Source organism: Numenius arquata, chromosome 23 (genome assembly GCF_964106895.1).
Source record: "Numenius arquata chromosome 23, bNumArq3.hap1.1, whole genome shotgun sequence".
Classification (NCBI taxonomy): domain Eukaryota; kingdom Metazoa; phylum Chordata; class Aves; order Charadriiformes; family Scolopacidae; genus Numenius; species Numenius arquata.
The window spans coordinates 358,891-926,072 of record NC_133598.1 but is presented as its reverse complement, the minus strand read 5'-3'; the positions used below and the strand labels follow the sequence as shown (position 1 = coordinate 926,072).

The 567,182-nt window shown below is 50.4% G+C and overlaps 19 protein-coding genes, 4 pseudogenes and 4 gene segments (V, D, J or C); 11 read left to right on the top strand and 16 right to left on the bottom strand.

Moving 5' to 3' along the window:
• Positions 1-12,043: 12,043 nt before the first annotated feature.
• LOC141474942 (T cell receptor alpha variable 4-like) lies at positions 12,044-14,320 on the top strand. The segment is given in 3 exon segments: positions 12,044-12,095; positions 12,630-12,925; positions 14,195-14,320. Coding segments are annotated over 3 exon segments (474 nt in total).
• Positions 14,321-20,291: 5,971 nt separating this feature from the next.
• On the bottom strand, positions 20,292-20,594 carry LOC141474625 (feather keratin Cos2-3-like). The gene has a single exon (XM_074162608.1). The coding sequence runs from the start codon at positions 20,592-20,594 to the stop codon at positions 20,292-20,294; it is 303 nt and encodes a 100-aa protein (XP_074018709.1).
• An 11,143-nt stretch (positions 20,595-31,737) lies between these two features.
• Positions 31,738-32,498, bottom strand: LOC141474624 (feather keratin Cos2-3-like). Of its 2 annotated transcripts, none has more exons than XM_074162606.1 (2): positions 32,420-32,498; positions 31,738-32,093 (listed from the first exon to the last, which is right to left on the bottom strand). In XM_074162606.1, the coding sequence occupies exons 1-2, from the start codon at positions 32,496-32,498 to the stop codon at positions 31,738-31,740; spliced, it is 435 nt and encodes a 144-aa protein (XP_074018707.1). The 2 variants fall into 2 exon arrangements, with proteins under 2 accessions (XP_074018707.1, XP_074018708.1); XM_074162607.1 differs by having other exon boundaries at positions 31,738-32,061; positions 32,420-32,452.
• Positions 32,499-47,541: 15,043 nt separating this feature from the next.
• On the top strand, positions 47,542-55,580 carry LOC141474941 (uncharacterized). The gene is made up of 4 exons (XM_074163048.1): positions 47,542-47,593; positions 48,053-48,400; positions 54,349-54,644; positions 55,575-55,580. Exons 1-4 carry the CDS (start codon positions 47,542-47,544, stop codon positions 55,578-55,580), a joined length of 702 nt encoding a protein of 233 aa, XP_074019149.1.
• Positions 55,581-56,730: 1,150 nt separating this feature from the next.
• On the bottom strand, positions 56,731-57,638 carry LOC141474623 (feather keratin Cos2-3-like; annotated as a pseudogene).
• A 14,327-nt stretch (positions 57,639-71,965) lies between these two features.
• Positions 71,966-75,151, bottom strand: LOC141474601 (feather keratin Cos2-3-like). 2 transcript variants are annotated; one of them, XM_074162565.1, is made up of 2 exons: positions 75,110-75,151; positions 71,966-72,295 (listed from the first exon to the last, which is right to left on the bottom strand). In XM_074162565.1, the coding sequence occupies exon 2, from the start codon at positions 72,272-72,274 to the stop codon at positions 71,966-71,968; it is 309 nt and encodes a 102-aa protein (XP_074018666.1). In that variant the 5' UTR covers positions 72,275-72,295; positions 75,110-75,151. The 2 variants fall into 2 exon arrangements, with proteins under 2 accessions (XP_074018666.1, XP_074018665.1); XM_074162564.1 differs by lacking the exon at positions 75,110-75,151 and adding an exon at positions 72,655-72,724 and having other exon boundaries at positions 71,966-72,276.
• Positions 75,152-86,186: 11,035 nt separating this feature from the next.
• Positions 86,187-87,018, bottom strand: LOC141474781 (feather keratin Cos2-3-like). Its single transcript, XM_074162857.1, has 2 exons — positions 86,958-87,018; positions 86,187-86,494 (listed from the first exon to the last, which is right to left on the bottom strand). Exon 2 carries the CDS (start codon positions 86,490-86,492, stop codon positions 86,187-86,189), a length of 306 nt encoding a protein of 101 aa, XP_074018958.1. The 5' UTR covers positions 86,493-86,494; positions 86,958-87,018.
• Positions 87,019-93,284: 6,266 nt separating this feature from the next.
• On the top strand, positions 93,285-96,343 carry LOC141474940 (uncharacterized). Its single transcript, XM_074163047.1, has 3 exons — positions 93,285-93,336; positions 94,164-94,513; positions 96,107-96,343. Exons 1-3 carry the CDS (start codon positions 93,285-93,287, stop codon positions 96,341-96,343), a joined length of 639 nt encoding a protein of 212 aa, XP_074019148.1.
• A 6,374-nt stretch (positions 96,344-102,717) lies between these two features.
• LOC141474663 (feather keratin Cos2-3-like) lies at positions 102,718-108,261 on the bottom strand (annotated as a pseudogene).
• A 4,199-nt stretch (positions 108,262-112,460) lies between these two features.
• LOC141474938 (T cell receptor alpha variable 4-like) lies at positions 112,461-113,817 on the top strand. The segment is given in 3 exon segments: positions 112,461-112,512; positions 113,044-113,391; positions 113,714-113,817. Coding segments are annotated over 3 exon segments (504 nt in total).
• Positions 113,818-120,452: 6,635 nt separating this feature from the next.
• LOC141474937 (T cell receptor alpha variable 1-1-like) lies at positions 120,453-122,763 on the top strand. The segment is given in 3 exon segments: positions 120,453-120,501; positions 121,263-121,558; positions 122,581-122,763. Coding segments are annotated over 3 exon segments (528 nt in total).
• Positions 122,764-125,594: 2,831 nt separating this feature from the next.
• Positions 125,595-128,811, top strand: LOC141474936 (immunoglobulin lambda variable 1-47-like). The segment is given in 4 exon segments: positions 125,595-125,646; positions 126,502-126,797; positions 128,383-128,405; positions 128,556-128,811. Coding segments are annotated over 4 exon segments (627 nt in total).
• A 3,040-nt stretch (positions 128,812-131,851) lies between these two features.
• LOC141474935 (feather keratin Cos2-3-like) lies at positions 131,852-132,472 on the bottom strand. Its single transcript, XM_074163046.1, has 2 exons — positions 132,183-132,472; positions 131,852-131,951 (listed from the first exon to the last, which is right to left on the bottom strand). Exons 1-2 carry the CDS (start codon positions 132,470-132,472, stop codon positions 131,852-131,854), a joined length of 390 nt encoding a protein of 129 aa, XP_074019147.1.
• Positions 132,473-147,580: 15,108 nt separating this feature from the next.
• Positions 147,581-148,413, bottom strand: LOC141474800 (feather keratin Cos2-3-like). The gene is made up of 2 exons (XM_074162879.1): positions 148,353-148,413; positions 147,581-147,888 (listed from the first exon to the last, which is right to left on the bottom strand). The coding sequence occupies exon 2, from the start codon at positions 147,884-147,886 to the stop codon at positions 147,581-147,583; it is 306 nt and encodes a 101-aa protein (XP_074018980.1). The 5' UTR covers positions 147,887-147,888; positions 148,353-148,413.
• A 32,090-nt stretch (positions 148,414-180,503) lies between these two features.
• Positions 180,504-188,596, top strand: LOC141474934 (uncharacterized). The gene is made up of 4 exons (XM_074163045.1): positions 180,504-180,555; positions 181,092-181,439; positions 187,366-187,643; positions 188,591-188,596. Exons 1-4 carry the CDS (start codon positions 180,504-180,506, stop codon positions 188,594-188,596), a joined length of 684 nt encoding a protein of 227 aa, XP_074019146.1.
• Positions 188,597-189,754: 1,158 nt separating this feature from the next.
• LOC141474798 (feather beta keratin-like) lies at positions 189,755-190,063 on the bottom strand. The gene has a single exon (XM_074162878.1). It carries the CDS (start codon positions 190,061-190,063, stop codon positions 189,755-189,757), a length of 309 nt encoding a protein of 102 aa, XP_074018979.1.
• Positions 190,064-194,465: 4,402 nt separating this feature from the next.
• Positions 194,466-211,333, bottom strand: LOC141474796 (feather keratin Cos2-3-like; annotated as a pseudogene).
• A 14,498-nt stretch (positions 211,334-225,831) lies between these two features.
• On the top strand, positions 225,832-515,929 carry LOC141474795 (T cell receptor alpha chain MC.7.G5-like). The gene is made up of 7 exons (XM_074162876.1): positions 225,832-225,877; positions 226,385-226,685; positions 496,448-496,497; positions 512,484-512,747; positions 513,186-513,233; positions 514,427-514,533; positions 514,985-515,929. Exons 1-7 carry the CDS (start codon positions 225,832-225,834, stop codon positions 514,988-514,990), a joined length of 822 nt encoding a protein of 273 aa, XP_074018977.1. The 3' UTR covers positions 514,991-515,929.
• LOC141474918 (feather keratin Cos2-3-like) lies at positions 229,204-229,506 on the bottom strand. Its single transcript, XM_074163029.1, has one exon. The coding sequence runs from the start codon at positions 229,504-229,506 to the stop codon at positions 229,204-229,206; it is 303 nt and encodes a 100-aa protein (XP_074019130.1).
• On the bottom strand, positions 248,362-249,109 carry LOC141474797 (feather keratin Cos2-3-like). Its single transcript, XM_074162877.1, has 2 exons — positions 249,031-249,109; positions 248,362-248,669 (listed from the first exon to the last, which is right to left on the bottom strand). The coding sequence occupies exons 1-2, from the start codon at positions 249,107-249,109 to the stop codon at positions 248,362-248,364; spliced, it is 387 nt and encodes a 128-aa protein (XP_074018978.1).
• On the bottom strand, positions 264,302-265,176 carry LOC141474917 (feather keratin Cos2-3-like; annotated as a pseudogene).
• LOC141474768 (Ig heavy chain Mem5-like) lies at positions 418,305-453,674 on the top strand. Its single transcript, XM_074162842.1, has 7 exons — positions 418,305-418,356; positions 418,786-419,109; positions 448,692-448,748; positions 451,124-451,405; positions 451,967-452,026; positions 452,361-452,480; positions 453,037-453,674. Exons 1-6 carry the CDS (start codon positions 418,305-418,307, stop codon positions 452,477-452,479), a joined length of 894 nt encoding a protein of 297 aa, XP_074018943.1. The 3' UTR covers position 452,480; positions 453,037-453,674.
• Positions 515,930-521,036: 5,107 nt separating the features above from the next.
• Positions 521,037-523,280, bottom strand: DAD1 (defender against cell death 1). Its single transcript, XM_074162820.1, has 3 exons — positions 523,009-523,280; positions 521,804-521,955; positions 521,037-521,249 (listed from the first exon to the last, which is right to left on the bottom strand). Exons 1-2 carry the CDS (start codon positions 523,247-523,249, stop codon positions 521,825-521,827), a joined length of 372 nt encoding a protein of 123 aa, XP_074018921.1. The 5' UTR covers positions 523,250-523,280; the 3' UTR covers positions 521,037-521,249; positions 521,804-521,824.
• A 6,993-nt stretch (positions 523,281-530,273) lies between these two features.
• Positions 530,274-531,248, top strand: LOC141474933 (olfactory receptor 6E1-like). The gene has a single exon (XM_074163044.1). The coding sequence runs from the start codon at positions 530,274-530,276 to the stop codon at positions 531,246-531,248; it is 975 nt and encodes a 324-aa protein (XP_074019145.1).
• A 10,046-nt stretch (positions 531,249-541,294) lies between these two features.
• Positions 541,295-542,280, bottom strand: LOC141474932 (olfactory receptor 6M1-like). Its single transcript, XM_074163043.1, is given in 2 exon segments — positions 541,295-542,211; positions 542,214-542,280. Coding segments are annotated over 2 exon segments (984 nt in total).
• Positions 542,281-553,927: 11,647 nt separating this feature from the next.
• LOC141474931 (olfactory receptor 6E1-like) lies at positions 553,928-554,887 on the top strand. The gene has a single exon (XM_074163041.1). The coding sequence runs from the start codon at positions 553,928-553,930 to the stop codon at positions 554,885-554,887; it is 960 nt and encodes a 319-aa protein (XP_074019142.1).
• An 11,332-nt stretch (positions 554,888-566,219) lies between these two features.
• LOC141474846 (von Willebrand factor A domain-containing protein 5A-like) overlaps positions 566,220-567,182 on the bottom strand; it is a 7,996-nt gene continuing 7,033 nt past the window's right edge. The window contains exons 15-17 of the mRNA XM_074162930.1: positions 566,851-567,074; positions 566,516-566,642; positions 566,220-566,299 (exon numbers count right to left, since the gene is read on the bottom strand). Of these exons, the coding sequence (XP_074019031.1) occupies positions 566,220-566,299; positions 566,516-566,642; positions 566,851-567,074 (431 nt within the window). The remainder of the gene's footprint in view (positions 566,300-566,515; positions 566,643-566,850; positions 567,075-567,182) is intronic.

Below are 567,182 nucleotides of genomic sequence, written 5' to 3'. Positions count from 1 at the left end.
TTTCTTGTCTCAAGATGGAGACACCTTAAAACCATTTCCATTGTCTTATTTCGCTCTTGAACTTCAGCCAGGGTAGTTGATATGGAGATGCTCCCATCAAGGGGCACCCATGAGCCCTCATTCCCCTGTTCTCACTGGGGACGTTCAACATTCTAGTGGGAGCTGGCTGGTTCCTCCTGCTCACCTGCTGTGATGAACTGGCACTTTCTGTAGCAAGCATCCTGGGTCTGCTCCATCACAAATGATCAACCTGTGTCTGGGCACTTTCCCTGGAGGGACTTGCTGTCCTTTAATTCCTGGGCACAGAGGTGGCTCTTCAAGGGAAACATGAACAGCAGCTGCTGCAGAAGCTCTCTGACCTGAGCCCACAGCAGGAACCTGTGAGGTTTTAAATTTCAAGTGCAAGTGGGTAGGGTAGGGCAGGAAAGCAAGAGCAGGGAGGTAGGAATGAAGATGACTCCAGCCCAGGTCAGGCAGTGCCCACACCATAGGTGCAGGTGCTCATGGATGACTTTTACCACCTCAGTGTCTGCTGCAGGAGGAAAATGACTGAGCACAAGAAAACCGGGACTTGTCTGGCCTGAATGGAAGCCAAATTTTTTGATGCAGGCAATCCATGAACAGACATGGGGAGAGGCTCTGTTGGACCTGCTACTCAGAAATGAGGAAGAAGCATTGAATGATGTGAAGTTCAAGGTGAAACAGAAGGATTAACCATGACAGGGACGTATATCTCAACCTTGGAGGGGAGGAAAGAAAACAAAGAATTGCCCAATTAGCGGACGTGGGCCTCAGCCTTGAAAGAACACTTCGCAGGCAAACGGGAACATCCCGACCGGTAACAGGAAAGATAACAAAAAGCTTTACGACCCCTGCCAGACCACTCAGAAGACAAACGGAACATCCTGATCGATTATAGGAAGATAGCAAGAGGCTTTATGGCCTCTATCAGCAAAACAATCAATGGGAACCGGCTCAGTGACTGTGGAACTTACTCCCTGAAACGCCCCCCCAAAGAAAAACATCAGGAGAAGATACGCACATGCCTGGAGGAGGAGACTTATTATAATGAGGCCCCGGAAATAATTAACATAGTCACACCTATTCTTAGAACTAATTGTATTAGTCCATCCCATAGTTTGCATATGTATGATTTACCTTATAAATAACTACGGGTTCAGCATAAGGGTGTGCCAGTTTGGAGGAGCGATCCCCCTTGCACCCGGCGCCACAATAAACATACCTGCTTTATAACTCTATTCGAGTTGTAGGGTTTGTTTCCGCGTGTCAATTTGGCACCCCAGATGGGACCCCCTCTGTCCGGCTGCGGGACCTGCTGAGGACGGGACTCCTCTGGGTACCCCCGAGATTTCTCGGGAGGACTCCCCCACTCATCCAGATCACCGCGGGGACAGACAAGGACCATCTATTGCGGACCAGGTATGTTTAGGGTTTTCTTAAGGGGGACCTGTAAGTCGTAAGGAGACGTCCTACGCGTAGTAAAGAGTCGGCGTACTCACCCCAGGGTATGCTCAAGCTTGGGCTAACAGTTGGGTTATGCTTGTGTGGGATCCCTCGGTTTTGGGTTTTGTGTTAGTGTGTGGAATTGTAATACTGTTTGTTACTTGTTGTATTTGTCATAAGGTACCACACTCACTACCCTGTTATTGTCTAATATAAGGTGGAAATTATTGTATAAGTGAAATGAGTGATTGAGACGCGGCACTGCTGCAGAGCAAGTGTGGAGTTCTGATCCACGGTTCCGTGTTCTCCGCGAGGAGAGCGGCCAGAGACGAACGAAGCGTATGACAGACTGCAAAGAAACATTGTGTGAACCAAATATTGAGAATATTGAGTGGCAGTGTCTTGGACATTCGGATAACGTTTGTGATCCTATTTTTATCTTAAAGTGCTTTGCTTGTAATACGGAGGTTTGGGTAGATCAGGAGGACGATTTTTGGTGTCCACAGTGTGGTAGCTGGACTGAGTGGGAAAAGATCGAGCAGGCGGGAGAGTTGAAACAAGTAATCTGTGGAGACACAGCCTACCCCTGGAGATAAAGGTAGCGACAGGGATATAGCTGTACCATTTCCCGGGAGGGAAATGGGAATAACACTTAGGTGACGCACGGAGATCAGGGTCACCTCTTAACCAAGGGGGTAAGGAGAACATAAAATGGGCAACAATCAAGGAGGTGAGATACTGAAAAAGAGTCCCCTAGGGTGTATTTTAGCACACTGGAAGGAGATCGGAGGCTCACCGGGTGGCAGCGTGGACAAGAAAACCTTAATTAAATATTGTAATCAATGGTGGCCCCTTTACAAGTTAGATGATCAGGAGAAATGGCCCTTTAACGGGACCCTCAATTACAATCCTATATTACAATTAATGCTATTCCTTAGAAGGGAAGGAAAGTGGGATGAAGTCACATATGCGGACATGTTTTTCACCCTTCGGAACCACCCCAAATATCAGCAGGACTGTGGACTAGTGGCTCCACAAGACCCAATAGTGTAATAAGAAAGAAGGAAAAAGAAAGTTGAAGAGATGTTGCAGCAAGTGATATCCGGAGAGAGTTGAGGCTGGCAGAAAGCAGAGAAGCATGGAGAGTGTTAAGACGGAAGGAAAGATAAGTGAGAGTTAGTAGCGGTGCTACAAGAGAGTAAAGGATTTGGAGATATGAGACCTAAAAGGCCTCTGAGAAGGGAAGGATACAGGTCCAGGCAAAGGGGGACTGACGGGGACCCGGGGAATCTACCCTAGTGGATCCACTGGTTACTCTAAGGCTAGGGAAAAAGCAAAAGGAAATAGAATTTTTGGTAGATACAGGAGCAACGTTCTCGGTCTTGAATCAAGCCCTGACCCCTATTGATACTGATTTTGTAACAGTAAAGGGAGCCACTGGCCAGAGTGAAAAGGCATATTTTCTCAAACCTCTTAGGTTCAAATTGGGAAAACAATTGGGGATACACACATTCTTATATATGCCAAGCTCCCCGAAACCCCTGCTAGGACGATATTTATTAGAACAATTGGGAGCAGAAATTAAATTCAAAAAAAGAAAAATTGAACTTCGGATAAGAGAAGATCAACTAATTGAAGTATTAAGTTTGGCCCTGATAGGAACTGAGTGCCTGAGGAGATTAGAGACCAAATTTATCCGGGTGTATGGGCCTCGGGAGTGCTGGGGAGAGCAAAAAGTGCTTCCCCTATAGTGATAAAACCCAAACAAGGAGCACGACTGGTGAGAGTCAAACAGTACCCCCTCAGGATAGAGGATAGGAAGGGGATCCAACAAACTATAGACCAGTTTATTGAGTATGGGCTGCTGAAAGAATGTGAATCAGAGTATAACACTCCAATATTACCTGTCAAAAAGCCGGATGGTAGCTATCGCATAGTACAGAATCTCAGGGCTATCAACAAAATTGTTGAGGATTTACATCCGGTAGTAGCAAATTCATACACTCTCCTAACTAAATTGGTACCTGAATTGGCATGGTTTACCGTCTTGGACCTAAAGGATGCCTTTTTCTGCTTGCCTCTGAGCCCAGAGAGCCAACTTTTATTTGCATTCGAATGGGAAAACCCAGAATCTGGAAGGAAATAGTCCAACACTTTTTGGAAATCATCTAGCCAAAGATCTAGAACAGTGGGAACGCCCGCCTGGGACAGGACTAGTATTGCAGTATATGGACGATATATTACTAGCCACTGACACAAAGAAGATATGTATAGAATGGACTATAAGCCTGCTGAATTTTCTTGGACTCAATGGCTACAAAGTCTCTCCACAGAAGGCACAGATAGCCCAGCAGCAAGTGACTTATCTGGGATATGAAATAACCGCAGGCCAACGGACACTAGGGAAGGAGAGGAAAGAGGCTATTTGCCAGACACCTCGACCACAGACGCCTAAGGAACTTCGGACCTTTCTAGGAATGACAGGATGGTGTCGTCTCTGGATATATAACTACGGACTCTTGGTAAAGCCGCTATACGAGTTATTAAAATCTAACTCAAAGAATATTGTGTGGAATAAGGAAGCGGACAGAGCCTTCCATCAGTTAAAAAAGAGGTTAATGGAAGCACCTGCCCTAGGATTACCCGATACTACTAAACTTTTCTGGTTGTTTTCCTATGAAAAGCAAGTAATAGTCTTAGGAGTCCTAGCTCAGAATCTGGGACCCTATCGAAGGGCGGTGGCATAATTCTCTAAACAGCTCGACGGAGTAAGTAAAGGGTGGCCTAGCTGTCTCCGAGCAGTGGCAGCAGTGGTAATAAACATCCAAGAGGCCCGTAAGTTCACCCTAGGCCAGAAAATCACAGTTATGGTTTCACACACCGTCTCAGCAGTACTGGAAGTAAAAGGAGGGCATTGGCTTTCACCTCAAAGGTTTCTCAAGTCCCAGGCTATCCTGACAGAGCAAGATGATGTAGAAATAACAGTAACTAATATTGTCAATCCAGCCTCTTTCCTCAGCGGAACTGCAGGAGAATCAGTGACCCATGACTGCTTGGAAACAATTGAGGCTGTGTACTCCAGTCGACCAGATCTGAAAGAGGAACCATTGGAAGATGCAGAGGATTCCTGGTTCACCGACGGGAGCAGCTTCATTCAACAGGGGATACGCAAAGCTGGCTATGTGGTAACCACCACAGAGAAGGTAACAGAGTCCAAAGCCCTGGCCCCAAATACATCAGCCCAAAAGGCTGAGATAATAGCACTAACCCGAGCGCTGGAACTAGCCAAAGGAAAATGAATAAATATCTGGACAGACTCGAAATACGCTTTTGGGGTGGTGCATGCTCACGGTGCGGTCTGGAGAGAAAGAGGACTCTTATCTACACAAGGGAAACACATAAAACATGCTGAAGAAATTCTCAAGCTCTTAGATGCAATATTACTGCTTACCAAAGTGGCTATCATGCACTGCAAAGCTCACCAAAAAGGGAACACTGCTATGGAATTGGGCAACGCACTGGTGGACCGAGAAGCCAGAAGAGCAGCAGAGATGGGTAATGCAGAGGTACAATCCTTGGTCCCAGATGGTAAGATACAAATTGACGACGAACCTAGATATTCTAGGGACGATCACAAATTGATCAAAGACTTAAATGGGAAAATTGAAGGGAAATGGGCCAGAACCCCATAGGGAAAAATAATAGTGCCTTTCTCGTTACTATGGGCCGTAGTCATGGCAGAACATAGGAAATCCCATTGGGGAACAGAGGCACTTTACAGATACCTGAGTAGGCTAATATGTGCTCGGAATCTATATGCCACTGTCAAGCAAGTCACACAGCAGTGTGAGGTATGTTTATAGAACAACCCTAGGACAGGTCCCAGAGTCCAGGTTGGCCAAATAGGGAAGGGAAACTATCCAGGACAACAATGGCAAATTGATTTTTCAGAACTTCCAAGAAAAGGGGGGTTTCGATACCTATTGGTGCTAACTGATACCTTTTCAGGATGGCCAGAGGCATTTCCCTGCCAAACCAATAAAACAAGAGAAGTGGTTAAAGCACTGTTGCAAGAAATTATACCAAGATTTGGGGTTCCTGCAGTGATTTCCTCGGACCGAGGATCTCATTTCACTGCAAAGGTTGTTTCAAAAGTAAGCAGATTATTTGGTATAGATTGGCAACTTCACACCCCATACAACCCACGATCGAGTGGTCAGGTAGAAAAGATGAATCACTTGATCAAAACGCAGATTGTGAAGCTAGGCCAGGAAGCTAACTTGGCCTGGCCTCAGTCATTACCATTAGCCCTTCCCAGGATAAGAACAAAACCCAGAACCAAAGAAGGTTTGAGCCCCTTTGAAATACTCTATGGGAGACCATATAGTGTACAAGATGGGACATCCACAGAGTTGGGGAATGAAATATTGACAGATTACATGATAAATTTACAAAAAAAACTCCAAGGGGTAGGAAAACTGGTTCTGGGAACAAGAGCTCGTGGGCTGGATGGACCAGCACACGAGATCGAACCTGGGGATTATGTATATGTCAAGTCTTTTACAGATTCACCACTGAAGCCAAAGTGGGAAGGTCCCTTCCAGGTACTGCTGACCACTCACACAGCCATAAAGATTAAGGAACAAGCTGCCTGGATCCATTGGACTCGAGTCAAGAGAGCTCCAGAACCCCAATGGACATCAATGAAGGCCAGACCCCTGAAACTTCGTCTCCAACGAAAAGATGGACACTAATGACATTAATAGTCATCAACATGCCAGGACTTTGTATTTCAGGGGGAGGGACATGGGATATGAATACATATTCATGAAATCTAGAAACATTGGTAAGGGCTAATAATCTGCCAGATTGTTGGGTATGTACTACCCTACCCAAAGGAGAAATGAAATTGCCTCTATGAGGGGTGGCAGCAAGCAATTGGAACTGTGCCAACAGAACCTGGCCCAAATTTTGGGCAAGAGGGGGAAATGAGTTGAACAGGTATTGTGAGTACGATGATAATATGTACCCCTTAGGACCCAGATTTGATTTACAAGTGTTGAAAGAAGAGCTTGTTGTGTTAATTAGCAGTAACAATTGTACCTGGGAACACGGGGAATATAGACGCAGGGGGCTGGTGAATAGGACAATAGCCTGGGGGTGGAGCAAGTTCATAGCTAAAACTCAGATTTTGCATCAGACTGCGCAAGATGACACCACGTTCAGGTTCTCAGACTTTTGGGAAAAGTTAACCACATGGTTACCTAATCTGGCATGGCTTAGACAACTGTTTATCCTTTTAGTAGCAATACTCATGTTAGGAATTTTAGTATGTGTATTAGCTAGATGTTTTATGTGTTGTACCATGGGGGTGAAAGACGAATACGTTCAATGGAAGAAGCATCAGCTCCGTGAACGAGTGGAGTCAGGGACGTATTTTAGAAATCAGATGGAGAAGGAAAGTGTGTTATAGGCAATTGTAAAAGAATTTACAAATGAACAAAGAAAAGGGGGGATTGAAACAGAAAATAGAAGGATTAACCATGACAGGGACGTATATCTCAACCTTGGAGGGGAGGAAAGAAAACAAAGAATTGCCCAATTAGCGGACGTGGGCCTCAGCCTTGAAAGAACACTTCGCAGGCAAACGGGAAAATCCCGACTGGTAACAGGAAAGATAACAAAAAGCTTTACGACCCCTGCCAGACCACTCAGAAGACAAACGGAACATCCTGATCGATTATAGGAAGATAGCAAGAGGCTTTATGGCCTCTATCAGCAAAACAATCAATGGGAACCGGCTCAGTGACTGTGGAACTTACTCCCTGAAACGCCCCCCCAAAGAAAAACATCAGGAGAAGATACGCACATGCCTGGAGGAGGAGACTTATTATAATGAGGCCCCGGAAATAATTAACATAGTCACACCTATTCTTAGAACTAATTGTATTAGTCCATCCCATAGTTTGCATATGTATGATTTACCTTATAAATAACTACGGGTTCAGCATAAGGGTGTGCCAGTTTGGAGGAGCGATCCCCCTTGCACCCGGCGCCGCAATAAACATACCTGCTTTATAACTCTATTCGAGTTGTAGGGTTTGTTTCCACGCGTCAAAGGTCAGCCTTGCCTGCAGTTACCAGGAGACTGCGGAGTTTCAGATCCTCAGAGAACTGGCCAAGACCAACAGGACAACTACTGCCACGGGCTTCCAAAGGGCACATCTTAAAGTGATCAGGGATTTATCTGCTTGGCAAGGTGCCATGGGAAACTTTCCCAGAGCACAAGATCCCAGGAGAGCTGGATAACCTTCAAGGACAGCCTCCTCAGAGCACAAGGATGGTCCTCTGCCATGTGGACAAAAAACTGCAGCTGGAGTGGAAAATTGCAGGAGACATGAAGGGAATCAAGAAAGGTATCTCTGAGCCTGTTGGCAGCAAAAGAATGGCTAAGGAGATGTGGCCTTATGGCTTGGTGAGGAAGGGGATCTGGTGACAAGTGACATGAATTTGATGCCCATTTTTCCTCAGTTTTAAATGGCATGGCTTCTCCTCAGTCCTGAACCTCCCTGCAGACTCTATGGGAATGAAGCAGCACCCCCAGTAAAAGAATAAGGAGTTAAGGAGCTCTTACTACCCTTTGAACATACACAAGTTCATGGGATCCCTTGGGATGCATCCAAGGGTGTTCAAGGAGCTGACTGGGCAGTCTCAGTCCCTGGAGGGAAGATGGAGCAAATCCTCTCAGGAGCCTTCTCTAAACCAGTGAAAGACAAGAAGGGGATTGGGAGCAGCTGCCATGGGTTAACACTGAGGGCAAATGGTGCCTCACCAACCTCCTTGCTTTCTATGAGGAGGTGACAGGCTCTGTGGGAAGGGGAGGGGCACTGGCTGGGGTGTACCTTGACTTTGGCAAGACCTTTGACATACCCTCAAGGGTGCACACACAGGCACACCCATACACACTCACAGGCATGCACATACACCAACAGGTGTGCATGCACTATCTCACACACTAGGGCACAACCACACACCTGAGCTTGCATGCACCCAAAAAGGAACTCATATGTGTCCACTAAAAAAGAGGTGTGTGCACACGTGTTACCAAAGGAGCCCATGTGCAGACACAGGCAGGTCTATCCCCCCCATACGTATTTGCAAACAGTTACTTTGACTTTGGGGACACCATTGTCAGGGAGCTCTGCTGGGAGAGCTCAGCCAGGGTTGATTCCCCTCTCTGTGGAGCTGCTCCTGAGCTGAGGCTCTAGTGTATCTGAGGGCAAAGCGCGTTGCTTTCTCATGAGGTAATGGGCACCGTGGACGAGAAAGGGGCAAGAGATGTGTGTAGCTAGAGTTTAGCAAGACCTTTGTCAGCCTCTCTCATTCTTCCTTTATGACCAAACTGGAGATGAATGGGCTCAGTAAGAGACTGATCAGGTGGGTGAAAATTGTCTGGACCAGCAGGCACAAAGAGTTGTGACCCGTGGTGCAGAGCCCACCTGGCAGACACGTACTAGTGGGGGCTTTCAGGGACTGGCAGTAGGACCAAGACTCCAATGTTTTCATGAACACCATGAGCAGTGAGAAGGTTGGTGCTTCCTGTAGGTTTGGGGATGACACCCAAGCACAGGGAAAACGCAGGATACTGATCTGTGTTAACCAAATTGTTCCCAGCAGGTCCAGGAACTTCCTGTCCAAAAGAAACAGAGATGGTGGCTAACACTCTGGAAGCACTCTGGGACAGGAGCAGAGGCAAGGAAGAGCTGCTGGAACATGGGGAGTTCTAGTTCAGGCACAAGCTAAAAGAAATAATGACAAAAAGAATGTGTTTCCCAGCGAGGTTCTGCAGTCTCCATTGAGGTGTTCAAGGCTGAAGCAAGCATGGCTTTGGGCAATCTCATCTAATGGGAGCTGTTCCAAGCAGCAGGAAGATCTGGACGACCTCTGGAGGTCCCTTCTCACCCACATCCTGACTTTGTGACACCCACCAACACTTTCCTGGTTCTCCCTGACCCCTGGCCACCCATGGGCACGCTTGTCCTCACACTCCCTTTGCCACAACACAGCTTTGGGGCACTGTGCTGGGACTGCACAGCGGCAGCTGAAGGGAGGCTCTCAGCCCCATCACTCCCACCCGCAGGAAATCCGTGGCTGCTGGTTCCAGCCCCGGAGCTGGGAGACAGCTCGGGGAAGCTGGTGCATGGCCTGGGCCAAGGCCCTGCTGCTGTGCCAGGCTGCAGCTGGCGCTGTGCCGGCTTCTCCTTGCTGGAGGAGGACGGGGAGAGTCCCTTTGGCAGTTGCCGCAAGTGGTGCCCGTGCGGAGCCCCTGAGCCCTCTCAGGCCGGGCGAGCCCCCGAGCGGCGCCGGCGCAGGGCTGAGAGTGCCCTCTCCCCGGGGTGGAGCTGGCGGCGGCCTAACAGTGCCCAGTTCCCAGGGCAGTGGGAGAGTCAGAGAGTCCATGAATCATGGTATTCCTATGGGTCTTCTTGTCTTGTGTGTATGGTAAGCAGCCAGGTTCTTGTGAATGCACCTGGGATCATGAAGTTGTGTCTGATTCCATGCTGGTGTGCCTGAGCCTTTGTGTGTGTGTCCCTGTGTGTCCAACCTCATGAGGGAATGTGCTGGTTATGGCAGGGATACTGTCCACTGCTCTGTTCATGGGCACCACTGAGCAGCAGGTTCGCAGGATCAGCAGGAGCCCAAGTGCAATTGAGTGGTGATGGCACCAACCCCCTGGAGATCTGTCCAGGGAAGAGGCCCTGCAATGCAGCTCCTGCCTCCTGAGCCCTCCTCCTACCCCACAGAGATCACATTCCACTGCTGCCCATTTCAGGCCCCAAAAAGGATGGATTCACTCCAGTTTGAATCAGTTTTTAATCCCTATGATGGCACGATGGATTCAAAACTGCACCCCCCAAAGCCAGCTGCTGTCCCACAGTGGTGTCCAATATCGACCCTCTTTCTGACAAGGGCTGTGCACAGTGGGGACATTTTCTAAGCCCATCTCCCCTCCTGACTATCGGTCAGCCTGAGCTCACATCCAGCTTGGAGGCAGTACAGCCAAGGGCTTTCCCCCTTCCCTTGAGAGACCTGAGTGAGGGCAGTGCCAGGGAGCTCTGCTGGGAGAGCTCAGCCAGGGCAGAGTCCCCTCTCCGTGGAGCTGCTCTTTCTGAGCTGAGGCTCTAGTGTAGCCAAGGGACAACTTCATTGCTTTCTCAGGAGGTACCAGGCACCCTGGAGAAGGGAAGGGCAGGAACTGTGGCCCTGAATTTCCCAAGACCTTTGCAGCCTCCCTTGGATTTCCTTTATGACCAAATTAATGAAAAATGGGTTCAGCGATAAGGTGCGTTTAAAAAGGGCTGGACTGCCAGGCTCAGAGAGCTGTGATCTTGGTGCAAAGCCCAGCTGACTGACACTTCTTAGTGGGGTCTAGGAGTAGGGATCAGTAGTAGGACCAGGACTGGCTAGTGTTTTCATGAATGCCATGAACAGTGGGAAATTGGGAACTCCCAGCATGTCTGTTGATTACCAGAAAGGGGAATGGGAAGTAACTGTCGGACACAGCTCCTGTTCAGAGGACCTAAAACCCTCTCCATGAGACACTTGAGGACTGAGGAAGAGGAGGGAGGATCATGGACTTGTGAGTCATGGTGCCAGCTGGGGAGAGAAGCTGCCTGAGAAAGTGCTGGAATGGAGGGCTGAGTTTGCTCTTGTGTTTGAGAGGGAGGAAGGATCCATCTGGCTCCAGAAAGGTGCTGTTTCTCTCCCAGACCACATCTCTCCCAGCAGCACTCATTTCTCCTTTCATATGTCCAGCTTCTCCCCTTTTACTTCTTCCTCCTCCCCTGCTCCCTGTCCTTGCCCCGAGAACTGCCCTGCAGCACTTGGTTCTTCCTGCATTTTTGCATGGCATCCCCTTGAGATTTTACCTGATTACTTAGTTTTCATTTTTTTATTAATAACTGAGAGCATCCCGCAGAACGCTGTGCCCTTTCTTTCCACATCTAGTTTTAAGGGTTCAATTTTCCAATGAGATATTTCGAGAAAATAAGAGAACTGGAAAAAGAGCAAGCGCTTAACTTCCACACCTTCCTGCCGTGCGCTGTTGCTGTGCCGTTCCCCCTCCCCTTGGCTCCTTCCAGGGCAGCGGCGTCGCCGTGGCCGAGGTGCCCGTGCCGGGGCCAGCCTGTGCCCGCCCTCCCGCACCCCCAGTGTCGCTGCGGGCAGCTCCGCTCCGGCCGGTCTCTGCCGCGGCGCCGCCTTCCCGCTCGCTCCGCGCTCCCCGCCGCTCTTCCCGGGGCCGCCGCCGGCCTTTCACGGGCCACTGGGCCGGCGACACCGGCTGCAAGGGCAGCACCGGCCCGAGGGGCCCCGGGGTGGGGTCGGGGTGCTTTCGGGGTGTCTTGTCCGCGGGCAGCAGCGACAGCAAAGCCGGCCCCGCCGTCGGCGCAGGGCTGAGCCCCGGGGCGGAGCTGGCGGCGGCGGAGAGGAGAGGAGGCGGCGGAGAGGAGGCGCGGCGGCCGGAGCAGAGAGCCGGGGCTGGCGGGGGGCAGCGAGGCGCGGGCGGCGGAGCGGCGGGATGCGGCGGTGCCGGGGCGCAGGGCTGGCGGGGCTGGCCGCGCTGCTCCTGGGTGCGTGGGGCTGGCGGCGAGTCCCGGGCGGACGGGCCGGGAGTAGAGCGGGCCAGGGCTGAGCTTGGCATTGTCCCGGCAGGTCCTTCTACGCTGCCATCTCCTCTGGCTTCTTCGCGGACCTCTCTCCTCCAACCATCCTCCCGTCCATCTCTCCCTCTCTTCCATCACACATTCCATAGGAAAACTCATCCCTCTATTCTATTTCCAAGCCTCCTTATTTTCCTCCTTTCATCTGTGTCTTTCCATATGACTCATGGAGTCATTCCTTCCCTCTTCCTACTTCCTTTTTTCTTCCCTCCCCCTTTTATTTTTTCTTCCGTGACTCCAGTCTGCCACCTTTCATTTGCGCACACAGGTCCCCGCCAACTATTAATGGACACTTCCCTTACTGCACATTTTAATATCCTCTGGAAGCACCTCTAATTACCTCTGTTTGGTCCTCGCTGCTTCTGGGTGATTTGTTCCAGGAAACAGCAGGAAGGGCTGGGCAGAAATTTCATTTTGAGACAGTTGTCTTTTATTCCTCGGCAGTGGCTGCGGGCAGAGCCCAGGTGCAGCAGCAGCCGTCGGCAGAGACCACCGAGGGCACCGCCATCAGCATCAACTGCTCCCACCCCAACATAAAGACCACGGATTTCCTCTACTGGTACCGTCAGCTCCCGGGCCGAGGACCCACATTCCTTGTGAGCAGTCTCAAAGATTCCAAAGAACTACAGGACCCGCCGGGGTGGCTGCGGGTGGCGGCAGACCGCCGGTCCAGCGCCCTGTGGCTCGCCCGGCCCCGGCGCGGGGACGCGGCGGTGTATTACTGCGCCCTGGGAGACACGGCGAGAGGAGCCGGGGCTGCGGCCGGGCAGGAACCGCCGCGGGCGGGGCCGGGCGTGTGTGTCGGGGGCGGGGGGACATCCCCGGGCGGGCCCGCCAGGGGGCGCTGCCGCTCCGCCCGCCGGGGCCGCCTCGCCCCGCCCGGCCCCGCCCGGCCCCGCGCCCCGGGGCGCTTCCCCCGACCCACCGGCACCGTGTCTGGCACCGGGCCCCTCGAGGGATGTGGAGCTCAGGGGCACCTTCAGGTGCTCCCTACGAGGGCACCGTGGTGACATCAGCACCTTTTTTGACAAGATTCAGCGCCTTTGGAATTGAGGCCCAGGAGACAGGGGAAACCCTTGCACTGGACACACTGAGCGCAGCCTCAAGGGATGCCAGGTTCCTACTGGATGAGTGAGTCAGAGAGAGATTGGTTGGATTACCCTGAGGGGCTGGAGGTCTGAGCTCTTCCCAGAAGAGGCCTCTGGGAAGACACTGTGGTTTTCCAGCCAGTCCCCGGGGAATTCTGTGTGGCTCGAGTAGCTGACAGAGGTGGTCAAAGCCCATGGGGAGAGGCACAGAGTGAAGGATCAGCCCTGCTCCCTGTCCCAGCTGGCCTTGATAACTGTGTCTCCAGGGAAGTACTGGCAGGTGGACAAACAAGGCAGAGCACCAGGCATGGCCAGGCCCACTCATGGATCAGACATGTGGTCAGATGGGAACGACTCCTCTCTTCTCTGTCTCCATTTGTCTTCCAGTGCTTGCTCCAGGCCAAATTGCCACAATCTTTCCCTTTCATGGTCTCTGCTCTGGTCTTCTAAGCATCCCATGTTATGCACAACCCTGAAAACTTTTCAGCTTCATCCCATAAGGGGTTGGATCCCCTTGTAGGCAGAAACACCATGGAGTTTATAAGATGACCCTTTCCTCCCACCCTTCCGGAGGGTGTCCTCCCCAGGCAAAGAAGTAACTGTAATACCTGCTGAAGAAGATTGCGCTGGATGTCTCCAGCCAGAGAGAGGTGGTGTGTCTTTGTCTCTCAGTAGGATGTTTACAGGAGGTGCTATTCCCAGAGACAATTTTTTCCCTCAAAGGGCCTCATCAGTGGCCTGGGGAGAAGGCAAAGGAAATGCCTGTGGGGACAGGGAGACAGACACCTGTTTCCTGGTGCGTTTTGGACTAGTGTCCCTTTCAGAAACTAGTCAGGGACAAGGAGCACATTGCAGGCTACGAAGGGGCCTCTCACCAACCCCATGAGAGGTGGGTGCAGGCCCCTGTCTCCCTGTCTCCAGTTGGGCACTGAATGGCAGGGGAAGTTCACCATGGAAAGTCCTCCCATTCTTGAGGCAGTTGATCTGGTTGTGATCTCCAGGAGGAGCAAAAAGCAGGAAAACAGCCTGCAGCCTCCTGTTGCCTGACAGCAGACTGCCTGATATGACAAGAAGGTAAAGGGGGTAGCACAGGTGACATTATGCCCCTTCAGATGCTGGGAACCCCGAGTTATGGAGCTTAAGTGGAGCATGATGGGCTTAGCACAAAGTGTCAATTCTGTCCATGCTGAGACTCGCTGGTGTTGTCATCTTTGGAGTTTCCATGGCATTTCCTTAGAGATAAACCACTCCCAATTTCCACTGTTGAGCAAAAGGACATTTCATAGGATCATAGAATGGTTTGGGTTGGAAGGGATCTTAAAAACCATCGAGTTCCAACCCCCCTGCCATGGGCGGGGACACCTCCCACCAGACCAGGTTGCTGAAAGTCCCATCCAACCTAGCCTTGAACACTTCCAGGGATGGGGCATCCACAACTTCTCTGGGCAACCTGTTCCAGGGTCTCACCACCCTCACAGTAAAGAATTTCTTCCTGATATCCAATCTAAATCTCCCCTCTTTCAATTGAAAACCATTACCCCTCGTCCTATGGATCCCCTCCCTGATCAAGAGTCCCTCCCCATCTCTCCTGTTGGCCCCTATTAGGTACTGGAAAGTCGCTATAGGGTCTCCCCAGAGCCTTCTCTTCTCCAGGCTGAAAACCCCTATTTATATGAAAGCACGGTGCTTCCCTCCTAGAGCAAGACAAGGACATGGTTGTGGCAGCGCTGCTGAGTTTGCCAATTGATATCTCCAGCTCAGCACAGACAGGTCTGGGCCTGCTCAGGTCAGGTGAACTTAACAGTAAAGAACAGTTTGTTCTCTCTGCCATGACTGGTGCATGGGACCACTCTGGAGTTCATGTGGAAAGGGGGTGGGGGTAGGGGTCCCCACCAGCAGTACCCCCACCCCTTCACATGCCCTTTCAGCTCGGGGGTACAGGGCTGCCCTATTCCCACCCCTCGCAGCGCAGCTCTCCAGTGGGTGCCCCATGTGCTCCCTGGGAGTGTGGGTGACTGACTTATCCCTCATCCTGCTCCATCCTCACCTGTCAGCCTTTTCCTGAGAGTAAAAGTAGGTTGTCCTTGTCATCTCTGGGTTTGTGGCATCTAAGAGCAGTTCTGGCACCAGGTTCCTCTCTCGCACGGTGCGTTATCCCACCAAAAGAGGACATAGCCAGAACCCCTGGGCTGCTGCACAGCAGGGTTCCTCTCCTTACTGGGGGGATTTGGGGAAGAGTCTTTGTTCCCAGGCAGCTGAGGAAAGAAAGGGGAGAAGTGAGAGAATCAGAAGGGGTTTTTGTTCCCAGAAGAAACAGCTGTGTCCCCAGAGAGCTGAGGACCCCATCGGAGATGTGAAACCTCACTGGAGAAGAAACCTTCCAAATGGCCCAGCAGTGGGTGTTCCGAAGAGCAGGCAATTTTTGCTGGGGAGGTGAGGACTCCACTGTGAGCTGACTGGGAACAGCCCCTTTCCACCACTGGGACCTGCAGGCTGCAAATGCTGAAAACTGCACACAGAAATGAGGATGAAGTAGCTCTCGAGTCATATAAGTGTTCACACGTACTTATTCACACTTGCAGACTCACATGTGCATGTACAAATATATGCAAGCTCCTGTAAAAACAGACACACATGTGCCCATCTGCACACACGTATGCCCACTGACACACACATGCACGCACACTGACAACACAAACACACACTTGCTCACCTGCAAAAACGTGCGTGGATGCAAAGACGAGCACAGACACACACAGAAGTGCCCTTGTTCACACATGGAAGTGCAGACACTCATTCTCACATGTGCCTACACAAATGCAAACACAGAGGCACAAATGCGCCCTCAGGCACAGACAGAGGCAGATGCACAGGAGGAAGCCCAGCCTCTCCCCACACTCTGAGAACCAGGATTCCACTGGACCCCACTCTCTGCCCCTGTGCCCTGGCAACTTCAGGCAAGTCCGTGTGTGAGAGACAAAGTCAAAGCTGGAGACCATCCCAATCACTGCAGCTCCAGGGGTTCTCACTTTACAAGTCAAAATAGTCCCAGAGTCTGACAAGAACCAGCCCATCCCTGGTGATTGCCGTAGGGCAGTTGTGGAGGTCTGGGACCAATTCCAGCTTCAATACAGGGAGAGGTGCTGTCCTGACATGCTCATGTGGCAGCAAAGGGTTGTGTGTGGGGGATGATACCCATGGCCTGCAGCTACAAGTGCTGGGGGTGGGACACCAGAGAGGAAGGTGGCCTGATGAAGCTGCCTTCAGATAAATACCCTCTCTTCAAAAGACAAACTACTATTAATTCGCAGGTGTCATCAGGAGCAGATTTCAGCTGCCTGAGCCAAGCCCTGACATCTGTCAGTTAACCTGGATCATTCGAGCTCACAGAGCTGCTCTGCTGAGATGACCATCTCCTCACCTGCTTTTGGCACTGGTGCAGTCTCCACAGCCACAGGAGTGGTGACAGAAGGCTGTGCCCAGTGCTGCACAGTCACCGGGAGGAAAAGCCTTGTGCCCTGAGAGCCTCCCAGCAGAGCTAGCATTTTCCAAGGGTCCTCACCTGGCCTGGAAGGCTCCCACTCAGGTCCCCCCAACTGTGACCTGCCTCATTTGGAAGGAGTCCAGCTCCCAGCTGTGCTCTGCAAGTGCAGCACCAGGCAGCAAGGTGCCAGCCAGATGGCTTGGTTAGAAATCTTCTCCAAAAGCAGCTGCAGCATTGCTCTGACATGCTCTGGGCAATCCTGCTTCGGCAGGGGAGTTGGACTAGATGATCTTTATGGTCCCTTCCAACTCAAAAAAATTCAGTGAAATTCAGTGAAATTGCTTAGGCTAAATCAGCTGCTTCTCTTGTTGGCCACCAAGGACTTGGAAATGGTGACCTGCACAGGTCCAGTCCAACCTAAATTATGCTGTGGAAATAGTAAAGATAGTTGGGTTGGTTGGTTTATTAAATGCTAAAAATAAGGAAAGGACAAATGCAGATCCTACCTGTGCTGAGGCAACTGAAAATGGAAGGGCTATAGCCCAGTGGGAGGAGTGTTTGTTTGGGTCTGAGTGTGTTTTTTCCCCAATAAGTTTTTCAGAAGCTTATTTATGAGATGGGATGGGAAGCGTGCGAGGAAACATGATTTATTGGTTCCTGAGATAGCTTCTTTAGAACAGAGGAAGACATTCCCTGGTGCCTCAAGGGGGTGAGAAGGAGAATTGTTGTCGGCCGGGTTTTGGGATGTTGGAGCTGGAGCTTGGGACTAGACACTGTGCAGGAGCCAGGAGAGGCCAACCCAGCCAAGGGCTTGAGGACGGAGAGAGGGAAGACTGGGGCCTCAGGGAAGGAGAGACTCCCAAGGTGTTGCACAGGGGGATGTGTCAGAGAGGTGGGTCCTCAGGTGCAGGCCTGTCCCCCTTTAGCCCTTACCTTGGAAAGGCAGAAGGTGTTGGCTGCAGGAGCAACATGAGGAGAGAAGACAGCAGCACAGGTATTTGAGATGTGCCAAGAACAAGCAATTTCTCCTCCCCATTTCATTCTTTGCTCCCCCTGCAGAGTCATTTCCGGCAGCTCTGCTCTCTCGGGGCTCTTGGTGGGGACGTGTGGGTTTTCTGAGTCTCTCTCACAGACACAGGAGGATCGGTCTCAGCATGCACCTCGGGTATCTCGTCCTCGCTGCCTTCCTGAGGCAACCACTGGGTAAGCATTGGCTTTGACTGGAGGCAGGATTCCTCTTCTTCCCAGGAGACCCTCACCCCCTTAACAGATCTCTGCAGGAGCTGCTCTTGAATTATGGGCAAATGCTACGAAATATAAAATCACAAGAGTGGTTTTGCACCTGCTATCTCAAGATACTGCTACTGATGGAAAAGAGGAGACTGAGAAGAAACAGCTCCTCTCCTGACCATCACAGACCCCTTGCCTTCCTTTTCTCTTGCCAACCATCCACCTCTCGCTGCCTCTCTCTTCTGATCTGTCTGGGCCCGGGGTTTCACAGCCATGTCATTGCAGAAGCTCTTTTCTATCTCGGCAGTACTTATTTTCAGACACACAGGGGATTTTGCAAGTTGATGCAGGGACATGAGAGTTCTCTCATCCCACTCACACTCTTAGGGTCTCGCAGTCTCTCTCCTGGCTGGCACATGTCATGCACCTTGCCTGGACCATCCATTCATCCTGCATATCCACAGTGCCTGGGCTTCCTTTTCCCTCCCTTCCATGACCTTGGAGCCTCCTGAGAGGACAGGGAATGGGGAGCACGATGAAACTTCTCACTGGATTTCCCTTCATCTCTGACCTCTCTAGAGGAGTTCTGGGGCCATCACAGGAGGGCCAGACACCACAGGCTGGTTCCCTGGAGACTCCAGGCAGCAGGAGAGCAGAGACCAAAGACCTGGGTGAAAGCACAGCTCTCCTCTGGGGGGATCCCTGTGGGAGATAATTGGCATTATTGTGCTGTGGGATCCACACTGAGCTGAGGTCTCAGGCCTCCTGCCCAAAGATGCTCACTGCCTTGCTGCCCCCATTTTTGGGGCTCTTGCTGCAGAGAAAGGCACAGGGAGTCTTCTCCTCTGACATTTTCCCTCTGCCCTTGTTTTACATCTCAGAGCCTTGCCCTGCTCAGTCAGTGACCCTTGATTTCTTCCAGGCACCATGGGACAGGTCACTGTCACCCAGCAAGAAGGAGAAGTCACAGTGAAGCAGAGAGACTCCTTCCAAACCACCTGCACGTACCAGAGCTCCTACTTTCAGGGCTTGCTCTGGTACTAGCAGAGAAAAGGACAAGGTCCCCAGATGGTCTCCTATCTGGCTAGAGCTGGCAAGCGCAGTGACCGTTTCACCACCGAGCTGAACACCACGGGGAAATGCAGCCTCCTGCAGCTGAAGGAAGTCGAGGTCTCTGACAGTGCCTTGTACCTCTGTGCTGTGCAAGACACCCCGGTGCAGGGAGCTTCCTTGGCTGTGCAAGAACCCAGGGGAGGGGGAGGATGTGTCTGTGCAAGGCTGAGGTTGGGGGAAGGAGCACTCGGGAGTCATCTGGCAGCACTGCTGTACATGCAGTGTTCTGCAGGACAAGATCCTCTTCCAGGAGAGGACACTGTCAGTGGCCTGAGAAGAAAGAGAAGGTGGTGAAAGACTCTCAGGTCATTGCGGTGCCCTGTCTGATGGGAGCTGGGGTTGTGTGAGAGACATGAGTGGCCCTCAGGTGTGGCCTGGCCAGGCTGGTTTTAACATCAACCTATGAGTCCCCTTAGCCCTGCACATTGTGTAACTGCTGGTCTGTGCAGGGAACTCTTTTCGGGTAGAGGATGAAGAGGATTCCTGCCTCAGAGAACCAAGCAGCACCGAGCTCCTCTCTAAGGGAAAGCAGTGGTCAGTCTCCCTGTTGCAGGACACGCTCTGAGGCCAAGGGATCGTATGTGAGCAGAGATGCTGGAATACAGGGCCTGATACCCACTGGCTGTGCAGGAGCTCAGTAACATCTTCCTCAGCTCCAAGAGACAGTGGCTGGAAGAGGCCCATTGCCCTGTGTCCCACCCTCCCCTTCCTCTTCTGCTTGTGCCCCCACCTTATCCCCCACCACCCAAGGCAATGTCTTTCTTCCTTGGTAATATGAGACAGTGTCCACCAAGGAAAGGATTACATGGAGGCAGAGGTGAGGATGCAGAAAACTTTAATGACTCTGAAGTGGGAAACAGGTTCACTTGTAGAGGAGGCGGGCAGAGCAGGGAGAGGACAAGAAGCTGCTGAAAGCAGCTGAGATCACCTAGGCCTTTCCACAGTAGAACAGGTGCCAGCAGATGTCCGACATTGTGTGTCTTACAGCCCGGAAGAACAGAAGACAAGAGATGGGAGAAAGAATCAGGCAGGGAAGCTAGATTTTGTCCATGTTTTCAGAGAGCCCCAGCAGGTCTCCTTTGGAAGGGCAGCCCTGGATGCTCAGCCTCTCTGAAATCGATGGCCAGGAGCTCTACCTTCAGTCCAGCACCAGGTTTCTGGAGCTCCTTGTCAGGGCTGTCACCAGTGGATTTAGCAGGGGGGGCACCTGCCATAGTAGCAGCTGGAAATGCCAGAGAGGTCACAGCACCCAGAGGTGATGGGCACTCCATCACAGCTGAGGATGCTGCCAACAGCAGCTGAGGTGGAGGATCCCACCACAGTGTTCTGTGGGAAGGAGCTGAGGATGGGTCCAGGCAGGGCCACCACCACGGGAGAGGGCTGGATGACAACAGTGGAGTTCTGGCACTGCCTGACACAGGGCTCGTTGCAGCTGTTGGCCAGTGGGGTCGGGCCACAGGGCCGGCAGGGCTGGCATTGGTTGTAGCAGGACATGTCTCTGGGCTGGAGGTACCCCTGGGAGAGAGGGTAGAGAGGCAGTAGAGCACAGGCACACAGGAGGAGCAGTCTACCAGGCCCATTCCTTCAGCAGTGGGACCACATATCCCCAGCCTTTCTTTTGTCACCCGTGCCCTTAAAGAAGCCCTTCTTGCTGCCTTTGACCCCTGTTTTCAGAGTCACTTCCAGCTGGGCTTTGGCTTTGCTAACCTCATCCCTGCACGCTTTGGACAGTGTCCCTGGATTCCTCCCAGGTTACCTGTGCTTGCTTCGTTCTTGTGTTTTGATTTGGCCAGGAGCTCCTTGTTCATGCATGCAGGCCTCCTCGCATGCTTTCCTGACTTTCTGCTCATTGGGATGGACTGCCGTTGAGCTTGGAAGAGGTGGTCCTTGAATATTAACCAGACGTCTTGGGCCTCTGTTGCCTCCAGACCTTTCTCCCACAGCAATTTTCCAAGCTGATCTTTAAAGACGCCAAAGTCTGCTGTCCTACAGGCCCAGGTTGTGAGATTGCTATTTACCCTCCTCCCTTCCCTTGGAATCCACCATTTCATTGTCACTGCAGCCCAGGCTGTCTTTGATCTTCACATCTGTAACAAGCCCTCCCTTCTTGGTATGTATGAGATCCAGCAGAACATCTGTCACAGAATCACGGAATCACGGAATTGTCAGAGTTGGAAGGGACCTCCAGAGATCATCTAGTCCAACCCTCCTGCTAAAGCAGGATTGCCTAGAGCACATCACTCAGGACTGCATCCAGGTGGGTCTTGAAAATCTGCAGAGAAGAGAACTCCACACCCTCCCTGGGCAGCCTGTTCCAGGGCTCTGTCACTCTCACTGTAAAGAAGTTTTTTCTCATATTTGAATGGACCTTCCTATGTTGCAGCTTGTGCCTGTTACCCCTCATCCTGTCACTGGGAACCACTGAGAAGAGTCTGGCTCCATCCTCCTCCAAACCACCCTTTAGATACTTGTAAGCATTAATAAGGTCCCCCCTCAGCCTTCTTTTTTCCAGGCTAAAGAATCCCGGTTCTCTCAGCCTTACTTCATCAGGGAGATACTCCAATCCCTTAATCATCTTTGTTGCCCTATGTTGGACTCTCTCCAATAGTTCCCTGTCTCTCTTGAACTGGGTGCAGTATTCCACTTGTGGCCTCACCAGTGCAGAGTAGGAGGGGAGAATGACCTCCCTCGGCCTACTGGCCACACTCTTCCCAAGGCAGCCCAGGATCCCATTGGCCCTCTTGGTGACAAGGGCACATTGCTGGCTCATGGGGAGTTTACTATCTACCAGGACCCCCAGATCCTTCTCCTTAGAAATGTTTTCCATCATGTCCACCCCTAACCTATATTGGTGTCTGGCATTCTTCCTCCCCAGGTGCAGGATCCTACACTTGCCCTTGTTGAACCTCATTAAGTTCTTCTCTGCCCATCTCTCCGGCCTGTCCAGGTGATGCTGGGTGGCAGCACAGCCCTCTGGAGTGTCAGCCAGTCCTCATTGGATCCTTTATCACTTGGGTCATGAAGTTGTCATCCATACACTCCAGGAGCCTCCTGGCTTGCTCATGTCCGGCTGTGCTGTCCCCCTCCAGAAGATATTCACGTGGTTGAAGTTCCCGAACCAGGGACTGTGAATGTGAGACTGCTCCCGTTTGCCTGTGAAGGGTCTCATCTGCTGGTTCTTACTTGTCAGGCAGCCTATAGGGGACACCCACTGCAATGTGCTCTTTATCTCTCTTCTCTTTAAGGCTTACCCACAAGCTCTCAGTTGGCACATCACCCATCCCCAGGATCGTCCCCTGCAAATCTGCTTTCAGGAGTCTACAACTGGTATGCGGTTTTTAAGAACCTCCTTTCAAAAGCACAGGAGCAGGCAATTCCATTGTGTCTCAAGTTAAGCAAGCAAGGCAGAAGACCCCATGGAAAAAAGGACTTGTACAATCTGTGGAAGGGAGGTCAGGCTTCGCAGGGAAGGTACAGAGCTGTGGTTCACATATGCAGAGAGAAGGCAGGAAAGGCCAAAGCTCAATTAGAGTTGAAAGTGGCCCGTCGTGTGTCAGACAAAAAGAGAGGCTTTTTTAGGTGCACTGATAGCAAGAGGAGGTGTCAAGAAAACATTGGGCCAATACTTGTTGAAGGTGGTCACCCGAGTAATAGAGATGAAGGAAGACTTGAGGCATCCAATACATTTTTTGCCTCCATTTTTAATAATACTGATAGACCTTGGGCTGCCCAGTGCACTGAGTTGGAGAGCCCCGAGTGCAGGAACAGTGACTTCCCATTTGTAAGGGACCAGTTGTATCATCTGGTTGTTCATGCATCCACGACGACAGATGGGATTCATGCCAGAGAACTGAAAGAACTGGCAGATGTTACAGCAGGAACCCCTAAATGATCTACCAAAGATCTTGGGAGTCTGGGGAGGTCCCTGATGACTGGAAGCCAGACAATGTTAGGCCACCTTACAAGAAGGGCATGAAGCAGGACCCAGGAAACTACAGACCTGTCAGTCTGACCTCAGTCCATGGAAAAAATTATGGAGAAGGTCATACTGGGTGCTATTGAATGGTGTTTAACAAACAATGCAATCATCAGGCACAGTCAACATGGGATCACAAAGGGAAAGTCCTGTCGAACTAATTTGATATCATTTGATGATAAGGTCACCTGCCCAGTGCTTGAAGGGAAAGCCGTGGATGGTATTTTTGTGGATCTTAGTAAGGCTTTTGATAGTGTCCCTCACAGCATACTTCTGGAGAAGTTGTGCAGCTGTGGGATGAGCAGGTACATGGTGTGCTGGGTGAAGAACTCGCTGAAAGGCAGGGCTCAAAAGGTTGTAGTGAATGAGGCTACATCAAAGTAAAGACTAGTAAGCCCGGTGTTCCTCTGGACTCAATTCTAGGCCCAGTTCTGTTCAATGATTTGATCAGTGATGTGGATGCAGGAGTTGAATGTACCAGGAGACATTTTGCTGCTGATACCAAACTGGGAGGTACCATTGACTCTCTGGAGGGACAGGAGGCCTTGCAGAGGGATGTAGATAAACTGAAGCATTGGGCAATCATTAATGGCATGAAATTAAACAAATCCAAATGACAGATTCTGCACATGGGATGGAGTAACACCAGACCCAAGTCTATATTGGGAGAGGAGTGGCTGGAGCAGCCCTGCAGAAAGGGATCTGGGGGTGCTGGTTGACAGCAGGCTCAACAGGAGTCAGGCGTGTGCGCTGGCAGCCAGAGGGCAAAGCATATCCTGGAGGGCATTAACACAGTCCAAGCAGCCGGTGAGGAGAGGAGTTCATCCCACTGTATTTAGCGTTGGGGTGGCCTCCTCTTGAGTTCTGTGTGTAGTTCTGGGCTACACAAATTCAGAAGGAAGTGAAGGTACTTGACTCCATCCAGAGGAGGGCAACAAAGCCTGAGAATGGGCTGGAAGGAGTGTCCTATGAGGAGTGGCCAAAGACTTTGGGCTTGTCTGGTTTGGAGAAAAGGACTCTGAAGTGTGACCTCATGGTTCTCTAGAGCTTCCAGAGGAGGGGAAGTGGAGAGAGAGGTGCTGATCTTTTCTCCCTGGGATCCAGTGATAGGACATGTGGGAATGGTTCAAATCTGCATCAGGGGAGGTTCTAACATGACATTATTAAACATTTCATTACAGAGAGAGTAATCAAACACTGGAACAGGCTTCCTAGAGCAATGGAGCATCAGTAAATGCCCAAAGCCTGTTAGTGTTTAAGAGGCATTTGGACAACACCCTTAATTGCATGGTTTAACTTTTGGTCAGCCCTGAAGTGGTCAGGCAGTTGAACTATATGGCTGTTGTAGGTCCTTCCCAACTGTAATATTCCATTCTAGTCTAGTCTAGTCTAGTCTTGTTCTGTTTTATTCTTATTGTGTTCTTCTCTCCGTCTCTCCTATCCTACTCTATCCGATCCTATTTCTTGTTCTGTTTTGTTATTATATTATATTGCATTACCTTATATTATATTATATTATATTATATTATATTCCATTCCATTCCATTCCATTCCATTCCATCCTTCACTTCCATCCTTCACTTCCCCAGAGGATGCACTTACCTTAATACTAGGGGTACACAATCCCTGCTTCTCCACTGCAAATGGGGTCTGGGGCTCATCAAGCTGCTGCACCCCAGAGAAAATCCTGACTGTCAAACTTTCACATTCCCTGATGCTGTGCAGGAGACTTGCAAGTGCTTGCCCACTGCCAAATGCCCACCGCTTGCTGCCTGTTGTGCCTGAGAATATTCTGTGGTCTTACAGGTGCTGGCAACTGCTGTACCGGGAAGTGCTCTGGAAAGACGCTTTTATTAAATTTGTGGAAGACTTAAGTTTTGTTCTTTTGCTCCTTTACAGGGCTTTTGGTGAAGCAGGGATGGAGTTTGTGGAAGAAATGTACCTGGTACCTGTAAAGTAACTGGAGAAGCTATAGGCTGTGCCATTACCTGGGGAAGACATGAGGGCTGATGCTGTCCTCTCTTTGGATGCTGAAATGAGGGACATTCTTCAGACACCAGGTCTGGTGTGCCACGAGAAAGCTTAGGTGTATACAGATACTTGTCAAACATAGTTATCCCACAGGAAGCAGAGCGACCAGAAAAGGGGTAAAATAACTCCTGCTTTTCCAGAAGAAAACAAGACAGAGGTGGGAAAATCCGTTGGAGACTCCTGAGGACTCCAGCCCTCTTGTTCAGGAAGTGCCAGATATTACACATCCATGGTATTGGAGGAATTTGCAATTTCTCCTCGGTGAACTAGGGCAGCACAAGCATATTTCTTCTTGGGAAAACCAGGGAAGTTTTGTGTACAAAAGGGATGGCAATAAGGGGTCCCACCCGCTTGATTGAGACCAGTGTGTCCTTCAGACTTGTGGCCCATCTGAGAAGACCCAAAGGCTAGAATGTTTTTATGAAAGCCATGGCTGCCATTGTTGCAGTGGTTCTGGGTGAGCTTGGTCCTGATTCTCATTGGCCCTGTGTTGCCACCTGACTCAGCACTGCCTCCCACAGAACCTACCAGAAGTGGTGCTCCCATCCTCAACCCATGCAGGAATGACCTTGTCCTCTATCCCTGTCCCACGGTTCTGGTGCTGTGGGGGGGTTGTGTGAGGGCAGACTCCCACACCACAGGGTCCCATGCTCTGGAGATGTGGGATGGCCTTGGCAGTTGTCAGGATTCCTCTTCACATGACAAGGTGTTCCGAAGCCAAGGGGTTATTGCTGAGCAGAGTCTCAGCAAGGCAAGGACTGATGGCCGTTGGCAGTGGAGTAACTAGGCATGTCTTCCTCAGCGTCAAGAGGCAGTGTCTGAAAGAGGACTCTCTGCAGTGTGTCCCACCCTCCAATGCCTCGAGGAGTGATGACAGGTTCCCCTGTGCCCCCACCTAACTCCTCCCACAAAGTAATGGCTTTCTCCTTCCACAGTCAGCATGCAGATGGAAAGACCACGTAAAGGACACAGGCAGGGTTGCAGCAATTGTTTAATGAGTCTAAAAAGGGAAATGGGGTCACAACAAGTGGAGGCCCCCAGTGTGGGGAGCAGAAGGAGCAGATGAGAATGTGTTCCCCTTTTGCTGTGGCAGAGTTCCCACAGGGCATCTGTTGATGTGCCCAGCAAAGGGAGACAGGCTGCAGGTCCCTCCAGGCTGGTTTCTGGGGTCTCACAACAGACTTTGAGGGGAACAGAAGAAAACAAAGAAAAGAGATAAAAAGAGTGAGAAGAAAAAAAGAACAGGAAGGGTAGACATTGGCCGTGTTTTCAGAGAGCCCAGGTTGACATCTTCCCATCTGCCCTTGCAGGGCAAGCCAGAGATGGTGAGCTGCTCTTAAAACAACGGCATGTAGTTTAATCCTTTGTCCAGCACCATGTTCTGAGTTCCGAGGGGTCCTTGTATGAGGCCACTGCTTGCATCTTTAGCAGGGGGGGCATCTGCTGCCACAGTAGCGGCTGGTGATGCAGGAGAGGTCACAGCAGGGAGAGTTGATGGGGACTCCGTCACAGCTGAGGATGCTGCCAACAGCAGCGGAGGTGGAGGATCCCACCACGGTGTTCTGAGGGAAGGAGCTGAGGATGGGGCCAGGAAGGGTCACCACCACAGCAGGAGGCTCAATGACGACGGTGGAGTTCTGGCACTGCCTGACACAGGGCTCGTTGCAGCTGTTGGCCAGTGGGGTCGGGCCGCAGGGCCGGCAGCAGGGCTGGCACTGATCATAGCAGGACATGTCTTGGGTTCAGAGGTGCACCTGAGAGAGAGGGCAAGGAAGAAGAATAACACAGGCATTCATTCCTGTCACTGTACCATGATGAAGCCAAAGAAAATGCAGAGCTGAAAACTGGAGGCTGTGCAGCGATATATGAGGACTTTTTGGCCTCATCCTTACAGAGCCTAAAAAGAATCACCAGCTCCTATACAGCTACTGCCTGACCTCTGAGTCCAGAAGCCACCTCTGCACAGTCCCAGACTCCCTCCATGTCTAACCTTCTCCCTGCTTCCCTCTCCCGTGACAAGCAGCCCCATGATCTGGCATAGAACAAAACCAGTGCCAGCTGAGAGGTCTGCTGAAGTGAGACGTCCTTTTTGAGACAGTGGAGAAGGAGAAGGGGGATCACACTCACCTGATTCTCAAGGAGCAGGAGGCAAGAGAAGTGGATGTGAGAGCGAGGAGCTGGGCTGGCTTTTAGCATGGACCTTAACTGCCCCAGGCTGACAGAGGCTTCCCTTGCAGAGGTGATTATTTGCTGACAAATGAATGCGAAATGCAAAACATCCTGGCTAATGCTATGGGCTCTGTTTTGGCTTCCTGAACTGGTGTCTTTCCATTTCCTGCTTTATGCCAGGCCCATTCCCCAGTGGAGGCATCTTTTGCGTGACAGGATGAAAGGCCCAAGCACTTCCGGTGCAAAACACCTGATTGTGGGCAGAGGACTCATCTCACGTGCTGGAAGAGTCCAGTAAAGGTCACTCAAGACACGCTAAAAGCTGGCTTAGACAACACACATACACACTCAGACTCTAATCTAGACCTCTAGGCATCTAGAGTTCATTGAGAAACCTCAAGACATCCAACGAGAGGCTGTCTACACTGTCCAGGGCAAAGGACTTGGACATGACAGCCTCATCTTCTGCAAATCCTGTTTCAAAGAGTTCACTGTGTCTGAGAGAAGACTGATCTGCACTCAGTGAGAGGCAGAGATGCAGCTGATGAGAATAACACGCCCAGCGTGATTCCATTCACGGCCACAACATCTCTTTCCCCGCTCTCCGTCTGTCCCTGAGGGGGACCAGGGACGAGGATATGGGCTTTAGCCATGAGATGGAGGTGTTTGTAGCTCTGGTGGAACAGTCTGTGGGTTCACTTCTGAGCGTATGATGAAACAAGCCATGTACATGTTACCAGGTAAAGGCAGGCCCTGCTGTGAGCTTAGTTCAGAGGCCACCACTGGACAATTGCAGGCTCAGTGTCTCCAGAAAGATGGTTCATTCCATTTACTGTAGGATGGGATAAGACCTGTGTGTGAGCTGATGTCTCTGCATTGCCTGTGGGAAGAGTCTGTAGAGTCTGTTAGAGTGGGCCCAAATGAAGGCTACAAAACTGGTTGGGACACCTCCACTGTGAAGAGAGGCTGAGAGAGGTGGGGTAGTTTTTCCTGGAGAGGAGAAGGCTTTGGGCAGGCCTTCTTGTGGCTTTGCAATACTTATAGGGGGCTTATAAGAAAGAAGGCGAAAGACGTTTTGCCAGGGTCCACAGTGACAGGACAAGGGACAATGGCTTTAAACTGAAAGAGGGTAGATGTAGATTGGACATAAGGAAGAAAAGTTTTGCAATGAGGGTGGTGAGACACTGGAAGAGGTTGCCCAGAGAGAGTGTGGAAGCCCCATCACTGGAAATGTTCAAGGTGAGGCTAGATGGGGCTCTGAGCAACCTGATCTGGTGAGAGATGTCCCTGTCCGTGGCAGGAGGGTTGGACAGGATGGGCTTTCAAGGTCCCTTCCCATGTGTGCAAATGCACTCGTGAGCACAGCAGAGGAACATATATGTGACTGTGAACATGCACACACATCACTGACAACTCATGCACCCAATGCCAGCTCTCAGCCTCTCAGGATGACTGTAGGCACGTTCTTCAGACCCCACAGTTAAGGAAATGAATCAGGCACCATCAGTTTTATTGACCTCAAGAGCTTGACACTGCTTCGGTCAGCTGTTTTCTCTCTAGAAATACTCCACCACAGTGGAGTCAAAGCCGCCATGACCTTTCCAGACATTGAGCCTCTTCTTGTCCCAAGTCTGTGGGTCAGGAATAAGATAAAATCTAAAGAACATCTACATGGATGCAGCCACAAAGAATCCCCACATGACAATTGAAAATCCTCCTCGATCCTTAGATGCCTGCAAGTGTCCTAAGTGATCTCCTTAGGAGAGATGTGGGGGTGTGAGACCAACCCCAACTCTCTAGAGGGAGCAGTACCTCAGTGGTGGGCCTGAGACAAGCCAGACTGCCCACAGAATGACAGAATCACAGAATTTTCATTGGTGGACCTTTGAGATCATCGAGTCCAACCATACACACACACAAAAAAAACCAAAACCACAACAATCTCGGGCAGTAGAACATGCCCTGAAGTGCCATGTCTCCACATTTCTTAAATACCTCCAGGGATGGTGACTCCACCACCTCCCTTGGCAGGCAATTCCAGTGCCTGACCACTCTCTCAGTAAAGTAATTCTTCCTAATATCTAATCTAAACCTCCCTTGCTGCAATGTCATACAATTTCCTCTGGCCGTGTCATTATTCACTTGGGAGAAGAGGCCAACACCATCCTCTCAACACCCTTTTTTCAGGTAGTTGTAGAGGGCGATGAGGTCTCCCCTCAGCCTCCTCTTCTCCAAACTAAACATGCCCAGTTCCCTCAGCCTTTCCTCATATGACTTGTTCTCTAGACCCCACAGGGTGCAAACCCTGAGGCTGGGGCACCAGAAATGACACTGACTGATCCCACTAAGAAAGGCACTCAGCCTCTTCAAAGCATTCCTGAAAATGCCCTTTATTAGCACTAAGACTAGAAAGAGACTAGAGAGGGCAGTACAGATAGCCTTCCATCCCGTCAGAGGGTGGCAACCCAGAGCTGCTCCACATCAGCTGCTCTCACAGAATGAGAGAATCGCAGAATAGCTGAGGTTGGAAGGGACCCCTGGAAGTCATCTGGTCCACTCCCCCCACCCAGCTCAAGCAGGGCCATCCACAGCCAGTTGCCCAGGACCATGTCCAGGTGGTTTTTGAAAATGTCTAAAGAGGGAGACTGGGCAAACTCCCTGGGATACCTGTGCCAGTGCTCCGTCACTCCCACAGCACAGTACAATGTGCTGCCCCCTCTCCAGGGCACAGGTCACTGGACGGATCTAGTCCACAGAAGGATTGCCCCATTTTAGTCAGTCGAGTTGGTGGATGAGAACTGGGGGATGACCCAAGAAGTGGAGGATGTGGTTGGGCCTGCAGGAGGCCCTAAGGGAGGTGAGCATTGCATGCAGAGAATGAGACAGGGAACTGGCCAGTCTTGTCCCTGCCACCTGCCAGACACACACAGCCTGGTGCATGATGGCCTCAGAGTGCAGTGGGTTGGACATAGTCAAGCAGTGGCCATAGGTCATGGGAATGTAGAGAAAGTGTTGTTGACTTCCCAGGATCTGGAAGAAGTACAGCTGGGCCATGCAGATGGAGATGGATAGGTCCCCTGGCCTGAGGAAGCCCTCCAGCACCTTTGGAAGGAAGACACCAGGGAAGAGAGACTGAAACTTTTGGTCTTCAGTCAATCTAAACTGGACTTGATGAGCCATAATTCCATTCTCAGTGCAGGAGATGAGTCAGGGCATTGCAATCCTTGCATCTGTTTACTTTTGTCAAGACATCTGGATTTTCATGCAGGAAATAGGATATGGGACTCTAGTGGCTGCCAAGAGACATTTCCACTGATCAGAAGGGATGAGATTTACACGTAAAAAAGTCCTCTCCCTCAAAGAATGGCAGCCAATTCCTGGGCACAGATTCATTGCAGGGACCAAAGAAGCAGTTCAGGGCTCTGCACCTGCCTTCAGCACCCACGGGAAGTTCACCCAGTACCCTCTTCCTGGATGACCTTCATGGTCTCCTGCATGTTCTCTATCACAGCAATTTGATCTCCTTCAGAAATACATCATTTCACTGTCCCATTTCTGTGCTGAGCACTCTCAGCTCACACATGCTCAGCTCCACTTTTGAGCCTTGATGAGTCCAGCAGCATGGACAACTCCACCCTGCTGATGCCTCCAGGCCATAGCCCCTAGATTGGGTGGTGGAGGGGAGACGTCATCCCAAAGGCTGTTCCCTTCATTACCACTCCTGCCATTCTGCAAGCAACTCATCTTCCAGAGCCCCACACCCTTCACCCGAACACCCTAGAGCAGCTCTGGCCATAGCAAGGGGAATGGCCTTGCTCAAGAGCTCATGGGGCTGCTGAGACCTCAGGGCCTCCTGCCTTCCTGGACAACTTTTGGCTGACACCAAGCAAGGCATGACCTGATGGTCACTGGCAGCAGAGCAGCCAGGGATGTCTTCCTCAGCTCCAAGGGATGGTTCCAGAAAGAGGAGCCACTGCAGGAAGTCCCAACCAACCTCTCCTCTGTGAATGAGAAAGGATCTCCTTGTGGTCTTACCCCCTTCCACCCTTTCTCTTTTGGCAGCTTGGGGAGTGTCCACAGAGCAAAGGACAACCTGGAGGCCACACTTGAATGCAGCAGAACTTTAATGAGTGAAAAGAGGGAAACAAAGTCACTCCATGTGGGGCCACCAGTTCATGGAGCCCCAGGGGCAGCTGTGAGTCTGCGATCCTTGGTCATGAAGAAGTTCTTGCATGATGTCTGTCTGTCTGTCCCATAGAGGGAGAGGTGACAGATGGTGTCCAACAGGTTGACCTTGAGGGAAGCTTGCTGCTACGGGCATATGAAGCAAACAAGGAAAAGAGAAAGAAAAACAAAGCCATTCATCTGTGCTGAAAACAACATTCAAAAGCTTGATGCTCTGCCCAGCACCATGTTCTGAGTTCCTCAAGGTGTCTCCCTGGGGCTTTCCCAGCATCTTTATCAGGGAAGGGACCTTCTGCCATAGTAGCGGCTGGAAATGCCAGAGAGGTCACAGCACCCAGAGGTGATGGGCACTCCATCACAGCTGAGGATGCTGCCAACAGCAGCAGAGGTGGAGGATCCCACCACAGTGTTCTGAGGGAAGGAGCTGAGGATGGGTCCGGGCAGGGTCACCACCACAGCAGGAGGCTCAATGACGACGGTGGAGTTCTGGCACTGCCTGACACAGGGCTCGTTGCAGCTGTTGGCCAGTGGGGTTGGGCCGCAGGGCCGGCAGGGCAGGCACTGGTTGTAGCAGGACATGTCTTGGGGCTGGAGGTGCACCTGGGAGAGAAGAAGGGAGGAAGCAGAGCACAAGGTCGGGTGAGGAGCAGCCTGGTTACCCTGTCACAAAGGAGCCAAGACCACTACTGAGTGGGGAGCTGGAAGCTCAGGCAGGAGACTCACAGTCTTCATCACCCTACAAAGAGCAGCCTGGCCCAAGGACGGTGTCCCCTAACGTCTAAACCAAAAGCCCCATCATCCAAATCTCAGATTCTCTCTAAGCAGACCTTCTCCCTGCTTCCCTCTATCATGACAAGAAGATGCAAACCAAAGGACAGGAGAGAGCCAATATCAGATGAGATGTCCATCAAGGAGAGATCTCACATTGAAAGAGAGAAAAAAAGAGCTTCAGACTCACCTGGTTCCCAAGGAGAAGGAGGCCAGAGAAGTGAATGAGAGACCAGGGACCTGTGCTGGCTTTTATACCTGCCCTTCATTGCCGCAGGACCAGAGGTGCCCTTTGCAGAGGTAACAATTTTCTGACAAGCTCATCTTGAATGCAAACCATCGCAGCTAATGGTATGGGCTGTGCTTTGGTTTCCAACACTGCTGCCTTTTCATTTCCAGATTTGTGCCATGCCCATTCCACAATCAAAGATTCTTCTGAGAATGGAGATGAAAGACCCCATCATTTCTAGGGCCGGAATGCAGCAGTGCAGACAGAAGAGTCAGCTCACGTGCTGTGTGTCTTCAAATGACAATAGCCTGGGTCACGCTGTTGGGGCTGTTTGAAGTGTCATTATGAGGAAGATGCTCCATCCATGCTCAGCTGGATGCCCATGGGCTCCTGTGCATAAGGAACTGCCATGTCCTTCTCTTTCCTTCCCTCCTCAGCTCACCCTAATGGTCACTTGTTGTTGCTTCCCCACATATATGCCTTGTCCTGCCATTTTTTGACCCCATCCTGCCTAACAGTGCCCAGTTCCCAGGGCAGTGGGAGAGTCAGAGAGTCCATGAATCATGGTATTCCTATGGGTCTTCTTGTCTTGTGTGTATGGTAAGCAGCCAGGTTCTTGTGAGTGCACATGGGATCATGAAGTTGTGCCTGATTCCATGCCGGTGTGCCTGAGCATTTGTGTGTGTGTCCCCGTGTGTCCAACCTCATGAGGGAATGTGCTGGTTATGGCAGGGATACTGTCCACTGCTCTGTTCATGGGCACCACTGAGCAGCAGGTTCGCAGGATCAGCAGGAGCCCAAGTGCAATTGAGTGGTGATGGCACCAGCCCCCTGGAGATCTGTCCAGGGAAGAGGCCCTGCAATGCAGCTCCTGCCTCCTGAGCCCTCCTCCTACCCCACAGAGATCACACTCCGCTGTTGCCCATTTCAGGCCCCAAAAAGGATGGATTCACTCCAGTTTGAATCAGTTTTTAATCCCTATGATGGCACGATGGATTCAAAACTGCACCCCCCAAAGCCAGCTGCTGTCCCACAGTGGTGTCCAATATCGACCCTCTTTCTGACAAGGGCTGTGCACAGTGGGGACATTTTCTAAGCCCATCTCCCCTCCTGACTATCGGTCAGCCTGAGCTCACATCCAGCTTGGAGGCAGTACAGCCAAGGGCTTTCCCCCTTCCCTTGAGAGACCTGAGTGAGGGCAGTGCCAGGGAGCTCTGCTGGGAGAGCTCAGCCAGGGCAGAGTCCCCTCTCCGTGGAGCTGCTCCTTCTGAGCTGAGGCTCTAGTGTAGCCAAGAGACAACCTCATTGCTTTCTCAAGAGGTACCAGGCACCCTGGAGAAGGGAAGGGCAGGAGCTGTGGCCCTGAAGACCTTTGCCCCAAGACCTTTGTCCCAAGACCTTTGCCAGCCTCCCTTGGACTTCCTTTATGACCAAATTAGTGACAAAATGGTTCAGCGATAAGGTGCGTTTAAAAAGGGCTGGACTGCCAGGCTCAGAGAGCTGTGATCTTGGTGCAAAGCCCAGCTGACTGACACTTCTTAGTGGGGTCTAGGAGTAGGGATCAGTAGTAGGACCAGGACTGGCTAGTGTTTTCATGAATGCCATGAACAGTGGGAAATTGGGAACTCCCAGCATGTCTGTAGGTAACAGCCAGAGAGGGAAATGGGCGAAAACTGTTGGACACAGCTCCTGTTCAGAGGATCTAGAACCCTCTATATGAGACACTTGAGGACTGAGGAGCGAGGATCATGGAGTTGTGAGTCATGGTGCCAGCTGGGGAGAGAAGCTGCCTGAGAAAGTGCTGGAATGGAGGGCTGAGTTTGCTCTTGTGTTTGAGAGGGAGGAAGGATCCATCTGGCTCCAGAAAGGTGCTGTTTCTCTCCCAGACCACATCTCTCCCAGCAGCACTCATTTCTCCTTTCATACATCCAGCTTCTCCCCCTTTGCTTGTTCCACCTCCCTTGCTCCCACAACCTCCTCCCCTGCTCGTCCTCCTTGCCCCGAGAACTGCCTTGCAGCACTTGGTTCTTCCTGCATTTTTGCCTGACAGTCGACACCTGCACAGCATCCCCTGCAGACTTCACCTGATAGACTACTTTTCCTTTTTTATTAATAACTGAGAGCATCCCGCAGAACCCCGTGCCATTTACTTCCACATCTAGTTTTAAGAGTTCAATTCTCCAGTGAGATATTTCGAGAAAATAAGAGAACTGGAAAAAGAGCAAGCGCTTAACTTCCGCACCTTCCTGCCGTGCCCTGTTCCTGTGCCGTTCCCCCTCCCCTTGGCTCCTTCCAGGGCAGCGGCGTCGCCGTGGCCGAGGTGCCCGTGCCGGGGCCAGCCCGTGCCCGCCCTCCCGCACCCCCAGTGTCGCTGCGGGCAGCTCCGCTCCGGCCGGTCTCTGCCGCGGCGCCGCCTTCCCGCTCGCTCCGCGCTCCCCGCCGCTCTTCCCGGGGCCGCCGCCGGCCTTTCACGGGCCACTGGGCCGGCGACACCGGCTGCAAGGGCAGCACCGGCCCGAGGGGCCCCGGGGCGGGGTCGGGGTGCTTTCGGGGTGTCTTGTCCGCGGGCAGCAGCGACAGCAAGGCCGGCCCCGCCGTCGGCGCAGGGCTGAGCCCCGGGGCGGAGCTGGCGGCGGCGGAGAGGAGAGGAGGCGGCGGAGAGGAGGCGCGGCGGCCGGAGCAGAGAGCCGGGGCTGGCGGGGGGCAGCGAGGCGCGGGCGGCGGAGCGGCGGGATGCGGCGGTGCCGGGGCGCAGGGCTGGCGGGGCTGGCCGCGCTGCTCCTGGGTGCGTGGGGCTGGCGGCGGCGGATGGGGGCCGAGGCTGTGCCAGGGCTGTTCCCCGGGGAGCCCAGCGCCGACTCTTCCCTCTCCTTCCTCAATATCTCTCTCCCCCTCCTGCCTCTCTGCCATCTCTCGTCCCTCTTCCCAAACCCTCTTCCTGTTCTTCCTCTTCCTTAACCACCTCTTTCAGTACAAGCTTGCTTGCATGTACACCTGATTCTTCATGCTACCTCTCCTTCCCTTGTGCAATCATCAAGTCTTGAATATTGCCCTCTCTCCTTCAGTGTGACAATCCCTCTCCCTGTCTACTCTTCCTCTCTTCATCCACCCACCATCCTAGCCAGCCAACTTTTAAGCCATCTCTCCATTTTAAACCATCCTTCAGCCCTCTTCCTACTCTCTGGGACCCCTCTGCTCCCTCTGCTTCTTTCATACCTGTAGACAAAAGTCTGCTTACTTGCACAGTGCCAGTATTCCATACATCCAGTCATCTCCCTCTGCGTTCAGCATTTTCTTGCTCTGAATTCAGCCCTTCATCCTTCACTGTAACATCCCCAGTTCTCCTGTTCCCTCTCCCTCTCACCCTCCATCCATCCATGCGACTGGCTTTCATTCTATCTCTCCATGCATCATTTTCTAATTTCCTCCCAGACTTTTTCCTTCGCTTAACACACCCACACCAGGATCATTGCCCGTGTCCCCATCCATTGCACCTGGTACTGCCTCTTGGCCCTTCTTCTGAAAGTTTTCTTGGGAAAAAGAACCATCAGCCCTGGGTGATGGTTCATGATCTTTGGCCTTTCTTTCTCCTTCCTCTCCAGTGGCTGCGGGCAGAGCCCAGGTGCAGCAGGAGCCGTCGGCAGAGACCACCGAGGGCACCACCATCAGCATCAACTGCTCACACCCCAACAAAAAGACCGGGGACATGATCTACTGGTACCTTCAGCTCCCGGGCCGAGGCCCCGCGTTGCTCGACAGCGCTTACAAAGATTCCAAAGAGCTGCGGACCCCGCCGGGGTGGCTGCGGGTGGCGGCAGACCGCCGGTCCAGCGCCCTGTGGCTCGCCCGGCCCCGGCGCGGGGACGCGGCGGTGTATTACTGCGCCCTGGGAGACACGGGGAGAGGAGCCGGGGCTGCGGCCGGGCAAGAACCGCCGCGGGCGGGGCCGGGCGTGTGTGTCGGGAGCGGGGGGACATCCCCGGGTCCCGGGCCGACTCGCCCCCCCCGGCCCCGCCCGACCCCGCGCCCCGGGGCACTTCCCCCGACCCACCGGGACCGGGACCCTCCAGGCCCCACAGCCCCCGCAGCCCCGGGAAGGTTCCCCCGACGCGGCTCCGGTGCCGCCCACTGGGCTGAAACCTTCTCCCGCCCCTTACCCCCCGCTGACCCCCGCACTCCCACCGGGACGCACACAGAACCCCCCCGCCACACTGCCGGCGGCGGCGGGGCAGGAAGCGCCCCCGGAGCGGTGGCGGTGTCCGGCGGGGCCCGGCAAGGAGCGATTGCAGCCGCCGGCCCCGCTGGCTCCCGGCCAGGAGCAGCGCCTTTCTGCCCTGCACAGGGCGGCGAGCGGCAGAGACCCTCCTGCCCACCGGCAGCCGGACACACCTCGCTCCTTCCCGACGGACCGGCCGCTGCTGCTGCTCCACGGGCTGGGGCAGGCGATCTCTTCCACCCCTCTTTCGTCCCCATGCTCACATAGAACACAAAGACCCAACTGATACAGGGCCAATGCAAGTCCTTGCTGTGAAATCACAACCCCAAGTGGTTTCTTGCTGGTAACTTTGTAAATCGGCTCAGATAGACAATTACAAACGGAATCCTCCAGCTCCACTCTCTGCTTCAGGAATGCTCCTGCTGGTGTTGCAAAGGCGTCCTGTAGAGCTGGCAGTTCTGCGTTGGCAGGAAGGTAGAACATGAGGAGGAGAAACTGATTGTCACAGACACCTTCAAGTGTATCCCACAGTGCCTGGTGATCAGGACATAGAGCTTGGGGCACAAGATTCCCCTCATCCTCAGATTGAGAGCCTTTGGTGTTGAAGGGAAGTCCAGGAGATGGGAGAGAAGCTTGAGCTGGGCACTTGTTGAAAGACACATCTGAGGCTCAATTTCAGACCTGAGGAGGGAGCCACAAAGAGATCTGCTAAGTTACCGTGTGGGGCTGAAGCTCCCTGGGGAGAGCTGGAAAGACGCCTCTGGGCATGGAATCCTGGGCCCAGCTAGTCCCCAGAGAGGCCTGTGTGGTTGTAGGAGCTGAGACAGTGGTGACAGTCCATGTTCACAGGCTTCCGGGGCAGAGAGGTATGGCTCAGCCTCTTCCTTGCCTCAGCTGGGGCCTGTTGTGGCAGCCATATTTGTATTCCAAGGGAATTCCTTGAAGGTCTGCAGTCACTGGAGAGCAGAGGGCAGCCCACCATCCTTCTGACATGGCCTCGACTAGACAACAGGACCCTGAAGGCCTTGTGGGAGTGAGCTTGTGAATTTGGGCTGCTGTGCCAATAACCTGCCTCCTGCAGTCTCTGCCAACTGTGTGAGAAAGGCCGTGGGTGAGAAGGGGAAGAGGAGCCCTGCTCCAGGCAGCAGACACCAGAAGACAAGAAAGTCAAGTAGCCCTTTTGCTTGCAGGATCCTGAGCTTCTGGAGCCCAGAGTGGAATAAGCAGCTGGAGGCTGTGGGTTCTGTGGGGAGGGGAAGGGACAAAGAGTGACTGCCTATAAAACAGAGAGCTGTGTTGCTGTGTCCTCCCCTACTAAAGTGAGGGAGTGTCTCTGTCCCTGTGTGGATGGTTTCTGCAGCAGATGCTCTTCACAGAGATGTTTCTCTTCAGGTTCCTCCTCTATGGCCAGAGGAGAAGGGAGAGAGTGTGTGACACCTGGGTGCAGGCACTTCAGTGTGTGTCTGGTCCTCTCTCCATCCTGACAGTCCCAGGGACAGGGTGAACATGGGTGCGTGCAGGGGTTCCTTCTCCATCTCCTGCAGAGCTGTGTGCTGGCCTGTGCAGCTGGCTAGGTGGTGGGTGTCAGGAGAAGTTCTTGAGGCCTGCCTGTCTCTTTCACGGACAGTACTTAAACCATGAGTCTGTTCTCTCTCTCGAGGGCCTTCTTGTGGTAGATGTTGGGGGACAGACCCAAAGAGGCCTGCCTGGAGCAGCAGGGAGGGAGTTTTGCTCCTCCCTCTGGGCTGTGCTTTCAAGGCCTCTTTGATCTGGCAGAGGTAGAAGAAGAGGTGAAGGTGCAAGCATCAGGTCCTTCATGCTGGCAGGTTCCTGGGCACTTCATGAAGGGAGAGTGTGACATGGTCCTGATTTTCCTGGCCGCCCTGGTGGAACTGGCAGACTTTGGTGAGATGTGACTTTCAGGCTGGGGAGCATGAGGCAAGAGTTTGCCCAGCTGGTGGTGGAAGGGAGGAGATGTGAGTCCCCTTGGGACACCTGGGAGAGTTTCTTTAGGGAGAGCAAGGGCTGTAGCTGGGTATGGTAAATAATGTGGGAGATGCCAGGAATAATGGGCATAAGTGGAGGAATAAGACCTCATCCTAAAGCTGCAGGTACTGAGAATTCTTGAGGTTGCTGCTAATACACATTAAGCCTGAAAAGAGTGGAAGATGGCAGGGAGCGGAGCGATGTGGCCCACAGCAGCTTCAGTGCTGGATGTGTTGGATACAATGCTACTAGTCTCTGTAGGGGTGGTTGTAAAGAAGAGTCTGCAGAAAGAAGTGTGCAGGGACAAACACCTCAGTATTAATGACACAGGGAGATAGAAAGTGGGGGCAGTGAGCAAGCCGATGAAGTGACAGACAGACAGATCCAGAGGCAAGCAAAGCTGAAAGCCCTCTCTGGTTTGACAGGTCATGCCCAAAAGGACTCTGTGCTCCAGTTCCCACCAGAAATGACCATCCAGGCAGGACACAATGCAACTCTGCACTGCAATTTCTCCAGCAGCTATTCCAATCCCTCCATCTTCTGGTACCAGCAGCACAAGAGCCAGTCCCCTCAGAGGCTGCTCTGGGTGTACAAAGGGAAACCTCAGGTGGATTCAGGGCGGTTCTTCTCTGTAATGTCTGTGGAGACCTCCCAGGTGTTTCTGCATGTGCGGGACGCTGAGCTCCAGGACAGCGGACCCTATTTCTGTACACTGAGCCCACACTGGTGCCCACAGCTGGCAGCAGTGTACAGAAAGGTGGATGTGTTCTGAGGAGCGGTTCCCTCCCTGCCACTGCTTGCATGGAGCTCTGAGCTCAGCCTGCCCAGCAGGGGCACCTGGGGTTGTGTTGAGGCTGGGCCTCTGCCTCCCCAGCCTGTGCTGCTGTGAAGCACATGCCAGTGTGACTTGCACAGCTGTGTCGAGACCCAGGGTCTTTGATGATGAAGAGTCCAAGAAACCTGACTTGGGGCGGGCCCTTTGGAGGCTACACCATAAAGATGCCAAACCAGGCTTGTAAATGCCCTCAGCTTAAAATAGCGGGTACCCCAGAGTAAGAATTCAGGACAAGTAACCCATCAGCTTGTCGTCTTCTTCCCTTTGACCTCCACTGATGACCACAGCTGTCTACACTGTCCAGAACCTCAAAACTGTGTTGGATTTGTCAGGGGCATCTTCTGCAAGTCCTGTGTCCAACGCTTCGATGTGGTTGAGGGGAGACTGACCTGTGCTTGGTGTGAGGGGGAGATGCAGCTGAGGAGAGTAATGTGCCCAGCTTCAGCCCCTTCACCCACACAAAAGCTTTCTCCCTGACATCCATCTGTCTTCAAGCTCTTTGGCCATAGAGATGCGGTTTAACCATGGTATGTGGGTGCTTAGAAGGCTAAGTATAAGTGGGCTTATTGCTTGTTGAGGATGGGGACCTGGTGACAAATGACATGGAAAAGGCTGACGTACTCAAAGCCTATTTCTCCTCAGATTTTACTGGTATGGCTTCTCCTCAGGCCTACCACATCCCTGAGCCTCCCCACAGACATGAGCACAGCCAGAAGAAAATGTACATGAGCACGATCATGCACACACCCCACTGAAAACACGGGCTCCTGATACCAGCTCTCAGCCCCTCGAGAGAGCTCTTGGCAAGTCCTTCAGACCCTACAGGTAAGGAAGGAATCAGTCACTGACCAGCACCATCAGCTTTAGTGAGCTCAGGGGTTTGGCAGTGGTTCAGTCAGCTGCTGTCTCACTGTAGGACAGAGAGAAACCAAAGTGGAGCTGAAGCTGCCATGGCCTTCCCAGACACAGAGCCTCTCCACGTCTCAGGTCTGTGTGTCAAGGATAATATAAAAACTAGAGAACATCCCCATTGCTGCAACCCCCCAAAGAATTCCCATATTACAAGGAAAAGAAAATCCTGCAGCATTGGAAACTCCCACTTCACCTTGTTGATGTCCTCAAGGGTCTGGAAACAGGCCCTGCCCTTGCAAAGGGAGCGGTGCCACAGTGACACACTCATGTGGCAGCAGAAGGGTGTGTGTCTGGGACAAGCCAGCCTCCCCTCAGGCTACAGACACTGAGGCTGGGACATCAGAAGGGATGGAGGAGTCAACCTGTCTCTAGACGCACTTGATGTCTACAGTCACTCTCTGTGTCTCTAGACTCACTCTCTCTTCAAACGGCAGAGAAATGCAGGAGCAACATTAATTTACAGAGCAGCTGAACACATGGTTTGGCTGCCCTGGGAATGCTCATGCATTCTTTTGACATTTTCCCCAGTTTTAAGGGACGTGCTGGCCTTTTTTTCCTCTTGTGTTTTCCAGGCAATGCAGGTGGTATCACTGCCTGGAGCAAGAGGGAGCTGCCTGCAGCCTCCTCCGTTACCATGAGCTGGCTGAGTTTCTCTTGCAGCCAAGGTTCCTAATGGAAAACCCATGTGGCACATAATAATGCAGGAGTAAGGAGAGTGTACTTGGTTGATCTGGCAAGGCTTTGCTAGTGCAGGGGCTGCAGGGCTGGCTTCTGTGAGGAGACACCAGAAGCTGCCCCCCCCGGGTCTAGCAGAGCCACTTTCTTCCCAGGCCAAACAGGGTTCTTGAACGGCAAATGTGTCTGCTGGACAACCCCAGCTTCTAACCATGTTATACTGGTTGGGGAGGTGTCAGCATTTCCTGGGGCAGCCAGTCCTGCTCTGACGCTGCAGCCCTGGAGGGAGGGACCAGCACAATATGGAGGGTACAATCCTCCCCACTGCGAGCTGAGCAGATATGGAAGGAATATTTTCTCCCACTGGCTATTAAAAGTCTTTCCTGCTCATGGATCACAGCTTGGGATATATATCGGGACTCTCTCGGAGCCCACCCCAACCTGTAGGTGGTGCATACCCTCCTAACTCCAACCAAACTGCAAGGTTAGAAAGACCTTTCTAGACAGTTCTTCAGCAACCCCCTCACCCTGATTTTGTTCACATTCATCACTTTATTCCTGGGGTGATAGGGCAGATTTCCATGAAATTACTTCTGCCCCATTATCCAGCAGAGCATTGCTAATTATGCTGGCCCCACAGTGTTACAAGCAGAACATACAGGTTCATTCCCACCTATGCCTGTCCCTGTTCCCACCCTTGTCCCCTGTCCCCTTTCCCTGTCCAGGGAAAGGATGCCCTTTCCCTGGGCTTGTTTGCAGGGAAGGAGGAATGCCACCATGTGCACCCCCTCCCCCTTCTCCCGCTTACTATTTGCTGCCCAGACCCCTTTGAGCTGCTGCACCTGCATCTCACATGGGGCCGCTGCTTCAGCTCCAAACGTCCCCATGTCTATTTCCAGCACGGCAGTAACAACCAAACACAGCACGAGTTTTCCTTCCTTTTGCTCTACCCCGCATTCCTTGAAACAAGTTAATACTTCAGGAGGGCTGGGACATCCAGCAAATTCCTCCTCACTTTCCCAATTCACCGGAGAATCACCTGGGCCAAGTATCTTGTCACTGCCCCCCATGACTGTGTGTGGGGCCAGCCAGGCATTCAGTCTGTCTCTTCTTCACTTTCCTTTCTCTGCAAAGGCATTTCCCACTGGGACCTGATGACTCCAACAAGTGTTTTGCACCAGGAGCTGCTGGTTCATTTTGATTTGTGGATTAAAGTCCCTCAGACTCTGTCAAGTATGGCTTAAAATGCTATTTCTTAGACTAAGACTCTGAAGCAAGAGAAGGCAGTAGAGATGATCCTACATCCTACAGAAGCCTGGCACCCTAAGCTATGTGCTGTCTATCTCCAATCAGGGCACAGCTCACCACGCAGGTGCTGTACAGGAAAGGGTTACCCCATTTTGCTCCGTCAAACTTTTGGAGGATTTTCATAAAATAAAACACCTCTATTCATCCTTTCTACTGTCAAACAGAAGCAATGTTCCCATCTGAACCTCGTGCTGTATATTTAGACATAGGCAGGGACACCCAGGTAGCACAATCACTGGCACTGAGCGGGAGCTGCCGACAGGCTCATCAGTTATAACCGAGTGGCCGAGTTTGTCCTCTTGTCAAGGGATTTGGGCAGCACCACACGGCTCTGAAGACCAAGCTCTGCATGGCGCACAGCAGAGCAGAGGCCAGGGACTCCTCAGGTTACACGGATCACTGATACAGTGTACAGGGATCTTTGGGTTAGGGCGACCTGCCAGTTGTTTACTTCATCTGAAGATATACCAGCTCTTGAACCTGCTCAGAGCAGATTTCCCATCCTTTTTCCTTGGGGCGTGAGCAGGGCAGTAAGAATGATGTGAAAAAGAGCCACTGCTCTGCCCAGTGACCCTTTGGAGGGGTCTCCCATGAAGGTGAAGACACACAGGCCATAGAAAGAGGCCGCAGCAGTGAAATGGGATGCACGGCTGAGACAGCTCAGTGCCTGCCTTCTGCACAGCAGAGCCCCAGTGTGATTTAAAAAAAAAACATAAAAAGAGAATCTCCACTGGCAACAGTGCCCTTAGTTTGAAGCATAAAACAGGATCCTGTGCCTGGATCCTGTGCCCTTCTCCTACCTTTCCAAGATCTCCTCACTTGTGCAGCCAAACAAGAGGTCATGCCAAGAGCCAGTAGCAGGACTCTGGCAGTGCTTTGGCCAAAGGGCTTACTCCTCTGCCAGAAGAAACCCCATCTCTCATCTTCTACAAGGACAAGCTTTACCACTCCTGCCATTCTGCAGAGCAAATCATCTTCTGGAGCCCCACGCTCACCCCCTGCCACCCCAGAGCAGCTTCAGCCACAGAAGAGGAACGCCTTTCCTCAAGAGCTCATGGAGCTCCTGCCTCCTCAGGGCCTCCAGACTTTCTGGGCATCTGTGAGCACAGAGACAGCAGGGCAAGGCCTGATGGTCACTGGCAGCAGAGCAGACGGGGATGTCTTCCTCAGCTCCAAGAGATGGTGCTCCAAACAGGAACCACTGGAATGTGTCCCAACTTCCCACTCCTTTGTGAAAGGAGAAGAGTCTCCTTGAGTCCTCACCCACTTCCACCCCAGAGAAACACCTATCTCAATCAGCAGCTTGGAGAGTGTCCACAAAGGGAAGGACCACATGGAGGGCAGGTTTGAATGCAGCAGAATTTTAATGAGTCAAAAGAAGAAAGCAAAGTTACTCCAGGTGGGGGACACCAGTCCATAGAGCCCTGGTGGCCACCTAGACTCTGTGGTCCTTGACTATGCAGAAGTGGAGAAGTTCTTGCATGCTGTCTGTCTGCCTGCCCCATAGAGGGAGAGGAGAGAGAATTTCTGCACCAGGTGTGCCTTGGTGGGACATTACTGTTGAGAGGAATGGAAGCAAACAAAGATAAGGCAGAGAAAGGCAAAGCCATTCAGCTGTACTGCAAGCACATCCCAAATCTCAATCCTTTTTCCAGCACCATGTTCTGGGTTCCTCAAGGTGTCTCCCTGGGGCTTTCCCAGCGTCTTTATCAGAGGAGGGACCTTCTGCCATAGTAGCGGCTGGAAATGCCAGAGAGGTCACAGCACCCAGAGGTGATGGGCACTCCATCACAGCTGAGGATGCTGCCAACAGCAGCGGAGGTGGAGGATCCCACCACAGTGTTCTGTGGGAAGGAGCTGAGGATGGGGCCGGGCAGGGTCACCACCACAGCAGGAGGCTCAATGACAACGGTGGAGTTCTGGCACTGCCTGACACAGGGCTCGTTGCAGCTGTTGGCCAGTGGGGTTGGGCCGCAGGGCCGGCAGGGCAGGCACTGGTTGTAGCAGGACATGTCTTGGGGCTGGAGGTGCACCTGGGAGAGAAGAAGGGAGGAAGCAGAGCACAAGAGTGGGTAAGGAGCAGCCTGGTTACCCTGTCACAAAGGAGCCAAGGCCACTACTGAGTGGGGAACTGGAAGCTCAGGCAGGAGACTCACAGTCTTCATCACCCTACAAAGAGCAGCCTGGCCCGAGGACGGTGTCCCCTAACGTCTAAACCAAAAGCCCCATCATCCAAATCTCAGATTCTCTCTAAGCAGACCTTCTCCCTGCTTCCCTCTATCATGACAAGAAGATGCAAACCAAAGGACAGGAGAGAGCCAATATCAGATGAGATGTCCATCAAGGAGAGATCTCACATTGAAAGAGAGAAAAAAAGAGCTTCAGACTCACCTGGTTCCCAAGGAGAAGGAGGCAAGAGAAGTGAATGAGAGAGCAGGGACCTGCGCTGGCTTTTATACCTGCCCTTCATTGCCGCAGGACCAGAGGCGCCCTTTGCAGGGGTAACAATTTTCTGACAAGCTCATCTTGAATGCAAACCATCGCAGCTAATGATATGGGCTGTGCTTTGGTTTCCAACACTGCTGCCTTTTCATTTCCAGATTTGTGCCATGCCCATTCCACAATCAAAGATTCTTCTGAGAATGGAGATGAAAGACCCCATCATTTCTAGGGCCGGAATGCAGCAGTGCAGACAGAAGAGTCAGCTCACGTGCTGTGTGTCTTCAAATGACAATAGCCTGGGTCACGCTGTTGGGGCTGTTTGAAGTGTCATTATGAGGAAGATGCTCCATCCATGCTCAGCTGGATGCCCATGGGCTCCTGTGCATAAGGAACTGCCATGTCCTTCTCTTTCCTTCCCTCCTCAGCTCACCCTAATGGTCACTTGTTGTTGCTTCCCCACATATATGCCTTGTCCTGCCATTTTTTGACCCCATCCTGCCTAACAGTGCCCAGTTCCCAGGGCAGTGGGAGAGTCAGAGAGTCCATGAATCATGGTATTCCTATGGGTCTTCTTGTCTTGTGTGTATGGTAAGCAGCCAGGTTCTTGTGAGTGCACATGGGATCATGAAGTTGTGCCTGATTCCATGCCGGTGTGCCTGAGCATTTGTGTGTGTGTCCCCGTGTGTCCAACCTCATGAGGGAATGTGCTGGTTATGGCAGGGATACTGTCCACTGCTCTGTTCATGGGCACCACTGAGCAGCAGGTTCGCAGGATCAGCAGGAGCCCAAGTGCAATTGAGTGGTGATGGCACCAGCCCCCTGGAGATCTGTCCAGGGAAGAGGCCCTGCAATGCAGCTCCTGCCTCCTGAGCCCTCCTCCTACCCCACAGAGATCACACTCCGCTGTTGCCCATTTCAGGCCCCAAAAAGGATGGATTCACTCCAGTTTGAATCAGTTTTTAATCCCTATGATGGCACGATGGATTCAAAACTGCACCCCCCAAAGCCAGCTGCTGTCCCACAGTGGTGTCCAATATCGACCCTCTTTCTGACAAGGGCTGTGCACAGTGGGGACATTTTCTAAGCCCATCTCCCCTCCTGACTATCGGTCAGCCTGAGCTCACATCCAGCTTGGAGGCAGTACAGCCAAGGGCTTTCCCCCTTCCCTTGAGAGACCTGAGTGAGGGCAGTGCCAGGGAGCTCTGCTGGGAGAGCTCAGCCAGGGCAGAGTCCCCTCTTCGTGGAGCTGCTCTTTCTGAGCTGAGGCTCTAGTGTAGCCAAGGGACAACCTCATTGCTTTCTCAGGAGGTACCAGGCACCCTGGAGGAGGTGGAGGAAGGGGAGGAGGAGGTGGGGGGGAGGAAGGGGGTGGAGAAGGGCAGGAACTGTGGCCCTGAATTTCCCAAGACCTTTGCCAGCCTCTCTTGGATTTCCTTTATGACCAAATTAATGAAAAATGGGTTCAGTGATAAGGTGCGTGGAAAATGGGCTGGACTGCCAGGCTCAGAGAGCTGTGATCTTGGTGCAAAGCCCAGCTGACTGACACTTCTTAGTGGGGTCTAGGAGTAGGGATCAGTAGTAGGACCAGGACTGGCTATTGTTTTCATGAATGCCATGAACAGTGGGAAATTGGGAACTCCCAGCATGTCTGTTGATTACCAGAAAGGGGAATGGGAAGTAACTGTCGGACACAGCTCCTGTTCAGAGGACCTAAAACCCTCTCCATGAGACACTTGAGGACTGAGGAAGAGGAGGGAGGATCATGGACTTGTGAGTCATGGTGCCAGCTGGGGAGAGAAGCTGCCTGAGAAAGTGCTGGAATGGAGGGCTGAGTTTGCTCTTGTGTTTGAGAGGGAGGAAGGATCCATCTGGCTCCAGAAAGGTGCTGTTTCTCTCCCAGACCACATCTCTCCCAGCAGCACTCATTTCTCCTTTCATATGTCCAGCTTCTCCCTTTTTACTTCTTCCTCCTCCCCTGCTCCCTGTCCTTGCCCCGAGAACTGCCCTGCAGCACTTGGTTCTTCCTGCATTTTTGCATGGCATCCCCTTGAGATTTTACCTGATTACTTAGTTTTCATTTTTTTATTAATAACTGAGAGCATCCCGCAGAACGCTGTGCCCTTTCCTTCCACATCTAGTTTTAAGAGTTCAATTTTCCAGTGAGATATTTTGAGAAAATAAGAGAACTGGAAAAAGAGCAAGCGCTTAACTTCCACACCTTCCTGCCGTGCGCTGTTGCTGTGCCGTTCCCCCTCCCCTTGGCTCCTTCCAGGGCAGCGGCGTCGCCGTGGCCGAGGTGCCCGTGCCGGGGCCAGCCTGTGCCCGCCCTCCCGCACCCCCAGTGTCGCTGCGGGCAGCTCCGCTCCGGCCGGTCTCTGCCGCGGCGCCGCCTTCCCGCTCGCTCCGCGCTCCCCGCCGCTCTTCCCGGGGCCGCCGCCGGCCTTTCACGGGCCACTGGGCCGGCGACACCGGCTGCAAGGGCAGCACCGGCCCGAGGGGCCCCGGGGCGGGGTCGGGGTGCTTTCGGGGTGTCTTGTCCTCGGGCAGCAGCGACAGCAAGGCCGGCCCCGCCGTCGGCGCAGGGCTGAGCCCCGGGGCGGAGCTGGCGGCGGCGGAGAGGAGAGGAGGCGGCGGAGAGGAGGCGCGGCGGCCGGAGCAGAGAGCCGGGGCTGGCGGGGGGCAGCGAGGCGCGGGCGGCGGAGCGGCGGGATGCGGCGGTGCCGGGGCGCAGGGCTGGCGGGGCTGGCCGCGCTGCTCCTGGGTGCGTGGGGCTGGCAGGCTCATCCCCTCTGGCTTCTTCACGGACTTCTCTCCTCGAACCATCCTCCCGTCCATCTCTCCCTCTCTTCCATCACACATTCCATAGGAAAAATCATCACTCTATTCTATTTCCAAGCCTCCTTAATTTCCTCCTGTCATCTGTGTCTTTCCATATGACTCATGGAGTCATTCCTTCCCTCCTTCCCCCTTGCTACTTGCTTTCTTGGTCCCCCTTTTATTCTTCACTGACTCCACTTTTCCACCTATCATTCACGCATTTAGCTCTGCACCAACTATTAATGGACCCTTCCACTACTGCACATGTTGACATCCTCTGGAAACATCTCTGATTACCTCTAGTTTTTCCTTAATGCTTCTGGGTGGTTTGTTCCTGGAAACAGCAGGCAGGGCTGGGCAGAAATTTAACTGTGAACGGGTTTTCTTCTTTATACCGTTCCAGTGGCTGCGGGCAGAGCCCAGGTGCAGCAGGAGCCGTCGGCAGAGACCACCGAGGGCACCGCCATCAGCATCAACTGCTCTCACATCAACATACAGACCCGGGACATGATCTACTGGTACCGTCAGCTCCCGGGCCGAGGCCCCGCGTTGCTCGACAGCGCTTACAAAGATTCCAAAGAGCTGCGGACCCCGCCGGGGTGGCTGCGGGTGGCGGCAGACCGCCGGTCCAGCGCCCTGTGGCTCGCCCGGCCCCGGAGCGGGGACGCGGCGGTGTATTACTGCGCCCTGAGAGACACGGGGAGAGGAGCCGGGGCTGCGGCCGGGCAGGAACCGCCGCGGGCGGGGCCGGGCGTGTGTGTCGGGGGCGGGGGGACATCCCCGGGCGGGCCCGCCAGGGGGCGCTGCCGCTCCGCCCGCCGGGACCGCCCGGCCCCGCCCTGCCCCGCGCCCCGGGGCGCTTCCCCCGACCCACCGACACCGTGTCTGGCACCGGGCCCCTCGAGGGATGTGGAGCTCAGGGGCACCTTCAGGTGCTCCCTACGGGGGCACCGTGGTGACATCAGCACCTTTTTTGACAAGATTCAGCGCCTTTGGAATTGAGGCCCAGGAGACAGGGGAAACGCTTGCACTGGACACACTGAGCGCAGCCTCATTCCTGCTGGATGAGTGAGTCAGAGAGAGATTTGCTGAGTTGCCCTGAGGGGCTGGAGGTCTGAGGTGAGTGAGAGCTGGCCTCAAGTGCAGCCTCAAGGGATGCCGGGTTCCTACTGGATGAGTGAGTCAGAGGGAGATTTGCTGGGTTACCCTGAGGGGCTGGAGGTCTGAGCTCTTCCCAGAGGAGGCCTCTGGGAAGACACTGTGGTTTTCCAGCCAGTCCCCGGGGAATCCTGTGTGGCTTGAGTAGCTGACAGAGGTGGTCAAAGCCCATGGGGAGAGGCACAGAGTGAAGGATCAGCCCTGCTCCCTGTCCCAGCTGGCCTTGATAACTGTGTCTCCAGGGAAGTACTGGCAGGTGGACAAACAAGGCAGAGCACCAGGCATGGCCAGGCCCACTCATGGATCAGACACGTGGTCAGATGGGAACGACTCCTCTCATCTCTGTCTCCATTTGTCTTCCAGTGCTTGCTCCAAGCCAAATTGCCACGATCTTTCCCTTTCATGGTCTCTGCTCTGGTCTTCTAAGCATCCCATGTTATGCACAACCCTGAAAACTTTTCAGCTTCATCCCATAAGGGGTTGGATCCCCTTGTAGGCAGAAACACCATGGAGTTTATAAGATGATCCTTTCCTCCCACCCTTCCGGAGGGTGTCCTCCCCAGGCAAAGAAGTAACTATAATACCTGCTGAAGAAGATTGCGCTGGATGTCTCCAGCCAGAGAGAGGTGGTGTGTCTGACTCTCAGTGGGATGTTTACAGGAGGTGCTATTCCCAGAGACATTTTTTTCCCTCAAAGGGCCTCATCAGGGACCTGGGGAGAAGGCAAAGGAAATGCCTGTGGGGACAGGGAGACAGACACCTGTTTCCTGGTGCGTTTTGGACTAGTGTCCCTTTCAGACACTAGTCAGGGACAAGGAGCACATTGCAGGCTACGAAGGGGCCTCTCACCAACCCCATGAGAGGTGGGTGCAGGCCCCTGTCTCCAGCTGGGCACTGGATGGCAGGAGAAGTTCACCATGGAAAGTCCTCCCATTCTTGAGGCAGTTGATCTGGTTGTGATCTCCGGGAGGAGCAAAAAGCAGGAAAACAGCCTGCAGCCTCCTGTTGCCTGACAGCAGACTGCCTGATAAGACAAGAAGGTAAAGGGGGTAGCACAGGTGACGTTATGCCCCTTCAGATGCTGGGAACCCCGAGTTATGGAGCTTAAGGTGGAGCATGATGGGCTTAGCACAAAGTGTCAATTCTGTCCATGCTGAGACTCGCTGGTGTTGTCATCTTTGGAGTTTCCATGGCATTTCCTTAGAGATAAACCACTCCCAATTTCCACTGTTGAGCAAAAGGACATTTCACAGAATCATAGAATGGTTTGGGTTGGAAGGGATCTTAAAAACCATCGAGTTCCAACCCCCCTGCCATGGGCGGGGACACCTCCCACCAGACCAGGTTGCTGAAAGTCACATCCAACCTGGCCTTGAACACTTCCAGGGATGGGGCATCCACAACTTCTCTGGGCAACCTGTTCCAGGGTCTCACCACCCTCACAGTAAAGAATTTCTTCCTGATATCCAATCTAAATCTCCCCTCTTTCAATTGAAGACTATTACCCCTCATCCTATGGCTCCCCTCCCTGATCAAGAGTCCCTCCCCATCTCTCCTGTTGGCCCCTATTAGGTACTGGAAAGTCGCTATAGGGTCTCCCCAGAGCCTTCTCTTCTCCAGGCTGAAAACCCCTATTTATATGAAAGCACGGTGCTTCCCTCCTAGAGCAAGACAAGGACATGGTTGTGGCAGCGCTGCTGAGTTTGCCAATTGATATCTCCAGCTCAGCACAGACAGGTCTGGGCCTGCTCAGGTCAGGTGAACTTAACAGTAAAGAACAGTTTGTTCTCTCTGCCATGACTGGTGCATGGGACCACTCTGGAGTTCATGTGGAAAGGGGGTGGGGGTAGGGGTCCCCACCAGCAGTACCCCCACCCCTTCACATGCCCTTTCAGCTCGGGGGTACAGGGCTGCCCTATTCCCACCCCTCGCAGCGCAGCTCTCCAGTGGGTGCCCCATGTGCTCCCTGGGAGTGTGGGTGACTGACTTATCCCTCATCCTGCTCCCTCCTCATCCATCAGCCTTTTCCGAAGAGTAGGAGTAGGTTGTCCTTGTCGTCTCTGGGTTTGTGGCATCTAAGAGCAGTTCTGGCACCAGGTTCCTCTCTCGCACAGTGCGTTATCCCACCAAAAGAGGACATAGCCAGAACCCCTGGGCTGCTGCACAGCAGGGTTCCTCTCCTTACTGGGGGGATTTGGGGAAGAGTCTTTGTTCCCAGGCAGCTGAGGAAAGAAAGGGGAGAAGTGAGAGAAACAGAAGGGGTTTTTGTTCCCAGAAGAAACGGCTGTGTCCCCAGAGAGCTGAGGACCCTAGGGGAGATATGAAACCTCACTGGAGAAGAAACCTCCCAAATGGCCCAGCAGTGGGTGTTCTGAAGAGCAGGCAATTTTTGCTGGGGAGGTGAGGATTCCACTGTGAGCTGACTGGGAACAGCTCCTTTCCACCACTGGGACCTGCAGGCTGCAAATGCTGAAAACTGCACACAGAAATGAGGATGAAGAGCTCTCAAGTCATATAAGTGTTCACACGTACTTATTCACACTTGCAGACTCACATGTGCATGTACAAATATATGCAACCTCTTGTAAAAACACAGACACACATGTGCCCGTCTCCACACACGTATGCCCACTGACACACACACGCACGCACACTGACACTTGCTCACCTGCAAAAACGTGCGTGGATGCAAAGACGAGCACAGACACACACAGAAGTGCCCTTGTTCACACACACAAACTGGCAGACACTCACTCTCACATGTGCATTTGCAAATGCCTACAAAAATGCAAACACAGGCAAAAATGCGTCCTGAGGCACAGACAGAGGCGGATGCACAGGAGGAAGCCCAGCCTCTCCCCACACTCTGAGAACCAGGACTCCACTGGACTCCACTCTCTGCCCCTGTGCCCTGGCAACTTCAGGCAAGTCCGTGTGTGAGAGACAAAGTCAAAGCTGGAGACCATCCCGATCGCTGCAGCTCCAGAGGTTCTCACTTTACAAGTCAAAAAAGACCCACAGTCTCACAAGAACCAGCCCATCCCTGGTGATCGCTGTAGGGCAGTTGTGGAGGTCTGGGACCAATTCCATGCATGTTTCATTCCAATTCCATGTTCAATGCAGGGAGAAGAGCCATCCTGACATTCTCATGTAGCAGCAAAGAGTTGTATGTGTGGGATGAGACCCATGCCCTGCAGCTACAAATGCTGGGGGTGGGACACCAGAGAGGAAGGTGGCCTGATGAAGCTGCCTTCAGATAAATACCCTCTCTTCAAAAGACAAACTACTATTAATTCGCAGGTGTCATCAGGAGCAGATTTCAGCTGCCTGAGCCAAGCCCTGACATCTGTCAGTTAACCTGGCTCATTCGAGCTCACAGAGCTGCTCTGCTGAGATGACCATCTCCTCATCTGCTTTTGGCACTGGAGCAGTCTCCACAGCCACAGGAGTGGTGACAGAAGGCTGTGCCCAGCACTGCACAGTCACCGGGAGGAAAAGCCTTGTGCCCTGAGAGCCTCCCAGCAGAGCTGGCATTTTCCAAGGGTCCTCACCTGGCCTGGAAGGCTCCCACTCAGGTCTCCCCAACTGTGACCTGCCTCCCTTGGAAGGAGTCCAGCTCCCAGCTGTGCTCTGCAAGTGCAGCACCAGGCAGCAAGGTGCCAGCCCGATGGCTTGGTTAGAAATCTTCTCCAAAAGTAGCTGCAGCATTGCTTAGGCTAAATCAGCTGCTTCTCTTGTTGGCCACCAAGGACTTGGAGTGGGTGACCTGCACAGGTCCAGTCCAACCTAAATTATGCTGTGGAAAGAGTAAAGATAGTTGGGTTGGTTGTTTTGTTAAATGCTAAAAATAAGGAAAGGACAAATGCAGATCCTACCTGTGCTGAGGCAACTGAAAATGGAAGGGTTATAGTCCAGTGGGACGAGTGTTTGTTTGGCTTTTTTTTTCCCAATGATTTTTTCAGAAGCTGATTTATGAGATGGGATGGGAAGTGCAGCAGGAAACATGATTTATTGGTTCCTGAGATAGCTTCTTTTGGACAGAGGAAGAAAGTCCCCAGTACCTGAGGGGGTGAGTAGGACAGTTGGTGTCGGCAGGGTATTGGGGTGTTGACCATTGTGTTTGTGGGAGCTGCAGCCTTGGCTGTGCTGACAGGAGCTTGGGACTAGACACCGTGCAGGAGCCAGGAGAGGCCAACCCAGCCAAGGGCTTGAGGATGGAGAGAGGGAAGACAGAGGCCTCAGGGAAGGAGAGACTCCCAAGGTGTTGCACAGGGGGATTTGTCAGAGAAGGGGGTCCTCAGGTGCAGGCCTGTCCCCCTTGAAGCCCTTACCTTGAAAAGGCAGAAGGTGTTGGCTGCAGGAGCAACATGAGGAGAGAAGACAATAGCACAGGCATTTGAGATGTGCCAAGAACAAGCAATTTCTCCTCCCTGTTTCATTCTTTGCTCCTCCCGCAGAGTCATTTCCGGCAGCTCTGCTCTCCCGGGGCTCTTGGTGGGGACATGTGGGTTTTCTGAGTCTCTCTCACAGACGCAGGAGGATCGGTCTCAGCATGCACCTCGGGTATCTCGTCCTTGCTGCCTTCCTGAGGCAACCACTGGGTAAGCATTGGCTTTGACTGGAGGCAGGATTCCTCTTCTTCCCAGGAGACCCTCACCCCCTTAACAGATCTCTGCAGGAGCTGCTCTTGAATTATGGGCAAATGTTGGGAAATATAAAATCACAAGAGTGGTTTTGCACCTGCTATCTCAAGATACTGCTAATGATGGTAAAGAGGAGACTGAGAAGAAACATCTTCTCTCCTGACCATCACAGACCCCTTGCCTTCCTTTTCTCTTGCCAACCATCCACCTCTCGCTGCCTCTCTCTTCTGATCTGTCTGGGCCCGGGGTTTCACAGGCATGTCATTGCAGAAGCTCTTTTCTATCTCGGCAGTACTTATTCTCTGATGCACAGGGGTTTTGCAAGTTGATGCAGGGACATGAGAGCTCTCTCATCCCACTCACGATCTTAGGGTCTCGCAGTCTCTCTCCTGGCTGGCACATGTCATGCAGCTTGCCTGGACCATCCATTCCTCCTGCAAGTCCACAGTGCCAGGGCTTCCTTTTCCCTCCTTTCCTTGACCTTGGAGCCTCCTGAGAGAACAGGGAATGGCGAGCAGGATGAAACTTCTCACCCTTGCTCTCTCACCTCTCTAGAGGAGTTCAGGAGCCATCACAGGAGGGCCAGAAAACACAGGCTGGTTCCCTGGAGACTCCAGGCAGCAGGAGAGTGGTGACGAAAGACTTGGGTGAAAGCAGAGCTCTCCTCTGAGGGTATCCCTGTGAGAGGTAATTGGCATTATTGTGTTGTGGGATCCACACTGAGCTGAGGTTTCAGGATTCCTGCCCGAACATACTCACCACCTTGCTGTTCCCATCCATGGGGCTCTTGCTGCAGAGAAAGGCACAGGGAGCCCTCTCCGCTGACATTTTGCCTCTGCCCTTGTTTTGCATCTCAGGGCCTTGCCCTGCAGAATCACTGACCCATGATTTCTTCCAGGCACCATGGGACAGGTCACTGTCACCCAGCAAGAAGGAGAAGTCACAGTGAAGCAGAGAGACATCTTCCAAATAACCTGCACATACCAGAGCTCATCCTTTCGAGGCTTGCTCTGGTACAAACAGAGGAAAGAACAAGGTCCCCAGCTGGTCTCCTATCAGGCATCAGGTGGCCGCAAGCGCAGTGGCCGTTTCACCACCGAGCTGAACACCACGGGGAAATACAGCCTCCTGCAGCTGGAGGAAGTCGAGGTCTCTGACAGTGCCTTGTACCTCTGTGCCATGCAAGACACCCCGGTGCAGGGAGCTTCCTTGGCTGTGCAAAAACCCAGGGGAGGGAGGGGATGTGTCTGTGCAAGGCTGAGGGTTGTGGAAGGAGCCCTCGGGTGTTCTCTGACAGCACTGCTGTACATGCAGGGATCTGCAGGACAAGATACTCTTCCAGGAGAGGACACTGTCAATGGCCTGAGAAGAAAGAGATGGCAGTGAAAGTCTCTCAGGTTGTTGCGTTGCCCTGTCAAATTGGAGCTGGGGTTGCGTGAGAGACATGAGTGCCCTCAGGTGTCGACTGGCTGGTTTCAACATCAGCCTATGAGTCCCCTTAGCCCTGCACATCTGTGTAACCGCTGGTCTGTGCAGGGAATTCTTTTTGGGTCGAGGATGAAGAGGAGACCTGCCCTTACTACCCTTGCCCTTGGGAGCAGGCCGTGCTCCCTCATTGTTGTGCTTTTGGGTGTATTGGCCGATCAGAATGACAGATGGCCCCTCACTATCTCCTCCTCAAAGAGAAGATAGGAAGAGATAATGAGATTTATGAATTTTGAAAAAGAAGTAAACTACTTCAATGACAAGATTAATAATTAATGAAATAATAGATAATAATAAGAAGAAAAAGAATAAAATTAAAAAAGGGGAAAAAGGAAAAACAAAGTATACAGTATATACAAAACCGTATAAAGCTGATGACCACAACATCATCAGGCACAGGGAAATGTCGCAGACTGGACTTGGTGATGGACAGGAGCTGGATTTCGGATCTGGAGTCAGGAATGCTTGGATTGGGATCAAAGGCAGACTAGCAGTCAGGGTCCTCCTCAGACATTGTCTGTTGAAGAAAGAAAGTTGACCCTTTGATCCCTCAGCGTTTATACTGAGCATGGTGCAGATGGGAAGGAATACACGGTTGGTCAGTTTTGGGTCACCTGTCCTGTCCGCTCCTGCCTACAGGTGTGACCCCTCTACACTTTCCTGCTTCCGATGCTCCAACAGGACTAATAATGAAGTTACCTGACCTTGGTTGTTATAGCAGTAAATATAAACAAGAGCCTCTCTGCATGCCATTCCTTGGTATAATCATGTCTTCTCACGGTGAGAGTGGACAGTTTTTGAACAATATGCTGTTAATGTCAGATTTGAGTTAGTTAGAAGAGGCCCAATTTAAAAAGTAAAATTACTGAACAGAAAATTGGCTCTGTTTTACTTCAAACCAGGATATTCATTCAGGGGACAAGTGGGAGGATGAGGAGGAGAAGGTCAGGGTCTGTTTTGAAGGCTTTTTCTTATGCCATCCTGCATCCTTTGGGTCCATCTTCTGACTGAGGTTCTTTTCCCAGCACAGGGCTATCCAGAGCAGGAGGAATTCCCTTCCACACAGGCCTCAGAGCACCCAGCAGCACCGAGCTCCTCTCTAAGGGAAAGCAGTGGTCAGTCTCCCTGTTGCAGGACATGCTCTGAGGCCAAGGGATCGTATGTGAGCAGAGATGCTGGAATACAGGGCCTGATACCCACTGGCTGTGCAGGAGCTCACTAACATCTTCCTCAGCTCCAAGAGACAGTGACTGGAAGAGACCCATTGCCCTGTGTCCCACCCTCCCCTTCCTCTTCTGCTTGTGCCCCCACCTTATCCCCCACCACCCAAGGCAATGTCTTTCTTCCTTGGTAATATGAGACAGTGTCCACTAAGAAAAGGATTACATGGAGGCAGAGGTGAGGATGCAGAAAACTTTAATGACTCTGAAGTGGGAAACAAGATCACTTGTAGAGGAGGCGGGCAGAGCAGGGAGAGGACAAGAAGCTGCTGAAAGTCTGTGCCCATTGGCCACAGCTGAGATCACATAGGCCTTTCCACAGTAGAAGAGATGCCAGCATATGTCCGACATTGTCTTTGTGTGTCTTACAGCCCGGAAGAACAGAAGACAAGAGATGGGAGAAAGAATCAGGCTGGGAAGTTAGATTTTGTCCATGTTTTCAGAGAGCCCCAGCAGGTCTCCTTTGGAAGGGCAGCACTGGATGCTCAGCCTCTCTGAAATCGATGGCCAGGAGCTCTATCTTCAGTCCAGCACCAGGTTCCTGGAGGTCCTTGTCAGGGCTGTCACCAGTGGATTTAGCAAGGGAGGCATCTTCTGCCATAGTAGCAGCTGGACATGCCAGAGAGGTCACAGCACCCAGAGGTGATGGGCACTCCATCACAGCTGAGGATGCTGCCAACAGCAGCGGAGGTGGAGGATCCCACCACAGTGTTCTGAGGGAAGGAGCTGAGGATGGGTCCGGGCAGGGCCACCACCACGGGAGAGGGCTGGATGACAACGGTGGAGTTCTGGCACTGCCTGACACAGGGCTCGTTGCAGCTGTTGGCCAGTGGGGTCGGGCCACAGGGCCGGCAGGGCTGGCATTGGTCATAGCAGGACATGTCTCTGGGCTGGAGGTACACCTGGGAGAGAGGGCAGAGAGGCAACAGAGCACAGGCACACATGAGGAGCAGTCCACCACGAGTCTGTCCCTCCACCACAAGCATGTCAAAGGCACCTGCTGAGCCAGAAGTCAGAAACTGTGTAATGGGGCAAAAAGGGTTTCCAGACACAGTTCTGTAAGGATCACCCAGGCCCAACCAGGCTGCTGCCAGTATTTTCAGTGAAGGACAACCTCAGACAAGATCCAGATTCTCTTTGCTAGGTAACAAAAAATGTCTCCAGGCCCAAGGAGGCTTCTGCCTACCTCTTAATAGAAGAGCTCTCTCAGCCAAGTCCCAGACACTCTTAGTCAGACCTTCACCCCTCTTCCCCCTCTCATGGCAAGCAACACCACAGCCCCCCACAGGATGGAGGAGTACACATCTGTGTGAGCAGAAAACAAAATGGGGAAAGGGCTTCAGACTCACCTGGTTCCCAAGGAGAAGGAGGAGAGAGAAGTGGATGAGAGAGCGAGGGGTTGGGCTGGCTTTTATGGTGGCCCTGACCTGTCGCAGGCCCAGAGGAAGCTTCTAGGGAAGTGGCAATTTTCTAAGCTGCTCATGAGGAGCAGAAAACATCCCAGCTAATGACATGGGCTGGGTGGTTGTTTTTCCCGATGCCGCCTTCTCATTTCCTGGCTTACGCTGTCCACCTTCCCTCACGGAGGCTTCTTCTGAGTGCTGGGACTGAGAGACCCTGTGGATTCTGGGGCAGGAATGTGTCAGTGCCTGCTGAAGCCTCAGCTCAGGTGCTGGATGGGTGCGGTGCAGGCAAGTGATGTTGGCCTGGGGCACACTGGTGGGTTTCCCATGGCTGCAGTGACAGGAAGGGACCCACCTGCTCCCAACCCTGGAATCTTTGGCTGGTCACCCTAGGGCTTCCCTGCATGAGGCTGTGCCTTTTCTTTCTCTCCCAACTCACCCCAGTGGTCACTTCTAGGGTGCAGGTGGGCTGCACTGCTGGGTTTCATGGACTCTTTTTATCTTTTAGCCAGGAAAGTAAGCAGCCTTCCCCAACTCTGGGTATTGAGGGCTGCAAAATTTATTTCCCCCATTATTTCAATGCTGCTGAAAAGTTAAATGTATATGGGCCCTCTGCCACCACCAGGATATTATGGGTGGAGAGCATCAGGATTGAAGAGAAAAATCAGTTCTTGGCATGGCACACAGATAATCAGGAGAAGATTTCTGACTTCCAAAAAACCCGACTGTTACCATTGTCTACAAGATTTACAAATTTTGAGGGAGGCCTCCAGTTTGCCTAAGTACTCCCTCAAGTTATCCTCTTCCAATGATATGTCTCTTTGTTCCCAGTCTCAAGGACATAGGATTCCTCAATATTGATCTTGCTTGTAAAGACTGAGGCCAAGAAGGCTTTCAGTCCCTCAGCCTTTCCATGTCCTGTGTTGCCAGCCTGCGCAGCATCAGAGAAGGCCCATTCCTTCATCAGCTTCGACAGTGTCCCTGGATTCCTTCCAGGTTACCTGTGCTTGCTTCGTTCTTGTGTTTCAATTTGGCCAGGAGCTCCTTGTTCATGCATGCAGGCCTCCTCGCATGCTTTCCTGACTTTCTGCTCATTGGGATGGACTGCCCTTGAGCTTGGAAGATGTGGTCCTTGAATATTAACCAGACGTCTTGGGCCTCTGTTGCCTCCAGGCCTTTCTCCCACAGCAATTTTCCAACAGATCTTTAAAGACGCCAAAGTCTGCTGTCCTACAGGCCCAGGTTGTGAGCTTGCTGTTTACCCTCCTCCCTTCCCTTGGAATCCACCATTTCATTGTCACTGCAGCCCAGGCTGTCTTTGATCTTCACATCTGCAACAAGCCCTCCCTTCTTGGTATGTGTGAGATCCAGCAGAACATCTGTCACGGAATCACAGAATTGTCAGAGTTGGAAGGGACCTCTAGAGATCATCTAGTCCAACTCCCTTGCTAAAGCAGGGTTGCCCAGAGCACATCACTCAGGACTGCATCCAGGTGGGTCTTGAAAATCTGCAGGGAAGGGAACTCCACAACCTCCTTGAGCAGCCTGTTCCAGGGCTCTGTCAGCCTCACCGTAAAGAAGTTTTTCCTCATATTTGAATGGAACTTCCTATGTTGCAGCTTGTGCCCGTTGCCCCTCGTCCTATCACTGGAAACCACTGAAAAGAGTCCAGGTCCATCATCCTTCAACCCACCCTTTAGGTACTTGTAAACGTAGATAAGGTCTCCCCTCAGCCTTCTCTTCTCCAGGCTAAAGAGCCCCAGCTCTCTCAGCCTTTCCTCATCAGGGAGATACTCCAATCCCTTAATCATCTTTGTTGCCCTATGTTGGACTCTCTCCAGTAGTTCCCTGTCTCTCTTGAACTGGGGAGCCCAGAACTGGGTGCAGTATTCCAGTTGTGGCCTCACCAGTGCAGAGTAGGAGGGGAGAATGACCTCCCTCGACCTACTGGCCACACTCTTCCCAAGGCAGCCCAGGATCCCATTGGCCCTCTTGGTGACAAGGGCACATTGCTGGCTCATGGAAAGTTTGCTATCCACCAGGACCCCCAGATCCATCTCCTCAGTAGTGCTTTCCAGAAGATCCACCCCTAACCTATATTGGTGCCTGGGGTTCTTCCTCCCCAGGTGCAGGACCCTACATTTGCCCTTATTGAACCTCATTAGGTTCTTCTCTGCCCATCTCTCCAGCCTGTCCAGGTCACACTGGATGGCGGCACAGCCTTCTGGAATGTCAGTCAGTCCTCATTGGGTCCTCTATCACTTGGGTGATGAAGTTGTCATCCATACACTCCAGAAGCCTCCGGGCTTGCTCATGTCCTGCTGTGCTGTCCCCCTCCAGAAGATATTCACGTGGTTGAAGTTCCCGAACCAGGGACTGTGAATGTGAGACTGCTCCCATTTGCCTGTGAAGGGTCTCATCTGCTGGTTCTTACTTGTCAGGCAGCCTATAGGGGACACCCACTGCAATGTGCTCTTTATCTCTCTTCTCTTTAAGGCTTACCCACAAGCTCTCAGTTGGCACATCACCCATCCCCAGGATCGTCCCCTGCAAATCTGCTTTCAGGAGTCTACAACTGGTATGCGGTTTTTAAGAACCTCCTTTCAAAAGCACAGGAGCAGGCAATTCCATTGTGTCTCAAGTTAAGCAAGTGGGACAGAAGACCCCATGGAAAAAAGAAGTTGTACAATCTGTGGAAGGGAGGTCAGGCTTCGCAGGGAAGGTACAGAGCTGTGGTTCACATATGCAGAGAGAAGGCAGGAAAGGCCAAAGCTCAATTAGAGTTGAAAGTGGCCCGTCGTGTGTCAGACAAAAAGAGAGGCTTTTTTAGGTGCACTGATAGCAAGAGGAGGTGTCAAGAAAACATTGGGCCAATACTTGTTGAAGGTGGTCACCCGAGTAATAGAGATGAAGGAAAACTCAAGGCATCCAATACATTTTTTGCCTCCATTTTTAATAATACTGATAGACCTTGGGCTGCCCAGTGCACTGAGTTGGAGAGCCCCGAGTGCAGGAACAGTGACTTCCCATTTGTAAGGGACCAGTTGTATCATCTGGTTGTTCATGCATCCACGACGACAGATGGGATTCATGCCAGAGAACTGAAGGAACTGGCAGATGTTACAGCAGGAACCCCTAAATGATCTACCAAAGATCTTGGGAGTCTGGGGAGGTCCCTGATGACTGGAAGCCAGACAATGTTAGGCCACCTTACAAGAAGGGCATGAAGCAGGACCCAGGAAACTACAGACCTGTCAGTCTGACCTCAGTCCATGGAAAAAAAATTATGGAGAAGGTCATACTGGGTGCTATTGAATGGTGTTTAACAAACAATGCAATCATCAGGCACAGTCAACAAGGGTTCACAAAGGGAAAGTCCTGTCGAACTAATTTGCTTTCCTTCTATGGTAAGACAACCCACCCAGTGCATGAAGGGAAGGTGCTGCATGGAATTTTTGTGGATCTTAGTAAAGCTTTTGATAGTGTTCCTCACAGCATACTTCTGGAGAAGTTGTGCAGCTGTCAGATAAGCAGGTACATAGTGTGCTGGGTGAAGAACTGGCTGAAGGGCAGGGCTCAAAGGGTTGTAGTGAATGAGGCTACATCAAAGTAAAGACTAGTAAGCCCGGTGTTCCTCAGTGTTCATTTCTAGGCCCAGTTCTGTTCAATGATTTTGTCAGTGATGTGGATGCAGGAGTTGAATGTACCAGGAGACATTTTGCTGCTGATACCAAACTGGGAGGTACCATTGACTCTCTGGAGGGACAGGAGGCCTTGCAGAGGGATGTAGATAAACTGAAGCATTGGGCAATCATTAAAGGCATGAAATTATACAAATCCAAATGACAGATTCTGCACATGGGATGGAGTAACACCAGACCCAAGTCTATATTGGGAGAGGAGTGGCTGGAGCAGCCCTGCAGAAAGGGATCTGGGGGTGCTGGTTGACAGCAGGCTCAACAGGAGTCAGGCGTGTGCGCTGGCAGCCAGAGGTAAAGCACATTCTGGAGGGCATTAACACAGTCCAACCAGCTGGTGAGGAGAGGAGATCATCCCACTGTATTTCGTGTTGGGGCGGCCTCCCCTTGAGTTCTGTGTGTAGTTCTGGGCTCCATAAATTCAGAAGGAAGTGAAGGTACTTGACTCCATCCAGAGGAGGGCAACAAAGCCTGGGAAAGGGCTGGAAGGAGTGTCCTATGAGGAGTGGCCAAAGACTTTGGGCTTGTCTGGTTTGGAGAAAAGGAGTCTGAAGGGTGACCTCATGGCTCTCTACAGCTTCCTGAGGAGGGGAAGTGGAGAGGGAGGTGCTGATCTCTTCTCCCTGGGATCCAGGGATAGGACACGTGGGAATGATTCAAATCTGCATCAGGGGAGGTTCTAACATGACATTACTAAACATTTCATTACAGAGAGAGTAATCAAACACTGGAACAGGCTTCCTAGAGCAATGGAGCATCAGTAAATGCCGAAAGCCTGTTAGTGTTTAAGAGGCATTTGGACAACACCCTTAATTACATGATTTACCTTTTGGTCAGCCCTGAAGTGGTCAGGCAGTTGGACTATATGGCTGTTGTAGGTCCTTCCCAACTGTACTATTCCATTCTATTCTAGTCTAGTCTAGTCTATTCCTGTTCTTTTATTCTTATTGTGTTCTTCTCTCCGTCTCTCCTATCCTATTCTATGCTATCCTATTTCTTGTTCTGTTCTGTTATATGATATCATTATATTATATTATATTACATTTTATAACATTACATTTTGTATGGGAGCACCCAGCCAAACCGGTTTCAGAGCACAATAGGTGAGATGCAGGGGGTTGTCATCCAACTCAGCTTCATCTCCGCCTTGCCTTGTCTATGCAGAGATAACTTGGGGGGAGCTGCAAAAACGGCTCAGCCTGGGGTTGTCTCAAGATTGCATCACAATAAGAACCAAAACCGAATGGAGCCTTAACTCCCTTAACAAATAAAATGCCCTGAGTCCCATCCCACCACTATTCCCATGACTTTGAGTGCTAGACATCACAAAATTGGCAACAGAGACTTGGCCATCGCACCACCAGAGGTAAACATCCCAGATAGTGTAATCCACTCAGGCATAATCCTGCACCCCCACAGAATCAGGAAATATAAACCACAAAGTTTGAGGAGAAAAATGGGGGTAATCTTCCAACGATACAGCTGGCCTGTAGGAGATTCGTCCCCCCCCTTGTCCAGGACGCTGTACAGGGTAACTTCCCAGGGATTGAGCGACCTTACCTGAGAGAAAGGGTAAGTGATATAGAAACATACGTATGGTATATGGCATGCTATTAAGATCGTGATTTGTGCACTCTTTTAAGGTATTAATATCTAGCGCGCTTGTGGTTTGCGTTGTTACTTTTCGGGATCACTTGTAGGTTGCAATAGTGTATTCCGCGAATTGCTTTTAAATTGTAATAGTGTAATCGCCATTGTACACATAGAACTCGCAATAGTGACGTATTGGACCTGTGAATGAAGTCCAAATAAATTGTTAATTTGAACCTCTCAGTGAAGTCCTTTTTCCCATTTCGTCACACATTTTATTACATTATAATATATTATACCATATTATACTATATTATATCATACCATAGTATATCATATCATAACATAACATATCATATCATATCATATCATATCATATCATATCATATCATATCATATTATATCATATACTATATCATATCATATCATATTATATCATTCTATATCATTGTATATTATATTATATCATATTATATTATGTTATATTATAATGTATTATATTATATTATGTTATGTTATAATATATTATATATTATATTCCATTCCATTCCATTCCATACTTTGCTTCCCCAGAGGATGCACTTACCTTAATACTAGGGGTACACACTCCCTGCTTCTCCACTGCAAATGGGGTCTGGGGCTTATCAAGCTGCTGCACCCCAGAGAAAATCCTGACTGTCAAACTTTCACATTCCCTGATGCTGTGCAGGAGACTTGCAACTGCTTGCCCACTGCCGAATGCCCACCGCTTGCTGCCTGTTGTGCCTGAGAATATTCTGTGGTCTTACAGGTGCTGGCAACTGCTGTACCGGGAAGTGCTCTGGAAAGACGCTTTTATTAAATTTGTTGAAGACCTAAGTTTTGTTCTTTTGCTCCTTTACAGGGTGTCCTGGGTCTGGCAGGGATAGGGTTAATTCTCCCCAGGACCCAGCAGGGACACAGGTATTCCATCCCATGTGAGCCATGCCCAGGGGGTAACAGGAGCTAGCCGGGGAAGGGGAGGGGCAGGAAGTCATCCCCCAGGGGAGCGGAGCGGTCGGGGGGCGTCCCGGGGTGCGATCGGCAAGCGGTGGTATCGTACTCGTGGCTGTGTATTCCTCTGTCGGTGTTATTATTGTTGTTGTTTCTTGTTCTCCTTACTGTTCTGTTAAATTGCCTTTGTCTCAACCCACGAGTTTTTGCCTTTTTCTTCCGATTCTCCCCTCCCGGCCGCGCTGGCGGGGGGAGGGCCCTATCTGAGCGAGCGGCTGCCACGTGGTCCTTTGTTGCCGTCTGAGGCTAAACCACGACAGTCCTTTTTGGCGCCCAACGTGGGGCCACTCGGAGGGTTGAGATAAAAACAGATCTGACCAGAGTGTGCTAAAAGGAATTTGTTATCGGTATTTATTGTATTATTTACTGGGGACAATGTTGCTTCGTTTGTTTTCATGGCTGTGTTATGTAAACTCTTACATGCTCTATGTACTCCCCGTGATGATGTTTATCACTTCTGGGAGAGGGATCAGGATTATAATTTTGCTGTCCTGTGCGATATCAACTTATGATATGATAGCATCACTGTTCAGATGGTTATGTTGGGTTGTTTATTTGGCACTGCTTTCCTGCCCATATCTCGGGGAATTTATTAATAAACACACTGAGTCTATAGGGGAAGCAGGGGGGGATGCTTTTCCCAGCTCTTTCACCTCCCTGTTCTCTTTCGTGCTGGATATGCCAGTTTTTGAGAATTTTGAATACTCTTGGGACACGCAGACCATCTTGGTCCTATTGCTCGGTCTCCTGAATGTTTTTCAGTTTTTGTTTAGGGTTAAGCAACTATTTAAGACTGCCACCCCGAGATCTGCCCCAAGGCTGGAGAGTCATGGATGGCATGGCATGTGGGAGAACATGGGCAGGTATCTAGAGAGTTTTTCACCTCCAATGGTCTGGGATTTCACCACCGAACAACTACAGAACCCCGATAAAGTGATAGAATATTTGAAAGGAAAATGCTGTGGCTATTCCAGAGAGGCACAACTCACTGCATTGTGCTGGGCCCTGGCCAGTATCTACCAAGCATTGCTCAATGGTGCGCAGCATCCTCAGGAGGAAGAGATGGAAACCAGGCTGACAGGCAGTGTGGCTGCTCCGGCCCCTGCGGCAGGCGCGGTGGCTGCTCCGGCCCCTGTGGCAGGCACGGTGTCTGCTCCGGCCCCTGCGGCAGGCGCGGTGGCTGCTCCGGCCCCTGTGGCAGGCACGGTGGTTGCTCTGGCCCCTGTGGCAGGCACGGTGGCTGCTCCAGCCCCTGCGGCGGGCACGGTGGCTGCTCTGGCCCCAGTGGCAGGCACTGCAACTGAACCAGAAAACCAACCTGTGCCCATATCAGTTGCCCCTATCCAGAAGAAGAAATACACCAAGAAATCAGTTCGCTCAGCGAAGGATGACGATGATCCAGGGTTGTCACGAGAACAAGAGGAAGAGGCAGAACCAGAGATAATCACTCGATCCCTGTCCCTGAGTGAGCTGTGGGACATGCGAAAAGATTTCAGCCGACTTCCAGGTGAGCACATTGTCACCTGGCTGCTCCGGTGCTGGGACAACGGAGCTGGTAGCTTGGAATTGGAGAGTAGGGAAGCCAGGCAGCTGGGATCTCTGTCTAGAGAGGGGGGCATTGACAAGGCAATTGGGAAAAGGACACAAGCTCTCAGCCTCTGGAGGCGACTCCTGTCAGGCGTGAGGGAAAGGTATCCCTTCAGTGAAGATGTTGTATGTCATCCGAGCAAGTGGACCACCATGGAAAGAGGTATTCAGTACCTGAGAGAATTAGCCGTGCGGGAGATGATTTATTATGACCTGGACAATGCCCAGTTTCCCACAGATCCTGATGAGATCCAATGCACAAGGTCCATGTGGCGGAAGTTTGTACGGAGCGCACCATCATCATATGCCAACTCATTAGCAGTGATGGAATGGAAAGGCGAAGAGGGACCAACAGTGGATGAGGTGGCTGCCCGACTTCGGCAATATGAAGAAAATCTGTCTTCTCCCCTCGTCTCAGCTGTGGAGAAACTGTCCCGGAAGGTCCAGCAACTTGAAGAGAATATGTCCTCCCTGCCTGTACGAGCCAGTATCTCAGCTGTTAGGAACAGACGTTTTTCCACTCAAGATAGAGAATACAGGGAGTACACCCCACGAAGCACCCTGTGGTTCTGCTTGCGTCACCACGGAGAGGACATGAGGAAGTGGGATGGACAACCTACTTCAATCCTACGGGCACGGGTACAGCAATTGCAAGGAAGAACGACCACAAAAGCAGATCTCCCCAGGAAAAGTGCTGCCCCGGTTTCCAATGTGCAGTTCCCCAGACAGAATAGAAGGCCTGAGCCTACTTCTGATCCCCTTGAAGGAACCTCCAGAGCATTTCTGCACGAGGTGAGTGACGGATACTATGACCAGTATTAGGGGGGCCCTGCCTCCAGCCAGGTGGGGGAAAGGGACAACCGAGTTTATTGGACAGTGTGGATTCGATGGCCTGGCACATCAGAGCCACAGGAGTATAGAGCTTTAGTAGACACAGGTGCACAGTGTACCCTAATACCATCAAGCTATAGAGGGACAGAACCCATTTGTATTTCTGGAGTGACAGGGGGATCCCAAGAATTGACTGTACTGGAGGCTGAAGTGAGCCTAACAGGGAATGAGTGGCAAAAGCATCCCATTGTGACTGGTCCAGATGCTCCATGCATCCTCGGTATAGATTATCTCAGGAGAGGGTATTTTAAGGACCCAAAAGGGTACCGGTGGGCTTTTGGCATAGCTGCCTTGGAGGCGGAAGAAGTTAAACAGTTGTCTACCTTGCCTGGTCTCTCAGAGGACCCTTCTGTTGTGGGGTTGTTGAGGGTCGAAGAACAACAGGTGCCAATTGCTACCACAACAGTTCATCGGCGGCAGTATCGAACTAACCGAGATTCTCTGATCCCCATCCACAAGCTGATTCATCAACTAGAGATTCAAGGAGTGATCAGCAAGACTCGCTCGCCCTTTAACAGTCCCATATGGCCAGTGCAGAAATCTAATGGAGAGTGGAGGCTAACTGTGGACTATCGTGGCCTTAATGAAGTTACTCCACCGCTGAGTGCTGCCGTGCCGGACATGTTAGAACTCCAATACGAACTGGAGTCCAAGGCGGCCAAATGGTATGCTACAATTGATATCGCTAATGCATTTTTCTCAATCCCTCTGGCAGCAGAGTGCAGACCACAGTTCGCTTTCACTTGGAGAGGTGTCCAGTACACCTGGAACCGACTGCCCCAGGGGTGGAAACATAGCCCCACCATTTGCCATGGACTGATCCAGACTGCACTGGAACAGGGTGAAGCTCCGGAACATCTGCAGTACATTGACGACATCATTGTATGGGGCAACACAGCAGAAGAAGTTTTTGAGAAGGGGAATAAAATAATTCAAATCCTTCTGAAAGCCAGTTTTGCCATAAGACGAAGTAAGGTCAAGGGACCTGCACAGGAGATCCAGTTTTTAGGAGTAAAATGGCAAGATGGACGCCATCAGATCCCAATGGATGTGATCAATAAAATCGCAGCTATGTCTCCACCAACTAGTAAAAAGGAAGCACAAGCTTTCCTGGGCATTGTGGGTTTTTGGAGGATGCATATCCCAGATTACAGTCTGATTGTGAGCCCTCTGTATCAAGTAACCCGGAAGAAGAACGATTTTAAATGGGGTCCTGAGCAGCGACAAGCTTTTGAACAAATTAAACAGGAAATAGTCCATGCAGTAGCTCTGGGGCCAGTCCGGGCAGGACAAGATGTTAAAAACGTGCTCTACACCGCAGCTGGGGAGAACGGCCCTACTTGGAGCCTCTGGCAGAAAGCACCAGGGGAGACACGCGGTCGACCCCTAGGGTTTTGGAGTCGGGCATACAGAGGATCTGAAGCCCGCTATACTCCAACAGAAAAGGAGATACTGGCAGCATACGAAGGGGTTCGAGCTGCTTCAGAAGTGGTTGGTACGGAAGCACAGCTCCTCTTGGCACCTCGGCTGCCGGTGCTGGGTTGGATGTTCAAAGAAAGGGTCCCTGCTACACATCATGCAACGGATGCTACATGGAGTAAGTGGATTGCATTGATCACGCAGCGAACTCGAATGGGAAACCCCAGTCGCCCAGGAATTCTAGAGGTGATTATGGACTGGCCAGAAGGCAAGGATTTTGGAATGTCACCGGAGGAGGAGGTGATGCGTGCAGAAGAGGCTCCACCGTATAATGAACTACCAGAAAATGAGAAGAGATATGCCCTGTTCACTGATGGGTCCTGCCGGATTGTGGGAAAGCATAGAAAGTGGAAGGCTGCCGTGTGGAGTCCTACAAGACGAGTTGCAGAAGCCACTGAAGGGCAAGGTGAATCAAGCCAGTTTGCAGAGGTGAAAGCAATTCAGCTGGCTCTGGACATTGCTGAGTGGGAAAAATGGCCAGTACTTTATCTCTACACCGATTCATGGATGGTGGCAAATGCCTTGTGGGGGTGGTTACGGCAGTGGAAGCAGAGCAATTGGCAGCGCAGAGGCAAACCCATCTGGGCTGCTGAATTGTGGCAGGATATTGCTGCTCGGGTAGAGAATCTGGTTGTGAAAGTACGTCATGTAGATGCCCATGTACCCAAGAGCCGGGCCACTGAGGAACATCAGAACAACCAGCAAGTGGATCAGGCTGCTAAGATTGAAGTGGCCGAGGTGGATCTGGACTGGCAACTTAAGGGTGAATTATTCATAGCTCGATGGGCCCATGACTCCTCAGGCCATCAAGGAAGAGACGCTACATATAGATGGGCTCGTGACCGAGGGGTGGATTTGACCATGGACACTATTGCACAGGTCATCCACGAATGTGAGACATGTGCTTCAATCAAGCAAGCCAAGCGATTAAAGCCTCTTTGGTATGGAGGACGATGGCTGAAATACAAATATGGGGAGGCCTGGCAGATCGATTATATTACACTCCCACAAACCCGTCAAGGCAAGCGCCATGTGCTCACAATGGTGGAAGCAACCACTGGATGGTTGGAAGCATATCCTGTGCCCCATGCCACCGCCCGGAACACCATCCTGGGCCTTGAAAAACAAGTCCTGTGGCGACATGGCACCCCAGAGAGAATTGAGTCGGACAACGGGACTCATTTCCGAAACAGCCTCATTGACACCTGGGCCAAAGAGCATGGTATTGAGTGGGTCTATCACATCCCTTATCATGCACCAGCCTCTGGGAAGATAGAACGGTACAATGGACTGTTAAAAACTGCACTGAGAGCAATGGGTGGTGGAACTTTAAAAAATTGGGATACACACTTAGCAAAGGCTACCTGGCTAGTTAACACCAGGGGGTCTACCAACCAAGCTGGCCCTGCCCAATCAAAACCTCCACGTACTGTGGAGGGAGATAAAGTCCCCGTAGTGCACATGAAGAATATGTTAGGGAAGACAGTCTGGGTTAGTCCTGCCTCAGGCAAAGGCAAACCTGTCCGTGGGATTGCCTTTGCTCAAGGACCCGGGTGCACTTGGTGGGTGATGCGGAAGGATGGGGAAGTTCGATGTGTACCACACGGGGACCTGATTTTGGGCGAGAATAGCCAGTGAATGAAACTGTATGATGTTAATTGCTAAATAACCCTGCCACTGTACATCTCATTTCTGTAACTGCTATTGGTTGTACTATAATAAGAATCACCCAAACTAATGACAAATGGACTCTGATGAAAAACCAAGTAAAGTGCAGCAGCGAAGGGACCAGAACTGACCTCAGCAGCTGGCGTCCAGCAACTTCACTGAAATCGACATCTTCAACCCATGGACCATGGACATGAGCCGCACCGGATACATCAGCCACAAGCCACAAGAATACAGCATGTGACAGTCCAGCTCCACACACGCTATCTTGCATGCCCTGAGGGACTGTTCCAACAGATGGAGCTCGAAGTCATGGACTATATGAACTCAACGGATATTTTAGAGTGATGGCGCACAGACTAAGGACATTACGCCTGTATGGAGATATACATATGTATATATATATATATGTATGTCAGGGGAAACTGATAGTATTTAATTGGAAACTGTAAGATCTGGGCATGGCATGAAATGGTATGGAATAAGGGGTGGATGATGTCCTGGGTCTGGCAGGGATAGGGTTAATTCTCCCCAGGACCTAGCAGGGACACAGGTATTCCATCCCATGTGAGCCATGCCCAGGGGGTAACAGGAGCTAGCCGGGGAAGGGAAGGGGCAGGAAGTCATCCCCCAGGGGAGCGGAGTGGTCGGGGGGGTCCCGGGGTGCGATCGGCAAGCGGTGGTATCGTACTCGTGGCTGTGTATTCCTCTGTCGGTGTTATTATTGTTGTTGTTTCTTGTTCTCCTTACTGTTCTGTTAAATTGCCTTTGTCTCAACCCACGAGTTTTTGCCTTTTTCTTCCGATTCTCCCCTCCCGGCCGCGCTGGCGGGGGGAGGGCCCTATCTGAGCGAGCGGCTGCCACGTGGTCCTTTGTTGCCGTCTGAGGCTAAACCACGACACAGGGTTTTTGGTGAAGCGGGGATGGAGTATGTGGAAAAAATGTACCTGCTACCTGTAAAGTAGCTGGAGAAGCTATAGGCTATGCCATTACCTGGGGAAGACATGAGGGCTGATGCTGTCCTCTCTTTGGATGCTGAAATGAGGGACATTCTTCAGACACCAGGTCTGGTGTGCTTTGAGAAAGCTTAGGTGTATACAGATACTTGTCAAACATAGTTATCCCACAGGAAGCAGAGCGACCAGAAAAGGGGTAAAATAACTCCTGCTTTTCCAGAAGAAAACAAGACAGAGGTGGGAAAATCCGTTGGAGACTCCTGAGGACTCCGGCCCTCTTGTTTAGGGACTGCCAGATATTACACATCCACGGTATTGGAGGAATTTGCAATTTCTCCTCGGTGAACTAGGGCAGCACAAGCATATTTCTTCTTGGGAAAACCAGGGAAGTTTTGTGTACAAAAGGGATGGCAATAAGGGGTCCCACCCGCTTGATTGAGACCAGTGTGTCCTTCAGACTTGTGGCCCATCTGAGAAGACCAAAAGTCTAGAATGTTTTTATGAAAGCCATGGCTGCCATTGTTGCAGTGGTTCTGGGTGAGCTTGGTCCTGATTCTCATTGGCCCTGTGTTGCCACCTGACTCAGCACTGCCTCCCACAGAACCTACCAGAAGTGGTGCTCCCATCCTCAACCCATGCAGGAATGACCTTGTCCTCTGTCCCTGTCCCACGGTTCTGGTGCTGGGGTCGGGGGAGGGTTGTGTGAGGGCAGACTCCCACACCACAGGGTCCCATGCTCTGGAGATGTGAGATGGCCTTGGCAGTTGTCAGGATTCCTCTTCACATGACAAGGTGTTCCGAAGCCAAGGGGTTATTGCTGAGCAGAGTCTCAGCAAGGCAAGGACTGATGGCCGTTGGCAGTGGAGTAACTAGGCATGTCTTCCTCAGCGTCAAGAGGCAGTGTCTGAAAGAGGACTCTCTGCAGTGTGTCCCACCCTCCAATGCCTCGAGGAGTGATGACAGGTTCCCCTGTGCCCCCACCTAACTCCTCCCACAAAGTAATGGCTTTCTCCTTCCACAGTCAGCATGCAGATGGAAAGACCACGTAAAGGACACAGGCAGGGTTGCAGCAATTGTTTAATGAATCTAAAAAGGGAAATGGGGTCACACCAAGTGGAGGCCCCCACTGTGGAGAGCAGAAGGAGCAGATGAGAATGTGTTCCCCTTTTGCTGTGGCAGAGTTCCCACAGGGCATCTGTTGATGTGCCCAGCAAAGGGAGACAGGCTGCAGGTCCCTCCAGGCTGGTTTCTGGGGTCTCACAACAGACTTTGAGGGGAACAGAAGAAAACAAAGAAAAGAGATAAAGTGAGAGGAAAAAAAGAACAGGAAGGGTAGACATTGGCCGTGTTTTCAGAGAGCCCAGGTTGACATCTTCCCATCTGCCCTTGCAGGGCAAGCCAGAGATGGTGAGCTGCTCTTAAAACAACAGCATGTAGTTTAATCCTTTGTCCAGCACCATGTTCTGAGTTCCGAGGGGTCCTTGTATGAGGCCACTGCTTGCATCTTTAGCAGGGGGGGCATCTGCTGCCACAGTAGCGGCTGGTGATGCAGGAGAGGTCACAGCAGGGAGAGTTGATGGGGACTCCGTCACAGCTGAGGATGCTGCCAACAGCAGCGGAGGTGGAGGATCCCACCACGGTGTTCTGAGGGAAGGAGCTGAGGATGGGGCCAGGCAGGGTCACCACCACGGGGGAAGGCTGGATGACGACGGTGGAGTTCTGGCACTGCCTGACACAGGGCTCATTGCAGCTGTTGGCCAGTGGGGTCGGGCCGCAGGGCCGGCAGCAGGGCTGGCACTGGTCGTAGCAGGACATGTCTTGGGTTCAGAGGTGCACCTGGGAAAGAGGGCAGGGAAGATAAAAACGCAGGCATTCATTCCTGTCACTGTACCATGAGGGAACCAAAAAACATGCAGGGCTGAAAACTGGAGGCTGTGCAGCGATATATGAGGATTCACCCTTACAGAGCCTAAAAAGAGTCCCCAGCTCCTGGGGGCTACTGCCTGGGCCCTGAGTCCAGAAGCCACCTTGGCACAGTCCCAGACTCCCTCCATGTCTAACCTTCTCCCTGCTTCCCTCTCCTGTGACAAGCAGCCCCATGATCTGGCATAGAACAAAACCAGTGTCAGCTGAGAGGTCCACTGAATTGAAACCTCGTTTTTGAGACAGTGGAGAAGAAGGGGCTTCAGACTCACCTGACTCCAGAGAAGGAGGCAAGAGAAGTGGATGTGAGAGCAAGGAGCTGGGCTGGCTTTTATCGTGGACCTTAACTGCCCCCAGGCTGACAGAGGCTTCCCTTGCAGAGGTGATTATTTGCTGACAAGCTCATCTTGAATGCAAAACATCCCCGCTAATGCTATGGGCTCTGTTTTGGCTTCCTGAATTGCTGTCTTTCCATTTCCTGCTTCATGCCAGGCCCATTCCCCAGTGGAGGCATCTTTTGCGTGACAGGATGAAAGCCCCAAGCACTTCCAGTGCAAAACACCTGATTGTGGGCAGAGGACTCATCTCATGTGCTGGAAGAGTCCAGTAAAGGTCACTCAAGATACACTAAAAGCTGGCTTAGACAAGACACACTCAGACACTAGTCTAGACCTCTAGGCATCTAGAGTTCATTGAGAAGACCCAAGACACCCAACGAGAGGCTGTCTACACTGTCCAGGGCACAGGACTTGGACTTGACAGAGTCATCTTCTGCAAATTGTGTTTCAAAGAGCTCACTGGGGCTGAGGGAAGACAGATCTGCACTCAGTGAGCGCCAGAGATGCAGCTGATGAGAGCAACATGCCCAGCTTGATCCCATTCACCCCCACAAAAGCCCTTTCCCTGCTCTCCATCTTTCCCTGAGTACCAGGGACATGGATATGGGGTTCAGCCATGGAATAGAGGTGCTTGTAATCTCTGGTAGGACAGTCTGTGGGTTCACTTCTGATCATATGACGAAGCAAGACATGTGCATGTGCCCAGGTAAGGCGGGCCCTGCTGTGAGCTTATGCTGGCTGAGGAGTTAAGAGTCCACCAGTGGTTAACTGCAGGACCAGTGTCTCCAGAAAAATGATTCATCCCATTTCCCATGGACTTGTGTTCTGGGATGGGATAAGTCCTGTGTATGTGCTGATGTCTCTTCATTGACTGTGGGAAGAGCCTGTAAAGTCTGCTAGAGTAGGTTCAGAGGAGGACCATGAAAAATCATAGGAGGATTGGAACATGTCTCCTGTGAAGAAAGGCTGAGAGAGGTAGGATTGTTCAGCCTGGAAAGGAGAAGGGTCTAGGGAGACCTTCTTAAGGCCTTTCAAAGGGTACTTATAAAAAAGAGGGAGGAATATGTTTTACCGTGGCCTGTAGTGACAGGACAAGGGGCAGTGGCTTTAAACTAAGAAAGGGTCGATTTAAATTAGATATAGGGAAGAAATTTTTTATGATGAGGGTGGCGAGACTTTGGAAGAGATTGCCCAGCGACATTGTGAAAGCCCTATCATTGAAAGTGTCCAAGGTCGTGCTGGATGGGGCTCTGAGCAACCTGATCTAGTGAGAGATGTCCCTGTCCATGGCAGTGGGGTTGGACTAGATGGTCTTTCAAGGTTCCTTCCAATCCAAACCATTCTATCAGTCTATGTATATTCAAGTTACGCTGGTAGCAAAGATGGCTCTGTGAAGTCCTTCTCTCCAGGGCAGTGAGTTTGGGCTGAAAGAGCCTCTACATGAAGATGTCTTCGGAATCTGAGCTGGTCCCACAGGGCTGGAAGGATATGTCCCATGAAGGGATCTTGATCCATGTCACTCACAACTCCTTAATTACCTATATTTACTAAGACCGAGATGCAAAGCCTGGCACAGGAGTCAGAAGAGGATCCCTGTGACTCGAGAGGTCATTTGAGCTGCGTGCACGGCAGGATGCAGCAGCGCTCAGTAGGTTTGGCTTCTGTCCACAGAGGGCCCAATTGTAAAAGTGAGGACAATTGGTCAGGATTGGAATGTGTTTGGCAAGTTGAGGTGAGACTGTCTTTGTAAATGGCCACTAAGCTGGGAAACAGGAGTTTAAAGCAGGTACGGAGGGAGAAGTCTACCATAAACTGAAGAGCAGGGATGTCACAAAGTGCATAGGGGAGATCATGACAGGGGAGGCTCTCACAGCATCCAAAGGTGATGGACACTCGATCACAGCTGAGGATGCTGCCAACAGCAGCAGAAGTGGAGGATCCCACCTCCGTGTTCACAGAATCACAGAATCGTCATGGTTGGAAAGGGCTGGCACTGCTCGTAGCAGGGCATGTCTCTGGGCTGGAGGTGCACCTGGGAGAGAAGACAGGAAGGAAGCAGAGCACAAGGGTGGGTGAGGAGCAGCCTGGTTGCCCTGTCACAAAGACCCAAGGCCATTACTGAGTGGGGAGTTAGAAGCTGGGCCAGAAGCCACATGCTCTTCATTGCCCTAGAGAGAGCAGCCTGGCCCAGAGAGGTTATCTCGTAATTCATAAACCAAAACCTACCACAGTCAAGTCTCAGCCTCTCTCTAAACAGACCTTCTCTCCACTTCTCTCTCCCATGACAACATGCTCCAAGTCCCAGCACAGGACATAGCCAGTATCAGCTAGGATGTCAATCAAGGAGATACCTCACTTTGGAGATGAGGAGAAGGGGCTTCAAACTCACCTGGTTCTGAAGGGAAAGGAGACAAGAGAAGTAGATGAGAGAGCAGAGAGCCAGGCTGCATTTCACGTGCCCTTCATTGCCTCAGGACCAGAGGCTCCATTTGCAGAGGTAATAATTTTCTGACAAGCTCATCTTGAATGCAAACCATCACAGCTAATGATATGGGCTGTGCTTTGGTTTCCAACACTGCTGCCTTTTCATTTCCGGGTTTGTGCCATGACCACTTCCCCATGAAGGCTCCTTCTGAGCATGGGGATGAAAGGTCCCATGATTTCTAGGGCAAGAATGCAGCAAGGTGGGCAGTAGAGTCAGCTCAAGTGACATCAGCCTGGGTCATGTTGTTGGGGCTGTTTGAAGTGCCGTTCTCAGGAAGAAGCTCCAGCTGTTTGCATCTGGAAGCCAAAGAATCACTGTATATGAGGACATGCCACGTCCAGTCCATCTCCTTCCCTCCCTCCTCAGCTCACCCAATGGTCAATTGTTGCCTTCCCAGGTGTGCGCGTTGTGCTGCTTGGCTTTGACCTCATCCTGCCTAACACTGCCCTCAGGGAAAAACTGTCGCCTGCTTTCAGTCGTTCCCTCTCTGTGCAGTCTGTGAGCACACAAATAATGCCAAGGGCTTTCCTGGGGCCTTGTCTTTCCCCAGAATGCTCTAACCCTGCTGTGGTTGTGCCCACGTGTCCCCAGCAGAACCCATGTTTGATTGTGTTCTTACGGCTGGTTTTGTCTTGTGTGCCTTCGTGAGCAGCTGTGTTTGTATGAATGCACATGGGATCACAAATCTGTGCATGATTCCATGCTGGTGTGCCTGAGCCTGTGTGTGTCTCAGCTGCTGTGCCACTGGGATGTCCAGAAGTGACCTCTTTGCAACAAGGGCTGTCCATGGAGTGTAAAGTTCTTGAGTCCATCTCCCCTCCTGAATGGTCTGTCTGCCTTTCGGACTCAGGTCCAACTTGGAGACAGTGCAGCCAAGGTTTCCCTCCCTCCCTATCGTGACTTTGGGGACATCATTGTCAGGGAGCTCTGCTGGGAGAGCTCAGCCAGGGTTGATTCCCCTCTCTGGGGAGCTGCTCCTGAGCTGAGGCTCTAGTGTATCTGAGGGCAAAGCGCGTTGCTTTCTCATGAGGTAATGGGCACCGTGGACGAGAAAAGGGCAAGAGATGTGTGTAGCTAGAGTTTAGCAAGACCTTTGTCAGCCTCTCTCATTCTTCCTTTATGACCAAACTGGAGATGAATGGGCTCAGTAAGAGACTGATCAGGTGGGTGAAAATTGTCTGGACCAGCAGGCACAAAGAGTAGTGACCCGTGGTGCAGAGCCCACCTGGCAGACACGTACTGGTGGGGTCTTTCAGGGATTGGCAGTAGGACCAAGACTCCAATGTTTTCACGAACACCATGAGCAGTGAGAAGGTTGGTGCTTCCTGTAGGTTCGGGGATGACACCCAAGCGCAGGGAAAAGGCTGGACGCTGATCTGTGTTAACCAAATTGTTCCCAGCAGGTCCAGGATCTTCCTGTTCAAAAGAAACAGAGAAGGTGGCAAAGACTCTGGAAGTGCTCTGGGACAGGAGCAGAGGCAAGGAAGAGCTGCTGGAACATGGGGAGTTCTAGTTCAGGCACAAGCTAAAAGAAAGAAATAGAAGAAGGTGGTGTTTCCCAGCAAGGTTGTGCAGTCTCCATTGAGGTGTTTAAGGCTGAAGCAAGCATGGCTTTGGGCAATCTCATCTAATGGGAGCTGTTCCAAGCAGCAGGGTGATCAAGATGACCTCAGGAGGTCCCTTCTCAGCCATATCCTGACTCTGTGGCAGCCACCAACCCTTTCCCGGTGCTCCCTGACCCCTGCCCACCCATGGGCACACTTGTCCTCACATTCCGTCTGCCACAACACAGTTTTGAGGCATGGTGCTGGGACTGCAGAGCAGCAGCTGAAGGCAGGCTCTCAGCCTCCTCACTCCCACCCGCAGGAAATCCGTGGCTGCTGGTTCCAGCCCCGGAGCTGGGAGACAGCTCGGGGAAGCTGGTGAATGGCCTGGGCCAAGGCCCTGCTGCTGTGCCAGGCTGCAGCTGGCGCTGTGCCGGCTTCTCCTTGCTGGAGGAGGACGGGGAGAGTCCCTTTGGCAGTTGCCACAAGTGGTGCCCGTGCGGAGCCCCTGAGCCCTCTCAGGCCGGGCGAGCCCCCGAGCGGCGCCGGCGCAGGGCTGAGCCCCGGGGCGGAGCTGGCGGCGGCGGAGAGGAGAGGAGGCGGCGGAGAGGAGGCGCGGCGGCCGGAGCAGAGAGCCGGGGCTGGCGGGGGGCAGCGAGGCGCGGGCAGCGGAGCGGCGGGATGCGGCGGTGCCGGGGCGCAGGGCTGGCGGGGCTGGCCGCGCTGCTCCTGGGTGCGTGGGGCTGGCGGCGGCGGATGGGGGCCGGGGCTGTGCCCGGGCTGTTCCCCGGGGAGCCCAGCGCCGACTCTTCCCTCTCCTTCCTCAATGTCTCTCTCCCCCTCCTGCCTCTCTGCCATCTCTCGTCCCTCTTCCTGAACCACCTCTTTCAGTACAAGCTTGCTTGCATGTACACCTGATTCTTCATGCTACCTCTCCTTCCCTTGTGCAATCATCAAGTCTGATTGCCTTGAATATAGCCCTCTCTCCTTCAGTGTGACAATCCCTCTCCCTGTCTACTCTTCTTTTCTTTATCCACCCACCAGCCTAGCCACCCATCTCTTGACCAATCTCTCCATGCATCTACCATCCTTCAACCGTCTTCCTACTCTCTGAGACCCCTGTCTCATCACTCCCTCTGCTTCTTTAATATCTGTAGGCAAAAGACTGTTTTCTTGCACCATGACGGTATTCCACACACCCACTCCTCACCCACTCCATCTCCACTCATTGAGCATTCTCTTGCTCTGGATTCAGCCCTTCATCCTTCAGTGTAACACCCCTAATTCTCCTGTCCCCTCTCCCTCTCACCCTCCATCCATCCATGCAACTGGCTTTCATTCTATCTCTCCGTGCATCAATTTCAAATTCCTTCCCAGACTTTTTCCCTCACTTGACACACCCACACCAGGATCATCGCATGTGTCCCCATCCATTGCACCTGGTACAGCCTCTTGGCTCCTCTTCTGAAATATTTCTTGGGAAAAAGAACCAACAGCCCTGGGTGATAGTTCATAATCTTTGGCCTTTCTTTTCCTTTCTCTCCAGTGGCTGTGGTCAGAGCCCAGGTGCAGCAGGAGCCGTCGGCAGAGACCACCGAGGGCACCGCCATCAGCATCAACTGCTCTCACCCCAACATACAGACCAGGGACATGATCTACTGGTACCGTCAGCTCCCGGGCCGAAGCCCCGCATTACTCCAAAGAGTTCTTAAAGACTCCAAGGAGCTCCCGGATCCGCCGGGGTGGCTGCGGGTGGCGGCAGACCGCCGGTCCAGCGCCCTGTGGCTCGCCCGGCCCCGGCGCGGGGACGCGGCGGTGTATTACTGCGCCCTGGGAGACACGGGGAGAGGAGCCGGGGCTGCGGCCGGGCAGGAACCGCCGCGGGCGGGGCCGGGCGTGTGTGTCGGGGACGGGGGGACATCCCCGGGCGGGCCCGCCAGGGGGCGCTGCCGCTCCGCCCGCCGGGGCCACCTCGCCCCGCCCTGCCCCGCCCGACCCACCGGCACCGGGGCGCTTCCCCCGACCCACCGACACCGTGTCTGGCACCGGGCCCCTCGAGGGATGTGGACCTCAGGGGCACCTTCAGGTGCTCCCCACGGGGGCACCGTGGTGACATCAGCACCTTTTTTGACAAGATTCAGCGCCTTTGGAAATGAGGCCCAGGAGACAGGGGAAACGCTTGTACTGGACACGCTGAGCGCAGCCTCATTCCTGCTGGATGAGTGAGTCAGAGAGAGATTTGCTGAGTTGCCCTGAGGGGCTGGAGGTCTGAGGTGAGTGAGAGCTGGCAGGAGGCCTCTCGGAAGATACTGTGGTGCTCCCATCAGTCCCCGGGGAACCCTGTGTGGCTCGAGTAGCTGACATAGGTTGTTAAAGCCTATGTCAGACGGAGTGAAGGATCAGCCCTACTCCCTGTCCCATCTGGACTCAATAACTGTGTCTCCAGGGAAGTACTGGCAGGTGGACAAACAAGGCAGAGCAACCAGCATGGCCAGGCCAACACATGCATCAGACACATGGTCACATGTGATTGGGTCCTCTCATCCCTCTGTCCATCTGTCTTCTCATGTTTGCTCCCGGACAAGCTGCTGTGGTCCTTCTCTTTGCTTGTGTCTGCTAGCTCCCCTAAACATCCCATGTCTTGCACAATCCAGAAAACTTTTATACTTCATTCCACACGGCGTTAGATCCCCTTTTAGACAGAAATACCCCTGAGTTTATAAGATCATCTTTTATCACCCTTCTGGAAGGTGTCCTCCCCAGGGAAAGGGGTGACCAGGATACCTGCAGGGATGGGGAGTAGATGTCAGTGATGAAGAGGCCTGTGCTGGATGTCCTCCAGCCAGAGGGAGATGGTGTGTCTGATGGGGTGGGATGTTTACAACAGGTGCTGTTTCCAGAGAAGTCTCCCTTCAGGAATTTCAGTGGGCCCAGCACTTTTCTTGCAGCAGTTCAGTAGGTCCCCTTCCACAGTGGAAAGATGGTCTGCAACGCCTCTGTGCATAAAAGCAGGAATTTAGAAAGTTTTCTGGCAACTTTGGGCTGACTACAAATTCCTCAGGAAGACAAAAATAAACCCCAGAAAGTTGAATCCATTTGGGACAACAGCAAATTATTTTATTTTATTTTATTTGAGCAGCCACAGCCTCTCTTCCTGCCATCCCTCTCTCCTGCTTCCCTCTCCCCTCTGCACAGGAATTGTGCGAGTCTTCCAAGTCATTCTGCCGCTCTGGCTCCCAGCAAAACTCCAGGCAGACAAGGAGGAACGTCCATCCCCAAGAGGAGGCTGTGAGCATCCCACTGACCTGCTGCAGTCCTCAGGTTGCTCACTCTAGGACACCGCTGATCAGGCTCCCCAGCCACAGGACATGCTCAAGAGGACATTTCTAGGGAGAGATAAAGACAGGCAGGCCACTGGCTCTGGAGGAGCCCACAGCACTGTCCCCCACATTCCCCTTCCCCTGAGGACAGTGAAGAATCCCCATTTGCCTCTGCTCTGATCACCTGAGAATAACACCTTGCTCACTGAGGGCTTGTGACTGTCCACACAGGGAAGGACAACACAGAGAAGGAGGCTGGGATGCAGCAGAACTTTCATACCAAAAAGGACAAAAGTGAGGTCACTCTGAGTGGAGTGTTACTGTGAAGAGAGCACCAGGAATGGTGGAGCTTTGGTGCCCTTTGGCTGTAGCAGAGCTCCTTTAGGGCATCCTTCAGCTTGCCCTGAAGAGGGAGAGTTGCAGCAGGTGCCCCCGAGGCTGGCCTGGGCAGACCAAAGGGGATCAGAAGCCAACATGAGAGGAGAGGGAAAAGAGAGAGCAAAAGGAGGGAAAGGCAGACATGAGCCATGCTTTCGGCCTTCCTCTGCAGAGAGAATGGGTGCTGCTCAATGTCTCCAAAAGAGAATCTCCAGAAGCTCCATCCTGCCTTCAGTCACATGTCAGCACACATTAAAACACATGTCCACGAACACCCAGTTACACAGGAAGCCCTGCGCACGCACACCCCCAGACTTGCCGTCACATAAGTGTTCACACACACTTATTCACACTTGCACACTCACACGTGCCTGTACATATATATGCAAGGTCCTGTACAAACACGGACACACACGTACCCATCTGCACACACATGTGCCCACAGAAGTACACTAAGACACACACTGACTTGCTCACCCCAAAAACATGCATAGACACAAACACGAGCACAGACACACACAGAAGTGCCCTTGTTCAGACACACAAACATGGGCAGACACTCACTCTCACATGTGCATCTGCAAATGCCTACACAAATGCAAACACAGAGGCACAAATGCGCCCTCAGGCACAGACAGAGGCGGATGCACAGGAGGAAGCCCAGCCTCTCCCCACACTCTGAGAACCAGGATTCCACCGGCAGCTCTCTGCCCCTGTGCCCTGGCAATGTCAGGCAAGATCATGTGCAAGAGACAAAGTCAAAGCTGGAGACCATCCCGATCGCTGCAGCTCCAGGGGTTCTCACTTTACAAGTCAAAAAAATCCCAGAGTCTGACAAGAACCAGCCCATCCCTGGTGATCGCCGTAGGGCAGTTGTGGAGGTCTGGGACTATTTCCACTTTCAATGCAGGGAGAGGTGCTGTTCAGACACACCGATGTGGCAGCAAAGGGTTGTGTGTGTGGGGTGAGACCCATGGCCTGCAGCTACAAATTCTGAGGGTGGAGCACCAGAGAGGAAGGTGGCCTGATGAAGCTGCCTTTAGATAAATACCCTCTCTTCAAAAGACAAACTACTATTAATTCGCAGGTGTCATCAGGAGCAGATTTCAGCTGCCTGAGCCAAGCCCTGACATCTGTCAGTTAACCTGGCTCATTCGAGCTCACAGAGCTGCTCTGCTGAGGTGAGCATCTCCTCATCTGCTTTTGGCACTGGAGCAGTCTCCACAGCCACAGGAGTGGTGACAGAAGGCTGTGCCCAGCGCTGCACAGTCACCGGGAGGAAAAGCCTTGTGCCCTGAGAGCCTCCCAGCAGAGCTGGCATTTTCCAAGAGTCTTCACCTGGCCTGGAAGGCTCCCACTCAGGTCCCCCAACTGTGACCTGCCTCCTGTGGAAGGAGTCCAGCTCCCAGTTGTGCTCTGCAAGTGCAGCACCAGGCAGCAAGGTGCCAGCCAGATGGCTTGGTTAGAAATCTTCTCCAAAAGCAGCTGCAGCATTGCTTAGGCTGAATCAGCTGCTTCTCTTGTTGGCCACCAAGGACTTGGAGTGGGTGACCTGCCCAGGTCCAGTCCAACCTAAATTATGCTATGGAAAGAGTAAAGATAGTTGGATTGGTTGCTTTGTTAAATGCTAAAAATAAGGAAAGGAGAAATGCAGATCCTACCTGTGCTGAGGCAACTGAAAATGGAAGGGTTATTGTCCAGTGGGAGGAGTGCTTGTTTGGGTTTGAGTGTGGTTTCTTTTCCCCAATGATTTTTTCAGAAGTTGTTTTATGAGATGGGATGCGAGTGTGGCAGGAAACATGATTCATTGGTTCCTGAGATAGCTCCTTTTGGACAGAGGAAGACATTCCCCGGTACCTGAGGGGGTGAGTAGGACAGTTGGTGTCGGCAGGGTATTGGGGTGTTGACCATTGTGTTTGTGGGAGCTGCAGCCTTGGCTGTGCTGACAGGAGCTTGGGACTAGACACCGTGCAGGAGCCAGGAGAGGCCAACCCAGCCAAGGGCTTGAGGATGGAGAGAGGGAAGACAGACATCAAGGAAGGAGAGACTCCCAAGGTGTTGCACAGGGGGATTTGTCAGAGAAGGGGGTCCTCAGGTGCAGGCCTGTCCCCCTTGAAGCCCTTATCTTGGAAAGGCAGAAGGTGTTGGCTGCAGGAACAACATGAAGAAAGAATACGGCAGTACAGGCATTTGAGATGTGCCAAGAACAAGCAATTTCTCCTCCCCATTTCATTCTTTGCTCCCCCTGCAGAGTCACTTCCGGCAGCTCTGCTCTCTCAGGGCTCTTGGTGGGGACGTGTGGGTTTTCTGAGTCTCTCTCACAGACGCAGGAGGATCGGTCTCAGCATGCACCTCGGGTATCTCGTCCTCGCTGCCTTCCTGAGGCAACCACTGGGTAAGCATTGGCTTTGACTGGAGGCAGGATTCCTCTTCTTCCCAGGAGACCCTCACCCCCTCAACAGATCTCTGCAGGAGCTGCTCTTGAATTATGGGCAAATGTTGGGAAACATGAAATCACAAGAGTGGTTTTGCACCTGCTTTCTCAAGATACTGCTACTGATGGTAAAGAGGAGACTGAGAAGAAACATCTTCTCTCCTGACCATCACAGACCCCTTGCCTTCCTTTTCTCTTGCCAACCATCCACCTCTCGCTGCCTCTCTCCTCTGATCTGTGCTGGCCCAGTGTTTCACAGGCATGTCATTGCAGAAGCTCTTTTCTACCTCAGCAGTACACATTTCCTGATGTACATGGATTTTGCAAGTTGATGCAGGGACATGAGAGCTCTCTCATCCCACTCACGATCTTAGGGTCTCCCAGTCTCTCTCCTGGCTGGCACATGTCATGCAGCTTGCCCAGACTATCAATTCCTCCTGCAAGTCCACAGTGCCTGGGCTTCCTTTTCCCTCCTTTCCTTGACCTTGGAGCCTCCTGAGAAGACAGGGAATAGGGAGCATGATGAAACTTCTCACGGGACTTCCCTTCATCTCTCACCTCTCTGGAGGTGTCCTGGGGCCATCACAGGAGGGCCAGCCACCAAAGTCTGTTCCCTGGAGTTTACGGGCAGCAGGAGTGCAGAAACCAAAGACTTGGGTGAAAGCACAGCTCTCCTCTGGGGGTATCCCTGTGGGAGGTAATTGGCATTATTGTGCTCTCAGGCTTCCTGCCCAAAAGATGCTCACTGCCTTGCTGTTGCCATCCATGGGGCTCTTGCTGCAGAGAAAGGCACAGGTTGCCCTCTCCGCTGACATTTTGCCTCTGCTCTTTTTTTGCATCTCAGGGCCTTGCCCTGCAGAATCACTGACCCATGATTTCTTCCAGGCACCATGGGACAGGTCACTGTCACCCAGCAAGAAGGACAAGTCACAGTGAAGCAGAGAGGCACCTTCCAAACAGCCTGCACCTACGAAACCTCAGGCTTTGATGCTTTGCTCTGGTACCAGCAGAGGAAAGGCCAAGGTCCCCAGATGGTCTCCTATCAGGCTAGAGCTGGCCCCAAGCACAGTGGCCGTTTCACCACCGAGCTGAACACCACGGGGAAATACAGCCTCCTGCAGCTGGAGGAAGTCGAGGTCTCTGACAGTGCCTTGTACCTCTGTGCTGTGCGTGACACCCCGGTGCAGGGAGCTTCCTTGGCTGTGCAAGAACCCAGGGGAGGGAGAGGATGTGTCTGTGCAAGGCTGAGGGTGGGGGAAATGGAGCCCTCAGGTGTCCCCTGGCAGCGCTGCTTCCCCTCTACACCCAGGGATCTGCAGGACAAGATTCTCTTCCAGGAGAGGACAGTGTCAGTGGCCTGAGAAGAAAGAGAAGGTAGTGAAAGACTCTCATGTCCTTGGGGTACCCTGTCTGATGAGACCTGGGAGTGTGTGAGAGACATGAGTGCCCTCAGGTGTGGCCTGGCCAGGCTGGTTTCAACATCAACCTATGAGTCCCCTTAGCCCTGCACATCTGTGTAACTGCTAGGCTGTGTTGGGAACTCTTTGGGGGCAGAATTTGAAGAGGAGACCTGACCTTACTACCCTTGCCCTTGGGTGCAGGTCATGCTCCCTCACTGTTGTGGTTTCTGCTAGACTGGCCAATCAGAATGACAGATGGCCCCTCCTTCACCCCTCTTCAAAGAGAAGAGAGGAAGAAATAATGAGATTTATAAGTTTAGAAAAAGAACTAAACTACTTTAATGAAAAACTTAATAAATAAAGAAATGATAAATAATAAGAAAAATAATAACATTTTAAAAGGGGAAGAAGGAAAAAGAAGTATACAGTATATACAAAACCATATCAAGGTCCCAGGATGACAGTGTCGTAACCAGCAGGCACAGGGAAATGCCCCAGACTGGACTTGGTGACAGACAGGAGCTGGATTCAGGATCTGGAGTCAGGATTGCTCAGATCGGGATCAATGGCAGGAAAACAGAAAGGGTCCTCCTCAGACATTGGCTGTTGAAGAAAGAGAGTTGACCCTTTGATCCCTCAGCGTTTATACTGAGCATGATGCAGATGGGACGGAATACCCTATTGGTAAATTTTGGGTCTCCTGTCCCATCTGCTTCTGCCTACAGGTGTGACCCCTCTACGCTTTTCCACTTCCGGCCCTCCAACGGGGCAAATAACAAAGTTAGCTGACCTTGCTTGTTATAGCAATCAGCATAAACAAGAACATCTCTGCATACAATTCCTTGGTATAATCAGGTCTTATCACTGTGACAGCGAACAGTTTTTGAAAAATATGTTGTTAATTTCAGATTTGAGTTAGTTAGAAGAGGCCCAATTTAAAAAGTAAAATTACTGAACAGAAAATTGGCTCTGTTTTACTTCAAACCAGGATATTCATTCAGGGGACAAGTGGGAGGATGAGGAGACGGTTAGGGGCTGTTTTGAAGGCTTTTTCTCACACCATCGTCACTCCTGCATCCTTTGGGACCATCTTCTGGCTGAGGTTCTTTCCCCAGCACAGGGCTATCCAGAGCAGGAGGAATTCCCTTCTGCACAGGCTTGTGAGCTGTTGGTCCCTCAGAGCATCCAAAAGCACTGGGCTCCTCTCTAAGGGAAAGCAGTGGTCAATGTCCTTGTTGCAGGACATGCTCTGAGGCCAGGGGATCGTATGTGAGCAGAGATGCTGGAATACAGGGCCTGATACCCGCTGGCTGTGCAGGAGTTGGGGAATATCTTCCTCAGCTCCAAGAGACAGTGACTGGAAGAGACCCATTGCCCTGTGTCCCATTCTTCCCTTCCTCTTATGCTTGTCCCCCACCTTATTCCCCACGACCCAAGACAATGCCATTCTTCCTTGGCAATATGAAACAATGTCCCCAAGAAAATGATTACATGGAGGCAGAGGTGAGGATGCAGAAAATTTTAATGACTCTGAAGTGGGAAACAAGTTCACTTGTAGAGGAGGCGACCAGAGCAGGGAGAGGACCAGCAGCTGCCAGAAGTCTGTGCCCATTGGTCACAGCTGAGATTTCATAGGGCTGTCCCACAGAGGAAGAGGTGCCAGCAGATGCCCCACATTGGCTTTGCGGGTCTTACAGCCCAGAAGAACAGAAGACAAGAAAGAGGTGAGAGAGAGAATAAGGCAGGGAAGTTAGACTTTGGCAATGTTTTCAGAGAATCCCAGCAGGTCTCCTTTGGAAGGGCAGCACTGGATTCTCAGCCTCTCTGAAATCGATGGCCAGGAGCTCTGTCTTCAGTCAAGCACCAGGTTCCTGGAGGTCCTTGTCAGGGCTGTCACCAATGGATTTAGCAAGGGAGGCACCTTCTGCCATAGTAGTGGCTGGAAATGCCAGAGAGGTCACAGCACCCAGAGGTGATGGGCACGCCATCACAGCTGAGGATGCTGCCAACAGCAGCGGAGGTGGAGGATCCCACCACAGTGTTCTGAGGGAAGGAGCTGAGGATGGGTCCCGGCAGGGCCACCACCACGGGAGAGGGCTGGATGACAATGGTGGAGTTCTGGCACTGCCTGACACAGGGCTCGTTGCAGCTGTTGGCCAGTGGGGTCGGGCCACAGGGCCGGCAGGGCTGGCACTGGTCGTAGCAGGACATATCTCTGGGCTGCAGGTACACCTGGGAGAGAGGGCAGAGAGGCAGTAGAGCACAGGCACACATGAGGAGAAGTCTACCAGGAGTCTGTCACTCCACCACAAGCATATCAAAGGCATCTGCTGAGCCAGGAGGTAGAAACTGTGCAGTGGGACAATAGGGTTTGCAGACACAATTCTCTAAGGATCACCCAGGCCCAAACAGGCTGCTGCCAGTCTTTTTAGTGAAGGGCAACCTCAGACAAGATCCAGATTCTCTTTGCAAGGCAATGTAGTGTCGCCAGACCCAAGGAGGCTGCTGCCTGTCTCTTAACAGAAGAGCTCCCTCAACCAAGTCCCAGACACTCTGAGTCAGACCTTCACCATCCTTCACCCTCTCATGGCAAGTAACACCACAGCCCACCACAGGATGGAGGAGTACACATCTGTGTGAGCGGAAAACAACATGGGGAAAGGGCTTCAGACTCACCTGGTTCCCAAGGAGAAGGAGGAGAGAGAAGTGGATGAGAGAGCGAGGAGTTGGGCTGGCTTTTATGGTGGCCCTGACCTGCCCCAGGCCCAGAGGAAGCTTCTACAGAAGTGGCCATTTTCTAAGCTGCTCATGAGGAGCAGAAAACATCCCAGCTAATGACATGGGATGGGTGGTTGTTTTCCCCGATGCCGCCTTCTCATTTCCTGGCTTACGCTGTCCACCTTCCCTCACGGAGGCTTCTTCTGAGTGCTGGGACTGAGATACCCCATGATTTCTGGGGCAGGAATGTGTCAGTGCCTGCTGAAGCCTCAGCTCAGGTGCTGGATGGGTGCGGTGCAGGCAAGTGATGTTGGCCTGGGGCACCCTGGTGGGGTTGCCCATGGCTGCAGTGACAGGAAGGGACCCACCTGCTCCCAACCCTGGAATCTTTGGCTGGTCACCCAAGGGCTTCCCTGTGTGAGGATGTGCGTTGTCTTTCTCTCCCAACTCACCCCAGTGGTCACTTGTATGGTGCGGGTGGGCTGCTCTGCTGGGTTTCATGGGCTCTTTTAATCTTTTAGCCAGGAAACTAAGCAGCCTTCCCCAACTCTGGGTATTGACGGCTGCAAAAGTTCGTTCACCCATTATTTCAATGTTACTGAAAAATAAATTTACCTCTATCACCACTAGGATATGATGTGTGGAGAGTGTCAAGTTTGAAAAAAAAGTCAATTCTTGGCATGGTGCACGGATAATTAGGAGAAGATTTTTGACTTCCCAAATCCTGAGTGTTACCATTTGTCCTGGGTTGAGAGACACAGGACTAACTTTTCTTCTAATGCTGGGGAAAATTGCACTTTTAGAAGACTCTAGTGTCTGAATTTGTGAAAATATTTATTTTATAACCAGCCAGGCTCTGTGGGATTCAAGGTGTTTTCAGGCCTTGCCAGGTGCAGGGACAAGGAGGAGCAAGGCCTGGGCATTTGACCCAGGCTGCCAACAGGATTATTTCATACCATGAATGTCACATTCAATATAAATTAGAAAAGTTTGCTGCGTAGCTTTCTCTCTCCCTTGATGGCGGTGGTCCCTTGCCCCAGTGCAGGAGCCCTGAGGCCTTCCGTTCCTCCTGAAGCCGTTGCGCTCGCAATGTCTAATATTTGCTGTCCACTGCTGGGAGTGCACAGCTTCCTACTGATATAATTGGCTGAGTATAATTCCTGTATATCTTATATCAGTATCGGGATTAATACTGGTTCTTTAGTATTATTGTTAATTATTTAGTCTTAGTCTGTTAAATCTATTTATATTTCAACCCCTGTGTTTCTTTGTGTTCCCTGATTCCCCTTTCCAGGTGGGGAGGGGTCATTGGGTGATAGAATAATTGTCTAAACGACAATAGATTGTTATGGATTTTCTCAAACCATAACACGATTGTCTACAAGATGTAAAAAATTTGATGCAGGTTGCCAATTTGCTTATGTATTCCCTCACGTTATCCTCTTCCAACGATATGTCTCCTCATTCCCAGTGTCAAGGACATAGGACTCCTCAATATTGATCTTGCTTGTAAAGACTGAGGCCAAGAAGGCTTTCAGCCCTTCAGCCTTTCCATGTCCTGTGTTGCCAGCCTGCGCGGCATCAGAGAAGTCCCAGTCCTTCAGCAGTGGGACCACAAATCCCCAACCTTCCTTTTGTCACCTGTGTCCTTAGAGAAGTCCTCTTGTTACCTTTGGCTCCCCTTTTTCAGCGTCAATTCCAGTTGGGCTTTGGCTTTCCTAACCTCATGCCCGCATGCTTGGACTGTGTTCCTGGATTCCTCCCTGACTTTCCATCCTTGCTTCCTTCTTGTGTTTTGATTTGGCCAGGAGCTCCTTCTTCACCCATGCAGGCCTCCTGGCATGCTTTCCTGACTTTCTGCTCATTGGGATGGACTGCTCTTGAGCTTGGAGGATGTGATCCTTGAATATTAACCGGATGTCTTGGCCCTCTGTTGCCTCCAGGCCTTTCTCCCACAGCAATTTTCCAAGCTGATCTTTAAAGACACCAAAGTCTGCTGTCCTACAGGCCCAGGTTGTTAACTTGCTATTTACCTTCCTCCCGCCCCTTGGGATCCTGAATTCCACCATTTCACAGTCACTGCAGCCCAGGCTCCCTTTGATCCTCACATCCGCGACAAGCCCTCCCTTCTTGGTATGTATGAGGTCCAGCAGAATACCTGTCCTCATTGGATCCTCTATCACTTGGGTGATGAAGTTGTCATGCATGCACTCCAGGAGCCTCCTGGCTTGCTTATGTCCTGCTGTGCTGTCCCTCCAGCAGATATTGGGGTTGTTGAAGTTCCCCATGAAGACCAAGGCCTGTGAATGTGAGACTGCTCCTACCTACCTGTAGAGGGTCTCATCTGACTGTTATTCCTGGTCATATGATCTATAGCAGATACCCATTACAATGTCAGCCTTACCTCTCTTCTCTTTAATGCTTTCCCAGAAGCCCTCAGGTGGCACATCACCCAAAACCAGGCAGAGTTCCGTGCACTCCAACTGCTCTCTCACAGAAGGAGAAAGTCCCCTTTCTCGTCTTCACAGCCTGTACTTCCAAAAGAGCCTGTATCCCTCCACTGAAACATGCCAGTCGTGGGAGCCATCACACCCTGTTTTCATGATCCCAACGTGATCGTAGCCCTGCAACTGCACACAGATCTCTGACTCCTGGCGGTTATTCCCCAGACTGTGAGCATTAGTACACAGGCACTTGACAGAGGCACCCCCGTGTGTTTCCTTCCTAGAAAGGGTTTTGGGGACTTCTCCACAATGATGCCTTGTAGGCATTTCCTTCCTTACCTGCAGATGCTAGAGGTGACCTTGCTTAAGCCTCGTTTTCTTGATACTGTTCAAGAAATCAAGGCTTCAAGGCACATGTGGCTCTACAATATCTTTGAAGGCAGTGAACCTATTTTGCAGTTGTAAACCCTTAGGTGGAGCAGAAGCCTCCTCCTTGGTGCCACAAGTCACCAATGTCCATGCTGAGATTGTCCTCTGAGAATATGCTTTCAGGAGTATACAAGTGATATTCAGTTTTTAAGAAATGCCTTATAGAAGCACAGGAGCAGGCAACTCCATTGTGTCTCAAGTTAAGCCAGCACAGCAGAAGATCTCATGGAAAAATGAACTTGTACAATCCTGGAAGGAAGGTCAGGTTTCGCAGTAAAGGTACAGAGCTGTGGTTCACACATGCAGGGAGAAGGCAGGAAAGGCCAAAGCTCAATTAGAGATGAAACTGGCCCGTCTTGTGTCAGACAACAAGAAAGTTTTTTTTAGGTGCATTGATAGTAAAACAAGATCTAAAAAAACCCAAACATTGGGCCAATGCTTGTTGAAGGTGGTCACCTGGCTAACAGAGATTAAGGAAAACTGAAGGCATTCAATATAATTTTTGCCTCCATTTTTAACAATACTGATAGAACTTGGGCTGCCCAGTCCATCGAGCTGGAGAGCCCCAAGTGCAGGAACAATGACTTTCCATTTGTACTGACACTGAATTTGTAAGAGACCAGTTGTATCAGCTCAATGATCCTACGTCCATGGGGACAGATGGGATTCATGCCAGAGAACTGAAGGAACTGGCAGATGTTACAGCAGGAACCCCTAAATGACCTACCAAAGGTCTTGGGAGTCTGGGGAGGTCCCTACTGACTGGAAGCAAGACAATGTTAGACCAACTTACAAGAAGGGCATGAGGGATGTCCCAGGAAGCTACAGACCTGTCAGTCTGACCTCAGTCCATGGAAAAATTATGGAGAATGTCATACTGGGTGCTATTGAAAGGTGTTTAATGAACAATGCAATCATCAGGCACAGTAAACATGGGTTCACAAAACCAAAGTCCTGTCAACCTAATTTGATATCCTTCTATGATAAGGTCAAACACCCAGTGCATGAAGGGAAAGCAGTGAATGGAGTTTTCCTGGATTTTAGTAAGGCTTTTGATAGGGATGTGGGATGAGCATGTGCACAGTATGCTGGGTGAAGAACTGGCTGAAAGGCAGGGATCAAAGGATTGTAGTGAATGAGGCTACATCTGGCTAAATACTTGTAATCCCGGTGTTCCTCAATGTTCAAGTCTAGGGCCGGTTCTGTTCAATATTTTTAACAGTGATCTGAATGCAGGAGTTGAATGTACCATGAGATATTTTGCTGATGGTACCAAACTGGGAGGTACCATTGACTCTCTGGAGGGACACGAGGCCTTGCAGAGGGATCTAGATAAACTGAAGCATTGGGCAATCATTAACAAGTCCAAATGACAGATTCTGCACCTGTGATGGAGTAACACCAGACACAAGTCTATATTGGGAGAGGAGTGGCTGGAGCAGCCGTGCAGAAAGGGATCTGGGGGTGCTGGTTGACAGCAGGCTCAACAGGAGTCAGGTGTGTGGGCTGGCAGCCAGAGGGCAAAGCACATCCTGGAGGGCATTAACACAGTCCAACCAGCCGGTGAGGAGAGGAGAAGCACACGCCTGGGGCCTAGTGCTTCCCCAGAATGTTCCAGCCATGCAGAAGGAGTGCCCACTGTCCTTGGCAGCATCCATGGTTGGTTGTGTCCCTACGTGTCTTCTTGTCTTATGTGCACTTGTGTGCATCCGTGTTCGTGTGCAAGAATCTGGGAGTACAAATTTATGGGTGACTTGATGCTGGTGTGCATTACTCTGTGTGTGTGTCCTCGTCACAAGGGAAGGTGCTGCTCATGGTGGGGACAATCACATGCTCATCATAGTGCAGCAGGTTCCCAGGGAACCCCAGTGCAGCTGAGTGGTGATGGCACCAGCCCCCTGGAGATCTGTCCAGGGAAAAGGCCCTGAAATGCAGCTCCTGCCTCCTGAGCTCCCCTTCTCATGCCCCTGCAGAGCTCACACTCTGCTGCTGCCCATTTCAGTCCACAAGATCAACAGTTTCAATCCAGTTTGGATTCTTCATTGAATTGAGCGTAACAATATTGGGAGCTCCTCAGCATGGCTGGCAGTCCCCACTCCCTGCCTCTCCAGGCCAGGACACAGCTGCTCTCCCCAGCGCTGAAGAGTTCAAAGGATGGGGATTGCTTTCTGGGCAAGGAGAAAGGCTGAGGAATCCTGACCATCTCGTGCTGCCCATCCCTGAGTGGATTCACTTCCAGAGCACTGTTGACTGTGTCTGGGGTGGGACACAGCCCTCCCTCATGCCCAAGCCAATGCCAAATGGACTTGAGCTCTTCACAGGCCTGGTGCTGTGCCAGGCAGGGGCTGAGACCTTGTCCCAGACAGGTACTGAATGAAAGGAACACAGAGACTGATATCACTGTGGTGTGAGCAGAAGAACAGACTCTCTGGATTTCACAGGAAACACCAAAGAAGTGATGACAGCTCTGATGTTCATGCCCAGAATGTTCATGTCCCGTACTGGAATCTCCATCTGAGTTCCCAGCAACTGCCCTTGCGAGGGAATGGACATTGGATCCAAGGACACACTCCTCCAAAGCCAACTGCTGTCCCGCAGGGGTGTCCAAAAGAGACCTTCATTCTAACGAGGGCTGTGCACAGTCTAGAAAGATCCTGAGCCCATATCCCTGCCTGAAGGTTTGTCTGCCTGGACTCAGGTCCAGTTTGGAGATAAGGCAGCTGAGGCCTCTTCCACTTCCCTCCAGTGACCCCATAGAGATCAGCGTCAGGGAGCTCTGCTGGGAGAGCTCAGCCAGGGCTGGTTTCCCTCTCCATGGAGGTGCTTCTGAGCTGAGGAGCTGATGGCCAAGCTTATTGCTTTCTCAGGAGGTTACAGGCACTGTGGAGATGGGAGGGGCAGGGCATCTGGGTACCTAGAGTTGAGTAAGACCTTTGACACCCTCTCTCTTACTTCCTTCATAGCCAAATTGGTGATAAATTAGTAAGAGAATGTTAAGGAGTAAGGAAAATTAGCTGAAGGGAGGCTCTCAGCCTCCTCACTCCCACCCGCAGGAAATCCGTGGCTGCTGGTTCCAGCCCCGGAGCTGGGAGACAGCTCGCGGAAGCTGGTGCATGGCCTGGGCCAGGGCCCTGCTGCTGTGCCAGGCTGCAGCTGGCGCTGTGCCGGCTTCTTCTTGCTGGAGGAGGACGGGGAGAGTCCCTTTGGCAGTTGCCGCAAGTGGTGCCCGTGCGGAGCCCCTGAGCCCTCTCAGGCCGGGCGAGCCCCCGAGCGGCGCCGGCGCAGGGCTGAGCCCCGGGGCGGAGCTGGCGGCGGCGGAGAGGAGAGGAGGCGGCGGAGAGGAGGCGCGGCGGCCGGAGCAGAGAGCCGGGGCTGGCGGGGGGCAGCGAGGCGCGGGCAGCGGAGCGGCGGGATGCGGCGGTGCCGGGGCGCAGGGCTGGCGGGGCTGGCCGCGCTGCTCCTGGGTGCGTGGGGCTGGCGGCGGCGGATGGGGGCCGGGGCTGTGCCCGGGCTGTTCCCCGGGGAGCCCAGCGCCGACTCTTCCCTCTCCTTCCTCAAGGGGTCTTTCCCCCTCCTGCCTCTCTGCCATCTCTCCTTCCCCTTTCCATATCCTCTGAGTCCCCTCTCCCTGTTCTTCCTCTTCCTGCATCAGCTCTTTCAGTACGAGCCCGCTTGTATGTTCACCTGATTTTCCAGTCAACCTCTCCTTCCCCTGTGCGTTCTGCAGTTCTTATTGCCCTGAATATTGCCCTTTCTCCTTGATTGAAACAACCTCTTTCCCTGAATACTCTTCCTCTCTTCACCCACCCATCTTCTCACACATTTCTCCATGCATCTACTATCCATAACCCCTCTCCCAACTCTGAGACCCCTCTCTCATCTCTCCTCTCCTTCATATCTGCAAACACAAGTTTTCTTTTCTGCATGGCAACACACTCATCCCCCTGTGCAGTCAGCAATTATTCTTCTTCTGAATTCAGCCATCCATCGTTGCCTGTCATGCACTCCTTTCTCCTCTCCATCTCACTACCCCTCCATCCATCCATGCAGCTGGCTTTCATTCTGTCTCTCCATGCATCATTTTAAAAATTTCCTCCCAGACTGCTCCCCTCATTCCACACACTGGCACCACAATCACTCTCCATCCCTGTTGATGGGCACATGTCCCATAAATACCAGTCTGGCTCTGTCTCACTGCCACCGTTCCTGGCCATTTTTCTTCGAAAAAAAAAGCCATCAGACCTGGGTGATGTTTCGTGATCTTTGTTCTTTCTTTCTCCTTCCTTGGCAGTGGCTGCGGGCAGAGCACAGGTGCAGCAGCAGCCGTCGGCAGAGACCACCGAGGGCACCGCCATCAGCATCAACTGCTCTCACATCAACATACAGACCCGGGACATGATCTACTGGTACCGTCAGCTCCCGGGCCGAGGCCCCGCATTCCTCGTGAGCGCTCTCAAAGTCTCCAAGGAGCTACCGGACCCGCCGGGGTGGCTGCGGGTGGCGGCAGACGGCCGGTCCAGCGCCCTGTGGCTCGCCCGGCCCCGGCGCGGGGACGCGGCGGTGTATTACTGCGCCCTGGGAGACACGGGGAGAGGAGCCGGGGCTGCGGCCGGGCAGGAACCGCCGCGGGCGGGGCTGGGCGTGTGTGTCGGGGGCGGGGGGACATCCCCGGGCGGGCCCGCCAGGGGGCGCTGCCGCTCCGCCCGCCGGGACGGCCTCGCCCCGCCTCGCCCCGCCCTGCCCCGCGCCCCGGGTCGCTTCCCCCGACCCACCGGCACCACCACCGCCACCGGGACCGGGACCCTCCAGGCCCCACAGCCCCCGCAGCCCCGGGAAGGTTTCCTGACGCGGCTCCGGAGCTGCCCACTGGGCAGAAGCCTCCTCCCGCCCCTCGCCCCCTCTCACCCCCCGCACTCCCACCGGGACGCACACAGAACCCCCCCGCCACACTGCCGGCGGCGGCGGGGCAGGAAGCGCGCCCGGAGCGGTGGCGGTGTCCGGCGGGGCCCGGCAAGGAGCGATTGCAGCCGCCGGCCCCGCTGGCTCCCGGCCAGGAGCAGCGCCTTTCTGCCCTGCACAGGGCGGCGGGCGGCAGAGACCCTCCTGCCCACGGGCAGCCGGACACATCTCGCTCCCGCCCCACGGACCGGCCGCTGCTGCCGCTCCATGGGCTGGGGCTGGGGGTCTCTTCCACCCCACTGACATCACCAGGCGCTCTTAGAACAGAAAGACCCAGCTGATACAGGGCCCATGCAAGCCCTTTCTTTGAAACCACAACCCCATGTGGTTTCTTCCTGGTAACTTTGTAAATCGTCTCAGATAGACAATTACAAACGGAATCCTCCAGCTCCACTCTCTGCTTCTGGAGTGCTCCTGCTGGTGTTGCAAAGGCATCCTGTAGAGCTGGCAGTTCTACCTTGGCAGGAAGGTAGAACATGAGAAGGAGAAACTGATTGTCACAGACACCTTCAAGTGTATCCCACAGTGCCTGGTGATCGGGATATAGAGCTCGTGGCACAGGATTCCCCTCATCCTCAGATTGAGAGCCTTTGGTGTTGAAGGCAAGTCCAGGAGATGGGAGAGAATCTTGAGCTGGGCACTCTTGAAAGACACATCTGAGGCTCAAGTTCAGACCTGAGGAGAGAGCCACAAAGAGATCTGCTAAGTTGCCCTATGCGGCTAAAGGTCTGTGGGGATAGCTGGAATGAGGCCTCTGTGTATGGGCTCCTGGGCCCAGTCAGTCCCCAGAGAGGCATGTGTGGCTGTAGGAGCTGAGACGGCAGTGACAGTCCTTGTTCACAGGCTTCATGGGCAGAGAGGAAAGGCTCAGCTTCTTCCCTGCCTCAGCTGATGCCTGTTGTACTAGAAGGCAACTTCTACTCAATGAGGGAGTGTGTCTGTCCCTGTGTGGTTGGTTTCTGCAGCAGATGCTTTTCACAGAGATGTTTCTCTTCATGTTCCTCCTCTATGGTTAGAAAGAGAGAGTGCATGGCACGTGGCTCTAGGCACTTCAGTGTTTGCCTGATGTTCTCTCCATCCAGACAGTCCCAGAGACATGACAGTAACTGATCGGTCCAACAGTGTCTTCTCCATCTCCTGCAGAGATGGGTGCAGGCCTGTGCAGCTGGCCAGCTGGTGGGTGTTGTAAGGAGTTCTTGAGGCATGCCTGGCTCTTTGATGGACAGTACTTAAATCATGAGTCTGTTCTCTTTCTCAAGAGCCTTCTTGTGGTAGATGTTGGGGGACAGACCCAAAGAGGCCTGCCTGGAGCAGCAGGGAGGGACTTTTGCTCCTCCCTCCGGGCTGTGCTTTGGAGGCCTCTTTGATCTGGCAGAGGCAGAAGAGGTGAAGGTGCAAGCATCAGGTCCCTCAGGCTGGCAGGTTCCTGGGCACCGCATGAAGGGAGAGTGTGACATGGTCCTGATTTTCCTGGCCGCCCTGGTTGAACTGGCAGACTTTGGTGAGATGTGACTTTCAGGCGCAGCATCAGAGAAGGCCCATTCCTTCAGCAGTAGGACCACATATCCCCAGCCTTCCTTTTGTCACCTCTGTCCTTAGAGAAGCCCTTCTTGATGCCTTTGACAGACGTTTTCAGAGTCACTTCTAGCTGGGCTTTGGCTTTCCTAACCACATCCCCGCATGCTTGGACAATGTCCCTGAATTCCTGCCAGGTTACCTGTGCTTGCTTTGTTCTTGTGTTTTGATTTGGCCAGGAGCCCCTTGTTTGTCCAGGAAGGCCTCCTGGCATGCTTTCCTGACTTTCTGCTCACTGGAATGGACTGCTTTTGGGCTTGCAGGAGGTGGTCCTTTAATATGGAACCAATGTCTTGGGCCTCTGTTGCCTCCAGGCCTTTCTCCCACAGCAATTTTCCAAGCAGATCTTTAAAGACACCAAAGCCTGCTGTCCTAAAGGCCCACGTTGCTATTTACCCTTCTCCCTCCCCTTGGAAATCACCATTTCATTGTCACTGCAGCCAAGGCTGCCTTTGACCTTCACATCCACAACAAGCCCTCCCTTCGTGGTATGTATGAGGTCAAGCAGAACATTTGTCCTTGTTGGATCCTCTATCACTTGGGTGATGAAGTTGTCATCCACGCACTCCAGGAGCCTCCTGGCTTGCTTATGTCTTGCTGTGCTGTCCCTCCAGAAGATATTCACATGGTCGAATTTCCCAATGAGAACCAGGGACCGTGAATGTGAGACTGCTCCTATCTGCCTGTGGAGAGTTCATCTGCTGGTTCTTACTTGTCAGGCAGCCTATAGGGGACACTCACTGCAATGTCCTCTTTATCTCTCTTCTCTTTAAGACTTACCCACAAGCTCTCAGTTGGCACATCACCCATCCCTAGGATTGTCCCCTGCGAATTTACTTTCAGCCATCTACAAGTGATATTCAGTTTTTAAGAACCGCCTTTCAAAAGCACAGGAGCAGGCAATTCCATTGTGTCTCAAGTTAAGCAAGTGGGACAGAAGACCCCATGGAAAAAAGAACTTGTACAATCATCTGTGGAAGGGAGGTCAGGGACTGCAGCAAAGGTACAGAGCTGTGGTTCACATATGGAGAGAGAAGGCAAGAAAGGCAAAAACTCAATTAGAATTGAAAGTAGCCCATCTTGTGTCAAACAACAAGAAAGGCTTTTTTAGGTGCATTGATAGCAAGAGGAGGTGTCAAGAAAACATTGGGCCAATACTTGTTGAAGGTGGTCACCTGAGTAATAGAGATGAAGGAAAACTTGAGGCATCCAGTACATTTTTTGCCTCCATTTTTAATAATACTGATAGACCTTGGGCTGCCCAGTACACTGAGTTGGAGAGCCCCGAGTGCAGGAGCAGTGACTTCCCATTTGTAAGGGACCAGTTGTATCATCTGGTTGTTCATACATCCATGGAGACAGACGGGATTCATGGTAGGGAACTGAAGGAACTGGCAGGTGTTATAGAAGGAACCTCCTAAATGACCTACCAAAGGTCTTAGGAATCTGGGGAGGTCCCTGATGGCTGGAAGCCAGACAGTGTTATCCCAACCTACAAGAAGGATGTGAAGGAAAACCCAGGAAACTACAGACCTGTCAGTCTGACCTCAGTTCCTGGAAAAAAATTATGGAGAAGGTCATACTGGGTGCTATTGAATGGTGTTTAACAAACAATGCAATCATCAGGCACCGTCAACAAGGGTTCACAAAGGGAAAGTCCTGTTGAACTAATTTGCTATCCTTCTATGGTAAGACAACCCACCCAGTGCATGAAGGGAAGGTGCTGCATGGAATTTTTCTGGATCTTAGTAAAGCTTTTGATAGTGTTCCTCACAGCATACTTCGCAGCTGTGGGATGAGCAGGTACGTAGTGTGCTGGGTGAAGAACTGGCTGAAGGGCAGGGCTCAAAGGGTTGTAGTGAATGAGGTTACATCAAAGTAAAGATCAGTAACCCCGGTGTTCCTCGGTGTTCAATTCTAGGCCCAGTTCTGTTAAATGATTCTGTCAGTGATGTGGATGCAGGAGTTGAATGTACCAGGAGACATTTTGCTGCTGATACCAAACTGGGAGGTACCATTGACTCTCTGGAGGGACAGGAGGCCTTGCAGAGGGATGTAGATAAACTGAAGCATTGGGCAATCATTAAAGGCATGAAATTAAACAAATCCAAATGACAGATTCTGCACATGGGATGAAGTAACACCAGACCCAAGTCTAAATTGGGAGAGGAGTGGCTGGAGCAGCCCTGCAGAAAGGGATCTGGGGGTGCTGGTTGACAGCAGGCTCAACAGGAGTCAGGCGTGCGCACTGGCAGCCAGAGGGCAAAGAACACCCTGGAAGGCATTAACACAGTCCAACCAGCCGGTGAGGAGAGGAGATTATCCCACTATATTTCGTGTTGGAGTGGCCTCCCCTTGAGTTCTGTGTGTAGTTCTGGGCTCCACAAATTCGGAAGGAAGTGAAGGTACTTGACTCCATCCAGAGGAGGGCAACAAAGCCTGGGAAAGGGCTGGAAGGAATGTCCTATGAGGAGTGGCCAAGGGCTTTGGGCTTGTCTGGTTTGGAGAAAAGGAGTCTGAAGGGTGACCTCATGGCTCTCTACAGCTTCCTGAAGAGGGGAAGTGGAGAGGGAGGTGCTGATCTCTTCTCCCTGGGATCCAGGGATAGGACACGTGGGAATGATTCAAATCTGCATCAGGGGAGGTTCAACCATATCATTAGGAAACATTTCTTTACAGAAAATGTCGTCAAAACCTCTTTGGTCAATGGTGGTCGATGCCCCATGCCTGTCAGTGTTTAAGAGGCATTTGGACAATACCCTCAATAACATGCTCTAACTTTTTTTACTTGCAACTGCTTGCCGTCTGCCAAATGCCTACCACTTGCTGTCTGTGTTGCGTAAGAATATTCTGTGGTGTTACAGATTGTGGCATCTGCTGTATCAGGAATTGCTCTGGAAAGATCCTTTTATCCAATTTTAAATTTTTGCTCTTCTGCTCATTACAAAGCTTTTGGTGAAACAGGGATGGACTGTGTGGAAAAAAAAAGAGCATCTGGTGCCTGAAAATTAGCAACTACGGGTGCTGTAATTACCCAGGGGAGACATGAGAACTGATACTGTCCTCTCTTAAGATGCTGAAATGAGGGACATTCTCCTGACACCGGGTCTGGTGGTCTAGGAGAAAGTTTAGGTGTATACAGACAGTCTTCAAAAGTACTTCTCTCACAAGAAATAGAGTTATCAGAAAAGGGGGAAAATAACTCCTGCTTTTCCAGAAGAAAACAAGACAGAGGTGGGAAAAGCCCCTGGAGACTCCTGAGGACTCCAACCCTGTTGGTCAGGAAGTGCCAGATATTACGCATCCACAGTATTGGAAGAATGTGCACGTGCTCCTTGGTGAACTAGGGCAGCACAAGCATATTTCTTCTTGGGAAAACCAGGGGAGTTTTGTGTACAAAAGAGATGTCATTAAGGGGTCTCACCTGCTTGATTTTGTCCAGTGTGTCCTTCAGACTTGTGGCCCAACTGAGAAAACCTAAAGGCTGGAATGTTTTTACGAAAGCCATGGCGGCAGTGAATGTCCCGTCTTCTGTCATGGGTCATACACAATCCTAGAGGTTTCTGGTAACAACCAAAATTGACTGATGCTGGCTGAGAAGTCACACACACCACATAACAGGAGGAAGAAACCTCAAACCCAGTGGCACACCCTGTAAATTTTGCTGTTGGAAAAAAAAAATTCATGAAGCCAGGGAATTATAGAATGGTTTTACTTGGAAAGGTCATCTAGTCCAACTCGCCTTGCCATGGAGGTTTTATATTCATACAATCTTTACACTTTGTTGTCTGTTGTGTCCATTCAAAAACAGTGTGCACTTGCAGCTCAGAAGGCTAATCACATCCTGGGCCGCATCAAAAGATGCGTTGCTAGCAGATCCAGAGAGGTGATTCTGCCACTTTGCTCTGGTGAGACCTCACCTGGAGTACTGTGTACGAGTCTGGAGCCCTCAATATAGGAAGGACATGGACCTGATGGAGCGGGTCCAGAGGAGGGCCAAAAAAATGATCAGGGCGTTGGAACACCTCTGCTACGAGGACAGGCTGAGGGAGCTGGGGTTGTTCAGCCTGGAGAAGAGGAGGCTCCGGGGAGACCTAATACCAGCCTTCCAGTACCTGAAGGGGGCCTACAGGAAGGCTGGGGAGAGTCTGTTTACAAAGGTCTGCAGTGACAGGACGAGGGGCAATGGCTTTAAGCTGGAGAAGAGCAGATTTAGCTTGGATATTAGGAACAAGTTCTTTACTATGAGGGTGGTGGAACACTGGAACAGGTTGATCAGTGAGGTGGTTGAGGCCCCTTCCCTGGAGATATTCAAGGTGAGGCTCGACGAGGCCCCGGGCAACCTGGTCTAGTTGGGGGTGTCCCTGCTGGCTGCGGGGAGGTCAGACTAGATGTCCGTTGGAGGTCCCTTCTGGCCTGGACTATTCTATGATTCTATGATTCTATGTTGGGTTGGGATGGGGTGGGCTGAGCTTAAAGAGCACACACTCAGCCTTGCAGTTCGGTTGTCAGTTTTATTTATGGAATATACTGTTGAAAATTACTGGTTGGGGTCTTCTGAAACATATTTTGAATAACTGTGGGCATGAGGAAAACTCCATCTCCATATCTTATAAAATGCATCAGTATCTGTTCATTTTGTACTAGATTGTGAGAATGTCATTTTAAAATCTGTTCAAAAGGCAATCTCTTGTTACAGGGACATAGGGAAAAGACACAGCGCTATTGGCAGGCCACGGAGGGGGAGATGCTGCAGTTGCTTCCTCTGGAAGGCAATGTCAGCTGCACTGTGATTTGAAAAGGCCATGAATCTTTCAGGAAAGAGAGCACTGCTTGGATGGCAACCACATGAGTCAAAAAACTCTGTGTTTCTGATGTGCCAAGAAAATTGCCAGCCAGAGCTCTCCGGTCTGGTTTGAGGGTGCATATTCACCACCATGTTCAATGATCTTGGGGAAACGTGGGTCCTAGGGAGCCAGTTGCACGTAGAAATGTTTCCCTGGTGTAGGGCTCTGCTGAGAAAAAACAAGAGAGCTGGTCCATCTCAGACTTCTGTCTTAGGCAGCAGATAATTCTACCCTGGAAGCATCTATTGGTTATTGCCATAATGTAGGCAAAGATGTGTAGGAGATCTCAGTTCCAGGGTCAGAGCCGCAGCTGGGGCTTAGACCAAGACCAGACTCAAAGAAAAGAAGAGGTGCAGGTTCCATCCAGCAACTGCCATGGACTACCCAGGAGCCTGTCCAGGCCAGGAGGACAACAGTAGCCCATGCCAGACACACACACAGATATGCAGAGTTGGTGCAGGCCTGTGCTAAGCCTGAGCTCTCATAAAACCTTGGGCTATGGGCCAAGCAAGAGGTGTTGCATGGTTGCATTAGGCCTAGGTGGGCTTGGTCCTGATATTCATTGTCCCTGTGCTCTCACTTGACTCAGCAGTGACTCCCACAGAACCTGGCCTGGGGAGAGGTGCTCTCAGTCTTTACCCCATGCAGGAATCAATCTGTCTCCCTTCCCGGGGAGCTCATAGTCAACTCCACATGCCCACATTTCCTTTCTGGAGGACAACAGTTGTCAGGATCCCTGTTCACATGACGTGGTCCAAAGCCAAGAGGTTATTTCTGAGCAGAGTCTCAGCAAGGCAAGGACTGATGGTTGTTGGCAGTGGAATAACTAGGGATGTCTTCCTCACCTTCAAGAGGCAGTGCCTGAAAGAGGACTCTCTGCAGTGTGTCCCACCCGCCAATGCTTCAAGGAGTGATGAAGGGTTCCTCTATGCTCCTACTTAATTCCTCTCGCAAAGTAATGGCTTTCTCCCTCCACAGTCAGTGTGCAGATGGAAAGACCACATAAAGGTCAGAGGCAGGGTTGCAGCAGTTTTTTATTGAGTCTAAAGAGGGAACTGAGGTCACACCAAGTGGAGGCCCCCAATGTGGAGAGCAGAAAGGAGCAGATGAGAATGTGTTCCCCTTTTGCTGTGGCAGAGTTCCCACAGGGAACCTGTTGACCTACATAGTAAAAGGAGACAGACTTCAGGTACCTCCAGGCTGGTTTCTGGTGTCCTCACAGCAGGCTTTGAGGGGAGCACCAGACAAGAAGGAAAAGAGAGACAAAAAGGTGAGAGGAAGACAGGAAAGGTAACCATTGACTGTGTTTTCAGAGAGCTCAGGTTGGCGTCTTTGTGTCCATCCTTATAGGCCAAATCAGAGATGGTCGGCTGGTCTTAAAATAAATGACACGAAGTCTGATCCTTTGCAAGCATGAAGTTCTGAGTTCCAGGGGGTCCTTATGCAGAGCCGTTGTCAGTGTCTTTAGCAGGGAGGACATCTGCTGCCACAGTAGCGGCTGGTGATGCGGGAGAGGTCACAGCAGGGAGAGTTGATGGGGACTCCGTCACAGCTGAGGATGCTGCCAACAGCCGCGGAGGTGGAGGATCCCACCACGGTGTTCTGAGGGAAGGAGCTGAGGATGGGGCCAGGAAGGGTCACCACCACAGCAGGAGGCTCAATGACAACGGTGGAGTTCTGGCACTGCCTGACACAGGGCTCGTTGCAGCTGTTGGCCAGTGGGGTCGGGCCGCAGGGCCGGCAGCAGGGCTGGCACTGGTCGTAGCAGGACATGTCTTGGGTTCAGAGGTGCACCTGAGAGAGAGGGCAGGGAAGAAGAATCACACAGGCATTCATTCCTGTCACTGTACCATGACGAAGCCAAAGAAAATGCAGAGCTGAAAACTGGAGGCTGTGCAGCGATATATGAGGACTTTTTGGCCTCATCCTTACAGAGCCTAAAAAGAATCACCAGCTCCTATACAGCTACTGCCTGACCCCTGAGTCCAGAAGCCACCTCTGCACAGTCCCAGACTCCCTCCATGTCTAACCTTCTCCCTGCTTCCCTCTCCTGTGACAAGCAGCCCCATGATCTGGCATAGAACAAAACCAGTGTCAGCTGAGAGGTCTGCTGAAGTGAGACGTCCTTTTTGAGACAGTGGAGAAGGAGAAGGGGGATCACACTCACCTGACTCCCAAAGAGAAGGAGGCAAGAGAAGTGGATGTGAGAGCGAGGAGCTGGGCTGGCTTTTATCATGGACCTTAACTGCCCCAGGCTGACAGCGGCTTCCCTTGCAGAGGTGATTATTTGCTGACAAATGAATGCGAAATGCAAAACATCCTGGCTAATGCTATGGGCTCTGTTTTGGCTTCCTGAACTGGTGTCTTTCCATTTCCTGCTTTATGCCAGGCCCATTCCCCAGTGGAGGCATCTTTTGCGTGACAGGATGAAAGGCCCAAGCATTTCCTGTGCAAAACACCTGATTGTGGGCAGAGGACTCATCTCACGTGCTGGAAGAGTCCAGTAAAGGTCACTCAAGACACACTAAAAGCTGGCTTAGACAAGACACACTCAGACACTGGTCTAGACCTCTAGGCATCTAGAGTTCATTGAGAAACCTCAAGACATCAAACGAGAGGCTGTCTACACTGTCCAGGGCAAAGGACTTGGACTTGGCAGAGTCATCTTCTGCAAATCCTCTTTCAAACAGCTCATTGAGGCTGAGGAAGGACTGATCTGCACTCAGTGAGAGCCAGAGATGCAGATGATGAGAGTAACATGCCCAGCTTGATCCCATACACCCCAACAAAATCCCTTTCCCTGCTCTCCGTCTGTCCCTGAGTACCAGCAACATGGATATGGGCTTTAGCTGTGGAATGGAGGTACTTTTAGGCTCTGGTAGGAGACTCTGTGGGTTCACTTCTGATCATATGATGAAGCACTCCATGTGCATATGACCAGGTAAGGCAGGCCCTGCGGTGAGCTTAGTTCTGAGTTCAGAGGCCACCACTGGACAATTGCAGGCTCAGTGTCTCCAGAAAGATGATTCATTCCATTTACTGTTTGGTGGGATAAGTCTCATGTGTGAGCTGATGTCTCTGCATTGACTGTGGGAAGAGTCTGTACAGTGTGTTAGAGCAGGTCCAAAGGAAGGCTACGAATCTGATCCAAGGATTGGAATTCCTCTCCTACAAAGAAAGGCTGAGAGAGGTGGGGTAGTTATGCCTGGAGAGGAGAAGGCTTTGGGTAAACCTTCTTGTGGCTTTGCAATACTTATAGGGGGCTTATAAGAAAGAAGGATGAAGACATTTTGCCAGGGTCCACAGTGACAGAACAAGGGACAATGGCTTTAAACTCAAAGGCAGTAGATTTAGATTGGACATAAGGAAGAAATGTTTTGCAGTGAGGGTGGGGAGACACTGGAAGATCTATCCCAGAGATGTTGTGGAAGCCCCATCACTGGAAATGTTCAAGGTAAGGTTAGATGGGGCTCTGAGCAACCTGATCTGGTGAGAGATGTCCCTGTCCATGGCAGGAGGGTTGGACAGGATGGGCTTTCAAGGTCCCTTCCCATGTGTGCAAATGCACTCATGAGCACAGCCAGAGGAACATATAAGTGAGTGTAAACATGCACACACATCACTGACAACTCATGCACCCAATGCCAGCTCTCAGCCTCTCGTTCCTCTCGTTAAGGAAATGAATCAGGCACCATCAGCTTTAGTGAGCTTAAGAGCTTGACACTGGTATAGTCAACAGTTTTCTCACTAGAAAAGAGAGAGAAAGCACTCCAGAGGTGAAGCTGCCATGACCCTTTCAGACATTGAGCCTCTTCTTGTCCCAAGTCTGTGGGTCAGGAATAACGTAAAATCTAAAGAACATCTGTATGGCTGCAGCCACAAAGAATCCCCACATTACATTTGAAAAAACTCCTCCAGCCTTAGATGCCTGCAAGTGACCTAAGTGATGTCCTTAGGAGAGATGTGGGGGTGTGAGACCAGCACCAACTCTCTAAAGGGAACAGTACCTCTGTGGTGAGCCTGGGACAAGCCAGACTCCCCACAGACTGCAAACCCTGAGGCTGGGGCACCAGAAATGACACTGACTGATCCCACTAAGAAAGGCACTCAGCCTCTTCAAAGCATTCCTGAAAATGCCCTTTATTAGCACTAAGACTAAAAAGAAAGAGAGGACAGTACAGATAACCTTCCATCCCGTCAGAGGGTGGCAACCCAGAGCTGCTCCACATCAGCTGCTCTCACAGAATGAGAGAATCTCAAAATAGCTGAGGTTGGAAGGGACCCCTGGAAGTCATCTGGTCCACTCCCCCCACCCAGCTCAAGCAGGGCCATCCACAGCCAGTTGCCCAGGACCGTGTCCAGGTGGTTTTTGAAAATCTCTAAAGAGGGAGACTGGGCAAACTCCCTGGGATACCTGTGCCAGTGCTCCGTCACTCCCACAGCACAGTACAAAGTGCTGCCCCCTCTCCAGGGCACTGGACGGATCTAGTCCACAGGATTGCCCCATTTTGGTCAGTCGAGTTGGTGGATGAGAGCTGGGGGATGACCCAAGAAGTGGAGGATGTGGTTGGGCCTGCAGAAAGCACTATGAGAGGTGAGCACTGCATGCAGAGAATGAGACAGGGAACTGGCCAGTCTTGTCCCTGCCACCAGCCAGACACACACAGCCTGGTGCATGATGGCCTCAGAGTGCAGTAGGTTGGACATAGTCAAGCAGTGGCCATAGGTCATGGAGTGTAGCAGCATCGGTCACTTCCCAGGATCTGGAAGAAGTACAGCTGGGCCATGCAGATGGAGATGGATAGGTCCCCTGGCCTGAGGAAGACCTCCAGCACCTTTGGAAGGAAGACACCAGGGAAAAGAGACTGAAACTTTTGGTCTTCAGTCATTCTGAGCTAGCTTTCATCTGCCATAATTCCATTCTCAGTGGTGGACACGGGTTGGGTCCATCAGGTCCATCCTTGCAAGTGTTTACTTTTGTCAAGACATCTGGATTTGCATGCAGGAAATAAGATATGGGACTCTAGTGGCTGCCAAGAGCCATTTCCACTGATCAGAAGGGATGAGATCTACATGTAAAAAAGTCCTCTCCCTCAAAGAATGGCAGCCAATTCCTGAGCGCAGATTCCTTGCGGGGACCAAAGAAGCAGTCAAGGGCTCTGCACCTGCCTTCAGTACCCACGGGAAGTTCACCCAGTACCCTCGTCCTGGATGACCTTCATGGTCTCCTGCATGTTCTCTATCACAGCAATTTGATCTCCTTCAGAAATACATCATTTCACTGTCCCATTTCTGTGCTGAGCACTCTCAGCTCCCACATGCTCAGCTCCACTTTTGAGCCTTGATGCGTCCAGCAGCATGGACAGCTTCACCCTGCTGATGCCTCCAGGCCATAGCCCCTAGATTGGGTGGTGGAGGGGAGAGGTCATCCCAAAGGCTGTTCCCTTCATTACCACTCCTGCCATTCTGCAAGCAACTCATCTTCCAGAGCCCCACACCCTTCACCCCAACACCCCAGAGCAGCTCTGGCCATAGCAAGAGGAATGGCCTTGCTCAAGAGCTCATGGGGCTGCTGAGACCTCAGGGCCTCCTGCCTTCCTGGACAATTTTTGGCTGACACCAAGCAAGGCATGACCTGATGGCCACTGGCAGCAGAGCAGCCAGGGATGTCTTCCTCAGCTCCAAGGGATGCTTCCAAAAAGAGGAACCACTACAGGATGTCCCAACCACCCACTCCTCTGTGAACGGGAAAGGATCTCCTTGTGATCTCGCCCCCTTCTACCCCTTTTCCTTTGGCAGCTTGGGCAGCGTCCACAGAGGGAAGGACCACAAGGAGGCCAGGATTGATTGCAGCAGAACTTTAATGAGTGAAAAGAGGGAAACAAAGTCACTCCGTGTGGGGCTGCCAGTTCATGGAGTCCTGGTGGCACAGAGACTCTGCTGTCCTTGACTGTGGAGAAGTTCTTGCATGATGTCTGTCTGCCTGCGCCACAGAGGGAGAGGAGACAGATGGTCCCCAACAGGAGTGCCTTGGTGGGACCTTGCTGTTGAGAGGAATGGAAGCAAAGAAAAGGCAGAGAAAGGCAAAGCCATTCAGATGTACTGCAAACACATCCCAAATCTTCATCATATGCCTAACACCAAGTTCTGAGTTCCTCAAGGTGTCTCCCTGGGGCTTTCCCAGCATCTTTATCAGAGGAGGGACCTTCTGCCATAGTAGCGGCTGGAAATGCCAGAGAGGTCACAGCACCCAGAGGTGATGGGCACCCCTGAAGAGCTGAGGATGCTGCCAACAGCAGCAGAGGTGGAGGATCCCACCACGGTGTTCTGAGGGAAGGAGCTGAGGATGGGTCCCGGCAGGGTCACCACCACGGGGGAGGGCTCAATGACGACGGTGGAGTTCTGGCACTGCCTGACACAGGGCTCATTGCAGCTGTTGGCCAGTGGGGTCGGGCCGCAGGGCCGGCAGGGCAGGCACTGGTTGTAGCAGGACATGTCTTGGGGCTGGAGGTGAACCTGGGAGAGAAGAGGGGAGGAAGCAGAGCACAAGAGTGGGTAAGGAGCAGCCTGGTTACCCTGTCACAAAGGAGCCAAGACCACTACTGAGTGGGGAACTGGAAGCTCAGGCAGGAGACTCACAGGCTTCATCACCCTACAAAGAGCAGCCTGGCCCAAGGACGGTGTCCCCTAACATCTAAACCAAAAGCCCCATCATCCAAATCTCAGATTCTCTCTAAGCAGACCCTCTCCCTGCTTCCCTCTATCGTGACAAGAAGATGCAAACCAAAGGACAGGAGAGAGCCAATATCAGCTGAGAGGTCCATCAAGGAGACATCTCACTTTGGAAGAGAAGGAGAAGGAGCTTCAGACTCACCTGGTTCCCAAGAAGAAGGAGGCAAGAGAAGTAGATGAGGGAGCAGGGACTTGCGCTGGCTTTTATACCTGCCCTTCATTGCCGCAGGACCAGAGGTGCCCTTTGCAGAGGTAACAATTTTCTGACAAGCTCATCTTGAATGCAAACCATTGCAGCTAATGATATGGGCTGTGCTTTAGTTTCCAACACTGCTGCCTTTTCATTTCCAGGCTTGTGCCAGGACCGTTCCCCAATTAAAGTTTCCTGTGAGCGTGCGACTGAAAGGCCCCAGGATTTCCAGGGCAGGAATGCAGCAGTGCAGACAGAAGACTCAGCTCAAATAATGGATGTATGGGTCCAGAGCGGGACAGTGACAGCAGCCTGGTCACTCTGGTGGACCTGCTTGAAGTCATGTTCTCAGGAAGAAGCTCCAGCCATCCTCAGCTGGATGCTGAATGACTCACTTGCATGAGGAAGTACCATGCCCATCCCTTTCCCTCCCCTCTCAGCTCACCCCGATGGTCACTTGCTGTTGCTTCCATGGATGTTGTGCTGTTGATTTTGACCCCACGCTGCCTAACACTGCCCAGTTCCCAAAGGTCCTCACTGACTCCATAATTTGTGGTGTTCCTATGTGTCTTCTTGTCTTGTCTGTATTGAAAGCAGCCAGGTTTTTGTGAATGCACATAGGAGCACAAATTTGTGCCTGATTCCATGCCGGTGTGCCTGAGCCTGTGTGTCTGTGTCCTTGTGTTTCCCTCCTCATGAGGGAATGTGCTGGTTATGGCAGGGATTCTGTCCACTGCTCTGTCCATGGGCACCACAGAGCAGCAGGTTTCCAGGGTCAGCAGGAGCCCCAGTGCGGCTGAGTGGTGATGGCAATCAGCCCCCTAGAGATCTGTCCAGGGAAGAGGCCCTGAAATACAGCCCCTGCCTCCTGAGCCCTCCTTCTCCTGCCCCTCTAAAGTTCCTGACCATTTCAGGCCCCCAACAAGAACAGTTTCACTCCAACTTGGATCCTTAGTTGAATTCAGAGGACCAGAGTATTGGGAGCTCCTCAGCATGGCTGGCAGTCCCCACTCCCTGCCTCTCCAGGCCAGGACACAGCTGCTCTCCCCAGCACTAGAAAGTTCAGAGGATGGGGATTGCTTTCTGGGCAAGGAGAAAGGCTGAGGAATCCTGACCACGTTGTGCTGCCCATCCCTGAGTGGATCCGCTTCTAAAGCGAGGTTGACTGTATCTGGGGTGGGACACAGCCCTTCCTCATGCCCAAGCCAATGCCAAATGGACTTGTGCTCTTCACAGGCCTGGTGCTGTGCCAGGCAGGGGCTGAGACCTTGTCCCAAACAGGCACTGAATGAAAGGAACACAGAGGCTGATATCACTGTGGTGTGAGCAGAAGAAAGACTCTCTGGATTTCACAGGGAAGGCCAAAGAAGTGATGACACCTTTGATGTTCACGCCCAGATTGTTCATGTCCCATACTGGAATCTCCATCTGAGTTCCCAGTTCATGGAGCCCCAGGGGCAGCTGTGGGTCTGCGGTCCTTCGTCATGAAGAAGTTCTTGCATGATGGCTGTCTGTCTGCCCCATAGAGGGGAAGGAAACAGAATCCCCACCAGGTTGATCTTGAGGGAACCTTGCTGCTAAGGCGATGTGAAACAAACAAGGAAAAGAGAAAGAAAAGCAAAGCCCTTCAGCTGTGCTGAAAAAACATTCAAAAGCTCAATCCTCTGCCCAGCACCATGTTCTGAATTGCTCAAGGTGTCTTCCTAGGGCTTTCCCAGCATCTTTAGCAGAGGAGGGACTTTCTGCCGTAGTAGCAGCTGGAAATGCCAGAGAGGTCACAGCACACTGAGGTGATGGGCACTCCATCACAGCTGAGGATGCTGCCAACAGCAGCAGAGGTGGAGGATCCCACCATGGTGTTCTGTGCCCCTTTCTGGGCAAGGATAAAGGCTGAGGAATCCTGCCCACCTCCTGCTGCCCATCCTTGATTGCTTGTTTCCAAAGCAGTGCTGGTGGTGTCTGGGGTGGGACAGAGCCCTCTCTCAGGTCTATGTCAATGTCAAATAGACTTGTGCAGCCCATTGACCTGGTGCTGTGTCAGGCAGGGGCTACGACCTTGGATCAAAGAGATACTGAACGAAAGGAACATGAAGCCTGATGTTGCTGTGCTCTGAGTGGAAGGACAGACCCTGTGCCTTGCACAGGGAAAGCCAAAGTACTGAGATTTGCTTTGTTCTTCAGCCCACAAACACCTTCACACCCTGAGAAGAGGCTGAGGGAGCTGGGGTTGTTCAGTCTAGAGAAAAGGAGGCTGAGGGGAGACCTTATTGCTCTCTACAACTCCTTGAAAGGAGGTTGTAGGGAGGCGGAGGTCGGTCACTTCTCCAAAGTCACAGGTGATAGGACAAGGCGAAGTGCCCTTAAGATGCACCAGGGGAGATTCAGATTGGATATTAGGAAAAATTTTTACACTGAAAGGAATATTAAGCATTGGAATGGGCTGCCCAGGAAGGTGGTTGAGGCACTATCCCTGGAGGTATTTCAAAGATGGTTTGGTGATGGTTTTTATCAGAGTTTTTATCAGTTAGGTCGATGGTTGGACTAGATGATCTAAAAGGTCCCTTCCCATCTAGACAATTCTGTGATTCTATACCCAACATTGGAATCTCAGTCTGAGTGCCCAGCAACTGCCCCAAGGAGGGAAGGGACGATGGATTCAAGACCGCATCCCACAAAGCCAGCTGCCAGCTGCTGTCCCCAGGGGTGTCCTGTAGTACTGGAGGCAGTACAGCCAAGGGCATTGCCCCTTCCCTTGAGAGACCTGAGTGAGGGCAGTGCCAGAGAGCTCTGCTGGGAGAGCTCAACCAGGGCAGAGTCCCCTCTCCAAGGAGCTGCTCTTTCTGAGCTGAGGCTCTAGTGTAGCCAATGGACAACCACATTGCTTTCTCAGGAGGTACCAGGCACCCTGGAGAAGGGAAGGGCAGGAGCTGTGGCCCTGAATTTCCCAAGACCTTTGCCAGCTTCCAAGCTTCCAGCTTGGACTTCCTTTATGACAAAATTAGTGACAAATGGGTTCATGAAAAGGAGGGTGGAAAATAGGCTGGACTGCCAGGCTCAGAGAGTTGTGATCTTGGTGCAAAGCCCAGCTGACTGACATTTCTTAGTGGGGTCTAGGAGCAGGGATCAGTAGTAGGACCAGGACTGGCTAGTGTTTTCATGAATGCCATGAACAGTGGGAAACTGGGAACTCCCAGCATGTCTGTAGATAACAGCCAGAGAGGGAAATGGGCAATAACTGTTGGACACAGCTCCTGTTCAGAGGATCTAGAACCCTCCATATGAGACGCTTGAGGACTGAGGAAGAGGAGGGAGGATCATGGACTTGTGAGTCATGGTGCCAGCTGGGGAGAGAAGCTGCCCGAGAAAGTGCTGGAAAGGAGGGCTGAGTTTCCTGTTGTGTTTGAGAGGGAGGAAGGATCCATCTGGCTCCAGAAAGGCGCTGTTTCTCTCCCAGACCACATCTCTCCCAGCAGCACTCATTTCTCCTTTCATACGTCCAGCTTCTCCCCCTTTACTTTTTCCACCTCCCTTGCTCCCACAACCTCCTCCCCTGCTCGTCCTCCTTGCCCCGAGAACTGCCCTGCAGCACTTGGTTCTTCCTGCATTGTTGCCTGACAGTCGACACCTGCACAGCATCCCCTGCAGACTTCACCTGATAGACTACTTTTCCTTTTTTATTAATAACTGAGAGCATCCCGCAGAACCCCGTGCCCTTCCCTTCCACATCTAGTTTTAAGGGTTCAATTCTCCAGTGAGATATTTCGAGAAAATAAGAGAACTGGAAAAAGAGCAAGCGCTTAACTTCCGCACCTTCCTGCCGTGCCCTGTTCCTGTGCCGTTCCCCCTCCCCTTGGCTCCTTCCAGGGCAGCGGCGTCGCCGTGGCCGAGGTGCCCGTGCCCGCCCTCCCGCACCCCCAGTGTCGCTGCGGGCAGCTCCGCTCCGGCCGGTCTCTGCCGCGGCGCCGCCTTCCCGCTCGCTCCGCGCTCCCCGCCGCTCTTCCCGGGGCCGCCGCCGGCCTTTCACGGGCCACTGGGCCGGCGACACCGGCTGCAAGGGCAGCACCGGCCCGAGGGGCCCCGGGGCGGGGTCGGGGTGCTTTCGGGGTGTCTTGTCCGCGGGCAGCAGCGACAGCAAGGCCGGCCCCGCCGTCGGCGCAGGGCTGAGCCCCGGGGCGGAGCTGGCGGCGGCGGAGAGGAGAGGAGGCGGCGGAGAGGAGGCGCGGCGGCCGGAGCAGAGAGCCGGGGCTGGCGGGGGGCAGCGAGGCGCGGGCGGCGGAGCGGCGGGATGCGGCGGTGCCAGGGCGCAGGGCTGGCGGGGCTGGCCGCGCTGCTCCTGGGTGCGTGGGGCTGGCGGCGAGTCCCGGGCAGGACGGGCCGGGAGTAGAGCGGGCCAGGGCTGAGCCTGGCATTGTCCCGGCAGGTCCCTCTACGCTGCCATCTCCTCTGGCTTCTTCACGGACCTTTCTCCTCGAACCATCCTCCCGTCCATCTCTCCCTCTCTTCCATCACACATTCCATAGGAAAAATCATCCCTCTATTCTATTTCCAACCCTCCTTATTTTCCTCCTTTCATCTGTGTCTTTCCATATGACGCATGGAGTCATTCCTTCCCTCTTCCTACTTCCTTTTTTTCTTCCCCCCTTTTTTTTTCTGCCGTGACTCCACTCTTCCACCTGTCATTTGCGCACACAGCTCCCCGCCAACTATTAATGGACACTTCCCTTACTGCACATTTTAATATCCTCTGGAAACACCTCTAATTACCTCTGTTTGGTCCTCGCTGCTTCTGGGTGATTTGTTCCTGGAAACAGCAGGCAGGGCTGGGCAGAAATTTCATTTTGAGCCGGTTGTCTTTTATTCCTCGGCAGTGGCTGCGGGCAGAGCCCAGGTGCAGCAGCAGCCGTCGGCAGAGACCACCGAGGGCACCGCCATCAGCATCAACTGCTCACACCCCAACAAAAAGACCACGGATTTCATCCTCTGGTACCGTCAGCTCCCGGGTCGAGGACCCACATTCCTTGTGAGCGCTCACAAAGACTCCAAGGAGCTACCGGACCTGCCGGGGTGGCTGCGGGTGGCGGCAGACGGCCGGTCCAGCGCCCTGTGGCTCGCCCGGCCCCGGCGCGGGGACGCGGCGGTGTATTACTGCGCCCTGGGAGACACGGGGAGAGGAGCCGGGGCTGCGGCCGGGCAGGAACCGCCGCGGGCGGGGCCGGGCGTGTGTGTCGGGGGCGGGGGGACATCCCCGGGCGGGCCCGCCAGGGGGCGCTGCCGCTCCGCCTGCCGGGGCCGCCTCGCCCCGCCGCGCCCCGCCCCGCCCGGCCCCGCGCCCCGGGGCGCTTCCCCGATCCACCGGCACCGGGACCCTCTAGGCCCCACAGCCCCCGCGCCCCGTACCCCCGGGAGTCCCACTCCGGATTCCCATGGAGTCAGGAGGTCAAGCTCCGCGGCAGCAGGAGAAGGGGGTGTCGAGGTCACAGGCACCTTCAAGCGCTCCCCACAGGAGATCAGTGGCGACACCGTGATCTCCTTTGACAGGAGTCAGCACCTTTGGAATTGAGGCCCAGGAGGCAGGGGAAACGCTTGCACTGGACACACTGAGCGCAGCCTCAAGGGATGCCAGGTTCCCACTGGATGAGTGAGTCAGAGATTTGCTGAGTGGCTCTGAGGGGCTGGAGGTCTGAGGTGAGTGAGAGCTGGCAGGAGGCTTCTGAGAAGAGACTGTGGACTGCAGGCAATACCCGGGGGTGCCTGGGTAGCTCAAGTAGCTGACAGAGGTGGTCAAAGCCCATGGGCAGTGGCTTCCCCAGCACGGAGAGGCACAAATCAGCCCTGCTCCGTGTCCCAGCTGGACTTGATAACTGTGTTTCCAGGGAATTACTGGCAGGCGGACAAACAAGGCAGAGCACCAGGCATGGCCAGGCCAGCCCATGCATCAGACACATCGTCAGATGGGATTGACTCCTCTCTGTCTCCATTTGTCTTCCAGTGCTTGCTCCAAGCCAAATTGCCATGATCCCTCCCTTTCGTGGTCTCTGCTCATGTTTCCTAAGCATCCCATGTTATGCAAAATTTGAAAATTTTTCACTTTTCTTTCAACTAAGAAAAGAAGGAAGGTGATTGTAATAGGTGACTCACTGAATTTCACTGAATTTTTTCACTGAATTTTTAGAGTTGGAAGGGACCATAAAGATCATCTAGTCCAACTCCCCTACCGAAGCAGGATTGCCCAGAGCATGTTAGAGCATGTTACTCAGGACTGCATCCAGGCGGGTCTTGAAAATCTCCAGAGAAGGGGACTCCACACCCTCCCTGGGCAGCCTGTTCCAGGGCTCTGCCACCCTCACCGTAAAGAAGTTTCTTCTCATATTTGAGTGGAACCTCCTATGTTCCAGCTTGTGCCCGTTGCCCCTCGTCCTCTCACTGGCAACCACTGAAAAGAGTCTGGCTCCCTCCTCCTTCAACCCACCCTTTAGATACTTATAAGCATTGATAAGGTCTCCCCTCAGCCTTCTCTTCTCCAGGCTAAAGAGTCCCAGCTCTCTCAGCCTTTCTATTTTTTTTTCATAAGGGAGATGCTCCAGCCCTTGAATCATCCTCGTTGCCCTTCGCTGGACTCTTTCCAGTAGTTCCCTATCCCTCTTGAATTGGGGAGCCCAGAACTGGATGCAGTATTCCAGTTGTGGCCTCACCAGTGCAGAGTAGAGGGGGAGAATGACTTCCCTCGACCTACTAGCCACACTCTTCCCTATGCAGCCCAGGATTCCATTGGCCTTCCCGGCCACAAGAGCACACTGCTTGCTCATTGTCATTTTGCTGTCTACCAGGACCCCCAGATCTTTCTCTTCAGAACTTGACTCCAGCAGGTCCACACCTAACCTGTATTGGTGCCTAACATTCTTCTTCCCCAGATGCAGGACCCTACACTTTTCCCTGTTGAACCTCATGAGGTTCTTCCTTGCCCAGCTCTCCAGCCTGTCCAGGTCTCGCTGGATGGCAGCACGGCCCTCCGGGGTGTCAGCCACCCCTCCCAGTTTGGTATCATCACTCGGTCCCCTCGTCCAAGTTGCTGATGAATATGTTGAACAGGACTGGACCAAGTATTGACCCCTGGGGGACACCACTGGTTACAGGCCTCCAGCTTGAACATGCTCCATTAATCATTACCCTTTGGGTCCTGTTACACAGCCAGTTCTCAATCCACCTCACTGTCCCCTCATCCAGCCCACACTTCCTTAGTTTCCCAATGAGGATGCTATGGGAGACTGTGTCAAAAGCCTTGCTGAAGTCAAGGTAGATGACATCTGCTGCCCTCCCCTCATCCAACCAGCCAGTTATAGCATCATAGAAAGCTATCAGATTGGTCAAACATGATTTACCCTTGGTAAACCCATGTTGCCCACTTCCAATAACCCCCCGCTCTTCAACTTGTTTGGAGATGACATCTAGAATGAGTCTCTCCATTACCTTCCCAGGGATGGAGGTGAGACTAACTGGTCTGTAGTTCCCAGGGTCCTCCTACCTGCCCTTTTTGAAGACTGGAGTGATGTTGGCCTTCCTCCAGTCTTCAGGCACCTCTCCTGTTCTCCATGACCTTTCAAAGATGATAGAGAGTGGCCCAGCGATAACATCTGCCGGCTCTCTCAGCACTCGCGGGTGTATCCCATCAGGGCCCATGGACTTATGAATGTCCAGTTTGGCCAAGTGGTCCCGAACATGGTCCTCCTCTACTGGAGGAAAAACTTCCTCTCTCCATACCCTCCCCCTTGCCTCCAAGGCCAGAGATTCATGAGGGACAGCCTTAGCAGTGAAGACTGAAGAAAAGAAGGCATTCAGCAACTCTGCTTTCTCCGTGTCTTCCATCACTAGGGTGCCCATCTCATTCATCAGTGGGCCCACATTATCCCTAATCTTCCTTTTACTGTTTACATACCGAAAAAAACCCTTTTTGTTATTCTTAACTGTAGTGGCCAAGATGAGCTCAGCTTGAGCCTTGGCCCTTCTAATTTTCCCCCTGCATACCTTCACCGCTTCCTGGTATTTCTCCTTGCCTGCCAGGCCCCTTTTCCAAAGATCATAAACCTTCTTTTTGTTCCTGAGCTCCAGCCAAAGCTCTCTATTTAGCCAGGCTAGTCTTCTTCCCTTCCTGCTTGGTTTTTTGGGATTTGGGTATGGCTCTTTCCTGCCCTTTTAAGAGTGCCTCCTTGAAGTACGACCAGCCTTCCTGGGCACCTTTGCCCTTCAGGACTGTCTCCCAAGGGACACTTTCAACCATGCTCCTGAAGAGGCCAAAGTCTGCCCTTCGGAAGTCCAAGGTGGCAGTTTTGCTGGCCCCCCTCCTTGCTTCAGCAAGAACTGAAAACTGTATCATTTCATGATCACTCTGTCCAAGACAACCTCCAACGTTTACATCCCCCACAGGACCTGAGTTAACTATCAGCAGGTCCAGTAGGGCACTTTCCCTAGTTGGTTCTCTCACCAGCTGCGTTAGGAAGTTGTCTTCCATGCACTCCAAGAATCTCCAGGACTGTTGCCTCTCTGCTGTGTTATATTTCCAGCGGATATCTGGGAAGTTGAAGTCCCCCATGAGTACAAGGGGGAGTGATCGTGAGGCCTCTGCCAGCTGCTTATAGAATATTTCATCTGCCTTTATATCCTGGTTTGGGGGTCTATAACAAATTGCCACCACGATGTCTGCCTTATTGGTCTTCCCCTTAATTCTTATCCATAGACACTCAACGCTCTCATTGTGCATATTGCTAAGTTCGAGGCATACAATACTGCTCTTAACCTAAAGGGCCACCCCACCACCTCTCTTTTCTTGCCTGTCCCTTCTGAAAAGTTGGTAACCATCAATCACAGCACTCCAGTTACGCAAGTCCTCCCACCACGTTTCTGTGATGACAACTAGATCATAGTTTTCTTGCTGTACGATGGCCTCCAGCTCCTCCTGTTTGTTACCCATGCTGCGTGCATTCATGTATTTTCATTTACATTCATGTATTTTCATTTCCATTCCATCTCACAAGGGTTTTGATCCCCTTGGAGGCAGAAATACCCCTGAGTTTATAAGATGATCCTCTCATTCATCTGGAAGGTGTCCTCCTCTGGCAAAGGCAAAATGATACCCAAAAGGATGGGGAGTAGATGTCAGTGAGGAAATAGATTGTGCTGGGTGTCCTCCAGCCAGAGAGAGGTGGTGTGTCTGACTCAGGGTGGAATGTTTACAGCTGGCGCTGTTCCCTGAGAAGTTTCCTTTAAAGGGCTTCATCTGTGACCTGGGGAGAAGAGAGAAAAAAACCCTGTAGAGACAAGGAGATAGACATCTGTTTCCTGTTGAATTTTGGCAGTTGCTGGTTCTATCTCCTTCCCGACACTACTGAGGGACAAGTACCACATGAATGACTCCAAAGTGGCATCTCTCCAACCCCATGAGGGGTGGGTAGAGGCCCCGGCCTCTGGCTGGGCACTGAAAGGCAGGAGAGAGTCACCATGAACAGCCTGCAGCCTCCTATCGCCTGACAGCACACTGCTTGGTCTCTTCCTCCAGGCTCCTACAGGAATTTTCTGGTGCCCCAGGCCCCTTTGGCAGTGTGAGCTGGAGCTGAGAGGCAGCGCTTCTACACCAGGATCTGTCTGCCTGAGAGGATGCTCCAGCACCTACTGCCTTGGGGGGCCTGTGAGAAGCCCGCCTGTGACCTGACTGCCCAAAGAACCACCCAGGGCTGGAAAACATCCCATTAGCCCTTGTAAATCTGGAACAGTGGAAGGGTCCCAGTTTGGTGTCTTTCCTTTAACTTCTCACCCTAATGAGCCTCCTCATTGCAAAGGTGTTGAGTCCCAAGGAGGCCTGACCGAAAACAATCTCTTCTTCATTCCCTCCCATCAGCCATTTACACACATTGCCAAGGTCCCCTATGAGCCTTCTCTCCCCCAGGCTGAACACTGCCAGCCCTCTCAGCCCATCCTCAGAGGAAACGTACTCCAGTCCATGCACCATTTTGCTGCGCTCACTCCAATATGTGTCTTGTGCTGGGGAGCCCAGAACTGGACCCAGCACTCCAGAGGTGGCCTCACCAGTGCTGAGTAGAAGGAAGGATCAGGTCCCTTGTCCTGTTGGTGAGACTCCTGCTACTGCAGCCTAAGCTGCTGTTGGCCTTCATTGCCAGAAGGATGCATTGCCACAGCAACTCAGACCCCTGAGCCACTGAAACTGGGCGGGACACAGCAGTGAGTGTTCAGAAGAAGTTTCCCAGCTGGTTGTCCAGCTCTTACTCTTTGCTCAATGTCCACCAATGAGTACTGTAGGCGAAGGGGGCTCTTGGTAGGAGACATGACTGCTCTTGTGATTTTCTGTCCTAGACGAAGAAGCCCAAGGAAGGAAAATATCTTTCTGGCCCTGCATGTGAGGATCTGTGGAAGCCTCAACATGTGAGCGAGACCCATCAGCCAGACACTAGACGAGATTCCCTGGCCAAATGCTCAGGCAGTCCCCCCGCTTTTCATTGTTCTCCTGAAGCTCTGTGGACTCACCAGTGCTTTGCCTGGGGTCATCCTTGTATCCCTGAGTCCCTCTGGGTTTTCTGTCCAACAGAAACCTGCTGGTGGCTGCATTTCCACCATGTTCGTTTCTGGCCTCTAGTTTGCCCCTCTACAAACAAATCTCTTGTTATGCTACACCTATTTCGGGAAGCAAAGAGGAACTCTCACACCTGAGCAATGTCACCAGAGGCCACTGTAAGGGTGTGTGGAAGGTGAGGGCGCCTGGTTCACTGAGGCTGTCAGATCAAGTCCCTTTTCCTGTCAAAAGGAAGAGGAATTAAAAGGCAAAGTGGTAAACAAAGAACACAATGACACCAATCTCTCAGTAAGGGACAAGGGAGACAAGGAGAGAGACCAGAGCTCTTCAGCCTCTAACTGATGGGCCATTGGGAAACTGCAGGTATGGCTTTGAAGTGGGTCAGGATGAGCTTTGTAAGTGACAAGAGGAACATGAGGATTATGGATGTTTGGGGGGGTTCCTGCAGGACTGGGCAACACTTCTTAAGGAATGCTTAGGGGAAGGGTCAAAGGTGGGTTGGGGGCAAAGGGAGACTGGAGAGTCACAGTTCCCCTTGTCTTCTTCAAATTCCTTTCTTAACCATAGTGTGTAAATTCCTGTGTGTCAGTGCCAGTAACTGGAGAGCCTGGTGTGAAAGAGAGATCTATGTGCCAGGAACTGGGCAGACAACCAATGGCCATGGGGATTGTAGGCCTGGGTGCCAGCAGCTGGAGAGACCAGAGTGTGTGCTGCAAGGTCTCAGTGGCAGCAACTGGAGAGGAGGCCTCTGATCACAGGCCCTGTTGGTCCTGTGCCAGCAGCTGGAGGGACTGAGGTGTAAGGAAGGTCTGGGTGCTAGCAACTGGAAAAGGAAGAATGTGTCCCAGGGCTCCTACCTCTTGATGTCAGCAAGACAGACACCTGCCCATCCCCCACCCCTTCACATGCTCTTTCATCTCTGGGGTGCAGGTCTGCCCTATCCCCACACCTCACAGTGCAGCACTCCAATGGGTGCCCCGTGTGGGCTGACCCACTCATCCCTCATCCTGTTCCCTCCTCATCCCTCACCCTTTTCCCTAAAGGAGGAGTAGGTTCTCCTTGTCATCTCTGGGTTTATGGCATCTAAGAGCAGTTCTGGCACCAGGTTCCTCGCTTGCGCTCTGAGTTATCCCACCAAAAGAGGACACAGCCAGAAACCCTGGGCTGCTGCACAGCAGGGTTCCTCTCCTTACTGGGGGGATTTGGGGGAGAGTTGTTGTTCCCAGGCAGCTGAGAAAAGAAAGGGGAGAAGTGGGAGAAGCAGAAGAGGCTTCTCTTCCCAGAAGAAACAGCTGTGTCCCCAGAGAGCTGAGGACCCCAGGGCAAGATATGAAACCTCATTAAGGAAGAAACCCCTGACCTCCCAACTGGCCCAGCAGTGGGTGTGCAGAAGAGCTGGAGAGGTGAGGTGTCCACTGTGAGCTGACTGGAACAGCCCTTTCCTACCACTGGGGCCCACAGAGCTTAATGAGGAAAAGTTGAGAATGGCACTGGCTGAGGGAGCCACAGGTGGTGCTGCTGGGGGAGGGACAAACCCAGAAGGAGCATTTCAGGCACAGTAAGAACAGATCACTGCTCTCTCTCTGCTTCTTCCTTTGCTCCCCCAAGAGAGTCATTTCCAGCAGCTCTGTCATCTCGTGGCTGGGAGGTGTTTTTCTGACGCTCTCTCACTCGACAAACAGGCAGGTTGGTCTCAACATGCACCTCGGATATCTCGTCCTCGTGGTCTTCCTGGAGCAACGACTGGGTAAGTCCTGGTTTTTGTCAACACATCCTTCCCCTTCTCTCAAGGAAAGCCTTGCCAGCCTTGTCAGGATCATGCAGAGAACTACTCTGGACTTCCAGGAATACGCTGGGAAATACTGGCTCATATCTGTTCTTTTTCACCAGTTCTCTCAAGACACTCTTACTGTTTGAAAGGAGAGAGAGGAAGATACCTCAGACCTCTTCTGCTGCTTTGCTCTCACCTTCAATCCATTTCTCTCTGCCTCTCTCTTCTGATCCACCTGCCCTCATCATAGGAGATCTCAGCTCTCTCTCACCCTCACATTTCTCCCTTTCCAATGCAAATCAGCAGAACTTCCAGTTCTCTCCTGGTTGTAGACACAAGCAGGGATCCCTCTTTCTACCACTCAGCTCTGCATTAAGCAGCTACAAGCCCTTGAGGATGACAAGGATAGGGAAATAGGATGAATCTTTTAATCTTTTTCCCATAACTCCAAGGCTGCATAAACTTGATAGAGTGGTCCAGCGCACATAGGTCAGGCATGACAGGCTGTTCCCTGGGTCTCTGTGTAGTAAGAGGAGGAGCATGGAGGAGGAACAGGAGCAGGGACATAGCATAGCTCTTCTTAAGGTCCACACTGGGCTCCGAGCTCTGATTTCCTGCCCAAAACTCCTCCACATCTGCTATTACTAGGCCTCAGGGAGCCTTCTCTGCCTGGGTTTTGAACCCACTCTTGGTTTGTTTTCACCCCTGCTGAGCTGCTGACCTTCACTTTCTTCCAGGCACCATGGGACAGGTCACTGTCACCCAGCAAGAAGGACAAGTCACAGTGAAGCAGAGAGACACCTTCCAAACCACCTGCAAATACCTGACCTCGTACTCTCCGTTCTTGCTCTGCTACCAGCAGAAGAAAAGCCAAGCTCCCCAGCTGGTCTCCTCACAGGCATCAGGTGGCCGCAAGCGCAGTGGCCGTTTCACCACTGAGCTGAACACCACGGGGAAATACAGCCTCCTGCAGCTGGAGGAAGTCGAGGTCTCTGACAGTGCCTTGTACCTCTGTGCTGTGCGTGACACCCCGGTGCAGGGAGCTTCCTTGGCTGTGCAAGAACCCAAGGGAGGGAGAGGATGTGTCTGTGCAAGGCTGAGGGTGGGGGAAGGGGCCCTCAGGTGTCCCCTGGCAGCGCTGCTTCCCCTCTACACCCAGGGATCTGCAGGACAAGATCCTGTGATGGAATGTTTTCTGTCCATTCCAGACATCAGTTTATGCAGCCGTGCGCTTAAATATTCCCAGATCACACTAAATGAAGGCACAGTCTTCTTGTTGCCAGTGCATTGGAAGCTCCGCTGTCTGGTAAAACACAAGCAACACACACATGAGCCATTGCATTTACATATTAGAGATTTGTTCATCTTGACCACTGTTAATAACCTCGGGCACATCTACCCTCTGTGACAACAACTGGGTTTTTCTTGTCTCAAGATGGAGACACCTTAAAACCATTTCCATTGTCTTATTTCGCTCTTGAACTTCAGCCAGGGTAATTGATATGGAGATGCTGTACCTTTTCTTCTCCTAGGCAGCTCCAATCAAGGGGCACCCATGAACACTCATTCCCCTGTTCTCGCTGGGGACATTCAGCATTCTAGTGGGAGCTGGCCGGTTCCTCCTGCTCACCTGCTGTGATGAACTGGCACTTTTTGTAGCAAGCATCCTGGGTCTGCTCCATCACAAATGATCAACCTGTGTCTGGGCACTTTCCCTGGAGGGACTTGCTGTCCTTTAATTCCTGGGCACAGAGGTGGCTCTTCAAGGGAAACATGAACAGCAGCTGCTGCAGAAGCTCCCTGACCTGAGCCCACAGCAGGAACCTGTGAGGTTTTAAATTTCAAGTGCAAGTGGGTAGGGTAGGGCAGGAAAGCGAGAGCAGGGAGGTAGGAATGAAGATGACTCCAGCCCAGGTCAGGCAGTGCCCACACTATGGGTGCAGGTGCTCATGGATGACTTTTACCACCTCAGTGTCTGCTGCAGGAGGAAAATGACTGAGCACAAGAAAACCAGGACTTGTCTGGGCTGAATGGAAGCCAAATTTTTCGATGCAGGCAATCCATGAACAGACATGGGGAGAGGCTCTGTTGGACCTGCTACTCAGAAATGAGGAAGAACCACTGAATGATGTGAAGTTGAAGGTCAGCCTTGCCTGCAGTTACCAGGAGACTGTGGAGTTTCAGATCCTCAGAGAACAGGATGACTACTGCCACGGACTTCCAAAGGGCATATCTTAAAGTGATCAGGGATTTATCTGCTTGGCAAGGTGCCATGGAAAACTTTCCCGGAGCATGAGATCCCAGGAGAGCTGGATAACCTTCAAGGACAGCCTCCTCAGAGCACAAGGATGGTCCTCTGCCATGTGGACAAAAAACTGCAGCTGGTGTGGAAAATTGCAGGAGACATGAAGGGAATCAAGAAAGGTATCTCTGAGCCTGTTGGCAGCAAAAGAATGGCTAAGGAGATGTGGCCTTATGGCTTGGTGAGGAAGGGGATCTGGTGACAAGTGACATGAATTTCATGCCCATTTTTCCTCAGTTTTAAATGGGATGGCTTCTCCTCAGGCCTGAACCTCCCTGCAGACTCTATGGGAATGAAGCAGCACCCCCAGTAAAAGAATAAGGAATTAAGGAGCTCTTACTACCCTTTGAACATACACAAGTTCATGGGATCCCTTGGGATGCATCTAAGGGTGTTCAAGGAGCTGACTGGGTAGTCTCTACTCAGTCCCTGGAGGGAAGATGGAGCAAATCCTCTCAGGAGCCTTCTCTAAACCAGTGAAAGACAAGAAGGGGATTGGGAGCAGCTGCCATGGGTTAACACTGAGGGCAAATGATGCCTCACCAACCTCCTTGCTTTCTATGAGGAGGTGACAGGCTCTGTGGGAAGGGGAGGGGCACTGGCTGGGGTGTACCTTGACTTTGGCAAGACCTTTGACATACCCTCAAGGGTGCACACACATGCACACCCATACACACTCACAGGCATGCACATACACCGACAGGTGTGCATGCACTATCTCACACACTAGGGCACAACCACAAACCTGAGCTTGCACGTACCCAAAAAGGAACTCATACGTGTCCACTAAAAAAGGGGTGTGTGCACACGTGTTACCAAAGGAGCCCATGTGCAGACACAGGCAGGTCTATCCCCCCCCATACCAACATGTACACACAGATATTCAAGCACACATGCTTACACACATGCATGCTCCTAGCACACATGTATTTGCAAAGTTACGTGCACACTCATGTACAGCGATGTAAACACATGAATGAACACACTCACACACACACCTACGCCCGCACACTTTCATAATTGCAGACCAAGGTCACACCCATCCGTGATCACCTGCATGAAGGAATGTGCATGAGCTAAAACACAAACACACTCATGAACAGACATGACCAAACACACACTCCATTTGTGCACACTCACACTTGCATGTGCATTGCCTCAGGCGTGAGTGCATACACACACAGACACAGGTATGTATGAATGCACACACAACCATAACCAGAGGAACATGAATGTGACAACGAACATGCACACACGGGATCACAAATCTGTGCGTGATTCCATGCCGGTGTGCCTGAGCCTGTGTGTGTCTCAGCTGCTGTCCTACAGGGATGGAGTGTAAAGTTCTTGAGTCCATCTCCCCTCCTGAATTGCCTGTCTGCCTGGACTCAGGTCCAACTTGGAGACAGTGCAGCCAAGGTTTCCCTCCCTCCCTATCATGACTTTGGGGACACCATTGTCAGGGAGCTCTGCTGGGAGAGCTCAGCCAGGGTTGATTCCCCTCTCTGTGGAGCTGCTCCTGAGCTGAGGCTCTAGTGTATCTGAGGGCAAAGCGCGTTGCTTTCTCATGAGGTAAAGGGCACCGTGGACGAGAAAAGGGCAAGAGATGTGTGTAGCTAGAGTTTAGCAAGACCTTTGTCAGCCTCTCTCATTCTTCCTTTATGACCAAACTGGAGATGAATGGGCTCAGTAAGAGACTGATCAGGTGGGTTAAAATTGTCTGGACCAGCAGGCACAAAGAGTTGTGACCCGTGGTGCAGAGCCCACCTGGTAGACACATACTAGTGGGGGCTTTCAGGGATTGGCAGTAAGACCAACACTCCAATGTTTTCATGAACACTATGAGCAGTGAGAAGGTTGGTGCTTCCTCTAGGTTTGGGGATGACACCCAAGCACAGGGAAAAGGTGGGACGCTGATCTGTGTTAACCAAATTGTTCCCAGCAGGTCCAGGATCTTCCTGTTCAAAAGAAACAGAGACGGTGGCCGAGACTCTGGAAGTGCTCTGGGACAGGAGCAGAGGCAAGGAAGAGCTGCTGGAACATGGGGAGTTCTAGTTCAGGCACAGGCTAAAAGAAAGAAATAGAAGAAGGTGGTGTTTCCCAGCGAGGTTCTGCAGTCTCCATTGAGGTGTTCAAGGCTGAAGCAAGCATGGCTTTGGGCAATCTCATCTAATGGGAGCTGTTCCAAGCAGCAGGAAGATCTGGACGACCTCTGGAGGTCCCTTCTCACCCACATCCTGACTTTGTGACACCCACCAACACTTTCCTGGTTCTCCCTGACCCCTGGCCACCCATGGGCACGCTTGTCCTCACACTCCCTTTGCCACAACACAGCTTTGGGGCACTGTGCTGGGACTGCACAGCGGCAGCTGAAGGGAGGCTCTCAGCCCCATCACTCCCACCCGCAGGAAATCCGTGGCTGCTGGTTCCAGCCCCGGAGCTGGGAGACAGCTCGGGGAAGCTGGTGCATGGCCTGGGCCAAGGCCCTGCTGCTGTGCCAGGCTGCAGCTGGCGCTGTGCCGGCTTCTCCTTGCTGGAGGAGGACGGGGAGAGTCCCTTTGGCAGTTGCCGCAAGTGGTGCCCGTGCGGAGCCCCTGAGCCCTCTCAGGCCGGGCGAGCCCCCGAGCGGCGCCGGCGCAGGGCTGAGCCCCGGGGCGGAGCTGGCGGCGGCGGAGAGGAGAGGAGGGGGCGGAGAGGAGGCGCGGCGGCCGGAGCAGAGAGCCGGGGCTGGCGGGGGGCAGCGAGGCGCGGGCGGCGGAGCGGCGGGATGCGGCGGTGCCGGGGCGCAGGGCTGGCGGGGCTGGCCGCGCTGCTCCTGGGTGCGTGGGGCTGGCGGCGGCGGATGGGGGCCGGGGCTGTGCCCGGGCTGTTCCCTGGGGAGCCCAGCGCCGACTCTTCCCTCTCCTTCCTCAATGTCTCTCTCCTTCCTCAATGTCTCTCTTCCCCTCCTGCCTCTCTGCCATCTCTCCTTCCCCTTTCCAAATCCTCTGAACCCCCTCTTCCTATTCTCCCTCTTCCTGCACCAGCTCTTTCAGTACGAGCTCGCTTGTATGTTCACCTGATTTTCCAATGCACTTCTCCTTCCCCTGTGCATTCTGCAGTTCTTATTGCTCTGAATATAATCTGTTCTCCTTTATTGTAATAACCCCTTTCCCTGTCTACTTTTCCTTTCTTCAACCCCCCATCTTCTGACCTGTCTTTCCATGCATCTACGATCCCTAACCTCTCTCCCAACTCTGAGACCCCTCTCTCTTCTCTCCTCTCCTTCCTTCATATCTGCAACCACAAGTTTTCTTTTCTGTATGGCACCATACATCCACTCATCCCCCTGTGCATTCACCATTTATTCTTCTTCTGAATTCAGCCATCCATCCTTCACTGTCACGCACTCTTTTCTCCTCTCCGTCTCACGACCCCTCCATCCATCCGTGCACATGGCTTTCATTCTGTCTATCCATGCATCATTTTAAATATTTCCTCCCAGACTGCTCCCCTCACTCCACACACCGGCACCATGATCACTCTCCATCCCTGTTGATGGGCACATGTCCCATAAATACCAGTCTGGCTCTGTCTCACTGCCACCGTTCCTGGCCATTTTTCTTTGAAAAAAAGTCATCACACCTGGGTCACCTTTGGTGATCTTTGGCCTTTTCTTTCTCCTTTCTCTCCAGTTGCTGCAGGCAGAGCACAGGTGCAGCAGCAGCCGTCGGCAGAGACCACCGAGGGCACCGCCATCAGCATCAACTGCTCACACCCCAACAAAAAGACCACGGATTTCATCCTCTGGTACCGTCAGCTCCCGGGCCGAGGACCTGCATTCCTCGTGAGCAGTCTCAAAGATTCCAAAGAGCTGCGGTCCCCGCCGGGGTGGCTGCGGGTGGCGGCAGACCGCCGGTCCAGCGCCCTGTGGCTCGCCCGGCCCCGGCGCGGGGACGCGGCGGTGTATTACTGCGCCCTGGGAGACACGGCGAGAGGAGCCGGGGCTGCGGCCGGGCAGGAACCGCCGCGGGCGGGGCCGGGCGTGTGTGTCGGGGGCGGGGGGACATCCCCGGGCGGGCCCGCCAGGGGGCGCTGCCGCTCCGCCCGCCGGGACCGCCTCGCCCCGCCCGGCCCCGCGCCCCGGGGCGCTTCCCCCGACCCACCGGCATCGGGACCCTCCAGGCCCCACAGACCCCGCAGCCTCTGTTAGGTTCCCCCGACTCGGCTCCGGAGCTCCCCACCGGGCAGAAACCCTCTCTTACCCCTCACTCGGCAGAGACTTTCCTGCCCACGGGCAGCCTGACAGGTCTCGCTCCTGCCCCACAGACCGGCCACTGCTGCTGCGCCACGGCCAAGGGCTGGGGATCTCTTCCATTCCACTGACAACGCCAGGCACTCTTAGAACAGAAAAACCCAGCTTATACACGGCCCATACAAGCCTTTCCTTTGAAACCTCAACCACAATGGTTTCGTGCTGGTAACTTTGTAAATCGGCTCAGATACACAATTACAAATGGAATCCTCCAGGTCCAGTCTCTGCTTCTGGGGTGGTCCTCCTGAAGTTGCAAAGGCATCCTGTAGAGCTGGCAGTTCTACATCGACACCTACACAAGAAGGAGATGCCTTCAAGTGTATCCCACAGTGCCTGGTGATCGGGATATAGAGCTTGGGGTGTAAGATCACCTGCATCCTCAGACTGAGAGCCTTTGGTGTTGAAGGGAAGTCCAGGAGATGGGAGAGAAGGTTGAGCTGGGCACTTGTTCAAAGACACCTCTGAGGCTCAACATCAGACCTGAGGAGGGAGCCATAAAGAGATCTGCTAAGTTGCCCTATGGGGCTGAAGCTCCCTGGGGAGAGCTGGAAAGATGCCTCCGGGCATGGAATCCTGGGCCCAGCCAGTCCCCAGAGAGGCATGTGTGGTTGTAGGAGCTGAGACAGTGGTGACAGTCCATGTTCACAGGCTTCCGGGGCAGAGAGGAAAGGCTCAGCCTCTTCCCTGCCTCAGCTGGGGCCTGTGGTGGCAGCCATAGTTACATTCCAAGGGAATTCCTTGAAGGTTTGCAGTCACTGGAGAGCAGAGGGCAGCCCACCGTCTGTCTGACATGGCCTCGACTGGACAACAGGACCCTGAAGGCCTTGTGGGAGCGAGGTTGTGAATGCGGGCTGCTGTGCCAATAACCTGCCTCCTGCAGTCTCTGCCAACTGTGTGAGAAAGGCTGTGGGTGAGAAGGGGAAGAGGAGCCCTGATCCAGGCAGCAGACACCAGATGACCCTGTGTATTGAGGTTCTGGGGACCAGGGTGGGACAAGCAGCTGAAGGCTGTGGGTAATGTGGGAAGGGGAAGGGACACAGAGAAACTGCCTGTAAAACAGAGAGCTGTGTTGCTGTGTCCTCCCCCTTCCAGAGTGAGGGAGTGTGTCTGTCCCTGTGTGGATAGTTTCTGCAGCAGATGCTCTTAACAAAGATGTTTCTCATCACGTTCCTCCTTTATGGCCATAGGAGAAGGGAGAGAGTGTGTGACACCTGGGTGCAGGCACTTCAGTGTGTGCCTGGTCCTCTCTCCATCCTTACAGTTCCAGGGACAGGGTGGACATAGGTGGGTGCAGGGATACCTTTTCCATCGCCTGCAAAGCTGGGTGCAGGCCTGTGCAGCTGGCCAGGTGGTGGGTGGCAGGAGAAATTTTCAAGGCTTACCTGTCTCTTTGATGGACAGTACTTAAACCATGAGTCTGTTCTCTCTCTCAAGGGCCTTCTTATGTTTGAGGCTGGGGGACAGACCCAAAGAAGCCCGTCTGGAGCAGCAGGGAGGGAGTTTTGCTCCACCCTCTGGGCTGCGGTTTGGAGGCCTCTTTGATCTGGCAGAGGCAGAAGAAGAGGTGAAGATGCAAGCATCAGGTCCCTCGGGCTGGCAGGTCCCTTGGCACTGCATGAAGGGAGAGCGTGACATGGTCCTGATTTTCCTGGCCGCCCTGGTGGAACTGGAATATTTTGGTGAGGTGTGACTTTCAGGCTGGGGAGCATGAGGCAAGAGTTTGCCCAGCTGGTGGTGGAAGGGAGGAGACATGAGTCCTGATTCCATGGGGGACCTGGGAACGTTTCTTTAGGGAGAGCAGGGTGTGTAGCTGGGTATGGTAAATAATGTGGGAGACGACAGGAGTAATGGGTATCAAAGGAAGAAAAAGACCTCACCCTAAATTTGCAGGTGCTCAGCACTCCTCTGAATGTACTTTTGCTGCTGAAGGAGACACCACCATTTAGCATAGCTGAGAGGCAGATACGGAGACAATCAGTGGACTGAAAGACTGAAAGAGCATTGCTGAAAAGCAGGATGATCTGGGGGGTTAGAAGTGGCAAGAACCTGCACAAAGAAGTGTGCAGGGACAGACAGCTCAGCATTTCTGATGCACGGAAAAGTGAGATGGAAAGTGGGGACAGTGAGCAAGCTGATGAAGTGACAGACAGAGAGATCCAGAGGCAAGCAAAGCTGAAAGCCCTCTCTGGTTTGACAGGTCATGCCCAAAAGGACTCTGTGCTCCAGTTCCCACCACAAATGACCATCCAGGCAGGACACAACGCAACTCTGCACTGCAACTTCTCCACCAGCAGCTCTCTTCCCTCCATCTTCTGGTACCAGCAGCACCAGAGCCAGTCCCCTCAGATGCTGCTCTGGGTGTACAAAGGGAAACCTCAGGTGGATTCAGGGAGATTCTTCTCTGTAATGTCTGTGGAGACCTCCCAGGTGTTTCTGCATGTGCGGGATGCTGAGCTCCAGGACAGCGCTGCCTATTTCTGTGCACTGAGCCCACACTGGTGCCCACAGCTGGCAGCAGTGCACAGAAAGGTGGGGGTGCTCTGAGGAGCGGTTCCCTCCCTGCCACTGCTTGCATGGAGCTCTGAGCTCAGCCTGCCCAGCAGGAGCACCTGGAGCTGTGGTGAGGTTGGACCCCTGCCTCCCCAGCCTGTGCTGCTGTGAAGCACATGCCAGCATGACTTGCACAGCTGCATCTAGACCCAGGGTCTTTGATGATGAAGAGTCCAAGAAACCTGACTTGGGGCGGGCCCTTTGGAGGCTACAGCATACAGAAGCCAAACCAGGCTTGTAAATAACCAGGCTTGTTAAAATAGCAGATACCCCAGAGTGAGAACTCAGGGCAAGAAACCCATCAGCTTGTCTTCTTCTTCCCTTTGACTTTTGTCTCCACTGATGAGCACAGCTGTCTACACTGTCCAGGACCTCAACACTGTGCTGGACTTGACAGAGGCATCTTCTGCAAGTCCTGTGTTCAAGGCTTCAATGTGGTTGAGGGGAGACTGACCTGTGCTTGGTGTGAGGGGGAGATGCAGCTGAGGAGAGTAATGTGCCCAGCTTCAGCCCCTTCACCCACACAAAAGCTTTCTCCCTGACATCCATCTGTCTTCAAGCTCTTTGGACATGGAGATGGGCTTTAACCTTGGGATGGGGGTGCTTAGAAGGCTAAGTATAAGTGAGCTTATTGCTAGGTGAGGATGGGGACCTGGTGACAAATGGCATGGAAAAGGCTGATGTACTCAAAGCCTATTTCTCCTCAGATTTTATTGGTATGGCTTCTCCTCAGGCCTACCACATCCCTGAGCCTCCCCACAGACATGAGCACAGCCAGAGGAAAATGTACATGAGCACGATCATGCACACACCCCACTGAGAACATGGACTCCTGACACCAGCTCTCAGCCCCTTGAGAGAGCTCTAGGCAAGCTCTAGGCTCAGACCCTACAAGTAAGGAAGGAATCCGTCACTGGCCAGTCCCATCAGCTTTAGCTGAGCTCAAGGGTTTGGCAGTGGTTCAGTCAGCTGCTCTCTCACTGTAGGACAGAGAGAAACCACAGTGGAGCCAAAGCTGTCATGGCCTTCCCAAACACAGAGCGTCTCCGCGTCTCAGGTCTGTGTGTGAAGGATAATATGAAAATGAGAAACTATCCCCATTGCTGCAACCCCCCAAAGAATTCCCACATTAGAAGGAAAAGAAAATCCTGCAGCATTGGAAACTCCCACCTGACCTTGTTGATGTCCTCAAGGGTCTGGAAACAGGCCCTGCCCTTGCAAAGGGAGCAGTGCCACAGTGACACACTCATGTGGCAGCAGAAGGGTGTGTGTCTGGGACAAGCCAGCCTCCCCTCAGGCTACAGACACTGAGGCTGGGACATCAGAAGGGATGGAGGAGTGGACCTATCTACACTCACTTGATGTCTACAGTCACTCTCTGTGTCTCTAGACTCACTCTCTCTTCAAAAGGCAGAGAAATGCAGGAGCAACATTAATTTACAGAGCAGCTGAACACATGGTTTGGCTGCCCTGGGAATGCTCATGCATTCTTTTGATATTTTCCCCAGTTTTTAGGGACATGCTGGCCTTTTTTTCCTCTCGTGTTTTCCAGGCAATGCAGGTGGTGTCACTGCCTGGAGCAAGAGGGAGCTGCCTGAAGCCTCCTCTGTCACCATGAGCTGGCTGAGTTTCTCTTGCAGCCAAGGTTCCTAATGGAAAACATTTGTTGCACATAAAAATAGAAGAGAGAGCCGAATCAAACAAATGTTTTGCACCAGGAGTGGCTTGTTTGGTTTGAGTCCATAAGAAAGGCACTTTGCATCCCCACACTTGTCCAATGCCACCCCAAAGCAGCTCTGGCCGCAGCGAGAGGAACAACCTTCCTCAAGAGATCATGGGGCTTCAGCCCCCTCAGGACCTCCTGCCTTTCTGGACATTTGTGGGCAGAGACACAGCCAGGCAAGGCCTGATGGTTCACTGGCAGCAGAGCAGCCTGGGATGTCTTCCTCAGCTCCAAGGGATGGTGCCATCTGCCATGATGAGAGGAACCCCTCCAGGGTGTCCAAACCTCCCACTCCTTTGTCACTGCAGAAGGGTCTCCTTAAGCCCTCACACCATTCCACCCAAGAGCAACAACTTTCTCCTTTGGTAGCTTGTAGAGTGTCCACAGAGGGAAGGACAACATGGAGGACACACTTGAATGCAGCAGAACTTTAATGAGTCAAAAGAGGGAAACAAAGTCACTCCAGGTAGGGGGGCCGCCAGTTCATGTAGTCCTGGTAGTCACAGAGACTCTGTGGTCCTTGACTGTGGAGAAGTTCTTGCATGATGGCTGTCTGCCTGCCCCATAGAGGGAGAGGAGACAGATGGTCCCCAACAGGTGGGACCTTTCTTGGTGTAACCTTTCTGCCAAGGGGAACCAAAGCAAACAAAGAAAAGGGAGAGAAAGGCAAAGCCATTCAGATGTACTGCAAACACATCCCAAATCTCAATCCTTTTCCCAGCACCATGTTCTGAGTTCCTCAAGGTGTCTCCCTGGGGCTGTCCCAGCATCTTTATCAGAGGAGGGACCTTCTGCCATAGTAGCGGCTGGAAATGCCAGAGAGGTCACAGCACCCAGAGGTGATGGGCACCCCTGAAGAGCTGAGGATGCTGCCAACAGCAGCAGAGGTGGAGGATCCCACCACAGTGTTCTGAGGGAAGGAGCTGAGGATGGGGCCGGGCAGGGTCACCACCACGGGGGAGGGCTCAATGACGACGGTGGAGTTCTGGCACTGCCTGACACAGGGCTTGTTGCAGCTGTTGGCCAGTGGGGTTGGGCCACAGGGCCGGCAGGGCAGGCACTGGTTGTAGCAGGACATGTCTTGGGGTTGGAGGTGCACCTGGGAGAGAAGAAGGGAGGAAGCAGAGCACAAGAGTGGGTAAGGAGCAGCCTGGTTACCGTGTCACAAAGGAGCCAAGACCACTACTGAGTGGGGAACTGGAAGCTCAGGCAGGAGACTCACAGGCTTCATCACCCTACAAAGAGCAGCCTGGCCCAAGGACGGTGTCCCCTAACATCTAAACCAAAAGCCCCTTCATCCAAATCTCAGATTCTCTCTAAGCAGACCCTCTCCCTGCTTCCTTCTATCATGACAAGAAGATGTAAACCATCAGGAGAGAGCAATATCAGCTGAAAGGTCCATCAAGGAGAGATCTCACTTTGGAAGAGAAGGAGAAGGAACTTCAGACTCACCTGGTTCCCAAAGAGAAGGAGGCCAGAGAAGTGGATGAGAGACTAGGGACCTGCGCTGGCTTTTATACCTGCCCTTCATTGCCGCAGGACCAGAGGTGCCCTTTGCAGAGGTAACAATTTTCTGACAAGCTCATCTTGAATGCAAACCATTGCAGCTAATGATATGGGCTGTGCTTTAGTTTCCAACACTGCTGCCTTTTCATTTCCAGGCTTGTGCTGTGAATATTTCCCAGTGAAGGCTTCCTGTGATCGCTGGGATGAAAGGCCCCAGGATTTCCAGGGCAGGAATGCAGCAGTGCAGACAGAAGACTCAGCTCAAATACTGGATGGGTCCAGAGCGGGCAAGTGACATCAGCCTGGGTCACTCTAGTGGAGCTGCTTGAAGTCATGTTCTCAGGAAGAAGCTCCAGCCATCCTCAGCTGGATGCTGAATGACTCGCTTGCATGAGGAAGTATCATGCCCATCCCTTTCCCTCCCCTCTCAGCTCACCCCGATGGTCATTTGCTGTTGCTTCCATGGATGTTGTGCTGTTGATTTTTAACCCCACACTGCCTAACACTGCACAGTTCCCAAAGGTCCTCACTGACTCCCATGATTTATGGTTTTCTTATGTGTCTTTTTGTCTTGTCTGTATTGTAAGCAGCCAGGGTTTCGTGAATGCACACAAGAGCAAAAATTTGTGCCTGATTCCATGCCGGTGTGCCTGAGCCTGTGTGTCTGTGTCCTTGTGTTTCCCTCCTCATGAGGGAATGTGCTGGTTATGGCAGGGATTCTGTCCACTGCTCTGTCCATGGGCACCACAGAGCAGCAGCTTCCCAGGGTCAGCAGGAGCCCAAGTGCAGCTGAGTGGTGTTGGCACCAGCCCCCTGGAGATCTGTCCAGAGAAGAGGCCCTGAAATGCAGCCCCTGCCTCCTGAGCCCTCCTTCTCCTGCCCCTGCAGAGATCACACTCTGCTGCCGCCCATTTCAGGCCACAGCAAGGATGGATTCACTCCAACTTGGATCCTTAGTTGAATTCAGAGGACCAGAGTATTGGGAGCTCCTCAGCATGGCTGGCAGTCCCCACTCCCTGCCTCTCCAGGCCAGGACACAGCTGCTCTCCCCAGCACTAGAAAGTTCAGAGGATGGGGATTGCTTTCTGGGCAAGGAGAAAGGCTGAGGAATCCTGCCCACCTCGTGCTGCCCATCCCTGAGTGGATTCGCTTCCAGAGTACCGTTGACTGTGCCTGGAGTGGGACAGAGCCCTCACTCATGCCCAAGCCAATGCCAAATGGACTTGTGCTCTTCACAGGCCTGGTGCTGGGCCAGGCAGGGGCTGAGACCTTGTCCCAAACAGGTACTGAATGAAAGGAACACAGAGTCTGATATCACTGTGCTGTGAGTGGAAGAACAGACTCTCTGTATTTCACAGGAAACACCAAAGAACTGATGACAGCTCTGATGTTCATGCCCAGAATGTTCATGTCCCATACTGGAATCTCCATCTGAGTTCCCAGCAACTGCCCTTGCGAGGGAACGGACATTGGATCCAAGGACACACTCCTCCAAACCTAACTGCTGTCCTGCAGAGATGTCCAGAAGAGACCCTCATTCTAACATGGGCTGTGCACAGTCTAGAAAGTTCCTGAGTCCATATCCCTGCCTGAAGGTTTGTCTGCCTGGACTCAGGTCCAGCTTGGAGATAAGGCAGCTGAGGCCTCTTCCACTTCCCTCCAGTGACCCCATAGAGATCAGCGTCAGGGAGCTCTGCTGGGAGAGCTCAGCCAGGGCTGGTTTCCCTCTCCATGGAGGTGCTTCTGAGCTGAGAAGCTGATGGCCAAGCTTATTGCTTTCTCAGGAGGTTACAGGCACTGTGGAGAAGGGAGAGGAAGGCCACCTGTGTACCTATAGTTGAGTAAGATGTTTGACACCTCTCTCCTACTTCCTTCATAGCCAAATTGGTGATAAATGGATTAGGGAATGATAAGGGGAGAGGAAAATCAGCTGGACCATCAGGCAGAAAGAGTTGTGACCAGTGGGGCAAAGCCCAGCTGTCAGACACGGACTAGTGGGGTCTCGCAGGGATCAGCAGTAGGACCAATACTGTTTCTTGATTTCATGAGCAACATGAGAGGTGGGAAGGAGGGCACTCCCACCAAGGCTTTGGCAAACACTGCCTCGGGGGGAACAGGCAGAACACTGAGCTGTGTTAGTTCAAGTGTTCTGAGCAGCTCCAGGAACCACTTGTTCAGAAGAGGCAGAGAAGATGGCCCTAGACTCTGGAAGTCCCTGGTGTCAGGAGTAGAGGCAATGGACAGCAGCTGGAACACCAGGAATTCTCAAGAAGCAGAAGGCTAAAAGAAACAGTGAGTCAAGGAACGGATTTCCCACGGAGACTCTGCATTCTCCATCCTGGGAGTTGTTCAGCGCTGGACTAAATGTGACCTTGATCAGGTGTTGATGCAGATGACCTCTAGAGGTCTCTCCACATACATTCTGACACTGTGCCATCCCCGCTGCCCTCCCTGACCCCTGGCCACCCATGGGCACGCTTGTCCTCACACTCCCTTTGCCACAACACAGCTTTGGGGCACTGTGCTGGGACTGCACAGCGGCAGCTGAAGGGAGGCTCTCAGCCCCATCACTCCCACCCACAGGAAATCCGTGGCTGCTGGTTCCAGCCCCGGAGCTGGGAGACAGCTCGGGGAAGCTGGTGCATGGCCTGGGCCAAGGCCCTGCTGCTGTGCCAGGCTGCAGCTGGCGCTGTGCCGGCTTCTTCTTGCTGGAGGAGGACGGGGAGAGTCCCTTTGGCAGTTGCCGCAAGGGGTGCCCGTGCGGAGCCCCTGAGCCCTCTCAGGCCGGGCGAGCCCCCGAGCGGCGCCGGCGCAGGGCTGAGCCCCGGGGCGGAGCTGGCGGCGGCGGAGAGGAGAGGAGGCGGCGGAGAGGAGGCGCGGCGGCCGGAGCAGAGAGCCGGGGCTGGCGGGGGGCAGCGAGGCGCGGGCGGCGGAGCGGCGGGATGCGGCGGTGCCGGGGCGCAGGGCTGGCGGGGCTGGCCGCGCTGCTCCTGGGTGCGTGGGGCTGGCGGCGGGATGTTGTAGGCACCGGAATGAGGGCTGTGTGGGATCAGCACTGGCCCCGGGACTCGCTTCTGGTCCTCCTGCTCCTTGACGAACTTTATTCCCCTTTTGTTGTCCTTTTGCAGACATCTCTTCTGCCCTCCATGAGGTCATTTACTCCCAGATGACCTGTCTGTTTTACTCCATTTCTTTATCCATCCATCCACCCATTCTCTCAGCCCACCTCTTTTCCTTGTTCCTTTCTCCTCTTCTTCACTCTATCATTCCAAACTTCCCTCATACATTCTTGTCTCCAACAAACCACTCTCAGAGAAATCGTCTCTCCAGACTTTGTTTTCAGAACATATCCCCATCATATGTGAAATGACGTCTTCTCCCCTCTCCTGCTGCATGACATTTTCTGCTAAAGCAAAGTGATTCTTTTCTTCTCTCCAGTGGCTGCGGGCAGAGCCCAGGTGCAGCAGCAGCCGTCGGCAGAGACCACCGAGGGCACCGCCATCAGCATCAACTGCTCACACCCCAACAAAAAGACCACGGATTTCATCCTCTGGTACCGTCAGCTCCCGGGCCGAGGCCCCGCATTCCTCGTGAGCAGTCTCAAAGATTCCAAAGAGCTGCGGTCCCCGCCGGGGTGGCTGCGGGTGGCGGCAGACCGCCGGTCCAGCGCCCTGTGGCTCGCCCGGCCCCGGCGCGGGGACGCGGCGGTGTATTACTGCGCCCTGGGAAGCACGGGGAGAGGAGCCGGGGCTGCGGCCGGGCAGGAACTGCCGCGGGCGGAGCCGGGCGTGTGTGTCGGGGGCGGGGGGACATCCCCGGGCGGGCCCGCCAGGGGGCGCTGCCGCTCCGCCCGCCGGGGCCGCCTCGCCCCGCCCGGCCCTGCGCCCCGGGTCGCTTCCCCCGACCCACCGGCACCGGGACCCTCTAGGCCCCACAGCCCCCGCGCCCCGTACCCCCGGGAGTCCATCTCCGGATTCCCACGGAGTCAGGAGTTCAAGCTCCACAGCGGCAGGAGAAGGGGGTGTCGAGGTCACAGGCACCTACAAGTGCTCCCCACAGGGGATCAGTGATGACACCAGGACCTTCTTTGACAGGAGTCAGCACCTTTGGAATTGAGGCCCAGGAGACAGGGGAAACCCTTGCACTGGACACACTGAGCGCAGCCTCAAGGGATGCCAGGTTCCTACTGGATGAGTGAGTCAGAGAGAGATTGGCCAAGTTGCTCTGAGGGGCTGGAGGTCTGAGGTGAGTGAGAGCTGGCAGGAGGCTTCTGAGAAGAGACTGTGGTTTTCCATCCAGCCCCCAGGGAACCCTGTGTGGCTGGAGTAACTGACAGAGCTGGTCAAACCCATGGGCAGAGGCTCCTTCAGCACAGAGAGACACAGATCAGCCCTGCTGCCTGTCCCAGCTGGACTTGATAACTGTGTTTCCAGAGAAGTACTGGCAGGTGGACAAACAAGGCAGAGCAACAGGCATGGCCAGGCCAGCCCGTGGATCAGACACATGGTCACGTGGGATTGGCCACACTTATCCCTGTCTCCATTTGTCTTCCACTGCTTGCTCCGGGTGAAATTGCCATGATCCTTCTCTTTCCCTGTTTCTGCTTCTCCTCCTATGGATCCCATGTCACACACAATCCAGAAAACATTTCCACTTCATCCATAAGAGGTGTCATCAAGATCTAGTCAGATGTCCCCCCACATTGAAACAGGTGCAGTAGAGAATAAAAGACAGGTCATTGTCACAGGCAACTCGCTACTGAAGGCAGCAGAAGGCCCAATACACAGACCAGACCCTCTAAATGGGGAGGTCTGCAGCCTCCCTGGAGCCCTGGTTAATGATGTAAAGAAGAACCTTCCTTCCCTAGTACGGCCCGCATATTATTACCTCCTTTTGATTTTCCAGGTAGGCAGTGGTGAAGTAGTGAAAAGAAGTCCAAGGGCAATGAGGATTGATTTCAGGACATTGGGATTGCTGGTGAAGCGGTCAGTAGCACAAGTCGTGTTCTCCTCTGACATTAAGGTTGGGGGCAGCCTTGGGTGCAGTGATCATGAAAAGATAGAGTTCAGGATCATGGGTGGTATGTGCAGAACAACAAGTAGGACTGAAGCCTTGGACTTCAGGAGGGCTAACTTTGACCTTTTCTAGAAACTGTTTGGAGTAATCCCATGGATTAAGGCTCTGGAAAGCAGGGGGGCTCAAGACATCTGGTTGATATTCAAATATTGCTTTCTCCAAGCTCAGGATCCATGAATTCTTAAGAGCAAGAAATCAGGCAAGGGAAGCATGAGACCTGTGTAGTTGCGCAGGGAACTTCTGAAAAACCTCTAGTGGAAGAAGGAAGATTACAGTGTGCGGAAGAAAGGACTGACCACTTGGGAAGATTACAGGAATGCGGTCAGAGGATGCAGGGAGGAAATGAGGAAAGCCAAGGCCTCCTTGGAATTAAACCTGGCAAGGGATGTCAAAGTCAACAAGAAGGGTTTTTTCAAGTAATTTTTCAAATGCCTTCCTCGCTTCAGTCTATACTACTCAGGCCAGCCCTCAGGAGTCCCAGAATTTGGAAGTAACAGAGAAAGTCTAGATGAAGGGAGACTTCCCTTTAGTTGAGGAAGATCAATTAAAATCAGTTAAGTAAACTGGACATCCACAAGTCCATGGGTTCTGAATGGATGCACCCATGAGTGCTGAGGGAGTTGACATAAGTCATTGCTGGGCCATTCTCCATCATCTTTGAAAGGTCCTGGAGAACAGGCAAGGTGCCCGAGGACTGGAGGAAAGCCAGTGTCACTACAGTCCTCAAAAAGGACAAGAAGGAGGAACCAGGAAACTACAGGCCGGCCAGCCACACCTCCATCCCTGGAAAGATGATGGAATGGCTCATTCTGGGCATAATCTCAAAGCATATGGAAAAAAAGAAAGCTACCAGAAGTAGTCACCACGGATTCAGCAAGGGGAAGTCATGTCTGACTAACCTGATAGCCTTGCACGATGGCATGACTGGATGGATAGATGACAGAAGGGCAGCGGATGTTGTCTACCTTGACTTCAGCAAGGCTTTCAACACAGTCTTCCACAGCATCCTCATAGGTGACCTTAGGAAGTGTGGGTTAGATGAATGGACAGTGAGGTGGATTGAAAACTGTCTGAAGGACAGAGCTCAGAGGGTCATGATTAGAGGCACAGTTGGAGGTCTGTAACAAGTGGTGTTCCCCAATGGTCAGTACTGGGTTCAATTTTGTTCAACATATTCATCAATGGCCTGGATGAGGGGACAGAGTGTACCTTCAGCAAGTTTGCTGATGACACAAAACTGGGAGGGGTGACTGACACAGTAGAAGGCTGTGCTGCCATTCAATGTGGACAGCACAGCTGCTGGAGAGTTGGGCAGAGAGGAACCTAATGAAGTTCAACAAGGGCAAGTGTAGGGTGCTGCACCTGGGGAGGAATAACGCCCTGCACCAATACAGGTTGGGGGTGACCTGCTGGAGAGCAGCTCTGTTGAAAAGGACCTGGGAATCCTGGTGGACAACAGGTTGCTCATGAGTCAGCAATGTGCCCTTGTGGCCAAGAAGGCCAATGGCATCCTAGGGTGCATCAAGAAGAGTGTGGCCAGGAAGTTGAGGGAGGTCATCCTCCCTCTCTACTCTGCCTTGGTGAGGCCACATCTGGAGCACTGTGTCTAGTTCTGGGCTCCCCAGTTCAAGAAGGACAGGGAACTGCTGGAGAGGGTACAGTAAAGGTCTACAGAGATCATGAGGGACTGGAGTGTCTCTCTTGTGAGGAAAGACTGAGGAACTTTGGTCTTTTTAGTCTAGAGAACAGACAACTGAGGGGGGATCTGATCAACGCCTATAAATACTTAAAGGGTGGGTGTCAGGAGGATGGGGCCAGTCTTTTTCCAGTGGTGCCCAGTGACAGGACAAGAGGTAACGGGCACAAACTTGAACATGGAAGTTCCATCTAAATATGAGGAGGAACTTCTTTACTTTGAGGGTGGCAGAGCCCTGGAACAGGCTGCCCAGAGAGGTGGTAGAGTCTCCAACTCTGGAGCACTTCAGACCCAGGAAGAACAGATCACTGCTCTCCCCTGCTTCTTCCTTTGCTCCCCCAACAGAGTTGTTTCCGGCAGCTCTGTCATCTCGGGGCTGGGAGGTGCTTTTCTGACTCTCTCTCACTTGACAAACAGGCAGGTTGGTCTCGACATGCACCTCGGATATCTCGTTCTTGTGGTCTTCCTGGGACAATGGCTGGGTAAGTCCTGGTTTTCATCAATGCATATTTTTTCTTCTTCAAGGAAACCCTTGCCAGCCTTGTCAGGATGATGCAGAGAACTACTCTGGAATTAGAGGAAATATGAGCTCACATTTGTTGTTTCACATGTATTCACTCAAGATGCTCTTACTGTTTGAAAAGAGAGAGAAGAGATACCTCAGACCTCTTCTGCTGCTTTGCTCTCACCTTCCATCCATTTCTCTCTACCTCTCCTGATCCACCTGATCTCACCATAGGAGGTCTCAGCTCTCTCTCACTCCCACATTTCTCCCTTTCCAATGCAAATTGGCAGCACTTGTCAAAGCTTACCCCAGGATCTTACAGCTCTCATGCCACTGACATTACCAGGGTGTCCCGTTCTGCCTCCTGGCTGGCACATGTCTGCTGTGGCTTTCCTGCTATGGCTTCCACTTTTCTCCTGGTTGTCGACACAGCCAGAGATCCTTCTTTTCATGCTCAGTATTATGTATATCCTGGGAGCCAAGAGCCTTCAGAGATGACAAGGAGGGAGAAGGAGGATGAAATATTTGCCACAGGTTTGTGGACCACTCTACTGGCTGGATGACTGCTGGTCCCAGCACATGAAGTTCAGGCATTACAGGCTGTTCCCTGATCCTCTGAGCAGTAGCAGCAGGAGCAGAGAGGAGGAGTAAGGACAGAGCTTAGCACCCATGCTTGGTGAGAACTCTCAGCTGCTGCCCAGAACTACTCTCCACCTGCTGTCCCCAGGCCTCAAGATATTCCTGCAGTGGAAAGGACAGGGAACCTTCTCTGCATGGGTTTTGCATGAGCTCCTGGTTTTCTTCCCAGAGCCTTTCCCTGCAGAGCTGCTAATGTTCACTTTCTTCCAGGCACTATGGGACAGGTCACCGTCACCCAGCAAGAAGGACAAGTCACAGTGAAGCAGAGAGACACCTTCCAAACAACCTGCACATACCAGAGCTCTGATTTTCGAGGCTTGCTCTGGTACAAACAGAGGAAAGGACAAGGTCCTCAGCTGATCTCTTATCATGCATCAGCTCTCCCCAAGCGCAGTGGCCGTTTCACCACCAAGCTGAACACCACGGGGAAATACAGCCTCCTGCAGCTGGAGGAAGTCGAGGTCTCTGACAGTGCCTTGTACCTCTGTGCTGTGCAAGACACCCTGGTGCATGGAGCTTCCTTGGCTGTGCAAGAACCCAGGGGAGGGAGAGGATGTGTCTGTGCAAGGCTGAGGGTGGGGGAAGGGGACCTCAGGTGTCCCCTGGCTGCGCTGCTTTCTCTGTACACCCAGGTATCTGCAGGACAAGATCGTCTTTCAGGAGAGGACACTGTCAGTGGCTGTGGACTTCGCTGACCCTGACTGGCTGACTTGGACTCTAGTGTTCTGGTTTTCTCGCCTTCTGCAGCTTGCATAGGAGGGCAGAGCCTGCTAGGAACCACCACGCAAGGGGCTTGTTCTCAGCCCCCTCAGACTCAGGTATAGTAAATTCCTGCCAGTCCACGACTAAGGACGAAGCTCAACACCAGCCAGCCCCGAACAGAGGCCTCAGAGCACTTTTTCACTGATGTTTGTGGGGTTGTTTTCTGTCTTCATTAAGTAAAAAATACTTAAACTGGATTTGAGTCAAGCCATCAGGTTATTTCCAAATGTTCAGCCAGCTCAGGTGCAACGTCTCTGCCTGAGGGGCAGAGCAGACCAGAGAGAACAGCCCTTGTTGCCAAAGGCCTATGTGCTTTTCCTGTTTGTGACCAATAAGCAAAGAGACCAACATGCAAATGAAGCCCTACAGCCCCCTGGGCTCCTTGCGGTCTCCTCAGGGATACTAGGGAGAACGTGGTCATCCCCAGCACAGGGAGAGGTGTTGCAGTGAGGTGCTCCCATGGCCACAGGTGACTGTGTCTGGGACAAGCCAGACTTGGATAGGCTGCAAACACTGAGGGCAGGCATGAGAAAAAAGGCTGTGCTGGTGAAGCTTCCTTCATCTACCAAGCTCTATAGTATAGTGTTTTGACATCCTCAGGCTTGAGGAAACTCTGCTTTCAGCCATGTAATGTTGCCTGCCCATTGCAGACCAACTTATGCAGATAAGGATTCAATATTCCCATAGCACACTACATGAGAGTACAGTCTTCTTCTTCTCAGTGGTGGAAGCACGCATGGAAAGCTCCAGTGTCTGGTAAGGAACTGGATGCACACACATGAGCCATTGCATTTGCATATTAGCCATTTGTTAATCTTGACCACTATTAATAACTGCAGGTACATCCATCCTCCACAACAGCAACTGTGTCTCTCTCGTCTTGAGACGGAGAAACCTCAAAACTGGTTCCATATTTTCCTCTTGAACTTCAGCCATGGCAGTTGATGTAAAGAGCTACTGTACCTTTCCTTCTCCAATCTGCATGACTAATGATAAAACAAAGGAAAACAAAACAAACCACAAAGAAAAGCTTGCCCCATGCTGCTCCCAGCATGTGGCATCCATGGGCCCTCATTGCCCTGTGCTCTCTTGGGAGACAACCCCAGCCCCAGCCTCATATCAGCAGGTGTCTCATATACCTCCCTGGTAGAAGAATGCAGGAAAATCTTCCTGGTGGCCTTTGTCATCTCCTTCAGGGAGACCTGGGGTCTGGAACGTCCCCAGCTCATGTGCCAGAAGCAAGGCCGCAAAAGAGGATGGTGTGTCTGCTGCCAGCCCAGACTCCTGCAGGCTGCAAGTGCTGACTGCTGCACACTGAAATGAGGGTTAATTAATGAAGTTACTCTCAAGTCATAAAAGTCTTCATACATGCTTATTCACACTTGCACACTCACACGTGCCTGTACATATATATGCAAGGTCCTGTACAAACACGGACACACACGTACCCATCTGCACACACGTGCCCACAGAAGTACACTCACACACGCACTTGCTCACCCCAAAAACATGCATGGACACAAACACGAGCACAAACACACACAGAAGTGCCCTTGTTCACACACACAAGGGCAGACACTCACTCTCACTTGTGCATTTGCAAATGCCTACACAAATGCAAACACCGAGGCACAAATGCGCCCTCAGGCACAGACAGAGGCAGATGCACAGGAGGAAGCCCAGCCTCTCCCCACACTCTGAGAACCAGGATTCCACCAGCAGCTCTCTGCCCCTGTGCCCTGGCAATGTCAGGCAAGATCATGTGCAAGAGACAAAGTCAAAGATGGAGACCATCCCGAATGCTGCGGCTCCAGGGGTTCTCACTTTACAAGTCAAAAGAATCCCAGAGTCTGACAAGAACCAGCCCATCCCTGGTGACGGGGATCACCGTAGGGCAGTTGTCGGAGGTCTGGGACCAATTCCAGCTTCAGTGCAGGGAGAGGTGCCATCCTGACATGCTCATGTGGCAGCAAAGGGCTGTGTGTGTGGGGTGAGCCCCATGACCTGCAGCTGCCAATGCTGGGGGTGGGACACCAGAGAGGAAGGTGGCCTGATGAAGCTGCCTTCAGATAAATACTCTCTCTTCAAAAGACAAACTACTATTAATTCGCAGGTGTCATCAGGAGCAGATTTCAGCTGCCTGAGCCAAGCCCTGACATCTGTCAGTTAACCTGGCTCATTTGGGCTCATGGAGCTGCTCTGCTGAGATGACCATCTCCATCTGCTTTTAGCACTGGAGCAGTCTCCACAGCCACAGAAGTGGTGACAGAAGGCTGTGCCCAACACTGCACAGGCACCGGGAGGAAAAGCCTTGTGCCCTGAGAGGCTCCCAGCAGAGCTGGCATTTTCCAAGGGTCCTCACCTGGCCTGGAAGGCTCCCACTCAGGTCCCCCCAACTGTGACCTGCCTCCCTTGGAAGGAGTCCAGCTCCCAGTTGTGCTCCCCAAGTGCAGCACCAGGCAGCAAGGTGCCAGCCCGATGGCTTGGTTAGAATTCTTCTCCAAAAGCAACTGCAGCATTGCTTAGGCTAAATCAGCTGCTTCTCTTGTTGGCACCAAGAACTTGGAGTGGGTGACCTGCACAGGTCCCATCCAACCTGAATTATGCCATGGAAAGAGTAAAGATAGGTGGGTTGGTTGTTTTGTTAAATGCTAAAAATAAGGAAAGGACAAATGCAGATCCTACCTGTGCTGAAGAAATTAAAAATGGAAGGGTTATAGTCCAGTGGGAGGAGTGTTTGTTTGGGTTTGAGTGTGTTTTGTTTCCCCAATGAGTTTTTCAGAAGCTGATTTATGAGATGGGATGGGAAGCGTGGCAGGAAACATGATTTATTGGTTCCTGAGATAGCTTCTTTAGAACAGAGGAAGAAAGTCCCCAGTACCTGAGGGGGTGAGTAGGACAGTTGGTGTCTGCAGGGTTTTGGGCTGTTGACCATTGTGTTTGTGGGAGCTGCAGCCTTGGCTGTGCTGACAGGAGCTTGGGACTAGACACTGTGCAGGAGCCTGGAGAGGCCAACCCAGCCAAGGGCTTGAGGATGGAGAGAGGGAAGACAGAGGCCTCAGGGAAGGAGAGACTCCAAGGTGTTGCACAGGAGGATGTGTCAGAGAAGGGGGTCCTCAGGTGCAGGCCTGTCCCCCTTGAAGCCCTTACCTTGGAAAGGCAGAAGGTGTTGGCTGTGGGAGCAACATGTGTCACTACTGGAGGAGAGAAGAAGACAGTGCAGGCATTTGAGATGTGCCAAGAACCATCCATTTCTCCTCCCCATTTCATTCTTTGCTCCCCCTGCAGAGTCATTTCCGGCAGCTCTGCTCTCTCGGGACTCTTGGTGGGGACGTGTGGGTTTTCTGAGTCTCTCTCACAGACGCAGGAGGATCGGTCTCAGCATGCACCTCGGGTATCTCGTCCTCGCTGCCTTCCTGAGGCAACCACTGGGTAAGCATTGGCTTTGACTGGAGGCAGGATTCCTCTTCTTCCCAGGAGACCCTCACCCCCTCAACAGATCTCTGCAGGAGCTGCTCTTGAATTATGGGCAAGAGTTGGGAACATCAGATCACAAATGTGGTTTTACCTGCTTTCTCAAGATACTGCTACTGATGGAAAAGAAAAGAGGAGGCTGAGAAGAAACATCTTCTCTCCTGACCATCACAGACCCCTTGCCTTCCTTTTCTCTTGCCAACCATCCACCTCTCGCTGCCTCTCTCTTCTGATCTGTCTGGGCCCAGTGTTTCACAGCCATGTCATTGCAGAAGCTCTTTTCTATCTCGGCAGTACACATTTTCTGACACACAGGGGATTTTGCAAGTTGATGCAGGGACATGAGAGCTCTCTCATCCCACTCACACTCTTAGGGTCTCCCAGTCTCTCTCCTGGCTGGCACATATCATGCAGCTTGCCCTGACTATCAATTCCCCCTGCAAGTCTGCAGTGCCTGGGCTTCCGTTTGCCTCCCTTCCATGACCTTGGAGCCTCCTGAGAAGACAGGAAATAGAGAGCAGGATGAAACTTCTCACTGGAGTTCCCTTGATCTCTCACCTCTCTGGAGGAGTCCTGGGGCCATCACAGGAGGGCCAGACACCACTTGCCGTTCCCTGGTGACTCCAGGCAGCAGGAGAGTGGTGACCAAAGACTTGGGTGAAAGCACAGCTCTCCTCTGGGGGTATCCCTGTGGGAGGTAATTGGCATTATTGTGCCATGGGATCCAAGCTGAGCTGAGGTCTCAGGCCTCCTGCCCAAAGATACTCACCGCCTTGCTGTTCCCATCCATGGGGCTCTTGCTGCAGAGAAAGGCACAGGGAGTCTTCTCCTCTGACATTTTGCCTCTGCTCTTGTTTTACATCTCGGAGCCTTGCCCTGCTCAGTCACTGACCCTTGATTTCTTCCAGGCACCATGGGACAGGTCACTGTCACCCAGCAAGAAGGACAAGTCACAGTGAAGCAGAGAGACGCCTTCCAGACAACCTGCACATACCACACCTCCAGATTTGATGGCTTGTTCTGGTACAAACAGAAGAAACCCAAGGTCCCCAGCTGGTCTCCTATCAGGCTAGAGCTGGCCCCAATCGCAGTGGCCGTTTCACCACCGAGCTGAACACCACGGGGAAATACAGCCTCCTGCAGCTGGAGGAAGTCGAGGTCTCTGACAGTGCCTTGTACCTCTGTGCTGTGCGTGACACTCTGGTGCAGGGAGCTTCCTTGGCTGTGCAAGAACCCAGGGGAGGGAGGGGATGTGTCTGTGCAAGGCAAGGGTGGGAGCCCTCAGGTGTCCCCTGGCAGCGCTGCTTCCCCTCTACACCCAGGGATCTGCAGGACAAGTTCTTCTTCCAGGAGGGGACAGTGTCAGTGGCCTGAGAAGAAAGAGAAGGTAGTGAAAGACTCTCATGTCCTTGGGGTGCCCTGTCTGATGGGAGGTGGGGTTGTGTGAGAGAAATGAGTGCCCTCAGGTGTGGCCTGGCCAGGCTGGTTTTAACATCAACTTATGAGTCCCATTAGCCCTGCACATCTGTGTAACTGCTGGTCTGTGCATGGAACTCTTTGGATGAAGAGGTGACCTGCCCTCAATATCCTTGCCCTTGGGTGCAGGCCATGCTCCCTCATTTTAAGGACAAGAGGGAGGATGAGGAGAAGAAGTTCAGGGGCTGTTTTGAAGGCTTTTTCTCACACCATTGTCACTCCTGCATCCTTTGGGGCAAGCTTCTGACTGAGGTTCTTTTCCCAGCACAGGACTATCCAGAGCAGGAGGAATTCCTTTATGCACAGGCTTGTGAGCTGTTGGTCCCTCAGAGCATCCAAAAGCACTGGGCTCCTCTCTAAGGGAAAGCAGTGGTCAATGTCCCTGTTGCAGAACATGCTCTGATGCCAGGGGATGATATGTGAGCAGAGATGCTGGAATACAGGGCCTGATACCCACTGGCTGTGCAGGAGCTCAGTAACGTCTTCCTCAGCTCCAAGAGACAGTGACTGGAAGAGACCCATTGCCCTGTGTCCCACTCTCCCCTTCCTCTTCTGCTTGTGCCCCCACCTTATTTCCCACCACCCAAGACAATGCCATTCTTCCTTGGCAATATGAAACAATGTACCCAAGAAAAGGATTACATGGAGGCAGAGGTGAGGATGCAGAAAACTTTAATGACTCTGAAATGAGAAACAAGTTCACTTGTAGAGGAGGCGACCAGAGCAGGGAGACAACCAGCAGCTGCCAGAAGTCTGTGCCCATTGGTTACAGCTGAGATCCCATAGGTGTGTCCCACAGGGGGAGAGGTGCCAGCAGATGGCCCACATGGGCTTAGTGGGTCTTTCACCCCAGAAGAACAGAAGACAAGAGATGGGAGAGAGAATGAGGCAGGGAAGTTAGACTCTCTCCATGTATTCAGAGAGCCCCAGCAGCATTCCTTTGGAAGGGCAGCACTGGATGCTCAGCCTCTCTGAAATCCATGGCCAGGAGCTCGGTCTTCAGTCCAGCATCAGGTTCCTGGGGGTCCTTGACAGGGCTGTCACCAATGGATTTAGCAAGGGAGGCACCTTCTGCCATAGTAGTGGCTGGAAATGCCAGAAAGGTCACAGCACCCAGACGTGATGGGCACTCCATTACAGCTGAGGATGCTGCCAACAGCAGCAGAGGTGGAGGATCCCACCAGAGTGTTCTGAGGGAAGGAGCTGAGGATGGGTCCGGGCAGGGCCACCACCACGGGAGAGGGCTGGACGACAACAGTGGATTTCTGGCACTGCCTGACACAGGGCTCGTTGCAGCTGTTGGCCAGTGGGGTCAGGCCACAGGGCCGGCAGGGCTGGCACTGTTTGTAGCAGGACATGTCTCTGGGCTGCAGGTACACCTGGGAGAGAGGGCAGAGAGGCAGTAGAGCACAGGCACACATGAGGAGCAGTTTACCAGGAGTCTGTCCCTCCACCCCAAGCATATCAAAGGCACCTGCTGAGTCAGGAGGTAGAAACTGTGCAGTGGGGCAAAAGGGTTTGCAGATACAATTTTCTAAGGATCACCCAGGCCCAAGCCGGCTGTTGCCAGTCTTTTCAGCGAAGTACAATCTCAGCCAAGATGTAGATCCTCTTCAAGGTAACAAAAGTGTCTCCAGGCCCAAGGAGGCTTCTGCCTGTCTCTTAACAGAAGAGCTCTCTCAGCCAAGTCCCGGACACTCTCTGAGTCAGACCTTCACCATTCTTCACCCTCACGTGGCAAGAAGCATCACAGCCCACCAGAGGATGGAGAAGTTCACATTTGTGTGAGCGGAAAACAGCATAGGGAAAGGACTTCAGACTCACCTGGTTCCCAAGGAGAAGGAGGAGAGAGAAGTGGATGAGAGAGCGAGGAGTTGGGCTGGCTTTTATGGTGGCCCTGGCCTGCCCCAGGCCCAGAGGAAGCTTCTACAGAAGTGGCAGTTTTCTAAGCTGCTCATGAGGAGCAGAAAACATCCCAGCTAATGACATGGACTGGGTGATTGTTTTCTCATTTCCTGGCTTACGCTGTCCACCTTCCCTCACGGAGGTTTCTTCTGAGTGCTGGGACTGAGAGACCCCATGATTTCTGGGGCAGGAATGTGTCAGTGCCTTCTGAAGCCTCAGCTCAGGTGCTGGATGGGTGCAGTGCAGGCAAGTGATGTTGGCCTGGGGCACACTGGTGGGGTTGCCCATGGCTGCAGTGACAGGAAGCTGCTCCCAACCCTGGAATCTTTGGCTGGTCACCCAAGGGCTTCCCTGCATGAGGATGTGCCTTGTCTTTCTGTCCCTCCCAACTCTCTCCGGTGGTCACTTTTATGGTGCAGGTGGACTACACTGCTGGATTTCATTGACTCTTTAATCTTCTACCCAGGAAACTAAGCAGCCTTCCCCAAGCTACGTGTATTGATAGCAGAAAAAGATATTTCCCCCATTATTTCAGTGCTGCTCTAAATCAAAGTTGTGTGGCTTCCTCTAGCAGCACCGGGATAATAAGGGGGAACAAACTGAACAGAAAAATCTGGTTTAGGCATGGCACACAGATAATCAGGGGAAGATTTTTGACTTCCAAAAAACCTGACTCTTACCACTGTCTACAAGATGTAAAAAAATTGAGGGAGACCTCCAATTTGCTTGAGTATTCCCTGAACTTACCCTCTTCCACCAACGATATGTTCAGCCTTTCAGGCTTTCCATGTCCTGTGTTGCCAAGCATCAGAGAAGGCCCAGTCCTTCATCAGTGGGACCACATATCCCCAGCCTTCCTTTTGTCACCTGTGCTCTTAGATAAGTCCTTCTTGTTGCCTTTGACACCCATTGCCAGAGTCAGTTCCAGTTGGGCTTTGGCTTTCCTAACCTCATCCCCACATGCTTGGACAGTGTCCCCTGATTATCCATTCTTCCTTCCTTCCTGTGTTTTGATTTGGCCAGGAGCTCCTTGTTCATGCATGCAGGCCTCCTGGCATGCTTTCCTGACTTTCTGCTCATTGGGATGGACTGCTCTTGAGCTTGGAGGATGTGATCCTTGAATATTAACCGGATGTCTTGGCCATCTGTTGCCTCCAGGCCTTTCTCCCACAGCAATTTTCCAAGCTGATCTTTAAAGACACCAAAGTCTGCTGTCCTACAGGCCCAGGATGTTAACTTGCTATTTACCTTCCTCCCGCCCCTTGGGATCCTGAATTCCACCATTTCACAGTCACTGCAGCCCAGGCTCCCTTTGATCCTCACATCCGCGACAAGCCCTCCCTTCTTGGTATGTATGAGGTCCAGCAGAATACCTGTCCTCATTGGATCCTCTATCACTTGGGTGATGAAGTTGTCATGCATGCACTCCAGGAGCCTCCTGGCTTGCTTATGTCCTGCTGTGCTGTCCCTCCAGCAGATATTGGGGTTGTTGAAGTTCCCCATGAAGACCAAGGCCTGTGAATGTGAGACTGCTCCTACCTACCTGTAGAGGGTCTCATCTGACTGTTATTCCTGGTCATATGATCTATAGCAGATACCCATTACAATGTCAGCCTTACCTCTCTTCTCTTTAATGCTTTCCCAGAAGCCCTCAGGTGGCACATCACCCAAAACCAGGCAGAGTTCCGTGCACTCCAACTGCTCTCTCACAGAAGGAGAAAGTCCCCTTTCTCGTCTTCACAGCCTGTACTTCCAAAAGAGCCTGTATCCCTCCACTGAAACATGCCAGTCATGGGAGCCATCGCACCCTGTTTTCATGATCCCAACATGATCATAGCCCTGCAACTGCACACAGATCTCTGACTCCTGGCAGTTATTCCCCAGACTGTGAGCATTAGTACACAGGCACTTGACAGAGGTACCCCCGTGTGTTTCCTTCCTAGAAAGGGTTTTGGGGACTTCTCCACAACGATGCCTTGTAGGCACTTCCTTGCCTGACCTTGTTCAAGAAAACAAGGCTTCAAGGCACATCTGGCACCACTTTATCTTTGAAGGCGGTGAACCTGTTTTGTAGTTGTAAACCCTTAGGTGGAGCAGAAGCCTCCCCCTTGGTGCCACAAATCACCAACGTCCATCCTGAGATTGTCCCCTGAGAATGTGCTTTCAGGAGTATACAAGTAGTATTCAGTTTTTAAGAACCACCTTTCAAAAGCACAAGAGCAGGCAATTCCATTGTATCTCAAATTAAGCAAGTGGGACAGAAGATCTCATGGAAAAACGAACTTGTACAATCTCTGGAAGGAAGGTCAGGTTTCGCAGTGAAGGTACAGAGCTGTGGTTCACACATGCAGGGAGAAGGCAGGAAAGGCCAAAGCTCAATTAGAGATGAAAGTCGCCTGTCTTGTGTCATACAACAAGAAAGGTTTTTTTAGGTGCATTGATAGTAAAACAAGATCTAAAAAAACCCAAACATTGGGCCAATACTTGTTGAAGGTGGTCACCTGACTAACAGAGATTAAGGAAAACTGAAGGCATTCAATATAATTTTTGCCTCCATTAATAATAATACTGATAGACCTTGGGCTGCCCAGTCCACTGAGTTGGAGAACCACGACTGCAAGAACAATGACTTTCCATTTGTACTGACACTGAATTTGTAAGGGACCATTTGTATCATCTGGTTGTTCATACATCCATGAGGACAGACAGTATTCATGCCAGAGAACTGAAGGAACTGGCAGATGTTACAGCAGGAACCCCTAAATGACCTACCAAAGGTCTTGGGAGTCTGGGGAGGTCCCTGCTGACTGGAAGCAAGACAATGTTATTCCAACTTAAAAGAAAGGCATGAAGCAAGACCCAGGAAACTACAGGCCTGTCAGTCTGACCTCAGTCCATGGAAAAAAATTATGGAGAATGTCATACTGGGTGCTATTGAAAGGTGTTTAACAAACAATGCAATCATCAGGCACAGTAAACATGGGTTCACAAAGGGAAAGTCCTGTTGATCTAATTTGGTATCCTTCTTTGGTAAGATCACCTGCCCAGTCCATGAAGGGAAAGCAGTGGATGGAGATTTCCTGGATTTTAGTAAGACTTTTGATTGGGGTGTGGGATGAGAAGGCGCATGGTATGCTGGGTGAAGAACTGGCTGAAAGGCAGGGATGAAACGGTTGCAGTGAATGAAGCTACATCTGGCTAAAGACTAGTAAGCCCGGTGTTCCTCTGGACTCAATTCTAGGGCCAGTTCTGTTCAAATATTTTTATCAGTGATCTGAATGCAGGAGTTGAAGCACGACCGATTTTGCTGCTGAAACCAAACTGGGAGGTACAATTGACCGTCTGGAGGGACAGAAGGCCATGCAGAGGGATCTAGATAAACTGAAGCATTGGGCAATCATTAATGGCATGAAATTTAACAAGTCCAAATGACAGATTCTGCATGTGGGATGGAGTAACACCAGACCCAAGTCTATATTGGGAGAGGAGTGGCTGGAGCAGCCCTGCAGAAAGGGATCTGGGGGTGCTGGTTGACAGCAGGCTCAACAGGAGTCAGGCGTGTGCGCTGGCAGCCAGAGGGCAAAGCACATCCTGGAGGGCATTTGCACAGTAAAACCAGCTGGTGAGGAGAGGAGATCATCCCACTGTATTTAGTGTTGGGGCGGCCTCCCCTTGAGTTCTGTGTGTAGTTCTGGGCTCCACAATTTCAGAAGGAAGTGAAGATACTTGAATGTGTCCAGAGGAGGGCAACAAAGCCTGGGAAAGGGCTGGAAGGAATGTCCTATGAGGAGTGGCCAAAGACTTTGGGCTTGTCTGGTTTGGAGAAAGGAGCCTGAGGGGTGACCTCATGACCTCATGACTCTCTACAGGTTCCTGAGGAGGGGAAGTGGAAAGGGTGCTGATCTCTTCTCCCTGGGATCCGGTGATAGTACACATGGGAATGGTTCAAATCTGCATAACGGGAGCTTCAAATGTGCCATTTCTAAACATTTCATTACAGAGAGAGTAATCAAACACTGGAACAGGTTTCCTAGAGCAATGGAGCATCGGTCTACGCCAAGGTCTGTTAGTGTTTAAGAGGCATTTGTACAACAACCTTAATTACATGGTTTAACTTTTGATCAGCCCTGAAGTTGTCAGGCAGTTGGACTATATGGCTGTTATAGGTCCTTCCGAACTGTAACATTCTATTCTATTCTAGTCTGGTCTAGTCTGGTCTATTCCTGTCGTATTTGCTCTAACTGTGTTCTTCTCTCCATCTCTCCTCTCCTCTCCTCTCCTCTCTTCTCCTCTCCTCTCATGTCCTATCCTAGTTCTTGTTCTGTTCTATTCATCAAGCTGCTGCACCCCAGAGAAAATCCTGACTGTCAATCTTTCACATTCCCTGATGCTGTGCAGGAGACTTGCAAGTGCTTGCCCACTGCCGAATGCCCACCGCTTGCTGCCTGTTGTGCCTGAGAATATTCTGTGGTCTTACAGGTGCTGGCAACTGCTGTACCGGGAAGTGCTCTGGAAAGATGCTTTTATTGAATCTGTGGAAGACTTAAGTTTTGTTCTTTTGCTCCTTTACAGGGCTTTTGGTGAAGCGGGGATGGAGTATGTGGAAGAAATGTATGTGGTACCTGTAAAGTAGCTGGAGAAGCTATAGGTTCTGCCATTACCTGGGGAAGACATGAGGGCTGATGCTGTCCTCTCTTTGGATGCTGAAATGAGGGACATTCTTCAGACACCAGGTTTGGTGTCCTACGAGAAAGCTTAGGTGTTTACAGACATTCTTCAAAAGTACTTCTCCCATGAGAAACAGAGCAATCAGAAAAGGGGTAAAATAACTCCTGCTTTTCCAGAAGAAAGTGAGACAGAGGTGGGAAAAGCCCTGTTGTTCAGGAACTGCCTGATATTACACATCCATGGTATTGGAGGAATTTGCAATTTCTCCTCGGTGAACTAGGGCAGCAGAAGCGTATTTCTTCTTGGGAAAACCAGGGGAGTTTTGTGTACAAAAGGGATGGCATTAAGGGGTCCCACCTGCTTGACTGAGACCAGTATGTCCTTCAGACTTGTGGCCCATCTGAGAAAACCAAAAGGCTGGAACATTTTTATGAAAGCCATGGCTGCCATTGTTGCAGTGGTTCTGGGTGAGCTTGGTCCTGATTCTCATTGGCTCTGTGTTGCCACCTGACTCAGCACTGCTTCCCACAGAACCTACCAGAAGTGGTGCTCCCATCCTCAACCCATGCAGGAATGACCTTGTCCTGCAGTTCTGGTGCTGGAAGGGGGTTGTGTGAGGGGAAACTCCCACACCACATGGGATCCCATGCTCTGGAGATGTGAGATGGCCTTGGCAGCTGTCAGGATTCCTCTTCACACGACAAGGTGTTGCAAAGCCAAGGGTTATTTCTGAGCAGAGTCTCAGCAAGGCAAGGACTGATGGCCGTTGGCAGTGGAGTAACTAGGGATGTCTTCCTCAGCGTCAAGAGGCAGTGTCTGAAAGAGGACTCTCTGCAGTGTGTCCCACCCTCCAATGCCTCGAGGAGTGATGAAGGGTTCCCCTGTGCGCCCATACCTAATTCCTCCCACAAAGCAATGGTTTTGTCCTTCTGCAGTCAGCGTGCACATGGAAAGACCACGTAAAGGACACAGGCAGGGTTGCAGCAATTGTTTAACGAGTCTAAAGAGGGAACTAAGGTCACACCAAGTGGAGGCCCCCAGTGTGGGGGGCTGAAGGAGCAGGCAAGAATGTGTTCCCCTTTTGCTGTGGCAGAGTTCCCACAGGGCATCTGTTGATGTGCCCAGCAAAGGGAGACAGGCTGCAGGTCCCTCCAGGCTGGTTGCTGGGGTCTCACAACAGGCTTTGAGGGGAACACCAGAAAACAAAGAAAAGAGATAAAAAGAGTGAGAGGAAAAAAAGAACAGGAAGGGTAGACATTGGCCGTGTTTAGAGAGCCCAGGTTGACATCTTCACGTCTGCCCTTGCAGGGCAAGCCTGAGATGGTGACCTGGTCTTAAAACAACGGCATGTAGTTTAATCCTCTGTCCAGCACCACGTTCTGAGTTCTGAGGGGTCTTTTACGAGGCCACTGCTTGCATCTTTAGCAGGGGGGGCATCTGCTGCCACAGTAGCAGCTGGTGATGCAGGAGAGGTCACAGCAGGGAGAGTTGATGGGGACTCTGTCACAGCTGAGGATGCTGCCAACAGCAGCGGAGGTGGAGGATCCCACCACGGTGTTCTGTGGGAAGGAGCTGAGGATGGGGCCAGGCAGGGTCACCACCACAGCAGGAGGCTCAATGATGACAGTGGAGTTCTGGCACTGCCTGACACAGGGCTCATTGCAGCTGTTGGCCAGTGGGGTCGGGCCACAGGGCCGGCAGCAGGGCTAGCACTGGTCATAGCAGGACATGTCTATGGGTCTGAGGTGCACCTGAGAGAGAGGGCAGGGAAGAAGAATCACACAGGCATTCATTCCTGTCACTGTACCATGAAGGAGCCAAGAAAATGCAGGGCTTGGAGATCGAGACTGTCCAGTGATATATGAGGACTTGTTGGCCTCATCCTCACAGAGCCTAAAAAGAGTCACCAGTCACTCTGACACTACTTTCTGACCCCTGAGTCCAGAAGCCACCTCTGCACAGTCCCAGACTCCCTCCATGTCTAACCTTCTCCCTGCTTCCCTCTCCCGTGACAAGCAGCCCTGTGAACTGGCATAGAACAAAGCTAGTGTCAACTGAGAGGTCCACTGAAGTGTGACCTCCTTTTTGAGACAGTGGAGAAAGGGGTTCTGACTCACCTGGCTCCAAAGCAGAAGGAGGCAAGAGAAGTGGATGTGAGAGCGAGGAGCTGGGCTGACTCTTATCATGGACCTTACTGCCCCCAGGCTGCCAGAGGCTTCCCTTGCAGAGGTGATTATTTGCTGACAAGCTCATCTTGAATGCAAAACATCCCAGCTAATGCAATGGGCTCTATTTTGGCTTCCTGAATTGCTGTCTTTCCATTTCCTGCTTTATGCCAGGCCCATTCCCCTGTGGAGGCATCTTTTGTGTGACAGGATGAAAGGCGCAAAACACCTGATTGTGGGCAGAGGACTCATCTCACGCTCACATGCTCACATCCATGCTCATCTGCATGAAGGCACGTGCATGCGCTAAAACAAAAACCCACTCATGAACAGACATGACCAAACACACACTCCATTTGTGCACACTCACACTTGCATGTGTATTGCCTCAGGCGTGAGTGCACACACACACAGATGCACGTATGTATGAATGCACACACAACCATAACCAGAGGAACATGACTGTGGTAACGAACATGCACACATGGGATCACAAATCTGTGCATGATTCCATGCTGGTGTGCCTGAGCCTGTGTGTGTCTCAGCTGCTGTGCCACTGGGATGTCCAGAACTGACCTCTTTGCAACAAGGGCTGTCTATGGAGTGTAAAATTCTTGAGTCCATCTCCCTTCCTGAATTGCCTGTCTGCCTTTTGGACTCAGGTCCAACTTGGAGACAGTGCAGCCAAGGTTTCCCTCCCTCCCTATCATGACTTTGGGGACACCATTGTCAGGGAGCTCTGCTGGGAGAGCTCAGCCAGGGTTGATTCCCCTCTCTGGGGAGCTGCTCCTGAGCTGAGGCTCTAGTGTATCTGAGGGTAAAGTGCGTTGCTTTCTCATGAGGTAAAGGGCACCGTGGACGAGAAAAGGGCAAGAGATGTGTGTAGCTAGAGTTTAGCAGGACTTTTGTCAGCCTCTCTCACTCTTCCTTTATGACCAAACTGGAGATGAATGGGCTCAGTAAGGGGCTGATCAGGTGGGTTAAAATTGTCTGGACCAGCAGGCACAAAGAGTTGTGACCCGTGGTGCAGAGCCCACCTGGCAGACACATACTAGTGGGGGCTTTCAGGGATTGGCAGTAAGACCAACACTCCAATGTTTTCATGAACACCGTGAGCAGTGAGAAGGTTGGTGCTTCCTCTAGGTTTGGGGATGACACCCAAGCACAGAGAAAAGGCGGGACGCTGATCTGTGTTAGCCAAATTGTTCCCAGCAGGTCCAGGAACTTCCTGTCCAAAAGAAACAGAGACGGTGGCCGAGACTCTGGAAGTGCTCTGGGACAGGAGCAGAGGCAAGGAAGAGCTGCTGGAACATGGGAACATGGGCCAAGGCCCTGCTGCTGTGCCAGGCTGCAGCTGGCGCTGTGCCGGCTTCTTCTTGCTGGAGGAGGACGGGGAGAGTCCCTTCGGCAGTTGCCGCAAGTGGTGCCCGTGCGGAGCCCCTGAGCCCTCTCAGGCCGGGCGAGCCCCCGAGCGGCGCCGGCGCAGGGCTGAGCCCCGGGGCGGAGCTGGCGGCGGCGGAGAGGAGAGGAGGCGGCGGAGAGGAGGCGCGGCGGCCGGAGCAGAGAGCCGGGGCTGGCGGGGGGCAGCGAGGCGCGGGCGGCGGAGCGGCGGGATGCGGCGGTGCCGGGGCGCAGGGCTGGCGGGGCTGGCCGCGCTGCTCCTGGGTGCGTGGGGCTGGCGGCGGCGGATGGGGGCCGGGGCTGTGCCCGGGCTGTTCCCCGGAGAGCCCAGCGCCGACTCTTCCCTCTCCTTACTCAAGGGGTCTTCCCCGCTCCTGTCTCTCTGCCATCTCTCGTCCCCCTTCCCAAACCCTGTTCCTGTTCTCTCCCTTTCTTCACCACCTCTTTCAGTAAAAGCTTGCTTGCGTGTACGCCTGATTTTTCATGCAACCTCCTTTTCATAGATTCATAGATTCATAGATTCATAGATTGGTCCAGGCCGGAAGGGACCTCCAAAGATCATCTAGTCCGACCTCCCCGCAGTCAGCAGGGACACCTCCTACTAGACCAGGTTGCCCAGGGCCTCGTCGAGCTTCACCTTGAATATCTCAAGGGAAGGGGCCTCAACCACCTCCCTGGGCAACCTGTTCCAGTGTTCCACCACCCTTACGGTAAAGAATTTTTTCCTAATATCCAATCTAAATCTCCCCTTCTCCAGCTTAAAACCATTGCCCCTCGTCCTGTCGCTGCAGGCCTTTGTAAACAGACCCTCCCCAGCCTTCCTGTAGGCCCCCCTCAGGTACTGGAAGGCCGCTATGAGGTCTCCCCGGAGCCTCCTTTTCTCCAAGCTAAACAACCCCAGCTCCCTCAGCCTGTCAACCAGCAGTTCTTATAGCCTTGAATATATAGCCCTCTCTCCTTCAGTGTGACAATCCCTCTCCTTGTCTACCCTTCCACTCTTCATCCACCCACCAGCCTAGCCACCCATCTTTTGACCCATCTCTACATTTTAAACCATCCTTCAGCCCTCTTCCTACTCTCTGAAATCCCTTTCTCATCGCTCCCTCTGCTTCTTTAATATCTTAGGCAAAATCTGATTTCTTGCACAGTGCCAGTATTCCATACATCCATTCATCTCCCTCTGCATTCAGCATTTTCTTGCTCTGAATTCAGCCCTTTGTCCTTCACTGTAACATCCCCAGTTCTCCTGTCCTCTCTCCCTCTCACCCTCCATCCATCCATGCAACTGGCTTTCATTCTATCTCTCCATGCATCATTTTCAAATTCCCTCCCAGACTTTTTCCCTCGCTTAACACACCCACACCAGGATCATCACACGTCTCCCCATCCATTGCACCTGATACTGCCTCTTGGCCTTTCTTCTGAATGATTTATTGGGAAAAAGAACTGTCAGCCCTGGGTGATCATTGATGATTTGTGTCCTTTCTTTCTCCTTCCTCGGCAGTGGCTGCGGGCAGAGCCCAGGTGCAGCAGGAGCCGTCGGCAGAGACCACCGAGGGCACCGCCATCAGCATCAACTGCTCACACCCCAACAAAAAGACCACGGATTTCATCTACTGGTATCGTCAGCTCCCGGGCCGAGGACCCACATTCCTCGTGAGCAGTCTCAAAGATTCCAAAGAGCTGCGGTCCCCGCCGGGGTGGCTGCGGGTGGCGGCAGACCGCCGGTCCAGCGCCCTGTGGCTCGCCCGGCCCCGGCGCGAGGACGCGGCGGTGTATTACTGCGCCCTGGGAGACACGGGGAGAGGAGCCGGGGCTGCGGCCGGGCAGGAACCGCCGCGGGCGGGGCCGGGCGTGTGTGTCGGGGGCGGGGGGACATCCCCGGGCGGGCCCGCCAGGGGGCGCTGCCGCTCCGCCCGCCGGGGCCGACTCCCCCCCGGGGCGTTTCCCCCGACCCACCGGCACCGGCACCGGGATCCACCAGGTCTCACAGCCTCCGCGCCCCGCAGCCCCGGGAGGTTCCCTCGACGCGGCTCCGGCACCGTCCACCGGGCAGAAGCCTCCTCCCGCCCCTCACCCCCCGCTCACCCCCGCACTCCCACCGGGACGCTCACAGAACCCCCCCACCACACTGCCGGCGGCGGCGGGGCAGGAAGCGCGCCCGGAGCGGTGGCGGTGTCCGGCGGGGCCCGGCAAGGAGCGATTGCAGCCGCCGGCCCCGCTGGCTCCCGGCCAGGAGCAGCGCCTTTCTGCCCTGCACAGGGCGGCGGGCGGCAGAGACCCTCCTGCCCACGGGCAGCCGGACACACCTCGCTCCTGCCCCACAGACCGGCCGCTGCTGCTGCTCCACGGGCTGGGGCTGGGGATCTGTTCCACCCCTCTTTCGTCCCGATGCTCACATAGAACAGAAACTGATGCAGGATCAATACAATTCCCTGCTCTGAAACCACAACCCCAAGTGGTTTCTTGCTGGTAAGTTTGTAAATCGGCTCAGACAATTACAAACGGAATCCTCTCTGCTTCTGGAGTGCTCCTGCTGGGATTGCAAAGGCATCCTGTAGAGCTGGCAGTTCTGCGTTGGCAGGAAGGTAGAACATGAGAAGGAGAAACTGATTGTCACAGACACCTTCAAGTGTATCCCACAGTGCCTGGTGATCGGGACATAGAGCTTGGGGCACAAGATTCCCCTCATCCTCAGATTGAGAGCCTTTGGTGTTGAAGGGAAGTCCAGGAGATGGGAGAGAAGCTTGATCTGGGCACTGGTTGAAAGACACATCTGAGCCTCAATTTCAGACCTGAGGAGGGAGCCATAAAGAGATCTGCTAAGTTTCTTTAGGGGGCTTAAGGCTTAAGGGGAGAGCTGGAAAGAGGCCTCTTGTCATGGTGTCGTGGGCCCAGCCAGTCCCCAGAGAGGCATGTGTGATTGTAGGAGCTGAGACAGTGGTGAGAGTCCATGTTCACAGGCTTCCGGGGCAGAGAGGAAAGGCTCAGCCTCTTCCCTGCCTCAGCTGGGGCCTGTTATGGCAGCCATAGTTATATTCCAAGGGAATTCCTTGAAGGTTTACAGTCACTGGAGAGCAGAGGGCAGCCCACCGTCCTTCTGACATGGCCTCGACTGGACAACAGGACCCTGAAGGCCTTGTGGGAGCGAGGTTGTGAATGGGGGCTGCTGTGCCAATAACCTGCCTCCTGCAGTCTCTGCCAACTGTGTGAGAAAGGCCGTGGGTGAGAAGGGGAAGAGGAGCCCTGTTCCAGGCAGCAGACACCAGAAGACAAGAAAGTCAAGTAGCCCTTTTGCTTGCAGGATCCTGAGCTTCTGGAGCCCAGAGTGGAATAAGCAGCTGGAGGCTGTGGGTTCTGTGGGGAGGGGAAGGGACAAAGAGTGACTGCCTATAAAACAGAGAGCTGTGTTGCTGTGTCCTCCCCTACTAAAGTGAGGGAGTGTGTCTGTCCCTGTGTGGCTGGTTTCTGCAGCAGATGCTCTTCACAGAGATGTTTCTCTTCAGGTTCCTCTTCTATGGCCAGAGGAGAAGGGAGAGAGTGTGTGACACCTGGGTGCAGGCACTTCAGTGTGTGCCTGGTCCTCTCTCCATCCTGACAGTCCCAGGGACAGGGTGAACATGGGTGCATGCAGGGGTTCCTTCTCCATCTCCTGCAGAGCTGCGTGCTGGCCTGTGCAGCTGGCTAGGTGGTGGGTGTCAGGAGAAGTTCTTGAGGCCTGCCTGTCTCTTTGATGGACAGTACTTAAACCATGAGTCTGTTTTCTCTCTCGAGGGCCTTCTTGTGGTAGAGGTTGGGGGACAGACTCAAAGAGGCCTGCCTGGAGAGGCAGGGAGGGACTTTTGCTCCTCCCTCTGGGCTGTGCTTTGGAGGCCTCTTTGATCTGGCAGAGGCAGAAGAAGAGGTGAAGGTGAAAGCATCAGGTCCTTCATGCTGGCAGGTTCCTGGGCACTGCATGAAGGGAGAGCGTGACATGGTCCTGATTTTCCTGGCAGCACTGGTGGAACTGGCAGACTTTGGTGAGATGTGACTTTCAGGCTGGGGAGCATGAGGCAAGAGTTTCTATGGCTGGTGGTGGAAGGAAAGAGACATGAGTTCTGATTCCCTGGGGAATCTGGGAGTGTTTCTGTAGGGAGATCCGGTGCTGCAGACGGGCATGGTAAATAATGTGGGATCTGTCAGGATCAATGGACATAAGAGGAGGAAGAAGACATCACCCTAAATATGCAGGTACTGAAAATTCTTGAGGGATCTGTTAATACACATTAAGCCTGAAAAAAAAGGGGGCGATGCAGCACACAGCAGCTTCTCTGCCAGATGTTTTGGATCCAGTGCTACCAGTCTCTGTAGGGATGGTCATAAAGAAGGACCTGCAGAAAGAAGTGTGCAGGGACAGACAGCTTGGCATTTCAGAGACTGGGAAAAGTGAGATGGAAAGTGGGGACAGTGAGCAAGCTGATGAAGTGACAGACAGACAGCTCCAGAGGCAAGCAAAGCTGAAAGCCCTCTCTGGTTTGACAGGTCATGCCCAAAAGGACTCTGTGCTCCAGTTCCCACCACAAATGACCATCCAGGCAGGACACAACGCAACTCTGCACTGCAACTTCTCCACCAGCTATTCCAATCCCTCCATCTTCTGGTACCAGCAGCACCAGAGCCAGTCCCCTCAGATGCTGCTCTGGGTGTACAAATGGAAACCTCAGGTGGATTCAGGGCGGTTCTTCTCTGTAATGTCTGTGGAGACCTCCCAGGTGTTTCTGCATGTGCGGGACGCCAAGCTCCAGGACAGCGGAGCCTATTTCTGTGCACTGAGCCCACACTGGTGCCCACAGCTGGCAGCAGTGCACAAAAACGTGGGGGTGCTCTGACGAGTGGTTCCCTCCCTGCCACTGCTTGCATGGAGCTCTGAGCTCAGCCTGCCCAGCAGGGGCACCTGGAGCTGTGGTGAGGCTGGGCCTCTGCCTCCCCAGCCTGTGCTGCTGTGAAGCACATGCCAGTGTGACTTGCACAGCTGCATCTAGAACCAGGGTCTTTGATGATGAAAAGAGTCCAAGAAACCTGACTTGGGGCACGCCCTTTGGAGGCAACAGCATAAAGACGCAAAATGAGGCTTGTAAATGCCCTCAGCTTAAAATAGCAGGTACCCCAGAGTGAGAATTCAGGACAAGTAACCCATCAGCTTGTCTTCTTCTTCCCTTTGACCTCCACTGATGAGCACAGCTGTCTACACTGTCCAGGACCTCAATACTGTGTCGGATTTGTCAGAGGCATCTTCTGCAAATCCTGTGTCCAAGGCTTCAATGTGGTTGAGGGGAGACTGATCTGTGCTTGGTGTGAGGGGGAGATGCAGCTGAGGAGAGTAATGTGCCCTGCTTCAGCCCCTTCACCCACACAAAAGCTTTCTCCCTGACATCCATCTGTCCTCAAGCACTTTGGACACGGAGATGGGGTTTAACCTTGGGATGGGGGTGCTTAGAAGGCTAAATATAAGTGGGTTTATTGCTTGGTGAGGATGGGGAACTGGTGAAAAATGACATGGAGATGGGGTTTAACCTTGGGATGGGGGTGCTTAGAAGGCTAAATATAAGTGGGTTTATTGCTTGGTGAGGATGGGGACCTGGTGACAAATGACATGGAAAAGGCTGATGTACTCAAAGCCTATTTCTCCTCAGATTTTATTGGTATGGCTTCTCCTCAGGCCTACCATGTCCCTGAGCCTCCCCACAGACATGAGCACAGCCAGAGGAAAATGTACATGAGCACGATCGTGCACACACCCCACTGAGAACATGGACTCCTGACACCAGCTCTCAGCCCCTCAAGAGAGCTCTAGGCAAGTCCTTCAGACCCTACAGGTAAGGAAGGAATCAGTCACTGACCAGAACCATCAGCTTTAGTTGAGCTCAAGTGTTTGGCAGTGGTTCAGTCAGCTGCTGTCTCACTGTAAGACAGAGAGAAACCACAGTGGAGCCAAAGCTGTCATGGCCTTCCCAGGCACAGAGCCTCTCCGCGTCTCAGGTCTGTGTGTGAAGGATAATATGAAAACTAGAGAACATCCCCATTGCTGCAACCCCCCAAAGAATTCCCATATTAGAAGGAAAAGAAAATCCTGCAGCATTGGAAACTCCCACCTGACCTTGTTGATGTCCTCAAGGGTCTGGAAACAGCCCTGCCCTTGCAAAGGGAGCGGTGCCACAGTGACACACTCATGTGGCAGCAGAAGGGTATGTGTCTGGGACAAGCCAGCCTCCCCTCAGGCTACAGACACTGAGGCTGGGACACCAGAAGGGATGGAGGAGTGAACCTGTCTCTAGACTCACTTGATGTCTACAGTCACTCTCTGTGTCTCTAGACTCACTCTGTCTTCAAACGGCAGAGAAATGCAGGAGCAACATTAATTTACAGAGCAGCTGAACACATGGTTTGGCTGCCCTGGGAATGCTCATGCATTCTTTTGATATTTTCCCCAGTTTTAAGGGACATGCTGGCCTTTTTTTCCTCTTGTGTTTTCCAGGCAATGCAGGTGGTGTCACTGCCTGGAGCAAGAGGGAGCTGCCTGAAGCCTCCTCTGTCACCATGAGCTGGCTGAGTTTCTCTTGCAGCCAAGGTTCCTAATGGTAAAATAACACATAAATGGTAAAAATAATACATAAAAATACAGGAGTGAGAGTTGAATCAAACAAATGTTTTGCACCAGGAGCTGCTGGTTTGTTTTGAGTCCCTTAAGAAAGGAACTTTGCAACCCCACACTCTCCCCCTGCTACCCCAGAGCAGCTCTGGCCACAACACCTTCCTCAGGAGCTCACAGGACTTCTGCCCACTCAGGACCTCCTGCCTTCCTGGGCATTTGTAGGACCCTCAGCTCCATGAGATGGTCCTCAAAAGAGGAACCACTGCAAGGGTGTCCCAACCTCAAACTCCTCTTTGAATGGAGAAGAGTGTCCTTAAGCTCTTACACCCTTCCACGCCAGAGCAACACCCTTCTCCTTTGGCTGCTTGGAGAGTGTCCACAGAGGGAAGGACCACATGGAGGCCAGGCTTGAATGCAGTAGAACTTTAATGAGTCAAAAGTGGGAAACAAAATCACTCCAGGTGTGGGGCACCAGTTCATGAAGCCCTGGGGGCAGTCAAGGCTCTGTGATCCTTGACTGTGAAGTTCTTGCATGATGTCTGTCTGCCTGCCCCATAGAATGAGATGGTCCTCAACAGGTGAGCCTTGTAGAGACCTTTCTGCCAAAAGGAACCAAAGTATACAAAGAAAAGGGAGAGAATGGCAAGGCTATTCAGCTGTACTGCAAACACATCCCAAATCTCAATCCTTTTCCCAGCACCATGTTCTGAGTTCCTCAAGGTGTCTCCCTGAGGCTTCCTCAGAATCTTTATCAGAGGAGGGACCTTCTGCCATAGTAGCGGCTGGAAATGCCAGAGAGGTCACAGCACCCAGAGGTGATGGGCACTCCATCACAGCTGAGGATGCTGCCAACAGCAGCAGAGGTGGAGGATCCCACCACAGTGTTCTGAGGGAAGGAGCTGAGGATGGGGCCGGGCAGGGTCACCACCACAGCAGGAGGTTCAATGACGACGGTGGAGTTCTGGCACTGCCTGACACAGGGCTCGTTGCAGCTGTTGGCCAGTGGGGTCGGGCCACAGGGCCGGCAGGGCAGGCACTGGTTGTAGCAGGACATGTCTTGGGGTTGGAGGTGAACCTGGGAGAGAAGAGGGGAGGAAGCAGAGCACAAGGTCAGGTGAGGAGCAGCCTGGTTACCGTGTCACAAAGGAGCCAAGACCACTACTGAGTGGGGAACTGGAAGCTCAGGCAGGAGACTCACAGGCTTCATCACCCTACAAAGAGCAGCCTGGCCCAAGGACGGTGTCCCCTAATGTCCAAACCAAAAGCCCCATCATCCAAATCTCAGATTCTCTCTAAGCAGACCTTCTCCCTGCTTCCCTCTATCGTGACAAGAAGATGCAAACCAAAGGACAGGAGAGAGCCAATATCAGATGAGAGGTCCATCAAGGAGAGATCTTTCTTTGGAAGACAGAAAAAAAGAGCTTCAGACTCACCTGGTTCCAAGGAGAAGGCGGCCAGAGAAGTGAATGAGAGAGCAGGGTCCTGCGCTGGCTTTTATACCTGCCCTTCATTGCCGCAGGAGCAGAGGCGCCCTTTGCAGAGGTAACAATTTTCTGACAAGCTCATCTTGAATGTAAACCATTGCAGCTAATGATATGGGCTGTGCTTTGGTTTCCAACACTGCTGCCTTTTCATTTCCAGGTTGGTGCTGTGACCATTCCACAATTCAAGATTCTTCTGAGAAAGGAGATGAAAGACCCCAGGGTTTCTAAGGCAGGAATGCAGCAGTGCAGACAGAAGAGTCAGCTCAAGTGCTGAGTGGCTTCAAATGACAATAGCCTGGGTCACGCTGTTGGGGCTGTTTGAAGTGTCATTATGAGGAAGATGCTCCATGCATGCTCAGCTGGATGCCCATGGGCTCCTGTGCATAAGGAACTGCCATGTCCTTCTCTTTCCTTCCCTCCTCAGCTCACCCTAATGGTCACTTGTTGTTGCTTCCCCACATATAGGCCTTGTCCTGCCATTTTTTGACCCCATCCTGCCTAACAGTGCCCAGTTCCCAGGGCAGTGGGAGAGTCAGAGAGTCCATGAATCATGGTATTCCTATGGGTCTTCTTGTCTTGTGTGTATGGTAAGCAGCCAGGTTTTTGTGAATGCACATGGGATCATGAAGTTGTGCCTGATTCCATGTCGGTGTGCCTGAACCTGTGTGTGTATGTCCTTGTGTGTCCCTTCTCATTAGGGAATGTGCTGGTTATGGCAGGGATACTGTCCACTGCTCTGTTCATGGGCACCACAGAGCAGCAGGCTCGCAGGGTCAGCAGGAGCCCGAGTGCAATTGAGTGGTGATGGCACCAGCCCCCTGGAGATCTGTCCAGGGAAGAGGCCCTGCAATGCAACTCCTGCCTCCTGAGCCCTCCTCCTACCCCGCAGAGATCATACTCCGATGCTGCCCATTTCAGGCCCCAAAAAGGATGGATTCACTCCAGTTTGAATCAGTTTTTAATCCCTATGATGGCACGATGGATTCAAAACTGCACCCCGCCAAAAGCCAGCTGCTGTCCCCAGAGGTGTCCAGTATCCACCCTCTTTCTGACAAGGGCTGTGCACAGTGGGGACATTTTCTAAGCCCACCTCCCCTCCTGAATATCGGTCAGCCTGAGCTCACATCCAGCTTGGAGGCAGTACAGCCGAGGGCTTTCTCCCTTCCCTTGAGAGACCTGAGTGAGGGCAGTGCCAGGGAGCTCTGCTGGGAGAGCTCAGCCAGGGCAGAGTCCCCTCTCCGTGGAGATGCTCCTTCTGAGCTGAGGCTCTAGTGTAGCCAAGGGACAACTTCATTGCTTTCTCAGGAGGTACCAGGCACCCTGGAGAAGGGAAGGGCAGACGCTGTGGCCCTGAATTTCCCAAGACCTTTGCCAGCCTCTCTTGGACTTCCTTTATGACCAAATTTCTGAACAAATGGGTTCAATGATAACGAGGGTGGAAAATGGGCTGGACTGCCAGGCTCAGAGAGCTGTGATCTTGCTGCAAAGCCCAGCTGACTGACACTTCTTAGTGGGGTCTAGGAGTAGGGATCAGTAGTAGGACCAGGACTGGCTAGTGTTTTCATGAATGCCATGAACAGTGGGAAATTGGGAACTCCCAGCATGTCTGTCGATTACCAGAAAGGGGAATGGGAAGTAACCGTCGGACACAGCTCCTGTTCAGAGGACCTAAAACCCTCTCCATGAGACACCTGAGGACTGAGGAAGAGGAGCGAGGATCATGGACTTGTGAGTCATGGTGCCAGCTGGGGATAGAAGCTGCCTGAGAAAGTGCTGGAATGGAGGGCTGAGTTTGCAGTTGTGTTTGAGAGGGAGGAAGGATCCATCTGGCTCCAGAAAGGTGCTGTTTCTCTCCCAGACCACATCTCTCCCAGCAGCACTCATTTCTCCTTTCATACGTCCAGCTTCTCCCCCTTTACTTGTTCCGCCTCCCCTGCTCCCACAACCTCCTCCCCTGCTCCCTGTCCTTGCCCCGAGAACTGCCCTGCAGCACTTGGTGCTTCCTGCATTTTTGCCTGACAGTGGACACCTGCACGGCACCCCCTGTAGAGTTCACCTGATAGACTACTTTTCCTTTTTTATTAATAACTGAGAGCATCCCGCAGAATGCTGTGCCCTTTCTTTCCACATCTAGTTTTAAGAGTTCAATTTTCCAGTGAGATATTTCGAGAAAATAAGAGAACCGGAAAAAGAGCAAGCACTTAACTTCCGCACCTTCCTGCCGTGCCCTGTTGCTGTGCCGTTCCCCCTCCCCTTGGCTCCTTCCAGGGCAGCGGCGTCGCCGTGGCCGAGGTGCCGGGGCCAGCCCGTGCCCGCCCTCCCGCACCCCCAGTGTCGCTGCGGGCAGCTCCGCTCCGGCCGGTCTCTGCCGCGGCGCCGCCTTCCCGCTCGCTCCGCGCTCCCCGCCGCTCTTCCCGGGGCCGCCGCCGGCCTTTCACGGGCCACTGGGCCGGCGACACCGGCTGCAAGGGCAGCACCGGCCCGAGGGGCCCCGGGGCGGGGTCGGGGTGCTTTCGGGGTGTCTTGTCCGCGGGCAGCAGCGACAGCAAGGCCGGCCCCGCCGTCGGCGCAGGGCTGAGCCTCGGGGCGGAGCTGGCGGCGGCGGAGAGGAGAGGAGGCGGCGGAGAGGAGGCGCGGCGGCCGGAGCAGAGAGCCGGGGCTGGCGGGGGGCAGCGAGGCGCGGGCGGCGGAGCGGCGGGATGCGGCGGTGCCGGGGCGCAGGGCTGGCGGGGCTGGCCGCGCTGCTCCTGGGTGCGTGTGGATGGCGGCGAGTCCCGGGCAGGACGGGCCGGGAGTAGAGCGGGCCAGGGCTGAGCCTGGCATTTTCCCGGCAGGTCCCTCTACGCTGCCATGTCCTCTGGCTTCTTCGTGGACCTCTCTCCTCGAACCATCCTCCTGTCCATCTCTCCCTCCCTTCCATCACACATTCCATAGGAAAACTCATCACTCTATCCTATTTCCAACCCTCCTTATTTTCCTCCATTCGTCTGTGTCTTTCCATATGACTCATAGAATCATTCCTTCCCTCCTTCCCCCTTGCTACTTGCTTTCTTGGGCTCCCTTTTTTTCTTCACTGACTCCACCCTTCCACCTTCCATTCACGCATTGAGCTCTCCACCAACTATTAATGGACACTTCCACTACTGCACATGTTGACATCCTCTGGAAACACCTCTGATTACCTTAAGTTTTTCCTTAATGCTTCTGGGTGATTTGATCTAGGAAACAGCAGGCAGGGCTGGGCAGAAACTTAACTGTGAGCGGGTTTTCTTTTTTATATCGTCGACAGTGGCTGCGGGTAGAGCCCAGGTGCAGCAGGAGCCGTCAGCAGAGACCACCGAGGGCACCGCCATCAGCATCAACTGCTCACACCCCAACATAAAGGTCATGGAGACAATCTACTGGTACCGTCAGCTCCCGGGCCGAGGACCCACATTCCTCGTGAGCGCTCACAAAGACTCCAAGGAGCTACCGGACCTGCCGGGGTGGCTGCGGGTGGCGGCAGACCGCCGGTCCAGCGCCCTGTGGCTCGCCCGGCCCCGGCGCGGGGACGCGGCGGTGTATTACTGCGCCCTGAGAGACACGGGGAGAGGAGCCGGGGCTGCGGCCGGGCAGGAACCGCCGCGGGCGGGGCCGGGCGTGTGTGTCGGTGGCGGGGGAACATCCCCGGGTGGGCCCGCCAGGGGGCGCTGCCGCTCCGCCCGCCGGGGCCGCCTCGCCCTGCCCCGCCCCGCCCCGCCCGGCCCCGCGCCCCGGGTCGCTTCCCCCGATCCACCGGCACCGGGACCATCTAGGCCCCACAGCCCCCGCGCCCCGTACCCCCGGGAGTCCCACTCCGGATTCCCATGGAGTCAGGAGGTCAAGCTCCACGGCGGCAGCAGAAGGGGGTGTCGAGGTCACAGGCACCTTCAAGCGCTCCCCACAGGAGATCAGTGGCGACACCGTGATCTCCTTTGACAGGAGTCAGCACCTTTGGAATTGAGGCCCAGGAGGTAGGGGAAACGCTTGCACTGGACACACTGAGCGCAGCCTCAAGGGATGCCAGGTTCCCACTGGATGAGTGAGTCAGAGATTTGCTGAGTGGCTCTGAGGGGCTGGAGGTCTGAGGTGAGTGAGAGCTGGCAGGAGGCTTCTGAGAAGAGACTGTGGACTGCAGGCAATACCCGGGGGTGCCTGGGTAGCTCAAGTAGCTGACAGAGGTGGTCAAAGCCCATGGGCAGTGGCTTCCGCAGCACGGAGAGGCACAAATTAGCCCTGCTCCCTGTCCCAGTTGGACTTGATAACTGTGTTTCCAGGGAATTACTGGCAGGCGGACAAACAACGCAGAGCACCAGGCATGGCCAGGCCAGCCCATGCATCAGACACACGGTCAGATGGGATTGACTCCTCTCCTCTCTGTCTCCATTTGTCTTCCAGTGCTTGCTCCAAGCCAAATTGCCATGATCCCTCCCTTTCGTGGTCTCTGCTCATGTTTCCTAAGCATCCCATGTTATGCAAAATTTGAAAACTTTTCACTGAATTTCACTGAATTTTTAGAGTTGGAAGGGACCATAAAGATCATCTAGTCCAACTCCCCTACCGAAGCAGGATTGCCCAGAGCATGTCAGAGCATGTTACTCAGGACTGCATCCAGGCGGGTCTTGAAAATCTCCAAAGAAGGGGACTCCACACCCTCCCTGGGCAGCCTGTTCCAGGGCTCTGCCACCCTCACCGTAAAGAAGTTTCTTCTCATATTTGAGTGGAACCTCCTATGTTCCAGCTTGTGCCCGTTGCCCCTCGTCCTCTCACTGGCAACCACTGAAAAGAGTCTGGCTCCCTCCTCCTTCAACCCACCCTTTAGATACTTATAAGCATTGATAAGGTCTCCCCTCAGCCTTCTCTTCTCCAGGCTAAAGAGTCCCAGCTCTCTCAGCCTTTCTATTTTTTTTTTCATAAGGGAGATGCTCCAGCCCTTGAATCATCCTCGTTGCCCTTCACTGGACTCTTTCCAGTAGTTCCCTATCCCTCTTGAATTGGGGAGCCCAGAACTGGATGCAGTATTCCAGTTGTGGCCTCACCAGTGCAGAGTAGAGGGGGAGAATGACTTCCCTCGACCTATTAGCCACACTCTTCCCTATGCAGCCCAGGATTCCATTGGCCTTCCTGGCCACAAGAGCACACTGCTTGCTCATTGTCATTTTGCTGTCTACCAGGACCCCCAGATCTTTCTCTTCAGAACTTGACTCCAGCAGGTCCACACCTAACCTGTATTGGTGCCTAACATTCTTCTTCCCCAGATGCAGGACCCTACACTTTTCCCTGTTGAACCTCATGAGGTTCTTCCTTGCCCAGCTCTCCAGCCTGTCCAGGTCTCGCTGGATGGCAGCACGGCCCTCCGGGGTGTCAGCCACCCCTCCCAGTTTGGTATCATCAGCAAACTTGCTGAGGATACACTCGGTCCCCTCGTCCAGGTCGCTGATGAATATGTTGAACAGGACTGGACCAAGTATTGACCCCTGGGGGACACCACTGGTTACAGGCCTCCAGCTTGAACATGCTCCATTAATCATTACCCTTTGGGTCCTGTTACACAGCCAGTTCTCAATCCACCTCACTGTCCCCTCATCCAGCCCACACTTCCTTAGTTTCCCAATGAGGATGCTATGGGAGACTGTGTCAAAAGCCTTGCTGAAGTCAAGGTAGATGACATCTGCTGCCCTCCCCTCATCCAACCAACCAGTTATAGCATCATAGAAAGCTATCAGATTGGTCAAACATGATTTACCCTTGGTAAACCCATGTTGCCCACTTCCAATAACCCCCCGCTCTTCAACTTGTTTGGAGATGACATCTAGAATGAGTCTCTCCATTACCTTCCCAGGGATGGAGGTGAGACTAACTGGTCTGTAGTTCCCAGGGTCCTCCTACCTGCCCTTTTTGAAGACTGGAGTGATGTTGGCCTTCCTCCAGTCTTCAGGCACCTCTCCTGTTCTCCATGACCTTTCAAAGATGATAGAGAGTGGCCCAGCGATAACATCTGCCGGCTCTCTCAGCACTCGCGGGTGTATCCCATCAGGGCCCATGGACTTATGAATGTCCAGTTTGGCCAAGTGGTCCCGAACATGGTCCTCCTCTACTGGAGGAAAAACTTCCTCTCTCCATACCCTCCCCCTTGCCTCCAAGGCCAGAGATTCATGAGGGACAGCCTTAGCAGTGAAGACTGAAGAAAAGAAGGCATTCAGCAACTCTGCTTTCTCCGTGTCTTCCATCACTAGGGTGCCCATCTCATTCATCAGTGGGCCCACATTATCCCTAATCTTCCTTTTACTGTTTACATACCGAAAAAAACCCTTTTTGTTATTCTTAACTGTAGTGGCCAAGATGAGCTCAGCTTGAGCCTTGGCCCTTCTAATTTTCCCCCTGCATACCTTCACCGCTTCCTGGTATTTCTCCTTGCCTGCCAGGCCCCTTTTCCAAAGATCATAAACCTTCTTTTTGTTCCTGAGCTCCAGCCAAAGCTCTCTATTTAGCCAGGCTAGTCTTCTTCCCTTCCTGCTTGGTTTTTTGGGATTTGGGTATGGCTCTTTCCTGCCCTTTTAAGAGTGCCTCCTTGAAGTACGACCAGCCTTCCTGGGCACCTTTGCCCTTCAGGACTGTCTCCCAAGGGACACTTTCAACCATGCTCCTGAAGAGGCCAAAGTCTGCCCTTCGGAAGTCCAAGGTGGCAGTTTTGCTGGCCCCCCTCCTTGCTTCAGCAAGAACTGAAAACTGTATCATTTCATGATCACTCTGTCCAAGACAACCTCCAACGTTTACATCCCCCACAGGACCTGAGTTAACTATCAGCAGGTCCAGTAGGGCACTTTCCCTAGTTGGTTCTCTCACCAGCTGCGTTAGGAAGTTGTCTTCCATGCACTCCAAGAATCTCCAGGACTGTTGCCTCTCTGCTGTGTTATATTTCCAGCGGATATCTGGGAAGTTGAAGTCCCCCATGAGTACAAGGGGGAGTGATCGTGAGGCCTCTGCCAGCTGCTTATAGAATATTTCATCTGCCTTTATATCCTGGTTTGGGGGTCTATAACAAATTGCCACCACGATGTCTGCCTTATTGGTCTTCCCCTTAATTCTTATCCATAGACACTCAACGCTCTCATTGTGCATATTGCTAAGTTCGAGGCATACAATACTGCTCTTAACCTAAAGGGCCACCCCACCACCTCTCTTTTCTTGCCTGTCCCTTCTGAAAAGTTGGTAACCATCAATCACAGCACTCCAGTTACGCAAGTCCTCCCACCACGTTTCTGTGATGACAACTAGATCATAGTTTTCTTGCTGTACGATGGCCTCCAGCTCCTCCTGTTTGTTACCCATGCTGCGTGCATTCATGTATTTTCATTTACATTCATGTATTTTCATTTCCATTCCATCTCACAAGGGTTTTGATCCCCTTGGAGGCAGAAATACCCCTGAGTTTATAAGATGATCCTCTCATTCATCTGGAAGGTGTCCTCCTCTGGCAAAGGCAAAATGATACCCAAAAGGATGGGGAGTAGATGTCAGTGAGGAAATAGATTGTGCTGGGTGTCCTCCAGCCAGAGAGAGGTGGTGTGTCTGACTCAGGGTGGAATGTTTACAGCTGGCGCTGTTCCCTGAGAAGTTTCCTTTAAAGGGCTTCATCTGTGACCTGGGGAGAAGAGAGAAAAAAACCCTGTAGAGACAAGGAGATAGACATCTGTTTCCTGTTGAATTTTGGCAGTTGCTGGTTCTATCTCCTTCCCGACACTACTGAGGGACAAGTACCACATGAATGACTCCAAAGTGGCATCTCTCCAACCCCATGAGGGGTGGGTAGAGGCCCCGGCCTCTGGCTGGGCACTGAAAGGCAGGAGAGAGTCACCATGAACAGCCTGCAGCCTCCTATCGCCTGACAGCACACTGCTTGGTCTCTTCCTCCAGGCTCCTACAGGAATTTTCTGGTGCCCCAGGCCCCTTTGGCAGTGTGAGCTGGAGCTGAGAGGCAGCGCTTCTACACCAGGATCTGTCTGCCTGAGAGGATGCTCCAGCACCTACTGCCTTGGGGGGCCTGTGAGAAGCCCGCCTGTGACCTGACTGCCCAAAGAACCACCCAGGGCTGGAAAACATCCCATTAGCCCTTGTAAATCTGGAACAGTGGAAGGGTCCCAGTTTGGTGTCTTTCCTTTAACTTCTCACCCTAATGAGCCTCCTCATTGCAAAGGTGTTGAGTCCCAAGGAGGCCTGACCGAAAACAATCTCTTCTTCATTCCCTCCCATCAGCCATTTACACACATTGCCAAGGTCCCCTACGAGCCTTCTCTCCCCCAGGCTGAACACTGCCAGCCCTCTCAGCCCATCCTCAGAGGAAACGTACTCCAGTCCATGCACCATTTTGCTGCGCTCACTCCAATATGTGTCTTGTGCTGGGGAGCCCAGAACTGGACCCAGCACTCCAGAGGTGGCCTCACCAGTGCTGAGTAGAAGGAAGGATCAGGTCCCTTGTCCTGTTGGTGAGACTCCTGCTACTGCAGCCTAAGCTGCTGTTGGCCTTCATTGCCAGAAGGATGCATTGCCACAGCAACTCAGACCCCTGAGCCACTGAAACTGGGCGGGACACAGCAGTGAGTGTTCAGAAGAAGTTTCCCAGCTGGTTGTCCAGCTCTTACTCTTTGCTCAATGTCCACCAATGAGTACTGTAGGCGAAGGGGGCTCTTGGTAGGAGACATGACTGCTCTTGTGATTTTCTGTCCTAGACGAAGAAGCCCAAGGAAGGAAAATATCTTTCTGGCCCTGCATGTGAGGATCTGTGGAAGCCTCAACATGTGAGCGAGACCCATCAGCCAGACACTAGACGAGATTCCCTGGCCAAATGCTCAGGCAGTCCCCCCGCTTTTCATTGTTCTCCTGAAGCTCTGTGGACTCACCAGTGCTTTGCCTGGGGTCATCCTTGTATCCCTGAGTCCCTCTGGGTTTTCTGTCCAACAGAAACCTGCTGGTGGCTGCATTTCCACCATGTTCGTTTCTGGCCTCTAGTTTGCCCCTCTACAAACAAATCTCTTGTTATGCTACACCTATTTCGGGAAGCAAAGAGGAACTCTCACACCTGAGCAATGTCACCAGAGGCCACTGTAAGGGTGTGTGGAAGGTGAGGGCGCCTGGTTCACTGAGGCTGTCAGATCAAGTCCCTTTTCCTGTCAAAAGGAAGAGGAATTAAAAGGCAAAGTGGTAAACAAAGAACACAATGACACCAATCTCTCAGTAAGGGACAAGGGAGACAAGGAGAGAGACCAGAGCTCTTCAGCCTCTAACTGATGGGCCATTGGGAAACTGCAGGTATGGCTTTGAAGTGGGTCAGGATGAGCTTTGTAAGTGACAAGAGGAACATGAGGATTATGGATGTTTGGGGGGGTTCCTGCAGGACTGGGCAACACTTCTTAAGGAATGCTTAGGGGAAGGGTCAAAGGTGGGTTGGGGGCAAAGGGAGACTGGAGAGTCACAGTTCCCCTTGTCTTCTTCAAATTCCTTTCTTAACCATAGTGTGTAAATTCCTGTGTGTCAGTGCCAGTAACTGGAGAGCCTGGTGTGAAAGAGAGATCTATGTGCCAGGAACTGGGCAGACAACCAATGGCCATGGGGATTGTAGGCCTGGGTGCCAGCAGCTGGAGAGACCAGAGTGTGTGCTGCAAGGTCTCAGTGGCAGCAACTGGAGAAGAGGCCTCTGATCACAGGCCCTGTTGGTCCTGTGCCAGCAGCTGGAGGGACTGAGGTGTAAGGAAGGTCTGGGTGCCAGAAACTGGAAAAGGAAGAATGTGTCCCAGGGCTGCTTCCTACCTCTTGATGTCAGCAAGACAGACACCTGCCCATCCCCCACCCCTTCACATGCCCTTTCATCTCTGGGGTGCAGGTCTGCCCTATCCCCACACCTCACAGTGCAGCACTCCAATGGGTGCCCCGTGTGGGCTGACCCACTCATCCCTCATCCTGTTCCCTCCTCATCCCTCACCCTTTTCCCAAGAGTAGGAGTAGGTTCTCCTTGTCATCTCTGGGTTTATGGCATCTAAGAGCAGTTTTGGCACCAGGTTCCTCGCTTGCGCTCTGAGTTATCCCACCAAAAGAGGACACAGCCAGAAACCCTGGGCTGCTGCACAGCAGGGTTCCTCTCCTTACTGGGGGGATTTGGGGGAGAGTTGTTGTTCCCAGGCAGCTGAGAAAAGAAAGGGGAGAAGTGGGAGAAGCAGAAGAGGCTTCTCTTCCCAGAAGAAACAGCTGTGTCCCCAGAGAGCTGAGGACCCCAGGGCAAGATATGAAGCCTCATTAAGGAAGAAACCCCTGACCTCCCAACTGGCCCAGCAGTGGGTGTGCAGAAGAGCTGGAGAGGTGAGGTGTCCGCTGTGAGCCGACTGGAACAGCCCTTTCCCCCTGAGGGACAAACCCAGAAGGAGCATTTCAGGCACAGTAAGAACAGATCACTGCTCTCTCTCTGCTTCTTCCTTTGCTCCCCCAAGAGAGTCATTTCCAGCAGCTCTGTCATCTCGTGGCTGGGAGGTGTTTTTCTGACGCTCTCTCACTCAACAAACAGGCAGGTTGATCTCGACATGCACCTCGGATATCTCGTCCTCATGGTCTTCCTAGAGCAACGACTGGGTAAGTCCTGGTTTTTGTCAACACATCCTTCCCCTTCTCTCAAGGAAAGCCTTGCCAGCCTTGTCAGGATCATGCAGACAACTACTCTGGAATTCCAGGAATACGCTGGGAAATACTGGCTCATATCTGTTCTTTTTCACCAGTTCTCTCAAGATGTTCTTACTGTTTGAAAGGAGAGAGAGGAAGATACCTCAGACCTCTTCTGCTGCTTTGCTCTCACCTTCAATCCATTTCTCTCTGCCTCTCTCTTCTGATCCACCTGCCCTCATCGTAGGGATGGATCATCATAGATCTCAGCTCTCTCTCACCCTCACATTTCTCCCTTTCCAATGTAAATCAGCAGAACTTCCAGTTCTCTCCTGATTGTAGACACAAGCAGGGATCCCTCTTTCTACCACTCAGCTCTGCATTAAGCAGCTACAAGCCCTTGAGGATGACAAGGATGGGGAAATAGGATGAATCTTTTAATCTTTTTCTCATAACTCCAAGGCTGCATAAACTTGATAGAGTGGTCCAGCACACAAAGGTCAGGCATGACAGGCTGTTCCCTGGGTCTCTGTGTAGTAAGAGGAGGAGCAGGGAGGAGGAACAGGAGCAGGGACATAGCATAGCTCTTCTTAAGGTCCACACTGGGCTCCGAGCTCTGATTTCCTGCCCAAAACTCCTCCACATCTGCTATTACTAGGCCTCAGGGAGCCTTCTCTGCCTGGGTTTTGAACCCACTCTTGGTTGTTTTCACCCCTGCTGAGCTGCTGACCTTCACTTTCTTCCAGGCACCGTGGGACAGGTCACTGTCACCCAGCAAGAAGGACAAGTCACAGTGAAGCAGAGAGACACTTTCCAAACAACATGCACATACCAGAGCTCCTACTTTTATGGCTTGCTCTGGTACCAGCAGAGGAAAGGCCAAGCTCCCCAGCTGGCCTCCTCACAGGCATCAGGTGGCCGCAAGCGCAGTGGCCGTTTCACCACTGAGCTGAACACCACGGGGAAATACAGCCTCCTGCAGCTGGAGAAAGTCGAGGTCTCTGACACTGCCTTATACCTCTGCGCTGTGTGTGACACCCTGGTGCAGGGAGCTTCCTTGGCTGTGCAAGAACCCAGGGGAGGGAGAGGATGTGTCTGTGCAAGGCTGAGGGTGGGGGAAGGGGCCCTCAGGTGTCCCCTGGCAGTGCTGCTTCCCCTCTACACCCAGGGATCTGCAGGACAAGATCCTGTGATGGAATGTTTTCTGTCCATTTCAGACATCAGTTTATGCAGCTGTGCGCTTAAATATTCCCAGATCACACTAAATGAAGGCACAGTCTTCTTATTGCCAGTGCATTGGAAGCTCCGCTGTCTGGTAAAACACAAGCAACACACACGAGCCATTGCATTTACATATTAGAGATTTGTTCATCTTGACCACTGTTAATAACCTCGGGCACATCCACCCTCTGTGACAACAACTGGGTTTTTCTTGTCTCAAGATGGAGACGCCTTAAAACCATTTCCATTGTCTTATTTCCCTCTTGAACTTCAGCCAGGGTAGTTGATATGGAGATGCTCCCATCAAGGGGCACCCATGAGCCCTCATTCCCCTGGGGACATTCAGCATTCTAGTGGGAGCTGGCCGGTTCCTCCTGCTCACCTGCTGTGATGAACTGGCACTTTTTGTAGCAAGCATGCTGGATCTGCTCAGTCACAAATGATCAACCTGTGTCTGAGCACTTCCCCTGGAGGGACTTGCTGTCCTTTAATTCCTGGGCACAGAGGTGGCTCTTCAAGGGAAACATCTCCATGAACAGCAGCTGCTGCAGAAGCTCCCTGACCTGAGCCCACAGCAGGAACCTGTGAGGTTTTAAATTTCAAGTGCAAGTGGGTAGGGTAGGGCAGGAAAGCGAGAGCAGGGAGGTAGGAATGAAGATGACTCCAGCCCAGGTCAGGCAGTGCCCACACTATGGGTGCAGGTGCTCATGGATGACTTTTACCACCTCAGTGTCTGCTGCAGGAGGAAAATGACTGAGCACAAGAAAACCAGGACTTGTCTGGGCTGAATGGAAGCCAAATTTTTTGATGCAGGCAATCCATGAACAGACATGGGGAGAGGCTCTGTTGGACCTGCTACTCAGAAATGAGGAAGAACCACTGAATGATGCGAGGTCAAGGTCAGCCTTGCCTGCAGTTACCAGGAGACTGTGGAGTTTCAGATCCTCAGAGAACTGGCTAAGACCAACAGGACGACTACTGCCAGGGGCTTCCAGAGGGCACATCTTAAAGTGATCAGGGATTTATCTGCTTGGCAAGGTGCCATGGAAAACTTTCCCGGAGCATGAGATCCCAGGAGAGCTGGATAACCTTCAAGGACAGCCTCCTCAGAGCACAAGGATGGTCCTCTGCCATGTGGACAAAAAACTGCAGCTGGTGTGGAAAATTGCAGGAGACATGAAGGGAATCAAGAAAGGTATCTCTGAGCCTGTTGGCAGCAAAAGAATGGCTAAGGAGATGTGGCCTTATGGCTTGGTGAGGAAGGGGATCTGGTGACAAGTGACATGAATTTCATGCCCATTTTTCCTCAGTTTTAAATGGGATGGCTTCTCCTCAGGCCTGAACCTCCCTGCAGACTCTATGGGAATAAAGCAGCACCCCCAGTAAAAGAATAAGGAATTAAGGAGCTCTTACTACCCTTTGAACATACACAAGTTCATGGGATCCCTTGGGATGCATCCAAGGGTGTTCAAGGAGCTGACTGGGTAGTCTCTACTCAGTCCCTGGAGGGAAGATGGAGCAAATCCTCTCAGGAGCCTTCTCTAAACCAGTGAAAGACAAGAAGGGGATTGGGAGCAGCTGCCATGGGTTAACACTGAGGGCAAATGATGCCTCACCAACCTCCTTGCTCCCTATGAGGAGGTGACAGGCTCTGTGGGAAGGGGAGGGGCACTGGCTGGGGTGTACCTTGACTTTGGCAAGACCTTTGACATACCCTCAAGGGTGCACACACATGCACACCCATACACACTCACAGGCATGCACATACACCGACAGGTGTGCATGCACTATCTCACACACTAGGGCACAACAACACACCTGAGCTTGCATGCACCCAAAAAGGAACTCATACGTGTCCACTAAAAAAGGGGTGTGTGCACACGTGTTTCCAAAGGAGCCCATGTGCAGACACGGGCAGGTCTATCCCCCCCCATACCAACATGTACACACAAATATTCAAGCACACATGCTTACACACATGCATGCTCCTAGCACACATGTATTTGCAAAGTTACATGCACATTCATGTACAGCGATGTAAACACATGAATGAACACACTCACACACACACCTACGCCCACACACTTTCATAATTGCAGACCAAGGTGACAGCCATCCATGATCACCTGCATGAAGGAACGTGCATGCGCTAAAACACAAACACACTCATGAACAGACATGACCAAACACACACTCCATTTGTGCACACTCACACTTGCATGTGCATTGCCTCAGGCGTGAGTGCACAGACACACAGACACAGGTATGTATGAATGCACACACAACCATAACCAGAGGAACATGAATGTGATAACGAACATGCACACACGGGATCACAAATCTGTGCGTGATTCCATGCTGGTGTGCCTGAGCCTGTGTGTGTCTCAGCTGCTGTCCCACAGGGATGGAGTGTAAAGTTCTTGAGTCCATCTCCCTTCCTGAATTGTCTGTCTGCCTTTTGGACTCAGGTCCAACTTGGAGACAGTGCAGCCAAGGTTTCCCTCCCTCCCTATCATGACTTTGGGGACACCATTGTCAGGGAGCTCTGCTGGGAGAGCTCAGCCAGGGTTGATTCCCCTCTCTGGGGAGCTGTTCCTGAGCTGAGGCTCTAGTGTATCTGAGGGTAAAGTGCATTGCTTTCTCATGAGGTAAAGGGCACCATGGACGAGAAAAGGGCAAGAGATGTGTGTAGCTAGAGTTTAGCAGGACTTTTGTCAGCCTCTCTCAGTCTTCCTTTATGACCAAACTGGAGATGAATGGGCTCAGTAAGGGGCTGATCAAGTAGGTGAAAATTGTCTGGACCAGCAGGCACAAAGAGTTGTGACCAGTGGTGCAGAGCCCACCTGGCAGACACGTGGTAGTGGGGTCTTTCAGGGACTGGCAGTAGGACCAAGACTCCAATGTTTTCATGAACACCGTGAGCAGTGAGAAGGTTGGTGCTTCCTCTAGGTTTGGGGATGACACCCAAGCACGGGGAAAACGCAGGACACTGATCTGTGTTAGCCTAATTGTTCCCAGCAGGTCCAGGAACTTCCTGTCCAAAAGAAACAGAGATGGTGGCCGAGACTCTGGAAGTGTTCTGGGACAGGAGCAGAGGCAAGGAAGAGCTGCTGGAACATGGGGAGTTCTAGTTCAGGCACAAGCTAAAAGAAATAATGACAAAAAGAATGTGTTTCCCAGTGAGGTTGTGCAGTCTCCATTGAGGTGTTCAAGGCTGAAGCAAGCATGGCTTTGGGCAATCTTATCTAATGGGAGCTGTTGCAAGCAGCAGGAAGATCTGGACGACCTCTGGAGGTCCATTCTCACCCACATCCTGACTTTGTGACACCCACCAACACTTTCCCGGTTCTCCCTGACTCCTACCCGCCCATGGGCACATTTGTCCCTTTGCCACAACACAACTTTGGGGCATGGTGCTGGGACTGCACAGCGGCAGCTGAAGGCAGGCTCTCAGCCTCCTCACTCCCACCCACAGGAAATCCGTGGCTGCTGGTTCCAGCCCTGGAGCTGGGAGACAGCTCGGGGAAGCTGGTGCATGGCCTGGGCCAAGGCCCTGCTGCTGTGCCAGGCTGCAGCTGGCGCTGTGCCGGCTTCTTCTTGCTGGAGGAGGATGGGGAGAGTCTCTTTGGCAGTTGCCGCAAGTGGTGCCCGTGCGGAGCCCCTGAGCCCTCTCAGGCCGGGCGAGCCCCCGAGCGGCGCCGGCGCAGGGCTGAGCCCCGGGGCGGAGCTGGCGGCGGCGGAGAGGAGAGGAGGCGGCGGAGAGGAGGCGCGGCGGCCGGAGCAGAGAGCCGGGGCTGGCGGGGGGGCAGCGAGGCGCGGGCGGCGGAGCGGCGGGATGCGGCGGTGCCGGGGCGCAGGGCTGGCGGGGCTGGCCGCGCTGCTCCTGGGTGCGTGGGGCTGGCGGCGGGTCCCGGGCGGACGGGCCGGAAGTAGAGCGGGCCAGGGCTGAACCTTGCATTGTCCCGGCGGGATTGTCCTACGCTGCCATGTCCTCTGGCTTCTTCACGGACCTCTCTCCTCGAACCATCCTCCCGTCCATCTCTCCCTCTCTTTCATCACACATTCCATAGGAAAAATCATCACTCTATTCTATTTCCAAGCCTCCTTATTTTCCTCCTTTCATCTGTCTTTCCACATGACTCATGGAGTCATTCCTTCCCTCCTTCCCCCTTGCTACTTGCTTTCTTGGGCTCCCTTTTTTTCTTCACTGACTCCACCCTTCCACCTTCCATTCACGCATTGAGCTCTCCACCAACTATTAATGGACACTTCCACTACTGCACATGTTGACATCCTCTGGAAACACCTCTGATTACCTTAAGTTTTTCCTTAATGCTTCTGGGTGATTTGATCTAGGAAACAGCAGGCAGGGCTGGGCAGAAACTTAATTGTAAGCGGGTTTTCTTTTTTATATCGTTTACAGTGGCTGCGGGCAGAGCCCAGGTGCAGCAGGAGCCGTCGGCAGAGACCACCGAGGGCACCGCCATCAGCATCAACTGCTCACACCCCAACATAAAGGTCATGGAGACAATCTACTGGTACCGTCAGCTCCCGGGCCGAGGCCCCGCGTTGCTCGACAGCGCTTACAAAGATTCCAAAGAGCTGCGGACCCCGCCGGGGTGGCTGCGGGTGGCGGCAGACCGCCGGTCCAGCGCCCTGTGGCTCGCCCGGCCCCGGCGCGGGGACGCGGCGGTGTATTACTGCGCCCTGGGAGACACGGGGAGAGGAGCCGGGGCTGCGGCCGGGCAGGAACGGCCGCGGGCGGGGCCGGGCGTGTGTGTCGGGGGCGGGGGGACATCCCCGGGCGGGCCCGCCAGGGGGCGCTGCCGCTCCGCCCGCCGGGGCCGCCTCGCCCCGCCCGGCCCCGCCCGGCCCCGCGCCCCGGGTCGCTTCCCCCGACCCACCGGCACCGTCTCTAGCACCGGGCCCCTCGAAGGTTGTGGAGCTCAGGGGCACCTTCAGGTGCTCCCCACGGCGGCACCGTGGTGACACCAGGACCTTTTTTGACAGGATTCAGCGCCTTTGGAATTGAGGCCCAGGAGACAGGGGAAACGCTTGCACTGGACACACTGAGCGCAGCCTCAAGGGATGCCAGGTTCCTACCGGATAAGCGAGTGAGAGGGAGATTTGCTGGGTTACCCTGAGGGGCTGGAGGTTTGAGGTCTTCCCAGAGGAGGCCTCTGGGAAGACACTGTGGTTTTCCAGCCAGTCCCCGGGGAATTCTGTTTGGCTCGAGTAGCTGACAGAGGTGGTCAAAGCCCATGGGGAGAGGCACAGAGTGAAGGATCAGCCCTGCTCCCTGTCCCAGCTGGACTTGATAACTGTGTTTCCAGGGAAGTACTGGCAGGTGGACAAACAAGGCAGAGCACCAGGCATGGCCAGGCCCACTCATGGATCAGACACGTGGTCAGATGGGAATGACTCCTCTCATCTCTGTCTCCATTTGTCTTCCAGTGCTTGCTCCAAGCCAAATTGCCACGATCCCTCCCTTTTATGGTCTCTGCTCTGGTCTTCCAAGCATCCCATGTTATGCACAACCCTGAAAACTTTTCAGCTTCATCCCATAAGGGGTTGGATCCCCTTGTAGGCAGAAACACCATGGAGTTTATAAGATGATCCTTTCCTCCCACCCTTCCGGAGGGTGTCCTCCCCAGGCAAAGAAGTAACTGTAATACCTGCTGAAGAAGATTGCGCTGAATGTCTCCAGCCAGAGAGAGGTGGTGTGTCTTTGACTCTCAGTGGGATGTTTACAGGAGGTGCTATTCCCAGAGACAATTTTTTCCCTCAAAGGGCCTCATCAGCGGCCTGGGGGGAAGGCAAAGGAAATGCCTGTGGGGACAGGGAGACAGACACCTGTTTCCTGGTGCGTTTTGGCTGTTGCTGGTTCTACCTCCTTTCAGACACTAGTCAGGGACAAGGAGCACATTGCAGGCTACGAAGGGGCCTCTCACCAACTCCATGAGAGGTGGGTTGTCTGTCTCCAGGCCCCTGTCTCCAGTTGGGCACTGGATGGCAGGAGAAGTTCACCATGGAAAGTCCTCCCATTCTTGAGGCAGTTGATCTGGTTGTGATCTCCAGGAGGAGCAAAAAGCAGGAAAACAGCCTACAGCCTCCTGTTGCCTGACAGCAGACTGCCTGATAAGACAAGAAGGTAAAGGGGGTAGCACGGGTGACGTTATGCCCCTTCAGATGCTGGGAACCCTGAGTTATGGAGCTTAAGGTGGAGCATGATGTGCTTAGCACAAAGTGTCAATTCTGTCCATGCTGAGACTCGCTGGTGTTGTCATCTTTGGAGTTTCCATGGCATTTCCTTAGAGATAAACCACTCCCAATTTCCACTGTTGAGCAAAAGGACATTTCACAGAATCATAGAATGGTTTGGGTTGGAAGGGACTTTAAAGACCATCGAGTTCCAACCCCCCTGCCATGGGCGGGGACACCTCCCACTAGACCTAATTGCTGAAAATCCCATCCAACCTCGCCTTGAACACTTCCAGGGATGGGGCATCCACAACTTCTCTGGGCAACCTGTTCCAATGTCTCACCACCCTCACAGTAAAGAATTTCTTCCTGATATCCAACCTAAATCTCCCCTCTTTCAATTGAAAACCATTACCCCTCGTCCTATGGATCCCCTCCCTGATCAAGAGTCCCTCCCCATCTCTCCTGTTGGCCCCTATTAGGTACTGGAAAGCCGCTATATGGTCTCCCCAGAGCCTTCTCTTCTCCAGGCTGAAAACCCCTATTTATATGAAAGCACGGTGCTTGCCTCCTAGAGCAAGACAAGGACATGGTTGTGGCAGCGCTGCTGAGTTTGCCAAGTGATATCTCCAGCTCAGCACAGACAGGTCTGGGCCTGCTCAGGTCAGGTGAACTTAACGATAAGGAACAGTTTGTTCTCTCTGCCATGACTGGTGCATGGGACCACTCTGGAGTTCATGTGGAAAGGGGGTGGGGGTAGGGGTCCCCACCTGCAGTACCCCCACCCCTTCACATGCCCTTTCAGCTCGGGGGTACAGGGCTGCCCTATCCCCACCCCTCGCAGTGCAGCTCTCCAGTGGGTGCCACATGTGCTCCCTGGAAGTGTGGGTGACCGACTTATCCCTCATCTTGCTCCCTCCTCATCTGTCAGCCTTTTCCCAAGAGTAAAAGTAGGTTGTCCTTGTCATCTCTGGGTTTGTGGCATCTAAGAGCAGTTCTGGCACCAAGTTCCTCTCTCGCACGGTGGGTTATCCCACCAAAAGAGGACATAGCCAGAACCCCTGGGCTGCTGCACAGCAGGGTTCCTCTCCTTACTGGGGGGATTTGGGGAAGAGTCTTTGTTCCCAGGCAGCTGAGGAAAGAAAGGGGAGAAGTGAGAGAATCAGAAGGGGTTTTTGTTCCCAGAAGAAACAGCTGTGTCCCCAGAGAGCTGATGACCCCAGGGGAGATATGAAACCTCACTGGAGAAGAAACCTCCCAAATGGCCCAGCAGTGGGTGTTCCGAAGAGCAGGCAATTTTTGCTGGGGAGGTGAGGACTCCACTGTGAGCTGACTGTGAACAGCCCCTTTCCACCACTGGGACCTGCAGGCTGCAAATGCTGAAAACTGCACACAGAAATGAGGATGAAGGAGCTCTCAAGTCATATAAGTGTTCACACGAACTTATTCACACTTGCAGACTCACATGTGCATGTACAAATATATGCAAGCTCCTGTAAAAACACAGACACACATGTGCCCATCTGCACACACGTATGCCCACTGACACACACACGCACGCACACTGACAACACACACACGCACTTGCTCACCTGCAAAAACGTGCGTGAATGCAAACATGAGCACAGACACACACAGAAGTGCCCTTCTTCACACACAGAAGTGCAGACACTCATTCTCACATGTGCCTACACAAATGCAAACACCGAGGCACAAATGCGCCCTCAGGCACAGACAGAGGCAGATGCACAGGAGGAAGCCCAGCCTCTCCCCACACTCTGAGAACCAGGATTCCACTGGACCCCACTCTCTGCCCCTGTGCCCTGGCAACTTCAGGCAAGTCCGTGTGTGAGAGACAAAGTCAAAGCTGGAGACCATCCCGATTGCTGCAGCTCCAGGGGTTCTCACTTTACAAGTCAAAAGAATCCCAGAGTCTGACAAGAACCAGCCCATCCCTGGTGATCGCCGTAGGGCAGTTGTGGAGGTCTGGGACCAATTCCAGCTTCAATGCAGGGAGAGGTGCTGTTCTGACATGCTCATGTGGCAGCAAAGGGTTGTGTGGGGGGGGTGAGACCCATGGCCTGCAGCTACAAGTGCTGGGGGTGGGACACCAGAGAGGAAGGCGGCTGAATGAAGCTGCCTTCAGATAAATACCCTCTCTTCAAAAGACAAACTACTATTAATTTGCAGGTGTCATCAGGAACAGATTTCAGCTGCCTGACTCAAGCCCTGACATCTGTCAGTTAACCTGGCTCATTCGAGCTCACGGAGCTGCTCTGCTGAGGTGACCATCTCCTCATCTGCTTTTAGCACTGGTGCAGTCTCCACAGCCACAGGAGTGATGGCAGAAGGCTGTGCCCAGCACTGCACGGGCACCGGGAGGAAAAGCCTTGTGCCCTGAGAGGCTCCCAGCAGAGCTGGCATTTTCCAAGGGTCCTCACCTGGCCTGGAAGGCTCCCACTCAGGTACCCCCAACTGTGACCTGCCTCCCTTGGAAGGAGTCCAGCTCCCAGCTGTGCTCTGCAAGTGCAGCACCAGGCAGCAAGGTGCCAGCCCGATGGCTTGGTTAGAATTCTTCTCCAAAAGCAGCTGCAGCATTGCTCTGACATGCTCTGGGCAATCCTGCTTCGGCAGGGGAGTTGGACTAGATGATCTTATTGTCCCTTCCAACTCAAAAAAATTCAGTGAAATTCAGTGAAATTGCTTAGGCTAAATCAGCTGCTTCTCTTGTTGGCCACCAAGGACTTGGAATGGGTGACCTGCACAGGTCCAGTCCAACCTAAATTATGCTGTGGAAATAGTAAAGATAGTTGGGTTCGTTGGTTTATTAAATGCTAAAAATAAGGAAAGGACAAATGCAGATCCTACCTGTGCTGAGGCAACTGAAAATGGAAGGGCTATAGCCCAGTGGGAGGAGTGTTTGTTTGGGTCTGAGTGTGTTTTTTCCCCAATAAGTTTTTCAGAAGTTTATTTATGAGATGGGATGGGAAGCGTGGCAGGAAACATGATTTATTGGTTCCTGAGATAGCTTCTTTAGAACAGAGGAAGACATTCCCCGGTACCTGAGGGGGTGAGAAGGAGAATTGTTGTCGGCCGGGTTTTGGGATGTTGGAGCTGGAGCTTGGGACTAGACACCGTGCAGGAGCCAGGAGAGGCCAACCCAGCCAAGGGCTTGAGGATGGAGAGAGGGAAGACAGAGGCCTCAGGGAACGAGAGACTCCCAAGGTGTTGCACAGGGGGATGTGTCAGAGAAGGGGGTCCTCAGGTGCAGGCCTGTCCCCCTTTAGCCCTTACCTTGGAAAGGCAGAAGCAACATGAGGAGAGAAGACAATAGCACAGGCATTTGGGATGTGCCAAGAACAAGCAATTTCTCCTCCCTGTTTCATTCTTTGCTCCTCCTGCAGAGTCATTTCCAGCAGCTCTGCTCTCTCGGGACTCTTGGTGGGGACATGTGGGTTTTCTGAGTCTCTCTCACAGACACAGGAGGATCGGTCTCAGCATGCACCTCGGGTATCTCGTCCTCGCTGCCTTCCTGAGGCAACCACTGGGTAAGCATTGGCTTTGACTGGAGACAGGATTCCTCTTCTTCCCAGGAGACCCTCACCCCTTCAACAGATCTCTGCAGGAGCTGCTCTTGAATTATGGGTAAATGCTATGAAATATAAAATCACAAGTGTGGTTTTGCACCTGCTTTCTCAAGATACTGCTACTGATGGAAAAGAGGAGACTGAGAAGAAACAGCTCCTCTCCTGACCATCACAGACCCCTTGCCTTCCTTTTCTCTTGCCAACCATCCACCTCTCGCTGCCTCTCTCTTCTGATCTATCTGGGCCCAGGGTTTCACAGCCATGTCATTGCAGAAGCTCTTTTCTATCTCGGCAGTACATATTTTCAGACACACAGGGGTTTTGCAAGTTGGTGCAGGGACATGAGAGCTCTCTCATCCCACTCACACTCTTAGGGTCTCCCAGTCTCTCTTCTGGCTGGCAGATGTCATGCACCTTGCCTGGACCATCCATTCATCCTGCAAATCCACAGTGCCTGGGCTTCCTTTTCCCTCCCTTCCATGACCTTGGAGCCTCCTGAGAGGACAGGGAATGGGGAGCACGATGAAACTTCTCATTGGATTTCCCTTCATCTCTGACCTCTCTAGAGGAGTTCTGGGGCCATCACAGGAGGGCCAGACACCACAGGCTGGTTCCCTGGAGACTCCAGGCAGCAGGAGAGCAGAGACCAAAGACCTGGGTGAAAGCACAGCTCTCCTCTGGGGGTATCCCTGTGGGAGGTAATTGGCATTATTGTGCTGTGGGATCCAAGCTGAGCTGAGGTCTCAGGCTTCCTGTCCAAAGATACTCACCGCCTTGCTTTTCCCATCCATGGGGCTCTTGCTGCAGAGAAAGGCACAGGGAGCCCTCTCCGCTGACATTTTGCCTCTGCTCTTGTTTTACATCTCGGAGCCTTGCCCTGCTCAGTCAGTGACCCTTGATTTCTTCCAGGCACCATGGGACAGGTCACTGTCACCCAGCAAGAAGGACAAGTCACAGTGAAGCAGAGAGACACCTTCCAAACAACCTGCACCTACAAGTCCTTAAACTTTGATGGCTTGCTCTGGTACCAGCAGAGGAAAGGCCAAGGTCCCCAGCTGGTCTCCTATCTGGCTAGAGCTGGCAAGCGCAGTGACTGTTTCACCACTGAGCTGAACACCACGGGGAAATACAGCCTCCTGCAGCTGGAGGAAGTCGAGGTCTCTGACAGTGCCTTGTACCTCTGTGTTGTGCGTGACACCCCAGTGCAGGGAGCTTCCTTGGCTGTGCAAGAACCCAGGGGAGGGAGGGGATGTGTCTGTGCAAGGCTGAGGGTGGGGGAAGGAGCCCTCAGGTGTCCTCTGGCAGCACTGCTGTACACCCAGGGTTCTGCAGGACAAGATTCTCTTCCAGGAGAGGACACTGTCAGTGGCCTGAGAAGAAAGAGAAGGTGGTGAAAGACTCTCATGTCCTTGGGGTGCCCTGTCTGATGGGAGCTGGGGTTGTGTGAGAGACATGAGTGGTCCTCAGGTGTGACCTGGCCAGGCTGGTTTTAACATCAACCTATGAGTCCCCTTAGCCCTGCACATCTGTGTAACTCCTGGTCTGTGCAGCGAACACTTTTTGGGTAGAGGGTGAAGAGGAGTCCTGCCCTTACTACCCTTGCCCTTGGGTGCAGGCCATGCTCCCTCATTGTCGTAGTTTTGGCTGGATTGGCCGATCAGAATAACAGATGTCCCCTCACTATCTCCTCTTCAAAGAGAAGATAGGAAGAGATAATGAGATTTATGAATTTTGAAAAAGAAGTAAACTACTTCAATGACAATATTAATAATTAATGAAATAATAGATAATAATAATAAGAAAAAGAATAAAATGAAAAAAGGGGAAAAAGGAAAAACAAAGTATACAGTATATACAAAAACATATAAAGCTGACAACCACAACACCAGCAGGCACAGGGAAATGTCACAGACTGGACTTGGCAATGGAGAGGAGCTGGATTCCCGATCTGGAGTCAGGAATGCTTGGATCGGGATCAAAGGCAGATGAACAGACAGGGTCCTCCTCAGACATCTGCTGTTGAAGAGAGTTGACCCTTTGATCCCTCAGCCTTTATACTGAGCATGGTGCAGATGGGATGGAATACCCTGTTGGTCAGCTTTGGGTCACCTGTCCTGTCCGCTCCTGCCTACAGGTGTGACCCCTCTACACTTTCCTGCTTCCGATGCTCCAACACGACTAATAATGAAGTTACCTGACCTTGGTTGTTATAGCAGTAAATATAAACAAGAGCCTCTCTGCATGCCATTCCTTGATATAATCATGTCTTCTCACGGTGAGAGTGGACAGTTTTTGAACAATATGCTGTTAATGTCAGATTTGAGTTAGTTAGAAGAGGCCCAGCTTACAAAGCAAAATTACTGAACAGAAAATGGTTTCTGTTTTACCTCAAACCAGGACACTCATTCAGGTGACAAGTGGGACGATGAGGAGGAGAAGGTCAGGAGCTGTTTTGAAGGCTTTTTCTTATGCCATCATCACTCCTGCATCCTTTGGGGCCATCTTCTGACTGAAGTTCTTTTCCCAGCACAGGGCTATCCAGAGCAGGAGGAATTTCCTTCCACACAGGCCTCAGAGCATCCAGCAGCACTGAGCTCCTCTCTAAGGGAAAGCAGTGGTCAGTCTCCCTACTGCAGGACGTGCTCTGAGGCCAAGGGATCGTATGTGAGCAGAGATGCTGGAACACAGGGCCTGATACCCACTGGCTGTGCAGGAGCTCAGTAACATCTTCCTCAGTTCCAAGAGACAGTGACTGGAAGAGACCCATTGCCCTGTGTCCCACCCTCCCCTTCCTCTTCTGCTTGTGCCCCCACCTTGTCCCCCACCACCCAAGGCAATGTCTTTCTTCCTTGGTAATATGAGACAGTGTCCACCAAGGAAAGGATTACATGGAGGCAGAGGTGAGGATGCAGAAAACTTTAATGACTATGAAGTGGCAAACAAGTTCACTTGTAGAGGAGGCAGCCAGAGCAGGGAGACGACCAGCAGCTGCCAGAAGTCTGTGCCCATTGGTCACAGCTGAGATCCCATAGGGCTGTCCCACAGGGGGAGAGGTGCCAGCAGATGCCCCACATGGGCTTAGTGGGTCTTTCACCCCAGAAGAACAGAAGACAAGAGATGGGAGAGAGAATGAGGCAGGGAAGTTAGACTCTCTCCATGTATTCAGAGAGCCCCAGCAGCATTCCTTTGGAAGGGCAGCACTGGATGCTCAGCCTCTCTGAAATCCATGGCCAGGAGCTCAGTCTTCAGTCCAGCATCAGGTTCCTGGGGGTCCTTGACAGGGCTGTCACCAATGGATTTAGCAAGGGAGGCACCTTCTGCCATAGTAGTGGCTGGAAATGCCAGAGAGATCACAGCACCCAGACGTGATGGGCACTCCATTACAGCTGAGGATGCTGCCAACAGCAGCAGAGGTGGAGGATCCCACCAGAGTGTTCTGAGGGAAGGAGCTGAGGATGGGTCCGGGCAGGGCCACCACAACAGGGGAGGGCTGGATGACGACGGTGGAGTTCTGGCACTGCCTGACACAGGGCTCATTGCAGCTGTTGGCCAGTGGGGTCGGGCCACAGGGCCGGCAGCAGGGCTGGCACTGGTCATAGCAGGACATGTCTCTGGGCTGCAGGTGCACCTGGGAGAGAGGGCAGAGAGGCAGTAGAGCACAGGCAGACACGAGGTGCTGTCTGTCCCTCCACCACGTGGTTGAAGTTCCCAATGAGAACCAGGGACTGTGAATGTGAGACTGCTCCCGTTTGCCTGTGAAGGGTCTCATCTGCTGGTTCTTACTTGTCAGGCAGCCTATAGGGGACACCCACTGCAATGTCTTCTTTATCTCTCTTCTCTTTAAGGCTTACCCACAAGCTCTCGGTTGGCACATCACCCACCCCCAGGATTGTCCCCTGCAAATCTGCTTTCAGGAGTCTACAAGTGGTATGCGGTTTTTAAGAACCACCTTTCAAAAGCACAGGAGCAGGCAATTCCATTGTGTCTCAAGTTAAGCAAGCAAGGCAGAAGACCCCATGGAAAAAAGAACTTGTACAATCTGTGGAAGGAAGGTCAGGCTTCGCAGGGAAGGTACAGAGATGTGTTTCACATATGGAGAGAGAAGGCAGGAAAAAACAAAGCTCAATTAGAATTGAAAGTGGCCCATTTTGTGTCAGACAACAAGAAAGGTTTTTTTAGGTGCATTGATAGCAAGAGGAGGTGTCAAGAAAACATTGGGCCAATACTTGTTGAAGGTGGTCACCCGAGTAATAGAGATGAAGGAAAACTTGAGGCATCCAATACATTTTTTGCCTCCATTTTTAATAATACTGATAGACCTTGGGCTGCCCAGTGCACTGAGTTGGAGCGCCCCGAGTGCAGGAATAGTGACTTCCCATTTGTAAGGGACCAGTTGTATCATCTGGTTGTTCATACATCCACAAGGACAGATGGGAATCATGCCAGAGAACTGAAGGAACTGGCAGATGTTACAGCAGGAACCCCTAAATAATCTACCAAAGGTCTTGGGAGTCTGGGGAGGTCCTTGCTGACTGGAAGCCAGACAATGTTAGGCCAACTTACAAGAAGGGCATGAAGCAGGACCCAGGAAACTACAGGCCTGTCAGTCTGACCTCAGTCCATGGAAAAAAATTATGGAGAAGGTCATAGTGGGTGCTATTGAATGGTGTTTAACAAACAATGCAATCATCAGGCACAGTCAACATGGGATCACAAAGGGAAAGTCCTGTCGAACTCATTTGATGATAAGGTCACCCACCCAGTGCTTGAAGGGAAAGCCGTGGATGGAATTTTTGTGGATCTTAGTAAGGCTTTTGATAGTGTCCCTCACAGCATCCTTCTGGAGAAGTTGTCCATCTGTGGGATGAGCAGGTACATGGTATGCTGGATGAAGAACTCGCTGAAAGGCAGGGCTCAAAAGGTTGTAATGAATGAGGCTACATCAAAGTAAAGACTAGCAACCCCGGTGTTCCTCAGTGTTCAATTCTAGGGCCAGTTCTGTTCAATGATTTTATCAGTGATGTGGATGCAGGAGTTGAATGTACCAGGAGACATTTTGCTGATGGTACCAAACTGGGAGGTGCCATTGACTTTCTGGAGGGACAGGAGGCCTTGCAGAGGGATCTAGATAAACTGAAGCATTGGGCAATCATTAATGGCATGAAATTTAACAAGTCCAAATGACAGATTCTGCACCTGTGATGGAGTAACACCACACACAAGTCTAAATTGGGAGAGGAGTGGCTGGAGCAGCCCTGCAGAAAGGGATCTGGGGGTGCTGGTTGACAGCAGGCTCAACAGGAGTCAGGCGTGTGCGCTGGCAGCCAGAGGGCAAAGCACATCCTGGAGGGCGTTAACACAGTCCAACCAGCCAGTGAGGAGAGGAGATTATCCCACTGTATTTAGTGTTGGGGTGGCCTCCCCTTGAGTTCTGTGTGTAGTTCTGGGCTCCACAAATTCAGAAGGAAGTGAAGGTCCTTGACTGTGTCCAGAGGAGGGCAACAAAGCCAAGAAAAGGGCTGGAAGGAATGTCCTATGAGGAGTGGCCAAAGACTTTGGGCTTGTCTGGTTTGGAGAACAGGAGCATGAGGGGTGACCTCATGGTTCTCTAGAGCTTCCAGAGGAGGGGAAGTGGAGAGAGAGGTGCTGATCTCTTCTCCCTGGGATCCAGTCATAGGACATGTGGGAATGGTTCAAATCTGCATCAGGGGAGGTTCTAACATGACATTATTAAACATTTCATTACAGAGAGAGTAATCAAACACTGGAACTTCCTAGAGCAATGGAGCATCAGTAAATGCCCAAAGCCTGTTAGCGTTTAAAAGCCATTTGGACAACACCCTTAATTGCATGGTTTAACTTTTGGTCAGCCCTGAAGTGGTCAGGCAGTTGGACTAGATCGTTGTTGTAGGTCCTTCCCAACTGTAATATTCCATTCTATTCTAGTCTAGTCTAGTCTAGTCTTGTTCTATTTTATTCTTATTGTGTTCTTCTCTCCATCTCTCCTATCCTATCCTATCCTATTTCTTGTTCTGTTCTGTTATTATATTATTATATTACATTACATTACATTACATTACATTATATTATATTATATTATATTCCATTCCATTCCATTCCATTCCATCCTTCACTTCCTCAGAGGATGCACTTACCTTAATACTAGGGGTACACATTCCCTGCTTCTCCACTGCAAATGGGGTCTGGGGCTCATCAAGCTGCTGCACCCCAGAGAAAATCCTGACTGTCAAACTTTCACATTCCCTGATGCTGTGCAGGAGATTTGCAAGTGCTTGCCCACTGCCAAATGCCCACCGCTTGCTGCCTGTTGTGCCTGAGAATATTCTGTGGTCTTACAGTTGTTGGAAACTGCTGTACCGGGAAGTGCTCTGGAAAGATGCTTTTATTGAATCTGTGGAAGACTTAAGTTTTGTTCTTTTGGTCCTTTACAGGGTTTTTGGTGAAGCAGGGATGGAGTATGTGGAAAAAATGTACCTGCTACCTGTAAAGTAGCTGGAGAAGCTATAGGTTGTGCCATTACCTGGGGGAGACATGAGGGCTGATGCTGTCCTCTCTTTGGATGCTGAAATGAGGGACATTCTCCTGAGACCAGGTCTGGTGGCCTAGGAGAAAGCTTAGGTGTATACAGATACTTGTCAAACATAGTTATCCCACAGGAAGCAGAGCAATCAGAAAAGGGGTAAAATAACTCCTGCTTTTCCAGAAGAAAACAAGACAGAGGTGGGAAAATCCCATGGAGACTCCTGAGGACTCCAGCCCTCTTGTTCAGGAAGTGCCAGATATTACATATCCATGGCATTGGAGGAATTTGCAATTTCTCCTCGGTGAACTAGGGCAGCACAAGCATATTTCTTCTTGGGAAAACCAGGGGAGTTTTGTGTAAAAAAGGGATGGCAATAAGGGGTCCCACCCGCTTGATTGAGACCAGTGTGTCCTTCAGACTTGTGGCCCATCTGAGAAGACCCAAAGGCTAGAATGTTTTTATGAAAGCCATGGCTGCCATTGTTGCAGTGGTTCTGAGTGTGCTTGGTCCTGATTCTCATTGGCCCTGTGTTGCCACCTGACTCAGCACTGCCTCCCACAGAACCTACCAGAAGTGGTGCTCCCATCCTCAACCCATGCAGGAATGACCTTGTCCTCTGTCCCTGTCCCACAGTTCTGGTGCTGTGGGGGGGTTGTGTGAGGGCAGACTCCCACACCACAGGGTCCCATGCTCTGGAGATGTGGGATGGCCTTGGCAGTTGTCAGGATTCCTCTTCACATGACAAGGTGTTCCGAAGCCAAGGGGTTATTGCTGAGCAGAGTCTCAGCAAGGCAAGGACTGATGGCCGTTGGCAGTGGAGTAACTAGGCATGTCTTCCTCAGCTTCAAGAGGCAGTGTTTGAAAGAGGACTCTCTGCAGTGTGTCCCGCCCTCCAATGCCTCGAGGAGTGATGAAGGGTTTCCCTGTGCGCCCACACCTAATTCCTCCCACAAAGCAATGGTTTCCTCCTTCTGCAGTCACTGTGCAGATGGAAGGACCACATAAAGGACACAGGCAGGGTTGCAGCAATTGTTTAATGAGTCTAAAAAGGGAAATGGGGTCACACCAAGTGGAGGCCCCCAGTGTGGGGAACAGAAGGAGCAGGCAAGAATGTGTTCCCCTTTTGCTGTGGCAGAGTTCCCACAGGGCATCTGTTGATGTGCCCAGCAAAGGGAGACAGGCTGCAGGTCCCTCCAGGCTGGTTGCTGGGGTCTCACAACAGGCTTTGAGGGGACAGAAGAAAACAAAGAAAAGAGATAAAAAGAATGAGAGGAAAAAAAGAACAGGAAGGCTAGACATTAGCCGTGTTTTCAGAGAGCCCAGGTTGACATCTTCCCATCTGCCCTTGCAGGGCAAGCCAGAGATGGTGAGCTGCTCTTAAAACAACGGCATGTAGTTTAATCCTCTGTCCAGCACCGTGTTCTGAGTTCCGAGGGGTCCTTGTACGAGGCCACTGCTTGCATCTTTAGCAGGGAGGGCATCTGCTGCCACAGTAGCAGCTGGTGATGCAAGAGAGGTCACAGCAGGCAGAGTTGATGGGGACTCCATCACAGCTGAGGATGCTGCCAACAGCAGCGGAGGTGGAGGATCCCACCACAGTGTTCTGAGGGAAGGAGCTGAGGATGGGTCCGGGCAGGGTCACCACCACAGCAGGAGGCTCAATGACGACGGTGGAGTTCTGGCACTGCCTGACACAGGGCTCGTTGCAGCTGTTGGCCAGTGGGGTCGGGCCGCAGGGCCGGCAGCAGGGCTGGCACTGGTCGTAGCAGGACATGTCTTGGGTTCAGAGGTGCACCTGAGAGAGAGGGCAGGGAAGAAGAATAACACAAGCATTCATTCCTGTCACTGTACCATGATGAAGCCAAAGAAAATGCAGAGCTGAAAACTGGAGGCTGTGCAGTGATATATGAGGACTCAACCTTAAAGAGCCTAAAAAGAATCACCAGCTCCTTTGACACTACTGCCTGGGCCCTGAGTCCAGAAGCCACCTTGGCACTGTCCCAGCCTCCCTCCATGTCTAACCTTCTCCCTGCTTTCCTCTCCTGTGACAAGCAGCCCCATGATCTGGCATAGAACAAAACCAGTGTCAGCTGAGAGGTCCACTGACATGAAACCTCGTTTTTGAGACAGTGGAGAAGGAGAAGGGGGGTCACACTCACCTGACTCCCAAGGAGAAGGAGGCAAGAGAAGTGGATGTGAGAGTGAGGAGCTGGGCTGGCTTTTATCGTGGACCTTAACTGCCCCAGGCTGCCAGTGGCTTCCCTTGCAGAGATGATTATTTGCTGACAAATGAGTGCGAAATGCAAAACATCCCGGCTAATGCTATGGGCTCTGTTTTGTCTTCCTGAATTGGTGTCTTTCCATTTCCTGCTTTATGCCAAGCCCATTCCCCAGTGGAGGCATCCTTTGTGTGACAGGATGAAAGGCCCAAGCATTTCCGGTGCAAAACACCTGATTGTGGGCAGGGGACTCATCTCACGTGCTGGAAAAGTCCAGTAAAGGTCACTCAAAACACACTAAAAGCTGGCTTAGACAACACACATACACACTCAGACTCTAATCTAGACCTCTAGGCATCTAGAGTTCATTGAGAAGACTCAAGACACTCAACAAGAGGCTGTCTACATGTCCAGGGTGCAGGACTTGGACTTGACAGACTCATCTTCTGCAAATCCTGTTTCAAAGAGTTCACTGTGTCTGAGAGAAGACTGATCTGCACTCAGTGAGAGGCAGAGATGCAGCTGATGAGAATAACACGCCCAGTGTGATCCCATTCACGGCCACATCTCTTTCCCCACTCTCCATCTGTCCCTGAGGGGGACCAGGGACACAGATATGGGCTTTAGCCATGAGATGGAGGTGTTTGTAGCTCTGGTGGAATAGTCTGTGGGTTCACTTCTGAGCGTATGATGAAGCAAGCCATGTACATGTTACCAGGTAAAGGCAGGCCCTGCTGTGACTTTAGTTCAGAGGTCACCACTGGACAATTGCAGGCTCAGTGTCTCCAGAAAGATGGTTCATTCCATTTACTGTAGGATGGGATAAGACCTGTGTGTGAGCTGATGTCTCTTCATTGCCTGTGGGAAGAGTCTGTAGAGTCTGTTAGAGTGGGCCCAAATGAAGGCTACAAAACTGGTTGGGACACCTCCCCTGTGAAGAGAGGCTGAGAGAGGTGGGGTAGTTATGCCTGGAGAGGAGAAGGCTTTGGGCAGGCCTTGTGGCTTTGCAATACTTATAGGGGGCTTATAAGAAAGAAGGCGAAAGACGTTTTGCCAGGGTCCACAGTGACAGGACAAGGGACAACGGCTTTAAACTGAAAGAGGGTAGATGTAGATTGGACATAAGGAAGAAATGTTTTGCAATGAGGGTGGTGAGACACTGGAAGAGGTTGCCCAGAGAGAGTGTGGAAGCCTCATCACTGGAAATGTTCAAGGTAAGGTTAGATGGGGCTCTGAGCAACCTGATCTGGTGAGAGATGTCCCTGTCCATGGCAGGAGGGTTGGACAGGATGGGCTTTCAAGGTCCCTTCCCATGTGTGCAAATGCACTCATGAGCACAGCAGAGGAACATATATGTGACTGTGAACATGCACACACATCACTGACAACTCATGCACCCAATGCCAGCTCTCAGCCTCTCAGGATGACTGTAGGCACGTTCTTCAGACCCCACAGTTAAGGAAATGAATCAGGCACCATCAGTTTTATTGACCTCAAGAGCTTGACACTGCTTCGGTCAGCTGTTTTCTCTCTAGAAATACTCCACCACAGTGGAGTCAAAGCCGCCATGACCTTTCCAGACATTGAGCCTCTTCTTGTCCCAAGTCTGTGGGTCAGGAATAAGATAAAATCTAAAGAACATCTATAGGGCTGCAGCCACAAAGAATCCCCACATGACAATTGAAAATCCTCCTCGATCCTTAGATGCCTGCAAGTGTCCTAAGTGATCTCCTTAGGAGAGATGTGGGGGTGTGAGACCAGCCCCAACTCTCTAGAGGGAGCAGTACCTCAGTGGCGGGCCTGAGACAAGCCAGACTGCCCACAGAATGACAAAATCACAGAATCTTCATTTGTGGACCTTTGAGATCATTGAGTCCAACCATACACACACACAAAAAAAACCAAAACCACAACAGTCTCGGGCACAAGAACATGCCCTGAAGTGCTGTGTCTCCACGTTTCTTAAATATCTCCAGGCATGGTGACTCCACCACCTCCCTTGGCAGGCCTTTCCAGTGCCCGACCACTCTCTCAGTAAAGTAATTCTTCCTAATATCTAATCTAAACCTCCCTTGCTGCAATGTCATACCATTTCCTCTGGGCGTGTCATTATTCACTTGGGAGAAGAGGCCAACACCATCCTCTCAACACCCTTTTTTCAGGTAGTTGTAGAGGGCGATGAGGTCTCCCCTCAGCCTCCTCTTCTCCAAACTAAACATGCCCGGTTCCCTCAGCCTTTCCTCATATGACTTGTTCTCTAGACCCCACAGGCTGCAAACCCTGAGGCTGGGCCACCAGAAATGACACTGACTGATCCCACTAAGAAAGGCACTCAGCCTCTTCAAAGCATTCCTGAAAATGCCCTTTATTAGCACTAAGACTAGAAAGAAAGAGAGGGCAGTACAGATAGCCTTCCATCCCGTCAGAGGGTGGCAACCCAGAGCTGCTCCACATCAGCTACTCTCACAGAATGAGAGAATCGCAGAATAGCTGAGGTTGGAAGGGACCCCTGGAAGTCATCTGGTCCACTCCCCCCACCCAGCTCAAGCAGGGCCATCCACAGCCAGTTGCCCAGGACCATGTCCAGGTGGTTTTTGAAAATCTCTAAAGAGGGAAACTGGGCAAACTCCCTGGGATACCTGTGCCAGTGCTCCGTCACTCCCACAGCACAGTACAATGTGCTGACCCTCTCCAGGGCACAGGTCACTGGACGGATCTAGTCCACAGAAGGATTGCCCCATTTTAGTCAGTCGAGTTGGTGGATGAGAACTGGGGGATGACCCAAGAAGTGGAGGATGTGGTTGGGCCTGCAGGAGGCCCTAAGGGAGGTGAGCACTGCAGGCAGAGAATGAGACAGGGAACTGGCCAGTCTTGTCCCTGCCACCTGCCAGACACACACAGCCTGGTGCATGATGGCCTCAGAGTGCAGTGGGTTGACATAGTCAAGCAGTGGCCATAGGTCATGGGAATGTAGAGAAAGCATTGTTCACTTCCCAGGATCTGGAAGAAGTACAGCTGGGCCATGCAGATGGAGATGGATAGGTCCCCTGGCCTGAGGAAGCCCTCCAGCACCTTTGGAAGGAAGACACCAGGGAAGAGAGACTGAAACTTTTGGTCTTCAGTCAATCTAAACTGGACTTGATGAGCCATAATTCCATTCTCAGTGCAGGAGACGAGTCAGGGCATTGCAATCCTTGCATCTGTTTACTTTTGTCAAGACATCTGGATTTTCATGCAGGAAATAGGATACGGGACTGTAGTGGCTGCCAAGAGCCATTTCCACTGATCAGAAGGGATGAGATTTACATGTAAAAAAGCCTTATCCCCCAAAGAATGGCAGTCAATTCCTCAGCACAGATTCATTGTGGAGACCAAGGAAGCAGTTCAGGGCTCTGCACCTGCCTTCAGCACTCATGGGAAGTTCACCCAATACCCTCATCCTGGATGACCTTCATGTTCTCCATCACAGCAATTTGATCTCCTTCAGAAATACATCATTTCACTGTCCCATTTCTGTGCTGAGCACTCTCAGCTCCCACATGCTCAGCTCCACTTTTGAGCCTTGATGCGTCCAGCAGCGTGGACAACTCCACCCTGCTGATGCCTCCAGGCCATAGCCCCTAGATTGGGTGGTGGAGGGGAGAGGTCATCCCAAAGGCTGTTCCCTTCATTACCACTCCTGCCATTCTGCAAGCAACTCATCTTCCAGAGCCCCACACCCTTCACCCCAACACCCCAGAGCAGCTCTGGCCATAGCAAGAGGAACAGCCTTGCTCAAGAGCTCATGGGGCTGCTGAGACCTCAGGGCCTCCTGCCTTCCTGGACAATTTTTGGCTGACACCAAGCAAGGCATGACCTGATGGCCACTGGCAGCAGAGCAGCCAGGGATGTCTTCCTCAGCTCCAAGGGATGGTTCCAAAAAGAGGAGCCACTGCAGGATGTCCCAACCAACCTCTCCTCTGTGAACGGGAATAGATCTCCTTGTGGTCTTATCCCCTTCCACCCCTTCTCTTTTGGCAGCTTGGGCAGTGTCCACAGAGCAAAGGACAACCTGGAGGCCACACTTGAATGCAGCAGAATTTTAATGAGTGAAAAGTGGGAAACGAAGTCACTCCAGGTCGGAGCCACCAGTTCATGGAGCGCCAGCGGCAGCTGTGAGTCTGTGGTCCTTGGTCATGAAGAAGTTCTTGCATGATGTCTGTCTGCCTGTCCCATAGAGGGAGAGGGGACAGATGGTGTCCAACAGGTTGACCTTGAGGGAACCTTGCTGCTAAGGGCATGTGAAGCAAACAAGGAAAAGGGAAAGAGAAAGCAAAGCCATTCATCTGTGCTGAAAACAACATTTTAAAGCTTGATGCTCTGCCCAGCGCCATATTCTGAGTTCCTCAAGGTGTCTCCCTGAGGCTTCCTCAGAATCTTTATCAGAGGAGGGACCTTCTGCCATAGTAGCGGCTCGAAATGCCAGAGAGGTCACAGCACCCAGAGGTGATGGGCACTCCATCACAGCTGAGGATGCTGCCAACAGCAGCGGAGGTGGAGGATCCCACCACAGTGTTCCGAGGGAAGGAGCTGAGGATGGGGCCGGGCAGGGTCACCACCACAGCAGGAGGCTCAATGACGACGGTGGAGTTCTGGCACTGCCTGACACAGGGCTCGTTGCAGCTGTTGGCCAGTGGGGTTGGGCCACAGGGCCGGCAGAACAGGCACTGGTTGTAGCAGGACATGTCTTGAGTGTGGAGGTGCACCTGGGAGAGAAGAAGGGAGGAAGCAGAGAACAAGGGTGGGTGAGGAGCAGCCTGGTTACCTTGTCACAAAGGAGCCAAGGCCACTACTAAGTGGGGAGATTGAAGCTTGGACAGGAGCCATGTGTTCTTCATCACCCTACAAAGAGCAGCCTGGCCCAGGGAGGCCCTTTTTTAGTGCATAAAACAAAAAAAAAAGACCTCTGCTGTGTCCCAGCCTCTCTCTAAGCAGATGTTCTCACCAAGGCCCCGCCTCTCTACACCCTCCCTTCAGGGAGTTGTAGAGAGCGATAAGGTCTCCCCTCAGCCTCCTTTTCTCCAGGCTGAACACCCCCAGCTCCCTCAGCCTTCTCCTCGTAAGACTTATTCTCCAGACCCCTCACCAGCTTTGTTGCCCTTCTCTGGACTCGCTCCAGCACCCCAATGTCTTTTTTGTGGTAAGAGGCCTTAATAGCCAAATTTGTGATAAATGAGTTAGAGAATGATAAACTGAGAGGAAAATTAGCTGGAAAGTCAGGCAGAAAGAGTTGTGATCAGTGGGGCAAACATGTACTAGTGGGGTCTCTCAGGGATCAGCAGTAGAACCCATACTGTTTCTTGATCTCATGAGCAACATGAGAGGTGGGAAGGAGGGCACTCCCACCAAGGCTTTAGCAAACACTGCCTGTGGGGAACAGGCAGAACACTGAGCTGTGTTAGTTCAAATGTTCTGAGCAGCTCCAGGAACCACTTGTTCAGAAGAGGCAGAGAAGATGGCCCTAGACTCTGGAAGTCCCTGGTGTCAGGAGTAGAGGCAATGGACAGCAGCTGGAACATCAGGAATTCTCAAGAAGCGGAAGGCTAAAAGAAACAGTGAGTCAAGGAACAGATTTCCCAGAGAGGCTGTGCAGTCTCGGTCCTGGTAGGTGTTCAACAAGGGAGTGAATGTGACTTTGAACAATGTGGTTTGTTCCAATCAGGTGTTGATGTAGATGACCTCTCACCCACATCCTGACTCTGTGACACCCACCAACACTTTCCCGGTTCTCCCTGACCCCTGCCCACCCATGGGCACATTAGTCCTCACATTCCCTCTGCCACAACACAGCTTTGGGGCATGGTGCTGGGACTGCACAGCGGCAGCTGAAGGCAGGCTCTCAGCCTCCTCACTCCCACCCACAGGAAATCCGTGGCTGCTGGTTCCAGCCCTGGAGCTGGGAGACAGCTCGGGGAAGCTGGTGCATGGCCTGGGCCAAGGCCCTGCTGCTGTGCCAGGCTGCAGCTGGCGCTGTGCCGGCTTCTTCTTGCTGGAGGAGGATGGGGAGAGTCTCTTTGGCAGTTGCCGCAAGTGGTGCCCGTGCGGAGCCCCTGAGCCCTCTCAGGCCGGGCGAGCCCCCGAGCGGCGCCGGCGCAGGGCTGAGCCCCGGGGCGGAGCTGGCGGCGGCGGAGAGGAGAGGAGGCGGCGGAGAGGAGGCGCGGCGGCCGGAGCAGAGAGCCGGGGCTGGCGGGGGACAGCGAGGCGCGGGCGGCGGAGCGGCGGGATGCGGCGGTGCCGGGGCGCAGGGCTGGCGGGGCTGGCCGCGCTGCTCCTGGGTGCGTGGGGCTGGCGGCGGCGGATGGGGGCCGGGGCTGTGCCCGGCCTGTTCCCCGGGAAGCCCAGCGCCGACTCTTCCCTCTCCTTACTCAAGGGGTCTTCCCCGCTCCTGTCTCTCTGCCATCTCTCGTCCCCCTTCCCAAACCCTGTTCCTATTCTCCTTCTTCCTCAACCAGCTCTTTCGGTATAAGCTTGCTTGCGTGTACACCTGATTCTTCGTGCTACCTCTTCTTCCCTTGTGCCAATCATCAAGTCTGATTGCCTTGAATATAGCCCTCTCTCCTTCAGTGTGACAATCCCTCTCCCTGTCTACTCTTCCTCTCTTTATCCACCCACCAGCCTCGCCACCCATCTCGTGACCGATCTCTCCATGCATCTACCATCCTTCAATCGTCTTCCTACTCTCTGAGACCCCTGTCCCATCACCCCCTCTGCTTCTTTAATATCTGTAGGCAAAAGACTGTTTTCTTGCACCATGCCGGTATTCCACACATCCACTCCTCACCCACACCATCTCCACTTATTGAGCGTTTTCTTGCTCTGGATTCAGACCTTCATCCTTCGGTGTAACACCCCTAATTCTCCTGTCCCCTCTCCCTCTCACCCTCCATCCATCCATGCAACTAGCTTTCATTCTGTCTCTCCATCAATTTCAAATTCCTTCCCAGACTTTTTCGCTCACTTGACACACCCACACCAGGATCATCGCACATGTCCCCATCCATTGCACCTGTTACTGCCTCTTGGCTCCTCTTCTGAAATATTTCTTGGGAAAAAGAACCATCTTCCATGAGTGATGGTTCATGATCTTTGTCCTTTCTTGCTCCTTTCTCTCCAGTGGCTGTGGTCAGAGCCCAGGTGCAGCAGGAGCCATTCGCAGAGACCACCGAGGGCACCACCATCAGCATCAACTGCTCACACCCCAACAAAAAGTTATACGACTACATCCAGCGGTACCGTCAGCTCCCGGGCCGAGGCCCCGCATTCCTCGTGAGCAGTGTTACAGAATCCAAGGATCTACCGGACCCACCGTGCCGCCTGTGGGTGGCGGCAGACCGCCGGTCCAGCGCCCTGTGGCTCGCTCGGCCCCGGCGCGGGGACGCGGCGGTGTATTACTGCGCCCTGGGAGACACGGGGAGGGAGCCGGGGCTGCGGCCGGGCAGGAACGGCCGCGGGCGGGGCCGGGCGTGTGTGTCGGGGGCGGGGGGACATCCCCGGGCGGGCCCGCCAGGGGGCGCTGCCGCTCAGCCCGCCGGGGCCGCCTCGCCCCGGGGCGCTTCCCCTGACCCACCGCCACCGCGACCGGCACCGGGACCTTCCAGGCCCCACAGCCTCCGCGCCCCGCAGCCCCGGGAGGTTCCGTCGACGCGGCTCCGGCACCATCCACCAGGCAGAAGCCTCCTCCCGCCCCTCACCCCCCGCTCACTCCCCACACTCCCACCGGGACGCACACAGAACCCCCCCGCCACACTGCCGGCGGCGGCGGGGCAGGAAGCGCGCCCGGAGCGGTGGCGGTGTCCGGCGGGGCCCGGCAAGGAGCGATTGCAGCCTCCGGCCCCGCTGGCTCCCGACCAGGAGCAGCGCCTTTCTGCTCTGCACAGGGCGGCGGGCGGCAGAGACCCTCCTGCCCACAGGCAGCCGGACACACCTCGCTCCTGCCCGACGGACGACGGACCGGCCGCTGCTGCTGCTCCACGGGCTGGGGATGTCTTCCACCCCTCTTTCGTCCCCATGCTCACATAGAACAGAAACACCCAACTGATACAGGGCCAGTACAAGCCCTTCCTTTGAAACTAGAACTAGAAGTGGTTTCTTGCTTGCTGGTAACTTTGTAAATCGGCTCAGATAGACAATTACAAACGGAATCCTCCAGCTCCACTCTCTGCTTCTGGGGTGCTCCTGCTGGGGTTGCAAAGGCATCCTGTAGAGCTGGCAGTTCTGCGTCGGCAGGAAGGTAGAACTTGAGAAGGAGAAACTGATTGTCACAGACACCTTCAAGTGTATCCCACAGTGCCTGGTGATCGGGACATAGAGCTTGGGGCACACGATTCCCCTCATCCTCAGACTGAGAGCCTTTGGTGTTGAAGGGAAGTCCAGGAGATGGGAGAGAAGCTTGAGCTGGGCACTGGTTGAAAGACACATCTGAGCCTCAAGTTCCAACCTGAGGAGGGAGCCACAAAGAGATCTGCTAAGTTGCCGTAGGGGGCTGAAGGTCCGTGGTGAGAGCTGGAAAGACGCCTCCAGGCATGGAATCCTGGGCCCAGCCAGTCCCCAGAGAGGCATATGTGGTTGTAGGAGCTGAGACAGTGGTGTCAGTCCATGTTCACAGGCTTCATGGGCAGAGAGGAAAGGCTCAGCCTCTTCCCTGCCTCAGCTGGGGCCTGTTGTGGCAGCCATATTTGTATTCCAAGGGAATTCCTTGAAGGTCTGCAGTCATTGGAGAGCAGAGGGCAGCCCACCGTCCATCTGACATTGCCTCGACTGGACAACAGGACCCTGAAGTGAGGGAGTGTGTCTGTCCCTGTGTGGATGGTTTCTGCAGCAGATGCTCTTCACAGAGATGGTTCTCTTCAAGTTCCTCCTCTATGGCCAGAGGAGAAGGGAGAGAGTGTGTGACATCTGGGTGCAGGCACTTCAGTGTGTGCCTGGTCCTCTCTCCATCCTGACCGTCCCAGGGACAGGGTGAACATGGGTGCATGCAGGGGTTCCTTCTCCATCTCCTGCAGAGCTGCATGCTGGCCTGTGCAGCTGGCTAGGGGGTGGGTGTCAGGAGAAGTTCTTGAGGCCTGCCTGTCTCTTTCACGGACAGTACTTAAACCATGAGTCTGTTCTCTCTCTCGAGGGCCTTCTTGTGGTAGAGGTTGGGGGACAGACCCAAAGAGGCCTGCCTGGAGCAGCAGGGAGGGACTTTTGCTCCTCCCTCTGGGCTGTGCTTTGGAGGCCTCTTTGATCTGGCAGAGGCTGAAGAAGAGGTGAAGGTGCAAGCATCGGGTCCTTCATGCTGGCAGGTTCCTGGGCACCGCATGAAGGGAGAGCGTGACATGGTCCTGATTTTCCTGGCAGCGCTGGTGGAACTGGCAGACTTTGGTGAGACGTGACTTTCAGGCTGGGGAGCATGAGGCAAGAGTTTCTATGGCTGGTGGTGGAAGGAAAGAGACATGAGTTCTGATTCCCTGGGGAATCTGGGAGTGTTTCTGTAGGGAGATCCGGTGCTGCAGACGGGCATGGTAAATAGTGTGGGATCTGTCAGGATCAATGGGCATAAGAGGAGGAAGAAGACATCACCCTAAATATGCAGGTACTGAAAATTCTTGAGGGATCTGTTAATACACATTAAGCCTGAAAAAAAAAGGGGGTGATGCAGCACACAGCAGCTTCTCTGCCAGATGTTTTGGATCCAGTGCTACCAGTCTCTGTAGGGATGGTCATAAAGAAGGACCAGCAGAAAGAAATGTGCAGGGACAGACAGCTCAGCATTTCTGATGCACGGAAAAGTGAGATGGAAAGTGGGGACAGTGAGCAAGCTGATGAAGTGACAGACAAACAGGTCCAGAGGCAAGCAAAGCTAAAAGCCCTCTCTGGTTTGACAGGTCATGCCCAAAAGGACTCTGTGCTCCAGTTCCCACCACAAATGACCATCCAGGCAGGACACAACGCGACTCTGCACTGCAATTTCTCCACCAGTGATTCCTATGCCTACATCTTCTGGTACCAGCAGTACCAGACCCAGTCCCCTCAGATGCTGCTCTGGGTGTACAAAGGGAAACCTCAGGTGGATTCAGGGAGATTCTTCTCTGTAATGTCTGTGGAGACCTCCCAGGTGTTTCTGCATGTGCGGGACGCTGAGCTCCAGGACAGCGGAGCCTATTTCTGTGCGCTGAGCCCACATTGGTGCCCACAGCTGGCAGCAGTGCACAAAAACGTGGGGGTGCTCTGACGAGCGTTTCCCTCCCTGCCACTGCTTGCATGGAGCTCTGAGCTCAGCCTGCCCAGCAGGGGCACCTGGGGCTGTGGTGAGGCTGGGCCTCTGCCTCCCCAGCCTGTGCTGCTGTGAAGCACATGCCAGAGTGATTTGCACAGCTGCATCTAGACCCAGGGTCTTTGACAATGAAAAAAGTCCAAAAAACCTGATTGGGGTATACCCTTTGGAGGCTACACCATAAAGACGCCAAACCAGGCTTGTAAATGCCCTCAGCTTAAAATAGCGGGTACCCCAGAGTGAGAATTCAGGACAAGTAACCCATCAGCTTGTCGTCTTCTTCCCTTTGACCTCCACTGATGACCACAGCTGTCTATACTGTCCAGAAGATGTCAGAGGCATCTTCTGCAAATCCTGTGTCCAAGGCTTCAATGTGGTTGAGGGGAGACTGATCTGTGCTTGGTGTGAGGGGGAGATGCAGCTGAGGAGAGTAATGTGCCCCTTCACCTTTCAGCCCCTTCACCCACACAAAAGCTTTCTCCCTGACATCCATCTGTCTTCAAGCTCTTTGGACATGGGGGTGCTTGGGATGGGGGTGCTTAGAAGGCTAAGTATAGGTGGGTTTATTGCTTGGTGAGGATGGGCACCTGGTGACAAATGGCATGGAAAAGGCTGACGTACTCGAAGCCTATTTCTCCTCAGATTTTATTGGTATGGCTTCTCCTCAGGCCTACCACATCCCTGAGCCTCCCCACAGACATGAGCACAGCCAGAGGAAAATGTACATGAGCACAATCATGCACACACCCCACTGAGAACATGGACTCCTGACACCAGCTCTCAGCCCCTCGAGAGAGCTCTTGGCAAGTCCTTCAGACCCTACAGGTAAGGAAGGAATCCGTCACTGGCCAGTCCCATCAGCTTTAGTGAGCTCAGGTGTTTGGCAGTGGTTCAGTCAGCTGCTGTCTCACTGTAGGACAGAGAGAAACCACAGTGGAGCCAAAGCTGTCATGGCCTTCCCAGACACAGAGCCTCTCCACGTCTCAGGTCTGTGTGTCAAGGTTAATATAAAAACTAGAGAACATCCCCATTGCTGCAACCCCCCAAAGAATTCCCACATTAGAAGGAAAAGAAAATCCTGCAGCATTGGAAACTCCCACTTCACCTTGTTGATGTCCTCAAGGATCTGGAAACAGGCCCTGCCCTTGCAAAGGGAGCAGTGCCACAGCGACACATTCATGTGGCAGCAGAAGGGTATGTGTCTGGGACAAGCCAGCCTCCCCTCAGGCTACAGACACTGAGGCTGGGACATCAGAAGGGATGGAGGACTGAACCTGTCTCTAGACGCACTTGATGTCTACAGTCACTCTCTGTGTCTCTAGACTCACTCTGTCTTCAAACGGCAGAGAAATGCAGGAGCAACATTAATTTACAGAGCAGCTGAACACATGGTTTGGCTGCCCTGGGAACGCTCATGCATTCTTTTGACATTTTCCCCAGTTTCAAGGGATGTGCTGGCCTTTTTTTCCTCTCGTGTTTTCCAGGCAGGTGCAGGTGGTGTCACTGCCTGGAGCAAGAGGGAGCTGCCTGCAGCCTCCTCCGTTACCATGAGCTGGCTGAGTTTCTCTTGCAGCCAAGGTTCCTGATGGAAAATCCATGTTGCACATAATAATACAACAGTAAGGAGAGTGTACTTGGTTGACCTGGCAAGGCTTTGCTAGTGCAGGGGCTGCAGGGCTGGTTTCTGTGAGGAGACACCAGAAGCTGCCCCCCCCGCGTCTGGCAGAGCCACTTTCTTTACAGGCCAAACAGGGTTCTTGAATGGCAAATGTGTCTGCTGGACAACCCCAGCTTCTAACCATATTTTACTGGTTGGGGACGTGTCACCATGTCCTGGGGCAGCCAGTTCTGCTCTGACTCTACAGCCCTGGAGGGAGGGACCCGCACAATGTGGGGGGCACAATCCTCCCCACTGCGAGCTGAGCAGATACGGAAGTGATATTTTCCCCCACTGGCTATTAAAAGTCTTTCCTGTTCATGGATCATGGCCTGAGATATATATCGGGGAACTCTCAGAGCCCACCCCAAGCTCTGGCGGAGGGTACCCTTCTGTCTGCAAGGTTAGAAAGACTTTTTGGACAATTCTTTCATGCATCCCTCACCCTGATTTTTTCGCATTCATCACTTTATTCCTGAGGTGATGGAGCAGACTTCCATGTACTAAAGTTACTTCTGCCCCTTTATCCAGCAGAGCCATAACCTGTTGCTTAAGTACGCTGGCCCCACAGTGTTACAAGCAGAACATAAGGGTTCATTTCCGCCCATGCCTGTCCCTGTCCCCATCCCTGTCCCCACACTGAAGAGTGGATGCACACTGGGCTTGTTTGCAGGGAAGGGGCGATGCCACCATGTGCACCCCCTGATGCCACCTGCACCCCAATTTGCTGCCCAGACCCCTTTGAGCACCTTCATCTCATGTGGGGTCACTGCTTCAGCTCCAAACATCCCCATGTCCACTTCCAGCACCGTAGTAACAACCAAACACAGCACGAGTTTTCCTTCCCTTTTCCTTTCTCTACCCCGTGTTCCTTGAAACAAGTTAGTACTTCAGGGGGCTGGGAAATCCAGCAAATTCCTCCTCACTTTCCCAATTCACCGGAAAACTACCTGGGCCAAGCGTCTTGTCACTGGCCCCCCATAACTGTGTGTGGGGCCAGCCAGGCACTCTTCTTTTCTCTGCAAAGGCATTTCCCACCAGGACCTGCTGACTCCAACAAATGTTTTGCACCAGGAGCTGCTGGTTCATTTTGATTTGTGGAACAAAATCACTCAGACTCTGTCAAGTATGGCTTAAAATGCTATTTCTTAGACTAAGGCTCTGAAGAAAGAGAAGGCAGTAGAGATGATCCTACATCCTTCAAAAAAAGCTTGGAGCCCTAAGCTATGTGCTGTCTATCTCCAATCAGGGCACAGCTCACCACGCAGGTCCTGTACAGGAAAGGGTTACTCCATTTTGGTCCATTCTAGAGGATTTTCATAAAATAAAACACCTCTATTAATGATTTTTGCTATCAAACAGAAGCGATGTTCCCATCTGAACCTCGTGCTGTATATTTAGACACAGGCAAGGACACCCAGGTAGAGCAATCTCTGCCATCGAGCAGGAGCCACCTAAAGCTCATCAGTCACAATCAGGTGGCCGAATTTGTCCTCTGGCCAAGGGATTGGGCAGCACCACACGGGTCTGCAGGCCAACCTCTGCATGGAGCAGAGGCCAGGGTCTCCTCAGGTTACACGGATCATTGACCCCTTGATGTACGGTGATCTTTGGGTTAGGGTGACAATACCCTGCCAGTTGTTTGCTTCATGTGAAGATATACCAGCTCTTGAACCTGCTCAGAGCAGATTTCCCATCCTTCTTCCTTGGGGTGTAAATCAAGGGGTTGAGCAGGGGAATAAGAACTACGTAAAGAGGAGCCACTGCTCTGCCCAGTGACCCTTTGGAGGGGTCTCCCATGAAGGGGAAGAAACACAGGCCATAGAAAGAGGCCGCAGCAGTGAAATGGGATACACGGCTGAGACAGATCAGTGCCTGCCTTCTGCACAGCAGAGCCCCAGCGTGATTTAAATCACCACAAAAAGAGAACCTCTTCTGGCAACAGTGCCCTTAGTTTGAAGTGGAAAACCTGCCTGGATCCTGTGCCCTTTTCCTACCTTTCCAAGATCTCCTCACTTGCACAGCCACACTAGAGATCATGTCAAGAGCCAGTAGCAGGGCTCTGGCAGTGCTTTGGCCAAAGGGCTTATTCATCTGTCGGAAGAAACACCATCCCTCCCTCTTCTACAAGGCCAATTGCAGATGTTATCGTCATTTCAAGAACCTGAGGCACCTTCTGCTTATTACAAGGTTCAGTTCCACATAATCCTCTCCCCCCAAGAATGACAGCCAGTTTCTGAACACAAACTCTCTGGAGGGATCAACGAAACAGTCAAGAGCACTGAGACCACCGTGTTACTCGCTTGGGAAGCACACAGAGTACTCTTGTCCTTGTTGATCTTCACTTTCTCCTTCATGGTCTTTATCAGAGCAATACGATCTTCCTCAAAAATACACCATTTCACTGTCCCCATTTCTGTGCTGACTGCCCTCAGCTCCCACATCCTTAGTTCCTATTTCCACCCTTGGCACATGCAGCAACATGGGTGACATTTCCCGGCTACTCCTGCCCACACATGCTGGCCATGGCCCCTGGATTGGGTGGTGGAGGGGAGAGGAAGGTGGAGTAGCAGCTCTGGGCCATCCCAAGGGCTGTTCCCTGCTTTACCACTCCTGCCATTCTGCAGAGGAAAGCATCTTCTGGAGACCCACACTCACCACCCGCCACTCAAGAGCAGCTCTGGCCACAGTAAGAGGAATGTTCTTCCTCAAGAATTCATGGGACTGCTTCCCCCTCAGGGCCTCCTGCCTTTCTGGGCATTGGTGGGCAGAGACACAGGAGGGCAAGGCCTGATGGTCACTGGCAGCAGAGCAGCCCGGGATACAAGCAATGGTGCTCAAAAGAGGAACCACTGCCATGTGCCCCAACCTCCCACTCTTGCGTGAATGGAGAAAGGTCTCCATTTGCCTTCAGGCCCTTCTACCCAAGAGCAACACCTCTCTCCTTTGGCAGCTTGGGGAATGTCTACAGAGGGAATGACCACATGGAGGCCAAGGTCGAATGCAGCAGAACTTTAATGAGTCAAAAGAGGGAAACAAATTCACTCCAGGTAGGGGGGCCGCCAGTTCATGGAGCCCTGGTGACCACAGAGACTCTGTGGACCTTCACTGTGGGAAGTGGAGAAGTTCTTGCATGATGTTGGTCTGCCTGCCCCATAGAGGGACAGGAGAGAGAATTTCTGCACCAAGTGTGCCTTGGTGTGACTTTTCTGCCAGGAGGAACCAAAGCAAAGGGAGAGAAAGGCAAAGCCATTCAGATGTACTGCAAACACATCCCAAATCTCAATCCTTTTCCCAGCACCATGTCCTGAGTTCCTCAAGGTGTCTCCCTGAGGATGTCCCGGCATCTTTATCAGAGGAGAGACCTTCTGCCATAGTAGCGGCTCGAAATGCCAGAGAGGTCACAGCACCCAGAGGTGATGGGCACTCCATCACAGCTGAGGATGCTGCCAACAGCAGCAGAGGTGGAGGATCCCACCACCGTGTTCTGAGGGAAGGAGCTGAGGATGGGGCCAGGCAGGGTCATCACCACAGCAGGAGGCTCAATGACAACGGTGGAGTTCTGGCACTGCCTGACACAGGGCTCGTTGCAGCTGTTGGCCAGTGAGGTTGGGCCACAGGGCGGGCAGGGCAGGCACTGGTTGTAGCAGGACATGTCTCGAGTGTGGAGGTGCACTTGGGAGAGGAGTAGGGAGGAAAGAGAGAACAAGGGTGGGTGAGGAGCAGCCTTGTTACCCTGTCACAAAGGAGCCAAGGCCACTACTGAGTGGGGAGCTGGAAACTTAGGCAGGAGACACACAGTCTTCATCACACTGCAAAGAGAAGCCTGGCCCACAGAGGGTTTCTCCTAAAGCATCAAACATGGCCCCATCAGCCAAATCACAGATTCTCTCTAAATGGACCTTCTCCCTGCTTCCCTCTATTGTGAAAGATGCAAACCAAAGGACAGGAGAGAGCCAATATCAGATGAGAGGTCCATCAAGAAGAGATCTCACGTTGGAAAAGAGGGAGAAGGAGCTTCAGACTCACCTGGTTCCCAAGCAGAAGGAGGCAAAAGAAGTGAATGAGAGAGCAGGGACCTGCGCTGGCTTTTATGCCTGCTCTTCATTGCCGCAGGAGCAGAGGCGCCCTTTGCAGAGATAACAATTTCCTGACAAACTCATCTTGAATGCAATCCATCGCAGCTAATGATATGGGCTGTGCTTTGGTTTCCGACACTGCTGCCTTTTCATTTCCAGGTTTGTGCCATGCCCATTCCATAATCAAAGCTTTTTCTGAGCACAGGGATGAAAGGCCCCAGCATTTCTAGGGCCGGAATGCAGCAGTGCAGACAGAAAACAGCTCAAGTGCTGCTTGGCTTCAGTCGACAATAGCCTGGGTCACGCTGTAGGGGCTGTTTGAAGTGTTGCTATGAGGAAGATGCTCCATCCATGCTCAGCTGGACACCTATTGGCTCCCATGTGTGAGAATATACCCTATACTTGTCTTTCCCTCCCTCCTCAGCTCACCCCAATGGTCACTTGTTGTTGTTTCGCAAGATGTATGTGTTGTCCTGCCAGGTTTTGACCCCATCTTGCTTAACAATGCCCAGTTTCCGGGGCAGGGGGAGATTCACAGAGTCCATGGTACATGGTGTTCCTATGTGTCTTCCTCTCTTGTGTGTATTGTAAGCAGCCAGGGTTTTGGGAACGCACATGGGAACACAAATTTGTGTTGATTCTATGCCCGTGTGCGTGAGCCTGTGTGTCCGTGTCCTTGTGTGTCACTCATCAGGAGAGAATGTGGTGGTTATGACAAGGATACCATCCACTGCTCTGTCCATGAGCACCACAGAGCAATCCCAGGGTCAGCAAGAGCCCGAGTGCAGCTGTGGGGTGATGGCACCAGAACCCTGGAGATCAGTTCAGGGAAGAGGCAATGAAATGCAGTGCTTGTCTCCTGCGCCCTCCTTGTTCTGGAGAAGTCCAGGGAAGGAAAGACACCTCAGCCTGGATCACTCTGTTGGAGGTGATTGAAGCGTCATTCTCAGGAGGAAGCTCCAGCCATCCTCAGCTCGATGCTGAATGCCTCCCTTGCATGAGGAAGTACCATATCCATCCCTTTCCCTCGCTCCTCAGGTCACCCCGATGGTCACTTGCTCCCTCCCCAGGTGTGTGCGTTGTGCTGTTTGGTCCTGACCCCGTCCTGCCTAGCACCGACCTCAGGAAAAAAATCTTGCTGGTTTGGACTTGTCTCCACTCTGTGCAGTCTGTGAGTACACAAACAATGGCATTTGCATGCCTGGGGCCTTGTGCTTCCCCAGTATGTTCTAGCCATATAACAGGAGTCTCCACTGTCCTTGGCAGCATCCATGGTTGGTTGTGTCCCTACGTGTCTTCTTGTCTTATGTGCACTTGTGTGCATCCGTGTTCGTGTGCAAGAATCTGGGAGTACAAATTTATGGGTGACTTGATGCTGGTGTGCATTACTCTGTGTGTGTGCCCTCATCGCAGGGGAAGGTGCTGCTCATGGCAGGGACACTCATATGAGCACCAAAGTGCAGCAGGTTCCCAGGGAACCCCAGTGCAGCTGAGTGGTGATAGCACCAGCCCCCAGGAGATCTGTCCAGGGAAGAGGCCCTGAAATGCAGCCCGTGTCTCCTGCGCCCTCCTTCTCCTGCCTCTGCAGAGCTCACACTGCTGCTGCCCATTTCAGGCCACAACCAGGATGGATTCACTCCAACTTGTATCCTTAGTTGAATTCAGAGGACCAGAGTATTGGGAGCCCCTCAGCATGGTTGCCAGTCCCAACTCCCTGCCTCTCCAGGCCAGGACACAGCTTCTCTCCCCAGCACTGGGGAGTTCAAAGGATGGGGATTGCTTTCTGAGCAAGGAGAAAGGCTAAGGAATCCTGACCACCTCATGCTGCCCATCCATGACTGCATGCATCCAATGCAGTGCCGGTGGTGCCTGGGGTGTCTGGGGTGGGACAGAGCCCTCTCTCAGGTCCACGTCAATGCCAAATGATGGACTTGTGCAGCCCAGTGACCTGATGCTGTGTGAGGCAGGGGCTGAGACCTTGCATCAAACAGGCACTGAATGAAAGGAACATGAAGCCTGATGTCACTGTGCTGTGAGTGGAAGGACAGACCCTGTGGCTTGCACGGGAAAGCTGAAGAACTGATGACTGCTTTGTTCTTCAGCCCACAAACACCTTCACGTCCCACATTAGAATCCCAGTCTGAGTGCCCAGCAACTGGCCCCAGGACGGAAGGGACACTGGATTCAAGACCACATCCCCCAAAGCCAGCTGCTGTCCCTCAGGAGTGTCCAGTATCAACCCTCTTTCTGACAAGGGCTGTGCACTGTGGGGACATTTTCTAAGCCCATCTCCCCTCCAGAATATCGGTCAGCCTGAGCTCACATCCAGCTTGGAGGCAGTACAGCCGAGGGCTTTGCCCCTTCCCTTGAGAGACCTGAGTGAGGGCAGTGCCAGAGAGCTCTGCTGGGAGAGCTCAGCCAGGACAGAGTCCCCTCTCCGAGGAGCTGCAGTTTCTCAGCTGAGGCTCTAGTGTAGCCAAGGGACAACCTCATTGCTTTCTCAGGAGGTACCAGGCACCATGGAGAAGGGAAGGGCAGGAGCTGTGGCCCTGAATTTCCCAGACCTTTGCCAGCCTCTCTTGGACTTCCTTTATGGCCAAATTAATGACAAATGGGTTCAGTGATAAGGTGGGTGGAAAATGTGCTGGACTGCCAGGCTCAGAGAGCTGTGATCTTGGTGCAAAGCCCAGCTGACTGACACTTCTTAGTGGGGTCTAGGTGTACGGATCAGTAGTAGGACCAGGACTGGCTAGTGTTTTCATGAATGCCATGAACAGTGGGAAATTGGCATCTGTAGATAACAGCCAGAGAGGGAAATGGGCAATAACTGTTGGACACAGCTCCTGTTCAGAGGATCTAGAACCCTCTACATGAGACACGTGAGGACTGAGGAAGAGGAGGGAGGATCCTGAACTTGTGAGTCATGGTGCCAGCTGGGGAGAGAAGCTGCCTGAGAAAGTGCTGGAAAGGATGGCTGAGTTTGCTCTTGTGTTTGAGAGGGCGAAGGATCCATCTGGATCCAGAAAGGTGCTGTTTCTCTCCCAGACCATATCTCTCCCAGCAGCACTCATTTCTCCTTTTACACGTTCAGCTTCTCCCCCTTTACTTGTTCCACCTCCCCTGCTCCCACAACCTCTTCCCCTGCTCCCTGTCCTTGCCCCGAGAACTGCCCTGCAGCACTTGGTTCTTCCTGTATTTTTGCCTGACAGTCGACACCTGCACGGCGTCCCCTGCAGACTTCACCTGATAGACTACTTTTGCTTTTTTATTAATAACTGAGAGCATCCGGCAGAACCCCGTGACCTTCCCTTCCACATCTAGTTTTAAGAGTCCAATTTTCCAGTGAGATATTTCGAGAAAATAAGATAAACTGAAAAGGAGCAAGCGCTTAACTTCCTTAACTTAACACCTTCCTGCCATGCCCATGCTGAGCCCCGGGGCGGAGCTGGCGGCGGCGGAGAGGAGAGGAGGCGGCGGAGAGGAGGCGTGGCGGCCGGAGCAGAGAGCCGGGGCTGGCGGGGGGCAGCGAGGCGCGGGCGGCGGAGCGGCGGGATGCGGCGGTGCCGGGGCGCAGGGCTGGCGGGGCTGGCCGCGCTGCTCCTGGGTGCGTGGGGCTGGCGGCGGTGGATGGGGGCCGGGTCTGTGCCCGGGCTGTTCCCAGTGCTAACTCTTTCTTCTCGGTATTCAGCCTTTCTTTCCCCCTCCTGCCTCTCTGTCATCTTTTGTGCCCCTTTCCAAACCACATTTTTCCCCATTTCTCTATCACCTTGATTAGTAAGAGCCTGCTTGTATGTACGTCTGCTTTTCTGTGCAACATCTCCTTCCCCTGTGAAATAGAGTTCTTATTGCCCTGAATATAGCCCTCTGTCCTTCGCTGTAACAATCCCTCTCTGTCTATTCTTCCTCCCTTCACACACCCATCTTCTGACCCATTTCTCCATGCATCTACCAACCCTAACCCCTCTTCCTACTCTGAGACCCCTCTCTCATTTCTCCCTCTCCTTCCTTCATATCTGCAACCACAAGTTTTCTTTTCCGCACAGCACCATACATCCACTCATCCCCCTTTACAGTAAGCAATTATTCTTCTTCTGAATTCAGTCCTCCATCCTTCCCTGTCACACAACCAACTCTCCAGGAGAGATCTTCAGGAGAAATCCTCTCTGTCCTGTGACCCCTCCATCCATCTGTGCACCTGGCTTTCATTCTAGCTCTCTATGCACCATTTTCAAATTTCCTCCTAGACTGCTCCCCTCACTCCACACACCCGCACCACGATCACCCTCCATCCCAGTTGATGGGCACATAACCCATAAATACCAGTCTGGCTCTGTCTCAGTGCCACTGTTCCTGACCGTTTTTCCTGGAAAAAAAAAAGCCATCAGAACTGGGTGATCTTTTGTAATCTTTGGCCTTTCCTTCTCCTTTCTTTCCAGTGGCTGCGGGCAGAGCCCAGGTGCAGCAGGAGCCGTCGGCAGAGACCACCGAGGGCACCACTGTCAACATCAGCTGCTCTCACCCTAACATAATGTCGTACGACTACATCAATTGGTACCGTCAGTTCCCGGGCAGAGGACCCACATTACTTGTGAGCGCTCTCAAAGACTCCAAAGAGCTGCGGACCCCGCCGGGGTGGCTGCGGGTGGCGGCAGACCGCCGGTCCAGCGCCCTGTGGCTCGCCCGGCCCCGGCGCGGGGACGCGGCGGTGTATTACTGCGCCCTGGGAGACACGGGGAGAGGAGCCGGGGCTGCGGCCGGGCAGGAACGGCCGCGGGCGGGGCCGGGCGTGTGTGTCGGGGGCGGGGGGACATCCCCGGGCGGGCCCGCCAGGGGGCGCTGCCGCTCCGCCCGCCGGGGCCGCCTCGCCCCGCCCCGCCCCGCCCGGCCCGGCCTCGCGCCCCGGGGCGCTTCCCCCGACCCACCGGCACCGGGACCCTCCAGGCCCCACAGACCCCACGCCCCGCAGCCCCGGGAGTCCAGCTCCGGATTCCCATGAAGTCAAGAGTTCAAGGTCCATAGCGGCAGTAAAAGGGGGTGTCGAGGTCACAGGCACCTTCAAGCGCTCCCCTCAGGAGATCAGTGGTGACACCAGGACCTTCTTTGACGGGAGTCAGCACCTTTGGAATTGAGGCCCAGGAGACAGGGGAAACGCTTGCACTGGACACACTAAGTGCAGCCTCAAAGGATGCCAGGTTCCTACTGGATGAGTGAGTCAGAGAGAGATTGGCCAAGTTGCTCTGAGGGGCTGGAGGTCTGAGGTGAGTGAGAGCTGGCAGGAGGCCTCTGAGAAGAGACTGTGGTTATCCAGCCAGTCCCCGGGGAACCCTGTGTGGCTGGAGTAACTGACAGAGCTGGTCAAACCCATGGGCAGAGGCTTCTTCAGCACAGAGAGACACAGATCAGCCTTGCTCCCTGTCCCAGCTGGACTTGATAACTGTGTTTCCAGGGAAGTACTGGCAGGTGGACAGACAAGACAGAGCAACAGGCATGGCCAGGCCAGCCCCTGGATCAGACACATGGTCACGTGGGATTGGCCACACTTATCCCTGTCTCCATTTGTCTTCCACTGCTTGCTCCGGGTGAAATTGCCATGATCCTTCTCTTTCCCTGTTTCTGCTTCTCCTCCTATGGATCCCATGTCATACACAATCCAGAAAACATTTCCACTTCATCCATAAGAGGTGTCATCAAGATCTAGTCAGATGTCCCCCCACATTGAAACAGGTGCAGTAGAGAATAAAAGACGGGTCATTGTCACAGGCAACTCGCTACTGAAGGCAGCAGAAGGCCCAATACACAGACCAGACCCTCTAAATGGGGAGGTCTGCAGCCTCCCTGGAGCCCTGGTTAATGATGTAAAGAAGAACCTTCCTTCCCTAGTACGGCCCGCATATTATTACCTCCTTTTGATTTTCCAGGTAGGCAGTGGTGAAGTAGTGAAAAGAAGTCCAAGGGCAATGAAGATTGATTTCAGGACATTGGGATTGCTGGTGAAGCGGTCAGTAGCACAAGTCGTGTTTTCCTCTGTCCCTCCAGTTGTGGGGAAGGATGAGGAGGTCAATAGGAAGAGCCAGCAGATCAATGCCCTGGCTCCAAGCCTGGTGTTCCTGACAGGACTTTGGGTTCTTTGACCACGACTTGATTTACAAGGCACAAGGCCGGCTGGTAATGGATGGGAATAGCTTATCTCGCAGGGGGAAAAGGGTTCTAGGACAAGAATTATCAGGGCTCATTGAGAGAGCTTTAAACTAGATTTGAAGAGGGCTGGGGATCCAACTGGGCTTTCTAGAGAGGTACTTGGGTGTAGTAGTTAGGTACCTTTGGGGCAGCGGGTGACTATTTTTGAGAGCCAGAAGGCCTCCCACTCCTCAAGGGTGAAAACTACATGCTCAACTCCCTCTCTGAAGTGCTTAAATACCAATGAATGCAGTGTGGGGAATAAACAGGAAGAACTGGAGACCTGTGTGCAGTCACAGGGCCATGATCTCATTGCAGTTACTGAGACATAGTGGGATGGCTCACATGACTGGAATGCTGTCATGGATGGCTATGCTCCTTTTAGGAAAGACAGGCCAATGAGGCAAGGTGGTGGAGTCGCTCTTTATGTGAGAGAGCAACTGGAATGTATCCAGCTCTCCCTGGGGGCAGATGAAGAGAGAGTTGAGAGCCAGTGGGTAGGGATTAGGGAGAAGGCCAATATGAGAGACTCTGTTGTGGGTGTTTATTACAAGCCACCCAATCGGGATGAGGAAGCTGATGAGGCCTTCTACAGACAGCTGACTTGACTCAGGTGCTGGAGGAGCCAACAAGGAGAGGTGTACTACTGGACCTAGTGCTGCCAAACAAAGAGAGATTGGTGGAGGACATTAAGGTTGGGGGCAGCCTTGGGTGCAGTGATCATGAAAAGATAGAGTTCAGGATCATGGGTGGTATGTGCAGAACAACAAGTAGGACTGAAGCCTTGGACTTCAGGAGGGCTAACTTTGACCTCTTCTAGAAACTGTTTGGAGTAATCCCATGGATTAAGGCTCTGGAAAGCAGGGGGGCTCAAGACATCTGGTTGATATTCAAATACTGCTTTCTCCAAGCTCAGGATCCATGCATTCTTAAGAGCAAGAAATCAGGCAAGGGAAGCATGAGACCTGCGTGGTTGTGCAGGGAGCTTCTGAAAAACCTCTAGTGGAAGAAGGAAGATTACAGTGTGCGGAAGAAAGGACTGACCACTTGGGAAGATTACAGGAATGCGGTCAGAGGATGCAGGGATGAAATGAGGAAAGCCAAGGCCTCCTTGGAATTAAACCTGGCAAGGGATGTCAAAGTCAACAAGAAGGGTTTTTTCAAGTATATTGGAGGCAAAAGGAAAACTAGAGAAAATGTGGGCCCGCTGTTGAATGAGACGGGTGCACCGGTGACAGAGGATGCAGAGGAGGAGTTACTGAATGCTTTCCTTGCTTCAGTCTATACTACTCAGGCCAGCCCTCAGGAGTCCCAGAATTTGGAAGTAACAGAGACAGTCTAGATGAAGGGAAACTTCCCTTTAGTTGAGGAAGATAATTAAAATCGATTAAGTAAACTGGACATCCACAAGTCCATTGGTTCTGAATGGATGCACCCATGAGTGCTGAGGGAGTTGACATAAGTCATTGCTGGGCCATTCTCCATCATCTTTGAAAGGTCCTGGGGAACAGGCAAGGTGCCCGAGGACTGGAGGAAAGCCAGTGTCACTACAGTCTTCAAAAAGGAAAAGAAGGAGGAACCAGGAAAATACAGGCCAGCCAGCCACACCTCCATCCCTGGAAAGATGATGGAATGGCTCATTCTGGGCATAATCTCAAAGCATATGGAAAAAAAGAAAGCTACCAGAAGTAGTCACCACGGATTCAGCAAGGGGAAATCATGTCTGACTAACCTGATAGCCTTCTACGATGGCATGACTGGATGGATAGATGACGGGAGGGCAGTGGATGCTGTCTACTTTGACTTCATCAAGGTTTTCAACACTTTTTCCCACAGCATGCGCATAGGTAAGCTTAGGCTTAAGCAATGTGCCCTTGTGGCCAAGAAGGCCAATAGCATTCTAGGGTGCATCAAGAAGAGTGTGGCCAGGAGGATGAGGGAGGTCGTCTTCCCCCTCTGCTCTGCCTTGGTGAGGCCCCATCTGGAGCAGTGTGTCCAGTTCTGGGCTCCCCAGTTCAAGAAGGACAGGGAACTGCTGGAGAGAGTACAGCAAAGGGCTACAAAGATCATGAGGGACTGGAATGTCTCTCTTGTGAGGAAAGGCTGAGGGACTTGTGTCTTTTTAGTCTAGAGAACAGACAACTGAAGCCTCATTGGGGAAGAAATCGCTCACCTCCCAAATGGCCCAGCAGTGGGTGTGCAGAAGAGCAGGCGATTCTATCTGGGGAGGTGAGGACTCCACTGTGAGCTGACTGGCCACAGCCCCTTCCCACCACTGGGACCCCCAGAGCCTCCAAGGCCCCTTAATGGGGAAATGTTGAGAATGGCACTGGCTGAGGGGGACACAGGTGTTGCTGCTAGAGGAGGGAGAAACCCAGAAGGAGCATTTCAGGCCCAGGAAGAAGAGATCACTGCTCTCCCCCGATTCTTCCTTTGCCCTGCCACCAGAGTCATTTCCGGCAGCTCTGTCATCTCAGGGCTGGGAGGTGCTTTTCTGACTCTCTCTCACTCAACAAAGAGGCAGGTTGGTCTTGACATGCATCTCAGATATCTCATCCTCACGGCTTTCCTGGGACAATGGCTCGGTAAGTCCTGGTTTTCATCAAGGCATATTTCTTCTTCAAAGAAACCCTCGCCAGCCTTGTCAGGATCTTGCAGGGAACTAGTGGCTCACATTTGTTGGTTTGCACTAGTTCTCACAAGGTGGTCTTACGGTTTGAAAGGAGAGAGAAGAGATACCTCAGACCTCTTCTGCTACTTTGCTCTCACCTTCCATCCATTTCCCTCTGCCTCTACCTTCTGATCCAGCTGCTCTCACCATAGGAGGTCTCAGCTCTCTCTCACTCTCACATTTCTCCCTTTCCAATGCAATCAGCAGAACTTTTCAAAGCTGCCCCAGGGACCTTAAAGCTCTCATCCAACTGACATTTCCAGGGAGTACTGTTCTGCCTCCTAGCTGTCATGTCTGCTGTGGCTTCCAGTTTTCTCCTGGTTTTCAAAACAGTATCCCTCTTTCTGCCATTCAGCTCCATGTGAACTCGGGGAGCAAGGAGCCCTCGAGTTACCCACGATGACAAGGATGGGGAAGTAGGATGAATCTTTTTCCCATAACTCCAAGGCTGCATCAACCTGATAGAGTGGTCCAGCACACAAAGATCAGGCATGACAGGCTGTTCGCTGGGTCTCTGTGTTGTAAGAGCGGGAGCAGGGAGGAGGAACAGCAACAGGGACAAAGCACAGCTCTTCTCAAGGTCCATGCTGGGCTCAGAGCTCTGAGTTACTGCCCCAAATCCCTCCACATCTGATGTCCCCAGGCCTCAGGATTTCCCTGCATGGCAAAAGACAGGGAGCCTTCTCTGCCTGGGTTTTGAACCCACTCCTCGTTTACTTCCCCACTGCACAACTTCTGACCTTCACTTTTTTCCAGGCACCATGGGACAGGTCACCGTCACCCAGCAAGAAGGACAAGTCACAGTGAAGCAGAGAGACACCTTCCAAACCACCTGCACATACCAGACCTCCTTCTCTCCGTTCTTGCTCTGGTACCAGCAGAAGAAAGGACAAGGTCCCCAGCTGGTCTCCTATCATGCATCAGGTGGCCGCAAGCGCAGCGGCCGTTTCACCACCGAGCTGAACACTGCGGGGAAATACAGCCTCCTGCAGCTGGAGGAAGTCGAGGTCTCTGACAGTGCCTTGTACCTCTGTGCTGTGCGTGACACCCTGGTGCAGGGAGCTTCCTTGGCTGTGCAAGAACCCAGGGGAGGGAGGGGATGTGTCTGTGCAAGGCTGAGGGTGGAGGAAGGAGCCCTCAGGTGTCCCCTGGCAGCGCTGCTTCCCCTCTACACCCAGGGATCTGCAGGACAAGATCCTGTGATGGAATGTTTTCTGTCCATTCCAGACATCATTCACACTAAATGAAGGCACAGTCTTCTTATTGCCAGTGCATTGGAAGCTCCGCTGTCTGGTGAAGCACAAGCAGCACACACATGAGCCATTGCATTTACATATTAGAGATTTGTTCATCTTGACCACTGTTAATAACCTCAGGTACATCCACCCTCTGTGACAACAACTGGGTTTGTCTTGTCTCAAGATGGAGACACCTTAAAACTGGTTTCATTTTGTTATTTCCCTCAAACTTCAGCCAGGGCAGTTGATACAGAGATGTTGTACCTCACCTTGTCGTAGGCAGCTCCCATCAAGGGCCATTCATGAACCCTCATTCCCTGTTCTCTCTGGGGACATTCAACATTCTAGTGGGAGCTGGCCCATTCCTCCTGCTCATCTGCTGTGATGAATCACAGAATCACAAAATTGTTAGAGTTGGAAGGGACCTCTAGAGATCATCTAGTCCAGGTCACCTGCTAAGGCAGGACTGCCTAGAGCACCTTACTCAGGACTGCATCCAGGCAGGTCTTGAAAATCTACAGAGAAGAGGACTCCACAACCTCCCTGATCTGTGTTAGCCAAATTGTTCCCAGCAGGTCCAGGAACTTCCTGTCCAAAAGAAACAGAGAAGGTGGCAGAGACTCTGGAAGTGCTCTGGGACAGGAGGAGAGGCAAGGAAGAGCTGCTGGAACATGGGGAGTACTAGTTCAGGCACAGGCTAAAAGAAATAATGACAAAAAGAATGTGTTTCCCAGCGAGGTTGTGCAGTCTCCATTGAGGTGTTCCCGGACGAAGCAAGCATGGCTTTGGGCAATCTCATCTAATGGGAGCTGTTCCAAGCAGCAGGGTGGTCTAGATGATGTCTGGAGGTGTCTCCTCGAATCTGTGACACCCATCAACACTTTCCCGGTTCTTCCTGACCCCTGCCCACCCAAGCGCAAACACATCCTCACACTCCCTCTGCCACAACACAGCTTTGGGGCATTGTGCTGGGACTGCACAGCGGCAGCTGAAGGGAGGCTCTCAGCCTCCTCACTCCCACCTGCAGGAAATCTGTGGCTGCTGGTTCCAGCCCCTGAGCTGGGAGACAGCTCGGGGAAGCTGGTGCATGGCCTGGGCCAAGGCCCTGCTGCTGTGCCAGGCTGCAGCTGGCGCTGTGCCGGCTTCTCCTTGCTGGAGGAGGACGGGGAGAGTCCCTTTGGCAGTTGCCGCAAGTGGTGCCCGTGCAGAGCCCCTGAGCCCTCTCAGCCGGGGCAAGGCCCTGAGCCACCTCTTCCCTCTCATTCTTCAACATCTCTCTCCCCCTCCTGCCTCTCTGCCGTCTCTCATCCCCCTTCCCAAACCCTGTTCCTGTTCTCTTTCTGCACCAGGTCGTTCAGTACAAGCTTGCTGACTTGTACGCCTGATTCTTCATGCTACCTCTCCTTCCCCTGTGCAATCAGCAATTCTGATTGCCTTAAATGTAGAGCTCCCTCCTTCAGTGTGACAATCCCTCTCCCTGTCTACTCTTCCTCTCTTTATCCACCCACCATCCTAGCCACCCATCTTCTGACCCATCTCTCCATACATCTACCATCCTTCAACTGTCTTCCTACTCTCTGAGTCCCCTCTCTCATTGCTCCCTCTGCTTCTTTAATATCTGTAGGCACAAGTCTGTTTTCTTGCACCATGCTGTTATTCCAAACATCCACTCCTGTCCTTCTGCATTCAGCACTTTTTGCTCTGGATTCAGCCCTTCATCCTCCACTGTAAGACCCCTAATTCTCCTGTCCCCTCTCTCACTCTCCATCCATCCATGCAACTGGCTTTCATTCTATCTCTCCATGCGTCAATTTCAGATTACCTCCCAGACGTTTTCCCTCGCTTAACACACCCACACCAGGATCATAGCACGTGTCCCCATCCATTGCAACTGCTACTGCCTCTTAGCTCCTATTCTGAATGATTTCTTGGGAAAAAGAATCATCAGCCCTGGGTGATGGTTGATTATCTTTGGCCTTTCTTGCTCCTTTCTCTCCAGTGGCTGCGGGCAGAGCCCAGGTGCAGCAGGAGCCGTCGGCAGAGACCACCGAGGGCACCACCATCAGCATCAACTGCTCACACCCCGACATACAGACCGGGGACTTCATCCAGTGGTACCGTCAGCTCCTGGGCCGAGGACCCACATTCCTCGAGAGAGTTCTTAAAGACTCCAAAGAGCTGCGGTCCCCGCCGGGGTGGCTGCGGGTGGCGGCAGACCGCCGGTCCAGCGCCCTGTGGCTCGCCCGGCCCCGGCGCGGGGACGCGGTGGTGTATTACTGCGCCCTGGGAGACACGGGGAGAGGAGCCGGGGCTGCGGCCGGGCAGGAACCGCCGCGGGCGGGGCCGGGCGTGTGTGTCGGGGGCGGGGGGACATCCCCGGGCGGGCCCGCCAGGGGGCGCTGCCGCTCCGCCCGCCGGGGCCGCCTCGCCCCGCCCGGCCCCGGCCCGGTCCCGCGCCCCGGGGCGCTTCCCCCGACCCACCGTCACCGGGACCCTCCAGGCCCCACAGCCCCCGCAGCCTCTGTTAGGTTCCCCCGACTCGGCTCCGGAGCTGCCCACCAGGCAGAAACCTTCTCCCGCCCTTCGCCACCCGCTCACCCCCGCACTCTCACAGGGACGCACACAGAACCCCCCCGCCACACTGCCGGCGGCGGCGGGGCAGGAAGCGCGCTCGGAGCGGTGGCGCTGTCCGGCGGGGCCCGGCAAGGAGCGATTGCAGCCGCCGGCCCCGCTGGCTCCCGGCCAGGAGCAGCGCCTTTCTGCCCTGCACAGGGCGGCGGGCGCAGAGCCCGACTCGGCTCCGGAGCCCACCACTGGGCAGAAACCTTCTCTTACCCCTCACTCGGCAGAGACCCTCCTGCCCACAGGCAGCCCGACAGATCTCGCTCCTGCCCCACAGACCGGCCACTGCTGCTGCTCCACGGCCAGGGGCTGGGGATCTCTTCCACCCTACTGACAACGGCAGGCACTCTTAGAACAGAAAAACCCAGCTGATGCATGGCCCATACAAGCCCTTTCTTTTCTTGTTTTCTTCCTGGTAACTTTGTAAATCGGCTCAGCTACACAATTACAAATGGAATCCTCCAGCTCCACTCTCTGCTTCTGAGGTGCTCCTCCTGGAGTTGCAAAGGCATCCTGTAGAGCTGGCAGTTCTACAGCTCTACCCACACAAGAAGGAGACGCCTTTAAGTGTATCCTACAGTGCCTGGTGGTCAGGACATAGAGCTTGTGGCACAGGATCCCCCTCAACCTCAGACTGAGAGCCTTTGGTGTTGAAGGGAAGTCCAGGAGATGGGAGAGAAGCTTGAGCTGGGCACTTGATGAAAGACACATCTGAGGCTCAATTTCAGACCTGAGGCAGGAGCCACAAAGAGATCTGCTAAGTTGTCCTGTGAGGCTGAAAGTCTATTGGGAGAGCTGGAAAGAGGCCTCTGGGCATGGGCTCCTGGGACCAGCCAGTCCTCAGGGAGGCCTGTGTGGCTCTAGGAGCCCAGACAGTGGTGACATTCCATGTTCACAGGCTTCAGGAGCAGAGAGGAAAGGCTCAGCCTCTTCCCTGCCTCAGCTGGGGCCTGTTGTGGCAGCCATAGTTGTATTCCAAGGGAACTCCTGGCAGGTTTGCAGTCACTGGAGAGCAGAGGGCAGCCCACCGTCCTTCTGACATGGCCTCTACTGCACAACAGGACCCTGAAGGCCTTGTGGGAGTGAGGTTGTGAATGGGGGCTGCTGTGCCCATTACTTGCTTCATGCAGTCCCTGCCAACTGTGTGAGAAAGGCCCTGGGTGAGAATGGGCAGAGAAGAGCTGCTCCAGGCAGCAGAAACCAGAATACGCTTGCCTGGGTACTGAGGTTCTGGGGCCCAAAGCAGGACAAGCAGTTGAAGGCTGCGGGTAATGTAAGGAAAGGGGCACAGAGCAACTGCCTGTACAACAGAGCGTTGTGTTTCCGTGTCCTCCCCCTGCCAGAGTGCAGGAGTGTGTCTGTCCCTGTGTGGATGGCTTTTGCAGCAGATGCTCTTCACAGAGAGGTTTCTCTTCAGGTTCCTCCTCTATGGCCAGAGGAAAAGGGAGAGAGTGTGTGACACCTGCGTCCATGCACTTCAGTTTGTCCCTGGTCCTCTCTCCATCCAGACAGTCCCAGGGACAGGGTGGACATGGCTGGGTGCAGGGGTGCCATCTCCATCTCCTACAGATCTGTGTGCCAGCCTGTGCAGCTGTTGATGTGGTGGGTGTCGGGAGAAGCTCTTGAGGCATGCCTGTCTCTTTGATGGACAGTACTTAAACCTGTTCTCTGTCATGAGGGCCTTCTTGTGGTAGATGTTGGGGGACAGACCCAAAGAGGCCTGCCTGGAGCAGCAGGGAGGGACTTTTGCTCCACCCTCTGGGCTGTGGTTTGGAGGCCTCTTTGATCTGCCAGACGCAGAAGAGGTGAAGGTGCAAGCATCTGGTCCCTCGGGCTGGCAGGTCCCTGTGCACCTCATGAAGGGAGAGCGTGACATGGTCCTGATTTTTCTGGCAGCCCTGGTGGAACTGGCATATTTTGGTGAGATGTGACTTTCAGGCTGGGGAGCATGAGGCAAGAGTTTTCCCAGCTGGTGGTGGAAGGGAGGAGACATGAGTCCTGATTCTGTGGGGGACCTGGGAATGTTTCTGTAGGGAGATCAGGGTGTGTAGCTGGGTATGGTAAATAATGTGGGAGATGACAGGAGTAACGGGTATCAAAGGAGGAATAAGACCTCACCCTAATTTGCAGGTGCTCAACACTCCTCTAAATGTACTTCTGCTGCTAAAGGAGACACCAGCAGTTAACATAGCTGAGAGGCAGATACGGAGACAATCAGTGGACTGAAAGAGCATTGCTGAACAGCCGGATGATCTGGGGGGTGAGGTGTGGCAAGAACCTGCAGAAAGAAGTGTGCAGGGACAGACAGCTCCGCATTTCTGATGCACGGAAAAGTGAGATGGAAAGTGGGGACAGTGAGCAAGCTGATGAAGTGACAGACAGACAGGTCCAGAGGCAAGCAACTGAAAGCCCTTTCTGGCTTTACAGGTCATGCCCAAAAGGACTCTGTGCTCCAGTTCCCACCACAAATGACCATCCAGGCAGGACACAATGCAACTCTGCACTGCAATTTCTCCACCAGCTATGACAATCCTTACATCTTCTGGTACCAGCAGCACCAGACCCAGTCCCCTCAGAGGCTGTTATGGGTGTACAAAGGGAATCCTCAAGTGGATTCAGGGAGGTTCTCCTCTGTAATGTCTGTGGAGACCTCCCAGGTGTTTCTGCACGTGCGGGACGCTGAGGTCCAGGACAGCGCTGCCTATTTCTGTGCACTGAGCCCACACTGGTACCCACAGCTGGCAGCAGTGCACAAAAAGGTGGGGGTGCTCTGAGGAGCAGTTCCCTCTCTGCCACTGCTTGCATGGAGCTCTGAGCTCAACCTGCCCAGCAGGGGCACCTGGGGCTGTGGAGAGGCTGGGCCTCTGCCTCCCCAGCCTGTGCTGCTGTGAAGCACATGCCAGCGTGACTTGCACAGCTGCATCTAGACCCAGGGTCTTTGATGATGAAAAGAATTCAAGAAACCTGACTTGGGGCAGTTCCGTTGGAGGCTACACCATAATGAAGCTAAACCAGGCTTCTAAATACCCTCTGCTTAAGATAGCTGGTACCCCAGAGTGACAACTCGGGACAAGATACCATTGGCTTGTCTTCTTTTCCCTTTGACTTTTGTCTCCACTGATGACCACAGCTGTCTACATTGTCCAGGACCAAAACACTGTGCTGGACTTGACAGAGGCATCTTCTGCAAGCCCTGTGTCCAGGGCTTCAATGTGGTTGAGGGGAGACTGACCTGTGCTTGGTGTGAGGGGGAGATGCAGCTGAGGAGAGTAATGTGCCCTGCTTCAGCCCCTTCACCCACACAAAAGTGTTCTCCCTGACATTCGTCTCTCTTCAAGTACCCTGGACATGAAGATGGGGTTTAACCATCGGATGGGGTGCTTAGAAGGCTAAGCATAGGTGGGTTTATTGCTTGGTGAGGATGGGCACCTGGTGACAAATGACATGGAAAAGGCTGACGTACTCGAAGCCTATTTCTCCTCAGATTTTATTGGTATGGCTTCTCCTCAGGCCTACCACATCCCTGAGCCTCCCCACAGACATGAACACAGCCAGAGGAAAATGTACACGAGCACAATCATGCACACACCCCACCGAGAACACGGACTCCTGACACCAGCTCTCAGCCCCTCGAGAGAGCTCTAGGCAAGTCCTTCAGACCCTACAGGTGAGGAAGGAATCAGTCACTGACCAGCACCATCAGCTTTAGTGAGCTCAAGGGTTTGGCAGTGGTTCAGTCAGCTGCTGTCTCACTGTAAGACAGAGAGAAACCACAGTGGAGCCAAAGCTGTCATGGCCTTCCCAGACACAGAGCCTCTCCACGTCTCAGGTCTGTGTGTCAAGGTTAATATAAAAACTAGAGAACATCCCCATTGCTGCAGCCCCCCAAAGAATTCCCACATTAGAAGGAAAAGAAAATCCTGCAGCATTGGAAAGTCCCACCTGACCTTGTTGATGTCCTCAAGGGTCTGGAAACAGGCCCTGCCCTTGCAAAGGGAGCGGTGCCACAGCGACACACTCATGTGGCAGCAGAAGGGTATGTGTCTGGGACAAGCCAGCCTCCCCTCAGGCTCCAGACACTGAGGCTGGGACATCAGAAGGGATGGAGGAGTGGACCTGTCTACACTCACTTGATGTCTACAGTCACTCTCTGTGTCTCTAGACTCACTCTCTCTTCAAACGGCAGAGAAATGCAGGAGCAACATTAATTTACAGAGCAGCTGAACACATGGTTTGGCTGCCCTGGGAATGCTCATGCATTCTTTTGATATTTTCCCCAGTTTCAAGGGACATGCTGGCCTTTTTTCCTCTTGTGTTTTCCAGGCAGGTGCAGGCGGTATCACTGCCTGGAGCAAGAGGGAGCTGCCTGCAGCCTCCTCTGTCACCATGAGCTGGCTGAGTTTCTCTTGCAGCCAAGGTTCCTAATGGAAAACATTTTTTGCACATAATAATAGAAGAGTGAGAACCGACTCCAACAACTGTTTTGCACCAGGAGCTGCTGGTTTGAGTCCCATAAGAAGGCACTTTGCAGCCCCACACTCACCCCCTGCCACCCCAGAGCAGCTCTGGCCGCAGGAAGAGGAACAACTTTCCTCAGGAGCTCATGGGGCTTCAGCCCCCTCAGGACCTCCTGCCTTTCTGGGCATTTGTGGGCAGAAACACAGCAAGGCAAGGCCTGATGGTCACTGGCAGCAGAGCAGCCCAGGATGTCTCCCTCAGCTCCAAGAGATGGTCCTCAAAAGAGAAACCACTGCAAGGGTGTCCAAACCTCCCATTCCTTTGTCAATGCAGAAGGGTCTCCTTAAGCCCTTACCCCCTTCCACCCAAGAACAACACCTTTCTCCCTCGGCAGCTTGGAGAGTGTCCACAGAGGGAAAGACCACACAGAGGCCAGGCTTGAATGCAGCAGAACTTTAATGCGTTAAAAGAGGGAAATAAAGTCACTCCAGGTCAGCGTCAACAGTTTGTGTAGCCCTAGTGGCCAAAGAGACTCTGCGGTCCTTGACTGTGAAGAAATTTTTGCATGTCTGTCTGCCTGCCCCATAGAGAGAGAAGACAGATGGTCCCCACCATGTGTGCCTTGGTGGGACCTTTCTGCCAAGGGGAACCAAAGCAAACAAGGAAAAGGCAGAGAAAGGCAAAGCCATTCAGCTGTACTGCAAACACATCCCAAATCTCAATCCTTTTCCCAGCACCATGTCCTGAGTTCCTAGAGGTGTCTCCCTGAGGATGTCCCAGCATCTTTATCAGTGGAGGGACCTTCTGCCACAGTAGCGGCTGGAAATGCCAGAAAGGTCACAGCACCCAGACGTGATGGGCACTCCATCACAGCTGAGGATGCTGCCAACAGCAGCAGAGGTGGAGGATCCCACCACCGTGTTCTGAGGGAAGGAGCTGAGGATGGGTCCGGGCAGGGTCACCACCACAGCAGGAGGCTCAATGACAATGGTGGAGTTCTGGCACTGCCTGACACAGGGCTCATTGCAGCTGTTGGCCAGTGGGGTTGGGCCACAGGGCCGGCAGGGCAGGCACTGGTTGTAGCAGGACATATCTCAAGGGTGAAGGTGCACCTGGGAGAGGAGCAGGGAGGAAATAGAGAACAAGGGTGGGTGAGGAGCAGCCTGGTTACCCTGTCACAAAGGAGCCAAGGCCACGACTCAGTGGGGAGCTGTAAGGTCGCCAGGAGACACACAGTCTTTATCACCCTACAAAGAGCAGCCTGTCCCAAGGACAGTGTCTCCTAGAGCATAAACCAAAAGTCCCTTCTGCTACATCTCAGATTCTCTCTAAGCAGACCTTCTCCCTGCTTCCCTCTATCATGACAAGGCGATGCAAACCAAAGGACAGGAGAGAGCCAATATCAGATGAGAGGTCCATCAAGAAGAGATCTCATGTTGGAAGAGAGAGAAAAGGAACTTCAGACTCACCTGATTCCCAAGGAGAAGAAGGCAAGAGAAGTAGATGAGAGAGCAGGGACCTGCGCTGGCTTTTATACCTGCCCTTCATTGCCGCAGGAGCAGAGGCGCCCTTTGCAGAGGTAACAATTTTCTGACAAGCTCATCTTGAATGTAAACCATTGCAGCTAATGATATGGGCTGTGCTTTGGTTTCCAACACTGCTGCCTTTTCATTTCCAGGTTGGTGCCAGGACCATTTCCCAGTGAAGGCTTCCTGTGATCACTGGGATGAAAGGTCCCAGGATTTCTAGGGCAGGAATGCAGCAGTGCGGGCAGAAGACTCAGCTCAAGTACTGGGTTGGTTCAGATGAAAATAGCCTGGGTGACTCTGCTGGGATTGTTTGAAGTGTGTTCTGAGGAAAATGGTCCATCCATCCTCCGCTTGATGCCCATGGGCTCCTATGCATGAGGACCTGCCATGTCCTTCTCTTTCCTTCCCTCCCCAGCTTACCCCAATGGTCACTTGTTACTGCCTTCCAAGATACATGTGTTGTCCTGCCAGGTTTTGACCCCATCCTGCCTAACAATGCCCAGTTCCCAGGGCAGTGGAAGAGTCAGAGGGTACATGGTTCACGGTGTTCCTATGCATCCTCTTGTCTTTTCTGTGCTTGTAATCAGCCAGTTTTTTTGAATGCATGTGATCACATATTTGTGCCTGATTACATGCCAGTTTGCCTCAGCTTCTGTGTGTGTGTCCTTCTGTGTCCCTCATCAGGAGGGAATGAGCTGGTTATGACAGGGATACTGTCCACTGCTCTGTCCATGGGCATCACAGAGCAGCAGATTCCCAGGATCAGCAGGAGCCCGAGTGCAGTTGAGTGGTGATGGCACCAACCCCCTGGAGATCTGTCCAGGGAAGAGGCCCTGCAATGCAGCTCCTGCCTCCTGAGCCCTCCTTCTCCTGCCCCTGCAGAGCCACACTCTGCCGCTGCCCATTTCGGGCCCCAAAAAGGATGGAGTCCTTCCAGTTTGAACCAGTTTTTAATTCCTATGAAGGGACAATGGTTTCAAGACCACATCCCCCAAAGCCAGCTGCTGTCCCTCAGGAGTGTCCAGTATCAACCCTCTTTCTGACAAGGGCTGTGCACTGTGGGAACATTTTCTAAGCCCATCTCCCCTCCAGAATATCGGTCAGCCTGAGCTCACATCCAGCTTGGAGGCAGTACAGCCGAGGGCTTTGCCCCTTCCCTTGAGAGACCTGAGTGAGGGCAGTGCCAGAGAGCTCTGCTGGGAGAGCTCAGCCAGGACAGAGTCCCCTCTCCGAGGAGCTGCAGTTTCTCAGCTGAGGCTCTAGTGTAGCCAAGGGACAACCTCATTGCTTTCTCAGGAGGTACCAGGCACCCTGGAGAAGGGAAGGGCAGGAGCTGTGGCCCTGAATTTCCCAAGACCTTTGCCAGCCTCTCTTGGACTTCCTTTATGGCCAAATTAATGACAAATGGGTTCAGTGATAAGGTGGGTGGAAAATGGGCTGGACTGCCAGGCTCAGAGAGCTGTGATCTTGGTGCAAAGCCCAGCTGACTGACACTTCTTAGTGGGGTCTAGGAGTAGGGATCAGTCAGAGGAGCAATACTGTTTATTGTTTAAATCAATGGCATGAACACTGGGAAATTGGGAACTCTCAGCATGTCTGTGGAAAACACCCCAAGAGGGGAACTGGAAATAACTGTAGACACAGCTCCTGTTCAGAGGATCTAGAACCCTCTACATAAGACACGTGAGGACTAAGGAAGAGGAGGGAGGATCATGGACTTGTGAGTCATGGTGCCAGCTGGGGATAGAAGCTGCCTGAGAAAGTGCTGGAAAGGACGGCTGAGTTTGCTCTTGTGTTTGAGAGGGAGGAAGGATCCATCTGGCTCCAGAAAGGTGCTGTTTCTCTCCCAGACCACATCTCTCCCAGCAGCACTCATTTCTCCTTTTACACGTTCAGCTTCTCCCCCTTTACTTGTTCCACCTCCCTTGCTCCCACAACCTCCTCCCCTACTCAACCTCCTTGCTCTGTGTTCCATCACACATTCCATAGGAAAACTCATTGCTCTGTTCTATGTCCAACCTTCCTTATTTCCCTCCTTTCATCCGTGTCTTTCCATATAACTCATGGAGTCATTCCTTTCCTCTTCCTACTTTGTTTTTTTCTTTCCCCTTTTTTTTCTGCAGTGACTCCACCCTTCCACCTGTCATTCGCGCACACAGCTCCCCGCCAACTATTAATGGACACTTCCATTACTGCACATGTTGAAATCCTCTGCAAACACCTCTCATTACCTCTGTTTATTCCTCACTGCTTCTGAGTGATTTGTTCCAGGAAACAGCAGGCAGGGCTGGGCAGAAAATTAATTGTGAGCTTGTTGTCTTTTATTCCTCGGCAGTGGCTGCGGGCAGAGCCCAGGTGCAGCAGGAACCGTCAGCAGAGACCACCGAGGGCACCGCCATCAGCATCAACTGCTCTCACCCCAACATTCAGGGGACTACGAGTTTTCAATGGTACTTTCAGCTTCCAGACCAGGCACCGCATCACATTGTCACCGGTTTAACTGGAGATAAAACAGTGCGGGCCCCGCCGGAGCGGCTTCGTGTGGCGGCAGACCGCCGGTCCAGCGCCCTGTGGCTCGCCCGGCCCCGGCGCGGGGACGCGGCGGTGTATTACTGCGCCCTGGGAGACACGGGGAGAGGAGCCGGGGCTGCGGCCGGGCAGGAACGGCCGGGGGCGGGACCGGGCGTGTGTGTCGGGGGCGGGGGGACATCCCCGGGCGGGCCCGCCAGGGGGCGCTGCCGCTCCGCCCGCCGGGACCGCCTCGCCGCCGGGACGCTTCCCCCGACCCACCGTCACCGGGACCCTCCAGGCCCCACAGACCCCGCGCCCCGTACCCCCGTGAGTTACGCTCTGGATTCCCATGGAGTCAAGAGTTCAAGCTCCACAGCAGCAGGAGAAGAGGGTGTCGAGGTCACAGGCACCTTCAAGCGCTCCCCACAGGGGATCAGTGGTGACACCAGGATCTTCTTTGACAGGAGTCGGCACCTTTGGAATTGAGGCCCACCTTTGCAACTCAACACCTCTCGCTCACATTAGGGTGAGAAGTTAAAGGAAAGACACCAAACTGGGACCCTGACTGTGTTTCAGATCTACAAGGGCCACGGGGATGTTTTTCAGCCCTGGGTGGTTCTTTGGGCAGCCAGGCTACAGCCGGACTTCTTATGGCCCTCCAAGGCAGAAGGTGCTGGAGCATCCTCTCAGGCAGACAGACCCTGGTGTAGAAGCACTGCCTCTCAGCTCCAGGTCACACTGCCAAAGGGGCCTGGGGCACCAGAAAATTCCTGTAGGAGCCTGGAGGAAGACACCAAGCAGTGTGCTGTCAGGAGATAGGAGGCTGCAGGCTGTTTTCCTACTTTTTGCTCCTCCTGGAGATCACAACCAACCCAACCAGCCCTCAGCATGAGAGGAGTGTCTATGGTGAACTTCTCCTGTCATCCAGTGCCCAGCCATACACAGGGGCCTGCACCCACCTTTCATGGGGTTAAAGAGATGTTCTTTTACAGTCATTCATGTGGTCCTTCTCCCTCAGTAGTGTCCGGAAGGAGATAGAACCAGCAACTGCTGAAACTCAACAGGAAACAGGTGTCTATCTCCTTGTGTCTACAGGGGTTTTTTCTCCCTTCTCCCCAGGCCATGGATGAGGCCCTTTAAGGGAAACTTCTCTGGGAAGAGTAAACATCCCACCCAGTCAGACATACCACCTCTCTCTGGCTGGGGGATATCCAGCATAATCCTCTTCATGGCAGACATCTACTCCCCATCCCTTCAGGTATCATTATCACCCCTTTGCCTTGGAGGACACCTTCCAGAAGGGTGAGAAGAGAGAATTGTCTTACAAACTCAGGGATCAGACCCCTTACAATCAGATCAGACCCCTTGTGAATGAAGTTGAACAGTTTTCTGGATTGTGAAAGACATGGAATGTATAGCGGAGGGAGCAGGTACGAGCAAAGAGAAGGACCACGGAAGTTTGTCCTGGAGCAAGCCTGGGAAGAAAGATGGAGAAGCCAGTCACATGTGACCATGTGTCTGATCCATGAGCTGGCCTGGCCATGCCTGTTGCTCTCCCTTGTCTGTCCACCTGCCAGTACTTCCCTGGAAACACAGTTATCAAGTATAACTGGGACAGCACAGACAGGATTGATCCTTCCCTCTGTGCCTTGGAAGCCTCTACCCATGGGTTTGACCAGCTCTGTCAGCTACTCAAGCCACACAGGGTTCCCCGAAGGCTGCCTGGAGGATCACAATCTCTTCCCAGAGGCCTCCTGCCAGCTCTCACTCACCTCAGACCTCCAGCCCCTCAGGGCAACTCAGCCAATCTCTCTCTGACTCACTTATCCAGTAGGAACCTGGCATCCCTTGAGGCTGCGCTCAGCGTGTCCCAAGGAGGCCTGACTGAGAAGAGTCTATTCTTCATTCCCTCCCATCAGCCATTTACACACATTGCCAAGGTCCCCCACGAGCCTTCTCTCCCCCAGGCTGAACACTGCCAGCCCTCTCAGCCCATCCTCAGAGGAAACATGCTCCAGTCGATGCACCTTATTGCTGTGCTCACTCCAATATCTGTCTTGTACTGGGGAGCCCAGAACTGGACCGAGCATGCCACAAGTGGCATCACCAGGGCTGAGTGCAGAGGAAGTATCAGGGGTCCTGAGGTGTCCCCTGGCAGTGCTGTTTCCCCTGTACACTCACAACTCTGCAGTCCAAGATCTAAGGGCATCTAATCGTATTTACATATTAGCGATTTGTTCGTCTTGACCACTGTTAATAACCACAGGAACATCCACCCTCCCCGACAGCAACTGTGTATCTCTCACCTTGAGACAGAGAAAACTTAAAACTGGTTCCATTGTGCTATTTCTCTCTTGAACTTCAGCCATGGCAATTGATGTAAAGCAATGCTGTACCTTTTCTTCTCCATTCTGCCTGACTAATGATAAAACAAAACAAATGCAGTCAAAGAAAAGCATGCCCCAGGCAGCTCTCAGCACAGAGCATCCCTGGGCCCTCATTGCCCTGCGCTCTCTGGGGAGACAGCGCCAGCCCCAGCCACATATCAACAGGTGGCTCATCTACCTACCTGGTAGAAACAAGGAATGCAGGAAAATCTTCCTGGTGGCCTTTATCATCTCCTTCAGGGAGACCTGGGGTCTGGAATGTCCCCAGCTCCTGTGCCAGAAGCAAGGCCGCAAAAGAGGATAGTGTGTCTGCTGCCAGCCGAGACTCCTGCAGGCTGCAAATGCTGAGTTCTGCACGCAGAAATGAGGGTCAATTAATGAAGTTGCTCTCAAGTCATGTGTTTGCATGTGCTTATACACACTTGCACACTCACATGTGCATGTACATATATATGCAAGCTCCTGTACAAACACAGACACACACATGTGCACTGACAACACACACACTCACTTGCTCACCTGCAAAAACGTGCATGGACACAAACATGCACAGACACACACAGAAGTGTCCTTGTTCACACACAAAAACAGGCAGACACTCACTCTCACATGTGCATTTGCAAATGCCTACACAAATGCAACCACAGAGGCACAAATGTGCCCTCAGGCACAGACAGAGGCAGATGCACAGGAGGAAGCCCAGCCTCTCCCCACACTCTGAGAACCAGGACTCCACCGGCAGCTCTCTGCCCCTGTGCCCTGGCAACTTCAGGCAAGTCCGTGTGTGAGAGACGAAGTCAAAGCTGGAGACCATCCCAATCACTGCAGCTCCAGGGGTTCTCACTTTACAAGTCAAAAGAATCCCACAGTCTGACAAAAAACAGCCCATCCCTGGTGATCACCGTAGGGCAGTTGTGGAGGTCTGGGACCAATTCCAGCTTCAGTGCAGGGAGAGGTGCTGTCCTGACACGCTCATGCGGCAGCAAAGGGTTGTGTGTGTGGGGTGAGACCCGTGGCCTGCAGCTACAAATTCTGAGGATGGAGCACTAGAGAGGAAGGTGGCCTGATGAAGCTGCCTTTAGTTAAATACCCTCTCTTCAAAAGAACAATTAGTATTAATTATCCAGTGGTATTGTGAGCAGATTTCAGCTGCCTGAGCCAAGCCCTGACATCTGTCAGTTAACCTGGCTCATTTGAGCTCACAGAGCTGCTCTGCTGAGGTGACCATCTCCTCATCTGCTTTTAGCACTGGAGCAGTCTCCACAGCCACAGGAGTGGTGACAGAAGGCTGTGCCCAGCGCTGCACAGGCACCAGGAGGAAAAGCCTTGTGCCCTGAGAGGCTCCCAGCAGAGCTGGCATTTTCCAAGGGTCCTCACCTGGCCTGGAAGGCTCCCACTCAGGTACCCCAGCTGTGACCTGCCTCCCTTGGAAGGAGTCCAGCTCCCAGCTGTGCTCTGCAAGTGCAGCACCAGGCAGCAAGGTGCCAGCCAGATGGCTTGGTTAGAAATCTTCTCCAAAAGCAGCTGCAGCATTGCTTACGCTAAATCAGCTGCTTCTCTTGTTGGCCACCAAGGACTTGGAGTGGGTGACCTGCACAGGTCCCGTCCAACCTGAATTATGCTGTGGAAAGAGTAAAGATAGTTGGGTTGGTTGTTTTGTTAAATGCTAAAAATAAGGAAAGGAGAAATGCAGATCCTACCTGTGCTGACAAAATTAAAAATGGAAGGGTTATAGCCCAGTGGGAGGAGTGTTTGTTTGGGTTCGAGTGCGGTTTTGTTTCCCCAATGAGTTTTTCAGAAGCTGATTTATGAGATGGGATGGGAAGCGTGGCAGGAAACATGATTTATTGGTTCCTGGGATAGCTTCTTTTGGACAGAGGAAGAAAGTCCCCAGTACCTGAGGGGGTGAGTAGGACAGTTGGTGTCTGCAGGGTGTTGACCATTGTGTTTGTGGGAGCTGCAGCCTTGGCTGTGCTGACAGGAGCTTGGGACTAGACACCGTGCAGGAGCCAGGAGAGGCCAACCCAGCCAAGGGCTTGAGGACAGAGAGAGGGAAGACAGAGGCCTCAGGGAAGGAGAGACTCCCAAGGTGTTGCACAGGGGGATGTGTCAGAGAGGTGGGTCACCAGGTGCAGCCCTGTCTCCCTTTAAGCCCTCACCTTGGAAAGGCAGGTGTTGGCTGCGGGAGCAACGTGTCACTACTGGAGGAGAGAAGACGATAGCACAGGCATTCGGGATGTGCCAAGAACAAGCAATTTCTCCTCCCCATTTCATTCTTTGCTCCTCCTGCAGAGTCATTTCCAGCAGCTCTGCTCTCTCAGGGCTCTTGGTGGGGACATGTGGGTTTTCTGAGTCTCTCTCACAGACGCAGCAGGATCGGTCTCAGCATGCACCTCGGGTATCTCGTCCTCGCTGCCTTCCTGAGGCAACCACTGGGTAAGCATTGGCTTTGACTGGAGGCAAGATTCCTCTTCTTCCCAGGATGCTCTCACCCCCTCAACAGATCTCTGCAGGAGCTGCTCTTGAATTATGGGCAAATGTTGGGAAACATAAAAGCACAAGTCTGATTTTGCACCTACTTTCTCAAGATACTGCTAATAATAGAAAGAGGAGACTGAGAAGAAACAGCTCCTCTCCTGACCATCACAGACCCCTTGCCTTCCTTTTCTCTTGCCAACCATCCACCTCTCGCTGCCTCTCTCTTCTGATCTATCTGGGCCCAGGGTTTCACAGCCATGTCATTGCAGAAGCTCTTTTCTATCTCGGCAGTACATATTTTCAGACACACAGGGGTTTTGCAAGTTGGTGCAGGGACATGAGAGCTCTCTCATCCCACTCACACTCTTAGGGTCTCACAGTCTCTCTCCTGGCTGGCACATGTCATGCTGCTTACCCGGATCATCCATTCCTCCTGCAAGTCCACAGTGCCTGGGCTTCCTTTTCTCTCCCTTCCCTGACCTTGGAGCCTCCTGAGAGAACAGGGAATGGCGAGCAGGATGAAACTTCTCACTGGAGTTCCCTTGATCTCTCACATCTCTGGAGGTGTCCTGGGGCCATCACAGGAGGGACAGACACCAAATGTTGTTCCCTGGAGAATCCAGTCAGCAAGAGAGTGGTGACCAAAGACCTGGGTGAAAGCACAGCTCTCCTCAGGGGGTATCCCTGTGGGAGGTAATTGGCATTATTGTGCTGTGGGATCCACACTGAGCTGAGGTCTCAGGCCTCGTGCCCAAAGATGCTCACTGCCTTGCTGTCCCCATTTTTGGGGCTCTTGCTGCAGAGAAAGGCACAGGGAGTCTTCTCCTCTGACATTTTGCCTCTGCTCTTGTTTTGCATCTCAGAGCCTTGCCCTGCTCAGTCACTGATCCTTGATTTCTTCCAGGCACCATGGGACACATCACCGTCACCCAGCAAGAAGGACAAGTCACAGTGAAGCAGAGAGACACCTTCCAAACAACATGCACATACCAGACTTCCAACTTTCAGGGCTTACTCTGGTACCAGAAGAGGAAAGGACAAGCACCACAGCATATCTCCTATCAGGCATCAAGTGGCCTCAAGCACAGTGGCCGTTTCACCACCGAGCTGAACACCACGGGGAAATACAGCCTCCTGCAGCTGGAGGAAGTCAAGGTCTCTGACAGTGCCTTGTACCTCTGTGCTGTGCAAGACACCCTGGTGCAGGGAGCTTCCTTGGCTGTGCAAAAACCCAGGGGAGGGAGGGGATGTGTCTGTGCAAGGCTGAGGGTGGAGGAAGGAGCCCTCAGGTGTCCCCTGGCAGCGCTGCTTCCCCTCTACACCCAGGGATCTGCAGGACAAGTTCCTCTTCCAGGAGAAGACACTGTCAGTGGCCTGAGAAAAAGAGAAGGTGGTGAAAGACTCTCATGTACTTAGGGTGCCCTGGCTGATGGGAGCTGGGAGTGTGTTAAAGACATGAGTGCCCTCAGGTGTGGCCTGGCCAGGCGGGTTTCAACATCAACCTATGAGTCCCCTTAGCACATCCATGTAACTGCTGGTCTGTGCAGGGAACACTTTTTGGGGCAGAGGTTGAAGAGGAGACCTGACCTTACAACTCTTGCCCTTGGGTGCAGGCCATGCTCCCTCATTTTCATTGTTTCTGCCAGATTGGCCAATCAGAATGACAGATGGCCCCTCCCTCGCCCCTCTTCAAAGAGAAGAGAGGAAGAGATAATGAGATTCATGAGTTTAGAAAAAGAACTAAACTAACGAAAATATTAATGAAATAATAAATAATAATAATAAGAAAAATAATATTTTTTTAAAAAAGGGGGAAAAGGAAAAAAAGAAGTGTACAGTATATACAAAACTGTATCAAGCTCCCAGGAAGACGATCACATTGCCAGCAGGCACAGGGAAATGTCGCAGACTGGACTTGGCAACAGACAGGAGCTGGATTCCAGATCTGGAGTCAGGAATGCTCGGATCAGGATCAAAGGCAGACAAACAGAAACGGTCCTTGTATGGGAGCACCCAGCCAAACCGGTTTCAGAGCACAATAGGTGAGATGCAGGGAGTTGTCATCCGACTCATCTTCATCTCCGCCTTGCCTTGTCTATGCAGAGATAACTTGGGGGGAGCTGCAAAAACAGCTCAGCCTGGGGTTGTCTCAAGATTGCATCACAATAAGAACCAAAACCGAATGGAGCTTTAACTCCCTTAACAAATAAAATGCCCTGAGTCCCATCCCACCACTATTCCCATGACTTTGAGTGCTAGACATCACAAAATTGGCAACAGAGACTTAGCCATCACACCACCAGAGGTAAACATCCCAGATAATGTAATCCACTCAGGCATAATCCTGCACCCCCACAGAATCAGGAAATATAAACCGCAAGGTTTGAGGAGAAAAATGGGGGTAATCTTCCAACGATACAGCTGGCCTGTAGGAGATTCGTCCCCCCCCTTGTCCAGGACACTGTACAGGGTAACTTCCCAGGGATTGAGTGACCTTACCTGAGAGAGAGGGTAAGTGATAAAGAAACATACATATGGTATATGGCATGCTATTAAGATCGTGATTTGTGCACTCTTTTAAGGTATTAATATCTAGCGCGCTTGTGGTTTGTGTTGTTACTTTTCGGGATCACTTGTAGGTTGCAATAGTGTATTCCGCGAATTGCTTTTAAATTGCAATAGTGTAATCGCCATTGTACACCTAGAACTCGCAATAGTGACGTATTGGACCTGTGAGTGAAGTCCAAATAAATTGCTAATTTGAACCTCTCAGTGAAGTCCTTTTTCCCGTTTCGTCACAGTCCTCCTTAGACGTTGGCTGTTGAAGAAAGAGAGTTGACCCTTTGATCCCTCAGTCTTTATATTGAGCATGATGCAGATGGGACGGAATACACTGTTGGTCAGTTTTGGGTCACATGTCTTGTCCGCTCCTCCCTACAGGTGTGTCTGCTCTACACTTTTCTTCTTCCGACCCTCCAACGGGACAAATAACAAAGTTACCTAACCTTGGTTGTTATAGCAATCAGTATAAACAAGAGCATCTCTGCATACTATTCCTTGGTATAATCATGTCTTATCACAGTGAGAGTGAACAGTTTTTGAAAAATACGCTGTTAATTTCTGATTTTAGTTAGTTAGAAGAGGCCCACCTTAAAAAGTAAAATTACTGAACAGAAAATTGTTTGTTTTACCTCAAACCAGGACACTCATCCAGGAGACAAGTGGGAGGATGAGGAGACGGTCAGGGGCTGTTTTGAAGGCTTTTTCTCACACCATCGTCACTTCTGCATCCTTTGGGGCAAGATTCTGACTGAGGTGCTTTCCCCAGCACAGGGCTATCCAGAGCAGGAGGAATTCCCTTCTGCACAGGCTTCTGAGCTGCTGACCCCTCAGAGCTCCCAGCAGCACCAGGCTCCTCTCTAAAAGAAAGCAGTGGTCAATCTCTCTGTTCCAGTACATGCTCTGAGGCCAGGGGATCATATGTGAGCAGAGACACTGGAATACAGGGCCTGATACCCACTGACTGTGCAGGTGTTGGGGAATATCTGCCTCAGCTCCAAGAGACAGTGACTGGAAGAGACCCATTGCCCTGTGTCCCACTCTTCCCTTACTCTTCTGCTTGTGCCCCCACCTTATTCCACACTACCCAAGACAACGCCTTTCTTCCTTGGCAATAGGAAACAATGTCCCCAAGAAAAGGATTACATGGAGGCAGAGGTGAGGATGCAGAAAACTTTAATGACTCTGAAGTGGGAAACAAGTTCACTTGTGGAGGAGGCGGCAGGAGCAGGAAGAGGACCAGCAGCTGCCAGAAGTCTGCTCCCCATGTCCATGGTTGAGATCCCATAGGCCTGTCCCAAATGGGGAGAGGTGCCAGCAGATGTCCCACATTGGCTTTGTGGGTCTTACCGCCCAGAAGAACAGAAGACAAGAAAGAGGTGAGAGAGAGAATAAGGCAGGGAAGTCAGACTTTGGCCATGTTTTCAGAGAGCCCCAGCAGGTCTCCTTTGGGAGAGAGGGCAGAGAGGCAGTAGAGCACAGGCACACATGAGGAGCAGTCTACCAGCAGTCTGTAACTCCACCACAAGCATGTCAAAGGCACCTGCTGAGCCAGGAGGTAGAAACTACAGTGGAACAAGTTACCAGCCACAGTTCTGTAAGGATCACCCAGGCCCAAGCCGGCTGCTGCCAAACTTTTCAGTGAAGGACAATCTCGGTTAAGATCCAGATCCTCTTTGCAAGGTAATGAAAAGTGTCTCCAGGCCCAAGGTCACTGCTGCCTATCTCTTAACAGAAGACCTCCCTCAACCAAGTCCCGGACACTCTCTGTGTCAGACCTTCACCCCTTCTCACCCTCTCATGTCAAGCAGCACTACAGTCCACTACATGATGGTGGAGTACACATCTGCATGAGCAGAAAATGACATAGGGGAAGGACTTCAGACTCACCTGGTTCCCAAGGAGAAGGAGGAGAGAGAAGTGGATGAGAGAGCGAGGAGTTGGGCTAGCTTTTATGGTGGCCCTGGCCTGCCCCAGGCCCAGAGGAAGCTTCTAGGGAAGCGGCAATTTTCTAAGCTGCTCATGAGGAGCAGAAAACATCCCAGCTAATGACATGGGCTGGGTTGTTGTTTTCCCCGATTCCCATTTCCTGGCTTACGCTGTCCACCTTCCCTCACGGAGGCTTCTTCTGAGTGCTGGGACTGAGAGACCCCATGATTTCTGGGGCAGGAATGTGTCAGTGCCTGCTGAAGCCTCAGCTTAGGTGCTGGATGGGTGCAGTGCAGGCAAGTGATGTTGGCCTGGGGCACACTGGTGGGGTTGCCCATGGCTGCATTTAAAGGAAGGGTCCCACCTGCTCCCAACACTGGAATTTTTGGCTGGTCACCCAAGGGCTTCCCTGTGTGAGGATGTGCCTTGTCTTTCTCTCCCAACTCACTCCAGTGGTCACTTGTAGGGTGCAGGTGGGCTGCACTGCTGGGTGTCATGGACTCTTTTAATCTTTTAGCCAGGAAACTAAGCAGCCTTCTTCAACTTTGGGTATTGAGGGCTTCAAAATTTATTTCCCCCATTATTTCAATGCTGCTGAAAATTAAGTTTATATGGGCCCTCTACCACCACCAGGATATTATGGGTGGAGAGTGTCAAGCTTGAAGAAAAAAATCAAGTCTTGGCATGGCACACAGATAATCAGGAGAAGATTTTTGATTTCCAAAAACGCTGACTGTTACCATTGTCTACAAGATGTCAAAAAAATTGATGGAGTCTAGAGGTGGTATTCAGAACCAGCTTTCAAAAGCACAGGAGCAGGCAATTCCATTGTGTCTCAAGTTAAGCAAGAGTGGGAAAAGACCTCATGGAAAAAAGAACTTGTATGGTGTCTGGAAGGAAGGCCAGACTTTGCACCAAAGGTACAGAGCTGTGGTTCACATATGCAGAGAGAAGGCAGGAAAGGCCAAAGTTCAATTAGAGTTGAAAGTGGCCCGTCTTGTGTTAGACAACAAGAAAGGTTTTTTTAGGTGCATTGATAGCAAGAGGAGGTGTGAAGAAAATATTGGGCCAATACTTGTTGAAGGTGGTCACCTGAGTAATAGAGATGAAGGAAAACTTGAGGCATCCAATATAATTTTTGCCTCCATTTTTAATGATACTGATAGACCTTGGGCTGCCCAGTCTACTGAGTTGGAGAACTCTGAGTGCAGGAACAGTGACCTTCCGTTTGTGGAGACTGAATTTGTAAGAAACCAGTTGTATCATCTGGTTGTTCATACGTCCGTGGGGACAGACAGGATTCATGCCAGAGAACTGAAGGAACTGGCAGATGTTACAGCAGGAACCCCCTAAATGATCTACCAAAGGTCTTAGGAATCTGGGGAGGTTCCTGCTGACTGGAAGCAAGACTATGTTATTCCAGCCTACAAGAACGGTGTGAGGGAAGACCCAGGAAACTACAGGCCTGTCATTCTGACCTCAGTTCCTGGAAAAAAATTATGGAGAAAGTCATACTGGGTGGTACTGAAAGGTGTTTAACGAACAATGCAATCATCAGGCCAGTCCACATGAACTCCCAAAGGGAAAGTCTTGTTGAACTAATTTGATATCCTTCTATGATAAGGTCACCCACCCAGTGCATGAAGGGAAGGCAGTGGATGTATTTTTTCTGGATTTTAGTAAGGCTTTTGAAAGTGTCCCTCCCAGCATCCCTCTGGAGAAGTTGTGCAGCTGTGGGATGAGCAGGTACATGGTGTGCTGGGTGAAGAATTGGCTGAAGGGCAGGGCTCAAAAGGTTGTAGTGAATGAGGCTACATCTGGCTAAAGACTAGTAAGCTCAGTGTTCCTCGGTGTTCAATTCTAGGGACAGTTCTGTTCAATGATTTTATCAGTGATGTGGATGCAGGAGTTGAATGTACCAGGAGACATTTTGCTGATGGTACCAAACTGGGAGGTACCATTGACTCTCCAGAGGGACAGGAGGCCTTGCAGAGGGATCTAGATAAACTGAAGCATTGGGCAATCATTAATGGCATGAAATTTAATGAGTCCAAATGACAGATTCTGCACCTGTGATGGAATAACACCAGACACAAGTCTAAACTGGGAGAGGAGTGGCTGGAGCAGCCCTGCAGAAAGGGATCTGGGGGTGCTGGTTGACAGCAGGCTCAACAGGAGTCAGGCGTGTGCGCTGGCAGCCAGAGGGCAAAGCACATCCTGGAGGGCATTAACACAGTCCAAACAGCCAGTGAGGAGGGGAGATCATCCCACTGTATTTATTGTTGGGACGGCCTGCCCTTGAGTTCTGTGTGTAGTTCTGGGCTCCACAAATTCCGAAGGAAGTGAAGGTACTTGACTGCATCCAGAGGAGGGCAACAAAGCCTGGGAAAGGGCTGGAAGGAATGTCCTATGAGGAGTGGCCAAAGACTTTGGGCTTGTCTGGTTTGGAGAAAAGGAGTCTGAAGGGTGACCTCATGGCTCTCTACATGGTGGAGAAGGAGAAGGGTCTTCAGACTCACCTGACTCCCAAGGAGAAGGAGGCAAGAGAAGTGGATGTGAGAGCAAGGAGCTGGGCTGGCTTTTATCATGGACCTTAACTGCCCCAGGCTGCCAGAGGCTTCCCTTGCAGAGATGATTATTTGCTGACAAGCTCATCTTGAATACAAAACATCCCAGCTAATGCTATGGGCTCTGTTTTGGCTTCCTGAATTGCTGTCTTCCCATTTCCTGCTTTATGCCAAGCACATTCCTCAGTGGAGGTATCTTTTGCGTGACAGGATGAAAGCCCCAAGCATTTCTGGTACAAAACACGTCAGTGTGGGCAGAGGACTCATCTCACATGCTGGAAGAGTCAAGTAAAGGTCACTCAGGACACACTAAAAGCTGGCTTAGACAACACACACACACACACTAATCTAGACCTCTAGGTGTCTAGAGTCCATTGAGAAGACTCAAGACACCCAATGAGAGGCTGTCTACCCTGTCCAGGGCACAGGACTTGGACTTGACAGAGTCATCTTCTGCAAATCCTCTTTCAAAGAGTTCATTGTGGCTGAAGGAAGACTGATCTGCACTCAGTGAGAGCCAGAGATGCAGCTGATGAGAGTAACATGCCCAGCGTGATCCCATTCACCCCCACAAAAGTCCTTTCCTTGCTCTCCATCTGTCCCTGAGTACCAGAGACATGGATATGGGCTTTATCCATGGGATGGAGGCGTTTGTAGCTCTGGTGGAACAGCCTGTGGGTTCACTTCTGAGCGTATGATGAAGCAAGCCATGTACACATGACGAGGTAAGGCAGGCTCTGCTGTGACCACAGTTCAGAGGCCACCACTGGACAATTGCAGGCTCAGTGTCTCCAGAAAGATGATTCATTCCATTTACTGTAGGGTGGGATAAGACCTGTGTGTGAGCTGATGTCTCTTCATTGACTGTGGGAAGACTCTGTAGAACCTTTTGAAGCAAGCCCAAAGGAAGGCTACAAAACTCATCCGAGGGTTGGAACACCTCCCCTGTGAAGAGAGGCTGAGAGAGGTGGGGTAGTTTTGCCTGGAGAGGAGAAGGCTTTGGCTAAACCTTCTTGTGGCTTTGCAATACCTATAGGGGTCTTATAAGAAAGAAGGCATTTTGCCAGGGTCCACAGTGACAGGACAAGGGACAATGGCTTTAAACTGAAAGAGGGTAGATGTAGATTGGACATAAGGAAGAAAAGTTTTACAATGAAGGTGGTGAGACACTGGAAGAGGTTGCCCAGAGAGAGTGTGGAAGCCCCATCACTGGAAATGTTCAAGGTGAGGCTAGATGGGGCTCTGAGCAACCTGATCTGGTGAGAGATGTCCCTGTCCATGGCAGGAGGGCTGGAGAGGATGGGCTTTCAAGGTCCCTTCACATGTGTGCAAATGGACGCATGAGCAGAGCAGAGGAACATGTATGTGAGCATGAACATGCACACACATCACTGAGAACTAGGGCATCCAGTTCCAGCTCTTGGCCTCTCGGGATGACTCTAGCCAAGTCCTTCGGGCCCCACAGTTAAGGCAATGAATCAGGCACTATCAGCTTTAGTGAGCTCATGAGCTTGACACTGCTTCGGTCAGCTGTTTTCTCACTAGAAAAGAGACAGAAACCACAGTGGAGTCAAAGCTGCCATGACCTTTCCAGTCATTGAGCCTCTCTGTGTCCCAAGTCTGTGGGTCAGGGATAAGATAAAATCTAAAGAACATCTGTATGGCTGCAGCCACAAAGAATCCCCACATGACAACTGAAGAAACTCCTCCAGCCTTAGATGCCTGCAAGTGACCTAAGTGATGTCCTTAGGAGAGATGTGGAGGTGTGAGACCAGCCCCAACTCTCTAAAGGGAGCAGTACCTCAGTGGTGACCCTGGGACAAGCCAGACTCCCCACAGGCTGCAAACCCTGAGGCTGGGGCACCAGAAATGACACTGACTGATCCCACTAAGAAAGGCACTCAGCCTCTTCAAAGCATTCCTGAAAATGCCCTTTATTAGCACTAAGACTAGAAAGAAAGAGAGGACAGTACAGATAACCTTACATCCCGTCAGAGGCTGGGAACCCAGAGCTGCTCCACATCAGCTATTCTCACAGAATGAGAGAATCACAGAATGGATGAGGTTGGAAGGGACCCCTGGAAGTCATCTGGTCCACCTCTGCCCAGCTCAAGCAGGGACCCGCAGAGCCAGTTACCCACGACCATGTCCAGGTGTTTTTTGAAAATCTCTAAAGAGGGGGACTGGGCAAACTCCCTGGGATACCTCTGCCAGTGCTCCGTCACTCCCACAGCACAGTACAATGTGCTGCCCCCTCTCCAGGGCACAGGTCACTGGATGGATCTAGTCCACAGAAGGATTACCCCATTTTGGTCAGTCAAGTTGGTGGATGAGAACTAGAGGATGACCCAAGAAGAGGAGGATGTGGTTGGGCCTGCAGAAAGCACTATGAGAGGTGAGCACTGCATGCAGAGAAGGAGACAGGGAACCGGCCAGTCTTGTCCCTGCCACCAGCCAGACACATACAGCCTGGTGCATGATGGCCTCAGAGTGCAGTGGGTTGGACATAGTCAAGCAGTGCCCATAGGTCATGGGAATGTAGAGAAAGCGTTGTTCACTTCCCAAGTGCTGGAAGAAGTACAGCTGGGCCATGCAGCTGTGGAAGGAGATGGATATGTCCCCTGGCCTGAGGAAGCCCTCCAGCACCTTTGGAAGGAAGACACCAGGGAAGAGAGACTGAAACTTTTGGTCTTCAGTCATTCTGAGCTATGCTTCATCAGCCATAATTCCCTTCTCAGTGGCGGACATGGGTTGGGTCCATCACGTCCATCCTTGCACCTGAGCACTTTTGTCAAGACATCTGGATTTTCATGCAGGAAATAGGATACGGGACTGTAGTGGCTGCCAAGAGACATTTCCACCGATCAGAAGGGTTGAGATCTACATGTAAAAAAGTCCTATCCCCCAAGGAATGGCAGCCAATTCCTGAGCAGATTCATTGTGGGGACCAATAAAGCAGTCAAGGGCTCTGCACCTGCCTTCAGCACTCATGTACCCTTGTCCTGGATGACCTTCATGTTCTCCTGCATGTTCTCTATCACAGCAACTTGATCCCCTTCAGAAATACATCATTTCACTGTCCCATTTCTGCGCTGAGCACTCTCAGCTCCCACACGCTCAGCTCCACTTTTGAACCTTGATGCATCCAGAAGCATGGACAGCTTCAACCTGCTGATGCCTCCAGGCCAGAGTGCCTAGATTGGGTGGTGGAGGGGAGAGGTCATCCCAAAGGCTGTTCCCTTCATTACCACTCCTGCCATTCTGCAGCAACTCATCTTCCAGAGCCCCACACCCTTCACCCCATCACCGCAGAGCAGCTGCAAGAGGAACAGCCTTTTTCAAGAGATCATGGGGTTGCTGCCCCTGCAGGGCCTCCTGCCTTCCTGGGCAGTTTTTGGCTGACATAAAGCAAGGCATGACCTGATGGTCACTGGCAGCAGAGCAGCCAAGATTGTTTGCCTCAGCTCCAAGGGAGGGTTCCAAAAAGAGGATGCCACTACAGGATGTCCCAACCACCCATTTGTCTGTGAATGGGAAAGGTTTTCCTTGTGCTCTCACCCCCTTCCACCCCTTCTCCTTTGGCAGCTTGGGGAGTGTCCACAGAGCAAAGGACAACATGGGGGCCAGGCTTGAATGCAACAGAACTTTAATGAGTTGAAAGAGGGAAACAAAGTCACTCCAGGTTGGGGCTGCCAGTTCATGAAGCCCCAGGGGCAGCTGTGAGTCTGCGGTCCTTGGTTGTGAAGAAGTTCTTGTGTCATGTCTGTCTGTCTGCCTGTCCCATAGAAGGGGAAGAGACAGACAGTCCTCACCAGGTTGACCTTGGGGAAACTTTGCTGCTAAGGGGATGTGAAGCAAACAAGGAAAAAAGAAAGAAAAGCAAAGCCATTCAGCTGTGCTGAAAAAAACATTCAAAAGCTTGATCCTCTGCCCAGCGCCATATTCTGAGTTCCTCAAGGTGTCTCCCTGCGGCTTCGCCAGAATCTTTAACAGGGAAGGGACCTTCTGCCATAGTAGCGGCTCGAAATGCCAGAGAGGTCACAGCACCCAGACGTGATGGGCACTCCATCACAGCTGAGGATGCTGCCAACAGCAGCAGAGGTGGAGGATCCCACCACAGTGTTCTGAGGGAAGGAGCTGAGGATGGGTCCGGGCAGGGTCACCACCACAGCAGGAGGCTCAATGACGATGGTGGAGTTCTGGCACTGCCTGACACAGGGCTCATTGCAGCTGTTGGCCAGTGGGGTGGGGCCGCATGGCCGGCAGGGCAGGCACTGGTTGTAGCAGGACATATCTTGAGGGTGGAGGTGTACCTGGGAGAGGAGCAGGGAGGAAACAGAGCACAAGAGTGGGTGAGGAGTAGCCTGGTTACCCTGTCACAAAGGAGCCAAGGCCACCATTCAGTGGGGAACTTGAATCTTGGACAGGAGCCACATGCTCTTCATTGCCAGACAAAGAGCATCCTGGCCCAGGGAGGCCCTTTCATAGCACAGAAACCAAAACACCCTCTGCCGCGTCCCAGCCTCTCTCTAAGCAGATGTTCTCACATGACGAGAAGATCCAAAGCCCAGGACAGGACATAGCCATAATTAGCTGAGATGTGCATGACAGAGAGATATCACTTTGAAGAGAAGGAGAAGGAGCTTCAGACTCACCTGGTTCCCAAGGAGAAAGAGGCAAGAGAAGTGAATGAGAGAGCAGGGGTCTGCACTGGCTTTTATACCTGCCCTTCATTGCCGCAGGACCAGAGGTGCCCTTTGCAGAGGTAACAATTTTCTGACAAGCTCATCCTGAATGCAAACCATCGCAGCTAATGATATGGGCTGTGCTTTGGTTTCCAACACTGCTGCCTTTTCATTTCCCGGTTTATGCCATGACCATTCCCCAATTAAAGTTTCCTGTGAGCACGGGATGAAAGGCCCCAGGATTTCCAGGGCCGGAATGCAGCAGTGCAGGCAGAAGACTCAGTTCAAGTGCTGGACAAGTCCAGGGAAGGAAAGACATCTCAGCCTGGATCACTCTGTTGGAGGTGATTGAAGTGTCATTCTCAGGAGGAAGCTCCAGCCATCCTCAGCTCGATGCTGAATGCCTCCCTTGCATGAGGAAGTACCATATCCATCCCTTTCCCTCGCTCCTCAGGTCACCCCGATGGTCACTTGCTCCCTCCCCAGGTGTGTGCGTTGTGCTGTTTGGTCCTGACCCCGTCCTGCCTAGCACCGACCTCAGGAAAAAAATCTTGCTGGTTTGGACTTGTCTCCACTCTGTGCAGTCTGTGAGTACACAAACAATGGCATTTGCGTGCCTGGGGCCTTGTGCTTCCCCAGTATGTTCTAGCCATGTAACAGGAGTCTCCACTGTCCTTGGCAGCATCCATGGTTGGTTGCGTCCCTACGTGTCTTCTTGTCTTATGTGCACTTGTGTGCATCCGTGTTCGTGTGCAAGAATCTGGGAGTACAAATTTATGGGTGACTTGATGCTGGTGTGCATTACTCTGTTTGTGTGTCTTCATCGCAGGGGAAGGTGCTGCTCATGGCAGGGACACTCATATGAGCACCAAAGTGCAGCAGGTTCCCAGGGAACCCCAGTGCAGCTGAGTGGTGATAGCACCAGCCCCCAGGAGATCTGTCCAGGGAAGAGGCCCTGAAATGCAGCCCGTGTCTCCTGCGCCCTCCTTCTCCTGCCTCTGCAGAGATCACACTCTGCTATTTCCCATTTCAGGCCACAACCAGGATGGATTCACTCCAACTTGTATCCTTAGTTGAACTCAGAGGACCAGAGTATTGGGAGCCCCTCAGCACGGCTGGCAGTCCCCACTCCCTGCCTCTCCAGGCCAGGACACAGCTGCTCTCCCTAGCCCTAGAGAGTTCAAAGGATGGGGATTGCTTTCTGGGCAAGGAGAAGGCTGAGGAAACCTGCCCACCTCGTGCTGCCCATCCCTAAGTGGATTCGCTTCCAGAGCACTGTTGACTGTGTCTGGGGTGGGACAGAGCCCTTCCTCATGCCCAAGCCAATGCCAAATGGACTTGTGCTCTTCACAGGCCTGGTGCTGGGCCAGGCAGGGGCTGAGACGTTGCCCCAAACAAGTACAGAATGAAAGGAACAGAGAGTCTGGTATCACTGTGGTGTGAGCAGAAGAACAGACTCTCTGTATTTCACAGGAAACACCAAAGAACTGATGACAGCTCTGATGTTCATGCCCAGAATGTTCATGTCCCATACTGGAATCTCCATCTGAGTTCCCAGCAACTGCCCCTGGGAGGGAACAGACATTGGATCCAAGGACACACTCCTCCAAACCTAACTGCTGTCCTGCAGAGATGTCCAGAAGAGACCCTCATTGTAACAAGGGCTGTGCACAGTCTAGAAAGTTCCTGAGCCCGTATCCCTGCCTGAAGGTTTGTCTGCCTGGACTCAGGTCCAGCCTGGAGATAAGGCAGCTGAGGCCTCTTCCGCTTCCCTCCAGTGATCTCATAGAGGTCAGTGCCAGGGAGTTCTGCTGGGAGAGCTCAGCCAGGGCTGGTTTCCCTCTCCATGGAGGTGCTTCTGAGCTGAGAAGCTGATGGCCAAGCTTATTGCTTTCTCAGGAGGTTACAGGCACTGTGGAGAAGGGAAGGGAGAGGAAGGCCATCCGTGTACCTAGAGTTGAGTAAGATGTTTGACACCTCTCTCCTACTTCCTTCATAGCCAAATTGGTGATAAATGGGTTAGAGAATGATAAGGGGAGAGGAAAATTAGCTGGACTGTCAGGCAGAAAGAGTTGTGACCAGTGGGGCAAAGCCCAGCTGTCAGACATGGACTAGTGGGATCTCTCAGGGATCAGCAGTACCAATACTGTTTCTTGATTTCATGAGCAACATGAGAGGTGGGAAGGAGGGCACTCCCACCAAGGCTTTGGCAAACACTGCCTCGGGGGGAACAGGCGGAACACTGAGCTGTGTTAGTTCAAGTGTTCTGAGCAGCTCCAGGAACCACTTGTTCAGAAGAGGCAGAGAAGATGGCCCTAGACTCTGGAAGTCCCTGGTGTCAGGAGTAGAGGCAATGGACAGCAGCTGGAACACCAGGAATTGTCATGAAACAGAAGGCTAAAAGAAACAGTGAGTCAATGAATGTATTTCCCAGGGAGGCTGTGCAGTGTCCATCCTGGGAGGTGTTCAACACTGGGCTGAATGTGACCTTGAGCAATGTGGTTTGTTCCAATCAGGTGTTGATGTAGATGACCTCTCACCCACATCCTGATTTGTGACACCCACCAACACTTTCCCGGTTCTTCCTGACTCCTGGCCACCTATGGGAACATTTGTCCTCACACTCCCTCTGCCACAACACAGCTTTGGGGTATTGTGCTGGGACTGCACAGCGGCAGCTGAAGGCAGGCTCTCAGCCCCCTCACTCCCACCCGCAGGAAATCCGTGGCTGCTGGTTCCAGCCCCGGAGCTGGGAGACAGCTCGGGGAGGCTGGTGCATGGCCTGGGCCAAGGCCCTGCTGCTGTGCCAGGCTGCAGCTGGCGCTGTGCCGGCTTCTTCTTGCTGGAGGAGGACGGGGAGAGTCCCTTTGGCAGTTGCCGCAAGTGGTGCCCGTGCGGAGCCCCTGAGCCCTCTCAGGCCGGGCGAGCCCCCGAGCGGCGCCGGCGCAGGGCTGAGCCCCGGGGCGGAGCTGGCGGCGGCGGAGAGGAGAGGAGGCGGCGGAGAGGAGGCGCGGCGGCCGGAGCAGAGAGCCGGGGCTGGCGGGGGGCAGCGAGGCGCGGGCGGCGGAGCGGCGGGATGCGGCGGTGCCGGGGCGCAGGGCTGGCGGGGCTGGCCGCGCTGCTCCTGGGTGCGTGGGGCTGGCGGCGGGATGTTGCGGGCCGCCGGACCGAGGGCTGTGTGGGATCAGCGCTGGCCCCGGGACTCGCCTCTGGCCCTCCTGCTCCTTGACGAACCTTACTCCTCTTCTGTTCTCCTTTCTCCAGACATCTCTTCTGCCCTCAGTGAGGTCATTTACTCCCAGCTGACCTGTCTCTGTTACTCCATTTCTTTAACCATGCCATGCATCCATCCATCCATTTTTCTCATCTCTTTTCCTCATTCCTTTCTCCTCTTCTTCACTCTGTACTTCCAAACTTCCCTCATACATTCTTGTCTCCAACCAACCACTCTCAGAGAAATTGTCTCTCCATACTTTGTCCTCAGAACATATCCTCATCATCTACGAACTGTCATCTTCTGCCGTCTCCTTCTGCATGACAATTTCCGCTGAAGCAAAGTGATTCTTTTCTTCTCTCCCGTGGCTGTGGGCAGAGCCCAAGTGCAGCAGCAGCCGTCGGCAGAGACCACCGAGGACACCAGGCGGTGCCCGCCGGGGCGCTTCCCCCGACCCACCGGCACCGGCACACGGACCCTCCAGGCCCCACAGCCCCCGCGCCCCGAAACCCCGGGAAGTTCACCCGATGCGGCTCCGGAGTCGCCCACCAGAGAGAAACCTTCTCCCGCCCCTCACTTGGGCAGAGACCCTCCTGCCCACGGGCAACCGGACACACCTCGTTCCTGCCCCACGGACCGGCCACTGCTCACATGGAACATACACGGCCACTGCACAGTCTTTTGACTTTCCCCATGAGGGTGCCAAGGGAACCCGGAGCAGGTGCTTTCCTCTGCTGTGTAGCCACAGGGACTCCAGGGCGTAGCTGCTGATGCCAAATCTTCCTTAGAAACGTTCATTAGAACAACCCTTAGAACAAAAAGGGCAACGAGGATGATTAGGGCATTGAGGATGATTCAAGGATTGGAGCATCTCCCTTATGAAGAAAGGCTGAGAGAGCTGGGACTCTTTAGCCTGGAGAAGAGAAGGCTGAGGGGAGACCTTATCAATGCTTATAAGTATCTGAAGGGTGGGTTGAAGGAGGAGGGAGCCAGACTCTTTTCAGTGGTTGCCAGTGAGAGGACGAGGGGCAACGGGCACAAGCTGGAACATAGGAGGTTCCACTCAAATATGAGAAGAAACTTCTTTACGGTGAGGGTGGCAGAGCACTGCAACAGGCTGCCCAGGGAGGTTGTGGAGTCCCCTTCTCTGGAGATTTTCAAGACCCGCCTGGATGCAATCCTGGGTAACATGCTCTGACATGCTCTGGGCAATCCTGCTTTGGCAGGGGAGCTGGACTAGATGATCTTTATGGTCCCTTCCAACTCTAAAAAATTCAGTGAAATTCAGTGAAATTCCTTAGGACAGCCAGGAGGGGCTTCACAGCTCATTACTTTGTAAACGCTCAGTCAGAAAATGTAAAACCGAGTCTTCCGGCTGCAGAATCTCACGGTTCTTTGAAAATGTTTCTTCCTGGCATTATAAAGTCATTGCATGGAGTCAGGAGATCAAGCTCCACAGCGGCAGGAGAAGGGGATGTCGAGGTCACAGGCACCTTCAAGCGCTCCCCACAGGGGATCAGTGGTGACACCAGGACCTTCTTTGACGGGAGTCAGCACCTTTGGAATTGAGGCCCAGGAGACAGGGGAAACCCTTGCACTGGACACACTGAGCGCAGCCTCAAGGGATGCCAGGTTCCTACTGGATGAGTGAGTCAGAGAGAGATTGGCTGAGTTGCCCTGAGGGGCTGGAGGTCTGAGGTGAGTGAGAGCTGGCGGGAGGCCTCTGGGAAGAGACTGTGGTTATCCAGCCAATCTCCAGGGAACCCTGTGTGGCTGGAGTAGCTGACAGAGGTTGTCAAAGCCCATGGGCATAGGGTTCTGAGGCACAGAGTGAAGGATCAGCCCTGCTCCCTGTCCCAGCTGGACTTGATAACTGTGTTTCCAGGGAAATACTGGCAGGTGGACAAACAAGGCAGAGCAACCAGCATGGTGTCCCGATTTGAAGTGAAACCGAACCAATTTTCTGTTCTGTAATTTTACATCTTAGCTCGGCCTCTTCTAACTGTCTGAAATTAATGGCATATTGTGGAGAAAACTGCTCGTTCTCAGAATGATAAGACCAATGTTTGTGCTACATGCTAAGGAATGGTATGCAAAGAGGCCCTTGCTTATACTTACTGCTATAACAACCAAGGTCAGCCCATTTTTGTTATTTGCCCCCTTAGAGGGTCGGAAATGGAAAAACGTAGAGGGGTCACAGCTGTAGGGAGGGGCGGGCAGGACAGGTGACCCAAACCTGACCAACAGGGATATTCCATCCCGTCTGCCCCATGCTCAGTATAAAAGCTGAGGGACCAAAGGGTCAAGTCTCTTCCTGCGATGGCCGACATCTGGGGAGGACTACATCTGTTCATCCACCTTTGATCCCAATCCATGTGTTCCTGACTCCAGAGCTGGAATCCAGTTCCCATCTGTCACTGAGTCCAGTCTGGGACTTCCCCAGTGCCTGCTGGTGACGTGACTGTCATCCTGGGAGCTTGACACGGTTTTGTATATATTGTATCTATTTCATTATTTTCTTCTTTGTTTTTATTTTAATATTAAATCTTCATTAAAGTAGTTTAGTTCATTCTAAACTTCTAAATCTCCTTATCTCTTTCTCACCTCTCTTTTTGGGAGGGAGAGGGGGAAAAGGGCCATCTGTCAGTCTGGTTTTGGTAAATTTGGACAAGAACCATGACACATGGCCAGGCCACACATGCATCAGACACATGGTCACACAGGATAAGTTCCTCTCATCTGTCCATCTGTCTTCCCACGTTTGCTCTATGCAAAATGTCTGTGCTCCTTGTCTTTGCTTGTATCTGCTCCCTCCCCTAAAAATCCCATGTCTTGCATAGTCCAGAAAATGTTTCAACTTCATCCTACAAGTTGTATGAAGCCACTGTAGGCAGAAATACCCATGAGTTTTTAAGATGATCCTCTCTTCTCACCCTTCTGGAGGGTGTCCTCCCCAGACTAGGAAGTAACCAGAATACCTGAGGGGATGGGGAATAGGTGTCTGTGATGACAATGGTTGTGCTGGACGTCCTCCAGCTCAGAGACAGGTGGTGTGTCTGACTCGGGGTGGGAGCATAGAATCATAGAATTGTCTGGGTTGGAAGGGACCTTTAAGATCATCTAGTCCAACCATCAACCTACCTGATAAAAAAAACCCTCACTAAACCATGTCACTAAGCACTATGTCAACCCGTCTTTTGAATGCCTCCAGGGATGGTGCCTCAACCACTTCCCTGGGCAGCCCATTCCAATGTGCAATAACCCTTTCAGTGTAAAATTTTTTTCTGCTATCCAATCTGAACCTCCCCTGGCGCAACTTGAGGCCGTTCCCTCTTGTCCTATCACTAGTTACTTGGGAGAAGAGACCAGTCCCCATCTCTCTACAACCTCCTTTCAGATAGTTGTAGAGAGCGAGGTCTCCCCTCAGCCTCCTTTTCTCCAGGCTGAACACCCCCTGCTCCCTCAGCTGCTCCTCATAAGACTTACTCTCCAGACCCCTCCACAGCTTCGTTGCCCTTCTCTGGACACGCTCCAGCACCTCAATGTCTTTTTTGTGGTAAGGGGCCCAAAACTGGACACAGCACTCAAGGTGTGGCCTCACCAGTGCCCAATACAGGGGGACAATCACCTCCCGAGTCCTGCTCAGCATGCTATTCCTGATACAGGCCAAGATGCTGTTGGCCTTCTTGGCTACCTGGGCACACTGCTGGCTCATGTTCAGACAATAGTCGACCAACACCCCCGAGTCCTTTCCTGCCGGGCAGCTTTCCAGCCACTCTTCCCCAAGCCTGTAGCACTGCATGGGGTTGTTGTGTCCCGATGTTTACAGCAGGTGCAGTTCCCAGAGAAGTTTCCCTTAAAGGCCCTCATCCGTGGCCTGGGGAGAAGGGAGAAAAAACCCTGCAGCGACAAGGAGATAGACACCTGTTTCCTGTTGAGTTTTGGCAGTTGCTGGTTCTGCCTCCTTTCAGACACTACTGAGGGAGAAGGACCACATGAAGGACTGTAAAGGGGCATCTCTCCAACCGCATGAGAGGTGGTGCAGGCCCCTGTCTCCAGCTGAGCACTGGATGGCAGGAGCATTTCACCATGGACACTCCTCCCATGCTGAGTGCTGGTTGGGTTGGTTGTGATCTCCAGGAGGAGCAAAAAGTAGGAAAACAGCCTGCAGCCTCCTATCTCCTGACAGCACACTGCTTGTCTCTTCCTTCTATAGGGCTCCTATAGGAATTTTCTGATACCCCAGGCCCTTTTGGCTGTGTGACCTGGAGCTGAGAGGCAGCGCTTCTACACCAGGGTCTGTCTGCCTGTGAGGATGCTCCAGCACCTTCTGCCTTGGAGGGCCGTAAGAAGTCCGGCTGTAGCCTGACTGCCCAAAGAACCACTCAGGGCACTCAGGGCTGTTTCCCCATGGCCCTTGTAAATCTGAAACACAGTCAGGGTTCCAGTTTGGTGTCTTTTGTTTATCTTCTCACCCTAATGAGCCTCCTCATTGCAAAGGTGTTGAGTCCCAAGGAGGCCTGACTGAGAAGAATCTATTCTTCATTCCCTCCCATCAGCCATTTACACACAGGACCAAGGGCCCCCATGAGCCTTCTCTCCCCCAGGCTGAACACTGCCAGCCCTCTCAGCCCATCCTCAGAGGAAACATGCTCCAGTCGATGCACCTTATTGCTGTGCTCATTCCAATATCTGTCTTGTACTGGGGAGCCCAGAACTGGACTCAGCACTCCAGAGGTGGCCTCACCAGTGCTGAGTAGAAAGGAAGGATCAGGTCCCTTGTCCTGTTGGTGACACTCCTGCTACTGCAGACCAAGCTGCTGTTGGCCTTCCTTTCCAGGAGGGTGCATTGCCACAGCAGCTCAGGCCCCTGAGCCACTGAAACTGGGCGGGACACAGCAGTGAGTGTTCAGAAGAAGTTTCCCAGCTGGTTGTCCAGCTCTTACTCTTTGCTCAATGTCCACCAATGAGTACTGTAGGCGAAGGGGGCTCTTGGTAGGAGACATGACTGCTCTTGTGATTTTCTGTCCTAGACAAAGAAGCCCAAGGAAGGAATATCTTTCTGGCCCTGCATGTGAGGATCCATGGATCCATTCCTCAACATGTGAGCAAGACCCATCAGCCAGACACCGGACAAGATTCCCTGGCCAAATGCTCAGGCAGTACCCCTGCTTTTCGTTGTTCTCCTGAAACTCTGTGGACTCACCAGTGCTTTGCCTGGGGTTATCCCTGTATCCCTGAGTCCCTCTGGGTTTTCTGCCCAACAGAAACCTGCTGGTGGCTGCATTTCCAGGACTTTCTTTTTTGGGATCTAGTTTACCCCTCTATGAACAGATCTCTTGTTATGCTACGTCTATTTCGGAAAGCAAAGAGGAACTCTCACACCTGAGCAAGGTCACCAGAGGCCACTGTAAGGGTGTGTGGAAGGTGAGAGCACCTGGTTCACTGAGGCTGTCAGATCAAGTCCCTTTTCCTGTCAAAAGGAAGAGGAATTAAAAGGGAAAGTGATAAATAAAGAACAGAATGACACCAATCTCTCAGTAAGGGACAAGGGAGACAAGGAGGGAGACCAGAGCTCTTCAGCCTCTAATTGATGGGCCGTTGGGAAACTGCAGGTGTGGCTTTGAAGTGCGTTAGGATGAGCTTTGTAAGTGACAAGAGGAACATGAGGATTATGGATATTTGGGGGGGGTTCCTGAGGGACTGGGCAACACTTCTTAAGGAATGCTTAGGGGAAGGGTCAAAGGTGGAGGCAGAATAAGGACTGAAGAGGAGCAAGGAAGGATAAAAGGAGGTACCTGCAGCTAAGCAGGGACTGGGCAGTGCACTTGTTGGGATGAGCACTGCCCCTGATCACCACACTCCCTTCGCCTTCTTCATAAATCCTTTCTTAATCTTCCTTCTGTGTATAATAACATAGAACCATAGAACCACAGAATTGTCCAGGTTGGAAGGGACCTCTCAGATCATCGAGTCCAACCATCAACCCAACACTGACAAACCCATCACCAACCCATGTTTCATGCATGTGCAGAAATTGTCAGGAGTGTTTATGCCCTGGCACGTATAGGTAAGGTTTGTGTGTGTGCCTATATACACATGAACACAAGGACACTGGTGTGCAGGTCTGTGTTTTCACGGACACAATAACAAAGATGCTCTTTTTGTTTGCGCTGTTTATAAACTAGTTATTATCTACCCAAAGTGGAAACCTCCCAGTCTTTTCAACCTCATAACTACAGTGGATGTGAACTCCTGGGCTCTCCCTGGTGTTTGAGATTTAATTTTTAGGAGAAAACCTATTTGTTTCCGCACACACCCCCTTCCCTTCCCCACCCTATTTGTATTTTAAAACCCTATTTACTTTATTGAGCTCCATGAACTGATCAGTAAACTGCTCTGATGCAAGCAATAAGTCTTTATTTCCTGTTTATTGCTACGTTGCACAGAATGGGCAGCATATTTCACATACAATCATTGGTGATGTAGCAGAAAAATATACAAGGGTAAAGTCAGCTGCTTAGCATTTAAAAAAAACCTGCTAAATTCTATAAATCCCAGTTCAGAAGTGGACAAATTATTGTCACTTATGAATATACATCAGGGATACTCATATCTCTTCGCTCCTTTCCCACATGTGTGTGCTCCAGGCTCTGAGTGCCAGTAAATGGAGTGACTGATGAGAAAGAGAGATCTGGGTGCCAGTAACTGGGCAAACAACCAATGGCCATAGGGATTGTATACCTGGATGCCAGTAACTGGATGGACCAGGGTGTGTGCTGCAAGGTCTCAGCCCCAGCAGCTGGAGAAAAGGCCTCTGGTCACAGGCCCTGTTGGTCTCTGTGCCAGCAGCTTGAGGGACTGGGGTGTAAGGAAGTTCTGGGAGCCAGCAACTGGAGAAGAAAGAATGTGTCCCAGGGCTCATACCTCTTGGTGTCAGCAACTGCAGGGACCACATTGTACATGTGTGTGAGAGAGGGCAAAGGACCAGTGATTACAGGGACCTCAGGGTGTAACTCATTTTTATCTGGGAATTGAACCCAATGTGCATGGGTGCATATGTGGAATTTTCCAGCATATTTCAAGCTGGCCCAGGCAGTGAGTGGGAAGAAAAGATGTATCTACATTCTGAGCCAGAGGTGAGTAAGGGAGGTCAAGGCCGGCACATGGCTATTAGGCTGATATTACCAAGCTGTGGTAATATTTGATGGATCTGCAGATTTGAGGGGGGTTGTGAGAGGAGTGGGTGATTGCATGTATCTGTATGTTGGAGAAAACCAGCCCAGTCTTGCCAGAGAGAAGCAGGAGACCCAGGTACTGGATAAGAGGGCCCAGGCTGCAGGCAGGGCTATAGATGGTCTAAAGGCTTGTGCTGAGATTTGAGGGATGCACAAACGTGGGTGTGCTTGTGACTGCAGAGGGTGAGGGGGTGTGTGTGTGGCTGGGGAACTGCATGTCACAGGCAAGCTGGAGACAGTCAAACAAAGGGCCACTTTGATGATGAAGAGATCAGAGATGATGAGCATCTCTGGTAGGCTGAGAGATCTGGGCCTGTTTAGCACAAAGAAGAGAAGTCTCGGGGGAGATCTTGTCAATATGTACAAATACCTGAATTGAGGCTGTGAAGAAACTGGAGCCAGGCTCTTCCCCATGGTGTGCAGTGACAGGACAAGAGGCATTTGCACAAATGGGAAACAAAGAAGGCTCCATCTGAAACCCAGGAAACCTTTGTTCACTGCGAGGGTGAGGGAGCACTGGCACAGGATACCCAGAGACATTGTGGAAAAACATGGAATTGTGGGGTTTTGAAACCATGGGGATATAGGATGGGTGTAGATAGATCCCAGTAAGGATGGGACTCTAGTCCACAGGGCGTTGATTAAAATGCCATTAATTAGAGACAACAAAGTAGGTAAAAGAGGATAACACGGGTGACATTATGTCCCTTCACGTTGGGACTCCTGAGTTCTATGAGTCTGGGCCTGCTCAGGTCAGGTGAAGTTAATGACAATGAACAGTATATTCTCTCTGCCATGACTGGTGCATGGGACTACTCTGGAGTTCATGTGGAGAGGGGGTGGGAGTAGGGGTGCCCACCTGCAGTACCCACACCCCTTCACATGTTCTTTCAGCTCTGGGGTGCAGGGCTGGCCTATCCCCACCCCTCTTGGTGCAACACTCCAACAGGTGCCCCATGTGCTCCCAGGGAGTGGGGGTGACCCACTCATCCCTCATCCTGTTCCCTCCTCATCCCTCAGCCTTTCCCTAGAGTAGGAGTAGGTTGTCCTTGTCGTCTCTGGGTTTGTGGCATCTAAGAGCAGTTCTGGCACCAGATTCCTCTCTCGCATGGTGTGTTATCCCACCAGAAGTGGACACAGCCAGAACCCCTGGACTGCTGCACAGCAGGGTTCCTCTCCTTACTGGGGGGATTTGGGGGAGAGTTGTTGTTCCCAGGCAGCTATGAAAAGAAAGGGGAGAAGTGAGAGAAACTGAAGAGACTTCTGTTCCCAGAAGAAAAAGCAGTGTCCCCGGAGAGCTGAGGACCCCAGGGGAAGATATGGAACCTCACTGGGGAAGAAACCTCCCAAATGGCCCAGCAGTGGGTGTGCAGAAGAGCAGGCAATTCTATCTGGGGAGGTGAGGACTCCACTGTGAGCTGACTGGCCACAGCCCCTTCCCACCACTGGGACCCCCAGAGCCTCCAAGGCCCCTTAATGGGGAAATGTTGAGAATGGCACTGGCTGAGGGGGACACAGGTGTTGCTGCTAGAGGAGGGAGAAACCCAGAAGGAGCATTTCAGGCCCAGGAAGAAGAGATCACTGCTCTCCCCCGATTCTTCCTTTGCCCCGCCACCAGAGTCATTTCCGGCAGCTCTGTCATCTCAGGGCTGGGAGGTGCTTTTCTGACTCTCTCTCACTCAACAGGCAGGTTGGTCTCGACATGCATCTCAAATACCTTGTCCTCACGGCCTTCCTGGGACAATGGCTCGGTAAGTCCTGGTTTTCATCAAGGCATATTTCTTCTTCAAAGAAACCCTTGCCAGCCTTGTCAGGATCTTGCAGGGAACTACCTGGAATTACAGGAAAATGCTGGGAAATATTGGCTCACATTTGTGATTTTTCACCAGTTCTTTCAAAGCACTCTTATGGTTTGAAAGAAGAGAAAAGTGGTATCTCGGACAACTTCTCCCGCTTTTCTTTCACTCTCGACCCATTTCTTTCTGCCTCTCTCTTCTGCTCTCTACATAGGAGATCTGAGCTCTCTCTTCACCCTCACATTTCTCTCTTTCCATTCAGATCTGGTGAAAGCTACGCCAAGCACCTTAAAGCTCTCATCCCACTGACATTACCAGGGTGTCTGATTCTGCCTCCGGGCCGGTCCATGTCTGCTGTGGCTTCCAGTTTTCTCCTCATTGTCAACACAGCCAGGGATCCCTCTTTGTACCCTTCAGCTCAGTATTAAGTGTAAATCAGAGAGCTAGCAGCCCTCGGAGATGACAAGGATGGGGAAGTAGGATGAATATATTTCCCATAACTCTAAGGCTGTATCAACATGATGGAGGGGTCGGGCACAAAAAAGTTAGGCATGACAGGCTGTTCCGTCATTGTCTGGGTAGTAGGAGCAGGGAGGAGCACAGCACAGCTCTTCTCAGGGGCCATGCTGTGTTGAGAGCTCTGAGCTGCTGCCCCAAACTACACTCCACCTGACTGTCCCCAGGCCTCAAGATATTCCTCAGGGCAAAAGGACAGGAAGAATTCTCTGCCTGGGTTTTGAATCCACTCCTGGTTTGCTTCACCCCTGCACAACTTCTGACCTTCACTTTCTTCCAGGCACCATGGGACAGGTCACTGTCACCCAGCAGGAAGGACAAGTTACAGTGAAGCAGAGAGACACCTTCCAGACCACCTGCACCTACAGAACATCCAGGTTTGATGCCTTGTTTTGGTACCAGCAGAGGAAAGGACAAGCACCACAGCATATCTCATATCATGAATCAGGTGGCCGCAAGCGCAGTGGACGTTTCACCACCGAGCTGAGCACCACAGGGAAATACAGCCTCCTGCAGCTGGAGGAAGTCAAGGTCTCAGACAGTGCCTTGTACCTCTGTGCTGTGCGTGACACCCTGGTGCAGGGAGCTTCCTTGGCTGTGCAAGAACCCAGGGGAGGGAGGGGATGTGTCTGTGCAAGGCTGAGGGTGGGGGAAGGGGCCCTTGGGTGTCCCCTGGCTGTGCTGCTTCCTCTCTACACCGAGGGATCTGCAAGACAAGATTCTGTGATGGAATGTTTTCTGTCCATTCCAGACATCAATTTATGCAGCCACATGCTTAAATTTTCCCGTATCACACTAAATGAAGGCACAGTCTTCTTATTGCCAGTGCATTGGAAGCTCCGCTGTCTGGTAAAACACAAGCAGCACGCACGTGAGCCATTGCATTTACATATTTGTTCACTTTGACCACTGTTAATAACCACAGGGACATCCATCCTCCCTGACAACAACTGGATTTGTCTCATCTTTGGCTACCAGCCAGACACACACAGATGATATGTGATGGTCCTGTAGTACAGTGTGTTGCAGAGAGCCAAGCAGTGGCCACAGGACATGGGAGAAGTACTGAGAGAAGTACAGCTGGACCATGCAGCACTGGAAGGAGATGGGTTTCTCCCCTGGCCTGAGGAAGCCCTCCAGCACCTTTGGAAGGAAGACATCGGGGAAGAAGCTTTTTCTCTTCAGTCATTTTGAGCTAGACTTCATCAGCCATAATTCCCTCTTGATTGAGGACACGGCTGCGGGGATTTCCATCCTTGCACTTGTACGCTTTTGTCAAGACATCTGGATTTTCATGCAGGAAATAGGATACAGCACTGTAGTGGCTGCCAAGAGACATTTCCACTGATCAGAAAGGATGAGATTTACATGGAAAAAAATCCTCTCCCCCCACAATAGCAGCCCATCCCTGAGCAAAAATTCTCTAGGGGGACCAATGAAGCAAAGAGTTCTGCACTTACCTACACCTCTCTTGGAAAGTGCACCCAGTTCCCTCATCTTGGTTGATCTTCTCATTCCCCTGCATGTTCTTTATAAGAGCAATTTGACCTCCCTCAGAAATACACCCTTTCACTGTCCCCATTTCTGTGCTGACTGCCCTCAGCTCCCACATCCTTAGCTCCAGTTTCCAGCCTCAATGCACTCAGCAGCATGGGCAACTTTTCCCTGCTGATGCCTCCAGGGCATGGCCCCAAGATTGGGTGGTGCAGGGGAGAGGTCATCCCAAGGGCTGTTCCCTTCATTACCACTACAGATATTCTGTTGTGCCAATCATCTTCCAGAGCTCCACACCCACTGCCCCACCACCCCAGAAAAGCTCTGGCCATAGCAAGAGGAACGTTCTTCTTCAAGAACTCATGGGGCTGCTTCCCCCTCAGGGCCTCCTGCCTTTCTGGACATTTATGGGCAGAGACACAGCAGGGCAAGGCCTGATGGTCACTGGCAGCAGAGCAGCCCAGGATGTCTTCCTCAGCTCCAAGGGATGGTGTTCAGAAGAGGAGCTACTGCAGTGAGTCCCAACCTCCCACTCCTCTGTGAATGGAGAAAGGTCTCCTTGTGCTCTCATCCCCTCCTACCCCTTCTCCTTTGGCATCTAGAGAACTGCCCACAGAGAAAATGACAACATGGAGGCCAGACTTGAATGCAACAGAATTTTAATGATTCAAAAGAAGGAAACAAAGTCACTCCACATGGAGGCCACCAATGCATGGAGCCCCAGAGTCAGCTGAGAGTCTGCGGTCCTTCACTATGGAGAAGTTCCTGCATCATGTCTGTTGTCCTGCCCCAAAAAAGAGATGAGACGGATGGTCCCCACCAGGTTGGCATTAGGGGGACAAGGGGATCCATAGCAAACAAGGAAAAGGAAGAGAAAGAAAAAGCCATTCAGCTGTGCTGAAAAAAACACTGAAAACTCACCTCTTGCCCAGCACCATGTTCTGATTCCCTCGAGGTGTCTCCCTGGGGCTTTCCCAGCATTTTTATCGGAGAAGGGACCTTCTGCCATAGTAGCGGCTCGAAATGCCAGAGAGGTCACAGCACCCAGACGTGATGGGCACTCCATCACAGCTGAGGATGCTGCCAACAGCAGCAGAGGTGGAGGATCCCACCATGGTGTTCTGTGGGAAGGAGCTGAGGATGGGTCCGGGCAGGGCCACCACAACTGCAGAGGGCTGGATGACAACAGTGGAGTTCTGGCACTGCCTGACACAGGGCTCGTTGCAGCTGTTGGCCAGTGGGGTCGGGCTGCACGGCAAGCAGGGCTGGCATGGGTTGTAGCAGGACATATCTTGAGGGTGGAGGTGCACCTGGGAGAGAAGCAGGGAGGAAACAGAGCACAAGGGTGGGTGAGGAGCAGCCTTGTTACCCTGTCACAAAGAAGACATGGCAACTACTGAGTGGTGCGCTGGAAGGTGTGCTGGGAGCCAGAGCTGGGAGCTGTTCTAGGTCTTCAGCAGCCTGGCCCATGGAGGGTCTTCTATAATCTGTAAAGCAGAAGCCACCTCAGCTACGTCCCAGCCTCTCTCTAAGCAGATCTTCTCCTTGCTTTCCTCTTCCATGACAAGGAGATGCAGGACACAGCAGAAGACAGAGCCAATATCAGATGAGATGTCTATTGAGCAGATATCTCACTTTGGAAGAAAAGGAGAACAGGTTTCAGACTCACCTGGTTCCCAAGGAGAAGGAGGCAAGAGAAGTGGATGAGAGACCAGGGACCTACGCTGGCTTTTATACCTGCCCTTCATTGCTGCAGGACCAGAAGCACTCCTTGCAGAGGTAACAATTTTCTGCCAAGCTCATCTTGAATGCAAACCGTCACAGCTAATGGTATGGGCTGTGCTTTGGTTTCCAACATTGTTGCCTTTTCATTTCCAGGTTTGTGCCATGCCTGTTCCCCAACGAAGGCTTCCTGTGATCACTGGGATGAAAGGCCCCAGGATTAAAAGACCTCAGAAATAAAAGGAAAGTTTATGGTCTTTGGAAAACGGGGTTGGCAACTTATGAGGAATATCAAGATGTAGTGAAGCTATGCAGTGGGAAAATTAGAACGGCAAAAGCTCAAGCAGAACTTAGCTTGGCCACTACGGTTAAAGATAACAAGAAGAGATTCTTTCAGTGTATCAATAGAAAAACGAAGACTAGGGAAAATGTAGGCCCACTGATGAATGAGGTGGGTGCCCTAGTGGTGGAAGACACAGAGAAGGCGGAGTTACTGAATGCCTTCTTTCCTTTGGTCTTCACTGCTAAAGCTGTCCCTTGTGACAGACCCTGGTGACAAGGGGGAAGGTCTGGAGAGAGGAAGATTTTCCCTCTGTAGGGGAGGACTGGGTTAGAGACCACTTGGCCAAACTGGACATCTATGAGTCCATGGGCCCAGATGGGATGCACCTGCAAGTGCTGAGAGAACTAGCAGATGTCATTGCTGGGCCACTCTCTATCATCTTCGAAAGGTCATGGAGAACAGGAGAAGTACCTGAGGACTGGAGGAAGGCAAATATCACTCCAGTCTACAAAAAGGGCAAGATGGAGGACCCGGGAAACTACAGGCCAGTTAGTCTCACCTCTGTCCCTGGGAAGGTAATGGAGCAATTCATTCTGGATGTCATCTACAAACACTTTGAAGAACAGGAAGTTATTGGAAGTGGTCACCTTCTGCTTGACCAATCTGATAGCCTTCTATGATGTTATAACTAGATGGCTGGATGAGGGGAGAGCAGCAGATGTCATCTACCTTGACTTCAGCAAGGCTTTTGACACTGTCTCCCATAACACCCTCATTAGGAAACTGAGGAAGTGTGGGCTAGATGAGGGGGAGGTGGATTGAGAGCTGGTTGCGTGACAGGACTCAGAAGTTTGTAATTAATGGAGCAAGGTCAAGTTGGAGGCCTGTAACCAGTGGTGTCCCCCAAGGGTCAATACTTGGTCCAGTCTTGTTCAACATATTCATCAATGACCTGAACGAGGGGACAGAGTGTATCCTCAGCAAGTTCGCTGATGATACCAAAGTGGGAGGGCTGGCTGACACTCCAGAGGACTGTGCTGCCATCCAGCGTGACCTGGACAGGCTAGAGAGCTGGGCAGAGAAAAACCTAATGAGGTTCAATAAGGGCAAGTGTAGGGTCCTGCACCTGGGGAAGAAGACACCGATACAGTTTAGGGATGGACCTGCTGGAAAGAACTTCTGAGGAAAAGGATCTGGGGGTCCTGGTAGATAGTAAACTGTCCATGAGCCAGCAATGTGATCTTGTTGCCAAGAGGGCCAATGGAATCCTGGGGTGCATAGGGAAGAGTGTGACCATTAGGTCGAGGGAGGTCATTCTCTCCCTCTATTCTGCGCTGGTGAGGCCACAACTGGAGTGCTGCATCCAGTTCTGGGTTCTCCAGTTCAAGAGAGACAGGGAACTACTGGAAAGGGTCCAGCGTAGGGCAACAAAGATGATTAAGGGATTAGAGCATCTCCCTTATGAGGAAAGGCTGAGGGAGCTGGGACTCTTTAGCCTGGAGAAGAGAAGGCTGAGGAGAGACCTTATTAATGCTTGTAAGTACCTAAAGGGTGGTTTGAGGGAGGAGGGAGCCAGACTCTTTTCAGTGGTTCCCAGTGACAGGACGAGGGCCAACAGGCACAAGCTGGAACACGGGAAGTTCCATTTAAATATGAGGAGAAACTTCTTTCTAGTGAGGGTGACAGAGCCCTGCAACAGGCTGCCCGGGGAGTGTGTGGAGTTCCCTTCTCTGGAGATTTTCAAGACCCGCCTGGATGCAGTCCTGAGTAATGTGCTCTGGGCAATCCTGCTTCGGCAGGGGAGTTGGACTAGATGATCTCTAGAAGGTCCCTTCCAACTGCAACAATTCTGTGATTCCATGATTTCCAGGGCAGGAATGCAGCACTGCATGCAGAATACTCAGCTCAAGTGTTGGGTGGGTTCAGATGACAATAGCCCGGGTCACTCCGTTGGGATTTTTTGAAGTGTCGTTCTGAGGAAGGTGTTCCATCCATCCTTACCTGGATGCCTATGGGCTCCTGTACATGAGGATCTGCCCTGTTCTTGTCTTTCTTTTCCTCCCCGGCTCACCCCAATGGTCACTTGTTGTTTCCCCACATCTATGTGTTATTCTGCCAAGTTTTGACCCCATCCTGCCTAACACTGCCCAGTTCCTGGGGCAGTGGATGAGTCAGAGTATCCATGGTTCATGGTGTTCTGATGTGTCTTATATTTTGTGTCCTTGTGAGCAGCCAGGTATTTTGAATGCAGATGGGACCACAAATTTGTGCGTGATTCCATGCCATGGCCTCCAGTTTTCTGCTGGTTGTAAACTCAGCCAGGGCTCCCTCTTTCCAAGCTCGTCTTTGTGTGTACTCAGGAAGCTAGGAGCCCTCAGAGATGACAGGGATAGGGAAGCAGGGTGAATCTTTTTGCTGTAGGTCTCCAGGCACCTCAACATGTTGGAGGAGTGCTGGTTCCAGCACACAAATGTCAGGCATGACAGGCTGTTCCCTCATTCTCTGGTCCATAGGAAGAAGAGCAGGGAGGTGGAGCACGGACACTGCACAGCTCTCCTCAGGCTCCATACTGGGCTGAGAGCTCTGAGCTCATGCCCAAAATCACTCTCTAGCTGACAGTCTGCAGACTTCAGGATTTTCCTACAGGGCAGTGAGCCTTCTCCACTATGGTTTTGCATCTGCTTTGGTTTTGCTTCCCAGAGCCTTTCCCTGCAGAACTGCTGACCTTCATTTTCTTCCAGGCACTATGGGGAAGACCATCACCCAGCAAGAAGGACAAGTCACAGTGAAGCAGAGAGACACTTTCTAAACCACCTGCACATACCGGACCTCTGCCTTTGGAGGCTTGCTCTGGTACCAGCAGAGGAAAGGACAAGTCCCACAGCATATCTCATGTTGGGTAACACCTTACACAGAACAAAGTGGCCATCTCACCACCATGCTGAACACCACGGGGAAATACAGCCTCCTGCAGCTGGAGGAAGTCGAGGTCTCAGACAGTGCCTTGTACCTCTGTGCTGTGCGTGACACCCCGGTGCACGGAGCTTCTTTGGCTGTGCGAGAACCCAGGGGGTGTCTGTGCATGGCTGAGCTTGAGGTATGTGGCCCTTGGCTGTCCTCTGGCAGTGCTGCTTCCTCAAAATCTGCACTCCAAGATCCTCTTCCAGGAGGAGCCAGTGTCAGTGGGTTGAGAGGAAGGAGAAGGTTATGAAAGAGTCTCAAGTTCCCTTGTTTTCACTGTGTGTTACAATGGTTATTATGCCCAACATCTCTGGTGAGCTGATAGACAATCAGGAGATAAGGATTGCTTGTACAATGGTTCCTTGCTGTTAGTCTTTGATTTCTGGATTTCCCTGCTGCACACTACTTCTTCAGGGTTTCCTGTGGGCCTGTCTCTTAGAGTATCTACCCTGGGCTGTGTCCCTTAGAGGTCAGAGTTCGATGGAACACATAAATAACATGGCATGTCACAGTGTTAGATTACGTGATTCCAACTGCTTTGGATACTACTCAGAACCACCTTGTGGACCCTCCAGTTGGTACCTGGCTGTGTGCTGAGATCTGGAGGACCTTCCCTCCCTGGTGTACTCTTCCTGTCCTTGGAGCCATTCTCCTGCTTTACCTTGTGGGCTTCCCCCAGCCTGTTAATTTCTTCTGCAGTGGGACCAGCCTGTACAGCTCTATCCAAGATCTCAATGGGAGCGCAGACCACCAGGCAGAAGTAGGCAACAGGCCCTGCCAGGAGAAGAGCTGGCCTTGGGGAAAGCTGCCTCACGCCTGGGGGAAAGCCAGGTATGTCAGTTGAGTGTGTGTGAGAGACATGAGAGCCCTCAGGTGTTGCCTGGCCAGGCTGATCTCAGCATCAACCTGTGAGTCCCGTTAGCCCTGCACATCTGTGTAACTGCTGGGCTGTGCAAGGAACTCTTTGGGGGTAGGGGGTGTACCTAGAAGGTGACTTAGTCTTACTAACTTTGCCCTTGGGTGCAGACCACGCTCCCTCATTCTGGGGACAGGTAGGAGGATGAGGAGGAGAAGATCTGGGGCTGTTTTAGAGGTTTTTTTCTCATACCAACATCACTCCTGCAACCTTTAAGGCCATCTGTTGACTGATCTTCTATTCCTCATACCCTTTCCCTTCACCAGCAGGGTTGAGGAGAACACCACCAGGGCTCCCATGTCCTTGACTACTGCCTGAAGAGCTCTGTAGTCCCTATCGATTCTGTTCAGCTTTCCCCTAGCAATATCATTTGTGCCCACAAGGAGGTAGCAGTCAGCGGGCTGAACAAGCCTCTCCAGTTCCTCCACAGCATCCCAGATCTGCATGCCCAGCAGGCAGCAAACCACTCTAGATGATGGGCCAAGTTGTCACATCAGTGCATCTGTCCCGTACAGCAGGGAGGCACTTATTATGATCACTCTCCACTTCTTCCTGGTGGTCATGCATGGTTTAGGGTCAGGTGGACCAGATCCTTTTGCTTCAAAGCACAACTAGTTTATCTTTAACTTAACTGTTACGCCTGAGAATATCGTGTGGTGTTGCTGCCAACTGCTGTGTCAGGGAGTGCTCTGTAAATATCCTTTTACCAAATTTTGGAGGATGTGTCTGGGAATCTTAGTAATAAGCAATTTTTTTCCACTAATAAAGTAAATATGGTTGTGATTGATGATTTGAGGAACTCTGCTTGTGAGAGTGATGAAACTGAGAAAGCTTTTACTAAGTATGTTATCACAGGAATCCTAACGTCCAGGACATTGTCCAGAGTGGTTTTTTGTTACAGTAAAAAGAGCTGCACCATCACTCTCAACACAAACAATAGCGTGCTATTTAATAACCCCGACTCCAAGCTCCAGATTGTGTCCCAAGCCAGACAGATGTATCCTGGGAAGGACTGGTTCTTTTTAGAGGCGTTTGAAGATACTATGAAGGCGCCATATAGGTACTTGGTTGTCCATCTAACCTTCTACCCCAGAGGCTTTTAAGCTAATAGCTAGTCGTTTCTCACTAGAGCTTTTGGGCATTTACATATTGGGGGCGGGGGGGGAGGGAGGAGAAAAAAAAAAAGGAAAAGGATCTTTATAAGATCATCCAGCCCAGCCATCCCTGCCATGGGGGGCTTTGTGTTCACAACGCTCCAGGAGGCTGGAGAGAAAGAAAGATGCTGCCCAGGAGCAGTTCCCTGTGCCAGTCCTGCTTCTTGGCACTTCTCCTGCTTCTTGGCTCCAAACAGCAGGATTTTGCCTCCCACCCCTGTCCCTGCCCCAGTGTCGGTCCCTTTCCTTTCCACTGGGCCAGCAGTGGCTGGGAAACACCAAACCCTGCCCTTATGCCTTACAGAGATGTAGAGCTGCACAGGGAATGGGGTTGCAGTTTCCCCCACTCCACCACCCCACCAGCCTGCTCTGCCCCAGCCGGCTCCGAGCCAACCCATCAGAATCAGGACTCCATCCCCATATTCTAGGAATGTATATGTTCACCCATTAAAATACCTTTCTTTCCCCCCTATCAGCTTCCTCCCCTTGTCTCCGAGTCCTCATACATTGAGAAATAGTGAACAGCTGCTTCCAAAATAACAGAGGCTAAACTAAGAGAAACCTGAAACCTTTTGAAAAGAGCACTACACCTGCGTTTCCCAGAGCCCTGAATGTTATGAGAAGCCGTTGTGCATTCAAAAGCCCTCCCACCAACAAAGAGCACACAAAAGCAGATAAACTCTACAGTGAGGGAGAGATGTTCCATCACAGAGTTAATCTTATGAAGGGAGAGGGAAACCCAGGGAAAAGTGCAGGAACCCACTGAGACTGCCCACTCTGCAGCGAAGACAAGCAAAGGCAAAAGGTGAATGGGCCTCATTCTTGCCCTCCTCACCCCAGAGCTGTGACTGTCATGCAGGCTCTGTCACATTCTGCAGGATGCAGCCATTTCATTTTACTGCCAAGAGTTCCTTGTGCCATAGTGTGCTGAGAGTCTCCTGAGGAAAAGGAATTCTGGAGCCAGGAAAAATGATCTTCACCATGGCTATGACAGCATGTGTCCTGCTAATTCAGTCAGGTGGGTGTATTCATGGTCTTCCTATTGTCTCCCACAGTTTTCAGTAGGCTACGCAGAGGTCTGTGCTGACAAGATGACGAGGTCAGGAAGAAATGCAGAGGGGTGATGGAAGTAGATATCTGAACTTTCCTTTTCTTTGGAAAGACAGAAAGATTTGGGGCAAACACAGCCTTAAATGCAGAGCAAGTGAGAGAAGGAAGCAATCTGCTCCACAGACACATTTCTGCCTGTGTTGCAGGTCTTGTTGGAGGTGACCCCCAGAAGGAATTCTTCACCGAGGTGTCAGCCACACTTGGGCAGCGAGTGGTTCTGCCCTGCCAGTCCACCATTGAGGAGAGTGACAGCACTTTGAATTTCTTCTGGTACCGTCAGCTCCCAGGGGAAACTTTGACATTTCTCTTGGAAGCATTTAGAGTTTCAGGGAATGACAAGTTCCGCAAACACCAATTCTCTGTGGTGGTCTACGAAAATAATACAGCCCCCTTAGAAATAGCAACTGTCTCTTTTGAGGACAGTGCAACTTATTACTGTGTTCTGAAACACCACGTTAAGCTAAGCCCCATTTCCGCTTGTGCAAAATCTGCACTGCCAAGGACTGCACAGGAGGGGTGAGGCTCTGCATCTTCCAGTCTTGGCAGTGCTTTTATCCCTGAAATGATCCTCTCCTTCTTGTATCAATCTTTACAACATCTCCCATCACAGGTCCTCCCTACTTTTCTCAAAGACCCCATCTGTGCAGAGATATTCACCCCAGGGACCTAGAAATGCAGGACCATGGGACTGTTTGCAGATGAGTTGAGACACCTAGCTTTTCTCACTTCCTCACATAGAAACCAACACTCCTCAAGAAAATAATTAACACCCGTGGACATAACCTCAGGTTACAGCACCAATACTTACTTGCTCTTGGTTCGTCCAGGAGCTGACACTGCAGAACCCAGTGCTACAGGGGTGACAGCATCCTGGCCAAGGTCTTGACCAAGCCGTGGGCAGAGTTGGGGGACCCATGTCTCTGCTTTGCTCTTGGCCAGCCCCAGCCCTCTACACAGCTACCCAACAGACCACAGACCTTCATCTTGCTCCTCTTTGCAGAACAGCTAAGGAGCAGGAAATCAGCCTCAGTACAGGGCAAGGTATCCTTCTCTGTGCTGCATATGCTTAAATGATGAGATCCTGCCACACCCCATTCAGCATAAAGACAAATTCTTTGGAAAATACTAATAAATAAAAAAGCTAAAGAAAGCGTACTAAAACTAAGAAATACCTAAGCAACCAATAGCACTGCAGCCCATGAGGCAAGAAGCTCTAGAAATGAATAAAAAGTACCCCGTCAAATAATGTTAATTGATAAAGATGAAGGTGTATAAGAAGATGAAGAAGAAGATGAAGGTGAAGACGATGGTGTTCCCCTGAGATTGTGCTCACTGTTCGGTAGCACAAAGGCAATTTGGTTTAGGCAGCCTGCAGCCCAGGCAGGATTCAGCTTGGCCTGTTCTCCCCACAGACCAGGCCAGGGAGCCTCCTGCAGCCCCGTAAGTCTTGTCTCTCAGAAGAGGTTTTCCCACCAGGACAACCATAACTGCAGTACACTGGGCATCACCACACTGGATCTGAAAGACACCTTCTTGTCTCCTGGCAGGAATGACAGGAAAACACACCCAAGAGTGCCCTGGCAATTTGAACTACTTTGTTTTTACCACAGCCAAACTTTTAGGTTCGGGGTAGACACAGTGCCAAGGGAGTAAAAGGGCTCTGACTGGAGCATAAAGTGGAGTGATGGTAGGGCAGGCAGGAGTGACAAGGGTACAGGCAGGCTGAATGTGGGGAAAGGCAGGAAAATATACAGCAAAGCAGTTCTGCCTGCGTGGACTCCTGTGCCCGTGGGATTATTTCCCATCTTGGGAAGGATGACAGGGAGAATTGGTTCCAGAGGGACAGAGCATGTTCCTGCATATCCCTAGCAGGATCCCACTTCCCACATTGCCTAGATCTGCAGTTTACTCAATGTGGAAGGCACAGCGGACATAGCCCAATGTCACTGGTCACCCACAGGACAGCCATAGAGCCTAGCAGGAAAGAATGGCAAAAATAAGCTGCAAGACGGGAGGGATGATCCGGGGCTTGCAGAGCCAGAGTGGTGGTGGTGGGTAAGGGGCAGCTCTGCGGTGTGGAAGGAAGGACCATGGAGGCAAGTGGGTAGAAGGCGGTGAGATCATTTCTACACTGTGTCGGGTGCCCGCGGGCAGGGGCTGGGATGGAGGCCAGAATGGGCTGGGGAGGCGGGGCCCAGGGAGGGAAATGCGAGAGGACGCTGCGGAACGACAGCCCGACTATGGGGCTGTGGCAGGCCCCCGCTGCGCCTCGCCGACGCGCCGACCCCGTTCCGCAGGGCTGGGCAGGGCGACAAGGCGGGACAGCGCCGGAGCCGCGCTGGCAGCCCAGGGCCAGAAGCCTTGGTGTGCCGGGGCGCTGCGCTCCTCCTCCGGCGACGGCCCTGCCCCGCGTCCCTGCCCGCGCCCCGCCTTCTCCTGGCCCCAAGGGACCGCGGCAGCGGGGGGCCGGGCCGGGCCGGGCCGGGCCGGGTCGGGTGTGTTGGGGGCGGGCAGAGGCGTGGGCGCTGCCCCGGCGAGGGCCCGAGGCGGCGGGGCGGGCAGGAGCGGGCTCGTGTGCGGCCCCGCTGGGCTCCCGTGCGGCTGCCGCCGGTCCCTCGGGCCCCGTCCGTCCCCGTCGCGGCAGGGCCCGATGGCGGCGGGGCTGGGGCCGTGGCTCCTGGCCTTGGGGTTGTCCTTGTGTCCGGCAGGTGAGAGCCGGTCGGGGAGGGCGGCGAGGCCGGGGCTGGGCCCGTGGCTGGGGCTGCCCGCGGGCGGCCCTGCCCGTGCCGGGTCCTCGGGGCTGGAGCTGCTCCGGCGCCGGGCGCGCTGTCGGCTGGAGCTGGGCTTGGTCGGGGAAGCGGGGAGCGGGTGGGGTGGGCGGGAGAGGGGGAGGCCGGGTCCGTGTCCGTGTCGGTGTCCGTGGGAGGCTTTCGGGGCGGGTGTGGGTCCTTAGTGTGGGAGCAGTGGCGTGTGAGCGCCGAGGGGGACAGTCGGGGCATTGTCCCGGTCGCGGGGCTTTGTCGGGAGAGAGCGGGGTGTCGTCTGTGTCTGTGCCGGGTCGGGGGGCGCCGTGGCGGCGGGGGAAGGTGCTGGGGCCGTGGGCGCGCCCTGCCCGGCTGCCTGCGCTCTCCGTCCGCAGGGGTGTGGGCGCAGCTGAGACTGGTGGAGGCCGGCGGAGGGCTGCGAGCTCCCGGGGACTCCGTGCTCCTCTCCTGCCGCGGATCCGGCTTCACCTTCGGGGATTATTATATTCGGTGGTACCGTGATGCACCCGGTGGCAGTCTCGAGTGGGTGTCCATTATCGACTATGATTCCTCAGTTACTCAGTTCGCTCAGTCAGTGCAGGGTCGAGCCACGGTGTCTCGGGACAATTCCCGGTCTGTGTCATCTCTGTCCCTGTGTGGCCTGAGCCCCCAGGACTCTGCCCGGTACTTCTGTGCTGTTCGCACGGAGACAGAAAATGCAGATGAGCTTTAATAGAAACCTGCTGGGGCCCAGCCAATGGTGCACAATCTGGAAGTCAAGCAAGTACAGGGGTAGCTTTGGAGTGTTCCAAGGACAAGGGGGGCCATCACTGTGACTACAGAAAGACCTCATCTTTCTACAAGAGCTCTTTTCCCGGCTCTGCTGATTTCCATCTCCTGAGGCCAAAATGCAATGTTTTATTCCCTGGAGGTGTTTCAGTGTGTTTCTATCACCCAGCCAGCCTGGACACTCTGCCTGCTTGTAGCCCCTCTCTGCCTTCCCTTGGTCCCCTTCTTCATTGGGACACCAAAAAACATTGGGCTGCAGCGACAGCAATGTCTCATGGGCCATTTCCTTGTGCCAGTGAGAGCAGAGCAGTGGGGGAAGAGCTCTGCTTTTGTTTCAGGTGCATTTCAGGGTGATGAGGTCCAAGCAACAAGGTCTGCAGTGTGGTGGCGAGCAGGGACTTCCGGGACCTTGCGATGCACTTACAGCTCCAATGCCTCCTATCTTTACGTGGCCTGGTATCAGCAGCATCGCGGTGGCCCTCTGCAGTATTTGCTGCAGAGCAAGGGCCGGGGAGGCTCCTACAGCCACACGGCCCCTTTTGCCCGCAAGAGGTTTTCCTGCCAGGCTGACAAGAGCTCTGGGACCCTGATGATCACCGGGCTGGAGCTGGGGGACAGTGCCTTCTATTACTGCGCCCTGCAGGGACCACAGTGAGAGATGCTTGGGTTGTGCCTGATCAACATCAGCTTCCTCCCCTCCTGCTCTCTCCTCCTACGTGTTCACGGGGGTCACAGCCCATCTCAGGGATGTGTCAGTGAATGAGCTGTGCTCAGGGTCAGAGAGAGGGGAATCTCATCGTGACTGGGTGCTGTCACTGATCCAGAGTTGTGGGAAACCTGAGAACAGATGTGTGGCAGGGAGGAGCTGGGGAGTGGGTGAGCAGGAGCTGCTCTGCCCATGTGGGATCACGTGTATGAGGTCATTGCTCATCCCAGCTAAATGGATAGGGGTGTTGGAATAATGTGATGTTCCGTAAAGAACTTTGCATCCTTTTAAAAGCCTGATTTTCACAGAATGGTTGAGGTTGGAAGGGCCCTTCAGAAGTCATCTGGTGTGACGTGTGTCCTGGTTTGAGGTAAAACAGAACTAATTTTCTGTTCAGTAATTTTTCCTTTTTAGCTGGGCCTCTTCTAACTAACTAAACTCTGAAATTAATGGCATATTGTTCAGAAACTGCTCGCTCTCATAGTGATAAGACCTGATAATACCAAGGAATGGTGTGCAGAGAGGCCCTTGCTTATCCGTATTGCTACAACAACCAAGGTCAGGTAAATTTGTTATTTGCCCCGTTGGAGGGTCGGAAGCGGAAAAGCGTAGAGGGGTCACACCTGTAGGGAGGAGCGGACAGGACAGGTGACCCAAAACTGACCAACAGGGTATTCCATCCCATCTGCATCATGCTCAGTATAAAAGCTGAGGGATTAAAGGGTCATCTCTCTTCCTTCAATGGCCGACATCTGAGGAGGACCCTGTCTGTTAGTCTGCCTTTGATCCCAATCCGAGCAATCCTGACTCCAGATCCGGAATCCAGCTCCTGTGCATCACCGAGTCCAGCCTGGGACTTTCCCCTGTGCCTGCTGGCGACGTGATCATCACCCTGGGAGCTTGATACAGTTTTGTATATACTGTATATTTTTTTTTTCTTTTCTTTTCTTTTCTTTTATTATTTATTATTTCATTATTTATTAATATTTTCATTAAAGTAGTTTAGTTTTTTCTAAACTCATAAATCTCTTTTATCTCTTCCTCTCCTCTCTTTTCCTTCGGGGGTGGGGGAGGGGCCATCTGTCGCTCTGATTGGTTAATCTGGTCAAAACCACGACAGATTTATTGGCGCCCAACGTGGGGCCCGACTGTGGTACGACTAGAGCTCTGGCATATTGTCTAAATAGTTTGAATTCCAGCTTTCTCCGGGATTAAAACAGACAGCTCACATCATGTTTTTAGACAGGATATTGTATCATATCTTGATGGGGATTTCGTCCAGGTTACTTGATTCGGCACTGCATTATTTGCCTTATGTGTTGTATAATTTACTTGCTCTTTGTGTCTGTATGCGGTGGTTCAAACGTAGTATTCTGGTATTGTGTTTGATCCTGATCCATACCATGATTGAATGGCTGGTTTCTTTACCTAGATTCCTCGAGCATTTTATACTGAATTCTGTTGCTAATTATACTTCAAATTTTACCTTGGGAATGTTTACTTCACCCTTTACTGCTTATGCGAATATGTCATCATCAGAGACAGAGGATGCAGCCCCTTTGAATAGTGTGAATGACAGCTGCATTCCTAAAATCATTATTTTAGTGTCAATTTTGCTGAATGGGCTGCAGGGGTGGTTTCTCTTTAAATCTTGGCGCAGAAATGTGATATGCACTGACACTGACCTTACTCGGACTCCATCCGCACCGGTACAAGTTGCTCCGGTGACCAGAAGGAAATAGAGGAGGTCAGCTCAGCCCTCTGACCCTAGCGACAAACAGCAAGTAAGGCCAGACAGCAGGGGAGAGGACTTTTCTGACGGAGATGCAGAGGAGGGTTCTTCTAGAGCTGATAAGGGAGAGGCTCCTGTGCCAGCACGGGAGGAGGACTCAGACACAGAGATAATCATTAAATCCTTCTCTATGAAGGATTTGCGGAATATAAGAAAGGATTTTAGCCGTAATGATGGTGAGACACTTGTCTCCTGGTTGCTCCGATGCTGGGATAATGGAGCTGGTTGCATGGAATTAGACGGTGCAGAAGCTAAGCAGTTAGGAAACCTGTCCAAAGAGGCTGGTATAGATAAAGCTCTTGGGGAAAAGTCACAGACTCTCAGTCTCTGGAGACGACTCTTAATCAGCTGTAAAGGACAGATACCCCTTTAAGGATGATATTGAATGCTGCCCAAGTAAATGGACCAACATAGAGAAAGGTATTAAGTACCTAAGAGAATTGGCTGTGAAAGAGGTGATTTATGGTGACTGGGATAAAACTGTAAATCCTGACGAGATGCCATGCAGACAACCTATGTTGCGGAAGTTTTCACGGAGTGCACCACCAATGTATTCCCACACTTTGTCGGTACTGATTTGGGCAGGAGTTGATGACGATTCATTAACTGTAAGTGAAGTGGCTAGCAGAATGCGACAGTATGATGACAGTCTCTCTCGTCCCCTAACTGTAGCAGCTGTAGAAAAATTGACTGATAAAACTGAGAAAATGATTGAGAAAAATGAGAAACTGTTTGATAAACTGTTTGATAAACTGTCTAGGATGGAGGAAAGATCCTATTCTTCCCCTCCATGGACCAATGTTGCAGCTGTCAGGAGAAGACACCCTCCTATGAGACCAACTCAGAGGAGACAGAACACACTACGAAATATCCTGTGGTTTTGCCTCTGTGACTATGGAGAGGACATGAGTAAGTGGGATAAAAAACCTACCTCGGCCCTACAGGCACGAGTAAGTGAGTTGCAAGGTAAAGCAGATAGAAGACAGAATCATTCCAGGAGGACTGCTGCTCCAGTTCATAGGGGGCGGTTCTCTGGTCCACGTAGAAACTCATCTGCCAATTACAGACGTTAGAGGTGCCCTGCCTCCAGCCAGGAGGAGGAGAGGGATAACCGAGTTTATTCGGGATTACCAGGAGGAGGAGAGGGATAACCGTGTGCATTCGATGGCCTGGCACATTAGAGCCACAAAAGTATAGAGCCCTGGTGGACACAGGTGCACAGTGTACCCTATTGCCATCGAATCATAGAGGGACAGAATCTGTCACTATTTCTGGTGTGACTGGTGGGTCTCAAGAACTGACTGTACTGGAGGCTGAAGTGAGCCTAACTGGGAGTGAATGGGAGAAGCACCCCATTATCACTGGCCCAGATGCTCCATGCATCCTCGGCATAGACTTTCTCAAGAGAGGGTATTTCAAAGACCCAAAAGGGTATCAATGGGCTTTTGGTGTAGCAGCTGTAGAGACTGAGGGTGTTACACAGCTGTCTACCTTACCTGGCCTTTCAGATGACCCTTCTGTTGTGGGATTGCTGAGGGTTAAAGAACAGCAGGTGCCAACTGCTACTGCCACAGTGCATCGGCGACAGTATCGCACGAACCGAGACTCCCTGATTCCCATTCAGAACCTGATTCGTCGGCTGGAGACTCAAGGAGTGATCAGCAAGACTCTCCCACCCTTTAACAGTCCGATATGGCCAGTGCAAAAGTCTGACGGGGACTGGCTTCTAACAGTAGACTACCGTGGCCTGAATGAAGTCACACCGCCACTGAGTGCTGCTGTGCCAGACATGCTAGAACTGCAATATGAACTGGAGTCAAAGGCAGCCAAGTGGTATGCTACAATTGACATTGCTAATGCCTTTTTCTCTATTCCTTTAGCAGCAGAGTGCAGGCCACAGTTTGCTTTCACCTGGAGGGGTGTCCAGTACACCTGGAATCAACTGCCCCAGGGGTGGAAACACAGCCCTACTATTTGCCATGGACTGATCCAGACTGCACTGGAGAAACGTGGAGCTCCAGAACACCTGCAATACATTGATGACATCATTGTGTGGGGTAACACAGCAGAAGAAGTTTTCAAGAAAGGTAAGAAAGTAATCGAGATTCTTCTGAAAGCAGGTTTTGCTGTGAAAAGAGGTAAGGTCAAGGGACCTGCACGAGAGATCCAGTTCTTAGGAATTAAATGGCAAGATGGTCGTCGCCAGATCCCAATGGATGTCATTAACAAAATAACATCTATGTCCCCACCTACTAACAAAAAGGAAACACAAGCCCTTTTAGGTGTTGTGGGTTTCTGGAGAATGCATATTCCAGGTTATAGTCAGATTGTGAAACCTCTCTATGAAGTGACTCGAAAGAAAAATGAGTTTACGTGGGGTCCTGAGCAACGACAAGCTTTTGAGCAAATTAAACGAGATTGTGCGTGCGGTAGCACTTGGACCAGTCCGAACAGGACAGGACATTAAAAATGTGCTCTATACTGCAGCCGGAGATAATGGTCCTACCTGGAGCCTCTGGCAGAAAGCACCAGGGGAAACTCGAGGTCGACCCCTAGGATTTTGGAGTCGGGGATACAGAGGATCTGAAGCCAACTATACTCCAACTGAGAAAGAAATATTGGCAGCATATGAAGGAGTTAGAGCTGCTTCAGAGGTAATTGGTACTGAAGTACAGCTCCTCCTGGCGCCCCGATTACCAGTGTTGGGCTGGATGTTCAAAGGTAAAGTTCCTTCTACTCATCATGCCACCGATGCTACCTGCAGTAAGTGGGTTGCCTTAATTACACAGCGAGCTCGAATAGGAAACCCAAATCGTCCAGGAATTGTAGAAGTGATCACGAACTGGCCCGAAGGCAGAGACTTCACAATGCCACTAGACAAGGTGGTAACACGTGCTGAGGAGGCCCCACGATATAATGAACTCTCAGATAATGAGAAACAGTATGTTTTGTTCACTGATGGATCTTGTATTATAGGAAAACATCGAAAGTGGAAAGCTGCTGTATGGAGTCCCACACGACGAGTTGCAGAAGCAACTGAAGGAGAAGGTGAATCAAGTCAATTTGCAGAGGTAAAAGCTATCCAGCTGGCCCTAGACATTGCTGAACGAGAAAAGTGGCCAATACTCTATCTCTATACTGACTCATGGATGGTGGCAAATGCTCTGTGGGGATGGTTAAAACAGTGGAAGCAGAGCAACTGGCAGCGCAGAGGTAAACCCATCTGGGCTGCTGAATTGTGGCAAAATATTGCTGAACGGATAGAAAAACTAGTTGTAAAGGTACGTCATGTAGATGCTCATGTACCCATGAGTCGAGCCACTGAGGAACATCGAAACAATCAGCGAGTGGACCAGGCTGCTAAGATTTTCCAGACAGATTTGGACTGGGAACATAAAGGTGAATTGTTTTTAGCTCGGTGGGCCCATGACACTTCAGGTCATCAAGGAAGGGATGCAACATACAAATGGGCCCGGGACCGAGGGGTGGATTTAACCACGGACGCTCTTGCGCAGGCTATCCACAATTGTGAAACATGCGCCGAAATCAAGCAAGCTAAAAGGTTAAAACCTTTGTGGTATGGGGGACGATGGCTGAAATATAAGTACGGAGAGGCTTGGCAAATAGACTACATCACACTCCCTCAAACACGCCAGGGTAAGCGTTACGTGCTTACAATGGTGGAAGGAAGCACCGGATGGTTGGAAACCTATGCTGTACCCCATGCCACTGCCCGGAATACCACCCTCTGCCTTGAAAAGCAAGTCTTGTGGCGACATGGTACTCCAGAGAGAATTGAGTCAGACAATGGGACTCATTTCAAAAACAATCTTATAAGTAGCTGGGCAAAAGAACATGGTATTGAGTGGATATATCATATTCCCTATCATGCACCAGCTTCTGGCAAAATTGAGAGATAGAATGGATTTCTGAAAACCACCCTGAAAGCAATGGGGGGTGGAACCTTTAAAAATTGGGACAAGCATCTAGCACAAGCTACCTGGTTAGTTAACACCAAGGGATCCATCAATCGAGCTGGTCCTGCTCAATCAGACATTTTACATAATGTAGAAGGGGATAGAGCCCCTGTGGTGCATGACAGGAATATGTTGGGAAGAACTGTTTGGGTTTTCCCTCCTTCAGGCAATGGCAAACCCATTCGTGGGACTGTTTTTGCCCAAGGACCTGGATGTACTTGGTGGGTGATGCTGGAGAATGGAGAAAGTCAATGTGTACCTCAAGGAAATTTAACCCTAGGTGAGAATACTCAATTCTCAGCTGTATGATATTAACTTTTATATAATACTAACATTATCTAATAAGTGTTTTTCAGGATAAATAGTGGTGGTGAAACCTGAGCTAGCTTCTCCGAGTGATGTCCAGCAAACTCTTCAAGAGGGACATGCTACCTGTGGCTATGGACCACAATGAATTTCATATCATCTTTTCTGCCCTGAGAGTCTGCTATGACAAAAACCTGCAATTATGGACTAAAGGAACTCAATGAACTTTTGTGTATAAAGATAAATCATAAATAAGGGACTTCTGTTTATATAGTTGTATGTATTTGATGGATAAGATGTAATGATAATCAGAGCACAATGCAAATGGTATGGAATAAGGGGTGGAATGTCCTGGTTTGAGGTAAAACAGAACTAATTTTCTGTTCAGTAATTTTTCCTTTTTAGCTGGGCCTCTTCTAACTAACTAAACTCTGAAATTAACGGCATATTGTTCAGAAACTGCTTGCTCTCATAGTGATAAGACCTGATAATACCAAGGAATGGTATGCAGAGAGGCCCTTGCTTATCCGTATTGCTACAACAACCAAGGTCAGGTAAATTTGTTATTTGCCCCGTTGGAGGGTCGGAAGTGGAAAAGCGTAGAGGGGTCACACCTGTAGGGAGGAGCGGACAGGACAGGTGACCCAAAACTGACCAACAGGGTATTCCATCCCATCTGCATCATGCTCAGTATAAAAGCTGAGGGATCAAAGGGTCATCTCTCTTCCTTCAATGGCCGACATCTGAGGAGGACCCTGTCTGTTAGTCTGCCTTTGATCCCAATCCGAGCAATCCTGACTCCAGATCCGGAATCCAGCTCCTGTGCATCACCGAGTCCAGCCTGGGACTTTCCCCTGTGCCTGCTGGCGACGTGATCATCACCCTGGGAGCTTGATACAGTTTTGTATATACTGTATATTTTTTTTTTCTTTTCTTTTATTATTTATTATTTCATTATTTATTAATATTTTCATTAAAGAAGTTTAGTTTTTTCTAAACTCATAAATCTCTTTTATCTCTTCCTCTCCTCTCTTTTCCTTCGGGGGTGGGGGAGGGGCCATCTGTCACTCTGATTGGTTAATCTGGTGAAAACCACGACAACGTGCCTATTGAAGAAGGGCCACGTGGAGCCAGTTGCTAAGGCCTGTGTGCAGACAGCTTTTGAATATCTCCGGGCATGGAGACTCCACAAGCTGCCTGGGCAATCTGTGCCAATGCTCACTCACTCTCAAATGGAAAAAGTGTTTTCTGCTGTTTAGAGGAACCCACCTGTTTTTTCGTTTGTGCCCATTGGCCCTTGTCCTGTCTGTGTGAACCACTGAGGAAAGCCTGGCAGAATGTTCTTTGCACCTTCTCTTCAGGTATTTCTGTGCATTTATGAGATCCTTCACAAGGATCATTTCTGCGGGGTAAACTGTTCCACCTCTCACAGTGGTGGAGAGATGGAGATGCTCCAGTGCCTTTGTCATCTTCATGGCCCTTTGCCGGATTCTCCCAGGTACGTCAGCTTGAGCTATCACTGCCTGTTCATCCTTGTCTCCTAGTGTTGCAGGTGCCCTTTCTCAGGTGCAGACAGAGGCCTCTGGCCCTGTTGTAGGGAAGGTCTCAGAATCTCTCATGCTTACCTGCCACATCTCTGGTGTACCCATCACTGACAGCAGCTACGCTTGGGACTGGATCCGTCAGACTCCCAGCAGGGACTGGCAGCATATAACATTGCTGTATCCTTTCATTGGACTCCAGCACATTGCGTCATCCTTCCAGACCCAAGTCACCAGCTCTGCAGACCCCTCCAGGAACCAGCTGTTGCTGGAAGTGCTCTCGCCACCAACTGCAGATATGGCTATTTCTGCAGCACCAGAGAGCTGGAGAAGGGCCCAGTGCTTGAAAGACAGGCAGGGCCAGGGCAGAACTGGAAGGAGTGGGGTTAAATCCAGCCAGGTCTTTTGTGGTGGTCTGCAAGAAGGCTTCTCAAGACTTGTCTGGGCTGGCTTTTCCCAGAAACAGGCTGCTGAAGCAGCATCAGTCTCCTGTGAGCACACATAAAAACCACGAACATGTTTTTTTTAAACTTTCCCCTCCTTCCCTCTCCTTCCCTCTCCTTCCCTCTCCTTCCTCTCCTTCTCTCTATCCAAAGCAAAAAGCAACAGGGCAAGAGATTGTTTCCAGAAGCAGCACAGTGAGTGAACATGGAAAGCTGGAGTTAAATGAAGTTGTGAAACCTCATATTGTTCTGGGAGCCCCAGAGAAGTGCATCAGACGGAGCTGAGCAGCAGAGCATCTTTTTCCTTGGACATAATGAATAGTCTCTTTGTTGTGCTGTAAGTGTGTGCTGCTTAGGGAGTCTGAGAGACCATGGGCAGGGAAGAGGCAGCTGGAGAAGTTCCTTTCCTGAGAGGAAAGGTTCAACAGCAGCAAGGGACAGGGGTGCACAGGGAGGACAACCATCCATGCCCACAGTCAGCTCCAAAATCCCAGCAGCACCCTGCTGTCCTTCCTCAGAGGAAGGTTGGTGGTGGCCCTAAAGAACACATTACCTTTTGTGCAACAGAGATTTTAATGCCAAACGGGTGCTCTGGTATTGCACCCTGCAGGGTGAGAGACACCCAGGAGGGCACCAACATCTTCAGCTTCTTCTGCTCCTCCATCCCCCACCTTTCTCCTTCTGTGGAGCTGTGATGACCGCTTGCAGCCTGACCTGTACCCTGACAAGCATGTACTGATCCAGCACAGGACAAGTACATACGCGTTATGTGAGCAACAGTCACTGGTCAGCCACACATACAGACTCTGCTTTTCTCTGCATCATGCGAGGGCACAGCTACACGCATCGCTGAAATGCAAAAGAATAAATTCCCTTGATAATTCTCTGATAAGCATCCTTGTCTCCCTCCTTGGGTGGCAGAGAGCTGATTTCACACAGCAAAGTATGAGTTGGGGTTTTCCCCTTTGCCCTGGCACATTTCACCTGCAAAGTCGTGAGTGATCCTGTGAGTGTTTCACAGAACGACAGGACAGTTGAATTTGGCAGGCACCTGAGGAGGTCATCTGGTCCAAACCCCCTGCTCAAGCAGGGCCACTTAGAGCCACTTGCCCAGGACCGTCTCCAGACAGCTTGGGAATACTTCCAGGCATGGAGACCCAACAACCTCTCTGGGCAACCTGTGCCTGCGCTCGCTCACCCTGACAGGCATGGAAGGAGAGGTGGAGGTGTCGCCTTCTATGTTAAGGAATGGATAGAATGTGAGGAGATGTCCCCAAAGCCCTCCCTGGGGTCAGATGAAGAGAGAGTTGAGAGCTTGTGGGTGAGGATTAAGGGGCGGGCCAGTATGAGGAACACTGTAGTGGGTGTTTATTACAGGCCACCTGATCAGGATGGGGAAGCTGATGAAGCCTTTTACAATCGGCTCAAAGTAGCCTCACAATCACAGGCTTTGGTTCTCGTGGGGGACTTCAGCCACCCTGATATCTGCTGGAAAGGCTACACAGCTGAGTATCTGCAGTCCAGGAGGTTCCTCCAGTGTACTGATGATAACTTCTTAACTCAGCTGGTGGAGGAACCAATGAGGAGAGAGGAACTACTGGACCTAGTGTTAACAAACAAAGAGGGACTGGTGGAGGACATGAAGGTCCAGGGCAACCTTGGTTGCAGTGACCGTGGAAAAATAGAGTTCAGGATCATGGGTGGTATACGCAGAACAACAAGTAGGACTCAAACCCTGGATTTCAGAGGGCTAACATCGACCTTTTCAAGAAATTGCTAGGAGAAATCCCATGGGATAAGGCTCTGGAAGGTAGGGGAGCTCATGAGAGCTGCTCGATATTCAAACATTGCTTACTCCAAGTTCAGGATGGTGCATCCCTGAGAGCAAGAAAATAGGCAAGGGAAGCAGGAAACCTGCACGGTTGAGCAGGGAGCTTCTGAAAAAATTCAAGTGGAAGAAGGAAGTTTACACTGAGTGGAAGAAGGGACTGACCGCTTGGGAAGATTATAAGAATGCCGTTACAGTATGCAGGGATGAAACGAGAAAAGCCAGGGCCTCCTTGGAATTAAACCTGGCAAGGGATGTCAAAGTTAACAAGAAGGGTTTTTTCAACTATACTGGAGGCAAAAAGAAAACTAGAGAAAATGTGGGCCCGCTGTTGAATGAGATGGGTGCCCTGGTGACAGAGGATGCAGAGAAGGCGGAGTTGCTGAATGCTTTCTTTGCTTCAGTCTTTATGGCTCAGGCCAGCCCTTAGGAGCCACAGAACTTGGAAGAATCATAGAAAGTCTGGACAAAGGAAGACATTCTCTTGGTGCAGGAAGACCAAGTTAAGGAGCAGTTAAGTGAACTGGGTCCTGATGGGATGCATCCACGAGTGCTGAGGGAGCTGGCAGAAGTCATTGCTGAGCCGCTCTACATCATCTTTGAAAGGTCCCGGAGAACAGACGAGGTGCCCAAGGACTGGAGGAAAGCCAATGTCATCCCAGTCTTCAAAAAGGGCAAGAAGGAGGACCCGGGAAACTACAGGCCAGTCAGCCTCACCTCCATCCCTGGAAAGATGATGGAACGACTCATTCTGGGCATCATCTCAAAGCATATGGAGGAAAAGAAAGCTATCAGAAGCAGTCATCACGGATTCACCAAGGGGAAGTCACGTCTGACTAACCTGATAGCTTTCTATGATGGTATGACTGGATGAATAGATGAGGGCAGGGTGGTGGATGTTGTCTACCTTGACTTCAGGAAGGCTTTCAACACTGTCTCCCACAGCATCCTCATAGATAAGCTTAGGAAGTGTGGATTAGAAGAATGGACAGTGAGGTGGATTGCAAACTGGCTGAAAGACAGAGCTCAGAGGGTCATGATTAGGGGCACAGAATCTAGTTGGAGGTCTGTAACAAGTGGTGTTCCCCAGGGGTCAGTACAGGGCCCAATCCTCTTCAATATATTCATCAATGACCTGGATGAAGGGATGGAACGTACCCTCAGCAAGACTGCTGATGATACAAAACTGGGAGGGGTGGTTGACACACCAGAAGGCTGTGCTGCCATACAGTGAGACCTGGACAGGGTGGAGAGTTGGGCAGAGAGGGACCTGATACTTCAATAAAGGCAAGTGTAAGGTGCTGCACCTGGGGAGAAATAACCCCATGCACCAGTACAGGCTGGGGGCTGACTTGCTGAAGAGCACCTCTGATGAAAAAGACCTGGGAGTCCTGGTGTATAATAGGATGACCATGAGCAGACAATGTGCCCTTGTGGCCAAGAAGGCCAATGGCATCCTGGGGTGCATCAGGAAGAGTGTGACCAGCAGGTCGAGAGAGGTTATCCTCCCCTTCTACTCTGCCCTGGTGAGGCCCCATCTGCAGTCCTCTGTCCAGTTCTGGGCTCCCCAGTTCAAGGAGGACAGGCAACTGCTGGAGAGGGTACAGCAGAGGGCTACAAAGATGATTAGGGGCCTGGTTACGAGGAGAGGCTGGGGGACTTGGGTCTTTTTAGTCTTGAGAAGAGAAGGCTGAGGAGGGGTCTAATCAATGCTTATAAATACTTAAAGGGTGGGTGTCAAGAGGATGGGGCCGGTCTTTTTTCAGTGGTGCCCAGGGATGAGACAAGGGGAAATGGGAACAAAAATGAATAGAAGAAGTTCCACCTAAACATGAGGAGGAACTTCTTTACTTTGAGGGTGGCAGAGCACTGGAATAGGCTGCCCAGGGAGGTGGTGGAGTCTCCTTCTCTGAAGACATTCAAAACCTGCCTGGACAAGTTCCTGTGCAACCTACTCTAGGTGGACTTGCTCTGGCAGGGAGGTTGGACTAGACTATCTCCAGAGGTCCCTTCCAACCCCATGTGATTCTGTGATTCTGTGACAGTGAAAAAGTGCTTCCTGATGTTCAGAAGGATCCACTTGTGTCTCAGCCACTGAGCACCACAGAAAGCCTGGCCTCATCTTCTTGGAACCCTCCTTCAGGTGTCAGGATTGGAGGCAGCCTGGGCTGCAGTGATCATACACTGGAGGAGTTTGCAGGCATGGGGCATATGGGAGAGGCAAAGAGTCAAGTCAGGACCCTGAATTCTAGGAAAGCAAAGTGCCAGCTGTACAAGGAGTTAGTCAATGGCACCCCCAGGGAAACTGCCCTCCGGGAGAAGGGAGCAGAACAGAGTTGGCAGATCTTTAAGGACGCTTTCTATAGAGCACAAGAGCTCTCCATCCCCATTTGTAAGAAATCAGGAAAGGCAGGCAAGAGGCCAGCATGGTGGAGGGAAGACCTGCTGGTCAGATTAAAGGGCAAGAAGGAAATGCAAAGGCAGTGGAAGCAGGGAGAGGTATCTTGGGAAGAGTACAGGGATGCTGCCCTGTTGTGCAGGGATGGGGTCAGAGAGGCCAAGGGAAAGCTGGAGCAGAACTTGTCGAGGAACACGAAGAATAATCAGAAGGGCTTTTATGGAAGGTCAAAGAAAGTGTACTCTCCCGGGTGAACTCGACTGGCAAACAGGTAACAACAGCCAAGGAGAAGACTGAGGTAGTCAACAACAAACAGGCAGAAATACAGGTTGGATGGAGAATTGGCTGGAGAGCAGCACTGAGGAGAAGGACTTGGGAGTGCTTGTGGATGAGAAGCTCGACATGAGCCACCAGTGTGCACTGACAGCCCAGAATGCCAACCACATTCTGGGCTGCATCAAAAGAAGTGTGGCCAGTAGGTTGCGGGAGGTGATTCTACCCCTCTACTCTAGTACTGTGTCCAGCTTTGGAGTCCTCAACACAGGAAGGACATGGACCTGTTGGAACGGGTCCAGTGGAGGGCCACGAAAATTATTAGAGGGCTGGAGCACCTATGAGGACAGGCTGAGAGAGTTGGATTTCTCCATCCTGGAGAAGAGAAGGCTTCAGGGAGACCTTATAACGGCTTTCCAATACCTGAAGGGGGCCTCCAGGAGAGATGAGGAGGACTCTTTATCAGGGAATGTAGTGAGACAACGAGGGTTCTAAATTGCAAGTATCTTAGATACTAGATATTAGATACTAGAAAGAAATTCCTTACAGTGAGGTTGGAGAGACACTAGAACAGGTTGCCCAGAGAAGCTGTGGATGTCCCGCCCCTGGAAGTGTTCAAGACCAGGATGGATGGGGCTTTGAGCAACCTGGTCAAGTGGGACGATGGCAGGGGGATTGGAACTCAATGACCTTTAAGGTCCCTTCCAACTCTAACTGTCCTATGATTCTGATTTGGCCTCAGACTTCACTGGCAATCTCTCTTCCCACACTACTTGAGTGGATGAACTGCAAGGCAGGGACTGGGGAAACAAAGTCACTCCCCCTGTTAGAGAAGCTCAGGTTCGAGACCACCTGAGGAACCTTAACATACATTTGTCTACGGGACCTGATAAGACATATCCCAGAATCCTTAGGGAATTGAATGATATAGTTTCCAAGCCACTCTTCATGATACCTGAAAAGTCATGGCAGACAGATGAAGTGCCTGCTGAGAGGGAAAAGGGAAACATTGCATTCATTTTTAAAAAGGGTAGAAAGGAGGATGCTGGGAAGTACTGACCTGTCAGCCTCACCTCTGTGCCAGGGAAGATGCTGGAACATCTCCTCCTAGGAAGTATGTTCAGGAACATGGAGGACAGGGAGGTGATTCGGGACAGTCAGAATGGCTTCACTAAGGACAAGTCTTGTCTGACCAACTTAGTGGCCATCTCCGATGGAGTGACTACATCGGTGGGCAAGGGAAGAGCTACGGGTGTCATCTGTCTGGAATTCCATAAGGCCTTTTACATGCTCCCCACTAATATCCTTCTCTCTAAATTGGAGAGAGAGGGATTTGGTGGGGGGAGTGTTTGGTGGATATGGAATTGGCTGGGTGGTCTTATTGAGACAGTAGAGTTCAAGGCCTCAATTGATGAAGACCAGTTACGAGTCATTGGCTGAATGTCCAGGTGGAGTCCAGTGGTGAGTGATGTCCCTCTTGGGTCCATATTGGGACCAGTACTGTTCAATATCTTCATCAGTGACACAGGCAGGGGGACTGAGTGCACCGTCAGCATATCTGCCAATGACACCAAGCTGAATGTTGTGATTGACACACATGAGGGACAGGATGCCATCCAGAGGAACCAGACAAGCTCAAGAAGTGGTCCCATGTGTACCCCATGAGGTTCAACAAGGCCTAGTGTAAGGTCTGCACCTGGATCAGGGCAACCCCTGGTATGAATACAGGCTGGGGGATGAAAGGATTGAGAGCAGCGCTGCAGAGAAGGACTTGTGGGTACTGGTGTGTTTTCAGCCCAGAAAGCCAACTGTATCCTGGGCTGCATCAAAAGAAGCATGGGCAGCAGGTCAAGGGAAGCGATTCTGCCCCTCTTCTCTGCTCTGGTTAGTTCCCAGCCGGAGTACTGCGTCCAGCTCTGGACTCCTCAGCACAGAAGAGACATGGACCTGTTGGAGCAAGTTCAGAGGAGGGCCACAGAAAGGATCGGAGGGATGGAACACGTCTCCTGTGAGGACAGGCTGAGAGAGTTGGGGTTGTTTATCCTGGAGAAAACTCTGGGAACACCTTATTGCAGCCTTTCAATATATAAAGGGAGCGTATAAGAAAGATGGGTAGAAACTTTTCAGTGCAGCCTGTAGCGATAGGTCAAGGGGTAATGGTTGTAAACGAAGAGATATGAGTGGTTGTTTTTGTGACAGGGGCAGTGAAACACTGGTCCAGGATTCCCAGAGAGGCTGTAGATGCCCCATCCCTGGAAATATTTAAGGTCAGATTGGAGAGGGCTCTGAGCAACCTGATCTAGTTGAAGATGCCCCTGCTTTTTGGAGGGGAGGATGGTCAAGATGACCTTTACACTTCCCTTCCAACCCAACTGATTCTATTTTTCTTAGATTCTGTTTTTATACATTGAGGAGATGCAATCCCCTAAGCCTTCTCTTCTCCAGGTTCAACAGTCCCAGCTCTCAGCCTTTCCTCATCACAGAGGAGCTCCAGACCCTTCACAGGCCTCTCCCAGTATATCCAACTCTCCTTTGTGCTTGGGAAACAAAAAGAGAAGCTAGTTCTCCAGGTGTGAGTGGAGGGGAAGGATGGCCTTCCTAAACTGCTGCAAACACTCCTCCTGGTGCAGCCCAGGATACCATTAGCCCTCTTTGGCACAAGGGCCCATTGCTGGCTCATGGTCAAGTTGTCCACTAGAAACATGGGGTTCTTTAGTGAGAAAGTGATTTCCTGCTGGACAGCCCCCAGCCTGGCCTGGTGCAGGGAGTTGTTCCGCCCCAGGTGCAGAACTTTCCTCTACGCCTTCTAGAACCTCATGGGGCTCCTGTCAGCCCTCTTTGCCAGCTTATCGAGGTCCCTCTGGATGGCAGCACAGTCCTCTGTGTGTCTGCTCCCCGCGGGCAGGGGCTGGGAATGAGGCCGGGGGGCTTGGCGGTGCGGGGCCCGGGGAGGGTCGTGCGAGGGGACGCTGCGGGCCCACAGCCCGGCTATGGCAGTGGGGCTCGGGGTCGGACTCGCTCAAGCTGCGCCTGGCTGAGGCGCCGACCCGCTTCCGCAGGACTGGGCAGGGCGACAAGGCGGGGGCACCGCGCTCCTCCTCTGGCGACAGCCCTGCCCCGCGTTCATGCCCGTGCCCCTCCGAAGGGGCAGCGGCAGCGGGGGGGCCGGGGCGGGCTGCGTGTGTTGGGGACGGGCAGAGGCGTGGGTGCTGCCCCAGCGAGGGCCCGAGGCGGCGGGGCGGGCAGGAGCGGGCTCGTGTGCGGCTCCGCTGGGCTCCTGTGCGGCTGCAGCCGGTCCCTCGGGCCCCGTCCGTCCCCGTCGCGGCAGGGCCCGATGGCGGCGGGGCTGGGGCCGTGGCTCCTGGCCTTGTCCTTGTGTCCGGCAGGTGAGATCCGTGCGGGGAGGGCGGCGAGGCAGAGGCTGGGCCCGGGGCTGGGGGAGGCTTTCGGTTCGCGTGTGGGTCCTTAGTGTGGGAGCATTCGCGTGTGAGCGCCGAGGGGGGCAGTCGGGGCATTGTCCCGGTCGCGGGGCTTTGTCGTGAGAGAGGGGGCTGTCGTCTGTGTCTGTGCCGGGGCGGGGGGCGCCGTGGCGGCGGGGGAAGGTGCTGGGGCCGTGGTCGCGCCCTGCCCGGCTGCCTGCGCTCTCCGTCCGCAGGGGTGTGGGCGCAGCTGAGGCTGGTGGAGGCCGGCGGAGGGCTGCAAGCGCCCGGGGACTCCGTGCTCCTCTCCTGCCGCGGATCCGGCTTCACCTTCGGGAGTTATGCAGTTTGGTGGTACCGTGATGCACCCGGTGACAGTCTCGAGTGGGTGTCCTACATCGGTGGACTGTCGGGTACTACAAAGAGGTACGGTGCAGCAGTTCGGGGTCGAGCCACGGCATCCCGGGACAATTCCCGGTCTGTGTCATCTCTGTCCCTGCTTGCCCTGACCCCCCGGGACTCTGCCCGCTACTTCTGTGCTGTTCCCACGGAGACAGGAAATGCAGCTGAGCTTTGACACAAACCTGCTGGGGTCCAGCTAAGGGTGTGAGATCTCTGGGCCAGGGGAGTGCAGCGATGTGTGTGGGGTCACACAGGTCTGCTTCCAACAGTCAGGTGCCATATCTGCACCACATGTTTTCCCAGCTCTTCCTGTACACTGCAAGAGTTTCATTTATTGCCAGCAAAAAAACCCAACAACCCAACGCTAATGAAAGCTTCCTCCTTCTATGTCCTCCTTTTTCCCAGGCTCAACTTCACTCTTCCATTCCCTTTCTCTCCCCCAGAGGCACAGGTGCCAATGGGAATTGAGAATTGGTGTCAATTAATGACATTTCTTGGTGCCCTGGAGTTGGTTGGCCTTCTGAGCTGCAAACACACATTTTCTAGTCATGTTGAGATTCTCATCAGCCAAAACCCCCAAGCCCGTCTCTCAGGGCTGCTCTCCATCCATTCTCCACCAATACAATAGTTTTTCTTGGCGTTGCCATGACCCAGGTGTGGATCTTGCACTTGGCCTGGTTGAACTTAATGAGGTTCACACAGGCCCACCTCTCAATCCTGTCCAGGTCCCTCTGGATGGCATTGCTTCCCTCCAGTGTGTCAACCATAACACACAGTTTGGTGTCATCAGCAAAGGGTGCACTCACCCCCACTGTACAAGGGGTCAAAGGTGTTAAACAGCACCGGTCCCAGTACCGATCCCTGAGGAATGCCACTCATCAGTGGTTGCCACTTGGACATTGAGCCATTGACCACAAACCTTTGAGTGCGGCCATTCAGGCAATTCCTTATCGAGCGAGTGCTCCATCCATCAAATCCACGTCTCTCCAATTTAGCGACAAGGATGTCATGTAGGACAGCATCAAATGCTTTGCACAGCTCGAGGTAGATGATGTCAGTTGCTCTTCCCTTATCCATCAACACTATAATGCTGTTGTAGAAGGGCACCAATTTGGTCAGGTACGCTTTGCCTTTAGTGAGGCTGTGCTGGCTGTCAGCAGTCACCTCCTTGTTCTCCATGTGACTTAACAGAGGTTCCTGGAGGATCTGCTCCTTGGTGTTACCGGACACAGAGGGGAGACTGACCGTCCTGTATTTCCGCAGATCTTCCTTTTTGCCCTTTTTGAAAATGGGGGTTACGTTTCCCCTTTTTCAGTCAGTGGGAACTTCACTGGACTGCCACGACTTCTTGAAGAGGATGACTAGTGGCTTGGCAACTTCACCCTCCCTTTCCGTCATGTCCTGCAGATGCATCTCATCAGCTCCCATGGAGCTGTGCATCTTCAGGTTCCTTAGAGGGTCTGGAACCTGGTCTTCTACAGCGCATGCTTCCTTATTCTCCTGGTCCCTGCCTTTGCCTTCTGTGACTTCAATGGTGTTACTTAGAGCACTATCGAGGCAAAAAAGTCATTGAGCACCTCAGCCTTGTCCATAACCTGAGTGACCAGGTCTCCCATCTGGGGAGGGCCCACATTTTCCCTAGTCTTCCTTTTGAACATAAGCTTTTCTTGTTGCCCTTGATGTCCCTGGCCACATTTAACTCTATCTGGGCTTTAGCTTTCCTAACCTGATCCCTGGCTGCTCAAACAGTTTCTTTGTATTCATCCTCGGAATTGTTAAAAAAACACTTGAGGGACAACATAGTCATTTGCCATGGCCACCACGGATTCATGAAGGGAAAGTCCTTCTTTCATAGGAATTAGAAATACAATTGGATTCTACACGTAGAAGTGATATGAAGCTGTGTGAGGGGAAGTTCATATTGGACATTAGGAAAAGGTTCTTCACTGACAGGGTGGTCTGTCACTGGAACAGGCTCCCAAGTGAAATGGCCAGGGCATGAAGACCGTCAAAGCTCAAGGAATGTCTGGACGATGCTCTTAGTCACATGGATTAGTGTTAGGTAGTCCTGCGAGGAGCAGGAAGTTGGATTCGGTGATCCTCATGTGTTCCTTCCAACTTGAAATACTCTATTATTCTAAAGGTTCTATTATTCTATTCCTGGTACTGTTCTCTGAATATGTAATGGTGCTGTTGTGGTCACATGATGTCTCTGCATGTTGTATGTGTCAAGTCCCCCTATGTCTAGATGAGCATTACTAGGAGGTTCATGGACTGGTGACAGACTACAAGAGCCATTTTCCCATGTTGTGGGATGTTACTTCATCCTGTGGGGCTCTTAAGGTACATCTCTGCTGATGTGCAGAGGGCAAAAGAGGCTCAGGGTGTGCATGGGATTTCTGTGGCACTTTACCTGAAGACACCTGTATTGCCACAGCCCATTCCTGATATTCTTCAATATCAACGGTATAAATAGAAGGACCTACCCATGGAATAACTAATGCATGGGTACAAAGCCTTCATGCCAGTGTCACACGGAGGACAGTTGCTCTCCCGTACTGTGTGTTGACAGAAGTTTATCATTCCTTGGCCTCCTGGTATTGCAGTTGTGTTGGCAGAAGAACTTGGCCTAGCAAGGCATGGCCTACAGATATGGCCAGTATTTTCCAAATCCTGGAGGTACTGGCCAGTTATGACTTGGCCATTGTTTTGTAGCAGCCAGTTGCCTACTGTGACCTAAGGACAATGTGTACTATTACGTAGGCCACAGGCTCTGGCATGTGCCCCTGCCAGCCCAGCATCCCGTGGTCTACACACTGGCCAATGCTGCCAAGGCAGCTGTTTGCAGTCTGACCTCTGCAGGTGCGAATCTGTCTCACTTCATGCAACGTTATGCATGCTCAGAGTGAGCTGTTATGGTTTTGGAATGTATGAGGAATTAAGGACATTTGCATTACAGTCCTGATGTGGTTTGGCCTGGGTAGGCCAATGACAAGATGACAGATGCTCTCCCAAACCTCTCACTCCATAGAGAGAAAGAAAAGAGATAAAGAGAGTTATGAGTTTAGGAAAAACTAAACTAATGATATATTAATAATAAAATAAAATGGTAATAAGGAAATAGATACTATATATATATAAAAACATATCAAGTTCGCAGGAAGATGTCACCAGTAGGCAGTGGGGCAGTTCCAGACTGGACTCAGCAATTGATTCTGGAACACACTGATCGGGATGAAAAGCAGACAGGGTCTACCTCAGGCATGAATCATTGAAGAAAAAGAGCTATTCAAGAAGCAATCCATTGAAGAAGAAGCCACCCTGACCCCTTTGATCCCTCAGCTTTTATACTGAGCATGGCAGATGGGATGGAACACCATATTGGTCAGTTATGGGTCAGTAACAACTGTTCAATTAACCAGCTAATGCAGCCACGTAACAGTTCCCTAGCACCCAGAGTTGTAGTAAAAATGAAACCATGCTTCAAGGCTGACACCACAGGAGTGGCCACTCCAGGCTCTCCACTATGACTTGACGTCTGAGTTCATCCTGTGAGAGGGGCAGTGCAGCACAGCACATAGCAGAAGATCCTGAGAGCAGTCAGGTGAAGTTATCCTTGGAAAACAGTCTTCTGGATAGGCCTGCTAGAGACATCCAAAGCATTTGGGCTTTGGCAATGATATTTCCCTCATCCATCATTTCCACTTTGGCTGTTTCCATGAGCTGGTCAGAGTGAAGGAGGAGATAAACAGACCTGCTGCATTTCTGAAATGTTTCAGGGTGATGAGATCCAACCAAGAAGGTCTGTGGAGTGGAGACGAGCAGAGCACATAATGATGCTGCTTTCTGCTTACTGGTCCATCTTCTGCTATATTCATGTGGCCTTGGTACCTGCAGCACCCCATGAGACCCACACAGCACATGGTCCCAAGGAAGGGCTGAGACTTCTGCAGCCACATAGGTCCTGTGGCCCATAAGAGTTTTTCCCACAAGGCCAACAATAACTGCAGTATAGAATCACATGAGGTTGGAAGGGACCTCTGGAGATCATCTAGTCCAACCTCCCTGCCAAAGCAGGTCCACCTAGAGCAGGTTGCACAGGAAATTGTCCAGGCAGGTTCTGAATGTCTTCAGAGAAGGAGACTCCACCACCTCTCTGGGCAGCCTGTTCCAGTGTTCTGCCACCCTCAAAGTAAAGAAGTTCCTCCTCATGTTTAGGTGGAACTTCTTACATTCAAGTTTGTGTCCATTGCCTCTTGTCCTGTCACTGGACACCACTAGAAAAAAGACTGGCCCCATCCTCTTGACACCCACCCTTTAAGTATTTATAGGCATTGATCAGATCCCCCCTCAGTCTTCTCTTCCCTAGACTAAAAAGACCCAAGTCCCCCAGCCTCTCCTCGTAACCAGGCCCCTAATCATCTTTGTAGCCCTCTGCTGTACCCTCTCCAGCAGTTGCCTGTCCTTCTTGAACTGGGGAGCCCAGAACTGGACAGAGGACTACAGATGGGGCCTCACCAGGGCAGAGTAGAAGGGGAGGATAACCTCTCTCGACCTGCAGGTCACACTCTTCCTGATGCACCCCAGGATGCCATTGGCCTTCTTGGCCACAAGGGCACATTGTCTGCTCATGGTCATCCTATTATACACCAGGACTCCCAGGTCTTTTTCGTCAGAGGTGCTCTTCAGCAAGTCAGCCCCCAGCCTGTACTGGTGCATGGGGTTATTTCTCCCCAGGTGCAGCACCTTACACTTGCCTTTATTGAAGTATCAGGTCCCTCTCTGCCCAACTCTCCACCCTGTCCAGGTCTCACTGTATGGCAGCACAGCCTTCTGGTGTGTCAACCACCCCTCCCAGTTTTGTATCATCAGCAGTCTTGCTGAGGGTACGTTCCATCCCTTCATCCAGGTCATTGATGAATATATTGAAGAGGATTGGGCCCTGTACTGACCCCTGGGGAACACCACTTGTTACAGACCTCCAACTAGATTCTGTGCCCCTAATCATGACCCTCTGAGCTCTGTCTTTCAGCCAGTTTGCAATCCACCTCACTGTCCATTCTTCTAATCCACACTTCCTAAGCTTATCTATGAGGATGCTGTGGGAGACAGTGTTGAAAGCCTTCCTGAAGTCAAGGTAGACAACATCCACCACCCTGCCCTCATCTATTCATCCAGTCATGCCATCATAGAAAGCTATCAGGTTAGTCAGACGTGACTTCCCCTTGGTGAATCCGTGATGACTGCTTCTGATAGCTTTCTTTTCCTCCATATGCTTTGAGATGATGCCCAGAATGAGTCGTTCCATCATCTTTCCAGGGATGGAGGTGAGGCTGACTGGCCTGTAGTTTCCCGGGTCCTCCTTCTTGCCCTTTTTGAAGACTGGGATGACATTGGCTTTCCTCCAGTCCTTGGGCACCTCGTCTGTTCTCCGGGACCTTTCAAAGATGATGTAGAGCGGCTCAGCAATGACTTCTGCCAGCTCCCTCAGCACTCGTGGATGCATCCCATCAGGACCCAGTTCACTTAACTGCTCCTTAACTTGGTCTTCCTGCACCAAGAGAATGTCTTCCTTTGTCCAGACTTTCTATGATTCTTCCAAGTTCTGTGGCTCCTAAGGGCTGGCCTGAGCCATAAAGACTGAAGCAAAGAAAGCATTCAGCAACTCCGCCTTCTCTGCATCCTCTGTCACCAGGGCACCCATCTCATTCAACAGCGGGCCCACATTTTCTCTAGTTTTCTTTTTGCCTCCAGTATAGTTGAAAAAACCCTTCTTGTTAACTTTGACATCCCTTGCCAGGTTTAATTCCAAGGAGGCCCTGGCTTTTCTCGTTTCATCCCTGCATACTGTAACGGCATTCTTATAATCTTCCCAAGCGGTCAGTCCCTTCTTCCACTCAGTGTAAACTTCCTTCTTCCACTTGAATTTTTTCAGAAGCTCCCTGCTCAACCGTGCAGGTTTCCTGCTTCCCTTGCCTATTTTCTTGCTCTCAGGGATGCACCATCCTGAACTTGGAGTAAGCGATGTTTGAATATCGAGCAGCTCTCATGAGCTCCCCTACCTTCCAGAGCCTTATCCCATGGGATTTCTCCTAGCAATTTCTTGAAAAGGTCGATGTTAGCCCTCTGAAATCCAGGGTTTGAGTCCTACTTGTTGTTCTGCGTATACCACCCATGATCCTGAACTCTATTTTTCCACGGTCACTGCAACCAAGGTTGCCCTGGACCTTCATGTCCTCCACCAGTCCCTCTTTGTTTGTTAACACTAGGTCCAGTAGTTCCTCTCTCCTCATTGGTTCCTCCACCAGCTGAGTTAAGAAGTTATCATCAGTACACTGGAGGAACCTCCTGGACTGCAGATACTCAGCTGTGTAGCCTTTCCAGCAGATATCAGGGTGGCTGAAGTCCCCCACGAGAACCAAAGCCTGTGATTGTGAGGCTACTTTGAGCCGATTGTAAAAGGCTTCATCAGCTTCCCCATCCTGATCAGGTGGCCTGTAATAAACACCCACTACAGTGTTCCTCATACTGGCCCGCCCCTTAATCCTCACCCACAAGCTCTCAACTCTCTCTTCATCTGACCCCAGGGAGGGCTTTGGGGACATCTCCTCACATTCTATCCATTCCTTAACATAGAAGGCGACACCTCCACCTCTCCTTCCATGCCTGTCAGGGTGAGCGAGCGCAGGCACAGGTTGCCCAGAGAGGTTGTTGGGTCTCCATGCCTGGAAGTATTCCCAAGCTGTCTGGAGACGGTCCTGGGCAAGTGGCTCTAAGTGGCCCTGCTTGAGCAGGGGGTTTGGACCAGATGACCTCCTCAGGTGCCTGCCAAATTCAACTGTCCTGTCGTTCTGTGAAACACTCACAGGATCACTCACGACTTTGCAGGTGAAATGTGCCAGGGCAAAGGGGAAAACCCCAACTCATACTTTGCTGTGTGAAATCAGCTCTCTGCCACCCAAGGAGGGAGACAAGGATGCTTATCAGAGAATTATCAAGGGAATTTATTCTTTTGCATTTCAGCGATGCACGTATCCATGCCCTCACATGATGCAGAGAAAAGCAGAGTCTGTATGTGTGGCTGACCAGTGACTGTTGCTCACATAACGCGTATGTACTTGTCCTGTGCTGGATCAGTACATGCTTGTCAGGGTACAGGTCAGGCTGCAAGCGGTCATCACAGCTCCACAGAAGGAGAAAGGTGGGGGATGGAGGAGCAGAAGAAGCTGAAGATGTTGGTGCCCTCCTGGGTGTCTCTCACCCTGCAGGGTGCAATACCAGAGCACCCGTTTGGCATTAAAATCTCTGTTGCACAAAAGGTAATGTGTTCTTTAGGGCCACCACCAACCTTCCTCTGAGGAAGGACAGCAGGGTGCTGCTGGGATTTTGGAGCTGACTGTGGGCATGGATGGTTGTCCTCCCTGTGCACCCCTGTCCCTTGCTGCTGTTGAACCTTTCCTCTCAGGAAAGGAACTTCTCCAGCTGCCTCTTCCCTGCCCATGGTCTCTCAGACTCCCTAAGCAGCACACACTTACAGCACAACAAAGAGACTATTCATTATGTCCAAGGAAAAAGATGCTCTGCTGCTCAGCTCCGTCTGATGCACTTCTCTGGGGCTCCCAGAACAATATGAGGTTTCACAACTTCATTTAACTCCAGCTTTCCATGTTCACTCACTGTGCTGCTTCTGGAAACAATCTCTTGCCCTGTTGCTTTTTGCTTTGGATAGAGAGAAGGAGAGGAAGGAGAGGGAAGGAGAGGGAAGGAGAGGGAAGGAGGGGAAAGTTTAAAAAAAACATGTTCGTGGTTTTTATGTGTGCTCACAGGAGACTGATGCTGCTTCAGCAGCCTGTTTCTGGGAAAAGCCAGCCCAGACAAGTCTTGAGAAGCCTTCTTGCAGACCACCACAAAAGACCTGGCTGGATTTAACCCCACTCCTTCCAGTTCTGCCCTGGCCCTGCCTGTCTTTCAAGCACTGGGCCCTTCTCCAGCTCTCTGGTGCTGCAGAAATAGCCATATCTGCAGTTGGTGGCGAGAGCACTTCCAGCAACAGCTGGTTCCTGGAGGGGTCTGCAGAGCTGGTGACTTGGGTCTGGAAGGATGACGCAATGTGCTGGAGTCCAATGAAAGGATACAGCAATGTTATATGCTGCCAGTCTCTGCTGGGAGTCTGACGGATCCAGTCCCAAGCGTAGCTGCTGTCAGTGATGGGTACACCAGAGATGTGGCAGGTAAGCATGAGAGATTCTGAGACCTTCCCTACAACAGGGCCAGAGGCCTCTGTCTGCACCTGAGAAAGGGCACCTGCAACACTAGGAGACAAGGATGAACAGGCAGTGATAGCTCAAGCTGACGTACCTGGGAGAATCCGGCAAAGGGCCATGAAGATGACAAAGGCACTGGAGCATCTCCATCTCTCCACCACTGTGAGAGGTGGAACAGTTTACCCCGCTGTCGGAGTGGGAGACGGACCCGGAGTAACGATGAGTCTCAATATGAGTATGGTCGTTCTCCCTTTATTCAAGTTCACACAGAGTATATAAAGACAGACAAGCAGAGCACGCGCTAGCAACAATTATATGATTGGCTTACAGTCTCTGTTCACGCGCCTAGAGCGCTCACACCATTAGTGCAGACCTCTTGTCCACGCGCAGCAGATGTTTCTCTATCTCCTGGAGGCAGTACCGCTTATCACTTACTTATCATGTAGCTACTTCTTCATACTTCTGTTTCTCAAGGACAGTTCACAGCCTCCTCCGGGCTCTCATCCCTATCAAAGACTGGGTTGCTCATTGTAATCAAGTCATGCCCTTTTTCACTCAGCCATTCCTCCACAATTCCCCCTTTTTGTTTTTGAGCAATCCAGGCTTGGTTTACTACTTTTAACATAGCTCTCTTAATACAACTAAGCACTAAACATAAGCATAGACCTATAATCACAAGAGTTATTATAATACGCAAGCCTTCAATAAGCAAGCCTACTAACCATTGTGGCATATTCCCAAACAAGTTAGTCAGCCACCCATCTAAAAACCCATGGTTTTGATGAATTTTGTTTGCATGCTCTTTTAACCACTGCAACTGTTTATGAATTGATTCACTGTGATCGGACAAATTCATACAGCACATGCCTTCAAAATCCTCGCAACCATGACCTTGAGCTAATAGCAAAAAGTCAATTGCCGCTCTATTCTGCAAAATTGCGTGGCGTAAGCTATTTTGATCTCCTAACAGAGTTTCTATTACCTCAGTGGTGACTTTAGCTTGTTTTTCAGCCCAACAAGCTAACTGTCCTATCTCCTTCAAAGCTCTGCCTGCTGCTGCCCCAGGTACAAACATGGATAAAAACACTCTCTCAGTGGGATTGAGTAAGGTAACTTCATCATTGCAATTTGGTGGGAGACCCGTGACCGCTCGTTTCGTACGTGCGGCATTTTCTCCCTTGGTCACATTTTTCCACCAGTTTTGATTTGGGGCTAACAACGTTAATTTGCCAAGATAACATGGACCACCTATCGCATTTTTCGGTATTCCCTGCCATGCCCTGTCACCACATATCAAAAACACGTTTGGCAGCAAGGCTTTTGGGGTGCCATTGTTCCAAATTTGCTGTTCCCCTTTTGTTCCAACCCCAAGGGCTCCCAATCCTTGTTTTGATGTGTCATTTGTGCCACAAAATGCACCTTTATGTCTATAGTCATAGTAGTTTGCTTTCGGAGTGACGTTTGTCCACCCCGTCCAATTAAATGATCGATAATAATTTACGCCAGTAAAGGCAGGTCCTCCAAAAAATATGCAGGTTTGAGTCCAGTTCTGGGAGGCATTTCCAATTCTCATTGATCCTAACAGTTCTAATTCTTGAGGGTCCCAAGGCAGCGTAACATTCAGGCTATTAAGGAGCGTGGCACTACAATTATTAACACTCTGAGAATTAGTACAGTTCTGCTTACTATACTTGCTAAAGTCTTCTACCTTAAAACCAGGCACTCCTATCAAACATGTCCGAAAAGGCTCTGTAGCAGAGGCAAGCGATAGACAAAAGGCTTGTTGTCCTGTCTTATTCACCCAGGTAACCCACATGTTTTCCCTAGGTTCAATCTTGTGGAGGGTCATTACCGCCGGGATCAATATCCCCAGGGTCAGGATCTTGAACATCTTGGTTGTCAGGCGGATCATGTCGAGTCAGAGCAGGTTTTACAGCTCGACTAGGCACCCACACTGGACCGCAATCTGTGGAGACACACATATAACCTCGACCATTAAATATAACAGGAACAGGCCCCAACCAAATTCCAGAGACTGGATCTTTATACATCACTTTGAGTTGCGGGAGTATTGTTGTACTATTGAACTTAAGGTTTTGATGGTGAATCATCACTGGCGGTTCCTCTCGATCACCCATGAGACAGAGAAAGTTCAACGTAAAGAGCACACGATGTAGCCTTTGCTGAGCATCTGTCTCTACTCCCTTTTGTTTACCTAGATAGTCCTTCAATACTTGATGAGTGCGTTCCACTAATCCTTGTCCCGTAGGCGAATGTGGGATCCCTGTCGTGTGATCAACTCCCCATCTTAGCAAGAACTTTCTAACCTTTTGACTAACATAAGCAGGCCCATTATCAGTTTTAATGCATTCAGGCACTCCTAATACAGCAAAGCAAGCAAGCAAGTGTTTACATACATGATGTGCCTTTTCTCCGGGCAATGCGGTTGCCCAGATCATTTTTGAAAATGTATCAATGGTCACATGTACATACTTCAAGCGACCAAACTCTGGGATATGCGTGACATCCATCTGCCACAACTCTAACGCTTTTAATCCTTTTGGGTTCACTCCTAACCCTATTCCTGGGCCATGGCTCCCACATTTCGGGCAGGCTTGGATAATGCCTCGAGCCTCATTTTCTGTTAAATTAAATTGTCTTTTTAGCCCTTTTGCATTTTGGTGAAAATTCTCATGACTCTGCCTAGCTTGTTGAAATTTATCCATAGGAGGCACATGACACACTGGACTAACCAGGCTGTCAGCAAGTTGATTGCCCTGGCCTAATCCAAGGTCTAGCTGATGACTACGAATATGGATAACACAACAGGCAGCTGTTCTTTGGTCAAGTATAGATCGCAACCGAATAAATAAAATTCCCAGCCTAGGATTAGCTGTCTCTCTAAGTAGAGCGTCTTCCAGGCGTGGCACTATTCCAGCCACATATAATGAATCTGTTACTACATTCAAGGGAGCGCTTAGCCAATTGTTCAAGGCCCAAACTACTGCGGTTAGTTCCAATGTTTGAAGGGAATCTCGAGGTTGTCCCTCTATGATATGCTGACACCATTGACCCTTTTCCTGCCAAACACAGGCTGCACGCCGCAAGCGTTTGCCCGCATCTGTATACACAGTGATACCATCTGACAATGGGTCTCTCCATACCTTGGGTCTTTCTAGCCACTGATTTCTTTTTAGAACTTGCCATAATTTCCCTTGTGGCTGTTGTGAATGCACTCTCCCACTGTAGCCTAACAAGGCTTCTTGCATGGCAGCGTCATTACGCAGCCACCATTCTAAATCTACAGCGTTAACAGGTATGCTAATATCCTCTGGTTCTTTACCACTGATTTCTATGATTCGTGATCTTCCTTTTCGTATCAATTCACCTACTGCTTCAGTTCGCGTTTGAATGCTCGTTTTTGGTTGTACACTTAAGAATACCCATTCTAAGACATTGAACACATTCTCTTTTGTTACCTTCCCTTTGCATTTGTCAGTGGCATCACCAAAGAAGGAGAAGGGAGTAGCAAGTTCCCCCTTTTTGTTTTGCCATTGACAAATGACTGCATATGGTGAATCTTTCCCATTACATATTATCAAAGACACTGGCAACATTAAAATGCGTCGAGATGACCACGTCGATTGCAGTTTTTGTGCAATTTGTTGTAGTGCTGCTTGCTGCATCGCCGTCAGAGTAACACCGTTGGCTGGATGATTGCTTCTCAATAATTCTGTTAAGGGTGCAATGTCAGTATTGGAAATACCAACACAGTTCCGCACCCATTGAATGTCTCCAAGCAGGGTTTGGACATCAGTCAGTGTGCGCAATTGAGTTGCGAGCTCGGTTTTTTGCGGTCGAATCTTGGAGTCTATGATGGACCATGGTGCTTTGTTTTTGAGCTTCAGCCCTTTCTACTCTCAATAACATTTCTTCAACGCCTGCTCCTTTTGGTAGACTGGCTAGAATTTGCTTGGTGGTCTTATTGGCATTGTCAAAAGCCAATACTTTGAACATCTGCTGTTTACCGCTGTCATCTAAATCAGGGTGATTCATGATTGCTTCCCACAGTCGGTCAACAAAGTTACTATATTTTTCTGTAGTTCCTTGCATCATGGTACCAAATGACGGAATAGTAGATCCTGGGAGGCCGAGAAATGCCTCTAGGGCAAGTTGCGCCGATCGCTGTAATAGGTTTGCTGGAAACGTCAATTGTACTTCCAAGTCACTAAATTTTCCATGCCCTGTGAACATCTCTGCCGTGACTCCACGGAGGGGGTCTCCCTCCCCTTGTCTTCGAGATGCTTCATTCATAGCTCGTTGTTGCCAGGAGGATTCCCACAACAAATATTGTGTTGGAGTAAGCAACAGTCTCATCAGGTTACGACAATCATATGGACACATCAGATCAGCAGAAAAAATCCAGCTGACAATTTGTCGGGTAGCCTCAGATTTTACTCCATAAGTTGAGATGGTGGTGCGAGCTTGTTGTAAAATTTTCCAATCATGTGGTTCCCATTTGCCAGTATTGTTTACATGTACAACGGGACACACGAGAGGTGGAGTTCCGCCCAAACTAGCAGCTGTTCCCCACTGTCCTTCTAATATAGCGTCTCTAATAATGCCATTCCAGCGTGCAGTTCTCGGAGGTGTTGAGGGATTCACTAGCCATGGAGGCATGTTATCATCCTTGCTCGCCACACGTAAAACTAACTCGTCGAGCCACCTTAAAACTGTCTGTAGCAGTTTGTCTGTGGACAGTTTACGACTCTTGTCCGGGGGTGGAGTTGGCGGACCAGACGAGTCACTGGAGGGGGGTAGCGGTGGATACAAGGCAGGCGGAGTTGCTGGAGGCGGTGCTGTGGGCGGAGGGCGACACGCTGCTCCTCCCAAATCGATGAGATCAATAGACGTTTCAGGCCCCTCCCCTATCGGAGTTTTCTGAGGAGACGCTTCCGCATTTGCATTACTTTTCTGTTCTGGTTTCGCATCGGTCACTTCCGCTTTTCCCGAGTTTTGCAAGGGGTTCAGCGGCAAGTCTTTACTTTTCTCAGGACGGTCAGAGTCCTCATTAGCTCGAATTTCAGCAACAGTTTTACACACAGTCCCGGTCATTCCCTTTACCACGGGCAGCCCAAAGAGCCGCGCAATAGGTTCAGGCTTACTTTCAGGTTTTAAGGCGGCCGCTCCTGGACCTAACATTTGAGCAGCTGCACAGGCTACTTCCCGCTCCGCTTTCATCGCTTTTAAAGTCTCTAGCACAGTATGCCACAACCCACGGACGGCTTTTATCTCTTTCTCCTCTTTTTCATCCCCCTCGATTGTTTTTTTCCACATCGTCCCTCCAAAATCTCGCCATTCCGAAACAGAAAACAGCATAGGTGTGTCAGAAAAATGACCCCATCGCTGTCCTAATTTAATTAACTTTATCAACAGTTTCGCCGGTACTTCATTATCTCTCTTAGAGAGGATTCCAGCGAGTAGCATGTAACTTATCAACAGTTTCGCCGGTATTTCACTCCCTCTCTTAGAGAGGATTCCAGCGAGTAGCGTGGTCGCAGCTTCTACTTGCATCACTGCGCCTGGGAGGCGAGAGGCCACCTCGCACCGTTGTCTGCTCCCACCTTTGTGCCCGAGCAGCACTTCTCCCAGCCGTGGTTTCCCACTCCCCTCCTCTAGCTGCTTACCGCAGACTCGGAGAACTCAGTCCCGCTGAGCTATGGATCTCTGTGCATCCTCTGCTACCAGATGTCGGAGTGGGAGACGGACCCGGAGTAACGATGAGTCTCAATATGAGTATGGTCGTTCTCCCTTTATTCAAGTTCACACAGAGTATATAAAGACAGACAAGCAGAGCACGCGCTAGCAACAATTATATGATTGGCTTACAGTCTCTGTTCACGCGCCTAGAGCGCTCACACCATTAGTGCAGACCTCTTGTCCACGCGCAGCAGATGTTTCTCTATCTCCTGGAGGCAGTACCGCTTATCACTTACTTATCATGTAGCTACTTCTTCATACTTCTGTTTCTCAAGGACAGTTCACAGCCTCCTCCGGGCTCTCATCCCTATCAAAGACTGGGTTGCTCATTGTAATCAAGTCATGCCCTTTTTCACTCAGCCATTCCTCCACACCCCGCAGAAATGATCCTTGTGAAGGATCTCATAAATGCACAGAAATACCTGAAGAGAAGGTGCAAAGAACATTCTGCCAGGCTTTCCTCAGTGGTTCACACAGACAGGACAAGGGCCAATGGGCACAAACGAAAAAACAGGTGGGTTCCTCTAAACAGCAGAAAAACACTTTTTCCATTTGAGAGTGAGTGAGCATTGGCACAGATTGCCCAGGCAGCTTGTGGAGTCTCCATGCCCGGAGATATTCAAAAGCTGTCTGCACACAGGCCTTAGCAACTGGCTCCACGTGGCCCTTCTTCAATAGGCACGTTGTCGTGGTTTTCACCAGATTAACCAATCAGAGTGACAGATGGCCCCTCCCCCACCCCCGAAGGAAAAGAGAGGAGAGGAAGAGATAAAAGAGATTTATGAGTTTAGAAAAAACTAAACTTCTTTAATGAAAATATTAATAAATAATGAAATAATAAATAATAAAAGAAAAGAAAAAAAAAATATACAGTATATACAAAACTGTATCAAGCTCCCAGGGTGATGATCACGTCGCCAGCAGGCACAGGGGAAAGTCCCAGGCTGGACTCGGTGATGCACAGGAGCTGGATTCCGGATCTGGAGTCAGGATTGCTCGGATCGGGATCAAAGGCAGACGAACAGACAGGGTCCTCCTCAGATGTCGGCCATTGAAGGAAGAGAGATGACCCTTTGATCCCTCAGCTTTTATACTGAGCATGATGCAGATGGGATGGAATACCCTGTTGGTCAGTTTTGGGTCACCTGTCCTGTCCGCTCCTCCCTACAGGTGTGACCCCTCTACGCTTTTCCACTTCCGACCCTCCAACGGGGCAAATAACAAATTTACCTGACCTTGGTTGTTGTAGCAATACGGATAAGCAAGGGCCTCTCTGCATACCATTCCTTGGTATTATCAGGTCTTATCACTATGAGAGCAAGCAGTTTCTGAACAATATGCCGTTAATTTCAGAGTTTAGTTAGTTAGAAGAGGCCCAGCTAAAAAGGAAAAATTACTGAACAGAAAATTAGTTCTGTTTTACCTCAAACCAGGACATTCCACCCCTTATTCCATACCATTTGCATTGTGCTCTGATTATCATTACATCTTATCCATCAAATACATACAACTATATAAACAGAAGTCCCTTATTTATGATTTATCTTTATACACAAAAGTTCATTGAGTTCCTTTAGTCCATAATTGCAGGTTTTTGTCATAGCAGACTCTCAGGGCAGAAAAGATGATATGAAATTCATTGTGGTCCATAGCCACAGGTAGCATGTCCCTCTTGAAGAGTTTGCTGGACATCACTCGGAGAAGCTAGCTCAGGTTTCACCACCACTATTTATCCTGAAAAACACTTATTAGATAATGTTAGTATTATATAAAAGTTAATATCATACAGCTGAGAATTGAGTATTCTCACCTAGGGTTAAATTTCCTTGAGGTACACATTGACTTTCTCCATTCTCCAGCATCACCCACCAAGTACATCCAGGTCCTTGGGCAAAAACAGTCCCACGAATGGGTTTGCCATTGCCTGAAGGAGGGAAAACCCAAACAGTTCTTCCCAACATATTCCTGTCATGCACCACAGGGGCTCTATCCCCTTCTACATTATGTAAAATGTCTGATTGAGCAGGACCAGCTCGATTGATGGATCCCTTGGTGTTAACTAACCAGGTAGCTTGTGCTAGATGCTTGTCCCAATTTTTAAAGGTTCCACCCCCCATTGCTTTCAGGGTGGTTTTCAGAAATCCATTCTATCTCTCAATTTTGCCAGAAGCTGGTGCATGATAGGGAATATGATATATCCACTCAATACCATGTTCTTTTGCCCAGCTACTTATAAGATTGTTTTTGAAATGAGTCCCATTGTCTGACTCAATTCTCTCTGGAGTACCATGTCGCCACAAGACTTGCTTTTCAAGGCAGAGGGTGGTATTCCGGGCAGTGGCATGGGGTACAGCATAGGTTTCCAACCATCCGGTGCTTCCTTCCACCATTGTAAGCACGTAACGCTTACCCTGGCGTGTTTGAGGGAGTGTGATGTAGTCTATTTGCCAAGCCTCTCCGTACTTATATTTCAGCCATCGTCCCCCATACCACAAAGGTTTTAACCTTTTAGCTTGCTTGATTTCGGCGCATGTTTCACAATTGTGGATAGCCTGCGCAAGAGCGTCCGTGGTTAAATCCACCCCTCGGTCCCGGGCCCATTTGTATGTTGCATCCCTTCCTTGATGACCTGAAGTGTCATGGGCCCACCGAGCTAAAAACAATTCACCTTTATGTTCCCAGTCCAAATCTGTCTGGAAAATCTTAGCAGCCTGGTCCACTCGCTGATTGTTTCGATGTTCCTCAGTGGCTCGACTCATGGGTACATGAGCATCTACATGACGTACCTTTACAACTAGTTTTTCTATCCGTTCAGCAATATTTTGCCACAATTCAGCAGCCCAGATGGGTTTACCTCTGCGCTGCCAGTTGCTCTGCTTCCACTGTTTTAACCATCCCCACAGAGCATTTGCCACCATCCATGAGTCAGTATAGAGATAGAGTATTGGCCACTTTTCTCATTCAGCAATGTCTAGGGCCAGCTGGATAGCTTTTACCTCTGCAAATTGACTTGATTCACCTTCTCCTTCAGTTGCTTCTGCAACTCGTCGTGTGGGACTCCATACAGCAGCTTTCCACTTTCGATGTTTTCCTATAATACAAGATCCATCAGTGAACAAAACATACTGTTTCTCATTATCTGAGAGTTCATTATATCGTGGGGCCTCCTCAGCACGTGTTACCACCTTGTCTAGTGGCATTGTGAAGTCTCTGCCTTCGGGCCAGTTCGTGATCACTTCTACAATTCCTGGACGATTTGGGTTTCCTATTCGAGCTCGCTGTGTGATTAAGGCAACCCACTTACTGCAGGTAGCATCGGTGGCATGATGAGTAGAAGGAACTTTACCTTTGAACATCCAGCCCAACACTTCCACTTGAATTTTTTCAGAAGCTCCCTGCCCAACCACACAGGTCTCCTGCTTCCCTTGTCTGATTTCTTGCTTTTAGGGATGCACCAATCCTGAACTTGGAGAAAGCGATGTTTGAATATCGAGCAGCTCTCATGAGCCCCCTTCCTTCCAGAGCCCTTTCCCATGGGATTTCTCCTAGCAATTTCTTGAAAAGGTCAATGTTAGCCCTCCTGAAATCCAGGGTTTGAGTCCTACTTGTTGTTCTGTGTATACCACCCATGATCCTGAACTCTATTTTTCCACGGTCACTGCAACCAAGGTTGCCCTGGACCTTCATGTCCTCCACCAGTCCCCCTTTGTTAACACTAGGTCCAGTAGTGCTCCTCTCCTCGTTGGCTCCTCCACCAGCTGAGTTAAGAAGTTATCATCAGTACACTGGAGGAACCTCCTGGACTGCAGATACTCAGCTGTGTAGCCTTTCCAGCAGATATCAGGGTGGCTGAAGTCCCCCATGAGAACCAAAGCCTGTGATTGTGAGGCTACTTTGAGCTGATTGTGAAAGGCTTCATCAGCTTCCCCATCCTGATCAGGTGGCCTGTAATAAACACCCACTACAGTTCCCTCATATTGGGCTGCCCCTTAATCCTCACCCACAAGCTCTCAACTCTCTCTTCATCTGACCCCAGGGAGGGCTTTGGGGACATCTCCTCACACTCAATCCATTCCTTAACATAGAGGGTGACACCTCCACCCCTCCTTCCTCACCTGTCCCTTCTGAACAGCTTGTAGCCCTCAATAGCCACACTCCAGCCGTAGGATTGCGTCACCAGGTTTCACTGATAGCCACCATATCATATCTTTCCAGCAGCATGGTGGCTTCCAGCTCCTCCTGCTTGTTGCCCATGCTGCATGCATTTGTGTAGAGGCACTTCAGCTGGGCTGTTGGCTGTGCTGCCTTCTTAAGGTAACACCCCTTGAGGTGTCTCACAGGGGCTTCTCTGTTTATTTCAACTACTTCAGGAGCTGCTGGCTCTTGTCCATAAGACTTCAGCTGCAATGCAGTGTCATCAGCTTGGCTCAGGGAGCCAGGCTGAAGGTCCTTACTAACACCCTGTCCTCCTAACCCTGATGTGTTATCACACAGATTGCTATAGACAAGCCTGATATTATTAACCCCCTCCCATCTAGTGTAAAGCCCTGTCAATCAACTCCACAATCTCCTACGCAAGAACTCCTTTCCCCCTTTGAGAGAGGTGCCTCCCATTTGCTGTTAACAGGCCTGGTGCTATATGGGTGAATCCATTGTCAAAGAATCCAAAGTTATGACAGTGACACCAGCCGTGGAGCCACATATTAATTGACTGTCTGTTAATTAATGTCAGGAACTGTCTGTTCCTCCCAGCATATTACCTGCAAGTGGAAGGAGTGATGAAAAGATAACCCGTGCCCCAGACTGCCTTACCAGCCCTCCCAACTTCCTGAAGTCTCTTTTTATGGATCTGGCGCTGCAAGTTGCAAATTCCTCTGTGCCAGTAATGGATAATAGTCTGAAGGACGTACTAAGCCAGGAAGTTTCCTGGTAACGTCCTTAACCCGGGCTCCAGGAAGAACAAAGACTTCCCTCTGAAGGGGGGTCCACACGGCATATTGGTCCCTCTGTCCCCCTTAGGAAGGAATCACCAATGACTATAACCCTTTGTTTTCTCCTTGTGGTTGTGGTGGTGATCCGGGGTGTACTCTTTTTTTGGCTGAGGAGGCATCTGTAATGAAGACTGCCCATCATCTACATCCTCAATTGATGAGGCGTAACTGTGCCAGGACCACTCCCACCCTTTTTCCCCCATAAAAGAGGCTTTTCAGAAGCGCAGTGACCTAGTAGCTGCTCACTGAGCAAGCAAGCAAGCAGCGAGTGGGCGTAACCCAAAGTGCCACCTGGGAGCAGCACCACAAGGTGCAGGGAGCAGGGAAGGGCATGTAGGGAGGAACTGAAGCTCTGTCAGCTTGACAGGTGAGTCCTGCTGGTGACATCACCCCCTCGGAAAGAGCTTAGCCATGGTCTCCACCGGGAGGAAGGTCAAGCTCTCATCCTCCACCAGAATGGATGTGGGAACACAGACAGAGCTCCCCCGGAAGCATGCGGCTGTCCAGGGCACAGGCTGCAAGGAGTGCCAGGACCCTTTACTGGTAACGAGTGACAGCTACGAAACCTGTTGTGTGAGATGTGAACAGGTAAATGATCTGCTCATCCTGGTGGCAGAGCTGAGAGGGGAAGTTGAAAGGTTGAGGTGTACTAGGGAAGGAAGCAGCCAGGGACTAGGAGCCCCTGTATCCAGCCCCAGTCAGGCTAAAGTAGAAACCTAAATGAAAAGAATGAATGGAGGCAGGTTCATGGTCAGGGCAGCAGAACTCCCCCCTTGCCCACCTCGCTCTGTCCTGTACCTCTGAAGAACAGATGCGAGGTACTGGTTGAGGAAGTACATGGGGTATCATCACACTAGATTTGAGGGACAGCTTCTTGTGTCCTGGCAGGAATGACAGAAAGGACAGCCAAGGGTGCCCTAATGATCACAACTCTTTACCACCTCTTGGCATTTAGGTTCAGAGTTAGCACAGTCCAGACCAGTGTCAAGGCAGAAATGGGCCTGTGTCTGGAGCATAGTGTGGGGCGATGGTGGTCTAGATGGGGGTGACAAGGGGCACAGAGAAGGAAAATGTGGTCAAAGCCATGGGAAGGTGAGAGGAAGCACTTGTGGCTACGTGTACTCCCATGTCTATGCGGTTTTTCCCATCCTGGGTAAGTAGGATGGGGAGACACATCTTCTGAGACCCTGAGCCTATCTCTGCAGTGGTAGCACCTTCCTAGCAGCATCTTCCACTGCCCATTTATGCTGTTTCTTCTGTGTGGAATGGAGGAACAGAGAGCCTGGTGACACTGGTCCCCAGCTGAAGAGCCCTGTAGGAAACAAAGACAACAACAGGTTGCATGAGATGAGAGGGAAGATTATGAGTTGTGGGCAGGGTGAAGGACAGGTAGGTCTTTGATGTGGAGAGGAGGAGTAAAGTCATGAATGGGCCTGTGAGATCTTTGCAGAATCACGAGAAGGTTGAAGTTGGAAGGCACCTCAGGAGGTCATTTGGTCCATTACGAGGGCCACCTAGAACTGGTTGCCCAACACCACATACAGATGGTTTTTGAATATCTCAAATGGATGGAGAGCCCACAGACTCTCTTGGCAACCTGTGAAAGTCCTTAGTCTCACTCACAGATGTTTAGAAGGAGCATCTTGTGTTTCAAGACGTGTGCATTGCTTCTCGACCTGTCACTGAGCACCACTGAAAAGAGGCTGGCACTGTCTTCTTTGTGCTCTCCCCTCACGTTTGTATGCAGTGATGAGATGCCCAGTGAGCCTTCGCTTCTGGACTGTCCCTGCCTGTCCTCAAGTGCAGCACGGTCCTCTGCGTGTCTGGTCTCCGCGGGCAGGGGCTGGGGCCAGGGCGGGCTGAGGGTGCGTGGCCCGGGGAGGGTCCTGCGAGGGGACGCTGCGAGCCCACAGCCCGGCTATGGAGCTGGGGCGGCCCCGCTGCACCTGGCCGAGGGGCCGACGCCTTTCCGCAGGGCTGGGCAGGGTGAGAAGGCGGGACAGCGCCGGAGCCGCGCTCGCAGCCCAGGGCCAGGAGCCTCGGTGTGCCGGGGCGCCGCCCTCCTCCTCTGGCGACGGCCCTGACCCGCGTCCTTGCCAGCGCCCGCCCTTCTTCTGGCCCCAAGGGGCCGCGGCAGCGGGGGGGCGGGCAGGGACAGGCCGGGTCAGGTGTGTTGGGTGCGGGTAGAGGCGTGGGCGCTGCCCCGGCGAGGGCCCGAGGCGGCGGGGCGGGCAGGAGCGGGCTCGTGTGCGGCTCCGCTGGGCTCGTGTGCGGCTGCCGCCGGTCCCTCGAGCCCCGTTCGTCCCCGGCTCGGCAGGGCCCGATGGCGGCCGAGCTGGGGCCGTGGCTCCTGGCCTTGTCCTTGTGTCCGGCAGGTGAGAGCCGGGCGGGGAGGGCGGCGAGGCCGGGTCTGGGCCCGGGTGTGCGGCTGCCCGCGGGCGGCCCTGCCCGTGCCGGGGCCCCGGGGCTGGGGCTGCTCCGGCGCCGGGCGCGCTGTCGGCTGGAGCTGGGCTTGGGCGAGGAAGCGGGGAGCGGGTGGGGTGGGCGGGAGAGGGAGAGGCTGGGTCCGTGTCCGTGGGAGGCTTTCGGGTCGCGTGTGGTTCCTTAGTGTGGGAGCAGTGGCGTGTGAGCGCCGAGGGGGCCAGTCGGGGCATTGTCCCGGTCGCGGGGCTTTGTCGGGAGAGAGGGGGGTGTCGTCTGTGTCTGTGCCGGCGGGGGCGTCGGGGGGCGGCGTGGCGGCGGGGGAAGGTGCTGGGGTCGTGGTCGCGCCCTGCCCGGCTGCCTGCGCTCTCCGTCCGCAGGGGTGTGGGCGCAGCTGAGGCTGGTGGAGGCCGGCGGAGGGCTGCGAGCTCCCGGGGACTCCGTGCTCCTCTCCTGCCGCGTGTATGGCTTCAGCTTTGGGACTTCTGCACTTTGGTGGTACCGTGATGCACCCGGTGGCAGTCTCGAGTGGATGTCCGTCATCAACATTAATTCCCAATTAATTCAGTTCGGGGAGTCAGTGGAGGGTCGTGCCACGGTGTCTCGGAACAATTCCCGGTCCGAGTCATCTCTGTCCCTGCGTGCCCTGAGGCCCCAGGACTCTGCCCGCTACTTCTGTGCTGTTCCCACGGAGACAGGAAATGCAGCTGAGCTTTAACAGAAACCTAAAGGGCCCAGAACAGGGTACGTGACGTTTGGAGCCATCGGTTGCTGATGTTACTCAGGCCTGTCCCACGGACATAGGCTCCCTCCCTGTGCACCACAGATTATCCTGGCCTTTCTGCAAGATCTCTTTTCCTGGCATTACCAGTTTCCATCTCCTGAGGCCAAAATGCAATGTTTTATTCCCTGGAGGAGTTTCAGTGTGTTTCTGTCACCCAGACAGCCTGACTACTCTGCCTGCTTGCAGCACCTCTCTGCCTTCCCTTGGTCCCCTTCTTCATTGAGGCACCAAAAAACCTTGGGCTGCAGTGACAGCAACGTCACTGGAATGGAGTCGCGTCCCACAGCTGTTCAGGACTTGTCTCAGGACTGTGTGTTTACAATAGAAAATTTTCAAATATTTGAATCTTACAGAGGTGTTTTACCTGGTTCTCTCACCAGACAAGCTCTAAACATTTGGCTTTGCCTTCTCTGTTTCTGTCAGTTCCCAGTAGGACACGTACCCAGTGACCCATATTGTGAGGTGTGTCAACAGCCCTGCTCTGGTTTTGGGCACGGCTCAGGTTCACTCAGTCCAGCCCACGAGTTTTTCTCCCTGAGGAGTGAGGAGCAGAAACACTGAAAGTATAGAGGGTCATTGGGATCACACTTGGGAAGTGGGGAAGTCTCTGCTTCTCTCCCAGATTTGAGACTTGAACAAGGGCAAAAGCTTGTGAGCATGTGTGTTTGCAGCTGCTGGATTCCAGAGATCACAAGCAGAAGCCCAGGGATGTGGTGGAGTAGATGAACCCATTGCTTGAGGTGTTCCTGCCTCTTTCTCCTTGTCTCCTGGCCCTTTCTCAGGAGCAAAAAGAGGCCTCTGGCCTGGTGGTAAGGAAGGTCTCAGAGTCTCTCACGCTTATCAGGTGGAGTGTCCTGGGTTGAGCGACACAGGACTAACTTTTCACAGAATCACAGAGTCTTCATGGTTGGAAGGGACCTTTGAGATCACTGCGTCCAACCATACACACACACAAATAATAAAAAAAAAACCAATAAATAACACCCCACCCCCCCCATCACCCCAACAATCTCGGGCACTAGAGCATGCCCTGAAGTGCTAAGTCAACAAGTTTCTTGAATACCTCCAGGGATGGTGACTCCACCACTTCCCTGGGCAGGCTGTTCCAGTGCCTGACCACCCTCTCAGTAAAGCAATTCTTCCTAATATCTAATCTAAACCTCCCCTGTCGCAACTTCAGACCATTTCCTCTGCTCCTGTCATTATTCACTTGGGAGGCCAACACCCACGTCTCTACAACCTCCTTTCAGGGGGTTGTAGAGGGCAATGAGGTCTCCCCTCAGCCTCCTCTTCTCCAAACTAAACATGCCCAGTTCCCTCAGCCTCTCCTCGTATGACTTGTTCTCTAGACCTCTCACCAGCTTAGTAGCTCTCCTCTAGACACACTCCAGCACTTCAGTGTCCTTCTTGTAGTGAGGGGCCCAGAACTGAACACAGCACTCGAGGAGAGGCCTCACTGGTGCTGAGTTCAGAGGCACGATCACTTCTATACTTCTGCTGGCCACACTATTCCTGATAGAAGCCAGGATGCTGTTGGCCTTCTTGGCCGCCTGGGCACACTGCTGGCTCATGTTAAGCCAGCTGTCCACTAGCACCCCCAGGTCCTTTTCTGCTGGGCAACTTTCCAGCCACTCATCCCCAAGTCTGTAGTGTTGCCTGGGGTTGTTGTGGCCCTTATTAAACCTCATCCCATTGGACTTGGCCCATTAATCCAACCTGTCCAGGTCCCTCTGTAGAGCCTTATGACCCTCAAGCAGATCAACACTCCCACCTAGTTTGGTGTCATCTGCAAACTTACTGAGGGTGCACTCAATCCCCTCATCCAGATCATCAGTAAAGATATCAAACAAGACTGGCCCCAAAACTGAGCCCTGAGGGACACCACTGGTGACCAGTCGCCAACAAGATTTCACCCCATTAATCACGACTCTGGGCACGGCCATCCAGCCAGTTTTTTACCCAGTGAAGAGTACACTTATCTATGCCATGATTCGCCAGCTTCTCCAGGAGAATGCTGTGGGGGACAGTGTCAAAGGCCTTACCAAAGTCGAGGTAGACAGTGTCCACAGCCTTCCCAGCATTGAGAAGGCAGGTCATATGGTCATAGAAAGAGATCAATTTGGTTAAGTAGGACCTTCCTTTCATAAACCCATGCTGGCTGGCCCTTATCCCTTGTCTACCTTTTTCTTCCAATGCTGGGGAAAACTGGACTTTTGGAAGACTCTAGTGTCTGAATTCATGAAAATATTTACCTTAAAGCCAGCTAGGCCATGTGGGATTCAAGGTCTCAGTGGTTTCAAGCCTTTCCAGGTGCAGGGACGAGGAGGAGCGAGGCCTGGGCATTTGACCCAGGCTGCCAATAGGATTATTTCAAACCATGAAGATCACATTCAATATCAATTAGAAAAGTTGTCTGCGTAGCTCTCTCTCCCTTGATGGAGGCAGTCCAGAGAACTCCTTGCCCCAGTGCCGGACCCCTGAGGCCTTCCTTCCCTCCTGAAGCCATTGCTCTCACAGTGTCTCACATTTGCTGTTCACAGCTGGGAGTGCACGGCTTCGCAGCTGTGCACTCCCAGCTATATATGATATAATTATATCAGTATATCAGATATATATATTAATATATATTAATATATATTATATCAATATATCAGATATTATATCCCAACTATATACTGATATAATTGGCTGAGTATAATTCTTGTATATCTTATATCAGTCTCGGGATTAATACTGGTTCTTTAGTATTATTGTTAATTATTTAGTCTTGTTCTATTAAATCTATTTATATTTCAACCCTCGTGTTTCTTTTTGTTCCCTGATTCCCTTTTCTGGGTGAGGCGGGGTCATCGGGTTATAGAATAATTGTCTAAACAACAATAAATTGTTATAGGTTTTCTCAAACCATAACACTGGCGCAGCTGCGAGTGTCGCAGGGCATCTTAGGTTCCCCTGGCCCTGCATCCCCCTTCTTCTTTTCCCAGCCTCAAACCATCAGTTTCAATAGGTTCCTCTACCCTCTGCAGCTCCCTTTCGCATCCCTGTTCCTGGATCTCCTCCCAGTAGGCCTTGTTGGAGCACCCATGAAAAGAGAGGGGAGCAAGAAGGAGCGAGTGGAGGAGTAGGGTGCTGTGCCAGGGTGGAGGGAGCAGAAAATGGAGTGTTTCTGCCTAAAGATGCTCAGTGAAAGCAGAGCTGGGCTCAGGGTCTCCCATACCAGAGCAGCACAGGAGCACCAAGGGACAGGGCCCCCCTGGGAGGACAACCTTCCATCTGCAGGTGTTGAGAGGAAAGTGGAGGGTGTCTCTAGAGCAACATGTCACCTTTTGCCCACCAGAGGTCTTCCTGCCAAGCGACCGCTCTGGTATTTCAGCCTGCAGGGTGAGAGACACCCAAGAGTGAATCAAGAGCTTCAACTGCTTCTGCTCCTCCAGCCCCCACCTCTTGCCTTCACTTTTGTCATAGACCAGGCAGGGCCTGGGACTGCAGTCACTGACTGCAGTGACAGAGGCATAGGCAGGGAAGATGTGGGCAGAGCTGTTCTGCCAGCAAAGAGAAGCTGGAGAGAGGCAAGACGGAGCGGGCCTGGCCGTGTTGACTGCCCTGTGTGTTGGGTTATTGCCCATTGTAGGTATGTGAAAGGAAGGGGTGATGCTTCCCAGGAAGTGAGCATGCCCCTGAGCTCTGCACGGCTCTGTGGAGCTCTGTTGACCACTTGCAGCCTGCTCTGTCCCCTGGCTCTACCTCCCCACCCATCCCTGCAGAGCGCAGTGGGAACAGCCCTCCTCCTCTTCTAGCCATGAGTCAGGCACCTCAGTCCAGCCTGACTCCTTCTCCACAGTATGGGGACAAGCAGGGCACCAACCTGGTACTCCCCCACCTTGGGGCCTAATGCTTTGCCCTTGGACTGGCACTCTGGTCATGGTGCACTGCAACCCATCTTGCAAAGACTGGGTTGAGGATGGCAGCACAGGATCCAAGTCGCACTTGCCTGTGAGAAGTCCTTGTCTGTCCTGTGTGCATTCAGAGCAGCATCAGGGACAGGAGAGTGGGTTCCTCACCATCCCATCACAGCTTGGCAAAGGGATTTGTCCTGCATGGTGCAAAATCATCCTGCTTCGAATGGGAAAATGCGAAAAAAGTGCCTTTCCTGAATGTTGGAGTGATCATGGCTTGTTCTTCCTCACTGCAGCAGTCACTGCCCAGGTGGCCTTGGAGCAACACATCAGGGAACTGGCCGTGTGAGAGGGAGCTGGAGTCATCTTCCAGCACAGCATGAGTGGAGACAGTATGAGCTTCTATGCAATGTTCTGGTACTGGCAGGGACCAGGTCGCTCTCTGGAGAGGATTTACCAGGAAGGTGATACCTATGGAGAAGGTTCCGAGGGTCGCTTTAGGGGATCAGTGGAGAACTCCCAGAACAGATTCACCCTGCAGATCCAGGCAGCAAAGCAAGGGGATGAAGCAGTGTATTTCTGTGGTGCCAGGCTCACCCTGGAGCAGCTCTATGGCAGAGTGGATACAAAACAGAGAGAATACAGACTTCTCAGCATTTCTTTCCAGCAGGTGCCAACAGAGGTTGGTGTCACGCAATGGCAGGTGCAGGAAACAGAGCTTTGGCGTGCTTGCAGTAAAACGGAATGAATGATGCGGGAGGATCTATAGTGGGAACTTCAGAGACTGTATAGTGAAGTGCAGGTTATTATACGTTCCCTGGACCGCTGTCCAACATGGCCCAGTTCTTACTCTGTGGCTTGGTTGTAGAGCTGTGGGATGATGGAGATGTGATGTGGTAGCTCACAAGACTACCATTGTGGATGGAAACAGGCTGTTTAGGAAAGAGAGATGGTAGCTTAGCATGGGTGACATTGTGGTGGGTGGATGCTGCAGATCATCTGATCAGGAAAAAGTAGACAAGGTGTGATGCGTTGACCTCAGCTGTCCACCAGGTGCCCACCAAGCCCCTCTATCAGACTCCCTCTTCTACTGGACAGCAGGATAAAATATACGTTGAAAGGCTCTTGGGTCAAGAAACAGACAAGTTGACCCAGCAATTACGGTCACAGACCAAAAAGACTTAATTTGAGGAAATGAATTTAATTTATTATTAATCTGATCAGAGTAGGGAAATGAGAAATAAGAACAAATCTAAAAACACCTTCCCACCATCCCACCCTTCTTCCTAATCTCAACTTCACTGCTGACTTCTCTACCTCCTCCCTCCACGCAGCACAGGGCAATGAGGAAAGGGGGTTATGGTCGGTTCATACCACCTCGTCTGTGCCCCTCCTTCCTCCTCACGCTCTTCCCCTGCTCCAGTGTGGAATCTCTCCCTTGGGACAGAGCTCTTATGAACTCCTCCAGCCATGGTTTCTTTCCATGGGGTGCAGTCCTTCAGGAAGAGATTGCTCCACTGTGGGTCCCCTGTGGGGCACAGGTCCCACTAGAAAACAGGCTCCAGTGTGGACCCCTCTCCTCAGGACTGCAGCTCATGTCAGGAGCCTGCTCCAGCATGAGCTCTCCACAGGGTTACAGCTGCCTTCAGGATACATCCACCTGCTCTGGTGTGGGCTCCTCCTCGGGCTGCAGGGTGGAAATCTGGTCCACTGTTAAACTCCATGGGATGCTGCAGGGGGCAACCTGTGTCACCATGATCTTCACCACAGGCTGGAGGGGAATCTCTGCTCCAGCGGCTGGTGCACCTCCTCCCCCTCCTTCCTCCCTGACAGGCAGCATGGGTTTGTGATGTGGAAATAATGCTTAACCCAAATTAAATCAACGACATGGGCTGTGCACGTTCCTTGCTCCAGCCTTTCCCCCTGGACTCTGGGACCTGGGATTCCTGAAGCACGTTTTTACTTGTAAAGACTGAGGCAAATATTTGTCATGGCTTAGCCCCAGCCAGTACCAAAGAACCACATTGTCTTTTCACTCATTACCCTGTCATCCCCCAGAGATGGGACAGTGGGAGAATCAGAAGAAAAAGGGGAAACTTGTGGGTTGAGATAAAGGCAGTTTAACAGAACAGTGAAGGAAAGAGGGAAACAACAATAATACTAATAGAGGAATATACAAAACGCAATCAATGTACAACCGCTCATCTACAGGAACCCAGATACCAGCCTACTCCCAAGTGGTGTTTTCTTCCCCCCTGCACGGCCAGGTCCCTGGCTGTAGACTGAGCATAGTGTCACATGGTATCCAGTACCCCTTTGGCTACTCTGGGTCAGGGAAACTGGCTTTGTCCCATCCCAGCCCCTTAGGAAAATTAACCCTATGCTGGCAAGGACCAGGACATTCTCCACCCCTTTTTCCATACCTTCTACGTCATGCCCAGATCTTTCCAATGAGTTGCCACCACTTTTACTTGTCTTTGGTATATACATATATACATACAGATCTCATTCCCTCAGTCTATGGGCCATCCCTCTAAAATGTCTGTTGAGTAAATTTAATCCATGACTCTGAGCTCCGTGCGTCAGAACAGTCTCTCAGGGCAGGAGAGTTGGTGTGTGGTGCTGGACTGTTCCACGCCGTATCTAGGGCTGGTGCATCTGGAGTGGCTCATGGCCACGGTCCACAGGTTGAAATTGTTGATCTCGAGGAAGTTTCTGTGCGCCAGTTGCTGAGGTCAGTTCTGGTCCTATCACTGCTGCACATTACTGTATTTCATCAAAGTTTACGTGTCCTCAGTCTGGGTGATTGTTACTGTCATACAACTGATAGCAATTACAGTAATGATGACAGACAGTGGCAAGGTTATTTAGCAATTAACATCCTACAATTGGCTATTCTCACCTGAAATCAGATCCCCGTGACGTACACGTTGGACCATCCCATCCTATCCTTCCACATCACCCATCAAGTGCACCCAGGTCCTTGAGCAAAAGGAATCCCATGGATGGGTTTGCCTTTGCCTGAGGTGGGACTAACCCAGACTGTCTTCCCCAACATGTTCTTCATGTGCGCTATGGGGACTTTGTCCTCTTCTACAGTACATGGAAGTTTTATTGATTGGGTCCAGCTCAGATGGTAGACCCCCTGGTGTTAACTAACCAGCTAGCTTTTGCTAAATGCATATCCCAGTGTCTGAAGGTCCCACGACATTCAAACCTTCAAAGTGGTCATTTTTCTCATTCTGCAATGTCTAGAGCCAGCTGGATGGCTTTCAGCTCTGAAAACTGGCTCGATTCACCTTGTCCTTCAGTGGCTTCTACAACTCATCGTGTAGGACTCCACACAGCAGCCTCCCGCTTTCTGTGCTTTCCCACAATCCAAGAGGACCCAGCAGTGGATAGTGCATATTTCCTCTCATTTTCTGGGTGCTCTTCCGCACTTTGAACATCTAGCCTAGCACTGGCATTTGAGGTGCTAAGAGGAGCTGTGCTTCTGTACTAACCTCTTCTGAAGCAGCTCAAACCCCTTCATATGCTGACAATATCTTTTTCTCAGTTGGAGTACAGCTGACTTGGGATCCTCTCTATCCCTCACTCCTAAACCCTACGGGTTGAGTTGGTGTTTTCTGCCAGAGGATCCAGGTAGGGCCATTCTCCCCGACCCACAGTAGGCCTCCAGGAAGCAACCAGTCAACTGGTCAAAAGGGGACGCCTGTTACTCCTCATCCTTCCAAAGCCAGGCTCTGGAGTTGTGTATGTGCTCGTACAACCCCATCACATGTACATGTACCTGTACCTGTGTCTGCAGCTTTACAGAAGAACCGTAAAATCTAACAGAAGATGTAACGCCATAAAAACAGCAAACGTACCCATGCTGAATTGCTCTCCCGAGTCCTCTGTGAGCTATAGTTTGACCCACCCATACAGAGGCATGGACACTGCCCCAGCGAGGGCCCGAGGCCGCGGAGCAAGCTCATGTGCGGCTCCACTGGGCTCCTGTGTGGCTGCCACCAGGCCCTTGGGCCCTGTCTGTCCCCATCGCGGCAGGGCCCGATGGCGGCCGTGCTGGGGCCGTGGCTCCTGGCCTTGTCCTTGTGTCCGGCAGGTGAGATCCGGGCGGGGAGGGCGGCGAGGCCGGGTCTGGGCCCGGGTCTGGGGCCACCCGCGGGCGGCCCTGCCCGTGCCGGGGCCCCGGGGCTGGGGCTGCTCCAGCGCCGGGCGTGCTGTCGGCTGGAGCTGGGCTTGGGCGAGGAAGCGGGGAGCGGGTGGGGTGGGCGGGAGAGGGAGAGGCTGGGTCCGTGTCCATGGGAGGCTTTTGGGTCGCGTGTGGGTCTTTAGTGTGGGAGCAGTGGCGTGTGAGCGCCGAGGGGGGCAGTCGGGGCATTGTCCCGGTCGCGGGGCTTTGTCGGGAGAGAGGGGGCTGTCGTCTGTGTCTGTGCCGGGGCGGGGGGTGCCATGGCGGTGGGGGAAGGTGCTGGGGCCGTGGGCGCGCCCTGCCCGGCTGCCTGCGCTCTCCGTCCGCAGGGGTGTGGGCGCAGCTGAGGCTGGTGGAGGCCGGCGGAGGGCTGCGAGCGCCCGGGGACTCCGTGCTCCTCTACTGCCGCAGATCCGGCTTCAACTTCGGGAGTTATGCAGTTCTGCAGTACTGTGATGCACCCGGTGGCAGTCTCGAGTGGGTGTCCTACATCAGCCAACCCTCGGGCAGTACAAAGAGGTACGGTACTGCAGTTCGGGGTCGAGCCACGGTGTCCCGGGACAATTCCCGGTCCGAGTCATCTCTGTCCCTGCGTGCCCTGCACCCCCGTGACCCTGCCCGCTACTTCTGTGCTGTTCCCACGGAGACAGGAAATGCAGCTGAGCTTTAACACAAACCTGCTGGGGTCCGGCCCAGGGTGTGAAATCTATGGGGTAGGAGAGTGCTGCAGTTTGTGTGTGGGGTCACTCAGATCTGTTTCCAGCAGTCAGGGGTGATCACAGGTTTTTCTGGCATTTCCTGCACACTGCAGGGATTTTTTTGTTGTTGTTGCCAATTAAAATACAGTATAATGGAGAGGTCATAAAAGAGTGTAAAAGAAACCGTCCTCCTTCTCTGTCCTCCTTTCCAGGCTTATCTTCACATTTCCCTTCCTCTCCCCAGGAGGCACAAGGACCAATGGGACATGGGTTTGGGGTCAGTTCGTAACATTATCTGCATTGCTCCATCAGGATGCACATAAATCTATGGGACCTGCTGAGATTCATCCCAGGAGAATCACAAAATCACAGAATGGTTAGAGTTGAAAGGGACCTGAAATCTCATCTAGTTCCAATGCCTGTACCATGGGCTGGAACATCTTCCACGGGCAGGGTCACCTTCCACTAGACCAAGTTGCTCGAAGCCCCATCCAACCTGGCCTTGAACACCTGCAGGGGTAGGGAATCCAGAGCTTCTCCAGGCAACCTAGGCCAGTATCTCACCACCCTCACAATAAAAATATTCTTCCTAATATCTAGTCTAAATCTCCTTTCTTTCATTTTTAAGCTTTCACCCCTCATCCTTTCGGCACTCCCTGGTAACTGTTTCATCCCCATTTTTCCTGTATTCCCCCTTTAGATACTGGAGGGCTGCTATAAGGTCTCCCCAGAGGCTTCTCTTGTCCAGGTTAAACAACCCGAACTCTTACAGCCTGTCTTCACAGGAGTGGTACTCCAGTCCTCTGATTATCTTTGTGGCCCTCCTCTGGATTTGCTCCAACAGGTCCATGTCCTTCTTATACCCTTCTGGGGGGCTCCAGGTCTGCACTTAGTACTCCAGGTGCATCTCTCAAGAGTGGAGTAGCATATGGTTGGCTTTCTGGGCTGCCAAGTGCACATTGCCAGGTGTGTTGAGCTGCTTATCTACCAAAACTCCCAAGTCCTTCTTGGCTCTCAGTGTATTCTGTGCCCAGTCAGTATTTCTGCTTGGGATTTCCCTGACCCACATGGCACTTGGCCTTGTTGAACTTCATGAGTTTCTCATGGGGCAACTTCTCAAGCCTGTCCAGGTCCCTCCTGATGGCTTCCCTTGCCTTGCCTTGCCTTGCCTTGCCTTGCCTTCCCTTTCCTTCCCTTTCCTTTCCTTCCTTTCCCTTCCCTTCTCTCTTCTTCTCTGTTTTATGCAAAGAGCAGCACAGCTGAGTCCCCCCCACAGACCACACTGAGCAGCACTGCTCAGTCTGCTGCACGCCACCTTTTCACTACCCATAAATATTGGTTTCTCATGCAGATTTACCCTTCAAACTCCAGCACTACAGCCGACAGTCCAGAGAGGAAAGACTTCCTCAAGATTCCCACACAAGCAGTCATTTCTGGAGGTCACTGGGAGAGAGGGAAACTCCACGGCAGTGAATTTGTCATGAAAAAAGAAGCAGGAAGGACAAAAATGGGCCTTCTGATCTGCATGGGATGTTTTGGCTTTTGGAGTCTTCACAGACGTGGGAGGATTGAAGAGGCACCTCAGAAAAAGTCTGAGATTTCAGTATTTTTCCCTTGGTCTCGTCTGGCTCACACATGTGTGGATGCTTTGTCATATTCTGGAGTGTGATTGTGAGCTTTTCTCCCAGGCCTGAGAATATAATGGGACAAGACCTTCTGAGACTGTCTGTTTGCAGCTGCCAAACCCCAAAGACCATGGGAGTGTCTCTGTGGCCCCATGGCCCACAGCCCCTGTGCACTCTCCTAAGCAGAGAAGCCAGCGAGCAGCCCAGCAGCCTTTTGTCATTGTTGGGCCAGTCATGGCTTTCAGAAGTTGGCTGTTTCTGGTTTATAGCAGCCAGTTAGGTACTTTGGCATAGGGAGGCTGTGTCATCCCATCCCTTCCCAGCATCCCATGCTCTACAAATTGACAGTGCTTCTAAGGCAGCTGCTTGCCGTCTGGCAGATGGGGATGCCAGTGTGTGGGTTTGCTGTGCCACCAGCAGACTGACCAGTTGTGAGCACGATTTGAGAGTCCAGAGAGCTTAGGATGCCCCTCCCAAGCCGTGCACTCCAGACGCCTCTCACATGCTATGTTTTGCATGCTCTGAGTGAACTGCTAGCAGAAATTCTGACCTGTTTGGACTATATGAGGAATTAGGGGCACTTACGGTCAGGAACCCAAGATAGGAGATATTTGTTTCGTTTCCAGGACTTTCCCCTGTGAAAAGGGCAGCTGTAGGATGATGAGGCACGACATGTGGCATACGAATGCTCTAATTATGGGAACTGTGTTGACACCCTCAGATGCCTAATTGTATCTAAGATCTACCAGAGTCTAGCAAAATCGCTAAAGGCAACACAGGCATTTTGCAGGTGTTTCCTGTTATTTATCACAGAAATCAACCTGGAGCGTGGTAGGTTTTGAGTTACGATCATGTTAAAGAACTGAGGAAATCAGTAAAAGATTATGGTCTCCAGTCAGCATACACCATGAACTTACTAGCAGCTGTTGGGGATGGGTATGTCATGACTCCCCATGACTGGAAAATGCTATTGCGTATGATTTTGTTTGCTATGCAATATGCTGTATTCATGACTGAGTACCGTGATCTCGCGACTGCCAAGGGAATGGATAACTTCACTGGCAATTTAAATCATATTGGTCTGAATGAGCTCATCGGTGAGGGGCCTCGGGCTACTCGCAACGTGCAAGCCCAAATGGACAGACAGTGTTTTGAGCAAGTAAAAGAAATTGTTGACCCTCAATTCAAGAAATTGAAACCCTCAGCAAATTTGCAGATGACACCAAGTTGGGTGGGAGTGTTGATCTGCTGGAGGGTAGAGAGGCTTTGCAGAGGGATCTAGACAGGCTGGATCGATGGGCTGAGACCAACGGGATGAGGTTCAATAAGGCCAAGTGCCGAGTCCTGCACTTGGGTCACAACAACCCCAGGCAGCGCTACAGGCTTGGGGCAGAGTGGCTGGAGAGCTGCCTGGCAGAAAAGGACCTGGGGGTGTTGGTCGACTGTTGGCTGAACATGAGCCAGCAGTGTGCCCAGGTGGCCAAAAAGGCCAACAGCATCCTGGCCTGTATCAAGAACAGTGTGGTGAGTAGGACCTGAGAGGTGATCGTCCCCCTGTACTCGGCACTGGTGAGACCCCACCTCGAGTACTGTGTCCAGTTTTGGGCCCCCTACCACAGGAAAGACATTGAGGTGCTGGAGCAGGTCCAGAGAAGGGCAACGAAGCTGGTGAGGGGTCTGGAGCACAAGTCTTACGAGGAGAGGCTGAGGGAGCTGGGGTTGTTCAGTCTGGGGAAGAGGAGACTGAGGGGAGACCTTATCGCTCTCTACAACTACCTGAAAGGAGGCTGTAGAGAGGCGGGGGTCAGTCTCTTCTCCCAAGTTACAGATGATAGGACAAGGGGTAATGGCCTCAAGTTACGCCAGGGGAAGTTCAGGTTAGATATTAGGAAATATTTCTTTACTGAAAGGGTTATCAGGCATTGGAATGGGCTGCCCAGGGAGATGGTTGAGGCACCATCCCTGGAGGTATTCAAGAGAGGAGATGACATGGTGCTCGGGGATATGGATTAGTGTTGGGTGGTGTGGTGGTGTGTGTGGGTTGTGTGTGGTGGGTTGTGTGGGGGGTTTTTTTGTTTTGTTTTGGTTTTTTTGTTTTTTTTTTTTTCTTTTCATTGGTTGGACTAGATGATCTTAAATTGTCCCTTCCAACCTAGGTGATTCTGTGATTGTACCGCGCGCGATAAGATGGGTACCTGATACAGCCGCTCCAGAAGCTTCCTTTTGAAAGGAGCCGTGCTGGACCTTGTCCTTACCAACAAGGATGGACTGGTGGGGGATGTCAAGTTCAAGGGTAGCCTCAGCTGCAGCAACCACAAAATGGTTGAATTCAAGATTCATAGGAAAGTGAGGAGGGTGCGCAGCAAGCTTGCTACCCTGAACTTGAGAAGAGCTGACTTTGGTCTCCTGAGAGATCTGATTGGCAGAGTAGCATGGGAGAAAGAACTGGAGGGGAGAGGGGCCCAAGAAAGCTGGTTGGCATTCAAGGATCTCCTCCTCCAAGCTCTCTCCAAGGAGAGGTGCATCCCAAAAAAGAAGTCAGGCAAAATAGCCAGCAGGCCTGTGTGGATGAACAAGGAGCTGCTGGACAAGCTCAGGACCAAAAAGGAGGCCTATAGAGGGTGGAAGCAGGGATGGGTAGAATGGGCAGAATATAAAGAAACCGTCCGAGTGGCTAGGAATCAGATCAGGCAAGCAAAAGCCCAGGCAGAACTAAATCTAACCAGGGACATCAAAAACAATAAGAAAAACTTCTACAGATATGTCAGGGATAAAGGCAAGACTAGGGAAGTTGTGGGCCCTCTCTGGAAGGAAACAGGAGACCTGGCCTCCCAGGATATGGATAAGGCTGAGCTATTGAACAACTTTTTTGCCTCAGTCTTCACCGGCAAGGGCTCTAACCACACTGCCCAAGTCACGGAAGGCAAAACCAGGGCCTCTGCGAATGAAGAACTGCCCACAGTAGAAGATCAGGTTTGAGACCTCTTAAGGAACCTGAAGGTGCATAAGTCCATGGGACCTGATGAAATCCATCCACGGGTCCTGAGGGAGCTGGCAGATGAAGTTGCTAAGCCACTTTCCATTATATTTGAGAAATCGTGGCAATCTGGTGAGGTTCCCACTGACTGGAAAAAGGAGAATGTAACCCCAATATTCAAAAAAGGAAAAAAGGAAGACCCAGGGAACTATAGGCCAGTCAGCCTCACCTCTGTGCCTGGCAAGATCATGGAGCAGATCCTCCTGGAATCTCTGCTACGGCACATGGGAAATAAAGAGGTTATTGGAGACAGCCAGCATGGCTTCACCAAGGGCAAATCGTGCCTGACAAATCTGGTGGCCTTTTATGATACTGCCACAGACTTGGTGGACAAGGGCAGAGCAACAGACGTCATCTACCTGGACTTATGCAAAGCGTTTGACACTGTCCCGCACGACATCCTGGTCTCAAAATTGGGAAGTTATGGGCTCGATGGATGGACCACTCGGTGGATAAGGAACTGGCTGAATGGCCGCACTCAAAGGGTTGTGGTCAATGGTTCAGTGTCCAATTGGCGGCCAGTGATGAGTGGAGCTCCTCAGGGGTCGGTACTGGGACCAGTGCTGTTCAACATCTTTGTTGGAGACATGGACAGTGGGATAGAGTGTACCCTCAGCAAGTTTGCTGATGACACCAAGCTTGGTGGCATGGTCGACACGCTGGAGGGAAGAGATGCCATCCAGAGGGACCTGGACAGGCTTGAGAGATGGGCTCGGGCAAGTTGCATGAAGTTCAACCAGGCCAAGTGCAGGGTCCTGTTAAGAGCATTTGTGTGTGGATGTGTGTGTTTGAGACACAGCGCTGCTGTGAAGCGAGTGGGAGTCCCGATTTGCGGTTCCGTGACTCCGCGAGGAACACGGCCAGAGACGGACAAAGCTCCTGAAACGTCTGTAAACATTTGTAAATGTCTTGATATATGTAAGTTGGGCTGCTGTGGTGTTTAGTCCATCTCCTAAGTATCGGGGGTCTGGCTGATCATCAAAGTGGCCGGGCAGGGAGAGTCACTCCTTCGGTGGTTTGGACTCGAACCTTGGGAATATTTAAATGAAGGAGGGGACTGGATAAGGAGGGGAGAGGGACAAATTTATTTAGGAGGAGTGTATTTAACACCTGCTGGACAGACAGTGGCCCTAGACTGGGAACAACCTGTCCCAGATACCTTTCTAAACCCCCAAATTGACGGACACATGGGGGTGATCCCTTGTTTTGTGTGTGGGCTTACTAACAAATTACCTGAAAATTGGCATTCGGCTTGGGTCCTGTTGAAATGTAAATCTTGTGAGAAAATTTGGTATTGTTTATCTAGGAGGCGGAGAGCTGAGTGTCCCAAATGCTCTCCTCTAATCCCACGGTTTTATGATTGGGAAAGGGCCCATCAAGAGTCCAAAATAGTAAAGTTTATATGTGGGAAGAAAACTTTAATCCTAGAAGACTGGGACGTTTGGGAAGAAGATTGAGAGAAGACTGTAAGGACTTCTGAGGAAAGAAAGAAGAACTGAGAAAAGATTCACGTGGAAATTAAAACGAAGTACAATAGCTAACAAGAAGCAATCTGGAGAGATGGGTAACACTCAGAATAAAGGTATTTTAAGGAAAAGCCCCCTTGGTTGTATATTGACACACTGGAGGAACACTGTTGGAATCGGGAGTACAGCGAATAAGAAGACTCTCATTAAATATTGCAGTCAATGGTGGCCGATTTATAAGCTGGAAGATGGAGTTAAGTGGCCACTTTATGGGTCAATCGATTATAACATCATCCTGCAATTAATGTCATTTTTAAGGAGGGAAGGAAAATGGGATGAAGTGTCATATGCAGACACGTTTTTCATGCTCCGAAATCACCCGGAGTGGCAAAGGGACTGTGGAATGTGCCGCCACAGGACCCTATGGTACTCACCCTCGAGCGGGAAAATAACAAAGAACTTAAAGGTAAACTGAGGCAGTGTTGCTCGGCATGCAGTATTGGACAAAGGTGCACTAGAGTAAATAAAATGCACCGGGCATCAGAACAAGATCTAACTGATTTGCTTAAGCCTCCCCCTCGATCACAGGAACAGGATGTGGACTCGGACGGAACCTCCACTCCCCCGGACAGCCCTGTATCCTCCCGTACTAGAAAAAAGTCTACCCTAACAGTCTTACAGGCACCTCTCCGAGAGGCGGTAGGGCCAGATGGCGGGACAATGCTAATCAAGGTACCTTTTTCCACCACCAATTTAGAGGCATGGAAAAGGGTTGCCAAGGATTACAGGAATGATCCGGTAAGAGTAACCAAACATTTTACAGTTATTATTAGAATATATGACTGAGACGGAAAAACAATTAATTTTAAAAACTGCAGGGGATTTGGCTGAGGATCATTATAAAACTACAGGAGGAGATGTTAAAGAATACCTCCCCCTTCAAATGGGATGCAAACAGGTCTGTGGATATAGAAAACTGCAGGCATACCAGGGGTGGATTTCAAAAGGAATGGAGAGGGCCATTCCCAAAACCATAAATTGGTCAGCATTATATGCAATTAGACAAGGTCCTTCCGAGTCACCATCCGAATTCTTGGATCGACTAAGGGACGTAATGCACCGTAACACACCGCTGGATCCTGCGTCAGAGGTAGGAATACAACAACTAGTTTCTTTATTCTTAGGTCAGTCTACAGGAGATATTAGGCACAAGCTGCAAAAGCTGCAGAAGAAAGACTGACGGGGATCTGGGAAATCCACCCTAGCGGATCCACTGGTTATAATGAAGCTAGGGAAGGAGCAAAAGGAGGTGGAATTTCTGGTTGATACAGGGACAACATATTCGGTTTTAAACCAAGCTCTGATGCCCCTGGGAAATGACTATATCATGGTGAAAGGGGCAACTGGCCAAAGTGAAAAGGCATATTTTTGTGACCCTCTGAGATAAAACAATGGGGTGTCCACAGATTCCTGTACGTGCCCAACTCCCGGAAAGCACTTTTGGGGAGAGATTTGTTGGAACAATTGGGTGCAATAATTAAATTTAAAAAGGGAGAGATTACTCTGGAGGTAAATGACCAGCAGTATATCCAAATAATGAGTTTATCCCTAGCTAGTGTTCCCACAGAAGGAAAAATCAGCGAAGAAATCACGAACCAGGTATACCCCAGGGTATGGGCCACCGATGTGCCCAGGAAAGCAAAAATGCTCCACCTGTTGAGGTCAGACTCAAGGAAGGACGACAGCCGGTAAGAATCAAACAGTATCCTCTGAAGAAGGAGGACAGGGAGGGAATTCGGCCAGTAATAGAAAAATTTTTACCTGTCCGCAAACCCGACGGGTCATACTGGGTGGTCCAGAACCTCCGGGCTATAAATAAGATCCGGTAGTGGCGAATCCATACACCTTGCTGACTGTATTGACACCAGTAACCTGGTTTACTGTTTTAGACCTGAAGGATGCCTTCTTTTGCCTCCCTCTCCATAAAGCCAGCCAGAAAATATTTGCATTTGAATGGGAAAATCCCAGAAGCGGACGTAAAACTCAGACGGTGTTACCACAAGGGTTCAAAAACATCCCTACTATATTTGGTAACCAACTCACAAAAGATCTTGAGTCCTGGGAAGCCCCGCCTGAGGAGGGGAAACTGTTACAATATGTGGACGATATCCTGATTGCCACGAAGACAAAGGATGTTTGTATGGCCTGGACGGTGAGTCTGCTAAACTTTTTGGGGCTCCAGGGATACCGGGTACCCAAGAAGAAGGCCCAAGTAATGCAGCGTAAGGTGATTTATCTGGGCTATGAAATGAGTGCTGGACAAAGGACTTTGGGACAGGCCTGAAAAGAGACAGTGAAAGAGTTACGAACTTTCCTGGGGGTAACTGGGTGGTGCCGACTAAACCCCTGTAGCACCTTGAATGGACAGGCCTTGGAGTTGCAAAAAAGGTCCTGATGTCGGCCCCAGCCTTAGGACTCCCAGATGTGAGTAAACTGTTTTTTCTTTTTTCTCCCGAGAAGCAGGGAATTGCCCTGGGAATACTAGCACAAGATCTGGGCCCGTATCGACGAGCAGTTGCCTACTTTTGGACGCAACTGCAAAGGGTTGGCCTGGATGCTTGCGAGCGGTCGCAGCTGTAGTACTAAACATCCAGGCAGCCCAAAAATTCACCCTGGGCCAGAAAATGACTCTGTTGGTGTCCCATACAGTATTAGAAGTGAAAGGCGGACACTGGCTCTCCCCACAAAGATCCTTGAGATGTCAGGCTATAATGGCAGAACAAGATGATGTGGAGATTGTAGTCACTAACATTGTCAATCCAGCCTCTTTCCTCAGTGGAAACACAGGAGAACCAGTGTATCACGACTGTCTGGAGGCCATCGAAGCAACATATCTGAGCCGTTCGGACCTGAGAGACAGTCCTATGGAAAACACGGAAAACTGGTTCACGGATGGAAGCAGCTATGTCCTAACCGGTAAAAGGCATGCCGGATATGCCATTACCGCCAGTCAGGAAGTAACAGAGTCAGGGCCTTTGCCCATGAATACCTTGGCACAGAAGGCAGAAATAACTGACAGACTCGAAATACGCCTTTGGAGTCATACATGCTCATGGAGCAATCTGGAAGGAGAGAGGATTATTGAACTCACAGGGCAAAAACATCAAGCATGCAGAGGAGATCCTGAAACTGCTGGAGGTAGTCAAACTCCCTGAGAAAGTTTACTTTACTATTTTGGACTCTTGATGGGCCCTTTCCCAATCATAAAACCGTGGGATTAGAGGAGAGCATTTGGGACACTCAGCTCTCCGCCTCCTAGATAAACAATACCAAATTTTCTCACAAGATTTACATTTCAACAGGACCCAAGCCGAATGCCAATTTTCAGGTAATTTGTTAGTAAGCCCACACACAAAACAAGGGATCACCCCCATGTGTCCGTCAATTTGGGGGTTTAGAAAGGTATCTGGGACAGGTTGTTCCCAGTCTAGGGCCACTGTCTGTCCAGCAGGTGTTAAATACACTCCTCCTAAATAAATTTGTCCCTCTCCCCTCCTTATCCAGTCCCCTCCTTCATTTAAATATTCCCAAGGTTCGAGTCCAAACCACCGAAGGAGTGACTCTCCCTGCCCGGCCACTTTGATGATCAGCCAGACCCCCGATACTTAGGAGATGGACTAAACACCACAGCAGCCCAACTTACATATATCAAGACATTTACAAATGTTTACAGACGTTTCAGGAGCTTTGTCCGTCTCTGGCCGTGTTCCTCGCGGAGTCACGGAACCGCAAATCGGGACTCCCACTCGCTTCACAGCAGCGCTGTGTCTCAAACACATGCATCCACACGCAAATGCTCTTAACATAAAATACCCGGGCATTTACAAATAAAACGTACAATCATTACTCCAGTTGGTATCCCTCCAGCAGCTGCAAATATTATTCAAGTACTTGTATCACAATTTTGAGAAGCCCGCTTACCCTTCTCCTGCTTCTTATACAATCATTAGCAGGTCCTTCCTGGCTCCCGACACTGGGATGCAGTGGTGACCTCGGATTTGCTCGATGTACCCCCAAGATCGCAGTCGATCCCGCAGCCTAGCAGAGTGCCTCCTGGCTGGCTCGCCAAACTGATGTGCGGAAAGCAGACTCCACAACCTGTGGGGTTGTAAAGTAGGTATGTTTACTCGGCGCCGGGTAGCACGGGGGGTCGCCCCACCAAAATCGTGCGCCCCCACCGCGGCAGTTAGCTTAGGATTTATACAATCAAATCTTACATATTCAAGGGGCGCCTATACATATCCATGACTTTTCCCCGAAAAGGCGGTCTTTATTACAATAAGTTCAGAGAAATCATTTCCATAGTCTCCGCCTTTAACTCCTCCCAGCTGCGCACGCGCAGTGTCTCCTGGTGGTCGTGGGCCGGGGTCTCGGGGATGAAGGCCATGTCTTCCTCGCTGTGTACCTCTCGCTTTTAATGTTAATGTGTTGCTCCAGGCCACGGGGTTGGGAAACCAGATGATCGCTCTGTCAGGACAACTGAATACCAATTGTTCCCTTATCTCCCATCGAGGCCGAGGTGACCAGTTTATGGTTTCAACCCATCCTTTCTTTGCCTAAACACCTTGGACACGGCTTTAGGCTATACACAGTTTAAGCCAAGCAATGGCCCTGCTATTAACCCTTGTTATTTCCCCTTATCAAACGAATCATTGACAAAAGCATAAATCAAGTTATATATGCTCAAATGCACACTGTACTTGCCTTGCAAAGCATGATGCTAGAAAAAGAAGTGGATGTAGAAACCAGCCATAGCATAGAATTTGCGTGGAAGTAAACTAATCACATTATATGAGAGAGTTATAGACATCAATAAGTTTTAACATTAATAGTATAGGGTCAATGTAATCATTAGGATGTACTATACATGTAATCATTATCTGATATACTAACACAAGCATTATCTGATATACTAGCACAAGACAACCCATGAACAGTGCCTAACGACCCTACTGATTAGAGAAGAATCTGCCCATCTGGCATTTGGGGGTTGCAAAAAGGTGTCCGTTGGGCAAGAAGATAACACTGATGGACTTAGCGATCTGAAAGACTATATAAGCTGAGTGTTGGTTGTAATAAATGATTCTAGTTGCAGCCCCGACCTGAGTCAGTGCTCTTCATATGCTACACGACCCAGCTAAATGGATAGAGGTGGTGGAAGAATATGACGTTCCACATTGCATCCCTTTGAAAGCCCGATTTTCACAGAATGGTTGAGGTTGGAAGGGCCCTTCAGAAGTCATCTGGTGTGACGTGCCTACTGAAGCAGGGCCAGTTGCTAAGGCCTATGTAGGGACAGCTTTTGAATATCTCCAAGCATAGAGGCTCCATAAGCTGCTTGGGCAATCTGTGCCAGTGCAGACTCACTCTCAAATGGAAAAAGTGTTTTCTAGTGTTCAGAGGAACCTACCTGTTTTTTCATTTGTGCCCATTGGCCCTTGTTCCCTCCAGGAACCAGCTATTGCTGGAAGTGGTCTTGCCATCAGCTGCAGACATGGCCACCTATTTCTGCAGCACCCGAGAGCTGGAAAGCCCAGTGCTTGAAAGACAGGCAGGGCCAGGGCAGAACTGGAAGGAGGGGGGTTAAATCCAGCCAGGTCTTTTGTGGTGGTCTATGAGAAGGCTTCTCAAGACTTGTCTGGGCTAGTTTTTCCCAGAATCAGGCTGCTGCAGCAGCATCAGAGTCTCCCACGAGCACACATAAAAACCATGAACACGTTTTTGTTAAACTTTCCCCTCCTTCCCTTCCTTCCTCTCCTTCTCTCTATCCAAAGCAAAAAGCAACAGGGCAAGAGATTGTTTCCAGAAGCAGCACAGTGAGTGAACATGGAAAGCTGGAGTTAAATGAAGTTGTGAAACCTCATATTGTTCTGGGAGCCCCAGAGAAGTGCATCAGACGGAGCTGAGCAGCAGAGCATCTTTTTCCTTGGACATAATGAATAGTCTCTTTGTTGTGCTGTAAGTGTGTGCTGCTTAGGGAGTCTGAGAGACCATGGGCAGGGAAGAGGCAGCTGGAGAAGCTGAGCACCAGGGAACGAGGGAGGAGTAGGGTGTTGGGCCAAGGGAGCAGAGGGGTTGCACATCTGCCAAGGGGTGATGTGTCCACAGAGCGGAGCTGAACTCAGGGACTCCCATCTGAGAGGAAAAGTTCAGCAGCACAAAAGGACGAGGGTCCAAGGGGAGGACAACCTTCCACACCCACAGTCAGCTCCAAAATCCCAGCAGCACCCTGCTGTCCTTCTTCAGAGGAAGGTTGGTGGTGGCCCTAAAGCAACACATCACCTTTTGTGCAACGGAGATTTTAATGCCAAACGGGTGCTCTGGTATTGCACCATGCAGGGTGAGAGACACCCGGGAGGGCACCAACATCTTCAGCTTCTTCTGCTCCACCAGCCCCCACCTTTCTCCTTCTGTGGAGCTGTGCTGGCCACTTGCAACCTTGACATGGCCCCCCCCCCTCTACCTCCCTGTAGAGCGCAGTGAGAACAGCCCTCCTCCTGTTCAAGCTGTGAGTCAGGCACCTCCGTCCAGCCTGGCTCCTTTGCAGTGTGGGGACAGGCAGGGCACCGACCTGGTACTCCCCCGTCTTGGGGTCTAACAGTTTGCCCTTGGACTGGCATTCCGGTCATGGGGCACTGCAACCCATTTGCAAAGACCACATTGAGGATGGCAGCAGAGGACCTAAGTCCCATTTGCCTGTGAGACATAATTGTCGTGGTTTTGGCCAGATTGACCAATCAGAACAACAGATGTCCCCTTCCTCCCACCTCTAAGAAAAAGAGAGGAGGGGAAGAGATAAAGAGATTTATGAGCTTAGAAAAAACTAAACTACATTAATGAAAATATTAATAAATAATGAAATGATAAATAATAATAAGAACATTTTTTAAAAGGAAAAGAAAAGTATATAGTACATACAAAACCATATCAAGCTCCCAGGATGACGATCACGTCACTAGCAGGCACAGGGAAAAGTCCTAGACTGGACTCAGTGATGGACAGGAGCTGGATTCTGGATCTGGAGTCAGGAATGCTCAGATCAGGATAAAAGGCAGACGAACAGACAGGGTCGTCCTTGCACGTCGGCCACTGAAGAAAGAGAGCTGACCCTTTGATCCCTCAGCTTTTATACTGAGCATGATGCAGATGGGATGGAATACCCTGTTGGTCAGCTCTGGGTCACCTGTCTTGTCTGCTCCTCCCTGCAGATGTGACCCTCTACACTTTTCTGCTTCTGACCCTCCAACAGGGCAAATAGCAAATTTACCTCACATTGGTTTGTTACAGCAAATAGCAAATTTACCTCACCTTGGTTGTTACAGCAATAAGTATAAGCAAAGGCCTCTCTGCACACGATTCCTTGGTATAACCAGGTCTTATTACTGTGAGAGTGAACAGTTTCTGAACAATAGGCTGTTAATTTCAGAGTTTAGTCAGTTAGAAGAGGCCCAGCTAAAAAAAAAAAAAGGAAAATTACTGAACAAAAAAATTAGTTCTGTTTTACCTCAAACCAGGACAATAATTTTCCCTTCTGTGCGCATTCAGAGCAGTTTAAGGAACAGGAGAGTGGGTTCCTCACCATCCCATCACAGCAAAGACAAAGGGCTTTGTCCCCTGTGGTACAAACCCTTCTTGCTTCGGATCTGAAAAATCGGAAAAAGCTCCTTGTCTAAGGGGAAAAAGGAGGAGGGAAATGTGGTGACTCCCTCCTTGTGAACCCTGATGCCTGGTATGGTCTTGGTTCCTCTGCCCATCTTAGTCAGCTGGGTTCAAAGAGTAAAAACCTGGTTTTGGAAGTCATTGGGAGAGTAGCTGTGAAAGGCAAGATGCTCACTGCAGTACCGCTTGCATGAACACTACTGAGAGTCTGAGCTCTTACCTCAGGGTGGATGTGACCTGAAGACTCAACCTAAGCCAGCTCTTCCCAGCTCAGAACACCCCGCACCGACAACAAAAGAATAGAAGATTTCCCCTTCCATGAAACCAGGCATATAACCATGGCCAACAGGGCAATTGACCAGAATCCAGGATAAAGCCCCCCACCTGCACGGGATGTGGGTTTCGCAGCATGAAGATTCCTACCCCACTGACCATAGGTCTGTACCACCTGCACAGGACAAGCATGTACTGATCCAGCACAGCACAAGTACATCCCTGTTATGTGAGCAACAGTCACTGGTCAGCCACACATACAGACTCTGCTTTTCTCTGCATCATGTGAGGGCATGGATACGTGCATCGCTGAAATGCAAAAGAATAAATGCCCCTGATAATTCTCTGATAAGCATCCTTGTCTCCCTCCTTGGGTGGCAGAGAACTGACTTCACACAGCAAAGTCTGAGTTGGGGTTTTCCCCTTTGTCCTGGCACATTTCACCTGCCAGTGAAAGTCGTGAATGATCCTGTGGGTGTTTCAGAGAATGAGAGGACGGTTGAATTTGGCAGGCACCTCAGGAAGTCATCTGGTCCAAGCCCCCTGCTCAGGCAGGGCCACCTAGAGCCTCTTGCCCAGGACCTTCTCCAGACAGCTTGGGAATACTTCCAGGCATGGAGACCCAACAACCTGTCTGGGCAACCTGTGCCTGTGCTTGTTCACCCTGACAGTAAATAAGTGTTTCCTGATGTTCAGAAGGATCCATCTGTGTCTCGGTCACTGAGCATCACAGAAAAGAGCCTGGCCCTGTCTTCTTCAGGCATCAGGTCCGGAGGCAGCCTGGGCTGCACCGCTCATACACTGGAGGAGTTTGCAGGCATGGGGCATCTGGGAGAGGCAAAGAGTCAAGTCAGGACCCTGAATTCTAGGAAAGCAAACTTCCAGCTGTACAAGGAGTTAGTCCATGGCACCCCCAGGGAAACTGCCCTCCGGGAGAAGGGAGCAGAACAGAGTTGGTAGATCTTTAAGGACACTTTCCATAGAGCACAAGAGCTTTCCATTCCCTTTTTGTAAGAAATCAGGAAAGGCAGGCAAGAGGCCCGTATGGCTGAGGGAAGACCTGCTGGTCAGACTAAAGGGCAAGAAGGAAATGTAAAAGCAGTGGAAGCAGGGACAGGTATCCTGGTAAAAGTATAGGGATGTTGCCCTGTTGTGCAGGGATGGGGTCAGTGAGGCCAATGGAAAGCTGGAGCAGAACTTGTCGAGGGACACATAGAATAATCAGAAGGGCTTTTATGGGTATGTCCTCCAGAAAAGGAAGGCCAAAGAAAGTGTACCCTCCCTGATGAACCAACTGACAAATGGGTAACAACGGCCGAGGAGAAGACTGAGGTAGTCAACAACAAACAGGCAGAAATACAGGTTGGATGGAGAATGGCTGGAGAGCAGCACTGAGGAGAAGGACTTGGGAGTGCTTGTTGGTGAGAAACTCACCACAGGAAGGACATGGACCTGTTGGAACAGGTCCAGAGGAGGGACACGAAAATAATAGAGGGCTGGAGCACCTATGAGGACAGGCTGAGAGAGTTGGGGTTCTTCATCCTGGAGAAGAGAAGGCTTCGGGGAGACTGTATAACGGCCTTCCAATACCTGAAGGGTGCCTCCATCCAGGAGAGATGGGGAGAGACACTTTATCAGGGAATGTAGTGATAGGACGAGGGGTAATGGTTTTAAATATCAAGAGGGGAGATTTCGATACTAGATATTAGATACTAGAAAGAAATTCTTTATAGGGAGGGTGGTGAGACACTGGAACAGGTTGCCCAGAGAAGTTGTGGATGCCACATCTGTGGAAGTGTTCAAGACCAGGATGGATGGGGCTTTGAGCAACCTAGTCTAGTGGGAGGTGTCCCTGCCCATGGCAGGGGGATTGGAACTCAATGATCTTTAAGGTCCCTTTCAACTCTAACCATCCTGTGATTCTAATTTTGCCTTAGTCTTCACTGGCAGTCTCTCTTCCCACACTACTTGAGCGGATGAACTGCAATGCAGGGACCAGGGAAGCAAAGTCCCTTCCGCTGTAAGAGAAGCTCAGGTTTGAAACTACCTGAGGAACCTGAACATACATTAGTCTATGGGACCTGATAAGATGCATTCCAGAATCCTTAGAGAATTGAATGATATAGTTTCCAAGCCACTCTCCATGATACCTGAAAAGTCATGGCAGTCAGATGAAGTGCCTGCTGAGAGGGAAAAGGGAAACATTGCATCCATTTTTAAAAAGGGTAGAAAGGAGGACGCTGGGAAGTACTGAGCTGTCGGCCTCACCTCTGTGCCTGGAAAGATGATGGAACAGGTCCTCCTAGGAGCTACATTCAGGAACATGGAGGACAGGGAGGTGATTTGGGACAGCCAGCATGGCTTCAGTAGGGGCAAGTCTGGCCTGACCAACCTAGTGGCCATCTCTGATGGCTTGACTACATCAGTGGACAAGGGAAGAGCTACAGGTGTCATCTGTCTGGAATTCTGTAAGGCCTTTTGTATGGTCCCGCACTAATATCCTTCTCTCTAAATTGGAGAGAGAGAGGGATTTGATGGGTGGACTGTTCAGTGGATATGGAATTGGCTGGGTGGTCTTATTGAGACAGTAGAGTTCAATGCCTTATTGATGGAGACCAGTTATGAGTCATTGGCTGAATGTCCAGGTGGAGTCCAGTGGTGAGTGATGTCTCTCAGGGGTCCATATTGAGAACAGTACTGTTCAATATCTTCATCTGACTGAGTGCACCGTCAGCATATCTGCCAATGACACCAAGCGGAATGGTGTGGTTGACACACCAGAGGGATAGGATGCCATCCAGAGGGACCTGGACAAGCTCAAGAAGTGGTCCCATGTGTACCCCATGAGGTTCAACAAGGCCTAGTGTAAGGTCTACACCTGGATTAGCGCAACCCCTGGTATAAATATAGGCTGGTGGGATGAAGGGATTGAGAGAAGCGCTGCAGAGAAGGACTTGTGGGTACCGGTGTGTTTGCAGCCCAGAAAGTCAACTGTATCCTGGGCCGCATCAAAAGAAGCATGGGCAGCAGGTCAAGGGAAGCGATTCTGCCCCTCTGCTCTGGTGAGATCCCACCTGGAGTACTGCGTCCAGCTCTGAACTCCTCAGCACTGGAGAGACATGGACCTGTTGGAGCAAGTTCAGCGAAGGGCCACAGAAATGATCGGAGGGATGGAACACATCTCCTGTGAGGACAGGCTGTAAGAGTTGGGGTTGTTTATCCCGGAGAAAACTCTGGGAACACCTTATTGCAGCCTTTCAATATATAAAGGGAGAGTATAAGAAAGATGGGGAGGGACTTTTCAGTGGAGCCTGTAGTGATAGGTCAAGGGGTAATGGTTGTAAATGAAAAGAAGAGTTACGAGTGGTTGTTTTTGTGACGGGGGCAGTGAAACACTGGTCCAGGTTTCCCAGAGAGGTTGTAGGTGCCCCATCCCTGGAAATATTTGTCAGATTGGACAGATCTCTGAGCAACCTGATCTAGTTGAACATGCCCCTACTCTTTGGAGGGGAGGATGGTTAAGATGACCTTTACAGTTCCCTTTCAAAACGCTCCTCCTGGTGCAGCCCAGGATAGCATTAGCCCTCTTTGCTACACGGGCCCATTGCTGGCCCAAGGTCAAGTTGTCCACTAGAACCGTGGAGTCCTTTTATGATAAAGTGCATCCCTGCTGGGCGGCCGCCAGCCTGGCCTGCTGCAGGGAGTTGTTCCTCCCCAGGTGCAGGACTTTCCTCAATGCCTTCTAGAACTACATGGCGTTGCTGTCAGCCCTCTTTGCCAGCCTATCGATGTCCCTCTGGATGGCAGCACAGTCCTCTGTCTGTGTGGTCCCCGCGGGCAGCGGCTGGGAATGAGGCAAGAGGGGGCTGGGCGTGCGGGGCCCAGGGAGGGTCCTGCGAGGGGACGCTGCGGGCCCACAGTTCGACCCTGGCAGTGGGGCTTGGGCTCGCCCTCGCTCAAGATGCGCCTGGCCGAGGCGCCAACCCCCTTGCGCAGGGCTGGGCAGGGCGACAAGGCCGGAGCGCCGCGCTCCTCCTCTGGCGACAGCCCTGCCCCACGTCCCTGCCCGCGCCCCGCCCTTCTCCTGGCCCCAAGGGGCCGCGGCAGCGGGGAGCCGGGTCGGGTGTGTTGGGGGTGGGCAGAGGCGAGGGCCCGAGGTGGCGGGCCGGGCAGGAGAGGGCTCGTGTGCGGCTCCGCTGGGCTCGTGTGCGGCTGCCGCCGGTCCCTCGGTCCCCGTCCGTCCCCGTCGCGGCAGGGCCCGATGGCGGCCGTGCTGGGGCCGTGGCTCCTGGCCTTGTCCTTGTGTCCGGCAGGTGAGAGACGGGCGGGGAGGGCGGCGAGGCCGGGTCTGGGCCCGGGTCTGGGCCGCCCGCGGGCGGCCCTGCCCGTGCCCGTGCCGGGGCCTCGGGGCTGGGGCTGCTCCGGCGCCGGGCGCGCTGTCGGCTGGAGCTGGGCTCTGGCGGGGAAGCGAGGAGCGGGTGGGTTGGGCGGGAGAGGGAGAGGCCGGGTTCGGGTCCGTGCCCGGGGGAGGCTTTCGGTTCGCGTGTGGGTCCTTAGTGTGGGAGCATTCGCGTGTGAGCGCCGAGGGGGGCAGTCGGGGCATTGTCCCGGTCGCGGGGCTTTGTCGGGAGAGAGGGGGCTGTCGTCTGTGTCTGTGCCGGGTCGGGGGGCGCCGTGGCGGCGGGGAAAGGTGCAGGGGCCGTGGGCGCGCCCTGCCCGGCTCCCTGCGCTCTCCGTCCGCAGGGGTGTGGGCGCAGCTGAGACTGGTGGAGGCCGGCGGAGGGCTGCGAGCTCCCGGGGACTCCGTGCTCCTCTCCTGCCGCGGATACGGCTTCAACTTCGGGATTTACGACGTTCTGTGGTACCGTGATGCACCCGGTGGCAGTCTCGAGTGGGTGTCCTTTATCAATGGAGGGTCGGGTACTACAGAGAGGTACGGTGCAGCAGTTCGGGGTCGAGCCACGGTGTCTCGGGACAATTCCCGGTCGGAGTCATCTCTGACCCTGCTTGCCCTGACCCCCCGGGACTCTGCCCGCTACTTCTGTGCTGTTCCCACGGAGACAGGAAATGCAGCTGAGCTTTGACACAAACCTGCTGGGGCCCAGCTAAGGCTGTGAGAGCTATGGGCCAGGGGAGTGCTGCGATGTGTGTGGGGTCACACAGGTCTGCTTCCAACAGTCAGGGGCCATTTCTGCACCACATGTTTTCCCAGCCTTTCCTGTACACTGCAAGAATTTAATTTATTCCTGCCAAAAAAGCAAGAAAAACAACAAAAAAACCCAACCCAACACTAAAGAAAGCTTCCTCCCACTCTGTCCTCCTTTTTCCCAGGCTCAACTTCACTCTTCCATTCCCTTTCTCTCCCCCAGAGCCAAAGGGGCCAATGGGAATTGAGAATTGGGGTCAATTAATGATATTTTGTGGTGCCTTGGATGTGGTTGGCCTTCTGGGCTGCAAACGCACATTTTCGGCTCACGTTGAGATTCTCATCAGCCAACACCCCCAAGTCCATCTCCTCAGGGCTGCCCTCCATCCATTCTCCACCAATACAGTACTTTTGCTTGGCGTTGCTGTGACCCAGGTGTGGACTTTGGACTTGGCCTAGTTGAACTTCATGAGGTTCACAGAGGCCCACCTCTCAATCCTGTCCAGGTCCCTCTGGATGGCATCACTTCCCTCCAGTGTGTCAGCTGTACCAGACAGGTCATGTCATCGGCAAAGGGTGCACTCACCCCCACTGTCCATGGGGTCAAAGATGTTAAACAGCACCGGTCCCAGTACCAATCCCTGAGGAATGCCACTCGTCACTGGTCACCACTTGGACATTGAGCCATTGACCACAAACCTTTGAGTGCGGCCATTCAGGCAATTCCTTATCGAGCGAGTGCTCCATCCATCAAATCCATGTCTCTCCAATTTAGAGACAGGGATGTTGTGTGGGACAATGTCAAATGCTTTGCACAGCTCGAGGTAGATGATGTCAGTTGCTCTTCCCTTATCCACCAACACTGTAACGCTGTTGTAGAAGGGCACCAATTTGGTCAGGTATGTTTTGCCCTTAGTGAGTCTCTGCTGACTGTCACCAATCACCTCCTTGTTCTCCATGTGACTTAGCAGAGGTTCCAGGAGGATCTGCTCCATGGTGTTACCAGACACAGAGGGGAGACTGACCGTCCTGTATTTCCCCAGATCTTCCTTTTTTCCCTTTTTGAAAATGGGTGTTACGTTTCCCCTTTTTCAGTCAGCGGGAACTTCACCGGACTGCCACGACTTCTTGAAGAGGATGGCTAGTGGCTTGGCAACTTCATCTGCCATTTCCCTCATGTCCTGCAGGTGCATCTCATCAGGTCCCATGGAGTTGTGCACCTTCAGGTTCCTCAGAGGGTCTGGAACCTGGTCTTCTACAGCGCACACTTCCTTATTCTTCTGGTCCCTGCCTTTGCCTTCTGTGACTTCGATGGTGTTACTTAGAGCACTATCGAGGCAAAAAAGTCATTGAGCACCTCAGCCTTGTCCATATCCTGAGTGACCAGGTCTCCCATCTGGGGAGGGCCCACATTTTCCCTAGTCTTCCTTTTGAACATAAGCTTTTCTCGTTGCACTTGACGTCCCTGGCCACATTTAACTCTACGTGGGCCTTAGCTTTCCTAACCTGGTCCCGGGCTGCTCGGACAGTTTCTTTGTATTCATCCTTGGAATTGTTAAAAAACACTTGAGGGACAACATAGTCATTTGCCATGGCCACCACGGGTTCATGAGGGGAAAGTCCTTCTTTTGCAGGAAGTAGAAATACAATTGTATTCTACACGTAGAAATGATATGAAGCTGTGTGAGGGGAAGTTCATATTGGACATTAGGAAAAGGTTCTTCACTGACAGGGTGGTTGGTCACTGGAACAGTCTTCCCAGGGAAGTGGCCAGGGCATGAAGACTCAAAGCTCAAGGAGTGTCTGGATGATGCTCTTAGTCACATGAATAACTGTTATGTAGTCCTGCGAGGAGCCAGGAATGGGACTCAGTGATCCTTATGGGTCCCTTCCAACTTGAGATATTCTGATTCTAATGGTTCTATTATTCTATTCCTGGTACTGTTCTCTGAATATGTAATGGTGCTGTTGTGGTCACATGATGTCTCTGCATGTTGTATGTGTCAAGTCCCCCTATGTCTAGATGAGCATTACTAGGAGGTTCATGGACTGGTGACAGACTACAAGAGCCATTTTCCCATGTTGTGGGATGTTACTTCATCCTGTGGGGCTTTTCAGGTACATCTCTGCTGATGTGCAGAGGGCAAGAAGGTTCAGAGTGCATGGGATTTGTGTGGCACTTCATGTGAAGACACCCATGTTGCCACAGCCCATTCCTGACATTCTTCAATGTCGACGGCATAAGCAGATACAGAAGGGCCTATCCGTGGAATAACTAATGCATGGGTACAAAGCCTTCGTGCCAGTGTCACGCGGAGGACAGTTGCTCTCTTGTACTGTGTGTCGATGGAGGTTTATCAGTCCCTTGGCCTCCTGGTGTTGCAGTTGTGTTGGCAGAAAGACTGGGCCTAGTGGGGCATGGCCTATGGATATGGCCAGTATTTTCCAAATCCTTAAGGTACTGGCCAGTGATGACTTTTACAACTTGTCCGTTCTTGTTTTGTAGCAGCCAGTTGCCTACTTTGACATTAAGACAATGTGTACTATTACATAGGGTACACGTTCTGGCATGTGCCCCTGCCAGCTCAGCATTCCATGGTCTACACAGTGGCCAATGCTGCCAAGACAGCTGTTTGCCATCTGATGGCTGTGGGTGCCAATGTGTGGATTTGCTGTGCCACCAGCGGGCTGACCAGTTGTGAGCAGGGTTTCAGAATTTGACTGTGCAGAGGGACATTCAAATTCTCCCTCCCAGTCATAGCAGTCCAGACACTTCATGCAATGTTTTGCATGCACTGAGTGAACTGCTTGCTGTAGTTCTTCGGAGTATAAGAGGGATTGAGGGCATGTGCACTGCAATCACAAGAAAGATGATACTCAATTCCTTTTCAGGGACTTTGCCATGTGAACTTGGCGGCCACAGCATGATCATGCACTACAGACCACATACAAGTGCTCTGATTCCGGGGACTGGGTGGACGCTCCCACAACTGTATCCAAATTTAAGCAGGGTCTAGAAAAACCTATTCCTACTCTGTTATCAGTGATATCTCTCTCTGCTGAGCAATGACACAGAAGTGTCTCATCCTTCTTTCACATCCAGTTTCAGGCTCTCCTTCTTGGCTGGGAGAGAGGTGGAAGAGTAACACTAGTTGGATGAGCCAGCTAATGCAGCAGCGTAACAGTTACCGAGCACCAGGAGCTGTATAAAGATAGGAACACGCATCAAGGCTGACACCGCGTGGGTGAGGGGAAGGATCGCTTCCCTTGACGTGCTGTCAACACTTTGTCTAATGCAGCCCAGGATACCATTGTCCTTCTTTGCCACCAGGGCCCATTGCTGACTCACGGGCAACTTGGTGTCTGCCACAACCCTGATGTCTTTTTCTGCAAAGCTGCTTTCCAGCTGGGGGATCATAGCCTGTCCTGATGCTTAGGGTTGTTCCTTTCCAGGTGAAACAATTTGCCTTATGGCTTGTTGAACCGTTAGCCCATCTCTCCAGCCTGCGAGGTCCCTCTGAATGACAGCACAGCCCTCTGTTGTATCTGATCACCACCATCTGGTGCCAGGCATTCAGACAGTTCCTGACCCACCTCACTGTCTGCTCCTCCAGCCCAGATTTTGTCAGCTTCTGTAGGTGGATCTTAGGTGAAATGGTGTTGAAGGCATTCCTGAGGTAAAAGGAACCATTATCAACTGCTCTCTCCTCATCTACACAGCCAGTCATTGCCTTACAGGAGATTACCGTCTTAGTAGACTAGCCCTGATGACGTTCTTGTCCTTCAGGTTCCTGGAAATGTTTTCCAGTACTAGATGCTGCATCCCTTTCCCAAGGCTCCAGGTGGTCAAGGATAGAGAGCTGTTTTATGAACATCCCAAGGAAGGTGGGAGGAAGTTGTAAAATCTTACCTCTCTTCTGGGAACCCCATGCTGATGCAGCATCATGTGAGCCACCACTCACAGCACATTGCACGGCACGTTGCACCAATCCCCCACCCGCATGATTGCCACTTTTCTGGCCTTCAGAGATTGTGCTGAAATCTCTTAGAAGTATGGTGGTGTAGAGGGAAAGCCTGTTGCTTCATTTGAAAAGAAAGCCAAAGCTATTCCAATGACATCTTTGCTGCTGCTGCAGGGTGGTTGATGACTCCAGGCTTTTCCATTATGATTAGCTGTCTAAATTCTTCCTTGTTGTGGGTTAACTCTAGCAGGCAGCTAAGCCCCACAGGCTGCTCATTGACTAGTTCCTCAGCAGGATGGGAATGCGAATCGGAAGGACAAAGGCAGAAAAACCTATGGGTTGATACAAAGATGTATTAATAGATAAAGCAAAGCTGCATGCGCAAGCATTGGAAAAAAAGGAATTAATTTCCTATTTGCTGCCGACTGGCAGGTGTTCAGCCCTTTCCAAGGAAGTAGGGCTTCATCAGACATAATGGTTACCTAGGAGGACAAGTCTGTAAATCTCAATGCATCCCCTCTGCCGCCTTCTTTGTCCGAGCTTTTACTGTTGATCATGATGCCATGTGGTATGGAATATCGAATATCCCTTTGGTCAGTTGGGTTCAGCTGTCCTGGCAGTGTCACCTTGCAGCTCGTCCCCATTCTACTCACTTCTTGAAGCCATAAAAGTCCCATCTGCACCTGGCCGCGGCGTCGACCCCCTTCCGCAGGGCTGGGCTGGGAGAGAAGGCGGGACAGCGCCGGAGCTCCGCTGGCAGCCCAGGGCCAGGCGCCTTGGTGTGCCGGGGCGCCGCGCTTCTCCTCTGGCGACAGCCCTGCCCCGCGTCCCTGCCCGCGCCCCCGCTTCTCCTGGCCCGAAGGCGCCGCGGCAGCGGGGGGCCGGGCCGGGTGTGTTGGGGTGGGCAGAGGCGTGGGCGCTGCCCTGGCGAGGGCCCGAGGGGGCGGAGCAGGCTCATGTGCAGGAGCGGGCTCATGTGCGGCTGCGCCCGGTCCCTCGGGCCCCGTCCGTCCCCGTCGCGGCAGGGCCCGATGGCGGCCGAGCTGGGGCCGTGGCTCCTGGCCTTGTCCTTGTGTCCGGCAGGTGAGACCCGGGCGGGGAGGGCGGCGAGGCCGGGTCTGGGCCTGCCCGTGGGTGGCCCTGCCCGTGCCGGGGCCTCGGGGCTGGGGCTGCTCCGGCGCCGGGCGCGCTGTCGGCTGGAGCTGGGCTTGGGCGAGGAAGCGGGGAGCGGGTGGGGTGGGCGGAAGAGGGAGAGGCCGGGTCGGGGTCCGTGTCGGTGTCCGGGGCAGGCTTTCGGTTCGCGTGTGGGTCCTTAGTGTGGGAGCAGTGGCGTGTGAGCGCCGAGGGGGGCAGTCGGGGCATTGTCCCGGTCGCGGGGCTTTGTCGGGAGAGAGGGGGGTGTCGTCTGTGCCGGGGCGGGTGGCGGCGGGGAAAGGTGCAGGGGCCGTGGTCGCGCCCTGCCCGGCTGCCTGCGCTCTCCGTCCGCAGGGGTGTGGGCGCAGCTGAGGCTGGTGGAGGCCGGCGGAGGGCTGCGAGCTCCCGGGGACTCCGTGCTCCTCTCCTGCCGCGGATCCGGCTTCACCTTCGGGAGTGCTGCAGTGTGGGGGTACCGTGATGCACGCGGTGGCAGTCTCGAGTGTGTGTCCTTCATCAGTAGCTTCTCTATAAAGTATTATGCAGCAGAGTTGCAGGGTCGAGCCACGGTGTCCCACGACAATTCCCGGTCGGAGTCATCTCTGTCCCTGCGTGCCCTGCACCCCTGGGACTCTGCCCGCTACTTCTGTGCTGTTCCCATGGATACAGGAAATGCAGCGGAGCTTTAACACAAGCCTCCTTCCAGGGTCCCAGCTCTGGGTCTCGGAGCTGGAAGGCAGTCATGTCCCACAGCTGTTCTGGCCTACTCTCTGACTTGTGTGTTTACAATAGAAAATGTTCAAATATTTGACTCTCACAGAGATGTTTTACCTGCTTCTCTCACCAGGTGATCTTTAAGCATTCGGCTTTGCCTTTGCTGTTTCTTTTATTTTCCGGTAGGGCGCGTAGCCAGTCATGACCCATCTAGTGAGGTGTGTCAACAGCCCGGCTCTGGTTTTGGGCACGGCTCAGGTCCACTCAGTCCAGCCCTCAGTATTCACTCCCTAAGTAGCAAGGAGAGGAAACACAGAAATTACAGAGGGTCATTTGGGATCACCGTGGGAGAAAGGGGAAGCCTGTGCTTCTCTCCCAGATTTGAAAGTAGAACAAGAGCAAGAGCTTGTGAGCATGTGTGTTTGCAGCTGCTGGATTCCAGAGATCACAAGTAGAAGCCCTCGGAAGTGGTGGAGTAGAATAAGCCATTGCTTGAGGTGTTCCTGCCTCTTCCTCCTTGTCTCCTGGCCCTTTCTTAGATGCAGACAGGCCTCTGGCCTGGTGGTAAGGAAGGTCTCAGAGTTTCTCACACTTACCTGCCACATCTCTGATGTACCCATCACTGACAACCATCAGCTTGTGAGAAGCACTCCTTGTCCAGTAACAACAGCTCAGGCAGTGATCAATACGAAGCACATTTTATTTAAACATTCTTGCAAGAATGGGTGACCCAGCAAAGGTGGGCACACCGGGTTTTGATACGTTTTTTTTTTTATTCCCTACCCCCGGCCAAAATCTCCCTCCCCTTTATCCCCACTGGCTGGGTATTCCAGAGGTTACAGCTTATCAGAGACGCCTAAGACCAATTCCATTTGTCCCGCCCCTGTTTACCTCTCCCCATCACTCCGCCTATATCAATTACTTCACTTACTTATTTATTCCCTTCTTCGGTAATATTGCTTAAGTTTGCCAGTCTCAGTTAAATATTCATCTTCTCCTTAGACTGCGTTCTGGCATAGCCTGATTTCTCCTTTGTCTAAGGGATGAGCAACTTTGCATGTCCCTGGGAAGCCTTTGTGTTGTTCATAATTCCCTAACTGTACCTCAATGCAAGATGACCAAAGAGTTCCTCTGCAAAAACTAGTCAAAGTGTTTCTTTGCAAATACAGTATCTTAATTTTTCTTACAAGCTGCAGATACGGCCACCCGAGAGCTTTCTTACGGCTGCAGCACCCGAGAGCTGGAAAAGGGGCCAGTGCCTGAATGACAGGCAGGGCCAGGGCAGAACTGGAAGGAGCAGGGTTAAATCCAGCCAGGTCTGCTGTGGTTGCTGCAAGGCAAGGCTCTTCTTAGACTTCTCAAGACTAGTGCGAGCTGAATTTTCCCAGAAGCTGGCACAGAGGTGATGCATCATGAGAAGAAATGTCTCTCACAAACAAAGCCATGAACATGTTGTTAGCCTTCTTTGTTCTTTCTCAGGCTCCCCCACAGGCAGAAAGTGACAGAGAGAGAGGGTGGGTTTTTTAGGAAAAAGCAGAGTGAGAAATAAAGAAGTAAAATTTGAACATGGAAAGCCAGAGCCGACCTGAACTTTGAAACCTCGTGTTGTTCAGGGAGTCCCAGAGCAGTGCATCAAAAGGAGCTGGTCTGCGGAGTGTCTTTTTCCCGGGACATGATGAGTAGTTTCCGTTGTGTTGTTAGAGTTGGCTCCATGTGCATAGATATTCATGTGTGTACAGTGAGGGCCAGCATAGTATTTTGTAGGAGGACATAATTTTGAAGGGTGCCCTGTGCGAGAGCAACACTCCAGCCCTGCATGGGCTTGGGGCCATAGGGAACCCGGCATGTCCTACCAGGCTGGCACAGCTCCGAGTGTCCTAGGGCACCTTAGGTTCCCCTGGCCCTGCATCCCCCTTTTTCATTTCCCAGCCTCAAACCTTCAGTTTCAGTGAATTCCTCTACCCTCTGCAGCTCCCTTTCCCACCCCTGTTCCTGGATCCCCTCCCAGTAGGCCTTGTTGGAGCACCCATGAAAAGAGAGGGGGGCAAGAAGGAGCGAGTGGAGGAGTAGGGTGCTGCTCCAGGGTGGAGGGAGCAGAAAATGGAGTGTTTCTGCCAAAAAGATGCTCAGTGAAAGCAGAGCTGGGCTCAGGAGCTCCCATGCCAGAGCAGCACAGCAACAGCTGCCAGGGCCCCTGGGAGGGCAACCTTCCATCCGCAGGTGTTGAGAGGAAAGTGGAGGGTGGCTGTACAGCAACATGTCACCTTTTGCCCACCAGAGGTTTTCTTGCCAAGTGACGGCTCTGGTGTTGCAGCCTGCAGGGTGAGAGACACCTAAAAGTGAACCAACAGCTTCAGCAGCTTCTGCTGCTCTAGCCCCCACGTTCACTGTTGTCATAGACCAAGGGAGGGACTAGGATGGCCTGGGACTGACTGCAGTGACAGAGGGACAGGCAGGGAAGATGTGGGCAGAGCTGTTCTGCCCGCAGAGAGAAGCTGGAGAGAGGTGAGACAGAGTGGGCCTGGCTGTGTGGACTGCCGTGTGCGTTGGGTTGTTGCCCTTCGTAGGTAAGTGAAAGGAAGGGGTGATGCTTCCCAGGAACTGAGCATGCCCCTGAGGTCTGCGCTGCTCTGTGGAGCTGTGATGACCACTTGCAGCCTGACCTGTCCCCTGGCTCTACCTCACTACTCATCACCGTAGAGCACAGTGGGAACTGCCCTCCTTCTCTTCTAGCTGTGAGTTAGGCACCTCCGTCCAGCCTGGCTCCTCCTCATTCAGAACAGTTTCAGGGGCAGGAGTGTGGGTTCCTCACCATCCCATCGCAGCAAAGACAAAGGGCTTTGTCCCCTGTGGTACAAACCCTTCCTGCTTCAGATGTGAAAAATCGGAAAAAGCTCCTTGTCTAAGGGGAAAAAGGAGGGAGGGAAAGAGTAAAAACCTGGTTTTGGAAGTCATTGGGAGAGTAGCTGTGAAAGGCAAGATGCTCACTGCAGTACCGCTTGCATGAACGCTACTGAGAGTCTGAGCTTTTACCTCAGGGTGGATGTGACCTGAAGACCCAACATAAGCCAGCTCTTCCCGGCTCAGAACACCCCGCACCGACAACAAAAGAATAGAAGATTTCCCCTTCCGTGAAACCGGGCATATAACCATGGCCAGCAGGGCAATTAACTGGAGTAGGGATAAAGCCCCCGACCTGCACGGGATGTGGGTTTTGCAGCATGAGGATTCCTACCCCACTGACCATAGGTCTGTACCACCTGCACAGGACAAGCATGTACTGATCCAGCCCAGGACAAGTACATACGCGTTATGTGAGCAACAGTCACTGGTCAGCCACACATACAGACTCTGCTTTTCTCTGCATCATGTGAGGGCACGGATACGCACATCGCTGAAATGCAAAAGAATAAATGCCCTTGATAATTCTCTGATAAGCATCTTTGTCTCCCTCCTTGGGTGGCAGAGAACTGACTTCACACAGCAAAGTCTGAGTTGGGGTTTTCCCCTTTGTCCTGGCACATTTCACCTGCAAAATCATGAATGATCCTGTGAGTGTTTCAGAGAATGAGAGGACGGTTGAATTTGGCAGGCGCCTCAGGAAGTCATCTGGTCCAAGCCCCCTGCTCAGGCAGGGCCACCTAGAGCCTCTTGCCCAAGACCATCTCCAGACAGTTTGGGAATACTTCCAGGCATGGAGACCCAACAACCTGTCTGGGCAACCTGTGCCTGTGCTCATTCACCCTGACAGTGAGTAAATGTTTCCTGGTGTTCAGAAGGATCCATCTGTGGCTTGGTCACTGAGCACCATGGAAAGGAGCCTGGCCCCATCTTCTTGGAACCCTCCATCAGGCGTCAGGATTGGAGGCAGCCTGGGCTGCAGCGCTCATACACTGGAGGAGTTTGCAGGCATGGGGCATCTGGGAGAGGCAAAGAGTCAAGTCAGAACCCTGAATTCTAGGAAAGCAAACTTCCAGCTGTACAAGGAGTTAGTCCATGGCACCCCCAGGGAAACTGCCCTCCGGGAGAAGGGAGCAGAACAGAGTTGGCAGATCTTTAAGGATGTTTTCCATAGAGCACAAGAGCTCTCCACCTCCCTTTGTAACAAATAGGAAAGGCAGACAAGAGGCCAGCATGGTGGAGGGAAGACCTGCTGGTCAGACTAAAGGTCAAGAAGGAAATGCAAAGGCAGTGGAAGCAGGGAGAGGTATTCTGGGAAGAGTACAGGGATGTTGCTTGGTTGTGCAGGGATGGGATCAGAGAGGCTAAGGCACAGCTGGAGCAGAACTTGGCAAGGGACACAAAGAATAATCAGAAGGACTTTTACAGGTATGCCATTCAGAAAAGAAAGGTCAAAGAAAGTGTACCCTCCCTGATGAACCAACTGACAAACAGGTAAAAACAGCCGAGGAGAAGGCTGAGGTAGTCAACAACAGGCACAAATACAGGTTGGATGGAGAATGGCTGGAGAGCAGCACTGAGGAGAAGGACTTGGGAGTGCTTGTGAGTGAGAAGCTCGACATGGGCCACCAGTGTGCACTGGCAGCCCAGAAAGCCAACCGCATTCTGGGTTGCATCAAAAGAAGTGTGGCCAGGAGGTTGCGGGAGATGATTCTACCCCGCTACTCTGCTCTCGTGAGACCCGACCTGGAGTACTGTGTCCAGCTTTGGAGTCCTCACCACAGGAAGGACATGGACCTGTTGGAATGGGTCCAGCAGAGGGCCATGAAAATGATCAGAGGGCTGGAGCACCTATGAGGGCAGGCTGAGAGAGTTGGGGTTCTTCATCCTGGAGAAGAGAAGGCTTTGGGGAGACCTTATAACGGCTTTCCAATATCCGAAGGGGGCCACCAGGAGAGGAAGGAGTCCTCCAGGAGGACTCTTTATCAGGGAATGTAGTGATACGACGAGGGGTAATGGTTTTAAATTGCAAGAGGGGAGATTTAGATACTAGATATTAGATACTAGAAAGAAATTCTTTATAGGGAGGGTGGTTAGACACTGGAACAGGTTGCCCAGAGAAGTTGTGGATGCCACATCTGTGGAAGCGTTCAAGACCAGGATGGATGGGGCTTTGAGCAACCTGGTCTAGTGGGAGGTGTCCCTGCCCATGGCAGGGGGATTGGAACTCAATGATCTTTAAGGTCTCTTTCAACTCTAACCGTCCTATGATTCTAATTTTGCCTCAGACTTCACTGGCAGTCTCTGTTCCCACACTTCTTGAGTGGATGAACCGCAAGGCAGGCAGCAGAGGAGCAAAGTCCCTCCCCCTGTAAGAGAAGCTGAGGTACCTGAACATACATTAGTCTATGGGACCTGATAAGATGCATCCCAGAATCCTTAGAGAATTGAATGATATAGTTTCCAAGCCACTCTCCGTGATACCTGAAAAGTCATGGCAGTCAGATGAAGTGCCTGCTGAGAGGGAAAAGGGAAACATTGCATCCATTTTTAAAAAGGGTAGAAAGGAGGACGCTGGGAAGTACTGAGCTGTCGGCCTCACCTCTGTGCCTGGGAAGATGATGGAACAGGTCCTCCTAGGAGCTATGTTCAGGAACATGGAGGACAGGGGACAGCCAGCATGGCTTCACCAAGGGCAAGTTTTGTCTGACCAACCTAGTGGCCATTTCTGATGGCTTGACTACATCGGTGGACAAGGGAAGAGCTACGGGTGTCATCTCTCTGGAATTCCGTAAGGCCTCTTATATGGTCCCACATTAATATCCTTCTCTCTAAATTGGAGAGAGAGAGGGATTTGATGGGTGGACTGTTCAGTGGATATGGAATTGGCTGGGTGGTCTTATTGAAAGAGTAGAGTTCAAGGCCTCAATTGATGGAGACCAGTTATGAGTCATTGGCTGAATGTCCAGGTGGAGTCCAGTGGTGAGTGATGTCCTTCAGGGGTCCATATTGGGACCAGTACTGTTCAATATTTTCATCAGTGACACAGACAGGGGGACTGAGTGCACCCTCAGCATATCTGCCGATGACACCAAGCTGAGTGTTGTGATTGACACACCAGAGGGACAGGATGCCATCCAGAGGGACTTGGACAAGCTCAAGAAGTGGTCCCATGTGTACCCCATGAGGTTCAACAAAGCCTAGTATAAGGTCTGCACCTGGATCAGGGCAACCCCTGGTATGAATACAGGCTGGGGGATGAAGGGATTGAGAGCAGCGCTGCAGAGAAGGACTTGTGGGTACTGGTGTATTTTCAGCCCAGAAAGCCAACTGTATCCTGGGCCACATTAAAAGTATGGGCAGCAGGTCAAGGGAAGTGATTCTGCCCCTCTTCTCTGCTCTGGTGAGATCCCACCTGGAGTACTGCGTCCAGCTCTGGACTCCTCACACAGAGAAAGACATGGACCTGTTGGAGCAAGTTCAGAGGAGGGCCACAGAAATGATCGGAGGGATGGAACACATCTCCTGTGAGGACAGGCTGTAAGAGTTGGGGTTGTTTATCCTGGAGAAAACTCTGGGAACACCTTATTGCAGCCTTTCAATATATAAAGGGAGAGTATAAGAAAGATGGGGAGGGACTTTTCAGTGGAGCCTGTAGTGATAGGTCAAGGGGTAACGGTTGTAAATGAAAAGAAGAGTTACGAGTGGTTGTTTTTGTGATGGGGGCAGTGAAACACTGGTCCAGGTTTCCCAGAGAGGTTGTAGATGCCCCATCCCTGGAAATATTTAAGGTCAGATTGGAGAGGGCTCTGAGCAACCTGATCTAGTTGAAGATGCCCCTGCTGTTCGGAGGGGAGGATGGTCAAGATGACCTTTACACTTCCCTTCCAACCCAACTGATCCTATTATTCTAAGATTCTGTTTCTATACATTGAGGAGACACAAGCCCCTAAGCCTTCTCTTCTCCAGGTTCAACAGTCCCAGCTCTCTCAGCCTTTCCTCATCAAAAAGAAGCTCCAGACCCTTCACAGGCCTCTCCCAGTATATCCAACTCTCTTTTGTACTTGGGAGGCAAGAAGAGAAGCTAGTTCTCCAGGTGTGAGTGGAGGGGAAGGATGACCTCCCTAAACTGCTACAAACAGTCCTCCTGGTGCAGCCCGGGATACCATTAGCCCTTTTTGCCACAAGGGCCCATTGCTGGCTCATGGTCAAGTTGTCCACTAGAAACATGGGGTTCTTTTGTGAGAAAGTGATTTCCTGCTGGGCAGCCACCAGCCTGGCCTGGTGCAGGGAGTTGTTCCTCCCCAGGTGCAGGACTTTCCTCAACGCCTTCTAGAACTACATGGGGTTGCTGTCAGCCCACTTTGCCAGCGTATCGAAGTCCCTCTGGATGGCAGCACAGTCCTCTGTGTGTGTGGTCCCCGCGGGCAGGGGCTGGGAATGAGACCAGAGGGGGCTGGGGCTGCGGGGCTGGGGAGGGTCCTGCGAGGGGACGCTGCGGGCCCACAACCCGGCTATGGCAGTGGGGCTCGGGTTCAAGCTGCATCTGGCCGAGGCGCTGACTCCCTTCCGCAGGGCTGGGCAGGGCGACAAGGCGGGAGCGCCGCGCTCCTCCTCTGGCGACGGCCCTGCCCCGCGTTCCTGCCCGCGCCTCCCCTTCTCCTGGCACAAAAGGGCCGCGGCAGCGGGGGGACCACGCCGGGTCGTGTCGGGTGGGTTGGGGTCGGGCAGAGGCGGGGGCGCTGTCCCGGCGAGGGCCCGAGGCGGCGGGGCGGGCAGGAGCGGGCTCGTGTGCGGCTCCGCTGGGCTCCTGTGCGGCTGCCGCCGGTCCCTCGGGCCCGTCCGTCCCCGTCGCGGCAAGGCCCGATGGCGGCCGTGCTGGGGCCGTGGCTCCTGGCCTTGTCCTTGTGTCCGGCAGGTGAGATCCGGGCGGGGAGGGCGGCGAGGCCCGAGCCGTGTCGGTGTCTGTGGGAGGCTTTCGGGGCGCGTTTGGGTCCTTAGTGTGGGAGCAGTGGCGTGTGAGCGCCGAGGGGGGCAGTCGGGGCATTGTCCCGGTCGCGGGGCTTTGTCGGGAGAGAGCGGGGTGTCGTCTGTGTCTGTGCCGGGGCGGGGGGCGCCGTGGCGGCGGGGGAAGGTGCAGGGGCCGTGGTCGCGCCCTGCCCGGCTGCCTGCGCTCTCCGTCCGCAGGGGTGTGGGCGCAGCTGAGGCTGGTGGAGGCCGGCGGAGGGCTGCGAGCGCCCGGGGACTCCGTGCTCCTCTCCTGCCGCGGATCCGGCTTCACCTTCGGGAGTTCTGCAGTTTGGTGGTACCGTGATGCACCCGGAGGCAGTCTCGAGTGGGTGTCCGTTATCAGCCATGACTCTTCAAGCGTTCAATTTGGGCCAGCAGTTCGGGGTCGAGCCACGGTGTCCCGGAACAATTCCCAGTCCCAGGCATCTCTCAGCCTGCAACTCCTGCACCCCCAGGACTCTGCCCGCTACTTCTGTGCTGTTCCCACGGAGACAGGAAATCCAGCTGAGCTTTAACACAAACCTCCTTCCAGGGCCCCAGGGCTCTGGGCCTCAGAGCTGGAAGGCAGGTTTGTCCCAGGGATGTTCACAGCTGATCCCAGGGTGTCATATACTTACAGCAGGCAGTTTTCTAATATTGGTTTCTGAGAGGGACCTGCTGTGTCCTGCAAACCCTCTCTCCTTTTGCACTTCCAAATTCCTTCACATTTGGAACTAAGTTTTATTATTTCCATTAGTTCCTGGTATTACAGCTACCCAGTCATGGCCCAACTGGTGAGTTGTGTGAATAGCCTTGCCCTTCATTTGGAACAGCTTGAGTTGACTCAGTCTAGAGCATGAGTTTTTCTTCCTGAGGGATGAGCAGGGGAAATACATAAAGTTTTTTGAGAGCAGACTCGGAGAAGAGGGAAGCCTGTGTTTCTGTCCCAGGTTGGACCTTATAATGGGAGTAAGAGCTTGTGAGCATGTGTGTTTGCAGCTGCTTAATCCCAGAGATCATAAGCAGAAGCACAGGGAAGAGGTGTAGATCACAGAATCACGGAATGTTCATGGTTGGAAGGGACCTTTGAAATGAAGCAACTCATGGACCATCGTTGCTTGTTCCTCCTTGTCTCCCAGGGTTGCAGGTGCCCTTCCTCAGGTGCAGACAGAAGCCTCTGGCCTGGTGGTAAGGAGTTCTCAGAGTCTCTCACGCTTACCTGCCACATCTCTGGTGTACCCATCACCAACAGCAGCTACACCTGGAAGCTGTCACTGGAAGTGCTCTCACTGTCAGCTGCAGACATGGCCACCTATTTCTGCAGCACCAGAGAGCTGGAAAAGGGCCCACTGCTTGAAAGACAGGCAGGGCCAGGGCTGAACCGGAAGGAGGGGGCTTAAATCCAGCCAGGTCTGTTGTGGTTGGTGCAAGGCATGGCTATTCCTAGACTTCTCAAGACTAGTCTGAGCTGGCTTTTCCCTGAAACTGACACAAAGTTGCTACATCATGACCAGAAATGTCTCACAGATAAAGCCATGAACATGTTGTTAACCTTTTTTATATGCTCGTGTGTGTACAGTGAGGGCCAGCATGGTATTTTGTAAGAGGACTTGAACAAGGAGGATATGGAGGGTGCCCTGTGCAAGAGCAATACTCCAGCCCTGCATGGGCTTGGGGCCATAGGGAACTCGGCATGTCCTACCAGGCTGGTGCAGCTCCAAGCGTCCCAGGGCACCTTAGGTTCCACTGGCCCTGCACCCCGCTTCTTCTCTTCCTGGACTCAAACCTTAAGTTTCAATAGGTTCCTCTACCCTCTGCAGCTCCCTTTCCCACCCCTGTTCCTGGATCCCCTCCCAGTAGGCCTTGTTGGAGCACCCATGAAAAGAGAGGGGAGCAAGAAGGAGTGAGTGGAGGAGTAGGGTGGTGGGCCAGAGTGGAGGGAGCAGAAAATGGAGTGTTTCTGCCTAAAGATGCTCAGTGAAAGCAGAGCTGGGCTCAGGGTCTCCCATGCCAGAGCAGCACAGGAGCACCAAGGGTCAGCCCCCCCACCAGGAGGACAACCTGCCATCCGCAGGTGTTGAGAGGAAAACTCAAGGAAAGGTGGCTGTACAGCAACATGTCACCTTTTGCCCACCAGAGGTTTTCTTGCCAAGCGACTGCTCTGATATTGCACCCTGCAGGGTGAGAGACACCCAAAAGTGAACCAACAGCTTCAGCTGCTTCTGCTTCTCCAGCCCCCACCTCTTCCCTTCACTGTTGTCATAGACCAAGGGAGGGACTAGGATGGCCTGGAACTGACTGCAGTGACAGAGGGACAGGCAGGGAAGATGTGGGCAGAGCTGTTCTGCCGGCAGAGAGAAGCTGGAGAGAGGCGAGATGGAGCAGGCCTGGCCATGTGGACTTCCCTGTGCACGGGGTTATTGCCCACCATAGGTAAGTGAAAGACTGGGTTGAGGATGGCAGTACATGATCCAAGTCCCAAGTGTCTGTGAGAAGTCCTTGTTCCTCCTGTGTGCATTCAGAGCAGTGTCAGGGACAGGAGAGTGGGTTCCTCACCATCCCATCAGAGGAAGGACAAAGGGATTTCTACCCCATGGTGCAAAATCTTCCTGCTTTGAATGGGAAAATGCAAAACAAAGTGCCTTTCCTGAATCTTGGAGTGATCATGGCTTGTTCTTCCTCACTGCAGCAGTCACTGCCCAGGTGGCCTTGGAGCAACACATCAGGGAACAGGCCGTGCAAGAGGGAGCTGGAGTCACCTTCCAGTGCAGCATGAGGGGGGACAGTATTAGCGGCTACTACATGTTCTGGTACCAGCAGGGACCAGGTGGCTCTCTGGAATGGATTTACAAGGAAGGTGATACCTATGGAGAAGGTTTCGAGGGTCGGTTTAAGGGATCAGTGGAGAGCTCCCAGAACAGATTCCCCCTGCAGATCCAGGCAGCAAAGCAAGGGGATGAAGCAGTGTATTACTGTGGTGCCAGGCTCACCCTGGAGCAGCCCTGCAGCAGAGTGGACCCAAAACTGACTGAGAGAGACCAGAGACTTCTCAGCCTTACTTTCCAGCAGGTGCCAACAGAGGTTGGTGTCACACAGTGGCAGGTGCAGAAAACAGAGCTTTGGCATGCTTGCAGTAAAAGGCACTGAAGGGAAGTATGTATGATGCAGGAGTGTCTATAGTGGGAACTCCAGAGACTGTATAGTGAAGAGCAGGTTATTGCACATGTTCTGGGCTGCTGTCCAACATGGCCCAGTCTTTCCTCTGTGGCTTGGTTGTAGAGCTGTGGGACAATGGAGATGTGGTGCGGTAGCTCACAGGAGTACCATTGTGGATGTAGCCAGGCTGTTTAGGAAAGACATGGAAGCTCAGCATGGGTGACATTGTGGTTGGTGGCTGCTACAGATCTGATCGGGAAGAGGAAGTAGACAGGGTGTGGTGTGCTGACCTTGTCTGGCTGCTAGGTGCCCACCTATAGCTGCTTTATTATTTCCCCCCAGCCCCTCAAAATAGACAGCGGGAAAAAATACAATGAAATCCTTATGGATTGAGATAAGGAGAGGGGCGTGAGCCAGCAATTACTATCACAGGCCAAACAGACTGGAGTTGGGGATATTAGTTTTATTTATTGGTGCGTAACTCTTGAGTAGGAAAATGAAAAATAAGAACAAATCTAAAACCACCTTCCTCTGACTCCTTGCTAATTGTGATGGGCTGCTCTTGAGCTCAGCACTGGAGAGACTGTGGGCTACTGCCTCCAGTCCTGGGCTCCCCAGCACAGGAAAGCCATGGACATACCAGAGCAAATGCAATGAAAGACCATGAAGATGACAAAGGGGGCATCTGACATTCAAGGAGAGGCAGAGAGCTGAATTGTTTTAGCACAGAGAAGAAAATGCTATGGGAGGATTTGTCAGTGTGTGTAAAAATCTGAGGTTTGTAGTCTCCATTCTTGGAGATATTCAGATCTGAACTGGATAAGGTTGTGGGCAGCCTACTGTCCCTAACCCTGGTAGGCAGCTGAGCCACACAGAGCTGCTCCTTTAGTCACCTGCAGTGGGAAGCGGGAGATAACTGGAAGGGTAAAAGTGGGAAGACTTGTTTTTTGAGATAAAGAGAGTTTAATAAGAAAAGCAAAAGCTGCATGCACAAACCAAGCAAAATAAGGAATTCATTCTCTTCTTCCCATCACCAGGCAGATGTTTAGGCATTTCCAGGAAAGCAGGCCTTCGTTACACACAACAGTTACTTGGGAAAGACAAATGTTATAACTCAGAATATCCCCCTTTCCTCATTCTTACCCCCAGTTTTATTGCTTGGCATGATGTCATGCAGTATGTAATATCCCTTTGACCAGTTATGGTGAGCTGTAAAGCCTCTGGGTAACACGAGAGACAGACAAAGCTCCGTAAGCGCTGTTCAGCAACAGCTAAAACATCAGTGTGTTACAAACATGGTTTTGGTCACAAAATGTTGTAGCTGCCCATACAGGCCTCTGTGCAGAAAATAACTACAGCGTAGCTGCACCCAGTCCATCTACTCAACATCAGTTGACCCTGCTTTGCGCAAGGGGGTTAAAATAGACCTTTCCCAGAGGTCCATTACAGCCTGAACTCTTCTACCATCCTAGGAGCAAAACTGGCTCCTCTTCTCCCTTTTCTAACACCCTTCCTGAGGAGCCAGAAAGGACAGCATCAGGCCTGATGGCCAGCCAGAGCTTTTAAGAGACAGTTTTTGGGTCTGGAAATGCTTTGGGCATACTCTGCATCCTTGGGATTCTGAGAGGGGTGGAAGATATCAAGCCGACCCCCTTCCGCAGGGCTGGGCAGGGCGAGAAGGCGGGACAGCGCCGAAGCCGCGCTCGCAGCCCAGGGCCAGGAGCCTTGGTGTGCCGGGGCGCCGTGCTTCTCCTCTGGCGACGGCCCTGCCCCGCGTCCCTCCTTTTCCTGGCCCGAATGGGCCACGGCAGCGGGGGGCCGGGCCGGGCCGGGTCGGGTGTGTTGGGTGCGGGCAGAGGCGTGGGCGCTGCCCCTGCGAGGGCCCGAGGCGGCGGATCAAGCAGGAGCGGGCTCGTGTGCGGCTCCGCTTGGCTCCTGTGCGGCTGCCGCCGGGCCCTCGAGCCCCGTCCGTCCCCGTCGCGGCAGGGCCCGATGGCGGCCGGGCTGGGGCTGGGGCTCCCGGCCTTGGGCTTGGCCTTGGGTCTGGCAGGTGAGATCCGGGCGGGGAGGTCGGCGAGGCAGGGTCCGGGTCCAGGTCTGGGGCTGCCCGCGGGCGGCCCTGCCCGTGCCGGGGCCCCGGTGCTGGGGTTGCTCCGGCGCCGGGCGCGCCGTCGGCTGGAGCTGGGCTTGGGCGGGGAAGCGGGGAGCGGGTGGGGTGGGCGGGAGAGGGGGAGGCCGGGTCCGTGTCCGTGTCGGTGTCCGGGGGAGGCTTTCGGGGCGCGTGTGGGTCCTTAGTGTGGGAGCAGTGGCGTGTGAGCGCCGAGGGGGGGCAGTCGGAGCATTGTCCCGGTCGCGGGGCTTTGTCGGGAGAGAGCGGGGTGTCGTCTGTGTCTGTGCCGGGGCAGGTGGCGGCGTGGCGGCGGGGGAAGGTGCTGGGGCCGTGGGCGCGCCCTGCCCGGCTGCCTGCGCTCTCCGTCCGCAGGGGTGTGGGCGCAGCTGAGGCTGGTGGAGGCCGGCGGAGGGCTGCGAGCGCCCGGGGACTCCGTGCTCCTCTCCTGCTGCGGATCCGGCTTCACCTTCGGGGGTTATGCAGTTCTGTGGTACCGTGATACACCCGGTGGCAGTCTCGAGTGGGTGTCCTACATCAACCCTGGTTCCTCAGTTACTCAGCTTGGGGAGTCAGAGGAGGGTCGTGCCACGGTGTCCCGGGACAATTCCCGGTCCGAGTCGTATCTGTCTCTGCGTGCCCTGCGCCCCCGGGACTCTGCCCGCTACTTCTGTGCTGTTCCCACGGAGACAGGAAATGCAGCTGAGCTTTACCATAAACCTCCTGCCAGGGTTCCAGCTCTGGGTCTGGGACCTGGAATGGAGTCAAGTCTCACGTTTGCTCAGGGCTACTCTCAGAGATTTGTGTAGTTACATCATACAATTTTCAGATGCTTGATTCTCGATAGAGATGGTTACCCCAAAACATTACTCCTCCTTCTTTCCTTCTTTCCATGTCTCACACCAGTCCTCATTCATATCACGTTCTGAAAGTGCTTCACCTTTGGAAAGAAGTTCTGCTCTTTCCTTTGTTTCCCAGTAGGGGGTGTTCCCAGGCCTGACCCATGCGGTGAGGTGTGTCAATAACCCTGGTCTGGTTTTGGGCATAGCTCAGTTTGACTCAGTCCAGCCCTCAATGTTCTCTCCTAAGTAGCAAGGAGAGGCAGCACAGAAAGTACAGAGGGTCACTTGGGAGAACACTGGGAGAATGGTGAAGTCTCCCAGATCTGAGATTGTAACAGGGAGAAGAGCTTGTGAGCTGTTTGCAGCTGCTCCATCCCGGAGATCACAAGCAGAAGCCCAGGAAAGGGATGGGGTTGATATAGGCATTGCTGGAGCTGTTCCTGCCTGTTCATCCTTGTCTCCTGGTGTTGCAGGTGCCCTTTCTCAGGTGCAGACAGAGGCCTCTGGCGCCATTGTAGGGAAGGTCTCAGAATCTCTCACGCTTACCTGCCACATCTCTGGTGTACCCATCACTGACAGCAGCTACGCTTGGGACTGGATCCGTCAGACTCCCAGCAGAGACCTGCAGCATATAGCGTTGCTGTATCCTTTCACGGGACTCCAGCACGTTGCTTCACCCTTCCAGACCCAAGTCACCAGCTCTGCAGACCCCTCCAGGAACCAGCTGTTGCTGGAAGTGCTCTCGCCATCAGCTGCAGACACAGCCACCTATTTCTGCAGCACCAGAGAACTGGAGAAGGGCCCAGTGCTTGAAAGACAGGCGGGGCCAGGGCAGAAAAGGTAGGAGGGGGGTTAAGTCCAGCCAGGTGTGTTGTGGTTGTCTGCAAGAAGGCTTCTGAGGAATAGTCTGGGCTGACTTGACTGGAAAGGGGCACAGAGGTGCTGTGGCAGCAGCAGCTGCAGTGTATGTCTCAAGCACACACAAAACCATTAAGCTGATCATGTTCTTCCATTTTTCTCAATCTGTCCCACAGGAAGAAAGCAACACAGGAAGAGGTTTCTTTAAGAAGCAGCACAACAATCGTTGAAGAACCAAGATTTGAACATGGCAAGCCAGAGCTGAATTGAGTTTAGAAACCTCATGTTGTTCAGGGAGTGCCAGAGTAGTGGAACAGGAGGAGATGAGCTGCAGAGCATCTTTTCTGCGGTACATGATGTGTTGGCTCCGTGTGCATGTATGTTCATGTGTGTACACTGAGGTCCAGTGTGGAATTTTGTGGGCGGACTCCGACAAGGAAGATATGGTTTGGGGGCTGTGGGGAACCTGGCATATCCTACCAAGCTAGAGCAGCTCCAGGTGTCCCAGGGTACCTTAGACCACCTCCAGGTTCAATGGATTCCTCTACTGTCTTGCAACTTGCCTTCCCACCCCTGTCCTGGATCCCTTTCCCAAGGGGCCAGACTGGAGCACCCATGAGAAGAAAGGGGAGGGGAAGGATTCAGAGAGTCTGCAGAGGGGCAGTGTGGAGCATGGTCACCCCAAAATGGTGATACCAGTCAAGATGTGACATTGTGTAGGGTTCAGCAGGTGTCTGTTTGCCTGTGGCTGCAACGGTCCTAGGGGGAGCTGTGGGTTCCTGCTGAATAGGTTGAGCAGAGAGAAGGGAGCGTCCTGTTCTGCTGAGCCTGGTCGCTGCTGAGTCCTGTTCACATGAGTTTTGGAGGATGAGCTGGGGTGCTTGAACCTGCCCCAGAGCTCAAATGCCAAGCATATCCTGGATCTCCCCTGCCCTTTGCTGTTTTTGCTGCTTGTGGGGTCTGGGAAGGCCTTGATGGGAAGAGGAGCTGGAAAAGCGTTGGCATGAAGGAGCGAGTGTAGGAGTAGGGTGGTGGGCCAGAGTGGAGGGAGCAGAAAATGGAACATTTCTGCCCAACGATGCCCAGTGAAAGCAGAGCTGGGCTCAGGGTCTCCCATGCCAGAGCAGCACAGGAAAAGCTGCCAGGGCGCCTGGGAGGGCAACCTTCCATCCGCAGGTGTTGAGAGGAAAGTGGAGGGTGGCTGTACAGCAACATGTCACCTTTTGCCCACCAGAGGTTTTCCTGCCAAGCGACCGCTCTGGTATTGCAGCCTGCAGGGTGAGAGACACCCAAGAGTGAACCAACAGCTTTAGCTGCTTCTGCTCCTCCAGCGCCCGCCTCTCACCACCGCTGTTGTCATAGACCAAGGGAGGGACTAGGATGGCCTGGGACTGACTGCAGTGAGAGAGGGACAGGCAGGGAAGATGTGGGCAGAGCTGTCCTTCTGGCAGAGAGAAGCTGGAGAGAGGCGAGACAGAGCGGGCCTGGCCGTGTGGACTGCCCTGTGCGTGGGGTTGTTGCCCATCGTAGGTAAGTGAAAGGAAGGGGTGAACCCTCCCAGGAACTGAGCATGCCCCTGAGCTCTGCACTGCTCTGTGGAGCTGTGATGATCACTTGCAGCCTGACCTGTCCCGCGGCTCTTCCTCCCCACCCATCCCTGCACAATGCAGTGGGAACTGCCCTCCTCCTCTTCTAGCTGTTAGTCAGGCACCTCCGTGCAGCCCGGCTCTTCCACAGTGTGGGGACAGGGAGGGCACTGGTGAGCTCTGATTCCTCATACCAGCTCGATTCCTCTGCCTATCTTTGTCAACTGAGTTCAAAAAGAACAATTTATTTCTCCCACTGGTTCAGTGCCATCACACTGCCCTCACTAGTGTAGCCCTTACCCTTCCTGAATCTTGGAGTGATCATGGCTTGTTCTTCCCCACTGCAGCAGTCACTGCCCAGGTGGCCTTGGAGCAACACATCAGGGAACAGGCCGTGCGAGAGGGAGCTGGAGTCACCTTCCAGTGCAGCATGAGGGGGGACAGTATTAGCGGCTACTACATGTTCTGGTACCGGCAGGGACCAGGTGGCTCTCTGGAATGGATTTACAAGGAAGGTGGTACGTATGGAGAAGGTTTCAAGGGTCGGTTTAAGGGATCAGTGGAGAGCTCCCAGAACAGATTCACCCTGCAGATCCAGGCAGCAAAGCAAGGGGATGAAGCAGTGTATTACTGTGGTGCAGACTCACCCTGGAGCAGCTCTGCAGCAGAGTGGACCCAAAACTGACTGAGAGAGATCAGAGACTTCTCAGCATTTCTTTCCAGCAGGTGCCAACAGATGTTGGTGTCACGCAATGGCAGATGAAGGAAACAGAGCTTTGGCATGCTTGCAGTAAAAGGCAGTGAAGGGAAGTGTGGGTGAAGGTCTGAGACTGTTTATGATGTTCGCAGTAGCAGTGCGACCATTAATGAGCGGGCATGCATGCTCCGGCTGGCATCACTGCGGCCAGGGAACCCCCGGTGGAGAGGGGCGAGCCGCAGAGGTGCAAAGGGGAGGCTGGTCCGACCCCCGATGCGGAGCGGTGGGAGATTTGTGGAAATGGCCCCACGTTGGGCGCCAATAAATCTGTCGTGGTTGCGGCCAAATTTACCAAAACGAGACTGACAGACCGCCCTTCCCTCCCTCTTCTTCCTCCCCCCCCCCCCCCGCCAAAGAGGAGAGAGGAGAGAAAGAGATAAGGAGATTTAGAAGTTTAGAATGAACGAAACTACTTTAATGAAGATTTAATATTAAAATAGAAATAAAGAAGAAAATAATGAAATAGATACAATATATACAAAACCGTGTCAAGCTCCCAGGATGACAGTCACATCACTGGCAGGCACCGGGGAAGTCCCAGACTGGACTCAGCGATGAATGGGAACTGGATTCCAGCTCTGGGGTCAGGAACACGTGGATGGGGATCAAAGGCAGATGAACAGACAGAGTCCTCTCCGGATGTCGGCCATCGCAGGAAGAGAGCTGACCCTTTGATCCCTCAGCTTTTATACTGAGCATGGGGCAGATGGGATGGAATACCCCAGTTGGTCAGGTTTGGGTCACCTGTCCTGTCGGCCCCTCCCTATAGATGTGACCCCTTTTTGGTTTTCCGTTTCCGACCCTCTAAGGGGGCAAATAATGAAATTGGCTGACCTTGGTTGTTATAGCAATAAGTATAAGCAAGGGCCTCTCTGCATACCGTTCCTTGACATGTAGCACAAACATTGGTCTTATCATTCTGAGAACGAGCAGTTTTCTCCACAATGTACCGTTAATTTCAGAGTGTTAGAGGAGGCCTAGCTAAGATGTATAATTACAGGACAGAAAATTGGTTTGGTTTTACTTCAAACCGGGACATTCCACCCCTTATTCCATACCATTTGCATCATGCTTAGATTACAAATACTATCATCTATGAAATCTATTCACATATACATATATAGATAGATATATGTATAAGTCACTCAGTTATGATTTATCTCTATGTACAAAAGCTAAGTCCATTTCACAGCAGATCAGGTTCTCAGGGTAGGAAAGATGGTGTGAAATTCATTATGGTTCATGCCCATGGGTAACATGTCCATCTCGGAGAAGTTTTACTGGACGCCACTTGATCAATCCGGCTAGGTTTCATCATTGCAGTGTCAATCTGAAAAACACTTATAGAACACTGTTAGTATTATAAACAACTAACATCATACTCGGAATTAAGTATTCTATCCCAGGGTCAAATTCCCTTGAGGTACACATTGAACTTCTCCATTCTTCAGCATCACCCACCAAGTATATCCAGGTCCTTGAGCAAAAACAGTCCCACGAATGGGTTTGCCTTTGCCCGAGGCAGGAAAAACCCATACAGTTTTCCCCAGCATATTCCTTTCATGCACCACAGGGACTTTATCCCCTTCTACGATATGTAAAAGGTCTGATTGAGCAGGACCACCTCGATTGATGGATCCCCTAGTATTAACTAACCAAGTAGCTTGCGCTAAATGCTTGTCCCAATTTTCACTGAATTTCACTGAATTTCACTGAATTTTTTTTTAGAGTTGGAAGGGACCATATAGACCATATAGATTTTTAAAGGATCCACCACCCATCGCTTTCAGGGTAGTTTTTAACAATTCATTGTATCGTTCAATTTTTCCAGAAGCTGGTGCATGATAGGGAATATGATATATCCACTCAATACCATGTTCTTTTGCCCAGCTACTTATAAGATTGTTTTTGAAATGAGTTCCATTGTCAGACTCAATTCTTTCTGGAGTACCATGTTGCCATAAGACTTGCTTTTCAAGGCCCAGGATGGTATTCTGGGCAGTGGCATGGGGCATGGCATAGGTTTCCAACCATCCGGTGCTTCCTTCCAACATTGTAAGCACGTAATGCTTACCCTGGCAAGTTTGAGGGAGTGTGATATAGTCAATTTGCCAAGCCTCCCCATACTTGTATTTCAACCACCGACCTCCATGCCACAAAGGTTTCAACCTTTTAGCTTGCTTGATTTCGGTGCATGTTTCACAGTCGTGGATAACCTGCGCAATAGCGTCCATGGTTAAATCCACCCCTCGGTCACGAGCCCATTTCTACATTGCATCTCTTCCTTGATGACCTGAAGTGTCATGGGCCCATCGAGCTAAGAACAATTCACCTTTATGTTCCCAGTCTAAATCTGTCTGGAAAATCTTAGCTGCTCGGTCCACTTGCTGATTGTTTCGATGTTCCTCAGTGGCTCGACTCATAGGCACATGGGCATCTACATGGCATACTTTCACGACTAGTTTCTCTAGCCGATCAGCAATATCTTGCCATAATTCAGCAGCCCAAATGGGTTTACCCTTGCGCTGCCAGTTGCTCTGCTTCCATTGTTTTAACCATCCCCACAGAGCATTTGCCACCATCCATGAGTCAGTATAGAGATAGAGTATTGGCCACTTTTCTCGTTCAGCAATGTCTAGGGCCAGCTGGATAGCTTTTACCTCTGCAAATTGACTTGATTCACCTTCTCCTTCAGTAGCTTCTGCAACTCATCGTGTAGGACTCCATACAGCAGCTTTCCATCTTCGATGCTTTCCTACAATACGACAAGATCCATCAGTGAACAAAACATACTGTTTCTCATTATCTGAGAGTTCATTATATGGTGAGGCTTCCTCAGCACGTGTTACCACCTCCTTTGGTGGCATTGTGAAATCTCCGCCTTCGGGCCAGTTTGTGATCAATTCTACAATTTCTGGACGATTTGGATTTCCTATTCGAGCTCGCTGTGTAATTAAGGCAACCCACTTACTCCAGGTAGCATCGGTGGCATGATGTGTAGAAGGAACTTTACCTTTGAACATCCAACCCAACACTGGCAATCGGGGGGCCAGGAGGAGCTGTACTTCAGTACCAATTACTTCTGAAGCAGCTCTAACTCCTTCGTATGTTGCCAAGATTTCTCCTTCAGTTCGGGTATAGTTGGCCTTGGAGCCTTTATAGCCTCGACTCCAAAATCCCAGGGGTCAACCTCGAGTCTCCCCTGGTCCTTTCTGCCATAGGCTCCAGGTAGGGCCATTATCTCCAGCTGCAGTGTACAGCACATTTTTAATGTCCTGTCCTCTTCGGACTGGTCCAAGTGCTACCGCCTGCACAATCTCTTGTTTAATTTGCTCAAAGGCTTGTCGTTGCTCAGGACCCCACACAAACTCATTTTTCTTTCAAGTCACTTCATAGAGAGGTTTCACAGTCTGACTATAACCTGGAATATGCATTCTCCAGAAACCCACAACACCTAAAAGGGCTTGTGTTTCCTTTTTGTTAGTAGGTGGGGACATAGATGTTATTTTGTTAATCACCTCCATTGGGATCTGGCGATTGGCCATCTTGCCATTTAATTCCCAAGAATTGGATGTTTCGTGCAGGTCCCTTGACCTTACCTCTTTTCACAGCAAAACCTGCTTTCAGAAGAATCTCAATTACTTTCTTACCTTTCTTGAAAACTTCTTTTGCTGGATTACCCCACACAATGATGTCATCAATGTATTGGAGGCGTTCTGGAGCTCCACACTTCTCCAGTGCAGTCTGGATCAGTCCATGGCAAATAGTAGGGCTGTGTTTCCACTCCTGGGGCAGTCGATTCCAGGTGTACTGGACGCCCCTCCAGGTGAAAGCAAACTGTGGCCTGCACTCTGCTGCTAAAGGAACAGAGAAAAAGGCATTAGCAATGTCAATTGTAGCATACCACTTGGCTGCCTTCGACTCTAGTTCATATTGCAGTTCTAGCATGTCTGGCACGGCAGCACTCAATGGTGGTGTGACTTCATTCAGGCCATGGTAGTCTACTGTTAGATGCCAGTCACCATCAGACTTGCGCACTGGCCGTATCGGACTGGTAAAGGGTGAGCGAGTCTTGCTGATCACTCCTTGGGTCTCCAACCGACGAATCAGGTTCTGAATGGGAATCAGAGAATCATGGTTAGTGCGACACTGTCGCCAATGCACCGTGGAAGTAGCAAGTGGTACCTGCTGTTCTTTAACCTTCAGCAATGCTACCCCAGAACGGTCATCTGAAAGGCCAGATAAGGTAGACAGCTGTGTAATACCCTCAGTCTCTACAGCTGCTATACCAAAAGCCCACCGATACCCTTTCAGGTCTTTGAAATACCCTCTCTTGAGGTAGTCTATGCCAAGGATGCACGGAGCATCTGGGCCGGTCACAATAGGATGCTTTTCCCATTTATTCTTATTCAAGCTCACTTCGGCCTCCAGTACAGTCAGTTCTTGAGATCCTCCTGTCACTCCTGCAATAGTGGCTGATTCTGTCTCTCTATGATTCAATGGCATTAGGGTACACTGTGCACCAGTGTCCACCAGGGCTCTATACTTCCGTGGCTCTAATGTGCCAGGCCATCGAATGCACACAGTCCAATAAACTCGGTTATCCCTCTCCTCCTCCTGGCTGGAGGCAGGGCAACCCTAATGCTGAGGACAGCATCTCCAATTCCAAGGCGAGTTCCCGTCTGGACAGGGGCAGCGCATACTCTGAACTGGAGCAGCCATATTCATGTAACAATCCTTTCTTCTGTTTGCTTTACCTTGCAACTCAAGCACTCGTGACTGTAGGGCTGAAGTAGGTTTTTTATCCCATCTCCTCATGTCCTCTCCATTATTGCAGAGGCAAAGCCACAGGAAACTTCAGAACGAGTCCTGTTTCCCTTTGGTTGGTCTCATAGGAGGGCGTTTTTTCTTAATGGCTGCAACTCTGGTCTTAACTGCAACTTGGGTCTGAGCAGGAACCTCAGCCTGAGCTGCAACTTGGGTCTGAGCAGGAACTTGAGCCTGAGCTGGAGAAGAGTAAGAGTCTTTCCCAATCTCAGAAAGTTTTTCAAGGAGTTTGTGAAAAATTGTCTCATTTTGCTCAAGTATTGCCTTGGTCATTTTCTCCATTGTCTCATTCTGTGTCTTATTTTGTTCAGCCATCTTCTCAGTTTGTTCAGCCACTTTCTTAGTCAGGTTTTCTATTGCTGCAACACGGATGGGACGAGAGAGACTATCTTCATACTGTTGTACCCTATCAGCAACCTCATTTTACAGTTGGTGTATCAGTATCAGATGCTCCCTAGACCATTGTTGACAAAGTGTGGGAATACGCTGATGGTGCATTCTGCACAAACTTTTTCAACAAAGGTCGTTGACATGGCATTTCATCAGGATTTATAGTCACTTGCCGATCGCCATAAATCACTTCTCGAATAGCCAGTTCTCTCAGGTACTTAGTACCTTTCTCCATGCTGGTCCGTTGCCTTGGACGGCATTGGATATCATCCTTAAAGGGATATCTGCTCTTTACAGCTGATAACAGTTGCCTCCAGAGACTGAGAACATCTGCCTTATTCCCAATCGCTTTATCAATACCTCCCTCTTTGGCCAGATTTCCCAGCTGGTTGGTCTCTCTACCATCTAAGTCTATGCAATTAGCTCCACTGTCCCAGCATCGGCGCAACCAAGAGAGAAGTGGCTCCCCATCATGACGAGTAAAATCCTTCCTCAGATTTCGCAAATCCTTTAAGGACAAAGAGTTAATATTTATTACATCTACATCTGAGGCATCATCCTGTATCGAGGCTGGCTGAGAAGGACCCTCTCCCCTATCTACCTGAGAAGGAGCTGTTGACTGTGTTGTAAGAGGGTGCTTTCCTTTATCTACACCAGAAGGACCCTCTCCTGGATCTTCATCAGAGGAAGCCTCTCCCGTGCTCTCTGGCTTGGGCATGTCCTTGTCGTAAGGGGCAGGGGACCGAGCCGACCTCTTTTTCTGCTTCCTGGTCACCGGAGCAACTTGTGCCGGTTCTGCTGGCGCTGGGATAGCAGCAGTGTTCATTCCGGGAGCTGGAGCAGTGACAGCGCTGGCTGTCAGGGCCGGAGCAGCCGGTGCAGCTGCGGGCGGGGGAGGGGCTGGCGATGGAGATGTGGGGGGTGCGGGCGGGGGAGTCATTTTACCGCCGGCTGCTGAGTGACCGGGGCCGGGACGGGGCGGGGCGCGGCTTGGGCCGGAGCCCGTGCGGGAGCCAGTGGAGGGGCGACCGATACCGCTGGGGTCGGTGTCGGCGGGGCCAGGGGCGTGGCTTCCGCCGGGGCTGGAGCCTTGGCTTGTGCCGGTGGCTGTGGGGGAGCAGCCGATGCCGTTGGCACCGGTGTCGGCGTGGCCTTGGCCAGTGCCGCTGGCTTGGCTTGGGCCGGGGCCGGGGCTTGGGCTGGAGCTGGAGCCAGGGCCGGGGCTGGTTCTGTTTGTGTCTGAGTAGCAATAGTGCATGCCATGCAATGCTCACTTCTGCACTGACATTTGATAGCAAATACTGCCTGCATTACATTCAGTGAAATCGACAGCACTATCACGCTTAAGTGACCGTAACAATAATCACAATAATTCTCCAAAGAGCCCACAGGTTTTTCATCCCCTAATTCCGTTGGTATCACTTTGGGATAATCACTAAGAGGCAAGGTAAACTTTCCCCAGCGAAAATTGAAAGTGTGATTAGCAACAGAATCCATCACAAGATGCCCAAGATATGCAGGTATCGTAGCAATCCAACTGACCACATTATACATCTGGAGGCACATCCACACGACTACAGCACGCTTGACCCACCGCATCCAAACACAAAAAAACCAAATAAACCTTTCAATATATTCGGCCCGTTAAACACCACTGCGTCAATGAACTTCATACAAAGCTCTCTAAAAATACCATATACAATATTCCGTAGGTACACCATGATGTAAGCTGTTGGTTCTCCCTGAGCAAGCCAGCATTCAAACTATTCAGGCAATCTTATCAGACCACAGTCGTCTGCCCCATGTTGGGCGCTGCCGCGATGGAGAGACGGGACGCAGCTTGATGCAAGCAAGATGTCGATTTTATTATAATTCTTTACATACATTTATACTAGTCCTAAGGTAGTGTGTTCTAAGCTAATTGGTTCACACTCCACATTAGGCATTCACAGATTGGCTAATGCTGATGCTAATGCAAAAAGTATTTTTCTAAACACTTATTTCTTCTAATTATATCAATCTATCTTGAGCAAGGACAATAGTTTCTCTTTTACAGGATAATTGTTTTACAGTCTCACCAGCTGTCCTTGTATGAAGTCAGTACTCCCTATTCTGAAAGTTTTTATCTTATCCTTCCCAGGGCCTGTGGCCAACAAGTTCCAGCACATTTTCTTTTATCAACTGAGCAGTGCTGGGGGTTTTGCTGAGACCAGCCGAATCCTGTCCCACATCTCCCCCTTCTTGTTGCACAGTAAGAACTCTCTTAACAGAGTTTGCTATCAACTTTTGCACACATTGCAACAGGGCGCCAATAAATCTGTCGTGGTTGCGGCCAAATTTACAAAAAAAAGACTGAGAGACGGCCCTTACCCCCCTCTTCCCCCCTCCCACCCCAAGAGGAGAGAGGAGAGAAAGAGATAAGGAGATTTAGAAGTTTAGAATGAACTAAACTACTTTAGTGAAGATTTAATATTAAAATAGAAATAAAGAAGAAAATAATGAAATAGATACAATATATACAAAAGCGTGTCAAGCTCCCAGGATGACAGTCACGTCACCGGCAGGCACTGGGGAAGTCCCAGACTGGACTCAGCGACGAATGGGAACTGGATTCCAGCTCTGGGGTCAGGAACACGTGGATGGGGATCAAAGGCAGATGAACAGACAGAGTCCTCTCCGGACGTCGGCCATCGCAGGAAGAGAGCTGACCTTTTGATCCCTCAGCTTTTATATTGAGCATGGGGCAGATGGGATGGAATACCCCAGTTGGTCAGGTTTGGGTCACCTGTCCTGTCGGCCCCTCCCTATAGATGTGACCCCTTTACGGTTTTCCGTTTCTGACCCTCTAAGGGGGCAAATAACAAAATTGGCTGACCTTGGTTGTTATAGCAATAAGTATAAGCAAGGCCCTCTCTGCATACTGTTCCTTGCCATGTAGCGCAAACATTGGTCTTATTCTGAGAACGATCAGTTTTCTCCACAATGTACCGTTAATTTCAGAGTGTTAGAGGAGGCCTAGCTAAGATGTATAATTACAAGACAGAAAATTGGTTTGGTTTTACTTCAAACCGGGACAGATGCAGGAGGATCTATAGTGGGAACTCCAGGGACTGTATAGTCAAGTGCAGGTTATTGCACGTTGCCTCGGCTGATGTCCGACATGGCCCAGTTTTTCCTCTGTGGCTTGGGTGTAGAGCTGTGGGATGATGAAAATGTGGTGCGGTAGCTCACAGGAGTACCGTCGTGGATGTAATCAGGGTGTTTAGGAAAGAGAGATGGCAGCTCAGCATGGGTGACATTGTGGTGGGTGGCTTCTATGGATCTGATCAGGATACAATGGACTAGGTGTGATATGTTGACCTTGGCTTTCCACTAGGTGCCCACCAAGCCCCTCTATCAGTCCCCCTCTTCTGCTGGACAGTGGGGAAAAATCCAATGAAAGGCTCTTGGGTCAAGAAATGACAAAGTTGACCCAGCAATTACCATCACAGGCCAAACAGACTGAATTTGGGGAAATTAATTTATTTTATTAACAATGAAATCAGAGTAGGTAAATGAGAAATAAGCACAAATCTGAAAACACCTTCCCACCACCTCTCCCTTCTTCCCTGGCTTAACTTCACTGCAGGCTTCTCTACCTCTTTCCCCCAAGTGGCACAGGGGGATGAGGAATGGGGGTTGTGGTCAGCTCATCACTCATTGTCTGTTGCTCCTTCCTCCTCACACTCTTCTCCTGCTCTAGTGTGGAGTCCCACCCTTGTGACACTGTTCTTCATGAACTTCTCTGATGCATGTCCTTTGCAGTGGCTGCAGTTCTTAATAAACTCCTCCATCGTGTCCTTTCCATGGGGTGCAGTCCTTCAGGAACAGTTTGTTTCAGTGTGTGTGCCCTGTGGGGCACAGGTACTGCTAGAAAACCAGCTCCAGTGTGGGCTCCTCTCCGTAGGACCACAGTTCCTGCCAGGAGCCTGCTCCAGTGCGGACTCTCCACAGGGTCACAGCTCCCTTCAGGGCACATCCACTTGCTTGGATGTGGGGTCATCATGAAATTGTGCTTAACCAAAATTAAAGCCTTCTATGATAAGACGATGGGTTTCATGGATGAGGAGAGTCGGTGTTGTGTAGTCTGAACTTAGTTACACTTTCAGCATTGAATTCCCTGGAAAAGTCAGAGATGAAGCTGTGTGTTACGGACCAGTGCTCACTGACATGGACTGTGCAAGGGTACATGTTCCTTGCTGCAGCCTTTCCCACTGGACTCTGGGACCTGGGATTCCTAAAGGACCGTGTTGCTTTAAAGACTGAGGTGAATAAGGCATTCAGTACATCAGCCCTTTTCCATGTCCTGTGTCACCAGATCCCCACCTCATTTGCCAGTGGGTGATCTCTTTATCTCTCGTTCTTGCCATGATTTGTTATATACCTAACCAGTTGTCGTAGACCTAGTTAACGCATACATTAATCACTGTGGGAATTTAATAAAAGTTGGCATGCAGACCTTGAGAGTCGTCTCACCTTAGTCCTAAATGTTGGGGATTTGTGAATCTTGCGTTACTTCCCCCCCATCTTTTCTGAGTGGGGCGTGACAGCAAAGAAGAAAGTTAACTGCAACCCTACCAGACCTAGTACACCTACTCTAGTTGACTCTATTTCGAGCCAGGAGGGTTAAACTAGACTTTTTCGAGAGGTCCCTGAGTCCTCAGACAGTTTCTCTGTATTAATCCTTGGAATTATTAAAAAAACCAGCATAGTCATTTGCCATGGCCACCATGGGTTCTTGAGGGGAAAGTCCTTCTTTTGTAGGAAGTAGAAATACAATAGGATTCTACGTGTAGAAATGATATGAAGCTGTGTGAGGGGAAGTTCCGTTTGGACATTAGGAAAAGGTTCTTCACTGACAGGGTGGTTGGTCACTGGAACAGACTGTCAGAGCTCAAGAAGCCTCTGGATGATGCTCTTAGTCACATGGATTAGTGTTAGGTAGTGCTGCAAGGAGCAGGGAGTTGGCATCGATGATCCGTGTGGGCCCCTTCCAACTTGAGATAGTCTATGATTCTCAGCCCCTAGAGCATGCCATGAAGTGCACATCTACACATTTCTTAAATATCTCCAGGGATGGTGACTTCACCAGCTCCCTGGGCAGGCTGTTCCAGTGCCTGACCACTCTTTCGCTAAAGTAATTCTTCCTAATATCCAATCTAAACCTCCCCTGCCTCAACTTCAGGCCATTTCCTCTGGTCCTGACATGATTTCCTTGGTAGAAGAGGCCAACACCCACCTCTCTACAACCTCTTTTCAGGTAGTTGTAGAGGACAATGAGGTCTCCCCTCTGGTGACGGCCCTGCCCCGTCCCTGCCTGCGCCCCGCCTTCTGCTGGCTCAAAGGGGCCGCGGCAGCGGGGGGGCCGGGCCGGGCCGGGTCGTGTTGTGGTCGGGCAGAGGCGTGGGCGCTGCCCCGGCGAGGGCCCGAGGCGAGGGCATGTTTTACATGCTCTGAGTGAAGTGCTAGCAGAAATTCTGACCTGTTTGGACTATATGAGGAATTAGGGGCACTTACGGTCAGGAACCCAAGATAGGAGATACTTGTTTTGTTTCCAGGACTTTCCCCTGTGAAAAGGGCAGCTGTAGGATGATGAGGCATGACACGTGGCATACGAATGCTCTAATTATGGGAACTGTGTTGACACCCTCAGATGCCTAATTGTATCCAAGATCTACCAGGGTCTAGCAAAACCTGTGCCTATTGTATGTCATGGGTCAGATCTCTCTCTGCTGAGCTGTGACACAGAAGTGTCTCATCCATTCTCCATGTCCAGTTTCAGGCTCTCCTTCTAAACCGAGTGAGAGGTGAGAGAGTAGCACCAGTTGGATGAGCCAGCTAATGCAGAAACGTAGCAGTTTCCCAGCAGCTGCAGCTGTAGCGAAGACAGGAACGTGCCCTGGGGCAGCCATCATGTGGGTGGCACCTCTAGGCTCTTCCGCTGTGATTTGGAGGCTGCGTTCATCCTGCGACAGGGAAATGTGCAGCAGAGCACGTTGCGGAAGTGCCTGAGCTATGTGCAGCCCAATAGAAGCCTGTGGTCACTCAGGTCACCTTATTAGGTGGATCATCAAGAGTCCTCTGGAGAAAAGCCTTCTGGTTATGACCGCTCCAGGCACCCAACGCCTTGGACTTGAGAAAGGGTCTTGCCCACTTCTACCATTTCCACTCGGACTGTTCCCGGTGCTGGTTGGAGCAAAGCAGCAGATAAATTCCCTGCTGGTTTTCAGGCACATTGCGGGATGGTGAGATGCAACTGAGGAGATCTGCCATCCAGGGACAAGCAGGGCATGTAGTGCTCCTTGACGCACTTAAAAGTCCAGCTGATGATATATTCCTGTGGCCTTGTACAGGCCTTTGGGCCCACAGAGCACATGCTGCCGAGGAAGGGCTGGGGAGCCTCCTGCAGCCACATAGGTCCTGTTGTCCACAGGAAGTTTTCTGCCCAGGCCGACCACAACTGCAGTAGACAGGGCATTTCCACACTGGAGCTGAGGAAGACCCTCTAGTGTCCTGGCCGGACTGACAGGAAGAGAGACCCAAGGGTGCCCTGACAATGCCAACTATTTGCCCTTTACCACCTCTCATCTCTCAGGGTTAGGGGATTCAGAGACCAGACCAATGTCAGGGGAACAACAGGGCTGTGCCCAGGGCATGAAGTGGGGTAAGAGTGTTTCTGCCGTTGGTGACAGAGGCAAAGGGATGGCAATTGTGGGCAAAGACATGGGAAGGTGAGGTGAAGCAGTTCTGGCTTGGAGGATTCCCACGTCCCTGGGGTTAGTTCCCATCCTAGGTAAGCATGTGGGGGGGATCCATCTCCTGGGGACCTGAGCATGTCCCTGCAGCTGCAGCACCTCCCTGCCAGCATCCCCCACTGCCCGCCTCTGCTGTTTTCTTGGTGTGGAATGGACAGGGGACACAGACAGATAGCATTGGACCCAACAGGACAGTCATGGAGCTCGGTGGGAGAGAAGAAGAGGCTGCAAGAGGTTGGATGAAAGATTGGGAGGTGGCAGTGGGTTGGGCATGGGATAGCTGTGCAGTGTGAAAAGGAGGACGTGGGGGGCGCAAGCGGGTAGAAGGTTGGGGGATGCTTTCTGCACTGTGTCTCTTTTCTCCGCGGGCAGGGGCTGGGAGTGAGGCCAGGGCGCGCCGGGGGTGCGGGGCCCGGGGAGGGTCCTGCGAGGGGGCGCTGGGGGTCCACAGGCCGGCCCCGGCGCTGGCCCCCGCTGCGCCTGGCTGAGGCGCGGACCGCCTTCCGCAGGGCTGGGCAGGGCGAGAAGGCGGGACAGCGGCGGAGCGACGCTGGCAGGCCGGGGCCAGGAGCCTTGGTGTGCCGGGGCGCCGCGCTTCTCCTCTGGCGGCGACCCTGCCCGCCTTCTCCTGGCCCGAAGGGTTCGCGGCAGCGGGGGGCCGGGCCGGGCCGGGGCTGGTCGTGTCGGGTGTGTTGGGGGCGGGCAGAGGCGTGGGCGCTGCCCCGGCGAGGGCCCGAGGCGGCGGGGCGGGCAGGAGCGGGCTCGTGTGAGGCTGCGGCTGGGCTCCTGTGTGGCTGCCGCCGGGCCCTCGGTCCCCGTCCGTTCCCGTCGCGGCAGGGCCCGATGGCGGCCGGGCTGGGGCCGTGGTTCCTGGCCTTGTCCTTGTGTCCGGCAGGTGAGATCCGGGCGGGGAGGGCGGCGAGGCCGGGTCTGGGTCCCGGGGCTGGGGCTGCCCGTTGGCGGCCCTGCTTTGCCGGGGCCCCGGGGCTGGGGCTGCTCCGGCGCCGGGCGCGCTTTCGGCTGGAGCTGGGCTTGGGCAGGGAAGAGGGAAGCGGGTGGGGTGGGCGAGAGAGGGAGAGGCCGGGTCCGTGTCCGTGTGGGTGTGCGGGGGAGGCTTTCGGGGCGCGTGTGGGTCCTTAGTGTGGGAGCATTCGCGTGTGAGCGCCGAGAGGGGCAGTCGGGGCATTGTCCCGGTCGCGGGGCTTTGTCGGGAGAGAGGGGGGTGTCGTCTGTGTCTGTGCCGGGGCGGGGGGCGCGCCCTGCCCGGCTGCCTGCGCTCTCCGTCCGCAGGGGTGTGGGCGCAGCTGAGGCTGGTGGCGGCCGGCGGAGGGCTGCGAGCGCCCGGGGACTCCGTGCTCCTCTCCTGCCGCGGATCCGGCTTCGGGATTTATGGCGTTCTGTGGTACCGTGATGCACCCGGTGGCAGTCTGGAGTGGGTGTCCTACATCAGCTATGATTCCTCAGTTACTCGTTTCGGGCAGTCAGTGGAGGGTCGTGCCACGGTGTCCCGGGACAATTCCCGGTCGGAGTCATCTCTGTCCCTGCGTGGCCTGCACCCCCGGGACTCTGCCCGCTACTTCTGTGCTGTTCACACGGAGACAGGAAATGCAGCTGAGCTTGAACACAAACCTGCTGGGGTCCAGCCCAGCATGTGAGATCATGGGGCAGGAGAGTGCAGCGGTGTGTGGTTGGTCACTCAGGTCTTTTTCCAGCAGTCAGGGGTGATCACAGTTGTTCCTGGCCTTTCCTGCACACTGCAGGAATTTTTTTTTTGTTGCCAATTAAAATACAGAGTAATGGAGAGGTCATAAAAGAATGTGAAAGAAACTGTCCTCCTCCTCTGTCCTCCTTTCCAGGCTCATCATCACAAGGGGCTTGAAAGCTCATCAGGTTCCAATGCCTGTGCCCTGGGCTGGAACATCTTCCCCAGGCAGGGTCACCTTCCACTAGAATAGGTTGCTCGAAGCCCCATCCAACCTGGCCTTGAACACCTGTAGGGGTAGGGAATCCGGAGCTTCTCCAAGCAGCCTGGGCCAGTATCTCACCTTCCTCACCGTAAAAAAATTCTTCCTAATATCTAGTCTAAATCTCCCTTCTTTCATTTTAAAGCTGTCACCCCTTATCCTCTTGGTCCACTCCCTGATAACGAGTCCATCCCCATCTTTCCTGTATTCCCCCTTTAGATACTGGATGGCTGCTATAAGGTCTCCCCAGAGGCTTCTGTTGTCCATGTTAAACAACCCAAACAGGAAATCCAACTGAGCTTTGACACAAACCTGCTGGGGCCCAGCTAATGATGTGAGAGCTATGGGCCAGGGTAGTGTTGCAATGTGTGTGGGGTCACAGAGGTCTGATTCCAGGAGTCAGGGGCCATGACTGCACTGCAGGTGTTGCTAGCCTTTCCTGTGCACTGCAAGATTTTAGCTTACTGCTGCTAAAAACAACAACAACAAAATCCCAAATGCTACATAAATCTTCCCCCCTTTCTGTCCTCCTTTTTCCTAGGCTCAAGTTCACTTTTCCATTCCCTTCCTTTCCCCAAGAGACACAGTGGCCAATGGGTAATGGGGGTTGTGGTCCGTTCATGACATTTCATGGTGCCCTGGATGCGGTTGGCTTTCTGGGCTTCAAATGCACATTTTCTGCTCATGTTGAGATTCTCATCAGCCAACACCCCCAAGTCTGACTTCTCAGGGCTGCTTTCCATCCATTCTCCACCCATACAGTAGTTTTGCTTGGGATTGCCGCGACCCAGGTGTGGACCTTGCACTTGGACTTGTTGAACTTCATGAGGTTCACATGGGGCCACCTCTCAATCCTGTCCAGGTCCCTCTGGATGGCATTGCTTCCTGCCGGTGTGTCAACCATAACACACAGCTTGGTGTCATCAGCAAAGGGTGCACTCAACCCCACCGTCCATATCACCGACAAAGGTGTTGAACAGCACCAGTCCCAGTACCGATCTCTGAGGAATGCCACTCGCCACTGGTCATCACTTGAACATTGAGCCATTGACCGCAAGCCTTTGAGTGCAGCCATTCAGGCAATTCCTTGTCCACCGAGTGGTCCATCCATCAAATCCATGTCTCTCCAGTTTAGAGACAAGGATGTCATGTGTTTGCTGTCACCAATCACCTCCTTATTTTCCATGTGCTTTAGGAGATGTTCCAGGAGGATCTGCTCCATGGTGTTGCCATGTGCAGAGGTGATACTGTCCCCCCGGGTCTTCCTTTTTTTCCTTTTTGAAATTGGGGCTTATGTTTCCCCTTTTTCAGTCAGCGGGAACTTCTCCGGACTGCCATGACTTCTTGGATACGATGGATAGTGGCTTGGCAATTCCATCCGCCATTTCCCTCAGGTCCCACAGATGGATCTCATCAGGTCCCATGGAGTTGTGCACCTTCAGTTTCCTGGGATGGTCTGGAACCTGGTCTTCTACGCGCACGGTTCCTTATTCTCCCAGTCCCTGCCTTTGCCTGCTGTGACTTCAGTGATGTCACTTAGAGCAGTATCGAGGCAAAAAAGTCATTGAGCACCTCAGCCTTGTCCATTTCCTGTGTGACCAGGTCACCTGTTTCCTTCTGGAGAGGGCCCACATTTTCCCTACTCTTCCTTTTGAACGTAAGCTTTTCTTGTTGCCCTTGATGTCCCTGTCCACATTTAACTCTGTTTGGGCTTTAGCTTTCCTAACCTGATCCCTGGCTGCTTGGACAATATCTCTGTATTCCTCTGAGGAATTACTAAGAAACTCTCGAGAGATAACACAGTCATTTGCCATGGAAACCATGGGTTCATGAGGGGAAAGTCCTTCTTTTGTAGGAAGTAGAAATACAATTGGATTCTACATGTAGAAATGATATGAAGCTGTGTGAGGAGAAGTTCAGATTGGACATTAGGAAGACGTTCTTCACTGACAGGGTGGTCGGTCACTGCAACAGGCTGTGAAAGTTCAACGAGTGTCTGGACGATGCTCTTAGTCATACGGATTAGTGTTAGGTAGTCCTGCAAGGAGCAGGGAGTTGGACTCAATGATCCTTATGGGTCCTTTCCAACTTGAGATACCCTATGATTCTAAGGGTTCTGTTATTCTATTCCTGGCACTGTTCTCTGAATATGTAATGATGCTGTTGTGGTCACATGATGTCTCTGCATGTCATGTGTCCAGTCCCGTATGTCTGGATGAGCATTACGAGGAGGTTCATGGACTGGTGACAGACTACAAGAGCCCTTTTCCCATGTTGTGGGATGTTACTTCTTCCTGTGGGTCTCTTAAGGTACATCTCTGCTGATGTGCAGAGGGCAAAAGAGGTTCAAGGTTGTGAATGGGATTTCTGTGGCACTTCATGTGAAGACGCTTGTATTGCCACAGCCCATTCCTGATATTCTTCAATGTTGACGGTATAAGCAGATGTAGAGGGTCCTACCCATGGAATACCTAATTCATGTGTAGAAAGAATAATAAGAAGGGCTTCTATAAGTAAGTCATCCAGAAAAGGAAGGTCAAAGAAAGTGTACCCTTCCAGATGAACTCGACTGACAAACAGGAAACAAGGCCGAGGAGAAGGCTGAGGTAGTCAACAAAAATTTGGCCTCAGTCTTCACCGGCAGTCTCTCTTCCCACACCTCTTGAGTTGCAAGGTTGCAAGGCAGGGACCAGAGGAGCAAAGTCCCTCCCTCTGTAAGAGAAGCTCAGGTTCGAGGCCACCTGAGGAAGCTGAACATACATTAGTCTCTGGGACCTGATGAGATGCATCCCAGAATGCTTAGGGAATTGAATGATATAGTTTCCAAGCTGGGGTGCGGGGACGGGGATGGTCCTTGCCTGGGGACCCTGTGGGCCGACAGCTCGGCTATGGAGCTGGGGCCGACCCCCTTCCGCAGGCCTGGGCAGGGCGAGAAGGCGGGACAGCGCCCGCGCTGGCAGCCCAGGGCCAGGGACCTGGGTGTGCCGGGGCGCCGCGCTCCTCCTCTGGCGACCCTGCCCGCGCCCCCGTTTCTTCTGGCCCGAAGCGGCCGCGGCAGCGGGGGGCCGGGACGGGCCTGGTCAGGTCGGGTGTGTTGGGGGCGGGCAGAATCGTGGGCGCTGCCCCGGCGAGGGCCCGAGGCGGCGGGGCGGGCAGGAGCGGGCTCGTGTGGGGCTGCCGCCGGGCCCTCGGCCTCCGTCTGTCCCCGTCGTGGCAGGGCCCGATGGCGGCCGGGCTGGGGCCGTGGCTCCTGGCCTTGTCCTTGTGTCCGGCAGGTGAGATCCGGGCGGGGAGGGCGGCGGGGCCGAGTCCGGGCCCGGGTCTGGGGCTGCCCGCGGGCGGCGCTGCCCGTGCCGCGGCCCTGGGGCTGGGGCTGCTCCGGCGCCGGGCGCGCTGTCGGCTGGAGCTGGGCTTGGGCGGGGAAGCGGGGAGCGGGTGGGTTGGGCGGGAGAGGCCGGATCCGGGTCCGTGTCGGTGTCCGGGGCAGGCTTTCGGGTCGCATGTGGGTCCTTAGTGTGGGAGCAGTGGCGTGTGAGCGCCGAGGGGGGCAGTCGGGGCATTGTCCCGGTCGCGGGGCTTTGTCGGGAGAGAGGGGGGTGTCGTCTGTGTCTGTGCCGGGTCGGGTGGCGGCGTGGCGGCGGGGAAAGGTGCTGGGGCCGTGGGCGCGCCCTGCCCGGCTGCCTGCGCTCTCCGTCCGCAGGGGTGTGGGCGCAGCTGAGGCTGGTGGAGGCCGGCGGAGGACTGCGAGCACCCGGGGACTCCGTGCTCCTCTCCTGCCGCGGTTACGGCTTCACCTTCGGGAATTATGCAGTTCGGTGGTACCGTGATGCACCCGGTGGCAGTCTGGATTGGGTGTCCCTTATCAGCTATGATTCCTCATTTACTCAGTTCGGCGAGTCAGTGGAGGGTCGTGCCATGGTGTCCCAGGGCACTTTCCGGTCTGAGTGCTCTCTGTCCCTGCGTGCCCTGCACCCCTGGAACTCTGCCCGTTACTTCTGTGCTCTTCGCACGGAGACGGGATATCCAGCTGAGCTTTAACAGAAACCTGCTGGGGCCCAGCCAAGGTTGCACTATCAAGTGATTACACAGACACCTCTGGACTGTTCCAGTGACACCTCTGGACTGGTCCAGTGACAAGGGGGGCCATCAATGTGCTCCATAGAAGGATATGGCCTTTCTACAAGAACTCTTTTCCCGGCACTGCCGATTTCCATCTCCTGAGGCCAAAATTCAATGTTTGATTCCCTGGAGGAGTTTCTGTGTGTTTCTGCCACCCAACCAGCCTGGCCACTCTGCCTGCTTGTAGCTTCTCTCTGCCTTCCCTTGGTCCCCTTCCTCATTGGGACACCAAAAAAGCCTTGGGCTGCAGTGACAGCGATGTCTCATGGGCCATTTCCTTGTGCCAGTGAGAGCAGAGCAGTGGGGGAAGAGCTCTGCTTTTGTTTCAGGTGCATTTCAGGGTGATGAGATCGAAGCGACAAGGTCTGCAGTGTGGTGGCGAGCAGGGACTTCTGGGACCTTGCGATGCACTTACAGCTCCAATGCCTCCTATCTTTACGTGGCCTGGTATCAGCAGCATCGCGGTGGCCCTCTGCAGTATTTGCTGCAGAGCAAGGGCTGGGGAGGCTCCTACAGCCACACGTCCCCTTTTGCCTGCAAGAGGTTTACCTGCCAGACTGACAAGAGCTCTGGGACCCTGATGATCACCGGGCTGGAGCTGGGGGACAGTGCCCTCCATTACTGCACCCTGCAGGGACCACAGTGAGAGACACTTGGGGCGTTACTCAGCAACATCAGCTTCCTTGCCTGTGTGGGTTGTGCACATCTGCCAAAGGGTGACATGTCCACCAAACACTGCTGAGCTCAGTGGCTCCCATCTGAGAGGAGAAACTCAGGAGGCCCTGGAGACAGGGGTCCACAGGGAGGACAACCTACCATGACCATTGGCTGAGGGGCCAATGGGAAATAGGATTGGGGGTCAGTTCATGACATTTCATGTTGCCTTGGATGCAGTTGGCTTTCTGGGCTGCAAATGCACATTTTCTAGTCACGTTGAGATTCTCATCAACCAACACCCCCAAGTCTGTCTCCCCAGGGCTGCTCTCCATCCATTCTCCACATATACAGTGTTTGGGATTTCTGCAGCCCAGGTGTGGACCTTGCACTTGGACTTGTTGAACTTCATGAGGTTCAAATTGGCCCACCTCTCGAGCCTGTCCAGGTCCCTCTGGATGGCATTGCTTCCCGCCAGTGTGTCAACCATAACACACAGCTTGGTGTTATCATCAAACTTGCTGAGGGGGCACTCAATCCCACTGTCCATGTCACCGACAAAGATGTTAAACGGCACCAGTCCCAGTACTGATCCCTGAGGAATGCCACTCGTCACTGGTCACCACTTGGACATTGAGCCATTGACCACAAGCCTTTGAGTGCAGCCATTCAGGCAATTCCTTATCCACCGAGTGGTCCATCCATCAACTCCATGTCTCTCCAATTTAGAGACAAGGATGTTGTGTGGGACAGAGTCAAATGCGTTGCACAGCTCGAGGTAGATGATGTCAGTTGCTCTTCCCTTATCCACCAACACTGTAACGCCGTTGTAGAGGACACCGAATTGATCAGGCACGCTTTGAACTTATGAGGCTGTTCTGGCTGTCAGAAATGACCTCCTTATTTTCCATGTGCTTTAGCAGATGTTCCAGGAGGATCTGCTCCATGGTGTTGCCATGCACAGAGGTGAGACTGTCGCCCCAGTCTTCCTGTTTTCCCTTTTTGAAATTGGGGCTTATGTTTCCCCTTTTTCAGTCAGCGGGAACTTCTCCGGACTGCCATGACTTCTTGGATACAATGGATAGTGGCTTGGCAATTTCATCCGCCATTTCCCTCAGGTCTCACAGATGGATCTCATCAGGTCCCATGGAGTTGTGCACCTTCAGTTTCCTGGGATGGTCTGGAACCTGGTCTTCTACACGCACGGTTCCTTATTCTCCCAATCCCTGCCTTTGCCTTCTGTGACTTCAGTGATGTCACTTAGAGCAGTATCGAGGCAAAAAAGTCATTGAGCACCTCAGCCTTGTCCATATCCTGTGTGACCAGGTCACCTGTTTCCTTCTGGAGAGGGCCCACATTTTCCCTACTCTTCGTTTTGAACGTAAGCTTTTCTTGTTGCCCTTGGTGTCCCTGTCCACATTTAACTCTGTTTGGGCTTTAGCTTTCCTAACCTGATCTCTGGCTGCTCGGACAGTTTCTCTGTATTCATCCTTGGAATTATTAAAAAAAACTTGAGAGACAACACAGTCATTTGCCATGGCCACCTCGGGTTCTTGAGGGGAACGTCCTTCTTTTGTAGGAAGAAGAAATACAATTGGATTCTACATGTAGAAATGATATGAAGCTGTGTGAGGGGAAGTTCCGTTTGGACATTAGGAAAATGTTCTTCACTGACAGGGTGGTTGGTCACTGGAACAGACTGTCAGAGCTCAAGAAGCCTCTGGACGATGCTCTTAGTCACATGGATTAGTGTTAGGTAGTGCTGCAAGGAGCAGGGAGTTGGCATCGATGATCCTTATGGGCCTCTTCCAACTTGAGATAGTCTGTGATTCTCGGCCACTAGAGCATGCCGTGAAGTGCACATCTACACATTTCTTAAATATCTCCAGGGATGGTGACTCCACCACCTCCCTGGGTAAGCTGTTCCAGTGCCCGACCGCTCTTTCACTAAAGTAATTCTTCCTAATATCCAATCTAAACCTCCCCTGCCGCAACTTCAGACCATTTCCTCTGGTCCTGACATGATTTCCTTGGGAGAAGAGGCCAACACCCACCTCTCTACAACCTCCTTTCAGGTAGTTGTAGAGGGCAATGAGGTCTCCCCTCTGGTGACGGCCCTGCCCCGTCCCTGCCCGCGCCCCCCCTTCTCCTGGCCCGAAGGGGCCGCGGCAGCGGGGGTCCGGGGCTCGCCGGGTGTGTTGGGGTCGGGCAGAGGCGTGGGCGCTGCCGCGGCGAGGGCCCGAGGCGGTGGGGCGGGCAGGAGCGGGCTCGTGTGAGGCTCCGCTGGGCTCCTGTGCGGCTGCCGCCGGGCCCTCAGGCCCCGTTCGTCCCCGTCGCGGCAGGGCCCGATGGCGGCTGTGCTGGGGCCGTGGCTCCTGGCCTTGTCCTTGTGTCCGGCAGGTGAGATCCGGGCGGGGAGAGCGGCGAGGCCGGGGCTGCGCCCGGGTCTGGGGCTGCCCGCGGGCGGCGCTGCCCGTGCCGGGGCCACGGGGCCGGGGCTGCTCCGGCGCCGGGCGCGCTGTCGGCTGGAGCTGGGCGGCTTGGGCGGGGAAGCGGGGAGCGGGTGGGGTGGGCGGAAGAGGGAGAGGCCGGGTCGGGGTCCGTGTCGGTGTCCGTGGGAGGCTTTCGGGGCGCGTGTGGGTCCTTAGTGTGGGAGCAGTGGCGTGTGAGCGCCGAGGGGGGCAGTCGGGGCATTGTCCCGGTCGCGGGGCTTTGTCGGGAGAGAGCGGGGTGTCGTCTGTGTCTGTGCCGGGTCGGGTGGCGGCGTGACGGCGGGGAAAGGTGCTGGGGCCCTGGGCGCGCCCTGCCCGGCTGCCTGCGCTCTCCGTCCGCAGGGGTGTGGGCGCAGCTGAGGCTGGTGGAGGCCGGCGGAGGGCTGCAAGCGCCCGGGGACTCCGTGCTCCTCTCCTGCTGCGGATCCGGCTTCACCTTCGGGAGTGCTGCAGTGTGGGGGTACCGTGATGCACGCGGTGGCAGTCTCGAGTGTGTGTCCTTCATCAGTAGCTTCTCTATAAAGTATTATGCAGCAGAGTTGCAGGGTCGAGCCACGGTGTCCCACGACAATTCCCGGTCGGAGTCATCTCTGTCCCTGCGTGCCCTGCACCCCTGGGACTCTGCCCGCTACTTCTGTGCTGTTCCCATGGATACAGGAAATGCAGCGGAGCTTTAACACAAGCCTCCTTCCAGGGTCCCAGCTCTGGGTCTCGGAGCTGGAAGGCAGTCATGTCCCACAGCTGTTCTGGCCTACTCTCTGACTTGTGTGTTTACAATAGAAAATGTTCAAATATTTGACTCTCACAGAGATGTTTTACCTGCTTCTCTCACCAGGTGATCTTTAAGCATTCGGCTTTGCCTTTGCTGTTTCTTTTATTTTCCGGTAGGGCGCGTAGCCAGTCATGACCCATCTAGTGAGGTGTGTCAACAGCCCGGCTCTGGTTTTGGGCACGGCTCAGGTCCACTCAGTCCAGCCCTCAGTATTCACTCCCTAAGTAGCAAGGAGAGGAAACACAGAAATTACAGAGGGTCATTTGGGATCACCGTGGGAGAAAGGGGAAGCCTGTGCTTCTCTCCCAGATTTGAAAGTAGAACAAGAGCAAGAGCTTGTGAGCATGTGTGTTTGCAGCTGCTGGATTCCAGAGATCACAAGTAGAAGCCCTCGGAAGTGGTGGAGTAGAATAAGCCATTGCTTGAGGTGTTCCTGCCTCTTCCTCCTTGTCTCCTGGCCCTTTCTTAGATGCAGACAGGCCTCTGGCCTGGTGGTAAGGAAGGTCTCAGAGTTTCTCACACTTACCTGCCACATCTCTGATGTACCCATCACTGACAACCATCAGCTTGTGAGAAGCACTCCTTGTCCAGTAACAACAGCTCAGGCAGTGATCAATACGAAGCACATTTTATTTAAACATTCTTGCAAGAATGGGTGACCCAGCAAAGGTGGGCACACCGGGTTTTGATACGTTTTTTTTTTTATTCCCTACCCCCGGCCAAAATCTCCCTCCCCTTTATCCCCACTGGCTGGGTATTCCAGAGGTTACAGCTTATCAGAGACGCCTAAGACCAATTCCATTTGTCCCGCCCCTGTTTACCTCTCCCCATCACTCCGCCTATATCAATTACTTCACTTACTTATTTATTCCCTTCTTCGGTAATATTGCTTAAGTTTGCCAGTCTCAGTTAAATATTCATCTTCTCCTTAGACTGCGTTCTGGCATAGCCTGATTTCTCCTTTGTCTAAGGGATGAGCAACTTTGCATGTCCCTGGGAAGCCTTTGTGTTGTTCATAATTCCCTAACTGTACCTCAATGCAAGATGACCAAAGAGTTCCTCTGCAAAAACTAGTCAAAGTGTTTCTTTGCAAATACAGTATCTTAATTTTTCTTACAAGCTGCAGATACGGCCACCCGAGAGCTTTCTTACGGCTGCAGCACCCGAGAGCTGGAAAAGGGGCCAGTGCCTGAATGACAGGCAGGGCCAGGGCAGAACTGGAAGGAGCAGGGTTAAATCCAGCCAGGTCTGCTGTGGTTGCTGCAAGGCAAGGCTCTTCTTAGACTTCTCAAGACTAGTGCGAGCTGAATTTTCCCAGAAGCTGGCACAGAGGTGATGCATCATGAGAAGAAATGTCTCTCACAAACAAAGCCATGAACATGTTGTTAGCCTTCTTTGTTCTTTCTCAGGCTCCCCCACAGGCAGAAAGTGACAGAGAGAGAGGGTGGGTTTTTTAGGAAAAAGCAGAGTGAGAAATAAAGAAGTAAAATTTGAACATGGAAAGCCAGAGCCGACCTGAACTTTGAAACCTCGTGTTGTTCAGGGAGTCCCAGAGCAGTGCATCAAAAGGAGCTGGTCTGCGGAGTGTCTTTTTCCCGGGACATGATGAGTAGTTTCCGTTGTGTTGTTAGAGTTGGCTCCATGTGCATAGATATTCATGTGTGTACAGTGAGGGCCAACATAGGAGGACATATTTTTGGAGGGTGCCCTGTGCGAGAGCAACACTCCAGCCCTGCATGGGCTTGGGGCCATAGGGAACCCGGCATGTCCTACCAGGCTGGCACAGCTCCGAGTGTCCTAGGGCACCTTAGGTTCCCCTGGCCCTGCATCCCCCTTTTTCATTTCCCAGCCTCAAACCTTCAGTTTCAGTGAATTCCTCTACCCTCTGCAGCTCCCTTTCCCACCTCTGTTCCTGGATCCCCTCCCAGTAGGCCTTGTTGGAGCACCCATGAAAAGAGAGGGGGGCAAGAAGGAGCGAGTGGAGGAGTAGGGTGCTGCTCCAGGGTGGAGGGAGCAGAAAATGGAGTGTTTCTGCCAAAAAGATGCTCAGTGAAAGCAGAGCTGGGCTCAGGGTCTCCCATGCCAGAGCAGCACAGGAGCAGTAAGGGACAGGGCCCCCCTAGGAGGGCAACCTTCCATCCGCAGGTGTTGAGAGGAAAGTGGAGGGTGGCTGTACAGCAACATGTCACCTTTTGCCCACCAGAGGTTTTCCTGCCAAGTGACGGCTCTGGTGTTGCACCCTGCAGGGTGAGAGACACCCAAAAGTGAACCAACAGCTTGAGCTGCTTTTGCTGCTCTAGCCCCCACGTTCACTGTTGTCATAGACCAAGGGAGGGACTAGGATGGCCTGGGACTGACTGCAGTGAGAGAGGGACAGGCAGGGAAGATGTGGGCAGAGCTGTTCTGCCAGCAGAGAGAAGCTGGAGAGAGGTGAGACAGAGCGGGTCTGGCCGTGTGGACTGCCCTGTGCGTTGGGTTGTTGCCCATCGTAGGTAAGTGAAAGGAAGGGGTGAACCCTCCCAGGAACTGAGCATGCCCCTGAGCTCTGCGCTGCTCTGTGGAGCTGTGATGACCACTTGCAGCCTGACCTGTCCCCTGGCTCTACCTCACTACTCATCACCGTAGAGCACAGTGGGAACTGCCCTCCTTCTCTTCTAGCTGAGAGTTAGGCACCTCCGTCCAGCCTGGCTCCTCCTCATTCAGAACAGTTTCAGGGGCAGGAGTGTGGGTTCCTCACCATCCCATCGCAGCAAAGACAAAGGGCTTTGTCCCCTGTGGTACAAACCCTTCCTGCTTCAGATGTGAAAAATCGGAAAAAGCTCCTTGTCTAAGGGGAAAAAGGAGGGAGGGAAATGTGGTGACTCCCTCCTTGTGAACCCTGATGCCTGGTATGGTCTTGGTTCCTCTGCCCATCTTAGTCAGCTGGGTTCAAAGAGTAAAAAGCTGTTTTTGGAAGTCATTGGGAGAGTAGCTGTGAAAGGCAAGATGCTCACTGCAGTACTGCTTGCATGAACACTACTGAGAGTCTGAGCTCTTACCTCAGGGTGGATGTGACCTGAAGACCCAACATAAGCCAGCTCTTCCCAGCTCAGAACACCCCGCACCGACAGCAAAAGAATAGAAGATTTCCCCTTCCATGAAACCAGGCATATAACCATGGGCAGCAGGGCAATCAACTGGAATCGGGATAAAGCCTCCCACCTGCACGGGATGTGGGTTTCACAGCATGAAGATTCCTACCCCACTGACCATAGGTCTGTACCACCTGCACGGGACAAGCATGTACTGATCCAGCACAGGACAAGTACATACGCGTTATGTGAGCAACAGTCACTGGTCAGCCACACATACAGACTCTGCTTTTCTCTGCATCATGTGAGGGCACGGATACGCACATCGCTGAAATGCAAAAGAATAAATGCCCTTGATAATTCTCTGATAAGCATCCTTGTCTCCCTCCTTGGGTGGCAGAGAACTGACTTCACACAGCAAAGTCTGAGTTGGGTTTTTCCCCTTTGTCCTGGCACATTTCACCTGCAAAGTCGTGAATGATCCTGTGAGTGTTTCAGAGAATGAGAGGATGGTTGAATTTGGCAGGCACCTCAGGAAGTCATCTGGTCCAAGCCCCCTGCTCAAGCAGGGCCACCTAGAGCCACTTGCCCAGGGCCATCTCCAGACAGCTTGGGAATGCCTCCGGGCATGGAGACCCAACAACCTGTCTGGGCAACCTGTGCCTGTGCTTGTTCACCCTGACAGTGAATAAGTGTTTCCTGATGTTCAGAAGGATCCATCTGTGGCTTGGTCACTGAGCACCATGGAAAGGAGCCTGGCCCCGTGTCCTGGGTTGAGAGACACAGGACTAACTTTTCTTCTCATGCTGGGGAAAATTACACTTTTAGAAGACTCTAGTGTCTGAATTTGTGAAAATATTTACTTTATAGCCAGCCAGGCTCTGTGGGATTCAAGGTTAGTGTTTTCGAGCCTTGCCAGGTGCAGGGACAAGGAGGAGCAAGGCCTGGGCATTTGACCCAAGCTGGCCAACAGGAGTATTTCATACCATGAACGTCACATCCAATATAAATTAGAGAAGTTTGCTGCGTAGCAGGCTCTCTCCCTGATGGCGGCGGTCCGGACAACTCCTTGCCCTGGTGCCGGAGCCCTGAGGCCTTCCCTTCCTCCTGAAGCCATTGCGCTCCCAGTGTCCGATACTTGCTATCCACTGCTGGGAGTGCACAGCTTCCTGCTGATATAGATGGCTGAGTATAATTTCTGTATATCTTATATCAGTATCGGGATTAATACTGGTTCTTTAGTATTATTGTTAATTATTTAGACTTAGTCTATTAAATCTATTTATACTTCAACCCTTGTGTTTCTTTGTGTTCCCCGATTCCCCTTTCCGGGTGGGGAGGGGTCATCGGGTGATAGAATAATTGTCTAACGACAATAGATTGTTATGGGTTCTCTCAAACCATAACACCCCGTCTTCTTGGAACCCTCCATCAGGCGTCAGGATTGGAGACAGCCTGGGCTGCAGCGCTCATACACTGAAGGAATTTGCAGGCATGGGGCATATGGGAGAGGCAAAGAATCAAGTCAGGACCCTGAATTCTAGGAAAGCAAACTTCCAGCTGTAGGAGTTAGTCAATGGCACCCCCAGGGAAACTGCCCTCAGGGAGAAGGGAGCAGAACAGAGTTGGCAGATCTTTAAGGATGTTTTCCATAGAGCACAAGAGCTCTCCACCCTCAATTGTAGGAAATAGGAAAGGCAGACAAGAGGCCAGTGTGGTGGAGGGAAGACCTGCTGGTCAGACTAAAGGTCAAGAAGGAAATGTAAAGGTAGTGGAAGCAGGGACAGGTATCCTCGGAAGAGTACAGGGATGTTGCCCTGTTGTGCAGGGATGGGGTCAGAGAGGCCAAGGCACAGCTGGAGCAGAACTTGGCAAGGGACACAAAGAATAATCAGAAGGACTTTTATAGGTATGTCATCCAGAAAAGGAAGGCCAAAGAAAGTGTACCCTCCCTGATGAACCAACTGACAAACAGGTAACAACGGCCGAGGAGAAGGCTGCGGTAGTCAACAACAAACAGGCAGAAATACAGGTTGGATGGAGAATGGCTGGAGAGCACCACTGAGGAGAAGGACTTGGGAGTGCTTGTGAGTGAGAAGCTCGACATGGGCCACCAGTGTGTGCTGGCAGCCCAGAAAGCCAACCGCATTCTGGGCTGCATCAAAAGAAGTGTGGCCAGCAGGTTGCGGGAGGTGATCTACCCCTCTACTCTGCTCTCGTGAGACCCCACCGGGAGTACTGTGTCCAGCTTTGGAGTCCTCACCACAGGAAGGACATGGACCTGTTGGAACGGGTCCAGCGGAGGGCCACGAAAATGATCAGAGGGCTGGAGCACCTATGAGGGCAGGCTGAGAGAGTTGGGGTTCTTCATCCTGGAGAAGAGAAGGCTTCGGGGAGACCTTATAACGGCTTTCCAATACCTGAAGGGGGCCACCAGGAGAGGAAGGAGTCCTCCAGGGAGGACTCTTTATCAGGGAATGTAGTGATAGGACGAGGGGTAATGGTTTTAAATTGCAAGAGGGGAGATTTAGATACTAGATATTAGATACTAGAAAGAAATTCTTTATAGGGAGGGTGGTTAGACACTGGAACAGGTTGCCCAGAGAAGCTGTGGATGCCACATCCGTGGAAGTGTTCAAGACCAGGATGGATGGGGGCTTTGAGCAACCCGGGCTAGTGGGAGGTGTCCCTGCCCGTGGCAGGGGGATTGGAACTCAATGATCTTTAAAGTCCCTTTCAACTCTAACCGTCCTATGATTCTAATTTTGCCTCAGACTTCACTGGCAATCTCTCTTCCCACACTACTTGAGTGGATGAACTGCAAGGCAGGGACCAGGGGAGCAAAGTACCTCCCCCTGTAAGAGAAGCTCAGGTTCCAGACCACCTGAGGAACCTGAACATACATTAGTCTATGGGACCTGATAAGATGCATCCCAGAATCCTTGGGGAATTGACTGATGTATTTTCCAAGCCACGCTCCATGATATCTGAACAGTGATGGCAGTCAGATGAAGCGCCTGCTGAGAGGGAAAAGGGAAATGTTGCATCCATTTTTAAAAAGGGTAGAAAGGAGGATGCTGGGAAGTACTGAGCTGTCGGCCTCACCTCTGTGCCTGGGAAGATGATGGAACAGGTCCTCCTAGGAGCTATGTTCAGGAACATGGAGGACAGGGAGGTGATTCGGGACAGTCAGAACGGCTACAGTAAGGGCAAGTCTTGCCTGACCAACCTAGTGGCCATCTCTGATGGAGTGACTACATCGGTGGACAAGGGAAGAGCTACGGGTGTCATCTGTCTGGAATTGGGGACTGAGTGCACCGTCAGCATATCTGCCAATGACACCAAGTGGAATGGTGTGGTTGACACACCAGAGGGACAGGATGCCATCCAGAGGGACCTGGACAAGCTCAAGAAGTGGTCCCATGTGTACCCCATGAGGTTCAACAAGGCCTAGTGTAAGGTCTACACCTGGGTCAGGGCAACCCCTGGTATGAATACAGGCTGGGGGATGAAAGGATTGAGAGCAGCGCTGCAGAGAAAGATTTGTGGGTACCGGTGTGTTTGCAGCCCAGAAAGCCAACTGTATCCTGGGCCGCATGAAAAGAAGCATGGGCAGCAGGTCAAGGGAAGCGATTCTGCCCCTCTGCTCTGCTCTGGTGAGATCCCACCTGGAGTACTGCGTCCAGCTCTCGACTCCTCACACAGAGAAAGACATGGACCTGTTGGAGCAAGTTCAGAGGAGGGCCACAGAAATGATCAGAGGGATGGAACACATCTCCTGTGAGGACAGGCTGTAAGAGTTGGGGTTGTTTATCCCGGAGAAAACTCTGGGAACACCTTATTGCAGCCTTTCAATATATAAAGGGAGCGTATAAGAAAGATGGGGAGGGACTTTTCAGTGGAGCCTGTAGCCATAGGACAAGGGGTAACGGTTGTAAACGAAAAGAAGAGTTACGAGTGGTTGTTTTTGTGACAGGGGCAGTGAAACACTGGTCCAGGATTCCCAGAGAGGCTGTAGATGCCCCATCCCTGGAAATATTTAAGGTCAGATTGGAGAGGGCTCTGAGCAACCTGATCTAGTTGAAGATGCCCCTGCTCTTTGGAGGGGAGGATGGTCAAGATGACCTTTACACTTCCCGTCCAACTCAACCGATCCTATTATTCTAAGATTCTGTTTCTATACATTGAGGAGACACAAGCCCCTAAGCCTTCTCTTCTCCAGGTTCAACAGTCCCAGCTCTCTCAGCCTTTCCTCATCACAGAGGAGCTCCAGACCCTTCACAGGCCTCTCCCAGTATATCCAACTCTCTTTTGTACTTGGGAGGCAAGAAGAGAAGCTAGTTCTCCAGGTGTGAGTGGAGGGGAAGGATGACCTCCCTAAACTGCTGCAAACAGTCCTCCTGGTGCAGCCCAGGATACCATTAGCCCTTTTTGCCACAAGGGCCCATTGCTGGCTCATGGTCAAGTTGTCCACTAGAAACATGGGGTTCTTTTGTGAGAAAGTGATTTCCTGCTGGGCAGTCGCCAGCCTGGCCTGGTGCAGGGAGTTGTTCCTCCCCAGGTGCAGGACTTTCCTCTACGCCTTCTAAAACTGCATGGGGTTGCTGTTAGCTCTCTTTGCCAGCCTATGGAGGTCCGCCTGGATGGCAGCACAGTCCTCTGTGTGTCTGGTCCCTGCCGGAAGGGGCTGGGAATGAGGCCAGGAGGTCTGGGGGTGCCGAGCCTGGGGAGGGTCCTGCGGGGGGACACTGCGGGACTACAGGGCCTGAGGTGGCGGGGCGGGCAGGAGCGGGCTCGTGTGTGGGTCCGCTGTGCTCCTGTTTGGCTGCCGCCGGGCACTGAAGCCCCGTCCGTCCCCATGCGGCAGGGCCTGATGGCGGCCGGACTGGGGCCGTGGCTCCTGGCCTTGGAATTCGCCTTGTGTCCGGCAAGTGAGAGCCTGTCGGGGAGGGCGGTGAGGCCGGGTCCGGGTCCGTGTCCGTGTCCAGGGGAGGCTTTCGGGGTGCGGGCGGGTCATTAGTGTGAGAGCAGGTGCATCTGAGTGCCGAGGGGGGCAGTCGGAGCATTGACCTGGTCACGGGGCTTTGTCGGGAGAGAGGGAGGTGTCGGCTGTGGCTGTGCTGGGGCAGGGGGTGCCGTGGCGGTGGGGGAAGGTGCTGGGGCGGTGGGCGCAATTGGACATTATAATGTCCAATCTCCCAGTTTGGACATTATAATGGGAGTAAGAGCTTGTGAGCATGCGTGTTTGCAGCTGCTTAATCCCGGAGATCAGAAGCAGAAGCACAGGGAAGTGGTGTATATCACAGAATCACAGAATCTTCATGGTTGGAAGGGACCTTTGAAATGAAGCAACTCATGGACCATCGTTGCTGGTTCCTCCTTGTCTCCCGCGGTTGCAGGTACAGACAGAAGCCTCTGGCCTGGTGGTAAGGAGTTCTCAGAGTCTCTCACGCTTACCTGCCACATCTCTGGTGTACCCATCACCGACAGCAGCTATGCTTGGAAGCTGTTGCTGGAAGTGCTCTCCCCATCAGCTGCAGACACGGCCACCTATTTCTGCAGCACCAGAGAGCTGGAAAAGGGCCCACTGCTTGAAAGACAGGCAGAGCCAGGGCTGAACTGGAAGGAGGGGGCTTAAATCCAGCCAGGTCTGTTGTGGTTGGTGCAAGGCATGGCTATTCCCAGACTTCTCAAGACTAGTCTGAGCTGGCTTTTCCTGGAAACTGGCACAGAGGTGCTACATCATGACCAGAAATGTCTCTCACAGATATAGCCATGAACGTGTCGTTAACCTTCTTTTTTATATGCTCGTGTCTGTACAACCCTCCTCCTCCTCCTAGCCATGAGTCAGGCACTTCTCTCCAGCCTGGCTCCTCCTCCGCAGTGTGGGGACAGGCAGGGCACCAACCTGGTACTCCCCCATCATGGGCCCTTGGACTGGCACTCTGGTCATGGCGCACTGCAACCCATCTTGCAAAGACCAGGTTGAGTATGGCGGCACAGGATCCAAGTTGCACTTGCCTGTGAGAAGTCCTTGTCTGTCCTGTGTGCATTCAGAGCAGCATCAGGGACAGGAGAGTGGGTTCCTCACCATCCCATCACAACTTGGCAAAGGGATTTCTACCCCATGGTGCAAAATCTTCCTGCTTTGAATGGGAAAATACGAAAAAAAGTGCCTTTCCTGAATCTTGGAGTGATCATGGCTTGTTCTTCCTCACTGCAGCAGTCACTGGCCAGGTGGCCTTGGAGCAACACATCAGGGAACTGGCCATGTGAGAGGGAGCTGGAGTCACCTTCCATAAGGTGGATAAATCCTTTCCACAGGGCGCAGTTCTTAATGAACAGATTGCTTCAGCGTGAGTGCCCTGTGGGGCACAGGTCCTGCTAAAAAACCTGCTCCAGTGTGGGCTTCTCTCCCCAGGACTACAGTTCCTTCCAGGAGCCTGCTCCAGCATAAGCTCTCCACAGGGTCAGAGCTTCCTTCAGGATACATCCACCTGCTCTGGGGTGGGGTTCTCCTCCAGCTGCAAGGTGGAAATCTGCTCCACTGTTTAACTCCATGGGCTGCTGCAGGGGGCAACCTGTATTACCATGATGTTCACCACAGGCTGGAGGGGAAATCCCTCTCCTTCCTCCCTGACAGGCAGCATGGGTTTGTGATGTGGAAATAATGCTTAACCCAAATTAAAGCCTTCGACAAAGAGACAGTGGTCTTCATTGATGAGGAGAGAGTGGACATTGTGCATTCTGAACTTAGTTGCGCTTTCAGCTCTGATTTCCCTGGAAACATCAGAGACAAAGCTACGTACTATGGACTAGGTAAGTGCTCAATGACATGGGCTGTGCACGTTCCTTGCTCCAGACTTTCCCCCTGGACCTGGGATTCCTGAAGTATGTTTTTGCTTGTAAAGACTGAGGCAAATAATTGTCGTGGTTTAGCCCCAGCCAGTGCCAAAGAACCACATTGTCTTTTCACTCACTGCCCCCTCCCTCTTCCCCCAGAGACAGCAGGAGAATCAGAAGAAAAAGTCGAAACTCGTGGGTTGTGATAAAGGCAAATTTACAGAACAGTGCAGGAAAGAGGAAAACACCACCAATAATACTGATAGAGGAACGTACAAAATACGATCAATGTACAAACGCTCATCGACATGCTCCCTACCCCGGCCAGCTCCCTGGCTCTAGACTGAGCATGGTGTCACATGGTATCCAGTACCCCTTTGGCTAGTCTGGGTCATGGAAACTGGCTTTGTCCCGTCCCAGCTCCTTAGGAAAATTAACCCTACATTGGCTAGAACGAGAACATTATTCACCCTTTATTCTGTACCATCTACGCCATGCCCAGATCTTACACTTTCCAGGGAATTGCCACCACTTTTCCCTGTCTTTGGTATATACATATATATACATACAGATCTCATTCCCTCAGTCTATGGGCCATCCCTCTAAAATGTCCGTTTAGTTCATTTTAATCCATGACTCTGAGCTCCGTGCATAAAAACAGTCTCTCAGGGCAGGAGAGACAGTGTGTGGTGCTCGACTGTTCCATGCCATGTCTGGAGCTTGTGCCAGGTGCATCTGGAGTGGCTCATGGCCATGGTCTGTGGGTTGAAATTGTTGATCTTGAGGAAGTTTCTGGGTGCCAGTTGCTGAGGTCAGTTCTGATCCCATCACTGCTGCACGTTACTCCATGTCATCAAGGTTTATGTGTCCTCAGTCTGGGTGATTGTTACTGTCATACAATTGATAGCAGCTACAGTAATGATGACAGACAGTGGCAGGGGTATTTAGCAATTAACATCCTACAATTTTGTGGGCGGACTCCGACAAGGAAGATATGGTTTGGGGGCTGTGGGGAACCTGGCATATCCTACCAAGCTAGAGCAGCTCCAGGTGTCCCAGGGTACCTTAGACCACCTCCAGGTTCAATGGATTCCTCTACTGTCTTGCAACTTGCCTTCCCACCCCTGTCCTGGATCCCTTTCCCAAGGGGCCAGACTGGAGCACCCATGAGAAGAAAGGGGAGGGGAAGGATTCAGAGAGTCTGCAGAGGGGCAGTGTGGAGCATGGTCACCCCAAAATGGTGATACCAGTCAAGATGTGACATTGTGTAGGGTTCAGCAGGTGTCTGTTTGCCTGTGGCTGCAACGGTCCTAGGGGGAGCTGTGGGTTCCTGCTGAATAGGTTGAGCAGAGAGAAGGGAGCGTCCTGTTCTGCTGAGCACCCCAAAGAGCCTGGTCGCTGCTGAGTCCTGTTCACATGAGTTTTGGAGGATGAGCTGGGGTGCTTGAACCTGCCCCAGAGCTCAAATGCCAAGCATATCCTGGATCTCCCCTGCCCTTTGCTGTTTTTGCTGCTTGTGGGGTCTGGGAAGGCCTTGATGGGAAGAGGAGCTGGAAAAGCGTTGGCATGAAGGAGCGAGTGTAGGAGTAGGGTGGTGGGCCAGAGTGGAGGGAGCAGAAAATGGAACATTTCTGCCCAACGATGCCCAGTGAAAGCAGAGCTGGGCTCAGGGTCTCCCATGCCAGAGCAGCACAGCAACAGCTGCCAGGGCCCCTGGGAGGGCAACCTTCCATCCGCAGGTGTTGAGAGGAAAGTGGAGGGTGGCTGTACAGCAACATGTCACCTTTTGCCCACCAGAGGTTTTCCTGCCAAGCGACCGCTCTGGTATTGCAGCCTGCAGGGTGAGAGACACCCAAGAGTGAACCAACAGCTTCAGCTGCTTCTGCTCCTCCAGCGCCCGCCTCTCACCACCGCTGTTGTCATAGACCAAGGGAGGGACTAGGATGGCCTGGGACTGACTGCAGTGAGAGAGGGACAGGCAGGGAAGATGTGGGCAGAGCTGTCCTTCCGGCAGAGAGAAGCTGGAGAGAGGCGAGACAGAGCGGGTCTGGCCGTGTGGACTGCCCTGTGCGTGGGGTTGTTGCCCATCGTAGGTAAGTGAAAGGAAGGGGTGATGCTTCCCAAGAACTGAGCATGGCCCTGAGCTCTGTGGAGCTGTGATGACCACTTGCAGCCTGACCTGTCCCCCGGCTCTTCCTCCCCACCCATCCCTGCACAATGCAGTGGGAACTGCCCTCCTCCTCTTCTAGCCGTGAGTCAGGCACCTCCATCCAGCCCGGCTCTTCCACAGTGTGGGGACAGGCAGAGCACCGCCCTGGACAGTGGGTTCCTCACCATTCCATCACAGCAAAGACAAATGGATTTGTCCCCCATGGTGCAAAATCTTCCTGATTTGAATGGGAGAATCAGTAAAAGCTCCTTGTCTGACAGGGAAAGGAGGGAGGGGAATGTGCTGTCTCTCTCCTGGTGAGCTCCGATTCCTCATACCAGCTCGATTCCTCTGCCCATCTTTGTCAACTGAGTTCAAAAAGAACAATTTATTTCTTCCACTGGTTCAGTGCCATCACACTGCCCTCACTAGTGTAGCCCTGACAGCAATAGCCCTTGATAGCAATTACAGTAATGATGACAGACAGTGGCAGGGGTATTTAGCAATTAACATCCTACAATTGTCTATTCTCAGCTGAAATCAGATGCCCATGAGGTACACATCAGACCTCCCCAATCTTCCACATCACCCATCAAGTGCACCCAGGTCCCTGAGCAAAAGCAGTCCCATGGATGGGTTTGCCTTTGCCTGAGGTGGGACTAACCCAGACTGTCTTCCCCAACACGTTCTTCATGTGTGCTGTGGGGACTTTGTCCCCTTCTACAGTAAGTGAAAGTTTTGATTGGGCTTGGCCAGGTCGCTTGGTAGACCCCCTGGTGTTGACTAACCAGGTAGCTTTTGCTAAACCTGTATCCCAGTGTTTGAAGGTCCCACGACCTCAACCACGACTTTCAAACCTTGAAAATGGTCAATTTTCTCATTCCCCAATGTCTAGAGCCAGCTGGATGGCTTTCAGCTCTGAAAACTGGCTCGATTCACCTTGTCCTTCAGTGGCTTCTCACAGAGGTGAGACTGTCCCCCCGAGTCTTCCTTTTTTTCCTTTTTGAAATTGGGGCTTATGTTTCCCATTTTCAGTCAGTGGGAACTTCTCCGGACTGCCATGACTTCTTGGATACGATGGATAGTGGCTTGGCAATTTCATCCGCCATTTCCCTCAGGTCTCACAGATGGATCTCATCAGGTCCCATGGAGTTGTGCACCTTCAGTTTCCTGGGATGGTCTGGAACCTGGTCTTCTACACGCACGGTTCCTTATTCTCCCAGTCCCTGCCTTTGCCTGCTGTGACTTCAGTGATGTCACTTAGAGCAGTATCGAGGCAAAAAAGTCATTGAGCACCTCAGCCTTGTCCATATCCTGTGTGACCAGGTCACCTGTTTCCTTCTGGAGAGGGCCCACATTTTCCCTACTCTTCCTTTTGAACGTAAGCTTTTCATATTGCTCTTGATGTCCCTGTCCAGATTTAACTCTATCTGGGCTTGATCCCTGACTGCTCAGACAGTTTCTCTCTATAAATCCTTGGAATTACTAAAAAAAACTTGAGAGACAACATAGTCATTTGCCATGGCCACCACGGGTTCATGAGGGGAAAGTCCTTCTGTTGTAGGAAGAAGAAATACAATTGGATTCTACATGTAGAAATGATATGAAGCTGTGTGAGGAGAAGTTCAGATTGGACATTAGGAAAATGTTCTTCACTGACAGGGTGGTTGGTCACTGGAACAGACTGTCAGAGCTCAAGAAGCCTCTGGACGATGCTCTTAGTCACATGGATTAGTGTTAGGTAGTGCTGCAAGGAGCAGGGAGTTGGCATCGATGATCCTTATGGGCCCCTTCCAACTTGAGATAGTCTGTGATTCTCGGCCACTAGAGCATGCCGTGAAGTGCACATCTACACATTTCTTAAATATCTCCAGGGATGGTGACTCCACCACCTCCCTGGGTAAGCTGTTCCAGTGCCTGACCACTCTTTCCCTAAAGTAATTCTTCCTAATATCCAATCTAAACCTCCCCTGCCGCAACTTCAGACCATTTCCTCTGGTCCTGACATCATTTCCTTGGGAGAAGAGGCCAACACCCACCTCTCTACAACCTCCTTTCAGGTGGCTGTAGAGGGCAATGAGGTCTCCCCTCTGGTGATGGCCCTGCCCCGTCCCTGCCCGCACCCCGCCTTCTCCTGGCCCGAAGGGGCCGCGGCAGCGGGGGGCCGGGGCGGGGCTGGCCAGGTCGGGTGTGTTGGGGTCGGGCAGAGGCATGGGCGCTGCCCCGGCGAGGGCCCGAGGCGGCGGGACGGGCAGGAGCGGGCTCGAGTGCGGCGCCGCTGGGCTCCTGTGCGGCTGCGGCGCGTCCGTCCCGGTCGCGGCAGGGCCCGATGGCGGCCGTGCTGGGGCCGTGGCTCCTGGCCTTGTCCTTGTGTCCGGCAGGTGAGAGCCGGGCGGGGAGGGCGGCGAGGCCGGGTCTGGTCCCGGGTCTGGGGCTGCCCGCGGGCGGCCCTGCCCGTGCCGGGGCCCCGGGGCTGGGGCTGCTCCGGCGTCGGGCGCGCTGTCGGCTGAAGCTGGGCTTGGGCGGGGAAGCGAGGAGCGGGTGGGGTGGGCGGGAGAGGGAGAGGCCGGGTCGGGGTCCGTGTCGGTGTCCGTGGGAGGCTTTCGGGGCGCGTGTGGGTCCTTAGTGTGGGAGCAGTGGCGTGTGAGCGCCGAGGGGGGCAGTCGGGGCATTGTCCCGGTCGCGGGGCTTTGTCGGGAGAGAGGGGGCTGTCGTCTGTGTCTGTGCCGGGTCGGGTGGCGGCGTGGCGGCGGGGGAAGGTGCTGGGGCCGTGGGCGCGCCCTGCCCGGCTGCCTGCGCTCTCCGTCCGCAGGGGTGTGGGCGCAGCTGAGGCTGGTGGAGGCCGGCGGAGGGCTGCGAGCACCCGGGGACTCCGTGCTCCTCTCCTGCTGCGGATCCGGCTTCACCTTCGGGGGTTATGCAGTTCTGTGGTACCGTGATACACCCGGTGGCAGTCTCGAGTGGGTGTCCTACATCAACCCTGGTTCCTCAGTTACTCAGCTTGGGGAGTCAGAGGAGGGTCGTGCCACGGTGTCCCGGGACAATTCCCGGTCCGAGTCGTATCTGTCTCTGCGTGCCCTGCGCCCCCGGGACTCTGCCCGCTACTTCTGTGCTGTTTGCACGGAGACAGGAAATCCAGCTGAGCTTTACCATAAACCTCCTGCCAGGGTTCCAGCTCTGGGTCTGGGACCTGGAATGGAGTCAAGTCTCACGTTTGCTCAGGGCTACTCTCAGAGATTTGTGTAGTTACATCATACAATTTTCAGATGCTTGATTCTCGATAGAGATGGTTACCCCAAAACATTACTCCTCCTTCTTTCCTTCTTTCCATGTCTCACACCAGTCCTCATTCATATCACGTTCTGAAAGTGCTTCACCTTTGGAAAGAAGTTCTGCTCTTTCCTTTGTTTCCCAGTAGGGGGTGTTCCCAGGCCTGACCCATGCGGTGAGGTGTGTCAATAACCCTGGTCTGGTTTTGGGCATAGCTCAGTTTGACTCAGTCCAGCCCTCAATGTTCTCTCCTAAGTAGCAAGGAGAGGCAGCACAGAAAGTACAGAGGGTCACTTGGGAGAACACTGGGAGAATGGTGAAGTCTCCCAGATCTGAGATTGTAACAGGGAGAAGAGCTTGTGAGCTGTTTGCAGCTGCTCCATCCCGGAGATCACAAGCAGAAGCCCAGGAAAGGGATGGGGTTGATATAGGCATTGCTGGAGCTGTTCCTGCCTGTTCATCCTTGTCTCCTGGTGTTGCAGGTGCCCTTTCTCAGGTGCAGACAGAGGCCTCTGGCGCCATTGTAGGGAAGGTCTCAGAATCTCTCACGCTTACCTGCCACATCTCTGGTGTACCCATCACTGACAGCAGCTACGCTTGGGACTGGATCCGTCAGACTCCCAGCAGAGACCTGCAGCATATAGCGTTGCTGTATCCTTTCACGGGACTCCAGCACGTTGCTTCACCCTTCCAGACCCAAGTCACCAGCTCTGCAGACCCCTCCAGGAACCAGCTGTTGCTGGAAGTGCTCTCGCCATCAGCTGCAGACACAGCCACCTATTTCTGCAGCACCAGAGAACTGGAGAAGGGCCCAGTGCTTGAAAGACAGGCGGGGCCAGGGCAGAAAAGGTAGGAGGGGGATTAAGTCCAGCCAGGTGTGTTGTGGTTGTCTGCAAGAAGGCTTCTGAGGAATAGTCTGGGCTGACTTGACTGGAAAGGGGCACAGAGGTGCTGTGGCAGCAGCAGCAGCAGTGTATCTCTCAAGCACACACAAAACCATTAAGCTGATCATGTTCTTCCATTTTTCTCAATCTGTCCCACAGGAAGAAAGCAACACAGAAAGAGGTTTCTTTAAGAAGCAGCACAACAATCGTTGAAGAACCAAGATTTGAACATGGCAAGCCAGAGCTGAATTGAGTTTAGAAACCTCATGTTGTTCAGGGAGTGCCAGAGTAGTGGAACAGGAGGAGATGAGCTGCAGAGCATCTTTTCTGCGGTACATGATGTGTTGGCTCCGTGTGCATGTATGTTCATGTGTGTACACTGAGGTCCAGTGTGGAATTTTGTGGGCGGACTCCGACAAGGAAGATATGGTTTGGGGGCTGTGGGGAACCTGGCATATCCTACCAAGCTAGAGCAGCTCCAGGTGTCCCAGGGTACCTTAGACCACCTCCAGGTTCAATGGATTCCTCTACTGTCTTGCAACTTGCCTTCCCACCCCTGTCCTGGATCCCTTTCCCAAGGGGCCAGACTGGAGCACCCATGAGAAGAAAGGGGAGGGGAAGGATTCAGAGAGTCTGCAGAGGGGCAGTGTGGAGCATGGTCACCCCAAAATGGTGATACCAGTCAAGATGTGACATTGTGTAGGGTTCAGCAGGTGTCTGTTTGCCTGTGGCTGCAACGGTCCTAGGGGGAGCTGTGGGTTCCTGCTGAATAGGTTGAGCAGAGAGAAGGGAGCGTCCTGTTCTGCTGAGCACCCCAAAGAGCCTGGTCGCTGCTGAGTCCTGTTCACATGAGTTTTGGAGGATGAGCTGGGGTGCTTGAACCTGCCCCAGAGCTCAAATGCCAAGCATATCCTGGATCTCCCCTGCCCTTTGCTGTTTTTGCTGCTTGTGGGGTCTGGGAAGGCCTTGATGGGAAGAGGAGCTGGAAAAGCGTTGGCATGAAGGAGCGAGTGTAGGAGTAGGGTGGTGGGCCAGAGTGGAGGGAGCAGAAAATGGAACATTTCTGCCCAACGATGCCCAGTGAAAGCAGAGCTGGGCTCAGGGTCTCCCATGCCAGAGCAGCACAGCAACAGCTGCCAGGGCCCCTGGGAGGGCAACCTTCCATCCGCAGGTGTTGAGAGGAAAGTGGAGGGTGGCTGTACAGCAACATGTCACCTTTTGCCCACCAGAGGTTTTCCTGCCAAGCGACCGCTCTGGTATTGCAGCCTGCAGGGTGAGAGACACCCAAGAGTGAACCAACAGCTTCAGCTGCTTCTGCTCCTCCAGCGCCCGCCTCTCACCACCGCTGTTGTCATAGACCAAGGGAGGGACTAGGATGGCCTGGGACTGACTGCAGTGAGAGAGGGACAGGCAGGGAAGATGTGGGCAGAGCTGTCCTTCCGGCAGAGAGAAGCTGGAGAGAGGCGAGACAGAGCGGGTCTGGCCGTGTGGACTGCCCTGTGCGTGGGGTTGTTGCCCATCGTAGGTAAGTGAAAGGAAGGGGTGATGCTTCCCAAGAACTGAGCATGGCCCTGAGCTCTGTGGAGCTGTGATGACCACTTGCAGCCTGACCTGTCCCCCGGCTCTTCCTCCCCACCCATCCCTGCACAATGCAGTGGGAACTGCCCTCCTCCTCTTCTAGCCGTGAGTCAGGCACCTCCATCCAGCCCGGCTCTTCCACAGTGTGGGGACAGGCAGAGCACCGCCCTGGACAGTGGGTTCCTCACCATTCCATCACAGCAAAGACAAATGGATTTGTCCCCCATGGTGCAAAATCTTCCTGATTTGAATGGGAGAATCAGTAAAAGCTCCTTGTCTGACAGGGAAAGGAGGGAGGGGAATGTGCTGTCTCTCTCCTGGTGAGCTCCGATTCCTCATACCAGCTCGATTCCTCTGCCCATCTTTGTCAACTGAGTTCAAAAAGAACAATTTATTTCTTCCACTGGTTCAGTGCCATCACACTGCCCTCACTAGTGTAGCCCTGACAGCAATAGCCCTTGATAGCAATTACAGTAATGATGACAGACAGTGGCAGGGGTATTTAGCAATTAACATCCTACAATTGTCTATTCTCAGCTGAAATCAGATGCCCATGAGGTACACATCAGACCTCCCCAATCTTCCACATCACCCATCAAGTGCACCCAGGTCCCTGAGCAAAAGCAGTCCCATGGATGGGTTTGCCTTTGCCTGAGGTGGGACTAACCCAGACTGTCTTCCCCAACACGTTCTTCATGTGCGCTGTGGGGACTTTGTCCCCTTCTACAGTAAGTGAAAGTTTTGATTGGGCTTGGCCAGGTCGCTTGGTAGACCCCCTGGTGTTGACTAACCAGGTAGCTTTTGCTAATGTGTATCCCAGTGTTTGAAAGTCCCACGACCTTCAAACCTTGAAAATGGTCAGCTTTGGTCAGCCTCTGGTTAACCTTTGTTCAGCCTCTGGCTGGCTCGACAAGCCACGTCGTGGCTGCCCACAAGCACACGTCGTGGGGCCATCGGAGAGAGAAGTCCAATGTGAAGGGGGTGAGGGCACTGATCAAAAACAGCATTGAGAAACAATGTCCCACCAGCACCACTGGCCCATGTTCTGATGCTGTTCTTATGCTGTCTCTGGGCGGGTGAAATGACAGTCTCAGGTCTGAGAGGCAGGCATAGCTTCTGAGGAACATCTTTGGAACTTGGAAGTGTTTGAGAATGACTCTTATGTTGTGGCACTTCTGATGACGGGGAAGACCTGTAGCCTGCCCTCCCCTGCTCATGTACTGCCCGAGTGCAGCGAGGTGCTCCTTGGCGATCTCTGTCAACATCTGCCCATCACTTCCCTGCCCACCTCTGTCTCCAGGGTCCCTATTTACAGGAATGACCAAGATGAGTGCTGAGCCTGTGTGTCTCCAGGAAGTCACCTGGTGATGCAGTGCATGAACGGGACACAAGCAACTTCCTGTCCTCCCAAAGCCCTGGAGGAACGTGTTGCTGCCATGTCACAGCAGGCTCATCAACCCACCACTGTGATGAGAGGGAGAGCTGAAGGTAAGCCAAGGGTTGTCGTGGCACTGCCTGAGGGTGGGCAATGCTAATGGGAGCATGTACCCTGCCCCCAGGAGCACTGAGGGATTAGGAGCACACCTGAAATGCTTGTACACCAGTGCATGCAGTATGAGAAACAAACAGGACAAACTGGAAATCTTGGTCCATTCCCAGAGCTATGATGTCATTGGTATTAGTGAGACTGGGTGGAATGAGTCCCATGACTGCAGTGCTGGGATGGAGAGCAATAGGCTGTTCAGGAGAGGTCAGCAGGGCAGGTGAGGTGGAGGAGTTGCACTGAAGGGGAGAGGTTTGAGTGTACAGCACTTATAGTTAGGATTGATGTGGGGGAGGATTAGGGAGGTGGGAAACAAAGCAGATGTGGCAGTGAGTGTCTACTAGAATCATAGAATCCTTTTGATTGGAAAAGACCTTCAAGGTCATCAAGTCCAACCGTAAACTTAAAGCTACTGAGTGAACCACTAAACCACATCACAGAGCACCACATCTACCTGACTTTTAAAGTCCTCCAGGAATGGTGACTCAACCACATTCCTGGGCAGCCTGTTGCAATGCTTGATAGGTTCTTTCTGTGAAGAAGCTTTTCCTAATATCCATCCTAAACCTCCCCTGGCACAACTTGAGGCCATTTCCTCTTGTCCTATGGCTTGTTACTTGGGACCCCCACCTTGCTACACCCTCCTTTCCGGTAGTTGTAGAGAGTGTTATGTTCTCCCCTCAGCCTGCCTTTCTCCAGGCTGAACAACCTCAGTTGCCTCAGCCGGTCCTCCTAAGACTTGTTCTGTAGACCCTTCACCAGCTTTGTTGCTCTTCTCTGAACACGCTCCAGCACCTCGGTGTGTTTCTTGTAGTGAGGGGCCCAAAACTGAAGACAGTATTCGAGGTGGGGCCTCACCAATGCCCAGTACAGGGGGACAATCCCTTTGCTAACCTGGCTGGGTACACTATTTCTGATACAAGCCAGGATGCTGAGGGCCTTCTTGGCCTCCTGGGCACACTGCTGGCTCATATTCAGGCAGCTGTTGACCCCCAAGGTCCCTTTCCGCCTGGCATCTTTTCAACCGCTGTTCCCCAAGGCCATAGTGCTGCATGGGGTTGTTGTGCCCCAAGTGCAGGACCCGGCACTTGACCTTATAGAATCTTGCACAGTTGGCCTCAGCCCATCATCCCAGCCTGTCCAGATCCTTCTAGTGATTGCTCAGCCAGGATGACAGCAGTAATGAGCTCTTCTGTAGAGAATTAGGTGAAATCTATGAATTGGCAGCCCTTGTTCTTGTGAAAGATTTCTACTTCCCAGATATCACCTGGGAGTACCATAGTACTGTGACAAGCAAGTCTGGAGAATTCCCAAAAGTGTGTTGAAGATTATGACTTGTCTCGAGTACTCAGTGAGACAACTAGGAAAGAAGGACCTGTGGGAGATGTGATGGTAGGTGGTTGTCTTGGCCACAGTGATTATGAAATGGTTGAGATTAAACTTCTTGGTGTAATGAGAAAAAAGGTGAGCAGAGTGGCTGCCCTGGATTTCAGGAGAGCAAACTTGAGGTACTTGAGGTTCACGGAGGTACTTAGCCGTGTGCCCTGGAAACCTGCTTTTGAGGCCTTAGGGGTCCGTGAGTGCTGGTCAGCTTTTAAGAATGGCCTTAGAAAAGCACAGGAGCTTTGATGCAATCCCATTGCATCAAAAGTCAAGGAAGCAGGGCAGAAGACCAGCTTGTCTGAACAGGGACTCCTCGTGGAGCTCAAGAGGAAAAAGAAATTGTATGATCTCTGGAAGGAAGCTCAGGCTTCTGAGGAAGACTACAGAGCTGTGGTTCACATATGCAGGGAGAAGACACAAAAGGCCAAAGCTGAACTAGAGTTGAAACTGGCCAGTGTTGTGTCAGATGTGAAGAAAGGCTTTTTTAGAGTGTGTTGATAGCAAGAGAAGTTTAAGGAAAACATTGGACTGATACTTGATGGAGATGGTCACCTGAAACCAGGGATGAAATAAAAATGGAGGCACTCAATGCTTTTCTTGCCTCAGTCTTTAATACTAATGATAGACCTTGGGGTTTCCAGTCCTATGAGATGGGGGACCACGACTGTGGGAACTGTGACTTTCCATTGGTGGACACTGAAATTGTAAGGGACAGGTTGTGTTGGTTGAATGTTCCTAAGTCCATGAGGCCTGATGGGATTGATGGCAGAGTACCGAAGGAGCAGAGTACTAAAGGAGCAGAGTACCAGTGGTATTTGTCAGGGCTCAATTCTAGGGCCGGTTTTGTTCAATAGTTTTATCAACAGTCTGGATGCAGGAGTTGAATGCGCCGTGAGCAAGTCAGCTGACGGTACCAAACTGGGAGTTGCTGTTGACTCTCTCAAAGGACAAGAAACTTTGCAGAGGGGTCTAGATAAATGGGAGCAATCATCAGTGACATGAAATTTAAGAAGAACAAATCCCAGATTTTGCACCTGGGATGGAGTAACGCGAGACACAAGTACAAATTGGGAGAGGATTGGCTCAATAGCAGCCCTGCAGAAAGGGATCTGGGGGTGCTGGTTGGCAGCAGGCTCAACAGGAGTCAGCCATGTGTCCCAGCAGCCAAGAGGGCAAACCACACCCTGGGGTGCATCAAACACAGTAGAACCGGCTGGTCAAAAGAAGTGATTGTCCAGCTGCGTTTAGGAATTCTGCAGCCTCCCCTTGAGTTCTGTATGTAGTTCTGGGCCCCACAATTGAAAAAGGATGTGAGGGTCCTTGAAGGCATTCATGGGAGGGCAACAAAGCCTGTGAAAGGGGTGGAAGGCGTGTCCTACAAGGAGCAGCTAAGGACACTGGGTTTGTGAAGTTTGGAGAAAAGGAGGCCGAGAGGCAACCTTATGGCTCTCTAGAGCTTCCCAAGGAGGTGAAGTGCAGAGGGAGATATTGATCTCTTCTCCCGGAATCCAGTGACAATGTGTGTGGGAATGGTTTAAAGCTGCCTGAGGGAGGTTCAAACTAGCTCTAAGGAAGCATTTCTTTACTGAGAGAGTGTGCAAACACTGGAACAGGCTTCCTAGGGGGCTAGTTGATGCCCCGTGCTTCTCTCCTCCTTCTCCTCCTCCTCCTCCTTCTCCTTCTTCTCCTTCTTCTCCTTCTCCTCCTCCTTCTCCTTCTTTTTCTCTTTCCCTCACTTCTCCTCCCCTCCCCTCCTTCTCTCTCTTCTCTGTTTTACCCAAAGAGTAGCACACCTGAGTCCCCCACACTGACCACGGTGAACAGCACTGCTCAGTCTGCTGCGCGCTGCCTTTTCAACACCCATAAACATTGATTTCTCATGCAGATTTACCCTTCAAACTCCAGCACTACAGCTGATAGTCCAGAAAGGAAAGCAAGATTCCTCAAGATTTCCACAAAAGAAGTAATTTCTGGAGGTACTGGGAGAGAGGGAAACTCTGAGATAGTGAATTTGTCATGAAAAAGGAACCAGGAAGGACAAAAATGGGTCTTCCAATTTGCATGGGATGTTTTGACTATTGGAGTCCTCACAGACGTGGGAGGATTGAAGAGGCACCTCACAAAAAGTCTTGAGATTTCAGTATTTCCCCCTTGGTCTCGTCTGGCTCACACATGTGTAGATGCTTTATCATATTCTGGGGTGTGATTGCGAGCTTCTCTCCCAGGCCTGAGAATATAATGGGACAAGACCTTCTGAGACTGTGTGTTTGCAGCTGCCAAACCCCAAAGACCATGGGAGCGTCTCTGTGGCCCCATGGCCCACAGCCCCTGTGTGCTCTCCTAAGCAGAGAAGCCAGCGAGCAGCCCAGCAGCCTTTTGTCATCGTTGGGCCAGTCGTGGCTTTCAGAAGTTGGCTGTTTCTGGTTTCTAGCAGCCAGTTAGGTACTTTGTCGTAGGGAGGCTGTGTCATCCCATCCCTTCCCATCATCCCATGCTCTACGAACTGACAATACTGCTCAGGCAGCTGCTTGCTGTCTGGCAGATGGGGATGCCAGTGTGTGGGTTTGCTGTGCCACCAGCAGACTGACCAGTTGTGAGCACGATTTGAGAGTCCAGAGAGCTGAGGGTGCCCCTCCCAAGCCGTGCACTCCAGACGCGTCTCACTTCATGCCATGTTTTACATGCTCTGAGTGAACTGCTAGCAGAAATTCTGACCTGTTTGGACTATATGAGGAATTAGGGGCACTTACGGTCAGGAACCCAAGATAGGAGATACTTGTTTTGTTTCCAGGACTTTCCCCTGTGAAAAGGGCAGCTGTAGGATGATGAGGCATGACATGTGGCATACGAATGCTCTAATTATGGGAACTGTGTTGACACCCTCAGATGCCTAATTGTATCCAAGATCTACCAGGGTCTAGCAAAACCTGTGCCTATTGTATGTCATGAGTCACATCATCCTCTGAGACACAGAAGTGTCTCATCCGTTCTCCACGTCCAGTTTCAGGCTCTCCTTCTAGATCGAATGAGAGGTGAAAGAGTAGCACCAGTTGGATGAGCCAGCTAATGCAGAAACGTAGCAGTTTCCCAGCAGCTGCAGCTGCAGCAAAGACAGGAACATGCCCTGGGGCAGCCATCATGTGGGTGGCACCTCTGGGCTCTTCCGCTGTGATTTGGAGGCTGCGTTCATCCTGCGACAGGAAAATGTGCAGCACAGCACATTGCAGAAGCTCCTGAGCTATGTGCAGCCCAATAGAAGCCTGTGGTCACTCAGGTCACCTTATTAGGTGGATCACCAAGAGTCCTCTGGAGAAAAGCCTTCTGGTTATGACCACTCCAGGCACCCAACGCCTTGGACTTGAGAAAGGGTCTTGCCCACTTCCACCATTTCCACTCGGACTGTTCCCAGTGCTGGTTGGAGCAAAGCAGCAGATAAATTCCCTGCTGGTTTTCAGGCACATTGCAGGATGGTGAGATGCAACTGAGGAGATCTGCCATCCAGGGACAAGCAGGGCATGTACTGCTCCTTGACGCTCTTAAAAGTCCAGCTGATGATATATTCCTGTGGCCTTGTACAGGCAGTGTCCCTTTGGGCCCACAGAGCACATGCTGCCGAGGAAGGGCTGGGGAGCCTCCTGCAGCCACATAGGTCCTGTTGTCCACAGGAAGTTTTCCGCCCAGGCCGACCACAACTGCAGTAGACAGGGCATTTCCACACTGGAGCTGAGGGAGACCCTCTAGTGTCCTGGCCGGACTGACAGGAAGAGAGACCCAAGGGTGCCCTGACAATGCCAACTACTTGCCCTCTACCACCTCTCAGCTCTCAGGGTCAGGGGATTCAGAGACCAGACCAATGTCAGGGGAACAACAGGGCTGTGCCCAAGGCATGAAGTGGGGTAAGAGTGTGTCTGCCGTTGGTGACAGAGGCAAAGGGATGGCAACTGTGGGCAAAGACATGGGAAGGTGAGGTGAAGCAGTTCTGGCTTGGAGGATTCCCAAGTCCCTGGGGTTAGTTCCCATCCTAGGTAAGCATGTGGGGGGGATCCATCTCCTGGGGACCTGAGCATGTCCCTGCAGCTGCAGCACCTCCCTGCCAGCATCCCCCACTGCCCACCTCTGCTGTTTTCTTGGTGTGGAATGGACAGGGGACACAGACAGATAGCATTGGACCCAACAGGACAGTCGTGGAGCTCGGCAGGAGAGAAGGAGAAGAAGAGGCTGCAAGAGATTGCATGAAAGATTAGGAGTGGGGGTCGGGGTGGGCGTCGGGTAGCTCTGCGGTGTGGAAAGAAGGACGGGGGGGGGCGCAAGCGGGTAGAAGGTTGGGGGATGATTTCTGCACTGTGTCTCTTGTCTCCGCGGGCAGGGGCTGGGAGTGAGGCCAGGGCGCGCCGGGGGTGCGGGGCCCGGGGAGGGTTCTGCGAGGGGACGCTGCGGGACGACAGCACGGCCCCGGCGCTGGCCCCCGCTGCGCCTGGCCGAGGCGCGGACCGCCTTCCGCAGGGCTGGGCAGGGCGAGAAGGCGGGACAGCGGCAAAGCTACGCTGGCAGGCCGGGGCCAGGAGCCTTGGTGTGCCGGGGCGCCGCGCTCCTCCTCCTGCGACGGCTCTGCCCGCCTTCTCCTGGCCCGAAGGGGCCGCGGCAGCGGGGGGCCGGGCCGGGCCGGGGCTGGGGCTGGTCGTGTCGAGTGTGTTGGGAGCGGGCAGAGGCGTGGGCGCTGCCCCGGCGAGGGCCCGAGGCGGCGGGGCGGGCAGGAGCGGGCTCGTGTGGGGCTGCCGCCGGTCCCTCGGGTCCCGTCCGTCCCCGTCGCGGCAGGGCCCGATGGCGGCCGGGCTGGGGCCGTGGCTCCTGGCCTTGTCCTTGTGTCCGGCAGGTGAGATCCGGGCGGGGAGGGCGACGAGGCCGGGGCTGGGCCCGGGGCTGGGGCTGCCCGCGGGCGGCCCTGCCCGTGCCGGTGCCCCGGGGCTGGGGCTGCTCCGGCGCTGGGCGCGCTGTCGGCTGGAGCTGGGCTTGGTCGGGGAAGCGGGGAGCGGGTGGGGTGGGCGGGAGAGGGAGAGGCAGGGTCGGGGTCCGTGTCGGTGTCCGTGGGAGGCTTTCGGGTCGCGTGTGGGTCCTTAGTGTGGGAGCAGTGGCGTGTGAGCGCCGAGGGGGGCAGTCGGGGCATTGTCCCGGTCGCGGGGCTTTGTCGGGAGAGAGGGGGGTGTCGTCTGTGTCTGTGCCGGGTCGGGGGGCGGCGTGGCGGCGGGGGAAGGTGCTGGGGCCGTGGGCGCGCCCTGCCCGGCTGCCTGCGCTCTCCGTCCGCAGGGGTGTGGGCGCAGCTGAGGCTGGTGGAGGCCGGCGGAGGGCTGCGAGCTCCCGGGGACTCCGTGCTCCTCTCCTGCCGCGGATACGGCTTCACCTTCAGGAATTATGCAGTTTGGTGGTACCGTAAGGCACCCGATGGCAGTCTGGAGTGGGTGTCCTACATCAGCTATGATCCCTCAGTTACTCGTTATGGGCAGTCAGTAAAAGGTCGTGCCCCTGTGTCCCGGGACAATTCCCAGTCTGAGTGCTCTCTGTCCCTGCGTGGCCTGCGCCCCTGGGACTCTGCCCGCTACTTCTGTGCTGTTCCCACGGAGACAGGAAATGCAGCTGAGCTTTAACGGAAACCTTTTGGGGTCCAGCCCAGCGTGTGAGATCATGGGGCAGGAGAGTGCAGCGGTGTGTGGTTGGTCACTTGGGTCTGTTTCCAGCAGTCAGGGGTGATCACAGTTGTTCCTGGCCTTTCCTGCATGCTGCAGGGATTTTTTTTTTTGTTGCCAATTAAAATACAGAGTAATGGAGCAATTATAAAAGAGTGTAAAAGAAACCATCCTCCTCTGTCCTCCTTTCCAGGCTCATCTTCACTCTTCCCTTGCTCTCCCCAGGAGGCACAAGGGCCAATGGGACATGGGTTTTGTTCGTAACATGGGGGCAGTTCGTAATGTTCATCTGCATTGCTCCATCTGGATGCACAGAAATGTATGGGGCCTACTGAGACTCATCCCAGGAGAATCACAGAATGGTTAGAGTTAAAAGGGACCTGAAATCTCGTTTAGTTCTAATGCCCATGCCATGGGCTGGAACATCTTCCCCAGGCAGGGTCACCTTCCACTAGACCAAGTTGCTCGAAGCCCCATCCAACCTGGCCTTGAACACCTCTAGGGATAGGGAGTCCAGAACTTCTCCGAGCAACCTGGGCCAGTATCTCACCACCCTCACAGTAAAGAAATTCTTCCTAATATCTAGTCTAAATCTCCCTTCTTTCATTTTAACGCTGTCACCCCTCATCCTATCGGTCCACTCCCTGATAATGAGTCCATCCCCATCTTTCCTGTATTCCCCCTTTAGATACTGGATGGCTGCTATAGGTCTCCCCAGAGGCTTCTCTTGTCCAGGTTAAACAACCCGAACTCTTACAGCCTGTCTTCACAGGAGAGGCACTCCAACCCTCTGATTATCTTTGTGGCCCTCCTCTGGATTTGCTCCAACAGGTCCATGTCGTTCTTATGCCTTTCTGGGGGGCTCCAGGGCTGGACTTAGTACTCCAGGTGGGTCTCTCAAGAGTGGAGTAGAGGGCTAGAATCCCCTCCCTTGCCCTGCTGGCCACGCTGCTGGTAATGCAGCCCAGGATATGGTTGGCTTTCTGGGCTGCCAAGTGCACATTGCCAGGTATGTTGAGCTGCTTATCTACTGTTATGGTTTGAGAGAACCCATAACAATCTATTGTCATTAGACAATTATTCTATCACCCAATGACCCCTCCCCACCCGGAAAGGGGAATCGGGGAACACAAACAAACACAACAGTTGAAATATAAATAGATTTAATAGACTAAGACTAAATAATTAACAATAATACTAAAGAACCAGTATTAATCCCGATATTGATATAAGATATACAAGAATTATACTCAGCCATCTATATCAGTAGGAAGCTGTGCACTCCCAGCAGTGGATAGCAAGTATCAGACACTGGGAGCGCAATGGCTTCAGGAAGAAGGGAAGGCCTCAGGGCTCCGGCACTGGGGCAAGGAGTTGTCTGGACCGCCGCCATCAGGGGGAGAGCCTGCTATGCAGCAACCTTTTCTAATTTATATTGGATGTGACGTTCATGGTATGAAATACTCCTGTTGGCTGGCCTGGGTCAATTGCCCAGGCCTTGCTCCTCCTTGTCCCTGCACCTGGCAAGGCTCGAAAACACTAACCTTGAATCCCACAGAGCCTGGCTGGCTATAAAGTAAATATTTTCACAAATTCAGACACTAGAGTCTTCTAAAGTAATTTTCCCCAGCATGAGAAGAAAAGTTAGTCCTGTGTCTCTCAACCCGGGACATCTACCAACAGGAAATCCAGCTGAGCTTTCACACAAACCTGCTGGGGCCCAGCTAAGGGTGCAGGGGCTATGGGGCAGGGGAGTGCTGCGATGTGTGTGGGGTCACACAGGTCTGATTCCAGCAGTAAGGGGCCATGACTGCACTGCAGGTGTTGCTAGCCTTTCCTTTGCACTGCAAGATTTTAGTTTACTGCTGCTAACAACAACAACAAAATCCCCAATGCTACATAAAGCTTCCCCCCTTTCTGTCCTCCTTTTTCCTAGGCTCAACTTCATTCTTCCGTTCCCTTCCTTTCCCCAAGAGACATAGTGGCCAATGGGAAATTGAGATTGTGGTCCGTTCATGACATTTCATGGTGCCCTGGATGCGGTTGGCTTTCTGGGCTTCAAGCGCATTTTCGGCTCACGTTGAGATTCTCATCAGCCAACACCCCTCAGTCTCTCTCTTCACGGCTGCGCTCCATCCATTCTCCACCCATACAGTAGTTTTGCTTGGGATTGCCACGACCCTGGTGTGGACCTTGCACTTGGACTTGTTGAACTTCATGAGGTTCAAATTGGCCCACCTCTCAATCCTGTCCAGGTCCCTCCGGATGGCATTGCTTCCTTCCAGTGTCTCAACCATAACACACAGCTTGGTGTCATCAGCAAAGGGTGCACTCAACCCCACTGTCCATGTCACCGACAAAGGTGTTGAACAGCACCAGTCCCAGTACCAATCCCTGAGGAATGCCACTCGTCACTGGTCACCACTTGGACATTGAGCCATTGACTGCAAGCCTTTGAGTGCAGCCATTCAGGCAATTCCTTATCCACCGAGTGGTCCGTCCATCAAATCCATGTCTCCAATTTAGAGACAATGATGTCATGTGTTTGCTGTCACCAATCACCTCCTTATTTTCCATGTACTTTAGGAGATGTTCCAGGAGGATCTGCTCCATGGTGTTGCTATGCGCAGAGGTGATACTGTCCCCCTGGGTCTTCCTTTTTTTCCTTTTTGAAATTGGGGCTTATGTTTCCCCTTTTTCAGTCAGCGGGAACTTCTCCGGACTGCCATGACTTCTTGGATACGATGGATAGTGGCTTGGCAATTTCATGCGCCGTTTCCCTCAGGTCCCACAGATGGATCTCATCAGGTCCCATGGAGTTGTGCACCTTCAGTTTCCTGGGATGGTCTGGAACCTGGTCTTCTACGCGCACGGTTCCTTATTCTCTTGTCCTTATCCTGTCCATATCCTGTGTGACCAGGTCACCTGTTTCCTTCTGGAGAGGGCCCACATTTTCCCTACTCTTCCTTTTGAACATAAGCTTTTCTTGTTGTCCTTGACATCCCTGGCCACATTTAACTCTATTTGGGCCCTATCTTTCCTAACCTGATCCCTGGCCGCTTGGACAATATCTCTGTATTCCTCCGAGGAATTATTAAAAAACTCTCGAAAGATAACACAGTCATTTGCCATGGCCACCACGGGTTCATGAGGAGAAAGTCCTTCTTTAGTAGGAAGTAGAAATACAACTGGATTCTACACGTAGAAATGATATGAAGCTGTGTGAGGAGAAGTTCAGATTGGACATTAGAAGAAGGTTCTTCAATGACAGGGTGGTCAGTCACTGGAACAGACTGAAAGTTCAACGAGTGTCTGGAACATGCTCTTAGTCACATGGATTAGTGTTAGGTAGTGCTGCAAGGAGCAGGGAGTTGGACTCAATGATCCTTATGGGTCCTTTCCAACTCGAGATACCCTATGATTCTAAGGGTTCTGTTATTCTATTCCTGGCACTGTTCTCTGAATATGTAATAATGCTGTTTTGGTCACATGATGTCTCTGCATGTCATGTGTCCAGTCCCGTATGTCTGGATGAGCATTACGAGGAGGTTCATGGACTGGTGACAGACTACAAGAGCCCTTTTCCCATGTTGTGGGATGTTACTTCTTCCTGTGGGTCTCTTAAGGTACATCTCTGCTGATGTGCAGAGGGCAAAAGAGGTTCAAGGTTGTGAATGGGATTTCTGTGGCACTTCATGTGAAGACGCTTGTATTGCCACAGCCCATTCCTGATATTCTTCAATGTTAACGGTATAAGCAGATGTAGAGGGTCCTACCCATGGAATACCTAATTCATGTGTAGAAAGAATAATAAGAAGGGCTTCTATAAGTAAGTCATCCAGAAAAGGAAGGTCAAAGAAAGTGTACCCTTCCAGATGAACTCGACTGACAAACAGGAAACAACGTCCAAGGAGAAGGCTGAGGTAGTCAACAAAAACTTGGCCTCAGTCTTCACCGGCAGTCTCTCTTCCCACACCTCTTGAGTGGATGAACCACAAGGCAGGGACCAGAGGAGCAAAGTCCCTCCCCCTGTAAGAGAAGCTCAGGTTCGAGGCCACCTGAGGAAGCTGAACATACATTAGTCTCTGGGACCTGATGAGATGCATCCCAGAATGCTTAGGGAATTGAATGATATAGTTTCCAAGCTGGGGTGCGGGGACGGGGATGGTCCTTGCGTGGGGACTCTGTGGGCCGACAGCTCGGCTATGGAGCTGGGGCCGACCCCCTTCCGCAGGGCTGAGCAGGGCGAGAAGGCGGGACAGCGCCCGCGCTGGCAGCCCAGGGCCAGGGACCTGGGTGCGCCGGGGCGCCGCGCTCCTCCTCTGGCGACCCCGCTTCTCCTGGCCCGAAGGGGCCGCGGCAGCGGGGGCCGGGCCGGGCCGGGTCAGGTCGGGTGTGTTGGGGGCGGGCAGAATCGTGGGCGCTACCCTGGCGAGGGCCCGAGGCGGCGGGGCGGGCAGGAGCGGGCTCGTGTGGGGCTGCCGCCGGGCCCTCGGGCCCCGTCCGTCCCCGTCGCGGCAGGGCCCGATGGCGGCCGTGCTGGGGCCGTGGCTCCTGGCCTTGTCCTTGTGTCCGGCAGGTGAGATCCGGGCGGGGAGGGTGGCGGGGCCGGGGCTGGGCCCGGGTGGAGCTGCCCGCGGGCGGCGCTGCCCGTGCCGCGGCCCTGGGGCTGGGGCTGCTCCGGCGCCGGGCGCGCTGTCGGCTGGAGCTGGGCTTGGTCGGGCAAGCGGGGAGCGGGTGGGGTGGGCGGGAGAGGGAGAGGCCGTGTCGGGGTCCGAGTCGGTGTCCGGGGGAGGCTTTCGGGTCGCATGTGGGTCCTTAGTGTGGGAGCAGTGGCGTGTGAGCGCCGAGGGGGGCAGTCGGGGCATTGTCCCGGTCGCGGGGCTTTGTCGGGAGAGAGCGGGGTGTCGTCTGTGTCTGTGCCGGGTCGGGGGGCGGCGTGGCGGCGGGGGAAGGTGCTGGGGCCGTGGGCGCGCCCTGCCCGGCTGCCTGCGCTCTCCGTCCGCAGGGGTGTGGGCGCAGCTGAGGCTGGTGGAGGCCGGCGGAGGGCTGCGAGCTCCCGGGGACTCCGTGCTCCTCTCCTGCCGCGGATCCGGCTTCACCTTCGGGAGTGCTGCAGTTCGGTGGTACCGTGATGCACCCGGTGGCAGTCTCGAGTGGGTGTCCTACATCAGCCAACCCTCGGGCAGTACAAAGAGGTACAGTGCTGCAGTTGAGGGTCGAGCCACGGTGTCCCGGGACAATTCCCATTCTGTGTCATCTCTGTCCCTGCGTGGCCTGCGCCCCCGGGACTCTGCCCGCTACTTCTGTGCTGTTTGCACGGAGACAGGAAATCCAGCTGAGCTTTACCATAAACCTCCTGCCAGGGTTCCAGCTCTGGGTCTGGGACCTGGAATGGAGTCAAGTCTCACGTTTGCTCAGGGCTACTCTCAGAGATTTGTGTAGTTACATCATACAATTTTCAGATGCTTGATTCTCGATAGAGATGGTTACCCCAAAACATTACTCCTCCTTCTTTCCTTCTTTCCATGTCTCACACCAGTCCTCATTCATATCACGTTCTGAAAGTGCTTCACCTTTGGAAAGAAGTTCTGCTCTTTCCTTTGTTTCCCAGTAGGGGGTGTTCCCAGGCCTGACCCATGCGGTGAGGTGTGTCAATAACCCTGGTCTGGTTTTGGGCATAGCTCAGTTTGACTCAGTCCAGCCCTCAATGTTCTCTCCTAAGTAGCAAGGAGAGGCAGCACAGAAAGTACAGAGGGTCACTTGGGAGAACACTGGGAGAATGGTGAAGTCTCCCAGATCTGAGATTGTAACAGGGAGAAGAGCTTGTGAGCTGTTTGCAGCTGCTCCATCCCGGAGATCACAAGCAGAAGCCCAGGAAAGGGATGGGGTTGATATAGGCATTGCTGGAGCTGTTCCTGCCTGTTCATCCTTGTCTCCTGGTGTTGCAGGTGCCCTTTCTCAGGTGCAGACAGAGGCCTCTGGCGCCATTGTAGGGAAGGTCTCAGAATCTCTCACGCTTACCTGCCACATCTCTGGTGTACCCATCACTGACAGCAGCTACGCTTGGGACTGGATCCGTCAGACTCCCAGCAGAGACCTGCAGCATATAGCGTTGCTGTATCCTTTCACGGGACTCCAGCACGTTGCTTCACCCTTCCAGACCCAAGTCACCAGCTCTGCAGACCCCTCCAGGAACCAGCTGTTGCTGGAAGTGCTCTCGCCATCAGCTGCAGACACAGCCACCTATTTCTGCAGCACCAGAGAACTGGAGAAGGGCCCAGTGCTTGAAAGACAGGCGGGGCCAGGGCAGAAAAGGTAGGAGGGGGGTTAAATCCAGCCAGGTGTGTTGTGGTTGTCTGCAAGAAGGCTTCTGAGGAATAGTCTGGGCTGACTTGACTGGAAAGGGGCACAGAGGTGCTGTGGCAGCAGCAGCTGCAGTGTATGTCTCAAGCACACACAAAACCATTAAGCTGATCATGTTCTTCCATTTTTCTCAATCTGTCCCACAGGAAGAAAGCAACACAGAAAGAGGTTTCTTTAAGAAGCAGCACAACAATCGTTGAAGAACCAAGATTTGAACATGGCAAGCCAGAGCTGAATTGAGTTTAGAAACCTCATGTTGTTCAGGGAGTGCCAGAGTAGTGGAACAGGAGGAGATGAGCTGCAGAGCATCTTTTCTGCGGTACATGATGTGTTGGCTCCGTGTGCATGTATGTTCATGTGTGTACACTGAGGTCCAGTGTGGAATTTTGTGGGCGGACTCCGACAAGGAAGATATGGTTTGGGGGCTGTGGGGAACCTGGCATATCCTACCAAGCTAGAGCAGCTCCAGGTGTCCCAGGGTACCTTAGACCACCTCCAGGTTCAATGGATTCCTCTACTGTCTTGCAACTTGCCTTCCCACCCCTGTCCTGGATCCCTTTCCCAAGGGGCCAGACTGGAGCACCCATGAGAAGAAAGGGGAGGGGAAGGATTCAGAGAGTCTGCAGAGGGGCAGTGTGGAGCATGGTCACCCCAAAATGGTGATACCAGTCAAGATGTGACATTGTGTAGGGTTCAGCAGGTGTCTGTTTGCCTGTGGCTGCAACGGTCCTAGGGGGAGCTGTGGGTTCCTGCTGAATAGGTTGAGCAGAGAGAAGGGAGCGTCCTGTTCTGCTGAGCCTGGTCGCTGCTGAGTCCTGTTCACATGAGTTTTGGAGGATGAGCTGGGGTGCTTGAACCTGCCCCAGAGCTCAAATGCCAAGCATATCCTGGATCTCCCCTGCCCTTTGCTGTTTTTGCTGCTTGTGGGGTCTGGGAAGGCCTTGATGGGAAGAGGAGCTGGAAAAGCGTTGGCATGAAGGAGCGAGTGTAGGAGTAGGGTGGTGGGCCAGAGTGGAGGGAGCAGAAAATGGAACATTTCTGCCCAACGATGCCCAGTGAAAGCAGAGCTGGGCTCAGGGTCTCCCATGCCAGAGCAGCACAGCAACAGCTGCCAGGGCCCCTGGGAGGGCAACCTTCCATCCGCAGGTGTTGAGAGGAAAGTGGAGGGTGGCTGTACAGCAACATGTCACCTTTTGCCCACCAGAGGTTTTCCTGCCAAGCGACCGCTCTGGTATTGCAGCCTGCAGGGTGAGAGACACCCAAGAGTGAACCAACAGCTTCAGCTGCTTCTGCTCCTCCAGCGCCCGCCTCTCACCACCGCTGTTGTCATAGACCAAGGGAGGGACTAGGATGGCCTGGGACTGACTGCAGTGAGAGAGGGACAGGCAGGGAAGATGTGGGCAGAGCTGTTCTGCCAGCAGAGAGAAGCTGGAGAGAGGCGAGACAGAGCGGGCCTGGCCGTGTGGACTGCCCTGTGCATGGGGTTGTCGCCCATCGTAGGTAAGTGAAAGGAAGGGGTGAACCCTCCCAGGAACTGAGCATGCCCCTGAGCTCTGCGCTGCTCTGTGGAGCTGTGATGACCACTTGCAGCCTGACCTGTCCCCCGGCTCTTCCTCCCCACCCATCCCTGCACAATGCAGTGGGAACTGCCCTCCTCCTCTTCTAGCCATGAGTCAGGCACCTCCATCCAGCCCGGCTCTTCCACAGTGTGGGGACAGGCAGAGCACCGCCCTGGACAGTGGGTTCCTCACCATTCCATCACAGCAAAGACAAATGGATTTGTCCCCCATGGTGCAAAACCTTCCTTCTTTGAATGGGAAAATCAGTAAAAGCTCCTTGTCTGACAGGGAAAGGAGGGAGGGGAATGTGCTGTCTCTCTCCTGGTGAGCTCTGATTCCTCATACCAGCTCGATTCCTCTGCCCATCTTTGTCAACTGAGTTCAAAAAGAACAATTTATTTCTCCCACTGGTTCAGTGCCATCACACTGCCCTCACTAGTGTAGCCCTTACCCTTCCTGAATCTTGGAGTGATCATGGCTTGTTCTTCCCCACTGCAGCAGTCACTGCCCAGGTGGCCTTGGAGCAACACATCAGGGAACAGGCCGTGCGAGAGGGAGCTGGAGTCACCTTCCAGTGCAGCATGAGGGGGGACAGTATTAGCGGCTACTACATGTTCTGGTACCAGCAGGGACCAGGTGGCTCTCTGTAATGGATTTACCGGGAAGGTGATACCTATGGAGAAGGTTTCAAGGGTCGGTTTAAGGGATCAGTGGAGAGCTCCCAGAACAGATTCACCCTGCAGATCCAGGCAGCAAAGCAAGGGGATGAAGCAGTGTATTACTGTGGTGCAGACTCACCCTGGAGCAGCTCTGCAGCAGAGTGGACCCAAAACTGACTGAGAGAGATCAGAGACTTCTCAGCATTTCTTTCCAGCAGGTGCCAACAGAGGTTGGTGTCACGCAATGGCAGGTGAAGGAAACAGAGCTTTGGCATGCTTGCAGTAAAAGGCAGTGAAGGGAACTACTGGAAAGAGTCCAGTGAAGGGCAACGAGGATGATTCAAAGATTGGAGCATCTCCCTTATGAAGAAAGGCTGAGAGAGCTGGGACTCTTTAGCCTGGAGAAGAGAAGGCTGAGGGGAGACCTTATCAATGCTTATAAGTATCTAAAGGGTGGGTTGAAGGAGGAGGGAGCCAGATTCTTTTCAGTGGTTGCCAGTGAGAGGACGAGGGGCAACGGGCACAAGCTGGAACATAGGAGGTTCCACTCAAATATGAGAAGAAACTTCTTTACGGTGAGGGTGACAGAGCACTGCAACAGGCTGCCCAGGGAAGTTGTGGAGTCCCCTTCTTTGGAGATTTTCAAGACCCGCCTGGATGCAGTTCTGAGTAACATGCTCTAACATGCTCTGGGCAATCCTGCTTTGGCAGGGGAGTTGGACTAGATGATCTTTATGGTCCCTTCCAACTCTAAAAATTCAGTGAAAAATTCAGTGAAAAAAAATTCAGTGAAGTGTGGGTGAAGGTCTGAGACTGTTTATGATGCAGGAGGATCTATAGTGGGAACTCCAGAGACTGTATAGTCAAGTGCAGGTTATTGCACGTTGCCTCGGCTGATGTCCAACATGGCCCAGTTTTTCCTCTGTGGCTTGGTTGTAGAGCTGTGGGATGATGGAAATGTGGTGCGGTAGCTCACAGAGTACCGTCGTGGATGTAGCCAGGCTATTTAGGAAAGAGATGGCAGCTCAGCATGGGTGACATTGTGGTGGGTGGCTGCTGTGGATCATCTGATCAGGAAAAAGTAGATAAGGTGTGATGTGTTGACCGTGGCTGTCCACCAGGTGCCCACCAAGCCCCTCTATCAGACTCCCCCTTCTACTGGACAGCGGGATAAAATACAATGAAAGGCTCTTGGGTCAAAAATGGACCAGGAGTTTACCCAGCAATTACCGTCACAGGTCAAAGAGACTGAATTTGAGTAAATGAATTTAATTTATTATTAATCTGATCAGAGTAGGGAAATGAGAAATAAGATCAAATCTAAAAACACCTTCCCACCATCCCACCCTTCTTCCTAATCTCAACTTCACTGCTGACTTCTCTACCTACTCCCTCCACGCAGCACATGAGGAAAGGGGGTTATGGTTGGTTCATACCACCTCGTCTGTGCCCCTCCTTCCTCCTCACGCTCTTCCCCTGCTCCAGTGTGGAATCTCTCCCTTGGGACAGAGCTCTTACGAACTCCTCCAGCCATGATTTCTTTCCATGGGGTGCAGTCCTTCAGGAAGAGATTGCTCCACTGTGGGTCCCCTGTGGGGCACAGGTCCCACTAGAAAACAGGCTCCAGTGGGGGCTTCTCTCCACAGGACTACAGTTCCTGCCAGGAGCTGGCTCCAGCGGCAGCTCTCTGCAATGTCACAGCTGCCTTCAGGATACATTGACTTGCTCTGTTGTGGGCTTCTCCTCGGGCTGCAGGGTGGAAATCTGGTCCACTGTTAAAACTCCATGGGCTGCAGGGGACAACCTGTGTCACCATGATCTTCACCACTGGCTGGAGGGGAATCTCTGCTCCAGCGGCTGGTGCACCTCCTCCCCCTCCTTCCTCCCCGACAGGCAGCATGGGTTTGTGATGTGGAAATAATGCTTAACCCAAATTAAAGCCTTTGACAAAGAGACAGTGGTCTTCATGGATGAGGAGAGAGTGGACATTGTGCATTCTGAACTTAGTTACACTTTCAGCTCTGATTTCCTTGGAAATGTCAGAGACAAAGCTACGTACTATGGACTAGAGAAGTGCTCAATGACATGGGCTGTGAACACTCCTTTCTCCAGCCTTTCCCCCTGGACTCTGGGACCTGAGATTCCTGAAGTACATTTTTACTTGTAAAGACTGGGGCAAACAATTGTCATGGTTTAGCCCCAGCCAGTACCAATGAGCCACACTGTCTTTTCACTCACTACCCTGTCCTCCCCCAGAGATGGGACAGTGGGAGAATCAGAAGAAAAGGTCAAAACTTGTGGGTTGAGATAGTGTAACAGAACAGCGGAGGAAAACACCACCAATAATACTGGCAGAGGAATATACAAAGCACGATCAATGTACAAATGCTCATCTACAGGAACGCAGATACCAGCCCACTCACAAGTGGTGATTTCCTGCCCCCTGGTTCAGTGCCATCACACTGCCCTCACTAGTGTAGCCCTTACCCTTCCTGAATCTTGGAGTGATCATGGCTTGTTCTTCCCCACTGCAGCAGTCACTGCCCAGGTGGCCTTGGAGCAACACATCAGGGAACAGGCCGTGCGAGAGGGAGCTGGAGTCACCTTCCAGTGCAGCATGAGGGGGGACAGTATGAGCCGCTACTACATGTTCTGGTACCGGCAGGGACCAGGTGGCTCTCTGGAATGGATTTACAAGGAAGGTGGTGCCTATGGAGAAGGTTTCCAGGGTTGGTTTAAGGGATCAGTGGAGAGCTCCCAGAACAGATTCACCCTGCAGATCCAGGCAGCAAAGCAAGGGGATGAAGCAGTGTATTACTGTGGTGCCAGACTCGCCCTGGAGCAGCTCTGCAGCAGAGTGGACCCAAAACTGACTGAGAGAGATCAGAGACTTCTCAGCATTTCTTTCCAGCAGGTGCCAACAGAGGTTGGTGTCACGCAATGGCAGGTGAAGGAAACAGAGCTTTGGCATGCTTGCAGTAAAAGGCAGTGAAGGGAAGTGTGGGTGAAGGTCTGAGACTGTTTATGATGTTCGCAGTAGCAGTGCGACCATTAATGAGCGGGCATGCATGCTCCGGCTGGCATCACAGCGGCCAGGGAACCCCCGGTGGAGAGGGGCGAGCCGCAGAGGTGCAAAGGGGAGGCTGGTCCGACCCCCGATGCGGAGCGGTGGGAGGTTTGTGGAAATGGCCCCACGTTGGGCGCCAATAAATCTGTCGTGGTTGCAGCCAAATTTACCAAAACGAGACTGACAGACCGCCCTTCCCTCCCTCTTCCCCCTCCCCCCCCCCCCCCCCGCCAAAGAGGAGAGAGGAGAGAAAGAGATAAGGAGATTTAGAAGTTTAGAATGAACTAAACTACTTTAATGAAGATTTAATATTAAAATAGAAATAAAGAAGAAAATAATGAAATAGATACAATATATACAAAACCGTGTCAAGCTCCCAGGATGACAGTCACGTCACCGGCAGGCACCGGGGAAGTCCCAGACTGGACTCAGCGATGAATGGGAACTGGATTCCAGCTCTGGGGTCAGGAACACGTGGATGGGGATCAAAGGCAGATGAACAGACAGAGTCCTCTCCGGACGTTGGCCATCGCAGGAAGAGAGCTGACCCTTTGATCCCTCAGATTTTATATTGAGCATGGGGCAGATGGGATGGAATACCCCAGTTGGTCAGGTTTGGGTCACCTGTCCTGTCAGCCCCTCCTTATAGATGTGACCCCTTTTCGGTTTTCCGTTTCCGACCCTCTAAGGGGGCAAATAAGAAATTGGCTGACCTTGGTTGTTATAGCAATAAGTATAAGCAAGGGCCTCTCTGCATACCGTTCCTTGGCATGTAGCACAAACATTGGTCTTATCATTCTGAGAACGAGCAGTTTTCTCCACAATGTACCGTTAATTTCAGAGTGTTAGAGGAGGCCTAGCTAAGATGTAAAATTACAAGACAGAAAATTGGTTTGGTTTTACTTCAAACCGGGACATTCCACCCCTTATTCCATACCATTTGCATCATGCTTAGATTACAAATACTATCATCTATGAAATCTATTCACATATACATATATAGATAGATATATGTATAAGTCACGCAGTTATGATTTATCTCTATGTACAAAAGCTAAGTCCATTTCACGGCAGATCAGGTTCTCAGGGTAGGAAAGATGGTGTGAAATTCATTATGGTTCATGCCCATGGGTAACATGTCCATCTCGGAGAAGTTTTACTGGACGCCACTTGATCAATCCGGCTAGGTTTCATCATTGCAGTGTCAATCTGAAAAACACTTATAGAACACTGTTAGTATTATAAACAACTAACATCATACTCGGAATTAAGTATTCTATCCCAGGGTCAAATTCCCTTGAGGTACACATTGAACTTCTCCGTTCTTCAGCATCACCCACCAAGTATATCCAGGTCCTTGAGCAAAAACAGTCCCACGAATGGGTTTGCCTTTGCCCGAGGCAGGAAAAACCCATACAGTTTTCCCCAGCATATTCCTTTCATGCACCACAGGGACTTTATCCCCTTCTACGATATGTAAAAGGTCTGATTGAGCAGGACCACCTCGATTGATGGATCCCCTAGTATTAACTAACCAAGTAGCTTGCGCTAAATGCTTGTCCCAGTTTTCACTGAATTTCACTGAATTTTACTGAATTTTTTTTTAGAGTTGGAAGGGACCATATAGACCATATAGATTTTTAAAGGATCCACCACCCATCGCTTTCAGGGTAGTTTTTAACAATCCATTGTATCGTTCAATTTTTCCAGAAGCTGGTGCATGATAGGGAATATGATATATCCACTCAATACCATGTTCTTTTGCCCAGCTACTTATAAGATTGTTTTTGAAATGAGTTCCATTGTCAGACTCAATTCTTTCTGGAGTACCATGTTGCCATAAGACTTGCTTTTCAAGGCCCAGGATGGTATTCTGGGCAGTGGCATGGGGCATGGCATAGGTTTCCAACCATCCGGTGCTTCCTTCCACCATTGTAAGCACGTAATGCTTACCCTGGCGAGTTTGAGGGAGTGTGATATAGTCAATTTGCCAAGCCTCCCCATACTTGTATTTCAACCACCGACCTCCATGCCACAAAGGTTTCAACCTTTTAGCTTGCTTGATTTCGGTGCATGTTTCACAGTCGTGGATAACCTGCGCAATAGCGTCCATGGTTAAATCCACCCCTTGGTCACGAGCCCATTTCTACGTTGCATCTCTTCCTTGATGACCTGAAGTGTCATGGGCCCATCGAGCTAAGAACAATTCACCTTTATGTTCCCAGTCTAAATCTGTCTGGAAAATCTTAGCTGCTCGGTCCACTTGCTGATTGTTCCGATGTTCCTCAGTGGCTCGACTCATGGGTACGTGGGCATCTACATGGCATACTTTCACGACTAGTTTCTCTAGCCGATCAGCAATATCTTGCCATAATTCAGCAGCCCAAATGGGTTTACCCTTGCGCTGCCAGTTGCTCTGCTTCCATTGTTTTAACCATCCCCACAGAGCATTTGCCACCATCCATGAGTCAGTATAGAGATAGAGTATTGGCCACTTTTCTCGTTCAGCAATGTCTAGGGCCAGCTGGATAGCTTTTACCTCTGCAAATTGACTTGATTCACCTTCTCCTTCAGTAGCTTCTGCAACTCGTCGTGTAGGACTCCATACAGCAGCTTTCCATCTTCGATGCTTTCCTACAATACGACAAGATCCATCAGTGAACAAAACATACTGTTTCTCATTATCTGAGAGTTCATTATATGGTGAGGCTTCCTCAGCACGTGTTACCACCTCCTTTGGTGGCATTGTGAAATCTCCGCCTTCGGGCCAGTTTGTGATCACTTCTACAATTCCTGGACGATTTGGGTTTCCTATTCGAGCTCGCTGTGTAATTAAGGCAACCCACTTACTCCAGGTAGCATCGGTGGCATGATGAGTAGAAGGAACTTCACCTTTGAACATCCAACCCAACACTGGCAATCGGGGGGCCAGGAGGAGCTGTACTTCAGTACCAATTACTTCTGAAGCAGCTCTAACTCCTTCGTATGTTGCCAAGATTTCTCCTTCAGTTCGGGTATAGTTGGCCTTGGAGCCTTTATAGCCTCGACTCCAAAATCCCAGGGGTCAACCTCGAGTCTCCCCTGGTCCTTTCTGCCATAGGCTCCAGGTAGGGCCATTATCTCCAGCTGCAGTGTACAGCACATTTTTAATGTCCTGTCCTCTTCGGACTGGTCCAAGTGCTACCGCCTGCACAATCTCTTGTTTAATTTGCTCAAAGGCTTGTCGTTGCTCAGGACCCCACACAAACTCATTTTTCTTTCAAGTCACTTCATAGAGAGGTTTCACAGTCTGACTATAACCTGGAATATGCATTCTCCAGAAACCCACAACACCTAAAAGGGCTTGTGTTTCCTTTTTGTTAGTAGGTGGGGACATAGATGTTATTTTGTTAATCACCTCCATTGGGATCTGGCGATTGGCCATCTTGCCATTTAATTCCCAAGAATTGGATGTTTCGTGCAGGTCCCTTGACCTTACCTCTTTTCACAGCAAAACCTGCTTTCAGAAGAATCTCAATTACTTTCTTACCTTTCTTGAAAACTTCTTTTGCTGGATTACCCGACACAATGATGTCATCAATGTATTGGAGGCGTTCTGGAGCTCCACACTTCTCCAGTACAGTCTGGATCAGTCCATGGCAAATAGTAGGGCTGTGTTTCCACCCCTGGGGCAGTCGATTCCAGGTGTACTGGACGCCCCTCCAGGTGAAAGCAAACTGTGGCCTGCACTCTGCTGCTAAAGGAACAGAGAAAAAGGCATTAGCAATGTCAATTGTAGCATACCACTTGGCTGCCTTCGACTCTAGTTCATATTGCAGTTCTAGCATGTCTGGCACGGCAGCACTCAATGGTGGTGTGACTTCATTCAGGCCATGGTAGTCTACTGTTAGATGCCAGTCACCATCAGACTTGCGCACTGGCCGTATCGGACTGGTGAAGGGTGAGCGAGTCTTGCTGATCACTCCTTGGGTCTCCAACCGACGAATCGGGTTCTGAATGGGAATCAGAGAATCATGGTTAGTGCGACACTGTCGCCGATGCACCGTGGAAGTAGCAAGTGGTACCTGCTGTTCTTTAACCTTCAGCAATGCTACCCCAGAAGGGTCATCTGAAAGGCCAGATAAGGTAGACAGCTGTGTAACACCCTCAGTCTCTACAGCTGCTATACCAAAAGCCCACCGATACCCTTTCAGGTCTTTGAAATACCCTCTCTTGAGGTAGTCTATGCCAAGGATGCACAGAGCATCTGGGCCGGTCACAATAGGATGCTTTTCCCATTTATTCTTATTCAAGCTCACTTCGGCCTCCAGTACAGTCAGTTCTTGAGATCCTCCTGTCACTCCTGCAATAGTGGCTGATTCTGTCTCTCTATGATTCAATGACATTAGGGTACACTGTGCACCAGTGTCCACCAGGGCTCTATACTTCCGTGGCTCTAATGTGCCAGGCCATCGAATGCACACAGTCCAATAAACTCGGTTATCCCTCTCCTCCTCCTGGCTGGAGGCAGGGCAACCCTAATGCTGAGGACAGCATCTCCAATTCCAAGGTGAGTTCCAGCCTGGACAGGGGCAGCACATACTCTGAACTGGAGCAGCCATATTCATGTAACAATCCTTTCTTCTGTTTGCTTTACCTTGCAACTCAAGCACTCGTGACTGTAGGGCTGAAGTAGGTTTTTTATCCCATGTCCTCTCCATTATTGCAGAGGCAAAGCCACAGGAAACTTCAGAACGAGTCCTGTTTCCCTTTGGTTGGTCTCATAGGAGGGCGTTTTTTCTTAATGGCTGCAACTCTGGTCTTAACTGCAACTTGGGTCTGAGCAGGAACCTCAGCCTGAGCTGCAACTTGGGTCTGAGCAGGAACTTGAGCCTGAGCTGGAGAAGAGTAAGAGTCTTTCCCAATCTCAGAAAGTTTTTCAAGGAGTTTGTGAAAAATTGTCTCATTTTGCTCAAGTATTGCCTTGGTCATTTTCTCCATTGTCTCATTCTGTGTCTTATTTTGTTCAGCCATCTTCTCAGTTTGTTCAGCCACTTTCTTAGTCAGGTTTTCTATTGCTGCAACACGGATGGGACGAGAGAGACTATCTTCATACTGTTGTACCCTATCAGCAACCTCATTTTACAGTTGGTGTATCAGTATCAGATGCTCCCTAGACCATTGTTGACAAAGTGTGGGAATACGCTGATGGTGCAGTCTGCACAAACTTTTTCAACAAAGGTCGTTGACATGGCATTTCATCAGGATTTATAGTCACTTGCCAATCGCCATAAATCACTTCTCGAATAGCCAGTTCTCTCAGGTACTTAGTACCTTTCTCCATGCTGGTCCGTTGCCTTGGACGGCATTGGATATCATCCTTAAAGGGATATCTGCTCTTTACAGCTGATAACAGTCGCCTCCAGAGACTGAGAACATCTGCCTTATTCCCAATCGCTTTATCAATACCTCCCTCTTTGGCCAGATTTCCCAGCTGGTTGGTCTCTCTACCATCTAAGTCTATGCAATTAGCTCCACTGTCCCAGCATCGGCGCAACCAAGAGACAAGTGGCTCCCCATCATGACGAGTAAAATCCTTCCTCAGATTTTGCAAATCCTTTAAGGACAAAGAGTTAATATTTATTACATCTACATCTGAGGCATCATCCTGTATCGAGGCTGGCTGAGAAGGACCCTCTCCCCTATCTACCTGAGAAGGAGCTGTTGACTGTGTTGTAAGAGGGTGCTTTCCTTTATCTACACCAGAAGGACCCTCTCCTGGATCTTCATCAGAGGAAGCCTCTCCCGTGCTCTCTGGCTTGGGCATGTCCTTGTCGTAAGGGGCAGGGGACCGAGCCGACCTCTTTTTCTGCTTCCTGGTCACCGGAGCAACTTGTGCCGGTTCTGCTGGCGCTGGGATAGCAGCAGCGTTCATTCCGGGAGCTGGAGCAGTGACAGCGCTGGCTGTCAGGGCCGGAGCAGCCGGTGCAGCTGCGGGCGGGGGAGGGGCTGGCGATGGAGATGTGGGGGGTGCGGGCGGGGGAGTCATTTTACCGCCGGCTGCTGAGTGACCGGGGCCGGGACGGGGCGGGGCGCGGCTTGGGCCGGAGCCCGTGCGGGAGCCAGTGGAGGGGCGACCGATACCGCTGGGGTCGGTGTCGGCGTGGCCAGGGGCGTGGCTTCCGCCGGGGCTGGAGCCTTGGCTTGTGCCGGTGGCTGTGGGGGAGCAGCCGATGCCGTTGGCACCGGTGTCGGCGTGGCCTTGGCCAGTGCCGCTGGCTTGGCTTGGGCCGGGGCCGGGGCTTGGGCTGGAGCTGGAGCCAGGGCCGGGGCTGGTTCTGTTTGTGTCTGAGTAGCAATAGTGCATGCCATGCAATGCTCACTTCTGCACTGACATTTGATAGCAAATACTGCCTGCATTACATTCAGTGAAATCGACAGCACTATCACGCTTAAGTGACCGTAACAATAATCACAATAATTCTCCAAAGAGCCCACAGGTTTTTCATCCCCTAATTCTGTTGGTATCACTTTGGGATAATCACTAAGAGGCAAGGTAAACTTTCCCCAGCGAAAACTGAAAGTGTGATTAGCAACAGAATCCATCACAAGATGCCCAAGATATGCAGGTACCATAGCAATCCAACTGACCACATTATACATCTGGAGGCACATCCACACGACTACAGCACGCTTGACCCACCGCATCCAAACACAAAAAAACCAAATAAACCTTTCAATATATTCGGCCCGTTAAACACCACTGCGTCAATGAACTTCATACAAAGCTCTCTAAAAATACCATATACAATATTCTGTAGGTACACCATGATGTAAGCTGTTGGTTCTCCCTGAGCAAGCCAGCATTCAAACTATTCAGGCAATCTTATCAGACCACAGTCGTCTGCCCCATGTTGGGCGCCAATAAATCTGTCGCGGTTGCGGCCCAATTTACCAAAAAAAGACTGACAGATGGCCCTTACCGCCCTTTCCCCCCCGCCCCAAAAGAGGAGAGAGGAGAGAAAGAGATAAGGAGATTTAGAAGTTTAGAATGAACTAAACTACTTTAATGAAGATTTAATATTAAAATAGAAATAAAGAAGAAAATAATGAAATAGATACAATATATACAAAACCGTGTCAAGCTCCCAGGATGACAGTCACGTCACCGGCAGGCACCGGGGAAGTCCCAGACTGGACTCAGCGATGAATGGGAACTGGATTCCAGCTCTGGGGTCAGGAACACGTGGATGGGGATCAAAGGCAGATGAACAGACAGAGTCCTCTCCGGACGTCGGCCATCGCAGGAAGAGAGCTGACCTTTTGATCCTTCAGCTTTTATATTGAGCATGGGGCAGATGGGATGGAATACCCCAGTTGGTCAGGTTTGGGTCACTTGTCCTGTCGGCCCCTCCCTATAGATGTGATCCCTTTTTGGTTTTCCGTTTCGAACCCTCTAAGGGGGCAAATAATGAAATGGGCTGACCTTGGTTGTTATAGCAATAAGTATAAGCAAGGGCCTCTCTGCATACCGTTCCTTGGCATGTAGCGCAAACATTGGTCTTATCATTCTGAGAACGAGCATTTTTCTCCACAATGTACTGTTAATTTCAGAGAGTTAGAGGAGGCCTAGCTAAGATGTAAAATTACAGAACAGAAAATTGGTTTGGTTTTACTTCAAACCGGGACAGATGCAGGAGGATCTATAGTGGGAACTCCAGGGACTGTATAGTCAAGTGCAGGTTATTGCATGTTGCCTTGGCTGATGTCCGACATGGCCCGGTTTTTCCTCTGTGGCTTGGGTGTAGAGCTGTGGGATGATGAAAATGTGGTGCGGTAGCTCACAGGAGTACCGTCGTGGATGTAATCAGGGTATTTAGGAAAGAGAGATGGCAGCTCAGCATGGGTGACATTGTGGTGGGTGGCTTCTATGGATCTGATCAGGACTAGGTGTGATGTGTTGACCTTGGCTGTCCACTAGGTGCCCACCAAGCCCCTCTATCAGTCCCCCTCTTCTGCTGGACAGTGGGGAAAAATCCAATGAAAGGCTCTTGGGTCAAGAAATGACAAAGTTGACCCAGCAATTACCATCACAGGCCAAACAGACTGAATTTGGGGAAATTAATTTATTTTATTAACAATGAAATCAGAGTAGGTAAATGAGAAATAAGAACAAATCTGAAAACACCTTCCTACCACCTCTCCCTTCTTCCCTGGCTTAACTTCACTGCAGGCTTCTCTACCTCTTTCCCCCAAGTGGCACAGGGGGATGAGGAATGGGGGTTGTGGTCAGCTCATCACTCATTGTCTGTTGCTCCTTCCTCCTCACACTCTTCTCCTGCTCTAGTGTGGAGTCCCACCCTTGTGACACTGTTCTTCATGAACTTCTCTGATGCATGTCCTTTGCAGTGGCTGCAGTTCTTAATAAACTCCTCCATCGTGTCCTTTCCATGGGGTGCAGTCCTTCAGGAACAGTTTGTTTCAGTGTGTGTGCCCTGTGGGGCACAGGTACTGCTAGAAAACCAGCTCCAGTGTGGGCTCCTCTCCGTAGGACCACAGTTCCTGCCAGGAGCCTGCTCCAGTGCGGACTCTCTACAGGGTCACAGCTCCCTTCAGGGCACATCCACTTGCTTGGATGTGGGGTCATCATGAAATTGTGCTTAACCAAAATTAAAGCCTTCTATGATAAGACGATGGGTTTCATGGATGAGGAGAGTGTCGGTGTTGTGTAGTCTGAACTTAGTTACACTTTCAGCATTGAATTCCCTGGAAAAGTCAGAGATGAAGCTGTGTGTTACGGACCAGTGCTCACTGACATGGACTGTGCAAGGGTACATGTTCCTTGCTGCAGCCTTTCCCACTGGACTCTGGGACCTGGGATTCCTAAAGGACCGTGTTGCTTTAAAGACTGAGGTGAATAAGGCATTCAGTACATCAGCCCTTTTCCATGTCCTGTGTCACCAGATCCCCACCTCATTTGCCAGTGGGTGATCTCTTTATCTCTCGTTCTTGCCATGATTTGTTATATACCTAACCAGTTGTCGTAGACCTAGTTAACGCATACATTAATCACTGTGGGAATTTAATAAAAGTTGGCATGCAGACCTTGAGAGTCGTCTCACCTTAGTCCTAAATGTTGGGGATTTGTGAATCTTGCGTTACTTCCCCCCCATCTTTTCTGAGTGGGGCGTGACAGCAATGAAGAAAGTTAACTGCATCCCTACCAGACCTAGTACACCTACTCTAGTTGACTCTGCTTTGAGCCAGGAGGGTTAAACTAGACTTTTTCCAGAGGTCCTTAAGATTCAACTCTTCTACCATCCTGTGAGCAAAACTCGTACTTTTCTGCTTCCCCTTTCTAACACCCTTTTTGGGGAGCTGGAAAGGACAGCATCAGGCCTGATGGCCAGCCAGAGCTTTTAAGAGACAGCTTTGGGATCTGGAAATACTTTGAGAGTACTCTTGTATCCTTGGGTTTCTGACTCTAGTCTTTCCTCCTGACCTCTTGTGCTGCCAACCTACTGCTATGTACTCTCTGCAGTGGCCCTTGGGTGGCTGTGAGTGGGAGAGAGCCTCTACCGGTCATTTCCTGATTGAATTTCTTCCCCTCCAGTCCACTGTCTCCAGGATCCCTGCCTCCAGAAACAAGCTGTGGCCAGCAGTACACCTCTCAGGCTTCAGGGAGTCAATCATTAAAATAGGAATGAATTTCCCATCCTTCCAAAGCCAGGCTCTGGGTTTGTGTAAGCGGTTTGCAACCTCATTGTGTTAGAATGTACTTGTGTCTGAACCTTATAGAAGAAGAACATGCCAGAAGATCTAACAGAGGACCACACACCATAAATACAGCAAAAAACCATGCTGAATAGCTTTCCTGAGTCCTTTGTGGTGTTCTTTTTTTTACCCACCCTTATGACTTTTGTATTATTTGCATATTTCTCTCTTGAGTTGCAACATTGAAACTTGAAGGCAAAAGAGGAAATTCAGTTTTCCTCAACACTCTTGTAAAAAGCTGTTTATGGAACTCATTGGGATGGACCAACCTACCTGCTCAAGTAGGGCTACTTAGAGCTGGTGGCTCAGGCCCATGTCTAGATGGCTTTTGAATATCCCCAAAGAGGGATACTCCACAACCTCTTTGGGAAATCTGTGCCAGTGCTCAGTCACTCTCAGAGTGAAAAAGTGTTTCCTGATTTTCAGGTGGATCCTCTATGTTTCAGTTTGTGCCTATTGCCTCTTTTCCTGTCACTAGGCACCACTGAAAGGAGCCTCATCCCATTTTATCAGATATTTCTATACATTGATGAGATCCTCCCTGAGCCTTCTTGGCTCCCTTGAGGGAACACAGTCCCAGCTCCCTCAGCTTTCTTTCATGAGAGATGCTCCTTTCGTCATCTTTGTGGCCCTTTGCCACAAGGATTCTCTCTAGTAAGTCCACATCTCTCTTGTAGAGGGCAGCCTAGAACTGGAGCCAGTACTCCAGTTGTGGCCTCACCAGTGCTGAGTAGAGGGAGGGGATTATTTCTTTGACCAGCTGACAACACTTGTCCTAATGGAGGAAAACCAGGAAACCATTAGTCTTCTATTCCACAAAGGCACATACTGGCCATCAGAACCCTCAGGCTGTTTCCTGAACTGTTGCTTCCCAGCCAGCAGTCCTCCAGCCTGTATTGGTGCGTGGAATTGTTCCTCCTGAGGTGTAGGATTTTGCATTGGAAGGCAAAGCTACTTTCCATCCAGTCTGACTTCTTTTTTCCCATGGTCAAGTTCTGAGTTCTTTGTTTCTTTTTGTATGCTTCTCTCTCATATCTGAGACTATAACAGGAGCAAGAGCTTTTGAGGAAGTCACCAGCTCTGCAGACTCCTCAAGGAACCAGCTGTTGCTGAAAGTGCTCTCGCCATCAGCTGTAGACCTGGCCACCTATTTCTGCAGCACCCGAGAGCTGGAGAAGGGCCCAGTGCTTGAAAGACAGGCAGGGCCAGGGCAGAACTGGAAGGAGGGGGGTTAAATCCAGCCAAGTCTGGCTGCAAGGCATGGCTCTTCTCAGACCTTTCAAGACTAGTCTGGGCTGACTTTCCTGGAAAGGGGCACAGAGGTGCTGTGGCAGTAGCAGAGTATCTCAAAAGCACACACAAAAACCATTAACACGCTCTAATTTTCTTCCATTCTTCTCAATCTCTCCCACATGTAGAAAGTGACAGGGAAAGAGGTTTAGTTTTGAGTATTTTTTTAAGAAGGACAATGAGCATTGAAGAAATTAAAATTTTAGCATGAAAAGGAAGAACTCAATTGCATTTGGATACCTCATATTATTCAGGGAGTCTCAGAGCAATCTTGCAGCAGGACATAAAAACAGTCACTCAGTTGTGTCTGAGAGAGAGCAACGCTGCACCAGGAACTGCACTGCCAAGATGATTTTTCCCAGAATTTGATGAAAAATTTCTTCTCTGCATTCCTAGCTCCTGCATTGGCTCCATGTGAATAAACATACATGTTCTTATCCTGAGGACTGAGCATTCATTTCTGTATTTGGAAGTGTAGAATTCCATGGAAGTGCATTTGCACATATATGTCCATATGCAAATGCATCCATATGCTTGTGCACATACACACGTTGCCCTGGGTGTCCTACGTAGAAGATGGAGATACGAGGTCAGTTGTCGCCAAACTTTGCCCTGATTAACACATTTGACTCTATGGAAGAATCGCTGCAGTGCATTAATCTAAAAGCCATTCAACCCAGCGGATTGTCTGTAAGGCCAATGCCAGATGGCTTGCAAAGGCTATAAATACAAAACAAATGCTACTTCATTTCTTCTGTTGCTACCTGTCATAGTTAGCCCCAGCCAGCAACTAGGACCATGCAGCTGCTCACACACCGCGCGCCCCCTTCCCCCTCCCGCCCCGCCTCCAGTAGGGTAGGGAAGAGAGGGAGAAAAGGAGGGGAAAGGAAAAAAGCCTCATGAGTTGAGATAAAGACAGTTTAATAGAACAGTAACGGAAGAGGAGAATAACAATAATAATAGTAAAAGAATATACTAAATAAAATCATACAAATTGCTCTCACTACCCAAAGATCAGTTGCCCAGCCCTTCCTGAGCAGTGATCATGGATCCCTGCCACCTGTCCAATCCCCATTTGTATACTGAGCTTGATGTCTATGATACAGAACATCCCCTAGTCAGCTTATCCAGTTTGTGCTCCCTCTCAGCTTCTATGGGAAGCTGAAAAAGTCCTTGACTAATATAAACATTACCTAGCAACTACTAAAATAATATGTGTATCAACATTCCTCAACATTCTTCTCATACCAAATCCCAAACACAGCAGCAACTAGAAAGAAAATGAACTCTAACCTAGCTGAAACCAGAACACTAGTCTCCTTCCTTGTAGGCTTCAGAAGTTCAGGGACTTCCGCAAGCATATGTTATAGATTTCTTTTATAGAAAGATATATTTCTTATATTATATATTTCTTTTATAGATAGAGATAATATATATAGAGATATAATAATAATATATATAGAGATATATATTTCTTTTATAGATATCAGTACTTCTAGTTGTCCTCTCCATATTGAAGGTTGTGATTTACTGTTTATCTTAAATATCTAGTTTCCTAAGATCACCTATAGTGTCTCCAGGGAATCTATGACCAATAACATTACTATCTTGGTAGAAGGGTTGAATGGGATGGTTCTGTCCACAGGAGAACATAATGTCCACCGCACCCTTTAAGAGAAAAGTCACCTTCTTGAGAGATGTATCTGAGAACCAGCTCTCCTTGCCAATAAAGCCATGGACACAGCCTCGTATAAATGTGTGATGAAATCAGGTGGACATGCTGGGAGCTAGGCTCCCAAAAAAGGAAATTATCTTAAAGTACAAATGGAGATTTTTGGGAGGCCAAGAAGAATTATGCTTGAAGGGTCAGGGTAGTTTCTTCTGGAAAGAAGCAGTGTAGACCTTTAGGCAAGGGCTGAAGGAATTAAAACAACCATGCATGCACAAATCACCTGCTAGTTCCCCGCTAAAATGTGTCTTCATCTGCCTAAGGCACTTTTGTAGAGGAAAGGGGGACTCCTTCTCTTCTCATTTCCTTCAAAACAGAACTCAAGGAGAGGTTTTCAGTATGACTTCGTGGAACACTGACAGTCTAACCATGCTCTCTAACATGTCACCAGCAGTACTGGAGCGCCTCCTGCAATTTTTTGGAGGGAATGCACCAAGACAGGGGAAGAAAAAACAAAGGCAGAACTCAACTGTTAAATGGAACAAATCCAAGCATGTGGCTTCTGGGAGGCCATGAAAACAGGTGTGTTTCTGTGGCCACCCAAATGGAAAAAGGCTGTTTAACTGCATCTGAGATGTCAGTGACAAACAGGGTGTGGTGTCACTGCTCTGGGAAGATTTGGCAGAAAGCAAAGGATGTGGGAGAGGCACCTGTAACCACCCTGCCTGTAGCAGGAGGCATTTAGAGCTTTATGAAAGAGTCATAAAATCATAGAATCATCTAGGTTGGAAGAAACTTTTAAGATCATCAAGTCCAACCACCAACCCAACACTGACAAAACCACCACTAAACCGTGTCCCTCAGCACCACATCTACCCGTATTTTAAATACATCCAGAGATGGTGATTCCACCACTTCCCTGGGTAGCCTGTTCCAATGTTTGATAACCCTTTTGGTGAAGAAGCTTTTCCTCATATCCATCCTAAACCTCCCCTGATGCAACTTGAGGCCGTTTCCTCTTGTACCATCACCTGTTACTTTCCTTTTGTGTCTTAGAACTGGATTCAGTGATTCAGAAACTGCTCCATAATTCCAGGGAACCATTAATCAAAATCATTAAAGTAAGATAGAAATCAAATTAAAAGCCAAGTTTAGTCAACTATAACTAGATGTTTTCCTACCTTCAAACTCAGCCAAAGACACATATAAATAAATCAAAAGTCAAAAGCCAACTCGGTGGTCAAATAATCTAGTTCACTAGATCAAAGAAATGGAGAAAAAAAAGTGCATATAAGCAGGAAAAAAATCCCAAGACCCTTATAAAAATGGCACTCAAACTAGAAATCTTAAAAATCAAATATCTGAGTAAATAAACAACTTCAGTACATCAAGGTAGGGTCCATTAAACCACCATCAGCTCAACCAAAGTAACTTTTGATCAGTTCATAAACATAGACTGATTTATTTAGCATGAAAATAGGCTTTGAGAACATAAATACTTGAAGGTCCAGAGAGAGTTAGGAAATGTAGAATGAAACTAAATTGAAAAAAAATTGAATGAAAGTAAATTGAAAACCCAGAGGCAACCGGTTCCCAGACAGTCTTTAAAATATTTCACCCTACCTCTCTTGGTGCTTGTTAAAGACAATCTGATAATCGGGTCCTTTAAGTGAGAACAGCTCTAACAGCTCAAAAGTAACAAAGTTCCTTTTTGACAAGTATCAAATTTATTTTAGTAAGAGATTAATACTACCCTATCTGCCAAAAAAACCAATGCTGATAGTGTTGTTTTTAGTGTACAGCAACCTCTCTGGAATAGTATTAGAGAACAGTGTAGAAGAAGAGGAAAATAAAATCCAGGTCTTCAAAGCACATGAAAGACGAGACATCACCTGGCACTGAAAGAAGCAAATGTTTTTGTAGAACTGTCTACCACTGTGTGGAGTACGTACCACAGTGACTGAAAAAGACTGAACCGCTACACACAAATTGTCTCATTCGCTGGCTTCTCTTGAAGATGCAGACATCGTGCCCTACGTAGTCTTTTTCCTCAGACAATTGTATGCACATACACACATTTCTGATTCCCAGAAAGACTCACGGAGCAGAAAGACCTTTCTATGCAAGACCATTTTCCCCAACATTCAACATCAGATCTTGGATCTTGCAAGCATGTCATTTTAGACATCTGATCATCAGTTCAAGGTGAGCAAGTGGGGATTAACCTTATGTTAACTGTATGTTAAATTTAAATGTTTCCATTTAAGTTTAGCATTGTGCTCTTCTCTTTGTCTCAGAGCACAGAGGAGGTAAGGTCTGTTCACACTTTTCTGGTAAGAACAAAGATCCTTTTAACTTCATATCCAACAGTGACTAGAAGCAGATGCATGAAGAACAAGAACAGGTGATTAGGAAGGATACTTCCCACTAGTAATCTCCCAGCTACTAGACGTCAGAACAAGGACTTTGCATCACATGTGGTTCCTTTGCATTTACCATTTGTAAGTTTATTCAGGACCTTTTGTTCACCATTTTGGCCTTCTCCCACCTTTGCTTGACATACTGCTTTGCCAAAATGAACCAATCCTGAGCTTTAAGGAGCTAATGTCTGAAAATGAAGCAACTCTCCTAGACCTCTCCTCTCTCCAGGACCATAACCCATGTGATTCTTCCAAGCAGATCCCTCAAGAGCCCAAATTCTGCTCTCCTGAAGTCCAGGGCTCCAGTACTGCTTTTTGCATTGCTCTCTCCTCTCTGGTTCCTGAGCTTAAACACTGCGTCATCACTGCAGTCAAGGATGCCCCTGACCTTCACATCTAGCACTAATTCTTCCTCATTTGCAAGTAGGTGGGCCAGCTCATCAGTCACTTGTGTCAGGAAGTTTTCATCAGCACACTCTAGAAAACTGCTTGACTAGTTCTGCCCTGCTGCGCTGTCCTGCCAATAGACATTTCACACGGTTCAAGTTCCCCATAAGGACCGGGGCCAGTGAACGTGAGGCTTCTTTCAATTGTCTGAAGATTATTTCTTCCTGATCAGGTTATCTGTAGTAGTCACTCACCACAGTGTCACCCATGCTAGTCTGCCATCTAATCCTGATCCATACGGTATCAGCTGGCTCATTGCACATCCCAAAGCATGTATTTCAGCTGCTACCTCACAGGAAGGGCAATCCCCCCTCCTTGCCTTCACAGCTTAATCATAGAATCATACAGTCTGTGTGAGCCGATGCAGGCAGGACGCAGGAACAACCACAAAACCACGGATTAAAGGCAAAGAACAAATTTAATCTCAATACCCCATGGATCGGGGAACCTCTGAAGCAGCACCTGGGCAGACGCAGGCAAGCAGGGAATGCAGGCACCGCGGAGCGAGAGTCCTTATTAGCAAGAGAGTCCTTGTTAGGAAGGGAGTGAGAGAGCGAGAGAGCTCCCACTTGCTGTTTGGGCCTGTATTTGAAGGATTCTGGCAGGCAGAGTTTTCCTGTGCCAGGCTGTGCTTTGATCTCTTCAACAGCAGGGCAGGAATCTCAGGCATGTTCAATAAGGTGCCCCTGAGTCCATCCCAGGCCTGTGTTATTTAAGTGCAGATGTTCTACTTGTTGAGCACACAAAACTAAGCAACAATTAGTGTGATATATGTGTTTTCCAGCACCCTACATGCGAGTCACTTGAGCGTATTTACAGTCCTCCTTGCCAATCTTCCATTACTTTCCCACAGAGTCACAGAATGGTTACAGCAGGAAGGGACCTTAAAGATCATCTAGATGATCTTTAGAGGATGCAGAGAAGGCAGAGTTGCTAAATGCTTTCTTTACTTTAGTCTTAACTTCTCAGTCCAGCCCTCAAGAGTCCCAGACTTTGGAGGTAACAGAGAAAGTCTGGACGAAGGAAGACTTCCCCTTGGTGGGTGAGGAAGATCAAGTTAGAGAACAGTTAAGTAAACTGGGTATATGCAAGTCCATGGGTCCTGATGGGATGCACCCACAAGTGCTGAGGGAGCTGGCAGAAGTCATTGCTGGGCCAGTCACCATCATCTTTGAAAGGTCCTGGAGAACCGGCGAGGTGACTGAGGACTGGAAGAAAGCCAATGTTACCCCAGTCTTCAAAAAGGGCAAGAAGGAAGACCCAGGAAACTACAGGCCAGTCAGCCTCACCTCCATCCCTGGAAAGATGATGGAACGACTTGTTCTGGGCATCATCTCAAAGCATATGGAGGAAAAGAAAGCTATCAGAAGTAGTCAACACGGATTCGCCAAGGGGAAATCATATCTGATTAACCTGATAGCCTTCTATGATGGCATGACTGGTTGGATAGATGAGGGGAGGGCAGTGGATGTTGTCTACCTTGACTTCAGCAAGGCTTTCAACACTGTTTCCCACAGCATGCTCATAAGTAAGCTTTAGGAAGTGTGGGTTAGATGAATGGACAGTGAGGTGGATTGAAAGACAGAGCTCAGAGGGTCGTGACTAGTGGCACAGAAACTAGTTGGAGGTCTGTAACAAGTGGTGTTCCCCAGGGGTCAGTACTGGGTCCAGTCTTGATTAGTATATTCATCAATGATCTGGATGAGGGGTTGGAATGTACCCTCAGCAAGTTTGCTGACGATACAAAACTGGGAGGGATGGTTGACACACCAGACGGCTGTGCCACCATACAGTGAGACCTGGACAGGCTGGAGAGTTGGGCAGAGAGGGACCTGATGAAATTCAACAAGGGCAAGTGTAGGGTGCTGCACCTGGGGAGGAATAACCCCATGCACCAGTATAGGCTGGGGGCTTACTTGCTGGAGAGCAGCTCTGTGGAAAAAACCTAGGAGTCCTGGTGGACAACAGGATGACCATGAGCAGACAATGTGCCTTTGTGGCAAAGAACACCAGTGGCATCCTGGGGTGCATCAAGAAAAGTGTGCCCCATCTGGAGTCCTGTGTCCAGTTCTGGGCTCCCCAGTTCAAGAAGGACAGGCAACTGCTGAAGAGGGTGCAGCAGAGGGCTACAAAGACGATTAGGGGCCTAGAACATCTCTCTTATGAGGAAAGGCTGAGGGACTTGGGCCTTTTTAGTCTGGAGAAGAGAAGACTGAGGGGGGATCTGATCAACATGTATAAATACTTAAAGGGTGGACATCAAGAGGATGGGGCCAGTCTTTTTTCAGAGGTGCCCAGTGACAGGACAAGAGGGAACGGGCACAAACTTGAACATAGGAAGTTCTATCTAAACATGAGGAGGAACTTCTTTCCTTTGAGGGTAGCAGAACACTGGAACAGGCTGCCCAGAGAGGTGGTGGAATCTTGGTCTCTGGAGACATTCAAAACCTGCCTGGACGTGTTCCTGTGCAACCTGCTCTGGGTGGACCTGCTTTGGCAGGGGGGTTGGGCTAGATGATCTCCAGAGGTCCCTTCCAACCCCATATCATTCTGTGACTCTGTGATCTGTGATTCTGTGATCTAGTTCCAACCCCTATCCCCTAGGCAGGGACACCTCCCACTAGACCAGGTTGCTCAAAGCCCCATCCAACCTGGCCTTGAACACCTCCAGGGATGGGCAGCCACAACTTCTCTGGGCAACCTGTTCCAGCGTCTTACCACCCTCAGAATATAAGAATCTCTTCCTAATATCTAATCTAAATCTCCCGTCTTTCAGTTTAAAACCATTACCCTTCGTCCTATCACTCCAATCCCTGATGAGTCCCATCCCAGCTTTCCTGGAGCCCCTTTAGTTACTGAAATATAAGGTCACCCTGGAACCTTCGTTTCTTGAGGCTGAACAACTCCAACTATCTCAGCTTGCCTTAATAGGAGACGTGCTCCAGCCCTCTGATCATCTTTGTGGCCTTCTCTGGACACGCTCCAACACGTCCATGTCCTTCTTATGCTGGGGGCTCCAGAGCTGGACACAGTACTCCATGTGGGGTCTCAGGAGAGCAGAGGGGCAGAATCACCTCCTTCAACCTGCTGACCACACTTCTTTTGATGGCAGCCCAGGATGTGGTTGCCTTTCTAGGCGGCCAAGTGCACACTACTGGCTCATGTTGAGATTCTCATCCACCATCCACCTCACCCCCAAGTCCTTCTCTTCATGGCTGCTCTCAATCCTGTCTGGTTTCATTCACTATACTACTTCTGGAAGCTACCCCACTACACTTCCATGATCCCAAAGCTCTGCAACCAAGCAGTGGAGTTAAAACTGGGACATGTTGGAGAGGAACCCAGGCAACGTGCACTAACCTGCGCTTCACCATGCATTTCAGTTCTTGGGTCATGTGAGCTATCCCACCACTTGTCTATGATGGACCTGAGATCATGGCCCTGTAACTACTAGCAGAGCTCTAATTTCTCTAGCTTGTTCCTCATGTTGCCTGAGTTTATGCACAGGCACTTTAAAGAGGCACCCAGCCATGCTAATTTCCCAGAAACTGTAAGAGGACTTTCTTTTTCCCCATAGATAGTTGCTTATTTACAGACACACGCTTGCAGTGTACTCCTTTCAGTCCTTTTTTTTTAATGAAGTCTGTCCTGTTCATGTCATTCCTCAGACGTTTTATATGAACCCTTCCCACCACCTTCTCACTTGATTATTGATCATCCTTTTCCTCCTCTTTTGTTCCTAATTTAAAGCTCTTCTTACCAGGTTGGCCAGCCTGCTGCCAAAGAAGTTTTTGTCTCATTTAGTCAGGTGGATCCCATCTCTTCCAAACAGTTCTCAGTCCTCAGAAAGAGAGCCATAGTCATAGAAACAAAGTCCCTTTTGCCAATACCAACTGTGCAAACAACAGTTGACCAGCAGGATCCATCCACTCCTTCTTCTCACCACCCTCTCCCTCACCACCTCACCTGGGCCCTTACGCCCTTGACCATCACCCCTAGAGCCTGCTTGCTACTTTCCAGGGCTCCTCTGGCAGTATCGTTAATGCCCACATGGAAGACCAGCAGTGGGTAATGGTCTGAAGGTGTAATAAGGTTTGCAAGCCTTTAAAAAATTTCCCCAATCCAATTCCATGCAAGGAGTAAACCTTCCTAGATGACAGGTCCAGCTGTCAGAGAGGGCTTCTGTTCCTTGCAAGAGGGAGCCATTCATTACTAACACTCACCACTTTTTCTGGTGGCTCATGGTCAATGGGCTCAGACACCTTGTTTGACAGGTTTCCTGATTCCTCGTTTGCTATGAGAGCACTGAATCTATTCTGTAGTTGCAAATCTTCAGGTGAAGCAATACCCTTCCTGTTGGTGCCAGAAGTCACAAGCTCCCAGCCTTTGTTGTCATGGGAACCTCCATTTCCCATCAGCACTAAAAGTACTGATTTTTTTTTTCCTGCTTTTTGTCCATCTTAACACTGTGAGACGTTTCAGAAGTGTCATATCATCCCCAAGTTTACACTTATAATTCAAACTTTTTGGTATTATTCTATGCCCTCCTTGAAAGCCACATCATGTTTCTTCCTGTGGTACGTTGGGTCAGAAACCACTTGAGAAGTCATGTGACTGTCTGTATAATCCAAAATTCTGTGTAGTGAAAAAGAAGAAAGAGACAGTTTTTGTAATGATATATATCACTGTGCTTGGGGGCTGGAGTACCACAATGATATAAACAACATAGGGCCCTGTACAAAAACCCAAAGAAGGAAAAAAGGCAATATATTTGGGGGAAGAAAGGAGGTAGGTGACTGAAATGATTAAGGAGAAATATAGAACATTCTTTTCTTATTTCTATTTATTCTGTAAACATAGAGTTCACAGGGTTTCTAAAACACAGAAGAAAGGGAGAACTTGGAAATTCTGTACTCAATCAAGCTATTTGAAATCATTGAACTATTCCATTCTTGTTTTTCCATTTCCAGTTTCAGAAGAAAATGTGATTCTGGATATCCTCATGGGGCTGTACACGTGTATAATTAGAATATATATCTGTGTTTTCATCTCCTGTTTTTACAACACTTTTGAATACTGCGAGGAAAGAGTTATTTATTGGAATAAGTATTAGCAGTGTGAGGACAGATAAGCTTGTATTTGGAAGTGGGACCGATCTCACAGTTGAACCAAGTAAGTACCATTATTTTATTTCTACAAATTATGTTAAAATTAAGGTGGGGAAGGACAAAGAAATCTAATGGTTTGGGTTCACTGTAAGAATTTTCTGCTGCAATAATCCCTAGAGTGCACTCTCTCCAGCCAGGGTTTCAAGCTAAATCCTCAGCTTGTGTCTGCTTAGGAAGGCTTCACAGGAACAACTGGGCTACCTCTGTATATCACCATTACTCCATGATCCCCAAACACCTGGTGTGCACTACTTAACATGTTATAATTGATTCCCGGTCTGGATAGCACTCTTGCCCAAATTTACTGTGAAGTGCCCTATCCTCCAGTGGATTTTCACTGCCTCATTTTGAGCAGGAATGCACAGCTCAGTGAAGAGCTGACAGTTAAGAGCTGGAGAAAAGTTTTGAGACAGATCTTTAGTTCTCTGATATGAGCACTCTCGTAGTGTCACCAGGCTAGTAATTCCACTGGCATGGAGACAGAAAGAGGAAAGAGGTTAAATATCCTTGGGCTTAAAGTTGCACAACTGCCTCATATCCAACACCACTTAGAATGTATGAAAATTGGCTACCAAGTTGCCTAGGCTTTGAAAACACAGACATGGTGAGTAGGGGTTATAACATGCCTTAGTTCTTCCTGTCTTCATTTGGAATTTCATGATGTACAAAAAAGTTGGATGTCACCTAAGCTCTTCTGTGGGAGTGTGAATGTTAGGGCAGCAGAAGAGTTTGTTAGGTTGATCTTTGTTATCCTAAACATCCAGGTGCCTAACTTACAACTTGTTACAATGCTTTCAGAGGTCTGCATGTCTTTCAAGTGGTGCAAAATGTCCCATGTCATTTTACATACCTAAAACATCCCTCTCTCAGTCCAGAGGGGCATGGGGCTCCCTTAGGTGCTGTTCAGGTCTGTAGGATGTCTTGCATGGGAATAAATGTCTATTTTGGAACAATTTAATTCTACTTCTAATTCCAAAGGAACAAAGGAATGCAAAGTTATTTTTCTGAAGAAAGATCTGTTCTTTCCAACCAGTGAATCCTCATTTGCAAATGTAGGACCAGACGAAAATGCCAGATTCCACTATTTTAACATCAGTCTATATTGATTTGAAGATGATATTTGTCAAAAAAAAAAAAAAAGAGGCAAAATATCCCATAGACAATAGTAGAATTTGGCAAGAAAAAAACAACCAACAAAACAAAGTCTAAGAGCTGGCAGGTGGAAGACGTTGCCATTTCAGACATTCACAGAACTGCTGATATGATACTCTTGTTTCTCACATAAAGGGTCTCATGTTTTTTTAAATAGTTTAGCATGGTGGTTTGTCTCCTGACAAGAACAGATTTGTTTCTAATCAGCTGAAGGTACCATGTGAGTCATTGACTGCAACAAGATATTCTTGGTTTAAGAAAACTTTTACAGTATATTACTCAAATTTCTAAAACTACTTCACCGAATTTCCCACAATTTGGGTTAGGGAACAACTCATTTGACAAGAGAAAGATATTAACCTCATCTTCTCTTCTACCCTGAAATGCTTTAAATCATTCTTTCTCTGTTTTTCCTGCTTAACTAGTCTCTCTGACATCCTGATGCGATATTACATGAAATTTCAGTTGAGTGAAGTTTACATGTTGGTCAATGATTTCTCTTTTTGTAGCTAAGGATAGGATGAGATTTTCAGAGATGCATAGACTTTAGGATTGTTTGACAGTAAACAATGTTAGGCCTCAAGCATCTAAATCACTCAGTGTCTGTTGAAATACTTAATAAGTTGAAGCCAAAAGTTCCAGAATTTGTACAACCTGACCCCTTTGTTGTTAAAGTTGTATTTCTTTGGGAGATACTAATATGCATTTTAAGATGTTAAGAAGAGACATACTTTATCACCTGAATCTGTTGAGAATCCCCAAACACAAAATGTAGAAAACATACATTAGTAGTCACTATAGGATATTCAATGCATATGCTCCTCTTGAGGGCTCAGTTAAGGACAGATAAGCTTTTTGTTTTGGTTTGGTTTTGTTTATTCTAGATAAAACTTTCATTAAGAAAAGTAAACCCCACAGCATTAAGGAATTTGTAAGATTAAAGGGAAAAGGAAGTACAACTTTTTGTGCTAATAAAATGCTACTGCCAGAGCATAACCTAAAAATCCCTCCCAAAAGCAGCGGTAGGAACTCATGGATGTATTTTTAGGTAATGCAAAATGGTGGGATTCAGTTGAGGCTTCTGGGATCTGACAAAGAAATAATTCTTTATTAACTAGAATTGCTCATGTGTTCTTGTTGAGTATCTTACCCAGTAAATTATGCCAGAGAAGCAGCTCGGTAGTGTACTGGCTGTTTGGAAATACTGGAGATCAGAAAACATGAAAAGCCTCTAAAGATCTTATTAGATAACAAAGAACACACAGGACCAACAGGCTTTGTCAGAACCATATTACAGCACCTGGAAAGGAAATGTATGCAGAAGAAATAGCAAAATGAGCCTTTTTTGATTTACATGTTTTAACTGTGTGTAACTGCTGCTCTCATCTTTGGAAAGGGGACTCAACTGACCGTGGAGCCAAGTAGGTATTCCTTATGTACTAACCTCTTCTGAGTTGTTATTGTTTGAATTTTCACTTTTTTTCCTTTTCTTCCTCCTAAAATTCAGGCAACCACTCCTCCATGATTTAAAGTCACTAATTAGACTTTAGGCTTTCTATGCCTAACCTTTTGATATGCAATTAGATAATTTGAGTGTAAAAAACATGCTGATTGCACTTCTTGGGAGTTGCCAAAGAATTTGGACTCCACAAAGGCAAGTCCTGGCTGCTATCATAATGAATTTCTTTGGGACCTAACATCTATCCACTTACTGAGGCATCCTAATAAGCTTTTCATCATAATTGTTAGGTTTCAAAGCCAAGCTTGGACAGTAGTGAAAGGAACTAAAATTCCTGTGGCTATTGACATTGATAAGTTCCCAAGAATTTCTATTCTGTCAGAGTTAGAAAGACAGCACTGAGGGGAGAGAAGGATAATACACAAAAGCATTAAATGTAATCTTATGCAATATTTCTGTACTAGTTTAATTTTACTACATTGTTCAGAGTTTGAGTTAAACTGAATAGGTCAAATGAAGTCAATGGATGTTTGATTCCTGTTTGGTATCTCTTTGCTGTAGGTGTTGACAAGCATGGAGCGGTGTCTGGTTTATTAGTAGAGCCAACCCATGCAAAATTCAAGGCCTAATGTACCTCTCTGTAGCAAAGAGACCCATCAGGATGGTCCTGTCAAATTAGACATGTAAAAATTTTTGATATGTGTCATAGCCTTTCCTAAGCTGAGCCCTTTTTGATAAGGAAGCATACTAGGTGATTCCCTTCAGTTGCCTGTTTTTATTATAATTCATGTTGCTGATCTTGTTCTGACATTGGTATTTGGAATCACCCTAGTTTCTCCACCTGAGGACAAAGATATTTCATTTTTAAAAAAATCATGGTATCATAATGATTTTTTGGCTACTAAATTATTTTGAGGCCGACTGGTTCCTGAAAAGACATCCCCTGCAAGTTCAAGCAATCTTATTTCATTACTTGTATGTCTTACAAGAAATTCTCAGAGAAGGCTGCTGCTATATATGTAAGTTGAAATTCAGGCTTTTGCAGTTGTCAAGTCTTTGTCATTCATATACGTTGCTTGGAATTGGGAATTCAACTCTGAAATTATTTCAAAACAGAAAAAAATACATCTGAAGGTTTCAGAGTAAGTCTTCTGAAAGATGCACGAGAGAGCAAGGATACCAAATCCTGTGAAAACTTGTCAACATCTTTCAAGTTCTTTCAAAATTCCTGTTCTAAGGCATATTTTTCATACCTTGATGTTTGTTGGTATCTTGACCTAAGGAACTACCACTGCATGTTATTACACTAAGCTAAGGAAGATTGCAAATTCCCTGGACATGAGGTTCATAGACCTTGGGGTGTTCTTCCGTCAAATCAGTTTTTTATACTGCGTTATATTAACTGCCCCTTGACCTGTATGACTAACAATATGGCACAGCACATAGATGAGAAAGGTCACAGTTTTTGGAACAGGCACAAGAATTTTTGCTGAACTAAGCACCAATCCTATTCTCTTTTCATTGTCTCCAGACTGGGTTGGAATGTTTTACACTATGTGCAATGTCTAAGCGGGGAAAACCTCCCCCACAACTGAAAGTTCTTGACCTTATCAGATACTCCTGGAGAAGTGGAGACATGCAATTTACAGATTTCTGATTGCTTCTCTCCCACTTTCCCATCTTAGAGACAAAAATCCTTCTTATCTGAGCATTTGTTATGGAAAAGATCAACCTTGTCCCCTACTCCAGCAGCAGTACTTTATTTCTACAAGTAATGTCGTTCATTGGAGTAACCTTGCACAACAGTGAAGCAACAAGCTAACTTCTCTTTTCCCTACCACTCTTGCTATGGTTTGAACATCTAGCCGCATCAGAAGAAGATTTGGGGGAGGGGAGGGAGAACAAAGGAAATGCAGTTATTCCCTCATGTTTCATGAATATGCGAGACATTACTTGATAGAAGTGTTATTTTTTGGAATTAAATTGTTGAGAAATTAATTTAACTCTTGGAGTGGCATGCATAAAAGTTCTCTTCTCACTGCAAGTCCCTTATAAAATAAAGAATTCACATACAGGCATGAGCTTTGGCAAAAAGAAACTTAGAATCCAGTGGAATTAAAGTTCCTATAAAAAACCCCTACTCTAATACATTCTTTCTGTCTTTGATCTGATCTGTTGGAAGTAGCAGCAAGAAATAATGACAAAAAAGTCAGTTAATCACTGATAATGGTAGGAATTAGTCACAGCTGGAGTACATATGAACTTTATGTGACTTAGCACTCAGGCAAGCTTGCAATGAAATCAAATCATGCCCAAATAATGCTTTTTTTTTTACAGACAATCAAAACAGTTCTAACCCAGAAGTCATTGTGATGAAATCAAAGAAACAGAAAGATGGCAGCATTGGGAAAGCAGCTTGTTTGGCAAGGAATTTCTATACAAAGAACATCAGCTTGGAGATGTCTTCTAATATGGTCGTGTATGAACCAAGTACATCCATTTTGACACCAGAGGGCTTGTACGATACTATTAAGGTGGTTGATGTGGCAAAAGACCAAGAGGTGAAGTGCACAGCCAAATTCGATGACAAGACTATTACAGATAACGGCACATTGTCAGGTACAATTTTGTGGTACAGCTGCAACTTAGTTCTGGAGACAGTGTCTTCTAGCGCTTGCTATTTCTTCTGTTAGCAAGCATTGCTCTGGGTAACCATCTGAAATGGGAAAGATATCTGGTACTTAGAGCCAAAAGATATTTAAAAACATCTAAAATAAATGATCCTAACTGTTTAAGAACTTGGAGTTACTTTTTTGGGAGGAAAAAAAAGACAATTTTTTTTTTTTTTAAATGAACGTTCAATTATGACTAAATACTTCACCAGAGAGCAGCAAGCCTTCTACAGCACAGCCTGAAATAGGCTTTCTAAAAACAATAAAAAGTTGAAGTGGTGGTGTGGTTTTGGTTTTGTTTTTTTTTTTTCCTAAATGAATTTTTATATTTTGGGGAATTGTTTCTGTCATCAGCTCCTCAAATTAATGTTAGAATTAGTGACCAGTCATCTGAGCTTCAGACTGTCCTGCCCACATGTTCCTATGGGAAGGGTCATATGAACATTTTGTTTATTCCTTTTTATAATCTGGATATAGTTTATAATGCCTTTTCTTTATCATGCTACAGAGGAGGCTGAAGAACAAGGAACAGGGAAGGTTTGCAACACCACAGACACCTCTGTACAAGGTTAGTTACCTAAATAGATTGTGAAATTATATCACTATGTCGGGGATAGAGGCATGGAAATGTATTTTGTTGGGGTACAGGAGTCAGAATGCAACATATTCATCAAACACAACCTGCTTTTTAAGGGTAACTAGTTTCACAATAGACATGCAACAGGAAGCAAAATCCAATCTAGAGAGACCTCCTCCCCTGTTGTTACTGTTTCTCTATCATCTTTTCCTTTGCTGCTCTTTCTTTCTCGGAAACTATTACTTGTGGTTTTTTCCACTTTCTGCCAATATCACAATATCCAAATCTAGACCCTGATCTCTCCTATCTTTTCTCTGTTACTAAGCAGATACCAAAGTGGAGAAAGCAAACATGCTGTCTATGGCTGTGTTGGGTTTGAGAGTCCTGCTGGCAAAAAGTATCGCCTTCAATACACTCATGAGTATCAAGTTGTTCCTTTTCTGAGGTAAGGAAGCACATTGCTTGATCTGTAGAAATACTGGAAGCACATGCCAGGAATGACTGCCTGTCTTTGTGTATATAGGGGGTACTTAGGGGTTAGACAACCCCCCTAAAAAAAAACCAAACAACCCAGAAAAACAACTACCCCCCTCCCTCCCAAATGACTAATAAAAAAGCCCCCTTCTATATCCAAAGCTCAGCTCTTGGTTGTTGGTCCCCAAACTTTTGCAGAAAACTTGCTTTGCGAGAGCAACTCAGGTATTACCAGAAGTGCCTAAGAGATATCTCATTGACTATTTCAAGTGGCAGAGCACAAAGCCTGGAGAAAAATCAAGTCAAATAAGGAGTCAAAAGCAAGTGTCCCAAAATGCAAACATGTGAAGTAGTGGGAGGAAAGAGAGGAGGGGGGAGGATTTTTAAATTAAGGTATCCAAAGAGGTACAAAAGACAGTCCAGCCTAAGTTTTGTAAGTCTACCTGCCTTGATCTGACAACTATCCAACAGTGGCATGTAGGCCCAATTGCATTAAATGCATTAAAAAACATACTTTGCTCTTGCAGACAGTGGGGAAGCAAGGCAACAGCAATCTGAAGAATTGCAGGAGGAAGTGCGTACCAGCAGCACAATGGGTTAAACAGCCAGCGTTAAGTGTGCTGACAATAACCATCCAGAACACAACACAGCACCTTCTCCTTAAGACATTTTATACTATTGAATCCTGCCTGCTTGTTTATTTAGTTTTAACAGTTGTTAACTGCTTTTGCTATTTCTTTCTCTCTGTGAACTGAGAGTGTATTTTTCCTCATCCCCCTGCTAAGCAGAAGTTGATCTAGGCTTTGCATCCAACCTGCTTCAATAGTTTTGAAAACTCCAATCCTTACTATAGATATTTGACTCTGTTAGAAGATGTTTTACAGGCATGTTACATTACTGTCTGTAGAACTGATGTATCACTGCTGAGAGAATTCGAGCAGAGTAGATGCTATTTATATCCTTAATGTTTTTTAGATAGCTTTAATAACAATAATTTTCTAATGTAGATGAGAAGACCTGTGTTGGATCTGAAGTGATTCAATTCAGCCAGATAATGTTGTTGAGCATTTCTTTATTAAACCTGTATTTCCTCCGCAAAGTGTATGGCATATACATTGTAGTAGTAGTTGCTGTAGTAGTGACCAAATTAAAGTTTTTCTAAACCAAAACGCTGTGGTTTGTTCTGTGCTTTTTCTTCTGAATTTGGGATGGAGATGCTGAAATCCAACTGTCCTAATGACCACTGAGATTAGAAATACAGCTTTGATAACCTAGAATTCCTGTTGGCTGAATTTTTCTTCTCTAGACTTTGTACAGGGAAGTGGAAATGCTCTTTGGCACATTACTAAGCTTCAGTAGGGCCATGAATTCTAGACTTAGGGGACTGAAATGAGGTCTGGTCTTTCAGATCACTTTGAAGAGACTCCAGAAAGATATTGTGTATCATTGCAAGAAGAGACACATGTCTAAGAAGAAATCAGTTAAGGGTCAGCTTGATATGAGCATGACGAAGGAAAATACATATATCAGAAGAGAAGAAAACATGCTGCTTTTTCCACTCATTGGTACTAGGAAGAGGCCAACAGGAAATAATATATGGTACTTTGATGGAGTGATAGTTTCCATAGCACCTTGGTTAATAGTCAGAAGGACCCCAGTACACGTATTCACCAACTCATCTTTCTCTCTCAAGCAACAGGCAGGATGCTGTGGTTGACATTTATGACTAAGTCACACCATGCAAGATTAACTCCCCCTTGTTTTGAAAAACAAGTTAACCACATCCTGAACAGGAAATAAAGTTTTTCACATACCGACCGTGTTACTGCTGGCTTCAAGACAGCCTCTACAGGTACATAGTAAGGTCCATTTAGTTAAGCTTTGTCAGCTCAGTCCCTCAGTCCCTGCAGAAACCTCAAAGACAACCCTCACCCTATGCAGAAGATAAGAGAAAATTTGCATGGCAAATCCAAAAACAGTAAAAAGCTTACTTAGTACATTCTACCACCATAATGTAAACCAAGGGGAGCCATTCACTAGTATTTTTATCCTGAAATTCTGATGACAACCTGAACCTTTTTATCTTGCACTCTACACCTTTTCACTGTCTCTCAGGCAGGACTCAGACTGGGAGTACCATTTCCGTGTCTCTCTGCAAATCAAGGAATGACATTTTCCTTAATAGTCCTTGGTTGTGCCTGAGAACTTTGGCAGAATTAAAATCCTGCAACACTGCACAAGCCAAAAGAAAGATCTACAAATGTGTGACTAGTGAGGGACAGCATTGACTCATATAGAAATTTATCAGTCAGATAAAGAAATCAGTCTCTATTATTTCAAACACCCATTGACATCCATGTAGGACACTAGAGCTCTCATTTTCATCACAAAGAGATTAATGACCTGAGTGATACCTCCATGGTCAAAGGTTTCACACTTGACTGTGTACCACTGACAGCAGTCTGTGTGGTAACATCTATATCCTCACTAACCCCTTAAACTGTCAGTCACCCAGGTCTCAGCCAAAAAAAGAGAAACCTGTGTCTTTGAGAAAATGGTTCGAAGTCTTCAGCTCTCTAGATCACGAGAAGGAGGGAATACCCATCTATCAGTCTCTTACCCCAGTCTATCACTCACCCACAGTGAGCAGAATTAGTCCCCATTGAATCATAGAATCATAGAATTGCCCAGGTTGGAAGGAACCTTTCAGATCATCGAGTCCAACTGTCAACCTAACACTGACAAAAACCATTACTAACCCATGTTCCTCAGCACAACTTCTAGGCATCTTTTAAATACCATCACGGATGGTGACTCAACCACTTCACTGGGCAGCTTGTTCCAAGGCTTAACAACCCTTTCAGTGTAAAAATATTTCCTAATATCCATCCTAAACCTCCCCTGGTGCAACTTGAGACCATTTCCTCTTGTCCCATCACTTGTTCCTTGGGAGAAGAGACCAACCCTCACCTCGTTACAACCTCCTTTCAGGGAGTTGTAGAGAGTAAGAAAATCTCCCCTCAGCCTCCTTTTCTCCAGGCTTCTTCTCAAGCCACTTCTCAGAAGATTTGTGCTCCAGACCCTTCACCAGCTCTGTTGCCCTTCTCTGGACATGCTCCAGTCCCTCAACGTCCCAAAACTGGACACAGCACTCGAGGTGGGGCCTCACCAGTGCCCAGTAGAGTACTTCCCTCACTTCTACTCACCGTACTAATCCTGACACAGACCAGGATGCTGTTGGCCTTCTTGGCTCCCTGGGCACACTGCTAGTTCATATTCAGCCAGCTGTCAACCAACACCCCAGGTCCTTTTCTGCCAGGCAACTCTCCAGACGCTTTTCTCCAAGCCTAGAACATCCATGGGGTTGTCATGCCCCAAGGGCAGGACCTGGCCCTTGGCCTTGTTGAATCTCATACCGTTGGCATTGGCCCATCCATCCAACCTGTCCAGGTCCTTCTGCAACGCCTTTCTACCCTCAAGCAGGTTGACACTCCCACCCACTTGGTGTCATCTGTGAACTTACTGAAGGCACACTCAATTCCTTGGAGCGGGCTAGCCTGGTGGCCAGGCCTGTGGCTCCCCTAAGACTTTATTTCATGTCAGATTACATGAAATAAGAGGGCTGTGTCACAGCCAGCCAAAATAGTATTTCTGAGTCATGATGCCAAGGATGGATGCTGAAGACAGCCCAGGTATCCTCATACTGTACGCAAAGAAGGTGCAGTCTGTTTTTCTCACTTTATGTGGAGAAAACTATTTAATTGTCTGTGTCTGGCCACCTTCTGGAAGGAAAGGCGAGAAGCAACTTATACTGGCTTAGACTAACCTCACTGTACCTAGTGAGGAATTTCGGCATCTAGGCAGCTGCTTTCTAGAGAAGGGAGGTTAATGGGAAAGGCAGTGCTATTTTAGACCATGAGATCCAGCTGGAAGAAGCAGACACATGTGCAGACACAAAACCCCTATCCAGATCTTAAACTTCTAGACAAATTGTGCTGGATTTATTATTTGAACCATTTCTCCTGACGGGAGCTGTCTACGTCTAATTATTTTAGTTTAAGTTAGGAAAGAGCCTGTAGCCCCTCTGTTCTATTTTCTGTCATTGTGACTTCCTGATTGCAGCCCACTGGCAGTGGCTTTTCACTTTACAGTTGCAAATCTATAATTTTGAGCCACTGCAGAACATGTAGCTTAAGAAAACAGGAGAATATAATTGTTTGCAGAAGAAAATCCATAACAGGGAACTTTTGTACAGCCCAATAGTAAGATTGTGTTGGTGTGGCTAATTCCACAGAAGAGGGCGGAGTCTGCAAATCCCCCAGCTGATATGAGCTAAGGAAAAGATTTGTAGGGAAATTGTGTTCCACAGTAAAGGCTCATGGAATCATAGAATGATTCGGGTTGGAAGGGACCTTAAAGATCATCTTGTTCCAAGCCCCCTACCATAGTCAGCAACACCTCCCACTAGACCAAGTTGCTCGAATCACCATGCAACATGGCCTTGAACACCTCCAGGGGTGGGGCAGCCAGAGCTTCCCTGGGCAACCTGTTTCAGTGTCCCACCTCACTCAGAATGAAAAATTTTATACTAATATCTAATCTAAATCTCCCCTCTTTCAGTTTAGAACCATTATCCCTCATTCGATCGCTCTACTCCCTGATAAAGAGTCCCTCCCCCATCTTTCCTGTAGGCCCCCTTTACGTACTGGAAGGATCCTCTGTTAAAATCAGCACCTTGGGATTTATAATTATCCCTAAATGGGAAAAAACACAATGTCCTGTAAGAGATCTGATGATATCAGAATAATTGATGATGATGATAAGCAGAACTCTTTAGTACAAAACATTTTAATAGTACTATCAATATTGACCTATATATTTAGTTGTGTCCATTTTTGATTGTGTTCAGACGGCCTTTGAAAATGTCCAGGGGTGGAGTCACTATCTCTGGAGATATTCAAAAGCCAGATGGACCTGGACCTCGGCAACCAGCTCCAGATAGTCCTGCTCGAGCAGGGAAGACCAGATGACCTATGGAGGTCCCTTCCAGCCTCAATCATTCTGTATTTCTGTGATATTTTTGTCATATATAGAATGTTTGCCTAGATATTTCAAAGACGAAAACCTAGGATAGGAGTACAATTATTTGAATAGCAGAAATAAATTGCACATTAACAGCACAAATCAGTAAGGAAAAAAAGCAGCTTGTCCTGCCCCATAGTTGCAGATAGAGTGGTCAGGAGCAATAACAGAGTCAAATAAAGCACAAGAAGATAAGTCATGAGATACTTAACAAAAGACAAGAATGCAGTATGGGACGTGAGAAGACAGTGCTAGCATTAACACTTAGCACAAAGGCTTGAATACTTTTCTTTACCATCTCTCACGGTAACAGGTCGAGGACAACCGAAGCTCAAATAATTTCAGTATTGCTGGTGTGAGGCAGGCTGTAGGGAGTTGAAGCCCACAGCTCTTGAGTGAAGTCCTTTCTGAGCAGCCCCAGGGGAAATGTTACAGGCAACCAGCAGAAACTTGGCTAATGTGGCAATTTAAGCTTCCAGAGCCTGAACACGAAATTTCTTGAAGACAATGTAAGGTGACCATTGTCTGATCAGAGAGACAAATAGGTGGGGTACCTTTGAAGTGTATAAAAATATTCAGCCTTCAAGGTCTCTTGACATGATTACAAAAAGCAATAACGCTACTACTGGAGCTGTATTACACTGCATTACACCACATCACGTCTGTTATCCATCTTGTGACAAATGACAAAGCCTTTAAAAATATATGTCTCAGTGACACCTGCTCCCCAAACCTTCCACTGTAAATTCCTTTGCCTTGTTGTGATATCTACAGGGAGTGGCCCAGCAGGTTATCTGCCCCCTCCTTTGCTTTCGGATTGCAGCAAACTCAGTTGCTCTTAGTGCGAGTGCGTGGGTGTTTGCATATTATGGTTTTACTTCCTTAAGCCTAAAGGAGACCTTCTTTTTGAATAGTCCTTGCTTGGCCCTCTTCTGAGCATGGTATCTGCCACTTTTGTCCTTCTTGTAGAAGATCCTACGTGATTTGTTAGCTTTATTTTAAGGTCTGCTATTCAAGTAAAACAGAGTTCACCTATCAGTGTGTTTGTTTAAAAATATAAAAAAAAAAAAAAGAGAAAGAAGAGAGGGAATAATTTTCTGTTCTGATTTTTTTTTTTTTTAAAATACTTTATTGAGTTACTGAACTTCATTGCTCTTATAGATAATTTCACTTTTGTCAGGAGACCCAGCTGAGGCCAGACAAGGGGACGACAGGATGGGATCATACAGGGAGCTTGTCAGGAAAGGACAGGGAGCTTGTCAGGAAAGGACAGTGTTCAGTATCGCTGTGAAGAAGGAGAGAGAGGAAGGAGCCTGAGGGCAGAACTGTTCAGAAAAGGCACTTTAGCAATCACTGAGAAGCTACAGCAAACAAATGCTGTGATAGCTTGGATGGGCAACTAAATGTTAGATGTTTGATAGCAGCGATAACAACCCCTTAATTGTCTCATGGATGTGCATATGGGAAATTAAGGTCTGTCCAGTTTAGGGCCAGTAGTTATTCAAAGGTATAAATGAGAATTTTTATAGCACAGAAAAGTATTCTAAAATCACTAGTAATGACTGTAGTTTGACCTTTCCCTCCTGTCCATCTGACTGCACTGTTTTAGTCTAAGGAAGTATTCTTCAAACTTAAGCCTGGCCTAGGATTAAGAACCTGCTCCCAACACTGTTATGTTTTCAGCATAAGAACAACCTCCAGAGTTACGTTCACCCAAAGTAGGAGCTTGCTCTTAAGTCCCTCCAAACAGTATTCTCTCTCCACCCAGTGTTAAAGCCTGGAAACAGCTGATGTGAACATCTGTCTCTATATGCAAGTTCATATATCCAAGGTGTAGAGTTTGTGGACTTCTGTCTTTCTTTCCATGTTCATGGCTCTTCGCAATGATGCGTTCCTCCATTCTCACCTCTGGGTTTAAGGATCTCTCAAGCAGGTCTGAGCCATTCTAAGTCACACAACAAAAGCACCTGCCTCGGGGCTAGCAAATATTCATCTTTGTAGGTAAAGGTCATACATGTGTCAGACTAGGGGTCCGAATACCTTGAAGTTGATCATTGTATTTCCTCACCTCTTCTGTGAATTGCTGTTGGGTTGGGGGATTTTTTTATTTGTTTGTTTGCTTGCTTAAGTTTCTGATTCACACCCTTTCTCCTTTTAATGTGAGGCTGCGGTGGGCCTCACAGATACAGTATGCTATCTAACAGCTGTGTGTCACTTCTTGCTGAGCAGTCAAAATGGTGATAGCTCTCTCTTGTGGCAGAGAACACTAAAGCATGCTAAGTGAATATACATCTTTTTAAAATGTTACATGGAAAAGTGTAATGAAGAACAAGGAAAACTGAATAGTAGGTAGAATATTTTGCATTTTATCTCATATTTTTATTTATATATGTCTTTATCCTTTCAGCCTATAGTCTTTCAGCCTATAGAGTCTTTATCCTTTCAGCCTATACATTTCTTGCTTCTGCAGAAATGTATGGGAATGTCCCAAGCAAGATTAAATAACTAAGGGTTCAGTGCCTAGCCTCCCACAAGGCACAAAGGATGGCAAAGCTTCATAGCCTGAAAGGCTCTGACAGGACAAGGCAGGACTCCCAGTCTCATTCCTTTAGTTTCTTAGCTTTCTCAGAGCCAAGAGTGTCACAAAAAAGAGCAGTTCAGGAACAGTATCAACATTTCTGTGTAGGCTGCCAGAGAAAAGTGCTTAGACCAGCCTCAAAAGACACACAGGATTTTGTATCGTCTGGTGAAGTGTTACAACAAAAATGAATACTTCAACCATAAGTAAAAGAAAAAAAAAACAGAACAGCTCTTTGAACTCGTTTTGAACTCAGCCCCGTGAACATGCACATATCAAAGATTCAGTCTTACCCTTGCAGAAAACCTCGTTTCTAACTTTTTTTCAGGCAACGTTCCACTGTCATCTATGGCTAGAATACTTCTCATCCTCAAATCTTTAAGCTCTTTATGTGCACAGCACATTAGCCTGACTTGGGGTTTATTTAGTACTTTCTTGCCAAAGGAGGGTAGGGAAGCTTGCTGTAAGTTGCTCTTAAAGTGGGTCTGGATGTAATGAGGCTAATGATGCTTACTTCTTACTACTGTAAAACCCAGCTTGGTGTAAGAGCTGTGTCTGTGATTATTACTGCATGTGCTTCTGTCTTCTGCAAGGGTTGCATTTGGAATGAAGAGCATACGTATACTAAAAAGGCTAATCAAAGCAAACCCCAAAATTTCTAGGAGCTTTAGTTTTGTAAAAATAATGCAAATATGTGAAATGGAGTGGAAAAATCACCACCCCCCCCTTTTCAAATCAAATCCCATCAGTATATTCTTTTCAATTTAAACTTTATAATTGAGATGGTAAACCAGGCTTTATTTCACTTTCTGGTCATATAACCTTTTATAGATATGTTTTAGAAGATAAACTGATGGCTTTCTTGGTATTGCAAATACCAAATTGCATGAGAATGGTAAATGTTAAATAGCTTTTTGTACAGGTGAATCCTTCTGTTGTCTTATAAAGCATTAAACATACAATATAGAAAAGATATTCCTGCATTCTGCTGGGAATAATCTGTCCTGTCTGTTCTGTTTCTCCAAAATACTAAAAAGTTCCTAATGAAATGAGACATATTGATGTAAACTGAATTTCTTTCCTTGATCTCTCCTGCTACCTGCTGGTCAAAGTGTTTATTGTTCTCACAATATTTTGATTTGATGAAACCCAGTAAATAGGTCAAATGAAAAAAAAAAAGAACAAAACACCAAAAAAACCAAACACCAAAACCACATAATAGGTGTTGTCTCTGCACATACCACAAATTAAACCTCTTTGCTTTTTGTTTGCATCCTTGCCTTGCCAGCAGGTGCAGATGAAAACCCTTGCTATGTGATATAGAGGCTTTAGAAAGTCCAGTACCAGAAATACACATGTGAAAAGAGATGAACAGCTGAACTGACATTCAAAGAAGCTTCATTCGAAGACATAAGCTAAAACAGTTGTGCAGTTGTGATTTGTAACAGAAGAAATGGAGTAGAATATGGGAAACTCAGGTTTTGAAATTCATTACTATTTCTAAGGGAGCTTTAAATTGTAAGTTATTCAAGAAATTCGGTGATAGAATGTCCCAGGCTGAAGGAAAGGTGTCTTGCTGGGATTAAGAGATGTGTTTGTGCCTTGGAAAGCTGTTATGCCTAAAGCAGGCTGGGGTCTTCCAAAGGTATGGATGTCTTGCTGAACAAGGAGGAAGTCTGAAACAGCAAGGAATGCAGTACAAACTTGTAGAAGAGGCTGGTAAGAAGATGGATGAGTACAAGTGCCAAAGTGTCTGGGTCCCTGAGATAAAGGAATTGTAGGGCAGGTTGTTGCATCTAGGAGGGCTACAGATGAGACGCACTCAGGAGCTGGCTTCTTCTGGTAAGGGTCTCTGCTACTCTGAATGGTGAGGTTTTCTGCAGAGTGGTTTCTTGCTGTGGAAGGACCAAGCCATGTCAGTTCCATCAGGTCCTGCCTATGGACCTGGCTGTTTCTGGAAATAGGTAAGTCTGCTGTTGGCCAGGAATTTTGCATCACAAACCTGTGTATATAATACTTCTTTAATTTTATCAATCTGGGAATTCAGGGTGCTATTCATTGGAATCCTTCTCTTCATCAGGTATACTGCAGTCACAGTAAGAACTATACTGAGGGGTGTGCTCTTGAACAGAGTAATCGGGTCTAGTGGTACAGTCAACCAAGGGGAGGGCAGATGTTAAAGGACTGGCCTTAGAGAAGGTCACTTGCTACAGGACTCCAATAAAATGACTTGGCCTTTGGTGTCCACTATGTATGAAATAGGAGAAAGAAATTAAATTTCTTAAAACTTCTTATGCACCCAAATGCTGCAGGGACTTTGAGGAGGATGGGATGACTTAAACTGAAAGACAGAATTAGTCTGTTCTTGCTTTTAATTCTGTTTCATTATATATTTTATAACAGCCTCAGTGAGAGAGTTTCCAGTTGAACAAGTTTGTGTATTTGGAACTCTGGGGAGATGTTTAAAACTGCTGAGTGATTTGATCTGCTGCTTTCCATCCTATAATGAACTGGGCAATTTTTCCTCCCCACATCTCAGTCAGCTTTTAGTTGAAAATCTTTGACTTTAGTAAGGATTGCACATACAGAGCATCTTGGAAATCTAACGATTTTGTATATAAATCATTTTTGCATGGGCAGACACAAAAGTTTCCCACTACCAAACTTATAATTTGAATAATAGTAATTCCTTCCTCCTTCTCTTTCTCCCTCCTTTATTTCCTTTTCTCCTTCTTTTCCTCCTTCCTCACTATCTTGTATAGTACTTTTGGAACCTGGGAATAGCACTCAAAGAAAATTCCCAAATATAAATTGTGCTATAGCTGATTTACAGATAAAAATTGATCTGGATGTGGTAACAAGGGACTACTTTTTTTTTTTTTTTTTTGTGAAGTAGTGTTACACTGTGATGTCAGGAGTTGAAGGGGAATTTACTGCTGCACAGGAACCACATATACTCTTCAATTCAGCAACTATAGCTCTGAGTAAAAACACAATCCCTACTGTGTTTGCTACCCAAGAAAAAAATCTGATCAGCTAATGATTCTAATATTTTTATTCTTTCATTTGCTGCAAGTAAATGTGCTTGAGACTGCTTGACTGGAGTGGAACTGATTGGCTAAGCTATTCTGGAAAAGATGCCTAGATTTTTCTTCAGCTGATCCTGAATATCCATTCAAAATGTTTTTCTTCTCTATACAGTGTGACACAGAAATAAAGATTACATTCATGAGAAAAGTGAAAGTTTTAGAATAAATGTTCTTTTTTGCTCTAAAGAAAACCTATTCCATTATTTTAGAAGAGTTACTGCAGAATTACTTATTTCATCACAATTATGTCAGTTACCTTTTCTCACCAGAGGTGTGGCTAATTTTTTAGATGCTGTTCATTTTAATAGATTTTTCATTGCTTTGAATATTTAATCCCTGTGTATAATTGCAAATTGTTTTAAAATAAATATTAACAATACATCTATGTGATAAGTAATAGTTAAAATTCATAATATGCAATGAAAAGACCTTACATTTCAGGAGAGTATGGAAGTCAAGTTTTTGTAAAGGGCTGAGCTGCTGTGGGTGCAACCATGGACAAGTTCATGTTCGTACGTGGAATATATCTAACAGTCCATTCAGGTAAGCTGCTCGTTTTCAGCTAGAGAAATATAAGGCTGGTATTTCCAAGGATCTTGGGCCCGTTTAATATTCCCAAATGTGAAAACTTTGACAGGAGCACAAATCACTTCCCTGCCAACTTTAACAGCCAGTTTTGTGAAGTAAAAGGAAGGTAATTGGTAAAATCCTGCTTACAGTAGGTTCTTTCAAAATTATTGTCTAATATGGCAATGAAGCAGGTTCCCAGAGGTGACATTCAGGACAGAAAGAGCAGTCAGGTAAGAATGATTGGGAAACACCACTCAAATAGATGGATATGAGCAAAATAGATCACATTATTCCCTGTGCATTTAAATGAACTTAAATTAAAATAAAATTAAATTAGTGAGCCCTGTGTATTATTTTTCAAGGCCAGTATCAACTGAGATCTTTGCTACTAAATCATGTGTTTTCACTTTCATGTCATTCTGTAAATTCAGGCCTGCTTTCTGACTGGACAAGCTGTGATTGCCAATCCAGTCTTACATTAGAAAGGGTTTGAAAGCTACTGCCTGTTTATAGACAGAAATGGAATGTAGGATGGTTTGTCCTCAGGGAAAGGATTTGAAGTTGTATTTGAGAAAGGTAAAATTGGGAATCAAATCCTACAATACTTCTTTTCTGTACAGCAGCAACTTGAAAACACTGGAAATAGTGCATGAAATGAAAAAATAATTAGATGTTTCAGTCTGCTCTGGATTTTGGTGGTGTTTTTTTTGTTTTGTTGTTGATGTTTTTTTAATTCAAATGACTTTTGGCGGAGCTTTCTACACTAGTGAAAACACTTGCAGTAAATAAAAAATTAATTTTTGTGAATTTTTGACAAGAATTTCTGATTTTTTCCTGTTTTTATTTTTTTGCCTAAAAGACATGTTATTTATTCTTAAATATGAGAAATGCATGACATAAATCCATCTTATCTGGCATATTCATCTTAAAATGCAACTGGAAGATAACTATACAGATATCTATATATTGTTGTCTAGAAACACTAAGAGAGTTCGTATATAGTTCAGGGGTTTTTATCATTATTTATTATATCTCACATTTTTATTTGCTTCTTGGATATCTTATAAAATTAGTTCCTGCAAAATTCCTGAAAACTATTACTTAAAAACATAATTTTTATTTGTTGCTGAGAGTCGTAAATTCTAGGCCACTGATTTTGACAGCACTGTTTGTAAATTGTCTGGGGTGTTAATGATGCAAACATTATTTATAAAGAAAAGAGACTGTAAGTACTCAAACCCCATTAAAGTAAATATTACACTGATGTTGTAAGAGAAGTGACTGAGTTTTGTGAGCAAATAAAAGGAGCTCACAGGGGCAATCTCTAGATGGTTTATGTTAGTTTTTATCTAGCAACACAAAGAGGTTATTCCCTATATATTTCAGTAGAAAATCACAATGAGTAGGAAAGATCATTGAGTACTAGGAAATGGCCTTCGCCTGCTATTTACAACCCTTGCTGCTTGAAAGCTTTGCTATGGTGGACATGCCATGTGCAGAATCCAGCTTGGAGGTCAACTAGTTTGGAATTTAAGCTTATTTTTATTAAGACACAGCTGCATAGGAAAGAAAAAAAATGTACACCAGGCTTTGGTCAAAGTGTATGCTTTAAAGATATTAAGCTGTAACACTTACTATAGGATTTCAATAAGCCTCTGATGGATCTGAAGATGCTTTAGAAAAACTGATGAGGTTTGGGAATAGATTTAAAGTGTTCCACAACTGACAAAGGATAATTTTATACCATTTCCTTGAACCTTCCCTGGTATTGAGTAGTTAAAATAATGTATGAGGTGCTGGCTGTTTTGCAAATATTTTCATGGTGACATAACATTGAACAGTTCATATCAAGACACATATTCGGAAGTGGATATATTTGCATGTTCTTTCCAGTAAGTCCAAATGGGGAAAACATCTCCATGAAATCTGTTGGTTTACAGGTAAACTAGACAAACAGGATCAAATCAGTACTTGTTCTCACTACTTCAGCAGCTGTGATCCAGTGCCCTCTTAATTCAAAGTGAACACTGCTTTTAACATACTTCCAGTGCTTAAATTCTCAACATCACTATAGCAGACCATACAACTCTGTAGGGTGTCCATCACAGTAGAAAATTCTGTACTTTTGTAGTTTTACAGTGAAAGTCTAATACATTATTCTGAGAAAGAAAGTGGTGGGGGAAGAAGCATGTAGTTGTCTCAAACAATTTTTCTAGATTAAGATCATAGAAGAAATATTCTGAATTTGCTTTAAAGAACAGGGCATGCTTTGCACCAGGTGGAAACAAGTAATTCTCCTTGCTTAAGTTGTGAGAACTCAGCAAGTTTAAAGTTCAGATTATTGTAAAGCTTCTTAGGTTTTTTTAAGGTTTCTTACAGTTGTGATATATCCATTTTGGGAAAATATTTCAGGTCAAGGAACAGCCTAACAATAAATTCAAGTGAGTCTGAAGAACACTAAAGAACCCAAACATTCTAAAGCAACTACTGAGTAGTACAAGGTTGCCTGGAATTGGGTGGCTTCCACAGGTTTTTAAATCTGAGTTCTGAATGGCATTTTGAAGTGGTTTGGTAAAAACTTTCATGGCAGGGGGAATGCTGGAAGTGCCAATGCACTTAGCTTTGGCACAAAGAAGAAGAAAAAAACCGCCCATTGGAAGAAAGAATTATCTGAGTGTCTTCCACTATTACATTTGCATTTAAGTTTTCCAGTTTACTGATGTATAGCTAGTCATGTGTAGAGAATAAAGAGATAATACTGAATTTTGGGTTGGGGCTGCAGTGCCAGTTTTTAGGAATCTGCGCATCTATTGGAATGAAAATAGAGGCAGAAAGTGAGACTGAGTTGCTCTGTAGAGTGCCTGTCTATAATTTTAGTTTTCCAGAGCATTGTTTCTTTGCACCATGTGAAGGTTAAAAAAAAAAAAAAAAAAAAAAGACTTTTCAATTGAAGGTTTTTACTAGTTTCACAGTTAGAAATTGAAACACCATTTAATAAGTAGGGAAAAAGTTTGTTGTGGATCAAAATTTTCCATGGCTTGGATTTTGTAAAGCTCTGCTATGGTGTAACTTTGGAGGTGACAATCAAGATCTTAAATGTGGAAAGCCATGTAAGCCTAAAAGAAATGTGAAAGGCCTTAGAAGGCAAGTGCCTGTGTTTCTGAGGATTGCACACACACAGATGTGGGCCGCTGATGTCCAATACTGGTTCCCTGTAGAGTTTAACCGAAGATTTGGGTCGTTGTTTTTTAATAAGTTTCCAGAATGGGAATGGGGAATCACATGTGAGTATTTACATTTCAATATTCAAGGAAATTTGCCTTTTAATTTACATGTAAGTTAGGTTTTAAAAGTCCTGGAATATCAAAGGTTGTTAAGAATTTATGAATGTCCTTGCCTGGGGCCCCTGATCACTGAAATCTATTGATGAAAACTATTTTTTTTTTAGTGTCTTTATTATTTCTCTTAGTGTTGTGGCAACCAACATTTTCAGTGTTCAGAAAATATTAGTATGCATGGATTTTTGTCCAAGGCAGACAATCAGATCTTTGATGGGGGCAGATAAAACTGTTTTCTAGAAGTATCTACTTTCATCCACTTCCAGATGACTTCCAAAAGTCAGACAAAAAGCAGGTTTCGTCTCACCTTTGGTAGCTCAATACTATGGATGAGACTATTCCTGCCTGTGTGATTGGATATAACACAATCCTTTAAGAAGCAACGTGCTGCAGCATGTTTTGGCAATGTTCACAGGGAGCAACATCCTCTGGATTTTAAGCCAGAGCTGATCATATGTTTGCCAGCAAACAAGATACCAGTAAAAACTAAGTTCATTAAAGCTTTTGCTGCATATACTGCATATACTATTGTTCTGAGTTCTTCCTGCAACTGGTAATTCACCTTCAGGAATGGAAATAAACTGATGGTAAAACCAGGTGGTTTTCCTAATGAGGAATTGCCTTGTAAATGTTTTTATGGTTGAAAGGAGATGCATAGATAAGATGGAGCGATAATTGCTCCTTGGTGAAAGAAATTAGTTTCCAACTTAAAGTGGAAAGAAAAGAAAGGGACACATACAATTATATATAACAGGTTGAGGGCAATGTCTTTAATTAAACCATGAGTCTCATTCAATAATAAACAATGGATATCATCATTTAGTATTCCCAATTGCATTCAGTTAGCTTCTCTTCCAGGAAAGGAGGAATTATGAAGGCATTTTTCTCTGAATGGTTTTTGTAAAGCACTTGCTGGCTGTGTGAATACAGGAAACTTTGGTAAATTAACATTTGGACAAGGAACAAGAATTGTCATAATACCAAGTAAGTGAGAAGTGAAGAATTTCATGTATAAACACAACCTAACTTCCATTTCCAAGATTCAGCTACTCATATAAACTCAATTTTACTAATTACACTTCCGTGTGCTGTTTTTCAAAGCAATTAATTTGTTTGAAGGTTTAGGAAATCTTGCCTCTATTCTGAGTCAAGACTGAAAAATCTTTCCATATTGATTTTTCTTATGCCAACCCCATGGCCTTCCCAAATATACTGTGCTACAAGGGCAGTGGTGTGGAATGATTCAGACAAATCTTTTTTATTCTTTTAAAATCAATATGCTGGCACAGTAATGGTTGCAAAGAAATGTTGCAAAGCTAAATACTGTCCTCTTTTCATATCTGTGCTTCATCTGAAATATGTTAAATAGAAAAAAAAAACTAGTGAAATGTAAACTTGTTTGCTTTTACAGACCCAAAATATATACCGATGTGGACAGTAAAGTATTAATTGGTGTCATTTGTGATAAGATTTGGTTTACCAAAATTTTAATGAACAAAATTAAATTTCTGTGGATACAGTCATCAGCACAGCAAGATGTTTTGCTTCATACTGGCTTCTAAAGAATTTGGAAAGGCAATATTTAATTATAATGCAGTGGAGGTTGGGAATATGTTAAATTCTTCCTGTAATGGTTTATGTAAAGTGCCTTGTCACAGTGTGATTGATGGTTATGAAAAGTTCACTTTTGGTGGAGGAACTCATCTGTTTGTGCTTCCAAGTAAGTCTTCCAGTAAAAATAGTGATCTCAGATTATAGTCTTTCAGCACCTTCAAGATCCATTGAACATCCATTTGGTGCAATTCCCGCGTCCTCAGCAGAGCTGAGATGTTCCTGTGCTTTGTTTATAGGTATTTTCTTCCAGAGATTCAGACTGAGTGATGAATTCAGATGCATCCTAGAATTGTGCAGTAGTATAAATCAGACAGCTAACTTTAAGTTAGTGAAGTTAAATCCTGTTCTGCCCTTCAAATTTCAATGGGATATTCTTATGAAGGAGTTTATATTCAAGCCCTTCAGTGCTAGGTTTTCATTTCCAAGCTAATATCTGATAAAGTGCATAGACTTTTTCAGGGACTATGAGACACCTAGCTACTAATTTCCTACCTATTTTGAGACTTCAGCAATGCTAGTTCAAAACTGCTGCATTGTCTGTGCCAGCTAAGCAATTCAGAAGTAATTGGAAGTTTAATGGACCTCCCTTTTAGGCTTAGATATTTCAGCTACTCAAAATGTTATCTGGTTCTACTAGGTTGATTGACTTTATTGTCTATTGGAGACCTGTTATAAAATGGTCATTTGTACTGATGTTGTGAGGCAGATACACCTGAGTAACAGAAAGCACTAAAATGCACTTTCTTTTCACTTAGAAAGAAATAGGAAGAATCTTTTGCTAATAGGAAAGGAATTTCCAGTTTTCAGTTTTAGTTTAAAGAAAATATCTGAGGAGAAAAGGAAGAAAAACTGTCCAGACAGCCTTTCCGCAAAATGTTTTTCTATATATGACTGGTTTGGTTTTTCTTTTTTTCCATTTTTCCAGTTATTGGTCCATAATGCCAATCTGTAGAGTGTCATTCTTCTCCTGTTGTGACAATCTCAAATACTGCAGGAATGTTACACTCGGTTTTCCTGCCTGTGTTTTGTAGGGATCAGGCTAAATAATCTTAGTAAATCCTGATTCCTGATTTATGATCAGAATGGTATTCTTGTCAGATTTTGCCTTAGATTCATTGGTGAGAAATTGTGGTTCTGCTGAATTCTGTGACAAGCATTTCTTTTTTTCAAAGGGCAGAAAATACTGGTGAGGGATGATGCTGGTAATGAAAAGTGATATGTAGAAAATGATAGGAGGAAACCCAAGGTTTTCTTAATAAGTGGGCACCACATCATGTAGGTTAATTCAGCTACAGACTTGACTTGATCCAGATCCTATTCAAAACACAGTGAGTAATTTATGCCCTGATGAGGTATGAAAAGGAGGACTATGTGGGGTTGCATTCATGACATCTTCATTATTGCATTTCTAAAAACCTTACATAAGCAAGTCATCCACTTAAATATATGTGGGACCACAGAGTATATGCAATGAATAGCTGAAATGCTCATATCTATCACAGAAATTCATTAGGAGTATGGTTAATTATTTGACTGCAAGGGCAAGTTCCCTTTCTCTCTCTCCCTTATATTCTAGTCCACATATAAGATCTGAATTCTTAGTAGGGAACAAAGAATGAGGGCTTTTAAGTAAGGGTGCAAGCATTTTCCTGTCCAGGTAGCTTACAGAATGCAAATGTTTTAATGAGATTTCAAATATATGCCTAGATATTTTTTTTTTGCCAGAGTGAGTAAGTCTGGGATGGGATCATGGTTCATTCCTTTCCAGAAATCATCACAGATCAGGTATTTCCCTGCTTTGTCTACAATTGCAGAGCAGGAAAGGTTTTTGCAAAGGCATTAAATGATGTGTGAATTCAGGAACTACTTATAACAAGTTGCAATTTGGCAAAGGAACAAGGCTCAGCATTAAACCAAGTAAGTGCATGATCTAAACAAAAGTATCTTGAGAAGTATTAGAGAACCTGATGTTTGGAATTAGTAGTACATAGTGACCCTGGAAAGGGAATCTCCTTCAATATCTACTGCTTCTAGGGCTGAAATGATATTGTGGCTGGAACATTGAGTGTAAAGACAGAAGCAAGAAAATGTCTGCATTTTTTTGTAAAGTCTGACAGTAATTGCTTATAGAAAGTAGCTGTTATGAGAGGAGTCCTTCTTGCAGTAATTACAGTGGAAAGTTTCTGCTCACACAAAGGAAGCAAGGACTAGATTCCCAGCAAATGAAAACAGTATAAATCAGCATGGAGTGCCAGAGAGCTGTGACAAATTTTTCCCCAAACTACAGAGCTGTCTCATATCTCAAGCTGCTTGAGCTTCATGGTATTCCTTGGTAGAAAGAACCACTGCAGACAGTATAAAAGAACGGATTTTCCTTGTGCTTTCCACATTTATCCCTTTTAAGGAGTACCCATGTGTGGAATTACGTGAGCAAGAAACAGAGAGAGGAGAAGATGGCTCTTTAGAGAATTGGGAAGTTTCTGCCCTATAAAAAAGAAAAAAAAATGTTATTTAATATGCATTAACAGAGATAGAAGGTGTTGCAGAATTTCTGCTCCTGTGAAATGCAGGACAAGGCGTCCTAGCCAGATATTCTGACAGCCCAGTTATGTCTTCCCCTACAAAACTGTTAAGCACCAGGGAGTGAAGTGCTTCTGGTAACCAAGGCACAACTTTGAAAACAAATGTTAACTGCATGATTTCTGCAGAGAGCTTCTTAGTTTATTCCTGGCTATGCCAAAGCATCTCATGTTCAGGGCATTTCATCTTTCTTGACCTGTAAAAATTATCGACACGAAACCTGCTAGGAGATAGAGAAAAAACAACCCAGCCTTCATTTTGTGGAGATATCTAACCAAAATTTCGTACATATCATTTTATTTCGATGACTAGAGTCCCCTGCCATGGAACCTGAAATCTGCAGGGGAGCATGGTTTTTTTTGTAAGGGAGCTTTTGACAGTGTGTATTCAGGAAATGCAGCCAGAATCATCTTTGGAAGAGGAACCAGGTTGCTCATAAAGCCCAGTAGGTATCTCTACACCAATATGGTTAGGAAAGACTCAGTACTTTAGGTCTACTGTCAGATCCTCTTTAAAATAGGAATGAAAGAGGTCATGGAGAAGAAGAGCACATAATGAACAATTTCCTTGTAACTTCTCTGACCTGTTGATGTGAGCGGAACAGATCAGGAATTGCTATTGTTCTGCTGAAGTCAGTGAATGACACATGTTCTGCAAGTACCATGTTAATCAGGATGAACCCTGCATTTGAGATCAGTGTTCATGAATAACCTTTGCATGCTCAAAAGATTAGATGAAAATGGCTTCTCGGACTTAGGTTTGGATCCCTTACTGGATTAATTGCCAGCTCAATAAACAAGAAAAACCAGGATCTTAAATTGGTTTTCTCTGGGAATTTCCTTCTGTCTGTTTTTAATTGGCTTCTTTCTCTTATGGTTCTGGTCCCTTAGCTTCTGAGATTGACTACCTGGCTGATCTGTCTAAACTCCTTCTTTAGATGATGAGAAATTTTAGAAATAGCTATGTTACTTGTTTAACAAGGTCAAAATTTCATCCCACTTCGATTTGTCGCACAGTGTGTTGTGACTTTTAAAGGCCGAGGCTTCTCTCCTTTACAATTTTTGTATAGATGCTTATTACTGTAGGACAACTGAGTCTTCCTGGAAACTCATCTTTGGGAGAGGCACAAAACTAATAATGAAATCAGGTACATTGTAAAACACACAGTTGTTTCACATTATAAATGCAAATTCTTCTGTTCTCCTATGGCAAAAATTGTTCTACTTAAAAACTGTCCAAGGAGTTTCCACTGCATTATGTTAACGGGGTAATGAGCCTGATTTTCTACTTCACACATTTCAGAATTGTTTCTATCTGCATTTCTAGAGAAAGATCAGAGGCATGCAGCTAGAAAGGCATCCTAATTTGGAGTCAAAGCTATGAGACAAGGGTGACATCTGTTTTCCCCCTTGATTTCTTTTGAAAAATTCATATACTTGTCTGGTCCAAAAGTTGTGTGTGGTTTTTGTTAGTCGATGTGTCACTGTGTGAATTCAGCATCCAACTGGAAAGTCATCTTTGGAAGTGGGACACGACTGATGGTGAAATCAGGTAAGTAGAAAACCTGAAGGAGTAAGGAAAGGAAAGCCTATTTCCCCTTTCTGTGAAACAGCTGTTAAAATTCCATTTTTTTTTCTTTTTGTGGGAAATCGAAGGCTAAGGTTGACCTTGCATCAGCTAAAAAAAATTATAAAGCTAAATACCTGTTTGGAGGACTGGACTCTCCTGTATGTGTCACTGAGAACTAAATGCTTTATTTCATTTGTGAATGTTCAAAATTACTTTAATGCAGGTTCTGGAACAATGACTACAAAAAAAATTTCTGGGCAGCCTCTGTTGAGGGGACAGATAGAGAGCAACCATCCCTATGGACTGTATGCTGGATGTTTCTTTTTCTCCAAAAAGAATAAGCAAATCGCTCAGTTACAGCTTTCTGCAACTGGAGAGAGAGTCCTACCCCAAATACTCCTTTTCTTCACTACTACATGTTCCCAGAAATCTCCCAGACCTGCAGGGACATTCACTGTCCTTTTAATTCTATTGTCCGGAGCATTGTTCTCATTAACTCTCAGAAGCTGCAGATCTTGTCTCTGCTGGGAAAACTGTCTTACCTTTTGCTCTGTTGCTCCTACTTCTGGCTACAGACAGGTTTCCATCCAGGTTTTCACTCATTGACCAAAAAAAAAATAAAATCTGGGTTATTGTGGATAGTGGATAGAGATCTGAACAAGTATTGTTTTTTGGGGGAATCAAGAAAGGTATTTTGAAGATTTACACTGTATGTAGGAAAGTCCAGGGGGAGATGTCTGCTTTTAATGTTGATCTAATGCTGGAAGAGTAATGTTGCTGTTAATACTTGTAAAATTTCCCCACTTGAAGGAAAGACAAATCTTGCAGTCAGTGGTCATCTCTGTCAAAACTGAAAGAGACCATCAATTATGAAAATCTTTAAAGGAAATCAAAGTTGAAGTTGCCAAGGAATTTACTTGAGCAAACTAACTTAAAAGAAATGTCAAGAAGGAATTAATAAGTGACTGGAGGAGAAAACAGGGGTTTTGTTTTGAAGGGAAATACTGTGTCAATAGCTATGGAAACAAATTCACCTTTGGAAGCGGAGTGCAGTTAAAGATAAAACCAAGTAAGTTCTAAACCATTTTCTGTTCAGTAATGTATAAAAAAAGAAAGATATGTATGAGTTGAAGAAAGGTCTACTAAAGTATGCCCTCAATTATTCAATTCTGTCAGTAATCTACATCCTTTCACATAAGCAGTGCAGGGTCCTGAAACCATTTGCTCAGGGACACACATTTTGTGCCATGGTCACACAGGCACAGGTAGACTTTCTTCTAAGGATATGATGAACTTGTGTTCTTGTTGAGGTGAAAACCACTGTGTGAACTACAACAAGCTCACACTTGGCAAAGGGACACAACTTCAGGTTTTGCCTAGTAAGTGCTGCCACCTTCTTGTACTCTTCTTCTGTGTAGGGCAAAGCTACCCACTGCCCATTGAGCTTTCCAGCATCTCTTTTCTCTCAGCTGCTTTCCTCCAGGAGAGGCTTTGGCTTAGTCCAGAAGGAACAGTGGTCCCAAACAGGATTGTATCCATAGGTCCAGTGGTGCTCTTGATCAGACAGATGGCGGGGTGTTCTTCAGGATGTAGCTGACTCTCAGTGACAGACAGCACTGTCTGGTCAGGCTGCGGATGCCCAGCTTTGCCAAGAGGTGGGGAAGGTTTTTGTTAAGGGAGGAAATGCTGTGTGACTGCGGGATCTGCTGCATATAAACCTGTCTTCGGCTCTGGAACGAGACTCACTATAAGGCCATGTAAGTCCAACAGTGTTCCTACACCTTCTGTTTTGTGTGAGGCCTTTTTTGAGTGGTTAACAGCAGTGTTGTGCTGGGGGTTTGACCATTTATCTAGTAATGAACTTTGCTCTAAGGGAATATGCCAGCTTGGTCCAAAATGACCCTTCTTGCTCTCAGTTTGGCTGGGTCGAACAAAGTGGCCACATACCTGCTCTCAAATATCCCAGCTGCCCCATGGAGAGGCTGTACTACTCCACGTGATCCCAATGACATTTCTGTTGCAGTGGGAAGCACTGTCACCCTTCTGCTGCCCCTGCTAGCCTAGACATGGCTGGGCAAACGCTTGGGGAGAGGTGCTCTTCTCAAATCGCTTGCTGGGATTTTTGTTATGGAAGGAAATGCCGTGTGATTATGGCTACGGCTATTTCGGTTCAGGGACCAGACTGTCTTGAGAGAGTGCACAGCTTTCGTTTGTCTCCTCTGTCAAAATCCTTGAGTGTCCACTGGAGAGCCCTGTAGACATACTTGTTATGTCTGTGTCATGTTATAGATGGGAAGAGGAACACAGGCGGTGTTTCAAGATACTCTCATGTCTAGAAGATTTTCCAGGTGGAGGATTACTACTGTTGAGGGAAATGTGCTCTGAAAATGCTGCTCCAGGCTGTTTTGAGCCTGGATAAGGGATAAACAGTAAAAGAAGGAATGTAATGTGGCAGATCAGAGAGCCAGAAGTGGAAGGACCCTCAAGAAAGCCAGGAAAGTGAGATTGCCCCCCACTGATTTACTCTGCAGAAATGTGAGGAGGCTGCCAGCACAGCCAGACTGGTAGAGGTGTTGCCAGTTGGGCTTTAACCTTCTGGGTTCCTGTGAAGTGCTCTACTGTTGTGACAGCAGCCTCAGCTTCACCTTTGGGTCAGGGACTAAAGTCACCATCTGACCAAGTAAGTGGGTTAATGGCTATGTGTGACAATATCACCCAACAATTTTGTCTTAAAGCTTTGTTGCAGCAACAGCACAGGACAAGCACACAGGAGAGGAAAGGTGTACTGGGGTCTCGGGGAAATCTTACGTTGTTCCTAAACTAAAGAACTGATGACAAGAGTGTGCTTTTTCTCTTCAGCACAACAACCCAAGACCATGCATTTGACAGTTTTGCCACTGTGTCCTCAGAGGTCCCTGTGCCACTGAATAACTGTGCTTCTCCAAGTAGCCTCAGAAATCACCCCTCAGTTTTCATCTGTCCCTCTTCTTTGTCTTGCTGTTCCTGAGGAAAATCTCCTGTCCATCTCCTGTCCATCTCCTGTCCAAGGGGCTCTTCCCTATCCTCCAAAATGAGACCAGAGCAGGAGAGAGAGGATGCTGAGCCTTGGGTTCTTGTTAGGGTGTGTAGCACTGTGTTAACAACAATGCAAGGGAACTCCAGTTTGGGCCAGGGACGAAGCTACATGTTCTGCCAAGTATGTTTTCTTCTCCTGCTTCTCCACTTTATGCTGTCTCCTCTTGCCGCTTTCCCAATTTTAGGCAGCTTAAGATCCTAAAAAAGTCAGAGGTGCAGAAGAAAGACACGGAGGATTTGTGTTTCCTTACCCTTGGTGTGGCTGGGCAAAGGCTTGGGGAGAGGTGCTGCTTCTCAAGTGCCTTCCTGGACTTTTTGTTATGGAAGGAAATGCTGTGTGATTATGGCTACAGTGACAACAAGCTGACCTTTGGCTCTGGGACCAGACTTTCTGTCCAGCCCAGTGAGTGTGCAGCTTTCCCGTGTGTCTTTGTCAAAACTTCTTGAGTGTCCACCAAAGCACTCTGTAGATATAACTTGTTCTGTCTGTGTCATCTTTCAGAGGGGAAGGAACAAGTAGGCAATGCTTCAAGGTGCTCTTGTGCTTAGATAAGTTTCCAGGTGGTGAACTTCTGCTATTTAGAGAAACGGTCTATGGACATCATGCACAGGATGCTGGTTATTCACCAGCCAACAGGAACAGAAGTATGGTTTAGGACAGATGGACAGATTGACTGACTTGTGCCCAGTACCTGTGTATGGCTGTGGAAGGCCGTGGGGAGACGTAAAAGGGGGATCCGTTCTGTTCCTTCCCTTAGGACTTTCAGGTAACTTGGGCAAGGCTCAGATCGTGCTTGGTGCAAATGTTTCCTGAGAGTCCTGTGAAATAGCTCTAGGTAGGCAGACTGTCTTTCTGAGCATAACCAGAGAGAGGAAAGCTGCAGATCATTATGATAGTTGCTTTCAGCCTGGATCGGGTGTGGAGAGCAAAAGGAGGATTCTAACCTGGGTAAACTGGCAGCCAGAAGTGGAAGGACCCTCCAGAAAGCCAAGCAGGTGAAATTATTCTCCACTGATTTACTCTGCAGAAACGCAGCAGGTTTTCACTTCACAGTGAGCATCCCGCTCTCCCAGGGTGTATGTAACGAGGCTGCCAGTACAGCTGCACTGGCGGAGGTAATGCCAACTGAGAGCTAACCTTCTGGGCTTCTGTAAAGTGCTCTGCTGTTGTGACAGCGCCTTCAACTTCACCTTTGGCTCAGGGACTATAGTCACCATCTGGCCAAGTAAGCGGGTTAATGGCTATGTGTGACCATCTCACTCGACAATTACGTCCAAAGGCTGTGCTGTGACTTGGCAAGAAAAGGAATTGTCTCGTTGAAATGCATAGTACTGATTTAAATACCGTGATAGTTCTTTCATTGTGAAAAAACACCACCTGTAAATGGAAATCTGGATGGGAATGTAGACTTCATCAGTTCCTCTGACCCGAGACCGGATTCATCTTGTTATTCCTGTCCCTTTTCTGCCATTCCAGAACAAAAAGGCTTTGGGGTAGGGATCATCAAGTGTTCTCTGCTATCTAGGGAGTAGGTTCTCCCATCTCTGATACCTGAGGGGACTGCAATCAAATCTCGTTATTCCCATGCATTTGAACATGGAAGAAGGTCTTTGGCCAAGACAGGCTAGAGGTCATGGAAGTCTGTCTGGGTATTTATGGCTTCTCTCAGAGGCAGATCCATGACTGAGTGTATCCAAACGCTCTGGCACACACTGAGGTGGCTGAATGAAGAGGCCCATTTTGTATAGGCCTGTCACACTGTGCTGGTGCTGGAGGATGGGGAAAACTCACTTGGGGAAGCGGAACCAAACTTCTTGTTGCCCCAGGTGAGCTGTCTCTTCTCTGGGTCAAGGTGGACTCAACACAGACGACACTGTACTCTAGCTTCAAAACTAAGAGCGTAGTGGCTCTGCAAAGCAATTTGGGATGGTTTTACTATGCCCTGGAAAGAAGTGGCAGACTTCCTATTTGACCAACGTGCACCAGGAAAGCGTCCATCCTGGGGAAAGGGAGCGAGTGAAAAGGGAAAACAAGCAAGTGAAATAGAAGAGAGATGTGGAAAGTGCCTCACGGTCTTTAGTGAGTGGTGCCAGTTTGGATTTGTCATGGATGGAGGTGGAAAGGGAGGGAAGAGCCTTGTGGGTCTTCCTTGTGGTATTAATGAGACTGTAGCATGGGGAGGAAAAAGAACAAGCAACGGACATGGAGGTCAGATGTAAGGGATTGCAAGGGAGCGTGTGGGAAATTGAAGGATTTCCTTGAGGGTAGTTATTTGGTGAACTGGGGTGGATAGCAGTGTGCAAGGGTTTTTGCTATGGCAAGCAGCACAGTGTCTGTGAATACCTACCGACTTACGTTTGGACTTGGAACGAGGCTCGTGGTAAAAGCAAGTAAGATTTCTGAGATTTGGGACATTGAGGTGTTTGGTGGAAAAATGCAATCCACCCAAACCCAAGGTTAATGTTTGCTAAGAGAGGAGCGAAATGCAGCTCAGAATCGGGCAGTTGCCAAAGGTCACAAAGAGTGACCATAGTCACTACAGTCACTACAGTGACCGTAGTATGTGCTGGATATTGCAGAGCGAGAGAGATGGTCCTCAGAGCAATGAAGTAAATTGCAGGAGCTGTGGAGCTCTCCTGTGAGAGAAGACCTAAAAGCCTTTCTTTCCAGAAGTTTAATGAACTCAGGTTTGGAGTAGGAACTAAGCACCTTCTTTCTCCAGGTATGGGAACATTGCAAGTTTGGTAAATGCCTAACTGTAGGGAAGGTACGCTCAGGTTTGAAAAATATTCACAGAAAACTCTGTAGTTTATAGCTTCCCTTCATCTGGAATAAAATTATGAGTAAGAAAATTCATCCCTAACTATAAACAAGGGGCCACTTCCTGATAGCTGCTCAGATTTGGAGATATACAAGGCAACAACAGTGAAGGAAATAAAAAAACCTCATAAATTAGTTCTTTCCTCCTTTGAAAACTGTGAGTTTATACTCACACCCACGAAGCTTTCCCGAGCATTTGAATCAGAAACCTCAAGTAAAATTTTTTACTATTTCAGTAGTAAAATCTCAAGTAAATGTTCGGCCAGAATTGTAGATTCTTCCAGATATTTTTTTTATTTTCACAAAACCATAAATAGCCGAGAAAAGTAAAATGATCTCAGAAGAATGCCAGACCAATATTATTTCCCCATGGGAAGAGAGTGAAAGGAACTGTAAATACTTCACCTGTGGCTTAGGTGTTCTCTCGGCTTTCTCAGAAAATAAATCCCACTTTCTCTTTGGGACGGAGAGCAAACTGAACTGTGTTCTTGGTTTTGCAGGAAGAGTGGGAGAGAGGTGTCGCTTGTGCTTGGACGTTGTTTGCTCATTAAGTAATGAATTAGCCATGATCTCATACTCTGTTGAATTTCCAAGCTCTCCAGGGACAGGGGTCTTTTATGGGTTGACTTTAAGGAAGGACGTTGGCTTGACAGTAATGAGAGAGTGAGGTGTTGATGCATTGTGCCTCGATCTCGGGTTTTGTATGAATGCATTTTTCAAGTTTGGAACGACTTGGTTTACAAAGCTTACAGCATTGTTAAGGCAGCTTTTATCCTGCAAAACTAATAAGTTGTTCAAATTGAGATGATACATTTGTACATTCTTGTCTAAATTACCCCAGTTTGGCTCCGAGTGATTTCTCTTTTGCATTTGGTTGTTGGCGATTTTTTGATGTGTTTTTTGTTGTTGTTTTTCCATTTGCTAGCTCAGATGCAAATTTCTTTGAATCTGAACTTAGGTTCTGATATGTGATGTTTCTGCATTATTCTTTTCATCCCTTCTCAAAATAACCATCTATTCAGTTTCTTCTGCTATCTAGGACTGCTCAGGTTCTCTGTGGCCCTGGATAATGGAAAATTGGCCCTGTTGCGCTTATAGAGTGCTTGCTTGTGTTTGTAGCTGTATATACAGCTCTATATACATCACTGCTGAATCTAAACTGCTGTGGAAGACATAGTTCTGGAGGGGATGGAGGGGAGTTTTCTGTTGTGTGCTGAACTACTGTGCAGTCTTCAGGGCATGATATAAGCTCACGTTTGGTAGTGGAACCCCCTGCTGAGACTGGAACCCAGCGAGTATTAATTAATACAGTATAAAGTGCAGCCTGCAAAGGAGGTTGGGCGTTGCAAGAGAACATAGCAGAAAAGTAACACAGACTGTTGAGACTCAACAGCAGCAGTCAGAAAGCTTCTAAACACTGTCTGAAAAGCTGAACACACTGCACACACTGATTGACTGATGCTGCTATTGTGTGGAGTCAGAGGAAAGAATAAACAGGTGACTAACGAGGTGGTGAACAATAACTAGACTAGTGAGTGTCTGGAATGATTAAGCAGGCAGAGGAATATGGCTGAGGAAGTGTTTATTTCAATACACATGCTGAGGCCAGTAACTTTGGTTAGATTATTCCAATAAGAACCTTGCATTGCCATGTTCTCAAGTCTTTCTCCAGCATATATGCACAGCAGTGCACCATTTTGCAAAGCAGAGTGTCACAGTGTCACTGTGAGTTATGGCAAACTTACATTTGGAGCTGAGGTGTTGATGCACTGGGCTTGTCCCTCGCCTTTGAAAAGCAGAGCAGAGAGGGTAAGAGAGGAGGCTGAGCCTTGGGTTCTTGTTAGGGTATGTAGCACTGTGTTAACACCAATGCAGGAAAACCCCAGTTTGGGCCTGGGACAAAACTACATGTTCTGCCAAGTATGTTTTCTTCTCCTGCTTCTCCACTTTATGCTGTCTCCTCTTGCTGTTTTCCAACTGGTGCGGGTGAAAGACGTGGAGTAATTGTGTATCTGTATCTTTGGTGTGGTTAGGCAAAGGCTTGGGGAGAGGTGTTACTTCTCAAGTGCCTGGCTGGGCTTTTTGTTATGGAAGGAAATGCTGTGTGATTATGACTCTGGCTATAACAAGCTGACCTTTGGCTCAGGGACCAGACTGTCCATCCACCCCAGTGAGTGTACATCTAGCCATGGGTTTCTCATATGCCTCTCTTGCCATAACGGTGCTTTTATATTTATCCTTTTGTTTTACCTTTGCACACATGAAATGCCTTCTCTCCCATCAGAAGCTTCGAGAACACCTTCAGCACAGGCTTCAATGAGGTTGTTGTTGTACAGGGTAAATCTCAACTTGAAGTCTGCATGATTTTTGAAACAGTGTCCTCTGTGCCTTGCTGGGAAGGTCCTTGTCAGCCAGACTAACGGCTTCTTTTCTCTGGGGAGATGAGGGCATTTGTGTAATGGCTTCTGTTGTTGTGTCAGTAGGAACAGGTACACCTTTGGAGCTGGGACAAAGCTAAGTGTGAAGCCTTGTGAGTACTGTCAAAGTTACTTTTAAGCCCTGCAGGGCAATGCAGAAATGTCCAAGGCAATAATGTCAGGGTGTAAATTTTGGGAAGCCTTCTTGTGAGCATGCACAATACTGTGCCCTGTCTCTGGGCATGGAAAAGCTGTGACCTGCTGCAGGAGGAGGGGAGGCAGGGCAGAAGGTTTGTCTTTGGAAGGGGAGAAAGCTCTTTACGAAGGCATGTAAGTGCTCTCAGATGCATATGTCTCAACAGATGTGTCCTGAGCAGAACTGGCCTCTCCTGAGGGGGCTCAAAAGCGGGGCTGCCCTGTGGGCAAAAGCCCTGCCAGAGGATGAACAGTTGTGTGTGAGCCTTGTGGGTGGGGAAGGTTGTTGTCGTAGTTCGGGAATTAGTGATTTCCCTTGTCTTTCACCATTTTTTCCATATGCTGCCAGGAAAGACAAATGTCAGCCTCTTCTGAAGGTGACAGTGTTTCCTTTCTGCTAGCTGTGGGGTTGTTGTAAAGCTGGCTGTGACTGTGGGAATTTGCAGGGGCAAGTCTTGGCAAGATCTCCTTTGGGAACGGAAGCAGACTTTCTGTGAGACCCCGTAAGTAGCTCTGTGTTGAGTGGCTTGTTGGCTGAAATCTCGGGGAGGAAGAATAACCTGGTTGCAGCCCATGTGGGTAGAGAGAATGGGCAGTGCATGGGGCAGGGCTCTTTAACTCTCTCTGCTGAGAGGTAATTGCCTCCCCATACAAAGGCTTCCTGGCAGCTGGATCCTCATGGTCACTCAGCATTTCCTGAAAGGGGGTATCAAGCTGCAAGGAGCATCTGTTGACTTCAGCACTCAGGTGGGACTGGGGATGTTGAGGAAAGGCAAGTGAATGCCTCAAAGGAGCACTTTGTGTGCTCCCACATAGTCACTGGGAAGCCACCAGTGCCAGCATTCCTGAGGTCACGTTGTCTCTTCACAGGTCCCCTTGCTATTTGTGGTTGTTGTAAAGTTCTCAAGCTGTAGGCTGCTGGGTGAACTATGGGCAGAGTAACATGAACCTCACCTTTGGGAAAGGAACAAAATGCTCAGAAAATCCCTGTCAGTGGGGGTGACTCTTTCCTCATCTTTCCACCCAGGCAGGTGCTTGGACTTCCCACTTCATTTATATCACAATCTTTTCGACCTGGATAAGTCAGCCCCTGCTGAATAGCTTACAGCTTTGGAAGGAATAAGGTAGTGCAAGGAGGACACGAGTTAGAGGGTTTTTGTTGTGAAGGCAAGCACTGTGGGACTAATTATGGCAACCAAGTCATCTTTGGAGGTGGAACTCAGCTAAGGACAAAGCCCTGTAAGTTTTAAAGCCTTTTCCTGCTCCACTTAGTGGAACAGTTTTGTGGTCGTGAGCTAGCGTAACTGATGTGGTGGGAGACTGGTTCGATCTGTGGGGCTTTTTGCTCTGCTTTCTCTGGTAGCAGCAGAGACCTTGATCCCACAAGCCGGTGAATTTAGTTCTTCTGTTGCTTACTCCTGCTCTCTGCCTTTCCCAAAAGCAGGCCGCAGTCCTGAACCCTTTTGCTCAGGGACAGATATCATTTGTGCAATGACCATCCATCCCTGTGACAGCTGTGGGGGTTGCTGATGGCTCTGTCTAGCACAGCCCTGGATGACCGTCCTTTGCTCTGCTGAGGAAAGACCAAATCAATAATGCTCTTGTCTGCACCAGAGTCCCATTTGTCATCCCTCCTGTTGATGAGATTACCAAGAGATTGCTTATCAAGGCTACGGTTTTGCCTGTTTTCAGATAGAGATCAGTTGTAGAGTACCTGTCATGAGAGTTCTAGTTTTTTGTAAGGGTGTGAAGGACTGTGTGACCACAGGGAACTACAAACTGGTGCTGGGGAGAGGGACGCGTCTTGCTGTGAAGCCCAGTGAGTACAACTGCTGCCCATGTTTCTTCTGTTCTGTGATGCAAATCCTCCCTTTCCACCTCCCTGAGCACTGACCTTTATCTGGTCCAATCAGGCATCTCCTGCATGTGAACTGTTTCTCCTGAGCTGTGTCCTTCCTTCCCAGCCTACTCTTCTCTTCCTCAGGAAGTGCATCTAGGCTTGGTGTGGAAGAAGCGTGCACCATTTAATGGTCACTGAGCAGTTGTCTCACAGAAGCCTTTAAAACCCACACATATCCAAAGCTGATGAACTTCCAAGGGTTCCCTGCCCATAAAGAGGCATTTCAGGTGCATGGTGCCCCTGATTCTGGGCACAAATTACCATGGCTGGGAGTTGTCATTCATGGGTCTTAAAAATTAGGAAAGGCAAAAGGAAATGCTTTTCTGAGAAGTGCAAGTGAGCTGCGGAATAGATTTTTCCTTTGTTCAAGGTAGTGTCATTGGACTCGAGCCTGTTGTGTCAGGGAGTTTGGCTGTGGCCTGCATCCTAATGAAGAAATGGCTGGACAAAAGCCTGGGGAGAGATGCCACTTCTGAAATGGTTTTCTAGACTTTTTGTTCTGGAAAGAAATTCCCTATGGCTTCAGCAAGATGATCTTTGGCTCAGCGACCAGATTGTCCATCCCAGTAAGTGTGCAGCTTTCCTGTGTCCTTTGTCAAAAGTCCATGAGTGACCACTGGAATGCCTTGTAGAAGTGTTTGTTATACCTAGGTCACCTTTCATAGAGGATGGAGAAAATTGGCATATTTTCATTTAAGGGATATGATGAAAAGGAGTCTCTGAGATGGTGAAATTGCATGAAATTCCTACTCATGTGGCTTATGGCAGAGGCAGCAGTGCATCAAAATGGGGTTTGAACCCATGGATCCAACAATGCTCTTGGTCCCACAGACCGATTAGGAGGGTCTTCACTTCAGGATGTAGCTGATTCTCAGTGACATTCAGCACAGTCAAGTTGGGATGTGAGTAACGACTTTTCCAAGCGGTTGGGAAGGTATTTGTTGAGAGAGGAAATGCTGTGTGACCACAGGAACTGGTCTGTATAAACCTGTCTTCAGTGCTGGAACGAGACTCACTGTAAAGCCATGTAAGTCCAACAGTGTTCCTACACTTTCTGTTTTCTGCATGTCCTTTCTTTGGATGGTTGAGAGCAGTAACATGGTTGGTTCTTTTATCATTTAAGTGTGAAAATATCTAGTGATGAACTTTGCTTTAAGGGCATGTGCCAGCTTGGTCCAAAATGACCCCCCTTGCTCTTAGTTTGGCTGGGATGCATAAAGTGGCCACACTCCTGCTCTCAAACATCCTGTGGGGAGGCTGTCCTACTCCACTGGATCCCAGCAGGGTTTCTGTTGCAGTGGGAAGCGCTGACACACTTCTCCTGCACCTGCTAGCCTAGACACGGCTGGCCAAAGGCTTGGGGAGAGGTGCTGCTTCTCAAGTGCCTCCCTGGGCTTTTTGTTATGGAAGGAAATGCTGTGTGATTATGGCTCCAACTACAACAAGCTGATCTTTGGCTCCGGGACCAGTTTCTCTGTCCAGCCCAGTGAGTGTGCAGCTTTCCTGTGTGTCCTTTTGTTAAAAGTCCTGGAGTGTCCAAAGTAGTGCCCTGTAGACTTAGGTGTTGTAGCTGTTTCATGTTACAGATGGGAAGGAGAACACAGGAGCTCCTTCATTTAATGCAGACAATGTAAGCCATCAGGGGAGTCTCTGAGACAGTAGACATGTGCAAAAACTCCCAATTGGAGGAGCAATTTACCTGAAACTTTCCCCTTAGATCTGGCACAGGCAGACTGTCAACCTCTGTTCTTGTCCAGGATCCTCCTACCTTGTTTCACCCTTCTGCTGCCCCCCAAACCTAGACATTGCTGGGCAAGTGCTTGGGGAGAGGTGCTGCTTCTGAAATGCCTGGCTCGGCTTTTTATTATCAATGGAAATGCTGTATGATTATGGCACTGGCTACAACAAGCTGACCTTTGGCTCAGGGACCAGTCTTTCTGTCCAGCCCAGCGAGCATGCATCTTTCCTGTGTCTCCGCTGTAAAAAGTCCTTGAGTGTCCACTGGATCAGCTTGTAGACATACTGGTTGTATCTGGGACACATATGAGAGGGAAGGAAAAACATAGGCACTATGTTCTAGAGTAACTGGCATGACAGCTGATGGTTTTTGCCTGGGTGTGACACACATTGTGAATGCAGGGAACTACAAACTGATGCTGGGGACAGGGACATGCCTTGTTGTGGAGCCCAGTAAGTACAAATGCTGCCCAGCTGGGAGTATTTCTTGTGCTTTGTTATCCCAATCCACCCTTTCCAACTGCCTGAGCACTTATCTTTATCTGATCTGAGCAGGCCCGTTCCTTGCTCTGACAGAACCCAGGATGCCCAGAGCCTTTCCTGAGGGAAAAGTGGCCTCCTTTGCCTTAGCAAGAGGATCAGGGCCCTTCTTTTACTTAAGAAGAAGATCAGGCCTAATCTGGCAGAAGTGTGCACCAGTGGATATTGGTTTACTGCAATATACAGTGTTTCTGGATGTCTGCTGAAAGTTTTCTCTTTATGGGGAACAAAGCCAGGGCCTCAGGCTCTTCAAGAGAAGGGATTGCCTTTCTCACTAAGGATGTGGATGAACTTGTGTTCTTGTTGAGGTGAAAACCTCTGTGTGAACTACAACAAGTTCACACTTGGCAAAGGGACACAACTTCAAGGCTAGAAAGTGCTACCACCTTCTTGTACTCTTCTTCTGTGTAGGGCAAAGCTACCCACTGCCCATTGAGCTTTCCAGCATCTCTCTTCCTGGGACTATGGCTCTTCAGCTGTGGGCTTACATGCCACCTGTTTTCCTCCAGGATAGTCTTGGGCTCAGGGAAGAAGGAACATTCCTCCCAAATGGCGTTGTATCCATAGGTTCAGTGGTGTTCTTGATCACATAGACAGATGGTGGGGCGTTCTTCACTTCAGGATGTACCTGACTCTCAGTGACAGACAGCACTGTCTAGTCAGGCTGCGGATGCCCAGCTTTGCCAAGAGGTGGGGAAGGTTTTTGTTGAGAGAGGAAATGCTGTGTGACCATTGGAGCTGGTGCATATAAGCCTGTCTTCGGTTCTGGAACGAGACTTGCTGTAAGGCCGTGTAAGTCCAACAGTGTTCCTGCACTTTCTGTTTTCTGTGAGGGCTTAAGCCTGAAGGCACTATGGGAAGGAGAAGGGGGGCCCACTTAGTTCTGGCCCAAGCCCTAGCCTCATCCCACACAGGCTCACTGCTAACCTCCGCTCTTGCCCTGTGATCCTCCTGCCTCATGTCATCCTTCTACTGCCCCTCCAAGTCTAGACATGGCTGGGAAAAGGCCTGGGGAGATGTGCTGCTTCTCAAGTGCCTCCCTGGGCTTTTTGTTATGGAAGGAAATGCTGTGTGACTATGGCACCGGCTACGACAAACTAACCTTTGGCTCCGGGACCAAACTTTCTGTCCAGCCCAGTGAGTGTACAGCTTTTCTGTGTGTCCTTTATCACAAGTCCTTGCTTGTCCACCAGAGCAGCCTGTAGATATAACCTGTTATATATGCATCACTTTTCAGAGGGGAAAGAGAAAATTGGCACTATTTCAAGGTGCTCTTGGTCTTAGAAATGTTTCCAGGTGGTGAACTTCTGCTATGGATATCGTGCACAGGATCCTGATGATAGTCTGGCAGCCAACAGGAACAGAAGTATGGTTTAGGACAGATGGACAGATTGACTGACTTGTGCCCAGTACCTGTGTATGGCTGTGGAAGGCCGTGGGGAGACGTAAAAGGGGGATCCGTTCTGTTCCTTCCCTTAGGACTTTCAGGTAACTTGGGCAAGGCTCAGATCGTGCTTGGTGCAAATGTTTCCTGAGAGTCCTGTGAAATAGCTCTAGGTAGGCAGACTGTCTTTCTGAGCATAACCAGAGAGAGGAAAGCTGCAGATCATTATGATAGTTGCTTTCAGCCTGGATCGGGTGTGGAGAGCAAAAGGAGGATTCTAACCTGGGTAAACTGGCAGCCAGAAGTGGAAGGACCCTCCAGAAAGCCAAGCAGGTGAAATTATTCTCCACTCTGCAGAAACGCAGCAGGTTTTCACTTCACAGTGAGCATCCCGCTCTCCCAGGGTGTATGTAACGAGGCTGCCAGTACAGCTGCACTGGCGGAGGTAATGCCAACTGAGAGCTAACCTTCTGGGCTTCTGTAAAGTGCTCTGCTGTTGTGACAGCGCCTTCAACTTCACCTTTGGCTCAGGGACTAAAGTCACCGTCTGGCCAAGTAAGCGGGTTAATGGCTATGTGTGACAATCTCAACCACCAATTTTGTCTTAAAGCTTTGCTGCAGCAACAGCACGGGACAAGCACATAGGAGAGGACAAGTAAGCAGAACTCTGAGGGAAAGTCTATTCTCTATTTCTCTATTTTTTATATATATATTTTTTATATTCTCTATTTTTCTCTATTTTAGAAAACCAATGAAGAGAGCGTGCTTTTTTTTTTTTTTTTAATTTGGCACATCAAACCAAAGACAAGGCATTTTGGCACTCTGTCCTGAAAAGTCCTAGTACTAGTGAATGGCTGGTCTTCTCCAAGCAGCCTCAGAAATCACCCCTCAGTTTTCATCTGTCCCTCCTCTCTGTCTTGCTGTTCCTAAGGCAAATGCCGTCTCCTGTCCAAGGGGCTTGTCCCTCTCCTTGCAGAAGGAGACCAGAGCAGGTGAGAGAGAGGCTGAGCCTTGGTTCTTGTAGGAGTGCGTAGCATTGTGTGAACACCTACACAGGAAAACTCCAGTTTGGGCCAGGGACGAAGCTACGTGTTCTGCCAAGTATGTTTTCTTTTCCTGCTTCTCCACTTTATGCTGTCTCCTCTTGCCACTTTCCCACTTAAGCAAGCGGGAAAGATCCCAGCTTAAGATCTGAAAGATCCTAAAGAGAAATCAGAGGTGCAGGAGAAAGACACGGAGGATTTGTGTTTCCCTACCCTTGGCATGGCTGGGCAAAGGCTTTGGAGAGGTGTTGCATCTGAAATATCTTGCTGGGCTTTTTGTTATGGAGGGAAATGCTGTGTGATTATGACTCCACCAAGCTGACCTTTGGCTCTGGGACCAGACTGTCCATCCAACCCAGTGAGTGTGCAGCTTTCCTGTGTGTCCCTTTGTTAAAAGTCCTTGAGTGTCCCATGTAGTGCCCTGTAGACTTAATCGTCTCTGTCACATTACAGATGGGAAGGAGAACACTGGAGCTCCTTCATCTAATGCAGACGATGTAAGCCATCAGGGGAATTTCTGAGATGATGGACATGCACAAAACCTCCCACTTGGATGAGTGACTGTACATGGATCATGGTTTCAGGAACAGATTTTCCCGTGTCCGGGGCAGCACCCTGGGCAGGACTGCCTTTGAGTCTGTCGTGTTGGAGAGATTTGCAATAGCTTTTTGCACATGGTCATTCACAGGGGAGACAGATACAGTTTTGTAATCTAATGTGTCAGGGTTTGTATAGTGCTGAGATATAGTGTATAGTTGTATAGTGCTGAGAAATTCACTTTTGGAAAGGGATCTGTGCTTTCAGTTGTAGCCCATAGTTAGCCAATCACAGTACAAACTTGAATTGCTTCATTTTTCTCTTCTTCGTGACTGTTTAGTAGTGAAGATCTTGGGAACTGAACAATTAATTTTCTCCAGAAGCCCCAAGGTCTTGTTTTAGGTGGGTTTCTTTGGCTTCCTTTGAGGTGTTTTACAGTGTTTAGGTTAATCTAAATCACGGATTCTCCCTTCACTCTATACTTAGTTGGGGGGGTGTGCTGCAGGCAATGACACTCCAGCTCAATTTAGAAGCCTGCTTGTGTCTCTGCTTAAACAGCTCTGGAAGCTGCAGTGATGCTATAGGGTGGGATTCTCAAAACAGGTCTGGGATAGCTAGGTGCCTACACCTGCAACATCTCAAAGATGCTTCAATATCTGCCTTCTGTAAAGTAGCGAATTAGCTTTCTGCCTTTAAATTGAATGGTTGTGATCTGCAATTTTTTTCCTTCTCTTGATACCTCTGGTGTTTTAGATGCCTAAATATTTTAAACTTCATTTTCCAATGGTTCAAAAGCACACCAATTCTTTGAAGACAGTGTGTCTTCCTTAGCATCCTTGGTTCTACTTCTGCAGGTCTTGCTTCAGCCACTGCTGCCCATCTCTCTGGATAAACACCTTACCAGTACTGACCCTTCACAGTCTAGGATGACCAACATGGTGGCTGCTGTCCCAGAGCCCAGTGAGTTACTGGGAAAGGGAGGAAGGGCTGCCAGCTTTCCCTGTGTGGGTGCTGGTGTGGGGAAGGTGATGTTTGGCAGGGGGACCATTTTCACTGTGAGACCTGGTGAGCAGCATGGTAGGTTTAAGATAAGTGTGATTGGTAGTTGACATCTGTAGCACTGACCTGGGCACTCAGCTCTATGGACCCCTATGTCTGAGAACGCCAAATGGTTTGGAAATGTCTACAGGTCCCAACTCCACCACAACACTCCAGGAGCCTATAAGACACCTAAACAAGGTCCTGAGTAACATGCTCTAACATGCTCTGGGCAATCCTGCTTCAGCAGAGGAGTTGGACTAGATGATCTTTATGGTCCCTTCCAACTCTAAAAATTCAGTGAAATTCAGTGAAAAGCTGGTAGCCAAGCCCTTCAGTCTGTAGGTATCTTGAGTCCCCACACGATTTGGCTGTTTGGCTGCTTGAGAAAAAGTACCACTTTTTCTGAGATACAGTCATGATACTGGTGTAGGAGAAAACTGAAGGTAGATGATGCAGCATGCTTAGGTCTCAAGGTGCAAGGAGGAGCATCTTGGGGCAAAATACATTTAATCAATGGTCAGGGATTGAGGAAAGTCTTTCCTCCCTCTCTGCGGATGAATTTCAGGAGTTGTGGAGGGGACAACTGCATCTGTGCTCAGTGAGATTTTGACAGGGCTTGTTGCACTGGGTGTATGGCGCTGGAGAAAAGGTTCTCTTTGGGACAGGAACAAGGTTGTCAGTGCTACCCTGTAAGTACACAGTGCTGTCTTTTGGGGAAGAGGGTCATGAATGAGGCTAAAGGACAAAATGTGCTACTGAATTCAAGGGTAGGAATGCAGATAGTTTTTGCTTAGTATATAAAATGCTGTTTGTCATGATATGTAAAACTTATGACACTGAGTTCCATCTTTAAGCTTAATCTGTACTCTTCATATATCCACATATGTTGTGGTAAACCCAACAGTTCTATTAAAATTAGATGTGGTTCAACATCCTTTTCATGTTTTCTTATCAAGGTACATTCAGTTTCTGTTTTCGAGAGGTCTGCTACTAATCAATGCGGAGAAAATTTGAGGGTCTGTTTTCTTTTGAGTAGGGCAAAGCAGGGAAAAAAAAACAGGTTTAAAAGAGTAGTATGACTTCACTAACCTAATCTAGCACTTGTAAAAGCCAGAATCATTCTGTCCTTAAATATTTTATTTTGCACATATTTTCTGTAAGTAAGATCTCTCAGATTATTCAAGAAGGACATTTGGTAATGTGGCCAGTTACTGTGTCACATATGAGGTTCTGGTGCCAAGCTGTTCTTTGGAAGTGGAGCAAAACTGAAAATTGATCTAGGAAGTAGACAAAAACCTTTATTTTGACCCAATATAACTCTGGGATGGCCAGGAAAGGCTATACTTTGGCAAAGTAGCTTCAGATTAATTTTATTCTGAATAGCACCAACATTGTTGTGTAACCCATTCAATGGGGAAAAAAATCAAAATGTCTGCTTAAAAACAAGTCCAAAGTTACAGAATTATTGCAGAATTTTGTGGGTGATAAGCATAAATTTACAGATGCAGAACAGATAAATTATTCAAACATGCGGTGGGGAAGTACAAGAGTGTATGAAGGAGGCAGGTCCATATATCTTCATAAAACCAAGAGATGATTTGGTAATATGTCTTAACTCCATTGAAAAAAAATAAAGACTTTTTTTACATGATATGCAGCAATAAATTGACAGAATCAAGAATCAGAAGTTTAGACTTGTAGATTCAAATAAAAAATAATGATAGCTAAACACTTTTAAAAAGAGATGAAATCTCAAGAGTAGTGTGTGTGTTGGAAAACTTTCTGGAAACTTTATGCTTCTAGATCATCTCATGGAGTAGTAAAAGCTGGATTAGACATTTAAATTCCCATATCCCCATCTTTCCATAAAGAAAGTGCTATATTTTTTTGGTTAAGTTTTCAGTGATTGGATCAGACAACTTGTATTTGTGGATGTGTAAGTGATGGCTTCAAGGATGGTTTTTGTTGGGTTGTTTCTCACTGTGCGAACACTGCATATAAAGTTTTCTTTGGAAAAGGGACAAAGCTTCTTGTGAAACCAAGTAAGAAACATGTTCATATGTATTTCTCTCATTTATTGTGGATATAGAGCAGAGGCCCTTTTAGCACCATGACTTGGTAACAAAAGGAATTGGCTAGCTGAAATGAGTAGCACTGATTTAAGTTACTGTAACAGTTCTTGGATTGTCTGCCCATCTGGTGTATTGTGGAAGCTGGAAGAAAAACCCTCCTGCAGATGGAAATCTGGACCCACTGGAATTTGGACTTCATCAGTTACTCTGATGCTAGACCGTGTTCATATTGTTGTTCCCATCCCTTTTTGCCAATCCAGCACAACAAGGCTTTGGGATCAGGTCTGCAAACATCTTTGCAGGACCTGTTGTGCCAGGTCTAGCTGTAAAGTCAATAGACTCATTTTTCTTCTAATGAGGATCATAAGCACCTTCATTACTAAGGGTCCATTTGCATAGTTTCATTTAATGCAGGCAGTTTAAGCCATCAGAGGAGCCTCTGACATAGTGAACTTGCATGAAATCCCCACACAAATGAGCAATGACTGCTGAAAGGTGATGTCATGCTTAGAAAAGTTTCTAGCTGGGGAACTTCTGTTTACTGAATAAAATGCTCCAAGCTGCTGATGGTCTGCCAGTGAGCAGGAATCAAGGCACATGCGTAGTAGAGTTGTGTGTGCTATTAGTAAGTGTTGTCACTGTGTGACTTCAGCATCCACCTGGAAAGTTGACTTTGGAATTGGGACACAACTGATGGTGCATCCTAGCAGGAATAAACCCTGCCTGAAGGAGTAAGGATCAGAAAGTCACATCGCTTTGATAAATCTCGCTGGGCTGTATTGGAAACTGGTTTAAGCAGGGATGGAGATTGTGTGTATGTCTGTAGGGGGGAGATATAGCACACAGAACTGAGAAAGACATTTTGAAAGTGTACGCTGTGTGCAGAAGAGCCCAGGAGAGGAGTTTTGCTTTTAAGGCTGATCTAGGGCTGGAAGGGGAGTTGTGATCAGAAATCTGTGGTCACAAACAAGTGTAGCTATATTGGAGGGAGACTGTTCAGCCTGTGAGGCTTTTTGCTCTGCTTTCTCTGGTAGCAGCAGAGACCTTGATTCCTCAAGGCCATGAATTTAGTCCTTCTGCTTGCTTACTCCTGCCAGATCCTGCTCTCTGCCTTTCCCAAAAGCAGGCTGTGGTCCTGAACCCTCTTGCTCAGGGACAGATATCTTTTGTGCCAAGGCCATCTGTCCCTGTGACAGCTGGGAGAGGTTTCTGATGACTCTGTCTAGCAAAGCCCCGGGTGGCTGTCCTTTACTCTGCTGAGGAAAGGCCAGATCTGCACCAGAGTCCCATTTGTCATCCCTCCTGTTGATGAGATTACCAAGAGATTGCTTATCAAGGCTACGGTTTTGCCTGTTTTCAGATAGAGATCAGTTGTAGAGTACCTGTCATGAGAGTTCTAGTTTTTTGTAAGGGTGTGAAGGACTGTGTGACCACAGGGAACTACAAACTGGTGCTGGGGAGAGGGACGCGTCTTGCTGTGAAGCCCAGTGAGTACAACTGCTGCCCATGTTTCTTCTGTTCTGTGATGCAAATCCTCCCTTTCCACCTCCCTGAGCACTGACCTTTATCTGGTCCAATCAGGCATCTCCTGCATGTGAACTGTTTCTCCTGAGCTGTGTCCTTCCTTCCCAGCCTACTCTTCTCTTCCTCAGGAAGTGCATCTAGGCTTGGTGTGGAAGAAGCGTGCACCATTTAATGGTCACTGAGCAGTTGTCTCACAGAAGCCTTTAAAACCCACACATATCCAAAGCTGATGAACTTCCAAGGGTTCCCTGCCCATAAAGAGGCATTTCAGGTGCATGGTGCCCCTGATTCTGGGCACAAATTACCATGGCTGGGAGTTGTCATTCATGGGTCTTAAAAATTAGGAAAGGCAAAAGGAAATGCTTTTCTGAGAAGTGCAAGTGAGCTGCGGAATAGATTTTTCCTTTGTTCAAGGTAGTGTCATTGGACTCGAGCCTGTTGTGTCAGGGAGTTTGGCTGTGGCCTGAATGCAGGTGCTTTGTGTTTGAGATCATGTGAAGGGCTGATGGAGATATTTTTGTAATTAAATGTGTCAGAGTGTGAACTTTGCAGGCAAAGTCACTCTTGGAAAGGGAACACTGCTTTCAGTGTTACCAGGTAAGCAGCAACTTTTCCTGGAAAATGGAATTGTTTCATTTTTGTCTCGCTCTTACTTATTTTGAGGGGAATGAATTTTGGGAACCACTATTTTGGGACACCAGCAATTTTCCATGCGTCCCTTGAACTTGGTTCTCCCACATGTGTTGTTGCCTTGTGCTCATGCGCGGTCTGTTACCGCACCAAAGCTTCTTTACATGCCTGCTCTCATTGCTCCTGCCACCCTTAGTATAGTTAGATGTGTGTGTGATAGAGCACTGACACTTCAGAGAACTTTGGAAACCTGGTCCCATCCCCACCGAAGTTGTTCCAATGGTGTTTTAGCTCTTCTATGTCACTGTTCCCAGTGGTTTTGTGTTGCTGCTGCTACTGCGGGAAGCAGTGTGTGAAAAATGGTGCTTAGCACAAAGGTACCTTAGGGAGTGAGACAAGTCTCCTTGAGATGCCCACTAAGTGCTTGCTGACCAAGGTAGAAGTGCCTACTACTTTTAAAGGTCTCTGAGCTCCAGGGAACATGTAACACCCAACTGTTTTTCTCTCACCTTGGTAGAGTTTTCCCACCCTAACCACAACCCAGAGGTCAGCATGGAGGGACTCTGGGAACAGGAAGGGGATGCTTAGAGGGGTGCCCCTTAATTCTGGCACAGACAGACTGTCAACCTCCTTTTGTGCCCTGGGATCTTTCTGCCTTGTGTCACTCCTCTAATCATGGAATCATAGAATGGGTAGAGTTGGAAGTGGCCTTTAAAGATCATCGAGTTCCAACCCCCCTGCCATGGGCAGGGACACCTCCCACTAGATCAAGTAGCTCAAAGCCCCATCCAGCCTCATCTTGAATGCTCAAAGAGCTTTCTAGAGTTTTTGTTCTAGAAGGAAATGCTGTGTGATGATGGCTATGGCTACAGCAAGCTGACCTTCGGCTCAGGGACCAGGCTGTCCATCCAACCCAGTGAGTGTGCAGCTTTCCTGTGTGTCCTTTGGTTAAAAGTCCTTGAGTGTCCACTGGAGTGCCTTGTAGATGTGCTTGTTGTACCAAGGTCACCTTTCATATGGGAAGGAGAATATAGGTGCTATTTCATTTAAGGCAGGCAATGAAAAGGACTCTCTGAGATGGTGAACTTGCATGAAATTCCTACTTGTGTGGCACAGGGCAGAAGCAGGAGTCCAGAAGTTTTGTACTCGTAGTTCTAATGGTGCTCTTAATCCCATAGAGAGACGGGGATGTTGTCACTTCAGGATGTAGCTGACTCTCAGAGACATACAGCACTGTCTAGCTGGGATATGATTCGACCAGCTTTGCCAAGCGGTTAGGAAGGTTTTTGTTGAGAGAGGAAATGCTGTGTGACCACAGGAACTGGTCTGTATAAACCTGTCTTCGGTTCTGGAACGAGACTCACTGTAAGGCCGTGTAAGTCCAACAGTGTTCCTACACTTTCTGTATTCTGCAAGGCCTTTCTTTGGGTGGTTGAGAGCAATAACATGGTTGTTTCATCGTTTAAGTGTGACCATATCTAGTGATGCATTATGCTTTAAGGGACCGTGTGAGCTTGGTCCAAAACAACCCTTCTTGCTCTACAACTACAACAAGCTGACATTGTTTGGCTCAGGGACCAGACTGTTCATCCAACCCAGTGAGTGCGCAGCAGGAATGTAATGTGGCAGATCAGAGAGCCAGAAGTGGAAGGACCCTCAAGAAAGCCAGGAAAGTGAGATTGCCCCCCACTGATTTACTCTGCAGAAATGTGAGGAGGCTGCCAGCACAGCCAGACTGGTAGAGGTGTTGCCAGTTGGGCTTTAACCTTCTGGGTTCCTGTGAAGTGCTCTACTGTTGTGACAGCAGCCTCAGCTTCACCTTTGGGTCAGGGACTAAAGTCACCATCTGACCAAGTAAGTGGGTTAATGGCTGTGTGTGACAATATCACCCAACAATTTTGTCTTAAAGCTTTGTTGCAGCAACAGCACAGGACAAGCACACAGGAGAGGAAAGGTGTACTGGGGTCTCGGGGAAATCTTACGTTGTTCCTAAACTAAAGAACTGATGACAAGAGTGTGCTTTTTCTCTTCAGCACAACAACCCAAGACCATGCATTTGACAGTTTTGCCACTGTGTCCTCAGAGGTCCCTGTGCCACTGAATAACTGTGCTTCTCCAAGTAGCCTCAGAAATCACCCCTCAGTTTTCATCTGTCCCTCTTCTTTGTCTTGCTGTTCCTGAGGAAAATCTCCTGTCCATCTCCTGTCCATCTCCTGTCCAAGGGGCTCTTCCCTATCCTCCAAAATGAGACCAGAGCAGGAGAGAGAGGATGCTGAGCCTTGGGTTCTTGTTAGGGTGTGTAGCACTGTGTTAACAACAATGCAAGGGAACTCCAGTTTGGGCCAGGGACGAAGCTACATGTTCTGCCAAGTATGTTTTCTTCTCCTGCTTCTCCACTTTATGCTGTCTCCTCTTGCCGCTTTCCCAATTTTAGGCAGCTTAAGATCCTAAAAAAGTCAGAGGTGCAGAAGAAAGACACGGAGGATTTGTGTTTCCTTACCCTTGGTGTGGCTGGGCAAAGGCTTGGGGAGAGGTGCTGCTTCTCAAGTGCCTTCCTGGACTTTTTGTTATGGAAGGAAATGCTGTGTGATTATGGCTACAGTAACAACAAGCTGACCTTTGGCTCCGGGACCAGACTTTCTGTCCAGCCCAGTGAGTGTGCAGCTTTCCCGTGTGTCTTTGTCAAAACTTCTTGAGTGTCCACCAAAGCACTCTGTAGATATAACTTGTTCTGTCTGTGTCATCTTTCAGAGGGGAAGGAACAAGTAGGCAATGCTTCAAGGTGCTCTTGTGCTTAGATAAGTTTCCAGGTGGTGAACTTCTGCTATTTAGAGAAACGGTCTATGGACATCATGCACAGGATGCTGGTTATTCACCAGCAATGCTGTATGATTATGGCACTGGCTACAACAAGCTGACCTTTGGCTCAGGGACCAGTCTTTCTGTCCAGCCCAGCGAGCATGCATCTTTCCTGTGTCTCCGCTGTAAAAAGTCCTTGAGTGTCCACTGGATCAGCTTGTAGACATACTGGTTGTATCTGGGACACATATGAGAGGGAAGGAAAAACATAGGCACTATGTTCTAGAGTAACTGGCATGACAGCTGATGGTTTTTGCCTGGGTGTGACACACATTGTGAATGCAGGGAACTACAAACTGATGCTGGGGACAGGGACATGCCTTGTTGTGGAGCCCAGTAAGTACAAATGCTGCCCAGCTGGGAGTATTTCTTGTGCTTTGTTATCCCAATCCACCCTTTCCAACTGCCTGAGCACTTATCTTTATCTGATCTGAGCAGGCCCGTTCCTTGCTCTGACAGAACCCAGGATGCCCAGAGCCTTTCCTGAGGGAAAAGTGGCCTCCTTTGCCTTAGCAAGAGGATCAGGGCCCTTCTTTTACTTAAGAAGAAGATCAGGCCTAATCTGGCAGAAGTGTGCACCAGTGGATATTGGTTTACTGCAATATACAGTGTTTCTGGATGTCTGCTGAAAGTTTTCTCTTTATGGGGAACAAAGCCAGGGCCTCAGGCTCTTCAAGAGAAGGGATTGCCTTTCTCACTAAGGATGTGGATGAACTTGTGTTCTTGTTGAGGTGAAAACCTCTGTGTGAACTACAACAAGTTCACACTTGGCAAAGGGACACAACTTCAAGGCTAGAAAGTGCTACCACCTTCTTGTACTCTTCTTCTGTGTAGGGCAAAGCTACCCACTGCCCATTGAGCTTTCCAGCATCTCTCTTCCTGGGACTATGGCTCTTCAGCTGTGGGCTTACATGCCACCTGTTTTCCTCCAGGATAGTCTTGGGCTCAGGGAAGAAGGAACATTCCTCCCAAATGGCGTTGTATCCATAGGTTCAGTGGTGTTCTTGATCACATAGACAGATGGTGGGGCGTTCTTCACTTCAGGATGTACCTGACTCTCAGTGACAGACAGCACTGTCTAGTCAGGCTGCGGATGCCCAGCTTTGCCAAGAGGTGGGGAAGGTTTTTGTTGAGAGAGGAAATGCTGTGTGACCATTGGAGCTGGTGCATATAAGCCTGTCTTCGGTTCTGGAACGAGACTTGCTGTAAGGCCGTGTAAGTCCAACAGTGTTCCTGCACTTTCTGTTTTCTGTGAGGGCTTAAGCCTGAAGGCACTATGGGAAGGAGAAGGGGGGCCCACTTAGTTCTGGCCCAAGCCCTAGCCTCATCCCACACAGGCTCACTGCTAACCTCCGCTCTTGCCCTGTGATCCTCCTGCCTCATGTCATCCTTCTACTGCCCCTCCAAGTCTAGACATGGCTGGGAAAAGGCCTGGGGAGATGTGCTGCTTCTCAAGTGCCTCCCTGGGCTTTTTGTTATGGAAGGAAATGCTGTGTGACTATGGCACCGGCTACGACAAACTAACCTTTGGCTCCGGGACCAAACTTTCTGTCCAGCCCAGTGAGTGTACAGCTTTTCTGTGTGTCCTTTATCACAAGTCCTTGCTTGTCCACCAGAGCAGCCTGTAGATATAACCTGTTATATATGCATCACTTTTCAGAGGGGAAAGAGAAAATTGGCACTATTTCAAGGTGCTCTTGGTCTTAGAAATGTTTCCAGGTGGTGAACTTCTGCTATGGATATCGTGCACAGGATCCTGATGATAGTCTGGCAGCCAACAGGAACAGAAGTATGGTTTAGGACAGATGGACAGATTGACTGACTTGTGCCCAGTACCTGTGTATGGCTGTGGAAGGCCGTGGGGAGACGTAAAAGGGGGATCCGTTCTGTTCCTTCCCTTAGGACTTTCAGGTAACTTGGGCAAGGCTCAGATCGTGCTTGGTGCAAATGTTTCCTGAGAGTCCTGTGAAATAGCTCTAGGTAGGCAGACTGTCTTTCTGAGCATAACCAGAGAGAGGAAAGCTGCAGATCATTATGATAGTTGCTTTCAGCCTGGATCGGGTGTGGAGAGCAAAAGGAGGATTCTAACCTGGGTAAACTGGCAGCCAGAAGTGGAAGGACCCTCCAGAAAGCCAAGCAGGTGAAATTATTCTCCACTGATTTACTCTGCAGAAACGCAGCAGGTTTTCACTTCACAGTGAGCATCCCGCTCTCCCAGGGTGTATGTAACGAGGCTGCCAGTACAGCTGCACTGGCGGAGGTAATGCCAACTGAGAGCTAACCTTCTGGGCTTCTGTAAAGTGCTCTGCTGTTGTGACAGCGCCTTCAACTTCACCTTTGGCTCAGGGACTATAGTCACCATCTGGCCAAGTAAGCGGGTTAATGGCTATGTGTGACCATCTCACTCGACAATTACGTCCAAAGGCTGTGCTGTGACTTGGCAAGAAAAGGAATTGTCTCGTTGAAATGCATAGTACTGATTTAAATACCGTGATAGTTCTTTCATTGTGAAAAAACACCACCTGTAAATGGAAATCTGGATGGGAATGTAGACTTCATCAGTTCCTCTGACCCGAGACCGGATTCATCTTGTTATTCCTGTCCCTTTTCTGCCATTCCAGAACAAAAAGGCTTTGGGGTAGGGATCATCAAGTGTTCTCTGCTATCTAGGGAGTAGGTTCTCCCATCTCTGATACCTGAGGGGACTGCAATCAAATCTCGTTATTCCCATGCATTTGAACATGGAAGAAGGTCTTTGGCCAAGACAGGCTAGAGGTCATGGAAGTCTGTCTGGGTATTTATGGCTTCTCTCAGAGGCAGATCCATGACTGAGTGTATCCAAACGCTCTGGCACACACTGAGGTGGCTGAATGAAGAGGCCCATTTTGTATAGGCCTGTCACACTGTGCTGGTGCTGGAGGATGGGGAAAACTCACTTGGGGAAGCGGAACCAAACTTCTTGTTGCCCCAGGTGAGCTGTCTCTTCTCTGGGTCAAGGTGGACTCAACACAGACGACACTGTACTCTAGCTTCAAAACTAAGAGCGTAGTGGCTCTGCAAAGCAATTTGGGATGGTTTTACTATGCCCTGGAAAGAAGTGGCAGACTTCCTATTTGACCAACGTGCACCAGGAAAGCGTCCATCCTGGGGAAAGGGAGCGAGTGAAAAGGGAAAACAAGCAAGTGAAATAGAAGAGAGATGTGGAAAGTGCCTCACGGTCTTTAGTGAGTGGTGCCAGTTTGGATTTGTCATGGATGGAGGTGGAAAGGGAGGGAAGAGCCTTGTGGGTCTTCCTTGTGGTATTAATGAGACTGTAGCATGGGGAGGAAAAAGAACAAGCAACGGACATGGAGGTCAGATGTAAGGGATTGCAAGGGAGCGTGTGGGAAATTGAAGGATTTCCTTGAGGGTAGTTATTTGGTGAACTGGGGTGGATAGCAGTGTGCAAGGGTTTTTGCTATGGCAAGCAGCACAGTGTCTGTGAATACCTACCGACTTACGTTTGGACTTGGAACGAGGCTCGTGGTAAAAGCAAGTAAGATTTCTGAGATTTGGGACATTGAGGTGTTTGGTGGAAAAATGCAATCCACCCAAACCCAAGGTTAATGTTTGCTAAGAGAGGAGCGAAATGCAGCTCAGAATCGGGCAGTTGCCAAAGGTCACAAAGAGTGACCATAGTCACTACAGTCACTACAGTGACCGTAGTATGTGCTGGATATTGCAGAGCGAGAGAGATGGTCCTCAGAGCAATGAAGTAAATTGCAGGAGCTGTGGAGCTCTCCTGTGAGAGAAGACCTAAAAGCCTTTCTTTCCAGAAGTTTAATGAACTCAGGTTTGGAGTAGGAACTAAGCACCTTCTTTCTCCAGGTATGGGAACATTGCAAGTTTGGTAAATGCCTAACTGTAGGGAAGGTACGCTCAGGTTTGAAAAATATTCACAGAAAACTCTGTAGTTTATAGCTTCCCTTCATCTGGAATAAAATTATGAGTAAGAAAATTCATCCCTAACTATAAACAAGGGGCCACTTCCTGATAGCTGCTCAGATTTGGAGATATACAAGGCAACAACAGTGAAGGAAATAAAAAAACCTCATAAATTAGTTCTTTCCTCCTTTGAAAACTGTGAGTTTATACTCACACCCACGAAGCTTTCCCGAGCATTTGAATCAGAAACCTCAAGTAAAATTTTTTACTATTTCAGTAGTAAAATCTCAAGTAAATGTTCGGCCAGAATTGTAGATTCTTCCAGATATTTTTTTTATTTTCACAAAACCATAAATAGCCGAGAAAAGTAAAATGATCTCAGAAGAATGCCAGACCAATATTATTTCCCCATGGGAAGAGAGTGAAAGGAACTGTAAATACTTCACCTGTGGCTTAGGTGTTCTCTCGGCTTTCTCAGAAAATAAATCCCACTTTCTCTTTGGGACGGAGAGCAAACTGAACTGTGTTCTTGGTTTTGCAGGAAGAGTGGGAGAGAGGTGTCGCTTGTGCTTGGACGTTGTTTGCTCATTAAGTAATGAATTAGCCATGATCTCATACTCTGTTGAATTTCCAAGCTCTCCAGGGACAGGGGTCTTTTATGGGTTGACTTTAAGGAAGGACGTTGGCTTGACAGTAATGAGAGAGTGAGGTGTTGATGCATTGTGCCTCGATCTCGGGTTTTGTATGAATGCATTTTTCAAGTTTGGAACGACTTGGTTTACAAAGCTTACAGCATTGTTAAGGCAGCTTTTATCCTGCAAAACTAATAAGTTGTTCAAATTGAGATGATACATTTGTACATTCTTGTCTAAATTACCCCAGTTTGGCTCCGAGTGATTTCTCTTTTGCATTTGGTTGTTGGCGATTTTTTGATGTGTTTTTTGTTGTTGTTTTTCCATTTGCTAGCTCAGATGCAAATTTCTTTGAATCTGAACTTAGGTTCTGATATGTGATGTTTCTGCATTATTCTTTTCATCCCTTCTCAAAATAACCATCTATTCAGTTTCTTCTGCTATCTAGGACTGCTCAGGTTCTCTGTGGCCCTGGATAATGGAAAATTGGCCCTGTTGCGCTTATAGAGTGCTTGCTTGTGTTTGTAGCTGTATATACAGCTCTATATACATCACTGCTGAATCTAAACTGCTGTGGAAGACATAGTTCTGGAGGGGATGGAGGGGAGTTTTCTGTTGTGTGCTGAACTACTGTGCAGTCTTCAGGGCATGATATAAGCTCACGTTTGGTAGTGGAACCCCCTGCTGAGACTGGAACCCAGCGAGTATTAATTAATACAGTATAAAGTGCAGCCTGCAAAGGAGGTTGGGCGTTGCAAGAGAACATAGCAGAAAAGTAACACAGACTGTTGAGACTCAACAGCAGCAGTCAGAAAGCTTCTAAACACTGTCTGAAAAGCTGAACACACTGCACACACTGATTGACTGATGCTGCTATTGTGTGGAGTCAGAGGAAAGAATAAACAGGTGACTAACGAGGTGGTGAACAATAACTAGACTAGTGAGTGTCTGGAATGATTAAGCAGGCAGAGGAATATGGCTGAGGAAGTGTTTATTTCAATACACATGCTGAGGCCAGTAACTTTGGTTAGATTATTCCAATAAGAACCTTGCATTGCCATGTTCTCAAGTCTTTCTCCAGCATATATGCACAGCAGTGCACCATTTTGCAAAGCAGAGTGTCACAGTGTCACTGTGAGTTATGGCAAACTTACATTTGGAGCTGGAACGAAACTGACGGTTTCTCCAGGTATGTCTGATTTCTCACGTCGTTCATCTTGAAAGTATTTCTTTCACTTTGCAATTTATTTTGCCTATTTCATCATTCCACAATATATTAAGAATAGGACTATACATTTTCAGATGGCATAAGAGCAAGTGATTTCCATGACTGCATATATATTTTCCCCTTCCTATTCCTGATCATGAACTAGCAGAAGTTTTACATATGCAGGAGGATTTTTCTTGGAAGGTGAACAGGAAATGGGATCCTGAATCAAAAATTCTCATGAAGAGGAGAGGCAAAGGAAATGGTGAAAGCCAGCATGGGCCAGCAAAATGCAGAGTGGTGAGACTAGTCTCATAAAATTGTAGCAGGTAAAAAGGACTTTTCTAGCGTGTGGATAATCATACTTTAAGATAACAAAACTCCTAATCGTATACAGATGCAAAATAAAATATATTGGGTCTTCGCTTTGGAGATCCTCAATAAAGCTGCAATGACAGAGGATGGGTTTCTGTCATATTGTGAAGCATTATATAAATACTGGAAGCTCAGGAAGCAAGCTTAACCCTGAGAATGATACCAAGTTTGTATTCATAGCCAGCTAGTTGAGTACTGTGAAGTTACCTCTGCCTTCAGCATCCATGTGAAGCTTGGAGCACATTAGGAGTGAAGCTCTGAAACTGCTGAAGGACAGTGTGACAAGCCTTAAAAGCCAGGGGTGGAACAGATGGATATCCAGAGAGAGGGGAAAGAGGTCAAGAAGCAAAGTTCATTACTGAATGATAAAGTGGAAAGATGGAAGGGTGATCCTGACCACAAAATCTGAACAAAAAAAAACACACGAAAAAAAATGTGCTTTGTTGCTCCCACAAGTGAAATGAAAAAAATCCCCCCAGAAACCCCACACTTCTATTGTCTGAAACTCTTTTGCAAAGGGAAAGAAAGTAAGGCAGATCCTAAGACACCATTTTTTTTTTGTAAATGTATCAGTTTTTCCAAATTTCTTAAGAATACTTTTAGGAGCATTTAATATCTAAATGCCTTGGGTTTACTCTTGAAAAATAATGTTTCCATTTCTTAAAATTGTAGTGATTGTTAAGATACTTTCAATATAATTTTATTCTGAAAGTTAAAAAAAAAAAAAAAAAGCACAGCAATATAAAGAAACTGTTCATTCCGAAAACCTCTGGGGAAATTCCTCATATTTCATATGACCCTCCTGACCCTGTTCAAAAACATCTGAGAAAAATAAGCATCTCAAGTTTATAGGGAGCTATCAGCAAGCTAAATGAGCCATAAATGAAGGCTCTGCCTGAGTTCATTTATATGTGCCCATATTCACCATTATGGTCATATCTATATGCAATTGCTCCAAATCTCGCTCTGGTCACAGTGTAGAACCTAAGAGATTCTTGAATGCGTACTGAAACCTCAGTATTTAATTGCAGAATAAGCAATGATCTCCCTGCCACAAATAAATTCCCTATGAAAAAGTGTACTTTCTACTTAGAAGCTAAATGACAAATTTACTCTGGAATCACTCTTGACTAATTCAGGTGGCGAATCCGGAAGAATGGGATGATGGACTTTGTACTTTATTGTTGAACACAGATGAGCTGTGAAGTAACAGTAAATAAACTAAGTTTTGAGAGCGGAATCTGACTGGCAGACTAAATGAGGAATGAGATGAAGAATAGAACTTGTGATGCAGGCAGCTTTCTGGATGCAAAGGAATAAATATGATGGAGAGGAATATTAAGGAACAAGTGTTTGGGAGTTTGAAAGATGCAAAACAACACATGAAAAGAAAATCAGAAAAGAAGGACAGTCCTAGATAGATGAATCTGTCTAGTAACAGAGTAAATACAATTTCATTTGGTGGAGTGTTTCACTGGTGAAGATTCCTTTCAATACCACTCTGGATATTGTAGAGGCCTGTGCTATTGTGTGACTATGGAAGTAGTTACAAACTCACATTTGGATCTGGGACAAGACTTCTGGTTTTGCCAGGTACATTTATCCTGATTTTTTGGGCTGATTTACAAGATTGTTGTAGATAAACACCAAGATCTGGGCAGCTGTCAAAGACCTGGTGTCTCATTCCACAGCAGATGTCCAAGCAGTTTGCCTTGAGGCACCTGCAGGTGGGAATGTGCTTTCAGTGCTCTTCCATCAATTGCATTCCTGTGATAAGCTAAGACAAAGACTGGTTTTGCTCTTCTTTTAAGTCAGTCATGTGGATTTGTTTTCTCCTAAGGGTTAATTCATGCCACTTCCATTGGCCTCAAGCAAAGTCGTGGATGATATAAATCAGATGAAAGAGCATTGAAATACAAGAATTGTTATAATATTTATTTTGCTGGACATGAGCCAGAGATGTGCACTCACAGCCCAGAAAGCCAACTGTATTCTGGGCTGCATCAAAAGAAGAGTGGTCAGCAGCTCGAGGGAGGTGATTCTGTCCCTCTACTCCACTCTGGTGAGACCCCATCTCCTGTACTACATCCAGCTCATCCTCGGTACATGAAAGACATGGACCTGCTAGAGCAGGTCCAGAGGAGGGAATAAATAAATATATCAGAAGATAATAATCAGAAGGATAGAACACATCTCCTGTGAGGAAAGGCAGAGAGATTTGGCATTGTTCAGCCTGGAGAAGGCTCTGAGGACATGTTATTGCAGTCTTTTAATACTTAAAGGGGGCTTATATGAAAGATGGAGACAAACTTTTTAGTAGGGCCTGTAGCGATACGATATGGAGTAATGGTTTTAAACTAAAATAGGGATAATGTGGCCAGCAGGGCTAGGGAATTGATTGTCCCCCTGTACTCAGCACTGGTGAGGCCACACCTTGAATACTGTGTCCAGTTTTGCACCCCTCACAACAGGAGGGACATTGAGGTGCTGGAGCGTATCCAGAGACAAGCAACAAAGCTGGTGAAAGGTCTGGAGCACAAGTCCTATGAGGATCAGCTGAGAGAACTGGGGTGGTTCAGCCTGGAGAAAAGGGGGCTGAGGGGAGACCTTCTTGCTCTCTACAAGTTCCTGAAAGGAGGGTGTAGCAAGTGGGGGTCGGTCACTTCTCCCAAGTAACAGATGATGGGACAAGAGGGAATGGCCTCAAGTCGCACCAGGGGAGGTTTAGGATGGATATTAGGAAAAATTTCTTCACAAAAAGAGTTATGAAACATTGGAACGGGCTGCCCAGGGAAGTGGCTGAATAACCTTCCCTGGAGGCATTTAAAAGATGTGTAGACATGGTGCTGAGGGTCATGGTTCAGTGGTGTTTTTGTCAGTGTTAGGTTAATGGTTGGACTTGATCTTAAGGGTTCCTTGCAACCTAGATGATTCTATGATTCTAAAAGAGGGTAGATTCAGACTACAAATAATGAAAAAAAGTTTTTACTATGAGGGTGGTAAAAGGCTGGAACAGGTCTCTCAGTGAGGTGGTAGATGCCCTATCTCTGGAAACATTCAAGGTGAGGTTGGATGGGGCTCTAAGCAACCTGATCTAGTTGAAGACATCTCTGCTCTTTATAGAGGGGTTGAATGGCTTTTAAAGGTCTCTTTCAATCCAAACCGTTCTATGATTCTATGACTTAGAAAATATCTATTTATGGTGATTATCATCATTTTAGCTTGTCTTTGTAGCAGAATCCCACCAAGGAACCGTATACATATAACATTTTTAATATTAGTGTTGCAAAGGAATTGGACTGCCTTTTAGCTGGTTTGTCTGATGTACAGATACTGTATTTTCCACAAATATGGCAAATGGATTCTGTTCTCGACTGGGACTTGAATCCAGATTTGTCGAGCTGTCACAGCTACAAGGCTATGCTTAATGCTTCCTTCTGCTATCACATATCTAAGTAAGTGAGAGTGTACGAGTCCTGAAGTAATAGAGTTAGAAGGCTGAGATTGCCTTTGCAACTGCCTGCAAAGCTCTAAGATTTAGTCAGGGTCACGGCGTGCCACTGAAACCTGTAGTAACCAAGGTTAAAGGGGTTCTTGCAAAGGTTCCTGGGTTGTGTGAATTGTGGGGGTGGAGGATACAAGCTGACATTAGGAAAAGGAACCTTGCTGGTGATCAAGCCAGGTGGGTAGTAAACGCTGAAAAATTCAGGAGAAAACTTGGATTGAAAGGCAGTGGCCCTAACTACGTGGCACAGTGAACAGGAATTTCAGGTGATGTTACAGATGGAAAAACACAGATTGTTCCTAGTATTGCCCCGAAAGGTATAATACACAACTGTAACCAGTGAGTGAATGAAGATTTTTTTTAATTTGATCTCCCTGTTTCTGATCCTGATAATTTGCTAGTAGATTTCTTTGGTACTTTGATGGTGAGATATAAGCAATGTCTATCATCATTGATCCCTTAAGTTATTCCCTATTCTGTAATGTCTGTTGACCTGGTTCTCAGTATGCACTGGGAAAACCTGTCTACATTTTTGTAGAGGTTGACACAACTGTGCCAATCAGGGATATGTGAAACTCACATTTGGAACTGGGACCCAACTTCTTGTTACCTCAAGTAAGTTTGAGCTTTCTGTTCCATATTAATACCGGGATTGGCAAATTGTTTGTTTGTTGGGTAGGTGGACTAGGGACTTTCATGGAAGCACATTCCAATTGCTTTTCAGCTTCTCTTGACAAAAAACTGTTGGAATAGAGATGCTGTTTTGGAATTCAAGGAGTGCTTGGCTATGGTGTGGCGGTGACCCACTGCAGGAACAAACAGTAGAGAAGATGGTAATGTTCACACAGGTTTAATAGCCACAGTATGGTGCAGTCACACATAGAGCACTGTAAGCAGTTCACATATGGCTGAATGCTACATAAAAAGTTTAGCACTTTTATAAAGTTTCTGGCTACTTCAGTTTTCAGACTTGATTTAGCATCTTTAAAATAGTAGGTGGAGATGACTCTGACTAATGGCTTGGAGACTGGATTTTTAGCCTAAGAGGATGTGTCATGATTTTTTGGTTTTAAAATCCAAAAGTCCCCTTCTATATTTGTAAAAACTGATGTTACAGTGTGAGTGGTCAGGAACTACAAAAATCGTATTTGGAAGTGGAATCAAACTTGTTGTGATGCATGGTAACTCCTTTTCCTTTCCTTGGTTATATTTTAAAATGCTTTAGGAACCTGAAAAGATGGAATGAAAATTCAAATATCACTGTGTGTCATCCTCTGGTAGACAGCTTTCCCACATATTTTGGATAAGGAGCCCTTGGAATATGCAGCTGGTAGCCAGGAATTTATTGCAAAGGTTTCTTGTTGACTGGGAAACTGAAAGATACAGCAAATTTGTGTTTGGAAGAGTGATTAGATTTAAAGTCAACCCAGGTGAGTAAGATTTGGAGAAGGACAGGCTAAGAAGATATGAAGGTGGGAGCAGTGTCCACTGGTTAGTGTTTCTGAACAGATCCACCTTTATAAAAAATGAGCATAAACTCTAGATGAAGAGTGGACCAAGAAGCGAGGGTTGAAAGACAATGAATCCAGAATTATTTCCCAACAGGGTGCTTGTGAAGACGGAGCACTGGGAATAGTGGAAATGAGACAGCATTATCAGTGTCTTAGGTTAATGATGTTGGCATATCATTAAGATTAACTTCTGAGTCCTGTCAGACAATAATAGTGTTTTGGTTTAGATTGAGGGGGAAAAAAATCAGAGATACCTCCGGGTTCATGTTTAAGTCTTAGTTTCACATGGCATTGTGAAGAAATTTCCCAGGTGACTTAGACTACAGTATTTGCAATGATTCAAACTGGGCTGCGTGGGATACTGGAGCAAGGAGAGTAATTTTTGCAAATGGCACAAGGCTATGACCTAAAATAAATAATCTAATTAAATGTACCCATTAAATAGACTGATGAGGAAAGGATATAATTTTTGTGTGAAATAGACATCTACATCTGAGGCAATTACACAAGTGTACAATCAAAAGTTCTTCTGACTTTTTGCTATCAACAGAAAAATGATTTTTCTGTTTGTTTTTAGAAAGGGATTTTAAGTTGATTCTTTTTGCATAGTTCTTTTTCTTACTTATTAAACAAATGTGGTTTTTTTGGCTGGTTCTACATGAATAGTTAATCTCCAATTGAGAAAGCTGCTTTTTTTTTTGAGTTGAAAGTATTTGAATTGAAGGTTGGACTAGATGACTTTTAAAGGTCCCTTCCAACACAAACCATTCTATGAACTTTTTTCTAGAAACAAAATCTCTGGCATATAAAATTGAAAACTCGTTTTGGCAACTAAAATTCACTGTGATTTTAGAAAAAAAAAGCATGCAAATTATTTTGTGAAATGAACAGAGGTTCATGAGCAGCCACTTCAAGTCTTTTTGTTTCCAGACAATTGTTACACAGATGGATTAAGCCATCTCGTTCACCTGTGAGCTTTAAAGAATGGAAGGAACAGAATTGCCCAAAAAATCTTTCCTTAGCATTGTTGAAAGGAGCGGCAGAGGAGATCATAGTGAATCTCTCCCAGAGTTTAGGTGGTACATGAATAAATCTATACATGAACACAAATAGTGTGTTACTTCCCAATACGAAATTTAAGAAAATTTGATCTCAACTTTTCCCTAATGTGAACACATGGTATAAACCCAGGATTTATCCTGTTTCAGTACTAGAGTACTATTTTGTCCATTGAACACAATTTCTACTGACATATCTTCCTCTTAATTAATTTTTAGTTTTCGTTCAGCTAGAAGTCTTCCCTTTTAAAGGTTTGTGAGAAAGATCTTGGATGGTTTTGGTAATTTGACTTCCCCAAGTGTAATTACAGAGGCAATGACAAACACTTTTTTGGGATGGAGACCAGAATTATGCCTGAACCCTGTAAGTGAAGCAGCGTATTCACATTGATAAATATTGACTCTCTGCGCAGTCTTTGTACTTTGGATGACTTGGCTTATGCAGGACTGGGTACTGAATACTTCTATATGAGGGCCCCCAGACATGAGCACTGAAAGTCTAGAGAAGGGTTAAGGTACTAAATGTGGACATCTAGTCTTGTTGTAGACATCCTAGCATCCATGCAGGGCTGGCAGATTTCACAAAGGATCTCTGGTAGACCTTTTGGAACCTCCATTGGATGACAGACAGCAAACATTGCTAAAGTGCTTATTAAGTAACTGGAGTTGCTTTGGGGTCAAGATTACCCTATACGAGTGTGTGAGGGAGGTATATATATCATCTGAGTTGGGTGATAGCTCCAGGCTGACTCTAGCTATGGAATACCATGTCTCAGGCTGAGGAATAATAAAAGGATCAAAGAGCTCTATTATACCAATTCCAGTCTGACCAGAGATTCAGAGAATTTGCTTTGGAGGGAATGGAGAATGAGATAAATCTCTGTGTAATATATACCTGTTTGAGGGTAGAAAGGCATTGCAGAGGGATCTGGACAGGCTGGATGGATGGGCCAAGGCCAATGGGATGAGGTTCAATAAAGCCAAGTGCCGGGTTCTGCACTTGAGGCACAACAACCCATGCAGCGCTACAGGCTTGGGGAAGAGTGGCTGGAGAGCTGCCCAGCAGAAAAGGACCTGGGGTTGCTGGTCGACAGCCATATGAAACATATGAGCAAGTAGTCTGCCCAGGTGCCCAAGAAGGCCAACAGCATCCTGGCCTGTATCAGGAACAGTGTGGCCAGCAGGACTGGGGCAGTGATCGTCCCTCTGTACTCGGCACTGATGAGGCCCCACCTCAAGTGCTGTGTCCAGTTTTGGACCCCTCACTACAGAAAAGTCACTGAGGTGCTGGAGCATGTCCAGAGAAGGGCAACAGAGCTAGTGAGAGGTCTGGAGCACAAGTCTTGTGAGAAGCGGCTGAGAGAGCTGGGACTGTTCAGCTTAGAGGAAAGGAGGCTGAGGGGAGACCTTCTTGCTCTCTACAACTCCCTGAAAGGAGGGTGTAGAGAGGTGGGGGTTGGTCTTTTCTCCCAAGGAAAAGGCAACAGGGCAAGAAGAAATGTCCTTGAGTTGTGCCAGGGGAGATTTAGGATGGATAATAGAAAAAAATTTTACACTGAAAGGGTTATTTTGCGATTGAGGTTATCTCAATCTTTCCTGCAAATACATGTCATAAATATCAAAACAGCATCTCCAACATATCCACCAACTCATTAGGACAGAAAAACAGGAAACACAGGTCACAGTGCTGTGGTTATAATAGCTGATATTTACCCAGACTGTTATCTGCAAACTTTCATAACAGTTTGCAAACATGCAAAGGAACTTACCGGAAAAAGACTTGAGTATCAGAACAAAGCCAGCAGCCCTCTGAGCAAGAATGAGAAATGAGTGTTTTGCAAAACAAGTGCTGCTGAAGCTGCCTGCAAAAGACAGACTATTTTTCTATCTGCTCATGATAAAAGCATTGCACAGATTGAAAGGGAGAAAACCACCCTAATTTGCAGAGAGGTGGTTATGTAGTTCTTTAGAAAGCATAGTACTCTCTGAGAGAGAAGCAGAACAGCCCAATCAATTCCTCCTTTTCTTGTTCATGTCCATGCACTCCATGACAATGATGGGCCCTGGTTTCATCTGTATTTTATACAGGGATCTACCATCAAGCTTTTTATCTGCTCCTGTCTCCCTAACAAACAATCACTGAAAACTATTTTCAAAACTGGGAGTTTGGGAGGTGGGGGGTGGGGTTGGGAGAGGCAGAACATACATTAGACCATATTCTGCATAGCTGGGAAAGAGACAGTCTCATCAGGTTTTTCAAAGCCTGAGAATGAGTCATTAGACTTTGTGGATTAGTTTTTTTCTGAGATCATCCTAATAAAGAAGTATGGCTATTTCCCTAAGGTGTTGACATCTGGTAATTGAACAGATGAAAAGCATCTATCTCAGTGACAGAACTAGGGTCTGCACTTCTAAAAGCCAAGATTTAGTCCAAACTTCTCCCATGAAAAGAAATTAAAACTTCTTCACCGGGGAGCTTAGCTGTCTTTAATATTTCTACAGTATTTATCAGTGTGGTGTGCGAGCAGGGACGAAGCAAATATTAATCTAAACTCTCAGCCCTACACGATAACATTTTGTCAGTTTGGAAATGTGAACTGAAGCTCCAGTTCAACCCCGTGACTGAGAAGTCTAATGGAAAATGCAGCCAGAGGGTTGCTGAGAGCCCCAAATCTGCAGCTTGGCTAAAGAATGTCTTTAATGGTATTTCATCTGCTCATCATTAGAGTACTGCAATGCCTATAGCATTACTATTGTGCATGAACAAAGATTTAGGAAAGCACCTTCTCAAAGAATCAGACTTCAAGAGCTGGACAAGATGACGTGTATATTGGGAGTACAAGTTTTCAAAGCTAAATGTGCAAAAAAAGAGTTTAACCACAGGTAGTGTTTTGACGTGTGGAAAATCCTAGTCTAACTGACTTGCTAGCAGAATTTGAAGTAAGAAACAGAAATAAACCCCAGGTGTCTTATATCTGCCGCTTTTAGTACCCCAAACTCCTCTTCTTCAGGGTAAAATTAAGTAAAAAAAAAACTTGCACCACACTGTCAGGTGGTGGAACATAATGATACAGTGGTGGATTTGAGTACACATTTGCAGGAAAGGCAGAATTCTCTTCAGACACACGTCATAGCAGTGAAGCAAGATGAGAGAGCTCTCTGCCTGTCATATACATTCCTGAGTGCATCCAGGCTGAGATCCAAAAGGAAGCCCAGGCTGCAGAATAGAGTTAGATGAGTTGTTACAGAGAGGAATGATGAGGTTAGATATGGACATCTAGGCTGTGGCTGCCCATAAGAATATCAGCTGAGATGCTCTAGGGATCCTGCCTGGCCACTCTCTGTCTCCCACACAACATAAGTCAATGCAAGTCTTATGTAACTCCTGCATCATCTGCTCTGGATGCCTTGGTTCTCTAAAGGTGTCCTAGCACAAGATCCCTATGATCAGGGAACTTCCCACTGGAATAATGGAAAAACCTCCATACCTAAGTGTCTGTATGTTAAGATTGAAGGCACTATGACTGTGTACTCTCAGCTAATGTCTCTTCTCTTCTCCATTTTCAGATATTACTCCATCTCCTTCAGTCTACAGGCTGACCTCTAAAGATGATGAGGATTTGGAAATGTGCCTTATCACCGATTACTCCCCGGAAAAGCTTACTCCTAACTCAGCTGATAAGGAGACAAATGCTATTGTGGAGGTGGCAACATCTGAGAACAAACAGGAAGCAAGCTACCTGTCAACCTACTGGGCCAAGAAAGATGAAATGCAGTGTGGTGCAAGTGATCAGGACTTTGGAGAACTGGAGGGCGAGGATCCTGAAAGTGGTAATGTCATTGTTAGATGCATATACAGGGCTAGAGCTACTCTGGTCTCTGTTCTATTAGTATGAGCAGGACTTCTTCACATCTCCCAACCCTGCAAGCAGTGCTGAATTATGCTCCCACACTCCAGAGGAATATTGCCTTGTTTCCTCTGTTTTGTTTTGCCTTTCTCCTCGGTGGAACGGTCAGTTGGCTTGTACAGTCACAGCAGAGAGATCTTAAAGTCACACTGGGGGGTGGGTATAAAGCTTGAAATTCCTTTGTCCGATGGGACACTAATTAGGTCACGTTTTATGCTTGCCCTGAAAACAGCAGAAATGAATGTTTATGGGAGGGTTTAGTGGCCAGAACCTCTAATCCAGCCCTTCTAAGTAGGGATATCTTTATGAACTTCTGAAAAAGTACATTTGTTTTAATAAAATCTATTTTTATTATCTGCAGGTGCCAGTGCTGTCTGTGTTACAGGGGTGTCTCTACACTTCAGGACAGGTATGTACACAGGATTTTAGGAGTAAAGCTTGGCCTGATGAACGGAAATGTCTTCCCAAGTTTCTGCTAATGTTCCCTGTTTGTGGAACTCCTGTTTGCTCCTGTTGGAGCAAAAAGCTCAGACTGGAAACCTCCAAAAGGGCCCCACAGGCTTTAAACATCAAGGCTGGAAGTCATTGGGTTAATGTAGTCTTCCAGATCTGAGTTGGTAAGTTAATGTGACTCATGTAGCCAGTGCCTACACGCTCTTACTAGGACTAGCGCCAAACAACTGCTCCCCAGCACATAATGATTTAAGGTACTGATATTAGTCAGTCTTACTGGATGTCTGTCTGCATTTCACACTTCAAAAGACTTGTTTTTAATTTTGGGTGCACAAACAGCTAATGAACCAGAAGATAAGCTGGTGGTTTCTGCAGGGAGCGCCCAGAAGCAGGGCTGTGCTGAAGATTGGTGCATCAGAGCAAGCTTTGCTTCAGCTGGTGGCTGTGGGAGTACATTGGCCACTGCTGGAGCCCAAGCAATTGCTGCTCCTGCTGGTTCAGAGGAGCTGAGCCTGCCCCCGCGCTTACCCTGTGTGCAGAATAGCTGTACTTTCATAAACATGCAGCCTTGCAGAAAAGAAACCAGTTAGCCAAATGTTTCCAAAACACCACTTCAGCAAAATACTCATCAGTAAACTTGGCTGATATGATCAGTCATTTCACAGAGAGGTTTCCAAAGAAAAAATGCCTTTTTGATGACAGTTTTCTGCTTCCCCAATATAGATCAATGTCTTTTCAAATGAAAATGGCTTTTAACTTAAGATTGAAAATCCAAATAGACTTTGTGTTCTTTGACTAAAATTTGACCTGTTTTCCCCCTGCCCACCTTAAAAAAAATTTAGGAAGAGGAAGAAGGGGTGCCTCCAGCCTCCTGGGTTCATAATACAGTGTATTTAAAAACCAGCCAGGTAGTTGGCAGATTCGCGTGTTGCATAATTGATTATTGAATGAAAACCCAGCCCTTGAAACCACAACTGGAAGAAATGAAAGTCTCAGTGAGAGAGTCTTGCTCGCTGTCTCGTTAGCTGTCCTGATGGCTGACTCAGTCACACAAAGTGGAACAGCTTCATTAAAAAGTACTTTTAAGTCTGTCTGGAAGCAAGATTGTCTCAGTGCTCTTGTGACTTTCATTCTCTGTTACTTTTACAGATGAAAACCTGAACATGCTGTCTTTGTCACACCTGGGCCTGAAAATTATTTTAATGAAAGGAATAATTTTTAATGTGCTGATGACGATGCTTATGTGGAAAAAAAAGGTGAGTATGTGTAGAGGTGGTAAGGCCTCTGACAGAAAACATTGGGATAAGTTCATTAGCTATGAATACTCCTTCCGTCTGTAATAACTGTTTATGCAATCTCCATACACCTTTTGTCTACCAACAATAAAATCCCTTCACTCCTTTGCCCATACCTCAAGTCTACTTACTTTTCTTTATCCACATACAAATTTAACTTTTTTCTTCTTTCTAGACATCTCTCCCTTCTATTTCTCCGTGCATCCCTCCCCTTACCTGTATTCATCCATCAGACTCATCCCCTGACTAGTCTCCAGCTGGGAAAGTTTGATGCTTTAAAACCTCAGACCTAATATATTAGTTTTGGCCCAGTGTCTCTTTCTCCTCTTTCTAGGAGATTCTTGACATCTAGAATTGTGTAGCTGTGGCTGTATCACAAACAATGATTTTATATACCTTTATTTTGTTACAGGAATGAAAGTAGCCAGATGGCGCAGTCCTGAAGTACCAGAAATGTCTGCTGAGGAATCTTTACCAGCATCGTGTGCAAGAGGGAGCACAGGCATTCCTGTTGCAAGGGATATCACTTGCTGTTTCTGTACATCACACCAGCCATTATAGTCTAAATGCTTTATTTGCATTGTTGTAAAGCTACTCAAAAATAAGCTTAACATTTTCAGCATTCTCCTCCCTTGGATGCCTGATTCATTTAGTATGACAACGCCTCTTTTTGCATGAAGCATAGTTTGCTATAGCTATAAATTGCCAAACATCACTATTACTTGCATTAAAACGACATACAATTTCTGCTTGGGGCAGTGACGTTTGTCAAAAACTGCAAACTAAATAGCACTTGAATGTGTGAATTTTTCATAGTTTGGTAGCTTTCAGGTATGCACATCTTAGAGCGCTCCCCCACGGATACCATCTCAGCTGCAAACGAAACACTCCTAATAGCAAAGGGAGACTTTTTCAGGGTGTCCTGCTGTCTTTTGCTAGATGAGGGCAAGGTATCTTTTTTTTTTTTCTCCTAAAGATATGCTGCTAGGTCTCCCAGAAGTCCTGAATTCAGTGAAATTCTCACTTCATTATCACAGAACAAAAGGATGGGTTTTAGTATTTTTTAAAGTCTATCTGGCCTTAACATTTTCTGAATTAAGATTTGGCTTTGTATTTAGTAAAAATACAATCTACTCTTGTTCTTTTTCTTTAGTTCTAGCAACCTTAGATTTCCCAATTTCTTTTTATTATCATTGCTTAAAACAATACTGGAATATTTACCTGTCCATGTCTGCACTCCTTGGAAACAGTGCATACATGTGAAAATTGCCCACGCTAATTCTTGAATTGTGCTGGCAAGCACACTGATGGCTTGGCATTTCTTTAGGCCTTTGGCTGCTATTAAACAATTCTTACCAAAAATAAGAAACTTGTTTGTCTTTTGTATCTATACTCTGTGGAACTTGTTTTACCCTTCAGATGACCTTTAGGAATGAGTCTGGCCTTTGGGATGACGGAGAAAAGGGGCGTCCAGACTCTCCTCAGCCTGACCTGGCCACCAGGCAATAACTGGCTGGATCCACCGCAGGGGGTGGGGAAGAGCCACCAAGTCCCTTTCCAGGATCTCCTTGCTGTGTTGGGGTAAGAGCAGCGTGGCTGGCTCAGAGGGAGGGGAATCGGGGAGAGCACCCCTCCTCCAAGAGTAGCCTCTGGGCTACATGAAGATGATGGTAAAATATGGCTTGCCGACAGTGAGAGGACTAGTAAGCAGTCCAGGCTCTTGAAGGGCCATGTCTACTGCTATGAGGAACACAGGAGCCTGAAGTGTCCTGCCTCTAAATGTCCCCCCAAGCATCACTGGAGAACAAGGTGCCTGCTTTGTGTTAATGACACCAACCAACCAGCCTGTGTCTCCAGGTTCAGTCTGTCATTGGCAAGACTGGAAAGGAAATTTCCTCCTTTTGTAACTCCAGTTTCTCCATCTTCTTCTGAAGCATTAGATTCCTCTGAAGGGAGAAATGAGAAGGGTGCAGTAGAAGAAGCACACCCCTGCGAAGCTTGAACCTTGCTTGTACCTCACACCGGTGCCCAAACAGAGTGGCAGGGAAAGCCTGGCCGTACCGGTGGGGTCGATTCCCTGCCATGGGGTATTTCTCACCCTGCTGGATTCACAGCCACCGCAAGGAACTCCATTTTTGGAAAGACTCATGTGAAGCATGAGAATGCTTTTAGCCAAAAGCCCTGATGCTTCATGTGGGAGAAGGTCGCTGTGTGAAGACCATCACTGCCACAGGATCTGACTCCACAGTGCTGAGCAGCAACACAAAAAAGTCTCCCTGGTCTCCTGCCATGCTGCTGCCATTTAGCAGGTGGCCTGTCACAGGGTGACAGAGAGTTACTGACACCTCCTGTCAAGGAACAACTTCAAACTTTCTGGATCTACTGCCCTGATTATTTTGTAGTACTGACGTTCAGGGACTCATTTGCTTGTCTCTCCCTTGACACAACAGTCACTCTCATTTCTCTCCAGCTGTAGCAAGATGACGGCTCTTCAAATGCCAGATTCCAGGCAGCTCTTGAGGTGCACATTTCGCTCATGATGAGGTTTGCTGCCTCACAGGGAAACAGTTTGATGAAGCTCTCTAAACCGTATTTGAACTAGAATGCAAGTCATTGCATTTCACAGATTTCCTACTGATTAACCTCATCCCAGAAATCTTCGGGGACTTGGAAGAAAAGTTTCCATGCCCATTTACCTTTAGCATCAGTTTTTAAAATTAATATCTACCTTAATTTTTTTTTTGTCTTGCACATCAAACCCACTCCTGGCTGTATGGCCAAGGAGAAAGGACAGTGTGCTGCCTCTGTTTCCACATCCCAGTCTTTTCTCTTCCAGGTTAAATGACCCCAGTGATATGACTTGCCGAGTGAGGGGATGAGTGTACAAATAAAGTTAAATATTTTGACTAAAGTGACTCTCAGCATGTGATCTGCAAAACACTGAATTTGTAGGTCTGGTTCAAAGATACTTTCGGATGTTAGGCTTTCAATCTCCCACCACCACAATGTGCCCCCCTCATCACCACTTTGCACTTTCTTGTTTATTTCGAGAAAGAAAAACCACAGTGCAAAGCAAAGGCAGGAAATAACACAGTAGGACAGGATGTAGAAGGGGTTCTCGTGGCCCAGGTGGGGCAGGAAGAATATGCACCACCAGTTCCATGACGCCACAATCGAGATCTGGGTCACCTTTTGCTGCTCCTCTACAGCCTACCGCAGAAACCGCTTCCGCTGGAAAGTGGAGCACAAAGCAGGGGTTGGGGGGAGAAGGGCTGGTGTGGCACGGGGCTGGGGGGAGAAGCGTGTGGAAAACAACAGCCAAACGTTAGACCACAAGCCAAAGCTGAATCAGAGCAAGGCACCCTCCCTTCCTGCCCCCTCACCACTGCCTGCTCTTGGGTCTGGGGGGAGTTGTTTTGGGTACAGCAGGAAGGACTGAGCTAAGTATAGCATAGGCAGGGGAAAGGGGGAGAAAATACACGACAAAGTGTGGTGGGTGGCAGGGAGAGAGCTTAGAAGTGTGTAAGATTTCTGAATCTGCTGTTAGGCCTCTGCAGCGTTATACAGGCAGTGAATCCATGCAGAAAAATCCTTTGACTTCTCCTGACCAAAAGAGAAGGGAGGAAGGATGGGACGGGCCAGAGAGGCCTTGCATGGGCAGGGAAGGAGATGCCACGGTCCATCTCTAGCACCCTCTCCCCTGTGCCAGCTCCTGTCCCCAAATACCCCCCTTTTTTCTAGGGGTTTTGTTAGAGAAAACACCTGCCCAACATTTGATATCTCTCATTAAACATGGCCCTGCACACGAAACAGCCTCTCTTCTTGCCCTCTTCCACAGTGTGGACATGGACCAAGCATAGTCTTTGTAAGGAGCAAAGCTTGGAGATACCTACAGACTTGTTGAAGATTATTCAGATGTGGGAGTAGAGGCATTGCAAGATGGTAAAAATAAAGAAAGAAAATTTAAAAAAATCTAAACAACAAAAAACCAAAACCAAAACGCAGAAACGCCAGGGTTTTTCTGTTCCCACAGGCTCCCCTGCAGTTCTTAGAAGTGGCCACAGGAGGGTCCCAGCCCGGAGCGCGCTCGAAAGCCAAACCGGGGGGAGCTCGGGTCACACAGACCACGGGGGGGCACTCACAGCTCGCAAAGAGCAGCAGCAGCGACGAAAGGGGGGGCTCCCATCTGTCCCTCTGGCCGCGGACACGGTGGCCTGTCCGCCGCGGGCCCGGCTCCGAGAGGGCAGAAGAGCCGGTGCCTCGTTCACGGTCCCCTCCTGCCCCTCGGCTCTACAGAGCTGGTGCCGCCGTGAACAAACCCAGTTTAATGGCTGGGGCTGGAGGGGGGGTGGTGTCAGGGCTGGCATGTACTCTATTCCAGACAGCATCCTCTGAGACAGTGAAGACCCCAGAATCACAGAATTGTCATGGTTGGAAAGGACCTCTGAGATCACCGAGTCCAACCATACAGACACACAAAAAACCCCTACAATCTCGGGCACTAGAGCATGCCCTGAAGTGCTAAGTCAACAAGTTTCTTAAATCCCTCCAGGGATGGTGACTCCACCACCTCCCTGGGCAGGCTGTTCCAGTGCCTGACCACCCTCTCAGTAAAGTAATTCTTCCTAATATCTAATCTAAACCTCCCCTGCCACAACTTCAGACCATTTCCTCTGGTCCTGTCTTTATTCCCTTGGGAGAAGAGGCCAACACCCACCTCTCTACACCCTCCTTTCAGGGAGTTGTAGAGGGCAATGAGGTCTCCCCTCAGCCTCCTCTTCTCCAAACTAAACACGCCCAGTTCCCTCAGCCTCTCCTCATAGGACTTGTTCTCTAGACCCCTCACCAGCTTGGTGGCTCTCCTCTGGACACGCTCCAGCAGCTCAATGTCCTTCCTGTAGTGAGGAGCCCAGAACTGAACACAGCACTCGAGGTGAGACCTCACCAGTGCCCAGTGCAGAGGCACCATCACTGCCCTACTCCTGCTGGCCCAGCTATTCCTAATACAAGCCAGGATGCTGTTGGCCTTCTTGGCCACCTGGGCACACTGCTGGCTCATGTTAGGGCGGCTGTCCACCAACACCCCCAAGTGCTTTTCTGCTGGGCAGCTCCAGCCACTCATCCCCGAGCCTGTAGTGCTGCCTGGGGTTGTTGTGATCCCGCTCCCTCATACCTCACTCTTCAGTGGGGCAAGAGGCTTAGGAGCCCCTGGTTTCACACTTTCATGTGTTCAGTGGCTGCAGCACAGCTGGAAATGCTAAAAGGAGAAAGGTGGTAAACAGGAGCCATAACCCAATGCGAAGAGGTTGAAGCCACTATGCCCTGTGTTTCACCTCCTTAGTGCCAGCAGACAAGTGTTCCTGTCACATTGCCTCAAGGCACATTTTATCTGCCCAGCGTTTCAGCGCAGAGCAAACCAGACAATTGTGAAGCAGAATCAGAACATGGACAGAGCCTCATGCAGAAGGTGATGCAGGTAAATTCTGCAGCCAAGGGTGTGGAGGGGCTACCTGGGGCTAAAATCTTGTCCTGTGCCCATAATCTGATCACCACAGGGCTCTAATCTTCCATCAGGACAAAGAAGCATTTGAGCCCAATGCAGGAGCCAGCCTGGGCTGGAGAAGACAATGGCCAAAGCCCTTGAGTTTAAGCATTTAAAGCGCTTTAGAGCAGGAGGGATTTTCAATGAGGTCAAGTCTGAGTGGTGACCTTCTCCATGGACTCAGAACAGCTCAAGTGCAGTTCTGTCCGAGTTCTGACACCCTTGGGTTTATCCGCACATCAGGCTGAAGAAAAGCCAACACTGTGGTAGGGTGGCTGTGTCACTGACAGGCCTTAGTGGGCCTGGAAGTCCAGCTGGGCCATCCAGCTCTGCCCCACATGCCTTTGAGGGACATGGGGGGGCCTACGGGGAGATCGGTGCACCTGGGGATGTGCTGGAAGAACCCCTCTGCTTCCTTCCGTTCATGACTGCTAACCACAGCCTAACCCAAGTTTTCCATGGCTTTGAAGCCTGAGGACACATTGGCAACAGACTTTCTATAAGATAAAGGGGCAGGAAACAAGGAGATGAAAAGGGTGGATGACCACTGAGTTTCCATGACTTGTTTCCTGCTTCCCTGTGAAACCGGGGCACAGAAAAAAGCCTGCTGGGTAGAAAGGGAGGGAGAGGGGTAAAAACAGGGAGTTGTGCCTGAAAGGGAACTTGGGTGTCAGAAGAACCGCTGTATTTATTAATTTAAGCATTGGAATGGGCTGCCCAGGGAGGTGGTTAAGGCACCATCCCTGGAGGTATTCAAAAGACAAGCTGACATAGTGCTTAGAGACACAGTGTAGTGATGTGGGTTTTTGTTTTTTTTTAATCAGAGTTAGGTTGATGGTTGGACTAGATGATCTTAAAGGTCCCTTCCAACCTAGACAATTCTATGATTCTATGATTTGCCACCACTAGGGAAAAAAGTGCTGTATTGTAAAGGGTTTTATTGACAGAAAGGATTACAGTAATGAGGCAGCAGAGGCCTCCATGGGACAGTAGACTCCTCCACAGGGCAGTCTGTGGGGAGAAGTCTCGAGCCCTGCCTCCCCTTCCTCCATGAGGGAAGTGGGCAAGAGCTTGCCGGGGAACAGCCCTGCCCAGGGCCAGGCTGTGGCATCAGAGCTCCAGAGCGGTCCAAGAGCTGGAAGGAGAGAAAGGCAACATGAGTGATATTTCCGCAAAGGGAGAGTAAATACCCCACAAGCTCCAATGACCTTGTGGCCCCTTGCGACAGTAACAGCAGTGCATGTCCTCCACCTTCCAGCACCCATCTCTCCCTGTCCCAAACTCCCCCCTCTCACCCAAGAAACTCGAGGCTTGGACACCAGCCATACCATGGCCTCCAAACGGGACAACCCTCACAAACAGAGCCCAGGAGTTCCAGCTCCCAAAGCCACTCTTGCAGAGAAGAACAGGGTATTTCTCTCATAAGGCAGAAATGTGGGTAGGTTTCTGTAACACTCTTAGGTAAACTGCCTTTTAAACGATAAAAGCCAAAAAATACATGCACAAAACCAGCCAGCCATAAATCCCCGTATCAACCTAGAGGACAATAGCTTAACTGTATTTGTCCAAGACGAAGCTGGGAGCTAGGACTCCTGGATTCACGATCTTTCTAGTTCTCTCCCAAGTCTACAAAAGTACTGAAGTCGTGTGAGCTGTGGTGTCCCCTTTTGTGACCCCATGGATCAGTACCTCACAGTCTCTTCTAGAAGCTCAGCCAACAAAATTGATGACCACAAGATGGAGGATGGTGTTGGCAAAGAGGAAATCAGCAAATGCCCGCTCTGGTGAAATGCCTTGGAACTCGCCTTTGTTCTGGGGGTTGATCTGGATCCGGAGGCAAACTGCATGGCAGAGAAGGAATGAGAGATTAGGGATCACAAAAGGAAGTCTACCTGGAGCAGCCCCCCCCCGCTCTGGGTCACTGTTCCACCAGGGTACCGTAAGGAAAAGTAACTTTATCTTTGTTTTAAGACAAACAGGACACTGGCAGGGGATTTGCACAGGGCTTTTATGCAATCAGCTCCCCCATAGCACTACACTGTCTGGGGTGGCCAAGTGAAGCCTGAGAAGAGGCTTATAACAGCATGGGCCTCGCATAGAAATGGGGGTATTTCTTTGCTGTGAGGGTGGTGAGACACTGGAACAGATTGCCCAGAAAAGTTGTGGATGCCCCATCCCTGGAGGGGTTCAAGGCCAGGCTGGACGGGGCTTTGAGCAACCTGCTCTAGTGGGCAATGTCTCTGCCCAGGACAGTGGAATTGGAACAAGATGATCTTTAAGGTCCCTTCCAACTCTTAACCATTCTATGATTCTGTATTTCTATGTCTTCTATTGGGTGTGTTGGGGAGGGCTGCACAGGAACAAGGTGTGTCTGGGGAGAGCTACACCCTGAAACAGTAATTGCTAGGGTTTGGGATGGTGCTAAAGAAGGACACCAATACAAGATAGTAAAAAGGAGGCCTCCTTGACTGCCAGGGAGAAGCAAGGGCAGCCTGGGGCTGATAAGGAGCTGGGCTCTGTGCTGCACAGAGACAGGACCCCCGCAGGGTCACAGTCACTGTGGAGGGTCCTGCTGCGGGGCAGGAGCCTGGGGGTTTCTGGGAGTGGAACCAGCTGTTATGCGGGAAGGTACTGAAGGCCACTGAAGGTTGCCGTGAGGACGCCCTGGCCGCCGGGGTAGGTTTGAGGGCTACTTTGCCTGTGGCTGCAAAGGGAATCCTGCGGTTACTACAAGAGACCTGGGTGTTTCTAGAGTAACTCTCTGATGGGGCCTGCGGGCGCTGCTGCGGGTCCCCGGTCGCTGAGGGGGGGCTCAGGCTTTGCTACGGACAGTGGGCGATTGCGAAGGGGATACCAGGGGGATCCGCGGGGGCCGGGGCGGGCGCGGCACTGACCGCCGAGAATGAAGCTGCCGACGGCGGAGATGAAGCCGCTGAGGAAGGAGTTGAAGGGGAAGGTGCCGACGCCGAGGCAGTAGCCGAACTGGAGCGCACCGGTGAGCAGCACGTAGAGAAGGTAGGCGTCCAACACCTTGAGGCGGCTCGGCGTGCCGCTGCCGTACTCCACCAAGAAGCGCCGCACCACCGAGCCCACAGAGCCCGCCGCCCCCGCGCCGGAGCCCGCCGCGCCCGACATGGTCCCGCCGGCCAGGCTGAGGTGGCCGGAAGCAGCCCCGGCAAGCGCTTCCGGGGCACGGCGGGGCAGCGCAGGCGCACACCCGACTCGCTGCCGGGTCAGCGGGTACTGCGCAGGCGCAGTTCCCTTGCCCGCGAAAGGGCGGAACTGGAGGCTCCGCCGGCTGCTGTGCGCATGCGTCTGCGACGTCTCGCGGAGCGGGAAAGGCGGGAACGCGGTCTCAGCTGGCGCATGCGCTGAAGGTTTTGCGGAGTCCGAGCACCCGAAGATTTACAAGAGCCAATGAGAGCCAAGCGACGGCCGTTGCTAGGCTGATTAGGGACTGGCTGCTTTCAAGAGCCAATGAGAGCCAAGCGGCGTCTGTTGCTAGGCAGATTAGAGAGCCGCGCCGGGGTCCGCGCGGCCGCCCCTCAGTAGCCGGCAGGCCCCGGGGTGTGCGTGCCCCCGGGCCCGGTCTGTTCGCAAAGGGCTTGTTTCGGGAAAACCAGCTCTGCTGGGGCTGGCGGATCCTGCTTGGAGATGCTGCGGGCCCTGGTGGCCTCCGCTGAGGAGGGGGGGAGGCGGGGGGTGCTCAGGGTACGTGTGTGTTTGCTGGTTTGGACTCCGTGTTCTGCCAGGAGGGCGGTGGGAGCCTGCCCTTCGGGGCCCTCAGCGCTGGGGAAAGGCAAAGCGTTGTTTTCCTTGCTTTTGTTTGAAGACTTTCAGGACAGTGAGCCTGCAGTGAGAGCAGAATGACTGGGCTTCTTTTAGGTTTTGAGGGAGGGAGTGGATAAAACACTTTTTCAAGAGACCAAAAGCAGAGCTTTTCAACCCAAATCTTCCTTCCGTTTAAATCACTCCCGCCTTCCTGTCCCCCCCATCCCGAGGACGCTCTCCAGGGGGACAGCTGATCCCCTCAGACAGGATCTGAAGTGCAGACCGGGCATTTCCCTACCCCTTCCCTCTGACAAGGGATATTTGTGTGTCCCTTGAGCTGCATCGTGGCAGCAGTCCTGCAGCCTGAATCTTCGGAGAACTTGTCCCTTCCAGCTCCTGTGCTTGCTCCCCATAGATGTCTTCTCCTTACCTGCGTGTGGGATAGGGACAGAAATACCCCCAAGAAGCAACATTCCCTTCTTGGGTTTCTGCTTGTGCAGGGTGTTTCCCCTCTGAAGTCCATCTCTGTAAGCAGTGCGCCTGATGTTTGCAGGTGCCTCATCCTCTGATCATGCCTCCAGTGCCTCCTGAAGGAGCCTCATCCTGTAGAAGAGACCTTCTTCATTTCTGAGCTCAGTTTCTATGGCTAGGAGTTGGGATTAACAGAATGATTTTGCTAGGACACGGTCTGCCAGGTTACCTGTCTTCCTTCTACAGCCCCCGGTATCCTGACGTGTTAAAGTCTCACTGGTGATGGAGGGAACTGGGACCTGAGCATTCATATTCCCCCACGGTTTCTCTGCAGTGCCCGTAAGGGGACTGGGACCTTGGCCATTGCCAGTTTTTGTGGCATCTCTGGAAACAATCATTTGCCCGTGTCCCCTCTCTTGTCCAGCATGGGAACAAAGACGATCCACAGCTGTGTCCCTTGCTTCTTCCCCAAAATGTTGTCCCAAATCTGGCTTCTTTTAACCCAGTGTGTGAGGAGCTGATGTACAAGAGGCGAGATACTTGTTTATTTCATTTCTGCGCAGAGATGGATGCCGGGCGGTTCATCCACAAAGCCAGCACAACCCCATTAGCACACGATAAAGCATTTATACATTCGAGCAACAGTTAAACAAGTTACCACTACTTTCTACAGTTAGGCTGAGCCACCCTCATTCCCATTGGTTCTTGCTCTGCCTCGTCTCTAGATAAAAGTCACAGCATCCATTTTTTTCACTACACATGCTCTGTGAGGAGGGGGCTTTAGTTAGAAGACAGCTCTCCCTACATGAGGGTGGTTTTTTTACTATGTTAATTAGGATAGTTCACTCATAGTTCAGGTGACTTCTTTGGCCTTCCTTGTGGATGGAAATAGCAGTTAGCCATTCTGTTCCCCTTGAGCTTGTCTTGGTGTTCCCTTATTTTAGCTAATTTATGGTATCCTCCTGTTCTTTCCCAGGGACACATCTTGCTAACTATTTACTGTGGTTAATGGTACCCTTTACTTCCGGTGTTTCTCCAACACAAATGCTCTTGTGGAGCTCCTCTGCATATTCACATCTGAAGAGAACCATCAGAAACTGCAGAGTTTCCTCTTCAGCTTACCAAACCCACACAGCTCTATGACAACATGTCCTGGATGGAGATGGTGACTCCAGTCCTGGGGCACTCTCACAATTTTGGTTGTGCTCAGAATTGCTAAGACCCGTGGGAGCTTGCCCTGCTGATGTGTGAAGAAAGACTGGCTGGAAGTCATCTAATTTCATCAGAGAGTGCCTGCATTTGATGTTCTCTTCATGGCCCTAAAGAACAACATTTTTGGGGGGAAATAACAATTGCTATCCCAGAGCTAGAGTGCACATAAAATACTGGTGAGCTACAGAATGGAGAAGTGAATTATAAAGTGGTGGACCTCCAAGTTCCAAAGGTGATGATCCATAGTAATAATAATAGTAGGAGGAGCAGTAGTAGTAGTAGTAATACAGCTGGACAGAGCGTTAGTTGATGAGAAGCTCAACATGACTGAGCAATGTGCGCTGGCAGCCCAGAAAGCCAACCGCATCCTGGGCTGCATCCCCAGGAACATGGCCAGCAGGGTGAGGGAGGGGATTCTGCCCCTCTGCTCCACTCTGGGGAGACCCCACTTGGAGTACTATGTCCAGCTCTGAACCTCCCAACATAAGAATGACATGGACCTGTTGGAGTGAGTCCTGAGGAGGGCGACAGAGATAATCAGAGGGCTTCTCTTATGAAGAAAGGCTGATAGGATAGGGGGTGTTCAGCCTGGAGAAGAGAAGGCTCTGGGGAGACCTTAGAGCCCCTTCCAGTCCCTAAAGGGTCTCCAGGAAAGCTGGGGAGGGGAGCCATAGGACGAGGGGGAAGGGTTTTAAACTAAAAGAGGAGAGATCCAGATGAGATCTCAGGAAGAAATTCTTTGCTGTGAGGGTGGTGAGACCCTGGTCCAGGTTGCCCAGAGAAGCTGCGTCTGCCCCATCCCTGGAGGGGTTCAAGGCCAGGTTGGACAGGGCTTTGAGCAACCTGGTCTGGTGGGAGGTGTCCCTGCCCCTGTAGGGGGTTTGGAACTCAATGCTGTTTAAGTTCCCTTCCATTCCAAACCATTCTATGATTCTGATTCTAAAACTGCTGGGAAGGGTACCCTGATATCTCTGGGGACCAACTGGATTGACAACTTGTGCTGACATTTGTCTACAAAACCTCTGGTAATAGGGATACAGGGGAACACTGACATGCAGACACTGTAGACACAGAGGATGTGAAGTGGAAAGCTTACATGTCGGTGCCAAGCTGTTACTAGCCCCTCAAAAGCAAGGTAAGAGCAGTTGTCCCAACAGCACGGCCCTTCCAGAGTTCATAGCTGCAGTGTGCCTTAGGCTGGTGGATCCTGGGCATCTGTGATACGACCCTTGCACTCTCAGTGAGCCACAACACAAGCCCTAGATGTAACAGCAAGAAGTGGCAAATACCTGTAAAGTTTGAGTTACATACTGAAACTCCTCTGCTGGAGTCTGCGCAGAAGAAACAGAAAACTAATTTACAGTGAGTACAATGTAAATAAAGCAAGCTGCTTTCATAAGGGTTAAGATTGCTAGGACCTGATGGCTATTGATTAGCTTGCATTGTACTAGTTTTTATCATAATTTTTGTGTATTGAGTGCGTACACCTGTAAAAATCTAAGCTATTTTTTCACTAATGGTGTATAATGAAGTGAAAGTATAATTGCATCTATATACTGCATGTATTTGCCAGAAGACAGTAAGGCAAAAGGGTAGCATAGATTTGGAGTAGCACAACCTTACCTCCATCAAGAGCTGAGTGACTGAATGTAATGAGCCATGACGAGCTGCGTGTGACGAACCCTGGTACAGACCATGGATTAACAAGTGGCAGAATAATACCTGAACCTGCTGGAAAGACGTATCACAATGTCACCTTGGATGGTTCCCCCTCTTACATCAGAAATTCCTCATTACCAAACATCCTATGCTGTTGATTTGTTACTAGCTCCAGGAACATCATCAAAGTAGAGAAAAACATGTTATAAATAAACATGGGCTATAGCTCGGAGTCCTCTTCTTTCTTTCTGTACTAAATGGTTAATGGTAATTTTATTTCTTCTTGGTGCGTGGTGAAGGATTTCAACCCAACCTATGAATTGCTTCCTTCAGAAAGAGGAAAGCATTAACAGTCAGAGTTGAGTTTTTATTCCTGCAGAACTGAGATTTGCTGTAATGTCTGCTTGTCCTTTCCTCCTCTCCACAGCTACAAACCTGGCTGATTGAGATAAGGGGGGTCCTAATTTATGTACAGTTCTGGGATACTCCTTCTCACCAACTTAGAAACTGACTTGGCTTACAAGTTCTGACAAGGGTGTGTTGCCTCCACTAGCTTTAGATGGTTTAGGAATCTCTGCTTTAGGAATCCATGTTAGTCACTTTGATTCTAATAGTGAGTAGAGAACGACAGATGGTGCCAAAGGGTAGTTTAATGCTCTAGTTCCTGTTTGATGTTGGTGCTTTGAACTTCGTTCCTGGTGGTAGCCACAGTAGCCAGGGAGCTAGCTACTCCTTAGTTCATGTACTAAGTGAGGTGGAGTGGGAATGTAGTTGTCCTGCATGTGGGACGGGATAACCCCATCCATAGGTGTAGACTGGAAGCTGACTGGCTGTGGAGCAACAGACCCGTGGGCTTCTGGTGGATGACATGCTGAACACACCAGCAGTGTGCCCCTGTGACAGTGAAGGTCCCCTGCATACCGGGTGTGTTCACAAGAGTGTAACCAGTCATTCAGGAGAGGTGCTAATTTTTTGTTCCTTGGCATTTGTGAGACTGCATCTGGAGGACTGTGTACAGTGTAGCTCCCCCCACCCAGTAAAAAAACCCCAAAATGTTATAAAAATGGTGTGAGTCCAATGGAGGATGAGCAAGTTGATCAGAGAACTGGGGCACACGACACATAAAGACAAGCAGAGGGAGAAGAAAAAGCTGAGTGGAGCTGTACTGACCACTGTCTGAAGGGGATTTATAGAGAAGTCAGAGCCAGATCTCTCAGAAGTGCACAGTGAGAGGACAAGAGGTGTGGATCATGGCTTAAACAAGTAAATCCCCACTGAACACAAGGAAATAACTCTTCACAATGAAAATGGTGAAGTAGGAGGAGGTGTCCAGGGAAGTTGTGGGATGCCCATGCTTGGAGATATCCACACTTACCTAGAGAAGATCATGAACAACCTTCCCCAGCTTTGAAGTTAGTCTTGCTTTTAGCAAGGGATTGGACCTCTGGAGTCCTTTCCAATCTCATTTTCTCTATGGTTTGATTATATTCTTGCTGTTTGTCAGACTTTGGCAAATGTTTTCCCAGAAGGTGTTTGACAGATTTCAATACCTAATTGGTCCCAGAAGTTTGACTCAGTAAGGAAGCGCAAGAATGCAAATGCGACCCTTGTTATAAAAAGGAGCTGGAAAGAGAAGAAATATATTTGCCAAAAATCAAATGTGAAACTAAATGAAGGAGAAACATCATACTCAGAATCCTTTTTGAAGCATCCTAGATTGTTGTGGATAAACTGGTAACTATTTGGACTATTTCTTAGAGTTTGGGTGTGATTTTTCAGAGACAGTGAAAGATTAAAGGGACAAGCTTGGAAAACTGAACTTTCAGCCTTCAATCTAAAATAAAAGCTTTTAGTTGCTACTGAGGGAGTTTCCTGTTTTAAGGGACCACTCTCAGCTTCCAGATAATATCTGTCCATCTGTGGTATTAAAAATATGTGTTATATTTTATATGTTTTGTCAGAGGGGAGTTTTGTTTTGATAGTTTTTGATAAAAACCCATGAGATGATGCTAATAAAACCCCATGTTTTGATGGAAAAAAGGCACTAAAGCGGAAAGATTTGATGGGAATAGTATGATAAGAAGAGTTGTAGCATCGTAGCTCATCTCTACCCTTTTGTTGAGCATTTATAAGGAGCATTTGAAGAAGGAAAATTGAGTGGCATGATTGGTATAGCCTGTGGGCTAAGATGTGCTTGCTTTCCCTGGAAACTCATTTTCTTGGTGTTTATTTCAATCATTCAGATATATCTGAAACGAGTCTAAAACCAGATTCAAAGATCCAGACACAATAGATAGAACCCGGGAGATCTGAGTATGAGACATATGTCTCTTTCTAGGGCAAGGAAGGCTGGTGTCTGGGAGAAAAAGGAGGGGGAACACAGTTCTCCATTGCAAGCCTGCAAGGAAGGAATGTGATTGGCATCAGCCGAAATTACCACAGCGGTGACTGTTGAGTGTTGAAGGACAGTAGTGCAGTAGACACAGCTCAGAGGACAATGTACATGTCTCGGTTTGGGGGATGATGATGTAAGGTTAAGGGATATTGGAGACAGGTGCTCTGAAGAAGAATGAATGACAGTCAGCATCAGAGTTGGTCCACTGGAGCTGTAGAGCTGATGGTAAATGAAAACTAAACAGAAAATTTCCCCATACTTTTCCGCTTTCCCCGTACTCTTGCTTAGTGTAGCTTCCATCCATTTATTTGTGCATTTTGCCTTCTCCCAGTGGTAACCAGCCATCCTTCTTTTTGTGGCATTCCTACCCTTCTGTCTGGCCTTTCTCTGTGAAGTCCCTCCCTCTCTTTTTCTGATCTCATTTTAACTGCAGTAAGTTTCTCTTTTGCAATACTAACGTATCCATCAACTAGTTTAATCTGCTTCAGTGTCTTTTCGTTCCTCTGCAGTAGTGCTTTTGAATTCATTTAAACTAGAAGGTCCTTGGGCAGTTAGTCACTGTCCTTTAATGTTAGCAAAGCCAAACTGACTTGTGCTCTGTCTCAAAATTGGCCTTTTTTTTTTTCTTTTTCTGCTAGCAAGGAAGCCTCAATGAACCGCACAAGAGTAGTAGAATTTGTCCTCTTGGGGCTGACCAACAGTTACCATTTGGAGATCATCCTCTTTCTGTTTCTTGTGATTGCCTACTTCTTCATCCTGCTTGGAAACATTACTGTCATCAGCATCACTTTTGTGAATCATTTCCTTCAGACCCCAATGTACTACTTCCTCAGGAATTTTGCCCTTTTGGAAATCACTTTCACCTCCACATTCATTCCCAGCACCCTCTGCAGCCTTCTGTCAGAGAGGAAGATTATTTCCCTGCCTGGTTGTTTCCTTCAGATGCTGCTTTTCTTTTACTTGGGTACCTGCACATTTTTCCATGTGGCAACGATGTCCTTTGATCGGTATGTTGCCATTTGCCACCCTTTGCATTACACAACAATTATGAACAGCAGATTTTGCCTCCAGCTGGTCCTGGCTTGCTGGGTCGTGAGTTTTCTCTTGATGTTTCCTCCCACCATTATGATTGTCCAGTTGCCATTCTGTGGTCCCAATGTTATGAACCACTTTTACTGTGATACTTCCCTGTTGTTGCAACTGTCCTGCACAGACACAGGATTCATTGAAGGACTGATGCTTATTGTACTAATTATCATCATACCTGGTACCTTAATAGTAACGGCTGTTTCTTATGGCTGCATTGTTATCACCATCTTGCATATACCATCCTCCACAGGTAGGAAGAAAGCATTTTCCACTTGCTCAGCTCACCTCACGGTGGTGGTGATATTTTACAGCACATCTATTTACAGGTATATCCGCCCAGCACAGCGAGGTGGACAGGACTCTGACAAAGTTCTTTCTTTCTTCTTCTCTGTGGTGACTCAGATGCTTAACCCGTACATCTACTCACTCAGGAACAATCAAGTCAAACAAGCCATAAAGAAGAGCATGCTGAAGGCATTTTCTAGCTCCCCAAGACTAGAAAATGTGAATGCTGGAGTAGCCCATCCAAGTGACTAAATTGTTTCCCAGATGCAGCATCAGCATTGTGGAACTGTGAATTAAAGATGCTGATTTCAAATGGTTTATGCTTTCTACATGTTACATAGTTCCTTCTTCTGTTAGCAACCAAAATATGCCAACACAAAAAGGATCTTCTAGTCCTCCAGTACCTAGACTCAGCTTTGCCTGTGTATTTTTTCTCCTTGCTGTGGTGGGTTAGCCTTGGCTAATGACCAAATTCTCATCCAGCTGCTCACTTACCTCTTCCACCCCATAGTGGGACAGAGCAGAGGCAGATAACAGAAAAAACAGAAACTAGAAATCTTGTGGGTTGAGGTAAAGACAGAAAGCTGGCTTACCAGTTGCTGCGGTGGTAGAATTTGGTAGAATCATAGAATGGTTTGGGTTGGAAAGGAACTTAAAGATCATTGAGTTGCAACCCCCTACAGGGGCAGGGACACCTCCCACCAGACCAGGTTGCTCAAATCCCTGTCCAACCTGGCCTTGAACCCCTCCAGGGATGGGGCAGCCACAGTTTCTCTGGGCAACCTGGGCCAGGATCTCACCACCCTCACAGCAAAGAATTTCCTCCTGAGATCTCATCTGAATCTCCCCTCTTTCAGTTTAAAGCCATTACCTCTCATCCTATTGCTCTTCTCCCTGATCAAGAGTCCCTCCCCAGCTTTCCTCTAGGCCCGCTTTAGGTATTGGAAGGGGCTCTAAGGTCTCACTTCTCTTCTCCAGGCTGAACAACCCCAACTCTCTCAGCCTGTCTTCATAGGAGAGATGTTCATCTTCGTGGCCCTCCTCTGGACTTCAACAGGTCCATGTCCTTCTTATGTTGGGGGCCCAGAGCTGGACACAGCACTCCAGGTGGGGTCTCATGAGAGCAGGGTAGAGAGGCAGAATCACCTCCCTTCGCCTGCTGGCCACACTTCTTTTGATGCAGCCCAGGATGTGGTTGGATTTCAGGGCTGTGTGCCAGCTCACCTTGAGCTTCTCATCAACCAACACCCTCCAAGTCCTTCTTCTCAGGGCTGCTCTCAATCCATTCTCCGCCTAACCTGTATTTGTGCCTGGGACTGCCGTGACTCAAGTGCAGGACCTTGCACTTGGCCTGGTTGAACTTCATGAGGTTTGCATGGGCCCACCTCTCGAGCCTGTCCAGGTCCCTCTGGACGGCATCCCTTCCCTCTAGAGTGTTAACTGTGCCACACAGCTTGGTGTCACCAGCAAACTTGCTGAGGGTGTAGTCAATCCCACTGTCCATGTCTCCAACAAAGATGTTGAACAGCACCGGTCCCAGTACCAACTCCTGAGGAACACCACTCGTCACTGGTCTCTACCTGGAATTTGAGCCGTTGACCACACTACTCTGAGTGTGGACATTCAGCCAATTCCTTATCCACCAAGTGGTCCATCCATCAAGTCCATGTCTGTCCAATTTAGAGACAAGGATGTCGTGCCAGACAATGTCAAATGCCTTGCACAAGTCCAGGTAGATGAGGATGGTTGCTCTTCCCTTATCCACCAATGCTGGAATGCCATTGTAGAAGGCCACCAATTTTGTCTGGCATGAATTTGCCCTTAATGAAGCCGTGTTGGTTGTCACAATCACCTTATTTGGGGAAAATTAATTGAATTTATTGCCAATTAAAATAGTTGTATTTTGTGAGAAACAAAGTCAGATACTAAACGAACACTTTCACTTTCCCCTTTATGATGCTCAATGTTATTCATTCATTCCAGGCTCCTCTACCGTTCCTCCATCCAAGCAGTGCAGGGTGGGTGGGAGGATTATGGTCAATACATAGTGTTTTCCCTCTACTGCTCTTTCCCTCTGGCACTTTTCCTCTGCTCCAGCATGGGCTCTCCACAGGCTGCAGTAGATATCTGCTCCACCATGGAGTATTTCCTCCTCCTTCTCTGATCTTGCTGTTCCCTTTGTTGTTTCTCTTTTTGTTCCCTCCTTCTTCCTCTAGCTGGCAATTTCTGCCCTTTTTTAAAGATGTTTTCACAAGAGGCGCCACCGTGGGTTCACTCATGGGCTCAGCTTTGGCCTGTGGTGGGTCCATTTTGGAAGTGGATGTGTCAGGTACAGAGCAGCCCTTTGTCTCTTTTCACAGAGACCACACCTGCAGGCCCCTTGTTACCAAAATCTTGACATGGACACCTGTGGTGGGTTAAACTTGTCTGGCTACCAGACACCCACCAAGCAGCTCTCTCATTGCCTTTTCTCGACAGGACAGGGGGAGAAAATAAGAAGAAAAGCTCATGGATTAAGACAAAGACAGGGAGATCACTTCCCAATTACTATCACAGGTAATGACTGAACTAGGACCTCCTTGTGGAGCTCAAGAGGAAAAAGAAGTTGTACAATCTCTGGAAGCAAGGTCAGGCGTCACAGGAAGACTACAGAGCTATGATTTGCATATACAGGGAGAAGACATGAAAGGCCAAAGCTCAGTTAGAATTGAAACTGGCCAGTGTTGTATCTGATAATAAAATGGCTTTTTAAAGAGCATCAATAGCAAAAGGAGGTCTAAAGAAAACATTGGATTGATACTTGTTGAAGATGGTCGCCTGACTAATAAGGATAAAGAAAAAGCAGAGGCATAAAGTCATAGACTCTTATAGGTTGGAAAACACCATTAAGATCATCAAGTCCAACTGTTAACCTAACACTACCAAGTCCACCACTAAACCATGTCCCTCAGCACCACGTCTACATGTCTTTTAAATGCCTCCAGAGATGATCACTCAGCCCTGGATTCTATGCTTGACAACACTTTTGATAAAGAAATTTTTTCTGCTGTCCAATCGAAACCTCCCCTGGTGCAAGTTGAGGCCATTTCCTCTTGTCCTATTTCCTGTTCCTTGAGAGAAGAGACTGACCCCTCCCTGGCTGCACCCTCCTTTCAGGGAGTTGTAGAGAGTGAGAAGGTCTTCCCTCAGCCTCCTTTTCTCCAGGCTGAACACTCCCAGCTCTCTCAGCCGCTCCTTATAAGATTTGTGCTCCAGACCCCTCACCAGCTTCGTTGCCCTTCTCTGGACATGCTCCAGCCCCTCAATGTCCCTCCCATAGTGAGGGGTCCAAAATTGGACAGAACACTTGAGGTGGGGCCTCACCAGTGACAAGTACAGGGGGACGGTCACTGCTCCAGTCCTGCTGGCCATGCTGTTCCTGATACAAGCCAGGATGCTGTTGGCCTTCTTGGCCACCTGGGCACACTGCTGGCTCATATTCAGCTGGCTGTTGACCAACACCCCCAGGTCCTTTTCTGCTGGGCAGCACCAGCCACTCTTCCCCCAGCCTGTAGTGCTGCTTTGGTTGTTGTGCCCCAAGTGCAGGACCCGGCACTTGGCCTTTTGGAATCTCTGTGTGTTCCCAGAGTTCTTTGAGGAAACTTGCAAGGTCACGAGGTTTGAGATCCTCATATTTTTAGAAAAAGAGCATAACCTCAAACACTAATAGAGCAAATTAATAACATGATCAAAACTGCTATGTTAAGCTTGCTCAATTTCACCCCCTGGCTCAGTTTCACCCCCTGACGAATTTCATTACTTGTTCCTTGTCTAGTTTCAAATGAAGAAACTAACTATATGTGGCCAGTTTGGTTTATTGGATTCTTCTTAACAGATTCATCCAAGTACCACCAACTGCAGCCACCCAGCCCTATAAGTTTCATGCAAATTGCCTAATTTCACTTCTGGTATGTTTTTTCCCCAAGAAGCGTTGGTTAATAGATTAAGAAAAGAAACTGAATTGTGAACAAAAACTTTGTGTCAAGGTTACACAGAAAACAAGGAACAGCACTTGGGCCATGCGAGTGTGAGGTCCAATGTCTGCTGCTAAACCACCACTAAGAAAGAGTTCTGGGGATGATCACAGCCGTGTGTAATCACTGTACTGTAGATATGTATGAGTTGGCATAGTGTGTAATTTGCATGATTTTTTAATGTTTTTGTGATTTTCTGACTGTCTGGTTCTTTAAATACATTTGGGTTAGACGGCAGATTTATGTTTTCCCCAACAAGAGACCAGTCTCTTTGTACGGTAACATACAGCTTTCTGCTTTAAAGCCTGTTTATTGTCTCTGCATTTCCTGATCAATGGACTTGGTCATGCTTAGTCCCTCTGGTACCACTTATTTTGATTTGGATATAACTTCTCATTGCAGACAAGTGTAAGCACTTGTGTCCAGTTTTCAGTTACAGTAACAACTTCATTTATTTTTGGATCACCACCACTTTTGAAGTTTGTGTATTTGGATCACCAAGTACATTTATTTTCAACAAACTTTATTATTACAATCCTGCCATAACAAGAGGTGATGAACAGGAGCCAGACTGCTAGTAAATACTTTCTTTAAAAACTACAGTTTGCAGATCATGCTACAGAAAACCAAAGAAAATAATCCCAAAACTAAAACACATGGCTTGGGTCAGTGCTTGTGAGGTCACTGGAGCCTGAGTAGCTGATTGGACAGGAGGAAGCACACGGCTGGTGTCTGTGCTTGTGATGTCACTGGTGGCACAGACTGCACAAGTGGTGGAGGTATCTCCTGCTGGTGTTCTCACTTGCTTCTGTCATCTCTCCAGTCCTTCAGGGGGAATTGGTGTTGGAGCACTTGATATGGGAACAGTCGTCTTATCAGAGCAATTCATGAAAAGGGAGGAAAAGGCTTTAACATGGTAATTTAATGCTGAACATACAAAACAGATTTTCATCTCTGAACTTTTCACTGTCCTGTATAAGGTTGAACTCTGGGTCAAATGCTTCTTTAAGCAGCCGTTTTCCCTCTGTTCCATCCAGCAACACCTGGGTATTCTGAGCCTGTTCATAATGCTGTAGATGAAATGGTTGAACAGGAGACAAACCCCAGTGTTGTAAATAGAGACTGCTTTGCTGAGATGCTCTTCTGTTGTGGGTGGGATTAGGTCACACGAAGAGATAGCTATCACCGGAGATGGAGATCACAGTGAGCTGAGAGGTGCAGGTGCAGAAGCCATTTTGCCTTTCCTGAAGCTGAATATGTTACACTTATGATGATGTTAATACAAGACACAAAAGTGATGTTGAGTGCATGCAGGAGAAAAAACCAACAACACAGCTGTCAAGAAACTCAGGAGTTCTGTGTCCATGCAGGGAAGTCTGAGTAATAGCCAGTTACCACCATTGGCTAATGGCTAGAAAAAGTTATTGGCATCTGGGCTGCAAAAGCACCAGTACAGTGTGGAAAAGTACAGTCCCTGGGCCAAAAATAAGGAGGAAGAGCCCTGGCCAAGACAAGCAGAGCACATACTTCCAAGTTTGTTGTGCTTACCTAGTATAGTGGCCTACAGATGGCCATATATCTATTGTTCTCAAGAAATATATATTATTTTGGATAGTCAGCATTCATTCCTGTTAAATTCTCTGAAGTGACAAGGGTCTACTTTCCACTCACCTCTTCAAGTATAATATATTTTAGCTCTCAGTGAGCAGTTAAATCAGTTATTTGTTGTGATTTCTTTCCAGTCCTCTCCTTATTGTAGCATATTGCAATATTTGAGGTGCCCTCCGTGATCATTAGACAGAAGTAAAATATTAACCCATATATTTCTTATTTTGTATATTAATTGTCATAAAATTTGTATCAGAGAAGGAACATGATTAGTTTAGAGGTAGACAGGAAGGCTGACATTTTTATATATGCGTCTTTTTAAGTTGGACCGACAAGATCCAGAATTTTAACTGAAACCAAATTTCATAATTCTGGAAATTATGACGACTCACATATATTGAGTGAATAGAGCCATTCCTTGTGTCTTTATGACTTGGCTTGTTTCTATCTCATTTGAATGCTTCTTTACATATATTTATGTAACTGGCAGAACTCTGGTTTCTTTGATCATGGGATGATCTACAGGACACCAGGCCTGCTAGCAATTGGTGGGCAAGCCATACCCAAAGGGAAAGAAGAATACTGGCGCAAGAATTAGCAGGGCTCATTGAAAGGGCTTTAAACTAGGTTCGAAGGGGGATGGAGATGAAACCAGGATTACTAAAGAGGAGCCTGGGAGCAAATTGCCAGTGCTGATGGGTGACAGCACTAGCAAGGTCTTGTGGCCTGTTGTCTCAGTGGAGGTGGGGGATGGTAACCCATGTGGTGATGACATCAAGGATAGTGATAGGCTGGCAACCACAGAAGGGTCTGGGAGTGGTCAGGGGGGTGTTGGGGCTCGGCCCGCCATAAAAGTGGCAGGAAAATTAGCCCAGCTAAAGTGCATCTACACAAATGCACGCAGTTTGGGCAAAAAGCAGGAGGAGCTGGAGGCCATTGTACACCAGGAAAACTATGATATAGTTGCCATCACAGAAACGTGGTGGGAAGACTTACACAAGTGGAGCACTGCAATCGATGGCTACGAACTCTTCAGAAGGGATAGACAAGGAAGGAGAGGCGGCGGGGTGGCCCTCTATGTTAAAGACACACTTGAATGCCTAGAACTTAATAATGGGAATGACAGTGTAGAGTGTTTATGGGTTAGAATCAAGGGGAAGGTCAACAAGGCGGATATCATGGTGGGAGTTTATTACAGACCGCCAAACCAGGATGTAGAAATCGATGAAATATTCTATCAGCAACTGGCAGACCTCTCACAATCACCCGCCCTTGTTCTCGTGGGGGACTTCAGCTTCCCAGGTATCTCCTGGGAATACAACACAGCAGAGAGGGAACAATCCAGAAGGTTCCTAGAGTGTGTGGAGGATAACTTCCTCACGCAGCTGGTAAGTGGGCTGACCAGGGGAAGTGCCCTCCTGGACCTGCTCCTTGTGAACAGGAAAGAACTTGTGGGGGAAGTAAAGGTTGGAGGCTGTCTAGGGCACAGTGATCAAGAGATGACTGAGTTCTCGATCCTTGGAGAAACAAGGAGAGGGGTTACTAAAACTGCCACCTTATACTTCTGGAGGGCAAACTTTGACCTATTCAGAAGACTGCTAGACAAAGTCCCTTGGGAGGCTGCCCTGAAGGATACAGAAGTCCAGGAAGGATGGACATACTTCAAGAAAGAAGTCTTAAAGGCACAGGAGCAGGCTGTCCCCGTGTGCCGAAAAACAAGTAGGCGAGGAAGGAGACCAGCCTGGCTAAATAGGGATCTTTTGCTGGACCTCAGAAACAAAAGGAGAGTCTACAACCTTTGGAAGAGGGGGCAGGCCTCTCACGAAAACTATAAAGAGGTAGTGATTCTATGCAGGGAGAAAATTAGGAGAGCCAAAGCGCAGCTAGAGCTCAACCTAGCTACAGCTGTTAAGGATAATAAAAAATGTTTCTATAAATTCATTAACAACAAAAGGAGGATTAGGGAAAATCTCCCTCCTTTATTGGATGCAGAGGGAAACATAATCACCAAGGACGAGGAAAAGGCTGAGGTGCTCAACGCCTACTTTGCCTCACTCTTTAGCAGTGGAACTAGCTGTTCCCTGGACACCCAGCCTCATGAGCTAGGAGACCGGGAGGGGAAGCAGAATGAGAGCATCACGATTAAAGAGGAAGAGATCAGTGACCTGCTACACCGTTTGGATGCACACAAATCTATGGGACCAGATGGGCTACACCCAAGAGTGCTGAAAGGGTTGGCAGACGTGCTCGCCAAACCGCTTTCCATTATTTATATGAAGTCATGGCTAACTGGGGAGGTTCCAGTGGACTGGAGGGTGGCAAATGTTAACACCCATCTACAAGAAAGGCAAAAAGGAGGATCCAGGAAACTATAGACCTGTCAGCCTGACCTGGATACCAGGGAAGGTCATGGAGCAGGTCATCTTGAGTGCCATCACAAACCATATAATGGGCAACCAGGGGATCAGGCCTAGTCAGCATGGGTTTATGAGAGGCAGGTCCTGCCAGACGAACCTGATCTCCTTCTATGACAAGATGACCCGATTATTGGATGAAGGAAAGGCTGTGGATATTATCTACCTGGACTTTTAAAAAGCATTCAACAGTGTTCCTGATAGAATTCTAGTGGAAAAATGAGCTGCACATGGCCTGGGCGAGCATACTATCTGCTGGATCAAGCATTGGCTGTCTGGACAGTCCCAAAGAGTGGTGCTCAATGGAGTTAAATCCAGCTGGCGACTGGTCACAAGTGGTGTTCCCCAGGGCTCAGTGTTGGGACCATTTCTGTTTAACATCTTCGTTGATGATCTTGATAATGACATAGAGTGCATCATCTGTAAGTTCGCAGCTGACACCAAGTTAAGCAGGAGCGTTGATCTGCACGTGGACAGGGAGGCTCTACAGAGAGACCTAGATAGGTTGGATCGATGGGCGAACCTTAATGGTATGAACTTCAACAAGACCAAGTGCCAGGTCCTGCACTTGTGCCACAACAACCCCATGCATTGGTACAGGCTTGGGGAAGGGTGGCTGGAGCTGCCTGGCGGAAAAGGACTTGGGGGTTCTGATTGACAAGTGGCTGAATATGAGCCGGCAGTGTGCCAAGGTGGCCAAGAAAGCCAATGGCATCCTGGCTTGTATCAGAAATAGCGTGACCAGCAGAAGTAGGGAGGTGATTGTGCCCGTGTACTCAGCACTGGTGAGGCCACACCTGGAGTATTGTGTCCAGTTTTGGGCACCTCAATACAAGAGAGATATCGAGGTGCTGGAGTGGGTACAGAGGAGGGCAATGAAGCTGGTGAAGGGCCTGGAGCATAAGTCGTATGAAGAACGATTGAGGGAGCTGGGACTGTTTAGTTTGAGGAAGAGGAGACTGAGGGGAGACCTCATCACTCTCTATAACTACTTGAAAGGACATTGTAGAGAGGTTGGTGCTGGTCTCTTCTCACAAGCAAATAGCGATAGAACAAGAGGGAATGGCTTCAAGTTGCAACAGGGTAGGTTTAGCCTAGACATTAGGAAGAAGTTCTTCACAGTAAGAGTGATCAGACGCTGGAACAGGCTGCCCAGAGAGGTGGTTGATTCACCATCCTTGGATGAGTTTAAGAGTCATTTAGATGTGGTGTTGGGGTATATGGTGTAGGGAAGAACTTTGTAGAGTAGGGAAGATGGTTGGACTCAATGATCCCAAGGGTCTTTTCCAACCTGAATGATTCTATGATTCTATGATTTATTTATCTTTTTTCTTGTCCTTCCTCTCTCCTGCTTTTCTCTGTTTCTTGTAAGGACTTATCTACTCTCCTCAAGTTTTAAGCAGATACGGCCAGCCTTTCTGAAAGCCAGAATAATTAACTGTTGCATTCCTTCAGAACAGTTTATAGACATTGAGAAATGCCCGATTTCTAAACTGCTGATCTGTGTAGCCAGCTAGCCCCTGGAGAAGATGTCTCTTCATCCCAGCAATGGCATATAGTATATGAAAGTCAACTTTGTTGCCTGCTCTTTTTGGCATTTGAAAAGGGGAGTGCTACTAGAAGTCTCAGTGTGGGGACAAGGCGGTGTTGGGTCACCTTCTGCACATTTCTGTCCATCTATGTCTTCTCAGATTGCATTTGAATAGTATTTTCAGTTCAGTGGTGTTTTTATACCACTTTGAACTTCACCTAGCACTCCATGTACAAATACTCAGTCTTTTGTGTCCTTTTGTCTTTTAAAAGAACATTCCATTATTTATCCATGGGCATTGAAAGCAACTGGTATAATGAGCTTCTTACTACAAGAAGAGTTACTGAAGGCTGGATTGGGAATTTTGTATGGTAATAATCCTAAACTTTACCACTTGGTTGTTTCTACATAAAATAAGTCGTATAGGACTCTTAAATTAATAAATTGATTAATAGCAGCATCATTTATACTACTAAACAGCTCTATTTTAATTGAACAGATCTCATTTTTTACTCTGTCTTTGGCATCTACAAAGTACCCTCTGTGGAACATGCACAATATCCAAGTTTAGACATTTTTTTATTAACTGGAAGGAATTTCCTATAAGAATGGAACATGGCAAGAAAAATCATGCACACAGGAAATGATGCTTCTTGCAAACTTAATGAACCTGTCTGAGATGAGCTGCAGTTTATATACAAAGTCGGGAATGTGGAGATCTTGAGAATGTCCTTATTGTCCACTCAATTTACAGTTCACTCTGAAAGGTTTTGTACCACTTAGGATGTGGAAGGCAGTGTCCCTCAGAGCATCCCTGACTTGCTGGTTCCTCAAAGTGTAGATGAAAGGATTAAGCAAATGAGTGAAAACAGCCATCTGTAGGGTGACTGCCTTCTTGAGGCTGAAGGAAAACTCTTTGTTTGGCACTATGTACATGAAGATGGCACTGCCATAGAATATGGAAGCCACAGTGATGTGGGAGGCACAAGTGGAGAAAGCCTTTTTCCAGCCTGAAGATGAGGGGATGTGGAGAATAGTGATGATGATGTAGAGATATGAGAGAATGGTAAATAGGAGAGAGCATAGGAGCACCACAGTGGACAATACAAACTTCACCAGCTCCAGGAGATGGGTATCTGCACGGGAGAGGCTGATCAATGGCTCAATGTCACAAAAAAAGTGATCAATAACATTTGGCCCACAGAAGGGGACCCAGGAGATAATGATCATGGGAGAGAGGACAGAGAAAAAGCCCCCAGCCCAAGAATCCAACCCAAGTTTGAAGGACATCTGGGTGCTCATGATGGTGGAGTATCTGAGTGGGATGCAGATGGCCACATAGCAATCAAGTGACATGACAGTCAAGAAAATAACTTTGGTAGTGCCAAAAAAGAAGTAGAAATAGCATTGTAAGATGCACCCAGCCAAAGAGACAGCCTTTTCGAAAGAGATGAAATCTTTCATCATTTTTGGAACACTGGCTGTTGCCACCATGATATCCAGGAAAGAGAGACTGCAAAGGAAGAAATAAATTGGGCTGTGGAGTTGATGATCAGTCAGTGTGATTGAGATGATGGTGACATCCCCAGAGACTGTCAGTACATAGATTACAAGAAACACAATGAAGAAGAGGACATCCAGTTCCAGACCACAGGAAACCCCAGAAGTATGAATTCAGTCACTAGAGAGCTGTGATTAAACATCAGCTTGGCAGGCATCTGTGACTCCAGCTGGGCAAGAGGGTCTTAATAATGAAACAGCAAAATGTATTTCAATGCAAGTGTTTTCCTAGTCCTGGTAGGTATCATTGGTTGAACTCGGTGGGGGGGGGGGGGGGCGGGACGGACAGACTTCTGATGTCTCTAATGTCTCTTTCCTTCTAAATATAGATTTTATTGAGAGGATGATTTCCACTGTCTCATTAATATGGGGTAGAAGCTTGTACCTGAAATTTAAAAACTGTCATAACCTAATTTGGAAGGAACTTTTGGAGGTCTTGGCCCATCCTTTGCTCTGACTAGGGCTAACTTCAAAATTATGTCATATTACTTAGGGTCTTGCCTACTAAATTTATGACCATGTCAAAGGAGGAACATCCCACAGCCTCTGTGGGTTCCTGGTCCACTCTTAAAAATGCTCAAAAGATTTTCTCCTATCCAGTTAGGATTTCCCATGCTGCAATTTTATCAGATTGCCTCTTCAACTTGTAAGGTGCACCTCTGAGAAAAGCATGACTTCATCTTGTCTATAACCTCTTGTCGTGGTTTGGCCTCAGATGGCAACAAAGGACCGCGTGGCAGCCGCTCGCTCAGATCGGGGCCCCACCGCCAGCGCGGCCGGGAGGGGAGAATCGGAAGAAAAAGGCAAAAACTCGTGGGTTGCGACAAAGGCGATTTAACAGAACAGCAAGGGGGGCAAGAAACAACAACAATAATAACACCGACAGAGGAATATACAACCACGAGTACGATACCACCACTTGCCGACCGCACCCGGGACGCCCCCGACCGCTCTGCTCCCCCGGGGGATGACTTCGTCTTCCGTCCCCCCCAGCTTCCTGTCCCCCTTGCCCGGCTAGCTCCTGTTACCCCCTGGGCATGGCTCACATGGGGTGGGATACCTGTGTCCCTGCTAGGTCCTAGGGAGAATTAACCCTATCCCTGCCAGACCCAGGACACCTCCCCTAAAGAGTTGAGAACTGATGCTAGATACCCAGAACTAACCACACACACTTTTGCCTTCTCTTTTCTAGTCCAAACAGATTTAGTTCTCACTGTCTCTCTCTCAGATACTTGGTCTTCCAGCACCCTAGCTCTCTGATAGTCTCTTCTGAGAAAGAAGAGAATTTCCTCCACATTAATCTTGTACCGGGCAGGATGAGGGCAAACCGAATATTGTTTCCCATTTCTGGCCCCACTACTGATAATTAGAGGGAAACAACAATTTCCATTTACCTTCTAAATGCGTTCTTGCTAATGCAGTCTGGTGGGTTGCAAGCCTTCATCAATGCAACGGCACAGTGCCGGCTCTTGATCCATCTGTCCATCCACTACTACTGTCTACTAGGACTCCCACATCGTTTTTCTGGACAGTTATTCCTTTGTCAGCCAGTCTGCTGTTACCCATTTTTTTCAGTACCTAAACTACTTAAATTCAGTTTGCATACACAAATTTTCCAGAAAATGCTTTATCATCTCTATTGCTGAATATGCAGTACCTGACAAATGCTGCTTGAGTGGACACTGGAGCAGGCAAGTAAAATACCAAGCAAGAGCAGAGTTCCAGGAGTGCAGATAATAGAGTTTTATGATCTTTATGATAAGCTTAATGGTTATCATCTGAATTAAGAAATGATCATTGTGCTGCCACTGTCTTTCTTGTAACTACTTAGGTAGATTGATGTTTTTGATACCAATTGTATATGAAGACAGAGAAATAACTGCCAGAATCAAGTGTACGTGAGAAATGTACAGTTTTGAGAAACAACTCTGTGTTGATACAGAAAACCATCCCATGTGAAGATATTCTTCACATCTAATGTAGTTTCCTCTCTCTCTTTATGGTAAATGCAGACTACACAAATGTAAGCCACCTGGGGGTGGTTTATATAATGTATTTCTGTTGACCAGGCAGAGAAGAATTGCATCCTTGTCTCTGTTGCCTAGATATGAATATTTTAGGGAGATTTGGGAGTGATGAATGTATGTTAGGAACCACCATATAGTCAGATGACTCCAACCTGTAAGCTTCTACCTTTGAGAATATAGATGAGATAAGACAGGAAATAAAAAAATACCCAAAGGAAAAAAAGTTCCATAATAAAATCTTGTCCGTACCTTTAGAGCAATTTCTTCTAGCCTGTTTTGCAGAGAGAACAGAATTCAGCTGGATGGATACTTCATTTCATTTGGGATGGTGACTGCTATTATGGCTGTCCACCCAGTCTAGTGATTTTGAGATAACACTGGAATGATGGATATGTCTAATGGTTTCCCTGTGATATAGAACAGAGGAATCAAAGCAAAGCACTTAATGGATGCGCAAATAAATAGGTGAAATAAAAGTATAGTAGGAAGGAAAGAGGTGGAGTTTCTCTTTAAGCATCATTAATGCATTTATTAAGATCAGTAGGTAATGGCTTTACTTTTATTCCTTGGACAGAACAACTGAATGCTTTCAGCTGACAATACCCAGTAGACCCATGCATGAACATGCCAGAGAAAGTGTCCCAAATGACCATGGTAAGACAAAAAGAATAGGATTTGTCTTGTGTTCCCCAGCTGAACACATTAAAATTAAACAGGCCATCTCATGGCATTGAGGTTCAATAAAGTACAGCAGTGAGGAGGGATATGGAGTGCTGTCAACGTCCAAATTCAATGAAAATTTCTGTAGGATTTCTAATAGCTGTGTTTTGCTTCATTAGACCTTACCCTTTCAGTTTTCATATATGCTATGTGCTGTAGATTAAGGGCCAGTCATATCTTAGCACCACCTTGTGATGAGCAGGAAAAAGGACTTCACTGAGAGGTTCAAATTCACAATTTATTTGGACTTCACTCACAGGTCCAATACCTCACTATTGCAGGTTCTATGTGTACAATGGCAATTACACTATTGCAATTTAAAAGCAATTCACAGAATACACTATTGCAACCTACAAGTGATCCCAAAAAGTAACAACACAAACCACAAATGCGCTAGATATTAATACCTTAAAAGAGTGCACCAATCACGATCTTAATAGCATGCCTTATACCATACGTATGTTTCTTAATCACTTACCCTTGCTCTCAGGAAAGGTCGCTCAATCCCTGGGAAGTTACCCTGTAGAGCATCCTGGACAAGGGGGGGACGAATCTCCTACAGGCCAGCTGTATCGTAGGAAGATTCCCCATTTTTCTTCCCAAACCTTGTGGTTTATATTTCCTGAATCCAGGTGCAGGATTATGCCTGAGTGGATTACACTATCTGGGATGCTTACCTCTGGTGCTGTGATGGCTCCTAAGTCTCTGTTGCCAATTTGGTGATGTCTAGCACTCAAAGTCATGGGAATAGTGGTGGGATGGGACTCGGGACATTTTGTTTGTTAAGGGAGTTAAGGCTCCATTCAGTTTCGGTTCTTATTGTGATGCAATCTTGAGACAAACCTGGGCTGAGCCGTTTTTGCAGCTCCCCCCAAGTTATCTCTGCATAGACAAGGCAAGGCTGAGACAAAACTGAGTTGGATGACAACTCCCTGCATCTCATTTATTGTGCTCTGAAACCAGTTTGGCTGGGTGCTCCCATACACACCTCTTCCATTCCTCCTAAATTTTTGACTAGAAAAGAGAAGACAAAAGTGTGTGTGTGTGCATGTGTGGTCAATTCTGGGTATCTAGAATCAGTTTTCAACTCTTTAAGGAGGTTATAGACAAGAGGAAGTCACACTTCTCTCAGAGGTGCACCTTGCAAGATGAAGAGGCAATCTGAAAAAATTGCAGTGTGGGAAATCCTAACTGGATAGGAGAAACAGAAATTTGCCCCCTTTGCCTGATTTCTTACTCATAGGGATGCACTGATTTTGAGCAGCCTTCCAGTACTTAGAGGTGGCCTACAGGAAAGATGAGGATGGACTCTTTATGAGGGAGAGGAGTGATTGAACAAGGTGTAACGGTTTTAAACTGAAAGAGGATAGATTTAGATTAGATATTAGGAAAAAATTGTTGACTGTGAGGGTGGTGAGACACTGGAAGAGGTTGCCCAGAGAAGCTGTGGATGCCCTGTCCCTGGAAGGGTTCAAGGCCAGGCTGGATAGGACTTTGAGCAACCTGGTCTGGTGGGAGGTGTCCCTGCCCAGGGCAGGGAGTTGGAACTCAATGATTTTTAAGGTCCCTTCCAACTCAAACCATTCTATGATTCTATGATTCTGTGATTCTAATCAGCCTCCACAGAATCGTCTGTGTGATCCAGGAAGGCAATTTGGCTTGTTTGCAGGAATGTGTAAATTAGATGTAAGCTACTCTACAACCAGTATGTGCAATCAATCAGCATGTCCTGAGAATGGTGCAGCTTCCTAATGCAGGTGTCACCGCTCGGTGAACTCAGTCTGTCTAGCCATATATGGTTTTCTTTGGTGGGCAATTTCTTCGGTTTGTTCCCATTCCTAGGTACCTGCCTTATTCTTAACCAACTGTAAGGTCCTGGTCCGATTGGTCTGGAATGATTCCGAGGTTCTCACGTCCAGTTTCACGCCAACCAGCTATGAAACTCATAACCTTCCCTATTATTCATGCTGTCTTATGCTAATGGCACTACTGATTTATAACTCATAAGAATTTTGCTGAACTACCAGGTTACCTTTATTCATTGGCTTTAATCCGATATCGGTTGTGAAGATTGTAATGACATTTTACAAAGGACAGGACAGAAGAGTAAATAGTTCTTGGATATGTGAAAGAGCTATGGTTGCCTGAAAAGACTTAAATTTTACAGAGTGACTGAATTTGACAAAAGATCAATCTGGGAAGCAAGTTCCACATTGTTTAGTCTGCATTCAGTCAATGTAATAAAGTTATTAGTGTTACATATAACATATTTATTTAGCTAATAACAAGAGGTTCAGGTTGTTGTTAGTAAAACTAGTTGGAATTTAGCTAGCTAATGCCTGTAAACTAGCACTGACTACCAACTCAAATTTTTATAGGTTCCCATTCACCAGAGAATTAAACCATGCTTTTAGAGAGACCTACTGTTCATCTTCATGCATGAATACATTGGCAGTGATCACAGTCTAGAAAGAACAGTAATTAGAGAACTTAACATGCTAATCCAGTGGTGATGTTTACATTTAAAAGACGCCATGCTGTCCCGGGGTAGATATCTTCCCTCCCCCTTATTCTTGGTTAGTTACATAAAAGCCTTCATCATTTGGTGCTGGAGAACATGCCTGGAGGAGAGAGGCAGAGTTCAGCCTCAGCTGATGCATTAGAATGGCAGGAACATGAAACATCTTAGACTTAAACCGTGACTTCCATCTTGTTACGAAGGTACTAACTTAGTGAAATTTTTTGAAAACAGTCTCCGAAGAAAGTGGATTTATTTTCTTGCAACACCTCTAGTTTCAAATACATCACAGAGTTTAGAAGCCTCAACAAAATTTGGATTTCTTCTAGAATCATAGAATGGCTAGAGTTGGAAAGGACCTTAAAGATCATCTAGTTCCAACCCCCCTGCCATGGGCAGGGACACCTCTCACTAGAGCAGGTTGCTCAAAGCCCCATCCAGCCTGGCCTTGAACACTTCCAGGGATGGGGCATCCACAACTTCCCTGGGCAACCTGTTCCAGTGCCTCACCACCCTCACTGTAAAGAATTTCTTCCTTATATCTAATCTAAATCTCTTCTCTTCCAATTTAAAACCATTGCCCCTTGTCCTGTCACCACTCTTCCTGACAAAGAGTCCCTCTTCAGCTCTTCTGTAGGCTCCCTTCAGGTATTGATAGGCTGTTATAAGGTCTCCCCGGAGCCTTCTCTTCTCCAGGCTGAACAACCCCAGCTCTCTCAGTCTGTCTTCATAGGAGAGGTGCTCCATCCCTCTGATCATCCTCGTGGCCCTCCGCTGGACCCGTTCCAACAGGTCCATGTCCTTTCTGTGTTGAGGACTCCAAAGCTGGACACAGTACTCCAGGAGGGGTCTCACGAGCGCAGAGTAGAGGGGCAGAATCACCTCACGAGACCTGCTGGCCACACTTCTCCTGATGCAGCCCAGGACACGGTTGGCTCTCTGGGCTGCCAGTGCACACTGCCTGCTCATGTTGAGCTTCTCATCCATAAGCACTCCCAAGTCCTTCTCCTCAGGGCTGCTCTCCAGCCATTCTCCACCCAACTTGTATTTGTGCCTGGGGTTGCCACGTCACAGGTGCAGGACCCTGCACTTGGCTTGGTTGAACTTCATGGAATTTGCACGAGCCCACCTCTCCAGCCTGTCTAGGTCCCTCTGGATGGCATCCCTTCCCTCCAGCGTGTCAACTGCGCCACCGAGCTTGGTGTCATCAGCAAACTTGCTGAGGGTGCACTCTATCCCACTGTCCATGTCACCGACAAAGATGTTAAATAGTACTGGTCCCAGTGCCGACCCCTGCGGAACACCACTCGTTACTGGCCGCCACTTGGACATTGAGCCATTGATTGTAACCCTTTGGATGCGGCCATCCAGCCAGTTCCTTATCCACCGAGTGGTCCATCCATCGAATCCATGATTTTCCAATTTTGAGACCAGGATGTCGTGCGGGACAGTGTCAAATGCTTTGCATAAGTCCAGGTAAATGACGTCAGTCGCTCTGCCCTTGTCTACCAAGTCTGTGGCAGTATTGTAAAAGGCCACCAAATTTGTCAGGCACGATTTGCCCTTGGTGAAGCCATGTTGGCTGTTTCCAATCACTTCTTTATTCTCCATGTGCCTTAGCAAGGATTTCAGGAGGATCTGCTCCATGATCTTGCCAGGCACAGAGGTGAGACTGACCGGCCTGTAGTTTCCCGGGTCTTCTTTGTTTCCTTTTTTGAATATTGGAGTTATGTTCCCTTTTTTCCAGTCAGTGGGAACTTCACCAGACTGCCACGATTTCTCAAATATGATGGAGAGGGGCTTAGCAACTTCGTCCGCCAGTTCTCTCAGGACCCGTGGATGGATTTCATCAGGTCCCATGGACTTATGCACCTTCAGGTTCTTTAAGAGGTCTCGAACCTCGTCTTCTTGTACTGTGGGTGGTTCTTCATTCCCAGAGCCCCTGTTCTTGCCCTCCGTGACTTGGGCAGTGTGGTTAGGGCCCTTGCCAGTGAAGACTGAGGCAAAGAAGTCATTCAGTAGCTCAGCCTTATCCATATCCTGGGTGACCAGGTCTCCCGTTTCCTTCCGGAGGGGACCCACAGCTTCCCTCGTCTTATTTTTATCCCTGATATATCTATAGAAGTTCTTCTTGTTATTTTTCACATCCCTGGCTAGATTTAGTTCTGCCTGGGCTTTCGCTTGCCTGATCAGGTTTCTGGTGACTCGGACAGCTTCTCTGTATTCTTCCCAGTCTACCTTTCCCTGCTTCCACCCTCTATAGGCCTCCTTTTTGGTCCTGAGTTTGTCCAGCAGTTCCTTGTTCATCCATGCCGGCCTACTGGCTATTTTGCCCGATTTCTTCTTTTTTGGGATGCACCTCTCCTGAGCTTGGAGGAGGCAATCCTTAAATACCACCCAGCTTTTTTGGGCCCCTCTCCCTTCCAGTTCTTTTTCCCACGCTACCTTACCAATCAGATCTCTCAGGAGATCAAAGTCTGCTCTTTTGAAGTCCAGGGTAGCCAGCTTGCTGCGCACCCTCCTTGCTGCCTTATGAATCTTGAATTCTATCATCTCATGGTCACTGCAGCCGAGGCTACCCTTGAATTTGACATTCCCGACCAGCCCCTCCTTGTTGGTGAGGACAAGGTCCAGCACTGCTCCTTTCCTCGTTGGTTCCTCTATTATTTGTAGAAGAAAGTTGTCGTCGACACATTCCAAGAACTTCCTGGATTTCCTGTGCTCTGCTGTGTTGTCCTTCCAACAGATGTCGGGGTGGTTGAAGTCCCCCATGAGGACCAGAGCGTGTGAGAGCGATGCTGCCCCTATCTGTTTGTAGAGGGCCACATCCTCGCTGTCACTTTGATCTGGTGGCCTGTAGCAGACTCCTACTGTAACATCACCTGCCCCCGTGCTCCCTTTAATCCTGACCCATAAGCTCTCTGTCTTGTCTTCATCCATCCCCAGGTGAAGCTCCATACATTCCAGCTGGTCCTTGACATAGAGGGCAACACCCCCTCCCCTTCTGCCCAGCCTGTCCTTCCTGAAGAGCTTGTAACCCTCCATTCGAACACTCCAGTCGTAAGAGCCATCCCACCACATCTTGGTGATGCCAATAATGTCGTAGCCCTGGAGGCGTGCGCACATCTCTAACTCCTCTTGTTTGTTCCCCATGCTGCGTGCATTTGTGTAAAGGCACTTCAGCTGGGTGCCTAAAGGGGCCGACTTATTAGCTGAGATGGCAGGTTGAAGGCTCTCTTTGAGTTTTTTTCTGCTCAACCTATGCTTAACCCCCTCCCCCTTTGATCCTAGTTTAAAGCCCTTTCAACAAGCCCCGCCAACTCACTTGCCAGTATCTTTCTCCCCTTCTGAGACAGGTGTACTCCATCTGTTGCTATCCGACTCGGTGCCATATAAAGTTCCCTGAGTTCAGAATACCCAAAATTTCGGTGATGGCACCAGTTTCTGAGCCACTTGTTTATCGCAGATGCCTTTTTATTTCTTTCAGGATTTCCTCCTGCAACTAAGGGTATTGCTGAAAAAATTACCTGTGCCCCTGATCCCTCAACCAGTTTTCCCAGTGTCTTAAAGTCCTTTATGATTGTTTTTAATTTCCTGGATGTATTATATACATCATCACTGCCTACCTGAAAAACTGCAAGGGGGTAATAGTCAGAAGGGTTGACTAGAGCAGGAACTTTGTCCAACACGTCCCTGACCCGTGCCCCAGGGAGGCAGCAGACTTCCCTGTGAAGCGGGTCAGGACGGCATATTGGTCCCTCTGCCCCCTTCAATAGAGAGTCACCCACAACGATGACCCTTCTGCTTTTCCTTCTTGAACTAGTTGTGATGCCAGGCTTGCAGCGACTTGGTCTTTCTGGCACATCCTGCCTAGATGTACCATCCTCCTCTCCAACAGTCAATTCCTCCTGCAGGATTCCGTACCGGTTCTGCAGGGGTAACTGGGGAGGTGGGAGAGGCAGGGAGGGGATTCGCCTGCTTCGCCGACTAGGGACCTGTTTCCATTCCCCCTCTTCTCTGAGATCCCCTTCTACTGCCGGGCGAGAGATGGGGAGAGGGTCCTCTGGCTTATGTGGGGCCTCAACTTGTTCCTTTATTTTCAGGGAGTGGGCCCACCAGTCAATCTCCCTCTCACATTCCCTGATACTCCTCAACCTTTCCACTTCCTCCTTCAGCTCAACCACCAGGCTGAGGAGGTCATTCACCTGTTCACATCTGACACAGGTGTCGTCACCACTACCCTCCATGGCAAGGGCCAGGCCCCGGCACTCCCTGCAGCCCGAGGCCTGGACACCCACGTGTTTGCGTGGGGCCTCTGTCTGGGTGCCCACAGCTTTCTTAGTAATAGCCTTTGACCTAGTTCTAGCCATGGCTGGATGTGTGCAAGCAAGAGGCAGTGGAAAGGTCAGTTGGAACAAGGAATTGAACTTACCTTGCACAACAGCAGAGGCTCAGGACCCAGCTGTACAAGTTGCAGCGGCGTTAGGCACCGACCAGGCCACCCACCCAGCAACTGGTTGCTGCTCGGTGGGCAGAAGCTAGCTTCTGCCCTCCCCGGGGCTTCTTATAGGATGGCGGTGTGACGAGCCGTGGGAGGCGCTGGCTCCGCCCAGGCTTAGTCAGCAGCCGGCCCACCAGCTGTCAGCCCCCAACACGTGGAGGAGGCTCTGCCCGGCGACAAAAAAGCCCCAAAAACAGCTTTCCCTCGGCCTTTTCAGCTACAGATCCCTTCTCCCAGCGCAGTCTTACCTGCCCTGGAGCTGGTCTCCGTCGCAATGACCGTTAGGTACGTTAATGGCTCGTTTAAATGTGCCGCGGGAGGCGCTGGCTCCGCCCAGGCTTAGTCAGCAGCCGGCCCACCAGCTGTCAGCCCCCAACACGTGGAGGAGGCTCTGCCCGGCGACAAAAAAGCCCCAAAAACAGCTTTCCCTCGGCCTTTTCAGCTACAGATCCCTTCTCCCAGCGCAGTCTTACCTGCCCTGGAGCTGGTCTCCGTCGCAATGACCGTTAGGTACGTTAATGGCTCGTTTAAATGTGCCGCGGGAGGCGCTGGCTCCGCCCAGGCTTAGTCAGCAGCCGGCCCACCAGCTGTCAGCCCCCAACACGTGGAGGAGGCTCTGCCCGGCGACAAAAAAGCCCCAAAAACAGCTTTCCCTCGGCCTTTTCAGCTACAGATCCCTTCTCCCAGCGCAGTCTTACCTGCCCTGGAGCTGGTCTCCGTCGCAATGACCGTTAGGTACGTTAATGGCTCGTTTAAATGTGCCGCGGGAGGCGCTGGCTCCGCCCAGGCTTAGTCAGCAGCCGGCCCACCAGCTGTCAGCCCCCAACACGTGGAGGAGGCTCTGCCCGGCGACAAAAAAGCCCCAAAAACAGCTTTCCCTCGGCCTTTTCAGCTACAGATCCCTTCTCCCAGCGCAGTCTTACCTGCCCTGGAGCTGGTCTCCGTCGCAATGACCGTTAGGTACGTTAATGGCTCGTTTAAATGTGCCGCGGGAGGCGCTGGCTCCGCCCAGGCTTAGTCAGCAGCCGGCCCACCAGCTGTCAGCCCCCAACACGTGGAGGAGGCTCTGCCCGGCGACAAAAAAGCCCCAAAAACAGCTTTCCCTCGGCCTTTTCAGCTACAGATCCCTTCTCCCAGCGCAGTCTTACCTGCCCTGGAGCTGGTCTCCGTCGCAATGACCGTTAGGTACGTTAATGGCTCGTTTAAATGTGCCGCGGGAGGCGCTGGCTCCGCCCAGGCTTAGTCAGCAGCCGGCCCACCAGCTGTCAGCCCCCAACACGTGGAGGAGGCTCTGCCCGGCGACAAAAAAGCCCCAAAAACAGCTTTCCCTCGGCCTTTTCAGCTACAGATCCCTTCTCCCAGCGCAGTCTTACCTGCCCTGGAGCTGGTCTCCGTCGCAACGACCGTTAGGTACGTTAATGGCTCGTTTAAATGTGCCGCGGGAGGCGCTGGCTCCGCCCAGGCTTAGTCAGCAGCCGGCCCACCAGCTGTCAGCCCCCAACACGCGGAGGAGGCTTTGCCCGGCGACAAAAAAGCCCCAAAAAGAGCTTTCCCTCGGCTTTTTCAGCTACAGATCCCTTCTCCCAGCGCAGTCTTACCTGCCCTGGAGCTGGTCTCCGTCGCAATGCAATTCTAGTCCCTTAAACTTTGTCATGGTTTTCTTGGATTGGAAAGAAATCGGAAGAGATTAGAAACTGACTTCAGTGGCGTGTTTTTATTTTGAAATCTTATTTTATTCCTCTCAGCTTTCTTTTTGAAGATTGGCTTTGGCTGTACGGTGGTATTATGAACTATAGCAGCTGTATAATTTTCCATATTTTCAAATCAGGAATAAACAAAAAGCTAGTATTGATGAAAATGAAAACAAAAGTATTGAGTAGTTTACTAATAACATGCCTTCATCTTAGAGAGTCATTTTGCTTTCAGTTCACTGCTGAATCATGTTTCATATGCATTTAAATATAAAATATAGCATTGAATCTTCCCTTTCCTCTCTCCCACAGTTATTCACAGCACACGACATGTAAGTAAATGTTGCAATGGAAGACCGAACGATGGTCAAGAATTTCATCCTTGTGGGTTTCTCAGCTGGCAGTAAGTTACAGATCTTTATCTTTGTGGTTCTCCTCATCATCTACATATCAATTATAATAGGAAACTTAGTGATTGTCACCATCAGCATAGTGGACCGTGGGCTCCATGTACCCATGTATTACTTTATTTGGAACTTCTCACTCTTAGAAATTGGTTTCACTTCCTCTGTCATTCCTAAGGTCTTGTTCAACCTAGCATCAGGAGAAAAGACAATTTCTGTGACTAGTTGCTTTGTTCAATGTTTTTTATATTTCGTCTTTGGCATGACAGAGTTTCTTCTCTTGGCAGCAATGTCAATTGACAGGTATGTAGCCATCTGCTACCCCTTGTCTTACTCCACCATAATGAGCAATGGGCTTTGTAGCTTATTAGTACTTGGGTCATGGGGGTTGAGTTTTGCACTTCTAATTGGCCCATCAATTGTTGTCTTCCAGTTACCCTTTTGTAACCAAAACATTAACCATTTCTTCTGTGACAGCGCACCTTTGGTAAAACTTTCCTGCATAGAAACAGCTGTTCTAGATCTTGTTAACTTCTCAGTAACTGTTTTTTCTCTTCTGGGCACTCTCATTATCACAGTCCTGTCTTATGCCAATATAATTTCTACTATATTGCACATTCCATCTGCTTCAGGGAGGCAGAAAGCCTTTTCCACTTGTGCATCTCACCTTATTGTTGTCTTCATGTCTTATGGGAGTTGCATTTTCATATATGTTAAACCTATGCACATGGGTGAGCTTGACATCAGCAAAGGGGTAGCTGTTCTCAACACGGTGGTATCTCCTCTGCTCAACCCATTCATCTTCAGTCTGAGGAACAGACAGGTTCAAGAAGCCTTGCAAAAATATTTGTCCATGTGCAATTCTTACAGAACAATTCTGAGTCTGATGACAAGTGAAAAGTAAAGAAACTTTACGGTGAACCACCTTAAAGGCTGAAGACATATAAATATTCCAAGTATGCATTTGTGCAGTGAATGTCAGAAACTTTGTTACTGTCTCTGATCTCTTGTCCCTCACTCACTTTTTTGCCTACATGGGAAGAACTTCCATATGGTGGAAGATGAGTCTCCAGCACACTTTAGCAATATAACAGCTGCTTCTGAATAGAGAACAAGGCATCTGATATACACCATACTGGAAATACAAGAGTGGCTTAGAAGGGCAATAATAAGAGGAGAAATACCATATTGATGTATGAAGATGGATGGCAGCAACTTGAACTTCGCACAGGAAGGTACACTGGGTGAGGTTACAGAAGAAAGAAGTTTTTCTTTGATCTAGAGTGCTCAGTGCTGTGGATTTGCAACTTCAGTTTACAACAGCTGATTGTTCTGTTTCTGTGCGAATGGAATTTTTCTTTCAGTTTTAGAGAAACAGAGCTATTGTTATTCTGTCAGGAATCTGATGCATGGTGGAATACTTTAAGGCGTATATACTCGCTTACTGCCTGAATCCTTGCCTTGTAATGGCTGTGTTGTGTTATAGTTTTGCCTTCTGTGGGAAGTATGGACTTTGAATACTAATTAATGAAGAGCTTCTAGAAATCTGTCAGTGCATTTTCGGATCCATCTTCTAGAAAAGTATTGAGAGTCTGGGGGTTGAGATGGTATTTGTACTTTTGGGGGCTTGGGTGAAGATATGTTCGACTTAATCTAGTGGGAAAATCCTTGAAGTTTAAACATACAAGAAAATGAAAACCTCCAGACTTGTTTTCGAACACCTTACAATTCTAAAGCTGTTAGGAAGATGTTTGGGGCGGCCACGTTTAAAATCTGAAGCCAGAGTTCAGAAGAAGAAAACCTCATGCTTTTTAAGTTCCTGTTTGTTCTTTACCACTGTCACCTGCAGCTGAGGCCGTACCTATCTGGGCTTGTCTAAGAAGATTCTGGACATGGAGGTCATGTTGACTTTACCAGCTCTTTCCAGATGAATTTTCCTTCCTAGCCTCACTGTTTTGCTTGACCTCTGTGGTGGACCTGTTAATTGCAAATACTGTTTATAGCACCTTCTTTTTTAAGTCTGAATTGAAAAGACTTTTATTTTAAGAATAAAGTTTTATTTTTTAATATTTTATATTAAATGTAAAAATACATTTACCATTTTAGGCTTGTCATAATTATGTAAGTCCAAAAGCAAAGTAAGATCATTTCAGCATATCATGTGTTTCTTCCCTGATGCTAATTATCACAGAATCACAGAATCACAGAATCTTAGTGGTTGGAAGGGACCTTTGAGATCATCGAGTCCAACCACATTAAAAAAAAAACAAAACACACAAACAAACAGAAAACACAACACACAAAACCAAACAAACAACAACCCCCCCCCACCAAAAAAAAAAAAACAAAAACAAACACCCACCAACTAAACCCCACACCCACAACCTCACACACAATGCCCCACCACAAACCAACAATCCCGGGCACTAGAGCATGCCCTGAAGAGCCATGTCTACACGTTTCTTAAATACCTCCAGGGATGGTGACTCCACCACCTCCCTGGGCAGGCTGTTCCAGTGCTTGACCACTCTTTCAGTAAAGTAATTCTTCCTAATATCTAATCTAAACCTCCCTTGCCGCAGCTTCATACCATTTCCTCTGGTCCTGTCGTTATTCCCTTGGGAGAAGAGGCCAACCCCCGCCTCTCTACAGTTTCCTTTCAGGTAGTTGTAGAGGGCAATGAGGTCTCCCCTCAGCCTCCTCTTCTCCAAACTAAACATGCCCAGTTCCCTCAGCCTCTCCTCATAGGACTTGTTCTCCAGACCCCTCACCAGCTTGGTGGCTCTCCTCTGGACACGGTCCAGCACTTCAATGTCTTTCCTGTAGTGAGGAGCCCAAAACTGAACACAGTACTTGAGGTGAGGCCTCACCAGTGCCGAGTACAGAGGCACGATGACTTCCCTGCTCCTGCTGGCCACGCTATTCCTGATACAAGCCAGGATGCCGTTGGCCTTCTTGGCCACCTGGGCACACTGCTGGCTCATGTTAAGCCGGCTGTCCACTAACACTCCCAGGTCCTTTTCTGCCGGGCAGCTTTCCAGCCACTCAGCCCCAAGCCTGTAGCGTTGCTTGGGGTTGTTGTGGCCGAAATGTAGAACCCGGCACTTGGCCTTATTAAACCTCATCCCATTGGCCTTGGCCCATTGATCCAACCTGTCCAGGTCCCTCTGTAGAGCCTTCCGACCCTCAAGCAGATCAACACTCCCACCTAACTTGGTGTCATCCACAAACTTACTGAGGGTGCATTCAATCCCCTTGTCTAGATCATCAATGAAGATATTGAACAAGACTGGCCCCAAAACTGAGCCCTGAGGGACACCACTGATGATGACCGGCCGCCAACCAGATTTTGCTCCATTAATCACAACTCGCTGGGCACGGCCATCCAGCCAGTTTTCTATCCAGCGGAGGGTACACTTGTCTATGCCATGATTCTCCAGTTTCTCCAGGAGAATGCCATGAGGGTCGGTGTCGAAGGCCTTACCAAAGTCCAGGTAGACAACATCCACAGCCTTCCCCTCATCGGGAAAGCGGGTCACATGGTCATAGAAAGAGATCAAGTTGGTCAGGCAGGACCTCCCTTTCATAAACCCATGCTGGCTGGCCCTGATCCCTTGGCTGCCCTGCACGTGCCTTGAGAGCTCACTCAGGATGATCCTGAAATTATGAAAGCTACAAAAGTTTTAATTACTGTGGGAACATCATTTCCCCTTAGAGCTACCAGGCTTAGGAAAAGTTATGAAACTGTGTTCATTGAGTGGTCTGGAACTAATAAAGCCTGAAAAGTTTCTCCAGTTATTCTTCAAAACTATTTGTTGAAGCTGTTTTGGGGACAGATGCAGGCCACAATTTCAGCAAACACTTGAAAACATGAGCTCAGTGGTTAGCTAGGGCCTCCGTGAATACACTTTCAGGTCATAAACTGCAGGTCAGCTGAAGGGTGTGTTAGTCTCTATAGTGAGCAGCTCACATCTCTACATCAGTACAGTTAAGAAAACCACAAACTCAAATGTTTCCTTTTTCCCTTTAACTCTTCCTGGTTAAAGTTTGAGTGTGGTCAGATTTATTTATTTATTTATGTATCCTAGAGAGAAACTGGAAATATTCAGAGATTTACTAATTGTGTCTCTGTTCTAGGCTTCACATAATATCTGCAATGGGACTTCATTTAACTAATTGCTACTTTAAATAGAGCATTTTCAGAGCTTTGTAAAACACAGTAGGATATGTGCTCCTGAACTTTCAGGACCAGGTGAAATCAAAGATGATTTTTGAAGGATCTTAGTTGAGGGTATTAGTGAAGTGAACTTCTTAGTGGAGACACTATAATGTAGATTTAAAAACTCACCAGTCTTGCCATTGTTACTACTCTAGGGGACCCAGTCGTACTGAGGGACACATGCAGGTTTCATGGTTGCTGCAAAATGTGCAAGTAGGTTGGCCAGGCAGGATGGTGTTACAATAGTAGGTAGAGGAAGAGGTAAATCAGGCTATCCCTGTAGAAAGCAGTAGCTTCAGAAGGGAAGTCCTGTTTTACTGAACGCAGATGATTTTTTGTGTAATTTTGTCACATGGATCAAGCACAATCTTGAACCTATTTATGTTGCTTGCCAACCCTAAGACCCAACTTGGGATGTTGCATCTCGGTGGGTATCACACATTGGCAATGAAGAAGTGTGAGTAGGTACAGCTTTGCCCATCACAGATGTTTTCCCAATCACAGAAAGGCTAGACGTGTAGTAAAGGCCATTACTTGTTCATCTGAACACATCGTTCCACAGAAGTGGGAGCAGATTCAGAACTATTATGTCTGTCACGTTGGTATTCCGTGAGTCTAGCCATCAGAACTGGAGCCCTACTTTGCACGGGTAAAGTCCATATATAAATTACTGGGACTATTTTGAGGATTTCTGAATATTGATTTTGCAGAAGACAGAATGGGTAATTCAGATATGTCTGTCTGAAACACAACAGAGTTTCACTTCTGTACCAGTCTTCTGCTAGCTCAACAAACATACTGAGGTGGGAGGAGAGGTATTAACGGTGTCTAGTTTTCTCCTGAGGAAAATTAACCTTGACAAGAAATAAAAAAAAAATAAAATAAAATGACAATTAGAAGAAATGTCTTGCCATTTTATTTAAAACTAGATATACAGAGAAAAATATCAAGAGCAGAAATATCTTTGGGGAAGGTCAAAAAGGAGCAGAAATTATCTACAGGAAAAATCAACCCAATGTATTTGGAAAAAGAAAATATATAATTCATGGTATTCTTCCTATCTTCGTTTTTAAAAATACATATATTGGATCAAGAGTCCATCTTTTGGCAAAAAAAATGTCCTCCTTCTTCCGGGACTTTCTGCTCAGATAGTGGATGGGGTAGCTGAGGAAGGATTATTACCAGTGTCATAAAAGCAGCAGTAACTTTGCTGAATTCCAGAGACCATCTTTCATTGTGTCAGACACCAACAGGCATAACATTGTTAACAATTGAATAGATGGTGACAACGAAGGACAATGATTAAAAACTAACCCCTGATGATGTGTAATATTAATGAATGTCCACCTAGTGAAGGTCTGTTTTAAATTTCAAAACTGGACTAATCAGTCATCTGAACATTCCCATGACAGTGCTGACTAATTCCTTCATATAGTTATCTACACATGTAATTCTTTGATGTTAATACACATATATTTAGTTGCAACACAAGGCAACCAATGAATATACAGACTAATCTCTGAAAAAAGAAAAGAAAAGTAATCATAGAATCATAGAATGATTTGGGTTGGATCATCGAGGTCCAACCCCCTGTCCTGGGCAGGGACACCTCCCACCAGACCAGGTTGCTCAAAGCCCTATCCAGCCTGGCCTTGAAAACCTCCAGGGATGGAGCAGCCACAGCTTCTCTGGGCCACCTGGGCTAGGGTCTCACCACCCTCATAGCAAAGAATTTTTCCTAATATCTAATCTAAATTTCTCCCTTTTTGTTTAAAATATAAAATCCATGGTCTTCTTCCTACCTTTGTAGGTAGAAGAGGTAGGTAACGACCGTTACTCCTCATCCTTTTGCTCCACTCCCTGATGAAGAGTCCCCCACAGATTTCTTGTAGGCTCCCTTTAGGGACTGAAAGGGGCTATAAGGTCTCACTGAAGCCTTCTTTTCTCCAGGCTGAACAACCCCAACTCTCTCAGCCCTGTCCTGTCTTCATAGAAAAGCTACTCCAACCCCCAGATCATCTTCATGGTCCTCCTCTGGACTCACAGCAACAGACCCATGTTCTTATTCTGTTGGGAGCACCAGAGCTGGATGACACCGCCCACTCTAGTTGGGGGTCTCCCCAGAGCGGAGCAGAGGAGCAGAATCTGCACCCCCCTCACCCTGCTGGCCACACTTTTGAAGCAGCCCAGGATGAGGTTGGCTTTCTGGGCTGCGAGTGCACATTGTAGCCTTCTGTTGAGCTTCTCATCCACAAACACACCCAAGTCCTTCTCCTCAGGGCTGCTCTCAATCCATTCACTGCCCAGCCTGTATTTGTGCTTGAGATTGCCCCAATCCAGGTGCAGGACCTTGCTCTTGGCCTGGTTGAACTTTGTGAGATTCGCATGGGCCCACCTCTCAAGCCTGTCTGGAAGCCTGTAATTTTGCAGAAGAAATGTCCAGTTTCTTGGGCACAGAAGGGTAGCTTGGTATATGGTGGGTTTGAGTGTGGATAGAGATGCCATCATTCAGCTGCTAAGGATTAGCATGGAGCACGATCAACCATTCAGAGTTACAATATAGTGCAACAGGTTGGAAATGACCACTAACATCAATTCAGGTTGGATGAAAGCAACTTAAGGTTATCCAGGAAGATGGAGAAGAAGGTTGGGATTCAGAAGTAGCCACTAAAAAAGCCTTTATTTCCAAGATAAGGCTGACAAAGATTTTGGGGGAAGTCACCAAGGTGAACAGAATATTTTAGAAGGGCAAGTGGCTGAGGAAGGAATACTTTGAAGTGTGGAACTGGTGGTCAAACACAGTGGAAATGATGACCATGTTCCCCAGGAGAGTGAACAAATAAATCAGTAGCAGAGTGAAGATTTGCATCTTTCAGGTGCAAAGGTGACCAGAAAAAATTCCCTGTCCCAGGTCTGATTGAGAGGATCCATCTGAATGCCTGGCCTGAGACCAGGTCCTCCATCTGAGAGGACCACCTGAAAGGTGGGATAAACAATCACTTCTATCTGAAATTACACAGCATCTCTGGGGAGGTGACAGATGTGAAGATGTTGCTGAAAGATGTCAGCTGGTAAGGAAGAAGTATGTGAGTGTCTGGAGGTTCTGACTGTAAAGATATGTGGAAGATGAGAGGGTCTGCTTCATTAGGGTTATCTGATCAAGGACCTTTTCAGTGCAAAGATGATAACAAACAAGGGGGGCATGATAAACAAGAGCACAGAGGGACACAATCCCAGTAGACAAGGGATAATGGAGACAATGTCAGAAACCAAAAGTCTTTGATCACTAATTGATGGGCTATTAAGAAACTCCAAACACAGGTTTGGAGAGGCTCCCCTGAAAATTTGTAACTGATGAGAAAGGTGACAAGAGGAACTGAGGACCTGGGGTGTTCAAGGGGTGAAGTTACAAAGGAATATTTGGGGGGAGAGACCTGGCGAGGAGTAAACTGAAATGAACAATTAGGGGTGTAAATCACGGCGGGTCAGGGCTTGTAAGTCTGAGCCCTGCATCTGATCACCATGGTCTGTCCTGTCCTCTTATTAATCCTTTCTTAACTCTTTCTGTGTAGTGTTGCTCTGTCCGTATGTACGTGTGCTGCATGGACTGAGTGCATTAGCGGAGACTGGCATGAGTGTATTTGGTGCCAGCTACCAAATAAGAAAGAGGAAATATAGAGCTATACATGTGTATCTGCATATATTTATACACACCTGAATATACATATAGTATGTAATATAAGAGGCATTTTTTTGGTTGATTTCAGCATTTATTTTAAAGAAACCAGGAGGTTTGAGATCCTTATAATAGCTTTGCTGTTTCATTTCTCAGTTACTTTTTCAATTGAGAAAGTGATGTCTTTTATACTAGAAGACTCTATGGAAGATTAAAGATTTTATAGTGATATAAACTGGTAATGTTCCCTCTACCAGTTACACTTTTACAGGATTTATTAGCCTAATTTATGTCTTCAAAAAGGTGGATATCTAGCCAAAATTGATCTGGGTTCCTACTTGGAAGCCCAGAGTACCGTCAAAAAGTGGTTAACCCCATCTGGATGTAGGCAACATGAACTACCCCTTACCATAGGTATCCTTTCCGTTGGATAGCAGGAATGATGAGTGTGGGTGTTTTCCTCTAAGCAAATCCCCCAGTAGCTCCAGTGACCCTTCCAGGCAGGGGAGCCATGTGCTGTGCTGCTCCCCAGCCTGAGAAGCTGCTTCACATCTTGGTGTTGCCAGCATTTGAAAGGACATAAAATTATCTGTATTAGCTTCTCTTTCTTTATGGAGTCAGTTTTAATAAATAGCACTTTAAATGATAATTTACATGGTCTGAGTGCTTTTCCTACTGGGATCATAGCAAACCAGCACCTCCTAGTGCAGAATAGGAGGCAAAGGTCTTCTCCAGGCCAGCTCACTATGTCAGACGGGGTGGTCTTGAAACTCCAGTGCCTCGAGTGTGGACCCTACAGGTCAACATGCAGGTCTTGTGGACCTCAGCAGGTTGGTAGCTCTCAGGGATATGAGAGTGCTTGTCCTAAGGCATCTGAATGTGCCTTGTAACTATAACACTGCACTGCTAACAGTGCCCATGACTGTGTGGCTTTTTGGTAGGTTGTCCACTGCCAGTTGTCAGAGTTAATCGTATCACAGCTATATTGTAGTCACATACAGGCCAATGTATACAGACATAACTGACATAAATGCACCTGCTATTGCTGTGATTATCGTAACCACATGCCACAGCCTATGTATGGTATTACAGATCTTTCCACGTATCCTTCCTGTAGTCACAGTTCCTTTCCTCACTGGCTCATACTGCTTTGTGCTTTCCTCCCAAATAACAGAGGAAAACACACAACTGATGTCGTATCATATCTGGTGCCCTTTCTCCTGTCAGGAGAAGAATTGGCACCACAGGTTTTGAATACCTCTGAGCTCTCAGCTGTGGTTTTGGGGCGCTGTGCTGTGTTGCCAATAAGAGGTTGAGTGAACAGAGGGGGAAGTGGGGAAGGAGCAGCATCTTGTGTGTGCTTGTGGTAAATATCCATTAACAAGACTGCATGTGCGCTCAGGGAAAGTCCATGCTTGAGGAACAGAACCTTCTTCCCAGACTGCATCCTAGGGTTTTCCCAACATTGTGGGTAAGCACAGTGATCTCCCTGCTGATTTCCTCCCCATGAGTTTTGAGCCTTTACCAGGAGATGGATATGCTGAAGGAAAGAAGCTAGGTGGTCCATAGAAATCCTGGGATGGGTGGGCTGCTCGAAAAGGTGACCCACCCGAACTCTAATACAGCTTTCTCCCAGGCTGGGATGAATTGTGTCTGGAAATGGTGATGACAGGTGGAATTAGGAGAAATTTCCCCAGTGAACATGGTGAATGAAGAGTTTTCAAATCTCCTGAGCAAATGAATGAGACTGAAGTGTTAAAAACCTGAAGGACTGAGATGAAATCCCAGGTTACAAAGACAGAGGGAGTGTTTCATGGAACAGCCCAGTGAGAGATGAAGTGAGAAGTATTGGCCACCTTGACACATATTCTTCCCAAGCTCCGTCAGTACCTCAGCTTAGGTGTGTAAGTGTCCCAGGGCTGGGTCCAACACTGCAACAGCACAGCTGTAACTCAACGCCCATAACCATGCTCTCTGGAATTTCAGAAGGGGTAAGCAGGAGAAAGACATCCAGGAAAAGGCAGAACTAAACCACACATCTTTGCCTCTCATTTTAACTATGTAAAGACCCACTGGTTAAATAAGAACACCACAGATATGCCTCAGGAAGCATGGCACTTTCCTCTAATCTTCAGCATAAAGTGATGACCTTTCCTGTGATGGTACCTGGGAACGAAGACTCAGGTCTAGGTGTCATCTGTTCTGCCCCATATCACTTACCTCCCTATTCTCTCTGAAAACCCTCACAGGAAGGCCAACAGAAAATTCAGCTCTTTCACTCTTTCTTCATAGATGGAGCTCTGGGCATGAAGCACCTGAATGCCATTTCTTAGTGTTATGGAAATAATCAATGTCCTGGAGAGCGTCTCCCTTGGGATTTCAGGAAGGGAGCACTGCATAAGTGTATCCCTGTGGAGAATGAAAGCTCTGAGGAGGTGCAAACTGTTTCAACAGGCTATGGCTGTCCCTCCCCAGATCTCCAAAGCATTTCAGCCTTCTCTGAGAAAAAGAGAAACTGAGGTAGGGCAACAAGCACAGGCCTTTCTGAACTGATGCAGCAGAACTCTGGATTCAGCTCACATCCTGCAGAAGACTATAGTGAGATTGACTCCTTCCGAATTAGGCAGCCGTGGCTGACTGAGGTTGCCTTTTCAGTCCCTGCCAATGGTCAAGGGGAGAAAGAAGCAGAGTCTGCTATTCCCTCTAGGCCATGGAGACCAACTAGGTTCCATTAACCCTTGGGAGTCCCTCAGAGGTAAAAAGCCAAAAGCTCTCCCTGGGTGAACAATGCATTTGTTGGCGGCTGAAGTAAACTGAGCTACCAGCATTTCGTCACAGCTGTAGTTCACCTCTCAAAAATGGGAGGTCCCCAGTGCCCCTCATTCCTCCTTCTAGACCCCAAGGAGTGTGGGAGGGCACGTTCCTCTCAGCCCCATCCCATTTGCATCTCTGGGGAAGGTGACTCCTCTGTCTCCTCACTGACCCCCAGGGCAGGACAGGGTTGCCAGTGCACTCAGACATTTGCACTGTGTCTGCTCCAGACAATAGAGATGAAGCTTAAAGGGAAAACAGCATTTATTTTCAGTTGCATGCTCCAATGGAGTTAAAAAGTTGAAGCTAAAACCAAGTTGGACATTAATCACCAGACAACTTTTCTGTTACAGCCAGGATAAGTTAGATAATCAGTCACCTATCTGCTGGGCAAATGTTGCTACAGCCGGTACCACTAAGATCAAGCTGAACTAAGTTCAAGCCAAAAGGAGTCTAGAAAAATCCTGGCAAGTCCTCAGCTCTTGCCGTGCTAACCTAGAAGAGATCTGTGCTCTTACAAGAGCAATGGCAGCATCTTATTTACAATGCACAGCTCTCTGGGAAGAGATGTCCTTTTGTGCCCCCTCCTGGTGACTCATAGATGGCCCCTGGAAGGAAGGATCATAGGCCCAACTGAAATAAAGGCTATGTCACACCTTTTGGCTTAGAGAAGATTCACTGTTTATTGGAAAATGGATCAGAAACTTTGCCAACTTGGAATGAGACCCCTGAATTCAGGGTGCTGGGGCAGAAGGGCGTACGTTGTATATTTGCTAATCAAAACCTCTTGCAGTTCCACCTCCAGCATGCTACTAGGTTTCAAATCAATCTCCCTGCATATGAGTTTTGTTGGATGTTATTATGGGCTGGGTCTCTGGCTGATGCAGATGAGTTTTACATCCAAAATGATTGTTTCACATGGAAATGCAGATATGGGAGCTCCTGACACTGGGGTAAAAAGTGAAGAGGTCAGCGAGTGGGCCGCAGCAGGAATCCTTCATTTGGAGTCACTGCTACTGTGCCTGCTGTTGACACCTCTAAACACTTTCCTGGTGTGCACAGGGCTCTCTTATTAGGACAGAAACCATAGAATCATAGAATCATTTAGGTTGGAAAAGACCCTTAAGTTCATGAAGTCCAACTGTTAACACAACACTACCAAGTCCACCACTATACCATGTCCCTAAGAGCTATCTTTGTGGAGGCCAGTAGCGTGTTTTGCCAAAGCCAAACATAGGAAGTGCAACCGCTGGGGAATGTGATGTTTCCTTCCAACTCCCACCTCTGTCCAAACGAAACACGCTAGAGGCTCTGAACTAGAGCTTTTCTCTTGAGGAGTTCAGCATGATACATGTTCAGCCCAACTAGTATAAGACATAAGTAGTGAGAATTCATCTGTAATATAAGACCCCAGCTGGTAGCAATGGTAGTATCCCAGCACGGTAGGTGAATTTAGGATATATTTTCTGGCCCTTTGTAGCTCTGCTGCTGCTGCTGCTGCTGCTCTGTAGCACAATGCACGTGTTGAGCTCAGAGCCTGAAGACACTTGGCTTCACGCTGCTCCCAAAGAGGGTGTTGGCTGCCTCCAGGCACTTGTCCAGCTGAGACACTGCAGTCAGGGAGAGACAGGGACACTAGGGAAGTCAGGTGGGAGAGAGAGTCCACAGATGGAAAGGAAAATGGGGACACAGGACTCCTTCACCTCCTCCACACTTCGCCCCCAGGAAATTGTGGTCCTGGAAAGGGGTGAGTCAGCTCCCACTAGAGAGATAAGGGAGGAGGCTGTGCTGTGTGGATCAGCAGGAAAAGGATCCTCAAGACTCACCAGCTTGGCCGCACAACCAGGTCACAGCCTTGGCCTCCAGCAATTCACAGATGTCTCGGTAACACTTGTCGTGTCTGTGCAGCCAGGTCACAGCCAGCACTGTGGCCCAGATACTTGGCTCCATGACCTGTGGGAGAACAATGACTCAGACTAGCATGCAGTGCTGAGCATCCTCCCTGCCCCCTCACTGTTTCCCATGCCTTCCTTTGTGGTTTCTGGTTTCTGATCCCTTCATTCCTCTCTGGCTGCCCTTTGGATGTCAGTGTTGCCACCAGCCAAGGGGTACCCACTTCCCCAGGATGACACACTGCCACTGTAAGTGGTTTTCCCCTTACCTCACCAGGCATCTTTCTCTTGAGTTCATTCTCATCGACTTCCAGCACAGAGGCCAGTCCTGAGGTAAGGGCCCAGGAGCCATCTGCATTCTGCAGGGCCACCAGCTCCTGGCACTCAGCAATGGCTTCGGTGTACCATCTCCCACAAATTGAAGAGCACAAAACAAATTCTACGGGATCCACATACTTGAGAGAAGAAATAGATGGTGGTGGTGGTTTACATGCTGTGGGAGGGGATGTGAACAGAAGGGTTGGGAAAATCACTGTGTAATAATGCTCCAGAACATTAGCTCTGCTCTTCTTCAGGCAGATATCTGCAGTCTCGGCTCCTT

Excerpts from the sequence above, each read along its gene's own strand:
- LOC141474625 (XM_074162608.1), bottom strand. The coding sequence starts at position 20,594 with ATGTCCTGCTACAACCAATGCCAGCCCTGCCGGCCCTGTGGCCCGACC.
- LOC141474624 (XM_074162606.1), bottom strand. The coding sequence starts at position 32,498 with ATGAAGGGCAGGTATAAAAGCCAGCACAGGTCCCTGGTCTCTCATTCA. Across the intron at positions 32,094-32,419 it reads TCCTTCTCCTTGGGAACCAG|TGTGCTCTGCTTCCTCCCTT; the intron begins GTGAGTCTGAAG and ends CTCACCCGACCT.
- LOC141474941 (XM_074163048.1), top strand. The coding sequence starts at position 47,542 with ATGCGGCGGTGCCGGGGCGCAGGGCTGGCGGGGCTGGCCGCGCTGCTC. Across the intron at positions 47,594-48,052 it reads GCTGGCCGCGCTGCTCCTGG|TGGCTGCGGGCAGAGCCCAG; the intron begins GTGCGTGGGGCT and ends ATACCGTTCCAG. Across the intron at positions 48,401-54,348 it reads ACCGCCGCGGGCGGGGCCGG|GCACCATGGGACAGGTCACT; the intron begins GCGTGTGTGTCG and ends GATTTCTTCCAG.
- LOC141474601 (XM_074162565.1), bottom strand. The coding sequence starts at position 72,274 with ATGTCCTGCTACGACCAGTGCCAGCCCTGCTGCCGGCCCTGCGGCCCG.
- LOC141474781 (XM_074162857.1), bottom strand. The coding sequence starts at position 86,492 with ATGTCCTGCTACGACCAGTGCCAGCCCTGCCGGCCCTGTGGCCCGACC.
- LOC141474940 (XM_074163047.1), top strand. The coding sequence starts at position 93,285 with ATGCGGCGGTGCCGGGGCGCAGGGCTGGCGGGGCTGGCCGCGCTGCTC. Across the intron at positions 93,337-94,163 it reads GCTGGCCGCGCTGCTCCTGG|TGGCTGCGGGCAGAGCACAG; the intron begins GTGCGTGGGGCT and ends CTTCCTTGGCAG. Across the intron at positions 94,514-96,106 it reads CGCCGCGGGCGGGGCTGGGC|ATGTTGGGGGACAGACCCAA; the intron begins GTGTGTGTCGGG and ends TTCTTGTGGTAG.
- LOC141474935 (XM_074163046.1), bottom strand. The coding sequence starts at position 132,472 with ATGTCCTGCTACAACCAGTGCCTGCCCTGCCGGCCCTGTGGCCCAACC. Across the intron at positions 131,952-132,182 it reads AGCCGCTACTATGGCAGAAG|GCAGACAGCCATCATGCAAG; the intron begins GTCCCTCCTCTG and ends TCTATGGGGCAG.
- LOC141474800 (XM_074162879.1), bottom strand. The coding sequence starts at position 147,886 with ATGTCCTGCTACAAACAGTGCCAGCCCTGCCGGCCCTGTGGCCTGACC.
- LOC141474934 (XM_074163045.1), top strand. The coding sequence starts at position 180,504 with ATGCGGCGGTGCCGGGGCGCAGGGCTGGCGGGGCTGGCCGCGCTGCTC. Across the intron at positions 180,556-181,091 it reads GCTGGCCGCGCTGCTCCTGG|TGGCTGCGGGCAGAGCCCAG; the intron begins GTGCGTGGGGCT and ends TATCGTTTACAG. Across the intron at positions 181,440-187,365 it reads ACGGCCGCGGGCGGGGCCGG|GCACCATGGGACAGGTCACT; the intron begins GCGTGTGTGTCG and ends GATTTCTTCCAG.
- LOC141474798 (XM_074162878.1), bottom strand. The coding sequence starts at position 190,063 with ATGTCCTGCTATGACCAGTGCCAGCCCTGCTGCCGGCCCTGTGGCCCG.
- LOC141474795 (XM_074162876.1), top strand. The coding sequence starts at position 225,832 with ATGGTCCTGATTTTTCTGGCAGCCCTGGTGGAACTGGCATATTTTG. Across the intron at positions 225,878-226,384 it reads GGTGGAACTGGCATATTTTG|GTCATGCCCAAAAGGACTCT; the intron begins GTGAGATGTGAC and ends CTGGCTTTACAG. Across the intron at positions 513,234-514,426 it reads GTCTCTACACTTCAGGACAG|ATGAAAACCTGAACATGCTG; the intron begins GTATGTACACAG and ends TTACTTTTACAG.
- LOC141474918 (XM_074163029.1), bottom strand. The coding sequence starts at position 229,506 with ATGTCCTGCTACAACCAGTGCCTGCCCTGCCGGCCCTGTGGCCCAACC.
- LOC141474797 (XM_074162877.1), bottom strand. The coding sequence starts at position 249,109 with ATGAAGGGCAGGTATAAAAGCCAGTGCAGACCCCTGCTCTCTCATTCA. Across the intron at positions 248,670-249,030 it reads TCTTTCTCCTTGGGAACCAG|ATATGTCCTGCTACAACCAG; the intron begins GTGAGTCTGAAG and ends TCCACCCTCAAG.
- LOC141474768 (XM_074162842.1), top strand. The coding sequence starts at position 418,305 with ATGGCGGCCGTGCTGGGGCCGTGGCTCCTGGCCTTGTCCTTGTGTCCG. Across the intron at positions 418,357-418,785 it reads CTTGTCCTTGTGTCCGGCAG|GGGTGTGGGCGCAGCTGAGG; the intron begins GTGAGATCCGGG and ends CTCCGTCCGCAG. Across the intron at positions 451,406-451,966 it reads AGATAACGGCACATTGTCAG|AGGAGGCTGAAGAACAAGGA; the intron begins GTACAATTTTGT and ends ATCATGCTACAG.
- DAD1 (XM_074162820.1), bottom strand. The coding sequence starts at position 523,249 with ATGTCGGGCGCGGCGGGCTCCGGCGCGGGGGCGGCGGGCTCTGTGGGC. Across the intron at positions 521,956-523,008 it reads CGGCAGCTTCATTCTCGGCG|TTTGCCTCCGGATCCAGATC; the intron begins GTCAGTGCCGCG and ends TCTGCCATGCAG.
- LOC141474933 (XM_074163044.1), top strand. The coding sequence starts at position 530,274 with ATGAACCGCACAAGAGTAGTAGAATTTGTCCTCTTGGGGCTGACCAAC.
- LOC141474931 (XM_074163041.1), top strand. The coding sequence starts at position 553,928 with ATGGAAGACCGAACGATGGTCAAGAATTTCATCCTTGTGGGTTTCTCA.